Source organism: Heloderma suspectum, chromosome 4 (assembly GCF_057233095.1).
Source record: "Heloderma suspectum isolate Gila_16-S chromosome 4, 16-S_ref, whole genome shotgun sequence".
In the NCBI taxonomy this organism is placed as follows: Eukaryota; Metazoa; Chordata; class Lepidosauria; order Squamata; family Helodermatidae; genus Heloderma; species Heloderma suspectum.
The window spans coordinates 160,334,683-160,911,398 of NC_139461.1; the positions used below are offsets into that span (position 1 = coordinate 160,334,683).

The 576,716-nt window shown below is 45.3% G+C and overlaps 12 protein-coding genes and 1 pseudogene across 38 annotated transcripts in view; 6 read left to right on the plus strand and 7 right to left on the minus strand.

Moving 5' to 3' along the window:
* Positions 1-3,379, plus strand: part of PCDH1 (protocadherin 1) — a 211,991-nt gene extending 208,612 nt beyond the window's left edge. The window contains exon 8 of the mRNA XM_084851558.1: positions 1-3,379. This exon is cut by the window's left edge and continues 777 nt beyond it. The gene's annotated coding sequence lies outside the window, so the exon portion shown is untranslated.
* A 69,547-nt stretch (positions 3,380-72,926) lies between these two features.
* LOC146347603 (uncharacterized) lies at positions 72,927-76,422 on the minus strand. The gene is made up of 3 exons (XM_084851596.1): positions 76,347-76,422; positions 75,638-75,780; positions 72,927-74,045 (listed from the first exon to the last, which is right to left on the minus strand). Exons 1-3 carry the CDS (start codon positions 76,420-76,422, stop codon positions 72,927-72,929), a joined length of 1,338 nt encoding a protein of 445 aa, XP_084707722.1.
* A 31,950-nt stretch (positions 76,423-108,372) lies between these two features.
* Positions 108,373-145,084, plus strand: DELE1 (DAP3 binding cell death enhancer 1). Its single transcript, XM_084851597.1, has 12 exons — positions 108,373-108,548; positions 109,566-109,616; positions 110,687-111,010; positions 123,188-123,272; positions 123,406-123,541; positions 123,716-123,853; positions 125,123-125,184; positions 127,273-127,366; positions 138,879-139,021; positions 140,808-140,969; positions 142,986-143,145; positions 143,905-145,084. The coding sequence occupies exons 1-12, from the start codon at positions 108,373-108,375 to the stop codon at positions 144,117-144,119; spliced, it is 1,746 nt and encodes a 581-aa protein (XP_084707723.1). The 3' UTR covers positions 144,120-145,084.
* Positions 144,776-156,145, minus strand: PCDH12 (protocadherin 12). Of its 2 annotated transcripts, none has more exons than XM_084854775.1 (4): positions 152,579-156,145; positions 150,840-150,937; positions 146,248-146,357; positions 144,776-145,683 (listed from the first exon to the last, which is right to left on the minus strand). In XM_084854775.1, the coding sequence occupies exons 1-4, from the start codon at positions 155,336-155,338 to the stop codon at positions 145,289-145,291; spliced, it is 3,363 nt and encodes a 1,120-aa protein (XP_084710901.1). In that variant the 5' UTR covers positions 155,339-156,145; the 3' UTR covers positions 144,776-145,288. The 2 variants fall into 2 exon arrangements, with proteins under 2 accessions (XP_084710901.1, XP_084710902.1); XM_084854776.1 differs by having other exon boundaries at positions 144,833-145,683; positions 150,840-150,934.
* Positions 156,146-159,263: 3,118 nt separating this feature from the next.
* On the minus strand, positions 159,264-196,463 carry POLR3F (RNA polymerase III subunit F). 2 transcript variants are annotated; one of them, XM_084854791.1, is made up of 9 exons: positions 196,405-196,463; positions 191,700-191,817; positions 191,011-191,078; positions 190,596-190,663; positions 183,599-183,711; positions 176,053-176,196; positions 174,000-174,107; positions 171,611-171,802; positions 159,264-160,564 (listed from the first exon to the last, which is right to left on the minus strand). In XM_084854791.1, exons 2-9 carry the CDS (start codon positions 191,754-191,756, stop codon positions 160,487-160,489), a joined length of 828 nt encoding a protein of 275 aa, XP_084710917.1. In that variant the 5' UTR covers positions 191,757-191,817; positions 196,405-196,463; the 3' UTR covers positions 159,264-160,486. The 2 variants fall into 2 exon arrangements, with proteins under 2 accessions (XP_084710917.1, XP_084710916.1); XM_084854790.1 differs by having other exon boundaries at positions 196,401-196,463.
* A 68-nt stretch (positions 196,464-196,531) lies between these two features.
* Positions 196,532-293,405, plus strand: DZANK1 (double zinc ribbon and ankyrin repeat domains 1). Of its 12 annotated transcripts, none has more exons than XM_084854788.1 (15): positions 196,532-196,770; positions 209,229-209,343; positions 222,842-222,995; positions 227,486-227,603; positions 229,411-229,507; positions 230,652-230,764; positions 236,581-236,794; positions 253,042-253,145; positions 262,206-262,280; positions 263,359-263,455; positions 264,000-264,094; positions 274,476-274,556; positions 283,553-283,652; positions 290,401-290,475; positions 290,648-293,405. In XM_084854788.1, exons 2-14 carry the CDS (start codon positions 209,235-209,237, stop codon positions 290,472-290,474), a joined length of 1,431 nt encoding a protein of 476 aa, XP_084710914.1. In that variant the 5' UTR covers positions 196,532-196,770; positions 209,229-209,234; the 3' UTR covers position 290,475; positions 290,648-293,405. The 12 variants fall into 12 exon arrangements, with proteins under 12 accessions (XP_084710914.1, XP_084710912.1, XP_084710907.1 ...); XM_084854786.1 differs by having other exon boundaries at positions 196,532-196,623; XM_084854781.1 differs by having other exon boundaries at positions 236,578-236,794; positions 283,553-283,680; positions 290,648-292,685.
* A 10,147-nt stretch (positions 293,406-303,552) lies between these two features.
* KAT14 (lysine acetyltransferase 14) lies at positions 303,553-358,703 on the minus strand. 5 transcript variants are annotated; one of them, XM_084854795.1, is made up of 11 exons: positions 358,401-358,703; positions 355,516-355,634; positions 350,591-350,785; positions 349,404-349,525; positions 339,432-339,613; positions 338,255-338,671; positions 326,101-326,660; positions 325,691-325,824; positions 323,029-323,204; positions 315,709-315,899; positions 303,554-305,539 (listed from the first exon to the last, which is right to left on the minus strand). In XM_084854795.1, the coding sequence occupies exons 4-11, from the start codon at positions 349,517-349,519 to the stop codon at positions 305,366-305,368; spliced, it is 1,950 nt and encodes a 649-aa protein (XP_084710921.1). In that variant the 5' UTR covers positions 349,520-349,525; positions 350,591-350,785; positions 355,516-355,634; positions 358,401-358,703; the 3' UTR covers positions 303,554-305,365. The 5 variants fall into 5 exon arrangements, with proteins under 5 accessions (XP_084710918.1, XP_084710921.1, XP_084710922.1 ...); XM_084854796.1 differs by lacking the exon at positions 350,591-350,785 and adding an exon at positions 356,608-356,813 and having other exon boundaries at positions 358,401-358,491; XM_084854792.1 differs by lacking the exon at positions 350,591-350,785 and having other exon boundaries at positions 303,553-305,539.
* A 92-nt stretch (positions 358,704-358,795) lies between these two features.
* On the minus strand, positions 358,796-369,379 carry PET117 (PET117 cytochrome c oxidase chaperone). Its single transcript, XM_084854809.1, has 2 exons — positions 368,907-369,379; positions 358,796-358,942 (listed from the first exon to the last, which is right to left on the minus strand). The coding sequence occupies exons 1-2, from the start codon at positions 369,000-369,002 to the stop codon at positions 358,796-358,798; spliced, it is 243 nt and encodes an 80-aa protein (XP_084710935.1). The 5' UTR covers positions 369,003-369,379.
* A 20,589-nt stretch (positions 369,380-389,968) lies between these two features.
* On the minus strand, positions 389,969-412,465 carry LOC146347610 (uncharacterized). Of its 3 annotated transcripts, XR_014790813.1 has the most exons (6): positions 412,275-412,465; positions 407,608-407,711; positions 402,724-402,882; positions 391,782-391,858; positions 391,532-391,651; positions 390,886-391,443 (listed from the first exon to the last, which is right to left on the minus strand). XR_014790813.1 is itself a non-coding variant. In XM_084854808.1 (4 exons), exons 2-4 carry the CDS (start codon positions 391,983-391,985, stop codon positions 391,117-391,119), a joined length of 651 nt encoding a protein of 216 aa, XP_084710934.1. In that variant the 5' UTR covers positions 391,986-392,007; positions 392,870-392,936; the 3' UTR covers positions 389,969-391,116. The 3 variants fall into 3 exon arrangements, 1 of the variants encoding a protein (XP_084710934.1); XR_014790814.1 differs by lacking the exon at positions 407,608-407,711 and having other exon boundaries at positions 412,275-412,409; XM_084854808.1 differs by lacking the exons at positions 402,724-402,882; positions 407,608-407,711; positions 412,275-412,465 and adding an exon at positions 392,870-392,936 and having other exon boundaries at positions 389,969-391,443; positions 391,782-392,007.
* OVOL2 (ovo like zinc finger 2) lies at positions 411,757-467,219 on the plus strand. Its single transcript, XM_084854807.1, has 4 exons — positions 411,757-412,375; positions 445,239-445,408; positions 456,315-456,504; positions 466,295-467,219. Exons 1-4 carry the CDS (start codon positions 412,276-412,278, stop codon positions 466,600-466,602), a joined length of 768 nt encoding a protein of 255 aa, XP_084710933.1. The 5' UTR covers positions 411,757-412,275; the 3' UTR covers positions 466,603-467,219.
* Positions 467,143-492,517, minus strand: MGME1 (mitochondrial genome maintenance exonuclease 1). 2 transcript variants are annotated; one of them, XM_084854805.1, is made up of 5 exons: positions 492,137-492,517; positions 490,633-491,237; positions 483,591-483,813; positions 472,086-472,218; positions 467,143-471,414 (listed from the first exon to the last, which is right to left on the minus strand). In XM_084854805.1, the coding sequence occupies exons 2-5, from the start codon at positions 491,150-491,152 to the stop codon at positions 471,262-471,264; spliced, it is 1,029 nt and encodes a 342-aa protein (XP_084710931.1). In that variant the 5' UTR covers positions 491,153-491,237; positions 492,137-492,517; the 3' UTR covers positions 467,143-471,261. The 2 variants fall into 2 exon arrangements, with proteins under 2 accessions (XP_084710931.1, XP_084710930.1); XM_084854804.1 differs by having other exon boundaries at positions 490,633-491,241.
* Positions 481,646-481,760, plus strand: LOC146347613 (U2 spliceosomal RNA; annotated as a pseudogene).
* A 70-nt stretch (positions 492,518-492,587) lies between the features above and the next one.
* Positions 492,588-566,220, plus strand: SNX5 (sorting nexin 5). 7 transcript variants are annotated; one of them, XR_014790812.1, is made up of 13 exons: positions 492,588-492,857; positions 514,688-514,792; positions 535,576-535,686; positions 537,610-537,731; positions 538,508-538,631; positions 541,579-541,674; positions 549,375-549,480; positions 549,576-549,651; positions 556,590-556,629; positions 561,359-561,445; positions 563,155-563,314; positions 564,435-564,597; positions 565,637-566,220. XR_014790812.1 is itself a non-coding variant. In XM_084854803.1 (13 exons), exons 2-13 carry the CDS (start codon positions 501,526-501,528, stop codon positions 565,685-565,687), a joined length of 1,083 nt encoding a protein of 360 aa, XP_084710929.1. In that variant the 5' UTR covers positions 492,588-492,857; positions 501,466-501,525; the 3' UTR covers positions 565,688-566,220. The 7 variants fall into 7 exon arrangements, 6 of the variants coding, with proteins under 6 accessions (XP_084710929.1, XP_084710924.1, XP_084710927.1 ...); XM_084854803.1 differs by lacking the exon at positions 514,688-514,792 and adding an exon at positions 501,466-501,549 and having other exon boundaries at positions 564,512-564,597; XM_084854798.1 differs by having other exon boundaries at positions 564,512-564,597.
* Positions 566,221-576,716: the final 10,496 nt, after the last annotated feature.

Genomic DNA, 576,716 nt, shown 5'->3' on the forward strand with positions numbered 1-576,716 from the left:
CCTGGCACAGGTACAGGCGGGAAAGCTGCCTCTCTTATTACTGTAGACTCCTGTAAATATGAATCTTAGGAATGACATTTGCGTCCTGCCTGATCAAAAGTTTTATTGTCCTTGAAACAAAAAGACATTGAAACAAACAAACAAAAACCACAGGGAGCAATTTCCAGCTTGAATCTTTCACCACACAGAAGAGCACATGGGCACAAGCACTTCCAGCCAGCCCAGCCTTGCCCTCCACAGTGTAAATAAGGATGGGGCACTGGTTTGTGCGGGGAGAGCTTTGGCCGGTCAGCTGGACTGGGAAGAAGGGCATTACATAGCTTTTAAATCCTAATCTCTTTCCGGACTTCAGCAACTCTTCTCATCAGGTGTGGGGGAATCCTAGAGCTGGTAGCTGTGGCTTTCTGCTGGTCCTCCTTTGCCCATATCCCACGGACAGTGGAGCTGGGCCAGTAGGAAAGACGGAAGAGACTTCCGTTCTTCAGGTGGTACAACCCCCTAACTTCCCAATATCTCTTCTGCCTCACCTGAGGCAGGGAATTCTCATGGGGTCATTGGGCCCCAACGCCATGATTCTGGCCTTTGATTTGTCTGCCTGTAAGCCACCATTGCCTTTGTGAAATGGAGCGTTGACTCAGGGTCGCACTGGGTGCCATGGGGCCACTGTATGCTGGAGTCATCCCCTCTCCCTATGCCTATAGACCACAGGGCCAGCTTCAAGGGCTCCAATATTCTCTTCCAGTCCCACAGGTTTAGCCACATACTACCAAACTGTAGGAGTCCTGTTGTGGAATTGCAGTTCCAGCAGGGGCCCATGAAGAACAGTGGAACTACCCTTTGCATGAATAACCCCAACAGTAAGTGCCCTCAAAAGACCAGCCCTGCTTGGGCAAGGGAGAATGTGTCCTCCACCAGCCATGTGTGGGCTGCTTTAGTGACATGGTCCTTAAGTCACTCTTAGCTGTCCTGATGGTGTTGGGCCTGGCTCCATGTAGCCTAGTGCTCGCTCATGGCAATCCCTTCCCACCCACTTCCCTGTCTGCCAGCTGGTGTTTGTTGGACTTCCAACAACATTCCAGTGCACATGGCTGCGAGGATACAAGTTCCCTGGTACACTCTCTAGCCATGGGCCTCTCCCCGCGAGATGAGCTGACACTGTTTGGGCCCAGCTTGGTCCTCTTAGCTTCGCTCCTTTGGTGCCCATAGGCCCTGCCCCCCTTCTCATACATTGCCAGGGGTCACAGATGTGTTCTCCTTTGCTGTGTTGTAGAAGGCAGGCTGGCCATCCCCCTCCCTCGCTGTGTCTCTGTTCAGCATTCTGATTTGAACGGATCTGGCAAGGAGAGGACGGCAGAGAGGCCGCTTGTGGTATACGCAGGAATACCTCTTCTTTTCTTTTGTGGTACACTTGTGTATTTGTGTGTCAGGGCTGGCAGTGTGGAGACAAGTTGGTAGTCAAGTCAGGAAGCAAGTGGGGTGCAGTCGTCAGGTTCCTCATACCAAGGAGCCAGGCCAGACTCAGAAGCTTTATAGGACCATGTGGAACCTTACTGCCCCCTTGTGCCATCTGCTCCCTGCTGAGCACATTGTTACGATATCACCTTTTACTTATTATTTGACAGTGTGCAGTGGTGACACTGAAGAACAGCAGAGAGCAGAACAGCAATTCCCTCCTGTGGCAACCTGCCACATGCTATAGAGCACTAGGTGACTGGATTCCAGTACCAGAGTCCCCAGTTTGTGATCTATTCCCTGAGGCCCTGGGCTAATTTATCAGGAAGTCCTGAAATGCCTAGTTTTCTCCATGCCCATTCAGTTGGTAGAAGGCACTAAGACTGGTAGATACTGGCTTAAATCAGCCCTGCCCAGGGATCAAATGCACTTCAGCCACTCGGCCCAGATCATACACTGTCCTATCTAGACACTTTAAAGTGCCACCATAAGGTATGCAGGGGGGCAGGACCCTCCTCTCAGTCTCTTCTTTATTATTACGTCCTTGCTGTGGAAGGCATAGGCAGAAGCCAGGCTCACTGACAAGAGGATACCTGTGGTTCCAAGGTAAGGTTATCACCTTTTGTTTTTAATAAAATAGGCCTATCCATAAGCTGGACTTGTTCAGTCAAAAACAGAACAGGTGGCAGCCTCATTCCTAGGCAGACTAGCCCAGGTCCATTCCTTGCCAATGGGCGTTATAAGGCTGCCCTCATCCAAGAGTTGCTTCCATCCTTGGACGTACTTGTCAGAGGGCCCATTAGAGCAAAATGTGTGCTAGCCTAAGGAGGCCCGGGCTGCTTATTCCTTTGCTAGCTGGGCTAAGGCCAATGACTTCTGAGTGTTGATGACCAAGCAGGTTAATCCACAGTCGGCTGCCAGACAATATCTGACATCTTGAGAAGGGGCAACCTGCAGCCTCTTTCCCCTGGCATTATCCCTGGGGTATGGGGGGGGGGGACTGCTTCCTGTGGGAGGGAGGAAAAAAGAAAGAGGCTGTAGTACTTGGTCCACAAAAGGAAAACCACGGCAGTGCTGCCTCTTGTGTGTGGGAGAAGATATGAAGATGTTATTTGGGTTGGGAGGTGGAATCTGAAGATGGCAACAGTGTTGCCACTGAGATTGGCCACTGGTGAGGAAAATTGAAGTTGCCATGGAATGGGGAGATGCCACAGGAGTGGGCATGGTGGGGCAATCTCCAAGGGCCAAGATATCACCAAGGGAAGCTCATTTTGCACAATTCAAAGCCAGAAGGAGAGATCCTACATTGGCAGGGATAGGGTGGGGGCTTGGAAGGAAGAAGGGTGCTCCATGGGTCCTAGACAAGCACATTGAAGGGCAATGGGGGACAGTTTTGAGCACTGTACTAGGATAAACCAGGGGTAAAACCAAAGGTGGGAGGCCAGGCCCAGGCCAGCTGTGTAAGATGAAGCCAAGCAACCCCTTTGTAGCTCTTCGTGTTGGTTCTATTTATATGAGATTTCAGTTCCTTGCTTGTGATGCCTTGTTTTTTGTACAGTTTTATGTACATGCAGGTGTAGCTTTTTCTAAAAGGAGAAATCCTATGGCAGAGTAAAGAGTACCCAACTATTTTTCAGATGGTGACCTATGTTTAGGTACTGCCTCTCTCTCTCGCTAAGGTTGTATTGCTCTCAATGTGATGCATTTCCCTTGCACTGGGAAGGCTTTGGTTCTGGGGCTTAGTTCTCCCCAGGTACCATGAGCACAATTGATTCCTTTGTAATCCTTTTTGTTTGGAGCCGTAAGCATGATACCTTGTGAGCCCTTTTCTGTTCTCTTCCATTCTGTTTGTTTGCTGAGCTGTCGAATGACAAACTCCACTGTAATTAGCCCTCCCAAAGCTTTACAATAAAAGTGTGAAAACCTTCTGGTTTGACCTGTTTTATTGTCTCTGCAGATCAGTTAGCCTGAATGTTGGCTATATGCATGGTGGGCTGTGTTTCATATCATTTCTGAGGGCCAAACTATGTCACACAGGAGATCCATGATTGGGAAACTCAAATCTTTTTTATAAGTACCCATGAGGTGGGGTGGGGTAAACTGGCTTGTGACAGAGGGCTTTTCTACATGAAGCTTTTAACCCGCACCTTTACCAACGCTTCTACTTCTGGTTTCTTTGCGGGTTTAAGATCTGCTCCTTTACATTTACTGTCTGGAATTTTTCTTTCTCTGTCTTTCTATATGTTCCATTTTGGTGCTGTGGTATCGCAGAATTGCACAATTACACGAGATTTCTATGGCGTTATAGAGGCTGTGGGAGAGGCCCTGGAGGATGACAATGTCATGTAAAGGACCTGCAAACTATCATGAGTGAGCAGTTACGAGCATACAATAAAAGCCTTGTGTAGCGCTCAGAGGCGCTGGGAAAAGGAATGTGTAATATTTCCCCCAACCTCAGTTGCTCCCCTCAAGTTCCTACTTGACCTATTGTGGGGAGAGAGACAGACCAAAAACAACAGAGACTATCTATCTATCTATCTATCTATCTATCTATTTATAATACTTTGATTCCACCTTTTAGGACAAAGTCCTCACAAGGCAGTTTACAAGTAGAAATGAAAACCAATACGGTAAAAACCTTTAAAACTAACAAAGTTGTTATGGCATAAGCTAGAGTCTACAAAGTGAAGATAATGCTATTCATATGATGAACTAGACTCTAATCCATGAAAGCAAATGTCATAATAGATTTTTAGGTGCCAGAAGACTCTTCCTTGTTTCTGTATTGTGACTGTATTTTCCCCTCTATTAAAGTGGGGAGTGATTTTGATCCAGAAATGGCACAATGGAAAAGGTTTAAACATGGCCTTCGCACTGCTGCTGCCACAAGCCAGTTTCTCCCACTCCTGTGACTGCATTTAAGTGCATGGGGTCAGTAGCACACCGGGTGAGGATTAATATACTGAAACCCAATCCAGACAAGACAGGGGCTGTTGGCAGGTAGTTCATCTGACCAAGGAGGTGGAGTTTAACTTGTCCTTAAGGAGATGGTTTGCAGTTTGGTAGCACTGTTGGAACAGCCATGTGGTGTCTGTAGCTCAAACAGTTTTCACCTGCTTAGGTTAGTGCAACCACTGCAATCTCTCCTAAACAGAGCTGGTATAGCATTATCTACACCAGGAGTGGGCAACCTGTGGGCCACATGAGGGCCTTCCAACCTATTTGGCGGCCCCTGCTGTCTCCCAAAATGCTGCTGTCAAGCTGCTAAATTTCAGCAGTGTGGCAGCAGCAAAAAGCCACATTTCCCCTTTACAAGGCACATTGTGAGCATGCACCATGTTTTAATGGCATATCGTGGTCTTCCAGGAGTGTGATCTGCCTGTCAAACAAGGAGTGCACTCACTGCATGCCTTGTTTTAACGGGGAAATGGAAATTCCATGCTTCCAGAATTGTGCAGTAGTTGTGCATCAGTGATTTTGGTGGTGCAAAATCAGTGTGGCAGTGATTTTAGCAGTATGCTGGTGATTTTGATGGTAGGGTGTGTGTGTAGGGCCAATGGCAGGCTCTGGGGTGTGAAAAATGGTCCCCAGATCCTCCCAAGTTGCCCACCCCAATCTATACTCCTGTAACATCCAGATCAGACAACTGCAATATGATGTACCTAGAGCTGCCTTTGAAGATTTCCCAGAAATGTCTGCTGATTCAAAAAGCGGCAGCCAGATGTTGACCAGCATGGGTCATTCAGAACATCTCACTAGTTCTGAAACAGTTTCGCTATCTTCCCATGCAGTTCTGAGCTCAGTTGAGAGTGTTGGTGTTAGTTTCTTGTGTTCTTCTTTGAAAAGTGGCCAAGGAATAGTTTAATTAATTAAGTAATTACTATATTAGTGATTTAATTAATTAATTAATTAATTACTATATTAATAATATAATTACTATATTAGTATATTTAATTACCCTATTCAGCTTGGGAACAAGGTATCTCAAGGACCACCTGTTTTCATACAAACCTGGCCATTCTTTGAGGTCATCCAAAGAGACCCTCTTTGGGGTATCCCTTCCTACTGAGCTTAGGTGACCAAGGATCAAACCTTCTTAGTCTGTGCGCCTGGTGCCTACTCTTATGAGTTTTAGGCATCTGCTGAAAACAATTTTAATTGCCAAAGCCTTTTAATTCAGGATTGTTTTTATCTGCCTGCTGCTTTAGTGTTTCAATTTACTGCAGATTGTTCTTTCCTCATTTTAAATGTTTATTGATTAATATTGTTATTAAATGTAATGTATTATAAGTGTTTGTTTTCTAAGCCACCTTGAGTGCCATTTTTTGGTAGAAAGGCAGGATACAAATAAAATAAATACATCAATGAGCCCTCTTAAAATAATTTTTGATTAAGGCATAACAGAAATGTATTACATTAACAAATAAAATGATGGCAGGAGATTCAGTCGCAGATCTCCTGCCTTACATGTAATAGCCCTGAGGAGCAGAGCCTTTATATAGGAATAGAACAAGCACATGATAAATATTATTTTGGGATACTACAATATGGACACTGACAGAATGAATTTGGCAAATTGTAGTAGTAGTAGTAATTTTACAAAGCATTTATTCGGGATTTTTAGTATGCAAAATACTTTATGGAATCCTTACAACAAACCTTAAAATAGGTTGGTTTTAATATCAGATGCCCACAAATGTGCTCGCTGCTGCTGAGGACATTCTGTAATGTGGCAAGAGATCTCACCATTCTCTCGAAGAGGGCAGGCAACCTTTCTGCCCCTGAGGGCTGCATGTGCAAGGGGTGGTGGGTTTGGGGCCACATATACACAGCCTTCCTCCTCGCCCCCTCCCACACTCACATACTCCCCCACCCCCATCTCAGCATGCAGAGTTGCGGAGGTTTAAACCCATTCCACGTGTACTGAAATTGCTTTGAGAAGGGGGATCACATTGGTGACAGCCAGGGCTAACATAGAACAGTATCCTATAGTGCTGCTGTGCTCTTGCTGTTTCTGTCCACTAGGACAACAGGGAACAAGCGCTTACTAAAGCAGCCCTGGAAATTAGCAGAAATACTCATTTCTGGAATGGGACAGGTCAGTGGAGCTCCCTTCTGCAAACACCACTGACTTGCCCCATTCTGAAAATGAGTGTTTTGGCTCGTTTTCATTTGCTTAAGGGTTTGCTTAAGCAGTGATAGCTAGAGGTCACACTAGCATGCAGGAAGCATTGACTATAGGATTGTGCTGTAAAAATTGTTATCATTATTACCAGAGTGATAGTAATAGGAGATAGGAGGAAGTGAGCATCAGTACACTGGACATGAGGGCCAAAGGCAGATTGACATGGGGATCCAAGCAGCAGTAGCGTGCTCAGTGGGTGACGGGTTATGGACCCCGCCCAGTCAGCTAAGAAGGGTCCCTCCTGCTGTACTGGATTTAATCCCGACCAACAGGGAAGAACTGGTTGATGAAGTGAAAGTGGCAGGAACCTTGAAAGAAGTGACAAGATCGTGTTGGAATTTGTTATGCTAATGGCTGTGAACACTGAGCTTGTACCTTGGACTTTAGAAAAGCCAATTAAAAAACAAATTCAGAGATACATTGGGTAGGATTCCATGGGCATTTCTACACCAGCCTAAAATCCTGCATTTAAAATGGGGCTTTCTGCTTCTGTTTTAAATGCAGGATCACCACTGGCTCTCTTTACATGCACTTCCTCCCCCCACACCCTTCTCCCCATATCTGAGTCTTCCATTATCTTCCATTATCTTTCATTGATCTCACTCCTCTTCTTGCAGCTTTTCCTTTTTCATTGAGGGAACTCAAGCAGAACACAACGGGGTAATTTGGTAGCTCATTATCTGCGATCTATTTAAAAATGGAACAAAGGGCATGTAGTGCAGGAGATGCCTTGGATGATAACTGCGTCATGTAAAGAGCCTGCAAACTTCCATGAAGTAGCAATCTCAATCGCAGGATAAAAGCCCGGTGTGAAGGAGCCCTCAGAAGGGACATACAGAACCAGGAACATATACCCAAGGAGCCCTCAGAAGGGACATACAGAACCAGGAACATATACCCAAGGAGGAGTACAACAGAATACCTGCAACCCTTAAGGATGGTGACTGGAAGGCTAAGGCTGAGAATCGGCTGAAACTTGTGAGGGGTGCTAAAATCAACAAAAAGGGCTTCTTTGGCTATTTTAGGGCCAAGAAAAAGACCAGAGAAGGGGACTTTTCTTCGGGAAGAAGATGAATTCTTAACAGTTGATGGAGAGACGGCAGAACAACTTAAATTGTATAAGGAGGAACATGCAACCCAGAGCAGGTAATGAGTTGGTGTCACATGGGGTGCTCCTTCCATCAGGCGGGACATGTCACTTCCCCTGTTACTCGCCAGAAGGAATGACATGACAACATAAATACAACAACTCTAGACTTTATTAATCCTTGTTGTAAATCAGGATCATTCAAAATGGAAGTTGTGGAAGCAGAATCCCTTCTTAGGGTCTGAGGTAAGTAGCTGCAGAATAAGGTAGAATGCCCCTGGAGTATTACTGGTGAGTACATGCAGAACCAGGGTGAAGGCTCATGGAGCAAGATAAGTAGCTGCAGGACCAGGATGAATGCTTATGTGGGTGTGGGGGATGGCTAAGTATCTGTAGAACCAGAAGGGATGCCCACAGATGGGGCAGCTGCAGGACAGGGGGGATGCCAGTGTTGCAGCACAGGTAAGTACCGACATGATCAGAATGAATGCCTATGTGGTGGTGCAAGCTGTAGGTAAGTAGTTGTGGGGTCAGGATGATCTGGTACTGAGTTTGCTGTGGAACTGGGGAAGTCTTTTCTTGTCCTCTGGGTCTTGTAGTTTCCTGTGTGCTGCTGCCTGTTCTGGAAAGTCCCTTTTACCATTCCTAACAGCCACTACTCTGATTCAGCTCCTTGACCTTCTAAATAAGCTCACTGGTCAATTCCCTTCCTGATAACCCATTTTGTGCCATCTGGTCTTTGTTCCTTGCGTTGTGCCCTTTCTATCCACATCTCCTGGCCCTCTTTGCTCCTGCTTTATTTTTCCTCCTTTCCTGTGTTTCCAGCATTCAGGTTTTTATGCCCTGCCGCCGCTGCCTCCTCCCGCAGAGTCTTTGAGTCATTTAAAGAGCCCAAGTCCAGATTCCCTTTTCTTCTGTTTACCCAGCTCTACCTGTGTGACTGGCTACTGTTGCTGGGCCAACCTAGGAAACCTCAGGAATTATAAAGCAACCCCTAATGGCTCCTCACGGTTGGAGAACACCTAGCTCCTTTAAACAAGTTCAGATCTCCAGGACTAGATTAAGCACATCCCTGGGAAGGAGCTTGTGGATGTTGTTTCAGAGCTGCTACCTGTAATCTTTGAGAATTCCTTGAGAACAAGTGAAGTGCCAGAAGACTGGAGATGGTCAAATGTTGCCCCCATCTTCAAAATGGGGAAGAAGGTGGATCCAGAAGGTGGCAGCTTCCTATGTTCCTAAATAATACATTTAGTAGGAGCCACCATGGGTCTGTCAGGAATAAGGCAGACCAACCTTATCTCCCTTTTTGTTAGAGTTACTAGTTTGGTAGATCATGCATGGAATGTTGTGGACATAGTATATCTCGATTTCAGCAAAGCATTTGATTAGATTTCCCATAATATCTCTGTGGACAAGATGGTAAAGTGTGGGCTTGGCGATACTGTTGTTAGGTTGAGCAACCATACTCAACAAGTGCTCAGTAATGGCTCAGCATCCTCGTGGAGGAGGCCTGGGGTGCAGTGCTGCAGGGCTCTATCCTAGGGCCTATGCTGTTCAGTATTTTCATAAATGACCTTAACATGGGTGTAGAGGGGTTGCTTATCACATCCCTGGCTATCCTCAGGGAGCTAAAAACACCAGTCCTTGATATGGCACACCACATGGCTTCATTTCCAAGCATCAACACTGTCACACATAGCCAGGCCTGCTCTTTGGAGGTAGCTCCAGCCAAAGCAGTGGCTAAAAAGCCTTTCTCCAGTCATGCCTCATTGAGGACCAGCAGCTTGCATCTCTCTCTAGTTCCAGTGGCACCAATGCAGAGGTTCCAGCCCCCACTCCCACACCTATGGAATTCCTTGCTGCAAAGACCCACAAACCAGACCCAGGCAACACTGAGGATCCAGTCATTGATCCTGCATCTGTGGAGGTTCCCTGTTACAGTGGCCAAGTCAACAGAATTTCAGCATGCTCAGTTAAGTGACAACAGCCTTTACCAATCCCCCCAAAAGCCAACCAGCCTTCTAAAGACTTTCCAAAGGACTGTAAGTCTTGATTTATTTGGAAGGGGGGACTTCTCAACCAGGAATTTCTCCTCAAGAGCTATCAAGAAGGGTGGGAGACCAGGACCCAGCTGGTAGTGCACCTACCTTATAGAGAAAAGCTTTTAACATTGGCCCGTGATATTCCTTTCTCTGGGCATCAAAGAGTGGCACGTACCAAAGAAAGACTACTACATTATTAATTTTTTGGCCTAGAATAGCTGAGAATGTTAAAGACTCCTGACAGTCTTGCCCTACTTGCCAGACAGTGGGCAAGGCATATGCTCCCTTGGACCCCATGCTACCCATGAAAAAATAAATATATTTTTATTTATATTTTAAATAAAATATTTAAAATGGATTTTGCTACCAGGTACCCTGGAGTTGTGGCCCTTTCATCCACAGAGGGCTCAGCTGTAGCAAATGCACGGCCTCTCCCCCCCCACACACACACACACCATTTGGTTTTGCCCCAGAAATAGTTTCAGACCAAGCTACTAACTTTATGTCCACTCTCATGAAACAACTGTGAGGAAGGGGTGGCATGAAGTACCTAATTTCTACTGCTTACCCAGAGACTAATGGCCTGGTTGAGAGATCCAATGCCACTTCGGGACAAATGCTCAAGGTCTGTGTAGACACTCATCCCAATAACTGGGATGATTCTTTATAACACCTCCTTTTTGCTTATTGAGAGGTGCCACAGGAATCCACAGGTTTTTCTCCCTTTGAATGAGTATTTGGGAGGAAAGTGTGTGGGCCCCTGGATCTTGTAAAGGAGCACTGGGAAGGAGCCCATGCCCAAGAGTCAGAACCCAGCTCTATCCTAGACAGTGTGGACAATCTACAAAACTCTCAGCAAATAAGTCTCACCCTTGCCAAGAAACACTCGTCTAGCACTCAAGGAAAACAAAAGAAAAACAAAAGGTGCCTGAGCTCAGGAGTATAAAGAAGGCGACCAAGTCATAGTCATCAAGCCTCTCAGGATGAATATGATAGAGGCAGATTGGGAAGAACCTTTCACTTAGGGAGATAAGTTACCTCCTTGACTACTCATCTGTAGGACTGAGACCTAGCACCATGGACTTAGGACTTAACACCATGTGAACTCCCTAAAGCCATGTAGGGATTGATCCAACATGTTTTTGTCCATACAGCCCCTCAAAGGGGGTGAAAAGGATTTGCCTTGGGACCATCAAGAGGACTGTCTTCCAGGAGGAGGAATTGAGACCCTTAGCCTAGCCCTAGACTTCTCAGCTACACATGCCCAGCAACTGAAAACTTTACTTCAAAGTTCTGAAGGTTTGTTTTCCAGCCAACCTGAGAGAACTGAACTGGCTACCCATTCGATTCTCATGGGGATCACTTCCTAATCACCCCCTCTCCCTACCATGCTGTGGGGAAGCAAAGAAAGGACACACAGCAGAGGTACAGAACAAGTCTCTTGGGTTTATAACACCCTCCAATAGTGCTTGGTGTTCTCCAGCAGTGCTGGTAGCAAAGCCAGATGGTTCAGTTCATATTTGTGTTGATTACTGCTGTCTGAATACCATCACCACCCGAACTGCTTTCCAATGCCTGAAGTAGATGATCTCCTAGAGAACCTAGGAGGTGCCACCTATATTACTACCCTGGATCTCATCAAGGGATATTTGCAGATATCCAGCATATTGGATGCTGATGGCAGGATCAAATCTGTAAAGATGACGGAGAAATCCACCATGGACTCCAATGAGGCCGGATTCTTTAGAATCCAGCACCCCGGAGTCTGTGGCAGAACGGAATGCTCCCTCCCGCCACCCCGCAAACTAAAGTCGGGACAGACCCTACCTGCTGCTGGCCAGTCTGGGTCCATCTACTACCATCCGTCCACTGCCCTGGACTGCAGACACAAATGGCGTCCAGCGAAACTGATGCCATTTGTGTCCCTGCTCTTTTTGGTGATAGGCTACGTAAATATTTACATAGCCTATTACGAAAAGAGCAGGGATGCAAATGGCGTTGGCTATGCCGGACGCCATTTGCATCCGCAGCCCGGCAGCGGATGGAAATCTGGCTGCGGACAGGCCCAGCCGGCGGCTCTGCAGACTCGCTGCAGAGAGGAATCAGCCAGGGAGGATTCTGGGGGGAGGGGAGGGACGGATCACCTCCCCCCCCAGCAGACCCCGGAGCAGACTGGTAAGTGGGGTTCGTACACCCCTACAAATCAGCTTAGGCTGATATACCAACTACACCCTTATCTGGATAGAGATAGCCTAGCTATAGTTATCCATGCCCTAATTACCTGTCGTCTGGATTACTGCAATGCATTATACATGGCGCTGCCTTCGAAAATGGTCTGGAAACTTCAGCTTGTCCAAAATGGGGCAGCAAGACTGTTAATGGGACTGGCCAATGAGAGCACATTACGCCAGTACTTTTCCAGCTGCATTGGCTGCCAGTCCATGTCCAGGCCCAATCTAAGTGCTAGTATTAACATTCAAAGCCCTAAACGGCTTGGGGCCAGGTTAAATGAGGGATCACCTCCTCCCATATGTAAGATCATCTTCAGGGGTCTTTCTCTGGGAGCAGCTGCTAAAGGAAGTGAGGTGGGTGGCTACCAGGAAGAGGGCCATTTCTGCTGTGGCACCCTGGCTTTGGAATGAGCTCCCTAGAGAGGTTCGCCTGGCACCTCCATTGTACTCCTTTTGGCACCAGGTGAAGACCTTTTTATTTTCCCAGCATTTTAGCACTCTGGTCTTTTAGCTCTGCTGTTTTAAATCTGTATTTTAAATCTCTGCATTGCTGCTAGATTTTATTGTGGGTTGTACTTTTATATTGTAGTTTTAAGCTTTCATATTTTATATTGTTTTATGCTGTACTTCGTGGTTTTAATTTTTGTGAACCACGCAGAGCTTCGGCTATCAGGTGATATAGAAATAAATAAATAAATCTGCTTTTACCACTCGTCCAGGACTTTTTGTTTTCACTGTTTTGCCTTTCAGGTTTAGGAGTGCCCTAACTACCTTCCAAAGGCTGGTTAATCAACTTCTCAAGCTCCTTTGTAGGGATGGCGGAGAATTTCTCCCCGAAACTTCGGGGGGCCAAGCGCCAACGTGTTCGCTATTTGCGTTGCCCTTATTTTCACCGTAGTCTACGTAAACATTTACGTAGACTACAGCGACTAAATAAGGAACGCGAATGGCGGCTCCCTATGGGGGCCGCCATTAGCGTACGCGCTTTTTTTTTTTTTTTAAGTCACCCGTGATTGGCTACGTGACGATTGACGTAGCCTATCACGGCTGACTTTGCAGATCTAGCTGTGATAGGCTACGTGAATCGTCACGTAGCCTATCAGGGGGCGTTTGTTTTTTGTTTTTTAAACTTTCGCGTTCGCGGCCGGGCAAGGCGGGAAGCCTCCCCCCCGGCCTGAATTTTGGCCGGGGCGAGGCGGGAAGCCTCCCCCCCCGGCCTGAACTTCGCGGGGGGAGCAGCGAAGCGCCTCCCCCCCACCGCGAACGTCCTTCGACGACAGGTAAGGGACTTTCGTCCACCCCTACTCCTTTGTTGTGATTTACTTGGATGACATCGCCATCTATAGTTCTTCCTGGAAAGAACACCTTGATGATGAAAGTACTGTTTTAAAATGTCTTCACAAAGCAGGACTCATTATCAATGCCCTAAAATGTCAGTTTGGGCTGGGAGAAGTGGTTTATTTGGGTCACTGAGTTGGGAGAGGCCACATTAAATCTGATCTCCCAAAAGTAGAAGCTATTGTTCAATGGCCCACACCCACCACCAAGAAGCAGGTCCAGTCATTTTGGGGACTTGTTGGATTTTACCACTGATGTGTAGAGGGCTGATTTGTAGAGCACTGCACCCCTCACTGACTTTTGTCAAAAAAGACTTCCTGAAAAAGTATCGTAGTCTTCTGATTGTTAAAAGCCTTTGATCAACTGAAGGCCTGACTCACTTCTTAGCCCATTTTAGTTGTACTGAACTTTGACAAACACTTGACAGCTCATACCGATCCCTCTGGGAACTGTCGTCTTCCAAGCTGATGAAATGGGAGATTTCCACCCAGTTATCTACCTCACCTGCAAACTTCTTTCTCAAGAACAAAGCCTTGCCACAATTGAGAAAGAGTGCCTTTCTATCATATGAGCTCTGTCTAAGCTCCATCCGTATGTGTGGGGACAGGTGTTCATTCCCCTCTCTGTTGGCTGAACAAGAAAAAAGGGACTAACATCAAACTCTTACACTGGTGTTTGGCCTTACAAAACTATGAGTTTGAGTTCAAACATATTAACGGCAAGCACAATGTAACTGCTGATGCTTTACTATGCTGTTTCCTTTGCTATTGTACCAATTTTGCATAATGCGACTGCACTATTAAGTGTATAAGAACCTGTCCTGTCCATTTTTGTCCAGCTGTCCTGTAGAACATGCTTCACCAAAACAAGGACTTAAGGGGGAAGATATGTGATAAACCCCTACCTCTGATGTAGATCCACAGTGTCCCTTAGAGCATCTGGTCAGTTGGCACCCTGCTGAGTAACCTGAATAGTTTTATCTAGCCTTATTTCACTCTTTGTCCTCCGAAATGCAAACAAAACCTTAACCCCTTTTCTTGAAAAGGCTGACTAGTCCCAACCACTGTGGGCTTTTGAGAGATAAGTTCCAGTCCTTAAGATGGTGGGTAATTACCACTAGGTAATTTTCTGATTTGCTGGCTAGACCACTGATATCAGAAATGGAAGCTATTGTGTCATTGGACAGACCATCAGTCTCTGCAAATGGGCTGGCTTTTACTGAGCAGAGATCCCCATAAAAAGATCCCCTCAGTCCTTCTAGAACTTTCTGATATATCATCTAACTGGAAGCCAGATGCGCACTCTCTCTCTCTCTCTCTCTCTCTCTCTCTCTGAACATCTTCTCTGCAATAAACTCAGCATATGCTCTAAGATCCAAGACTGTACTCAAGTAGGTAAAGTGAGTAGATAAGTTAGACTGACTTTTTGATGTTTACTTGTATTTTTGTGATTGTTGCCTTCCCTGGTTCCCCCCCCCCCCGCATTTCTACACACACACACACACGCACACACACACACACGGCTTTTTGGCTGTGTTGTTTTAAAAGGGTTTCTCCCTGAACTCTTCCTCACATGAAAGACCACATGGTTACAAAGCTACCACCTGTATTTTAAGATTTTTAGAAGGGTGTTCGTAAGTCTCAGTTTCTGAGTTTGGGGAAGGAAAGTCCAAAGCACCTTTCTTTTTCTTCTTTCCTAGGTCTGGGCTGAAGAGAGGGGCCCTTGGCAAGAAGGCTCAGAAACTCCCCAAGCAGCTGGACAGACTAGGGTGTGTCAGGAGACGCATCCTGACTACTGGCAGCCTATCAGAGATTCTTTTCCTGAGGAACATACATAAAGAAGGGGTCCACCAGGAGGAAAAATGGTTGCCCCCTCCTGGTCTTGTAACAACTGATAATACCCAACTCAAGTTCTCTGTATCATCTGAGTCAGCAGAGATTGTGCAGGCACTGGACCAGTGTCTGGATGCAGTGGTGGGCTGTATGAGAGGCAATAAGCTGAGGCTGAATCCTAAGAAGATGGAGGTGCTGTGGACAGGTTGTTCCCTTGTCTGGGACCTAGGGCCATTGTGTGTTCTGAAAAGGGTTGCATTCCCTCTGAAGGAGCAGGCGCATAGCTCGAGGGTGTTCCTTGATGCATCACTGTCAATGGATGCATGTGGCCTCTGCAGCAATGAGTGCCTTTTTCCAGCATCAATTAGTATGACAGCTAAAACACAGTTCCTGGGCAGGGATAGCCTGGCCACAGTGATCCATGTACTGGTAATGTTAAGAATGGACAATTTCAATGGGCTTTATGTAGGTCTGCCTCTGAGCTTGGTCCAGAAGCTACAGCTAATGAAAAATGCCATGGGGACATCCTACCAGAACATATTATTCTAATTCTGAGGGAGTTGCACTGGCTGCCAATAAGCTGCTGAGCCAAGTTCAAGGTGCTTGTGCTATCTTACACAGCTTAGGACCTGGATACCTGATAGAGAGCCTTCTCCCTTATGCACTTTCCCAGATATTAAAATCTCGTGCGTATGCCCTCTTGACAGTTTTGCATTTGCCTGGAGTTCCATACATGCTGACCCAAGAGAGGGAATTCTCAATACATACACCCCATTTGTGGGACTTCCTCCCCCTCTCATATTCAGTCAGCATCAGGTCTCACAGCTTTTGGCACCAGCTCAAGACCTATTTGTTCACCCAAGCTTTTTATTGAAATTGGATTGCTGCATCTTGCGAGCTGTTTTTTATTCATATTAATGTTCTTGCCTGTTTTACTGTTTTACTATTAGTCAATGTTGTATGGTTTTGATGTGTTTTAGTGATTTTGTACACTGCTTTGGGATTATTTTACAATGAAAAGTGGTAATAAATTTTGTCAACAACAATAACTGTGTTAAGGCTTCATTATGAGAAGAACACACACAGGTGCCATAGAAAGGATGGTGAATAGACTTAATGTAGCTGCCAAAACAGCTCAGACCTAGTAGAGTGTCCTAATGTTACTAGAGCGTCATCCAAACTTGGAGGAGAGTCATTACTTCGATGCAAGAGTGTTCTAGCAGAATTTACCAAGGTCAAAATAAATGTACAGGAAAACTGTGGAAGGGTCAGTTGTTATAGCCAGCAACCCATCTATATGATTCCATAAAGTCATGGCTAGTCCAGATCTACCATTGAGTAGATAAATAATGGAGTAAATAAAATAATCTCCATACTGTACACATGGGCTTCACCCCAGGCAACCAGGCTCCTGCTGGCTAGTTACTGGCTCACATTTTTTCACAGCCTCGACATGTTTAGTCCTCCATGGCTTCCTTCCCATGTCTCACCTTCCACCACATCCAGCCTGCCTCAGCTGCAGCAGTTGAAGCACTTTGTATCATCTAATCATACTGAGATATAGGTTTGTGATTCTCCCATCTGCTTGTCCTGAAGCAGAGATTAGCAGCACTTTCACTGCAAGAGCTTAATATAAACAAATCTAATGAGATCAGTTCAAATGAGAGGCAGAGCAAATGAGAATGTGTGTGCAGGGATGGATAGACTTCTTTCTGGTTGGCTTTATTTCCATTACAAAACTGACCATCTGTTTAATTGTTCCAGCCTTGATAAGCCTGATGAAGTACCTTCTAGATTAATAATGTACTAAAGAGTAAAAATAACAAATCTGCCAAATAAAAATGCAAATGAGCAACGTGTGTGCTTTGCCCTGTAAGGGCCCATGTATATGGAAGAAATTCCCCATTAATATTTTAAGGGAGCAATTCTATGGTTTAATATATTTTAAGGGAGCATCCTAGGAACCACTGGATTACTTATTAAACTCATAGGATTGCTCATAAAACTCCTCTGAGGTCAGAGACAGTGCTCTGACTGTGGAAGGAGGGGTTGGAGATCCAACCCCAGATCCCTCCCCCTCACAGACAAGGTTGGAAAAGCGACCTCAGAGAGGGGGGGAAGGGCCAGTGGGCAGGGCAGGGATGGGACTGGAGAGGTCAGGATACAAGCTATCCTGAGGCCCCTGCAGCCTCCTTCCCTTCTCCTCTGAAGCACCATTGCTAGATGGGCAAAAAAACCCATCTAGCAAAAATGCAGGAGAGGAGGAGGAGAAAGTGACACTTTCCTCCACTGCTCCTCTCACCCTGCAACTCAGAAGCCTCTGAGTTGACTTCTGATAATCAAGGGTGCAATTGATGGGATTGTGCCCTAAAAAAAATCAACTGGTTCAGTGTAGTATAGTTCTTCACCAGAATAATAGTGACCTGGATGTGGGGAACTTTTTCTGAAAAACTTTGTCATAGTCAGAACACTTCCTGATGAGGTTTGGCTTACTGCAGAGAAGTCCCTCTGCAGGGGTTGAGGTCCTATTTAGATGGTGCATCCCCAGAGGCTGATGGTTTGGGAGAAGTGAAGCAGCTGGGATGATAGCTAGAACACAGATGAAGACAAAAATTTCTTCTAATTCATGGATAAATTTATTCTGGAAAATCTCAGAAAGAGTAATGGGCTGCCATTTTGCCACAGAACTAGCACATCTTTTCATGAATTGGTTTGAACAATCATTTATATTACATGAAAGTATTCCATATAGAGACTCCATTATCATCTATAAAAGATATGTCTGGATGATATATTTATAACTTGGAATGGTACAGAAACCATGCTTGAGGGATTTGATGAATGTATAACTTCTAAACATAACACCATTAAGTTTGACTTTATGTATGATAGAAGCAATGTGTATTTCCTGGATGTAGAAAATAGAAGCTTCAGTAGGCATCTACAAACTGACATCTACAAGAAAGAAACAGACGTCAATACAATTCTTAAATATGACAGTTCTAATCCACTACACCTTAAAAAAAAATCTCCCATATTTCCAAATGCTGAGAATATGGAGAAACTGCAGTAGTACCTCAGATTTTCTAAGACAGGCTAATATACTTATGCAACAACTACAGGATATGGGATATCCTCCTGAAGTTGTAAAACAGACACTATAAAAGGCTAAAAGTGTGGATAGAGGAGTATTGTTCAAGCCCCAAATACAAAGAAATCAGTTGGACAGGATGATAGTGCCAATTACTTTTGATGCCTACACTGGGCAAATTAGAGGCAGCTATTAACAAGTTCTGGTACCTGTTGGAGGATATTACCCAATGGCCCCCTGTTTGTCCAAAAATGCCAGCAGAACCTTAAGGACATGTTGGTACATATCAGGATGAAAGAAGAAGCACAATATCCTGCCAGAATCTTAAATGGACGTGTAAGTAAAGGTCAGTTCCCTTGTGGAAACTGCAGTGTGTGCGCCAACTGTAGCAGAACATATTCATTTATCAATTCCAATGATAAAATGGAATACTATATTAAATACTTTTTACATGCAACACAAAAGGGATTTATAGGCCCATGTCCACTGTTTTATATAGGAAGGACTGCATGTATTATCAAGACACGTATCGGTGAGCGCAGAAGTTGCAGTAGAACTGGTAAGGTTCAGGCACCCCTGGTGATACATTTTCACAAGCACAGTCATGATGAGAAAAGCTTGAGATTCTGGTGTATTGGACATATATGATCTCAGGGGAAACAACTATACAATCAGTTAAGGAAGAGGGAGATTTACTTGATTCATAAATGTAACACATTGGTGCCTAGAAGTCTCAATGATGAGATGGATTGGATGGTAGTTGAATAAAGAGTATAAGTACCTTCCTTGCCATTGCTTAGATAAATGTTTGCTTGCGAATGTCACATTTGTTAAATCCCCATATGGAAAAGGAAGTCTGTATTTTTTTTTTCTTTAAACTATGTGTATGGTATATATTATATCACTTGTCAGCTAAGTTTTAGTTGGATTAGATTGCATAATAACTACAGTGAGTTTATCTCTTTAAGATACAAAGGTTTTTAATTTAGTTGACCTTCTCCTGGAGGTGTTGTCCTAATGGCCAATACATCCCAGGTGAATTGTTTCTGGTTAATACTATATAAGCTCAAATGTCTTCAATATGGATCTAGAAAGACAGGAGAGATCATTTTCCTGCTTGTGGATGTTAACTGGAGTGGTGAGTTTCTCAGTTGGGTTATTTAAATTTTGAAAATATGATGAAAGCTCTGAAACTAGTCTGGTTTAGAGCGCAGTCCTATAGTCAGCAACCTCTGAATCTGGAGGCTGTCAAGTATCCAATGCAGAGCAGGAGGATAGGATGGGAGGAGTAACCAATGCAGGGTGATTTTGCCCATCTAGCAGCAACGTTTTGGAGAGGAGGGAAAGGGGTTGGGGCAGCCACAGGCAATGGTGTACCGCAGCTGCCCCTGATTCCTCCCCTCCCACAGGAACGCCCCCTTTTCCCTGTCTCCATGGTGTGTTTTCCAAGAGCAGAGAGATAGCTGGTGTGGTTCTCTCTGCACCAGCTGTGAGGGGGCGGGGAGGGGGTGGGTAGCATGTTTCCTGGCTCCCAGGTCAGAACCCTGGCTCTGCCCTTGTAGCCAGGAAGCTAAGCAATCCTATGCCCCCCCCTGCAGATGCTGTCTAGGGACCATACAGTTGCTGTCTTAATCTACTTTTATAAATGTCTGCTGTTCCAACTTCAAGTTTTAAAACTGTATTCAGACTAGGGATGGCAGAGAATTCCGCCATGGATCTCGGTGAGGCCGAATGCCAATGCATTCGGCCCCCCGAAATCTGTGGCAGAATGGCCTGCTGCCACCCCCCCCCCGCCCCACTGCGGATCCCCCCCAGGATGAGAGACTTACCTTATCTTTTGGGCGGTGGTGGCTCCAGCGGCAGCTCTGCCGGCTGTGGCGGCTTGTCTTCCGACCGGCTGTCGCTGCCGCCATTTCCAGTCTTGGTAAAAAATAAAAAAAAAAGACGTGATAGGCTACGTAAATCTTTACGTAGCCTATCATGGCTGGGTGGGTTTTAAAAACAAAACACCTGCATATGCAAATGGCGGCGGCTATGGCCGCTGCCATTTGCGTTCCTTCCGTCTTAGCCTACGTAAATATTTACGTAGACTATGATGGCGAAAATAAAGGGGAATGCAAATAGTGTAGCGGGCGCTACTTGCGTCCCCTTTTGATTTGCCGTTTTAGCCTACATAAAGATTTACGTAGGCTAAAACAGGGAATCATAAAGGGACGCAAATAGTGCCCGCCACGCTATTTGCGTTCCCCTTTATTTTCGCCGTCATAGTCTACGTAAATATTTACATAGATTAAGATGGCCAAAAGGAAGGAACGCAAATGGTGGCAGCCGTAGCAGCTGCCATTTGCGTACGCAGGTTGTTGTTGTTTTACCCAGAGCCCTCCGCGGCCAGAAATCCGGCTGCGGACGGCTCTGGCCTGGCCGGCTGCTCACACAGCCGGCCATTCGAGGATTCTGGGGGGGAGGAACGGAGCGCCTCCCCCCTGTCGAGGATTCCGGGGGGAGGGACGGAACGCCTCCCCCCCCATAAACATAATCGGCGAACAGGTAAGTCACTTTCGTACATCTCTAATTCAGACTATACTGGTCTGAGTAAAGAAGTATTTCTAGGAATGTTGCAAGTGCCAGACTGGGTCCAACAGACTCCCCCACACCCAGCTCCCCAGCCCCCACTTGCCAAGCTGCGGGGTGCTCGTATGCATGCTTGTAGAACACTGCACGGTCTGGGAGTGCCCCGCAACTGCCCACTCCTCGATGCGAGCTGCCATTTTTACACAAGATGGGGGCTCCATAATTTTTGTATATTTAATGCTGCACAAAATGGTGGCCATAAAGGCCTATTTCCACAACATTAGAAGCACTAAGGGGCCCTCTACACCTCTAATATTGTGGCCCTTTGCAGCTGCCATTTGGGGCAACATTAAATATATGAAAATTATAGCGCCCCAGTCCTGCATAAAAATGGTGGCTCACATTGAGGAGCAGGCAGCTGCAGGGTGCTCCTGGACGGCTCTCAGAGCCCTCCAGGAGCTTGCACAGCCCAGTGCGTGGGGGCAAGCAGCTAGCAGCAGTGTTGATTCTACCTGATGAGCATGAGCATGGGTGGGTCCATCCATCCCTAAGTGTTTCACAGCATTCACTCTAAGTATATGGTGAGCTTTATCTTCTATATATATAAAAGTCAAAAACTGTGTGTGTGTTTGTGGCTGGCTGCAGGGCCGTCTGTAACGCAGAGGAGCTGCCCTGGGTGTAATCACACTGTTGGGGCCCACTGAGCCTGCCATTTGGGCCCTACAGTTGCTGCCCCTTTTACTTCACCTTCTCACTTGCCAGAGTGTATGACAGGAGTCACTGGGTTACATTATTACTTTGTTTATACTTTCCCTTACTAACAAGTACATGCTCTCAATCATGGTGCAGGCCAGGTTTCTGATTACAGCTACCAGTCATCCTATTGGCCATCTTCTCTCTCATTCACTCTGACTTCCTTCACCTTGGATTGGCTGGCTGCCATTTGTTCCCTCCCCTTTACTCATGGTTTCTTTTCTGACTGTGCCAAGCATTTAGTTTCTCTCCCCTGTTCCTGCAATATCTAGCAAGGAAGCCTCTGCCGAACATTTTAATAGTGGTGGTATGAGATTCAGAGTGCATTATACTGTAGTAGTCCTTACAGATTCAGTCTCTTGCATTTTTAGTAGTGTTTTTTTATTCTATCTGCTCATTATAATTGTGCTTTTTTAATCAAGTCTGGTGGATTCAACTTTTCTTATGGGGCCTTTCCGAGAATCGTAAACCTACCTTAATGTGTTTCTAACAAATAGTGCCCATGACAAAATTACATCCCGGGCAACGTCGGGTATATCAGCTAGTTTGATATAAAGTCATTGGGATTTTGGTAAACAATGGGGAAAGATTAGTAAAATGTAAAACTGATATTATTTCTTTACTTTTACCCCTAAAAGTATATGTCCTGAATGACAGCATTTTTGAAATTGGAAGCTTTGGATACATGTTGAAGCAGACATCTGAAGTCTCTTTAATTCGTCACTGAAGAAGACTATCAAGTTGAAATGTATTTTCTGCTGTTAAATACCACAGATTGCACTTGTAATTTGAGACTGTAAAGTTTGTAACAGGATGTTTTGCCTGTCCTTATAACACGTACGTATGCAATTATTCAAATACTGACTTTTACCTGCACATTTTGTTGTGTAACTTCAGCTATGTTTTACAATTTCTTCCAAATGTTCTAGAGTGTTCACAGCTAGGGATGTGCCAAATGTTCTTCAACAAATATTTTTGGCATTTTCAGGGAGCCAACACCTCCCAAAGGTTGGGCAGGAAATAATAGCTAGGGAGAACATTTGGGGGTGTTCTTTAACTTACAGTTAAATAAGGTGGCCGACGATTCATTTTTTAAATGATTTTACAATGTGGCTTGGCTTCAAGCCCTCCTGGCTATGCTGCATTTTGAAAATGGTGAATATACCCCAGCCTGGGAATGACAATACATGATGACTTTACATGGTGAATATACCCCAGCCTGAGAATGATAATACATGATGACTTTACATTGTTGCAATGCACTGAATGGAAAAAAAGATGGCTGCCCCCTGTCCCCAAAGGGGTTGTCCCAAAGTTCCTCTTCGCATTTTAAAATATATATATTCTTTAAGAACAAGAGAATAATTTAAAAATAATTTAATTAACACACTCTTCTAAAGTAAATGATATTCATTCACACTCCCTTGAAGGCAGTGGCACTGTTCAGTTTAAGGGGGGCCTGGGTAAGTTGCTGCCTGCCTCCTGCTCTGAACAGCAGCCTCCCATTCTGCACCTGCTTTTAAAAAAAAAAAAAAGGAAAAAGGAAAAAGAAGGGAACTTCTTATCTGAAGCTGCTTGGTAAATGGGGTGGAAGACAAGTGCGGAGTTCCTTTTTCTGCTTTCTAAAAAGAAAAAGTTGTGCAGTGGTAGACATGCTGTCCAAGCACTGGAGCAATTTTTGCAGATGCTTGGCTAAACTCTACATCTCCCACTGTGTGGCACCTTTTTAAAAAGAAGAAAGAGGAACCCTGTTCCATTCCAGTGCTCTCTGGTAAGCTGGGGGGGCAGAGAAATTGGGTAAATGCTGTTCTACTCTAGTTACTCTGTTACCACCCTAGTTACTCTATTATTCCACCCTGGCTCATGCTTATCAGGTGGCATATGGAACAGGAAAGAGTTCTATTTTATTTCCCTTCCTGCCCTGCCTAAAACCCTAGTAGAATGGAGAAAAAAGTGCACATAAACCAGGAAACCACTAAATAATTGGTAGTTGAGGAATGGGGTAGGGCATTGTGGGAAACCCCACAGGGCTGGATTGGGACCCCAGGCAGGCAGGAAGGATTTGGCCCCCAGGCCTGAGGTTCCCCATACATGCTATGCAGTTCCTCATTCTGTCCCCTATGCTGTTCAACTTCTACATGAAACACCTGAATGGGGTCACCTAAGGATTTGGGGTACAGTGCCATCAGTATGCGGTCATGGAGACACTCAAATCTACCTCTTTTAATCAAATTCAGATGATGCTGTCAAAGGGCTGAACCAGTATCTGGGATCAGTAATGCACCAGATGGGGGTGCATTTTGGTGAAGATGAGGTGAAGTTTAATCCCAAGAAAGAAAGAAAACTATTTATTTACTTACTTACTTACTTACTTACTTATTTACTCACAACATTTGTATACTGCTCCCTATCCAAACAGATTCCAGAGCAGTGAATACAAGAAGTACAATAATAAAGATAAAAGATTAAAACACCATATTGGAATTGCGAAAAACAGAATGCCAATAAAAGCCATGGCTTGTTAATTCAAGGCATGCTTCCTGGAACTGAATTGTTTTCAAGAGATGCCAGAAACAACACAGTGTTGGTGCCTGCCTGACTTCCAGGGGCAGGGAGTTCCAAAGAAAGGGAGCCACCACACTGAAGGCTGTTCTCCTGGTGGACTCCAATTGGGCCGTAGGTCCATGTGGAACCAACAGGGGCATGCACTCTGATAATATGGCAGCTAGGTTACTAACTGGGATGAAGCATATGGAAAACATCTCACCAGTCTTGATACAGTTTCCAAGAGGGCGTAGTGAAAAGCAGATGAGAAACACTAAAAGGGGCAGACTTATCTTAGAAGTAGGGATGGCGGAAAATTCTGCCACGGAACTCAGTGAGACCGAATGCCAGTGAATTCGGCCCCGCGAAATCTGTGGCGGAACGAAGCCGCCCTGCCCCACCACCCCACGAAAGGTGCACGAAACGGAGCACCTACCTGGTGCATTGGTGCTGCTTTGCGAATGGTGGCCGCATGGGCAGCCGCCATTCACTTCAAAATTTTTCCCATGATAGGCTATGTAAATATTTACGTAGCCTATCACGGGGGAAAAAAAGGGAACGCCAATGGCGGCGGCTATGGTGGCCACCATTTGAGTCTCTGCACAGCCCAGCAGCGGCTGGATGTTGCTATGGGCGGCCCCGGCTGGCAGCTCCACGGAGTCACCACGGAGCAGAGCCGGCCGGAGAGGATTTTGGGGGGAGAGACAGAGCGCCTCCCCCCCACCGTGGATGTCACGAAATGAAACAGGTAAGTCATTTCGTACATCCCTACTTAGAAGCACTATGGGTGGAAAAAGTAATTTAGTACTAGGGAAATGTAATTGTCCTGTGCACCAGAAGGCTCGGGGTGATCTTGAGATGGGGGTGGGGGGAATCAGGGAGGCATCCACATGAGGAACTAGTGTAATAATGTGTGACTTCAATTACCCCCACAATGACTGGATAAATGCATGTTCCAGTCATGACAAAGAGGTTAAACTTCTCAATGCCATAAGTGACTATGCTCTAGAAAAGTTGGTCATGGAACCACCTTGTGCAAGGCTTCCCTCCTTCCTCCGGTCACCCCCTTCCAAGGCAGTCCCATTGCCGCTTTGGGGCTACAACAAGTGATTTTGGGGCAACAGGGTCCTTGGCAGGGAGGGTGTTGACAGGTTATGGAAAAATAATTTTGGCAGTTGACGTGGAAGGAGGGGGAGAGAATGAAGAGCTGGACTGAAAGAGTCATGGCTGACAGAAAGGGAAATCAATACATATGATGCCAGAATAAACAAGTGGCTAAATAAAATTGAATAAACAATTAAATAAATGCAGTTTCAACAAGTAGTAACACGTATACCACAGTGAGTCTGTTGAAGTTCTGTCTCTCCTTCCCCAACCTCCAGATTTATTTATTTTATTTATTCTTGTCCACCTTTCAGGGCAGAAGCCCTCCCAAGGCAGCTCACAGCAACAAAATACATAAAAACAGTTAAAATATTAAAAGTGATAAAAACATACAATAAAATAGTAAAAACAACAATAAAATCCAGCTCTCTGAGAGCAATTCCAAGCTCCCGCACTGATTCTGTAGGCTCTCTTATAATCAAAGAAAGCAGCTTGATCCCATTCTCTATATCCAGGTGGCTCAATAGAAGTTTTTAATGCTTTAACCAGTTATTTATAATCCTTTCTTAAATTTTTGCCAAGACTATAGTAAAGTCTCCTAGCCTTCCCCACTAGTAACAAATTCAGGCATTTTAACTTGATAGCTTCAGCCCCCCTATTTAACTCAGCTGCTATTTCAACCTGCTCTAACCAAACAACCTAAGTGAGCAATGCACATTGACTCCTGCTCCTGAAAGTGTTGCCCCTTCTTCATCACTCATTGTGCTTACTGTATATTACAATTAGCAACAAATATACTGCAGGGGAGATTTATCTTTCACCTTATAATGTGACCCACAATCTTGTAAACTACTTCTAATTACCCAACATTCCTCCTGGATCCCACTGTGAGTGGTCACAGTGGGATCCACACCAGCTGATAAATCCTGCTGTATCTATCTGATCATTCCAGTTCTTTCCACAGTAGGTAGGGAGACATTGTTCTTCCTCTCTGGGGCTTTCTTCACACGGGGCTTTTATCCTGTGATTGAGATTGTTCCTACATGAAAGTTTGCAGGCTCTTTACATGACACTGTGACCCTCCAAGGCATCTCCTGCACGAAGTGCCCTTTGTTCTGTTTTTAAGTAGATCACAGATAACAAGCTATCAAATTACCCCTTTGTGTTCTGCTTCAGTTTCCTCCCTGAAAAGAGTTAAAGCGGCAAGAAGAGGAATGAGATCAATGAAAGTTAATGGAAGACTCAGATGGGGGAGAAGGAGGGAGAAAGTGGGGGAGGAAGGAGGCATGTGAAAAAGGGAGTCATTGTGGTCCGGCATTTAAAATGGAAGCAGAAAGCCCTGTTTTAAATGCAGGATTTTAGACTAGTGTAGTAGTTAAGACACTGAACTGCAGACTGGAAGGTTGGCAGGACAGCAGTTTGAGACCCGAGTGCCGCGTGACGGAGTGGGCTCCCGTCTTCAGTCCCAGCTCCTGCCAACCTAGCAGTTCGAAAGCAAGAAATTGCAAGTAGATAAATAGGTACCGCCTCGGCGGGAAAGGTAGCAGTGTTCCGTGCACCTCGGTGTTCAGTCATGCCGGCCACATGACCACGGAAGCGTTTTCGGACAGCGCTGGCTCTTCGGCTTAGAAATGGAGATGAGCGCCAAAGCCTAGAGTCGGACACGACTGGTTGGGGACACCTTTACCTTTTACCTTTCTAGAGATGCCCTGGGTCTAGCCAGCCACTTTCTCTTCTCCTAGCCATCCTTGCGGGGTCATTGGGAAGCCAGACTAAGGGGGAAGAGCAACAACAGCGTGGGGGGGGGGAGCAAGCCAGGTCTAATGAAGGTGTCCCCTGTGAAGTGGTCTCCGGGAGGCGGGGGGGCTGCTAGGGATGGCTTGACTGTATACAAGTCCGTTTGTGGATTTCTTACTTCTGTAGTTGGGAACCTGGAAATTGGTATACCCGTCAAACTCAGTAGTGCAAGCAATATACTGCATTTAATTCCATCACATATATTTAGCAGAGAATGACTAGCAGCGCCAGCAACCTTGAGGTAAGCCACCAAGAAGACTCTCTCCCCCTCAGAGGAAGCAGGGATCAGCTCCCATAGTCAGCTATTCAGATCACTTCTGACTTCCCTCCTGCTGTGGAGGAGTGGAGGGATGGGTAGAGCCATCCATGTTACAGGAACGAATGATCAGGGGAGGAGCATGGCGCTAGCAGCTGTCTTCTGTCCTGATTGATCCATGCAGCTCTTCCCAGCCATGAAAAGGTACAGAGCGGAGGTATGTGCTATGAGAGATGCCTGTATACAGGGCCAGTATAAGTCCCGGAAAGGATCAGGAATCAAAAGGAACAGTTTGTAGTGGAATAAAATGCCAGGTGTGAAGAGAGCCACTGTAGTGGAAACACGGAAGACAGTTGTATATCGGGGAGCTAGCGGTGCTTCACAATTGTTCTCTTATTCATGCCACATGAGAGCCTAGCTCACGTCTAGGCTCTCCCAGGCCTAGTGGGCCTTCTGTATGATGCCTCTTCAATCCTGTGCATTCTCCCAGCTTCTAGCTTATCTTTAGTGAAGAGACCCAATGTCAGCCATAACTTGCTACTGGCATCTGGTTTGGCTGCCTGTCAATTTGTTGTTGTTGTTCAGTTGTTCAGTCGTGTCCGACTCTTCGTGACCCCATGGAACATAGCATGCCAGGCCTTCCTGTCCTGCGCTCTCTCCCGGAGCGTGCTCAAGTTCATATTCATTGCATCGCTGATGCTATCTAGCCATCTCATCCTCTGCCGTCCCCTTCTCCTTTTGCCTTCAGTCTTTCCCAGCATCAGGGTCTTTTCCAGAGAGTTTTCTCTTCGCATTAGGTGGCCAAAATATTTGAGCTTCGACTTCAGTATCTGTCCTTCCAATGAGCACTCAGGGTTGATTTCCTTTACGATTGACTGATTTGACCTCCTTGCAGTCCAGGGGACTCGTAAGAGTCTTCTCCAGCACCACAGTTAGAAAACATCAATCCTTCGGCGCTCAGCCTTCCTTATAGTCCAGCTCTCACAGCCATACATTACTACTGGGAAAACCATAGCTTTGATTAGACGGACCTTTGTCGGCAAGGTGATGTCTCTGCTTCTTACTATGCTGTCTAGGTTTGCCATAGCTTTCCTCCCAAGGAGCAAGCGTCTTTGAATTTCATGGCTACAGTCACCGTCTGCGGTGATCTTGGAGCCCAAGAAAGTAAAATCTGTCACTGCTTCCATTTCTTCCCCTTCTATATGCCAGGAAGTGATGGGGCCAGATGCCATGATCTTCGTTTTTTTAATGTTGAGTTTCAAACCAGCTTTTGCACTCTCCTCTTTCACCTTCAACAAGAGGTTCTTTAGATCCTCTTCACTTTCTGCCATTAGGGTGGTATCATCTGCATATCGGAGGTTGTTGATAACTCTCCCGGCAATCTTAATTCCGACCTGTGATTCATCCAACCTGGCATTTCTCATGATGTACTCTGCATATAAGTTAAATAAGCAGGGTGACAATATGCAGCCTTGTCATACTCCTTTCCCAATTTTGAACCAGTCGGTTGTTCCATGTCTGGTTCTTGCTGTTGCTTCTTGACCCTCGTACAGGTTTCTCAGGAGACAGGTAAGGTGGTCTGGTACTCCCATCACTTTCAGAATTTGCCACAGTTTGTTGTGATCCAAACAATCAAAGGCTTTAGCATAGTCAATGAAGCAGAAATAGACATTTTTCTGGAATTCTCTTGCTTTCTCCATGATCCAGCAAATGTTGGCGATTTGATCTCTAGTTCCTCTGCCTCTTCGAGACCCAGCTTGTACTTCCGGTAGTTCTCGGTTCGCATACTGCTGAAGCCTAGCTTGTAGGATTTTGAGCATCACCTTGCTGGCATGTGAAATGAGCGCAATTGTGCGGTAGTTTGAACACTCTTTGGCATTGCCCTTCTTTGGAATTGGAATGTAAACTGACCTTTTCCAGTCTTGCGGCCATTGTTGAGTGTTCCAAATTTGTTGGCATATTGAATGCAGCACTTTAACAGCATCATTTTTAGGATTTTAAATAGCTCAGCTGGAATGCTGTCATCTCCGCTAGCTTTGTTGTTACTAATGCTTCCTAAGGCCCACTTGACTTCACTCTCGAGGATGTCCGGCTCAAGTTCAGTGACCGCACTCTCATGGCTATCAGGGACATTCAGATCTTTCCTGTATAGTTCTTCTGTGTATTCTTTCCACCTCTTCTTAATCTCATCTGCTTCTGTTAGGTCCTTGCCTTCTTTGTCCTTTATCATGCCCGTCTTGGCACAAAACGTTCCCTTGAGATCTCCGATTTTCTTGAAGAGATCTCTACTCTTTCCCATTCTGTTGTTTTCCTCGATTTCTTTGCATTGTTCATTTAAGAAGGCCTTCTCATCTCTCCTTGCTATTCTCTGGAACTCTGCATTCAGTTGGATATATCTTCCCCTTTCTCCCTTGCTTTTCGCTTCCCTTCTTTCCTCAGCTACTTGTAATGCCTCATCAGACAGCCACTTGGCTTTCTTGCATTTCTTTTTCTTTGGGATGGATTTTGTTGCTGCCTCCTGAACAGTGTTACGGACCTCCGTCCATAGTTCCTCAGGCACTCTGTCTATCAGGTCTAATCCCTTAAATCTATTCCTCACCTCCACTGTATATTCATAAGGGATATAATTTAAGTCATACCTGAATGGTTTAGTGGTTTTCCCTACGTTCTTCAATTTAAGCCGAAATTTTGCAAGAAGCAGCTCATGATCTGAGCCACAGTCAGCTCCAGGTCTTGTTTTTACTGACTGTATAGAGCTTCTCCATCTCTGGCTGCAAAGGACATAATCAATCTGATTTCGATATTGACCATCTGGTGATGTCCATGTGTAGAGTCGTCTCTTGTGCTGTTGGAAAAGAGTGTTTGCTATGATCAGCGTGTTTTCTTGGCAAAACTCTATTAGCTTTTGTCCTGCTTCATTTTGTACACCAAGGCCATGCCTGCCTGTTATCCCAGTGATTTCTTGACTTCCTACTTTGGCATTCCAATCCCCTATGATGAAGAGGAAATCTTTTTTTGGTGTTAGTTCTAGAAGGTGTTGTAGGTCTTCATAGAACCAATCAACCTCAGCTTCTTCGGCATCAGTGGTTGGGGCATAGACTTGAATTACAGTGATGTTGAATGGTTTGCCTTGGATTCGTACTGAGATCATTCTATCATTTTTAAGATTGTATCCCAGGACTGCTTTTCCCACCCTTTTGTTGACTATGAGTGCTACTCCATTTCTTCTAAGGGATTCTTGCCCACAATAGTAGATATGATGGTCACCTGAATTAAATTCGCCCATGCCTGTCCATTTTAGTTTGCTGATTCCCAAGATGTCGATGTTCAATCTTGCCATCTCATGTTTGACCACCTCCAGCTTACCTTGATTCATTGATCTTACATTCCAGGTTCCTAAACAATATTGTTCTTTACAGCATCGGATTTTCTTTTCACCACCAGACACATCCACAGCTGAGTGTCCTTTCGGCTCTGGCCCAGCCGCTTCACTCTTTCTGGCGCTACTTGGATTGAGGCTAATTCTTTTCTACCAGAAGAAAGATGGCGGGGGGGGGGGGGCAGGAGGTATGGGAGGAGTCAAAGATCCCACTGGGTGTATAAATCTCTGAGGGAGGTTTGAGAGGCAGAATTTCACCATGGGCTGATCTGAAACGTGCTGCAGGCCAGGCTGTTATGGAGTTAGGTTTGCTGCTGATACCTTATCTTGATAAGATATCAAGGTTCCCAGGAGCTGAAAGGATATTTGCTTTATGCTTTTAACGTATTGTCTTGCTTTTTCTTGTTTTATTAGCCTATTTTATCTATATAAACTTATTTTCCTTCACCCATCAGTGTGTTCATTGCCTCTGAATATCCAAAAAGAACCATTGTTTATTGAGAAAACAATTGGCAAAACAATCACACACACACACACACAAGTACCACATTATACGCTTCAAATTTCTACTGCTTATAGAATGACACTTGTTGAGCTAATTGCTTGAAATTTGGCATCCATGAGTAGCCAATTGTGCAGAACTTCAAACTGATCTGATAAAAATTGCCACAGGTACAGCAAATTAGAAAGTGCTGATCATTGACAATTTTTACTTTTTTTCCAAGCTGCTGCTTAGGATACCATATATTTCTTTCAAATTTTGGTGGAAAGTACTGATGTACTTTATTTGGGCTTGCTGAGGATGTGTGCCCTTAACTGGTTTGGTGAAATTCTGAGGAGCTGTTCAAAAGTTACTAGGGTTTTTCTGCCCCATGAAAACCTATGACAGCACCTGCTGACAAAGTTCTGATGGGCATGCTCAGTTTCATTCTGAAGCTGGAATGCTGCCAGTACTCTACTGTTTTGAGAGGAATTCTGTTACAGAGGGTTTCTGTGCTCCATCCATATTTGCTTTAGTTATGAAATGTGACCTCACAAGGTGAGACTATACTTTACTACACAGATTAGTACCCTAGCATGTGGGGGATACGGAGACTTTAAGTGTTTGTCCCTCTGCTGTGGTTTCAATCTGCATAATCCCCACACACACCTCCAATTCACATTGCCAAAATGGCAACCAGTTGTAAGGTAAATTGCAGGCATAGGGCAAAGGGTTAAAGCCCCCTACCCACCAATATAGGGTCCTGATCCATATCCCATGTGCTTCGTTTTGAGAAAAAAAAGGAAAGAAAAAAAACTAGCTACATCCTTAATGTGACCTTTGGGAAGTAGGCTGGGGATGGGGATGGAATGGCCAGGTGGGGGGAGCGGAAGGATGCAGGGCCTCCCACCTCCTTTCTGAAAGCAGAAATGCAGCGCAATGCAACCGTAGTGTCATCTGCGTCCCTGTACCATTTGCGTCCCTGCTCTTTCCCGTGATTGGCTACGTATATATTTATATATATCACAGCTAACGCAGGGACGCCATTTGCGGCCGCAGCCTGGCAATGGACAGAAGTCCGGCTGTGGGTGGGCCCGGCCGGCGGCTCTGCAGGCTCGCCACGAAGCCAGCCAAGGAGGATTCCGGGGGGGGAGGGATGGATCGCCTCCCCCCCCCAGCAGACAGCCCCACCTGGAACGGGGTGAGTAATCCGTACACCCCTACTCTAAACTAACAACTGTGAAAAGCCAGGCAAGAGCATGCATTGGAAAAGTACAATTCAACTGGTTATTCTTTGATTTTGCTTTCTGCAAGGCCAGAGAAAGAACAAGAAGGATTTTTTGGATCAAGACCTCATAGCTATTGATAAGAAGAATGAAGAATGAAAAAGTTTCTACACATGCTCAAACACTGATCAGAAAAATATTGTGTCTAGTAGTTCATGGTTGGCATCTGATTCTGTACTAAAAAGAAAACTAATAATGCTTTGATGCCTCCTATTTTGAGAGAAGTCACAAGAATAACAGGAACAATCGTCGGGATGACTGCGAAATGATCTTGAGCTTAAAGATGAGTTACCCGTGGGAAATGTGGCAACCAAATAATGCGTAAGATACTGTAGCTACTGCATAAGATAGGATATCCAGATGAAGAAACTTCAAAGAACATGCATAGATGTTCAAATAACAAAGCAGTGGTACAACAGGGGATAGGGGGACAACTTGCCTTTGATTGGTGAATGATTGGTACTACCACCATTGCAGTCCTCACCTCCTATAGGAACAAGAATATAGAAGCCAATGCAATGAGGCTAACAGACACTTGATTTGACACTTTCTAGTCTTGCCTCATCTTTGCTTCCAGCTTTGCCTGCACTTTTTGCTCCTGCTCTTGACTGGACCAGCAGACCCAGGGCTCTGGGAACTATGGACTTTAGCACTTAGTTAGGACACACAATATTTTCTGAAGTTAGGATTTAGAATATTTTCAATAATTGCGCTGAATTTAGGGCTGAGAATATTTAAGGTTGGAAATTAGAATAATTTCCAAACATCTGTAGGACATACAACTGTTTTGCAAGAATTTAACTAATGGCATTGGCCAACAAACTAACACAATAAAACAGAGTCTCTAAAGGAGCAATTATGAAAGATTTATTCATGGAAAATAGGTTCCTTTTCATATCTTATGTTAATATAGTCCAGCAGATAGGGAAACAATTGTGCTTTTGATGATAAAAGCTTGAAATTCAGCACACTTTTAGACCATACCATATTGAATATTTTTTGCTATAGGGCCATCTCAGATTTGTCCTGCAACAAAATTGGCAGCCATTTTGAAATATGACCACCAATTGCAGTCACGATTCCTCAATTTTTGAAGAATCATGCATATTTTAGGGATTATGAGAGCTTATTTATTTGCATTGTAACTTTAGAAGTGTACCAAAAGTGAAATAGGAGTTAACAACAACAAAAATCTTAAGGTTCTGTAAAAGAATATAGATATATGTTGTTTCTTTAAAGGTAGGCATTGGAAAAAAATAACTTAAAAAAATAACAAAATGATTGCTGTTTATTTCATGTAAATGCAACATTGTCATTACCAGGACTACCACACTAAATTATTTTTTAAAGTCAAATATACTTAGGGGGTTTCTCCATGACAATGGAAGGAGACTGAAGGAGAAGCCAATTGTGGCTTACCCGAATTTTTCAAGGAGCCAACTTTGCTCCACGCAGGGCTCCACGAGTAAGTATATTGCACCAGTAAAAGTCGCTTCACAGAACATACTTCCGGACTGGGGGGGGGGGGTTGGAGTGAATGTCATCTGACAGGCAGGGGCTGCTCAACCAATAAGAGAGGCTCTCCCTCCTCCCCTTCCACCTTTGGTAAAATCCCAGGAGGTTTCCTTCTGTGTCACTACATAAATCACTGTCTTCTCTCTCTGTGTGTCTCCCCCCTGCCCCAGCATTATTTACTCCGTTAAAGAACAATAACTAAAAGAACACAGTGTACTCATTCCCTGAAACTGACAATGCTGGGAACAATCTCCTCCTCTCTTCCCCCCCCCCGCCACCCCCAGGGTTATTTACTCCCTTAAAGAACAATCACTAAAAGAACACAGTGATGATCAATTGAAGAATCAAAGCTTCGACATTAAGGCTCCTAAATGCAATATTTTGATTCATGGGGAAGTAACTCTAGTAACTCTAGGAGCGCTTTAAAATCTGTTATTTCAATTGAGGGGGTTCTCTGTAAATGCTGGTGTGTGCATTCAGGGGACAAGCCTCATTGAGCACAATGGAAGTTACTTCTGATCAGACACACACATGCTTGTACTGGGAAAGACAGAGGGGAAACGAAAGGATGGGAAAACAGCCCCCTTTCTAACCTGATGCTGTGTAGGATCTGGTAATCAAGGTAGAAGTAGTTACTTCCAAATGGCAGTAAACCAAACAACAGGGAATCACAGCTGTGGGGAAAGCATTTTACAGCCTTTAGGGAATTAGTGTTTTAAAATCTACTATTTCAATTGAGGGAGATCTCTGTAAATGTTGGTGTGTGCATTCAGGGGACAAGCCTCACTGAGCACAATGGGAGTTACTTCTGAGTAGACACTAACTGGTTTGTGCAGGGATGGGAAACACACAGGAAACACCCATTGACTGGGGTCACGGTGGAAGGCACACCCCTGGGCAGGGCTAGCATACCTGAGGTCAATGCAGGGGTTGGGACACATAGCAACCACACCGAGGAGACTTAAGGAAAATAATTGGATGTTAAGCTGTCTCCAGAAATCCATTTTTTCCCTGATAAGCTCCGGGGTGGCTGCTGGATGGCCATGATGTCATATATCCCTAACGACCTCCAAACGCAGTGAACTCGGAGTAAATCACTCATGGAGACACCCCCTGGATCCTGTTGGACCCCCACACACAGAAACACACAACTTATTAGTCAGTACAAAGTGCACCACAAAGACAAAAAGCAGTCTTGTCACACTTGCAATGTGCTCTGCAGCCTTTCTTGCAATTGTGTAAGTTCCCTACAAGCTTGTGTAGTCTCTGGAGGGTTGTCTAGCATATTTCCTATCCACCCCCATCCGTCTTCATCCACCCCCAATCACTCGGTGAGGAAAGCTGTGGTGTTGCAATCATCATTTGGGCCCAGCATTGACCAGCCTGGTAGACAGCCCTTTTGAACAGCTGCTTCCTTGTATCATTAACATGATCTTTGCTGCTGATACAGTCATATAGCAAAACTAAACATCTCTCCAGTGGCTTCAGGCATTCTTCTACTGCCTGTTGTCTTGGACTATCAGCCAAGGTACAGAATGCTGAAGTAACATCCCAATATGCGTTCCAGGTGTCCCATGCAGGCCTTTTGCCCCTGCCTCCAAACAAGGACACAGCATCACACCCAGTAATTGTGTGGTACATCGGCAAGGCGATACATCGATCAGGACCCAGAGCTCTTGCTAACTCATTAGCAGCAAGAAACCAGAAATTCTTCCCAACTCCAAAATAATGTTCAGGCACCGTGCCAATGTTATGGCCAGAACATACAACATCGGTGTCAACAGTGTGTATTAGGGCTTTTGCTGAACAGCATCACTTAAGTGGAATAGGATGCGTAATTGCCAAGAAAGAGAACAACTCAGTCTTGTTGTCATCAATGTAGAGAAACTCTTGCCAGGTTTTTGGGATTGGACTTGACAGCTCGACACATTTCTGAACACCTTTTCCCCTTTGCTACATGTGTCACTCTTCAAGCGTTCAGCCCTATACACATCCTAGATGATGTCTAATGTTGTTACATACTGAAGCTGTGATTTGATATAGGAAGGGAAAACATAATTGGCATAATCTTGGAATGTTTTTGCAAGCCCTGATCACAGCATGTTGATGATGGCAGCACCATCAAGAATGGTTACCTGCACTATAGGATTGGAGACATTTTCTTTCACAGGTATTTATTTATTTATTTATTTATTTCTGTACCGCCCAATAGCCGAAGCTCTCTGGGCGGTTCACAAAAATTAAAACCAAACAACACACAATAAAACAATTTAAAATATATAGAACATTAAAACCACAATATAACAATACAACCACAATAAAACCTAGCAGCAGTGCAAGAGTTTAAAATACAGATTTAAAACAGCAAAGATAAAAATTTAGAAAGCTACAATGCTAAAATGCGTGGGAAAATAAAAAGGTCTTCACCTGGCGCCGAAAGGAATACAATGTAGGCGCCAGGCGAACCTCACTAGGGAGCTCATTCCAGAGCCGGGATGCCACAGCAGAAAAAGCCCTCCTCCTAGTAGCCACCCGCCTCACTTCCTTTGGCAGGGGCTCACAGAGAAGGGCCGCTGATGATGATCTTAAGGTCTGGGCAGGCACATATGGGAGGAGGCGATCCTTCAGGTAACCTGGCCCCAAGCCGTTAAGGGCTTTGAATGTTAACACCAGCACTTTGAATCGGGCCCGGAAGTGTCCTGGCAGCCAGTGCAGCTGGAAAAGTACTGGTGTAATATGAGCTCGCAGGCCAGTCCCTGTTAACAATCTTGCTGCCCTATTTTGGACCAGCTGAAGTTTCCGGACCGTTTTCAAAGGCAGCCCCACGTATAACGCATTGCAGTAATCCAGATGAGAAGTTATCAGAGCATGGATAACTGTAGCTAGGCTATCTCTGTCCAGATAAGGGCGTAGTTGGTATACCAGCCTAAGCTGATAAAAAGTGCTCCATGCCACTGAGTTCACCTGTGCCTCAAGTGACAGATCTGGATCCAAGAGCACCCCCAAACTACGAACCTGATCCTTTAGGGGGAGTGCAACCCCCTCCAGAACAGGTTGAATATCACCTAGCCGGGCAGACAAACCACCCACTAACAGTACCTCCGTCTTGTCTGGATTGAGTTTCAGTTTATTAGCCCTCATCCAGTCCATTACCGTGCCCAGGCACTGATTCAGAACAGCCACTGCCTCACCTGGTTTTGATGAGAAAGAGAGGTAGAGCTGGGTGTCATCTGCATATTGATGGCACCTCAGCCCACACCTCTGGATAACCTCCCCCAGTGGTTTCATGTAGATGTTAAACAGCATGGGGGATAAAATAGAGCCCTGTGGAACCCCATGGCACAATTGCCATGGCACAGAGCAATAATCCCCCAGCACCACCTTCTGGAATCGGCCATCCAAGTAGGAGCGGAACCACTGTAGTGCAGTGCCTCCAACTCCTAACCCAGACAACCTATCCAGAAGGATACCATGGTCGATGGTATCGAAAGCCGCTGAGAGGTCCAGGAGAATCAACAGGGTCGCACTCCCCCTGTCCCTCTCCCAGCAGAGGTCATCCCACAGGGCGACCAAGGCAGTTTCCATTCCAAAACCAGGCCTGCAGCCCGACTGAAATGGATCTAGATAATCCGTTTCATTCAAGAGTGCCTGGAGCTGTCCTCAAGCACCTTGCCCAGGAAGGGGATGTTGGCCACTGGCCTATAATTGTTAATATCCTCTGGGTCCAGGTTAGGCTTTTTCAGGAGCGGTCTAATTACTGCCTCTTTTAAAGCGGCAGGCACCACTCCCTCTCTCAAGGAGGAATTTACAACCTCCTGGACCCAGCTGGACAACCCCTCCTTGTTTGATTTAATAAGCCATGAAGGGCAAGGGTCAAGCACACAAGTGGTCGATCGGACTTGGCCAAGCACCTTGTCCGCATCCTCAGGCCTCAGTAACTGAAACTCATCCAATAAAACTGGACCAGACGGTGCTCTGAACACCTCTACCCATGGAACTGCATTAATGGTGGTGTCCAATTCATGACGAATCTGAGCGACTTTATCCTCAAAGTGCCATGCAAACTTGTCACAGCGTGCTACCAAGGGTTCCACCGTCTCTCTCCCTGGCCCAGAACATAACAGGCCGCGAACCACTCGGAAAAGCTCCGCTGGACGACACTGAGAAGATGCAATGCTGGTGGAAAAGAACTGCCTCTTTGCCACCCTCACCGCCACAGAGTAGGCTCGATAGTTGGCTCTTACCTGTGTTCGGTCAGACTCAGCACGAGTTTTCCTCCACCTGCGTTCTAACCGTCTCCCCTCTTGCTTCATTGCCCTCAGCTCAGGTGTATACCAAGGAGCTGGCCGGGCTCTGCTCAGAGGGAGAGGGCGCTTGGGCGCGATCGTGTCAACCGCCTGAGTCATCTCTGCATTCCAAAGAGCAACCTGGGCTTCGACAGGAGCACTGGCCATACCAGCAGGAAAATCCCCCAGAGCCCTCTGGAATCCATCAGAATCCATTAATCTCCGGGGGCGGACCATTTTAATAGGTCCCCCACCCTTGCAGAGGGGAAAGGCCGCCAAGAGTCTAAACCTCAGCAGGAAGTGATCTGACCATGACAAAGGGACAGATGTTAATTCCTCCACTTTCAGATCACCATCCTCCTGCCCAGTCAAGAAAACCAGATCAAGCGTGTGTCCTTTTATATGCTTTGGGCCGATGACATGTTGGGACAGCCCCATGGTTGTCATGGCGGCCATGAAGTCCTGAGCTGCCCCGGATACAGCGGCCTCGGCATGGAAGTTGAGATCCCCCAGGACCATCATCCTGGGGGTCCTCAACACCAAGTCCGGGACCACCTCCGTCAGCTCAGGCAGGGAGTCTGATGGGCAGCGGGGTGGGCAGTACACCAACAGAATCCCTAATCTGTCCCAGGTACCCAACACAAGGTACAAACACTCAAGATCTGTGCTCGAATGAGCAGGAAGCCTGGAGAGGGAGATTGAATTCCTATAGACCACGGCAACCCCCCCTCCCCGACCCTCAAGTCGGTGTTGGTGCTGCACCGAGTACCCAGGAGGGCACAGCTGGGAGAGAGTGACCCCTCCCAGTTCCCCCACCCAGGTCTCAGTAATACATGCCAGGTCAGCCCCCTCATCCACAATCAAATCATGGATGAGGGAGATTTTATTTTGGGCCAACCTGGCATTCAGCAGCAGCACCACCAGACCACCGAGGGCAGACTGGTAAGGCTGCCAGGAACCATCAGGTTGGGGGAAGAACCAGAAGAGGGGACAGCTGTAAGTTGTCTAGCCCCTCTTCTCCTCAGCTGGCCTGTTAATCCCCCAACGCCATACCTCCCCCTGCCCGTGACCACAGTTATGGTGGCACCTCCCCCACCCCCTGAGTTGCCCAATAGTCCTCCCAGAAACATATTAAAATGTTAGAATATAAAATGCACAACAGTTTAAAAGAATATAAAAGATAAAAGAGATAAAAGAGAACAGCAGCTAAGAAGGAGCAGATAAAGTCCACGTTTGCCCCTTTCCCCTTGTCTTTAAGCTGCTGCCTTAAGCTGCTGCTCATAAGGTATGAGCTCATCGAAACAGTACAACAAATCAGACTTTATTCCTGTTCTCAGACTACTCATTTTTGACAGTGCTGGGGGATAGGCTTGATTCTCATGGTGAAAGAAGTTATCTAGATCACTATTGCATATCTGGGATGCAATGTAAAGTCTAGAGAAGAGCAAGCAGTCATTCTTTAGGGATATCAGTTGCAGCTATTTATGCGGCTTTTCTCTGACTGGAGGATGGCTGAAAATATGGAGGTTGTTCCATTTGATAGGATCTGTTATAGGTTTGTCTTGGTTGACAAGCCTCTCACTAACATATGTTTCATATTGGGCAACTCCAAGTTTCTCAGTCTTGAGTAGTGTGTCTGCCATTGCTGGATCTACAATGTTTCTACTGTCAAATACAATAAGATCATAGTTGTTTTCACTAAATGGGTTTCCCATATCTGCTATAGCTTGTGAGAGAGACTTAACAGGTTTTGCAAATGCCATCTGAGAGTGCTTTTTGGCGTCATGGTGATGCTCATCTGTGTCCCATCTCTTATTACTGGAATTCTCAAATTCTTCAGTTAAGCAGGCCATCTCGGGACCAGACACCATCCATCAACACAGAGCTGCTGGGTTTTCTGTTAGGCCTACAGCCCCACTGTCACCTTTTACAGATGCATTATTCTGCTCGTAGGCCTGGTCAATGGCAATAGCAGAGAAGGCATGTTTTGACTTCTTTGTGACAAACTTCACTTTCATGAATTCTTCATAGATGTTACAATGGCACCCTTTAAGTGAAACCATATCATCAAGGTTCCCCTGTTGCCTTCTGAATACTCCAATAGCCAAAATCAACACTCAGAGAAAAGGGCTGCTTTCCAAGGCTTTAATTCCATTTATCCTAATGAGGCATACAGATGCTAATTGCTTGAGACTCAGAGAAACTACAAAGGAACAGCCATCTAGGGGTTCTAAGGATTAGGATGTCAGTTGATCTCTGTTTGGAAAAACAGCGGCAATTCTCTGAACTTAAGGGGTGGGAGGGGAAGATCTCCCCCTCTCCCGTGATGCTTCTGGGCACAGCTGTTGACACTGAGCCAATCAAGCGCTGAAGCTCGGCCCCTGCAATCTCTCGCGTGTGCCTGCGTCTGCACCTCGCGTCTAAAAGTTCAGGTTGTCCCTCCCTTTCCATTCCTGGTTCGCTGTCACTTCCAGGGATGTGAGAAGGGGGGGCTCCCCCTCCAGCTGCGCCTCTGAAGTCTGAGAGTGTTCCTCCCCCACGAGTTGTCTCTCCTCCTCAGAATCAGAGCTGCTTTGGGACTCTGTGGGCTCAGATACAACCCTGACACATATCACGTAAGTGGACAGGGATCCATCTTGCATAGTGGGTATGGTCCAAAGCCAGGGAACAATCAGGGAACCAGGGAACAATCTTGGGCAGGGCCTCAGTATAGAGCTGGAAGTCTCCCTCTCGGATTGCTCTCACATAAATCATCAAAACAAGTTCCAACTGTAGAATGATGTACCAGAATCGGAACTGGGGACATACATTATTTCTTTCATTACACAAGTCTTCCAGCGACAAGAAGTAGCTTCTCAGTCTTGGCTGTCCTCATTATAAGCCTGCTGGAGAAGTACATAGAGGCTACTGGCTGTGATTTGATGAGCCCTACAGGTGCGTGTCACATGGGCATTCATATAAATGAATCTGCTTTTCCTGCTGCGGTAACACCAGCCTGAACAAGTGCTCCAGTCCACCTGCTTTCATCCAGAAGATCTCCAAGTACCTTGAGAACTGTAATCTCAATATGGAGCCCATCAAACATTACAAATTATAAACAATGATTTGTTTATGATTTATAATAACAATGATTTATAATAACATTATAAATAAGGTTAATGTTACTAATTATCTTAACTCCATTTTGCGTGTGTGCGCTCCTGTGCTTGTGTGTATGCGTGTGTATGGCAGATGTCTGCACATGTATTTAAACACCAAATTCAAGCAAAATCACATTCATTTTGACCCACAGAGCATAAAACATACAATAGGGCAGACTGAAAATGTTTCTTAGGAAGCCATTTTGAAAAACATCCACCATTGCTGTTAGGGGGAAAATCTGTGATGGCCCTATAGCCTAAAATCCTCCTGAGAATATATCCTACCTGTGCCCCAAGTCTCATGCTTTTATCATCAAAAGCACAATTTGGCCAAATATTGCACCTATCTGCTGGACTTATAATAAAACAATTGTTTTTAGACCACATCACTTCATCACTCTTCATTCTGGAGAAATATCCTGTTAGAAGTAGAACAGAATGTCACCACTCTAATTTATTTCGAACATGTCTAAGCCTTTCTAATATATTTCAATGAGCAAAAGAACAACCTGCCAATTTAGGACTACAGTTAAGGCTATCTCATGTTGGCTCAAATTCCCAAGTCAGGAAATGGGAAGCTAATGCTGATGCCATAACAGATGTACCCTGCGATTAGAGATGTGAAGGCTTGGAAGAAACCTGGAAAAATTCAGGAAAAAAGTGTGTTTTCCATTTTATTCAGAGGACTGTTTTTTTTTTTTCTGAAAAATTAGAAAAATTGAACAATGGATTATGAAATATTTTATTTTAGAATTTAAGACAAAGCATTTACATATTGTTAGCCAGCCTTTCCTTCCCACAAACTGATTTCTAAAAACTATGTAATAAGAACACTTCTATAGAAAGACTAGAGATGTAAAATGTTTGGAAATAATTAAGCCATGGGAAAAACTGGGACAGAGTGTTATTTACTGTTTAACATCATAATTCTGTAAATAATAAATATTTCTATGTTTTATAAAATCCTATGCCTACAGCTCGTGGCTACAAAAAGGGTAAAGTGATAAGAAAAAAACATAGGTCAGAATAAAAGCAATGTGTCCTCAGTTTTATAAAAGCTGAATTGGCAGAGGGAACAGAATAGGATTAGAGTCATGGAAATAAAGGAAAAGGAGAAACAGCGAGAATTCTAGGCAGAGAAATTGGGGGTGCAGTGTGAATTGCAGGCAGAAAAATTGAGACTGAAATGGAAGAAAAAGGGCTCATTTACATGAGCCATTTACTCTGGGGCTGCTCAGATTCAAGGTCCTTTGAGGACACATGATGTAGTTGCCACTTCGCGGTCATATAGTAGTTTTCATCCTGAAAATGCAGATTTCCACAGAAGCATTTTGCTCCAATTTCTTTGTTTACTGCGAGGTTCCCACAGTCGCTGAGCTGTCCGTCCCTTCCCTGAACCAACTTTGCATTTTGTGGTAGGCATGTAGTGGGCATGCTCAGTGATTACGGTGTCACTATGTGATGTCCCTCCGCTAATGTAGTCATCTCCCCCTCCTCATTCCTTTGCAGCTGTGCAGTTAAAGCAGCACGAAGAAGCGTGCTCATTTCTTCAACCACACTTTTGCAGTTTTGTATCTTCGCAATGGCTGGTCTGGAGTCAGTGGCCCCAGGGGGTTTCATGGAAACACCTCAAGATACTGGACCTACTAGATGTGGGGGGGGGGCAGAAGGTCTAGGACCACCTTCACTGCAACCACAGAAAAATCAATTCCTATGAGCTCATATCTCAGGAAATAAGGAAAAGGGGACACAACCACAGCTCTGTGGAATGTCGGACAAAAGCCTAACCCCAGAGGGATCCATTTTGGAATGATGGGTGGGCACGTACCTCTCACCTGGGCCCACCCATTTGCATGTGTGAACCATCAAGAGCGTGGGGCTGGAGGACCTCTGGTGTAATTGTGTACAAACAGTTGGCATGGTAATGAAGGAGCAACCTACCCACATTTTACCAAACAAGAAATGGACAGACACAAAAGAACCCCTAACACACAAAAGAACCACTAAAAACGGGGGCATTGCAGCTGCATCTTCACATTGCTGTGCAGCCGGGCATTTTTTTAAAAAAGTTTTAAAATATGCAGCAGTGCAACTGGAGACTGCCACAGTTTACTCCACATTTACAGCTGTGTGTTACTGCATAGTGGATTTTTCCCTTGAAGCAGTCCACAGTAAATTGCACCATGTACTGCAGCAGAAGCTAATTCACAGCTGCAGTACTGTGCAGCTACAGTGGAACGAAGGTTGAAAGTGGAGAAACAATGTAAATTAGAGAAACTGGGATCTGAGAGGGAGAAACGTAAAGCTGATGAGATGTAGAGGGAAAAGCAGGAAGAACAGGAAAAGGAAACGGAAAAGATAGAGAGCCTTAAAACTCCTAAGATTGTAAATGGAGATTTTACTGCTTATGTGGCAGCAAAAGACCCTCAAGTGTTCCTTTCAACAGACAAGAGAGGGTTCAGAGGAAGGCAACGAAGATAATCAGGGGACTGGAAACAAAGCCCTGTGAGGAGAGACTGAAAGCAGTGGGCATGTTTAGCCTGGAGAAGAGAAGACTGAGGGGAGATAGGGGAGTGCTCTTCAAGTACTTGAAAGGCTGTCACGGAGAGGAAGGCCAGGATCTCTTCTTGATCATCCCAGAGTGCAGGACACGGAATAAGGCTCAAGTGACATGAAGCCAGATTCCGGCTGAACATCCGGAAAAAAGTCCTGACTGTTAGAGCAATGCGACAATGGAACCAATTCCCGAGGCTCTCCCACGCTGGAGGCATTCAAGGTAGGCAGCTTGATCATTTCAGGACCAGGTTAGCAGTTTGCAGCTTCTTCAGGACATAGTCATCGATATTATTTAACTCTCTGAGTACTGGCTTAACATCTACAAGGTAATGTGGGATTCCCTCCAAAGTGACCGAAACTGAAGCTTTGTGAGTTTCAGCACTTTGGAGGGTGTGTTGTGAGTAACCTAGTGTGCAGAAGCACTCTGTTCTTTTATTAAACTATTAGTGTAAATCTCGTGTTGCCACAGGTGCTAGTAGTGTGAGAATAATGGGATGAAAATATGTTTGGCCGTTTCCCTTGCACCTGGAACAACTTTCCGGGGACATTTCCTTCTTTCCCTCCCTCTTCCTCTCCCAACTTTCCAGTTATGTCCCACATTGCTTCCCTTCAATGAGCACCCCAATAATACGACCTCTTCCCACTACATTAAAGTAGGGCTGCAGCAGAGCAGCTTATACAAGTATAAGCTCATTCCAATCACAGAGCCATCATGCCTGGGATATTTCCCTATCTGCATTTCAACCCTTCTCCCAGAAAATGTTCACAAAAGAAAGTGGTTTGTGCACATCCAGTTTTGCTGTGGGTCCAACAACCACAGTGCATCATCTCATGCTCCTTTTACAAAATTGGGCATGGTCTCCCTCAGTGCTAACCATCATGGGCTCAAGACATACCCTCACAAGTTGATCAGGCAGACTTTTAGAAGCTTAGATGAAGATTGCACTTTATCAGGTGCCCACGTAAAAACAGGGTGGGGTAAGCAACCTCAGGGATATTTTCTTTGGCAGACTTCTGCAGGATCTGGTTCCGTTAATCCCCGCCCCCTAAAAGGGAAATCTAGTCAATGGTCTGATGGCTTTTTCTCTTCATGACCAGACTCCACCCACATTTAGGAATCTTTTCCCCGTCTTTTAATCATTCACCCCACAGTCAGTCCTATGTTGTTGTCTGTTTCTCTGAAAGCATTACCTGGGTGTCATGTGACTCTGCTGCCACTGCTTTCCACCAGCGCTACCGGCTCGATCCCAAAAATACAACTAGGAGGGGTTTTTTTTTAATCTGCAGCAACTTTACTGTATCACAGCTGTGGGGCTGTGGCCTGTAACCAGAGCCAAGAGGTTTTTGTTAAAAGCTTCAAAGAGTATCCTCATTACAAGTACAGGGACCCTGGGGTTGTGTCCTGTATGCTCTTTTCCATTAATGATGGGCCAGAAAGCCACTGCCCTCCCCTGCTGTCCATCCCTAATATATCTGTACTTCCATTCTGCTGTCATGTCTTCTGCTGGGCTCCTTTCTTCCAAATCTCTGTCAGCATCACCTCTCCTACAGTCTCTGATGGTAGGGTGTATATGGAATCCCCCAGCATGCAAATGCTGGGTTTCTGAACCCTGGCTGTATGCCCACGGCCTCTGCAAAAGAGCTCCATCTGAAGAGGCGCAAGCAAGCAGCACCATGGAGGTTACATTACATTTGTGCCTGCCCAAGAAGAGGGTAGAGTAAGTAAAGGGTGTTTTAATCTTGCAGTAGACAGGCTCTGAACACAGACGTTTGCTCTCGTGTCTCCTCCTAGACTCCAGTAGTACTCAATTGTCCATTTTTCTCTCTAACAATGAACCTCCTCTTAGTTTATAGCCAGTGCTCTGGAGACAGTGAACTTGGCTATATAGGCTGCATTTGCATGACATGCTAGCCCCTGATGGGTGACTAGCCACACACTTGTTTGCCCTCTCATCCCCTCTCCTTCCCCCACAGTCCTCCACCCAGCATCCCTGAGGACTTGGTGACAGATCTGTCTTGTCTGCCACTATGTCCCCCTTCCCAGCTCTGATTGCAAACTTGATCGCAGTCAGAGCCCCTTTAAAAACAACAACGGGGGGGGGGCTGTTTTTTGCACAAAAACAGGGCCAGAAAAATTGTTTTTGCACTTCCCGATGCCCAGGGAATGTGTGCAAATGTCCCCCCTTTTCCCTTCAGTTTCTGCCAAGAAACAGAATGAAAATGTTTCTACATTGCATTTCCATGATCCCCTTCTCAAACATGTTTGGAATTATTCCATCCTTTTCATCACTCATCCAGAAAGAGTTTCTTAGTTCATTTATCTGCCTGCCCCTCTCTTTCTCTTTTCCTTCCTCCCTGGTGCCAGGATGGAGTAGCAAGTCTTGGTGAATGGCACCCTGGAAGGACAAGACTGCTGTCAGTCAGAGCATGTGGATTCCCCTTCTCAGCCTCCCCCAAAGAAGCAGAAACTTAGGTACACCACTATAGATGACATGTGGTGGGTCAAGAACGGGACTGCAAGATAGCTATTTCCAGTACCACCACAGTTCACTGTTATGGACAATGCTCCAGGGCAATGTTTTGTCTGCTTTGCCTATGTGCCAATTCAAAGGGTGGTTGATGTAGGTGCCCTGGAAGTTACACTTCATTGGGTTCTCAGCCATGCATAGAGTGGGTAAGCAACCCCCCCCCCTTCCCCAAGTGCTACAAGTATTAGCCTGTTCACAGTGGTAGGCTTAGCAGGTACAATTTAAAGTTGATTGGGCAGACATTTACAAACTTATATGAAGATCACAATTCAGTGGTTGCCCACCCAAGCAAAGGTGGGGTAAGTAAATCCCATCCTCCCTGAGAAAGGAAAATTTTACCCACATTCTTAAATTTGCCGTTGTGTTTACCCCATCAGTGTTCTTAATCGCATGGTGAGTCACCATGGATACAGGAGGCTCTCATCTTCAAATAGTCACCCCCCCCCCAAGTAGAAGGCACTGAATGTGACAACGGAGGGGGCAGGGCTAGTGTGCTCTCTTTCCTCACATGTTACTCATACCCATTTTATGAATGTCTGAATAGGGCTATAGGCAATAAAGTTTGGCTAAATGATGATGTCACTGAAGGCACTTGAAAGAGAGCAAGGAAAATGTAAATGAATGGATGAACATTTTCAGAGAGTTCTGAACAATTGTTGAGAATTACAGTTTTGTTGAGTGCTCTGCAAAGACATTGAGAAGAACAGTTTATTTTGTAACAGTTGGATCTTTTTCTCTGTGCTGTTTTACAAATGCTGTAGGTGTGGATCTCTGGGAGGGATCTGTCCTCATGGGCACTTGGACTTAATGAATTATCAGTATTTAATGTCTTTCCTATCCTTACTCCCAGCTATCTTCAATAGACGGCACTGGCTACCTTCTGCCCTGCCCCCAACACCCCCCCCCGGCGCGCGCACACACACACACACACACACCAGCATGTGACTATTTGATAAATTATAAACTGCATGCAAGGCTCAGCTGCACACCTGCTATTTGGTTTCTGTGGATGTCTCCAATGAAAAAACCCACATAGCAATGCCATCTACCCATTACAATTTTACTAGTGTAGGCATTCTCCTTATTATACCATTCTGGAACTAGCCCCAGGGAAGGAGCTGCAAAGAAACTCTCCTGAGACATTCAACTAAGAGAGAGGAAGAACTCTATTCTTGGAAAAGCCTTTCCTTCAGCTCTGGGCTATTGCGTTATGTCCTTCCTCTTCTCCCTTCCTCAAGCTAGGATGGCAGTTACAATAAGATGCTTATCAGACAAGGTAACTACATCCACAGCTGTTTCCTGCTTTTACAAGACCAGGCAGAAGGAGGTAAGTAAGAAGGTTCCTGCCCTGCTGAAGGAATACACATGAAATACATGGGACGACCGGGGGGGGGGGGGGGGGGGAGCAAGCAAACTTGAAATTCCAAGCTGCTTTCTGCTGTTTGTTGAAGGAGACTCTACACACCCTTGCAATACAGCTTAGCTGATGCTGTGCTTGAGTAAGACTTGCTAAACAAAATCCTGGGCAGTGTAGTTTTGAATCTTGCTTGAGCCCAAGCTCCCTGCAAGGTAGAAAGGGACAACAAATTACCTAGTAGGCTGCCACCACCCCTTATATCCACATCAGCCTGAGCAAGGGGACTCTCAGACCTTTGGGAGGTGAAAAGCTCCCACTGTTCAGTCTAATTTGGCAAGAGTTCCATTCTTGGAGATTAAAAGAAAAGAAAAAAAAAAAAGGGTGTCCTTGGGCGTCCGGGCACAGGCTCCACAGGTCCTTAAATTGCCTGCGGAGGCATGCTGGCAGCAGAGCGGGGGGCTCAGCTGCCCACCAGTGCACCAGTGCAGGCCTCCAGGGTCTTCAAAATGCCTGTGGAGGTGCGTCCGCAGCAGCACCAGCTCCCAAGTGTCCCTGGGAGCCCCAACGCAATCCCCAGCAGTCTTCAAAATCCCTGCAAACATGTGCCAGCAGCAGAGCTGGGCCCCCAAACATCTTCGGGTGCCCCAGAGCAGGCCCTAGGGGTCCACAGAATTCCTGCCGAGCTGTGCCAGCCGCAGCGTTGGGCCTCTGGGCTTCCCTGGACTCCCTGGAGCTGGTTTCACGGACCTCAAAATCCCTGCCTAGGTGCCCCGGCACCATTGTCAGGGCCCCTGCCGCCCCCCTGCAGCCTGGCACGAGCTCCAGGGGTCCTCAAAATGTCTGCTGAGGTTGCCAGCAGCAGCCCCGTGGCCCGCCCCACCCGCATGCTCCAGCAGTCCTCAGAATCACTGCCAAGGTGCACTTACAACAACACCAGGGCCCCAAGCGAATTTTGGTGCCCAGGCTCAGGCCCCAAGCATCCTCAAAATCCCTGCCAAAGTGCACCAGAAACTGAGCCAGGGCCCTGAGCATCCTTGGGCACCTCAACACCAGCCCCAGGAATACTCCAAATCCCTGCCAGGTTGTGCTGGTAGCACCACCGGGGTCCCAGCCACCCTCCAGCACCCCAGCAAGGTCCCCACAGGTCCTCTAAATGCCTGCCGAGGTGTGCCGCCAGCAGCCCAGGGCCCAGGCCACCAGCCAGGACCCCGGCGCAGGCCCTAGGGGTACTCAAAATCCCTGCTGCAGTGCCCCAGCACCAGCATCCTTGGGTGCCCCACCACAGGACCCAGGGGACCTCAAAATCCCTGCTGAGATGCGCCAGCAGCAAAGCTGGGGCCCCAACCACCCGCAGCGTCCCAGTGCAGGTCCCGGGGGTCCTCAAAATGCATGCGGAGGTCTGCTGGCAGCAGAGCTGGCCCCGAGTGTAACTGGGTGCCCCGGCACAGGCCCCAGGGGCCCTCACATTCCTACCGAGGTACGATGGCAGCAAAGACAGGGCCCCGCAGGCCCAAGGGGTCCTCAAAATTCCTGCATAGGTGCACCGGATGCAGAGCAGGGGGCCCAAGTTTACTTGAGTGCCTTGGTGGAGACTCCACGGGTCCTCAAAGTTCCTGCCAAGGTATGCCGGCAGGAGTGCTGGCGCCCCAGCAGCCCACCTGTGCCCAGGAGGAGGCCCCAGATGTCCTAAAAATGTCTGCCAAGTTGCGCTGGGAGCTGTGCCGGGATCCTGGCCTCCTGCCAGTACCCCGGTAGGTAGTAAATCCCTCCCCAGGTGCACCAGCAGCAGTGCCAAGGCCCTGGTCGCTGGCCTGTACCCTGGTGCAGGCCCTAGGGGTCCTCAAAATCCCTGCCACGGTGGGCCAGCAGCAGCTCCAGGGCCCCGAGCATCCTTGGGTGCCCAGGCACAGGGGTTCTTAAAATTTCTGCCAAGGTGCACCAGCAGAAGCACCGGGGTGGCAACTGTCCTTCAGTGCCCCGGCGCAGGCCCCACGGGTCCTGAAAATGCTGGCCAAGTGCACCAGCAGCAGCGCCAGCAGCAGCGCCAGGGCCACAAACGTCCTTGGACGCTCTGGCACAGGCCCGAGCGGTATTCAAAATCCTTGCTGAGGTGCGCTGGCAGCAGCACTGAGGCCCCAAGCATCCATAGGTACCTTGGAGCAGGCCCAAGGGTTCCTTAACATCTTTGCCGTGGTGTGCCCATAGCAGCGCCGGGGACCCGAGTATCCTTGGGCACCTGGGCACAGGACCCAGAGGTCCTCAAAATGCATGCAGGGGTGCGTCAGCTGCAATGGTGGGGCCCCGACTACCCACAGTGTCCCAGTGCAGGTCTCCGGGGTCCTCAAAATGCCTGTGGAAGCCTGCTGGCAGCCGTGCCAGGCTCCAAGTGTCTCTGGGCACCCCAGCACAGGCCCCAGGGGTCCTCGAAATTCCTGCCAAGGTGCACTGGCCTCAGCACTGGGGCCCCGAACTTCAATCCGCATCCCAGCGCAGGCCCTCGAGGTTCTAAAAATGCCTAGTGAAGTGCACTGGCAGTAATGCTGGGGCCCTGAGCATCCTCGTATGCCCCAATGCAGGCCCTGGATTTTGAGAACACTGGGGCCTGCACCAGGGCACCCACGGATGCTGATGGCCGCGGCGCTATAGCCGGTGCACCTCCAAAGGCATTTTGGGGATGCCTTGGGCCAGCTGCCTGAGACATTTGGCACCCATGCGACTGGCACAGTGCCTCTGGCTAGTCTCAGAAGGTTGTCTCAAGGCCTCGGGTGCTCAAGCCTTGGCACCCTTGCACAAGACCGATGGGGCTCAAAGTGAAGGCTGATGGGCACCCGCCCCAGGGGGCCCAGCCTTGGGGCGCCTCAAAAGGGGGCACCGACAGCCCACAGGCTCACCTATGTGAATCCCAGGTTGCTCAAAATGGCGACCAAGGGGTGCTGGTGACAGGGCCCCGGCGCTGGCCTCCCGAAGGCACCCCAGGGGGGCCACAAAATGGCTGCTGAAGGGTGCAGTGGCAGCACTGGGTCTCCGCTCCCCCACCAGCACCACACTGTGGGCACCAGGGGGCCTCAAAAACATTACTGAGAGGCACCAAAAGCTGTGTCTGGCACTGGGTGCCCACTTCCACCTTGATGAGTGTCCCAGTGGGGCCTCAAACTGGCTGCCGAGGGGTGCTGGCAACAGTACTGGGCCACCAGCCACCCGCTTGCCCCCCAGGGCAGGCCCTGGGGTGGCTAAAAAATGTGTCCGAGGGGAGTCGTGCTGCCTGCCCATCTCAGCAGGGTGTCTTGAGGCCTCAGGGTCGGAGTGGGAGCACCCCCTGGGGCAGCTGGCCCACAGACCCACCCTCAGCCCTCCTCAGCGTGCCATCTCGATGCCTCAGGGTGGGAACGGGGGCACCCTCTGGTGCAGCAAACCTGGAGCCCCACCGCCGGCCTATCTCAGTGGACCATCTTGAGGCTCCAGGATGAGGATGGGGGCTCCCGCCAGGATGGCTGACCCCATGACCTGCAGTCATCATCACTGACACAACCTCCATTGGTTTACATAGGATTTCTGTTATGTAGACACTCGCCTGAGGGTGTCTAATTTTGAAGCTGTGTGCTGGGCGTGTCCTTTGGCTGATGGATCTCTGGATAGTTCCTATTGCTGGTGATGCCCCTCCTCCCCCCCCCCCACCTCCTTTTCAGCTCCTCTGTGCTCGGAGTTTAAACACTGGTGCTGCTCCACAGCCAGAGCAGCCCTGGCAACCACATTTCATTTCCAAATAGAGATCGTCGTCTAGGGAGCCTGGTGCTCCTTCTACGAGGTCAGTGACTCATTTGCATGATATCCAATTACACGCCAGGCACCATTTCTGCCCCATAAGACTGCTCCATCCATTGCCCTGGGTTATCAAAGGTATAGAGAACTTAAAAGCCAGCAATTATGTAATGTGGAAGTTTCAGTAAAGTTACATAAAAATTGACAGCTGCTGAAGTCTGCGATGTCAACACGAAGACAAAAAAAGTTTTCATCACTACCAGGAACAATTTGAAATACATTAGACAAGGTGTATTCCAAATTTTCAGGGTATGGTTTCAATTGACTGCTCCCTGAAAAAGTTGAAAAATGTAAATCACGAAGGTGTGTTTACTCAACTACTCAAACTTAATGTACTTCAAATGTTTGCAGTGGTGATGAAAACGTTTGTTTCTCTTCTTGTTCACATCGCTGACTTCAGGAGCAGTCAGTGTTAAACTCCCATTTCCACTGACTGCTATTTGAAAAAGTTGTAAAATGAAAACATGAATAAAAAAAATTATTCTTCCTATGCTTTTTGTACCTCTTCCACACAGAGGTCAACTGAATTCAAAGTTGAGCAATGACTGCTGCTGTAGCCAAGGGATGTCAACAGGAGATAAAAAACTGGTTTCATCACTACCGGGAACTATTTGAAATAAATTACACAATGTGCATTCCAAATTTTCATGGAAGTGAGGAATATGTTCATTTTTCATCCTGTTCTCATCTCTGACTTGAGGAACTGTGAATGTTAAACTGTGGTTTGAACTGAGTGCTATATGAAGAAGTAAGAAAATGTAAACCTGAAATACAGTGTAACTGTTAATTTGGCTTTTGTCACCTTTTCCACACGGAAGTCAATTGAAACAATAGTCCAACATTGACTGCTGTTGAAGTCTGTGATGTCAACGGGAAGCCAAAAAACTTTTTTCATCACTACCAGGAAAAATTTGAAATACATTAGACAAGGTGTATTCCAGATTTTCAGGGTAGTGAGGACTATGTATGTTTGTCTTCCTGTTCTCATCGCTGACTTCAGGAACTTTCAGTGTTCAGTTGTGACACAAATTGAGTGCTATTTGAAGAACAAAGAGAACGTAAACATGAAATAAATTGTCACTACTTCTTGGGCTTTTTGCCCTTTCTCCACATAGAAGTCAATTGGAACCATAGTCCAACACTGACTGCTACTGAAGTCTGTGATGTCAACGGGAAGCCAAAAACCCGTTTCCATCACTACCGGGAACAATTTGAAATACATTAGACAAGGTGTATTCCAGATTTTCAGGGTAGTGAGGACTATGTATGTTTGTCTCCTTGCTTACATCGCTGACTTCAGGAGCCTTGGATGTTGAAGTATGGCTTCAATTGACTGCTTGTTTGAAAAAGTTGCAAAATGTCAACCATGAAGAAAGTGTGTTTACTTGACTACTCAAACTTAATGTATTTCAAATGTTCGCGGTGGTGATGAAAACGTTTGTTTGTCTTCTTGTTCACACTGCTGACTTCAGGAACTGTGAATGTTCATCTGTGGTCTGAATTGACTGCGATCGGAAGAACTGAATGTAAACATGAAATAAATTGTCACTTCTTCTTGGGCTTTTTGCCCCTTCTCCACATGGAAGTCAATTGGAACCATAGTCCAACATTGGCTGCTGCTGAAGTCTGCAGTGTCAATGGGAAGACGAAAAATCATTTCCATCACTACCAGGAACAATTTGAAATACATTAGACAAGGTGGATTCCAAATTTTCAGGGTAGCAAGGAGTACGTATGTTTGTCTCCATGCTCACATTGCTGCGCCGGGGACCCAAACATGCTTGGATGCCCTGGCACAGGTTGCAAGGGGCCTGAAAATCCTTGCTGAGGTGCACCAGTAGCAGCACCAGGGCCCCACCTGCCCGCTCCTGGTCGCATCAACCATGGATCGTCAAATCCCTGCTGACGTGTGCCTGCAGCAGGGAAAGGGCCTCCAGCTTTCCTGGGAGCCCTGCTCAGGCCCCATGGATCCCCAAAATCTGTGCCAAGTTGTTCCGGCAGCATTGCCTGGTCCCCCGCTGCACGCCCCAGCCCCCCTCGCTGGCCCCACTTGTCCTCAAAAACCTGCCAAGGTGAGCTGGCAGCAACCCTGAGGCCCCTAGCATCCACGGGTGCTCTGGCGCAGGCCCCAGGGAAACTGAAACTACCTGCCAAGGTGCACTGGCAGCAGCTCTGGGGCCCCGAGTGTCCTTGGGTGCCCTGGGACAGGCCCCAAGGGTGCTCAAAATCCCTGCCAAGGTGTGCCGGCAACAGCGCTGGGATCCTGGCCGCCCATCTGAACCTTGCTGCAAGGCCCAGGGCTCCTCCACATCCTGCTGAGGTGCGACGTCAGGAGCCCCGGGGCCCCGGCCACCCACCAGAGCCCCTCTGCAGGACCCAGGGCTCCTGAATATCCCTGCCAAGGTGTGTGGACAGCAGTGCTGGGGCCCCGAACATGCTTGGATGCCCCGGTGCAGGTTACAGGTTGCAGGGGTCCTCAAAATGCCTGCCGAGGTGTGCCGGCCTGCAGCCCTGGGGCCTTGAGTGTCCTTGGGTGCCCCAGCCTGGGCCCCAGGGGTCCTCAAAATCACTGCTGAGGTGCGCCAGCAGCAGTGCCCGGGCCATGGCCGTGTGCATGTGTCACAGCATAAGCCATAGTAGACCCCAAAATGCCTTCTGAGGGGCGCCAAGTGCAGTGCAGGGGCCCAGCCTCCTGCATGTGCCTGTTGTGGGCTGCATGGGTCCTCAAAATCCCTGCCAAGGTGCTCCTACAGCAGTGCTGGGGCCCTGACCAGCTCCCTGCATCCCAGCGCGGGCCCCAGGGGTCCACAAAATGCCCGCTGAGGTGCACCAGCAGCAGGGCCAAGGCCATGGCCACTTGCCAGGACAGCGGTGTAGGTCCACTGGTCCTCAAAATTCCTGCTCAGGTGCACTGGTTGCAGCTCCAGGGCCCCAGCAACCCACCTGCACCCCAGTACAGGACCCAGGGTTCCTGAATATCCCTGCTGAGGTGCGCGGGCAGCAGCACTGGGGCCCTGAACACAATTAGATGCCCTGACACTGGTTGCAGTGTCCTCAAAATGCCTCCTGAGGTGCGCTAGCAGCAGCGCTGGGGCCCTGGCCTCCTGCCGGCACCCTGGTGTAGGCCCCAGAAGTGCTCAAAATCTTGCTGTGGTGCACCGGTTGCAGCCCCAGGGGGGCCGGCCCCCTGCCTGTGCCCCGGCACAGGACCCAGAGGTCCTGAAAATCCCTGCTGAGGTGCTCCAGCCCAGCGCTGGGGCCTCGACCCTCCTTGGGTGCCCTGGCACAGGCCCCAGGGGTCCTCAAAATTCCCGCCAAGGTGCACCGCCACCAGGGCCCCAAGAATCCTTGTGCTTCCCAGCCCAGGCCCCAGGGGTCCCCAAAATCCCTGCCAGGATGTGCCAGCATCAGAGCCCAGGCCCTGGCTGCACGCCTTTGTCATAGTGCAGGACCGCCCGCCCACCCCCTGGTGCAGGCCCCAGGCATCCTCAGAATCCCTGCCAAGGTCTGCCACCTGCAGTGTGGGGCGCCCCAGCATAGGCCCCAGTGGTCCTGAAAAACCCTGCTGAGGTGTGCCGGAAGCAACGCTGGGACACCGAGCATCCTTGGGCACCCTGGCGTAGGCCCCAGGGATCCTCAAAATGTCTGCTGGGGTGCACCGGCAGCAGCCCTGGATCCACAACTGTCTGCTGTGCCCCGGCGCAGGTCCCAGGGGTCCTCAAAATCATTGCCGAGATACTCTGGGAGCAGCGCTGGGATGCCGAGTTTCCTTGGGCACCCCACTGCTGTCCTCAGGGGTCCTCAAGATCCCCACCCACCAGCGCCCCAGCACCAGACACAGGGTCCTCAAAGTCCCTGCTGAGGTGCGCTGGCAGCAACTCCAGGGCCCCAAGTTTCCTTGGGCGCCCCACTGCTGTCCTCAGAGGCCCTCAAGATCCCTGCCGAGGGGTGCTGGCAGCAGCACTGGGGCCACAGCCACCCACCAGGACCCTGGCACAGGCCCCAGTTTTACTCAAAATGCTTGCCAAGCTATGCCGGGAGCAGCGCAGGGTCCCGAACGACCACGCCCTGGTACAGGCCCTACTGGTCCTCAAAATCCCTGCCAAGGTGTGCCAGCAGCTGTGCTGGGGCCCCTAGTGTTCTTGGGTGCCCTGGCGCAGTCCCCATGGGTCCTCAAAATCACTGCTGAGGTGCACCAGCAGCAGCCCAAGGGCACTGAGTGTCCTTGGGTGCCCCAGCCTGGGCCCTAGGGGTCCCCAAAAATCCTGCCAAGGTGTGAAGGCAGCAGTGCCTGGGACCTTGCCGTGCACCTTTGTCATGGGACAAACCCAAGCAGTCCTCAAATGCCTGCCAAGGTACTCCAACAGCAGTGCCGGGGCCCTGCCCACCTGCCCATGCCTGGCCGTGGCAACCATGGATCCTCAAAATCCCTGCCAACGTGTGTGCTTGCAGCAGGGAAGGCACCGGCAGCAGTGCTGGGGCCCTGACCACTTGCCAGGACACCCGCACAGGTCCAGTGATCCTCAAAATGCCTGCTGAGGTGCACTGGTTGCAGCCCCGGGGCCACAGCCACCTGCCTGAGCCCTGGCGCCGGCCCTAGAGATCCTCAAATTCCTGCTGACGTGTGCTGGCAGCAGGGAACAGGCCTGAGAATCCTTGAGAGCTCTGGCGTGGGCTGCATGGGTCCTCAAGATCCCAGCTGAGGTCTGCCAGCAGCAGCGCTGGGGAACCAAGCTCTCTTGGGTGCCCCAGTACAGACCCCAGGGCTCCTCAATTACCTATCGAGGTGCGCCAGCAGTAGTGCCGGAGCTCCGAGCATCCTTGGGTGCCCTGACGCAGGCCCTGGGGTCCTCAAAATCACTGCTGAGGTGTGCTGGCAGCATTGCCAGGGCCCCGGACGTCTTTCTGTACCCCAGTAAAGGCCCCAGAAGTCCTCAAAATGCCTGCTGAGGTGAGCCAGAAGCAGCCCCGGGCCCAGTGCTGCCCCCTTCCCAGGGATGCCGGAGAATCCCTGCTGAGGTGTGCTGGCAACAGCACTCAGACTTCAGCCGGCAACCTGCGCCCCGCTGTTGGCCCCAGGGGTCCTGAAAATCCCTGCCAAGGTGTGCTGAATGCAACACCAGGGCCCCAAGCATCCTTGGGCGCCCTAGTGCAGGTCCCTGGGGGCCTCAATATCTGTGATGAGGTGTGGCAGCAGCAGTGCCAGGACCCCAGCCAACAACCTGTCTTCAAAATGCCTGCTGAAGTGCACAGGCAGCAGTGCCAGGGCCCTGGCCGCCCGGCTGTGCCCCGACCCAGGTCCTAGGGGTCCTCAAAATGCCTGCTGAGGTGCACCAGCAGCAGCCCCGGTACCCCAGCTGCCTACCTGCTCCACGGGGCAAGCCCTAGGGGTCACTAAAACCCCTGGCGCCTGCGTCAGAGCGCCCATGGATGGTCATAGAATCATAGAATAGTAGGGTTGGAAGGGGCCTACAAGGCCATCGAGTCCAACCCCCTGCTCAATGCAGGAATCCAAGTCAGAGCATCCCTGACAGATGGCTGTCCAGCCTCGTCTTGAATGCCTCCAGTGTGGGAGAGCACACCACCTCCCTAGGGAATTGGTTCCATTGTCGTAGTGCTCTAACAGTCAGGAGGTTTTTCCTGATGTTCAGTTGGAATCTGGCTTCCTGTAACTTGAGCCTATTATTCCATGTCCTGCACTCTGGGATGATCGAGAAGAGATCCTGGCCTTCCTCTCTGTGACAACCTTTCAAGTACCTGAAGAGCGCTATCCTATCTCCCCTCAGTCTTCTCTTCTCAAGCTAAACATGCCCAGTTCTTTCAGTCTCTCCTCATAGGGCTTTGTTTCCAGTCCCCTGATCATCTTTGTTGCCCTCCTCTGAACCCTCTCCAGTTTGTCGGCATCCTTCTTAAAGTGTGGTGCCCAGAACTGGACACAGTACTCCAGATGAGGCCTAATCAGTGCTGAGTAGAGGGGAACTAGCACTACCCAGGATTTGGAAGCTACGCTTCTATTAATGCAGCCCAAAAGAGCATTTCCCTTTTTTGCAGCCACATCACATTGTTGGCTCATATTCAGCTTGTGATCGACAACAATTCCAAGATCCTTCTCACTTGTAGTGTTGTTGAGCCACGTATCCCCCATCTTATAACTGTGCATTTGGTTTCTTTTTCCTAGGTGCAGAACTTGGCATTTATCCCTATTAAATGTCATAATGTTGTTTTCTGCCCAGCACTCCAGCCTATCAAGATCAGTCTGAATTTTGTTTCTGTCTTCCAAAGTATTAGCTATCCCACCCAATTTTGTGTCATCTGCAAATTTGATCAGCATTCCCTGCACCTCCTCCTCCAAGTCATTAATAAAAATGTTGAAGACCACTGGGCCCAGGACTCAGCCCTGCGGTACCCCACTCATTACCTCTCCCAGTTGAGAAGGTCCCATTGATAAGCACTCTTTGAGTCCAATTCTGTAGCCAACTGTGGATCCACGGGATCATTGTTTCATCTAGCCCACTTTGAGCTAGTTTGCTCATCAGGATATCATGGGGCACTTTGTCGAAAGCTTTGCTGAAGTCGAGGTATCTGATGTCTACAGCATTCCCATGGTCCACAAGGAAGGTGACTTGTTCAAAAAATGAGATCAGATTCATCTGGCAGGATTTGTTCTTGACCAATCTATGTTGGCTTCGAGTCATCACTGCATTGTTTTCAAGGTGCTTACAGATGGATTGCTTTATTATCTGCTCCAGAATTTTCCCAGGGATTGATGTCAGACTGACTGGTCTGTAGTTCCCAGGTTCCTCCTTTTTACCCTTTTTGAAGATAGGGACAACATTAGCCCCCCTCCAGTCATCTGGCACTTCCCCCGTCCTCCATGGTTAATCAAAGAGAATAGATAGCGGTTCTGAGAGTTCTTCTGCCAGTTCCTTTATTACTCTAGGATGCATTTCATCTGGCCCTGGAGATTTGAACAGGTGTTCTTTGACCATATCCATATGCCTATCAATCTCAAGCTGTAATCCTGCGCCTTCAGCCTGTACTTTGCCTTTGCCAGGGGGTTCATACACCCTCTTTCGGGAGAAGACTGAGCTGAGGTAGGAATTGAGCACTTCTGCCTTTTCTTTGTCATCTATTATCATTTTGCCATCCTTATTTAATAGCTGAACAACCATTTCTTTCCTCTGTCTTTTACTATGCACGTAGCCGAAGAAAGCCTTTTTGTTGTTTTTAGCATCCCTCGCTAACCTCAACTCGTTCTCAGTTTTAGCCTTCCTGACGCCATCCCTGCAATTCTGTGCTACTTGCCTGTACTCTTCCTTTGTTGCTTGGCCTTCCTTCCACTTCCTATATGTGTGCTTTTTTGTTTTCAGGTCATCTCTAAGCTTTTTGTGAAGCCACATTGGCTTCTTCTGTTGTCTTCCACCTTTTCTTCTTGTTGGAATTGTTTATAATTGTGCCTTGAGAATTTCCTTTTTTAAAAGCTCCCACCCATCTTGGACTCCTTTTCTTGTTAGAGTCGCTTTCCATGGGACCTCACTGATGGTCAGGGCCATGGCACTGCTGCCGGGGCACATCAGCAGGGATTTTGAGAACCCAGGGGCCTGCGCCATGGTGCCCAAGGACACTGCTGACGGGGTTCCTTGCCGGGGATTTGTAGGACTCCTGTGGCCTGCACTGCAGCATATGGTGGAGCTCAGCAGGGATTTTGATAATGCCAAGGGGCTGTGCCCCGACTCCCAAGCATGCTTGGGCCCGGTGCTGCTGCCGGCGCACCTCGACAACCAATTGGAGGACCTCTGGGGTTTGCACCACGGTGCAAAATGACTCGGGGGCCCAGCGCTGCTGGTGGCGCACCACAGCAGGGATTTTGAAGACCCCTAGGTCCTGCACCAGGACGCCCATGGATGCTCAGGGCCCTGGTGCTGCTGCTGGCACACTTCGGCAGTGATTTTGGGGACCCCTGGGGCCTCTGCTGGGCTCTCAAGGTCACTTGGGTACCCGGCGCTGCTACCAGCACACCTCAGCAGGGATTTTGAGGACCCCTGAAACCTGCGTCGGGGTGCACAAGGAAGCTTAGGGCCCCAGAGCTGCTGCCGGTGCACCTCAGAAGGGATTTTGAGGAGACCTGGGTTCTGCGCCAGGTCGCCTGAGGACACTTTTGCCCCAATGCTGATGCCAGTGCACCCCGAGAGGAATTTTGAGGACCTCTGGGGCCTGCGCATTCATGCCCAAGGATGCTTGGAGCCCCAGCGCTGCTACGGTGCACCTCAGCAGGTATTTTGAGGAACCATCGGGCCTGCGCCAGCACACCCAAGAATGCTTGGGGCCCTGGTTTTGCTGCTGGCGCATCTCAGCTGGCATTTTGAGGACCATGGGAGCCGGCCATGGGGTGCACAGGGACGCTTGGGGCCCCTGTGCTCCTGCCAGCACACCTCAACAGGGATTCTGAGGGCCGCTGGGTCCTGCACCGGGGAGCCCAGGGACCGACGAGGCCTTGGCACCGCTGCTGGCACACCTCGTGTGCTCCTGCACACCTCGGCAGGGATTTTTAGGACCCTCCCGGCCCCGGAGCTACTCCTGCACACTTCAGCAGGGAATTTGAGGATCCCTGGGGCCTGCACCAGACCATGTGGGTGCCTGGGGCCCTGGCACTGCTGCTAGCGCACCCCAGCAGGAATCTTGAGGACCTTTGGGGCCCGTTCCAGGGTGCGCATAGGCACTCGGGACCCCTGCGCTGCTTCCAGGGCACCTCAGCAGTTATTTTGAGGACCTCTGGGGCTGGAGCACCGAACCAAGGACACTTGGGGCCCAGGTGCTGCCACCAGTGCAGTCGGCAGGAATTTTAAGGACCCCTGGGGCCTGCACCTGGTTGCCCAAGGACACTTCGGGGCCCCAGCGCTGCTGCCAGTGCACCTTGGCAGGCATATTGAGGACCCCTGGACTGGCACCGGGATGTCCAAGGTCCTGCGGGGCACTGGCTCTGGTGCTGGCGGACTTCCGCAGTCATTTTAAGGAGCCTTGGGGCCTGCACTGGGAGGCCGGCAGACAACCTGGGCCCCAGCACGTCTGCCAACGCACCCTGGCAGGCATTCTGAAAAACCCTGGGGACTGCATTGGGGTGCCAAGGATGTTTGGGGACCCAGATCTGTTGCCAGCGTGCATTGGCATGGATTTTGAGGATCCCTGGAGTCTGCACCTAGAAGTCCAAGGACGCTTGGTGCCCTGGCGCTGCAGCCAGAGGAAGTCGGCATGGATTTTGAGGACCCCTAGGGCCTGCACTCAGATGCCCAAGGATGCTTGCAGCCTTGATGCTGCTGCCGGCACACCTTGGCAGGGATTTTAAAGACCATTCGGGCCTGCACCAGGGCATCCAAGGTCCTGCTGGGCACTGGCTCTGCTGCCAGACCACGTTGGAAAACATCTTGAGGACCCCTGGTGCCTGTGTGGGGATGCCCAAGGATGCTCGGGACCCCGGCACTGCTCCCACACACCCCTGCAGGGACCTCAGCATGGATTTTGAGGACCCCTGGTGCCTGCACTAGGGTGCCCAAGGATGCTTGGGGCTGCAGCACTGCTGCCAGCGCACCTCAGCGGGGATTTTAAAGACCATTCAGATCTTCACTGGGACACCCAAGGATGCTCAGGGCCCCAGCGCTGCTCCTGCACACCTCAGCAGGGATTTTGAGGATCCCTGGGGCATGCACCAGAGCATGTGGGCACCCGGGGCCCTGGCACTGCTGCTAGCACACCCCAGCAGGTACCTTGCGGACCCTTGGGGCCTGTTCCAGGGCACGCATAGGCACTCGGGACCCCTGCACTGCTTCCAGGGCACCTCAGCAGTTATTTTGAGGACCCCTGGGGCCAGGGTGCCGAATCAAGGATGCTTGGGGCCCTGGTGCTGCCGCCGGTGCAGTCGGCAGGAATTTTAAGGACCCCTGGGGCCTGCACCTTGTTGTCCAAGGACACTTCGGGGGCCCAGCGCTGCTGCCAGCACACCTCGGCACGCATATTGAGGAACCCTGAACCTGCATCTGGGCACCCAAGGATGCTCGGGGACCTGGCGCTACTGTCGGCGCACCTGGACAAGCTATTTGAGAACCGCTGGGGCTTACTCCGGATTTTCAGAACCCCTTGGGCCTACACCAGCGCCCAGGGCCCTGGCGCTGTTACCATCGCACCTCAGCAGGGATTTTGAGGGACTGTGGTGCCTGCACCATGGCATAGTTGGGCTGCCAGGACCAGGGACTCGGCTGAACATCAGGAAAAACTTCCTGAGTGTCAGAGCAATACGGCAATGGAACCAATTACCTGGGGAGGTGGTGGGCTCTCCCACACTGGAGGCCTTCAAGACGAGGCTGGACAGCCATTTGTCAGGGATGCTCTGACTTGGATTCCTGCATTGAGCAGGGGGTTGGACTCGATGGCCTTGTAGGCCCCTTCCAACCCTACTATTCTATGATTCTATGATTCTATGATCATCGTGTTGTGTCCAGACCAAACTCTGCTCCGCCAAAATGTAGCCACCACCACACCGCTGAGCTTCAGTTTGATCAGGTGGTAGAATGATTAGCCAGCACAATGCACTGTTACTAGGGTACGCCCAACTGGACAACAATCTTCGAGGAGGCTCCTTCCGTGTACCCCGGGACCCAGGGCTCCTGATGGCACACATTGGCAGGGATTTTCAGGACCTGTGGTGCCTGCACCAGAGCACCCAAGGACACTCTCTGCCTACATACTGCTGCCGGTGCACTGCAGCAGGGATTTTGAGGACCCCCGGGGCCTACACTGGGGCGCCTAAGGACACTCAGCCCAGGCGCTACTGCTATCCACATCAGAAGGGATTCTGAGGTTCCCTCGGGCCTGCGCCAGGCACGCAAGGATGCTCGGGGCCATGGTGCTGGTGCCAGGGCACTTTGGCAGGGATTTTAAATACCCCTGAGGCCTTCGCTGGGGTGCAGGTGTGCAGCAGGTGCCCCGGGGCTGCTTCCAGTGCACCTCAGCAGGGATTTTGAAGAATCCTGGGGCCCTGACACTGCTGCAGCTGCACCTCAATAAGGATTTATAGGACCACTGGGGCCTGCCCCAGGGCACAGGATCGCACCGTGGCAAGGATTTTCAGGACACCGAGGCCTCCACTAGAGTGCCCAGGAATGCTCATGGCTGCGGCGCTATAGCAGGCGCACCTCCACAGGCATTTTGAGGACCCCTCGGGCCTGCGTCCAGCTGACCGAGGACACCTGGGGCCCTGGCACTGCTGTAGGCACACCTCGGCAGAGAAATGAAAGCCTGGGGCCTGCACCAAGGTGCCCAGGGAAGCTGGGGGCCATAGTGCTGCTGCTGACGCACCTTGGCAGGGATTCTGAAGACCAGTCAAGCCTGCACCGGGTTGCCCAGGGACGCTGGGGGCCATAGTGCTGATGCTGGCACACCTTGGCATGGATTTTCAGGACCCCTGAGGCTGGTGCTGGGGTGCTGCCTGGCGGCCCAGACTCAGCAATGTTTCTGGCACTCCCCAGCAGGCATTTTGAGGACCCCTGGGGCCTGCACCAGGGTGACCAGGGACACACATGGGCATCGTGGTGTGGGCTCTGGGGGGCCTCAAATGGCTGCCGAGGGGCTCCACAGTAGCAAAAGGACACAAGTGGCCCAACTGGTGCCCTGGCCCATGCCAAGGTATGGCCTCAAAATGGCAGCTGATTAGTGCCGGCAGCCACACCCAGGTATCGACAGCCTCCGGGAACCCTGGCACAAGACCGGTGGGGCTCAAAGTGAAGGCTGATGGGCACCTGTGGCAGGGCCCATAAGCCAGCCTTGGGGGGCCTCAAAATGGCTGCCAAAGGGGCCCTGGCAGCTGCGCTCAGCACCGACAGCCCACAGGCCCACCAGTGTTAACCCTGGGTTGCTCAAAATGACGACTGAGCAGCGCTGATGACAGGGCCCTGGTGCTGGCCACCCAACCCCACCTTGGTGTGGGCCAAGAGGGCCCAAAAACATTGCTGAGGAGCACCAGCAGCTGCGCCCCAGCGCCGGGCACCCACTTTGCCGGAACCGGATGCAGACCCTTCTCAGCAAGCTGTCTCAAGGCCTCAGTACAGAAATGGGGGTGTCCCCCTAGGAAAGCCAATCCCACGCCCTGCCACCGGCCCTACTCAGCTTTCCTTCTCAAGGCCTCAGGGTGGGAAGAGGGGTGCCTGACACCGCACCATCTCAAGGCCTTCAGGGCAGATGACCCAGAGACCAAATGCTGCCCATCTCAGCAGCCCATTTGGAGGCTTCAGGACATAGGTGAGGCCGCCCACTGGGGCAGCCATACCAGAGCACTGCTGCCAGCCCATCTCAACATGCCATTTTGAGGCCCCAGAGTGGGGGTGGGGATGATGCCCTCAGGGTGGCCGACCCGGACACCTGCCGTTAGCTCATCTCAGCCTGCCATCTCAACGCCCCAGGGTGGCTGACTAGGAGCCCAGCAGCATGCCCATCTCAGCAGGCGGTCTCAGGGCATGAAAGCCCCCCCCCATGGTGGTCCCCCCTGCGCCCTGCTTTTGGGACATCTCAGTGGGCCATCTCAAGGCCTCAGTGCTTGAAGTAGTGTGCCCCCGCAGCAGCTAACCCCACACTCTGCTGCCGGCCTGTCTTAGCAGGCCATCTTGTGGCCTCAGGGCATGAGTGTGGGCCCCCATCCGGGGTGGTGGCCTGGCACCCTGCCTCTGGCCAGTCTCAGCAGGTTGTCTTGAGGCCTCAGGGCATGAGCGGATGCACCTCCCATGGCAGCTCACCCTGAACCCAGCCACTGGCCTGTCTCAGTGGGGCCATCTTGAGGCCTCAGGGTGTGACATGGGCCACCCCAAGGTGCAGCCAACCCTGCACCCTGCTGCTGGCCCTTTGCAGCAGAGCCGTCTCGATGCCTCTGGGAGGGAACAGGGGCCCACCCCCCCAGGGTGGCCCACCCTGAACCCTGCTGCCAGCCCTCCTTGGGCAGGCCATCTCAAGGCTTAAGGGTGGGACCATCCCCCTGAGCAGCTGACCTTGTGCTCTGCCACTTGAGCTTTCCAGCTGGGCTATCTTGAGGACTATGGGAGGAAAAGGCCCCCCGGGGCAGCCAAACACATGCCCTGCCGCTGGCCCCCCGGGGCAGGCTGTCTCTAGGCCTCATGGCAGGAATGCCCCCCCCCCACCTCCCCTTCTCAGGGGCCATCTCAAGGCCTCAAGGTGTGAACGGACAGGGCATCGGTTTCCATGCTTGCCCGCATGAGGACTATGGGAGGGAACCCCCCCCCCCCGGGCAGCCAAACACAAGCCCTGCCGCTGGGCCCCCAGGAGCAGGCTGTCTCTAGGCTTCATGGCGGGAACGGGGCCCCCCTGGGTGGCCGAACCTGAGCTCTTCCAAAGGCCTGTCTCAGCGGGGCCATCTTGCAGCCTCAGGCTGTGGATGGGGACGCCCTATGGGGCAGTTGACCCTGAGTGCTGCTGCCAGACTGTATCAATGAGACGACGCACAGCTCCAAGGAATGGACAGGGACAGCCTGAAGGAATGGATGGGGGCACCCCCTGGGGTGGCTGATCCTGAGCCCTGCTGCCACCCTGTCTCAGTGGGCCATCTCATGGCCTGAGGCCATGGACAGGGATGCCCCCTTGGGTTGCCAACCCAGTGCCCTGCCATTTCCCCCCTTCTGTCTTTGGGTGAGAATGCCCCCCCCCCCAGGGTGGCTGACCTCACAACATGCCACCACCCCTCTTCAGGAGGACCATCTTGAGGCCTCAGGGCATAAGCAGAGGCACCCCCTGGGGTGGGCATCCCAGAGCTCACCTGCCTGCCCTTCTCAGTGAGCTGTCTTGAGGCCTCAGAATGTGAGCAGGGGTATAGCACGGGGTGGCCGACATGGCACCCTGCAGCTGGCCCGTCTCAGTGGGCCCCACGGCATGCATGGGGGGTGCACCCCAGGTTGGCTGGACCAGTGCCCTGCAGCCATTCCATCTCTGCAGGCCATCTTGAAGCCCTAGGGTGTGGTGTGGTCATGAGCGCCAGCTGGGGCGGTCGACCTAGCATTCTGTCACCAGCCCATCTCAGCAATACATCTCAGCAGTACATCTTGAGCATGCATACACGCACCTTGAAGGTGGCTGACCCAGAGCCCTGCTGTGGGCCCTGCTCAGCAGGCAGTATTGAAGCCCCAGGGTGTGAGTGGGGATGTCCTCCAGGGCGGCTGAACCCACACCCTGCCGCCGGTGCTCCTCAGTGGGCTGTCTTGGGTCCTCAGGGCATGAGTGGGGGAGACCCCTGGAGTGGCTGAACCTGCACTCACCCACAATGCTGCCTGTCTGTCTCACAGGGCTGTCCTGAGGCTCAAGGGTATGAGTAAGGGCGCCCACCGGAGCAGGCGGCGCAGAGTCCCCCCCACCTCCCCTACTCAGGTGGCCATCTCGAGGCCTTAGGGTGTGAACGGAGGCACCCCCCAGGTATCCGACTCCACGCCAGCCCGCATGCCCTTCTCAGCGGGCTGCCTCAAGGCTTCAGGTCATGAAAGAGAGCACCTGCAAGTGGCCAAACCTGAGTCCCGCTGCCGGCCCTTATCTGTGGGCCATCTTGAGGCCTCAGAGCATGAAGGGGGGGCACCCACGGGCAGCTGACCCTATGCCCTGCAGCCAGCCCTTCTCAGCAGCCCATATAGAGGCCTCAGGGTGCGAGTATGGGTGCCCCCCATTGCAGTTGACCCTGCGCACTGCAGCTGGCCCTTCTTAGTGGGCTGTCTCGGGGCCTCAGGGCATGAGTGGGGGCAGCTCCCAGGGCAGCCAACCCGGCAGCGTGCCAGGTTGTGGATGGGAGCACCCCCCCAAGACAGATGGCCCGCACCCTGCAGCCTGCCCTTCTCAGTGCCCAGTCTCCAGGTCTCAGGGTGTGAGTGGGAATGAACCACGGGGCAGTCAAACCCGCACCTTGCAACCGGCCCTTCTCAGTGGGCTGTATCAACGCCTCAGGGCATGAGCAGGGATGCCACCCAGGGTAGCTGAACATACGTCTTGCTGCCAGCCGTTCTCAGCAGGCAGTCTTGAGGCCTCTAGGCGTAAGTGGGGGCGCCCACCACCCTTCTCAGCGGGCCATCTCTAGGACTCAGGGGATGAGCAGTGGTGCCCCAAGGGGCAGCTGGGCTGGAGACCTCCCACAAGCCCTTAGCAGGCCAGCTTGAGGCATCAGAACATGAGCGGGGGCAACTCTGGGGTGTCACCCCTGCGCCTGTCTGCCTGCCCTTCTCAGCATGCCATCTCAGGGCCTCAGGGCATGAGGAGGGGTGCCCCAAGGGGCAGCTGGCCCATATCCATGCTGCCGTTCCTTCACAGTGGGCCATCTCGTGTTCCCAGGGGGGAGACGGGGCACCCCCTGAGGGCAGCCAACCCCACCCCCTGCAACCTGCCAATCTCAGCAGGCCACATCACTCCCTGGGGGGTGAGCACAGGTGCCCCTCGGGGTAGATAGTCTGGTGACCTGCAGCCTGCCCTTCTTAGATCAAAGCATCAGGGAATTAGCATGGGTGCCACCTGTTGAGATTGACCTGGAACCTGCAGCTGGCCCTGCTCAGCGGTCCATCTCAAGGCCCCAGGGCATGGATGGGATCACCCCCCCTCCACTATGGCCGGCCTGGCACTCTACGTCCGGCCTGTTTCAGCGGGCCATCCCCAAGCGCTCTGGGCCTGAGCAGGGGTGCCCCCCAGGGCCTCCAACCCCGAACCCTGCAGCCAGCCCTTCTCAGGGGTGTCTCAAGGCCGGCATGAGCAGGGGCACTCCATGGGGTGGCCAACCCTGAACCCTGCTGCTGGCCCTTCTCAGTGGGCCATCTCGAGGCCTCAGGGTGTAAGCAGGGGTGCCTGTAGGAGGGGGACCCAAATCCCTTCTACCAGTCCTTCTCAATGGGCCATCTCAAGGCCCCAGGGATTGGACAGGGTAGCATCCCAGGGTGACTGACCCCACACCCTGCAGCCAGCCCTTCTCAGAGGCCCATCTTGAGGCCCACAGGAGTGGTGAAGCCCCCTGGGTCAGATGGCCTGGCACCCTGCAGCTTGCCCGTCTCTGTGAGCAATCTGAAGGCCCTAGGGTACAGAATGGGGTGCCTCCCGGGACAGCCGGTCCAGTGCGTTGCAGCCTGCCTGTCTCAGCAGGCTGTCCCAAGGCTTGAGGGCATGGACTAGGGCACCCTGCAGGCACCCGACCCAGAGCCCTTCCACCATCCCTGCTCAGCGGGCCATCTCGAGGCCTCAGAGCGTGAGCAGGGGCACCCTCCGGGGTGGCTGACCCTGGTCCTGCCTGCTGTAATTCTTAGCAGGCCATCTCAAGGCTGCAGGGCATGGATGGGGTCACCCCTTGGGGCAGTTGACCCCACACGTTGCAGCCGGCCCTTCTCAGAAGCCCATCTTGAGGCCTCAAGGCATGAGCGGGGAAGCCCCCTGGGTCAGACGGCCTGGCAACCTGCAGCTTGCCCATCTCTGTGGGCCATCTCGAGGCCTCAGGGTGTGGAATTGGGTGCCCCCAAGGGCGGGCAGCCCAGTGACCTGGAGCCTCTCCATCTCAGCAGGCCATCTTGAGGCTCGAGGGCATGAACTGGGGCAACTCAGGGGCGGCCAACCTGGACCCCTGCTGCCATCCCTGCTCAGCGGGCCATCTCAAGGCCTCATGGTGTCAGCAGAGTTGCCCCCCGGGGCAGCCAAACCCACACCCTTCTGCCTCCCCTTCTCAGGGGGCCATTTCTCAGAGGGCCCTCAGGCAGCAGGGTCGACTTCGCAGCAGTCGACCCTGCGCACTGCAGCTGACCTTTTTTAGCGTCCCATCTTGATGACTTGGGGCATGAGTGGGGTTGCGCCTCAGTGAGGCTGACCCAATGCCCTGCAGCTGGCCCTTCTCAGAGGCCCGCCTCGAGACTCCAGGGCATGGAATGGGGTGCCCCCTTGAGCCTGCCTGTCTCAGTGGGCCATCTCGAGGCCCAAGGGCATGGATGAGGGTGCCCTCCGGGGCACCTGGATCGGCAAACTGCAGCCTCTCCATCTCAGTGGGCTGTCTTGAGGCTGTAGGGCATGAACAAGGGAGCCCCCCAGGGTGGCCGGCCTGGTGCCCTGCGCACCCCCGGGCAGCTGGACCAACGCAATGCAGCCTGTCCGTCTCAGAGGGCCATCACGTGGCTTGAAGGCATGGAATGGCCATCCCGTGGGCAGCCAACCTGGAGCCCTGCCACCATGCCTGCTCATCGGGCCATCTTGAGGCCTCAGGGCGTGAGTGGGGGGTGTCCCCAGGGTGGCTGAACCCAAGCTCTTCCGCTGCCCCTTCTCAGGGGGCTGTCTTGAGGCCTCAGGGCATGAGTAGGGGTGCCCTCCGGGGCAGGTGGCAAGGAGCCCCCCCAACTCCCCTTCTCAGCGGGCTGTCTTGAGGCCTCATGGGGTGAAGCACGGTGCCCACGGGCAGCTGACCCTGAGCCCTGATGCCACCCCTTTCTGTGGGCCGTCTCAAGGCCCCTGATGGTGGACAAGAGTACCTTCCAGGATGGCCAGCCCAGTGCCCTGCCACCTACCCATTTCAGCAGGACATCTCGAGGCCTCAGGGCATGAGTGGGAATGCCCCTGGGGCAGCTGACCCAAATCCCTGCCACCATCCCTTCTGAGCGGACTGTCTCGAAACCCCTGGGCGTGAACACAGGCACCTCCCAGAATGGCTGGCCCAGTGCCCTGCCACTGGCCAGTCTCAGTGGGCCATCTTTAGGCCTCAGGGCACCCCCTGGGGCCTCCGACCCCAAGCCCTGCAGCCTGCCCTTCTCAGCAGGCTATCTCGAGTCCCCAGGGCATGGACATATAGCGGCACATAGACTTATACACAAAAAGCGCTGTGAATCTCCCGTATACTCAGATTCACAGCGCTATTTTGAGTATAAGTCTATGGGCATAGACTGCTGATCACCGTGTTTTTTAAAAACATGGCAATCGGTGCAGAGGCGGACTGGTCCGGGTAAGTTGCAGGCTGGTCGCCGAGTGCAGGAGGGTGGTTTGGGGACCGGCGAGTGGGGAGGAGAGACCAGCAGGCACATTTTGGGGGGCATAGGCACTGGCAGTCAGGCAGATTTGTGGACCAAAATGGGTGCCCACACCATCCCTACCTCAGTCCATGAGTGGGGGTGCCCCCCAGGACAGCTGACCCTGCGCCCTGTAGCTGGCCCTTCTGAGCAGCCATCTCGAGGCATCAGGGCTTGAGCAAGGGTACCCCCCGGGGCAGCCGTCCCCATGCGCTGCAGCTTGCCTGTCTCAGCATGTTGTCTCAAGACCACAGGGAGTAGACAGGGGCACACTTCAGGATGGCCGACCCCATGCTCTGCCGCCTGCCCATCACAGCAGGCCATCTTGAGGCCTCAGGGTGGGAACAGGGGCACCCCCTGAGGCAGCTGACCCCGAACCCAGCTGCCGGCCCTTCTCAATGAGTCTCCAGGGCATGGATGGGGGGATCACCCTGGGCTGGCGGACCTGGAGCCCTGCAGCCTGCCCCTCTCAGTGGGCTGTCTCGAGGCCCCAGGGCATGAAGGGGATGGCTGACCGGAGCCCTGCCGCCTGCCCATCTCAGGGCCATCTTGAGTCGCCAGGATGTGAATGGGGCACCCCTGGGGTGGCCAACACGGAGCTCTTTAAGCAGTCTCAGGAGATCTTTAAAATTAAAAGACATTGATGTGGTGATGCAAACAAACAGAGTAGAAACGGCTGCTATGAGTGAAGTGGAACAACAGGTCTATTTTGCACATATAGATATGGTGGCCAGAGAGAAGAAAGAAGAACTAATAAAATATTATACTGAGAAAGATAAACTGCTGATAGTTGTGCAACATAACCCCTCTTGCATTGATAAAATAGAAAAGCAGTTAAAATACTGCGGCTCTATGATTTAAAAGTACAGCGACTGTTTGAACAAAGCAGTGGAGGAGCTGCAGTAAAACAAATCAAGCATGTGGCTTGTGGTGAGAGGAACAAAATGAGCGAAGGGCCGCAGGCCTATCAGTGAGGAACTGCAATAAGACCTAGATCTCATATTGATCCAGATATAATTAACCCAAATAGAGACAGATCTCCCTTAAAACCTACAGACTATTCAGAACAACACAGTAGATACACTACAACAGCTGAACAATCTGGAGTGTTTGTACAGTCACCACTGCTTTTCATGTCACCTGGGGAGGCTGTAGGTACTTCTCAGAGGGGTTCCCCTGAGGAGGAAAGTGTTTTGGACAGTGAGTGGGGATTAGAAACCTGACTGAGGCAATACCCCCTATGGATCTAATAGGAGGTGAAAATCCAGCCCCTGAGGAACTAAAAGGAAACAAGGCTGAGGCAACTGAGGCTTCTTCAGTGCACTTAATGGATGCAGTCACTTCCATTGGTGCCAGAGACTGAGAGCGTCCCCTAGTCTAGCTCCGATTCTGATATGGATTTTGTTCCACCCGCCAAAAAGGGGGAAAAGAAAGACCAGCCCATGCACATGAAATAGATAGATAGGTGCCTGTTGAAGGAAGCTTTTAGTATGGATGAGATCACAGGAGACACCTGACACGTCGAGAACTTCCCTGGTCTGAATGCACTCAAAGCAATGACAAATTGCCATGGAGTGGACCGAGGCTCTGCATAAAAACCCTACAGAAGTGGCGCAGATAATAGCACCCAAAAATATGGGGGGAAATGACATGCTGAGACTGTGGGGGCAAGTGGGGGCCCACATTGCATTGCCAATGGTAAAGACTTAAAACTTTACAAAACACAGACGTGCTAAGATCTGGAATTTCTTGAACAAGACCACTGAACCTTTGACTAACATCTTGGTGGGTTTGAGGCCTGCGACTAAAACTACAGATCCAGATAGAGAAAAGGCGTTAGCAAAATCGATAGCTGTGGATACAATTTACAGACTCCCTATAGCCAGGAAACCTCTAGTAGAGTTTCCCGAGTGGCTCACAGAACACAAACACAAACCTTTCAACATATTCATAGGTGCTGGCAAACAGCTCCGAAAGATGCCCCGAGACCGGCATCGAAGCAGCTGGAAGATACGTCATCAATTATGGAAAAGGACTTTTTTATGGAATGGTTGCTTAATATTATTGCAGCTTTAAAACAAAGGTTACCGATTAAAAAGCAGCAGGATAAGACCGAGTCATTTCCAGGTGGTGCTTCTGCAAAAAGGCACAAGAGCAGAGAGACAGCAGATGTTAAAAGCATCTCCTCCCAAAGCGATCAGAGTAGAAACACTGTCTGACAGCGAGCCACAGGACGAAGGACTGGAGCGGAGGGTGTGCGGGGAATCAGGCTGTGCTGGTGAGACTGGGCCAGTAACAGGACATTTCAGGGAACCTATGGGAGAGGAAATGTGACAGATAATAAGAGTGATGATAAACATGCTCCGGACACTGTAAAAAGACGTCTCAAGGAAAAAGAACCCGGAGTCAGAGAGTCCAACTGATTTTGAGACAGAAGAAAAAGCAGCTAATGATCAGGAGCGAGGGAGAAGTGGGTAGAGGGTCCCTCTTTGATGCAGATTTCTGGAAGTGTTACAAAAATTGTGTTCTTCCCCTGGTAGACTTTCCAATTTGTTTACCAAGAATGAGAGGAGGCAGAGATCTGGTCCAACACAATTTTATTCTGCAGAATAAGGCAACCCTTGGGGCTAACACTCCAACAAAGGTCACCATCAAGTAATGTGATCCAAAAGTTTATATAGGCAAGAACTTTGGGGGCTGTCTTATGCTTGCACTGTATTAATCTCTTTGTCTAGCTGAGAAGGAAACAGAAAGCAGGCAGCGCCTTTCACTTATTTAGGCATGCGCAGAGAGGTAGTCTTGTTGTTGTTGTTGTTGTTGAGTCGTTAAGTCATGTCCGACTCTTCGTGACCCCATGGACCATAGCACGCCAGATCTTCCTGTCCTCCACTCTCTCCTGGAGTGTGCTCAAGTTCATATTCATTGCATCAGTGATGCTATCTAGCCATCTCATCTTGTACTCTAACGTAAATACGTTCTTGGCATTCCTGAGTCTCTGATAAGGCACTGTGTCTTCGTTTGGCATGACAATTTCACACAGAGGTAGAATAGACATAGCCTAGCTTATAAAATTATGGGATAACAGACATATTACAACTGAAATTTCTATAACACTCCCCCCTCAAAAGGCTTTTCTTAAATCCTATACCTCTCCTTGGTCCAGCAGTGGACTACACACTTAAAGGCGCAAACCATCATCAATAGTATCATAACAAACAGAACTGCACCAATTACAAGTTGTTTCAACTATGCAAAATCAGGGAGCCAGGAAGTCAACCATAACCAAGGATCTCTTGCTCCTGAATAATTCTGTCCAATCATATCTTGTAGTTTGGCGATTTCATCTTCTATGGTTTTGTTTAAATCATGGAACTTTACTCTATACCCTTGCTTCACTAGGGTGCAGAAGCCACCTTGGTGTGCTAAGAGATAATCTAAAACAAACCAATATTGGGCCACTAGTTGGCTGAGATCTTCAATTTCAGATTGCATGGCCCTTACCATTATGGCTGTGGCATTGATGGTCTTCTCTAAACTCCAAGTGAGGCCTAGGATGCTTTTTCTGTTTTCTTGTGCAATAATTCCTGGGGATGAACCCAGGGTAAGCAATCCTGTAACCAGCCCGCCCCCTACCCTGCTTGGTTCTGAATCTGACAATTGTTTTCCAATAATTACAGTGTCATCACAGTTCTTACCCATCTGTCCTACAAGTTGCCCCATCCCTCCATCCTCTCTCTTTCTTCTCCCAGATTGAGGTTTTACCACTTGTACTGGGATGGTGAGATACCCAACCCCTACACATTGGTAATTTCCAGGGTGGTAATTGGTAGCCCATCCATCGAAGAAAAACCACAGATTGGGATCTCTCATCTGCCAACCTGAGCATATGCTACCTATCCCAGCATAATTGAGAGAGAACATAGGGTACTCAGGGTAAAGACTGCCAAAATCAGTGTCACCAAGATTAATGGAAGAAGAATAGGAGGAATTAAAACTTCCCCAAAGCCAAAACCAATCGGTGCACTGTGAATAATTTCCCAACCCATCTAGAAGAGGTTTAGCCTTGTTATAATTAAGGGCTTTATTATTCCAGACACCAGAATGTTGACAACAAAAACACATTCCCCTGGTGTAAGTCTGGAATTTGACCTTTCGAAACTCAGTCTTGCTCAGTTCATCAGGGACTCTTGAAAAGAGAGTGCCCTCTTTCTGTAGAGCTCTAACTATTACCTGCGGTTCTCTGATCAAGGCAGGCAACAAAGTGAAGTCTCTGACAGTTGATGGGTGTTTGTTGTAAAGAATAGAATCCTCCCCATTTTGCCTAAACATATGCTCAGCATGTCTCTTAGACCAGTTTCCTTTTACCTGAGTGGGAAGTGTTAAAACAACTAGACTTAAGAAGGAAAGAATAATATGCATGTTTAAGCATCAGGAGATTGCTCTCTCCTGAACAAATACTTTAGTCCCTCTAGTGGTTTGCTACTCCAACAGTGGCCTTCAGGTGGGTTAGCTTCCGGTGTGACCCTCTCTGGTGCAGGTGATGCCTTTACGCGGGTGTGATGGATCCACTTCTTTCCTCCAGTGACCTTTACAGCCGTGTGAGTGGTGAGTAGAACCTGAAACAGACCCTTCCACTTCTCAGTAAGTGGTTCATCTTTCCAGGACTGGATTAGCACCCAATCACCAGGACTGAAATTATGCACTGGAGCATCCAAAGGCAAGGATTGGTATGGTGCTGCGAACCTGTGAAGACAAGACAAAACAGACTGCAAAGCAGTAACATATTCTTGGATCTCTAAAGCCTCTACTTTTAAGTTTACATTTAAACTCTCAGCCATACGTAATATCCGAGGTGGGCGCCCATATAACATTTTAAAGGGTGTCAATTTAATACTTCCCCTGGGGGTGCACCGTATTCGAGTTAAGGCGACTGGCAAGGCCTGTGGCCATTTCAACTTAGTCTCTGAGCAAATTTTAGTAAGCATTGACTTTAGGGTGCGATTCATCCTCTCATCTTGACCTGAAGATTGAGGCCTCCAAGGGGAGTGTAGTTTCCAGTTGATTTGTAGTGCCTGAGCCACTGCTTGTGTCACCTGTCCAACAAAATGGGGTCCCTGATCCGATTCAATCTCCTCAGGTAACAAGAACCTAGGGACTACTTCTTTTAACAGGATCTTGGCTACTATTTGTGCAGTGGCTGTGCGAGTAGGGTAAGCCTCAACCCACCCAATCAATTGGTCTATTAAAGACTAATAAATATCAATATCCATGAGTCCGAGGCAACTCTGAAAAATCAATTTGAAGTCTCTGGAAAGGATAGTAAGCCCATGGGCGACCTCCCATTTAAGCTGGGGATTTGGATGTCTTTGGGTTATTTTTGAGGCACAAAGGGCAATTAGCCACCGCTCTCTGGGTCTCAACATACAATCCTGGGCCACAATGTGTCTCACAAGCAAATCCCCCATTGCAGTTCCTCCTAAATGTGTAGCCTGGTGCAAGTCTTTCACTGTAAAGCTCAAAAGAGGCATGGGTATGAACACTTTGTACTCAAATATGGGATTAGGGCTCCTTCATAATGCACCTCCTCACCTCCCATCCATGCGGCTTCCTTTGCAGCCTTATCTGCCAAAGCATTGCCTCTTCTTTCTTCAGGATTCTTGAGGCACTCTTTCCACCTTATAAGCAATCTCCATCAACTGAGGCAGAGGCATCGCCGCTGCCCCATCAGTTTTCTGCAACTTTCTCTTAATGTCTGTTGCTGCTTGAGCAATAAATATCATGTTAACCATCATTAAATTCTCTTGAGCGTCAGGGTTAATATCACTATACTGACAGAATGCATCAAACAACCTCTGAAGGTATGCACTAGGGTCTTCAGTCAGTCCCTGCGGGACTTCATATAATTTGCTTTAATTTGTAGTCTTGGGGACTGCAGTTTGAACTCCATGTAAAATGACCCGCCTGTAGCGGATCAGCTCCTCTGACCCAGCCTGCCAACCCGGCTCCCAATCTGGCAATGCCTGGGCTGGGAGCGGTCCACCAGCTCCATTCTCAGTCTGGGCTTGCCTTAAGGCTTGTGTTTCTACCATCCACTTTTCATCTGGAGTTAAAAGTTCGTTTAACATGGTTTGCACATCTCCCCAGGTAGGATTATGACTTCGGAAAATAGATTCAAACAGCCTGTACATTTTCTGAGGATCCTCCCTTAAGGAGGGGTTCTGATTCCTCTAATTAAACAGGTCAGATGTACTGAATGGCACATAAACAAGAACCCGTCCATTAGGGCCAACTACTTCCCGCAGGGGGAGCTGTCTTCCCACTTTTGTCATTTTGCACTCATATGAGCCCTTTCTGGCTGTAGATCTCAAATGAGGGGGTGAATATGCATCCGGAACTTTTTCCACGACATCCAAAATATCCTCTCTACTTCCTGATTCTGCCACAGTCTTTAAGGCTTCAAATAAATCTCTTTTCTCAGGATTCACAACCTTTTCAGCTGTTCTTGCTTCCTCTAACAAACCCGAATATGGTGGAGGATTTTTCAGCACAGAGGGCGTGAGACGCGGAAATGTAACAGATGGGTTCTCTGGGGGGGGGGCCTCCCTCCCCCAGCAACCTCCCCTCCCAACCTAACAGGCCGAATAGGATGGGGAAAACTCAGCACACCTTGGGCAGGGCCTCCTTCCGTATGACCTGAATCGGGGACAATAGGAACCTTGGATTTCACCTTGGAGCGTACCATCATGGCTTTACAATATAGACCTTTACATTTTCTTATCCAGTCAGGATTTTTCAATATCCACATTTGCCAAGCATCAATATAAGGGAGCTGATCCTCATGGTTATCAACAATCACTTTATTATATACCTTGGACACAACATTTTTTCCCCAGCTTCCCCCAGTTGGCCAGCCAACACCAAATGTCACCTACTCCCCATTACAAAACTTTATGAGCTTTTCCTTTGTCATCTTGACACCATAATCCAACTTAACTTAAAATCCTTAAGCATGCATCCCAGTGGGTCTTGGCTATGTTCTTCTACGGAATGTTTTGATCCCATCCTGTCGGCCCTATATTTTTTTTTTCTTCTTTATCCAATTGCTGCTGCTTGAGCAAGGCCCAATTGGACAAGATTGGGAGATTTACACTCCCCAGATGGCCCAGACAGTGCGATCCGACTTACCTCGTAGCTCAGCCTCCAAACGACCCCAGAGTCAGACAGCGGTTCGTCCTGTCCTCCAAAGACCGCCACTCACCTCGTCTCTTCAGGAGTCCTTTGCTAGCCAGGTAGCCAGGCAACAGCCGCCTCAAACCTCACGGTGAACCAAACAAGGTCCAGGGCGCCCTCCGCTTGGGTTGATCCAGCATTTGCCCAGCTCCCAGGTCACACAGGGAGTCCCAGCGAAGTCGCCAGAAACTGTTACAAAAATTGTGTTCTTTCCCTGGTAGACTTTCCAATTTGTTTACCAAGAATGAGAGGAGGCAGAGATCTGGTCCAACACAATTTTATTCTGCAGAATAAGGCAACCCTTGGGGCTAACGCTCCAACAAAGGTCACAATCAAGTAATGTGATCCAAAAGTTTATGCAGGCAAGACCTTTGGGGGCTGTCTTATGCTTGCGCTGTACTAACTAATCTCTTTGTCTAGCTGAGAAGGAAACAGAAAGCAAGCAGCGCCTTTCACATATCTAGGCATGCACAGAGAGGTAGTCTTGTACTCTAACATAAATACGTTCTTGGCATTCCTGAGTCTCTGATAAGGCACTGTGTCTTTGTTTGGCATGACAATTTCACACAGAGGTAGAATAGACATAGCCTAGCTTATAAAATTATGGGATAACAGACATATTACAACTGAAATTTCTATAACAGAAGGAAGGGGAGGCTGGATGATCTGGGTGCTAGTAATGAGGGAGGTAACGGATCTGTGACGCTTCTTCCCTGAGCAGGCTGGCCAAAGGCTCTGCCTCTGAGCTTTCTGCGACACAGGGCAAGTCTGAACGACAAAAAAGTTTTTGGAGGATCTGGAAATGGGGGCTCGGCCAAAAGTACAGAGCGATGGAAGGCCCAAACCTTGGAGGGCTGGAAGAACAATGAGTATAACTGACACTGATGATTTTGGCCCAGGTAATGAGGCTGGAAGGCATAGGGGGCTGGATCAGCAGGGAAGAGTGATACTGGAAAGGGAGCCTGCGAGACAGATTGGCCAAAGCGTGAGACAAACTGAAACTTTATCATATGCAAATGCAGCAAAAGGTGAGAGGGAGTGACTCTGGGGATCCAAATCAATGGGAGGTATGATGGTCTCCCATTGGGGGGAGGAGGAGGAACAATATTTAGAGAGGTTTTATGAGGAAGCTTCTGATGATCATGACCCTAGGAAATGATTTGTGGTCAGGTTTCGGTATATCGGACAAGATCCACAAAAAGAGACCAGGGCCTACCTCACCAAAGTGTTGTTGAGGGATACCAAAGACATAAATAGGTCAGAGGTCGTGGTGGTGATCCAGCTGCCGGGATCCAGGGAAAGTGATATATGCCTTGTCTCAGAGCGGGCATATCGTAAATTTTTGGGGATGGTAAAGCAGGCCCAGAGGATGAATCCTCAGTTCTTGGATGGCTTTTAAGTGGTCCCTCTGTTCAGAGGGGACACGAAAGTCTTAACTGTCATTTTCCATATGACCACGTTCCTAGCCGAAGATGTTACACCTTGGATTTACAAGTATGCCAGAGTTTTGATCTGGCTAAATAAACGCTTTGACGAGGAGGGTTTTTGGACCAGTGAATATCACTCTATCGTTTCTTTCAAGGGTGACCAGCCAGATTACCGTCATGGCAAAATCCCAAAGTACTTCTCTCTGGGGACTGAGAGAGGCATTACCAGGTATAGTAGGCAACCACAGGCATGCTATCAATGTGGCTTTTACGACTGTTGAAGACTGCACCACACATGTATTAGATAGTAACTTGATACACCAGAAACTGTGTTTTGTAATGGCCTTTTGCACTTGGGCTTGTAAGTTTATTCATAGTATGGTTTTATCTAAATAAAAAATTTCTACCTAAAAAAAAATTCTATCTAACCCTAACCTAACCTTACCCTCCCAGAGAGAAAGCTATGCTTTCCAACAGCTCCTAGATAGCTAGTGAGAAAAAGTAGTTTTTTTTTATTTTTTCCTATAAGTTCAGAATAAAAAGTGAAAGGTTGAATAGGCTAGGGTTTCAGGCATCAGGAGAGCAAGTTCTGAGGGAAAAACATTAAAGATTTGTTGAAGAAATCACCTTGTAGATATTACAGGAAAATCAAGAGGAAAGTACCATGGCTTCCATACCAGAAAGTAGGGGTGTCAGAGAATTTCTCACCAAAACTCCGGGGGGCTGAGTGCCAACGTATTTGGCCCCCCGAAGTAGTTTCGGGGAGAAATTCTCCGCCCCCCCACCCCCCCCGGGATGGGACTTACCTTTCCCGAATGTCGCTCCCGGTGGCGGGTCGCAGCGGCGGTTCGGCAGGGCTTCGACAGGGGCGGAGGCAGCAGCCGGTCTTTCGACTGGCTGCCGCCGCCGCCATTCCAAGAAAAGTAAAAAAAAAAAAACGCCCCCGTGATAGGCTACGTGACGATTAACGTAGCTTATCACGGCTAGATTTGCAAAGTCAGCCGTGATAGGCTACGTAAATCATCACGTAGCCTATCACGGGTGACTTAAAAATAAAAAAAAGCGCTATTTGCGTTGCCCTTATTTTCGCCGTAGTCTACGTAAAGATTTACGTAGACTACAGCGACCAAATAAGGAACGCGAATGGCGGCTCCCTATGGGGGCCGCCATTTGCGTACACGCTTTTTTTTTTTTTTTAAGTCACCCGTGATAGGCTACGTGACAATTAACGTAGCCTATCACAGCTGACTTTGCAGATCTAGTCGTGATAGGCTACGTAAATCATCACGTAGCCTATCACGGGGGCGTGTTTTTTTAAAAAACTTTTTATTTCGTGGCCGGGCGAGGTGAGGCACCTCCTCCCCGGCCTGAATTTTGGCCGGGCGAGGCGGGAAGCCTCCCCACCGGCCTGAATTTCGGCCGGGCGAGGTGGGAAGCCTCCCCCCCCCAGCCTGAACTTTGGGGGTTGCAGCGAAGCGCCTCCCCCCCACTGCGAAGCAAGCTGCGAGACCAGGTAAGTGACTTTCGTACACTCCTACCAAAAAGTGGTGAATCTGCCTCTTCTTCTCCCCTCATTACCAATGGCCAAGAAGGTGAAAATCAGTCGTGCAAGGTATAATCTGATAGGCCAAATGATGCCCTTTCCAACGATACCAAGAGTGGGGTGTCTGGTGAAGATTTGGGGTGTAACATAGCCATTCCAAACTCCCCCCCCCCCGAGAGTTGGAAAGTGAAACCAACTCTCAAGCCTCTGCTTTTACAAAACAAGAGGTGACAACTTCTGTTCAATTTCCAGGGGCCCAGAAAGGTGCTGGCCAGATATGTAGGGCACCAATGGAAAGTCCAGGCTTTGCCCTTTCTCGTAATACCAGAACTGAGGATCCAGTTGAAGATTTGGGGGGTGAAACAATGTTTTCAAACTTAGTCCCCACACCCAATTGGGAAAGTGAAACTAACTCTCAAAGGTCTGGTTTATATCAATAAGAGGTGGTGGATTCCCCCATTCTTTCAGCGCGCCTAAGGGGGTCTAACAAGCCATATGGGACACCGAATGAAAGATCTGGGTCTGCCCTTTCTGGCAGTGGTAGTGTGTTAATCTCAGATAAATATTTAAAGGGAGAAAAGGAAGATTAAACACTAGTCCCCAACAATGTACAAACTGACTGGCTGGATGCTTTAGGCATTCTTCACACAGAGCTTTTATCCTGAGATTGAGATTGCTCCTTCACGGAGGTTTGAGAGCTCTTTAGATGATGCTGTGATCATCCAAGGCATCTCCTGCACTAAATGCCCTTTGTTCCATTTTTAAATAGATTGCAGATAGTGAGCTATCAAATTACCCTGTTGTGTTCTGCTTCAGTTTCCTCTGTGAAAAGAGTAAAAGTGGTAAGAAGAGGAGCGAGATCAATGAAAGATAATGGAAGACTCAGATAAGGGGAGAAGGAAGGAGAAAGAGGTGGGGGGAAAGGAATCATGTGAAAAAGGGACCCCTGGTGATCCTGCATTTAAAACAGAAGCAGAAAGCCCCGTTTTAAATTTAGGATTTTAGGCTGGTGTAGCGATGCCCTTAAAGAGGCAGTATGGGGAAAAGAACTCCATTTACCAAGGGGATCAGGGAGCCCCTGTTCCCTCCCAGGAGGAATTTGTGCAATCTCTAGCAGGTGAAGCCCAAGTGAGCCACACCCTGAGTTAAGGAAATTCTGGGGGGGAAAGGGCAACAAAGAGGCAAGATTTAGAATTTAGTTGGCTGGAAGCAGATACAAGTTCCAGAGTGAGAAACAGGTCACCTAGACAATCCGCTCAGGAATATTTTTCCACCCTGGAACTTTATGCAGAAGGGAGACATGTTTTTCATTAGAGGTCGAGCAGGCGTAAAAGGCATTACTCAGCAAATCAGGTATTAACATTGATGTGGGGAAAGGAAAGTGGAGATGTGCGACCGGAATTCCCTGAGGAGAATAAAATCCATGGGTTGAAGGGTAAGGGAGGTGATGAAACAATAGTTATTCAAGATACGGAGGATGAGGATGAGGAACAGATTATAGAGAAGGAAATGGGACTGATACTGGATGAGTATTTAGGTAGCCCCAAATCAGTGGTTTTGCCTGACTTTGAATTTTGGGGGTTGGCTGCAGAGTCCGCCTCCGAAATAGATGAGTCTGAAATGGAAACAGAGACCGTCACTCCAAATACCCTGACATTAAACCAAAGTTCTAGAGAAAATAAAATCCTGACCTCTTGGTGGGAATTTCTACAGACCCCGTTGCAAGACAGCCACCAAGGAATACAAAGACCTGCCAGAGGTCTCATGCTGAGGCTCACCGAAAGGATTTTAGTGAGACAAAAAATAAAAAATAAGACCATGCCTCTCCCTGAATGGCTGGAAGAGGCTGCTTTTATTAGGATCCTTCCAGACCTGTTGAGAGTTTGGGAGACCAACAAAGAAAGACACCAGCAACCCATATTCTTTAGACAAATCGGAAAGATGGAAGATGCCTGTATGATATATGCAGAGGCTTTTCAGGGGTGGCTCGTAGAACCGATAGCTTACCTAAAACATAGGATTCTCATGAAAAAGGAGGCTTGGTTTGTTTCCTCCCAAGGTTCCTTTTCTTCCTTGATGTCACAGAAGGGGTCGACCACTAAAAAGACAGCTGGCAGGAGAGGGTCCAGAGTGGAGAGGAGATGAAGGGAGATCCTGTCAGAAGAAATGTCAGAGGATGACGGGGATGTACACAAGGTGGTGTCCCCTAGAATAGGTGAGCCTCGCAATCTTAAGGGAGGCCATGTGGTGTTAAAAAACCCCCACAGATGATGGCTGGGGACATTTTGAAAAAGGGCTCCAGTCAAGACAATGAGAAAGAGGGAGGGGAGGGAGGAGGTGTCAAGGGGGCTGATGTGTTAGGAAAGGGATGTAAGAAAGTAGGTAAAGGGAAAGGCATAGGCAAAAGACGTTTACATCTTGTAAATCCGACCAATGAGGAGGGAAATGATGTAGGAAAAGTCTTAGTTTTGAGGAGGGCATGGATAGGGATGTGGGACTAGACTGGGAAATTCAAATGGGAGCTGGGAGATCCAGGTTCTAGTCCCCACTCAGCCATGGAAGCTCACTGGGTGACTTTGGGCCAGTCACAGACTCTCAGCCCAACCCGCCTCACAGGGTTGTTGTTGTGAGGTAAAAATGGAGATGAGGAGGATTATGTACACCGCCTTGAGTTCCTTGGAGGAAAAAAGGTAGGATATAAATGCAATAAAAATAAACAAATAAATAAATATGGAAGACAGGGATGGCGCCCTGCCTCTCATCCATTTTGTTTCATTCAGAGGGAATGAGTTCTGAGGTAGAAGGGAGAGAGTCTGAACATAGTTTATGAGGATGCTTTTGGGGACTGGGTGCAGGAACCTAGTGAAAAGAAGGATGGTGGGGGGACAGAACAAGAGATGGGGAAAGGCAAAGGGGAGGATGTTAGGGAGGATGTCCTGGTGAAATTACCCATCCCTGGCCCTGTATCTGTTTTGTCTCCCAAGCCCTGAAACAGGGAGCAGAACGAAAGGGAGGAAATCACAGCAGACTGGACCTTAAATGGGCAAAATGGAGACTTTGCAAAACTGAACTATAGTTCACAAATGGGACACCTTTACAGCACGGACTGAACTGATTTAAGAGGGAGCTGTACCAGCAGACCCTCTGGCTGAACTTCCATCGAAGGCCGCTCACTTGATGATACACTCTGCGGTCTCAACAAGCATGGAGACAGACTTACAAAGGGATCAAAATGCTTGAGGGGGAGTGACTACTGATCTGGGCCTCTTGGAACCATGGGGGGACCGAGAGGCACAGGCTCAATCGCTAGTGAGCGATCTCACACTGACGCAAAACCCCACACTGTCATAAACCCAACAGACCTTTAAAGATGTACTAGAGGCTCTGATGGACCCTGCGCTCCATCGCATTAGAAGGGAAATTAGAGAGATAGAGAGGAATCAAGCCAGGGAACTGAAGTCTCTGTCGCCAGCACAAGCAGCGGGGAGAACTTTATCTTCCGAGTTAAGTATGGGTGGGGTGTGCAGGAAGGTCCCAAGGGATCTTATATGGCTGTAACAACAGGTCAGAGAGGTGGGGACAGGGTACCTCAGGTAGGCCAGGGTAACTTCTCTCATCCGGATATGGAAATATTTAATGATGAAGAATTTTGGGATGAGTTTTACAAACAGTTCCCGGAAGAAACTGACCTACAGCAATGTTTCATGATAACATTTAGGCTAAAAGGGCAGGATGAAGTAAACATTTCAAGAGAGTATGTAGTCCAGGTGTTGCTTGTTGAACTTATGCAAGTAGATAGATCTAGCATCCTTGTGGTGATTACACCCCTGGGGATCAAAGAGGCAGATATTTGCTTGGCATCCAAAAGAGACTACCAGAGGTTTTGGAACCATGTTGAGAGTTCAGAAAAACAAATCCTTGGTTTGTTAATGGCTATGATATAATTCCATTGTTTAGAGGAGAGACTCTGTCACACAGCACCCGGGTCTTGAACTGCTGACCTGCCGACCTTCCAGTCTGCAGTTCAGTGTCTTAACCACTAAGCCACCGTGGTCCCCTTATGATATAATTCCATTGTTTAGAGGAGAGATAAAAGTGGTTACTGTGGCCTTTAGAACTACCACCATTCCTGAACAAGACCTACTGGTCTGGATGAGTAGATATTGCCACATTCTCATGGGTTTGAAAAAGCTAAAGAAAGAGCTGTTTTTGACCTGATCAAAGAAAGGATGAATGAAGACAGAATGAATGAAGAGAGGAGGGCTAGGGAAAGGCAAGAGAACAGGGCTTAAACATCCTAGTCAATGGGTCAGACTCGGGAGGGGCAGAATGGGTACAGTACTAGAAATGTTTGGAAGGGACCTCCATGGAGTCGGAAACGGTCAGGTCTGGAGGCAGGAGGGGGGGAAATAGCCAGTCGCAACAAAACGGAAGGGTCAGCCAGAACAGATTCGCACTGCTAGAAGGAATGGAGGAGATGGAGATTAATAATGAGGTACAAGAGACCAAAAGCCAGAGAGAATTGGGTTGGGTGGAAAAGGTGAGACCTTTAAATAAGCAGGCGAAAGATCAACCAATGGGGACTGAGAGATTGAGGAGAAACAAGGGTAAAGAGAAAAGTCAGGAAAAGGCCAAAAAGGACAGGAATAACTTGAAAACACCAAATGCAAATACAAATGAACAGAAGCCAAAGGAGCAAAGGGTACAATATTCCAAAAGGCTAAGGAAAGAAGACTCTCCATGCTCCAAGACTGAGGAGCTGGAGGGAAAAAACAAAAGTTGTATTTGCAATTGCAGGGTTATAGGAGACAGCTGTTAGAACTGGGGAATCACACAGATGAAACACAGCAGATCAAAGAAAAGAAATCAGCCTTGAAATAAAAGATAAAGGTTACATCTTCCTTAATGGACAGTATAGAGAGACAAATAGAGGACATACACACAAAGGAGTCTAGGGGGAACCCGATGGAGGTGGGTACGGAGACACTGTTGTCACCTGATCCCCCACCAGAGGGGATGGAGTCAGAGGAGGGGTAGCCCATCTACATGTCTTCCTCTTCTCTGACCCCAGCTCAGACACCTAGTAGGGCTACACCCCATGACAAAAGTGTGTGTGTGGGGGGGGGGTAGAATCAACAGTGACTCCAATGACTTTGAAGGAACATAAAGAAGGAGTAGAAAGTTAATGAGGAATATTCTATATATTGCTAATCCCATAAGGTCTGATAAGTGGACTACTGTATTTCTTAATCTGTTAATTTTGTAATGTCATAGTTATTATAAATTTGTGAATCTTGATTAATGATGATGTACATCGTTAAATTGGGACTAAAGCCTCATTCTGGACTTAATAATCCTAATGATAAGCTCCTTCCGGATTTTGCCATCGGGGTTCTTCTGTTGGTGGAGTTGTCACGGTTATTGTTGGAGAAGGATCAGGATGAGCCTGAAGGTCAGTATAGTACTTTCGGTAGATATCAAGGTTTTTTTGTTGAACCTCAAGGTTATATATTAAATTATTTTAGTGATTTAATCCTGGATTTTCAATTAAAAATTATGACTTGGAACGCAAAAGGTTTGAGACAATGTCCCCGGAGAGATGAGGTTTTATTACAACTTCATTCTCTCAATGAGAATATTATGTTTGTGCAGGAAATGCATCTCCTACTCAAAGGCCATAGGAGTCAGGCTCAGAAATTCTGGACCTGCATCACGTCCCTGTGGCATGAGGTAGCCCGGGGAAGGTTAGTTTTATTAGATTTTACTTTCAGTGATAAGTTGAAGGGAAAACCAGCACGTTTGGAATACTAGGCATATACGCTCCTGCTTCGGCAGCAGAGAAAAGGGGTCTGTGGACAAAGATTAAAGATTTTAGCCTGATGAATTGCCACCTCTTAGTGTTGGGAGATTTTAATAACAAAGTCTGATTGGAAGATACCTTTTCTTACAAAAGGGCCAAGGAACAATCCTTGAGCATGGAGGAGAGGTATCTTCAGGACTTGCTGGTGAGACAGCTCAGTTTGGAGGATAAGGTCTTAAAGATACCCAACAGGTTAATTTTTTCCCATTGGTTCAAAGAGGAGCTATGTAAAAAATATCAAACCATCCAAGGGGTTAGATATTACCATCCCCTCCACACCAGTAGAATTGACAGACTTTGGGCACCCAAGGACTTATTAGTCACTAAGTGTATGATACTTATGCCTTGGTCGGACCATGGCATAGTACCTTTCAGTGTGGTTTGGATAAAGTCACCCCCAAGGGAAGACCACCTTAGAGATTGAGAGTAGTCGATTTGGATAGGGGAAGTACACGAACAACTATCCTGATGGTTTTCTCCGAGATGGCGGCTTTGCTACCAGATTACTGGTATGATCTGGTGGGATGGTGGGAGAGGCAAAAGAGGCTGATTGCAAAAAGGTGTAAAGCTTTTGACCTTTATTCTAGTTAGGAAAGATATACAGGGTTACCATCAAGTCCTTTTCCAGTTTCTCAAATGTCATCAGAAGATAAATCTGGGTCAGAGATATGTTGAAAAATTAAGGATAGCCAAGGAAAAAATACTCTTCTTCTACCAAAGGTGTCCCCAACCAGTCGTGTCCGACTCTAGGGTGCGGTGCTCATCCCCGTTTCTAAGCCGAAGAGCCAGCGCTGTCCGAAGACGCTTCCGTGGTCATGTGGCCGGCATGACTGAACACGAGGTGCACGGAAAGCTGTTACCTTTCCCGCCGAAGCGGTACCTATTTATCTACTTGCAATTTCTTGCTTTCGAACTGCTAGGTTGGCAGAAGCTGGGACTGAAGACGGGAGCTCACTCCGTCACGCAGCACTCGGGTCTCAAACCGCTGACCTGCCGACCTTCCAGTCTGCAGTACAGCATCTTAACCACTAAGCCACCATGGCCCCATTCTTCTACCAAGCACAGTGCCAAAAAAGATTGGACAGTAAAAAATTTAGATCAAAGGGCCCAACCTTACAGGAGGGTGAGTGGGTGAGGAGTAGATACCACAAAACCTTCCTTCGATGCGAGGGACTTAGGGAGGAGCCGGATGGAGAGCTGCAGACCTCCCCTACACAACTGCTTCAAATCATGGGAAAGTATTACAAAGAAATATACACCAATAAGGGTATAAAGGAGGAAAGAATAGATGTTTTCCTTGACAGGCTGGAAGAAGCTGGGTATACAAAAGATGGGATGAGGCTATCACGGGAAGAGAAGGAGGCCTTGAAAACACCAATAACAGAGGAAGAAGTTAAGCGGCTATAGCAACGAGCAGGAGGAAAGCTGTATCGGGACCAGATGGGCTAAACTTTGCCTTTTATAAGCAATATGGGAAAGATTTAATAGGACCACTGTCAAGGATGTACAACCAAATGTGGGAAAGGGGCAAATGGGAGATACCTTCCATGAGGGCAATCTTCTAATTTTCCCCAAGGCAGGAGATGTCATGCTGCCCCAAAACTGGAGGCTTATCGCACTAATGAACGCTGACTACAGGTTCTTAGCAAAAATTTTGAATACCAGGCTTAAAAATGTGGCCCATAATTTGGTCGTAAAATCACAAACCAGTGTGGCGCTGAACAGGATGTTAACAGAATCCCTCCTGTTGTTTAGGGAAGTGTTACATTTGGTGATGAGACAGAGGTGGAAAAGATCTTTTCTATAGCTCAGTCAACATAAGGCTTTTGATTATTTGGACCACTCCTATCTATGGAAGGTTTTGGAGAGGAAAGATGTCCCGAAACCTCTTGTAGATTTCTTTAAAGTTTTTTTTATAAAAAAGCTACAGTAGCCCCATTGATCAATGGCTGGAAGGGCAGTCCCATAAGGCTTTTCTCAGAGGTGAGACAGGGGTGTCCCCTGAGTCCATTGCTGTATGCTCTGGCTTTGGATCCAGTCTTGGCCCTTATCAGTAGGGATGTTTCCATCCTACTGATGGACCTCCCCGACTCAGCACGAGAGATCAACAATGACCAAGCTCATGCTGATGATATCACCGTATTAACATTGAGTGCTGAGGAAATGGGAAAGTTTAGGATCTGGTTTGAGGATTTGGGAGCAGTGTCAGGGGCAAAATTAAATCCTCCCAAAAGTAGCATTGTAGAATTAGACCTGGAAACAGAAGACCTCACTAAACACCCTTTAGACAGCAATCAGGGAGGCAAAGGGGAATGTTTGGATGAAGTTAAAATCTTAGGAGTGAATTTTTCACTCAGTCCAAATGAGTGGAGGAAAGGATGGCTGGAATGGTTGAAGTTTCTAAAGGCCAAGCTGCAGCTTCGGAAAAACTGGAGGTTTTCTGTGTACCAAAAGGTGGTGTCTGTGAGAACCTACCTGTTACCTAAAGTGGCTTTTCTTTCAGCTGTTTATCCTCCCCCCAATAAAGTGTTTGAAGGAAGGAGAACACCTGATTTTCCTGTTTTTGTGGGACACCTCTAATTTTCCACTAGCACATACAATGGCATATAGACAAGTAAATGAAGAAGGGCTAGGTTTCCCTGCTTTGGGCCCATGGTTTCTAGCAAATTTTGTCTCCCAACAATTTCCAAAAGTGTCATCTGATAGAAGGAGAGGAGGGTGAAATTCCCCTGTAGACAACCGCGTTCTGGTTCACCTGAAGACATGAACTCTGGGGCAAAGCATGGTGGGAGAGAGAGGAGATCAGATATAGAATTATGGCCATGATGAAGATCAGAGTTCCTTCATACTTGGTGGATTTGTATGAACACCTCAAGACATATACTGTAAGTTCAAATCATCGCATCTATCCTTAAAGAGGTATATTTTGAACCTGTTTTATATAAAAAGAATTTAAAAACCCATTGGCCAGTATATTTAAGATGTCCCGAATACTCCATCAAGGTGTTCCAAGATAGAAGGGTGCCATTCTTCCTTTGGGATGATAGATGGCGATCTTATCACAGGATCCTTAATGTGTTTGCTAATAAACCGTGGTTACCTGAAAATTAGCAAGGTTGCCCCCGTATCAAATGTATTCATCAGGCAGTCCTAAGCCATATCCAGACAAGGGAAACCCTGGAACATTTTGTTAGGGAATGCGGTGTGGGGGGTGTGGTGTTCTTTGGTGACCAAGCTGTGATGGCCAGATCTGATGAACTCAGAGTCTGGAGATGATACTATGTGGCTGAAATCCAGAACAGATTATTAAAGGCCCAAAAAGAAACACAGGAGGAGGGAAGTGGGAGGTACCTTGGTCAACCATATTACTGTTGAATTATTTAGTTGTTTTAGATCTCTTAGTAGAATGTTCGAGGGCAAAAAAGTCAGGATGCGTACCAAGAGTCCCAGAAATTGATGAATTTATTACCGATAGGTTTAGAGGAATTTATATTTTTGAATAACACAAAGTTGTCCAGAGTATGATGGCAACGGTTATGGCCATGGAGAAATGGCAATACCCGGGGAGTTATTTAATTGGATTATGAAATCATAGCAATTAATCACCGCTTTATGGTCTGATATTATCAGTCAACTTTTCATTGTACTTCATTGGTAAACTCTTATGTAAATTTTCATGTGCAATGTTTTGTGTTTGCCTTGTATATTGAAACAAGTCATGTCTATATGCAAAATGTAATGTTTCAGTAGGAAAGGAAAGGTTCCTCCTATGCAAGCACCAGGTCATTGCTGACCCCTAGAGGGACGCCGCTTGCGCTGGCGTTTTCATGGCAGACTATAGCGGGGTGGTTTGCCAGTGCCTTCCCCAGTCATGTCTACCTTTCCCTCAGCAAGCTGGGTACTCATTTTACCAACCTCGGAAGGATGGAAGTCTGAGTCGACCTGAGCCAGCTACCTGAGACCCAGCTTCTGCTGGAATCGAACTCAGGTTGTGGGGAGAGTTTCGGTTGCAATACTGCCACCTACCACTCTGTGCCACACGAGGCTAATGTTTCAGTAGAAAGAACTAAAAAATAAAATATATATTTTCCTAAACAAAAAAAAATTCCTAATCTAATCTATTCCTAACACAACCCCTAGCCTAAGCCCTAACACTAGACCTTGCTTTAAGGGGGCAGGCTGTGTTTCACTTCAGCTGCTGAGGTGTGATGTAATAGTAGTAGTGGGAGACTCCTTGCTTCGTGGGATGGAGACCCAACTATGTCACCAAGGCCCATGGACTCGCCAGGTATGCTGTCTCCCGGGAAGACTGATTAGAGACGTGACTGAAGGGTTGCCTGCACTCATAAAGCCCACTGACAGGTATCCCTTTCTCCTCATCCACGTGGGAACAAATGATACCGCCAAGCGGAGCTACGAAGAAATCACGTCAGACTTTGAAGTGTTGGGAAGGAAACTCAAGAACTTTGGGGCCCAGATAGTTTTCTCATCCATCCGTCCAGCAGTTAGAAGAGGGATAGAAAGGGAAAGAAAAATACTCCGGGTGAATGACTGGCTATGAAGGTGGTGCTGGCATGAGAGATTTGGATTCTGGGACCACGGGCTATACTTCCTGGAAGATGGACTGTTGGCAAGGGACGGGTTGCACCTCACAAAGGAAGGGAAGAATGTGTTTGGCCACAGCATGAAGAACTTCATCAGGAGGGCTTTAAACTGATTAAACTGATTTAAACTTCTACGGGGAAGGGAGATGTGAAGTTGGGGTTAACAATGGATGAAGGCTCATGCATCGCAACGGAGAGAAGAGCTCTAATAGCATCCAATAATAGTCTTCACAAACATGTAGGAAGAAAGCCAGACCATGAACCACATGGTCTTCGATGTCTATATACTAATGCCCAGAGTATGGGAAACAAACAGAATGAACTTCAACTCTTAATACAGGAGGGAAATTATGACTTGATAGGTATAACTGAGACTTGGTGGGATGACTCTCATGACTGGAATACAAGCAATTGAAGGATATAACGTGTTCAAAAAGAACAGGAGGAACAGAAAGGGAGGTGGGGTTGCACTGTATGTGAAAAATACATATCTCTGCACAGAAATACAGGAGGAGGAGCTTGGTAGCCCCATCGACAGCATCTGGATCAAAATAAATGGAGCAAAGAATAAAAGGAACCTGGTGGTCGGAGTCTACTGCCAGCCACCCAATCAAGGAGAAGACAAGGATGAAACTTTTGAAAAGCAAACAGCCAATGTTTCAAGGAAGCATGATGTAGTAGTAATGGGGAACTTCAATTTCCCCAATATTTGTTGGGAGACAAATTCTGCAAAACATGGCCCCTCCAGGAAATTCCTGACTTGTGTGGCGGATAACTTCCTCCGACAGAAAGTAGAGGAAAGAACTAGAGGATTGGCTATCCTTGACTTGATCCTAACCAACAGGGATGACTTAGTGGATAAAGTAGCAGTTACAGGAATTCTGAAAGCGACCATGTTATACTTGAGTTCTTGGTTCCAAGGGAAGCAAAAGCCGAGTGTAGTCAAACGCGTACCCTGGATTTTAGGAAAGCTGATTTTAATAAACTCAGAACAATGATCAGTAAGGTCCCATGGCAAGCGACTCTAACGAGAAAAGGAATCCAAGATGGGTGGGAGCTTTAAAAAAGGAAATTCTCAAGGCACAATTACAAACCATTCCAACAAGATAAAAAAGCAAAAGGCAACAGAAGAAGCCAATGTGGCTTCACAACAAGCTTAGAGATGACCTGAAAACAAAAAAGGACACATATAGGAAGTGGAAAGAAGGCCAAGCAACAAAGGAAGAGTACAGGCAGGTGGCACAGAATAGCAGGGATGGCGTCAGGAAGGCTAAAGCTGAGAACGAGCTGAGGTTAGCAAGGGATGCTAAAAGCAACAGAAAGGCTTTCTTCAGCTATGTGCATGGTAAAAGACAGAGGAAAGAAATGGTGGTTCAGCTATTAAATAAGGATGGCAAAATGATAACAGATGACAAAGAAAAGGCAGAGGTGCTCAATTCCTACTTTAGCTACTTTGGGGTCTCCTCCCAAAAGAGGGTTCTATGACTCCCCTGGCAAAGGCGAAGTACAGGCCGAAGGGGCAGGATTGCAGCTTGAGATCAGTAGGCATATGGTCGACTGGAGCACTGGGCAGAAAACAACAGAATGAATTTTAATAAGGATAAATGCCAAGTTCTGCAGCTGTGAAAAAGAAACCAAATGCACAGTTACAAAATGGAGTATACATGGCTCAACAACACTACAAGTGAGAAGGATCTTGGAACTGTTGTAGATCACAAGCTGAACATGAGCCAGCAATGTGATGTGGCTGCAAAAAAGGAAAATGCTCTTTTGGGCTGCATTAATAGAAACATAGCTTCCAAATCCCGGGAAGTACTAGTTCCCCTCTACTCAGCACTGGTTAGGCCTCATCTGGAGTACTGTGTCCAGTTCTGGGCACCACACTTTAAGAAGGATGCAGACAAACTGGAGAGGGTTCAGAGGAGGACAACAAAGATGATCAGGGGACTGGAAACAAAGCCCTATGAAGACAGACTGAAAGAACTGGGCATGTTTAGCCTGGAGAAGAGAAGACTGAGGGGAGATAGGATAGCCAGCTACTTGAAAGGTTGTCACAGAGAGGAAGGCCAGCATCTCTTCTTGATCATCCCAGAGTGCCGGACACAGAATCATGGGCTCAAGTTACAGGAGGCCAGATTCCAGCTGAACATCAGGAAAAACCTCCTGACTGTTAGAGCAATACGACAATGGAATCAATTACCTAGGGAGGTGGTGGGCTCTCCCACACTGGAGGCATTCAAGACGAGGCTGGACAGCCACCTGTCAGGGATGCTCTGACTTGGATTCCTGCATTGAACAGGGGGTTGGACTCAATGGCCGTATAGGCCCCTTCCAACCCTACTATTCTATGATTCTATGGTCCTGGGTTGGCAGGGACATACAGTGGAACAGGGAGTGGGTGTGGGCCCTGTGTGTTAAGGATGAGTGGCAGGGGGAGACTGACCAATGTGCAAGAAAGTAGCCTAGAGGTGGGAGGAGCATGGGCTGATGGGTTGTTGGCCAATGTCTGAATCGGGCCGGTGCCGGCAGTGCTTGGACTTGGGGTAGGAGACTGCATAATGACACTGCCCTGGGCTTGGGGGTGGGGGATGTGGATGATAGGTTCTTGGACAAAACTGGAATGGATTCATGGGGCACCACCTCCTCAAAGAGGGGGTATTCAGGGTTGAATGGGGGCCCAAATATGGCAAGGTGGGCACCCTAGGGATGGTCAGCAAGCACAACCACCAGTGTGGCGTTGATGCCCATCCTCTGTTACAGATAATGGAGGGTTTTGGAAAGTTGGGGTTCCCTCGGACAATTGCCACCATCGACGGTTGCCATGTGCCGATCATTTCGCCAACCAGCTAGGGCGATGACTTCATGAACAGGAAGAAGTTCTACTCCATCCTCCTCCAAGGAGTGCCGGACCACACTGGACGCTTTATTGACATTGAAGTGGAGGTACCTTGGTGCAAGGCTGGTGATCGCAGAGGATAACATTACATTTGCCTTTGCTTCCTATGTGATTCTCCACAGCATTTGCAAGAGGAAGGGGCGTGCTACTCTCACATATGTTGAGGACAGAGTTGCAGTCGAGGTGGCCACCTTGGGTGCAGAGCCGCAGCGCATGGAGATGGACTGCACTGAGGTGGGGGAAGTTGTTAGAGCAGCACTCCTGTTCTTCAACATGGATTTGGGAAGAAGAATGACTTCTAAACACTGCCTGGTTAATAAAGCTAAAACTTTATTTAGTTTTAAATAAATAAATTTTATGACAGGTATCCATTTCTTCTCATCCATGTGGGAACAAATGAAACCGCCAAGCGGAGCTACAAAGAGATCACGTCAGAGTTTGAAGCTTTGGGAAGGAAACTCAAGAACTTTGGGGCCCAGATAGTTTTCTCATCCATCCTTCCAGTAGTTAGAAGAGGGATTGAAAGGGAACGAAAAATACTCCGGGTGAATGACTGGCTACGAAGGTGGTGCCGACAGATTCTAGGACCACGGGCTATACTTCCTGGAAGATGGGCTGTTGGCTAGGGATGGGTTGCACCTCACAAAGGATGGGAAGAATGTGTTTGGCCACAGCATGAAGAACTTGATCAGGAGGGCTTTAAACTGAATCCTACGGGGAAGGGAGATGTAATGTTGGGGGTAACAATGGACGTAGGTGCATGCACTGCAACGGATAGCTCTGATAGCGCCCAATAATAGTCTTCAGACACATGTAGGAAGAAAGCCAGACTATGAAGCACATGGTCTTCGATGTCTATATACTAATGCCCAGAGTATGGGAAACAAACAGAACAAACTTCAACTCTTAATACAAGAGGGAAATTATGACCTGATAGGTATAACTGAGACTTGGTGGGATGACTGTCATGACTGGAATACAGCAATTGAAGGATATAACTTGTTCAAAAAGAACAGGAGGAACAGAAAGGGAGGCGGGGTTCCACTGTATGTGAAAAATACATATCTCTGCACAGAAATACAGGAGGAGGAGCTTGGTAGCCCCATCGACAGCATCTGGATCAAAATAAATGGAGCAAAGAATAAAAGGAACCTGGTGGTCGGAGTCTACTACCAGCCACCCAACCAGGGAGAAGACGAGGATGAAACCTTTGAAAAGCAAATAGCCAACGTTTTAAGGAAGCATGATGTAGTAGTAATGGGGGACTTCAATTTCCCCGATATTTGTTGGGAGACAAATTCTGCAAAACATGGCCCCTCCAGGAAATTCCTGACTTGTGTGGCGGATAACTTCCTCCGACAGAAAGTAGAGGAAGGAACTAGAGGATCGGCTATCCTTGACTTGATCCTAACCAACAGAAATGACTTAGTGGATACAGTAGTAGTTAGAGGAGCTCTGGGGGAAAGCGACCATGTTGCACTTGAGTTCTTGGTTCTAAGGGAAGCAAAAGCTGAGTGTAGTCAAACGCGTACCCTGGATTTTAGGAAAGCTGATTTTAATAAACTCAGAACAATGATCAGTAAGGTCCCATGGCAAGCGACGCTAACGAGAAAAGGAGTCCAAGATGGGTGGGAGCTTTTAAAAATGGAAATTCTCAAGGCACAATCACAAACAATTCCAACAAGAAGAAAAGGTGGAAGACAACAGAAGAAGCCAATGTGGCTTCACAAAAAGCTTAGGGATGACCTGAAAACAAAAAAGGACACATAAAGGAAGTGGAAAGAAGGCCAAGTAACAAAGGAAGAGTACAGGCAGGTAGCACAGAATAGCAGGGATGGCGTCAGGAAGGCTAAAGCTGAGAACGAGCTGAGGTTAGCGAGGGATGCTAAAAACAACAAAAAGGCTTTCTTCAGCTACGTGCATAGTAAAAGGCAGAGGAAAGAAATGGTGGTTCAGCTATTAAACAAGGATGGCAAAACGATAACAGATGACAAAGAAAAGGCAGAGGTGCTCAATTCCTACTTTGGCTCAGTCTTCTCCCAAAAGAGGGTCTATGTCCCCCCTTGGCAAAGGCGAAGTGCAGGCTGAAGGGGCAGGATTGCAGCTTGAGATCGATAGGCACATGGTCAAGGAACACCTAATAACTTTGAATGAGTTCAAATCTCCAGGGCCAGATGAACTGCATCCTGGAGAAATAAAGGAACTGGCAGAAGAACTCTCAGAACCGCTATCTATTCTCTTTGAGAAATCATGGAGGACGGGTGAAGTGCCAGATGACTGGAGGAGGGCTAATGTTGTCCCTATCTTCAAAACGGGTAAAAAAGGAGGAACCTGGGAACTACAGACCAGTCAGTCTGACATCAATCCCTGGGAAAATTCTGGAGCAGATGATAAAGCAATCCATCTGGAAGCACCTTGAAAACAATGCCGTGATTACTCGAAGCCAACATGGATTTGTCAAAAACAAGTCCTGCCAGACAAATCTGATCTCATTTTTTGATCAAGTAACCTCCCTTGTAGACCGTGGGAATGCTGTAGACATCATATACCTCGACTTCAGCAAAGCTTTCGACAAAGTGCCCCATGATATCCTGATGAGCAAACTAGCTCAAAGTGGGCTAGATGAAACAATGATCCGGTGGATCCACAGTTGGCTACAGAATCGAACTCAAAGAGTGCTTATCAATGGGACCTTTTCAAACGGGGGAGAGGTAACAAGTGGGGTACTGCAGGGTTCAGTCCTGGGCCGAGTACTCTTCAACATTTTTATTAATGACTTGGAGGAGGAGGTGCAGGGAATGCTGATCAAATTTGCAGATGACACCAAATTGGGCGGGATAGTGAATACTTTGGAAGACAGAAACAAAATTCAAAGTGATCTGGATAGACTGGAGTGCTGGGCAGAAAACAACAGAATAACATTTAATAGGGATAAATGCCAAGTTCTGCACCTAGGAAAAAGAAACCAAATGCACAGTTACAAGATGGGGGATACGTGGCTCAACAACACTACAAGTGAGAAGGATCTTGGAATTGTTGTAGATCACAAGCTGAAAATGAGCCAACAATGTGATGTGGCTGCAAAAAAGGGAAATGCTCTTTTGGGCTGCATTAATAGAAGCATAGCTTCCAAATCCTGGGAAGTACTAGTTCCCCTCTACTCAGCACTGGTTAGGCCTCATCTGGAGTACTGTGTCCAGTTCTAGGCACCACACTTTAAGAAGGATGCAGAGAAACTGGAGAGGGTTCAGAGGAGGGCAACAAAGATGATCAGTGGACTGGAAACAAAGCCCTATGAAGAGAGACTGAAAGAACTGGGCATGTTTAGCCTGGAGAAGAGAAGACTGAGGGGAGATAGGATAGCACTCTTCAAGTGCTTGAAAGGTTGTCACAGAGAAGAAGGCCAGGATCTCTTCTCAATCATCCCAGATTGCAGGTCACAGAATAATGGGCTCAAGTTACAGGAAGCCAGATTCCGGCTGAACATCAGGAAAAACCTCCTGACTATAAGAGCAATACGACAATGGAACCAATTACCTAGGGAGGTGGTGGGCTCTCCCACACTGGAGGCGTTCAAGACGAGGCTGGACAGCCATCTGTCAGGGATGCTCTGACTTGGATTCCTGCATTGAGCAGGGGGTTGGACTCGATGGCCTTGTAGGCCCCTTCCAACCCTACTATTCTATGATTCTATGAAGAAGCTGAGGTTGATCAGTTCTATGAAGACCTACAACACCTTCTAGAACTAACACCAAAAAAAGATGTCCTCTTCATCATAGGGGATTGGAATGCTAAAGTAGGAAGTCAAGAAATCACTGGGATAACAGGTAAGCATGGCCTTGGTGTACAAAATGAAGCAGGACAAAGGCTAATAGAGTTTTGCCAAGAGAACACATTGATCATAGGAAACACGCTTTTCCAACAGCACAAGAGGCGACTCTACACATGGACATCACCAGATGGTCAATATCGAAATCAGATTGATTATGTCCTTTGCAGCCAAAGATGGAGAAGCTCTATACAGTCAGTAAAAACAAGACCTGGAGCTGACTGTGGCTCAGATCATGAGCCGCTTCTTGCAAAATTTCAGCTTAAATTGAAGAACATAGGGAAAACCACTAAACCATTCAGGTATGACCTCAATCATATCCCTTATGAATATACAGTGGAGGTGACAAATAGATTTAAGGGATTAGACCTGATAGAATACCTGAGGAACTATGGACGGAGGCCCATAACATTGTTCAGGAGGCAGCAACTTAATCCATCACAAAGAAAAAGAAATGCAAGAAAGCCAAGTGGCTGTCTGATGAGGCTTTACAAGTAGCTGAGGAAAGAAGGGAAGCGAAAAACAAGGGAGAAAGGGGAAGATATATCCAACTGAATGCAGAGTTCCAGAGAATAGCAAGGAGAGACAAGAAGGCCTTCTTAAATGAACAATGCCAAGAAATCGAGGAAAACAACAGAATGGGAAAGACTAGAGATCTCTTCAAGAAAATTGGAGATCTCAAGGGAATGTTTTGTGCAAAGACGGGCATGATAAAGGACAAAGAAGGCAGGGACCTCACAGAAGCAGATGAGATTAAGAAGAGGTGGAAAGAATACACAGAAGAACTATACAGGAAAGATCTTAATGTCCCTGATAGCCATGAGAGTGCGGTCACTGAACTTGAGCCGCACATCCTAGAGAGTGAAGTCAAGTGGGCCTTATGAACTATTACTAACAACAAAGCTAGCGGAGATGACAGTATTCCAGCTGAGCTATTTAAAATCCTAAAAGATGATGCTGTTAAAGTGCTGCACTCAATATGCTAACACATTTGGAACACTCAACAGTGGCCACAAGACTGGAAAAGGTCAGTTTACATTCCAGTTCCAAAGAAGGGCAATGCCAAAGAGTGTTCAAACTACCGTACAATTGCGCTCATTTCACATGCCAGCAAGGTGATGCTCAAAATCCTACAAGCTAGGCTTCAGCTGTATGCAAACCGAGAACTACCGGAAGTACAAGCTGGGTTTCGAAGAGGCAGAGGAACTAGAGATCAAATTGCCAACTTTCGCTGGATCATGGAGAAAGCAAGAGAATTGCAGAAAAAATGTCTATTTCTGCTTCATTGACTACGCTAAAGCCTTTGATTGTGTGGATCACAACAAACTGTGGCAAATTCTGAAAGAGATGGGGTTACCAGACCACCTTACCTGTCTCCTGAGAAACCTGTACAAGGGTCAAGAAGCAACAGTAAGAACCAGACATGGAACAACCGAGTGGTTCAAAATTGGGAAAGGAGTACGACAAGGCTGCATATTGTCGCCCTGCTTATTTAACTTATATGCAGAGTACATCATGAGAAACGCCGGGTTGGATGAATCACAGGTCAGAATTAAGATTGCCGGGAGAATTATCAACAACCTCAGATACGCAGATGATACCACCCTAATGGCAGAAAGCGAAGAGGATCTAAAGAGCCTCTTGTTGAGGGTGAAAGAGAAGAGTGCAAAAGCTGGTTTGAAACTCAACATTAAAAAAACGAAGATCATGGCATCTGGCCCCATCACTTCCTGGCATATGGAAGGGGAAGAAATGGAAGCAGTGACAGATTTTATTTTCTTGGGCTCAAGATCACCGCAGACGGTGACTACAGCCATGAAATTAAAAGACGCTTGCTCCTTGGGAGGAAAGCTATGGCAAACCTAGACAGCATAGTAAGAAGCAGAGATATCACCTTGCTGACAAAGGTCCATCTAATCAAAGCTATGGTTTTCCCAGTAGTAATGTACGGCTGTGAGAGCTGGACTATAAGGAAGGCTGAGTGCCGAAGAATCGATGCTTTCGAACTGTGGTGCTGGAGAAGACTCTTACGAGTCCCCTGGACTGCAAGGAGGTCAAATCAGTCCATCCTAAAGGAAATCAACCCTGAGTGCTCATTGGAAGGACAGATACTGAAGTTGAAGCTCAAATATTTTGGCCACCTAATGCGAAGAGAAAACTCTCTGGAAAAGACCCTGATGCTGGGAAAGACTGAAGGCAAAAGGAGAAGAGGACAGCAGAGGATGAGAAGGCTAGATAGCATCAGCGATGCAATGAATATGGACTTGAGCACGCTCCGGGAGAGAGCGGAGGACAGGAAGGCCTGGCGTGCTATGGTCCATGGGGTCACGAAGAGTCGGACACGACTGAACAAGGGATGAGGGGTTGGGAAAGGGCATTCCGGTGTGGTGCTACATCATCCGCGACATGAGTTGTGGAGCGCCATGGGGCAGTGGTGGGTGTTGCTTCCCTATTGATTAATGTGAGTGGAGGTTGTTTCTTGGGATGATTTTGGTAGAGGTGCCCTTGGGTGGTGGTCAGGGTGCAGCCAAGGCTTGCGTGTGGCACTGGGCTGGTGAGGTTTGGGGTGTGTCTTCCCAGGTGCACAGTAGTCACCTTATGGATCTCCTCAGTGACAGTGGGGAGCCTTAGAGTTGGAGAAAGGATGCTTACTGAGAGTTGCTTCCAGCTGGCTTGCAGGTGGAGGATGATGGAGTGATGTCATGGTAGTATGTGATGGGTTGTGGGTGGAGGGGCGTCTTCTGGTACAGCCTCTAATGGTCAGTCCCAGGTAGGATCCGTGTTAGGTAGAATTGGGCCAGCAACCCCCTTCCTAAGCCCCCCAACTAGTACCCCCACCAGCATCTCCAGCAGCTCCATCTGCCGGTTTATTGACACCTGCAAGCGCTTATTGGCTCCTGTTCCAATTCTCCTCGGTCATTGCTGCCCTATTGCTTTCCAACTCAAGGAAGCTGAGCATGCAGTCACTCTCTGCGGCAGACTGCTGGAGTAGTTGATCCATCTGGAGAGTGTACAAATGTGCCGGCTGCCGATTCCTGGCCACAGCTAGTCTTGTTGGCCGGGGACAGTGTGGCTCCGTGGTTAGGGATGCTTGGGTCTAGATCATGAGTAGAAACATATAGTGTCACTCCCGTCCTATCCTCCACTTCCCCTGGGGCAGGGCAGGGCAGCAGGTGGCCATCTGGGCTTGGGTGGGCTTTCCCTGGGGCAGGGCAAGGCAGCAGGTGGCCCTGTGTATGAACTTGCCTGCTTTTTGGAATGCCAATCGTGGCTCCTCATGGCAAAAATAATTGTTTCGACTGTGGCATGCACATGTGCCTACCTGGGCCTCCATGTGTTCTTGGGGTGGACTCACCATCATCATCCCAGTTAGTCTCACTGTCCGCCTCTCCTGGGTCAGCCAAGGAGGAATCAGATGCTGCTGATTCCAAGGAGGAATCAGACCTTCTTCTCCCCCCAGATGTCCAGTAGATCGAGAACCTCCTGATGCCTCCAGTGACACTTCATGACCCTTGCTCGAAGACTGTGCCATGGCTGTATAGTTGTCACAGCAATCCTGGCTGAGACAGAAGTTTCATTGGCAGAGTCAAGAACCAAGCTCAGAACTGTGGGCGTTTGGCTGCAGTGGCAAAGTACTGATTAGTGCTATGTGAAGTAGTGTACTCAAACCTTGGGCTTAAACACTCCCCTCCCCTACTTGGGTGTGCCAGAGCAGGTGTTGTGCAGCATCCACTTCCATCTTTAAAGTAACATCAGAATCGGTCTCTGTAGGTGCTAGCCCATGAAGGTGTGTTCCTTATGGCCAGCTGCCCCTCAGCACAAGTTTTCAGCACATTGTAAGATGGAAGCAACATTGCCAGAGGAGAGGGGCAGGAGCTTTTGGGGCTGCACAAAGGCATCTCCTCCGCCAGCCATGGGGTTACAGTGGGATACATTACAGATTCCCATGAACAAAAACACGCCCGCGCTAAGTCGCAGAAGCGATAACACGCAGGAACAAAGAGATGCTCCCACGCACTCTACAGTTGCCCATTTGTATCAATGTGGATGCACATTCCCAGATTTTCTACCATCTGCACTTTAAGCGTTGCAATGGCTAGCTCAAGCAATTAGATCCCTTCAGAAATTCCCTATCCATACCTTCAACCACATGCTTTCGGAAAGCATCTCCTCTCTCCTTCCTTTTTCCCCTGGTAGCCCTTCTACCTTCTCCCCTTTGCTGATTTCATTTCTCCTGCATTTTCGCTTTCAAAACCCAGGTATCGTGCTTGTCATGCTGTCGATTCACAGTTATTTCACCCATGCATCGAATTTACCCAAGGAGGAGGGCCACCTTCAATAATCCAGATGTGCAGGCTGTGCAGGGAGTACTTGCTAGCTGCAAGAGTGTGTATACCAACGATGCTTAATGGTGGAATTCAAAATGGTGGTGGAATTTCAGGAAAATGTGGAGTTGAGGGGTTGGGTCACTGAAGTCACGGGCAGGTGAGCGACACTCCCACAAGGGCTGGGCTGCACAACCCATAGGCAGGGCTAAGAGAGTAAACCCAGTGTGATTGTGGAAACAGGTTAGTAATGGAGCCGCCATAAGCTGGAAAAGTCGGGCTGTGTTTCCACAGGCGATCTACTCCAACCTGGCTATGTGGCAAAATCTCTGTGTTTCCATGACGTCGTTGCCATTCAGCCCCAGCTGAATTTTATCACTGAAAAACCGCTTCTTCTGAGACTGCTTATAGCTGAGAAAGGTCCTCATCTGTGAAATGCAGACAGATTGAGGGACTTTGAGGATGGCTTCCACCCGGGACGCAGACAGATGTCTTTGTCCCGCCGAAATGTCATGCCCCAAGTATTGCACTCGCTGCTGACAGAGTTGGAGTTTGTCTTTTGAGGCTTTATGGCCTTTCTCTGCATGTGCCTTAAGAACAGTCAGAGAATCATGTTTGCAGGCTGCAAGGTTAGGTGATGCAAGCAAGAGGTCATCCAGATACTGTATGAGGGCGGAGCCATGAGAAAAGGCTACAGAATCTAAGTCCTTTTTCAAGATGTGGGGAAAGAGGGAGGGGCTCTCCGTATAACCCATTGGTAAAGAGGTGTAGGTCATCTGACTTACTTGGTATGAAAAGCCGAAAAGGAATTGAGAGTCAGAATGTATAGGTATGGAAAAAGAGTCAGAAAAGAGGTCTACAGCCATAAAGTAAGAAGCAGAAGGTGGAATGCAAGACAGAATGGTGGCTGGGCAAATTTGGGACAACAGAAAAAGCCAGAATAACAATTGAATTGATGGACCTGAGGTCTTGCAGAAAACGCCAAAGGTGTTGTTGTTTTCCCTGGTTTTTGAATGGGCAAAATAGGGGTGTTGCATGGGCGACGGGTAGGAGAGAGGACCCCTTGTTGGAGAAGAGAAGAAATGACAGGGCGGATGCCTTCTGCTTCAGGACTGAGAGGGTACTGAGGTGTACATGGGAGAGGTTTCTCTTGGTTGATTTTTATTTTTACTGGCTCAGCTGAATGGATGCATCCCACTTCATTGGCATGAACTGACCAAAGGTGAGGAGGCACTTGATTCAGAATTCTTGTTGGGTTTGAGAAACCGAGACCGAATTCATTTCTTTGGCTTGAGGCGCTTCACTAAGAAGGGCTAAGACTTCATTTGTATTTTCAATTGGAACATCAAGGTACACTCCATCAGCTGAGCAGTAGATGGCGCAATTGAGCTTACACAAATGCTCTTTCCCTAAGAGATTAAGGGTGCAATAGATAGTAGATAGGCGGCCGCCTCCGACCTCAGAGGTGACTGCCTATCCAAAGCAAGGCAGGAGAGGCACAGGCGGATCGTTCCCTCCGCACCTCCCCTGCCTTGCTCTTTTTCACTAGACAGCCATTTTCAGCTGTCTAGTGGCGGGGGGGGGGGGGCAGGCAGGAGAGGAAGCTGCCGTAGGACACATAGGATGTATGCTCAGCTCTGCGCCCCCCGCTCTGGAACGCCCCCCACCCACCCCTTTTCAGTCGCTCTGCACTCGTCTTCGGAGTGCGGAGGACGGGGCTTCTCCGCGCTGCCTCCAAAGCAGCATAGATGAGGGGGGAGGTCGGTTCTCTGGGAACCGACCTTGGAGCGTGGGCTCCGAGGTCAGTTCCCGGAATAGACCATATCCTGCGGCCCGCTAGACAGTGTCTAGCGGCCATAGGATTGCTCTCTAACAGGCGAAGAGGGGCTTAACAAAAAGGCATGTTGGTCAGAAATAGGACCCAGAGAAACGGAAAGCTGTAGAGACACAGGGAGAGGCACAGTTTGATTAGAAATCCCTACAGCATTGATAACTTCAGTAGAAAGAGGAACAGAAGGAAACTCACAGGCACCAAGTGTAGAGCGACTCGCCCCAGTATCTACAAAGTCTGGTTTTACTATCAGTGAGGCATTTTACATGGGGACCAGACTGGTCAACAGAAACAGAAGCAGCAATTAAGTTACCTTTCCCAGGGCTGTCCTAGCCTTGACAGTTCTCAGGAGCAGAAAGGGTGGACTCTGGATGTGGGGAGGCACGGGAGGAAGGTTGTAAGAGCCGGGCAGGTAGGTGGCATCACCGACTGGCTAGGTCGGGAGGGACACTCATTTTTCCAATGACCAAGCTGGCCACAAAAATTACAGCAACCAGGCTTTGCCTGACCAGCATATCCCCCTCATCCTCCGCCTCTCCCACACCCGCCTCTGTTTCCACTCTGGCCGCAACCTCTCCCTCATCCCCACTGAGGGTTAAAATGGTGGAGCTGAAGGGCCATCAATTTAGACTTGTCTTGCTCTCTCTTTTTGACCTGGCAGGCAGCACAATGGTTAGCAACACTAAGTACGTCATTGGGACTCTTAGTTTGCAAGTCACTGCAAATTGTTTTAAGATGATCTTGTATTTTAGGTTGCAGCCCTTGAACAAAAGCAGCCACCACAGCTTCTGCGGCATTATTAAAAGCATCTTGTATTCCAGAATGTTTTTCAAAAACATCTTTCAGTCTATCTGTATAATCAGCTGGAGCTTTTCCCTTTTTTTGTTTGCAGTTATTAATCTTGCTCCAGTTTGCTCACTTAGGGCAAACCTCTTTTATGGCATCTAAAATCCTCTGGCGGGCTCCCTTGAGGTCAGGCACTTGTGGGGGTTGGGCTGGCCAATTGGCTTTTGCAAGCAGTCTAGTTCGCACCTCATTTGGCACAATTACATGGAGCAGTTGATTAATGTCGGCCCAGTTGGGGTTCTTGCAAGTTTTAACAGTCTGCAGGACTTCACGGAATTTGTCTGGTTCTTCCCTAATGCTAGGAAAGTTCTTAGCTAAATTATGGAGGTCAGTAGGAATCCAAGGGGCATGGACCTCCACAAGACCTTGAGGTCCAGGTACTTGTCTCAGAGGTGCCAGGAGATTACTAGCATTAGGAGAATTTATAGGAGACTTGGGACTTGTGCCAGACCTAATGCCTATTACGGCTGAGGTGGCTTGGGCTAAAGCCTTCATCATGGTGGTAGCCAGAAAGCGGTCATCTGGAGTAGAACCTGCAGACTGGACGGGGTAACCACGGCAAGGGCAGTCAGGGCTGAAGCATGAGCAGGAGAGGCGTGCAACCCTCTGGACATTGGGTGCTAAAGGGAATTGTTTGGACGGGTCATTCCTAGTAAAAAAAAAAATATCCCAAAACTTGCAAGTCTTGGGTCCGAAATTGTTGTACTTTTGGGGGTGGCAGAGCCTCTTTTGAAGTTCCTGACCCCATCCTCAGTTCACACAGGAAGACAATCAGGACATCTCCACAGGTTGTGAGAAATGAAAGGCACTGCCAAATTCCGAGGTACAGTCAGAGACTGACTCTCACTGAACTGGAGGAGCAAATCAATCACTCATGGTCCAAGGAGCTCATACCATGGCAAGGAGGTTGAGTCACTCACTGCAATCTCTGTTCATTCAGGAAAGGCTTATTCAGGAGGTCTGGTGCCTTGACAGCTGGCTCATGCCATGGAGGGAGGGAAGAAAACTCCCTCCCACAAGGTTCCAGCAACTATTCTTCCACCGTGCACCCTCACCCTCGATCCTCACGACACGTGGAGGCCCAGAGCAGTGGCACAGAGTTTCAGAATTTGCCCTGGTCCTTTTTCCTCAGTTCACACAAGGCAACTCGCATTCAATCCTTTTCCTCAGTTCACACAAAGCAGCTCGCATTCAATCCTTCTTTCCTCAATTCACACAAGGCAACTCTCATTCACCTGACACCATATCCCCACAGGCCTCTGTGACCAAAACAAAAACAAACCTTACCAAATGCTTAAATTACTGACCGCCTCTTAAAAGGCAGTATCCCATCAGCCAAGGCAGAATCGTCCCACGGGCAGCCCCACACTGAGTTCGATTCTTCTCAACATTTGGGATCCAAGTCACAGCACCAAATTGTTAAGGAAATATCCAAGGCAGGTTAGGTTAAACAGTCAGAAATTTATTAAAGCACCACACAGCTGTGGGAGTCAGCCAAGACCTGAGTCTGCTCAAAAAAGAAACAGGGTATCTTTATACAAGGACAGGAAGGCCTGGCGTGCTATGGTCCATGGGGTCACGAAGCGTCGGACACGACTGAACGACTGAACAACAACAACAAATCTTTATACATACTGAAACCTGGAGAAACTTGGCTGGCTTTGGAACATGGTTTCCAAAGCCATCCTCAAAGTCCCTCGACCTGTCTGCATTTCACAGATGAGGACCTTTCTCAGCATGGCTGGCTATTGCCGCCAGTGGATACTGGGCTATGCTGCAATTGTCAAGCCTCTGCAAGACCTTACTAAATTTGACATTCCAGAGCCCCTCCCCAGGAGTCCTGAAGCTGAAACTGCAGTTACCACTCTCAAGCAAGCCCTTTCCTCATCTCCCACTCTTGGTCTTCCAGACTATTCTAAAGCCTTCACTCCTTCTGCCATGAGAGAGAGGGCCTGCGCTTCGAGTTCACACTCAGATGCATGGTGACGAGCACTGCCCTCTAGCTTACTGTTCCTCCACCTTGGATGCAGTGGCATCCGCCCTTCCTCCTTGCCTTCAGGCTATAGCAGCCACTGCTCTTTTAGTTGAAGCTGCAGAAAATCTTGTTCTCAGCTCTCCACTCACTGTCTCACTACCTCATTCTGTTGCTGCTCTGCTTTTGAAATCTGAAACTCACCACCTCTCTAATGCCAGGCTCACCAAGTACGAACTTCTCCTGCTATCTGCCCTTCACATTACCCTCTCCCGATGCTCCACCCTGAACTCTGCTCCTCTTCTGCCCTCTCCCACTGATGGTGAACCTCATGACTGTTTGTTTATGACCTCAACTGTCACCAAGCCTCGCTTGGACCTTTTTGACGTGCCTTTGCAAAATCCTGATACGGTTTTGTTTGTGGATGGCTCTTGCCAATGAGACAACGTAGGCCGGCTTGTTTCTGGCTATGCTATCTGTTCCTCTCATGCAGTTTTAGAAAGGAGCCCAATTCCTAATTGTTGGTCTGCTCAGGTTGCTGAGCTTTTTGCCTTAACATGTGCCTCCATTCTTGCCACTTCTAAATCTGTTACTATCTACACTGGTATGCTTTTGGTGTTGTTCACAACTATGGCCAGCTGTGGAAATACTGTGGTTTCCTTACCTCTTCTGGCCCTTCTATCAAGAATGGCCCCCATGTTGCTGCCCTCCTCTTACCTACTTCTCTTGCTGTTGTAACATGTGCTGCACACCAGACCCCCTACCATGATGAAGTTACTCATGGAAATGCTTCCGCAGATCCTCCCTTTCTACGCCCAGGGCTACTGCTGTATTTGTGTCTCAGCCACCAGCTGAGTCCAACCCTCCCTCATCAGCTGAAGTAGCTGTTCTGCAAACTCAGGCACCTGGCGCAGAAAAAGCTACATGGACACAAGCTGGGTGCACTTTGCACCCGGACCAGACGTGGCATTCCCCAGATGGCCACTTGGTGGCGCCCCTGGTCTTGCTCCCCTACCTTGCTTGCCTGGCCCACGGTGTGGCCCATGTGAGCAAAGGGGGGATGATTGAACTCATACAAAAAGGTTGGTTTGCTCCAGTCTTCCAGCCCAACTATTGTCAAACCTGCCCAATTTGTCTGGCCCACAATGTTGGGAAGCCTGTGAAGACAAAACGAGCAGCACATCCTGCACCCTGGGGACCTTTTGTTAACATTCAAGTTGATTTTGTTCATATAAAAACGGTTTGTGGTTAGGAATATGTGCTTGCAATTGTGTGTACCTTCTCAGGATTGGTAGAAGCCTATCCGTGCGCTAAAACTGACACTGTTACAATGAGTAAAAGACTGTTAAGAGAATTTATTCCAAGATGTGGGATACCCTTGTCATTAAATTGTGACGGGGACACATTTTACTGGACAGGTTGTGAAAGAGATCTGTAAGGCCCTGCAAATCCAATCCTAAATTCACTGTCCCCACCATCCCTAGTCAGCTGGGCTGGTAGAAAGGAAAAATGGAGTCTTAAAGAACAAATTAGCCAAAATGTGTGCTGAAACTGGACTTAAATGGCCTGATGCTCTACCTTTGGCCTTGATGAGCATGCATGCCACTTCGCACCAACAGACTGGACTAAGTGCTCATGAGATTATTACAGGAAGACTCATGAGACTCCCATCTTCAGCATCTGCTAGAGAACATCTTACTAACCTGCATTTAAGTGATGAGACCGTGTTGAATTACTGCCAGGCATTAATTAAGTGTGTTAAAGCCTTTCATTCACTGGTTAAAGAAGCTTCTCCTGCCATATGGCTCTGCAGAGCACTTTGACCAGCATATATTACAATACAGTATGATATGTATCCAGCGGTGGATACTGTGGGCTGTCGTTTTTGAACGTTGGCAGCTCCTGTGGAGTTGGGAGCAGCAACAGTGGTGGAGCTTCTGCCAAGTTCTTCACTTCTGTGTGTGCTGAATAAAGAACAGTTGTGTTTGAGGACTGCTGATTCTTGCAGTCATTCCAACTACCTATATAACACGATACAAAAAATGTAGCTTCCAAAACCCCTCAGATTCGATCTTAGAGGAAAATCTGTCATAAGTTACATGTGATATCCCAGTATGAATATGATTGATCTTATAAAAAAACTCTTGTAGCTTCCCTAGGAATTCCTCCAGATCTTATGTTTCACTCCGACTCTCCCCAGAATCTTTAACACATCTCACTTTTGTACTTCTCTTATTTTAAAAAAAGAACATCATTTCTGTATTTTTGTAGGCTGATTAACATGTTGAACACAAGTGGGACTTACTTCTGAATCAAGATGCATAGGACCATGCTGCAAGGCTACAGTCCCAAGCACAGCTACTTAGACATGAGGAGGCCAAAGATGAGGCAAAGGGAAGGGATGGGCACTGCAGACTGGGGAAGGGGCACAGGTGAGGAAGGGGAAGGGGTGGTGGGCACAGGCGAGCAAAGGGAAGAGATTCATGGGTGCAGACAGGTGAAAGGGTGGGGGTACAAATGAGTAAGGAGAAGGGGTGGGGGCACAGAAGAGTAAGGGAGAGGGGTGGGGTGGGGTGCAGAGAAGTAAGGGAAAGGGGTGTGTTGGTGCAGATGAGCAAAGGAAAGGAGTGGAAGGGTACAGATGGGTGAAGAGGTGGGAGATGCAGACAAGGCAAGGCCTCCTTGCTTCCCCATCCCCCCCACCCCAGACAGTCCAATCTGGTCTGGATGACCAGGAGAGGGAGGAAGCTTTGCACAAGGCCCCTACTTTTCCCAGACACCTCGTTGTGTGGAAGCAATGGGTCTCCTTGGGAGGGGGGTGGCTGGAGGAGGGAGGGAGGCATTGCAAAAGGTGTCCCTCCTTCCCTCCACCCAGGCAGTTGGCAAAGTGTTATGGGTGATAGCGAAGGTAGAACATCTTGTGCAAGGCCTCTTCCCATCCTCATCACTGTAATCAGCGGTTCTGCGCAGCACCAGCCCTAGGATCAATTGCACCCTGGGCTAGGAGTGCCTTTGGTACCCCATAGTCAGCTTTGCAGGGCCACCCGTGAGCCACCATTTTGCCAAAAAAAAGTGGGTAAGGTTTTATGTAAGTTGCCATTTTACACAAAATGGCAGGCGTAAATAGGCCATTTACGCAAAATTGGAGGCATATGGCTGCCATCTTGTGTAAAATGGCAATTTATATAAAACATTTTTTTTTTTTTTGCAAAATGGCAGCTTGTGGGTAAGCAGGGATCCCCGTGCTTGCCCGATTTGGCGTTCACCGAGTCAGGCAAGTGCAGGGGGCTGCGGACTGACATCTGGGGTGCTGAGCAGGAGGATGTCCACTGGACTCCACTTCCTTCCCAGATTTCTGCAACATCCCTCGTCTTCTGGTTGTGGCCTACTGCTGGCTTTCTCCACTCTTGCTCAGGAAGGATTCCTCCCTTAAGGCCTGGCCTCACACCACTCCTACGCTTTTCCCTTCTTCTCAAGTGAAGTTGGCCAGCAAGGCACACTTTTGCCCCCTCCCCCCTGCAGGTTTTTTCCTATTGTCCTTGGTGCCCTCCCCGGGGTGAAGGTGCTTATGTTGTAGGAGATTCCTATCCACTCAGAGATTCTGGGGATATTTGATACCGCCTCCCAGGCATGGCTTTCCCAGTTACCTGGCTCCTTCACTCAAGAACAGAAATTCACTGGTAACTAAAGAATTCCCATTTCTCCGTGTTTCCCCTATTTATTATTTAATTTGTTTAAAAGATGTTTAAATTTTATTTTATTTATTATTTATTTTATTTAAATATTTTGGAAGTATTCTAGTCTTAAGACCTACAGAAGCCTGCCTAAATTTGCCTGACATCTTTGTCTAGCACTGGTGATCATAGAGACAGCAATTTCGAGTCAAATTATTGACTAGAGATAGACCTCCTTGGTTCCTTTTGGCATTTTTTCTCTCCCTCTCCCCAATACATCCACTTGTATAAAAGAATGGAGAAGAATGATGTTTTAGTGGAGTTCTGATTGAATAGCACTGTGTCTGTTTAGCAGCAGAAACAGGTGCCTGTGTTCTTTCCAACTCAGCTCTTATTTGGGGTGATTTTTAAAAGGGGTTTAAAACAATTAAAAATGGCTATGCCAACAGAGTTCATTATGCCCATATGATTGGTGGGGCTGCGGCTGACAGAGAGTAGCTTCTATTATCACAGCCCTGCACACTGACAGTCCACTACATTGGTAGGGCTGGTTTGCATTTCCAGCCCCACATTCCCCATACGGATTGCAGCGAAGGTTAATCTTCTTAGATTGCCCCCTCCCAGACCAAAATGCGTGCCCCATTGTATGCAAAAGCCTCATGCTCCATTGCCTTGCATGTGCCTGCATCATGTTTTTAAATTATTATTTTTCCATCCTCCACACAAAGTAAGACCTGAGCTAGCAAGAACGCCTGCGTTTACTACTTTCTCTCGGCGCCCCTCCAGGGCTCGGTAATCACGCGGTGCTTGCGCAAGAGGAACCTTCCCTTCCCTTGTCGGGGGGCGGGGCGTTACATATGCTGATCCAATCACAGCTACCCTAGAATCCTGGTTTTCTCATTTCCAGCCAGGGGAGGGGGAAAGCTTCTTATGATCCCGGAAGTCAGTGGGTTGTGTAAGTCTACGCAGCCCGAGTCTACGCAGTCGGCGGTCGCTCTGTGAGGCGGGCGCCGCCTTTGCCCGTGGTCCAGAGGCCGCCCGGCGCCGGAGGAGGCGGAGGATGCTGTGGCGCCTGCTGCGGGGCCTCGGCCGAGGCGGGCCGCTCGCTTCCGCGGAGGGCGGCGGCTTCCCGTCCCCGCCGCACCCCCTCGCTGGCCTCGGCCCGACACGCGTCTCTCCTTGCGCAGCGAGGCCGCCCGGAGGCGGCGGAGGGCCCCGGCCCGTGGCGCCGGCCCAGCCTCGTGAGCAGGAGCCCCGGCCTCTGGGCCCGGCGCCGGCGCGGGCCCGCCGCAGGTGAGGCAGGCAGCGCCCCTCTCCCGCCCGCCCGCGCGAGCGCGCGCGCGACCGTGCCGGCGGAAGCGGCGCATCGCATCGCCCGCGGGCCGCGTTTTGCGCCGCGTCCCGGCCCGCGCGGCGATGCCAGCGCAGCGCGTCTGCTTCTCGTCGCGCTCTGTCGGAGTCTCTAGGGGATCGGCTTTGAGCAGCCAGTGGAGGTAGGCAGTTTAAAAGTGCGTGCTTGGAGCAACCTGAGGTATTTCTTGCGTCAGGCCCCTTTTATTAAGAATGTGAAGCAGCCAGCTGCAGGACGCGCTTGGGCGGCAGTGGCACTTCCGCTGATGCGCCGCTTAAGAGCCACAGTTATTATACAGAAGACTGGGCGTATTTGACAACCAACTTCGTAATTTCATTGATGAAATTCATATCTTAAAAAGGCAGTATCAATGCCAGGCAATACACAGATAATGCAACAACGCTTGACAAGATGTATTGTTCATGAACAGCTTTTGGTATTCTTTTGAAATTTGGACAGAGTTCATCTGATGCATTTTGTGCTGATCTGTGATGCATTTCACCACTAAAGATGAAGGAAATAATTTTTGCAACTCTAAAAAAGAAGTGGCCGTCAATCTCCCCCCCCCCCCCCCCCGGATGGTATAAATGCCAGAACGGAACATGCCAGAATGGCCCTATATTTTTAAAAAAAACATGCCAAAATAGTGGCATGTGTTAGAGACATTTGGGAACTATATTTTAGGACTGAAAGCATTACAATAATTTATTATTATTATTATTATTATTAACCTTAAAAGGCTCAGAACAGAATGGCTTGGAACAGCCACTTCTGAATGAGCAAAATCAACCAAACTCACCAGTCATACATAAGTGTATGGCAGGGATGCAGTAAGCTACAAAATGTCCACAGAAACCATGTTCCAGTACCCATTCTGGGCAACAATCTGTATTCAAGAAAAATGACCCAGAATAGCAACTTCCAAGTGAGCCAAATCAGTCAAACTCACCAGGGTCCCACATGGATCTGTATTAGGACCAATGCTTTTCAACCTGTTCATAGACGATCTGGAAATAGGAGCGAGCAGTAAAGTGGCGAGGTTTACCAAATACCCGCTATTTAGGGTGGGTAAGCAAAAAGGGATTGTGAAGAGCTCCAAAAGGATCTCTCCAAATTGGGAGAATAGGTATCCAAATGGCAAATGCGGTTCAATGTAAGCAAGTGTAAGTCATGCACGTTGGGACAAAAAATCCCAAGATCAAGTATAAGCTGATGGGATCAGAGCTAGTGGCGACCAGCCAAGAAAGAGATCTTGGGGTTGTTGTGGACAGCTTGATGAAACTGTCAACCCAGTGTGCGGCTGCTGTAAAAAAATTAGAAAGGAATTGAGAATAAAACTGCCAATATCATACTGCCCCTATACAAATCTATGGTGCGACCACACTTGGAATACTGTCTACAGTTCTGGTCACCACACCTAAAAAAGATACTGTAGAGCTGGAAAAAGTGCAGAAAGGAGCAACTAAAATGATCATGGGGCTGGAGTATCTCCCCTGTGAGAGAAGGTTACAACGGCTGGGATTGTTTAGCTTGGAAAAAAGGGTAAGAGGAGACATGGTAGAGGTCTACAGAATTATGCATGGTGTGGAGAATGTGGATCAGGAGACATTTTTCTCCCTCTCAAAATACTAGAACCCAGGGTCATCCTATGAAGCTTATTGGTGGGAGATTCAGGACGAATAAAAGGAAGGACTTCTTCACACTGCACATAGTTAAACTATGAAATTCGCTACCACAGCATGTGGCGGCGGCCACCAATTTGGATGGCTTTAAAAGGGAGTTGGACAAATTCCTGGAGGAAAAGACTATCGGTGGCCACTAGTCTTGATGGCTATGTGCTACCTCCAGAAACAGGCAATGAGCCTATGTACACCAGTTGCTGGGGAATATGGGTGGGATGGTGCTGTTGCACTCATGTCCTGATCGTGGGTTCCTGGTCAACAGCTGGTTGGCCACTGTGTGAACAGAGTGCTGGACTAGATGAACCCTTGGTCTGATCCAGCACGGCTCACCTTTTCTTATGTCACACATTACTAGATGTGATTGATATAACAAGCTCCAAAACTTCCACAGAAACCACGTTTCAGTAGCCATTCCAGGCCGTAGTCCATATTCTGCAAGACAGGCCGGAATGGCAACTCCAAGTGAGCCAACTCAACCAAATTCACCAGGCACACATAACTAGACGGGAGGGATGCAATGAGTCACAAAAAGTCCATGGAAATCACATTTGAGTAGCCATTCCAGGCCATAGTCAATATTCCGCAAAACAGGCCAGAAGGCAACTTCCAAGTGAGCCAGCTTAACCAAACTCACCAGCCACACATTACTAGATGGGACTGATATAACAAGCTCCAAAACCTCCATGAAACACATTTCGGTATTTCCAGACCCTAGTCCATATACTACATATTCCTTCTCACATAATCCTCTGATAAGGAAACAGCCTGATTGTGCTTGTAAAAATATGTAGTTTTGCTTTACTTTTAAATCTGCTAGCACTTCCATGGTCTTTGACTTAAGATCTCCTCTTTGAAGTTCAAGTACATGTTCTGTCTTCAGACAGAACTTCATAAAATATATAATCTCATCCCTCTTTATAAAATATATAATCTCATCTAAAGGAACATAGTCTGCTGGAAACTGTATTATGTAAGTAAAGTTCCACTATTGTGTTTTCAAAACTGCATCAATAACAGTGGCCTCTGTCTCCCAGAATACCTGAGGCACTTGTGACAACCATAAGTCATATAGATGTAATGAAGATAAATAACTTTCTGGCCCGTTATATGGTCACAGCTTATTACATTGGAATACTAATGAAGGACGTAGGTATTCGGTTTAAAGTCTTTAATAGGGTGGTCTACAATTATTCTACAAATGATAGAAAATTGTCAAATGTAAATAAGGTAAGCTATAACATTCCAATTTCACAGTTAAATAGAACACACAGGGGGGAAAATCCAGTAAATCTTGGTTTGCCTGGCTTAAAAAGAAAAGAGAGGGAACACATTGCACCCACCTAGAATGACTGAGAAATACAAGGACCATCACAGAGAGAATGTGGCAGAACTATCCTATAATTCAGTTTAATAAACTAAAAAACTTTCAGTTTAACATGTTGTGTTAAGGGCTTTCCATGTTCACTCCAGCTTCAAAATGCTGGGAAATTACAGCTGATAAGGGCCACACCCATGTGTTATTTAGGCAATATGCAAATAGTGCATATCCAATCCGACGTTAATTCCAGCTTCACTGCCTTGGGGTTGGGTGGCTATCAATGGCAGAGTGGTGGACCTAAGTCCCAGATTTGTCTGTTTGCTGGAATAGACACATGGAGTCTATGTGCATCAGGGTACCAATATCACATTACAAATACCCAACTGGCAACCAATATTACTCACATGGAATGATAAGAGTTTAAAACCCTAAAATTGATTGAGGAGACTGTGATGAGAGATTAGGAAAAGAGTTTCTGAGGAAACTGAAGAAGGAAAGACAGAAACACAAGAGAAAGGTCCTGAGGAGGCTGAGTAAAGACCAGGAAAGAGAACAGCAGCAGCAGCATTCTGCCTTTTGCCCAGTTACCAAACTGCAGCAGCTCTATACCCAACGATCAATAACTGAGGCCTACAGTTACTTCTAAGTCCTGCACTGCACAGTCACAGACAGGTTTTAAGAAGTAACCTACCTTTGTGGACTGCATAATTTTTGGACTCCCCTCCATTTTATTGCTTAGAGGCTTACTTTCAATCATTTATTCATTTAGATGTTTAGCTTTGTCCCCCGCTTCCCTTCCCTGTTAAATAAATCCTAGTTCATATATAAGTTGCTCACTTGTTTTTCCACACCTGCTTTCAGGGAATGGGTCCTGGTGGGCTGTAGGCACCACATGTTCATTTGTTGTCTTTCTCCCTCATCTACTACTGTATGTATGAACCCAGGTCCCATGGTTTTTACTTTCCACTCCCACCCCCAGGGTTGCTGGTAGGGAAAGTTGGGTTACATTTAAAAGCATCACCGAGAAATTGCAGACAGAGGATTTCCAGATTGGGTCCATAACAGGGGGAATTAAAGCCCCTCTCTCACCCCACAGATCTCAATCTGGATTGGGGGGCCTGCCCCTACTCTAGAGTAAAAAATGAAAAAAGCTGTAACTGCTAGTTATGTCTTTAAAGAAACATGTATTTTGGCCCTTGCACAGGGTAAGCGGCACTTTAACATACATTTTAAAAACACACATTTATCTAATGAAGGGGAACCTTGTTTCTAAGAATGAGTCCTGCTTGATTATCCTTCTTATCAAATTGTTATGTTGTGTTAGTTTTTCAGCAAGAGCCGCCTCCCAAATTTTCAGAAACCATCCATTCACAGTGGATGGTTTTCCAACACCATCCAGTACTGTTTTAATTTTCCAGTACCATTTATTTATTTATTTATTTATTTATTACATTTATATCCCGCCTTTTTTCCTCCAAGGAACTCAAGGTGGCGTACATAATCCTCCTCCTCCTCCTCCATTTTATCCTCACAACAACAACCCTGTGAGGTAGGTTGGGCTGAGAGTATGTGACTGGCCCAAAGTCACCCAGTGAGCTTCCATGGCCGAGTGGGGACTAGACCCCGGATCTCCCGACTCCCAGTCCAGCACTCTAGCCACTACACCATGCTGGTGTAGTGGCTACCATGCTACCACCATGCTACCATGCTATAACCATTCTTGCCTCTACTAATAATACTAGAATGATGTCTTTATGTAACAGCTGCTTTTGGGTGTCATTAAAAATAGAGAGAAGGGCTAATAATGGGGTGTCATTAACTGTTTTATTATTTGAGAAATATAATTGAAAATGGCTGCCCAAAATACTTGTACATGTTCACAAGCCCATCACATATGGAATAAAGTACCTTTGACCTGATAACTTCACCAGCAATTTGGGGAAAGAGTTATGTTAATATGATTTAGGGTGCAATCCTGTGGGGATAGGCGGCTGCCTCCAAACTCGGAGGTGACTGTCTATCCAGGGTAGGGCCGGAGAAGCACAGAGGGGATTATCCCCTCCACACTTCAGCCACCCGGCATTTGCAGCCAGACAGCCGATTTTAGCTGTCTAGGCGCAGGGCGGTGGAGCGGGGGAAGCGGCTGCTGGATGACACATATGATGTGTTGTACCGGCAGTTCCGCCTTCCCTGCCCTGGAACGCACCATTTTGGCCGCTCCATGCTCCTCTTCCAAACATGGGGCCATTCCAAGCTGCCTGCAAGGCAGCGCGGGAGGGAGGGAAGGTCGGTTCTCTGCGAACTGACATATGCTTAGGGATGTACAAAAGTCACTTACCTTTTCGAAGGGTGACATTCGCGGTGGGGGGGAGGCGCTCCGTCCCTCCCCCCGAAATTCTCTCTGGCTGGCTCCGGTCCGCGGAGATTCCGCAAAGCTGCCGGCCGGGGCCACCCGCAGCCAGACATCCGGCCGCTGGGCAGCCTGCAGGGATGCAAATGGCAGCTGCCGTAGCCGCCGCCATTTGCGTCCCTGTATTTTGCTGTGATAGGCTACGTAATTATTTACATAGCCTATCACGGTAAAACAAAAAAACAGTGAACGCAAATGGCGGCGGCTATGGTGGCTGCCATTTGTGTTCCCCTTTCTTTGCCGTTTTAGCCTACGTAAATATTTACGTACATTAAAACGGCCAAAAAAAAAGAGAAGGCAAATGGCAGCCGCCGTAGCCACCGCCATTTGCGTTCCCTTAGTTTTGCCATGATAGGCTACATAAATACTTACGTAGTCTATCACGGCTTCCAAAGGGATGCAAATGGCGTCCCTGCATTAGCCGTGATCGGCTACATAAGTATTTACGTAGCCTATCACGGCTATATGGAAGAAGCAAATGGCAGCCGCAGACACGGCCACCATTCGCAAGTCAGTGCGGACGGCAGCGGTAGGTGCTCCATTCTGGGCCCATTTTGCGGGGTGGGGGGGCTTTGTTCTGCCACGGATTTGGGGGGCTGAATGCACTGGCATTCAGCCTCACTGAGATCCGTGGTGGAATTATCTGACATCCGTGCATATGCTGTAGCCGTCTAGCCACTGACTAGCGGCCATAAGATTGCTCCCTCCGTTTCACAGAGTATCGGATTCCACTTAGTATTAATTTTAAATGTGTTTCGGATTGCTGCCGAGATAGACTTAAGTGGGTTCTTTTCCCAGAATGTATTCCATTGTGTATCTGTAATCTGTTCCCCAATATCATTCTCCCAAACTATTTTTATCCTCCTGTTGTTCTGCTATGATGAATTATTAACCAGAGATAGATACAGGAGACTAAACCTTTAGACCTGCCTTGTGTACTAGCACATTCATTTTCTAAGATGGTAAGGGATTGGGTTGCCTCATTCCTTTGCATTAGTTTTGAAGCAAAACTTTGTATTTGAGTTATCTGAAACCAGCTCCTTTCTGTATCTTGTAAGTTTTCTTTCAATTTTTCTGTTCAAAAAGGGTTTCCTCCTTATATGATATTTCTAACTCTGCATTCCTTTTTCCTCCCAGATTTTGTATTGCTTGTATGTATCCAGATCATGGAACTCTGGGTGGTCCAGAAAGGGGACTGTATTTTTTCAGAAGGGATTTTTTTTATCATTTCCAATGCCTTCTTCTTTAGAGATAAAAAAAAGGAGAGATCTGTTACTATGGTTGTCGGGGGGGGGGGGAGCTCCATGGCCACCCATGGCACAGTCTAGTCTGTTTGTGTTAGTGGTATAACCTGTTTAAATTGAAAGGAATCATAATAAAGTTTTAAATTAGGAAAATCAAAGCCTCCACTTTTTGTTTGTCTATACAGTGTATTTTTTATTTATGTGTAATTTTTACCCCAGTATTAAATGTTTCCATAACTTTATCACTTTTTTATAGTTTTGGGGTGATTTGATTGGCAAACTTTGCAATAAAAGTAAGAATCCAGGGGGAGACATCAACTTGATGGCAGCCATTGTACCAAGCCAGGAAAGGTTCAACTGCTTCCATGATTTGACATCTGCCATAAGATTTTTATATAGCGGATTAAAATGTCTTTTACACAGTTCTAAATCTTTTGGAATTATTGTACCTAAATATTTAAACGTGGATGGGCACAAAGTTAGTTTTGAGATTTTTTGTAGCCCCTTCTGCTGTTCCTTTGTTGTATTCAAACATATCAACTCAGATTTTAGGTATTTCCTGGTATTTCCTCATATTCAGATAGTTTTAATTGAAGCTCTGGAATAGCATTCTTCAGATTTGAGAGCATCAGCATCTGCATGCTGGTGTCATCAGCATATAAGTTTTATGGTGAGAACGTCTATATTAATTTGGACTCCCTGAATGTTCTTATCGTTACGGATTGACTCTGCCAATGTTTCTACCACTATAGCAAATAGAAGAGGAGATAATGGACATCCTTGTTTTGTGCCTCTGAATAACTTGAAAGGTGCGGAGTCTGGCATTGGCTGTGATCACTGCTGTGGATTATGAATATAGTTGTCTAATAAGATTCATAAATTTGAGGCCAAATTCTAAGTTTTGTATTGTCTCAATTCCACTTGTTTCAGGGAATCGAGACAATACTCTAGGAAGAGCGAAACCTCCGTTGTGTAAACGGTCAACGGAACCAGCAGGCCCCACCACTTGCAGCAGATCATAAAAGAATTGGGGGGTGTAAGTGCCCCATTGGATACTGCCTTATGTGCCCTTTCTGTGTCACTCTTAGACAGATCCACATGTGGACATTTTTCTTTAATCCAGGTTCTTACATGAACAGCCATGTCTGAGCTAATACTAATGTTCAGGTGGTGGTCTCTATCCTTGACGTCTGCCATTTTAATCTGCAGCTCCCTGGTAGTTCTAGACACTTGCTCTAGTTTTCCCTTTTGTTTTAAACTAAGCTCCATTACAGCATTAGCAGTGTTTTCTACGTCTGACAGTTTCCTCTCAATTCTGAGAGCCTAGAGTTTATTGGGAATAGTGCAGTCTATAAAGCTGTTTGCCATTCTTTTGCCAATTCCACTGTCAGTTGTTTGAGTTGTGAAATCACTTATTTTTCCAAGCTAGAGGACCCTACCTTTTTGGTGCTTTGACTTGAGTTGCCACCATGTTGGCACAGTCCTTACTCTCAGCACTCTGGAGTACTCATCGAGTCCTGCTATTGAATCTAGGATTGCAAGCTTCATTCTTGGCTCACTGCTGTAGCCTGTTCCATCCTTTTTCTGGTGGCATGTTTGGTTTTTTAAATAATTTGTATTTAAGCACTAAATTCACTGTTAGTTTGCCTGCCAGATCAGATCAGTGTCACTGTGCATCCTATTCAGGCCATGCCCCTCAATGTCCAGAATTCTTAAAGAAGCTTTAACACAAGATCCCAGTACCATACATCTCGGATAGGCTTATAAACTTGTAAATTAAGTTCAGCTTATTTACTTGCATATCTTCTGGGCCAAAACGAAGAGTTCTCTTTTTGTGGGGACTTCAAATCCTTTCACAGTTTCAGTCGGAATATTAAGCTTTTCTTCCAGGTGTTTATCTGTTATTTATTTCTCAGTTCCTATCAAGAAAATGGCACTCAAGGCAGCTTACAATCATAAACAAATAAAAACTTTGTTAAGAGAGCAATCCTATAGTCCCTGTCTAGAGGGCCATAGGATTTTTCGGTTCCTAGAACCTGTGCTACCCGCACCTTCCCCCACCCCCTTGTAGCCGGCGTGGTTCTCTCCATGCCGGCTGCTTCTCTGTCCTCGCGGATGGAGCGCAGGGAGGGTGAAAAGGAGGCGGTCCCAGGAGCAGGGCGGGGAGGAGATGGCAGAAGTCTCTTTATGAGGCTTTCTATGCGCTGCGCACACGCACACACCCCACTCCAACGTCCCCAGCTAGTAACAGGAAATCGCACATGTAGCTGAAAATGCATTGCAGCCGGAGCACAGAGGTGAGAATTCCCTCCATGCTCTGGCTGCCCTGCACTGGATCAGCGTCAGCCTCTGAGTTTGCAGGCTGACGTCTTATCTCCGTAGGATTGCACCCTAAAATAATGATAAAACTGATACATTGAAACAATTAAAAAGCACAATAACAATAAAAACAACACCCACCCTAACAAATCTAAAGGCCTGCTTGAATAAAAATGTCTTTGCCTGCCAGCAGAAGGACAGCAGAGAGGGAGCCAACCTAGCTTCTCTTGGCAAGGAGTTCCACAGCCTGGGAGTATCCACCAAAAAGGCCCTTTTGTCAGTCCCCTACTTGGCTCTGAAGGTGACAAAAGAAGGATCTCTCCTGAAGATCTTAAACCGCAGACAGGCTTGTCTTTCAGGTAGCCTGGCCCTAAGCCATATAGGCTTTCTAGGTCATAACCAGCACTGAATTGTGCCCAGAAACAGACCAATAGCCAGTGAACCGGTTGTAATATGCTCCCTGTAACTGGCCCCAGTCAACAGTTTGGCCAGCAGCATTCTGGATCAGCTGAAGTTTCTGAACAGTTTTCAAAGGCATCACCACATAGAGTGTCTTACAGTAGTCCTACCGGGATGTAACTAAACCATGCGTGATCAGATCAGACATCTCCAGGTAGGGGTGCAATTGGCGCACTAGCCTCAGGTGCACAAATGCAGTCCTGGCCACCGCTGCAACGAGGAGCACACTCAAACTGCAAACCCGAGGCTTCAGGGGGAGTGTAATCCCCATCCAGCACAGGTTGAATCCCTGTTCCTTGATCTGCCTTTTGACTAACCAGGAGCATCTCTTGTCTTGTCTGGATTAAGCTTCAATTTGTTTGCCCTCATCTAGTCCATTACTGACATCAGGCACCAATCTAGAACTTGGATCAGCTTCCTTAGATCCCAGTGGGGTTGGTTATAATGGATACTTTTCCATTTGTACAGCCTGAGGATATGGGCAGGATCCTCGGAGAGGTGAGGCCTACTGCTTGTGTGCTGGACCCTTGCCCTTCCTCTCTAATTAAAATGGGGGGGGGGTGCAGTTTTCTGTTCACTTCCTTTACACACTCTCTGTTCCTTTTGCACTTAAAGACATACTTTATTTAAAATTATTAAACTCTTTTGATTAAATTGCTCTAAAACAGGGATGGGGAACCTCTAGTGCGTGGCCTCTCTGGCCCAGTGAGGCTTGGGCTCCCTGTGTGGGCTCCACCCACTTCCCAAGCCCTGTCCACTGACTTGGAGGCTATTGGGGGCTTGGGCAGGAAGTGAGGAGAGGAATCTCGTTATTATCTCTGCTCAGAGGCAATAGGGGATTCCCCTGCATGCCCCGCCCTGTCTCCCAGTGCTAAGGCAAGCAGCATGAAGGGGAATCCCCTTGTTATCTCCAATCACAGATAAGAGATAACAAGGGGATTCTGGCTGAGGGTGCTTTGCTCGTCCCTCCTGTGCCCCACATGGGGCAGGCATGGGACAAGCAAAGCTGGCAGCAGCCTCAGGCAATGCTTTCAGGCTGGCTGAATGTACTCTGCTCATCCCTTGGTCTCCTCAAACAAGGAAGGCGAAGTACAAGTGAGGCTGGTGGTGCACTTGGCCAGAGTCAGCTGAGTCCTGACCGCAGGGCCCTAGAAGCACTTGCTGAGTGCACTCCATTCGTCCCTCACTTGTCACCTCCCTGATCAGGGAAGGTGAGAGACAAGTGAGGCCTTCTCTCTTTCAGGAGCTCTGAGTGCTCCACTCATTCCTCATCCTTTCCATGTGGGGTAGGCAAGGCGAAAAGTGAAGTCAACTCCCCAGCTGAAGTGCCAGCCAGCCAGCACTTCAGCTGGAACCAGATGATGTCATGGGGCATGGCCACCCCCCCGATGTCATGGATGGGCCTCACCACCTGACATCATGGGGTGGGTCTGAGGGGGGAGGTCAGTCCAGCGCCCCATCCCTGCTCTAATATAATCTAATTTCAAATTTGCCTGTATAGATTTCATCCATGCAGTTGTGCTGGCATGTCTTGCATGGCAGTGGCATATCACACATTCCACCAGTACGGCAGGCGGGAGGCTTCTGCCATAGCCCCCCAGCCAGCAGATCTCAAGAACAGGATTACGCCATCCTTTAGAAAAGTAGATGTTTTTCCATACCAAAAATGTATGTGCTAGAGAGGCAAAACACAGGCAATGAGGGGCAGGATTAAACTGAGGTTCACAAATTGAACTATGCCCTGAACTTGAAATATCATGTTTTTTGCTGGGGCTTATGCTCTTACCTGTGTTGATGGAAATTTGTCCAGAGCTTCCAGCGCTATATTTCTAAATCTCTTCTTACCCTACAATTCATGGCTTGCAGTAGGGGTTGTGAGGTAGGTGAGACTCCACCCCTGCCACACACCAGGTTTGGATGACATGGCAACCTGCGACACAGGTAATTAGGGAAATGCTGGTCACGTGACCCTGTGTGGGGTTGGAGAAAACAATCCATCGGCTGAACATGGCCTTGGTATTTCATCTGGTGGGCAAAGAGTCAAGGCAAGACTCTTCCATGCTCTGGAGGTCCAGACCCCTGTAAGCTGCTTTGGTGAGTTACTCTTAGGATCTTGATTAGTAATTTTTGGTGAGCTAGTTTGATGTTTCATTTTGTTTTTAAAAGCAATGGACTATTTCTCAATTTCTCTCTGCTTGGTTTTTAAATAAATACATTGAATTGGAAATCAAAGTTGATTTGATTGTTTTGCCTAGCTTGCCTACCCACACGCTGGATTGCTTGACAAAAATGCTAATCAAGTTGTTAAGGAGTTTAAAGAAAGCTTTGAAAAGGGTGTCTATCCTTCTCCATATATAAAAAGCCATAACCTTGTCTTCTCCTGTGGGCAGGATATTTAAAAGGAAGGGGGGGTGGGGGGGTGCTACCTCTGAGCAATGTAGACAAAAGGGGGTCTTGCAGCCTGTTACAGGGTACAGGTGCAGACATACCAGTTTGTCACAGCAGTTCAGAAGGGAAAAGTAAAACAGGTTCTGCTTAAATGCAGTAGAAACAGATGAATATTAATGTGACAATTGAGCCTCAGGTAACACTATCCACAACAGGAGCTGGTGTCTAGGTCTAAGGAGGCATAGCAGTTTCCCAGCCAAAACTTATTTTGATATAATTTTTTGCTTGTCTTTCTGGAGTGAGCATGGCAGGAATCAGCAGCACAAAGCCTGTGGATATGAGAACCTCTCGCATTGCTGTACTCCCTTGGATGCCTTCACCTGGGTAAGCAGGCATATAACAATTGCATGGTAGAGGAGTCACTTTGGTGGCAGAAGCTCCATAATGGGTATGAAGGTGTGTAAAGGCTCCACCAAGGTTGCTGTAATAGTCTCCAATGCTTTCTCTCCTTTGTCAGAGTGCACTGGCTGTTCTTGCTCTGCAGCTAGCCAAGCAGGTCCGGTGGCTGAGTTCTGTGCAACCATGTGGCAGAGATGCTGGGATTCATCAGCTAGAAGGCCAGCTTGCTATTTTGTCCCAACATCAGCACTCAGGTAGGCTTGTTAGGGCCTGGCACAGCTGGGGCTAGAGTTTCCTGTGCTGGAAAGAACGTTGCGCGCACCCCACATACATCTTCAGCAACAAAACTGAATCAGACGAGTTTGAATCTAGACAGTGCCTTGGTGTATCTCCTGTGCACTTTTAACAGGCTTTCCCCCCACCTTCAGACCCTCCCACATCTCCTTGCTCCAATGTGGAAGAGGAGCAACACTTCTTCATGGGAGTGGACTCTGGTCATTCATTGAAGAATCCATCTTCTAGCAAAAGGTCACAGCCAAAAGAACCTCCATTCCTCTCAGAAACAGGTACAAATCTTGACTCTTGGTAAGCAAAGACTTTCAGCACAAGACACATTAGAGAAGGTGTCCTTCAGCAGACTATTCTGAGGCAGGAGCAAGGCTACCTGAGCTATCTCTGGTAAAGTTTGAATAACTGAAATTAGTTTATGGACTTCCTATCCGCTAGCTGTTTCACAAGGCCCTGACCAATTTCAGTCAGGCACCTTCTATTCCAAAAGGGCTTGATTTCATCAAATAGCTAGGGGAAATAATTGGGAAGACAAATTTTAATTAAGGTATTACCTGTATTTCATAATCTGAAAAGATATTAGTTGAAAGGGAAGAGTGAGACTGTTATGAAATGTCTGTAACAAAAGAGATTAGGAGGATGAGAGCCTTATTGCAGGAAATTGATAAGGAAATGATCAGCAAATTGTTACTAACCCAAATAGCAGCAATTTAAGCAGGAAAAAAAGTAGTTTACCCTACTTTCTGGCCAACAGCAATGGAAATAGATATTAAAAGATATTTGGAGCTCTTTAATCTTAGTAACAGGTATTTGGCCCGTTAAATCTATACAAACAGGTTGTAGGAGTAGATGTAGTTGTACAATATTTTTGTTACAAGTGTGGCACTAGTCCAGCCTATATGAACCTATAAAACTTCCTTATACTGAGTCAGACCACTTGTCCATTTTGCTCAGTACTGCCTACTCCAGCTAGCAGCAGCTCCTCAGTGTTTTTGCGGAGGTCTTTCCAAATCCTGTTGTTTGAAGTTAAACCTGAAGTTAAACTTTAGATTGAAGTTTTAACCAAGTTATTTCCCATTCCCAGAAAAGTATATGTGTGTGCTAATCTAATGCACGCTACTGATCATAAGTAACCTCCTGTGATGTGGCATAGATGTCCCTCTGATCTGACACAGCCTTCATGGAGGCAGGCAGGAGTGTAGGCTTGACTGTGCTGCAGCCAGACCCATAGGCTCTTCTGCTTCTATCCAGGTATGCCACAATATCTTGCTGCCTGTTTCATTGTTATGGTCAGTGACACCCATTCATGTTGTAAAATGAGCTGCTCTGGCCTAGTTATTTGACTAAATTATCAGTGGTGAGTCAGGTAACTGATGTTTAAAGCAAGTTGGTAAAAGAGTAAAATTGCTTCTGCAAAGAATACCAGAAAACGTTGCTGATTTAATAGGGAAGTAGGAGAAGAAGCTACAACGTGGGAAGCAGGAACCATGGCAAGGAGGCAACAGTGTTGAGGCCCAGTCCCTTACTCCCTTACTTTTTTATTGCAGGGGACTTTGTCTTCCTACCTAGCACAAGCCTTGAACCAGACTCATGCCTATCGCATTTGCAGGTACTGTCTCTTCTTTGTGGAAATTGGACTCTAACATGGATTTGCTGCAGAGTTTCTGGAGTATGTGAGAATGAGTTAGGGAGAAGACTTTTCTGTTGGAAATGTATGCACACTTCGGCAGTTATTGGTTGAGTTAATATGCTATCATGAAATGATAGCATGTTCCAGCTACTAAGGGAATAAAATGGTTAGCAACAGAATGTTCTCACTCCAACCCCTGCGAGGAAAAGAAAGGTTATTTATTTGTTACATTTATATCCCACCTTTCCTCCAAGGAGTCCAAAGCAGCATAGATGAACCTCCTCTCTATTTTATCCTCACAACAACCTGGTGAGGTAGATTAGGCTGAGAGTCAGTGATTGGCCCAAATTCTACCACTTACTTTTCAGCAAGTTGCACTCAGAGTATCATAGAAGGGGCAAAGAATAAGACGTTTCTATTGCCTGTTTTGAGTCCTTCCATCTGGGGCACTTCCACATGGAGCTGACATATTAAATAATTTGCAAAAGATGCCAAGATAGTCCCTAGTACCATTTGTCAACTCACACCCCTGAACAGCAGGGGTCACTACATTTCTAAAAGTCAGTTTTCCAAAGCCTAGTAACAACGCCACATTTCAGGAACTGACTCCATCTGCCCATACCCCTGTTGGAAGATGTGATTCTCAAGGCTGCACATATTCATCTTCTTTAACAACATTTTCAGCATATTCAGGAAGTCAGTACACCAACACTTGGTGTTCAGTACAAGTGGAGAGTGTGATACTGCTTATCTATCAAGTCACAAATTGCCCCAGAGGATTCAAAAATCATTCATAGAATCATAGAAGTGTAGGGTTGGAAGGGGCCTATAAGACCATCGAATCCAATCCCCTGCTCAGTGCAGGAACCCAGGTCAAAGCATCCCTGACAGTACATTTCTAATGTGCTCTGGGCTGATTGCAAATAATTAAAAAATTAAAATGCCATAGAACAGTTAAAATATAAAATGCAATACAAATACTTAAAACAATATAATGCAAAACAATAACCAGCACTGGAATTGATAAAAGAGCCATAAAATATAGATTATGAGCCTTTTAGGGAGAGACTACCTTTTAATTCTCTCCACAATTCCTCAGTGATCATTTAGAATTGCCACACAGTGTGAGCCATAGTTCCTTGTACTGGAAGGGTCAACCATGCAATCCTGTCTAAGGGCATTACGCTATGGGCAAGGAGCAGAAACTTTGCTGAAAGTGCAGCGTTCATTCCTTTTGGTCAACCAGGTTTGTGTGTGATGATCTCAGCCACTAGGCTGTGAAGGGAGTAGTGGTTACACTCAGTTCCATAACTTGCCCCGTATAGATTTTCAAGTACCTTAAATAAGAGGCCAGAAATGGAGAACAAGCAAATCAACTCACAAGTGTTATTTCAGCTGCCTGATGTTCTCTTACTGATTGATCTGAATGTTGTAGGGTGCAAGTCTGGCTTGGTCTTGCATGTTTTTCTTTTCATTTGGGAATATTTCTTCCCAGATAAATGGTGCTATTGATTAGCTAGAAGGAATTCTGCTACACTACACTACACATACATAGATATGCATGTATGTATGTACATACATACTAGGTGACACAATGGATCAACACCAACTGCATGGTTTCTTGTCACTACAGTTTGAGAAAAGAAGATGGGGAAAGGAAGAAGTATTGTGATTTTGTGGCAAACCACATGTTGTTGTTTATTTGGACAGTGTCTAGCCTCAAAAGCTGGCTAGTCTGTTTAGAACTAGTGTGAATTCCATAACACTCTTCAGGGCAAAGTGGATTGCCTCTTGCTTTGCTTGAGACAGAATAGCGCAGTATCTCTGTAACTGTGGGCGCTTTTGGAGATTCTAAAGATGCAATAACTGCTGAGCAAGATTTCCTGGGAGAAAGGATCAAATTCTGTGTTGGGAGATGAGACTGAAGATTCCTTAGGAAAGATTCCTTAGGAAAGATTCCTAAACTGACTTCACTGTAGTGTGAAAGCTAGTGCATAGGGAAGATTGCCTACAGATGCATGGAGTTACAGTGTATATGCAGTGTTGATTTTTGCCTCTTCTGTGCAGGGCAGCCTGGAAGACGAGGAGTCTGTTAAGGAAGCTGCTTCTCAAGTGCAACAGGTGTTTCAAGCCAGTATTTCCATGGCATCCAACATCCTCGGTAATAGCTCATCGGGCTTACCCGCTCTTCACTTCTTCTTTTTTTCACTGAAAAAAAATTAGAAATGGCATCTGTACAGAGAGCCAACAGGGACACAATTAGCTTGTTTGTGACCCTTTTGGTGCTCCATAGTAGTCTACAGATGCCTTTAAAAAAACGTTTTAACAAAATTCAGGGGATAGTAGGGGGTGGCAGGAGCTGTGTGTTCCTGCCCATGCAGCAGAGAGACCAAAGGATTAGACCACTCACTCACTGAAGTTTTTGGTACTCATAAAAATGGGCATCTTGATGCCTTGGCAAGGCAATAGCAGCTTGTTGTGACTCAGACCCAAGAAAAGGGCTTGACATGCCTCTTTAGCACACTGTTCTGCAGTTGCCTTTCCTTCAGCTTTATTCAGTTTACTTAGCCTCCTTACAAGCATGCTGGCCTCATTTCTCTATAAGCTGCCAGCATATATATCTCGTATCTTTCCATGGGAGAGCAGACCTGTCTGCCTTGAGATGCAGCATTGACTAGCTCCTTGCCCCCTTTCCCTGTGGCCACACACACTTCTCCTTAATCTCCCAGTCAAATCACCTTGGCTTGTGCCCAGTCTCTTGGATGGGTAAATCTAACTTTGCATAAGTGTGTGTATTTGGCACATCCTCTACCTCATCATCTGCTACCATGGTTATGCTTGGATATTTGAGTTTTAAGGAAACAGGAGGAGACTCACAGGATTCATCCACCAGCCTTTGCCATTCAGTGGTGATAGAAGAAAGGAATTCCTATGCTCAGCTCAACCCTATTACAACTTCTCTAGGAAGGGAGACGCCCCTGTTATTTGTTGCAGAGGTTGTAGGGCACATGCTTTGCACAAAGAAGGTCCCAGGTTCAGTCCCTACCTAGCATCTCCAGTTAAAAGGATCTGAAGTAGCAGTGATGGGAAAGATTTCTCCATAGTCCTTGGAAAGTTGCTGTCACTCAGAGTAGATGCTGAGCTAGATTGACCAATGGTGTGACTCTATATAAGGCAGCTTCATATTAGTTAGTGACTCTGTACTTGAAGTTGGATATTTCCATATGTGCCTGGGTTCTAGAGTCATTAGACATTTCCCATTCAAGTTACGAATAAGCAAACAGCGTACCAGAAACAAATACTAACCCTGTGAATAGCAGAAAAGGATGAGGAATGTGATGTATGTGAATGCCTTTTCGTAAAAGCATCCTATTTCACAATATTTGGGTCCTGCATCCTGTCATCTCCGCTAGCTTTGTTGTTAGTAATGCTTCCTAAGGCCCACTTGACTTCACTCTCGAGGATGTCCGGCTCAAGTTCAGTGACCGCACTATCATGGCTATCATTAAGATCTTTCCTGTATAGTTCTTCTGTGTATTCTTTCCACCTCTTCTTAATCTCATCTGCTTCTGTTAGGTCCCTGCCTTCTTTGTCCTTTATCATGCCCGTCTTTGCACAAAACGTTCCCTTGAGATCTCCGATTTTCTTGAAGAGATCTCTAGTCTTTCCCATTCTATTGTTTTCCTCGATTTCTTTGCATTGTTCATTTAAGAAGGCCTTCTTGTCTCTCCTTGCTGTTCTCTGGAACTCTGCATTCAGTTGGATATATCTTCCCCTTTCTCCCTTGTTTTTCGCTTCCCTTCTTTCCTCAGCTACTTGTAAAGCCTCATCAGACAGCCACTTGGCTTTCTTGCATTTCTTTTTCTTTGTGATGGATTAAGTTGCTGCCTCCTGAACAATGTTATGGGCCTCCGTCCATAGTTCCTCAGGTATTCTATCAGGTCTAATCCCTTAAATCTATTTGTCACCTCCACTGTATATTCATAAGGGATATGATTGAGGTCATACGTGAATGGTTTAGTGGTTTTCCCCACGTTCTTCAATTTAAGCCAAAATTTTGCAAGAAGCAGCTCATGATCTGAGCCACAGTCAGCTCCAGGTCTTGTTTTTACTGACTGTATAGAGCTTCTCCATCTTTGGCTGCAAAGGACATAATCAATCTGGTGATCTGGGGATGTCCATGTGTAGAGTCGTCTCTTGTGCTGTTGGAACAGAGTGTTTGCTATGATCAGCGTGATCTCTTGGCAAACTCTATTAGCCTTTGTCCTGCTTCATTTTGTACACCAAGGCCATGCTTGCCTGTTATCCCGGTGATTTCTTGACTTCCTACTTTAGCATTCCAATCCCCTATGATGAAGAGGACATCTTTTTTTGGTGTTAGTTCTAGAAGGTGTTGTAGGTCTTCATAGAACAGATCAACCTCAGCTTCTTTGGCCTCAGTGGTTGGGCATAGACTTGAATTACTGTGATGTTGAATGGTTTGTCTTGGATTCATACTGTGATCATTCTATCGTTTTTGAGATTGTACCCCAGTACTGCTTTTCCCACCCTTTTGTTGACTATGAGTGCTACTCCATTTCTTCTAAGGGATTCTTGCCCACAGTAGTAGATATAATGGTCACCTGAATTAAATTCGCCCATTCTTGTCCATTTTAGTTTGCTGATTCCCAAGATGTCGATGTTCAATCTTGCCATCTCATGTTTGACCACCTCCAGCTTACCTTGATTCATTGATCTGACATTCCAGGTTCCTAAACAATATTGTTCTTTACAGCATCGGACTTTCTTTTCACCACCAGACCCATCCACAGCTGAGTGTCCTTTCGGCTTTGGCCCAGCCGCTTCACTCTTTCTGGCGCTACTTGGAAATTCCCTCTGCTCTTCCCCAGGAGTATATTGGACACCTTCCGACCTGAGGGGCTCATCTTCCGGCGTCCCCTTCATGGATCACTGCCTTGTTGTGGCGAAGGGGCTTGCGTAACTCGGTGAAGCCATAAGCTATGCCGTGCAGGGCCACCCAAGATGGACAGGTCATGGTGGAGAGTTCTGACAAAATGTGGTCCACTGGAGAAGGAAATGGCAACCCACTCCAGTATTCTTGCCAAGAAAACCCCATGGAACAAAATAAAGGTACCATGTAGTTATAAAGTGGGTATAATTGTGATAGTACAATATAAATACAGTGTGTTTGTTATAAAACAACAATTACCAGTTTTTGCAAAGGAATGAATCCATTCTGTCCCTTATAGAAGAATGAATTTAGATCTGTTATTGTCTGAACAGGAAGCATTTTGGATCTACCAACTCTGTTCTTTGTCTCCTGTAGGACTAAATGACAGAATGGACTTAATCTATATTTCTGTGAATGATAAGCGGGCCTGGACTTAAAAGTTATCTATGGATCTCTGATACTTAATATGTTTTGCAAGTGAGAGTCCTTCTTGGAGAAAGCATTCAGCTGCCCTCCATGAGTAAGAAATGTTGGTTTAATGGAGGAATTTTTGGCTTTAAGTTGGTTTTGATGAAGTAATGAAATGGGATATAATCTGGAGATCTCGTCAACGAATAATAACAGCTGTTCCACCAACTACAATTGTAATCGGGGGGGGGGGGGTTCTTAATAATTCTTTATTAGTTTTTAGTTTCATATCACAAAAGAACAATATATCAAGAAATCAACAGTGTTCACTAGCTGTACTGATTAAACATGAATAAACGTTCTCAAATCCTGGACATTATTGCATGAATTTCTGATTCTTTTTCTTACAGTCCCTTTTCCCTCCCTCCCTCGACCCTCCAATAACATCCACCACCTGAGTGATCCCACCTCAGGACCAACTCAGGGGAAAAAAACCCCAGACAGATAATTAATATTCAAAGGAAAGCAAAAGGGGAAAATAACTTAATAAGAGTGGTTAATCAAACAGTTCCACATGTGGCTGCCAGATCAGGAGGCCTCTGTCCTCTTTCATCAGGTGTTTAAACAACAATTCATGGGAGGCCAAAGATGACGTGGCCTCACACCATGCTTCAATCCTGGGTGGGTGTTTTGCCTTCCACGCCTGGCGCACCAATCTTTTAGCCACTAGAGTCGCCCTTAACAACCAGTCCATTAGTGGTTTGCCACTCTTCCATATTGAAGGCCTGAGTCCTAACACCACTGTATGGCCTAGTATGGCAAAATCTAATCGAGGAGTGAATTTGATCCTTTCAGTCACATTCCCCCAGAACGGTTCCAGAGCATGTGCATTAGAGTCCCTTTCCCTTTTTGACATGTCCAGCAAACAGGAGAGTGACTTAAATTCTTCTGGTACAGTTATTCAAGTGTCTCGTAGGCTCTTAGAATAATATTTTGTTGGATTAATCTTAATTTCAGATCTAGGGTGCTTTTTTAATTTGTGCTCTTAGGGTTTGCCAAACTGATTCTGAAAGTTGGCACTCTTGGCCAAGTTCAGTGTTCCATGCTTCCCTAATAAGAGGAAGATTAAACTTCTGGAGTTTTTTTTTAATTGGGTGTTTTTTAATTGGGTACCACTAGTGTTTGCTAAGGGAGGGAGGACGCTGATTGGAGGACCGTCCATGGTGATGGGAATTCTGACACTGAGAAGGCAGCAGGACCAAATTTAGCTCTGAGAGCATGTTGCAATTGTAGTAGCTGCCACCTAGCTATGTGTGGGAGGGGAGCTGTCATTGATAGATATTCAAAATTTACAGAATTTTGGTGCTCCTCTATCCACTGGTTTAATGAAAAAATGCCTGCTGTAAGCCAATGTCTCCAACATATTTGTCTATGCCCTACAACTATGTTGGGATTGTTCCAAAGCGTGAGATCCACATGAGAGTGAGGGTCAAATTTCAGTGTCAGTCCCAGTTGGCACATGTTGGCAGAGTTGGTGACGACCAGGGCGCACGTAGAAGGAGCCCAATGCCTGTAATGCAGGCATGGGTTCCAAAGCTTGCCCCTCCACCACCACCCAGATAGGGGTTTCCAATCCTTTTGGTTCAGACCAGTGCAATGCCTGTGTTAAAATATGGGCAGTGTGGTAGGTGCCTGGGTCTGGCAGACCGAAGCCTCCCTCCTGCACTGAGAGTCTCATTTTTGCAATAGAGAACCTGGCTCTTTTTCCTTTCCATAAGAACATTCTAAATAATTTATCCACAAGATTAAAATAGGTTTTAGATATTTTGAAGAGGATTCTCCTTAGCATGTAAATCAGCCCGGGGAGGATATTCATTTTAATGTTATTCACTTCAGCCCACGAACTTAATCAGAGTCCCTTCCATCGTTCAATGTCCAGTTTTATTTGCTCCATTAGGGGATCTAAGTTATATGGCATTAAGTTATTTAATAGTTTAGGGATGGAGAGACCTAAATACTTGAATCTTCACTAAGTTTAAATCCCCATTCCAAATAAATTGTCTTGCTATGTGGGCTTCCTAGGGGCATAACCTCTGATTTCTCCCAGTTCATTCTGTAACCTGAGGCTTTTCTATATTGGTTTAGTGTGGAAATTAGCTTAGGGAGGGACTTTGGAGTGTTGGAAAGGGACACCAGGGCATCATCCGCATACAATAATAATTTTTGTTCATTGTCACCCAGTCTAATCCCTGTGATTTCTGGGTTCGCCCTCAGTGCACAGGCCAATGGTTCTAATGACAAAGAATGAGGGGGACAGTGGGCAGCTCTGGTGCGTCCCTGTTTCTATGGGTAAAGGTTTAGAAGTCAAGCCATTGGTTAACACTCTCGAGGTGGATGAGTGATATAGAATATTAATCCAATTTATAAACTCAGGGGGAAATTGAGAGGCTTCTAATGTTTTAATAAGGAAGTCCCAGGAGACCCAGTCAAAGGCCTTCTCGGCGTCTATGGCAATTAGGGCACTTTGTGGTGCGTCTGGTGGGGTAGAGAAAATCAGGTCTATAACTGTTCTTATATTATCTGCTCCCTGTCTGCATCGAATGAACCCTGTTTGATTAATGTGTATTAGACTTCTAATGATGCCCTGCATTCTCTCCGCCAATATGGCTGTTAGGATTTTTAGGTCTACATTAATGGGGGAAATAGTCCTATAGTTATTGACCAACATTGGGTCCCTGCCCCCCTTAGGGACAATAGAGATTGCAGCCCCATATTGAGAGTCTGATAGTCTGCCCACAACAAGGAGTTTATGTATGTGTCCAACAGCCTGGGGGGGGGGGTGTCAGTGTCTCTCCCACGCTGTATACCACTTCCCTGGAAAACCATCCAGGTGTGGTACTTTACCTGTTTGTATTGAGCCCATCGCTTGGTGAACTTCCTCTGAAGATATCGGTGCCTGCAGAAGTTCCTTTTTGGCCTGAGTCAGGGTGGGGAGGTTAAGGGAGTTCAGGAAAGGGCCTGGATCTGCTGTAGTACTTGCCCCTTCTTTCATGTATAGGTTTTGATAATACAGATGACGTCATTGATTTTTCCTGAATCCATTGTATGAGAACCATCAGGTAAACTGATACTTGGGAATGCCCTCTGTGAAGTGTTTAGTTTCAGTTTATAGGCTAGGAGCTTTCCTACTCTCCCGATTCCCAAAACTCTTGTTTAGTGCATTGCATTAAAAACCCTGCTTTTAGGGCATGGAGCTTGTTAATTTCAAATTGGGTTCTCTGCATCTTACGTAGTAAAGAGGGGGTGGGCGATGTGTTCTAAGAATCTGTTAGAGTTCCCAGCTCAGTCTCAAGCTCTTTAAGTTGCTGTTATAATTCTACCCCTAATATAGGACTTGTATGTATCCCAGAGAGTTAGTTGGGCTGAGAGTGATCCCTGATGTAACTTTAAAAATTCCTCTGTTTCCTCTTTCATCTGTTGTATAAAACTTGGGTCATGGAGTAAAAACGTATTTAGCCTCCATGACCGGTTGTGGGGAGGGGAACGTTTAAGTTGCAATGGCAATGTTACTGGTGCATGATCTGAGATAATGATACTGTCTATTTTTACCTCCCTCATTAACGGGGCCATTGTGCCAGACAACAAAAAATAATCTGGTCTAGAAAAATTATGATGTGCTCCTGACAAAAAGGTATATTCCCTGTCTGAGGGGTGGATAAGTTTCGAAGGGTTGATTAGTTAAAAATCACGTATATAATCCAGTAGAGCTGCTCTCATGCTTGTTTGTGGTTTAGTTGGCAGAGGGGTATTTCTATCTAATAAAGGGTCTAGAATTTCATTAAAATCCCCGTCTCATAGAATATTGGGGGGGGGGGGGAGACATAGCAACTATCTTATTAACACATTCTGTCAACGTCTGTACCGAATCAACTTGTGAACCATATAAATTTACCAGAATTAAGGATTGCCCCTCTATACCTGCATCTAGCAATAAATATCGGCCCATTGGGTCCCCTACAATTTGATTGATTTGTATGTTCATGTTTTTTCGGATCAGTATTGCCGCCCCTCTCTGGCTTTTTTTGAGGAGCCAGCTGCATACACTTCCCCCACCCTCATGGACCGGAGCCTATGTGCATCTGAAGGGAGCAGGTGGGTCCCTGCAGAAATGCTGTCTCTGCATGGAGCTTCCGTAGCCTTAACACCTGTTTATGTTTATGAGGGGAGCCCAGACCTCTAACGTTCCATGTTATCACTTTAAGCATTTGAGATGTGTAAGGGTATGACAATCAGACAGAATACCTTGCCCGTTGCATTGGAGCTAGGTGACAGCCAGTCCCCTGGGGGAGCAAAGTCAGAGAGGCCTTGATGCCAATGTGAATCATTTCCTACGACCAGGAAGGCGTGACTGATCCAAATATAGGATGCACATACAGGAGGCGAAACCCCAGGACAGATGTTTTATTGCTTTCATGACTGCATGTTGAGAGTGGCTTTCTGCATGTAGCTACTTGGCTCCATATGTGGAGTGGAAAGAAAATGTAAATAGGTTAACACCTACATAATGATAAAATAAATTTTTCAACAAACCCCTGCACCTTAACAAGGTATAAGACAAAATCCCCAAGTACAAATAAAGCAATGGAACAAATTCCATGCTGTACTCTCCCTGCTCCTCCTGGTAAGAACAGTAACTTCCTGGCTTTCCAGGTGCGAAAAATGAGCCAACCCCCCTTTGCCCCCCACCACACCCTATTGCAGAGTTCAAATGTCTCAGCTCTATAAACCTCCTGCTGATCATAGAAACCCCATGTTTAACAAGTTGCCTAACTCCCTCATATATAATTGAGCAGATATACCCACCCCATGGAAAGGAAAATAGGCATGGATTTTTCCATGCTTCCCTGGGTAAGTCCTCATGGTCAGGTGAAGGGAGGATAAGAGCCCCCCCCCCCCCCCCGATGTTCAATAGAATATTTGTTGTTAAGGGAAAAGGGGGGGAGTAGAAAAATTCTTTTTCAATGTAGCCTCATCTATGGGGCTGAGTATTCCTCTTAAAGTCATGCTCTGGGTGATGCCCAGAGTACTCAACAAGAGGGGCTGTGTATGTTCCCTGCCCTCAAAGTCATGAAAGATATTAAATGCATGTCTTAATAATTCCTTTTCCCATTCTTTTCCTTCTGTTCTTTTTCTTTTTTTCTCTTCTTCTTTCCTTTTTTCCTGCCTTGCCCTCCGTTCCCTTTCCCCCCCTCATCTCCTTCCTTCTCTTCCTCCCCTTCTCCTTTCCTCTTTCTGGTTGTTAGTATTGTTGTTTCTTCTCCTTCCTTGTTGTTCTTCTGGGTAGGGGCGCTGCGGGTCCAGACTTAAAATATAGTCCTCTGCTTCTGCCGAGGAACGAAATGTGCGTATCCTCTCCCCTTGCTGGATACAGAAGATTGCTGGGAATCTTGTGAAATGTTGAAGGTTGCATTCACGAGCCATTGCCCGTGCTCCCATGAAGGCTCTCTGTTGGTCTACTACCTCCTTGGCAAAGTCTGGGAAAATACTTATTCTGTGCTGGTCCACACCCCAAGTTAATGGAGCTTGCTCTTTTGCCTTCCTCAGCAAGTCATCACGTACTGGATGCTTCAGGAGCTTGGTAATAAATGGCCTGGGCTTGTTATTATCTTGGGGTGGTGGTCCTGGAGCTCTGTGTGCTTGCTCAATGTCCAGTTCATAGTTGTCTGGGAGGTGTGGGATTTCTCTAAGTAGGGCCTGTATAAAAGTGGTCAGGTTACCCATTTCCACTCCTCCTCTGACCCCCACCACTCTTTGATTATTGCATCGAGAGTGCCCTTCTATATCCACTAATTTTGCATTTGGTTTGTTCCCTCTTCATCTTATCCACCGTATTCTCTAATGCTGCTACTCTGTCCTCTGCAGAGGCTATTCATATTTCTCTTGCCTTAATCCTAGTGCCCAGAGTAGTCAAGGAGGTTTTAATATCTTCCACCTCAATTTTCAGAAGGGCAGCATATGATTTCAGACAGGATATGTCTGCTGAGATTTATCTCAACAATGTTAAGGGATTCCCCCTCTGCAGAGAGATTTGAAGTGTAAGTGGAGTCTTTTTGAGTAGAGGTGTCCAAGGGTGGTTTGAACGGAGTTTTGGCAGTAGATTTTCCCATGTTAAAGTGGGGCCAGTAATGTAAGTACAGGTCTCAATGTATTATTTATTATTGATTTTGGTGTGGTTCCAGTAAGATATCACACGCCAGGAAAGGTTGAATTGGGAGGCTGAAGCACAGAGACCAATAAGCAGATATGGCCAATCTCAGAAAGAGAAGGGAAAATATTAGGGAGGCTACCAGTCTGAATCTTATCTAGCAGACAGGAGAAAAGGACTGAGCAAAAAGAGGGGACTTTCTCTACTATTATAAAATGCTGGGCTTTCTGTTGTCCCAAAGTGTGTGTGTGTGTGTGTGTGTCGGGGAAGGTCTTTTTCAAGTATGTCCCCTTCATGTAGCGTTTTCTCTAGGGGTGGAGTAGGGTCCCCTGTCCTGTGGGTTTGTTGTTGCTCTGTGCTGCTAGGGATCCCGTTTCAGCCTAGTCGTTTCTAAGGTGGCTGCTGGGGTGCTATACTTGCTCGTTTATGCTTGATGGCCAGGGGACGTTGATTCAGGAGTGCTGTGCCTCAGATGTAGGAGGTACATCAGATGGATCCCTCTGATTTTTCCTTTGCTTCCGGGGAGCAGAGCAGGGGGCAGATATGGCGAGGCCTTTCTGCAGTGGAGGTTCATAGAATCATAGAATAGTAGGGTTGGAAGGGGCCTACAAGGCCATCGAGTCCAACCCCCTGCTGAATGCAGGAATCCAAGTTAGAGCATCCCTGACAGATGGCTGTCCAGCCTCGTCTTGAACGCCTCCAGTGTGGGAGAGCCCACCACCTCCCTAGGTAATTGGTTCCATTGTCGTATTGCTCTAACAGTCAGGAATTTTTTCCTGATGTTCAGCCGGAATCTGGCGTCCTGTAACTTGAGCCTATTATTCCGTGTCCTGCACTCTGGGATGATCAAGAAGAGATCCTGGCCTTCTTCTCTGTGACAACCTTTCAAGTACTTGAAGAGTGCTATCATATCTTCCCTCAGTCTTCTCTTCTCAAGGCTAAACATGCCCAGTTCTTTCAGTCTCTCTTCATAGGGCTTTGTTTCCAGTCCTCTGATCATCTTTGTTGCCCTCCTCTGAACCCCCTCCAGTTTGTCTGCATCCTTCTTAAAGTGTGGTGCCCAGAACTGGACACAGTACTCCAGATGAGGCCTAACCAGTGCTGAGTAGAGGGGAACTAGTACTTCCCGGGATTTGGAAGCTATGCTTCTATTAATGCAGCCCAAAACAGCATTTGCCTTTTTTGCAGCCACATCACATTGTTGGCTCATATTCAGCTTGTGATCGACAACAATTCCAAGATCTTTCTCGCTTGTAGTGTTGTTGAGCCACGTATCCCCCATCTTGCAACTGTGCATTTGGTTTCTTTTTCCTAGGTGCAGAACTTGGCATTTATCCCTATTAAATGCCATTCTGTTGCTTTCTGCCCAGGTTGTCGGGCTTAAGAGGCCTGCTGTGCTGTTTTTCCCCCTGGACTGTTCCCAGTTTCTGTGGAAGTGCTTTGAGCCAGATGAGTTTCAAACTTGTCCCCTCCCTGTGTTCAGGGGGTCTTAGGGATCATGGGTGGGGTTTTGTGGGATAGATGCAGCCCAACAGAGGCAAGATTATGCTGCATTGTCAAGCATGGGTGGGAGCAGCTGTGGTTTGCTTCTTAGCACTTCACCTTCTTCACCGGAAGTCAGCTGTAATCGTTTAATAACAATCATACAATATTTATATTGTACTATCACAGTTATACCCACTTTATAACTGTATGGTTCCTTTCTTTATCTTTTGTACTGATTGTGTTTTGGGAACCTTCTCCTTTGGGTTATTGCACTGTATAACAGCAACAGACTTCATAATGCATCCACATAGTAATCTCTTCCATGTTAATGATCTATGTTTTCTTTGTATATTTTATGTGTAAAATTGACACAGCAAGTCTTAACTTTCATATCTTCTTGTGTAATGTAGAGGGATCTTGTATGAAAATAAATTTGAAGGTACATAACAGGAGAAGCTGAAATTTTCTCATCTTCACTGCAGGATAGCCTCTAAATTAGAGGTCTGAAGCTGGATGTCCTTCTGAGGGTATTTCTCCTGTACTAACGAGAGAGGGCAGTTGCACCTTTTTTCAAAGAATGAATCTGTGCCCATGTTGCCTGAATCTTTTGTTATTTTTTCCCAGGGCTTGAGAATATGCAGGATGGGCAGCACAGAATTGCCTTTTCCTGTTTTAAGCTGGCTGCAGACCAGAACTACAGCAAATCTCAGTTCAATATGGGTCTGTGTTATGAACATGGAAGAGGCACCAAGAAGAACCTGGCCAAGGTCCTCCAATCCCTTTTATATTACTTGGCCTGTATATTTATTCTATATGCAGAATACTTGGGAAAGAGCGCATTAGTCAGCTAGGTAGTGTACAGCATGTATTGGGACACATGGATATGTTGAACAATTCCAAGACATTTGCATTATCCCCTGAGGAATACCTGCCTTCCCTGTCATGAAGGTGTGCAAAATAGGAATATAGAAGTTGCCATGTGTGTACAGCACTGCAGATTATATAAGGAGAGAGAAAGAGGGCTGTAGCTCTCAAGTGTACACCAATCTCTCTCATATATACCCACAGAGACCATTACTGTGCTAGCATGTGCTCACAAGTACATTTGTCTCGCTATTGATGAATCACAACCCAAAAAGTGACAGCGGGATACCTGCCACAACTCATTTCACACATTGGCTTTGTAACCCCAGGAATGAAAATATGGCTGTAATGCTGTTTGCAGTGCAGCAGCCTTAAGGGCCATTGGGGATTGGGACACTCCTGCCTTGCCTGGCATATCCTTGTCTTTTTGAGTAAATGCACACCTTTAACTTAGTGTATGCCGGTACCTCTATCTTCCAGGCTATCTGCCCTTTCTTCTTATGACCTTGGCTGCAAAGGACAACCCTTCACACTTTCATATGCTTAGGGCAGGGGTGGAAACCTCTGGCCCATGGAGCTGCATGCGGCCTATGGAGCTGCACCAACAGGACCCCCCCTCCTTGCCCCCTCAGCAGCATAGGCTTAAAAATTGCCGTGGGGGGGGGGGGGCTTGCAGCTTAGGAGGAAAGGGTTCAACTTCCCCTCCCCATATTGTGTGACACACACACCCTCCCCCATTGCAGTTATGCTTGGAAAAAGCTTTCCATTGGTGCCCAATGCTATTGCCACATGGGAACAATTGGGATTGTATCTGGAGAAGGAAGCCTTGACCCACTCAGTTGCACCCCCACACTGTAATTAGGCTTGGGAAAAGCCTCCCATTGGAGCCAGTAGGCTTTTCCCAAGCCTAATGGTGCTCTGTGTGTGTTAAATATATAGAAATGTAATAAATAAATGTATGTATGTGCATGTAGGGTGGCCTGACCCTCTTGTTTATGGGAGGAGATGCCCACCTGTGGCATGCAGCCCCTGGAATGGAATGCAACCCTGGGACTTGTCTGAGGGCTTATAGAAAACCACTTTCTCCCATATGAGCCTGCCTGGGTTTTATGACCTTGGGGGAACGCCCTTCTTTTTGTAATGTCACTTTCAGAGGCACATGTATTTGCTTTATCGTTTTAAACAAGTTTTTATTTTAACATTTTTCATTCCTATGATTGTTAGAAGACTTGAGTGCCATTTTCATGGTGGAAAGGGAGGGTACAGAAATATATCACCTCCAGTATCAGCCTCTCAATACCAGTGGCTGGGGAACTATTGTGCTCATGTCTTGGTTGTGGGCTTCCCATAGGCATCAGAATGCTGGACTAGATAGGTCTGATCCAGCCTGGTGGTTCTTGAGTTCTTACACTATACAAGCGGCAGAGTTTTCATTCAAGATAACTGTATTAAATAGATAGAATTCAGGGTTACGTGGGAGACTCTTTTTCCCTGTAGGCAGTTAGTTCCCAGTTCCTAGCAGTTCTCTCTTGAATGGAACTGGGGGTAACATGCCTGGCAGTTTTCTTCTGAATGGTCTTGGACTGAAGCAGGGAAGGAGGGACATCTGCTGAGGAAGTTAGTTATCCTTTGTCATACTTGTCACATGAGGCGGCACACCCCTTCTCCAATTATGCTCTTTGTTCCTAGGCAGTCCTCTACTATCAGCGGGCAGCTCACCAGGGGCACACCAGGGCCCAACACCGCTGTGCTAAGTGGCTTCTCTACCGCTATCCTGGAACAGACAAAGATGGCAATGTACAGGAAGCAGTGGGTTTGCTGGATCAGGCAGCCATTGCGGGGCTGACCCAGGTGAATATCAGCTAGCAGGGTTCTGGTATAGTGCTCAAAAGGAGAAGTGGGTCTCATTAAGGTGCTGGCAGTTATAGGTAACATAGAATGCCTTCCTTTGTTCCTAACAGTTTAGCTTTGTCTGTGGCATGATTAGATGAGGACATGCCCACCTGGTTTCTCTTAGTCAGTGCATTCTAGTGCAGGTTGGGCATCTACCTGCTACTTTTGCTTTGTGTTTGACCAGACAGCATAGTGAGATCAGTAGGGTTCTATGCTTCTATCCAGCCTTTATTCTTCCCTGGCACCCACACCTCAGTTCACTAAAGCAAATGGGCCTGTATACTGCACGATCTTGTTAAGTAAAAATGAGCACTGTTGGCTGGGCTTTTCATTTTAATTACTTAGTCAAGCATAGACTTAACCAGGTTTGCCACATCTCACCATTTTTAGTGGGCACTGCATGCCAACAGAGTATATCCCGAATCAGAACTTAGGAAGAAAGAAGGCAGTGTTGACAGCTTAAGCATTGTCTCTGACAGAGATCTGACAGTTCTCATCTCTTGGAGGCCAGCAGGCCATGTTCAGGCTGCAGCCAACTTCTGTATTAGGGGTTCTTTGTCTACATGACAGTTGCCTGCTTCTCTGAGATAGTTACTCATCATAGACACAATGTAGCTAGAGCTTAAGTGCTTTAAAAAATAATAATAAACTTCCACTGGTGCATGGAGAAATGTAAGCATGTGCTTAGCTCTTCCATTGAAATAACAGGGCTTCATGCATGTCTAAGCACTTAATGCACTTCCTAAGCACTACTTGGAGTTCTGTTCCATGGGATTTATATCAAGGCATGTGTACTTAGGATTGCAACCTAAAAGTGCTTAACTTTGGCTAGATCATGGTCCTTTTGCTCTAATAAGAGTGCCAGGGAAGGTTAGATGCCTGGTATGAAATGTTAGCGAACACTTTTCTTTGTGGCAGACACAAGCCTGTCTTGGGGTGCTCTGTCAGAAGGGTATGCATCCTGGCAAGCAGAGTGTGCAGAAGTACTTGCATATGGCAGCCAAGGGTGGGGTAAGATATTCTTTAGAATAAGCCTGCTTTCCAGTTTGGGTGGGTACATGCAACAGAAAAGCAGTCAGACCAGTGCAGAGGGTCACTAAGCAAAATGTTTGATGTTTGACTGATTCACTTATTAATCAAACACTGGGAATGATGTCATCAAGCATAGGCAGTCATCTCCAACTTTTCCAGAGTGATCCATGCCTGTGATCACACTATCAGCATATGTGTATGCATCTGTCTTGTTTCAGTATTAGTGGAGTATTAATAGAGAACACACTATTTATAAAGCATCTATGCCTAATTAACTGTCAACTAGAAAAGAATATCAGAATTCTATACTCATTATCAAATTCCAGATATTTATTTAAAGTATTTTTATCCCACTTCTCAGCCAAAAAGGCTTCCGGAGTGGCTTACATGCAGTCAGTAAAACAAGACAATCCCTGTGTGGAGGATTACAATCTAAAGACATCCAAGAAAAAAGGGATGGGAAGGGAGAAACGGGAGATGTAGTCTTTCAGTAGGGCTGGTGAAATGGCTCTGTTTCCCCTGGGCTGGGGGATGCTGGGAGTTGTAGAACTTTTTCTGTCTAAACATGCATAGAATTGCACACTAAATCATTTTGCTCATACCAAATAAACCATCACATTACCTTGGGAACATGGAAACCTAGTGGTGCAGCTCCTTTCCATGCCAAGAGAAGGCCATGTGGGAGCAGTTCATGCCGTGGCTCTTCCAAATAAAGAACCATCCCCCCCAAACTGAACTAAGCAGCAGCACTGCTGCATAACAGAGTAATGTGAATACTGGGTCTTGGTCTCCAATATGAGTGCGCACACACACCCGGGACTGCTCATGGCTACAGTTCTAGAATTTGTAATTCTAAGAATTAGATCACATATCAGGCACGTATGGTTGCGTTGATATTTCTAGTTTATACATAGGCTCTTAAACATGCGTATTTGCATGTAGGATTCCTCAAGCAGGTTTCATTTGGGTGTTGGCTATGAGAAGAGCTTTGGAGTTCCTCAGAACCTGCTGAGAGCTAGAACGCATTACCAGCAAGCAGCTGCTGCAAACTACAAGCCTTCACTGGAGAGAATAGAAGCAATGACACAGGAGGAGATAGCAGGTACTGGGCTTGGGACTCATGGCGAAGGGATGCGGAGCCATGGTGAAGGGATGCAGAGCCATGGCGAAGGGATGCGGAGCCATGGCGAAGGGGTGGGGAGAGTGTGGGATGATATTTACTGGAGAATAAGTGAGCATAGCCCAGAAGAAAGATCCTGGTGGAAGGGTAGGACTACCTTTACCCATATCAGCCTGCCCATACTTTAAGATCAGCAAGAGAGGCTCTTCTCTTTTGCCCACCTGTGAGAGCAGTTTGGTGGGTGACCACACGTGAGAGGACCTTCTCTGCAGTACAGAGAATGGCAACGTATTCCACAGCTCTGGAATAAGTTGCCATTGGGGTCCACCATGCTCTATCATCGTGGGCTTTTAAGAAGGCTTTGAAAACATACTATTTTACTCTGGCCTTTTCCTGATATGATTGCTGTTGCTGTTTATGTCACTGCTTTGATTGCTGGTTTTGTTACTGGTTTTTATTGCTGTTTTTATTGTGTTCTCGCTATTTTATTGTGTTTTGATTGCTCTTAATATTGTATTGGTTTTACGTCTTTTAGCATTGTACACTGCCTTGGGAGGGCTTCTGCCCTGGAAGCCTGCCAAGAAATAGATTAAAAAAAAATATAGGGGAAATACTCAACTTTTGGGCAAGTTGGGACAGGGCCAAAAAGGGTTATTCTATTACCATCTCCACTGTGTTTTGCCTTGAGAATGTAGGCTACTGCAGTGGTAATGATTGTGTGATATTCTCTCTCACTCTCAGCTGTGCACCGCTGGTGTCAGTTCCCACTGGCAGTGAAGACGTCCTCATCCAGCCCCTGCCTTCAGAGCCTGGATCAGCCACTGACTTCTCACATGGCTCTGGGCCTGCTCCACTCCTGGAGCACAGGAAGCCTCAGGGATGTGGCAAGTAGCTCTGTGAACTGCATGCCTGGTCCAGCTTTCCCAGGTGCCCTCTCTGGAATAGCAATTAGCTAACATGACTAATGAGGGAACTTCCTCCTCAGATCCCTGGAAGATAATGGTTCTGGTTCTGGCTAGCACTGTCATCTTTTAAGAAACAAAAAGACATGAACATCGCAGGCATATATTTCCGTCTCTTCTGTATTTGATAGTTCTCCAAATAAATTGCAGCTAGTGAGTTTTATCAATGAATCTTGCAGCCAAATAAAGCAGCTCTGATGGGGTAACCAATTTTCATCTCATTTACTTTTCTGCTCTCACATACCATTTGGTACCCTGAGGAAAGCAAATGTGTTCATCTGCTATGGGCAGGATCTCCTGCAAAGTTCAGGGTTGCTATCAAACCCTGGTCTTTACTTCCTCAGCATCATAACAGCAGTACTCTGGAGAAGATCCATCTAAGTAGCATTTGATCATGAAGGGAAACAGGTAACTGTTCAGTCCATAAAAGCAAATCCGTAATATGAATGTGTGTGGCTTACAGAACCTAATAAGCAGGATTCAGTGTCTGATACAACTTGAGTCTGTCCTAATCTTCACTCACTAGCAGGCTAGAGCTACTGAATTTGAAAAGGAGAATTTAGAAAGATGCCAGTAGTTATCCAACCCATGGGCACAAAGGACACTCAAATGGTTTCTAGTCACAGGCTTCATAAACTTAGTGTGGCATTAGAATCTTCTCCCTAATAGAAAGGGGATTTTAATGTGCTACAATAGAAACAGAGAGTGTAGGAGTAGATTTTATTCTTGAAAGAGTAAAATATTAGTTCCTGAGAGTTTCATCTTTATTATTAAAAAAGAAAGAAAGCGTGCTGGAGGCTCAGTTTGACAAAGAAGCAGTATTTCTATACCTTAGAGCACAGCTCTTTCTCTTGCTCCCAGCTGTCATCAAAACAGTTCAAAAATGAGGAGAAAAATGTCTGCTTTGAATTGGTTTTCATTGTTGCATCAACACTGGCAATAAATGAGGCCTCCATGCCAATTTCTTGCAGCAGGTTTCATGAGGAAGCTTGGTTAGCACCTCTGCGTTTCTCCTTCCGTGTCAATGAGGAGCAGGTACGTGGTAAGGCCAGAAGGACCGGTTGATGGTATATGATGAGGAAGAGGAGTGGCGTGCCTAAGACGTTCTCCCTCTTAAGGGAGTGTTCTGCTGCTGTGCATGCAGACTGCACAGAGCTGTTTCTTCACACCCCCTTGCTGCTGCAGCTGCCAGTTCTATTGCCCAAAGCACGGTCAGTTTGAGCCCCCATAACACCTCCATCCAAGTCCAGGGTCTTGCCACATGCTGAGAGTTGCTGCACCAGGGAGTCGGCATCTTGAGCCAAGATCATTCCAAACAGGGTGCTCATCTCAGAGAGGAGGGTGCTGGCTATCCGGGGCTCTGCTGTGTTCACTTTGCACGCAGCTGCTTTGCCAAAGGTCTCAAAAGTGTGACGTTCATCGCGCCCTGTGCTTTCCTGGGTCGGCGAGAACAGTTGAGCACTGTGTGAGACAACATTGTCTTTGTGAGTTGAGAGGGGAAGGGAAAGCCTGCCCATCCATGGTGGATCTGCCTCGGTCAGCTGGTCCAGGTCCAGCCCTACAGGATGGGAAAAGAAATGGGGAGGTTAATTAGGCTGCTGTGAAAGGATAAGCTCAGTACTGCATGAATTATGTAATTCCATGAAAAAAATATTGCAAAATTCAGCATGCTGATAACCTCAACCCCCATTTTTTAAAAATAAATGCAAGGTTCTACCCTTTAATAGCTCCAATGCCTGGTGAAATCTCAAAAGCTGTGGGGAGCGGGGACCCAACAGGATTTTCAATGGGCAGGAAGAGAGACTTCAGTGTCTGGCACAGCTTCTTGCCCTCCCTATTCCTAGCAGAAGCAGAGTAAGTCCCTCCCTATTCCTAGCAGAAACAGAGTGAGTTATACATTCAGGATTTTCTAGTGGTCTACCTTGACCACTACGAAGAACATTAGTGATGTGCTGCTCCCTTTCTGTACCTATCCCTAGGTAGCACATGGTTATAAGGCTGGCGAGTGTGTTCCCCCCATTCTGCCATGGGCACAGGAAGGTACTATATCAGCCACGATACAGCTTCATAGGCTCCGCACCACTGAAATGGAAAAAAAAACACATGCTCAATCATATCACACCTGATGAGTCTACTAGGTTTCCCAGTTCCTCTCCAAACAGCTCCAAGTCATGATGTTTGCTGTCCTCCTCCTCCTTGGTTCTAAGATCCTCAACATTTGGGCTGGGATTCCTGTGAAGAGAAGGAGCTCCATTCAGTGGAGTTGATTGGACCTTCACCAACCAATACAGGAGAAACTAGATCCCATATCTTGCCATGCTTAATCTACCCTGTTCTTGCACAGATCCCACGGTGACACGCCTAACAACCACTGCAGCAGCAGGATTCCCATAAAGGAGAGCAAACTTCATCTGCTGATGAACGCTCTCCGACATCTTGCGCAGCCTTCATCATAAGGGCCTTTTATTTGTGCTAAGGTGTTGTACTGCAGCTCCACCAGGATGCCAGCATGCTGCTGGGGAATTCCCTGGGATGTTTCTCTCATGCATGTGCAGCAATCACTCCATTTTTCAACACTTGATAACTCTCAAGCACATGTGTTTACCAACTTTACTGAAATGTGTTGTGTTCAGAACTGGTGTCACTGATCACCAGTAGCACAGTTAGGCACTTACTGAGGACTTTAGGCCAGCAGGAGGGACACTACTGACAGCACTAGGGGGGAAATGCCGCTGTCCACTGCTCTCTCGTTTAGTCTTCTGTACATTACAAGATATATGCATATGACTAAAGACAATAAGGAATAAAGGGGACTAGCATGGTGATGGCAGATTTTAGAGGTAACTGTCACACGCATGCCACATTCGCAACAAAAGATCACCTCCCAGCCCCAAAGTTGTTGGCAACAATGGCAGCTTCCTTCCCAGAGCAAATAGCAGCTTTGAGTGTACAGTTTTCACCAGGACCGCAACGCAAGGGGAAAGGGTTAAAAAAAATCTCCATACTGCAGTTCTGGTCCTCCCCCCATACCTGCTTACACACATGCACATGCATTATTTTAAAAGTAAAAATTAGACACGTAAAAAAATGCAAACATGCATCTAGTTTGGCTCTGCCTCCCGTATACCAAGTTACCAATTCTCTTACTGTGGCTTTTGACCTCTTTACACAGTTCTATCTATTACTCAGAATAACTGATTGTAGACAAAAAGCAAGGCAGTGGCAGGCAGCCTTCTTGGGCCTGCAGGCACAGCTGGCAATTTGAGAAGCTGTCTTGGGCACCACCACAGATGGCTGCAGAGGGAGGTGTGGTGAGTCACAAGGACAGGCAAACCTGCCGAAAAGGCTGTATGCATGGCAAGGGGCATACCACAGCTTGCCAAACGACTCCTTTGAACCCACAGTTTACAGTGCTGACAGAAATTTATTTCGCAGAAGGCAAACTCTTGTGCCCCCCTCCCCCCGCTTATGCCAGCAAGCTCATGGGAAATCTTTTCTCCCTTTTTCACTGTCTTCTCCCTCACTGTAGATCGCCACCCTCACGCTCACTCTCGCTACTAGGGCTGTGCATCACTTTGGCCTGAAGTGGGGCGCTTTGGGCTGCCTCCGAGGTGAGACCTGGAAGCCCAGCTGCACTGCTGCTGCCACCCAGCCCCCAGCTCCTTACCTGGGTCCTCTGGACACGTGCCAGCAGCCATCTTGTTCGGGGGGGGCATTTTAAGAATCCCCCCCAAACAACAAGATGGCTGCTGAAACGCATCCAGAGGGCCCAGGAGCTGGCAGCGGCTATCCTGGCGGTGGAAGCAGTGACTCCCCCAGCGGCAGCGGCAGTAATGGCAGTGGTGGCTCTCCCCCGCCCCGGAAGAAGATTGGCAGTATAAGGCTCAGGTAAGGAGCTAGGGGCTGGGCAGTGTGTGTGTGTGGGGGGGGGGGGTGAAGCAGAATTCGGATGTCTGAATCCTGCTTTGGTTCCTTAGGCCACAGCAGATCGGCAGGTGAATCGGCCCAAAGCAAATTGGGCCTACTTTGGAAGCCCCAAAGCAGCCTCCGAGGCAGATCAGGGGGTCCATGCGCAGACCTACTCACTACAGCTCACCACCCATAGAGTCTTTCTCACACACGCACCACACACTGCCAGCCAGCTTCCATTTGCACATGCACATGCACACACAAGCACCGTGTATCCATCATACAAATATGCATCAGCACATCATCAGCTCCCTCCTCCTCCTCACTGCAAACACATGAAAAACCACACTCACTCTTCTTCAGGATCCCTCCAAAATCCCCTCTTAAACCCTTTCTCCCTCTCTTTCCCACACATCTTTTCATACAAGGACACAACCCTCCCCAACCCCCCAGATGGCTCCTACCTGGCTCCCCAGTCCCCCCACCACTTCCTGCTGCTCTCCCATCCCCCTGGATTCCCTGAACCCCCCTCCCAAATCTGGCTTACTGCTGCCATTTCTCCCTCCTGCCCCGCCCCTTAGCTGACAGAAGTGGCAGGCATCCTGCTTCCTTTCCCACCCTTTTCTCTTCTTGGTGGCTGAGTGTGTTGATGAAAGTTTCAGCCTGCAGCCACCCACCATCTTCATTCTTAAGAGTGTCTCTGAGCCCCACATGTTGCCTAGAAGCATTCAGGGGAAATGAAGATGGCAGCAGTTGTAAGCCCTCACTTTGCTTTGAAGCAGTCCCAGCTGGGAGGGATAGGGCACCTTGGCATGTGCCAAGAAAGGTGTTTGGGGGCAGCATATTGCATACCCATAGACGCAGAGAAAATTTATCTATGGGACAATGTCATTATTTAATCAAAGGTTATGATGATGATGATTTAGTATTTATTTCATTCCTATACTCCCCAATAGCTGAAACTCTCTGGGAATTTCACAAACATTACAACCCACAAATACAAGAGAATATAAACATAAGATAAAAACTTTAAAATACAAAGTTTAAAAACCATTTAAACAGCTAAAACAGTTGCACTAAGATACTGGACCTGATAAAAAGAACTGACATAGATTCCCCATCAAATGCCTTGGGAGCAGAGGACAGTCTTAACATGGTGCCAAAAAGATGACAGTGTTGGTGCCAGGCAGATCATTCCGTAATTATGGGGCTACCACTGAGAAGGCCTTCTCCCTTGTTGCCACCTTCTGAGCCTCTCTCAGAGGAAGGCCTCAGATGTTGATTGTAGCACACAGGTAGGTTCATGTCAAGAGAAATGCTTCATCAGGCACTGTTGTCCCGAGCCGTATAAGGCTCTATTGGTTAAAACTAGCACCTTGAATTAGGCTTGGAAACAGACAGGCAACCAATGCAAGGAGGCCAGAATTGGTGATATATGCTCAGACCTTCTGGTCCCTGTTATTAATCTGGCTGGCACATTTTGCACAAGCTGCAGCTTCTGAACAATGTTCAAGAGCAGCCCCAAGTAGAGTGCATTGCAGTAATCTAACTTGGAGGTTTCTAGAGCATAGACAACTGAAGCCAGGTTATCCCTGTCCAGACAGGGGCATAGCTGGGCCACCAAACAAAGTTGGTAGGAGGCACTCGGTGCCACTGAGGCCACCTGAGCCTCAAGTGACAAAGATGGCTCCAGGAGAACTCCAAAGCTATGAACCTGCTCCTTCAGGGGAGTTCAACCCCATCCAGAACAGGTTGAGCACCCTCCATCCAGTCAGAAGAACCACCCACTAACAGCATCTTGGTCTTCTCTGGGTTGAGTTTCAGTTTACTAGTTCTCCCATTGTCGCAGCCAGGCTATCAAATCCACAGCCTCATCTGATGAAGATGAAAAGAAGTAGAGTTGCATGTCCGCAGCATACTGATGGCAACGCACTCCAAAACTCCAGAAGACCCGATTCAGTGGTTTCATATAGATGTTAAAGAGCAAGGGGGACAAAACCAACCCCCGAAGCACCCCATGCTGGAGAATCCATGGAGCCAAGCAATATTCACCAAGCACTGCTTAGCATTTATAAAGTAAAATGTTTTGCAGACAGTATCTCAGGTCTGTGTAAGAACCATGTAAGGTAGGTAGGGAAGGATGGATGGACTCACCTCCGTCTGTGTTCACTGGGCACTTGCTGAGCCACTGCCTGCGTGCCACATTAGCCCTTGGACAGCTTGGTGAGTGCCTGATGAGTGCCATGGGGCTGCTTGTCCATTTAGCGAGCTGCCATTTTGCATAAAAATGGCAGCTCAGGTTTCTCCGTAAAAGTAACGTTACGGAAATGGCAGCCATAAAGGGGCCATTTACATAACATTACTTTTACTGAGAAACCTGTGCTGCCATTTTTATGCAAAATGGTGGCTCCCTGAGGGGACAAATGGCTGCCAGGTGCCTGCGGACCGTGTGAGTGCCTGGAGAACGGGTCTGGTAAGTGGCGATGGCTTGGCGAACAGGGCCCAGGGAGCTAAGCGAGGGGGAATCCGCTGGAATCCACCCCCCTCTCAGATTCCCACAACATCCCTAAAGGTAAGTCAGTATTATTATTCCCAGATTGCCGGGGCTAAATTTGAGAGATGGTGGCTTATTTGTGGTTATTTAGCAAGTTAAAAAGGTGGCACCCTTACATGTGCAGAGAAAGAAAAGCAAGAGAAAGGCTGGTCAGTTCCAGTGAGGAAAAGGCTCAGATATCACAGTCAACCTTATCTATAGGAGGAAAGTTGTTTTATAAGGCTAGGACATGTGGCGTGCATGAAACTCACCTACAACAGACATGTTTAGCCATGTATTTGTTCCCTCTGTGATTGGGCTTGGGCTGCACTTGGCCCTGATGCAGAAGAGACAGCAGCTGCGAGATCTGCTGAAAGGCAGGAAAAGTGAATGACTGCAAACAATTCCTACCAAAGCTGTTTCCTAACAGGATATTCCCACCCCCCTTTTGCACCACTGGGCTATTAATAATGTCTGATGTTCTCCACTCTTTGAGATCCACCCAAAGGGGAAGATCTCAGTAGCAAGAGATCCCTCCACCTATCCACCCCAAGCCAGTTATGCCCACCGCAGCCACCTTCAACCCTACAAAGCTGCATGGACAGTTAACAAAAGACAGATTGCAACGTAAAACAGCTGAACTACAATTCATCAAGAGGGTTAACATGCTGTCCTGTGGGCTGAACAGGGACAAAGGTTTATCATCACCCTACATATGTTCACTAGCTTAGCAACACCAAGATATGGTGATGGCCAGTTAATAAGGTAATTACCCCCATCTTGACTTTCTGCATTTGATTTCACACTGACCTCACTGTTTACAATCCTACACACACACACACACACACATATATACTTGGAACTAAGGATATTTCCTGCATTTAATGGGCTGTAGTGCCCAGCAGCTTATGCCACAATAACTTTGTTAGTCTTTAAGATGCCACAACTTTGCAACGTGTTTGAATATTTTCTTCTTAGTAGTTTCAAGTGCACAAGTATGATTCTCTGGTTGTAATCCTGTGCACACTTACCCACATAGAGGGACTTACATTTGAGTAAACATACATAGAATGGTGCTGTTTGTAAATCTAGGGGCCCTGAATAGAAGTGAAAACCCTTAAGACACATCTTCCCCAACACCTACTATTGGCAGCTTGGAGATATACCTACACAGGGCCATATTACATGTTCTGATGATCCATTTCTTTGTCTCACACCTCTCTCTGACATCTGTCACTACACAAATTAAAAGAATAGTAAACAAAACAAAACAAAAATCAAAGGATAAAACAGAAACTGCCCCTGGATTAAGTCCTGTGGAAAGTGATTTGTAAAATCTAGGAAATGTATTTGAGACTAAAAACCTAAACAACCTTACTCAGCTGCATTGGACACAGTGAGAATTACTTCTAAGTAAACATTCATAGGACGGCACTGCAAGTAATCTTGTGGTAAAAAGGATAGAAATAAATACTCCTAAAATTCTAATTTCTCACTTCTCAAATTGATTGTTCCTGCAGCTTGCTCTTTAGTGAGTAATCTCAGGAACTGTGGTGCAAAAAACCTGCTGAATGATATATGTTGTCTGTGTGGTTTTGCACTTTGGATAATGTATTTTTAATGGTTTGTGAACCGCCCAGAGAGCTTCAACTATGGGGTGGTATGGAAGTATAATAAATGAGTAATGGATGAAGTATCTTATTGTGCAGTTATCAGTGGCTTGCCAGGCTTCTGTTGCTCTTCTCTAATGCTTTGCTCACCCAGTCAGCCATATTCCATAAATGGGAAAGGCCCTCAATAAGACTGTCAGCTTGCTAGCATCTGATTTTTTTTATCTACCACCTTGAAAACATAGCAAACTCCTTGAAATGGAAAATAAAACATTACATAGTTTAATTTATGTCAATAACTAAATATACTACATCACCTTTAAGCAACTCATTAGACAGCACTACCCTATTGTACCTACAATTTCCTCACAATCTACCATATCTCAGCCCATATCCCTTACCTGCACAGGGGCCAATTCCATGGTTAGTTGTCCTCCAGGGCCTTGCTCAGCAAGTGCTGCCATGGAGAGCCTCACCAGGCTTCTCACGATATGCTGGCAACTGTGAGCCTCCTCTGGGCCTGCCTTAGGGCTGTGTCTGCCCTGGTGCCGTGGTGCTATTTCTGACAATGGGTCCTTGGACCAGGACACAGAATATGACTCAGTGGGCTGCACATCCTGAGCACTGGGATTTCCGAACCTTTGAGCACAGACAGGTCTGTGTTGCACAGCAGGGAGAGCAAATACTTCGTTCCACTCAGCAAGGCTACCCTGAACGTGCTGGTTCCTGAGGGTCCTATATAGGGTAGGAGTCATATGGCATGACCTCCCCAAGGCATCAACCCAGACACTTTCTTGGGGAGTCTGTATCCCAGCCTGAAGTTGCTCAGCATCCTCTTGCCATATGACAGGTACTATACAGATGTCTGCTTTCTGGATGGGTTTGGGGGGCTTCTTCAGTTGCTGTTGGCTGTAGGCCTGCTCTGCTTCCCGACAGTTGTATGCCATGCTACCATGTTTCACCTTTTTACACAAAGACATGATCACCCCCAAACTGACCAGAAGGACGCCAAGCAGCCCCACAAGGCAGATCCCAATCACCGCAGGCCAGCTGAGGGGCTGAGACACAGGGAGAGAATCAAGCATGGGCTCAAAATGTCTGCTGAATGTGACCTTCACCAGGATTCTGGTGCAGAGTGGCTCCACCCCTTTGTCACTGACAGACAGCTCTAGGTCCCATTCATTGCCCACAAGGCTGCTAGCATTGGTGCTGTTCAGATAAAGCTGCCCAGACTGGGAGTCAAGGACACAGATTCCAGCTTCATTGCCACTCAGGATGCTGTACAGCAATGCTCCATTCAGGCCCGCATCCGCATCTGTAGCAGATATAGTGAACAGCAAGGGAGCATTAGCTGAGGGGATTAGCCTGGAGCTCCCTTTGTCCTTGTGCACCAGCACGTAACCAGTGTCAGGATCCACAAGAGCAGTGACTCTTGCCCAACCACCTTCCAGTTCTGGCTTTGTTACCACTGGGGAGTTGTCATTCACATCAAGCACAGCTACTTTCACAGAAACATTGGACGATCGCTTAGGCTGGCCCAAGTCTTCTGCTATTACAATGAAGTCAAAGCTGGCCATCTTTTCAGCATCAAATGCTGTCTGAGCCCAGATTTCCCCAGTGCTGGCATCAATAGCGAGCCACTTTGAAACGGAAGAATCTGGGATCCTGTAGACAACTTCCCCATTAAGGCCTGTGTCTGCATCGTGGGCCCTGACAGTCAGCAAAGCAGAAGGAGGTACCCTATTCTCAGCAATGGAAACATGGTAATGATTTGCCTCAAAGTAGGGCCAGTTGTCATTGACATCACTGACCTGAACAGTGACATGTCTGCTTTCAGCCAGCAAGGGGTTCCCCCGGTCCTGGACTAACAAGGTCAGGTTATGCTTTGCCCAACTCTCCCTGTCCAAGGGGGCATTTGTCAGCAACATGTAGCTGCCAGGATTGATCCTTTTCAAAGTAAAATGTTCACCGCCTTGCCTGATGTAGCAATCCACCTGCCCATTATCGCCTGAATCAGGGTCAAATGCTGTCACTAGAGCAACAAAGCTGTCCTTGGGCTGATCTTCCGACAGAACACCTGCCTGTCTTGCCCAGATAACTTGAATATTAGGCATGTTATCATTGACATCCAGAACATGTACCAAGATTTTGCAATGGGCTGGAACAGGATTAGTGCCGCGGTCTCTGGCTTGCACGTCCACCTCATAGGAAGGGTTCTTCTCATAATCCAGTGGCTGCTGCAGGAGAACACGGCCTGTCTGGCTCTCAATGGCAAATGTTCTTAGCACTTCTTCAGAAGAATGTTTGCTGAGGGAGTATTCAATCTCCCCATTGGGCCCTTGGTCAGGATCAGTGGCAGTGAGGTTTATCAAAGGAGTCCCTGGCAAAGCATCCTCCCTGATCTCCACTGTCACAGAACTCTGCGCAAACACTGGACTGTTATCATTCGAGTCCAGCACTCTCACTGTCACAAAGGCAGTTCCGGACCTAGCGGGCACTCCGTGATCAACTGCAGTCAAGATCAACTCAAAAGAAGAGGAGAGCTCTCGGTCCACTTCTTTAAGTACCACCAGCTCTGCCCACTGAGTTCCATCAGAACTAGCTGTTACCTCCAAGGTAAAGTGCTCACTAGGTGACAAGAAGTAGGAACAGAGAGCATTAGAGCCAGCATCTGGGTCCAGGGCTCGATCCAAAGGGATTCGTGTCTGTAACGATACGCTTTCTGGTATTTCCAGTTCCAGTGCCATTTGGGGAAACCGAGGCCCATTGTCATTGATATCCAAGACATGAATCTCCACATAGATCAGGGCTAAATATTTGGCAGCTAGAATACTGAACGAGATGACACAGGGGTCTCTGTGGTGGCAGAGCTGTTCCCTGTTCAGCCTCCCTGTTGTGCGTAGCAAACCATCTTGAGGGTCTATCTGTATAGGAAATGCTGCAGAAGACTGAAGCAACTGGAAGGTTCCTGTGGCCCAATTGCCCTCTGTCCAGCCAAGTTCCTCGCATAGTCTTCCCAATATAGTCCCAGGCCGCACTTCCTCCAGCACCTGATACTGTAAGGCAAATGTAGCAACTTCCTGGCAATCCACCAACAGAGAAAACGACCACCACAATACAGGAACATATAACACCGGGAGCATTCTTCTGAATGATGGCATCGTGCAGTCAAACCCCTCTGTACAGAGTTTGTCTGAAAACTGGCTATCCCGAGACAGGCTTAAAACACCACACTGACCCTGGAGCCTTCCTGTCAGGCAGGGTCTGTTCCCACCTTCCTTTTTGCAGGAAGAAGATCTCCAGATTTTGCAGGAAGAACAAAATCTCAGCTATTGTCCAAATGCTTCCCTTGCTAGTGCTGCCCAAAAAAACCCGTCCCAGGGCTTGAGGAAGAGCAGAGTGTGTGCGGTCTGGCTCTTGGAAACACATACTCCACCCAGCTTCCTGCCCAGGCCATTTCCTAGGGAAACTCCACCTACAGGAAAGGGGAGGCAGGAACCCAGCTGCACAGCGGCTGGGCCTTGATGGGCTTGTGAGGGAACTGTGGAAATGGTTTTGTGTACATCCAGAAAGCAGAGGCACCATACAGATCTCTGATACGATGACAAGACTATGTACTTGACCTGGACAGGCCAAAACAAGCTAATCAATCTGATCTGCTTTGGCGCAGACTCTAGGAATGCCCCTGCCTGAAAAACCTGTTCTTCTACCTTTATACATTGCCAAAATGAGCAGATGAAGTATTTCACAGCACAGAGCTTAGCTTTATCACCTATGGATATGATAGGAAGGGCAGCCCTATCTTCCTCCCTCCCTAAAACACACATACACTTTTTCACCTGTGACCCTGTCATGGCATCCTTTTCACTAATCTTTTTGAAGATTCCAGCTATGAGGAAGCAACAGTGTTGTGTATCCAGTATGTGTTACTTATTTATAGAGCACCAGGTATGTGCATGGCATTTTACAAAGGGAAAAAAGCAAAAGAAAGCATGTCCCAAGGAGCTGAAAATCTAAATGTGGGAGGCAAGAAAAGGAGAAGAGAGGCTAACAAGCAATTAATGTGAGCAAATATAGTTAAAGGCATTGTTTCATTTAGAGGACTTGTATGGCCTATGGCTTTGTGGAATGCTAACATTAGACAGCAACTATCATTTGGTTTGAGACAAACCCCATGGCCCAGGAGAGAGATACTTGATATAAATTCAGTTCCTTAACGATTAAGGAGATGTGAGCAAAATAGTTTCATAGGTGCATGTGGGAAATTGAAAAACACTATTCCTTTGAGTAATTTGCAAAGAACGTGCAAGCTTTCGTGATCTCCACATCTCTTCATTAGGCAAGATGATACGAAATGCAGGTATGGGGGTAGAAGAGGCTGACTAGATGTTAGCGTCAGGGGGGTTCTGAAACCATAGGGGGGTTCTGAAACCATCACATCACCTAGCAGCCCAATTTGAATGTCTGCAAACCCTCCTCCTCCGCATCATCTTAAGACATCCAGTCAGCCTTCCCCCAACCTATCTTCCCATCACCACCACCGCACCTAACATCTTGCCTGATGTTTGAAGATCTCGAAAGTTTGTACATTTTTGTGATCTTTTAGCAGGCCTAATAAAAGCATTACAGCCACATGGGTTTTGGAAATAACCTTATAATCAACACAACTGGCTTTGTTTTTTTGAAAAGCACTAGCCCCCCAGATTTGCTTCCTAATTCCATAATCCCTCCCTCCCATCTCCTAGTCTGCCTAGTTGCTGGGGATGGCATGGGGAAAAAATCTTGAGAATGAAGGGGCTCTGTGAGGGTTAGAGAGAGAGATTGAGAACCTAGATCAGCAAGTGAAGTGAAGTGGATATTGGTCAGGTTTCATGTAGGCACTCTGGTTTGTTCAAGTCCAACTCGTGCAAAATACAACCTACAACTCTAAAATAAAAACCAATCCCCAAACCCCAAAAAGAAACCAACGAAGTGTAAAACTCCTGAAACTATACTCAATATAGAGGAGTGCATATCTATACTACAGACTTAGCTACTTTCATGATCTTGTTCTTGTTTCCCAAAGAACCCTGAGAAATGTATTTGTCTGTGTGGTGGGACAAAGGATCACTAATGGAGTACTGTTAGCATCCTTACTAAACTACAAACACCAAGATTTTTGGGAAGGTATCAGCTGTTAAACTGATATAACAATGCAAGTTGGTCATGTAGATATATCAAGCCCAAGCAAGTTATGAAGCATCCTGCAAATACCGAGTCCTGAGATTTCACTCATTAGTGATTTTGCCGCAATATGTGGTCACTAGCTTAGATGGCTTTAAAAGGTTAGACAAATTCAGGAAAGATAGACCTATCAATAGCTATTAGTCATGATGGCTGTACTAAACTGACCAGTTCAGAGGCAGGCAGTAGGCCTTTCAGAACCAGGTGCTGGGAAGCAACTATAGGAGAGGGCTGTTGCCTTCATGTCCTGCTCGTAGGCTCCCTAGGACGCATCTGGTTGACCACCGTGGGAAACAGGATGCTGGATTAGATGATGCTTTGTTTAGATTAATCCAGCACATCACTTCTTACATTCTTAGACAAAATCTATTGCCAGCGTATAGAAACAGGCTATGCCGAAACAGGCAGATAATAATTCCTGCTTCCGTTACAGTTCTGTTGAGACAGATAGAATCCAGATATGTTGATACAGGGGTCTTTATCTTTTAAGTGCATTGAAAGGTTTTAGAACGAACAAAGTTTAATGGCTTGAATTGGTTTCTATTCTTAGTTTTGCATTAAGATAAAAATGGAATAAAAATGGATAAAGTGCTTAATATAACACCCTTAAAAGTGAGTATTCTTCTTCCAACATCTGTTTTGCTACAGAAGCTCAAAGGCTTCACTTACATATATCACTGCTATCCATAACTTAGAAACCTCCATGATGTATTATTGTAATAAGTATGTGGGGCTGCCCTTGAAGGCATTTGTAAGCTCTATGCAGTGCAAAATTAAGTGGCTTCACATTTGATGCAAGCTGTATCCAGAGATCGTACTAAGCCACTTGTTGTTCAATTACCAATTAGTGTTGGGTCCTTTGGAGTATAACCTTGTTTTCAAGTTTCCCCAGGTTTTTAATACTCCAGCTTAATATGGTTTAAAATGTTCTGTGCTTCTTTATGGTTAACATTAGCTTTATGGCTGGAAACAAGTTTTACACTTTAAACAATTCTGATGAAAAGAGAATAAAGATGTTCCAAAAATGAAAGACATATATAAATGAAAACATCCTATGATAAGGAAACCATAATTTTGTTTTATATAATTCAGTATCCTTTAAAATATTAGTGCTTAGAAGTGTTCGAATGATCTCTTTGGAACCATTTCTCCTACACCCTAGCACCAGCAGGGTCACTAAAATAACATGCAAAGTGTTTGGGGGTGATAAGAGAGATCAAATGCTGCAATATCCAAAAGAGAGCATGCTCACAACCATGCACACATTCATATACACTCCACAAGAAAGGGAAATAGTTACCAAGACTGTTGTTCTGGCTTTGCCATGTGCTCAGCCTGGGAACCCAGAGGAAGGAAGATACAGAGCAGGGCTGTGGTGGGCATCTCACTGCTTCTGGTTTGCAGAGATCTTCCCCCAAAGCTGCCTGAAGGCTCCAGCCTTTGCTTCTTATACTCTTTTCCCAACTATCAGAGGATCAATTGCTCAAGTCGTCCTATCCCTTCTTTCACACCTTCGGTTGTCTTGACCACAGGCACATGGTCAGAGTAATGTTAACTCTCTAATACTGGTGGTCTCTGCCAATTATGGTCTTGGGATGTTCTTCTGGAGCCTGTACCAGCTTGTGTGCTGTTATTGGTTTGGGGAAGTTCAGGCATCTTCGTCTTGGAAATGTTTAATTGTTCTTCAGCCAATTTCTTATCATACATTGTTTTCTGCTAACCTAGAAGTCTTGAACAGGCTTAGTTGTTTTGCAAGTGTTCTGTAGCAAATGTTCCTGCCTCAGATGTGCAAACTGTGTCCTGGAACAAATATTATGGCAGAGTGCCTCTTTCAAGCTATCCATTAATTGGATAATTCTTTTATAACACAATTTTATAAGTAAAAATGTATAATAATTCTACTACATAGGGGAAATTACAAGTAAATACAATAATCTGGGAACATAAAATCAGTTATAAAGAAAAGATCTACCAAAAAGAAAAGGTAAAAAGCTTAACTGGAGGCATTAAAGAAGGATGTACATAAATACATTTATTAAGGAAGAATTACAGAGTAACATTATTTAAAAGCGTAACAACACGACTCAGAACTAGTATTTGTCCTGTAAGGTGAAGCTCGAGCTGCATTTTCAAATCCACAGAATAGGAAAGCATAATGACAAAGATTTCCACAGTCATCAGACTGTGGCTTGGTAATAGTGTGCATGGGCAGGTATAGTTCGGTGGTAGAGCACATGCTTTGCACGCAGAGGAGTGGCCACAGTTCAGTGGTAGAGAACACGCTTTGCCTGCAGAAGGTCCCAGGACACAAGAGTGAGCCCTGTGCTGCTGTTCTGCTCCAGCATTCAAACTGCTATTCAGAGGCATGTCATTTCTGGCAGTACATAGCCATCCTGACTAATAGCAATCTATAGCCTTATTCTTTATGGATTTGTCTAATCGCTTTTCAAAGCCATCTGAGTTGGGGGCTACCACTACATTTTCTGACAGCAAATTCCAAAGTTTTGGTTAAATATGGATAGCATCGGGCTCTGCATCTTAAAATAAGCATGTTCAAGAGATTTTTTGGTCAGAATTAAAGGTACAGAACTTAGAGTAATCTATCTTATTAAACATGGCACTGACCCCAACTTCAGTGTTGCCCCCACCTATAGAACACACCTCCCTCTCATTAAAGGCACACTGTGGAACTCAATAGCAACAGTTTTATTTTATTTAGCACAGCAAAAATATTCTCTCAAATGGTCAAAACACAACTTTAAAAGCTACGCAGAGCCTTGTTGGATTGTCTCTGTACATGTCTAATACATTTTTATTATTAATAATAACTTCATTTCTATACTGCCCCATAGTCGAAGCTCTCTGGGCAGTTTACAACAATTCATAAAAAATATGTTTTACAACCTTAACCCTGTAGCATGCCCCCTTGGGTGCGCCTTGGAAAGAAATTCAGCATTTTTAAAAAATACCCAACTCCATGCCTTGACAATCCTCCCCAAGAAAAGAGGGTCCATAGCTAAAAAGTCAATTGGTTCATCAACTTAGGTGGCAAGAAGTTCTCACAGTTGATGCCTTTCATTTGACTGCTAAAATTCGAGCCATTCCAGCATGTAAATACAGTTTGATGGAGATATCTCGCCACCGTCATGGCAGTCGTCCAAAACCTAGGAAGAGAATCAGGTATCAGTACAATTAGGGTAGCCTATTTAACAAAATAAAAGAGAATAGAATTTCTCTCTGTATGCGTGTTAGTTTATCAAAAACAGCAACAACCATCTGCTTCGGGGTGTGTGGGGGGGGTGCTTCAGATGGCTCCTGCCCCTAGACAACTGATTGTTGGTGAAAGCACTAATTTGGTTGCTACTGTGTGCTCCTACATGGGTCCTTTCCGCAAGGGCAAACACATGCAGCAACTGTTTATACACACAATTCCTCATGCAGCTCTCTTATTCTTTGAGATACCTTTTCAGAGATCTCTGCAGGCTGTTCACTAATTTTAAGTAAGTACATGTAGACACAGTATTAGCATGTTTATGTAGTATAATATGGCATTTTTAAATGTTCGTGTATATAGATGCATATTAATTGTCCATATTTTTATCAGCCCCGAAAGAAGGTCCAGAAATATATGCCACAGGGACAAAATGCATTGGGCTACTTTGAAAAATAAAACTCTACATCCTGAGACTTGTTTTTACTTTTCCATTGGGTCCTTTTAGAGAAAGTGCCACCAGCAGCACCTCGTTGCTGCTTCCTGGGGAAAAGGGGGAAGGGAAAGAGACTGCCCTCCTTTCCTCCATGGGAAAGAAAGGGGGTTTCTTCTCTCTTCCCTTCAATTTTTACAAGAAGCAGAGGTGAGCCAGTGCAGGAGCTTTTTCCAAAAGCCCAGCTTGCAGAAGTGAAAGCACCTTTCTTTCCTCTCCAGTGAAAAGGAGATGAAAGGAGAGACTGGGTGGGTTCACATGTCACATTAACCCATGGTGGATGACTAGCCACGCAGGGTGGGCTGTTTAGCCAACAACCCACCGTGGGCAACTAGCACACCCACCACACAATCGGGCAAACAACGCACTGTGATCACCCCCTCCCTCCCCCTCAGTCCTCCAGCCGCCAAGTCCCTCTTCCCAGCTCCGATCACAATTGTAATCGGGGTCAGGTCCCTTTAAAAAAAATTTCCTGGACCCATTTTTGCGCAAAAACGGGAGCAGGAAACATTTCCTGCACTTCCTCATAACTGGGAAATGTGCACAAATGGGGGGCTCTTTTTATTTTTTTCTTGGGTTTCCTGATGCTGCACAGGTGCACAGCAGTGGAAAATTGAAGGATACCAGCTTGCCCACCCCCTTTAAACCCCTGCATGTTTCCCAAACATGCAGGGGTGCAGGCAAGGAGAGCTGGTAGCCAGCCCCTTGATCGCTGCCTCTGCTTTGCTGCTGCCAGCTGTCACTCATTTCCATGTGGGATCCCCCTTTGTGCTGGGGTGAGACAGCATCTCAGGGGGGTCCCACACTGGGGCATCCACTCCCCCACCCCTGGCAACTCCTCCTCCCTGCCAAAAAAATCATTTCCACCCAGTTCAGGGGAAAGATCCACCTTGTGATTCCAGCGCAATCCAATGGGATTTAAAGGTGCCCGCTGGATTGCATTGGAATCTAAAGGTGCCCTCTGCCAAAAACTGAGAGGGGGGGAATTCACACCCTTCTGCCGCCAAGGACTGTGTTGCCCCAACAGTCCTTGGGAGGGCTTGGATTTTGCCCCCCTCCCCTCAACGTCTGGCTTTTTGTTTGGTTTTCACAGCCCCGTCTGCAAAAGCAAAACAAAAAATGCCAAAAATTGAGGCGGGGAGAATCCACCCCCCTGCCAAGGTCTGTGTTGCCCCAACAGTCCTGGGGTGGCATGGATTTCCCCCCCTCCCCATGCCGGGCACCTCTTCAGTAGAAACGTGGCACTTTCCCACCTCCCCGTAGGGATTGCTGTCTCTGCCTTGCCTTTGACAGCTGTCACTTTTTTTTGCAGGGCCGGATACTGGCTCTCCCCACCTCCACCCCTGCATGTTTTGGCAACATGTAGGGGTGCAAACCAGTATCCTTTGGTTTCCTGCTGCTGAAAACCAAAGACAAAAAAATTCAAAAGAGCCCCATTTGTGCACATTCCCGGTTACGGGGAAGTGCAGGAAATGTTTTCCGGTCCCAGTTTTGCACAACAACAGGACCAGGAAATTTTCAAAAAGGGACTCAACTCTGATCACGATCGAAGCCGGGAAGGGGGGGATCAGCATGGCTGAAGGGATGGGTGCCAGCCCCTTCAAGATAACATTTGGGCATCATTGGAGGGGCTGTCACTGGCCAGGGGAAAGGGCTATGGGCAGCAGCTTGACTGTGATTGCAAATGGTGACCCTGGCCCAAATGGCGATCCTAGCCCCACTGGGCAAGAGCGGTAGGGGGTTTTGCTGCTCTTGCCAAGCAGCTCACTGCCCAATGCCTTTTACCAGCAACGGGCTGGCAGATGACACACCAATCCATCGTGGATAAAGTAACCCCCACTGCAGGCTGTGGCTTCTCAGGGCAGGCTGTTTGGGAAAAATAACCCACCCTGAGAAGCACGATCCAGGTTTGCATGACATGCTACTCAATGACGGTTTCTTCGGGAAAATAAACCATCATTGGTTAGCGTGTCATGTGAACTTAATCGCTGTTCATTCAAGCCGGGCTTCTGATGGAAGCAAAAGCCCAGCCAGATGGGGAAGGCGTCTCACCACTGGCAAGCAGGCAAGTGCGTTTACTGAATCCTAGCAGATTCCATAAGCCTCCAGAGATGGACATCTTGATAAGTCCCCACCCCTGGAGCCTTTTCCTCGAGGAATTTGTCTAACCCCCTTTTAAAGCCATATAAGTTGGTGGCCATCATACAACTTGTGGTAGCGAATTCCATAGTTTAACTATGTGCTGTGTGAAGAAGTACTTTTATCTGTCATGAATCTCCCACCAATCAGCTTCATGGGATGACCCCGGGTTCTAGCATGTTGAGAGAGGGAGAAAATGTCTCCCTGTCCACTTTCTTCACACCATGCATAATTTTGTACACCTCTGTCATGTCTCCCCCTACCCTCCTTTTTCCCCAAGCTAAACAATCCCAGCTGTTGTAACCTTCCCTCATAGGGGAGATGCTTCATCCCCTTGATCATTTTAGTTGCCCCTTTCTACATTTTTTCCAGCTCTACAATATCCTTTTATTGTAGATAAAACAATATCTACAACCTAGTGGTGACTAGAAGTATTCTAAGTGTGGTTGCACCATAAAGGCAATATGATATTGGCAGTTTTCTTCTCAATTCCTGTTCTAATAATGCCTAACATAGAGTTTGCCTTTTTTACAGCGACCGCACACTGGGTTGACAATTTCATCCATCTGTCCACCACAACCCCAAGATCTCTTCCTTGGATGGTCACCACTAGCTCTGATCCTATCAGCTTATACTTGATCTTTGGATTTTTTTGTCCCAAAGTGCATCACTTACACTTTCTTACATTGAACCACATTTGCCATTTGGATACTTATTCTCCCAGCTTGGAGAGATCCTTTTGGAGCTCTTCACAATCCCTTTTTGTTTACCCACCCTAAATAGTTTGGTGTCATCAGCAAACCTGGCCACTTCACTGCTCACTTCTAATTTGAGATATTTATGAACAGGTTGAAAAGCGTTGGTCCCAATACAGATCCCTGTGGGACCCCACTATTTATTTCCCTCCATTGGGAGAGTTTACCATTTATTCCTACTCTCTGCTTTCTGTTTTTTAACTAGTTACTGATCAATAAGAGGGCCTCTTATTCCATGACTGCTAAGATTGCTCAGGAGTCTTCAGTGAGGGGCTTTGTCAAAAGCCTTTTATAAGTCCAGGTAAAACATATCTATTGGATCAGCCCTGTCTACATGTCTCCTGACACTCTCAAAGAACTCTAAAAGGCAAGCAAGACTGTTTCCTGACTACTAACTGAACTGAGCAGAGCAGAGGAAGCTGCTCCAGCTGGTCTAGGGGCTATACAAGCAAGCAAGCTCCCTGAGAACAAGCGATCAGAGTGAGCAAACAGGGAGAGCAAACAGGAGTTCGGCAGGGGAGGTCAAGGGGGAGGTCCCTAACAATTTTTTAAAATTTATTTTTCTTGTAACGCACAGTTCTGTACCTGTGGGACTCTGTTGTTAACCTCCAGTAAATAGAGAACAAAGCACAGGCTATTCCAGTATCAGAAAGCTAGAAACAAAAAAGGACTAGAGACTATGGAAGGAAAAGACTTTCCAGTGGTGATGACCTGCAAGGTCTGTGCAATGTTTGTTTTCTTGCCTGATATCAATATGGCCTACACCTGCAACAAGTGCAAGTTGATTACACTGTTGGAAGAAAAAGTAAGAGGACTAGAGCAGCAAGTGTTGACCCTCAAGGAAATAAGAGAAGATGAAGAGTTCTTGGACAGTAAGGTGGAACTACAGCAGCAAAGTCAAGTACAGGAGCTAGAAGAACAACAAGCAGAGGCAGAAGAGAGAAATGCTGAAGCGAGGAAAAATGAAGTAGAGAATACTCCTTGGAAAAGGGTGACAGTTAGGAGTAGAAGAACTAGAAGCCACTATGCACCGGTGGAAGCAGTGGAGCTATGGAACCGTTTTCAGGTACTTGAAGATGAGACTGAAGGACAGCCTGCAGAGGAAGAATTATGGGGGAACCTGCATGAGAGAGAGCAAGAGGCTGAAGATCAGTCAAGCAGAGGCAATGAAACCAAGGCCTACAACAACAAGAAGAGAAGAGTGGTAGTAGTGGGAGACTCCTTGCTGCGGGGGATTGAAACCCAAGTATGTCGCGAAGACCCGTGGACTTGCCAGGTATGCTGTCTCCCAGGAGGATGGATTAGAGATGTGACTGAAGGGTTGCCTAAACTCATAAAGCCCACTGACAGGGGGCGTCAGGAAGGCTAAAGCTAAGAATGAGCTGAGGTTAGCAAGGGATGCTAAAAACAACAAAAAGGCTTTCTTCAGCTACGTGCATAGTAAAAGACAGAGGAAAGAAATGGTGGTTCAGCTATTAAATAAGGATGGCAAAACGATAACAGATGACAAAGAAAAGGCAGAGGTGCTCAATTCCTACTTTGGCTCAGTCTTCTCCCAAAAGAGGGTCTATGACCCCCCTTGGCAAAGGCGAAGTACAGGCTGAAGGGGCAGGATTGCAGCTTGAGATCAATAGGCATATGGTCAAGGAACACCTCATTACTTTGAATGAGTTCAAATCTCCAGGGCCAGATGAACTGCATCCTAGAGTCATAAAGGAACTGGCAGAAGAACTCTCAGAACCGCTGTCTATTCTCTTTGAGAAATCATGGAGGACAGGTAAAGTGCCAGATGACTGGAGGAGGGCTAACGTTGCCCCTATCTTCAAAAAGGGTAAAAAGGAGGAACCTGGGAACTACAGACCAGTCAGTCTGGCATCAATCCCTGGGAAAATTCTGGAGCAGATGATAAAGCAATCCATCTGGAAGCACCTTGACAACAATGCAGTGATTACTCAAAGCCAACATGGATTTGTCAAAAACAAGTCCTGCCAGACAAATCTGATCTCATTTTTGATCAAGTAACCTCCCTTGTAGACCGTGGGAATGCTGTAGACATCATATACCTCGACTTCAGCAAAGCTTTCAACAAAGTGCCCCATGATATCCTGATGAGCAAACTAGCTCAAAGTTGGCTAGATGAAACACCGATCCGGTGGATCCACAGTTGGCTACAGAATTGGACTCAAAGAGTGCTTATCAATGGGACCTTCTCAAACTGGGGAGAGGTAATGAGCCGGGTACCGCAGGGCTTAGTCCTGGGCCCAGTGCTCTTCAACATTTTTATCAATGACTTGGAGGAGGAGGTGCAGGGAATGCTGATCAAATTTGCAGATGACACCAAATTGGGCGGGATAGCTAATACTTTGGAAGACAGAAACAAAATTCAAAGTGATCTGGATAGACTGGAGCGCTGGGCAGAAAACAACAGAATGACATTTAATAGGGAGCAATGCCAAGTTCTGCACCTAGGAAAAAGAAACCAAATGAACAGTTACAAAATGGGGGATACGTGGCTCAACCACACTACAAGCGAGAAGGATCTTGGAATTGGTGTTGATCACAAGCTGAATATGAGCCAACAATGTGATGTGGCTGCAAAAAAGGCCAATGCTGTTTTGGGCTGCATTAATAGAAGCATAGCTTCCAAATCCCGGGAAGTACTAGTTCTCCTCTACTCAGCACTGGTTAGGCCTCATCTGGAGTACTGTGTCCAGTTCTGGGCACCACGCTTTAAGAAGGATGCAGACAAACTGGAGAGGGTTCAGAGGAGGGCAACAAAGATGATCAGGGGACTGGAAACAAAGCCCTATGAAGAGAGACTGAAAGAACTGGGCATGTTTAGCCTTGAGAAGAGAAGACTGAGGGGAGATATGATAGCACTCTTCAAGTACTTGAAAGGTTGTCACAGAGAAGAAGGCCAGGATCTCTTCTTGATCATCCCAGAGTGCAGGACACGGAATAATGGGCTCAAGTTACAGGAAGCCAGATTCCGGCTGAACATCAGGAAAAACCTCCTGACTGTAAGAGCAATACGACAATGGAACCAATTACCTAGGGAGGTGGTGGGCTCTCCCACACTGGAGGCCTTCAAGACGAAGCTCGACCGCCATTTGTCAGGGATGCTCTGACTTGAATTCCTGCAATGAGCAGGGGGTTGGACTCGATGGCCTTGTAGGCCCCTTCCAACCCTACTATTCTATGATTCTATGATAAGTAAGGTCCCATGGCAAGCAACTCTAATGAGAAAAGGAGGCCAAGATGGGTGGGAGCTCTTTAAAAAAGGGAATCCTAAAGGCACAATTGCAAACCATTCCAACAAGAAAAAAAGGCAGAAGACAACAGAAGAAGCCAATGTGGCTTCACCAAAAGCTTAGAGATGACCTGAAAACAAAAAGGACACATACAGGAAGTGGAAGGAAGGCCAAGCTATAAAGGAAGAGTACAGGCAGGTAGCACAGAATTGCAGGGATGGCGTCAGGAAGGCTAAAGCTGAGAACAAGCTGAGGTTAGCAAGGGAGGCTAAAAGCAACAAAAAGGCTTCTTCAGATACATGCATAGTAAAAGGCAGAGGAAAGAAATGGTGGTTCAGCTACTAAATAAGGATGGCAAAATGATAACAGATGACAAGAAAAAGGCAGAAGTGCTCAATTCCTACTTTGGCTCAGTCTTCTCCCAAAAGAGGGTCTATGACCCCCCTGGCAAAGGGAAAGTACAGGATGAAGGGGCAGGATTACAGTTTGAGATTGATAGGCATATGGCAGTGGTTCTCAACCTTCCTAATGCCGTGACCCTTTACTACAGTTCCTCATGTTGTGGTGACCCCCAACCGCTCTTGTAGTGGCGGGCTCCGCTCCTAACACAGGAGGTGCCCGCTCTATCTGAAGGTTATTAGCCACTGCAGCAGCAGCAGCGTCCCTCTAAAGCAGCAAACTGCTTTCCAAAAAAGTCAGGGCCAGGCACCCGCGCTCACCCAGCCCTCGCCTGCAAGAGAGGGCTAACCGCGCGCTGCAGACCTTCTACCCGGCCCCCTTCTCTTCCGCTGCTGCTCCGCCCGCCTTGGGGCTCTGGCGGGAGGGTGCTCGCGCACGCGCCGCCCCGACCCCCTCCCCTGCACGACTGGAAGTGGCGTACATGCAAAGCGGAGCCAGAGAGTGGCGGCGCAAACTCCTCCCCTTCGGCTCAGGCAACAGCCAGAGAGGAGGGAGACGAGAGAGGGTGAGATGAGCAGGGGCGGACGGTGACAGGCTTTGCCCCTCTTCGCACTCGAGCTGAAGGGGAGAAAGCCTCGGCGGCGGCAGGAGGGGGCGCTGCCGAGCCCCACGGCGGCGGCCACCTCCAGGGCCGCAGCCGCCAGCAGCATGCCTTAGGTCCTAAGGACCATTTTCCGATGGTCTTAGGCGACCCCTGTGAAAGGGTCATTCGACCCCCAAAGGGGTCGCGACCAACAGGTTGAGAACCGCTGGCATATGGTCAAGGAACACCTGTTCAAATCTCCAGGGCCAGATGAACTTCATCCTAGAGTAATAAAGGAACTGGCAGAAGAATTCTCAGAACCACTGTCTATTATCTTTGAGAAATCATGGAGGACGGGGGAAGTGCCAGAGGACTGGAAGAGGGCTAATGTTGTCCCTGTCTTCAAAAAGGACAAAAAGGAGCAGCCTGGGAACTACAGACCAGTCAGTCTGACATCAATCCCTGGGAAAATTCTGGAGCAGATGATAAACCAATCCATCTGTAAGCACCTTGAAAACAATGCAGTGATTACTTGAAGCCAACATGGATTTGTCAAGAACAAATCCTGCCAGACTAATCTGATCTCATTTTTTGATCAGGTAACCTCCCTTACGGTCTGTGGGAATGATGTGGACATAATATATCTCCACTTCAGCAAAGCTTTTCACAAAGTGCCCCATGATATCCTGATTTGCAAACTAGCTCAAAGTGGGCTAGATGAAACAACGATCTGGTGGATCCACAGTTGGCTACAGAATCGGACTCAAATGGGATCTTCTCAAACTGGAGAGAGGTAATGAGCAGGGTACTCCAGGGCTCAGTTCTGGGCCCAATGCTCTTCAACATTTTTATTAATGATTTAGAAGAGGAGGTGCAGAGAATGCTCATCAAATTTGCAGATGAACAAAATTGGGTGGGATAGCTAATACCCTAGAAGACAAAAACAAAATTCAAAGTGATCTTGATTGGCTAGAGCGCTGAGCTGAAAACAACGGGGTGGAATTTAATAGGGATAAATACCAAGTTCTGCCCCTAGGAAAAAGAAACCAAATGCAGTTACCAGGTGGGGGATACTTGGCTCAACAAGACTACAAGCGAGAAGGAACTTGGAACTGTTGTAGATCACAAGCTGAATATGAGCCAATAATGTGATGTGGCTGCAAAAAAGGCAAATGCTATTTTGGGCTGCATTACTGGAAGTATAGCTTCCAAATCACATGAAGTACTAATTCCCCTCTACTCAGCATTGGTTAGGCCTCATCTGGAGTACTGTGTCCAGTTCTGGGCACCACACTTTAAGAAGGATGCAGACAAACTGGAAAAAGTTCAGAGGAGGGCAACAAAGATGATCGGAGGCCTGGAAACAAAGCCCTATGAGGAGAGACTGAAAGACCTGGGCATGTTTAGCCTTGAGAAGAGAAGACTGAGGGGAGATAGGATAGCACTCTTCAAGTACTTGAAAGGTTGTCACAGGGAGGAAGGCCAGGATGTCTTCTCGATCACCCCAGAGTGCAGGACACGCAATAATGGGCTCAAGTTACAGGAAGCCAGATTCCAGCTGAACATCAGGAAAAACGTCCTGACTGTTACAGCAATACAACAATGGAACCAATTCCCTAGGGAGGTGGTGGGCTCTCCCATACTGAAGGCATTCAAGATGAAGCTGGACAGCCACATGTCAGGGATGCTTTAACTTGAATTCCTGCGCTGAGCAGGGGGTTGGACTCGATGGTCTTATAGGCCCGTTCCAACCCTACTATTGTATGATTCTACCTTTGAGGAAGCTGTGCTGATTCTCCTTTAACAGGGCTTGTCCTTCTATATGTTTACTAATTTTATCTTTAATAATGCTTTCAACCAATTTACCTGGAAAAGATGTTAAACTAACCGGTGTGTAATTTCCCAGATCCCTCCTGGACTCCTTTTTAAAAACTAGTGTTACATTGTCCATCTTCCAGTCCTCTGGTACAGAGCCTAATGTTAGAAACATCTTGCCTATTTAGGTTAGAAGATCAGCAATTTCATATTTGAGTAACTTTGAGATCCCCCCACCAAATTATTGCTCCAACAGCCCCAGGAAGGACAGAGAGAGAAAATGAAAAACTTTTTTTAAAGTGGGGGGGGGAATGCCAAGGGATTTTGGGAAGCTCCAGGGACACCCCCCATTATCTCTTATAAGCCTGCAGGTGTTTTTTTTAATAACATTAAAATAATTTAAAAATATCGAAGTGCTCCCAAGGTCCCACACCCACCAATTCCTACACAAGCACACACAATGCAAACTCACCGAAGAAGCACTACCATCTGACTGCTTCCCTTGAGTCCCTTGCAAAAGCCCAGCAAACAAGGGGAAAATTAAAAACAACAACCATTGAGTACACTGACATGGTTTTGGCATCCTGATGGGCTTCCATGTGCACAAACAAATACCTGGGTCCTGATTGGCTCTGGGGAAACAAATCAGGACCCCGTTGGGAAATCCGGCACAGTATCCAAAAGGACTGATCTGCCTGCCTGCAGTCTTCCTAGAGACATTCATTAGTGACCCAGAATGCCTCAGCCAGCCCCAAACGAGAGAGCTAGAAAGAGGTCAAGCGGCCGTAATGAGAAGCACGAGCCAGCCCAGCCCAGCCCAGCCCAGCCCAGCCATGGCCAGAAGCAGTCACAGAAGCTGGGAGAAGACTGCACAGTAAGTGAATGACTTGCTCTCTAGAGAAAGAACGGTGACAGGATGCTGCCCTCCCCCCTGTCTTTAAAGAGAAATCACCCTTGCACCCCCAAACTAAGATCTTTGAAGGCTCTCTTCCCCCAGCTGAAGTGAGGCAAGAAGTGACCTGAAATAGGAGTTCCCTGGCTGTGATGTTCCATTTGTGGAATCCTCTTCCCAAGGGGATTTCCCTGGCTCCCTTCCATGTCAAGTGTACACATTTTTATTTACCCAGGCTTTTAATCAGTGGTGTTTTTAATTTCTCCTGGATTGTTTTAACGTTGCCTTTAATTGCTATTTTCTGGATTATCTGTTGTTTTATTGTTATTGAATTTTTTAGATTAGATTTTTATAAACTTCCTTGAATTATTTTAAATTAAATGATGGTATAATAAATACATAAATAAAATAGAAAAGGCTCAGCATCTGCTAATATTAAGACCAAACATCAATGAAGCCAAATATCAATCTCAAGAGTAAGACCAATTCATCCCAAAGATCCCACGAGGCAGCCCTGAGCTATTCAGCCCTGGGTGAAAGATGTTCTATTCCTGATGAAACATTTTACCCGACTACAGGATTAACTTGAATGGCCAACTAAGAACTAAGAGTACAGAAGCCACATTAGCTAAAGATCCGGCCTCATCTCATTATTCCTGAGGAGTAACTTACTGGACAGATCCCACAGGGCATCCGAACTAGACCAGTAGGCTGTGTGATTGGACTGACGGCTCTGTACAGTTTCATATGCCCATCCACACTGCCAGCTGTTGCTTCTTTGGCAACAATGATTGTCATTTCCACCTTTCCATCATATATCAATGTGTTTAGAATGGTTTCAATATCCTCCATTGACAATTCCACCTAAAAGAGAATTTGTAAAAAATTATATACAAGTAGTATTTTCTAACAAAGGAAGAATGTGCATTGAAAAGCAGAACGCTTTAAAAGGAGAAAGTCATAAACACTGTACAGAATATTGCAGAATATTAGTGTAACAGCAATTAGAACGGCTGGGAATTAAATATCTAAACAGCTGATCAAGCAGGAACTTAAGGCAGCACGGAAAGTGTCATCTAGTAATTACTCAGGCGTTTTGCTATAGCAAAATCCAAAAACAGCAGTGTAAAGGTAACTGCATTCCAGTTATGGAGACAAATAAAATACAAAAGAAATGCGGTGGGGGAGAGGGAGAGAGGAGGGACTAAAATTGTCAGAGGCGGACAGAATACGAGTTTAAAAATAAAATGTACATAATCCAGGTAAAGTGAAGCACATGCTTAAAACTCTTAATAGCAAAATGGGAATGAAATGTGCTCAATTTCGGCTGGATCATGAGACCCATCCTGTTGTACCGGACCATGGGTCCATCCATGTAGTCCAGGATTCATTTTCTAACAGCAGGCAGCCAGAGGCACCCAGAACTGAACAAAAAGCACTGAACATCCTCTATGAATTTTCCACTGACTTAAAAGGAGATTAGACAATCATCCTATATTGTAGCAGTGAATTCTGTAAGTTAATTACACACTGTCTTGGTTCGGATGCAATGCTTAACCCCAGTTTAGCGTTACACGAAGAGCCTGCTAGAACCAGGCTCTGCGTTGGGGGTTGGACTCGATGGCCTTGTAGGCCCCTTCCAACCCTACTATTCTATGATACTATTCTATGAACCTCAGGTTGGGGTGTTCTCCCCTCCCCTGGCACATGCCAGAAAGAGGAGATTGAAAGCATCTGTTTCCAGGTTTAAACTACATGTGGTTTGTACATCTGATAAAGCCACATCATAGTTTCAACCAGGAGTGAGAAACACACGGCCCGCAGGCTATATGCGGTCCTGCTGCCCATCCACCCCCAAGTGCAGCCCCCCACCTGTTGTTGTTTTTTTAAGGGAGAGAAAAAGGTCACAGTTTGCACCTAAATTAAGCAGAAACTGCTAGAGCAGGGCTCCCCAAACTTTCTGGATCTATGGAACATTTGGAAATTTGAAAACCTATTGTGGGCACCACCACAAAATGGTTCCCATGGAGGATGTGGCTAGTCACATAATGGCTGCTGTGGGGACACAACTAGTGCAAAGAAGGGGTGGGGGAGAAACAGTGAGGCTAGAGGCTGGGCATGGAGAGACGGAGAGAGCAACAGGGAAAGGTCTGCGTGGGTGGAAGAAGGCTGGGTGGGGCCAGGAAAGCGCCTCCCTGAAACTGAATCCGGCCCCTGGGCTGAAAGAGGCTCCCACCTTGCCACAGGCATCTGGTTGGCCTCTGTGAGAACAGAAGGCTATACTAGACAGGCCCTTAATTGGATCATGCAGGGCTCGTATGTGTGCATGTTAAAAGAGGGACTTAAAAACATACCCCTTCACAAGTGTGCCCCACCACATGCTCTGCATGCTGCCTGTGTGTCTGGTGAGTCCAGACTCCTATTGTTTAACAACAACAGCAGCAGTTTTAAAAATGATTGCACTTTTCTTAACATAGTTCTGTGTAAACAATCCAATTATTCTAGAAATTATCTTATAGTTACAGTATTATTGTGATGAGACTGGACTTTACAGCTGGTTAGTAGAACATAATGGTTGGCTACTAACACATAACCTGGTCCCAAATCATTCAGGGCCTTAATGGTTAATCCCAGCACCTTAAATTGGCCCAGAGACAAATAGAAAGCCAATGTAACTGGCGCAGAATATGTGTATGATCCAAGTGCCTGGCTCCCAGAAGCATTCTAACTGCTTCATTCTGCACCAAGGGCAGTTTCTGAACGGTCTGTGGAGTCATCACTCTTAAAAGTTACACATGTCTAATTTGTTTAACCTCCATATCACAAAGCCTGAAGTATTTTTGTTTCAATAAACAGCTAGTCAGGAAAGGGTCCAGAAACTAGTTTCACAAAAACAGATTTTAAAAAATAGGGTGTCCAATACAGAGCTGCAATTCATCTGAAGCCAGAAAACCCAATTATCGATAGTTACAGTGTGGAACCGTAACTATTATTTTGCAAAACACACAATACTGGTCACGGAGTAGAAAATGAAAGGACAGAAGTACAACGATGGCCTCACCTTACTGATGCCTAATTCACTGATGTATTTCCACACCTCATGAGAGGATGCAAATGAGCTGTTCCTCTGTATCATGGGGTTCTGTTTGCTTTCTCGAGCTGCTTCAGCCTACAAAATAAGAGACAGAAACACGATGTGGTAGAAAGGAAGCCTACATTTGTGAAGAAAGGACAAAGTAAATGGACCCCAGTGCGATGGAGCCCTGGTGACTTCAGTGTTAGGGACAGGCGTCCCTCAGTGGTTAACTAGGTATTGTTTTATGTGCTGTGTCCCATACAACTGTGTGAGAGCCACTTGGAACCAAATAAACATGTGTGTATAGAAGTATGTGTATCTGTGCGTGTGTGTGTGTGTATCTATGTGCATGTGTATGTATATGTTTCTGTTTAAGTGTATATGTGTGTCTCTGTGTGAGTGTGTGTGTATACACTTGTCTTATGTGCGTATATGTGTGTGTGCATGTATGTTTGTATGTATATATGTGTGGTGTATATGCATACACATATGATGTGTGTGTATGCATATATTTGTGGGGGAATATATATGTGAGGGGCGTGTGCATATATATGTGTACATGGTGTATGTATGTCTATATGTGTGGGTCTATGTATGTGTGTGTATTTATGTATATTTGTGTGTGGGGTGTATATATGTGGTGTGTCTGTGTGTGTCCCTATGTCTGTCTATGTGTGTGTTTGTCTATGTTTGTGTGTTTCTATGTTTGTGATTGTATGTGGTGTGTATTTTTCTGTGTGTGCTTGTGTCTATGTGTGTCTATGTGAGTGTGCATGTGTGTATGCATAGGTTTGTATGTGTCAGGAATGAATCTGAGCATGTGGAGATAGCTAGCAGCTCAGATTCAGAATGGGAACAGCCATAACAGTGGGAGGCTCCCTCCCTAGTGAGCTCAGATATGGCAAGATCTTCTTCTCACGACCTTGGCACATAGTTGGCTTGGTCTGAAGGGACCCCCCTTTCCTCCCCCATGAGAACCCAAGTCTCAAGGGAGAATGAGAGTGAGGGGTGTGACTTGAGGGATGCTAGGGTCCGTCACAGAACAAAGCGGGAAAAGTTAGAGGTGGAGCTCAGACGTTCCTCCAGCCTGGCTATGCGTGGCAGCCTACGTAGGAGGGAGCAACTGTAAGGGAGGGGCATCCCCCCTAAGCTTAGTCTGGCCAGGAAGTTCTTGTTCAAACTGCCCGCACTTCTCTAACTTCCACTTCAGCTCCTCTATTGGTATTCATAATTGCGTGGAGTAACTGTTTCCTTTGTAGCCTGAGAGTTTCCTAGAATTTGCATTTGTAAAAAACCTGGTCATTAACTAATAAAGTAGTGAGCCTGAAACCTGGTATCTTGGGGTGTGTTGATTGTGAAGGGAGAGGGTGACAGTATGTGCATGTGTATGTATATGTGTGTGCAGTGTGTGGCTGTAAGTCTTTGTGTGGCTGTGTGTGTATAGATGTGTGTGTATGTATTTAAGTGTTTGTGTATATGTGGTGTGTACAGATGCATATAAGTATGCATATGTATGCATATGTGTGTGCATGCATTTATGTGTATATGTGCATACGCGCGTGTGTGTGTGTATGTATGTATACACACACACACACACACAGGGGTATGAGTGTGTGTCTGTGTCTGTGTCCATATGCGTATACAGAGAGTGAGAGAGTATATGTGTATAATTATATAATATAGCAGATGTAAAAGTCCTGGTATAGCCAGCTACACACCATTGCCACCCAGACATACCCAAACCATGCTCCAGTCATAATGGAACAAAGACCAGCAATGAAAACAAGAAATATACAAATATTCTGCTACTTCCAGGGCTGCCTTTTTAAGAAAAACAGATACTGGTCGTTCCTGCAGAATCTTCTCCAGAAGCTACTCCTGCCTGTTTCCCTGTTAATGCAACTTGCCAGCTAAGAAATAGTCAAAGAAAACTGGGTAAGCGCCCCTAAAGCACTCATCCCTTCTTTAAGTTCTTGATATTGCAACTTTGACATATCACAAAGAATCATGAACAAAACAACACAGTTGGTGGACTTACCTTACTCTGTAGGAACTTGAAACACTGTTGGTTTAGCACCTCTACGAATTCAGATTCAAAGTCTTGGTCACTGTACCAAGCTCCTCCGGTCACAGAGCGGTCAGGCTGGAGGTTGTACAACATATATACTTTCTTCTTGGAAGCCTATTGAATGAACGGCGCAGGTTTTGTTCTCGTTCGTTAGGAGAAAGTAGCATTGGTACTTACCATGAAGGCTTCTTCCTGCTGGTGTGCAGAAGGTGAGTGGGCTCTCTCTTCCCATCAGGCACAAGAGGCAGGGAAAACACATGCGACTTGTCGTTTTCGCTATTCTTCCTTTCCGAGAAAGCCCCTCCTACTCAGTTCCATTCTCTAGCCACGCTTATGGCTGACAATAACTAGTAACTGCCAGAACATCAGACACCGAGACACAGAGAATGTTTTTGGAAAGGTTTGTATTGTGGTCTGAAGTGAATTTATTTATGTCTATCAATGACAAAAGTTAGTATTAAGAGACAACCACTAAAATGCAAGGAAGAGCAGATCTGACACACTGCCAAGAATAAGTAATTCCTTTCTCTCTTGGTGTGGGAGAGAATTCAGAGTGGGAGACGAAAAAGCAGTGCAACAGCCTGGGTGGGATCATGGCTATTTCTCCTCATGCTGAGAGCACTTTCTGCAGCACTCTCCCGCCACAAGCAGCCTCTGCAGATGCATGGGTGCCCTGCTTGTAGTGTTCTGTGAATGTATTTGCAGAAAACCAAGCAGCAGTTCTGAGATTAGGGTGTTTCAAGATAGGGCTGCTGAGGTGGCAGCTGCCTCAGTGGAGTGTCCTGAATGTGCAAGAGGGCAGGGACATGCTATGCCTCACAAGTGCAATCAGGCATGGAACCACCGGCTCTGATGGAGGCGGATAGCGTTTTTTTCTCATGGAGGTGGGATGAAAGGAGACCAAGACATTGACTGCTTATCTAAAGGCGGGTGTGTGTTCGATGTATACCTTGAGTATTCTATGCATGTCTAAGTTGCACAAATATGCTCTGAAGAGTGACAAGGTTTGAAACTAAAGCAATGATGGACTCCTACAACCTGTGAAAAAGTGTGTTAACCTTTGGGATGAAGGACTGAGCCAGTCTGAGAGTCACTCAGTCCTTAGGAAAATGCAAAGCTGGTATTTTACCAAGCAAGCGTTATTATTCAATACTCTATATGCCTATATTATTGCAACTAAGCAAGTCAGTTTTGATTTTGAATGATAGAAGCCTTAGCAGCATCTATTTCAATGGTTCAAAAGAAGGCATCTGAAGAGCTTGCAGAGTTTTTAGCAGGAGAATCTGTGGACTGTGGGGAGGCCATGCTGAATCTGGGGTTTAGGCCAGCAGGCTTCGTTTGTTAGGAAGGAACTGCATTGAGAATAGGTGGATTATCTCTGAGAAAGTCTCCTTGGGCAGAAAGGTGCTGTAAGAAGTACTGATGCCTGCTCCTGCCTGAGCTTGTGAAGGACTCATCCCAAAGAATTATAGGAGGCCTGGTTCATGATAGTGCATCCACTCCTCCTGTTCCTTACATTAGGTATTTTCCAGTTTATTGGTGAGCTGAAGAAGTCTTTGCTTATTGGTCTGAAGTGTCTCGGAAGTGTTCTGCGCCTCCATTCCAAGAGATTGATCTCCTGGCGATGTAGCAAGTACCCTTTAGTGTTGTGTAGACCTGACATGATGAACTGCGATGGGTAGCAGGCTGGTCTCAGTCCAGTCTAGATGCAAAGTGCTGATCTTTATTTTATAACTTGGTTCTTGTTGCTGTTATTTTAAGTGGCTTATGCTGCTATTGTCGTTAATTGTATTCTACGTTTTTTTGCTATAGTTTTATCTTCTAATGACATTGAGAAGGTTTCACATTAAAAGGCAGTATAAACATATTTAAAATAATAAAACTGTGACCCAATTCCCTCTTGCATGTTAGCATGTTAGATGAAACATAGATGAAACAAGGATAGTTCGATCATGCAGAGCTCTAGCCAACTGATACTGTGTTTAGACTCTTGTGCTAGCCACAGCATCTGGATTATGAGGACCTTGGCCAGGAGAGGGGCTGGTCTCCTTTGGCAAGGTTGCTAGGGCTCTGCCACCAGCTGAAGGACTGTTTCTGAGTTCACTGGCCAGTGGTATTTTGTAATGTAGTTTCTTAAAGATGTCTTGAAAAAGAAGTAGGCACCACTAGAGACATCTGGAGTGAAGGCATGACCAGGGAACAATGTCTAAACAGGAGATCTTGAGACCCACAGTATGTGCAGAGTTCTCATGTCCACCTTCTTGGAACCAAGAACAGGCTTAAGGACCTCAGTGATTTCCTGGATTCATTCCTGTGATGGGAAAATGTAGTCTGTGTTGGTTTCTACTGTGTGGCCCCAGGTGACCTTTTTGAAGGCAATTTTTCTGACGATTGATTAAAAATCCATGAGTCTGCTGACAATGCAGAGTGTTGTGCAGGTCTAGTTGGGCTCTTTCTAAGGAGGGAGTCAAGACAAGGAGGTCTTGTCCAGGTAATGACAGATGTGTATTCTTTGCAGATAAAGAAGAAATACTAGTGAAGCCATAAGCTCTGTAAAGACACTTGGGGCCAGTAAGAGACTAAAGCAGAGAGCCCAGTATTGGAAATAGTGGTGCTGATAACAAAAATGGAGTTTAGAGGGTGAATGGGCATGTGAAGGTATGCCTCTATCAGATCTATGGTGGATCGGCAGCCGCCTAGCTGAAAGGCTTCCTTGATGGATGTTAGAATTTCCACCCAGAATATGTGGGAGATGATGAATTTGTTTAGATTTTAAAATCCAGAATAGCTCTCTAATCTTCTCCTTTTGGAGGGACAATGGCAAAAGCAGAGTAGAATCCTTTCTGTAAAAGGCACGTGCTCTATAGCTTCTGTCTAACTGATGTGATATTGCTTGACTGATAATCTGTTTTTGTGGACACCTTGATGTCAGAAATGGAAGAAACCTGTGATTTAATCTCTTCTGGAAATCTGGAGTCAGAATTCCTGGTGCCCCCCTCTCCTGGGGCCAAGTCTACCTGAGGAAGGAGCTGTGTTTCTGACATGAAATCTGGATCTGGGCCAGGAAACTTCATTTGATTTGAAATCTTTGGTGCAGAAGGATGACCTTTGGGGATAAACACAGTTGGATGAGCATCTACGAGGCATGTGTTCATCTCTTCATTTTAGACATTGCCACTGTCCTGCACTTGTCTTTAGTTTCTACTAAGATGTCTCTTTAGAGCATCTTCCTCCAAATGGCATGACCCTGTAAAGGGGACTGAGGCCAGGTTCAATCTGATTGCTGTATCACAGGGGTCCCCAACCTTTTTGGACCTGCAGGCACACTGCTGTGGGCATCACCACCAAATGTGGTGGATGAGGCTAGTCACATAATGGCTGCCACGGGGGCCTGGCTAGTCGAAAGACAAGTAATTCATTTAAGAAACCAAATACAAGCAGAGGAAGGATCTGAACTCCAAAGCCAATGCACATATTTGACCCCAAGAAGCACAACAAAATATTCATTTAAGGTTGCAATCATATGCATGCTTACATGGAGTTCAGTAGGAGTTACTTCTGAGTAGGCCTACTTTCCCCAGCCCCGAAGGCCCCCAGCCCCAAAAGAAAAAAAACGTTTTCCCTACCTCAACCCCAGGCTCAGCCACTCCATTTCCCACCTGGCACTCTCACCTCCTCCTCTGCCATCGGAGTCCCACCTGTGAAGTGCTGTGTGTGTGTGTGTGTGTGTGTGTGTGTGTGTGTGTGTGTGAAGAACGAGAGAAGGGGCTGGGAAGGGAGAGAAAAAGAGCGAGGCTGGAAGGGGGAAGACATAGTAAGAGAGAGGGGTAAGAGGGAGAGAAAGAGCAAGGCGAGGGACTGGGAAGGAGGGGCAAGTAGTGAGAGAAAGAGCAAGGACAGGGGCCAAGAGTGGGAGAAACACCAAGATAGCAGAAGACACCTTCTACCAAGGTGGTAGAAGAAACAGCAAGGGTAGAGGCTGGGGGGGAAGGAGGAATAGCAAGGCCAAGGGATATGGGGAGATATAGCGAGGCTAGAGGCTGGGAGTGGAGAGAGAGAGATCAAAGGGGAAAGATCTGCCTGGGCGGGAGAAGATTGGGTGGGGCCAGAAAGCAACTTCCTGCCTGCCAAACAGCTGATCAGAGGCAGGTTCAGGAACAGGAGGGAGAACCCGGCACCCTAATGTTTTTCAAGCTTTTTATTAAAAAATAAAATTTTGAAGGGGACAGGGAGTGAAGAGCTTCATGGGCGCTGTTGGAGGTCCCCACAGGTGTCACATTGGGAGCCCAGGCTGTAACTACATTCCAGTATTTGAGCCAATGGTGCATTGATACATCTGGCTCTGTTGCTCACTGGCTGAGAACTGAACCTAGAGTGGCATCTGTTATAAAAGCTGAGGCCTTAGAGAATTTTAAAATCGCTCTGTGGATTTTTATTGGGTTCTGTAGGAAGTCCTCCACCTAGAGAACAGATGCTCTGGCCAATTTTTATTATTATTTTTATTCAATGTGTTAGTCATCCTATAACAAGTAAAGACGACTTACATAAAAGCAGATAAAACACAAATCAACTCAAATAAAATCAGTACACAAAAGATGATGCTGAGAAAGCTCTAACTGCCAGTGCTGAGGCATTGTGGATTTTATGAAAAGTGATGTCTCTCTGTATCTCACTTGAATACCTGAGAGATTTATTTATTTGTTACATTTATATCCTACCTTTTCCTCTAAGGCACCCAAGGCAGTGTACATAATCTTCCTCTGCATTTTATCCTCACAACAACCCTGTGAGGTAGGTTAGGCTGAGATTCGGTAGCTGGCCTAAAGTCACCCAGTGAGCTTCATGGCCAAGTGGGGACTTGAACCCAGGTCTCCCAGTCCAACACTCTAACCACTACACCACACTGTATCTCCATCCATAGGAACTACTGCCCCTGAACTTAAAGCAGCCAATTGGGGTCTCTACTAGTGGTACCTTAAAGTCATCGCATGGCAGACTGGAAATAGCACGTAATATTTATGAGTAATACCATGAATTTTCGTCGACCAAGCTCTCTCGGGGTCATCTGTGTGGGGATGGCTGTGGAGAGAGATCACAGGGCTGTGCTGTTCTCTCCTTTGCTGCCCCCGCTTTCTGAGCTCCCTGAAAGACACTGAATCCCAGGCTCCCCATGTCAGATTGGGGATCAGGACCTGGCTCTTGGCACAGACTACAGCAATATGCAGTGCTCTTCACACAGCTTTTGCCACTTAGTTGGAGCCGTGACAAACCACAAGGAGAAAAGGAAGAAGCAGTTTTTTGTAGCAAAAGTTGGCCACATGTATTTCCCCCATCTCTTCAGCCTGACGGGAAGAAAAAGCCCACTCACTCTGCATACCCTCTCACACTAACAGAGAAAAAAATGGTCACAAAGCATGTTTACACTGCAAGGTGGCGTAAGCAGTTCTGTAATTCACTGGTCTTCTATTGATGGGTTGGGACCCACAAGTGGGTTGTGCTGTGACAGAAAGTGGGTCAGAGCAGTGGCATCAACACCATTTTTGTTTTGTTTTAGGGTTGAGGGGTTGTTTTAGAGAATGAAAGAGACAGATTGAGGATGACCAGCTATAAAGACAGATCGTCTGTATCTTTAACATGTAGGAGACAGAATTTTGGCAAACATTTTTCATACTCCTGAATGACAAATTGCTTCACCAGTATCTATGCTCCTTTGCAACTATTAAAATATACAGGAGCCCTGTTCTCTATTATATGTAAATATATAATCCTAAAGACAAAAGCAGAAAGGTGGTCCATGAGGAAAACAATCCAAAGTACACCGTTGGGCAATACCTTTATTAGGACCAACCAAAATGCCACAAACGATTGTGCAAATCTGAGATTTTGTTTTTCTCTTGTTTAGTAGTGCTGCTATCTTTTTTAAAAAAATCTGCCTTGGATTATTGTATTTAGCCATTCAGGGTGGAATTTAACACCAGAGGAAAGTGATTTGCATTCTGAGGGTTCCATTCCCTCCAACCACTAGGTAATACTACACAATTTGGCTTCAGCTGACTTTTTACTGGGTGCACCACCTAAAATTAGTTTCCAGCTTTGATAATATAAAGGCTATCATGTTTCTCTTTAGTTCTGCTCTCTGCATACCAGGAACCTCTGTGTTTCACCTAGAGAAAGACGCAGATTTGAGTTACAGGCAGCCACAGCTCAGTGTGACAGAGCACATGCCTCGCATGCAGAAGGTCTCAGATTTGATCCCCAGCTTCTCCAGGTAGGGCAAGGAAAGAACCCTGCCTGAAACGCTCAAGAGCCACTGCCAGTCAGCGTCAACAATACTGGGCTAGATGGACCAATGGTCAGTATAAGGCAGCTTCCTATGTTCCCAGAGACAGGAGTCAGCCATTGTTTCATTGTCCCAGAATGTTAGATGTAATCCAATACCTGCAACACCTGCCAGTGACTAATTCATTCTCTCTGCAATCTCCATTTTGAGGCTGGGTCTAAACTGCAGACCTCAGCATATGGCCTAATTTTGGACTTTTCTGTTCTTTCCTCATACCCAGCTTTTTACTGCCTAGCCTGATGAAGAGTTCTGGAGAACTCAAAACTTGCACAATCTTTTGTGCCGTTTTGGTTGATCCTAATAAAGGTATTGCCCAATTTAAACTTTAAAGTGACTACCAAATAACAGATTGTAGCTGAAGATGGGTCCTCGGTAGGAAAGGTTTGAAGACTAGTAATGTTAACATTTTTTTTCTAAAAAACAAACTGATGTTCTGAGTCCTCAGTTATTATATAATTAATGCTGTTACTAGAAGTGTTCTTTATTCTAGAAGCCTGGGACAAAGACAGACAAATCCTGCAGGTCACTCCTGAAGGAGCTTGGATTGACTGCAGCTCCCTAATAAGATTACAATCTGAGACAACTCCCAAATTTCTACCATATAATGGGCCAGTTCACACATAATGACAGCAAAGTGTGGGTCAATTAACCTACGATTTGCCATGGTGCATGCATATGCAAATCAGCCCGATCATAGGTTGCTCCATGATGTGTGAACTGTTGAGCTGTGCGCAGGTTGAACAACCAAAAGTTAACCTAACAACTAATTGTAGGTTAACTTTGGGTTGTTTAGTCCACGAACAAGCCAAAATGACTGGGTTTGCAAGTCACAGAGCAACCTACGATTGCACTAATTGGAGCTTGCATCTTCAAATCGGAAGTGGCTCATGCCCGGCACACACCACAAGAAATTGTAGGTTTATTAACCCAGGTTAACGCATGATTTGCTGCTGTTACATGTGTCTCAGGTCAATGTGTGAAACATCCCCTAGAAGAGTAATTCTCTGAGTTAGCTCACCAGCACACTCATCTGATGGTACAGTTACTTTTCAAAGACACTCAGATCCTATAATAAAAAGCCAGAGCTAATCCAATGTTTCTTTGCTCCTGCTCAACTCTCATAACAGACATTATAGATTGCATCATTCAGTTAGTTCAAAATTATGAGTTACTCACTGCTACAGACTTCACAGCTTTAATGAGTTTCTTGCTTTCCAAGTTCTTCAGGATCTTGTTGATCTCCGTTAAGGGAAGATTGCTTTTATACCTAATATCTCTGCTCCAAATACCTGTTTAAAGGTGGAAAATTTACTCAGTATGAATAAAGCATCATATAATTCTGATACAAAAGGTTTAAAGGGGTTGCTATTTTAATCCATAAGCAAGTTTCCTTTTCAGTTCAACAGGTGGTTATTGATTCTGATGGTCGGCTTTTGATTCTGGTTGTCCATATCAGCTTATTGCTATGATTAATGTGTATGAGCCTAATAATGATCCCCCAGTCATGTTTCATGAATGTTTTAGTAAATTGGTTGATATTGCATATGAGTATTTGATTGTGGGAGGGGACTTTAATGAGATTTTAGATCTACTGTTGGACAGGAGTACTCCTGCTTGCAAGATGCAAACTGTGGTGAGATCTACACTACAGGCCCACATGTCTGAATTTGATGCTTGGTGTATTTTGCATCCTGGAGAGAGATTTATTCCATCGGTTCATCATAATTGTTTTCGGCTAGATTATTTTTTGGTTCATTCATCTTTGTTACATCAAATTCATGCCTGTAAGGTTGATTTTTTGGTAGCTTTGGACCATGCCCCAACGTTGCATCTTCAGATGAGGTGTTTAAATTATACATCTCTACTGAGCTACTGGAGTACTTTGAAATCAGTGAGGGTATAGCTAGCTCTTGCACCACTGAGTGGGAAGCCTGTAAAGCTTTTATGCGGGCCCGAATAATTGCCTATGCGTCTCATAAGAAAAAAACCTAAAACAATGCAACAAACATATTTGAATAGTAACTTGAAAAGTCTAATATCCCAGTTTGCTGGTTGCCCCACCCCTTACAGAATGTTAAATAAGAGCTGAATAATAGTTTTATACTGCTTAAATTGATTTTATCTGTACACTGCCCAGAGATCTTAATGATATAGGGCAGGATACAAATGTTTTAAATAAATAAATAAAATAATATTCTATCTCAACAGGCAGTACTTGCTTTAACAGGTATGTTGGGAAAATGTCCAGGTGAGATTCTGGCGTATTGCCTCAAACAGCAAAAGCTTAGAAATTTTATTTCTGCTATAAAAGATGATAGCGATACGACACACACTTCTCCTGTGAATATAAATTTACAATTTTTAAAGTTTTATTCTGACTTGTATAATATCAGAGCGAGACGTGGGTGCTTTTTAAAAAATCTCCCAAGTTTGGATTCTTCACAACAGCAGTTTCTTTCGGCTCCCTTGCATATGGACAAAAAATATGAAAGCAATTATGAGTATGAATACTGAGAAATCACCAGGGCCAGTGACACAGTGTGATTTTATTTTTCCTATTTTTTCATGCTCTCTTCCCTATATCTCCTTACATCCACATAGATTTCCCTTAAATAGTTAAGTTTATATCTTCCCTTTAATATCTTCTCACTTTTATTAATTTCTCTCATTTCTTAAATCCACCTATACTTGATTTGTCAATAAAGATTGCTTCCTTCTATAACTTCTCTCCCTGCTCCTAGTAGATAACCTTGTAGACCTCAGACACCACAATGAACTCTTGTCCTCTTTTGAAATCTAACAAACATGGTGTGAATGAAATACAATGCAAACTCTGACCCCGAATGTAACATGAATTGTAAACATCCTGAATGCACCCTGTAACCCAAAACATTTAAGTGTCCATTGAGAACATCATGAAATGTGAAAAGGTTAACTTTTAACCATTCCATGTCATGTGCATATGAAGTATTCTAGCCCAGGTCAGGAAAGGGAGGTGTGAATGGAGAATTTATTAGCTTTATTGCAGAAAGGCCAAATGGGGTGCTCTCATATGTTTTGAAGCTTGCCAAAGTATCAGTTATGGAAGATGGAAATGGGCCAATAAAAGAGGAGGACGGCACATTATGACCACAGAAGCAACCTTGAGAAATGTTGGGGAGTCAGGAGGAGATCTCAATCTGTCTTCAACAAATGTCAATCCTGGAAATTGGGAACATGATGTATTATCAACAAAAAATATACTGAACCCCTCTTTGATCTCATGAGACCCACGAGGGAAAAGGGTATAAAACCCCTGAATCTGCCGGTGTTCAGGAGGGGCGTGGTTGCATCTGGATTGTTTGTATGTGCACATACCAACAGTACCATCGATCCACGGGACACGTATTAAGTGCTCTGGCCAAGTACTTGATAGCATGTGGTGAGTATGTGTTGGGTAGAATTCAGGGAAAGGATTTTACTGTCCAGGGCTTACATATGGTACAGTTATCTTTGTTCTGTCATACTTAACTGTTTGGGTTTTGGATATAAGACAGCAGGCTTAGGCTTGGCCTGGCTGACACTGTATCACCGTTGCCTCAGTGGGCCAGTTATGGTGTAGATCTGGAGCTGAGCAACAAACAGGGACTAACTGTATATCTAGTCATTTAATGCACCACATTTGGGTAACTAAGCTTTGACCAAGAAGGGTGCAACTTCTTGAGGATTGTTTTGTGTTAAGCTATTGCCTAAGAGGTGCGTAACCTCAGCCTCAGAGAGCCTGAAACTCTTTGAGATTTCTTTGTAATTAAGTTTGTACCTAGGAGGCGTGCAACCTCTTAAGCCTCAGAGAGCATGCAACTCCCTGGGGAGGTCCTACTTTTGCTTATTTCTTTTATTTCAATAAATCTCCTTTTCTTTCATCTACATTGATTGTGTGCATGTTCTTCTCCACCTCATAAGATCCCAAACCTCTCAGCTTGATCAACTGAGAGGGCCTGGATAAATTGAAATCCATATTTCACACCAGATGGATTTCCAACTGAACGGTATAAAACTTTTTCCAACCTGTTAATTCCAAAACTACATTGTCTCTCTAACCGTATTTTTGAATCTGGCTCTCTCCTTTCTTCATTAAATGGTGCTTGAATGTCTGTGATTTCTAAGCCTGGCAAAGATCATACTCATCGTGCTAATTTTTGACCTATTTCATTAATTAATGTAGATATTAAAATATTAACTGCTATTTTAGGTGATAAAACTTCTTGAAGTTTTTACGACATTGGTTCGAACAGATCAGGTAGGACTTATCAAACAGACAGAGGGCTGACAATTTGAGATTAGTCATAAATCTGATAGCTTTAAATAGTGACAGAAGGGACCAGGGTGCCATTGTTTCTTTGGATGCTGAAAAAGTCTTGGATCGAATTTATGGGCAATATATTTTTTCTACTCTGAGTAAATTTGGCATTCCTTAATTTTTGAAGTGGGTTAGAATATTATACTCATTTCCAACAGCTAGAGTTATTACTAACTGGGGTTTTCCAGCTTTTTTCCCACTTGGGAGAAGAACCAGGCAGGGATGTCATAAGTACATAAGAACAGCCCTGCTGGATCAGACCCAGGGTCCATCTAGTCCAGCATTCTGTTCACACAGTGGCCAAAGAGCTGTCAACTGAGAACCCACAAGCAGGACACAAGTCCACTTTCTCCTTTGATATTTGATTTATGTTTGGAACCTCTGGCTTGTGCTATTAGACAGAATAGTAGTATTCATGGATTTGTGCATGATTGTTTAGAATTTAAAATTATGATTGATGATCTTTTATTGCTTATTTCCGAACTCCAGTCATCTGTGCCAGCACTGATGCAGCTGATTAGTACATTTGGTAATTTGTCTGGTTACTCAGTTAATTGATCAAAATCCGAACGGATGCCAATTGGAGATCCTATATTTTGTAGTGCATTATCTGATTGGAAAGTTAGATGGTGCCTGGATGTTATTACTCATCTCAGAATACTTATTCCCAGAGACATATCTCAAATGATTAAGCTTAATTTGAATAAATTGATAAATTAGATTTCTCAGGATTTAGATAGATGGGTATCTTTAAGATAGAGTTTGTGGGGTAAGGTAAGTATACTTAAGATGAATGCTATACCTTAGATTGTTTATGTTATATGTGGGATTCCCTTACCTATACCTGGCAAATATTTTCAGAAAATCAATGCCGGGGGGAGGGGGTTTACTCTCCACCAAAATTATCTCTGAAAAGGATGCAACTTCCAATTAAAAGAAGGTGAATTTGGTTTTCTGGATCTTGCTTTATATCATCAGGTGCATCTGCTGACTCATACTGAATTTTGGTGTTTCCTGTCTTGGTCACTTTTGGAATCTTCGTGTCTGGTTCCACTCTAAATGGATGGCATTAGGTTCTAAACATACAAGAACGTATAGGGTTGTACACCGCCCTGACATCTTAATGATACAGGGCAGGATACAAATGTTTTAAATTAAAAAAGTAAATAAATAGAGTTCTACCTACATTTCCTACAATTAGAGCTGTATGGCGTTTAATGTCACATCAATTACATTCTAATCCATTTTCTCATGCTAAATTGATGTTATGCAGCAATCCAGATCTAAAAATTGGTAAGAAAATGTTTTTGTGGCAGACATGGACAGATAAGGTGATTTTTACTTTAGATCAACTGGTGGGTGCCGATTATGAATTTGTCATTTTCTATCCTGTGTGCCAAATATGACTTGCCAGCTATGGCTGAATGGCAATGCTTGCAATTACAGCATTTGTTAGTACCTAGGTTTGGCCCGGCCACTTTTAGAGCATCGAGTCTCCATCATTATTGGATACATTTATTGAGACTGGTGAGGTAAAGCAACCCACAATCCATGTCTATAAACACTTCCTAGTGATGAATAAATACAGGGTTTTAAGCAGGAATGGAACAGGGAATTGGATTATCCCATTCTGTCTAATTAGTGGATCATCTATACCTGTTGCATCTATGGATCTTAGGCTGCATCTTATTCAGGAAAAACTTTTGTTTTGTGCCTACTGAACACTGCAATGTCTCTTTAATAAGGGATTGTCTAATTCAGCTAATTGCTGGTGGTGCAATGCAGCTAATGCTTCTTTGAAACATGTTTTGGCAACGTCAAGTAGTTGCTTCTTTTTGGGTGGTGGTTATTATACAGATACATGCTGTACTAGATTTACATTTTGTATTATTCTCTGATGTACATGCTCTTTTAAATTATTTAGCTGCTTCATGGAATTATTTTAAATTATTTACCTGCTTCATGTCAACGCAAATGGATTCTCCATACCCTCTTGACAGCTAAATGATTGATATTACAACACTGAAAAGATAAACACTCACCTCCTATAATGCAATGTATTGAGGACCTTATAACACCTTCAACATTTGAATGGGTGGCGTAGAGATGCCACCTTCAAATGGATACTTATTTGGATATCTGGTCCACTTTTGTTGAAGCCTGTGTATAATTGCTAGTAAGTTGCATTTTCATATATGTGCATTTCATATGTATTCACTGCTATGGATATATTCAAATGTATGTATGCGTGTTAAAAAAAACACTCAAAACAAGAAATTTGACAAAAATATTTCTGTTACAATGTGGTTCCATGTGTGGAACCTCTGGATCATGATCCTTCTCCCCACCCCCAACATTTTCCCTCTTCTATTAAAAAAAAAAAGCCTACAGAAGGCCCCTGTCCAAAACCAGCTAATCCAAAGCTGCTGAAATAAGTCACACAGAGATTTGAACTTCTTACAAATACTGCTTTAAAATACCAAGATACTTGACAAAATGCTTCTGTCTTACTAACAGAGGGGTTATGAACAGATTTCCTACTCGCACTTACACCAAACAAATGGAACAGACGAGCTGTGGGGTTTAACAACATGACTAATTGAGGGGATTCACTCCTCTTTCTTAAGGACTATTGGCCAGGAACTCTTCAGTGCATGCACTGCTGCACAGCTGAACTGACTTTCAGAGCTTGTAGCAGGGTCCACTAGCTTTCCCAAGTGTTTTTGGATAGGGCTATTTATATGATTTTGCAAGATCTACATTCTGTTCTAAAATCATCAGTATTTAATATGTAAGCTACACATGATCTATAACAATGGTAGGCAACTGCTCCGCAATCTGTGCTAGATACGGAGCGGTATATAAATACTGTAAATAAACAATAAAATAAATATACTGGTGGCTATAGGCCAAACCTGATAAACCATTTCTTTCTAGAGCAGGGGCGTGAAAACTCTGACCCTCCAGATGTCATTCAACTCCCATCAGCCCAACAGCATAGGGATGATGGAAGCTCTAGTGCAACAACATCTGGAGAGCCACAGGTTCCCCACCTGTTCTAGAGGATGAGAAGAACTCTCTTAGCTCTAGGAAACACCCTCACAGTTGAGGAAAGGGACCTTGCCAAAACACATGGGTAGCACCACCTGTTGTCTATAGTCTCCCACTCTATTTCAGAAGAAGGCAAAACACTGGTCCGGAGTTTGCAGGAATTGACTTGGTTGCTCAGTTGTGTTCTGCCTTTGGTATACAGGCCGCTCTCCCAACCACTTGTCTACAAGGTCCACCACCTCTGTAAGAAATAGCGCTCTTATCCCTGACCACACCACTAAGCAAATCAAAGATGCTTGCTCCGCAAATGTGGATTGGCACCAATTCAAATACAAAATTTTAGGAGCAAGGGACCACAGGATCTCTTTTCCTCATTGCAAAGGTGGATAGAAGGACTGACACATCAGAAGGAAGGAGTCACAGGACTATGCCAGTTCAGGAAGAGTGCCATTTTCAGGAACATGACAATATGGTAATCTGTCAGCCCTGATTGGGGAAGTTATCTTAAAGAACCATGACATTTGGACAGTCTTCAAATCAAGACAAAGGGAAATGAGATCTGCATTTCATTGACAAAAAATTTGGTGCTGGATATTTTTCACATTTCATCAAACACAAAATACCTTGGGCAAGTTTTTTTTTCCAGTGTCACTTCTCCAAGTAAAATAAAACTTAAAGTACCTTTGGAACTGGCACTGTGTTCAAGAATTAAAGAGCTACAGTACAGTACTTCACAAAGGCTACAGTGAGGTAAGCTTTAGGAAAAAAATAAACACAGACTACCTTTGTTTCCTGCATCCTCGATAATCTGATATACTAGTTTCTCTTGATTGTCAGAGCCTTTCATTTTACTGCAAGAGGACAAAATAAGAGGTGAACAGCTTTTTGTGTTGGAAGCCCCAAGTAGATTTGATCAATGTGGAGTTAGATGTATTTTTATCAGAAAGGAACTAGTATTACTAGGATACTATGACACAGAGATGAGATCTTTCTACTAGCTTGATTATTTAGGAGTGTCACTTCTGAGACCTCTCAGATAATATCCCCATCTACAGTATCATGGTTATACTGCCCAAAGAGCTTCGGCTATTGGGCGGTATAGAAATGCAATAAAAAAAATATTTCGTAGAAACTGATAGATATAATTGTAGCAGAACAGAAGTAGAAAAAGTGTAGATCCTTCAACAGCAGAGCATACCCAGCGTTCTGAGATTCTTTGATTCTGTAGAGGAGGCCGGTGCTGCTCCTCAGAAGATCCAGTTGTCCCTGAAAGAACACGCATCATATTAACGTTTTGCCACATTTCTATAATAATGGTTTCACAGTAAGAAGCAGCATGAAAAGCCCTCAGCTATAAAATTAAAATTGGATTAATTTAACATCGGGTACTTCACTACAAGATTCATTTTGTTTCCTATTGAAGTCAGGAAAGAGCAACGTTTTTCCCCTTAAGATTTTACACCTTTTGTTCTTCCTCTGAATGACCCAAAATTGTAACGTGTGAATGCATTTGCAGATGGGTGTAGCAAACAGGTATGTTTGTCGAAGAGCCCAGAGCTGCAGTTCTCTCATCTAATTCAGTCGTAGACCTGGATTTGCTGTTGTGTAATATCTGAAATTGTTCCAGGGCACCAGAGCTTGCTTCAGCTGGATGCAGGGTATCAGACAGGGTAGATTTGTGGTAACACGGTAAGAACCTTGGCACTATCATGGCATGCCAATTTCAATGAGTACTCACAGGATGGCACAGCAAACTACATACCCACAGGGAATTGTTACTCTCAAAGCAGATATGATAGTTTAATTTCAGAACACTGCATCAGAACCATTCTCTTTTTTATTCAGCACCAACAGTAAGCTGTTTCATAGAAACAGGGAAGTTCTTACCATAGAGAGCAGCCTATTAATGGCCATGGCCCGTTGCTGAGCTTCCATGTGGGGCATATCACTCTGAATCACCTGGTCCGTGATGCCATGGGGAAACTGATGGCACAGCTCAAGGATCCTGGGCAAAACAGAAATGCACAGGATTCACAAAGGCACCACTGATTTGTCAATGTAAAACATCCACACACTGCCCTTCCTTAAGAAGTCCAAAGTAGCTAACAACGAGAATATAAAATACAATCAAAAACAAGAACCACCACCATGAAAACAGCACAAATAAAAGGTCAACAGATAAAAACAATTAAAAACAAACAGCTACAACGATAAAAAATATCGAGGAGAGCCATTCCAACCAACTGCCCTGTGAGCTGGAGAGGAAGAAGTGAACTGTCACCATCACAATTTCTTCAAATAGGCTTTTAAAGATATATAAATATAAATCCCCCTTCCCTCCCCCTTATTTCTTGTGTGTCATGTCTTAAATTCAGATTGAACACCTGAGGACAGGGACTGCCATACTACTTATGGGAGCCACTCTGAGAGCCCTTTTTGGCTAGAGGGCTGAGTATAAATCCTGTGAGTGAATGAATGAATGAATCAATCAATCAATAGTAATTGATTATTACTAATCAATAATCCCCATAGTAATTACCCCATAGTAAGGCTTCTCTTCTCCACAGTTTTGACCTTTAAGCTCCACTGGCAATAGTGATGAAGTTCAAAATTGAGATGTTTATATGGACAAAGTTAAGAGTGCACCACCCGCAAGCTACTTTCAGCATTCTTTGCCCAGAAAGTAGCAGAGATCTTGCAGAGATGTCTCCCCCTCAGGAGAACAGGAGGGCTCAGGAGCAACATGTCTGGGCCCCACCATGTGCCCAGTTATGTAATCAGGAATGCAATTCAACTTGAACAATGCACCTCATATTGAGGTTCAATCCAGACAAGACTGAGGCTCTGCTAGTGGGTGGTTTCTCTGTCTGGAAGGGGGAAATGCAATCGGCTCTGGATGGGTCATACTCCCCCTGAAGAAGCAGATGTGCAGCTTGGAGGTACTCCTGGATCCATCCCTGTCATTGGAGGCTCAGGTGGTCTCCATGGCATAGAGTGCCTTCTACCACATTTTGCTGGTAGCCCAGCTGCAACCCTATCTGGCATCAGCCTGGCATCAGTGGTCAGTGCTCTGGTAACCTCCAGGTTAGATTACTGCAATGCTTTGTATATTGGGCTGCCTTTGAAGACAGTTCAGAAACTGCAGCTAATGCAGAATTCGGCGGCCAGGGACTAGGAAATATGAGCATATAGGTCCAGTCCTAGTCTGCCTGCACTGATTGCCAGTTTGCTTCTGGGCCAAATCCAAAGTGCTGATTTTAACCTATAAAGCCCAACATAGCTTGGGACTCCAATACCTCAACGACCTCCTCTCCTTGTATGAACCTACTCAGTCCCTGTGGTCAGCTTCAGCACACCTTCTCTGTGTGCCTTCTGAGAGAAGCTTGGGGTGTGGCAGTTTGGGAACTGACCTTTTCTGTGGTAGCCCCGTGATTATGGTGAAGGAGGCTCACCTGAAACTGTCATATTTTCAGCACCAGGTGAAGACATACTTATTTTCCTAGGCATTGGATGTTAGTTATGACCCAATTATTGTGAGCAGCTTTTGTTGTTCTAGGCTGAGGGGCGGGGGGGGGGGGGATATTTTGCATTTTATGGATGCATACTTTTCATATTGCATTCATTTTTGCTCAGATTCGTCATGAATTGGACACTACAATTAATGAAGTTCTATTGGTAGAGGCGTCCAGAGCACTGGCTGGTCCAGTTTTATTGGATGAGTTTCAGTTATTGAGGCCTGAGGATGCGGACAAGGTGCCTGGCCAAGTCTGGTCAACCACCTGTGTGCTCGACCCTTGGCCTTCATGACTTCTTATCACGTCAAACAAGGAAGGGATATCCAGCTGAGTCCAGTAAATTCCTCCTTGAGAGAGGGAGTGGTGCTGGCCGCTTTAAAAGAGGCAGTAATTAGGCCACTCCTGAAAAAGCCTAACCTGGACCCGGAGGATGTTAACAACTATAGGCCTGTGGCTAACATCCCCTTCCTGGGCAAGGTACTTGAGCAGGTGGTTGCAGGACAACTCCAGGCACTCTTGAAGGAAATGGAAAATTTAGCTCCATTTCAATTGGGCTTTAGGCCTGGTTTGGGAACAGAAACTGACTTGGTCGCTCTGTGGGAAACCTTTGCCAAAAGAGGGACAGGGAGAGTGTGACCCTGTTGATTCTTTTGGATCTCTCAGCAGCTTTTGATACCATCGACCATGGTATCCTTCTAGATAGGCTGTCTGGGTTGGGAGTTGGAGGCACTGCAGTGGTTCCACTCCTACTTGGGTGGCTGATTCCAGAAGGTGGTGCTGGGGGATTATTGCTCTGTGCCATGGCAATTATACCATGGGGTTCCACAGGGCTCTATTTTACCCCCCATGCTATTTAAGGTGTACATGAAACTGCTAGTGGAGGTCATTCAGAGGTGTGGGCTGAGGTGTCATCAATATACAGATGACACCCAGTTCTACCTCCCTTTTTCATCAAATCCAGGTGAGGCAGTGGCTGTTCTGAATTAGTGCTGGGCACAGTAATGGACTGGATGAGGGCCAATGAACTGAAACTCAATCCAGACAAGACAGAGGTACTATTATTGGGTGATTCATCTGCCCAGCTAGGTGATGTTCAACCTGCTCTGGAGGGGGTTGTACTCTCCCTAATGGATCAGGTTTGTAGTTTGGGGGTGCTCTTAGACCCAGAACTGTCACTTGAGGCACAGGTGAACTCCATGGCACAGAGCACTTTTTATCAGCTTAGGCTGGTATACCAACTACGCCCTTATCTGGATAGACATAGCCTAGCTACAGATATCCATGCTCTGATAACCTCTCATCTGGATTGCTGCAATGCATTATATGCAGGGGCTGCCTTTGAAACAGTCTGGAAACTTCAGCTGGTCCAAAACAGGGCAGCGAGACTGTTAACTTGGATTGGTCAACAAGATCATATTATGCTAGTACTTTTCCAGCTGCACTGGCTGCCAGTCCCTTTCCAGGCCTGATTCAAAGTGCTGGTATTAACATTTAAAGCCCCCAGTGGGTTGGGGCAAAGTTATCTGAAGGATTGCTTCCTCACATATGTACCTGCCTGGACCCTAAGGTCATCTTCAGGAGTTCTTCTCCAGGAGTCCCTGCCATAAGAGATAAAGCAAGTGGCTACCAGGGAAAAGGCATTTTCTGCTATGGCACCCTGGTTGTGGAATTAACTCCCTAGAAAGGTTCACTTGGCACCTACATTGCATTCATTCCGGCACCAGGTGAAGACCTTCCCAGGCATTTTTAGCATTTCACGTTTTTTAGCTCTGCCATCTTACATCTGCTATTGTGTTTTAAATATCTGCACTGCTGCTAGGTTTTACCCTGGTTGAATTTTTATTCTGTAGTTTTACCCTATTACATTTTGTATTGTATTTTTATGGTTTTAGTTTTGTGAATCACTCAGAGAGCTTGGGCTATTGGGTGGTATACAAATGAAATAGATAAATAAATAAATTTTATATTATGTTTTTATGGTGTTTATTTTTATTTGTATTATTGTGCTGGTTAGGGAGTGGGGAGGGTTTTTTCCCCCAGCAGCAGGTGAAAATCTTTTTCTCTGCCGGACCTTTTAGTTTATTTGTTTTATGCTGAAATTTTATGGTCTATATAATCTCTGTATGTGTTTTATGCTTTTAGCATTGTAATCTTCTCTGGGAGTTTCAGCTGAACAGCAGCTATATATCTACATGTGACATCCATCTGGCTGAGTAACAGTGCTCAAGGGTGCAGTCCTATGGGTTGTGCCCTAGGTACTCATAAGCCCCCAAATTTGGAGGCTTACAAGTATCCTATGCAGAGAGGCACTTCCCGAGCTGCATTTTAACTAGATGGGTGATTTATCCTCTCTAGCAGAGCCTTCAGGGAGGAGGAGACAAGGAGGCTGGGGCTTATGCCTTTTGGATAGCAAAAGGCATAAGCCAGCCGCTCTGGGCTCTTCCCCTCCCTGCCCCCAAGAATGCCTCCTTTCCCCCATCTCTGTGCTCTGCTTACCAAGGGCGGAGAGGCAGCCAGCACTGTTGTCTCCATGCTGGCTACGAGCGGGAGGAGGGGAGGAGTGCGGTTTCCTGGGTCTAAGCTCGGAGTCCTGTCTTCAAGCACAGATCCAGGAATCCGAAAAATCCTATGTCCCCCAGAAGCCGTCTAGGGTACAAAGGACTGCTCCCTAAGAACATAAGATAACAAGAGAAGCCCTGTTGGATCAGACCAAGGGTCCATCTAGTCTGGACTGCCTCTGAACATGGAGGTTCCATTTACTTAACCATTTACAGTGGTTAATAGCCACTGACGGACCTATCTTTCAAAACGCAGCCCTACAGCCCCCAGGGGAACACATATGGCTCTGCCCCTTTTCCATAGTATATCCTACAGGGAAAGTCTACGATATCAAGGCCATTAAGGGCACAAGCCGAGGAACGGGACTGCGCCCTAAGAGTTATAACAGACATCTACGCGATGGTATAGAACCCCCCCCCCCCATGCTCGGATCCCCTCGCTCGCCACCGCCGGACATCGGCCCGCGTCCTCCAGCTCTCCTCTCCGCGCCGCTCGCCCCTTCGCGCAGCACTACCTGCCCTCGATTTCCAGAGGCTCCGGCGCTTTCGCTTCCGCCATGGCAAAACAGCTCCGCCGCAAACAGGTGGGAAGAACGCGCCGGCGTAGCGGCGCGCGGATGACGTCAACGGCAAGCGCCTGGCGGAAGAGGGGCGACGGGGGCTGCCATGGAGACGGAGGCGGTGCAGGGAGCCCGTTGCCGTAGTTTCGCCGGGCTCCTGTCTAGCGGCCGGGTCGTCGTGAGTCAAGCTAAAGAATACCTATCCTGGCCCGGTGGGAGGAGGGAAGGGAAAAGAAGGAACCCGCGGAAGGAAAGGAGGGGCAACGGCTTTGCGGGCCAATTTAGTCTTGTTTAACGTATTTCTATCCTGTTTTCCTTCCTCCAAGTAAGGGGTTAATTCCCATACTATCGTCGTAGCGGTCTTGTGAGGTAGATTAGGCCAAGGCCTTGTTCTCACAGGCGTGGTAAAGCTCTGTTAGTTGTCTAGCCATTCCTGGTAGCTAGCATAAGTAATGGTTTCATGTGGAAGTGGCCTTTGATAGTTTAACTTTGGTAGAGGAGTTGTCCTGACTGAGTGGGGCTCCTAAAAAATTCCAGTGAGGAATGGGTCTTGCAAGAAGATTGTACAGTGCCATTTTTGAAATTCCATATGTCATATAACCCCAAAGAGATAGTTTTTATGAGTTTTTTATATATAAGTGTAAGATTTAATGTAATTTACCCCTAAGAACAGCCTCTATGCCAGAGGACTGGGAAGCACCCAATGTAACACCATTGTTTTAAACTGTGGGATTTAGGATGGAGAAGTTACTGGCTTAGGATGCAATCCTATACATGTTTAGACAGAAAAAAGTCCTACAACTCCCAACATGCCCCAGCCAGCCATACTGTCCAAACATGCATAGGAGTGTGCTTTGAAATGTCTGCCCTGGGTAAATTGATGGAAAGTATTATTAAAGATAAAATAATCAAGCATATAAAATTACAAACGTGATGAAAAATCAACATGATTTCTGCAAAGGTAAGTGCTCATTCACTAACCTTTCACGGTGCGATCCTATATATGTCTATTCAGAAGTTATCCCTACTGAGCTCAATATGGCTTATTTGCATGTAAGTCTGTGTAGGATTGCAGCCTTAAGAGTTTTTTTAGGGCACAATCCTATGGGGATAGTCAGCCACCTCCAAACTCACCTATCCAATGCAGGGCAGGCAGAGCGGATCTTCTCCTTTGTGCTCTGGCTGCCCTATATTTGCGGCTAGACAGCCGATTTCGGCTGTCTAACTGGGGTGCTTTGGAGTGGGGGGGAGGCCGGGGGGAGGCTGGATGGCACATAGGAAGTGTCGTAATGGCGCTTCCATGCTCCCCGCCCCCAGGAATGCCCCCTTTTTGGCCACTCTGCCCTGCTCTTACGAACGTGGAGGCTGGGACAAACCGCGCCTCCCACGAGGTGGCAGGGGAGGGGGTGGGGAGTCAGGTTCCTGGGAACTGACCTTGGAGCACAAAGCTCAGTTCCCAGAAACCAAAAAATCCTATGGCTGTCTAGACTCTGTCTAGCAGCCATAGGATTGTGCCCTTAAAGAGTTTTCAAAAACTTAATGAGGATTGTGCCCTTAAAGAGTTTTTTTTTACAGCTCCAGGCCTGTTCCCACATGGATCCCCTCCATGCTCTACCCGACGTGCATACAGTAGTCGCCAGCCTGTGAATTTGGAGGCTGGGGACTGTCTCAATAGGATTGCGCCCTGAGATGCATTGTGACACAGCTTTTCTCATTTGCATCTTGTGTGGCATGTTTTGCACCTGCATCACCAGTTCTGGTAAAGGCACGAGGCACTTAGGTGGTTGCAAAACACCATCTACGTCCTCCCAGATGCAGCTCCGCAGATTCAGCATTGTTTACTCATGATCCAACAATAAAGCAATGATAATAGAACAGCACATAATAAAACCATGATAAAACCAGCAGCATTATGCTATATATCTTTACCAGAAGATTACTCGTCCTCCAAGGAGCTTGTCAACATCAGGCTGCACAAGCTGAAAAATATCCATAACAACAGAACCAGATGGTGAAATGGCTAAATCCCTCTTCAGTTCTGTCAAAACTGTGGCATCCAAGTCAGGGTGAATATGTACAATTTTATCTGCAAAATGTAATGCAAACTGATCACAATGGCCCTTTGATTCCAACTGCTGACCCATCGGTCCTGTACCAAACAGGCTCCTGACCACCCAAAAGAGCTCCATTGGCCAATGTTGTGCAAATGCAGTGGTGGTGGAGAAATAAGCTTTTTTGCCACCATCATAGCCACAGAGTAGGTCCTAAAATGGGCTCTAATTTGTGTTTTGTCATATTCAAATCTTCCTCCATCTGTGTTCTAGTCATTGACCTTGCCAGTTCATCACTCTCAGCTTCTCAGAATACCAAGGAGCTATGACTCTACAGTTTGACCAAGGTCATTTAGGAGCAATTGTATAGTCACCTCCTAGTCAACTCTGTCCTGATTTCAGGAGTTAACCAGGACCACTGGCCAATTCTGTGGGAAACTTCCCCAACAAAATCAGGAAACTCTCCAGATCCATAAGTTGCCGAGGGTGGACCATTAAAGTTCGCCCTCCACCCCTGCAGAGGGTAAAGGCAGCTTGCAACTCAGACCTGATCAAATAGTGATCTTTCCATAACAACACACTCATCGTAGGTGCCCTCATTCACAGATCATCTTCCCCCATTGCAGTACAGAAGACCAAATCCAATGTGTGACCTGACATGGGTGTTAAGCCAAGTATTATTTCAGGCAGGCCTGTGGTTGTCATGGTGGCCATGAAGTCCTGAGCCACTCCAAACAAGGCAGCTTCAGCATGGATGTTAAAGATTTGGGGCAGGGTGGATAAAAATCAATGATTTTTTTAAATAAAAAATTGGATTTTTAAAATTTAAATGGGTTTTAAAAACGTAAATCCAATTTTTAAAATTTAAATCAGATTTTGAAATATTCTTAAAACAATAAGCAAGAAAAGAGCCTAGATCAAAGGTATGATCATGAATACTAATTATACAATTTCTAATTATATTCTATGAGTATGTTAACACAGTTTATAGAGATGGGAGAAAACCTGATCAGTCCTATTCTGCACTGCAAGTGGTGTACAGAAGTGCATGTTCGTTCTCTCTCTCTCTCTCTCTCTCTCTCTCTCTCTCTCTCTCGGCCTTGCCTCTCTCTAAGTGATAGAAAAGGTCAGTGAATAGAGAATTTGGGGAGATGGAGTAGTTCTAAACAAGGAGGAGGAGTCTGGATATAAATGCAAAGGCTAGGGGTGGGGAATAGAAAATGAAACCGAAAGTGAACAGAACATATTCATGCAGTCCTGACTCCTGAGAAAACTTGCTGCATGTATCCTCCACTGTGTACCTACCTTCTAATGAAACCTACTTCTCTGAATATGTATTAAGGTTATTTTAAACAATGTACTTCTGCTAAAAAAATGATGATTAAATAGAATCTTCCTCACTAGTGATTTAAACTGTGATCTAAATCATTAACATTGGAAAGAATGCAACATATAGTGAGACGAAGAGATGCAAAGCCTCCTTGTAAGAATGGAAGTGTAAATAAGACTATTTGTTGTTGCCCCATGGACCATAGCACGCCAGGCCTTCCTGTCCTGCACTCTGTCCCGGAGCGTGCTCAAGTTCATATTCATTGCATCGGTGATGCTAGCTAGCCATCTCATCCTCTGCCGTCCCCTTCTCCTTTTGCCTTCAGTCTTTCCCAGCATCAGGGTCTTTTCCAGAGAGTTTTCTCTTCGCATTAGGTGGCCAAAATATTTGAGCTTCAGCTTCAGTATCTGTCCTTCCAATGAGCACTCAGGGTTGATTTCCTTTCGGATGGACTGATTTGACCTCCTTGCAGTCCAGGGGACTCGTAAGAGTCTTCTCCAGCACCACAGTTCGAAAGCATCAATTCTTCGGCGCTCAGCCTTCCATATAGTCCAGCTCTCACAGCCATACATTACTACTGGGAAAACCATAGCTTTGATTAGACGGACCTTTGTCGGCAAGGTGATGTCTCTGCTTCTTACTATGCTGTCTAGGTTGGCCATAGCTTTCCTCCCAAGGAGCAAGCGTCTTTTAATTTCATGGCTACAGTCACCGTCTGCGGTGATCTTGGAGCCCAAGAAAGTAAAATCTGTCACTGCTTCCATTTCTTCCCCTTCTATATGCCAGGAAGTGATGGGGCCAGATGCCATGATCTTCGTTTTTTTAATGTTGAGTTTCAAACCAGCTTTTGCACTCTCCTCTTTCACCCTCAGCAAGAGGCTCTTGAGATCCTCTTCGCTTTCTGCCATTAGGGTGGTATTGTCTGCATATCGGAGGTTGTTGATAATTCTCCCAGCAGTCTTAATTCTGACCTCTGATTCATCCAACCCAGCATTTCTCATGATGTACTCTGCATATAAGTTAAATAAGCAGGGTGACAATACGCAGCCTTCTCGTACTCCTTTCCCAATTTTGAACCACTCGGTTGTTCCATGTCTGGTTCTTACTGTTGCTTCTTGACCCTCATACAGGTTTCTCAGGAGACAGGTAAGGTGGTCTGGTACTCCCAGCACTTTAAGAATTTGCCACATTTTGTTGTGTTCCAACAGCACAAGAGACGACTCTACACATGGACATCACCAGATGGTCAATATCGAAATCAGATTGGTTATGTCCTTTGCAGCCAAAGATGGAGAAGCTCTATACAGTCAGTCAAAACAAGACCTGGAGCTGACTGTGGCTCAGATCATGAGCTGCTTCTTGCAAAATTTCGGCTTAAATTGAAGAACGTAGGGAAAACCACTAAACCATTCAGATATGACCTAAATCATATCCCTGATGAATATACAGTGGAGGTGAGGAATAGATTTCAGGGATTGGACCTGATAGACAGAGTGCCTGAGGAACTATGGACGGAGGTCTGTAACACTGTTCAGGAGGCAGCAACTCAATCCATCCCAAAGAAAAAGAAATGCAAGAAAGCCAAGTGGCTGTCTGATGAGGCTTTACAAGTAGCTGACGAAAGAAGGGAAGCGAGAAGCAAGGGAGAAAGGGGAAGATATATCCAACTGAATGCAGAGTTCCAGAGAATAGCAAGGAGAGACAAGAAGGCCTTCTTAAATGAACAATGCAAAGAAATCGAGGAAAACAACAGAATGGGAAAGACTAGAGATCTCTTCAAGAAAATTGGAGATCTCAAGGGAACGTTTTGTGCAAAGACGGGCATGATAAAGGACAAAGAAGGCAGGGACCTAACAGATGCAGATGAGATTAAGAAGAGGTGGAAAGAATACACAGAAGAACTATACAGGAAAGATCTGAATGTCCCTGATAGCCATGATAGTGCGGTCACTGAACTTGAGCCGGACATCCTCGAGAGTGAAGTCAAGTGGGCCTTAGGAAGCATTACTAACAACAAAGCTAGTGGAGATTACAGTATTCCAGCTGAGCTATTTAAAATCCTAAAAGATGATGCTGTTGAAGTGCTGCATTCAATATGCCAACAAATTTGGAACACTCAACAGTGGCCGCAAGACTGGAAAAGGTCAGTTTACATTCCAATTCCAAAGAAGGGCAACGCCAAAGAGTGTTCAAACTACCGCACAATTGCGCTTATTTCACATGCCAGCAAGGTGATGCTCAAATAAGACTATTTAGTTGTAAAGAAACATGGCTTAGTAGTCAGATTTGCACCATTGTTCAGGAAATATATGAAAAAGTTTCAATGAGAAACGAGTTACATTGATCTTTATTTTCTTGCTGATTTAAAAATTTGATTTGAATTGCTTGTGAACCTCAGCAACCCACCTCCTGCCCCTAAAGCCTTGATTTGTGCTGTATCCCATACCCTGGAGGACACATTTGGGAGAGGTTTACTGCTCCCCTTTTGTCCAGCGTGGTCTGTGTTAAGCATATAAGGTTAGCTTTGTCTTCCTGGACTACATCACAGATGGTCACCCCCTTCCCTCTGACCTGGCATTTATCACCAGTACTAAGATTGAGAGGGGTGCAGAAAGACCACCACTGTTATCCAAGCTGGGGAATAGGCCATAAGGTGAAATAGCACATTGCCTTCCTGACACCTGATGTACCCATCCTCCACTGCCATAGCACTCGGTGCCCATTACAGCTTCAATGGTGGCCCTTCACTTCCCACAGACACATGCTGGAATCCAAGACACCAAAGTTAAATACCCAGTCTATTCCTGCTCAGTGTTCTGCCTGCTGTATCCTACTTTTTTGGCTCTGTAGAAGCCACTTGCAATAAGGCTTCCAGGTAGTGGGGAGCAGGTGGAAAAGCTCAGTCCTCAGTGGTGATCACACTCCCTTCCCTGGAGCAACTGTCACCTAGGAAACCGCTTCTGATAAGGCTTCTAGGCAGGGAAGTGGGAGGAACAAGTAGAAAAGCTCAGTCCTCAGTGGTGGTCATGCTCCTCTCCCTGCAGCAACGGTCTTCCAGGAAGCTGCTTCTGACAAGGCTTCCGGGCAGGGAGGTAGACAGTTCTCACAATGGAGGGATGTAAAAAGTGAGATGTGACCACACTTGGAATACTGTACAGCTCTGGTTGGTGCATCTCTAAAAGGATATTGTAGAGCTGGAAAAGGATGCAGAAAAGGACAGCTACAATGGTCAGGGGGCTGGAGAAACTCGTTTATGAGGAAAGGTTATAACGTTTGAGGCTTTTTAGCTTAAAAAAAAACAAGGGGGGACATGATAGAGGTTTATAGAATTATGCATGATGTTGAGAAAGTAGATAGAGAGATTTCCCCCCCCCCCTTGTAATACTAGGATTCAGAGTCATCCAGTGAAGCTGAATGGTGGGAGATTCAGGATAGACAAAAAGTACTTCTTTACACAGGGCTAGTTACACTGTGAGATTTGGTACCACAAAGATGTGGTAATGGCCACTAACTTAGATTATGCTAAGAGAGGATCAGACAGATTCATAAAGGAAAGGCGATCAAAGGTTAATAGTCATGATGGCACTATGTTATGTCTAAGGAAAAGAGGCAGCATGCTTCTGAATACCAGTTGCTGGGGAACAAGAGCAGGAGCAGGCTGCCTGTGGACTTCCCAGAGGCATCTGGTTAGACTCTGTGGGAAACAGGATACTAGACTACATAGGCAGGGTATATGCAACCTGGTGCCCTCCAGATGCCTTGGACTACAACTCCCATCAGCAGGACTGTTTTTATGTTCTTAATACGGTGTTCAATCCCCTTTTTTAGGTCAGAGAAACCAATTGACATGTTATCATGACTGTCAGATTGCAATTAATTAATTAATGTCAGTTAACCATTTATTGGCAATTATTTCCACTTTTCATACATGCCGAAAAAGCAGATCTATTTGGACCAATATGGTGACCCCAAAGCAGCTCATAACATAAACCATACTGATAAAATCAGTTTAAAAACAAGCAGCTAAGGGTGTGATCCAGTGTATGTTTAGACAGAAAAAGTCCTACAGCCCCCAGCATGCCCCAGCCAACTGGGGAATGCTGGAAGTTGTAGAACTTTTTTTTGTCTAAACATGCATAGGATTGAATCCTAAGTATATGAAAGCATCATAAACAAAACTCTGAGAATCAGATAACATAAAAGCACATCTCAAACTTTGAGAAGGAAGAGGCTAAATGAGCCTCCCTGAGGGAGGGAGATCCAGAGCCTAGATGCTACCTCTGAGAAGTCCCCATTTCATGTATTCACCAAGGATACCTCACACAGTAGCAGGACACAGAGCAGAGCCTCCCTGAAATATCTTCACAGGTGGGCAGCGTAATGCAGGAGCAGACGGTACTTTATCCCGAGAGAGAAAGGTTGCCACAATCATACAATGTAGTGCTACTGTAGTGCCTTGTAGTGCTGCTTATTCACATGAGGGTGGTGTGCTGAGTCTGAGAGACAGTCGTTTATGACAGTCCTGAGATGACAATCCTTAGTGTTGTTATCCAGGGTTGTGTACTTAGGAATATGCTGTAGCCACCCTCCTATACCGCAATCAGGTTGTTAACTAATGTTTTAAACTGCTGCAGTGGAAGTTGTATCCCCACCCCATAGAAACTGTTCACTTTCTGTTGGTGGCTGTTTTAGATTTCCAGCAAGAAATACCCTATACAAACCTAAGCAACCCTATACAGCAAGTTGCAACAAAAGTAATTATGGGGACCACTGTTAAGGGTGAGTTGGCTGTATTGCATTCCGTCATTGTAACCAGAAATCACACAACTTCTTTTGGAAAACAGTTTGTCATCTTAGGTAAGAGTGAAGGTATAGTATGTGCTTTGCTCTAGAAGAAGTATGAAGTCTTAGTAGTTTTTTAAAGAAGTGTGATTTTTCACTCTGTTTTAGCCTGTGAGAGTCATAAGCTCATATTCACAGGATGGGAGGCAGAATTGAATGGGGTATGAGCACCAGGGAGACTGGAATAGTTCATTTGATCTGAGCGTGCCCTCTTCATTTGGCTTCATTCTTACTTCAAAACTACTAGGCCTCAGTACTGTTGTTTGATCTGAGAGTGGCCTCTTCCATCATTTGGCTTCAGTTTTACCTCAAAATTGTTAGGCCTCAGTGCTACTGTTTGGCTTTTACGCACTATCCATTACACCACAGATTTGGGGAGATGGAAATTACTCAGGTGGCAGACGCTTGCTTCTAAGAACCTTCTCCTGCCTGTTAGAGCTTGGTCAGTTCTCTGTGGAGCTGAGGGCAATGAAACATCAGGGACAACAGCAGCAGAGGAAGAGTCATGGCAAATCCAACCGAATTCAGGTTAGAGCTGTGTGGCTGTGATGGCAGCAAAAAATCTTACTTCCCTTCCAACACTGTGTTTGTTTGGTGTTAGCTAGTGAAACCATTCTGAGCAGTCTTCTACGTTCTGGCCACAGCAAGTGGAGAATCCTTCCTTGAGTTACATCATGGAAGAAAGACAAGATATGGAGTTGGAAGGCACCTAGTCCAACCCGTTGCTCAATGCAGGCTCTGCACTGCAGAGTATAGTTACAGCATCCCTTACAGATGGCCATCTGATATAAATGTAAATAAATAACCCCCAGTAGCCCACTGTGACCAGTTTGCAAAACACTTTGCAGATAAAGTAACCCATACTTAGATGCCATAATAATTGTGGAATCATTGTAGGCTTCTGCTTATTTTGTTACAATGGATTCTTTTCAGCTTGTGTAGCCTAATGATGTCTTCCAGATACTTGGCGGTGTGAGGCTGACCACCTGCTCAGTCAAACCTTGCCATTGTGATTGAATAACGGTGCAGTCCCATGGCTTGCACCTTTGCTGCTCAGAAGCCCCCAAACATGGAGGCTTCTGAGAGTCTTATACTCCGCCAGGCTGAAGCCAGCAGGGTAGGGGGAGCAGTGGAGGCGATCTTTGCCTCCCTGTCCTCTGATCTTTGATTTTTTGCTAGACATGCTTTTCAGCCCATCTAGGGAGGGCGCTTTGGAGAGGGAGGGAAGGATGTTGGAGGAGGCTGAGGATAAATCATAACCTTGGCCTCTCCTCCCCTCCCCACCCACCAGAACACCCCTTTTCCCCTCTCTGAGGTCAATTTTCCTACCTTGGAGAGGCAGCTGGCACGGTTCTCTCTGCGCCAGCTACAAGGGGGCAGAGGCTCTGGTCAGATCTCCGACTTGCCCTTCCAAGGTCAGAACACTGTCTCCGACCTAGGAGGATGGAATCTGAGCCATCCTGTGGTCCCTGGGATGCTCGTCCAGGGACCATAGGGTTACTCTCTAAGGCAGCTATAAGTGAAATGGGCTGCATAGATCAGATAGAAAATGTATCTGAGAGAAAGCTGTGGTGAGCCCATGGTTAAAACCTTTCTTGGATAATATCAGCTGGGTTCCAAATTACTATTTGGGACAATGGGCTCAAGTATATGGTGGTGGCACAACTCCAGATATCCCTGGATTATATGTATTTAGATAATGCATATAATCCAGAAATAGATCCCTTTCAATCCAGCTTCCAGTTTGGGTTTTGGAATTTAGGCTAATTTGGTCACCCTGGTGGTGAGTTCTTGTTAGTTCTGCTGGACCTCTCATCAGGTTTTGATACCATCAACCCTTATATCCTCCTGGGCCATCTTCCAGGGTTAGGGGGCACTGTTTTGCAATGGTTCTCGTCCTTCCTGCAGAGTACATTCTAAGGTGATACTCCCACAGAGTTCCTTTTTGTTCCTTATCTTACTTAGTATTTATATGTAATAGCTGGTAAATGTTGTCTGCAGATTTGGGTATGGGTCCCATCAATATGTTAATGAGCCATGATGGGTAAGCGGCCTGAGCTGCCCGTGATGGGCTAGCGTGTCATGTGGGGGGGGGGCATTTTCCCCAACATGATGGGTTAATTCCCCCAATTAAGCCACCCTCAGGACCCATGCTCTGCAGTAAGGGTTACTTTACCTAGGGTGGGTTAGTGTGTTGTCTGTTGTGCCAGCGTGGATTACAGAGATCGCCTATAGAGCTGCTCTCCAAGAGCCGCCGTTCTGCTCCTCTCAAGTGATCTCTATTCCTGCCACAAAGGAAGCTGGTGACCTGCCCATCTGGGCGGTAGGACTACAGGAGGAGGAGAGGAGAGTGGGGATGAAAAAGCTACTCTATGTAGCTAGTTTGCCTGATTGTCTGAAGGGAGCACAGTAGGTTGTTTGCATAGCCACCTACCCAGTGTAGCTTGACACCCACCATGGGTTAGCGTGATGTGTGAACAGCCCCTATATCTCCTTTTTATCACAGTTCAGGGAGATAGTGGAAGTTCTTAAGCGTTTCTTAGGAGCAGTGAAGGACTGGATGTGGGTAACAATCTGAGATTAAATTTAGGTGAGCTGACTCATGCGTGGGGGCAGGGAGCACACAGCCTGTATTGGTCAGGGTTGTACTCTTCATGGAGAATCAGGTCGACAGTCTGGGTGTCTTGCTTGACCCAGCTTTGCTTCCGAATGACTGAGTAGCAGCCATAGTCAGGAATGCTTTTGTTCAGATTAGGCTGGTGTGCCAACCACACCTGCTCCTGAAGAAAGTTAATCTGGCCACTGTCATCCATACTTAGATCTGGGGTGAGCAACTTTTTGTCTGTCCAGGGCTGTATTTCCTTATGGGTAATAGGTCAGAGGCTGCATGTCAGTGGTGGATGTGGCCAACACCAATGGAGAGCAGGACCGGAGTCAAAAGTAGGTGGGTTGCCCCTGTTCTCTTTCTGCCACCCCCTTTTCTCTCTCTCCCTCTTCCTTATTGCCCAGTAGGGTACTCTTAGCAGAGATCTGGACTGACTGCATGCAGATAGGTTTTGAAATTAGGCTGAGGACTGCATGAAATTAAGCTGTGGGCCTCACTTTGCCCACCCCTGATTAAACTGTGTCACATATGAATTAGACTAGAATCCTAAACACTCGCTATGGAGTAAGCCTCAGTGAACACAGTAGGACTTACTTCCAAGTCAACATGTATAGGATTGCACTTTTAGTTATATCCAGGTTGGATTACTGCATTCTGCTCTACATAGGAGTGCCTTGAAGGGTGATTGGAAATTTCAGATGGTGCAGACTCAGCAGTGAGAGAATGGGGCAGCTATGCAAGACAATACAACTTTGCTATTACACCAACTGCATTGCCTTCTGGCTTATTCCTGAGTCCAAATCAAGGTGCTGATTGTTACCTTTAAATCTCTAAATATTCTGGCTGCTTTCTCCCATACAATTCTGCCCAACTGCAGGCCCGGCTTTGTGTAAGTTGGTATAGGAGTGCAGCCTAAAGTATGTCTCCCATTTAAAGCCAATTTTATTTTAATATTGGCTGGATTGTACCCATGCATATCTTTTTGGTTTCTGTTTCTGCACTCTGCTAATAATTTCAGACTTTCTTCTCTGTCCAGAAAATTATTCTGTGATGACATTATGATTTTTTAAATTGCTTGTATTAAATGAAAATAGCACATTGGTAAAGATACAAGTATTAGCATTATGGCATGAGGTTTGGGGTGATTTGGCAGTAGCCCAGCGGTAGAGCAGATGTTTTGCACACAGGTTCAATTTCTGCCATCTCCAGGTGGAAAAAATCCTGCCTGAATACCTGGAGAGCTTGTTCATCTAGTCCAGTATTGGTCTGACTTGGTATAAGGCAGCTTCCTATGTTGTATTGGCCCAAGTAAGTGAAGCTTAATGCAGCCAGAACAATTTTCAGTGAAATGACATGATTTTTATTTTTACTGAGCATTAATATATGCACAATGGAATCCTACACATTTCTATTCAAAAATAAGTCCAATTGACCCGGTTCACATATCACACTGCAGTTCCTAGATTATTTAACTCAGGAATTGCTGGGGACAGTGAGTTGCTGTTTCTGCCTTCAATTAACAACCCAGGGTTGTTTTGTAATGCCTGAGCTCCGAAACTCTGGGTTGTTTATGGGTTAAACAACCCAGAGTTAACCCAACAACAAACCATGGGCAATTGGGCAGCCATGTTGGCTTAACTCTGGGTTGTTTAACTCATTAACCCCATTAACGGGGTTTTCATGTCACAAAACAAGCCAGGAACAACAAGTGCAGAGAAGGCAGCAAACTTGTTGCTTCGCTTGTCCTCAGTAATTCCTGGGTTAAAGAACCCAGGAATTGCAGAATGAATTGTGAACTGGCCCATTAACTTCAGTGGACCCATTCCAAGGTAAGTGAATACAGAACTGCAGCCTCATCTCTTTCTTTGAGTAAATTTACATATATATTTCTTACTGCACCCCTATGTTTAAAATAATAATGTGTTTTTTTGCCTTTTAAAAAACTAAATCTATAGGAAAAAATGACTGCTGGCTCCATCTTAGTACCTCAAGTTATACCACTTCGAATCACAGTACCAGGCAAAGCTAAGCACGAAATAGATACAAATACACTGGTTGCAATCAAATCAGGTATATGTAACAACTTAGAATGCATGTATGAATTGTTTCTCTTTCTTGTATACAAGTCTTTTAATGCACTGTTGATCTTTCCATTTCCCTGTCTGTTTTGATACACAATTCCATCCTGCAAATCTATTTCACTCTATGAGGGAAATGCTTTGAAACAACGAGAACTGCAGTAATAGGAAATATTTGCTTGGATGCATTTACACATCTCAAACTTGGTGGAAAAAGCTCTCTAAGCTTTTCTACATTAATCTTCAAGGGTTCATCTCTTTTCCTGTTGTCTATACATATCTATAATAGACTGTGATTAGGTATTTCTCTCTGTATCTAGTCATATCTCGTTTGTTTCTGTTGGGATATACATACGTGTGTATTAAGACTCAGCTTTTGTTGCAGGTGTAAATATATATGTATGTGTATATGTGGATTTCTTCTTAACTTATCTAAACTTTCTTTTTTGTAGTCTCTGAGCATCACACATATGAGCCTTGATTCAGGAAGCTTCTATAGCCGAGGACTTTTGGCGGGAACCCTTCCCCTCCCGTCCCAGTGCACATGTCCCTAGCAGGTTCCTGTTTCTTCCCTCAGTTCTCTTTCGACTGCTATAGCCTTGTCTGGGAACTTCTCTTGCGTTCATTCAATCTGAAAGCTTTTTTCATAACCCTGGATTAGTCTTTGACATTCTCACTGGCTAAGAGGCTAACCAGAAAGGCTAAAGCTTCAAAACAGGCTAGTCTGTCTTCTTCAAAACAGAAGAAGAAGAAGAAGGCTTCTAAAAAGTCAGATGACTTTAATTGGGATTGAGCGCTCCCTCCAGGCTCCCCTGCTCTCCCTGAATCTGCACAAACACCTTGGGATCAACAGCAACCTCTACATTCAGTTAGAATGTAGCACTATTTTTCATTCCCAGCTTGGAATGAAACACGTCCCTCGACTCTGACTTCTCCATCCAATTGTATTCTGGCATTTCAGGATCAACAGTGACCCTCAGAACCAGCCGCATCTCCTGCTGCTCCACCAGTGCCTCAAGGTTGAACACGGTCTTCTGTACCGTCAGCCGTACCCGCTGCTTCACCAATGTTGTTTTCACCAATTTATATGGTGAATCCGATCCAGGCAACAGAGCCTATTTTGGTTATGTCATGAGATCCAGGATCCATCCCCAGCGAACCCACCCATTCTGCTACCTCATCTTTGCCGACTGGAAGGCTATGGCACAGGTCATGATCGGCGCTCACAATCTCCAGATTCAGTTTATTTGGTTGCCTGTTCTAACAGAGGTCATGCCCCTAGTTTTTACGAATAGATCAGTTATAGGGACAGGTCTCGATCACCATTCTACGAGTGGGATAGACATTCAACCTAGGACTTGTGGTACAGTAGACCCCAGAATTGGGTTGAAGACTGTAATGATCCCTATGGTCCATATAACCCTGCATGCCATCCTGATCCTCCTTATTGGGGAGAAAGTCAGTACCGATGACAGCCATCGGCTACAGGGTCGAGACCTCTGGAGCGAGAAGACACTCTTTGCGCCCCAGCTCTGGTCATGCCGTCTGTTCAACTGCAGGTACAGACCACACAGTTGCAAACTGTCCAGCCTGCTCCGCTGCAGCAACAAGTGGCACAGTTGCAGACTACCCTGCCCATTGCCCAGCCACCAGCGATGCTACAGTTGCTTGTGCAAACTAATACTGGTGCTATCTTGTCAGTCTCACACAAGGAGGGAGACAAGCAGGCTCCATCTCAGGTTCTGCCAGAGAAATCTCCTCTTTCTGGTATTGAGGGCTTTCAATCAGATACCATATCTCTGTCTTCCTAACCTCTCTCCATCTCATCGCCTGATGCTGTTATTGGATCAAAGGAAACCATCTCTCCATCAGAGAACGGGGCCAATTTTCTAGTCTGTGAATGGCACAGGCCTTGGGTCTACAGACCCTGCAAGTAGCCTCCACAGTGCAGGATCCAGTTTTCAATGTGGTGGATGCAGAATCTTTCAGACCTGTGGCCATTCCTCTCCTCCCTGCACAAGAAGAGACCATTAAATAATTGTGGAAAGCCTCCTCCACTGTGCCACCAACGTCAAAGTGCCTGGAGGGGATGTATCGTTTACAGGAGGCTAATGCCAACTACTTATTCAAGCACCCAGCCCCAAACTCGATGGTTGTTGAACAAAGAAGGCAGATGCCTTGATTTCCTTGGGAGGAGATTATGTCTGACTATCTCAAATTATCAGGCAGCAATATCTGGGTACCAGCTATTTCTATCAGATAAAGTTGGTTGTCTCCTTCACTGTATTCCAGATGACAAGAAGGACTTGGGTCCCCTCTTATCTGAGGCTATGAAGCTGTCGAGACAGCAAATAAATACATCACGTCATCAAGTTGACTGCGACTCAAAAGTACTGGTTTGTTCCATCTCCTGCATCACTATGCCTGGTTGAGGTTAGCTGGCCTCCCACAAGAGACTAGAGCCCGCATTGAAGACCTGCCCTTCGATGGTCAAGGGTTGTTTAATGCGAAAACTGATGACGCATTAGATTCAGTCCAGAAGGTCCATACCACAGCATGTTATATGGGCTTTATGCCCAAGCAGCCATCCATACAGAGGTATTGGTTCCAAAGTTCAATAGATATCAACCAGATATCAACCCCAACAATCAGGGCCATTGCAACAGAACCATTCTCAGCCTGTGGCATCAGGAAAGGTTTTCCAGACATTGAAGCTGTGCAGCTATCACCGTAAATCTGGCAATAGAAATAGACGGCCCATTTGACCTAGACCTCCTTCCTTTTCACTTCCTGTCCTGTCCTGCTATTTTCTGAGATCTTCTGTCCACCTTGTCAAGGGCTCCTTGGAGGGCTCTCTCAGTCTAATCCAGTAGCCAAGTCCAGATGCAGACAAAGGGATTCTTTTCAAAGCTTTATTCTTCTTTTACAACTTAACAACTCTACAGGTAGCAACTAGATCTGAGCAGCAGCATCCCTATGCCCTAAGTTGGAACAGTTGGTCCCCGTTTGAAAGGCAATTACTGGCAGACCCCTGAATATAAGGACTAGGGAGAATCCCTCCCCTTTTCCCTTGGATCCTCTGGGCGCAACCGTTCTTTGAGCGCCAACCGGGCGCTACGCCTCCTTTCCGCGCTCTCCATTTGGTGCCGCTCTCTGCGTCTCCGCCGCACATCCAGCCAGTCTGCTATCGGTGCTGGGTCACTCCCTGGACTGCTTTCTAATCTAGGAATGTTGGTGGGAGGAATCTCTGTCAGCTGCGGGCCCTGGGAAAAAGAGGCGCGCTCCTCTCCCAGGAGCGACTGCTCTTCCTCCGAATCAGAACTACTCTGGGATTCTATGGGCTCAGTGTCCACCCTGACACACCTATCATCGGACCTGCCATTCCATCACATCAGACTCCTGGATGCTTTGAATTGTTTGGAGGGCTACAGGATCGAGTTTGATGCCCTCCCTCCATTTGGTACCATGAAAGTCGCAGCTCCATCACCTGTTCTCCACCAGGAAGTCAACACACTCCTTGGTAAAGGAGCCATCGTACCAGTTCCATGATTACATCTCCGTGTACTCATAGTACTTGATGGTACTGAAGAAGGATGGAGAGCTCCAGCCAATCCTGAACCTCCAAGAACTAAACATATACATTTCACCCAGGAAGTTCCTCATAGTTTCTCTAGCATCCATCTTCTCTCAAGGTTCACCACTATCGACCTCAAGGACGTATATTTTCATATCACCATAGTGGAGTCACACCAATGCTATCTCTGATTCGTCATCGGTTCTCATGCCTACCAGTTCCACATACTGCCTTTTGGCCTAGACACCACTCTGAGAGTATTCACCAAATGTATGGAGGTGATCTGTTCTCCCCACATGCAAGGTGTTGGCACCACCAGCGGCCAATCATCAAAGTATGGGTGTACATCAACAATTGGCTGTTGGTGGCATCGACACAGAACCACCTTCTTTGGTTGATAGAGCTGACCTGCAATCTCCTTCGGAGTTTGGGACTCAAAAAAATTGCATCTACTTCTACCCAGACTCTGCAGTTTATTGGGGCACTGCTGGACATCTGCATGGGCAGAGCATTCCTCTGTCATGATCAAGCAGAGGCATTGATCTTGTTGGCAGTGGAGCTAAATCTTTGCATGGACACCTCGGTGCTCAAGATCCAATGTTTGCTAGTCCTTATGGCTGCTGCTACGCTCAATTGAATATGAGACCACTCCAGAATTGGCTCATACTTAATTTTGATACCAAACGGGACGCCTGTCAGACCAAGCTGCGACTTCCACAGGACATCAAGGACTCCCTAAGATGGTGGATGGTGCCAGCAAACCTGTCAGAGGGCATGCCCTTCCTTCAACCCTCTCCATCCCAGGTAGTAACTATGGATGTGTTGCTCTCAGGATGGGGAGCTCATTGCTCGGGCCCTACAGCCCATGTATAATGGTCAGCCATGGAAGCAGCGCATCAACTTCCTGGAGCTCAGGGCAGTGAATGAAAGCCTTTTGAGTGTTTGAGCTAGATCTGATGAGCAGACTGGTCCAGGTCACCTTGGATGATATCACGGTCATTGCGTACTGGAACAAGGAAGGGGTACAAGATCACTCCCACTCCTTGCTTTAATGTTGAAAATTTTTTGCTGGTGCCTGCCCTGTTGGATTGGACTGGTCGCAACTCACTTTGCCAGAGTAGACAATGCCCTGGTGGACCAGCTCAGCCAGACCATACTTACCTCCCACAAGTGGAAGTTGGAGAGATTGGTCCTGAGGACCCTGTTTCAGAGTTAGGGCACGCCTTTTGTGGATCTTTTTGCCACTCAGGACAATACCATGTGCTAGAATCTCTGCAGCCAAGTGGGCTGTGGCACAGGTTTGTGGGGAGTCACTTTCATTCTGAAGTGGATGGGAGCATTGTTCTGCCTTTTCCCCTCATTTTCACAAATCACCCAGGTTCTAGCAAAAATTGGGACAGACCATACCAAATGCATCCTCATAACTTCCTGGTGGCCCTGCCAGCCATGGTTTGCCCCACTGCTCTGGATGGAGCAGGGTCAGTACTGTCAACGTCCATCCCATCCATCCCTCCTCACCAGGGAGAACGGCCAGATCCAACACCAGGACCTGACAACCCTCCGCCTAATGGCATGGAAGATCACGTGACAGAGGTTGGATCAGCCCTGGCATTGATACAAAACATTGCTGGTGCTGCTCGTAAGCTCTCTACATAGCATTTGTATGCAAGTAAATGGACTGCTTTTTCCACCTTTGCTCGCGCTCTGGGCTTCCATCCACTTTGGTGCTCACCGCACCAGATAATTCAGTTCCTCCTCTCTTTTCTCGAAAGGACTCAAACTGTCTCTCATAGTTTATCTGCTGTCCCTGCTTTTCACCCTCCTGTTGAGGGATTTGCAGTTTTTTTGCATCCAACAGTGAAAAGATTACTGAAGGGGATCAGGAATCTGGTACCACCAGTCCACTCCATTATACTGAGGTGGAGCCTCTCTGTGGTGCTCGAAGCACTTTCATTCAAGCCCTTTGCGCCACTGGCAACTACGGACCCATGCCTTCCGTCTTGGAATGTGGCATTTTGATGGTTGTTACATCCGCGCATGGAGCCAGTGAATTCTGTGCGCTCAGAGTATGCCTGCCTTACCTCACCTTTCACCAGTCTGGTCCTCAGACCTGACCTCACCTTCTTGCCAAAAGTCGTGTCGGACTTTCATTTAAACCAGGACATTATTCTTCCTGTGTTCTTTGCTTCCCTGGCTACACCTCTGGAGTTGACCTTGTACACACTCAATGTGCGCTGCCCTTTGGCCTTTTACAATTTGAGGACTACCTATTCAAACTTTCACCTCACCTTGTTATCTGCTACGGTGGCAAGCACAAAGGCCAGCCTCTCTTGACTCAGCGCTTCGCGTCCTAGGTCGTAAAGACTATTGAACTGGCTGGGCATGAACTCTCTGCTCCGGTCCGAGCTCACTCTACTTGTGTGGTGGCAATGTTGATTGCGTTTGATGGGTGTTGCCATCCCTGTACTGTGCCGCACTGCAACCTGATCAACACCGTCTACTTTTGTTAGACACTACAGACTGGATGTTCGAGTTACAGCTGACTGTACTTTTGGTCATGCCCTCTTTTTGTCTGTGTTGTAATACCGACCCCACCACCTTGTTAGCTTGCTAGTTGCTCAGTGTGTGATGTACAGAGACCACGAAGAAGAAAGGCAGGTTGCTACCTGTACCTGTAGTTCTTTGAGTGGTCGGTCATCTGTGCATTCGTGGAACCCACCTGTTGTCCCCTCTTCAGTGTCATACTCAAGTTTGATGTTGGGTACCAAAGGTATTCTCTGTTCCGAGGCTAGAACTGAGGGAATAAGTGGGAACCCACCAAGGATGTGCCCACTGAGACAGTGGGGGAAGGGTTCCCACCAAAACTCCTCAGCTATAGAAGTTTCCCAAATTGAGGCTCCGTGCAGGCACAGAGCCCATATGTGTGATGCATAGATGATGACTTGAAGAACTATAGTTACAGGTAGCAACCTGTCTTTTTCCTTTTTCCTTCCTTTTCCTGAATCATTTATCTTCCTTCTCACATTTATCCCCCAAAAGAAAAAAGAGTGCTTTTAGTTCTGTTTTCTTCTCCTCCTGTCCTTGGTAATGGCCCCAATGACAAACAAAGTTCCCAGGGCACTGAAGAAAAAGGACAAATGCCCTCTAATCTACAGCTAGAAGTGCTTCACAGCCAGTTCAAACCTCCCCTGAAACAGCGGGAGCATTACTGGAAGCATAGGAGGCTTCTGTTTTGCTCCCCTTCTATTCCAGAGAGGTCAGTATGGCTCGGCATAGTCACCATCAGCATTTTCCTGCCAATGACCCGACCCGAACTGTGAGCTAAGGATGGCTATCCACGCTTTGAAGCAATGCTCCAGAACCTTCCCAAGAGTGATGGAAGCATTGCATCAGTAGGGCCAGAGCTGGAGGAAGCTATCCCCAACCAGGAGCATCTATTCACCACTTATCATGGATCACATAGATTTACCGGGGGGTCGGGGGGAGCTGTGTCCTTTCAACCAAGTGTGTGTTTTCAAGAACTTTGTGTTTCCAGGTTCCCACCGAAATTATCTTCACATTATAATCATTATTATTGCACCACATCCCACTGCAAAAAGCAGTCTCTAAGTGACTTATACACACAGTACAGAAATCTATTATTAATATACCAGAGGTTGGGGGTGGAAACCAAAATCAATATAACGTACCATCATCACAATAATACAAATAAAAATAAATACCATAAAACATCTAAGTACGATACAGTATGAAAAGTGTTCCCCAACAATACACAAAATCTCCCCCCACCCCTCACAGCCTAGACTGAACACCACAACTATTGAACCACCTTTGGCCGGACAGTACTAACATCTTTACTGGCTTGATCACTTGTAACACCTCCTTTGGTAAGTAAGCTGGTTGATTACCCATATATGTGATGCATATTTTTTTTTTATTTATTTATTATTAAATTTTAAAAGGGGCCACAGTGGCTTAGTGGTTAAGATGCTGAACTGCAGACTGGAAGGTCGGCAGGTCAGCAGTTCGAGACCCGAGTGCTGCGTGACGGAGTGAGCTCCCGTCTTCAGTCCCAGCTTCTGCCAACCTAGCAGTTCGAAAGCAAGAAATTGCAAGTAGATAAATAGGTACCGCCTCGGCGGGAAAGATAACAGCGTTCCGTGCACCTCGGTGTTCAGTCATGCCAGCCACATGACCACGGAAGTGTCTTTGGACAGCGCTGGCTCTTCGGCTTAGAAACGGGGATGAGCACCGCACCCTAGAGTCGGATACGACTGGTTGGGGACACCTTTACCTTTTACCTTTATTATTAAATTTATTAATCGCCCATCTGGCTGGTCACCCAGCCACTCTGGGCGATGTACAACATACAATAAAACAGTTTAAAACAATAAAATTCTACAATAAAAACATTTCCTAAAATACCCTAACCCACCCCAAATGCCTGCCTGAACAACCACGTTTTTAATGCACGACGGAAGCTCATGAAAGAGGGGGCATGACGGAGTTCCCTAGGGAGGGAGTTCCACAGAGTGGGGGCCACCACAGAAAAGGCCCTCTCCCTCATCCCCACCAGTCTAGCTGTCCTGGCTGATGGGACAGACAGAAGGCCATCCGAGGCTGATCTTGCATAGAGTTCACAAAGGAGGAGAGGTTGCTGAACTGTAACTGTAGTTCTTCAAATGGGCATCTGTGCATTCCAACAACCCACCCTCCTACACTTCTATAGGTTTTTTCACCATCCCTCTTATTTTGAGGGCACCTCTTGTTTTGAAGGCTGCTCAGAAACTGAGGGGAAAAGTGGGAGTGCTGCCCTTGGGGCATGGACAGGAGGGGGCTTGGGTGGGCTTCTCACATAAACTTAGCTCTAGAGAAGTCCATTGAAGGCTCTGCACAGGTGCAGATTCATGTGTGTGAATGCACAGATAACCACTTGGAAAACTACACTTACAGGTAAGCAACCTGTGCTGCTTTGTTATTCGGGAGGAAGTGGAGTGCCTTTCTAGGCCTTAAGTATGTCAACAAGTTTGTGGCATACCACAAGTTTCCAGTGGAAGCCATCCAGACCATAAAAGAGGCTTTTTACCAAGGCAAATTCCTGGTGTCACTAGATCTGAGAGAGGCATATCTACATGTCCCTATTGCAGCAACACATTGAAAAGACCTTGAATTTGCATACAAGGAATAGCACTTCCAATACAGGGCCATGACCTTTGACCTCATGTTGGCCCCAAGGGTATTTTAAAAGCTGATACTGACAGTAGTAGCACGTCTCAGGCTTAAAGCCATACATGCCTATCCACAGATATACTCCTCAGATCGCCATCCCACCACAAAGCTCAAACAGTCCTCCAGACCACCCTAGGGGAGACCATGGCTTCCTGGGAGCTGCACCATATTCTAACTGGGCCCACCCTTGTAGCCGGTCATGCACTAGACCTTGTGTTTGTTTCTGGAGAAGCGGGGAGTGATCTGGAAGTCGGGGGTATATCCACCACCACCCCTTGTCATGGTCAGATCACTATCTGGTGACGTTGGACTTCTCGGTTCCACAACCCCTCCGCCGGGGTGGAGGACCCATTAAAATGGTCCGCCCCAGGCGTCTTATGGATCCAAATGGATTCCTGAATGCGCTTGGGGATTCTCGGGCACGCCAACGGCCACTCGGTCAAGACCCTAGTGGGTGGCTGGAATGCCGCAATCACTGGGGCATTAGATCAGGCGGCTCTGAAACGCCCTCTCCCCCTGAACAGGGCTTGGACTGCACCATGTTCAATCCACTGTTACGAGCTCTGAAACAGGAGGTGAGATGGCTAGAGCGCCGGTGGCAGAAGTCTCGCTCCAAAAACAATCAGACACGGGCTAGAGCTGTATCTTCAGCCTATCACGTGGTGGTGAAGGCAGCAAAAAAGGAATATGATGCTGCCTCTATCGCGTCTGCAGAGTGCTGTCCCAGGAGGCTGTTCCAAGTGGTCCGGAGCCTGGTCGGTCCTGTGGCTCCTGAACCACTGGAGCATTCTAAGGCCTCCTGTGAGGCCTTGGCCAGGCACTTTGCAGATAAAATTGATCAGATTTGGTGTGTTACTCTGCTGGATACAGTTAGTGAGCGAGATGCGGCCTGTGGCAAACCGGTTTTGTGGGATCGGTTCCAGCTTCTTCCTCCTGATGAAGTGGACAAGTTGCTTTCATCTGTAAGGCCGACCACCTCCTTACTTGATCCTTGCCCATCTTGGCTCATTATGGGCTGCAGAGAGAGACTGGGTGAGGGGATCAGGGCGGTGGTGAACGCCTCCCTTGAGGAGGGAGTGATGCCATCAGCCCTCAAGGAGGCAGTGATAAGACCGCTCTTAAAGAAGCCCTCCTTGGATCCTCAAGTTCTGAACAACTTTCGCCCAGTCTCAAATCTGCCATTTGGGGGCAAGGTGATTGAGCGGGTGGCGGCGATACAGTTGAAGGCACACTTGGAAGAAACTGATTATCTAGACCCATTTCAGTCGGGCTTCAGGCTTGGGCATGGGACAGAAACAGCCTTGGTCGCCTTGGTAGATGATATGAGGAGGGCTCTGGATAGGGGTGAATGCTCCTTCCTTGTTCTCCTTGACCTCTCAGCGGCTTTTGATACCGTTGACCACGGTATCCTCCTGGATCGCCTGGAGGGGTTGGGCATTGGAGACACCGTATTACGGTGGTTCCGGTCCTTCCTCTCTGGCAGGTACCAGAGGGTAGCACTGGGAGAGGAGGTTTCGGACCCATGGCCACTCACTTGTGGGGTGCCACGGGGTTCCATCCTCTCCCCGATGCTATTTAACATCTATGAGAAGCCACTGGGGGCTATCATCAGGAGGTTTGGGGTGTGGTGTCATCAATATACGGATGACATGCAGCTCTACCTCTCGTTCAAGTCTTCACCAAGGTTGGCCGTAGAATCCCTGTTCAAATGTCTGGAGACGGTGAGTGGCTGGATGGGGAGGAATAAGTTGAACCCTGATAAGACCGAGGTACTTTTGGTGGGAGACAAGAGGAGGCTGGGGGATATTGACCTGGTGTTGAATGGGGTACGGCTACCCTTGAAAGACCAGGTCCGCAGCCTGGGGGTCATTTTGGACTCCCAGCTGTCCATGAAGGCTCAGGTGTCAGCTGTGAGCCGGACAGTGCTGTATCAACTCCATTTGATACGGTGGCTACGCCCCTTTCTTCCCGACCATCTGCTCCCATCAGTAGTACATGTCCTGGTCTCCTCTCGTTTAGACTACTGTAATTCGCTCTACGTGGGGTTACCCTTGAAGACAGTTCAGAAGCTGCAGCTAGTACAGAACGCGGCGGCTCGCCTGATTAAAGGCAGCCGCCGGCAAGATCACATCACTCCAGTGCTGAAGGAGTTGCACTGGTTACCAGTTGTTTTCCGGGCCAAATTCAAGGTGTTGGTTTTTACCTTTAAAACTCTATATGGTTCCGGCCCAGCCTATCTTAAGGAGCGCCTCCAGCAACACCAGACAGGCCGCTTAACAAGATCAGCCTCGAATGGCCTTCTCTCTGTCCCATCAGCCAGGACAGCTAGACTGGTGGGGATGAGGGAGAGGGTGTTTTCTGTGGTGGCCCCCACTCTGTGGAACTCCCTCCCTAGGGAACTCCACCATGCCCCCTCTTTCATGAGCTTCCGCCGTGCATTAAAAATGTTCAGGCAGGCATTTGGGTTGGGTTAGGGTATTTTAGAAAACATTTTTATTGTAGAATTTTATTGTTTTAAACTGTTTTATTATACGCTGTACATCTCCCAGAGTGGCTGGGTGACCAGCCAGATGGGCGATTAATAAATTTAATAATAAATAAATAAAAATAAAATAAATAGAGCACCTCCAAAATCACGGTTTTCTGATAGGTGTTAGGAAAATCCACTAATAACCACCTCAGAGGTTATTGTGCCCTGTGCTCACTTCCACTCAAGGCCCTTCTAATGGCTATTACTCTTTCTTTCATGGCGACAGGATAGCAAGGAACTCTCACATTCAGGCAACTCTGCCTTGCAAGGTCCACATATCCCTGTTGTGCTGGACGATATCTTGGATCCTTCTTCGAGGCACCCCACTGCAAGATCTTCCACATGCTCTCATGTCTACTGAAATCAGCCTAGAGGGCTGGGGAACGCATTGCTAGGGGCATCCAGTCCAGGGAACCTGGTTCTCTCTACACAAAAGACACAGCCTAAGCAGGATAGAACTACAGGTTGTATGTTCGGCGCTCATACAGTCAGACCAAACAATGTGACGGAAAAATCCTAGTTTGGCTAGGGTGGAACTAGAAGGAGCTAGTCACAGTAAGACCAAGGGAAAGATCTTGGTCACATGATCCCTGCCTTCCTGGGGGGACATAAAATGGCCTAATGCCTTCTGCACACTAGTGCAGAATGGAACGTCATGGTAAGTCTCCAACTTTACAGTTTCAAACAAACCATAGTTAAGATTAACCACAGTTTGTTGACTTTGGATGACACGACAAGCTAACGTTAATAAAAAATGGAAGTGAAAGTTTCCAGTCTCCTCGCAGTTCTGCCAGCCCAAGGCACGCTGACTTATTCCCATCACAATAAACCATGGTTTAATGTTAGGTCTGAACTGGCCCTTTGAGTACAGTAATTGCAGAAAAGGGGTGTATGACAAATGACTTGAGTTTGACTTGACTGTTTGGTATATTACACATTTGGGGGGATCTCTTTTGTCCTTTCCATATTCATTGTTTCACGCAACTGCTACCCCTCTTCTACTCATTTATGAATCTGAAATCAAAGATAATACATTAAAATGTGACTTACAGGTATGAAATCCCATTCCTCATGCTGCATTAAATATCCAACATGTCATGTATAGGTTAATAGATTTAATTTGGTTCTAAACCAGATACACAATTATCTGAAAATATAGGTGTTTATTGTACCAGAAATTTATGTATTCTGGTATATAACCAGAATATATAATATATAACCAGAAAAATGACATGAGACACTGATATCATTATCTGCATAAATGGCTATCTTAATGGCTAACCTACTAACTTCCTCTTAAAGACCCTACAAATATTTTCCTCTGAACATAGAATGCACACAGGATATTCCTCCTTATGACTTAAATGTGTGTTTGTGTGGTTTTTTAATTTGGAAGCTTTTTGGAAGGAAATTCATGGTGTCTTTTGCGGAAGGAAGAGGGTAACTTCCTTATTATTTCAAAATGCATATTAATGTAATACTTTTATTAGGCCAGCTGAAAGATCACAAAAATGTGCAAGCTTTCAAGATCTGCAGATCTCTCCATCAGGAAGATGTTACAAAAAGGGGGCGGGGGATAGGGACGACAAAAAAATGACTTGGTGGTGAAGTCACAGTGTTCACAGTCCCAAGCATCTAACATTATCTCCAGCTTTGTTAATATAAAGATTGCCTAGTTTCTCTCTGTGGTCCACTGATAAAAAGACCCTGTGTGCTTTGCCCCGGGATGGAAACACTTCTAAGTAACAGCTGGACTTCATATTTTAAAAAATGGGAGTGTCCAACATTTCTCCCTTTCTTGCTCCCAGCAATCCATGGAGCAGCTCCAGGTCCAACCTGTAACCATCACATGACTTGCTAGAGCCTAATTTGAACCTCTGCAGACCCCTCCTCCCCCACCTCATCTTGGGATGCTGAATATGCCAACACTGTGACTTCACCATCAAGTCAGGTTTTTTCCTCCCCTATCCACCCACCTCCCCACGTGCTTTTTGTAACATCTTGCCTGATGAAGAGATGTGGAGATCTTGAAAGTGTGCACGTTTTAGTGACCTTCTGGTTGTCTAAAGGTATTACACTAATAAGGATTTTGGAATGTTGCTGATGGCCAACAGGTCTACCTTTGCTTTTTGTGTTCCTAATTATTGTGTCTTTCAGATACCCCTGATGTCACTATATATTACACTATTGATGGAAGTAAGCCACAACTCTTTAGGAAACTTGGTTACAGGGACTGTAATACTTTTAAGTATAAGGGACCAATTACATTACCAGATGGGAAAATAATAGTCAAAGCACTGGCAGTCACAAAGTAAGTACCATCACCATCTAATTCATCTTTGAAATAGGGGCAGAAATTGAGTCAAGTACAAAACTTTGCGTTAGCTTGCCACGAAAGTGATCTTTTGGTGAACATAGCCCTGCCTATTTTCTCTTTTTAGTGAGGAGGAATCAACATAGGCAGTTAACTTTTATTGGTATCCCCTTTGATATGTTCCATATTCATCTGTTGCAGCAAAAACAGATGCCACAAGAGTTGTGGCACCTAAAAGGCTAGCAGATAACAGTTGTCACAATAAATATGTTTGTCTTCAAGGTTCCACAAGGGTCTTGATTCCTGTTTTGCAAACTGTGCAAGTCTGTTGGAGTTAACTGTAGAACTAGAACAAGAACAGAAGATCCTAGGCCTATGACTACTTCACCAGGCTTCCCAAATATTAGGTGAACTTGGTAGCCAATCATTATTTCTAGGTGGTTTTACTCCTAGAGTATTACTCCTCCTCCCATGTAAATTTATGGGAGTTTACATTTCACCAGTGTTAGCAGGAGGGAACATGGATGGGAGGGTGCTTTTGCACGCATATCCCGCTTGTGGGTTTTCCATGAGCAGCTGGTTGGCCACTGTGTGAACGAATGCTGGACTAGATGGACCTTGGCCTGATACAGCACAGCTCTTCTTATGACAATATCAATTAGTTATTTGATAGTAGAACTTCTTTGACTACTAGCTTTTTCCAGGGTTTCTGGTTCCCAGCTCCTGGCTCACCTCAGACTGCTGGAGATATGATAGCACTCTTCAAGTACTTGAAAGGTTGTCACAGAGAGGAAGGCCAGGATCTCTTCTCGATCATCCCAGAGTGCAGGACACGGAATAATGGGCTCAAGTTATAGGAAGCCAGATTCCGGCTGAACATCAGGAAAAACCTCCTGACTGTAAGAGCAATACGACAATGGAAAATGACAATGGAATTATATGACAATGGAACCAATTCCCTAGGGAAGTGGTGGGCTCTCCCACACTGGAGGCATTCAAGATGAAGCTGGACAGCCATCCGTCAGGGATGCTGTGACTTGGATTCCTGCACTGAGTGGGGGGTTGGACTCAATGGTCTTATAGGCCCCTTCCAACCCTACTATTCTATGATTCTATGTTCTTAAATATAGAGTGCCTCTGAGCATATGCAGAATGCTTTTCTTTCACCACTGAGCACTTACATTCTTGCCCTACCAATTCCATTCCCCTTCATACAACAATCCTTCCTCATTCTACCATCCTTCAGCAACTCTTCAGATGTCTTCATAAAAATAGATGTTTCCTCTACCTCCTCCTTGTTATGCACAAGCTCTCATTATATCTTTCTCCCCACAACTTCATTTGTGTCAAGGCTTCACCAGGATTCAAGGAGTCTGTTTTCAAAACTACGGCTAAGTTATGGAGAAACTCTGAGCATGTACTAAGTGCCTTTCCCTCACCACTGAAGCTAGAGTTCATGCAAAATGAAAAAATACAAATGACAAAGTATGCATAGCACTGAGTTCAAAGGGTAGTCAATTCATTAGAATGGAATTGGGTGTGCAGTGTATTAAGCCTGCAGTACCATACTCACAACTCAGGACTTTTCTGAGTAAACATATTGAAGATCAGGTTGTAACCCTTGCACAAGTAACTTGTGCTGGAATCCTATGCGTACTTTCCTGGAGGTAAGCCTCATTAAACATAATGGGGCTTACTTCTAAGTAGGCTTACATACTTACATATTGTATGAGTGAGCAGTATTTATCTCCCCTCCACTTCCAACCCCCACTCCTTTTTTTATTAAAATTTTCTGTTCATAGGAACATAGGAAGCTGCCTTATACTGAGTCAGAATATTGGTCCATCTAGCCCAGTATTATCAACACTGACTGACAGCATCTCTCCAGGGCTTCAGGCAGGATTCTTTTCTAGCCTTACCTGGAGATAACGGGGATTGAACCTGGGACCTTCTGTATGCCAAGCTATGCTCTCCCACTGAGCTACAGCCCTTCCTATTGCTGCTTAATGACAACTGACAAACAAAAGAACCCCAGATTCTTTCCTCTGTAACTATGTGAACCCACTTTTCTTGAAAATTTGGAGGAGGAGGAGGAGGAGGAGGAGGAGAAAAACCAACCCTCTTGTCTGTTTGTATAAAGTCAAATACAGTTCAGAAGTTCTCTTGCCTACCAAAGAGAATTATCTTTGAGAATTTCCCAAGGTATGCTCTGAGTGAAATAAAGAAGAAATAGACCAGGATAGGGAGGAGGAGGAGATGAAGAAAAGAATGGTGATTGGAATGGGGGGGGGGATTACCCAAGCCAAGTGTCTCTTTTCAGAGAGGTAGCACTTTGGGGGAATTTAGGACACTGTGGATGGTTTGTAAGAATTGCACAAATTAACTATATGAGGCAAGGTGGCTGAGGGCTTTTACTTGCTTTTTAAAAGTGTAAAACCTGTTTAAAAGCCCCAGCACTTCCTTAATCATGATGCCACTTAGTCCTAACCCTACTTTTGGAATAGTCTTGAGGCCTGCAGCTATTTAGAAGAACTTAAAGTGAAGGGGGAGAAAGCCATTTGTGGAAGCTGATTAAATCTTTTGCTGTGCTGAAGCTACTAAATTTCTGCAGAAGCCAAAAGGTTCCAGTTTAGGGCAGTAAACTCAGATGCTGTGTGAAATACCAGTATTTCACATGGAGCTCTTCCTGCCAATCCCTCTTCAAAAAGTCATTGCAAACAAGCTCCCAGCAGTGGGCATGTAAGAGCAGAAAAGTAGAGGAAGAGAGAAAAAACAATGAGTGGAAGGAAAGGTGGCAGTCTCCCCTCTAGTTTAAAAGGATGGTGCATTCAGACTAGACTCTCACTCTCTATTGGTCTTTTAAGGGAGCAAGTCCTAAGGCCTCCTTAGTAACTGCAAGGCTACTGAGCTCAGAGGGAAGAAGCAGACATGTAGTAAGGCAGATGATGACAATTGGAGTGGCTCAGAAGATCCAGGGCCCATGCCCAGCTGGGCTTTTCTTTAACAGTGCCCGTGCCTGGTGCACATATTTGTCAACCCCTGCAATTCTGAATTTTCAATGAAAGTTGTGACTTTCTAGATTCTGTGCTAGGATAATAACTTTTATGTGAAAATTCATAAATAGAGCCACAGGACATGAATCCATCTGTATATGCCCTTTTAAAGGTATGCTTTCTTGGTTCTGTTGTTCATCTTTGTTGTGTTTTCCCACACATTTCCAGTCTTTATGATGATACTCCCTCTTTTTCTGCCTTCTTTTTGGGTTAGTAGTGTCAAAAAAAGTATATAAAATGCTACTCACTGTTGTAGTTCAGGGTCAAACTAGACACGGCTATTAACTGCATAAATACAATTAAAATGTACTTTTTTGTTATGTAAGCAGCAACCAAAGGGAAGCCTTAGCAACCTGGGGGTGGGGAGAAGTTTAACTCTTTTCTCCCTGCTGTGGTCCTCACAAAAATCCCCTCTCTGAAGTTGCTATTTGAATTTCAAGGGAAGCCTCCATTGGTGTCAATGGGAACACCCCTTGAAATGCAAATAGCAGCTTCAGAGGAGATTTTTGTCAGTACCATGGCAGGTGGAGAAAGAGTTAAACCTCCCCTCTCCCCACACAGTCTCAAGGCTGCTCAGGCTTCCCTTTAGTTAATATTTACATAACAAAAAATGTGCACATTAATTGCAATTAACATCATATCTGGTTTAGCCTTTAGCCATTGACTTGTATTATTATGTTTTAGCATCTGGTTATAACCATTTTATTTCACCATGCTTAAGGGATTGCATGACACTCCCCCTATGCTAATTTTTGCTTCTGTTTCTGGCCTTTATTTGTTTGATGTTATGGTGTATTGTTTTGCTTGTTTTATTGATTGGTTTTGGTTTGTTTTAACTTTGAATCTTGCTAGCTCCATTGAGGAACCTTTTTTGTGAATGAAAGGCAGGATATAACTATTTTAATAAATAAAATAAATACATTGAAATAGATTTGATCTCTATTGACCTATTATATTTCTACTGTCATTGTACACTTGTGATCCACCAAGCAAATCCAACCAATATATTGTGGCCTGTAAGAAGTCCCAGAAAAGCAGCAAAAAATAAGAGACTGGTTGAGTGGGCTGTTGTATGTGGCTGGTGTGCTGTATTTGCCTTTGTGGGTGTGGTGGTAAGGGGGGTGGCATGTATAGGTATCAGTATATCCCCCGCTACCACCAAAATATATCAGGAAACTGGGAATAACATTGCTACGATGGCTTAAGAATAAACCATGGGTTAAAACTCTGGGTTGTTTCTCCCTCAACATCTTTACTCAACAGAGAGTAAAAGATGTACATTTTTCATTTTACCATTGACCCCTCACAGTTCAGTCCTTCTTTCAAAACAATACATACAAACATCTTAAACTTTTACTTCACAATTCAATTTCTTCACAATGGGCCACAACTTGCACAAGTCTGGTCTAGAATTTCTTGATTCTTAAATTACAGAGACTGCAGAGAGAGTGCCATTGTAACAAAAGTATTTGTAGTAGGACGTGTATCTCCAAACACACATGTACCTCATGAAGATAATGATGAGAATTTCCTGAAAGGTCTCTCCAGACAGGCAAGTCATAAAAACTGTAAAGTCTACTGCAAAGTGTTATAATTGTTGCTGCTGTTATTGTTTTTATTAAATATGAAGGTCTTACAAAAGCAGATTTTTAAAACTTCATTTGTTGCTACTGTGGAGACCCGCTAAGTTTGTTTCAGAAAAACATTGGGGCTCTCTGAACAGAGTCACTAGATTAATACTGGTAATCCATCTGTTCAAATAGGTCATAAGAACTCTCATGGAGGAAGTTTAGGGTTAAATCAGACTTCTTACATTCCTGCTGCCAACTTATATACAACTTATGGACCAGCAGCCCTCCAGGGGCTTAATAATGCATGTGTGTGTTTTTCCTGCCTGCCTGGGACTACACAGAAGAGGAAGGGGATGTTGTGCACCTGCACAAATTATGACTCCTCCCCCACCCCAAATGCATGACTGGGGTCTCCATTTACACTGGAGAAGTCACAGGTTGTGCATGTCTGCTATAAAGTATGTGTAGCTGCTGGGCCTGTGTACAGCCCCCTTGAAAGATAAACCATTGAACTGCAGGCAGCAGCTTTTCAGTGAAGGTGGGGGCAAAAGATAGAACAAAGCTCCAAATATACTTGTGGGGAGAAGGGGACCTGGAGATTCCTAGGGGAAAGTAATTTAATGAATTCTGGAGTGCTAGGGCAATTATTGTCTTGTGTGGAGGGGAGCTTTATTTACAATAGGAGGGTTTTGAGTGGCGATTTCTAGGTAAATGCAGAAGAAACAATTGCTTAAGACAAAGAAGTACTGAGACATACAATGTAATGTTAAGTACTACTGGGAGGAGCTTCCCCTGAAATCTCAGGTTTCTGGCCAGTTCATGGGTGATGTCCATTAAGTTAAACTGTTGGGCATTTAATGATATTCTGAGGTCCCACGCTAACTGAGTAGCTGGTCAGGCATCTTCCTTGTCCATGACTAGAGGAGTTTAGGTGGGGAAATTGCAGCCATTTGCCCTATGCAGGTGGATTTTTCTTGGCTATATTCAGACAGAATGGAACCTTTTTAAAGTCAAGGCATTAATGAGGGGACACATAAAATGGTGGTTGGGTTTTTGCATTCCAGCAGTATTATCCTGAGCTAGAGATGCAGGAAGCCAGAAAGACTTCTGTCTGAGTAAAATGCTGGCTTAACAGAATGTTTAAGTGAAAACAGTGCTAAGAACCCACCTTCCTCTCCTTCTACCATTTTAAAATGAAAAATGCCCACTTTCTGCAAGGCACCTGTGCCCAATAATATTGGCACATGCTGCTGCCAATCTCTGCTGCTGCTTGCAGGAGGAGAGGAGAGAAGAGGCAGGGCCAAACAGAACAATCAATGAGGTTGAACTGAAGTGGCCATGCAATCAACTAGTTGACCCCTGCTATATCAGAAAAGAATACATTTTTTCTGGGCTCAGGTGGACCCATATCCCTAATCAAATTATGTCTCCGAAATCAAAATGGATGAAACCCTGATTGTACCTTGATCATAAAACATTAAGTGGAATGCTTTACCACATGCACATGTCAAACATTGTAGCAATCTGTCCCAAAAGATGCAGGGACTGTTTTCTTTCCAGAAAGAAGCATAACCTAATAGTGGACAAATAGAACATGCATATCTATATACCTGTCTCATAACTTACTGTCCTCATCCCATTACTAATGCTCCCTTTTGTTCTACCAACAAAGTATTTTAAAAGCATGCTTATAAGGGTACTTCTCATGGTGGCTAGAGCAAGTGCAAGAGACTTGAATCAATATTCAGGAAAAAATGTGATTATAAGTCAGAGTCTTTTTGTCCTTAGGGGATGGAAAATGGATTGTCTGACATAAGACTAAGAAAGAAAGAAGTGAATGTGGAAAGCAATTTCAATTGGAATGGTGTAACATGGGAATTTCAAGGTACTACATGTTAAAACCAGGGTTTGAGAGAGCTCTAAAAATGTCGCTTGTTAAAAAGATTTTGACTGGCAGTGAGGTACTATCGAAATCTCAAGTGAACAGTTGTTTACTGTGGTTTCTTCACTGTAGTTAAATTTCAAATGTTATACCTTCTGAGCTTTCTGATAACTCCCTGAATACTTTCTGTGCTTATACTATATTAGTCGATTCACCATGCCCCTGGAATGGGGGAGCAGGGGCACCTGACATAGGCATCATGCTCTGGGCTAGTCTCCTTTCAAGTGTAGGCATCCTGTTTCCTAGTCATTTTGTGCCCACTTAAACCTATGTTAAACTACTCTTTTTGGCATTTTAGATGATGTTAAAAATTCAAAAAATATTGCAGGTTTGGTGAAGATCGGTTGTGTGTTCCTGAAGTTATGAAGTTTAAAAATTTCCATTTTAATTAGACATTTAATTAAGGGGCCATGTTCATTGCCCAACTGATGCTCCTTAGATAGAGTCTGTTCTGCAAAAGGGTAATAGCTGTCATCAAAGTGAGCAGGCTGCAGCTGTGGAAGATGGTGGAAGAAGGGGAGCTGCTCTATCCATGGGTGTTAGTGACATGTTGCTGTGTATGCTTCCATGTGATGTTCTGCTGCATGTTGCAGTGTGTATGTGTGACAGAAAGAGAAAGGAACTGCTATGGTTTAACTTGATTAGTAGTCTCTTGGCTCATTTCGTCTTTCTTAAGATCTGTTCTGCTTCTTTTTTGAGATCTTTGCCATATTCACTTGATTTGTAGTCTGTGGTAACAATGAACCACGTTGTAGGGTTGCTGACAACCCTGCTGAGCTTTAGAACCCCTCCCTAATATGGGGATATGGGGCAATATGGGGATAACAGTGGACTGCACTGTGTGCCTTCTTGAACCATTTAATAAACTATGAAGATGATAATACAAATGGGGAGTAATAATCGAAATGGACATTTCCATGGATTTGGGTATACATACACTTGTCAGTGATACAATTCCTCTCGTAGGCCTTTCAAAAATCCTCAAATAGACTTTAGAAAGATAACATATTTTACACAGTGTTAGTTGAAGTTCACATTTTTAAGTATGTTACAGAAAAGTAATAGGATGAAACGTGTGTAATTTTAGGTTTGTCAAAAGAAAAAAGCTCTGTGCCCTCACATCTCAGTGGACCACATTTCTTGAACACCTCAAGTGATAGAGAAGAGTCTAACTCTGCTACTTTGATGCCTCAGTCACAGGTAACCAAAGCGATATGTTGCTTCAAATGCTGGAGGAACTGAGGTTGAGCATTTACACTATCCTGCATAAAGACATAGTGCTAGACAGGAATTGCAGATTTAGCCTTTTTCTTAGTGTCACACTCAAATTTGCCCCAACCAGGGCTCCACAATTCACCAGGTATTAACATTAATGTATATGTATGATTCTGTGCTCAGTGTGCCTGTCTGAAAGCCCTTTCCCAGTATTTTATAAATAAGCGTACAGGAGTAGTAAGGTCTCAGTGGAGCTGCAGCAGGGAGATTTGCATGGCAAGTTAGTCATTGCTTAATGGCTTAACTGAAGTTCGCCTGATAAGTAGAGTGAGATGTTTTCAATGAGGGCCAAAACAGACAATACATTAACAGTGTAATTCTGTAGATGTCTACCCAGAAGTAAATCCCATTGAGTTCAATGGAACTCAATCCCAGATAAGTGTGTATAGGATTGCTGCTTAAATGTACATTTGCATTTAACTTGTTGTTTTTCTGTTAATGATAGTAGCCGCTGTGGCTGGTGGGGTAGCGGGTGGGCCACTGACAGAGGCGGAGCCAAGGGGTCACCATGGGACTGGAAAAACTTGTTCTCCTTGCTCTTGCTTTAGAAGCTGAGCTTTTCATTCATTCATTCATTCATTTATTCATTCATTTATTATATTTCTATTCCACCCCATAGCCAAAGTTCTCAGGGCGGTTCACAACATTGTGAATCCTAAGGGGTTCACAAACTTTTTTCCGCCACTGAAAACTATGGAATTCACAACCACAAGATGTGATGGCCATCAGCTTCGATGGCTTTAAAGGGGAATTAGACAAATTCATGGAGGATAAAGCTATCAAAGGCTACTACTAATCATGATGGCTATATATTACCTCCAGTATCAGGGGCAGAATGCCTATGCATACCAGTTGCTGGGGAACATGAGCAGGAGGGTGCTAACGCACTCATATCTTACTTGTGGGCTTCCCACAGGCAGCTGGTTGTCCACTTGTGAACAGAATGCTAGACCAGATAGGCCTTCAAAGCATGGGTCCTACATTCCTAGCTTTTACAGAGACAGTCCATGTTTCAGCTGCTTTTGTGGACAGGAAGTGCAACAGAAAATGGATCTGTATCCGTGGAGATGACTACAACTTGTCCATAACCTCTTTCAACCACTTCGCAAGAATGAAGGATCAGTCATGTGTCAGCCTCCTCCATGTTTTTGCTGAGGATTGGTGCAGTCTCACCTAGCTGATCATCCTTTGTTGGGTTTGATAATGCCACTAGTGGTTGCCAGTGCATATTGCTGTTGTAATATGTCTTGAGGACATGGGAGAAAACGGGGGCTACATCAGCTTTGATTTCATCCATGAGACTTCACACCTGTGGTAGCTGCACATCAGGTCAATCAATAAGCTTTCATCTTGGCCTCTTCAGAGCCATTCACCTGAATTATGTAGACTAGACCCCAGTGTAACTATCAAAACTACATCTACTTTGGTTGCATTGGTTCCAAAGTATTGTATCACAGAGGAGAAGAATATGTTGGCATCTACAGGTGAGGCAGTTAATTTCTGAACTGGTGCTTGGACAAGGTAATAGACCAGATAAGGACCAACAAACTGAGACACAGTTCAGACAAGATATGGATATTGTTTATGGGTGGTTCGTCTGTCCAGATGAGTGGTGCTTACCTTGTTCTGGAAGGGGTTGCACTCTCCCTTAAGTACATAGTTTGTGGGTACTTTTGGATACATGATTGTCACTAGAAGCACGGGTGGCCTCATTGACTCAGTGTGCCTGCCAACTATTCCTCTACCTGGACAGAAATACCTTGCAACAGTTATTCATGCTCTGCTAACATCCTGTTTGGATTATTTCAATGTGTTATATGTGGATCTGGCTTTGAAAACCTCAGTTAGTCGAAACAGGCTGTCTAGATTGTTAGTAAGGATTGCTGATCTGATCGCATTATACTAGTACTTTGCCATCTGCATTGGCTGCTAGTTCATTTCTGGGTTCAGTTCAAAGTGCTGGTTTTAAGCATTAAAGCCTTGAACAGCTTGGGGACAAGTTACCTGAAGGTGTGCCTCTTCCCATATTTACTTAGCTCCTTCTCCAGTGCCAAATGAAGTGAAGCAGGTAGCTCAAGAGAAGAGGGCCTTTTCCATGGTGGTGCGCTCTCTCTCTCTCTCTGGAATGCCTTCCCCCCACACACACCCAAGAAGGCCACCTGGTGTTACTATTTTGATGTTTTTGGCAACAGGTGAGGACGTTTTTATTTTCCCAGGCATTTTAGAAACTTTTTCAGATCTTTGCACTGTATTACGCCAACTTCTGGTTTTACTTTTTTAATTTAAAAGGTTTATAAGCTTCCTTTTAGGTAAATCCAGGCATGGCTGGTCTTTTGGGGCAGGGGAAGAACACTGAACACCCAACACCCATGTCCCCGCATTGATCCTTTCTCCGCAGCAACCCTCGCCTCTCACCTTCTGTCTGACCTGTCCTACTCTTCACTGAGGCTCTCTTGTTGCAAGTGCAGCACTTGCCTCTGCTCCACTTTCTGTTCTCAGTACCCTGGAAGCTCCATGGCTTCCTAGGGTCATATTGAGCATGCTCACCAGGCATGAATGCTCGGTACTGTTCATTGTGCTGCTCTGACCCTGGAAGCTCTGTGGCTTCTTGGGCTCAATCTTGAGCATGCACATCTGGCTGGGTGCTCAGGAGCACTTGTGTCCTGCCTGTGGGTTCTGGGTCAATGGGGTTGGCCATTGTGTGAACAGAATGCTGGACTAGATGGACCCTTAGTCTGATCCAGCATAGCTCTTCTTATGTTCTTATGTTGTACAAGGGGGTTGCTTTAATTCAATTTAGTGGCAATAATGTTTCCCTCTGTACTACGAAAGTCAACATCTTGGGGATATAATGAGCCTTGAAACAAAAACAGAATTAAAACTGCAGTCTGTGGCCTTCTCCACACAGGCTTTTTATCCCGCAATTTTACCGGGGTTCTGCTTCTGGATTCTTTGCAGGATTAAGATCAGTCCTTTACATGCGCTTCCCTTCCCCCCTTTTTCCCTTTATCTACAAGTTGTATTTGTCTCATTATACAGCTGCTAGATGACGCTGTTGTTATAGCACCACTTCCTCTTTACACAGAAAATTCAAACTGATTCAAACAGCTTTTTATTAGCTCATTATTTCCATTTCAAATTAAGCCATGGAAATAGTTGGAAACCACAGGAGAGACACTGGAGGTTGACAACATAAAGTAAAGGACCCACTTCCTAAAAACTTCCATGAGTAACCAATATCAATCGCAAGATAAAAGCCCCATGTGGAGAAGGCCTGTGTTAATTTGGTCCTCTTTAACTTCAGAACCTATACCAATTGGGTTCTAGACAACCTGACGGGTAACCAAGCTAAGTCCAAACAGGCAAACCACAGACTAAAAAGTAAATTGAAATCCATTAGATGCTTTATTTAAGAAAATTACAAAATTAAAAAAGTGCCTTGGTGTTTATATGAGCATAATTTAGAAACTTTTCTGTGATTACATTATTGTCCATGAAAGAGAATGTAACATAAATATAAGATTAAGTAAAAGAATGGTAGTTGACAAAGCTGGCACTACAAACGTAGCGAGCAAAATAACAAATTGGGCTTCCAACATTATTGTTTACATTGTTGTTTTCATAACATGACTTCTCAGCACCCTCCTACATTCTACTTGTGTTTTAAAGCTAAACTAAACCATGCTAACATAGCTAACTCTTCCTTCTACTTCCTCCTGCCCATTATTTTAATGTAAAAAGCTATGCTAAAGCATTACCAAGTCCCTCTAGGCATGTGAAGAATTAACTTAGTTATGTGTAGAAGCTAGAGTGAAAAAACCCTAAAGTCTAAAAATGAAAATTAATGGCACTAAAGGGGTTAACCAAATTTGAGATTAAAAGAGTTAACCAAGTTTGATTCTAAGATAGCTTCAAACTTGGAATTATTTCTAAGTTCCATCTTCAGAAATAAGATAAAATCCCAAGCTCAGAAAATATTCTAAGACTTAATTTCAGAAAGAAAAGGGTTAAAATTATTTGCAAACGTCTAAAAGAATCCATATTTACCAAAATCCTTGGGCCTAGTAATCTAGTAAATATCAAAGGTGAAGCAGCTATAGAGCAAGGCAAAGAAAAAGAAAACATGGGGCTCATGCCACCTGTGCTTTTATACACTTGTTCTGGCTAGAAGTGGGGCCCCAATGAGTGATGAAACAACCATCTTTGAATAAAAAATGTGGTGCATCTGTGATTAAACCACCCATTCACCAATCAGAAGTGTGATGTCTGTCTACCTCGTCCAATAATCTTATGTTTTATGCTCACATGGTTTGGGAACATTTCAGGCACTTTCTTTAAAGGTTTAATCTCAGACTTCCTTAAACATCTACCATCTGGGCACGTTATCTTGATTGACATGTTTTCCTCTTAGTTGGTGTCTGAGCATGCATCAGTTCTTCTGTTCTTCCACTTCGTATCAGCATCTCTGCCAGCCCAATTTGCCATAACCTTGCTATTGCTTTGCAGAAGCCTTTTGCAATAGAATCTCAATTTCAGAGTCTTCTTGCTCACGAGTTAGGGATCTGGAATATAGGTATGGTGTCTTCTTAAATGACCTGTTTTAATGACTCATCTACAGGCCATGCTTTGTGACCATATAACTGAGAGATAGAGCACATGTTTTGCATGCAGAAAGACCCAGGTTCAATCCCTGGTTTCTCCAGTTAAAAGAATTTTAGGTTGCCGGTTTGGGAAAGGGAAGACCTCTGCCTGAGACCTTAGAGAGCTGCTACCGATTAGATAATACTAGGCTAGACTGGCCTCTGAAGATAAGGTACCTTTTAGTACTGGTGATGGCTCTGTGTTTTCTGAGGTAAATTTTCACAAACAAATGGCAGTCACATTTGGGGACACTTGCCCATGACTTCAGTTGATATAAACAGATGTGTCAGCTTGCAATTATGCTGCAAATAGCAAGATTTTACTTTCTACTGCTAAATCTGGTGGCTTCTGATATTTCAAGTTTCCATTATTACTTTTAAGCACATTACTAGTCCTTGTGGGTGTAGGGGAAACATTGAAAAATACATGGGCCATTTTTGCTAATGGTTCAGAAACCAAAGGATCCAGGTAGCATTGTCACTAATAAAGAGGAGAGAACTCTTCACTCCTCTCAGCTGGCTGTTCCATCCAAGTTCCTGGTCCTTGGTCTATTTGCTGCTCCTTCATACCCTCCAACATCACATGCCTTCAGTCTCCCCTTTTCTTCTATCTCTAACAAAAATGTGAATACTGAAAACGCCTCTCCTGCCATGACTCTATATTTTTGAGCTAGAATAAGCAAGGCACATTCTGGTTATAAACACTGGCTTGTTTTCTGCGGTGTGATCTAGTGGCTAAGAGTGTGAGTCAGAGGCCCTCATTCAAATTTCACCTCAGTCATGAACTTACTATGCTGGTTTAGGCAAGCCACTATTTCAGCCCATCATCTGCAAATACCAGGTTAATAGTATGATCAGATTAATAATACTGATCTATTTTACAGTGCTGTTGTAAAGATTACTGAGATATTTTACATAATGCACTATGAACTCTGAAAAGGCTGTGTATAAATGCTTGATTGGCCTGTTAGATATCAGAGAACCCCTGAGTTCCCTCAGAAGAAATGTTAACTTTATTTTGGAAACATATTGATGGGATTTTTGTGTATTTCTCATAATCTATATCAGCATCTTTATCTATAGTTTGAACTGTTTTAGCAGAATAACAACTTGCAGACCTGGCAGCAAGCAATTGTTTCATTGCCACCATCAACACGGAATTTACTACGGAAAAAAGAACAAGGAACTCAAACCACTGGTTTGTTCTACCCATCTAGCAAACTTCTGGAGAAGAAAGAATGTCAGCTGGTTTCTCAAAAGAAGCAGCAGAATAAGATCAGTGATCACAAACTCACAGCCATCAGTCCTGGAAAAGGTAAAAATAAATACTGGGGTTTTTTTTGTTTCAAAATAAGTCCTCCATAAAATAACCCTTGGATTTTCTCCTTATTTATTATACTCCTGTCCCTGTAATGCAGTCCTGTACAATTTCTGGTCTGATTTGTGTAGCCAACAAAATCACCTAGTATATGCACCTATTTTGGCTCCTAGGACACTTACAGACGGCATTCTGGTGTCAGAGGGAGCAATCTTGTGGCTGCTAGTCAGCAGCTAGATGGCCATAGGATAGGTCCGTTCCCTGAGAACTGACCTCTACCCCCTCCTGTGCTGCCTCATAGGCAGCACGGAATGGCCCTGCGTTCCGCACTTGGAAGAGGAGTGGAGAGCAGCAAAAACGGGACATTCCTGGGGGTGTGTCGGGGTGGGGAAGTTGGAAATGCCGGGATGATACATCTTACATGTCATCTGGCTGCTGCTTCCCACGCTCCGAGGTCCCACAGCTAAGCAACCAAAATCGGCTATCTAGCCGTAAATGCAGGGTGGCTGAAGTTAACTCTCCTGCCCTGCACTGGATAGGCGGTCACCTCCGAGTTTGGAAGCAGCCGCCTATCCCGATAGGATTGCACCCTCAATATATTTTTTGGGGGTCAAGGAATTCAGTTAGAAGGTTCTTACACTCATATGGACGTTAGATTTTATGGTAATTAGGTTTCATGTTATTTATTAAATAAAAATTGTTGTAAATATTGAACATAATTTTGCATAAGATTTATTATTACAACGAAATAGTAAAGTACACAACATGAAAAATTTTGCTAGTATTATTCAAACAAAAGCATACATTTAGTATATGTGAACACGCATCATGACTTTTTTACAGTCTTTTACATTGTTCTCCACGTTTACAATACTCTGTGCAAGCCACAAACTTTAAATAATATTGGCATCTACTAGTAACGCAAATTGTGCATGTGCACTGTACAAGTACTTGGGAAGGCATCATGTTAACACAGAGGTCAGGCTTTAGAATACCACTTGATGGTTTGTACCATCCAAAGTCTGTTGGCTGTAGAGCTTCATAAATAAAGTATCCACTGGAAAGAGTTAAGTATGCCTGAAGAATAAAAAAGCATCTTCTCAAATGTCCATTTCTAACTGAGAAAGATGAAGGCAGAAGTTCTGATATGTGTTGGTGTGTCCACAGTGAATATCAAGGTCATCAAATGTCTTACTCTTCATTGATGGATATAAAACCTTAACAAGATATTCTTCTGCTTTGTAACATGTTTCCTGAGACAGAATATTTTGTTCTGTAAAACCAAGTAGAAACTTTTCTGGTACTGCTTTCAAGACTGATGGCTTTGTTCATACCTTACTTGTGACATAACAGCCTGTAATGATATGTGGCTTCATTCAAATACTGTACAGTGTAGCTCCTAGATGCATGGTAAGTTTGTGAAGAGATACGTAGCACAATTTGTCTATCACTCCTACTTTTATACACACTTCTTCCGAACCATTTGTGAATAGTTCAAATATATATTGAAGGGGGAATACATTTGATAATACTATGAGGTATTTCATTCCTGACTGAATGGTGTGGAACAGATGGATTATCATTCTAGCATCTGTTTCTTTAACAGAAATCTGAAGCTCAGAGCAGGTTTCAACTTCCTGCTTTCTAACTATAAGTGCTCTCTATTATCATTGTCTCCTGTCATGGTTCCACTTAATACTGTAATTATGGTTGTCACTTTTGCATTGTTGATGAAACAATTACTGGAGCCAGTGGAGCATCTCTTTGTTTTTGTTGGAAGACCAGAATATGTCCATCTGAATGGGAACAGAACTATCACATTCTATCTTCATCAGTTCGATTGGATCAGCAGTCTTTCGTCATTTTCTTTCTCCCTCTTTAAGGGACTGCTCAGTGTAACTATCAAACACAAAGTCTACTCTGTCTACTCTTTGATACTGTGTTGCATTTGCCCAAAGTTTGTTAAAAGCATTTTTTAAAACGTTCATATCTTCTGTTCTCAGTTGGTGAACTTGTGACGTAAAATCTACAATAACAGCAGTTTCCATGACGTCACGTTGTTGAAAGCAGTAATCTAATGGCTCCAGTTGCTTCTCAAGCTCAGCCAGCAGAAGACACTTTACTGTTAGTGGGAAAGCCATTGTCATCAAACAGCATATTTGATGGCAATAGATCATTCTTTAAAATATCCTTCATACTTTCTCCCCTTTCTTTAGCTATATGTACACTTCTTTCAGCAGCAGCGGTATCTTTTTTTTGGTAACCTAGTGTAGACTTTGATTTTGGAATAGGCACTATTCTTTCCCTCTCCATTGTTGGTAGTTTCATCTTTGTAATGGCATCCAAAAGTTTTTTAGTTTTCTTCACAAACCATTCGTTTCTAAATGTTAAGTAACCTTCTTCACCATGTTCCTTTACTTTCATTAGATGGAGAGCGATCTCTCTAAGTACTCACTGTTGGGTGATGAAATTATGTAGTTGCATCTGCCTGGACATTTCATATGGATTGCCTCTGCTAATCATTAATTCACAGAGCACCGTAACAGACAGTAGCACATTGGAAGATAAATTCCCAGACAGTTCATAATGAACAGTTGCCTCCTTGTAGCCAGTACTGTTAGCACCAATTATTTCTCTGAAAGAATAGCTTATTGCTAGCACCTCAGGATACACCCATTCAGTGATGTGCATTTGTTGCTTGCCTATCCAATTATTCCTTTTGAGCTATTTTGAGATCTCTGTATAGTTTGTTCAAATTTCATGTCAGGTGACACAGCACTGAATGACCGGTTGCTTTCTCAAACTACAAAATGGCCAGTAGTAAACTTCTGGTACAGGTCGGGATGATCTGTTGGTAAAAATCTCATTTTTTCCTTATACTATGATGCATACTGTAAGTAGTTAATACTGTCAAATTCATAGAATACTTTGAATAGCTTGAAGGTGGCTGCCCCATCACTATCTCTGTTGGCTGCTATTAGAAATCTCAGTAGGTCAAGGAAAGTATCCCAGTTTCTACACATCTCAGATTTCCTGGCATAATCACTAGAGAATTGGTTGAAGTCATCATACAACTGACATCCCAGATAAAAGTTCGTTAAACTCTGCTGGGCATGTTGTTACATTCTTTGTTGAAACATGCAATTCAATTTTCTCTGCTTGCTTGGTAGACACAGTGTATTTTTCTTTGGTCCTACATAGAATAGAATCATAGAACAGTAGGGTTGGAAGGGGCCTACAAGGCCATTGAGTCCAACCCCCTGCTCAATGCAGGAATCCAAGTCAGAGCATCCCTGACAGATGGCTGTCCAGCCTCGTCTTGATTCTTGAAGGCCTCCAGTGTGGGAGAGCCCACTACCTTCCTGGGGAATTGGTTCCATTGTCGTATTGCTCTAACAGTCAGGACGTTTTTCCTGATGTTCAGCCAGAATCTGGCTTCCTGTAACTTGAGCCCATTATTCCGTGTCCTGCACTCTGGGATGATCGAGAAGAGATCCTGGCCTTCCTCTCTGTGACAACCTTTCAAGTACTTGAAGAGCATTATCATATCTCCCCTTAGTCTTCTCTTCTCAAGGCTAAACATGCCCAGTTCTTTCAGTCTCTCTTCATAGGGCTTTGTTTCCAGTCCCCTGATCATTTTTGTTGCCCTCCTCTAAACCCTCTCCAGTTGGTCTGCATCCTGCTTAAAGTGTGGTGCCCAGAACTGGACACAGTACTCCAGATGAGGCCTAACCAGTGCTGAGTAGAGGGGAACTAGTACTTCCCAGGATTTGGAAGCTATGCTTCTATTAATGCAGCCCAAAACAGCATTTGCCTTTTTTGCAGCCACATCACATTGTTGGCTCATATTCAGCTTGTGATCGACAACAATTCCAAGACCCTTCTCGCTTGTAGTGTTGTTGAGCCACATATCCCCCATCTTGTACCTGTGCATTTGGTTTCTTTTTCCTAGGTGCAGAACTTGGCATTTATCTAGGGGTGTACGAAACCCCACTTACCTGGCTCCGCCAGGTTCCGCTGGGGGGAAGGCACTCCGTCCCTCCCCCCGGAATCCTTGCAGGGGGGAGGCGCTCTGCGCCTCCCCCCAGAATCCTGGCTGGCCGGCTCCGCTCTGCGGGGATTCCATGGAGCCGCCGGCTGGCTCTGCCAGCAGCCAGACATCCGGCTGCTGGCTAGCAGGGACACAAACGGCGGCGGCCATAGCTGCCGCCGTTTGTGTCCCTGAATTCAGCCGTGATAGGCTACGTAAAGACTTAAGTAGCCTATCATGTCTGGGTAAACAAACAAACAAACACGCAAATGGCGGCGGCTACGGCCACCGCCATTTGCGTTCCTTATTTTTGGCCATCTTAGTCTATGTAAATATTTACGTAGGCTAAAACAGCAAAAAATAGGGAACACAAATGGCGGCGGCTATAGCCACTGCCATTTGCATACGCTGGTGTTTTTTTGCTTGCCGTGATAGGCTATGTAAATACTTAGCCTATCATGGCAAACAGCAGATGCAAATGGTGGCCGCGGCAGCCAGTCGGAAGACCAGCCGCTGCCGGAGCTGCCGCCGCCGGAACATCCGCCCCAGGTAAGCTTCGTCCCGGGGGGGAATCCGCGGGGGGCCGGGGGGTGGGAGGCCGTTCCGCCACGGATTTCGGGGGGCCGAATGCCAGTGCATTCGGCCTCACTGAAATCCGTGGCGGAATTCTCCGCCATCCCTACTCTGTATCAAAATGGCTTGGCAATGGTGTATTTCCATCTCCACTTCCTTGTATAGCATATGCTGCTAATGGCTGTCTTTTCCGCAATACTTCATTGTAGCTCACTAACACTACTGCTTTGTTCATGCATGTTAATTAAGTCTCCACTTTTGCACTTGTCATATATTGCATGACCTACCATAACGTGAAGGGATGTCTGTTTCTTTCTGTGACGAAGACAATAGTATAGTATTTGGTAGATAACCTTTGCAGAAACCGCCATTTTTCTTTCAATGAAGGTAGGAGCAACCTGTTCCTCATTGCATTCATCATCATCACTGCCCATTTCTGATGGATCTTGCTATGAGTCCTCTTCATCTTCAGGAGAAATACAATTTGACATCAGTAGTCCCTTTTTAACATTAAAAAACGCTGATAAAAACATTATAATTTCATCTGGCATCTCAGCAGCCATCCAAGATGTCTTCAGTTCTTCAGAATCACAGAACCTATCTGCAAGTCCAAAATTAACTTCCTTTAAAGCCTCTCTGATGTTCTTTGCAGCTGATTTGATGTTATCTACTTTTCGTATGCATCAGACTATTTCATCAATCTCTAGATTGCTGAAAACACCATCAAGGGCTTGTTTTTATTGTCAGATGAACTGAAGCATATGTCTTCTCCATAATGTTTTTGTGGTCTAAGCTTTACTTCATTGTTTCTAAATAGATCTTCTCCAGCCAATTTATTTATGAGATGACGGATTTCCGACAGTGTGAATCCGTATCCTTTAAGCTTAGGGCCAATAATTTAATTATCTCTTTCAAAGGCAACATCTTTTGCTGAAATTGTTTTTTGGTCTTTAGGATTTTGCATACCATATTTATACAACTTTAAATATCCTTCTAAACATGTTTTGTGGTACAGTATCTCTGCACCAAATACCTGAGTATCTGATTCCAGATCTGCCACATGAGTGTAAACATCCTCTTGAAAATAAATAGCTGTGGCCAAACAATTATTTGCTCTTTCTAATTCACTTATTAAAAACTTCTGCTTCACACCATTATGATGTTGTCCACAGACTATATATCTTACATGTGTTGATGGCATAACTAAAGAGGGAGGCACTCATGGTGGACCCGTTGACATTGTTTTAGATGACGTTCCAGCAGTGGCAGTTTTGCTGCTGACCAAATCTTCATGCTTGCTTACTTCTTTATCTCGTTGAAATATTTTATCAAGAGATTTTTTCAAAGAGTATACTTTGTCACATTGGTTAGTCGTATGATGCACAAACTCATCCTCATCTGCCACATAATTAAGTCTTGTCGCAACCACATCATCTCTAATGTCAGCTGCCTTCTGTATTTGTTTTCTACCATTTATACTTGTGGTAACTGTTGTCTTCGTATCTGCAGTTTGACAAATAATGCACTTTTTCAGATCAAATAAAGCTTCCCGATGAACAGAAGCAAGTTCAGTTCCGAGTCCTCGTTCACCATCCATTTTTCTTCAGTGGTCCTCTACCTGAAACAGAGAAATTTATCTAATAATGTACATTTAATGTCTGGTAATCAAAGCTATGGTTTTCCCAGTATTAATATATGGCTGTGACTGCTGGACTATAAGGAAGGCTGAGCGCCGAAGAATTGATGCCTCGAACTGTGGTGCTGGAGAAGACTCTTATGAGTCCCCTGGACTGCAAGGTCAAATCAGTCCAAAGGAGAAGGGGACAGCAGAGGATGAGATGGCTAGATAGCATCACCGATGCAATGAATATGAACTTGAGCACACTCCGGGAGAGAGCAGAGGACAGGAAGGCCTGGCGTGCTATGGTCCATGGGGTCACGAAGAGTCGGACACGACTGAAAGACTGAACAACAACAATCAGAATTTCATATATGTTACTGTTCATGGCAATTTTTATTTAATAAATAACATGAAACCTATTTATCATGAAATCTAAGGTCCATATTAATTTAAGAACCTTAAAACTGAATTCCTTGACTGCAAAAACATTTATTTAGACACCAGAATGACGTCTGTAAGTGTTCTAGGAGCCGAAAGAGGTGCAGTTAGAATTCCTCTCTGTCCTCATTTCCTCTCTTTCAAATTTATTTATTTATTTATTACATTTATATCCCACCTTTTTTCCTCCTTAAGGAACCCAAGACAGCGTACATAATCTTCCTCGTCCTCCATTTTATCCTCACAACAACAACCCTGTGAGGTAGGTTGGGCTGAGAGTCTGTGACTGGCCCAAAGTCACCCAGTGAGCTTCCATGGCTGAGTACAAATTCCTAATACTGAGGCACCAGTTCTATATGTGCATGTCTTCGTGGATTTACCTCAGCCTCTCCAGCACCTCTGCCTCTGAGGTGATCTGTTAACATCATTTTTAACTCATCTACTGATTTTCCCTCATATGAGAGATTCAGACTCTGACATCTCTCTAAGAGTCCTTCCTTCTTCATGCTTAAAAACTCAATTTCTCCCCAAAATCTTTCCACCCATACGATGTTGCTACTTGGGTTTTCTTGAGATAGGTTTAGGATTGCTATTTTGTAACAGTGATGTACTTGCCTGTTACTTCCTGACTACAGAAATCTCTGTCCCTGTTTTATTCTGAAATAAAGAAATTTTTATTTATTAAGAAATAAAGCCTCTTTATTTCAGATCCCTTTACTTTGGATCTTCCCACTCTGCTGCTACTTGAGGCAAAATAAAACACATTTTTTCCATATCCTGACGCTGCCATCACTTCTGACCCTCCCTCAGGTCTGTCTGCCTCCGCTTTGAGATAGCCGTCCTCACTGTCCCACAAGTTTCAGCCCCTAAAATCACCAGGCAAAAGAGACACCCAATATACCTAATTGGTTCCCTTCCTAGGAGACATACCCAGGAAATAGGAACACTATTGGTAGCGCAGAAAGTTGACCAATATGTGGGATTTTATAATTTAAAAACAAGCTAATTAAAATATATTTAATACAAGAGATGTTATATCTTATAATTCTTATAAGATATCTTATGTCTTATAATTAATCACTCAGTTCTTGGTCTACCTGCCTACTCTACCCTTTCTAACTGCTATTCTCACAACCCCACTATCTAGAAGTAGCTTCATCAAACCCCACGACCCTCTCTCCAAACCTTGTCTCTACCCCTAATTAATGGTCTGCACCTGCCTTTTATTCATGGATCACTGCCTTATTGTGGTGAAGGGGCTTGCGTAACTCAGTGAAGCCATAAGCTATGCCGTGCAGGGCCACCCAAGACAGACAGGTCATGGTGGAGAGTTCTGACAAAATGTGGTCCACTGGAGAAGGAAATGGCAACCCACTGCAGTATTCTTGCCAAGAAAACCCCATGGAACGTATCACAAGGCTAAAAGAGATGACGCCAGAAGATGAGCCCCTCAGGTCGGAAGGTGTCCAATATACTACTGGGGAAGAGCAGAGGGAATTTCCAAGTAGCACCAGAAAGAGTGAAGCGGCTGGGCCAAAGCCGAAAGTACACTCAGCTGTGGATGTGTCTCGTGGTGAAAAGAAAGTCCGATGCTGTAAAGAACAATATTGTTTAGGAACCTGGAATGTAAGGTCAATGAATCAAGGTAAGCTGGAGGTGGTCAAACATGAGATGGCAAGACTGAACATCGACATCTTGGGAATCAGCGAACTAAAATGGACAAGCATGGGCGAATTTAATTCAGGTGACCCTCATATCTACTACTGTGGGCAAGAATCCCTTAGAAGAAATGGAGTAGCACTCATAGTCAACAAAAGGGTGGGAAAAGCAGTATTGGGGTACAATCTCAAAAACAGCAGAATGATCTCAGTACAAATCCAAGGCAAACCATTCAGCATCACAGTAATTCAAGTCTATGCCCCAACCACTGAGGCCGAAGAAGCTGAGGTTGATCGGTTCTATGAAGACGTACAACACCTTCTAGAACTAACACCAAAAAAAGATGTCCTCTTCATCATAGGGGATTGGAATGCTAAAGTAGGAAGTCAAGAAATCACTGGGATAACTGTCAAGGGCTCCTTGGAGGCCTCTCTCAGTCTAATCCAGTAGCCAAGTCCAGACACAGACAAATGGATTCTCTTCAAAGCTTTATTCCTCTTTTACAACTTAACAACTCTACTGTTAGCAACTAGATATGAGCAGCAGAGTACCTATGCCCTACGTTGGAACAGTTGGTCCCCATTTGAAAGGGAATTACTGGCAGACCCCTGAACTTAAGGACTAGGGAGAGTCCCTCCCCTTTTCCCTTGGATCCTCTGGGCGCAGCTGTTGTTTGCGCGCCAACTGGGCACTACGCCTCCTTTCTGCGCCCTCCATTTGGCGCCGCTCTCTGCGTCGGCGTCGTGCGTCCATCAAGTCTGCTTCCCACGCTCTGTCACTCCCAGGACGGCTATCTAAGCTAGGAATGCTGGTGGGAGCAATCTCCGTCAGCTGTTGGCCCTGGGAAAGAGGAGCATGCTCCTTTCCCAGGAGCGACTCCTCTTCCTCAGGATCAGAACTACTCTGGGATTCTATGGGCTCAGTGTCCACCCTGACAATAACAGGCAAGCATGGCCTTGATGTACAAAATGAAGCAGGACAAAGGCTAATAGTTTTGCCAAGAGAACACGCTGATCATAGCAAACACGCTTTTCCAACAGCACAAGAGGCGACTCTACACATGGACATCACAAGATAAACAATATCGAAATCAGATTGATTATGTCCTTTGCAGCCAAAGATGGAGAAGCTCCATACAGTCAGTAAAAACAAGACCTGGAGCTGACTGTGGCTCAGATCATGAGCTGCTTCTTGCAAAATTTCGGCTTAAATTGAAGAACGTAGGGAAAACCACTGAACCATTTAAGTATGACCTCAATCATATCCCTTATGAATATACAGTGGAGGTGACAAATAGATTTAAGGGATTAGACCTGATAGACAGAGTGCCTGAGGAACTATGGACGGAGGTCCATAACATTGTTCAGGAGGCAGCAACTAAATCCATCCCAATGTCAGGGTGGAGACTGAGCTGATAAAACCCCAGAGCAGTTCTGATTCTGAAGAGGATCAATAATCCATGGGAGAGAAGCCAGCTCATCCCTCGCAGGCACAGCAGCTGGCAGAGATTCCTCCTGCCAGCATTCCTGAGATAGATAGTGATCCTAGCAGTGAGAAAGTGCGGGAGGGGGGCTTGCTAGATGCTTGATGCAGACACAGGGAGCGACGAGCGATGGAGGACGCGGAAAGGAGGCGTATCGCCTGTTTGGCGCGCAAGCAACGGCCGCCTCCTGTGGACCCAAGGGAAAGAGGGAGGATCTCTCCCTAGCCCATAAGTTCAGGGTCTTCAAGTGATTCTCCTTCAAACGGGGATCAACTGCCTACTCAGAGCATAGGCTACTCTGCTGTTCATTGCTTAGTCGCTGGTGATTAGCATCTGAAAGAGTCATTAAGTTGTAATAGGATTAAAGCCTTGAAAAGAATCCTTTCATCTATGTCTTGAGTTGGCTATTGAAGTGTACTGAAAGAGGCTGCTAGGGCGCTCCTGACACCCAAAGAAAAAGAAATGCAAGAAAGCAAAGTGGCTGCCTGATGAAGCTTTACAAGTAGCTGAGGAAAGAAGGGAAGCGAAAAGCAAGGGAGAAAGGGGAAGATATATCCAACTGAATGCAGAGTTCCAGAGAATAGCAAGGAGAGACAAGAAGGCCTTCTTAAATGAACAATGCAAAGAAATCGAAGAAAACAACAGAATGGGAAACACTAGAGATCTCTTCAAGAAAATCGGAGATCTCAAGGGAATGTTTTATGCAAAGACGGGCATGATAAAGGACAAAGAAGGCAGGGACCAAACAGAAGCAGATGAGATTAAGAAGAGGTGGAAAGAATACACAGGAGAACTATACAGGAAAGATCTGAATGTCCCTGATAGCCATGATAGTGTGGTCACTGAACTTGAGCTGGACATCTTAGAGAGTGAAGTCAAGTGGGCCTTAGGAAGCATTACTAACAACAAAGCTAGCGGAGATGACAGTATTCCAGCTGAGCTATTTAAAATCCTAAAATATGATGCTGTTAAAGTGCTGCACTCAATATGCCAACACATTTGGAACACTCAACAATGGCCACAAGACTGGAAAAGGTCAGTTTACATTCCAATTCCAAAGAAGGGCAATGCCAAAGAGTGCTCAAACTACCGTACAATTGCGCTCATTTCACATACCAGCAAGGTTATGCTCAAAATCCTACAAGCTAGGCTTCAGCAGTATGTAAACCGAGAACTACCAGAAGTACATGCTGGGTTTCGAAGAGGCAGAGGAACTAGAGATCAAATTGCCCGCATTCTCTGGATCATGGAGAAAGCAAGAGAATTGCAGAAAAAATGTCTATTTCTGCTTCATTGACTACCCTAAAGCCTTTGATTGTGTGGCTCTCAACAAACTGTGGCAAATTCTGAAAGAGATGGGAGTACCAGACCACCTTACCTGTCTCCTGAGAAACCTGTATGAGGGTCAAGAAGCAATAGTAAGAACCGGACATGGAACAACCGATTGGTTCAAAATTGGGAAAGGAGTATGGCAAGGCTGTATATTGTTGCCCTGCTTATTTAATTTATATGCAGAGTACATCATGAGAAACGCCGGGTTGGATGAATCACAGGTCAGAATTAAGATTGCCGGGAGAATTATCAACAACCTCAGATACGCAGACGATACCACCCTAATGGCAGAAAGCGAAGAAGATCGAAAGAGCCTCTTGTTGAGGGTGAAAGAGGAGAGTGCAAAAACTGGTGTGAAACTCAACATTAAAAAAACTAAGATCATGGCATCTGGCCCCATCACTTCCTGGCATAGAGAAGGGGAAGAAATAGAAGCAGTGACAGATTTTATTTTCTTGGGCTTCAAGATCACCGCAGATGGTGACTGTAGCCATGAAATTAAAAGACGCTTGCTCCTGGGAGGAAAGCTATGGCAAACCTAGACAGCATAGTAAGAAGCAGAGACATCACCTTGCTGACAAAGGTCCGTCTAATCAAAGCAATGGGTTTCCCAGTAGCAACCTATGGCTGTGAGAGCTGGACTATAAGGAAGGCTGAGCGCCGAAGAATTGATGCCTTCGAACTGTGGTGCTGGAGAAGACTCTTACGAGTCCCCTGGACTGCAAGGAGGTCAAATCAGTCCATCCGAAAGGAAATCAACCCTGAGTGCTCATTGGAAGGACAGATACTGAAGCTGAAGCTCAAATATTTTGGCCACCTAATGCGAAGAGAAAACTCACTGGAAAAGACCCTGATGCTGGGAAAGATTGAAGGCAAAAGGAGAAGGGGACGGCAGAGGATGAGATGGCTATATAGCATCACCGATGCAATGAATATGAACTTGAGCACGCTCCGGGAGAGAGCAGAGGATACAAAGGCCTGGCATGCTATGGTCCATGGGGTCACGAAGAGTCGGACATGACTTAACGACTGAACAGCAACAACCTGCCTTTTATAAACTCAGTCTCCACACACACACACACACACACACACACAAGCCCCTCCCACCTCTCCCTCACTCGCTACCAAACAGTTAACCCTAATTTACCTGAGTTCTATTTAACACAGCAAACACATATATACATTAATATAGACGCCACATGGCAAGCATTGTGATTTTGTCGCAGGTACTCTTGCACATCGTCACCTCATGCTAGTCTCCTTTTATGTCGCAAACCAGGTGAAATTTTGCTTTGTGGTGGACATGCTTCAGGCCTTGGCATGTTTTAAACAGGAAATGTAGTGCTGGGTGGAGAAATGGCGTCCCTAATCACATCTTAGATAGAAACACTAGTGCGCCCCAACCATTTAAAGCACTTGCTTCCCTGAAAAACCTCCTTGATAAGCATGGCTTAGCTGATTAATGGAGAATGTTACATGGGAATGAGCGTGATTACACTTAGTACTCCCCAGGGCATGGGATGTACTCATGAACAGATCTCTTAGTATCAGCCACTCTCTTGCCAGCTGTAACTGAGGCCAGCATTGGCCTGATTAATCTCTCTGATCATGTTCCCATGTCAGTGATTTTAAGCACAGATTTCACCCGTAGCAAAACATTTATGTGGAGACCGAATCTGACCTTGTTGAGGGCATAGCAAGTTTTTATGCAGTCGACCTGCCACAGACTTTACCAGTCTTCTGTGGGATACATTGAAGGCTGTCCTACAGGGGCTGTTCATTCAAGAAAGGCCCCTCTCTTAAAAAAACCAAAAAAAACAATAAAAGCAAAATGAAGAACTAACAAAAGAAGTGGAGGCCCTCTTTGATGGACACTAATGAAGAGGAAGAAAAAAACATGCTAAACTAGTGCTAAATGGGCAGAGTTCCTGTAGCAAAGTGCAATCCTCCCTAATCTACCTACAATGCAACTATTATGAATTTGGAAACAAGGGAACAAAGCTACTGTCTAGGAACATCAAGCAAAGGAGCACTAGAGTGACAGTCCTGGCTACTCTAACAAAAAAGGGGCCTAGCCATTGTCTGAGGGGCCATTGGATACTGGGGATTCCCTTTGACTTGGGCAGGAGAGTCGGCGATCCAACCCACCCCCTTTCCCCCTCGTAGCTTTTGCAGAACGAATTGCGCCAGCTGCTCTCTGAGGCTGGAAAAGTGACCTTGAAGAGGGGAGAAAGGGGGTGGTTCAGTGGGCAGGGAGGGGAGGAGACCAGAGAGGCCAAGATACAAGCTCTCTTGAGGGCCTCTCCAGCCTCCCCCTCTGAAGCGCCATCGCTAGGTGGGCCAAAAAAGCCCAGCTAGTGGAAAATGCAGAGCGGGAGGACAAGGAGGCGAAGACTGCCTCTGTCACTCCTCCTGCCCTGCATTGGATGATCGGAAGTCTCCAAGTTCAGGGGCTTCCAATAATCGAGGGCTCAGTTGATAGGATTGTGTCCCAAGCTTATTAACAAAGCCTTTCAGGAGTTCTGTGTTACTACTTGTATATCCTTAGATATAAACAAAATTCAAAGGGATCTTGAGAAGCTGAAACGCTGTGCTGAAAACAACAGAATAAAGTTGAATAGGGATAAATGCCAAGTTCTGCACCTAGGAAAAAGAAACCAAATGCAGTTACAAGATGGGCGATACTTCGCTCAACAATACAAGCAAAAAGGATCTTGGAATTGTTGTCGATCACAAGCTGAATATGAGCCAACAATGTGATGTGGCTGCAAAAAAGGGAAATGCTATTTTGGGCTGCATTAATATATAGCTTCCAATTCCTGTGAGGTACTAGTTCCCCTCTACTCAGCACTGGTTAGGCCTCATCTGGAGTACTGTGTCAAGTTCTGGGCACCACACTTTAAGAAGGATGCAGACCAACTGGAGAGGGTTCAGAAGATGGCAACAAAGATGATCAGGGGCCTGGAAACAAAGTACTATGAGAGAAAGAACTGAAAGAACTGGGCATGTTTAGCCTTGAGAAGAGAAGACTGAGGGGAGATATGATAGCACTCTTCAAGTACTTGAAAGGTTGTCACAGAGAGGAAGGCCAGGATCTCTTCTCGATCATCCCAGAATGCAGGACACGGAATCATGGGCTCAAGTGACAGGAAGCCAGATTCCGACTGAACATCAGGAAAGACTTCCTGACTGTTAGAACTGTACAACAATGGAACCAATTACCTGGGGAGGTAGTGGTCTTTCCCACACTGGCGGCATTCAAGATGAAGCTGGACAGCCATCTGTCAGGGATGCTCTGACTTGGATTCCTGCATTGAGCAGGGGGTTGGACTCGATGGTCTTATAGGCCCCTTCCAACCCTACTATTCTGTGATGTGTGTACGATATAACAGAGCAAAAGGTCACAAACTCTGTTAAACACCTGAAACTGGGCAAATCTGCCAGCATTGATTTATCAACATTAATATTACAGGGGAGTGTTATAAAACTTTGGCCATGTCAATCTCACAACATTGCACCACACTCTTTAATTAAATCCTAGGGGGATCCAGGATTCCAAAGTCTTGGAAAAGGCTGGTAAAAGCACATTTGGCAACCCTTGCTCCTCCACCTGCACAGTTCAAATTCTGGAGTGATGCATTGGAACGCTGCTAGCTGCATTATCTGTACCTCTTTTTTTGTGTGTTCTCTTAAAATGCAATTTTAAAAACATTGAAAAAGAAAACAAAACTACTTATCCAAGCTTGCCATATATTGAAAATCTGGCATGCTAAAGAAATTTGATGCCCACTTCTACATGAGTGAAAGCTTTTGAATTCTGAAATAGCTGACAAAACTGCTTAGCATGGTAGATCTGACAAAAAACCCACCTTCCCATTTTTAAATGGAGTTTGCAAATATTTCTGTTTGAGAAGGCTCTATGATACATTTATAATAGTTTAATGCTGGATTTTTATTGGCTGATATGTTTTACTGTGTTTGGCATGTGATTTATTTGAAATACTGCTTTATTCTGCCTTTTCTTGATTTGTTAGCCACTTCATGAAAAATATTTTAAAATATAATAATAAATTATTAAAATAAATGGTTAAAATAAACAATAAATAGATAAGGTTTTTCAGTTCTGCCGCTTAGAGAAAGAGGGGGGGGATAGCTTTCCAGTCAGCTCCTAGAAGGGGAAGATAGGTTGCCATATAGTGATCCAATGGAAAATGATTTTCCCATGGTCAAGTGGAACTGAGGGTCTGCTTCTAGCATTGTCTTTATGATAATGGAGCAAGCAAGCAAGGTGTTGGGTGCATGTTGCTGACACCTTACATTTTTACCAGTGTTGGACAAGAAGGTGGAGATCTTCTCCATCGCTGGGAGGAAATTTTTGCTGGCTCCCCACAGAAGAAGAGTTGAGTCTGTGGCAAATTGATTGTATGCATAAAAATTTGCTATGCTCTCAACAATTTTCTCTTTGAAGGGCCGTCTTGCAAGCAAGCTCAGATTCAGTCTCTACATAAATACTTTGCTAGGGTGATATACATGATTAAGATCAATGACATGGAAGCATGATCAGAGATATTAAAAAGGCCATCAGTTACAGCTGGCAAGAGAGCAGCTGATACTAAGATACCTATTCATGAGTATGCTTTGGGAAGTACTAAGTGTACTCATGCTCATTCCCATGTAACATTTTCCATGAGTCAGCTAAGCCATCTTTATTAAGGTTTTTCAGGGCGGCAAATGCCTTAAGTGGTTGGGGCACACCAGTGCTTCTATGCTGCAATTAAGGGTGACATTATGTGAGAGGATACCAGTTTTTTCTGGTGGCAGAAAGGCAACTTGATCTTAAGACCACTAAGGAGCCAACACTGGATTATTAAAGAAGAAATTGTTATATCTTCAAAAACAACTTTTCTTCATACCTCCATATTGCTAATGGTTAGCTAAGACTATACAATAGTGGTTTGCTTAAGGCCTCCCAGTGAGCATCCATGGCAAAGATGAGTTGAATCAAGGTATTTCCTGGTTCATAACAGGTTTTCTTAGCTGCTCTATTACACTAGCTCTCTGGTGACCTTGCTGTGATCTTTCCCTTCACCTTGACTTCCTCTTTTCAGGTTACTGGAGGAGGCAACTAGATCATATTTGTGCACACCTCAGAAGCTATACACAGAATAACCTGGAGTTCAGGACTTTGGTTGGAGAGCCTCAAATGGGGAAGGTAAGAGGGGGCCTTTCTTGGTGCAGGGACTTTTAGAGATCTAACCTTCCTTCCTTCTATGATAATGATGCATAAACACAAAGGCTGAGATTTAATGTGAAAGGTGACGTGACTCTTGACTTTTTAAGTATAGGCTTGCTGAGAATAGGGCGAATAGTTGGATTTCTGCTATATCACCTCTTCAGTGAGAGGGAGGAGGTTGGTGTAGGAATAGTTGTCCTCTCTCCGAGGGTGAGAAACCCCAGTGGTGAAGTGTCTCAGCCCCAGGGACAAAGCATCAGCAAACAAGTGAGTTAAGCAACTGTGTGAGTTTAGCAACAGGGCGAGGAAGCCAGGGTGGTGAACTCTTCCCTCCCTACTCATAGTAAGTAACTGTAAATAAATAACTGTAAATAATTTCCCCACCCTCTTGAAGTAAGCAACTAAGGGCGCAATCCTATCCACATAGGCGGCTGCCTCCAAACCCGTAAGCGACCGCCTATCCAAAGCAGGGCAGGCGAAACATGGAGGGGATAGTTTCCTCCGCACTTCTCCTGCCCTGTATTTTTGGCTAGGCAGCCGATTGCGGCTGTGTAGACGCGGGAGGATGGAGCGGGGAAGGAGGTTGCTGTACGACACATTGGAAGTGTCGTAGAGGCATTTCTGCCCTCCCCACCCCGGAATGCCCCCAGCCATGCTCCTTTTCAGCTGCTCCACGCTCCTCTTGTGAGCGCGGAGGATGGGGCTGTTCTGCACTGCCTCTGAGGCAGCACAGAAGTGGGAGGAGGTCATTTCTCTGGGAACCAACCTTGGCGCACGGGCTCCAAGGTTGGCTCCCAGATAACACGCTATCCTATGGCTGTCTAGCGGCCATAGGATTGCTCCCTAAGTTTTCCAGTGAAAACACACCCCAATAAAAAACCAATTATGAAAGCAGAGGGGTGGGGGCTATCCAGTGTATTGCACTGCCACATGTACAACTATCTGCCTGCTGGACAGAAGTCGTGGGTGTGTGCTTGGTGTAATGAGCAAGCTAATTCCCTTGAGGCCAAGGTTGCTGACCTGGACAAGCTAAAAGAGGGAGAGAGGTTGGTGGATGGAGACCTTCAGGGACCTATTAGCTGTGTCCCACTCCCAGGGTGACAGCTCCTCTGCTGTCATGAAGAATGCAGGTCTCAGGGAAGGACAGCATCATTCCAAGGAAGAGGGAAATGATCCCTTATAAAGGATGCATTCCTTGGAAGATGAGCAAATATCCTCTCACACTGAGGATGTGCCTCCAGGGGGAGGGGGGCTTGTGGTAGTGGGAGTTTCGATCATTAGACACATAGACAGCTGGGTTTGTGATGTATTCATTCATGGTGAATTGCCTGCCTGGTGCGAAGGTTGTGGATATCACACTCCATCTAGATAGCCTAGTAGATAGTGCTGGGGTGGAGTCAGTGGTCGTGGTCCATGTTGCTGCCAATGATGTGGGAAAACGCAGTCATGAGCTTCTGGAAGCCAAATTTAGGTTGTTAGGTAGGAGGTTGAAATCCAGGACCACCAAGATGGCTTTCTCTGAAACGCTACCTGTTCCACGCACAGGAACAGCTAGACAGGCAAAGCTGAGGAGGCTCAATGCATGGATGAGACTGTGGTGCAGGGAGGAGGGGTTCAGATTTGTTAGGCCCTATGGAACATTTTGGGACAAGCCGGGCCTGTACAAGAGGGATGGGCTCCACTTCAGCCAAAATGGAACCAGACTGCTGGTGCTAAACATAAAAAGGGTGGCAGAGCAGTTTTTACACTAAACCCTGGGGGAAATCCGAAAGGAGCTGGGAAGCATCTGGTTCGGGTTCAGTCATCCCAAGGAGATGAAGATGGAAATATTTCTGATTACCCAGATGTAAAAGGGAGGAAATAGGCCAGGGGTACATGGTAGAACATCACAGTCAGTCAAAGAGGCCAAAGTCCCATAGCAAAAGATGCACACGCCACAACAAATATGTGCCTGCCCGGACCTTAAGATCTTCCTCAGCAGCCCTTCTCCGTGAGCCCCTGCCAAAGGAAGTGACATGGGTGGCTACTAGGAGGAGGGCCTTTTCTGCTGTGGCACCCCAGCTCTGGAATGAGCTCCCTGGTGAGGTTCGCCTGGCACCTACTTTGTATTCCTTTCGGTACCAGGTGAAGACCTTTTTATTTTCCCAGGCAATTTAGCATTTTAGCTTTCTAGACTTTTAGCTTGCGATTTTAAATCTGTATTTTAAATTCCTGCACTGCTGCTAGGTTTTATTGTGGTTGTATTGTTATATTGTGGTTTTAATGTTCTATATATTTTAAATTGTTTTATTGTGTGCCATTTGGTTTTAATTTTTGTGAACCGCCCAGAGAGCTTCGGCTATTGGGTGGTATAGAAATGAAATGAAATAAATAAATAAAATAAGCATCTGGGGAGGGTATTTTATTTTAATTTTAAGTATTTTATTACTTAAAATAAGCATCTTCCTTCAGAAAATGGAAGTCTTGCCCAAGTGAGGAAAGCAAAAGGGAGCACAAGCTTGCACAAAGGCGATGCAAGCAGACAATACGAGATGCAAAATGAAGCGGTTTTTTTGCCCTTGTACAAATCTATGGTGCGACCACACTTGGAATATTGTGTATAGTTCTGGTCACCACACCTAAAAAAAGATATTGTAGCACTGGAAAAAGTGCAGAAAAGGGCAACTAAAATGATCAAGGGGCTGGAGCATCTTCCTTATGAGGGAAGGCTACAACAGCTGGGATTGTTTAGCTTGGGGAAAAGGCAGGTAAGGGGAGACATGGTAGAGGTCTACAAAATTATGCATGGTGTGGAGAATGTGGCTAGGGAGACATTTTTCTCAAAATACTAGAACCCAGTGGGGTCATCCCATGAAGCTGATAGGTGGGCGATTCAGGACAGATAAAAGGAAGGACTTCTTCACTCAGTGCATAATTAAACTATGGAATTTGCTACCACAGGCTGTAGTGATGGCCACCAATTTGAATGGCTTTAAAAGGGGGTTAGACAAATTTCTAGAGGAAAAGGCTATCAATGGCTACTAGTCTTGATGGCTATGTGCTACCTCCAGAACCAGAGGCAGTGAGCCTATATACACCAGTTGCTAGGGAACATGGGTGGGAGGGTGCTGTTGTGCTCATAACCTGCTTGTGGGTTCCCGATCGACAGCTGGTTGGCCATTGTGTGAACAGAATGCTGGACTAGATGGACCCTTGGTCTGGTCCCGCATGGCTCTTCTTATGTTCTCATGATGAGATAGTGCCTCTTGTAATCTTTTTTATTGCTTTTTGTAGATGTATAGATTCTGTGTGTCTTGTAAATGTATAAAATAGCTGGTCAGTTTATGCCTCTCTCCTAAAAAAATAAATAAATATATTACTGTGTTCTGTATGCTTCGCCAGAGTGCAGGGAGGGAGAAACAGAGAGGGCTCGAGGCTACAGTTGGTTATGTTGGGCCTTAAATAAACCAGGTAAGGGGAAGAAGACTTAGACCAGGGGTGGGGAACCTTTTTTCTGTAGAGGGCCACATTCCCTCTGGGATGATCTGTTAAGGCCCACATGGCAGTGGTGGATGGAGCCCAAAATGGGAAGGAACTTACTTCCTGCCACCTTCTTTTCTCTCTCTCTTTCTCTATGCCATGGCAGCTAAATGGTGCCTCCATATTCCAAGGCAGTATACTTCTAAAGGCCTGGATGCTTGTCTGCAGGACAGGCAGAAGAGCCCTTCCCAGCCCCATATAGCGAGCATCCCCTTCATCACTGTAGGGGCAAGTGGGGAATGGAAAGGGGGTGACTGTATCAGGGAAAAGAGGCACCCTCCTTTCCTTAAGTTGGAAAGATTCCCTCCTTGCTCAGCCTTCCTGCTCAGCTAACAGACACACATTATTTTCAACCTGTCCAGTGAGCTCTACAGTTTCCAGGGAGGAATTTTATAATGATGTGTGCGAGAGTGAAGTTACCCCTCACCTCTGCAAGAGAGAGAATGAGTTTTGTGCATGGCTCATGCAGGCCAACTGCTTTTGTAGGTTAGAAGGAGTCACTGTAGAAAACACCTGCCTGTTGCTAGAGGTTTGGGACCTCCAAGTCAAGGCTGATTCCCTTCCTTCCATCCATCCTTCCCTTGCAGATGCTGCTGCACTCTCTCACTGCATCTACCGAAACACCAATTCCTGCAACATGGGGAGGTGCAGACTCATGGGAATTACTAAAAAGGAGGCCACCAAATGGCCATTGAAATGCATTGTTTCATTCCAAGAGGCCATAGGAAATAATTGGAAGATTTTAGGGATCATCGTCAAATCAAATACCTAAAGGGGATAAACATTTATTTTTCATAGAAAACAACTCAGAATCAAAATATTTACTAACATAGTGGTTTTAAGGAACAATGCCTGTGACCCCCCAACACAGCAGTTTCTGGAGATCATCTCCAAATACAAAAAGAAATTGAATGCATAAGCAGAAGAGGACTGCAGTCTTACATAATGATCTATAAGCCCCAGTTTCAAATGGCCTAAACATGTTGGCAGAGAGGGGGTTCCAAAAACTGCTAAAGATTATTCCATGCTTACATATCTCCCTGCCTCCTCCTCTTACAACAGGCCTGTGTTTCCGAATGGCCATTAGAACGATACCACAAGCCTCTCAGGAAACAGAGGGAGCCCCCTAACTGCTCACAGATAACAGAGGTACTACCCCCAAACATCCTAATAGGCCTGATGTGATGCATGCTCCATAGGAATGGCTGTTCCTTCGACATGGCCATAATATGCAGGTGCCATTCTGAATGGTCATAGGAATGCATTGGACTGAGACAAACAGCCCCACAGGAGGGAGCAAGAACCTCCAAACCGCTCAGGGGTGATAGAGTTAGCATCCCCAAACATCCTAAGCGTCTCTGCTTGATGAATGCTCCATAGGAATGGCCTCTACTTCTGCATGGGAATAATAATCTGGTGTCCTTCAGAATGGCCATAGAAATGCATTGGACTGAGATGAGCAGACCTACAGAAAAGAGCAGGAACCCCAAATGACTCACAGGCAATAGAGTTAGTACCTGAGCAACTGAGAGTCTCTGTTTGATGCATGCTCCATAGGAATGACTCCCTCCTTGCACATAGCCATAATAGGCAGGTGTCCTTCGGGATGGCCATAGGAATGCATTGGGCTGAAACATGCCCTACAGAAAGGAGCAGAAGACCCCAAACTGCTCATGGATGAGCAGTGCCCCCAGCATCCCAGGATCTCCAGTGCAATGCATGCTCCATAGGAATTGCTGTTCCTTCCTCATAGCCATAATATTAGGTGTCCTTTGGAGTGGCCATAGGAATGCATTGGACTGAGACAATCAGCCCCACATGGCACATGTGAAATTCAAACTGGGAGCTTGTTACAGCACAATCCAATCCATATCTACTCAGAAGTAAGCCCCACTGAGGTTACTTCCAGGTAAGTGTGTACATAGGACTGCAGGCTTCACCACATTGCTGCCTAGCTTTACAGCACAATCCTAGGAATACTTAATCAAAAGTAAATCCCATTACACTCAGTGAGGCATGCTTCCAGGTGCATTTGATTGTTAAATTCTGAACATGTAATGGAACAGCCTGGTTTTGAATGGGTCCTTTAAAAATATTTTTTATTATTCCTCCTCTCTGCAATGTGTGTGTATATGGATGGGCTTAGAAAATATGGTTGTTGTGCACAACAAAGGCTGTGATCCTCTGCACATGTACATTCAGGCAGTTCCCACTGAACTTTGAGGGCGACATTACCATCCAAAGAGCTCCCCCACACACACTAGGTCCAGGGTCTAAAATTACCTAGCTGCCCCTCTGCTTGTGGTGGGCTTTAACCAGGACAAATTATTGTTTTTAAATTCATTTATGTATGAATGGTAAAAAAAAATCATTTCTTCATGACACATTTTAAAAAGGCTTGCTTTCTAAGTCTGCTTGTTTGCTTGGGCCAAATGCCACACTTCCCCACTGTCATTGATGATGTAGGTTGAAAACATGTTGTTGAACAACAAAGAGTCCTGCATCGCCTTAAAGTCATAAAGATTTGTTAGGCCATACACTTTCACAGGCTCCAGCTCACTTCAGTAAATTAAGAGAACTGCAGCACACAAAACCACCACCACTACTTACTCCTTCTCCACCCATTATTCATCTGATGAAGTTAGCTGTGTACAAGATTCTTTGCTTTTGTTGTTGCTGTGGCTTCTGTGATAAAAATTAATGAAAAATTCTGAGTGCATGATATGGCATACTTCTGATACTGCTCCACAAAGAATCCTGTGTGACTGGGAAGTTTGCACTTTTCTCTTTGTTTGAATCTGCAGAAATTGCCCTCAGAGGATGTGAAATTACTGTCCTTATATTTGCCTAACTTGAACCAGAAAGTAATGGAGCAAGGGGGAAACTTTAGGAGCATGTTGAAACATCACTGTCCCCCTACTCATGCCTTGCAGCATTTTTCCATTGCCTCAGCTGAATCATACCCCTCCAATCATTTTCTTCAGTTGCAGGAGTGCGTCTCTTTTTATGGATGCAGACATAACCATGAAAAAAAATATCAACACACCAAAATGAAACAATGGGGGGGATACCCTAATAGAGACAGCAGCTCCTTGTCAGCTCAGTTTTCCAAAATTGTCTCCTTCGTTAATAAATTCATTAAAAAGTGCAATTCTATGCAAGGCTACTCAAAAGTAACCCTCACAGAGTTCAATGCAACTTACTCCCAGGTGTGTATAGGATTGCAGCCATAGCACCTAGTGCTCTGCCGCCAACAGTACCCAATTCCAAAATTGCAGCTGCTAAATTCCTGCTCAAATCCCAGTTTGGGAGAACAAAGTGCCACTGCTCTCTCCCTCACTCTTCTTGCCCCTCAGGAAATGTGAACAATGATATTATCGCTGTTTTTGCTCTTAACCCTTATTCTGGCTTCCCAACGACCCTGCAAGTTGGGCTAGGAGAAGAGATAGTGGCTGGCTAGTTGGGAGGGAGTACTGTAGAAAACCACCTCGACATTACTGCCTTATTTCAGCAAAGTGCCCCATGATATCCTGATTCGCAAACTAGCTCAAAGTGGGCTAGGTGAAACAACGATCAGGAGGATCCACAGCTGGCTACAGAATCGGACTCAAGGAGTACTTATCAATGGGATCTTCTCAAACTGGGGAGAGGTAATGAGCGGGGTATCGCAGGGCTCAGTCCTGGGCCCAGTGCTCTTCAACATTTTTATTAATGCCTTGGAGGAGGAGGTGCAGGGATTGCTGATCAGATTTGCAGATGACACAAAACTGGGCAGGATAGCTCATACCTTGGAACACAGAAACCAAAATTCAAAGTGATCTTGATAGACTGGAGTGCTGGGCAGAAAACAAGAGAATGACATTTAATAGGGATAAATGCCAAGTTCTGCACCTAGGAAAAAGAAACCAAATGCATAGTTACAAGATGGGGAATATATGGCTCAACAATACTACAAGCGAGAAGGATCTTGAATTGTTGTAGACCACAAGCTGAATATCAGCCAACAATGTGATGTGGCTGCAAAAAGGGCAAATGCTATTTTGGGCTGCATTAATAGAAGTATAGCCTCCAAATCCTGGGAAGTTCCCCTCTACTCAGCACTGGTTAGGAGTAACCAGCATCTGGAGTACTGTGTCCAGTTCTGAACACCACACTTTAAGAAGGATGCAGACAAACTGGAAAAGGTTCAGAGGAGGGCAATGAAGATGATCAGGGGACTGGAAACAAAGCCCTATGAGGAGAGCCTGAAAGGAGAGACATGAGAAGAGATGACTGAGGGAAGATAGGATAGTGCTGTTCAAGTACTTGAAAGGTTGTCACAGAGAGGAAGGCCAGGATCTCTTCTCAATCATCCCAGAGTGCAGGACACGGAATAATCGGCTCAAGTTACAGGTAGCCAGATTCCGGCTGAACATCAGGAAAAACTAACTGTTAGCACAATATGACAATGGAACCAATTACCTAGGGAGGTTGTGGGCTCTCCCACACTGGAGGCATTCAAGATGAAGCTGGACAGCCATCTGTCAGGGATGCTGTGACTTGGGTTCCTGCACTGAGCAGGGGGTTGGACTCGATGGTCTTGTAGGCCCCTTCCAACCCTACTATTCTTTGGTTCTATTAGTCTTCCATGAAGCCCCACCCCCTGACATAATTGGAATCCCTTTCTTTGTGCACAGAGAAAGGGAATGCCTTTCCCTTTCCTAGAGAAAAGGCTGCCTTTCTTTAGTGCAGAAAAGGGAAACCCTGCTCTTAGCTCTAAAGAAAGTGCTGACCTTTGGGTGAGATTGGGGAAAGAAGCTGGTGGGCTTGATGGGGAACCCCAGTGGGCTAGTGGTTCCCATCCCTGATCCAGAGAGTGTGACGAGCTCCAGCCTTCTTCCCATTGGCGCTGGTGGGAGGGTATTGTCCCAGCAATTGCATGGCAGTCCCTGCTCTCTCTGCTGCTCCGAGGTTGGGAAGAAAGCTGGGAATTATTTGGCTTGCAGAGGGCTTCCCTGACTATTGCTTGGCTGCACTGCTCTGACTTCATGGTGCTGCTTTTGACCTTTCAAACCCTAAATGGCCAGGGTCCTGATTATTTCAGGCAACTTCCCTCTAGTCCCAATCATTTGAACCTCCATGAAATAAAGATCGTCAAGTGAGGTTCTGCTTCCGATTCCATTTTGCATGGAAGCTAGGCTGGCTTCTTTAGGAAGCAGGGACTCTTCCTTTGCAGTTCTGACATGGTGGAAGAAGATGTGCTTTCTCCCTCCTTGCTGTATTTTTGCTTTTTGACTTTTTGAATCGTTTCAAAGGGGTTTTTTTTACATTTGTTTCTCCTACTATTATTCCGTTTATTTTAATTCGGATTTTAACTATTTTTAAACATTTTCATTTAGCTATGTTGAACACCACTTTGAAAACTTTCTTTAAGGTATGTGTGTCTTGTCTGTCAGTCTGTTTAAATAAGTAAAATAATTGACCATTGCCAATTTTCCTTTTTATAGGAAGAATAGCTAACCACTGCTTTTTCTTCTATAGCTTATTTCTGCTACAGTCCACAAGGATGGTTATCAAGTCAGTCTCCAGTTAAATTATGCTCTTGCTGTAAATAAGGTCAGTATGGAAATCTAGGCTGCTAAAGACAGGAAGGTTGTAGTACTTTGAAGTGTTAGTTAACTGCAGCCAGGCTAATCCAGCCTCATTTGAGGCTAAATAAATATTTTAATTATTTCAAATCACTAATTTTCAAAAAAATTAACTTCAGGGAACTCTTTCCACAAAGTTGAAGAACGTTTGCACATCTGTCACAGAACCCCAGAGCATTTTAGTCAATGTGGGGGTATATTCTGTGGCACGTGCTCACTTCGAGGAATGCTCTAGCCATGCCTGTCTGGTCTCATTGCTGCCCTGTTTGAACTAAGATTATGCTCAACAGAGGTGCATATTCCAAGGCAGGGGTGGGCACCCTTGTTGCTCCCAAGAGCTGCATGCAACAGTGGATGGTTGGCTTGGGGCCTGCATCATCATCATCATCATCATCATCATCATCATCATTGCCATTTATATACTGCTGGATATAATAAAATCAGCCAGCAGAGAGTGAGGCTGGACCCTGTGGTGGGGTCCCCTCCCCATTTCTGTCTCAGAATATACAAGCAAACACACACGAACACACACATCCCCCACATGGAGATGGGGAGGTTTAACCCTACCCCGCCTGTATAATAAAATCAGCCAGCAGAGAGTGAGGCTGGACCCTGTGGTGGGGTCCCCTCCCCATTTCTGTCTCAGAATATACAAGCAAACACACACGAACACACACATCCCCCACATGGAGATGGGGAGGTTTAACCCTACCCCGCCTGGCACATTAAGATCCCATTGGGTGCTCCCCCGCCCCCAGTTGATTAGTGCTGGGAACAACTGAGGACAGCATCAATTAAAATGCCCCTCAACTGCCCCTCAATTGTTCTCATTGTTTATCAGCTGTGCAGTCAGGCGGGAATAATCTGCGAGCAACATAAGCTGACTGTGGGCCATGGCTTTCCCATATGTGTTAATAGGGGCATCTTGTCTGCCCTTATGGATCATCCCATTAAAGAGTTCCTGATAAGCCCTAGGGCTCCCTTGAGCAATAGCTTATGCTGATACAGCAAAGGCTATCTATAATTAAGTATCTATTGTTCTCCAGGATATTTTGACCAGTAAACCAGTGACGTTTGGCTATCATGTTCTGAGCCCCAGTGAAGCAGGTAGAGCTGGACTGTATGACAGTCAAGCCACTTTGGGTAAGTGCTCTTGTGTTATGGTGATTTGGTGCAAGGAAATTCAGCTCCTGTAACTTATAAGTTATATATTCAAACAGTAAAGTCCACCCTGAAGAGTTGCTTATCCAAGCATGTACCATTTGAAATATTTGAAAATTAAACCTAAAGTAGATCCCAAATGGGATATAATTAGTCTCAAGGACTCTTGACTGCATTTCACTGATCACAGCTGGCCTGAAATAGGGTGCAAACTTGGCAAGACAAAAGAGGAAGATAATATCTGCTTATGGAAAGATTGTTTCAAAATTTTCATGTTCAAAATCTATTTTTAAAATAAGAAAATAAAATAACTTGATCAATTAAGTCAGAAAATGTAAGGATTCAGAAAGCAGGGGGAGCTGTAGGTTTGTTATGAATGTGGACAAGCCCATGAAACTACAGCTGAAATTGTAAATGTAAATAAACTTTTGTTAATCAGGGGCAACAATATGTCACATGTGATTCCCAGTGTTGTCCTGCTATATCATGGATATAACTTGAATTTCAATATAGTGTTCTGTTTTAGCAAGTAAAGAGATTCGGAGAATTTCAAGCCTCGATGAGAAAGTCAAACAAATCATGAAAACAAGAAAGTGTCTAGAAAGAGAAGACAAGCTTACGGTATGTATGTGCTTTTAACTTGAAGGTTACAGCTGCGTAAGTACAGTGGTGAGGAAAAATTTGTGAACCCTAATGATAATTATGGAAATTCCATAGTTGTACCATGACAGCCTTCATGAATCAAAACCAGTCCTTTTCTAAATAAACAGTAGGGTTTATATTAACCACTTCCATGTCTTGTGAAATAAACCATGTGTAAATTAGGCAGACAGAGTACTTAAGGGCACAATCCTATGGCTGCTAGACAGCCATAGGATTTTTCAGTTTTCGGGAACTGACCTTGGAGCCAGCTCTCCGAGGTCATTTACCAGAGAACCGCCTCCCTGCCCCCTCCCCTGGTGCAGTTTGGCCCAGGCTCTGGGCAGCAGGGGAAAGGGGAGGCTTTCCTGAGGGCAGGGAGGGGAAGGGACAACGGAAGCACTAGTACGATACTTCCTATGCACCGTCCAGCATCCTCCCTGCCCACTGCTCCAAGTGGCTAGACAGCTGAAATCGGCCATCTAGCCACAAATGCAGGGTGACTGGAGTGCACTCCACCCACCCTGCATTGGATAGTTGGGCTCCTCTGAGTTCAGAGGCAACCAACTATCCCCAAAGGATTGCGCCCTAAGAGTCAGGGTATGTGCAAGAGTAAGTGAACCCCTGGTTGCATCACCTCAATTAAAGGGAATAATTAGAATTAGGTGTTTTAAGTCATTAGGTAGACCTTCAGGGGTCAGTTTGGGAGGCCCCACCCTATAAAACGATCAGAAACTTTGTGAGTTTGACCTTCACCATACGTTTGTGTGGAAAGACGTCATGCCACAATCAAAAGACATCTCTGAGGACCCCAGAAACCCGTTCTTGCTGCTATTCAGTGTAGAAAGGGTTACAAAAACATTTCTAAGGATTTGGGACTCCACAAATCTACTGTTAGACACATCGCCTACAAATGGAGAAGGTTCAAGACTACAGTCACTCTACCAAAATCTCTCCAAGAACAAACCAGCACATCATCCAGGAAGTAAAAAAGAACCCCAGAGTAACAACCAAAGATCCACAGGCGACTCTCACCTTGGCTAATGTGAGTGTTCATGACTCAACAATCAGAAAAAGACTGAACAAGAATGGTGTTCATGAGAGGATAGCCAGGAGGAAACCACTGCTCTCTAAAAAGAACATTGCTGCCCATCTGCAGTTTGCTAAAGATCACATAGATGATCCCCAAGACTTCTGGAACAATGTTCTCTGGACAGACGAGTCAAAGATAGAACTTTTTGGCCTCAGTGGGAACCGTTATGTTTGGTGAAAAACCATCACAGAGTTCGAACCGAAGAACCTCTTCCCAACCATTAAGCGTGGTGGTGGGAATGTGATGGTTTGGGCCTGCTTTGCTGCCTCAGGACCTGGATGGCTTGCCATGATTTGACACAACCATGAATTCGGCAGTGTATCAGAAGATTCTAGTGGAGAATGTCAGGCTATCCGTCCATGAGCTGAAGCTGAACTGAAAGTGGGTCATGCAACAGGACAATGATCCTAAACAGACAAACAGATCCACAAAAGAATGGCTGCGGAAGAAGAAATTCCATGTTTTAGAATGGCCTAATCAAAATCTGGACCCGAACCCCATCGAAATGTTGTGGCAGGACCTGAAGCGAGCTGTTCGTGCAAGGAAGCCCTCAAACGTCACTGAGCTGAAGCAGTTCTGTAAGGAGGTTGTTGTTGTTCAGTCGTTCAGTCATGTCCGACTCTTCGTGACCCCATGGACCATAGCACGCCAGGCCTTCCTGTCCTGCGCTCTCTCCCGGAGCGTGCTCAAGTCCATATTCATTGCATCGGTGATGCTAGCTAGCCATCTCATCCTCTGCCGTCCCCTTCTCCTTTTGCCTTCAGTCTTTCCCAGCATCAGGGTCTTTTCCAGAGAGTTTTCTCTTCGCATTAGGTGGCCAAAATATTTGAGCTTCAGCTTCAGTATCTGTCCTTCCAATGAGCACTCAGGGTTGATTTCCTTTCGGATGGACTGATTTGACCTCCTTGCAGTCCAGGGGACTCGTAAGAGTCTTCTCCAGCACCACAGTTCGAAAGCATCAATTCTTCGGCGCTCAGCCTTCCTTATAGTCCAGCTCTCACAGCCATACGTTACTACTGGGAAAACCATTGCTTTGATTAGACGGACCTTTGTCGGCAAGGTGATGTCTCTGCTTCTTACTATGCTGTCTATGTTTGCCATAGCTTTCCTCCCAAGGAGCAAGTGTCTTTTAATTTCATGGCTACAGTCACCGTCTGCGGTAATCTTGGAGAACAAGAAAATAAAATCTGTCACTGCTTCTATTTCTTCCCCTTCCATATGCCAAGAAGTGATGGGGCCAGATGCCATGATCTTAGTTTTTTTTATGTTGAGTTTTAAACCAGCTTTTGCACTCTTCTCTTTCACCCTCAACAAGAGGCTCTTTAGATCCTCTTTGCTTTCTGCCATTAGGGTTGTATCATCTGCATATCTGAGGTCATTGATAATTCTCCCGCAAATCTTAATTCCGACCTGTGATTCATCCAACCCGGCGTTTCTCATGATGTACTCTGCATACAAGTTAAATAAGCAGGGCGACAATATACAGCCTTGTTGTACTCCTTTCCCAATTTTGAACCACTCGGTTGTTCCATGTCTGGTTCTTACTGTTGCTTCTTGACCCTTCTACAGGTTTCTCAGGAGACAGGTAAGGTGGTCTGGTACCCCCATCTCTTTCAGAATTTGCCAGATTTGTTATGATCCACACAATCAAAGGCTTTAGCGTAGTCAATGAAGCAGAAATAGACATTTTTTCTGCAATTCTCTTGCTTTCTCCATGATCCAGCGAATGTTGGCGATTTGATCTCTAGTTCCTCTGCCTCTTCGAAACCCAGCTTATACTTCCGGCAGTTCTCGGTTCGCATACTGCTGAAGCCTAGCTTGTAGGATCTGTAAGGAGGAATGGGCCAAAATTCCTCAAAACCAATGTGAGAGACTGACCAACAGTTACAGGAAATGCTTACTTGAAGTCATTGCTGCTCACGCAACACACGCACACCAGGGACTGAATCTGAAGGTTCACATACTTTTTCACACATGGAAATTGAATGCTGAATCAGTTGTGGATGCATAAAGGTTCAAAAAGCATCATGTTTGTGTATAATTTGTTTACTCAGGTTATCTGTTGTTCTTTATCTAGGATTATGAGGTTAGATTAAGATCTAATAACATTTTCGGTTGGAATTATGTGACAATCCTAAGGGGTTCACAAACTTTCTTGCCACTGTATGCTGCAGTGTAAGCAGTTGGTTTAAAAATGGGTCTCTTCTGGAAAGTACTATTTGGGAGGGGGAAAACATAGAAATTGTATTGCTTCTATTTTTTCGACTTCTGCTCTAGAATCATAGAATAGTGGAGTTGGAAGGGGCCTACAAGGCCATCCAGTCCAACCCCCTGCTCAATGCAGGAATCCAAGTCAGGGCATCCCTGACAGATGGCTGTCCAGCCTCGTCTTGAATGCCTCCAGTGTGGGAGAGCCCACTACCTCCCTTGGTCATTGGTTCCATTGTCATATTGCTCTAACAGTCAGGAAGGTTTTCCTGATATTCAGTCAGAATCTGGCTTCCTGTAACTGGAGCCCATTATTCCGTGTCCTGCACTCTGGGATGATCGAGAAGACATCCTGGCCTTCCTCTCTGTGACAACCTTTCAAGTACTTGAAGAGCACTAATCATATCTCCCCTCAGTTTTCTCTTCTCAAGGCCAAACATGCCAAGTTCTTTCAGTCTCTCTTCATAGGGCTTTGTTTCCAGTCCCCTGATCATTTTTGTTGCCCTCCTCTGAACCCTCTCCAGTTTGTCTGCATCCTTCTTAAAATGTGGTGCCCAGAACTGGACACAGTACTCCAGATGAGGCCTAACCTCTCTGTGCTGAGTAGAGGGGAACTAGTACTTCCCGGGATTTGGAAGCTATGATTCTATTAATGCAGCCCAAAATAGCATTTGCCTCTTTTGTAGCCACATCACATTGTTGGCTCATATTCAGCTTGTCACCTACAACGTATGTTTGTTGTACAGTAAAATATTGTACAATATTGTAAAATATGCTTTACATATTTTTCATTTTGGTTCCCTTCTATTTTGAAATCACACACACACACACACACACACACCCTAAAACAACCCTCTTTTAAGGCCTTTTGTCCTTTTGCCCCCTTTTTCATTTTGTTGATATCAATTATCATTTGTATGCTGATGATCTACAAGTTTATTTTCCCATTCTTAACTCGTACTATCTCTGCTTCTTTTTTTTTAACTGTCTCTTTATGAATGTGTCATGTTTTTTGAAACTGAATTTATCTAAAATGGATTTTTTAAAAATGTCCTCTTGTTTCTGTCCTTCATCTATTTTTATTTCTGTATCTACAAATCAAGGGCTTCAAGGAATTTTGTGTGTGTGGAGAAGGGAAAAAAATTGGGAACACCTCCCCAGCTGTGTCAAAGCACTGCTGTTGATTTCCAGTGCTAGATGAGTAGCTAGGTAAATGCATAGCTAATCCTAACTTTTTTTGCTTTAGTGGACATGGGCCCCCTGATCTAGATTGGTACCACCACGCATGGGTAGGGATGTCAAACCTTCCTACCTAAATGCTTCCATCCCCCTGTCCCATCATGCAGGGACTAAAGAAAGAAAAAACCTCCATTGGTGCTTACATGGAAGTAAAACAATAAATTAGGATCAACTGCATGCTGTGCATTTAATGTAGCAAGTAGTTAAACATCCAGCATAGTAGTGCTGATTGTTAAGGTTTAGGGCTAGGTGAATACAGGACAGAGAGGGGGGATTTTTACCTACCCTCCAGCTGCATGGAAGATTTTGTATGGAAAAGATTGGAGTTGAAGGATGCATACTTCCAGGCACACACCCTCTGAATATTCTCAGTACCCATTACAGGATACTGTAAGTTGTTTGGGGTTCTGCCTCCTGCACAGCTAAAAGACAATTTTGATTCAGAACTCCAACTAGCCTGGAACAGGAACCTTGTTGAACCTTGTTCAGGACACACAGAAGAGGGGAAAGGTTATAGGGAAGAGGAAAGGAAAAATGGTGGGGGGTTTCTTTCCCAGCCTCCTGAAACCTTCTCTTGCTTTGCTAGCATTAGGGGCTAGCTGCCAGCCCTGAACATGGATGCTTTATTGCTATATAGCAGTGGGAAGGGGGTTATGGGGCCTGAATAATGTGATGGGTAATGTGATGTTAGGGGCATTGCTGCTGCCCCCTACAAGGACCCATGCATTGTGGGCTCTGGTGAGCAAAGTGGCAGGGCTGAGGTAGAAGTCAACAGTGTGCAGAGGAACTGAGCCAGGGTCCCCCTTGTTTTGTAGAGACCTGGGGCAATTTGCCCCAGGTGCCCCCCTACCAGGCAGTCCTGAAGAGGAGTGGTGGGAGTGGGAAAGGAAATTCTTTCCTCCATCCTGCAATCTCCCTGTATAGCCTCTGCTTAAACACCTTCAGCAAGAGAGAGCCCAAGACCTCCCAAGGCAATCTGTTCTATTGTTGAACAGCTTGTACTGTTAGGAAGTTTCTCCTAATGCTTAGCTGAAATCTCCTTCCCTGCATTTTTCACCCACTGCTTAGTCCTGGCTCTAGTTCTCTAGTAACAGAGAACAAGTGTGACAGCCCTTCAGATATTTGCAGACCACAATCATGCCTCCCTTCTGCAGGCTAAACATACTCAGCTATTTCAATTGTTCTTCATAAGCTTTGGTTTTCATTCTGGTCACCCTCTCCTGGACATGCTCCAGTTTGTCAATATCCTTCTCTTGGCAGATCCATTGGAAGAGGCAGATCAAATCCCCCTTGTTCCATTGCTTCCATAGATCATGTGGAATCTGTGTTGCTTAAACTTAAATTTATTACTCAAAAGGTGTTGAGTTACATCACTGACAGCCCACACAAAACAACATATAAACTCCCAAGTGAGGGAACAGCTACAGTGAAGTTCCTCCCAGCCAAGTCTCACTAAAGTTGTGTGTTTTGGCTTGTAGGCAGATAAGCTCCACTGTTCTCACTGTCTTCCAAGGCTGCTGGGGAAATTAGCTCTGAAGACAGGAGTTCTTTTGTCTTGCCCTCCCCCTGGGGCTGCTCCTCAAGACAGGATTTTCTAAATACACTCTCACACCTCCACTGAGGCCCCAGATAAGCAGTTTCCACGAGATAAGGGCTGGGAATTCCTATGCCTTCCACCCCAAAGTTTACCCCAGCTGGAGCGGAGCCGGCTCTTCTGTTCAGTCTCCCATCACCTGCAGCCTTGGGCTCTGTTTCTTCCTGCCAGGTCAGTGCATGGTTCATCCACCCCTTTTCCTTCTCCACCTTTACAGCCCCTGCTGGCTCTTACCCCTCTTCCCACCATCCTATCAGCTGCAGATTTAGGCTAGGGGTTGAAACACCTCCTTCATCTGGTCTTTGTCCCCTCCCTCGGCTTCCCTGCAGTCTTTGTCTTCCACATTGTTTTGCTTTCTCTTCCTCCTCCAAATCCTCAGCATTTTGTTGACCTTCAGTTAGTGTTTGTCTCTGACTTCCTTCCTCTGTCTTATCTCTGTCCTCCCCCTCTTGCCTAAACACTGGCTCATTAAATATGCTATCCCCGTGCAGCCCCACCTCCCAGGACTCTGGCCAGCTGAGCAGCGTCTCCTTGCTACTTCCAGGACGCGCTGCGTAGTAGCAGCAACTGCTTGCCTGGCCTCCCCCACTTGCTGCTACTCCCAAACAGCCTGTTGACTGTTCCTCTCGCTGCTTTGGCTGAGAGGTGAGTGGTCTTGGGAGTGAAACAGCTGCAGTGGGGTCTCCTAGGGCAGGCATGCCTCGGCGATCCCCGGTAAGTCATCATACCTTCTTAAAATGTGATGCCACGGCTAAGACAGACAAGAAAGAGCCCCTCCCCCCTGCCTCTCAGTCACTTAGACTGACCGTAATAACAATTTGCAACCTCAAGGGGCAAACGCCTCAGTCTCAGATGTTCTATCTCACCTCCCCAATTTCTCTGCCAAGGTGGATGCTATGTCCTTTGCCTGCAAGAGGGAGAGGTGACAATCTCTTTCCAGTGCAGAGGAGGGATCAGGTTGGGATCAGGAAAGGAGGAGGGAGAATTTTTGGAAGGTGATACATCCACCATAACTCCCACACACCATAGGCTTTTTAGCCTGTTTTCCCCCAATCATCCCATCTAAGGCAAACATGACCTTGGAATTAGAGATCCTTGGAGCACAGGCAGCTCCACCTGCTGAGGCCAAGGATAAGTTGGAGGGAAGTCTAAGGAATACCCTAGGGATGAGCTTTCAGCTCTCACTGTGCGCTTTCCACAGTCTTTCTCCAGTGACCTGCAAAGTGAACTGAAAGATCCTGGCAAATACAATGCCGCCCATAATTTTCATAAGAAGCTGTATAACTTGCCTCCTCAGATCATGGAGTCTTTGAAGATCCCATCAGTGGACTTGACCTCTAAATCTGTGGTGCCCCAAGAAAGGGGTGAATCTCTTTTTGATCTGAGGTCATGTGGCTCTCCGTTGCCTCCTTGAGGCCTCTGCTGTAGCCACTAGGGCCACTGGCACCAATTATATTGTTGCATGAGCATAATTGTTGGTGCTTGCAGAGTTTCTGGCAGGGGCCAAACACTTTTGAGAAGGGCTTAACAAGCTTGCCCGAGAGGTTGAGTTGGGGCTCCTCCTTAGAGGAATACTGCCTGCAATATTCCACCAGAGTGATGGCTTCTGGAATAGTGGCACATCGTAATTTAGGGCTTCGACAATGGGAGGCTAATCTTTAGTCAAAGGTTAATCTGTCTGTCATGCCCTTCCGAGGGGGTAAATTTTTTGGAGAATCCCTGGATCCAATATTGAGACAAAGGAAAACAAGGCACTCCCATCTGCACCAAAAAAGGAACATAGGAAGCAGGAACATAGGAAGCTGCCATACACAGGGCTGGCCCTACCATTATGCAGGTTGATGCACCCGCATCAGGTGGTGGAGTGGGAAGAGCAGCAAATTGTGCCACTCCCCCCCCCAAGATGGCCTGCTGCTGCCTCCCCGCCCCCTCCAGGAGGTGCTCTGAAGAGCCCTGCCAGCTGTTCCCCTGCTGTGGCATTTGCCGCTGCAAGAGAGCAACTGGCAGGGCTCTCTAGAGCAACCTGCTGGGTGTGCTGCTAGCAGCTGCTTCTTCTAACCATGAGCATCTGCTCCTGCTATGTTCCCCAGCTGCAGGGCTCCCATGAGAGGTTAGCCAAACTTCACGGGAGCTGCACAGCTGGTGCACAAGGTGGGAGTAGCCAGGTGGACAGGAGAGAGCGGCCAGCTGGCTGAGTGGACCAAGCTGGTGGCAGCAGCACTGCCGTATTGCTTAAAGTGGAAAGATACATTGGGCCAAGCCTGGCCTTATACCAAGTCAGTCCATTGGTCCATCTAGTCCAGCATTGCCAACACCGACTGGTAGCAGCTCTTTAGGGTTTCAGGCAGAAATTTTTCCAACCCTACCTTAGATGCCTGGGATTTCTGCATACAAAGCATGTGCTCTTCCACTGAGCTATGGTCCTTTCCTGATGAAGAAGGCATCACAGTCCTTTCCTTCCAGATGTTTCTCAGCTCCATATCAAGCCAGTAAGGCAGTTCAGGGTTTCCTGATCAGCACACCAGACCCCCAAATCTGGGTTTCACAAGTCCACCTATTGAGAGAAGCAGCAGGGGAAGTCTTTCTCTGCCTGACACTAGTGGACTTCAGTCACATGTGGGAGCAACCCATCACAGATGAATGGATCTTGAAGACAGTCCACCACAGTTATTCCCTCAAAAATTCCAAAATACCATTTTCTTCTCTCACAACCCAGGAAAAACGTCAGAAGCTTTTGGCTGTTATCCAGCACCTAGTGGATTTTGGTACCATAGAACCAGTTCCTCTCACCAAAAGGCACTCCATGTTCTTCTTAGTATGATAAGCTTGACAGAAGGTTTTCATACTAGGCACGAGTGCCATATTCCTTTGCCTAGATACTGTATCAACAACATGTCTTTATAGGATCAGACAATCTCTCTTTCTCTGTCACACACGCGCGCGCGCGCACACACACACACACTGCATCCTTCTTGGGGAGGCAACCCTCATTTTCTCCTGGGCAGAAGAGAATCTGGCTTCAATCTTGGGAGAATACATTTGGGGGGACTTGAATACCCAGGCAAATTGGCTGGAGACTGTAGTGGGCTCTGAACTCAGACATATTCCGAAGAACAGCAGAGTTTTGGGGAAGTCCCATAGACTTCATATTCATGGCAAGGTGCAGTGGTTCTTTAATGTATCAGGATTCAATGGCAGAAGCTGTTGATGCTCTGATAACTGTGTGGCCATAGGGACTTCTTTATGTGTTTCCTCCACTTCTTCTCATTGCATGTTCTGAAGATTCAAGGAAAGGTCTGGCTGTCTAGTCATCTATGGGTCAAGCAGGGTGGATTGATTTGAAACAAGGAGATTTAAATCCTTGGCATATACTACTGAGTTCTGCCCCTCCTTCTGACATCACAGCTCACTCAGTATGGAGTACAGCTACATTGGCAGCCTTACGTACTAATGCACCCTTGGAGAACATTTGTAGAGCAGCCACTTGGATGACTCCTTCAGCTCTCATATGTCATTAGAAGATTGATAAGTTTGCATCAGCAGAGGCTTCCTTCAGGAGAAAGGGAGTCATTTGGGCTACCCATATGGGGATTTTGGACATCCCTTTTCTGCCTGCTCCACTCTCTCACTGACCGAGAACAGGAAGTTGGACTTGCTCAAACTGTTAACAGATGAGATTTCTGTTTGACAAGAAGTAAAGTACAAAAAGGAATTATAAAAACAATAAAAATAAGGAGGATAAGGATTAAGGATAAGTTGGACTTACTGTGAAGTGTTCTTCTGGCCAGCAAAGAGAAGGTCAGGCAGCATCACCCATGATTTTCAGGGTGGGCAGGTTGTTTCTGGACTGTACTGGGAAGGTTCAATGGCAAATGACGTCTGCAGAGTAATGAACGTATGTTTTAGAATGTTCTGCAAAAACTAAGTTACTTAAGCTTGATGGATTATTGATCTGATCCAGCTTGGCAATTGTATTTGGCTCTTTATCAGTTGCCTAGAAACTGCAGTTTTAACAGAAATGTACCTGTGTATCAGATCCCATGTTTGCGTGTATATATTTAAAGATTTATTTATTTATTTATGTTTAAAGATTTATTTATTTATTTATTTATTTATTTCTATACCGCCCAATAGCCGAAGCTCTCTAGGCGGTTCACAGAGATGCAATTGGACCTGTTGTATGTATTGACAGATAATATATTGGCTATTTGTCTTCTGCATTTTTCTAGCCTGAGTCAAGGTTGCTACTAAATGAAGTGGGGCCAAAAGGACAAGGGCAGCCTTTTCTGGTAGAACAACTAATTGATGAGGTAAATTTTCAGTACCATTCCAATAGTGTGTGTTACCGTTATGAATAAAAGACTCTTTCCATTAATATATTTACCAAAGGAAAATCAAACTATCCAATACCCAGTTCTTGTCACTAGGCCACAGAAAAGTTTGGATTTCAGCATATGCGGGGGGCTTCCCAGGCATGCAGAAAAAATAGCTTGCAAATTAAAACAACAACCCCACACCGAACAATAGCCCAAAGAAGACTAAATATATTCATTACCCTCCAAGAATCATGGAAGATTGAAATCAGTTGAGCTTCAGCCTTTAAAAAAAAGAAGAAAAAAAGAAGGGGGAGATGGAAATTGGCATCTCAAACACCTAAAATCTTAAACTATCCTTTAATATCCTCGAATCAGGGTGAGTTTATAATTGAGGGGCACACTCAAACACTTCTGCCAATTCTCGCATGTAGCCTAGGAAAGGGGAGGTAAAAACACTCCCTGCCACCCACCCACAGTACTTAGATTTGGGGACCTCTTCTCTTGAAGTGCAGATTCTGAAGACTGTGTTCCTAGTAGCAGCATTTAGGTAAGGGGTTGTAACTCAGTGGTAGATCACATGCTTTGCATGCAAAAGGCCCTCGGTTCACTCCTTCGCATCTCCAGCTACAGCTGGGAAGACTCCTGTCTGAAACTGGAGAGACACTCCCCCATCAATGTATATATTGTTCTGATTCCGCATAAGGCAGCAGCATAAGGCATTCTTATAATCTTATGAGCCTGACTCCTCCCTCCCTCCCTCTCTCCATGGAAAGGAAATAGGTATTTTCCATCAGGACAAAGTTGTCCACTAGGACATACTTCATCCCCCAAATCAGTTCTTTTTTCCACGAGGCACATAAATATCCCTTTGCCCTTGTCTGGCCTCACCATGGGAAGGGCAATGGTATACACTGGATGTCTACTGGGTATTCAGGTGCTATGTAGCTGTGAAGCCTAGCTGCACTGCCACCACCCAGCCTCCAGCTCCTTACCTGGTCCTTGGGATGCGTGCCGGCAGCTGTCTTCCTGTTCCAGGGCGTCGCCATTTTTAAAATGATTTGGTCTGTTCTGATTATTTTTGTTCAGAATGGAGAGGTTGGGGCTCTGTGTAGCAACCTCGGCATAGATCATATTCCCCCTATTCTGATTGGGGTCAGTGATCACCCTCATGCTGGGATCCACCTTTGTGAAGATATTTCCAAGATACCCCCCCCCCCCGAGCTACAGTGCAGAGACCTATAGAGATGCCTACCAATCATAAAACCATTATCTGACTGATTGTTCACCAGATAGGTACTAACAGGCTCTGTTGGCTGTGCTATCAAGTCCACCGCTGGGCCTGATGACATTTGAGTCTCCTTATACTGTTGCGCTGCAGTACAGTCTGGACTTTTAGCCCCATTGATACTGATGTAATCTGCTGCCATGATACCACCAATGACTTTACTGATGACTTTGATACTCATGTCTGCCCCTACAATACCACCAACAGAAGTGTCCATCCTCACGATATCCACGTTACCAAGGATAATGCTTCCTTCATCAGATCACGCCTCCGCTCAACCCACCTCATCACGTCTAATGTTGATGACTCCTGGGCATCCTGGGGCACAAAGTGTTTCTCAGGCCCCTCAACAACTGCTAGAGATCTCCCAGTCATTGGCTCAGGAAGATTACCAGTCACACTTGATATCCTTTTCTTCCATGACACTGTCCATTTTGTCCCCAGATGGGGCTACAGGGCCCCAAGACCTTCCTTCTCCATCAGAAGACACAAAACCATTCTCTGTACAAGTACTCCATATCTGTCAAGGGCTCCTTGGAGGCCTCTCTCAGTCTAATCCAGTAGCCAAGTCCAGACACAGACAAAGGGATTTTTTTCAAAGCTTTATTCCTCTTTTACAACTTAACAACTCTACTGTTAGCAACTAGATATGAGCAGCAGAGTACCTATGCCCTAAGTTACAACAGTTGGTCCCCGTTTGAAAGGGAATCACTGGCAGACCCCTGAACTTAAGGGCTAGGGAGAATCCCTCCCCTTTTCCCTTGGATCCTCTGGGTGCAACCATTGTTTGTGCGCCAACCGAGCACTACGCCTCCTTTCCACACCCTTCATTTGGCGCCGCTCTCTGCATTGGCGTCGCGCGTCCATCAAGTCTGCTCCTCGCGCTCTGTCACTCCCTGGACTGCTATCTAAGCTAGGAATGCTGGTGGGAGGAATCTCCGTCAGCTGTTGGCCCTGGGAAAGAGGAGCGCGCTCCCCTCCCAGGAGCGACTCCTCTTCCTCAGAATCAGAACTACTCTGGGATTCTATGGGCTCAGTGTCCACCCTGACAATATGGCTCATTCCCTGGGGCTAGAAACCCATCAAGGATTCAGTATTTGACGCCATTGCAATCGGAGGCTTCTTCAGAGTAGCAGTACCAGTGCTCCCTACTTTACTGCAAGCTATCCAGAAGTCATGGAAAGCTCTGTCTTTGGTAAATGTCTTGAGCAGATGTATTAAGTGCTAGAAACTGGTGCTGGTTTTTTATTCCACCATGAGAGACCAAATTCTATTATGTTCCAGGTGTCATAAGGGAAATCACAAAAGGTCAATTCCTCCTCAGTGGATAAAGAGGGTAGAAGATTAGACATGATTTATTTGTCAGCAGTGCTTGGCCTATGTGGGGCCAACTACCAGGTCACCATGGCCAAACATAAACTTTTCTTTCGGAGAAAGTTGGAACTGTCTTTGAACACCTCAAGTTTTTCAAGGTGAGACGACATGTCTCTCTCACCAACAGATAAATACTACCCACCACATGGTGAATTGTGACTCAAAGGTGATGGTCAGTTCCATCACATTGCGGAGTCATGTGTGGCTCAGATTGGCTGGACTGTCTCAGTCCCACTTCTGAATGAAGGATCTTCCATTTGATGGGGTGGGCCTCTTCAACATCAAACAGACAAGGCACTGGGTAATGTGCAGAACGCAAAGAACACCGTGAGGCATATGGGTTTTGGCCAGGAACCATCCTCTTATCAACCTCATTAGTAGTATAAGCAGTCCCCCTATAAGCAAGCCCGCTCCCTGGCTAGGCAATCATTTCATCAGTCTCCAGCTCCAAAATGCCACTTCCAGTCTTCCAGATTCAGAAATACTTGATAGAAACGGGATGATAAACTGACTCTTCCAGTTTTCTGCTTTGTCCCTCTGCCTGTCACCCTATCTTCAGCTCTCGGCTTTCCCACTGTCTCCAGGCATGGAGAAAGATAACATCAGATACATGAGTCCTTTCCATTACTCAAAGAGGGTACATGATGGAGTTTGATGATCTCCTCCCGATGGGCACTGTCAAGGCTATGGCTCCCTCAACTGTGCTGCTTGCCAGAGTGAACATCCTTCTGTCGAAAGGCGAGATAGAAGCTGTTTTAGACGAGGTTTTACTCCCCTTATTAATAGGTTTTATTCCCCTTATATCACCATCCCAAAATGGGATGGAGGACTTTGCCCAATCCTGGACCTCAGGGAAGTAAACCTATTTATAACTCCCAAGTGCTTTTCAATGGTGACACTCACCTCTGTCCTTCCCCTTCTTTAGGAGGGAGATTGGTTTGCATCTCTGGGTATGAAAGACACCTTTCGTATAGCCATTGACACTGCCTAGCAACATTTCCTCTTCTTTCCCATAGGCACAGAAGCATATCAGTTTGGGGTGTTGCCCTTTGGACTGGTGACAGCACCAAGGCTGTTCACCAGTGCATGGTTGTCATTGCAGCCCACCTTTGCCCAAAGGGAGTATCCATCTACTCCATGTAGGCCCTTGGTAGCAGCGATGCAGGCAGGTGTGGTGTGCACCCTCTCTACCACTTGCTGCCCTCTTCAGAGATTCAACCTCTGCATCAATGCAGAGAAGTCCAACATGATCCCAACCCAGCGCATGCGATGAATCAGCACAGTAATGGACTCTGTTACTGCTTGGGTGTTTCTCTCCAATGATTGTGCACTAACGCTCGCAAGTCTTGCAAGGGAGATTTTTCTACACAGGGATCCTACCTCTACATGGGTGCAGAGACTCCTAGGTGTTATGATGGCCACCACATCTATGGATGGGCTGGCGCATCTTCAGATACAAAGCCTCCAGAACTGGTTCATTTGCACATTCAACCCAACCTAAGACGCCCAGAGATAGACCTGTTTGGCTGCATGTTCCAAGCTTCATGGCCTCCTCCCTGACTTGGTGGACAGACACTTCCAATCATCAGGAGGGAATGCCTTTCTCCCTGCAACCCTGTCCAGAGTAGGAGCTACAAATTAGGGCTGTGCAGGGACCCCGATCTGCTTTGGAGGCTGCATTGGGTCTTCCGAGGCGGGTCCAATCCACTCCGGGCCAATTTGGGTCCCACTGACCCGCTTCAGCCTCTGGAGCCGAAGCAGGATTTGGATGTTCAAATCCTGCTTTGTCCCCCCCTGGGGGCTGCCGACCCTGTCATGTTGCACGAGCCCGCAACTCTACCTGGGACCTCAGGACGTGTGCTGGCAGCTGTCTTCTTCCATGGAGTTGCTGCCGCCACCGCTAGCTCCTTACCTGGGCTCTTGGGATGCATGCCGCCAGTCATATTCTTGTTCCAGGGAATTGCCATTTTTAAAATGGCGACTCCCTGTATTTCCGGAAATAGATCCTGCACAAATGGTGGCTGTCAAGCACACAACATTAATGTAGTATACTTGACAGCTTGATGGCTGCCATTTGCATAGGATCCATTTCTGGAAATACAGGGAGTCACCATTACTCCACAGAACAAGAAGACAGCTGCTGGCGCATGTCCCAAGGGCCCAGGTACAGAGCTGGGGGCTGGGCAGTTGCAGCGTGGCTGGGCTTCCAGATCTCTCCAAAGCATACCGAAGCACTTCAGAGCCACCCAACGTGCTTTGTGCTGCTTTGTCCTCCTTCCACCTTGCCTCCGAAGCAGCCTGAAGCACCCTATTTCAGCTCAGAGTTTGGGCTTTGGGCCAAAGCGGTGCACGACTCTAACACAAATGCTTCCATGTTGGGCTGGCTCGCACAGTGTGGACTCTATGGGTGACCAGGAAATGGTGCAAGGAAGAGTCCTGGCTTCATTTCAACCTGCTGGACCTCCTGGCTGTTATGAAGGCCTTAAAGGCCTTTGTTACTGTGCTGCGCAGTCATTTGGTTCAGGTATTATCTGATAACATCACTATCATTTATTATCTAAACAAGCAAGGAGGAATGAGATCCCTATCCCTTTTCGACCTTACATTCTGGATGTGCCAGTGGTGCATTCCTTGTTGTATCAGATCAATAGCGGGGGTAGACCATCACCTTGTGGATGACCTCTATCAGAAATTCTCATCATCCTGTCAGTGGACACTTGACATCCTTGGTCATGGACATTCTCTGCCACAGATAGACTTATTCACCAAAGTGGAAAACAGCAAGTGCCACTTTTTCTGCAGCAGGACAGGCGTGAACTTGGGATCACTGGAGGACGCATACGTTTATCATTGGATGGGACCATTCTGATACGCTTTTCCACCTTTCCCCCACTTACCAAAGTCATGGCAAAGATCAGAACAGACGAGGCAAATTGTCTGCCTCTCAACCCCTGGTTTGCACTACTTCTCCATCTATCCTTTGGGGAGTACATTGCCTCCCATTGATCCTAAACCTACAGACTCTCAAGGAAGGCAGGATCCACCATCCAGATCTAGAGATGCTCCATATAATAGCATGGAGGATTCAGTGAGTGCTCCACCTATTTGTATCTCAAATAGATCCTTGATGCAGCATGCAAGCTGTCTACACGGAAGTATTATCTTCACAAGTGTACTTTTTTCTGTAGGTTTGCCTACCTTCACGTGTTCAATCCAGTTTGGTGCCCATTGCACCAAGCTCTAAAGTTCATTCTCTTCCTTCATGAGAAGGATTTATATGTTTCCTCATTGAGGGTTGATCTGGTGATAGTCTGTGCCTTTCATCTGCCTGTGGATGGGATACCAGTGTTCTCAAACCCTTTAGTCAAGCACTTCCTCTGGGGTATTCGGAACCTTTCTCTGATTCAGAGACTGGCTCAGGCACAAAGCCTATCTGTTGTTCTGCAGGACTTGACTGCCAAGCCATCTGAACTGCTACCTGCTATTAACTTTCATTTACTATCCTGGAAGACAGCTTTAATTGGCATAGTGACTTCTGTGTGTAAGTCTAGTCAACTTTGCAGATGGCTTTTCATCACGACAATGTGGTGCTCTGACCTGACCTGGCCATCTTTTTTCTCAGGTTGTCTCTGATTTCCACTTAAATTATTATGCCAGCTTTCTGCCAGCTTTCTTCTCTTCACCTTCGTCAGTTGAATCTGTTCTTCATTGCTTGGACATCTGTCATGCATTGGTGTTTTACAAGTCTCGGATGGAACAGATTCACCAGTCACCTCACCTATTGCTGTGTTACGAAGATCCACACAAGGGCTTGCCAGTGTCGTCCCAAGGATTCTCCTCCTGGGTCGTGCACACCATTGAATGGGCCTATGAGTTAGCTCCAGCTCTCAGATCCATTCCTAGCTCATTCCACTTGCGCAGTGGCAGGGATGCTAAAGGCATCCCTCTTCTGGAGCTGTATTGTGCAGCTGTCTGGTCAACTTTCATAAGTTGCTGCAGGCTGGACATCAAGGCTAGATCTGACTGCTCCTTTGGATGTGCTGTCCTTCTGGCTGTTCTGCAGTAGAACACCGGACCCACCTCTTGCAAGTGCCCATATGTGTTAGGCACAGAGACCATGAAGAAGACTTGTAGTTGTAGTTCTTTGAGTGATCATCTGTGCATTCACATCATCCACCCACCATCCCCGCTTCGATGTCTAATGCATGGTTCTAAGGTTTCCTTTGGTTCCAAGGCTGCATTCAGCAGTCTCAAGGAACTGAGAGAATAGGTGGGAACCCACTTGGGACATGTGTACTGGGACGGTGAGGGCAAATTCCTGCCAAAAATGATCAGCTACAGAAGGTTCCCGAATGCACAGGCACAGAGCCCATAAGTGTGAACACACAGATGACCATGCAAAGAACTACAGTTACAGGGGAAAAACCTGTCGTCCTTCGGTACATTCCTTTGCCACATATAACAATAGTTTCCTTCATTTTCTCAGTGGTAGCCTCCAAAGGTTCCTGCACAGTGGTAGTTCTCTAAAGATTCCTGCACTTGTAGGGAGAGACTGCATCTGGAGGCTGTTGATCTGGGATGTACTGTACTTAAACAGCCCGTAGTATCTGTACTCTTCCCTTGAAAGGGGAAAATGGAAATTCTGGACTTACCTGAAATTTCTGTTGTTCCCAGAGGAAGGAGGGCAGCTGGGCCTGCCCTAGTCATGCACTCTTTTCCCCCAGTGACTACTTATTAGGCGGGGGCCAAGGATGACACTGAACTCCAAGCAGTTTCCTCCGTGTCTCTCCCTCTTGCTTCATGTCTTACCCTGATATGGTGGGGTTTTTTTCTTTCCCTCCAGTTTTTCTAGGTGAAACTGTTATCTGCTGAGTTTTCTAACAAATTTTATTCAGAATTGATCTAACTTGCAAGAGTTTGCCTACTTCTGTCCCAGAGTATCTGGGGATTAAGGGAAGAGACCCACATCCTCTGGATACAGAGATTGGGGACTTGAATCCCAGGCTGAGAGGAAGGGCCAAAGGGCTTCCTTAAGCAACTTTTCAGGGTTGGGGTTTGCACTGACACCTGCAGATCTCTTTGGGGGCTGTATGGGGGGGCTGTTAGTGATTGGAGCAGCCATGGGTCAGGACACACATGCACACACATACTTATTCTCTCTCTCTCTCTCTCTCTCTCTCTCTCTCACACACACACACACACTTCCCCCCAGTAAGATCAGGATCATGGCCGGGGTGGGGTGTAAGATTCATGCCTCTTTCCCGCTGCCCACACCAATCCTGCTCATTGTTTCCCTATTGCAATGGGGAAATTTATCTTGATCAGAATTGCTGCAGGGGAGGCTTTGGCCTGCCCTACCCCCCAGCAATCCTGACAGAGATCACTGCTGATACAGCAGAGAAACAGCTGGGTCTTGAGGGAAAGTGGGCAGGGCACCCAGGGAGTCCGCAGGCCAAGGAGAGTGGCCAAGGGCCACATGTGGCCCACCCATATGAGCCCTAAAGCTAGAAGGGCAGAAATTCACAGTTAAGCCCAGACTTTGTTTTCTCAGTACACAAAGGGGACAATGGAGTGCACTAATTTAAACTCCAAGCATCCTAGAGACATGTGGAGTGGAAGCAAACCCCTTTCATCCACCATCACTCTGGGCAGCTCTCCTTTGAGTGCATAGCATTATCTCGGCTAAGGCTGTGTCTTTCTTTACCCGCCACCTCCATTGTCAAAGCAGAAGGCCAGTAGAGTTATACACGGGAAGGATATGTGCTGAAGGATATAGCTTTTAGATGGTTATACAATAAAGTAGTTGACATGCAGTGAAGTTAATTACTGCATGGTATCCAAAATTGGGATAATTCCTGTGGGTCAGTAATATGTACATTTTCTGCATAATTAGCAAATTAAACAGGCAGTTTTGTCAGTATCAAAATGCAAATGGAGACATTAGGTAACCTCACCTGCAAACTAGTCTTATGGAGTGGGAGAATTGTTGGCAAGTCCTGTTTCCGCAGCTACCTCTCCCTTTCCCCTCTAGGTTGCGCTCTCGCTCTCGCTCTCTCTCTCTCTCTCTCTCTCTCTCTGTGTATGTGTATATTATGTTGGGAGGAGGTATTATTTAATCAATAAATTCTTAGGAAGCCAGGTTTGGCTCTGGGTCCTCCAGTTGCTGATCGCTAATGTACATGTTACTTGGCAAACATCTAAAAGTTATAATTCTTCCTGATGTTAACTAGGGCCTCTTATAATTCACATACCACTTGAATAATATGTACAATGCATTAAAAGTGGGAAGGAAGAAGGAATGCTTGATTGTTTTTTCTCCCATACACTCCAGGGAGCTGACCCCAACTGCACCAACAATGCTGACCAACCTGTTTTAACATTGGCTGTCCTGAACAAGCATCATCAGGTTATTCCTGTTCTCGTGCAAAAAGGTGCAGACATTGATCATCAGTCAGGATTGTACGTCAGCCATCTTCAGTTGTTTCATTCTGATCAGATCTGATCTTGTATATTTATTTGGAATGGAGAGTTATAAATACAGCGGTGGAGAGGGGGAGACATGTTCACAAGGGTTGCACCATGTTTGCGTATTAAACCAACTGATGGTTTTAATGTGACCCTATGCCCGCTGTGCAGCCCAGCCCACTCATACACTTACCTTATGGCACATATTTTCCTCCCCCCCCTTTCCAAACCCTCTCTTCAGTTGGAAAATAGACTTATTTGGTAAGCAATCACCTTGTGTGCAGGCAGAATGGACAAAGACTGAGGGTGGGTGACAAGGCACAAGAGCACAATCACAGACCAGATCTGCACCACACTGAAGCTAGAAAGAGCGAGGCTACAGATAGCTAGGTTTTGCATATCCATATATTTGAATGTCTTGTTGCCTCTCTTCAAGTTTGAACTGTACAAACACAACTTCTAGTGACATGCATTTATTCCTGATACTTTCAGTAGAGATGCACATCAAACTAACTTCAGATCAGCACTGAGATACAGCACTCTCTGTGTCAAATTTTCAAACCTAGCTAGTTCATGTGCATTGGAATATTTTGCAGCTGCAAATGTAAAATTCTATTCCCAAACACAGAATTTTCATTCTGTTAACTTTGGGTTAATGATTCTTTTGAGCTTCTGAAACTTCCTGCAGCTTTAGTGTTCATCTCTTCCTCTTTTGAGAACATCCATTATTTCCTCCCTTCATTAGTGGCAACTCCCATGATCCAAAAAAAAGGAAAACAGCAGCTCACAGAAAAATACACTTAAGCAGCACTTTAAATACAGTTATGCTTGACCTTTTCTAGTCCTCTGTCATTTTAAATTATGTTATTCAACTAGTGTGTTGCACCCTACCCTCAGATAAATGACACCACATTTTTCCTGAGTCACACGGAGGGCATTCTCCACCTTGGGAAGGTGCCTCCTCCTGGAGCTTGTAGGCAGGGTCCACATCTAAACTTTATCCCTCTAGGGGAAGGAGCTGTCCTATCTCCCAGACTGGCCCTGCCTAGGGAGCAGAGCGGTTGGGTCCTGCTGGAACTCTACAGCGCTTCAGCCCATATTGTAGTTTCACATTTGTTTCCTACATAGGAAAATTCCTTTCTCTCCCTCTTCTCTGTTCTAATTTCTCTCTCCCCGCCCCCTTTCCTTTCCCCCTTCCTACCCCTTCTCCCATCTAGCAGCAGCTAGAGCTGGGGGAAATAAGTTAGCAGCGGGGGAAGGGTCTTCCTCAGCCTTTCTGCTGAAGCCTAGAGACAGCCTGCAACAGACGCTCCACTAAGGCGTGGGCACTTTGTCGGTATGGAAAAAGAGCAAGCAGCAGCAACATTTGCAAGGCTCCAGGACTGGGCACAGCCTGCGTTCAGCTTTAGATGTGGCTCAGCTGGAAGACTCTGAAGACACAAGGGTGTTTCTTCCTGCTTTGCAGGTCCACAGAAGGCCCAGGCCGCCACTGCCACCACTGTCGCACCCAGTTCCAACTCCCTTCGCTTACAGATAGGGTTGAGGGGGGGGGACAAAAGAGGAAGAAACTGCAGTCCTGGCCTGACCCCTTCAAAAGAACATTGAGAGGGCCGGGCTCCAGCTACAAAAGGGGACAGCTTCTCAGCGCCAAGCAATATGGAGCACCAGAGTGAGATGGGGGTGAATATTCCAACATTGCAAGCCCCCACCATGGAGTTACCCCAGGAGGAGGTGGAATGTTGCCAGTGGATGAGACATATCCCAAGAATTACTGGGTCAAGGAAAGTGGCCCATCAGGAATAAAAGCCCCTCTCCCCTGTAAGAAGCACAAAGGGAAAAGAAAGAGGAGCAGACATGAATATAGACGCTCCACTAAACACAAGGATGAAAGGGGAAGGAAGAGGGTTAGGGAGTCTTTCTCAGATTCCAGATCTTCCAGCCCATCTTTGTCACTCTCCATCTCCTCCCCGCCTTCTTCCCCCAGATGCCATAAGGGTAGCTCCCCCCTCCCCAGCCCTTAAGGCCTTAAATGGGGTAAAAGGATGGGGCAAAAGGTTCCAAGGCATGTAAACCATCCAAACAGGACTCTGGTTCAAATAATGAGGAGGAAGGAGAATTGTCAGAGGAAGAACTGGATTCCCCTGCTGCTCAGAGACACTTGTTTTCAGAATAATTTTTCCAGCCCTGTTAGCTAAAGCAAGTAGAATTCTTTAAACTGAGGAGGATATGCCTAAGCCAGAGGATTCTACATCCCCGTCTACCTTTGCAGGGGCTAAGCTCGCCTTTCCATCTGGACCACCTTGACAGTCCCCTTCCCTGATGCCTTCTCAGAAGTCTGGAAGGCAGAATGGACCTCACCGGGGAAAATCAAGCAACCACGCAAATTGACTGATAAACCTTACTCTCTGCCAGCTAAGATTATGGATCAGCTGAAAGTCCCAGTGACCTATTGTTGCACTGACCTCAGTAACCCTGCCTGCTGATGGGGAAAGTGGGTCTAAAGATCCTTGTGATAAGTGAGTAGAAGCAGCTCTGTGCAGAGGATTTGAGGCAACTGCTGCTGCTTTCAGGGCATCATCAACTAATTCCTTATTTGCTAGGGCAACTTACTTGTGGGGAGAGGAATTGGCAGGCTCAGATTTGATTCCCAAACCAATTAAGGATGGGTTGAAGAAATTCTCTCATTCAGCAGCCCTGCTTGCTGACTCTTCCTTGGATGTGATCCAGTGTGGAGCCAAAGCCATGGCAGCTAACCCAGTCATGAGATGTAACATATGGCTTAGGAACTGGGATGTGGACCCAGGCTCCCAGATTAAGCTGGCCACTTCACCCTTCATAGGTGCCCAACTTTGTGGGGAACCTCTCAACAACGTTTTGGTCGAAAATAAGGGGAAAATATGTGCTTCCTTCAAAGAAAGAAGAATGGGAACCCAAACCACAGTAGTCCTTTCATCCTCACAGACAAATGCACAGAAGAAACCAACAGGATAGTTATAAGCAAAGAATCCACAGATCTTCTGACAAGCCTAAGATGCAGTCAGCATCCTCAGACTATGCCTCAAAGTACAGCAAAGGGCAAAAGAAGACCTCATCCATCTGATGCCAGCCCAGCTGTGGGTGCCTTGGGTGGGTGGCTGCTAAACTTTGCCCCCATGTGGCTCCACACTACTTCAGACAAGTGGTCAGAGACAATAACCAAGGGTTACACCCTGGAATTTGCTCATCTTCCCAGAAAGAAGTTTATAGCTTCCCCACATTCACACAAACATTCCAAGCATCAGAGCTTTCGAAAGTCTATCCATCACCTATTGGAGATAAAAGTTATAGAACCAGTCCTAGCCAGAAAGATCAAAACTGGTATTTACTCCATCAGAGCCATTTTGGACCTCAAATGGTTAAACACATCATCAAAAGACATTTCAAAATGGAGACTCTGAAACTCATTGCAGCAACTCTGAACAAGCAGGATTTCCTAGCATCCATAGACTTGTCCAACGCATACCTGCATTTTCAGATCAAAAGAAAACACCTGAAGTGTCTGTAGTTTTGCTACAACAACCAACATTTTCAATACAGAGCTCTGCCATTTGGACTCGCCTCAGCCTTTCGATTTTTTTACCAAGCTCCTAGAAGCACATCTGAGGATGAGGAAGGTATACCTCTACTCTAGATGACATTTTAATCAGAGGGTGGGGCAGCAATGTACAGACAATACCCAGCTCACACTGAAATGCCTCAAGGACTACAGATTTCTGGTAAATATGAAGAAGAGTGTCTTATGTCCCACCCAGCAGTTAGAACACCTGGGGGTGATACTGGACACCACTCATTTCAAGATGTTTCTCACACAAGAACAGGTTTGGGAACTATCTCAACTGGCAGTGTCCATTTGCTCTCAGAAAACAGCAGACCTGATGGCCCTGGCTCAACTACTGGGGATGATGGTGTCATGTCAGGGCTTGAGGCAATGGTCAAGATTTCACTCACGCCAACTTCAGAGCTTGCTGCTTCTGCTCCAGAATGATATTGCCTCCCGCACGCACAGACAAATGGACGTTCGGAAGTGACTACTTCAGGAACTGGAATGGTGGCTGGACCAGATGAGGTTCCAAGATAGAATGAGCCTAGAAGACCCAGAGAGAGTCACCATAACAACGGATGCCAGCCTCCTGGGTTGGGGTGGGGCATCTGGAACACAGAATGGCTCAGGGGGTCTGGAGCCAAAAGGAACAACAGTGCAGCATCAACTGGCTTGAACTAAGAGCCATCTGGCTAGCCCTAAAGAACTTCAGTCAGGAGTGAAGCACATGTCCTAATCAGAACAGACAATATGTCAGCCAAAGCCTATGTGAACAAGCAAGGAAGAACTCGTTCAAAATTTCTCATCAAGGAGGCCCACAAGCTACTGATGTGAGCAGAGAAACATCTTCAATCTATTAAAGCAGAGCACTTAGCAGGGAGTTCCAACATTGTGGAAGATTAGCTCAGCAGGACATCAGGAAATCAGAATGGACACTCAATCCACATATTTTCAGGTCAATCACATTCCGGTTCGGGGTTCCAATCATGGATCAGTTTGCTATCAGACAGAATGCCCAAGTATCCAAGTACATGACAAGGTTTCCTGAACCTGGTGCCAAGGGGCTGGTTGCCCTCACATCTCAGTGGCTGGAGGGTCTAACTCTACGCCATCCCCCATTCAGCTGATCCTTTTGCAAGTGCTCAAGAAGATCAAATGCACAAGAATTAGTCATTCTAATTGCCCTTCACTGGCCTTGCTGTCCGTGGTTCTCAGACCTCCTAGAATTGGCGGGGACAAATTATCGGAGACTTCCCGTCAGGAAGACTTGTTGACTCAGGGACCAATATGTCATCCATAGCTGGGACTCTTCTGTCTTGACAGCCTGGAAGTTGAACACTTGTGGCTGAGGCAGGTGGGATATACGAATGACGTACTGAAGACTGTGCTGTCATTGCGAAAATCTTCTACCAATAAGGTTCACAGCATAGGCTGGAAGACTTTCTTAGCATGGTGCACAAAGATGGGGAAGACCCGTCACCTGGAAAGATGTGATCTTGGAATTTCTCCAAGAAGGATAAAACAAGGGTCTGAGCACTAACACCATCAGGAGGCAGGAGGTACCCCTCAACAGCATCCTGGGTTGCAGGGGAAAGATGTTACTATCTTCTCACCCTCACTATAAGTGCTTCCTAAGTTGAGTGGTGTTGTTAAATCCACCTACAGTACACAGATTCCCCACTTGGAATTTGGACTGGGTATTAACGGTATCGACAGGGGCTCTATTTGAGTCAATGACAACGTGTTCCTTGAAACATCTGACACTAAAAGTGATTTTTTGGGTGGCTGTTACCTCCGCCAGGCGAGTTGGGGGCTCTTTTATCAGAACCACAACTGTGTGTCTTTCATTTAGATAAGTTGGTTCTTCGGCCAGACCCTTATTCCTAAAGTCAATTTCCCTGTTCCATAGAGCCCAACAGGTTTCTTTACCTTCCTTCTGTCCAAATCCTGTTCATTCTCAGAAGAAAAGTTGGCACAGGTTAGATGTGTACCAGGCGCTTCGATTTTACTTGGACAGGACTTCAGATTTTTAAAAAAATCAGAAGCCCTATTCATGTCTTTTCAGGGAAACTCCATGGGGAATAAGGCCTCTGAGTCCACCATTTCCCGATGATTGAGGGATTGTATCATGGAGGCATATAAGGCTTTGGGGAAACCACCTCCAGGGGGAAATCATGGCCCATTCTCTTAGGGGAATGGCTACCTCAGCAGCCCTTGGGGTTCTGTACATACCTTTGCAAAACATTACAAAGTTGATAGGTATGCTTTTGCATCAGTAGCTTTTGGGAGGCGTGTGCTCCAGAAGGTGATGGTACAATAGCATGCCATTCTTGGAAGCTCACCCGTAGTTTACACAGCTCTGAAATATCCTGAGGTGGAGAATGCCCTCTGTGTGACTCAGGAAAAAGAGGAAATTCTTACGGTGAATTTCAGTTTTCTGAGTCCCATGGTGGGCATTCGGCCCGCCTCTACTTCCTGTCAGGCATGCAAAGAACAGAATGTGGATAATTAAATGTACATTATTTAAATTATTGATAGTTTAAAGGCTTCTGCCATTGCCGTAGATATTGGGTGGTAGGCAGCTTCTAGGAGTTCTGCTGAACCTCTATTTCTTTTGACTACCTTGAGTATCTGTTTGTAGTCTGACATGCACCATTGGTGTAGTTTGTCATTTTTCTACTAGGTTAGGGGTGAGGAGTGTTTGCTTTTTCCAGTCTGGTTTGGGAGATGGGATGGCTCCTCCCCCTGGAGAGATAAAGTTTGGATGTGGACCCTGCCTACAGGCTCCAGGAGCAGGTGCCTTCCTGAGGAGGAGAATGCCCTCCGTGGGACTCAGAAAACTGAAATTCATGGTAGGAATGTCCTCTTTTTATTGTTGCTTAAATTTCAAGAGTGAGAAAAAAAAACCAAGAAGGCGAAAAACAGACATATGATAAAACCAAAAGTGGATCCCATTTTATATGTTGCTAGGTGGGTCTCAGAAAGGTTGATATCTGCTGCTTTATTAAAATTATTTGTATAGTAAAATACTTTGTATGTTAAACGTAGGAAGGATGCCTCTTTATTCTGTCCTTACTTCTGACAACCTATGTTTATTACACCTTGTTACCTTCCCCTCCGCCCCCTTCACACAGACTTAACAACACAGCTCTTCATGAAGCACTTTCCCTCGGACTGGAAGGGTGGGGATGCATTGAAGCGCTGCTAGGGTAAGTTGGGCAGCCTCATGGAAAGGCCTTGATTTGGAGGGGGCACTGTGTCTTCACAGGGTCAGTTCTCACGTTCAACACTGTATTGTTAGAATAAAGGATTGTGACGCTAGATTTCCCTTTAGCTCTAGTAACTAGACCCTTTTCTACAGCAGATGGTCTCTCTTCACAGATGTAATGCAGACATCCAAAAGAAGAATGCCGGAGGGTTGTCAGTCTGCGACTTGGCACTAAAGAGTGGCAATGACAAAATAGTTTCCTTGTTTGCTGGTGAGCTGGGATGTTGGACAAACTTACCCCACCAAAGCTGAGTTCCACTGACTACTGATGGAGAGATTGTCCCAGAAGCCATTTTGTTTGGAAGAAATATTTGTAAAATTGTGTAACTTTTCTTTTTGATTTAAATGGATTGTAAAATTAGTTATATTGTAAAGCCTGTACCTGACTTAAGAGGCAGTGTTGTCTAGTGACAAGTGGTGCCTGTGGCAGAAAATTCAAATAGCACATGCCAAAAATATGATAATAATGAACCAGTAGCCACCCTAATGTTGCCTGGAATCTGTTGCCAAAGCAGTTACCTCAGTTGAATTAATGGCAAGGACATCTGAGCCCACTGAACTTAATGGGTGAATTTATTGGCATAGATGGAGTTTTAAACAACATTAGAACATGCATCCCTCTATGGTGCTACTCATCAGCAGAAGCAGAACATGAGACTCATGAGCAGGCTCTGCTGATCAGAGTGCTTATTTATTTAGAAGATCTATACTCTTTTGATCAAATGATCCCGAGGGCTGCTTACAACACATAACAACACAAAAAACTCACTAGCCCTTGCTCTTCTGGCTAGTAGCAGAGGCCAGTGTGCCCTATCCCTCACTTCAGTAGCTCCAGGGTGACTGGCAGGTGAGAAATGTTTTCCTAGTCGGGAAGAGGGAAGCAAGTTCCCTGCAACTGCTCCTTCTCTGGCTGATGGCTGAGGCCAGGTATTGTTCAGACTCAACAGCTGTTCTTTTCTGCCTAAGTTGGCAGAAAAGATTCACCGCTGTCCCACATTCAAGATGCTGCTGTAGTATCTTACCGATACAGAGTACTTAATCATATCCACTTATTTACAGCTTTATACACTCACTCAAGCATAGGTACTGATTAGACACAAGCTCCTACTTTGGTTCAGTTTGTCATTATATAGCACCACGTAGGATCTTTTGCCTCCTGTGTCTCAGAGGAGGATATTTTCTGTTGGGCTGTACTAGCCAATGTAAAATTGAAAATGTCCCCACCCCAAAGAGAGTTCCAATTGCTTCTTTAAGCAAGAGCAGCTCATTCAGCAAGACTTCTTGCATTGATCTGAGGTTCTGATTCTGTCAGATCCCAGTCATCAATCAGGGTTTTTTGGTTACCAAGATGAAACAAGCCACTTGTGCAAAAGATGACAGTTTATTGATAGAAAATGGATGCAGAATATATACATGCAAAGAAAGTTCACACCTCCCTTCAGGTGACAAAGCAGTTGCCATACCCTGAATGTCTATCTGGGTCCCCAAGATAGACAAAGGCTATTCCTCAGTACCTAAAGTTTTTCTAGGCCAGTAGCATGCATATTTTTCCTTAGAGCGAGACCAAAGGGTGGCCCAGCAAGCTGGATCATATAAGCTTCTCTGTTAGATGCCTCCTTCTAGCCCTTGAGCAACACTTGCCCCCCTCCCCTCAAACCAACACGCATTTAGGAGAAGGGGGGCCTCCCCTGCTTGAAGTATCCAGCTTGGGAAACTAATTGCAAAGAGGCCCCAACATCCCAGCTCCTGGAAGGGAGTTCCCAGCTCCTCTGTGAGACTCAGAGCAGCACACCCCTATCTCTTTAATTGGGCAAAGGCCTAGCAGTGTCCAAATGCTGACATATGGAACTGTACTTGCTGGGAACCAAATAAAGCCTGGTGCAAAAGGCCTTCTTATACAACCATAAAATTGCTGGCTAAGCTAAATTACATAGGTCTACTACCAGCATCTAAGAACTCTGTCTTTTTTCATTAACCAACTCACTACACTTCTCCATGAACAGAAAACTGTAAAACTGTCTAGGAAAAAGAGCTTTCCCTGACCTGGTGCCCTCCAGAGCTGTTGGACTACTACTTCCATCATCCTCAGCCAGCATTGCCAATAATGATCAGAATAAATTGTACAAACTAAAGAAATGTGCAGTTGCTGTGATGACAAAGTTTGGTATCTTTTGGGCTTGGGAGAGAGCTGTCGTCGGAGGGAGAGGCAGAACGCAGAGTGAGAGAAGACCCATAGGGAGAGTGTGACAGACACTACCAGGGCCACCCCTTCCCTGTGTGTTCCCGGTTTCCAAGGCCGGCATATTTCCAATCCTTTCTGCAGACTCGAGTTGAAGATTAAAGATGGATAATCCAAACTACATTGGTAGCCACTAATGGGGGGGGGGGCTTCATTGGGATCCTATGCACTGAACTGCAAAGTATACAGCAAAACAGAGAGGACTTTAAGCAAAACAGAATAGAGCAACTCTGACAGCCACTCCCCCAGCATTCATGGCCACACTACTGATTCCCATCAATCACAGAGCAGCATCTTGATTGTCAGCTGTTTTAGCCATGCACAGAATGAGACAATTCACAGAAGGTGGGGGAATAGTTGCCTCATGGGTACATGAAACCTCACACACAGCGCAAACCCAACAGAATCCTCCACTGCATAAGCCACTGTGGTGCAAGCAGCAGAGGATCAACAGCTGAAATGTTCCAGGGATTTGAATCCTCTTAAGGAATATGCAGCTTAATGTCAGTTTAGGAATATATGGTCATTAGGTTTTGACATCTTGAATACGGATATTCAGGATCCTTTTTATCAAAATGATGATAAGTTGGTATATTCCACCAGTAAAGATTAATAAACCACGTTTATAAACCAGTGTTGATGGGAAAAAAATCTTAATGTTTAGGAATGTTAGGATTTAGGAATCTTGGGATCTTCGATCAGATTAAATCTCTTTCTTTTATCATGTAATCATGACATGCTCTAGGAATGTCTGTCATGGGAAATCCAGCCCTCTTGGGCTCGACTGATTTCTCCAGAGCCATGAGCTCAGCTTGCATTCTCCAGCAAGCTTTTCCCCAGAACTCACAGAATTTTGCTTTATTATTTTTCCTCTAAAAAATCAAAAACATCCGGCAATTTGTGGAAATTATGGCTGCAGTTTGCGCATAATTAAGCACTTTATGGCTGAAATTTGCACAAATTATTACGGCTGTAATTTGTCCAAGTTACGCAAATTGTGGCCGCAATTTGCTTCACTTGCCATTTTTAGAGAGAGAGAAATAAAGCAGAAATTCACAAGCTGGCGCAACTTACGCAGATTGAGTTGGGCCAGTTCACGCACTGTCAAGTTGGAGTTCGGGGGCCCGAGCTGTGGAATGCTCGCCGGACTTCACCCCCCAGATGGAATCCCCTGACATCCCTACATGCTTCCAGATGGAGGACTCATAGTGCTCCAAATCAAAAAGCATTGTGGACCTACTCTGTCCTTTCCTAGGGATGGCGGAGAATTTCTCCCCGAAACTTCGGGGGGGCCGAGCGCCAACGTGTTCGGCCCCCCGAAGAAGTTTTGGGGAGAAATTCTCTGCCCCCCCCCCGCAGCCCCCCGCACCCCCCCCGGGACGGGACTTACCTTTCCCGAATGTCCCTCCCGGCGGCGGGTCCCGGCGGCGGTTCGTCGGGTCTTCGTCAGGGGCGGCAGCCGCCATTCCAATAAAAGTAAAAAAAACCCCACAAAACACCCCCGTGATAGGCTACGTGACGATTAACGTAGCCTATCACGGCTAGATTTGCAAAGTCAGCCGTGATAGGCTACATAAATCGTCACGTAGCCTATCACGGGTGACTTTAAAAAAAAAAAAAGCGCGTACGGCTAATGGCGGCCCCCATAGGGAGCCGCCATTCACGTTCCTTATTTGGTCGCTGTAGTCTATGTAAAGATTACGTAGACTACGGCGAAAATAAGGGCAACGCTATTTGAAATGACATACACTTAGGTGTGGCATAGTGAAGTATAAAAAAAATCCACATTGACATATCTCCTCTGAACTTCTGCCAAGGTTTTGTGCTAGTACCAAATCCCGAGCTTTGTGCCAGTACCAAAAATGTAACACTGACATCTTGTCATGGGCAAATTCTATAGTTTTATTATGTGTGGTGTGAAGAAATACTTCATTTTCATAGAATCATAGAATAGTAGGGTTGGAAGGGGCCTATAAGACCATTGAGTCCAACCCACTGCTCAATGCAGGAATCTAAGTCAAAAATCCCTAAGCCATGGTTAAGTCGCTAAGCCATGGGACTGTCCCAACATGTCTTCGGCCTGATGCATGTAACGGGGCATACTCTAGACTTGGTTTTCTCAACTGGACATGGAGATGGTGGTCTGAAGGTTTGTGATGACTTGTGATGGTCAGATCGTTACTTGCTGAGGTTTAGACTTACAGCAGCTTTTCCCCTCTGCAAGGATGGGGGAACTGTTAAGATGGTCCGCCCCCAGAGGCTAATGGATCCAGATGCTTTCCAGAGGACTCTGGGGAGGTTCCCGGCGGATATGGCAGGCTCTCCTGTCAAAACCATGGTTGATCTATGGAATGCAGAAATGACCTGGGGGGGTTGACATGATTGCTCCTGAGTGCCCTCTCCTGAGTAGAGCTTGAACTGCTTCATGGTATACCCCAGAGCTGAGAGCGATAAAACAAAATAGGAGATGGCTTGAGTACAGATGGAGAAGAATGCCTAGCGGATGCAATCGAATGCTGGTATGTACCTATGGTAAAGTACATTAAAGTACAGTAAAGTACAGTAAAGTACATAAAGTATGGTAAAGTACATTAAAGTACAGTAAAGTAAAGGGCAGTGAGGGCGGCAAAAATACACCTTGCTGCCTCTATGGAATCTTCTATCTGCTGCCCAGCAGAACATTTCAGAGTCAACCAGGGGCTATTACACGCTGGCCCTAAGAACACTGTAGATCCCTCTGAGGCTTGCTGTAATGCATTTGCTAGGCACTTCCAGGATAAGATCTCTTGCATCCACTGGGACTTAGACTCTAGTGTTATAGCAGGTAAATCTGGTGAGGTATCCAGAGCACAGCCTTGTCCTGTTCTCCTGGATGAGTTTCAGTTGGTTCAGCTTGAGGATGTTGACAAGGTGCTCGGACAGGTTTGTGCAACCACTTCCGTACTGGATCCTTGCCCCTCTTGGCTGATAAAAACTAGCAGGGAAGAAACAGCTGGCTGGGCCAGAGAGGTGATTAATGCAGCCTTGTGAGAGGGAGTGGATCCAGGCCACCTCAAAGAGGCAGTACTGAGACCACTCCAAAAGAAACCCTCTCTGGACCTGGAAAATCTTAGTAATTTTAGGCCAGTGGCAAATGTTCCTTTCCCGTGCAAGGTTCTTGAGTGGGTGGTTGCCACCCAGCTCCAGACACTCTTGGATGAGACTGATTATTTAGATCCATTTCAGTCAGGGTTCAGGCCAGGTTTTGGCACAGAAACAGCCTTGGTCGCCCTGTGCGATGACCTATGTCAGGAGAGAGATAGGGGGAGTGTGACCTTGTTGATTCTCCTTGATCTCTCGGCGGCTTTCATGGTATCCTGGGTCAATTGTCTGAGCCAGGAGTGGGAGGCACTGCATTGCAGTGGTTTCGATCCTACTTGAATGGTTGGCTCCAGAAGGTAGTGCTTGGGAAATATTGCTCGGCCCCGTGGATTCTCCCGTGCAGGGTTCCACAGGGGTCAGTTCTGTCCCCCATGCTATTACATGAAATGGTTGAGTGCGGTCATCTGGAGTTTTAGGGTGCATTGTCATCAGTATGCTGATGACACACAGCTCTATTTCTCCTTTTCATCTTCTTCAGGTGAGGCTGTGGATGTGCTAAATCGGTGCCTGGCTGCAACAATGGACTGGATGAGGGCTAATAAACTGAAACTCAATCCAGGCAAGACTGAGATGCTGTTGGTGGGTGGTTCTTCTGACCAGATGGAGGGTGCTCAACCTGTTCTGGATGGGGCTGCACTCCCCTTGAAGGAGCAGGTTTGTAGCTTGAGATTCTCCTTGAGCCATCTTTGTTACTTGAGGCTCAGGTGGCCTCAGTGGCACGGGGTGCCTTTTACCAACTTTGGTTGGTAGCCCAGCTATGCCCCTATCTGGACAGGGACAACCTGGCTTCCATTGTCTATGCTCTGGTAATCTCCAAGTTAGATTACTGCAATGCAGTCTATGTGGGGTTGCCTTTGAAGATCGTTCAGAAGCTGAAGCTCATGCAAAATGTGGCGGCCAGATTGATAACGGGGACCAGAAGGTCTGAACATATAAGACCTACTCTGTCCTGCTTGCACTGGCTGCCTGTATGTTTCTGAGCCCAATTCAAGGTGCTGGTTTTAACCTATAAAGCCTTACATGGCCTGGGACCACAATACCTGATGGAGTGCCTCTCCCAACACAAACCTACCCATATACTATGCTAAGCATCTAAGGTCCTCCTCTGGCTGCTTACTCCGAGGGAAGCTCGGAAGACAGTGACAAGGGAGAGGGCCTTCTAAGTGGTGGCCTCCAAACTGTGGAATGATCTCTGCGATGAGGCTTGCTTGGCACTAACATTATCTTTTCGGCGCCACGTTAAGACCTTTCTCGTCTCCCAGTCATTTGGCAGCATAAGTTTTAATCGATCCTGGTCTTATGGTCATTTGCTTTTGAGATTGTTTGAAGTTGTTTTAGATATATGTTTCTTTTGTGTATATTGGCTCTCCATGTGTTTTTATGTAAATAGTTTTTAATCTCAGTATATTGTATTTTTAATGTTTTTAATCTTTGTAAACCGCTCAGAGAGCTTTGGCTATTGGGTGGTGTAGGAATGTAAATAATAATAATAATAATAGACCTGAACACAGGTACAGATATTCACACATAACATTGACAATTGTACAGCCAATGTGCCATATACACTAGTTGCTGATCTCCAGACAGGAACAGTTACTTACATATAAGAAAGCATATATGCATGAATATGCAAAGAATTGGGCAATAAACAGGATTGGGAAATATATCAAATACGTGAGGTTGACTTGTGGATCCCAAGAGCATCTCAGCAGTACTTATCAGTGCTGTTATCAGTGTCATTAAAATACTATTTTATACTGAATGGGAAGGTGGAGAATTTGATATGGACATAGCAGGGTTACCAGCTTTTCCTGGCTCGGTCCTTGTGCCTTTAACAGCTTGCTGGGAGACAAATATTTTAAAAGGGGAACCTCTCCCCTTATTCACAAGAAAGAAACTGCCATTAAACTCAGCAAGGCTTCATTAGATAGTGGTAGTTTAAAACTTGGGGAAGGGAGAAACCGCCATTAAACTCAGCAAGGCTTCATTAGATAGTGGCAGTTTAAAACTTGGGATTTGTGGCACAAAAGAGCATGAAGTAGCACAAAACTCTGGACAGGTTTGAAGGTGAGAGGAGACTGTGGAAATTTCAGCCTTCTCCAGGCTACACCTAAGGGTATGTCGTTTTCATACTTTGGGTGGCAGCACAAAACTCGGGATTTGTGGCACAACGTAGCACAAAACTTTGGCACAGGTTCTGAGGTGATAAGACAATGTTGTGATTTTTTGTGTTTGGAGGAGATATGAGCTGGGGTGGGGTGGTTTGTGGTTCATAGTTAACAGAGCTTGTTGGAGCAAAATACAAGCTGAGCTTGTCCGGCTTCCAGCCCAACCCCATTTGGAGTTCTTTATGGTGCTATCCATTCCTTGCTTGCATTAACTGGGATCTGACTTTGGCTGACCTTGTTGACCTTTGTGGAACTATGCCTGACCTTTTCTTTGGATTTGAACCCTTGGTTGTTTATTGTCTCCGTGGGAATAGCAATGCTCTTAAGTAGGCTAACTGCCATACTCTGCCGTACCTGTGAAAAAGTACAGTTCCCTCCACCATTACTGTTTCACCATGTTAAGGAGTATGCGTTAATTTACATGGATGTGCCTATTACATACATGTAAATGAAACACATACATGGGGGATCTTTTGGTGGTGAACTCTGGACGCTTAGGAAAACCTGATACCCCCAAACCCGAGAGTGTCAGAGACTACAACAAGGTCCTTGAAAGCAATTATTTGTTTTAATAAAGAATAGTTTAGAATGAGGTAAAATCACACATCCAGGGAATTAGAATCATACATTAACACTGAGAAGGCTAAAGATAGCAAGCATTTAAAGTTGGTAGTGAAGTCGGTAGTACACTGGGATGCATAGAAAATTGGTGTATGTGTGTGTTCAAAAAAAGAGTGATGGAAGTGGGGCACCTCAATGAGCAGTTTTAACTCCTAGCAAGGGGTGTGTGTGTGTGTGTGTGTAGTTGATCATGGAGAAGGGGGAAGAGAAAGAAGTTTCAGCCTGGGGTAATTTGAAGGGGGGGGAGAAACAGACCGAGGGGATTATGAGAGAGTTTTGGAGGAGGGGGTTAGATAAATACATGGGGTTTGGAAGAAAGTGGATAGAGAGGCATAAACAGCAAAAGATTTTGGAGTTTGGAATGGGATGGAATATTAGGAAAAAGGGAGGAAGAGAGAGTTAATTGGAGTATGGAGTATCGACAAAATGCCCCATGATATCCTGATGAGCAAACAAGCCCAAAGTGGGCTAGATGAAACAACAATTCGGTGGATCCACAGTTGGCTACAGAATCGGACTCAAAGGGTGCTTCTCAATGGGATCTTCTCAAACTGGGGAGAGGTAACGAGTGGGGTACCGCAGGGCTCAGTCCTGGGCCCAGTGCTCTTCAACATTTGTATTAATGACTTGGAGGAGGAGGTGCGGGGAATGCTGATCAAATTTGCAGATGACACGAAACTGGGTGGGATAGCTAAGACTTTGGAAGACAGAAACAGAATTCAAAGTGATCTTAATAGACTGGAGCGCTGGGCAGAAAACAACAGAATGACATTTAATAGGGATAAATGCCAAGTTCTGCACCGAGGAAAAAGAAACCAAATGCACAGTTACCAGATGGGCGACACTTGCCTCAACAATACAAATGAGAAGGATCTTATTTTACTTATTTAAACAGATACACAGACAAGACACACATACCTTAAAAAAAAGTTTTTCAAAGTGGTGTTCAACATAGCTAAATGAAAATGTTTAAAAATAGTTAAAATCTGAATTAAAAAAAAAACAGAATAGTAGAAGAAACAAAAAATGTAAAAAAAAACCACCTTTGAAACGATCCAAAAAGACAAAAAGCAAAAAACAGCAAGGAGGGAGAAAGCACATCTTCTTCCACCATGTCAGAACTGCAAAGGAAGAGTCCCTGCTTCCTAAAGAAGCCAGCCTAGCTTCCATGCAAAATGGAATCGGAGGCAGAACCTCACTTGAAGATCTTTATTTTCATGGAGGTTCAAATGGCTGGGGCTAGAGGGAAGTTCCTTGAATTAATCAGGACCCTGGCCATTTAGGGTTTGAAAGGTCAAAAGCAGCACCATGAAGTCAGAGCAGTGCAGCCAAGCAATAGTCAGGGAAGCCCTCTGCAAGCCAAATAATTCCCAACTTTCTTCCCAACCTCGGAGCTGCAGAGAGAGCAGGAACTGCCATGCAATTGCTGGGACAATACCCTCCCACCAGCTCCAAGGCTGGGAAGAAGACTGGAGCTCGTCACACTCTCTGGATCAGGGATGGGGAACCACTAGCCCACTGGGGTTCCTCATCAAGCCCACCAGCTTCTTTCCCCAATCTCACCCAAAGGTCAGCACTTTCTTTAGAGCTAAGAGCAGGGTTTCCCTTTTCTGCACTAAAGAAAGGCAGCCTTTCTCTAGGAAAGGGAAAGGCATTCCCTTTCTCTGTGCACAAAGAAAGGGATTCCAATTATGTCAGGGGGTGGGGCTTCATGGAAGACTAATAGAACCATAGAATAGTAGGGTTGGAAGGGGCCTACAAGACCATCGAGTCCAACCCCCTGCTCAGTGCAGGAATCCAAGTCACAGCATCCCTGACAGATGGCTGTCCAGCTTCATCTTGAATGCCTCCAGTGTGGGAGAGCCCACCTCCCTAATCTATTGTCATATTGCTCTAACAGTCAGGAAGTTTTTCCTGATGTTCAGCTTCCTGTAACTTGAGCCCATTATTCCATGTTCTGCACTCTGGGATGATTGAGAAGAGATCTGGGCCTTCCTCTCTGTGACGGCCTTTCAAGTACTTGAAGAGCACTATCATATCTCCGCTCAGTCTTCTCTTCTCAAGGCTAAACATGCCCAGTTCTTTCACATCTCTCCTCATAGGGCTTTGTTTCCAGGCCTCTGATCATCTTCGTTGCCCTTCTCTGAACCTGCTCGTTACCTCTCCCCAGTTTGAGAAGATCCCATGGATAAGCACTCTTTGAGTCCGATTCTGTAGTAAACTGTGGATCCACCTGAGAGTTGTTTCATCTAGCCCACTTTGAGCTAGTTTGCTCATCAGGATATCATGGGGCACTTTGTTGAAAGCTTTGCTAAAGTTGAGGTATATTATGTCCACAACATTCCCACAGTCCACAAGGGAGGTTACCTGATCAAAAAATGAGATCAGATTAGTCTGGACGGATTTGTTCTTGACAAATCCATGTTGGCTTCAAGGATAAAATGGAGAGGAGGAGGATAATGTAAGCCGCCTTGGGTTCTTTTGCAAGAGGAAAAAAGGCGGGATATAAATGCAATAAAATAAAAATAAATAAATAAAATAAATTCAAGGAATCACTGCATTGTTGTCAAGGTGCTTACAGACTGAGTGCTTTATCATCTACTCCAGAATTTTCCCAGGGATTGATGTCAGACTGACTGGTATGTGGTTCCCAGGCTCCTCCTTTTTGTCCTTTTTGAAGATAGGGACAACATTAGCCCTCCTCCAATCATCTGGCACTTCCTTCCTCCATGATTTCTCAAAGATAATAGACAGTGGTTCTGAGAGCTCTTCTGCCAGTTCCTTTATTATTCTAGGGTGCAGTTCATCTGGCCCTGGAGATTTGAACTCATTCAAAATGTTTCTTGACCATATGCCTATCGATCTCAAGCTGCAATCCTGCCACTTCAGCTTGTACTTCGCCTTTGCCAGGGGGGTCATAGACCCTCTTTTGGGAGGAGACTGAGCCAAAGTAGGAATTGAGCACTTCTGCCTTTTTCTTGTCATCTGTTATCATTTTGCCATCCTTATTTAATAGCTGAACCACCGTTTCTTTCCTCTGTCTTTTACTATGCATGTATCTGAAGAAGGCTTTTTGTTGCTTTTAGCCTCCCTCGCTAACCTCAGCTCGTTCTCAGCTTTAGCCTTCCTGACACCACCCTGAAATTCTGTGCTACCTGCCTGTACTCTTCCTTCGTAGCTTGGCCTTCCTTCCACTTCCTGCATGTGTCCTTTTTTGTTTTCAGGTCATCTCTAAGCTTTTGGTTGAAGCCACATTGGCTTCTTCTGTTGTCTTCCGTTTTTTCTTGTTGGAATGGTTTGCAATTGTGCCTTTAGAATTTCCTTTTTTAAAGAGCTCCCGCCCATCTTGGACTCCTTTTCTCATTAAAGATGCTTGCCATGGAACCTTACTTATCATTGTTCTGAGTTGATTAAAATTGGCTTTCCTAAAATCCAGGGTAGGCATTTGGCTACACTCAGCTTTTCTTCCATTAGAACCAAGAACTCAAGTACAACATGGTCACTTTCCCCCAGAGTTCCTATAACTGCTACTTTATCCACTAAGTCATCTCTGTTGTTTAGAATCAAGTCAAGGATAGCTGATCCTGTAGTTCCTTCCTCCACTTTCTGTAGGAGGAAGTTATCAGCAACACAAGTCAGGAATTTCTTGGAGGAGCCATGTTTTGCAGAATTTGTCTCCCAACAGGTATCGGGGAAATTGAAGTCCCCCATCATGCTTCCTTGAAACGTTGTCAATATGCTTTTCCGAAGTTTCATCCGTGTCCTCTCCTTGACTGGGTGGCCGGTAGTGGACTCCAACCACCATGTTCCTTTTATTCTTTGCTCCATTTATTTTAAGGGATTTAATTTATCCTAAGGGAGGGGCATCACTGCGAAGCTAGACTGGCTGAGAAGTTCTTGCCTAGACTGCTGGCAAGTTCTCTAACTTCCACTTCTGGTCCTCTATTGACATTTGTAGATGTGTGGATTAGCTGTTTCATTGCAGTCTGAGAGTTTCCTAGAAACTGCATTTGTAAATAAGCTAGTCATTAACTAATAAAGTAGTGTAGCCAGAAGACTTGCTTCCTGGTGTTGACTGCGAAGGGGGAGGACGAAGGAACATGACAGCAAGTCTTGGCTCAGAGGGCTCCTCCCGATTCCTCAGATCGCCAAAGTCATCCAGAAAATCAAGGACAAATGAGCAGGGGTGGTCCTCATAGCTCCAAGGTGGCCAAAACACCTTTGGTACACCTCACGATAAAGCAATTGCTTCCACATCTGTTCCAGAGTGACCTTCTGCACCAGTGTCTCATTTTATATCAAAACACTAAAGCTAACCACCTGGAGGTTGAGCAGATCCTGCTAACATGCTGAGACTACTCATCCCATGCATCAAGAAGTTCTTAGGCAGCCTCTCTAGCTAGTCCCCTTGTGGCTCATGGATTCCACACCTGGAGCTTCAACATGGTGCTGAGGCCCAGACTAAGGCAGCCTTTGAATCACTGGGGGCCGTGTCCTTTAAGCCTCCGACATGGAAGGCCATATTCCTAGTAATGATCATGCCCACTAGAGGAGTGTATAGGGCCGTATCAAAAAAAGGAGCTATGCATTTTTGTCCTTCGACCAGATGTAACCTTTATATGAGTTTTCTACAGAGCTCAAGAATTTATTCTGCCATATCCCTCCTCTCCCCTAGAAAGGGAGTGGCACACCTTGGACACACACAGGGCTGTGAAATTCTGCTCAGACAGAACCAGGACACGAATTCTACCCAGACAGGCCCTTTACACCCTCCATTCTGAGGCCAACTGGCAAGATGGAGACAACAGAATCCTTACCTGCTAGTCCCTATTAACATAGATACAACAGTGGCAACAAAAGTGAAAGCTTTTATTGAACAGCATCACCAGTGGAGTGGGGTTCTGAAAGCAAGACGCATGAGTGGGGTTGCTACTCAGGCTACTCATCCCACCAGGGCACCTGTGCCTTTAGAAGCCTTGTGATTCTCCTCAGGACTCCCACCCCATGGTGAGTATTATTTGACAAACTGTTTGCCAAGCAGCTTACAAAGGCACAGGAACCCACTGAAACAAGATGGCCGGCAACTCCCCAAAGCAACTGGAAACACCGTGGTTCCTCCAGCTAGTCATGGTGGTTCCTCCAGCTGGCCTTACTTGTGGTCTGTGTTGCCATGGGTACTGGCAACACATCGTTTGTGCCTACTGGAGGCCAACTATGGAGAGCCATTACTATGGGGATAGTAATGATAGTCAGCAATAGATATTCTGGGGAACTAGAACCTCAGCAGGTGTTCTATGGAGTGCTAACACCCAGGTTGCTCCTTCACTGCCCTCACATCATCTTCCCCCTCCCATTGGGGATAGAGTGTAATCAGCAAGATATTTACTTCCCCCCTGTAAAAAGTTGAGCGAAACTCTGTGTGCGGTGATTGTTCTGCTCCATGTGTTATGGTCCTGCAAGGCAAATGAGATTGTAATGTTTGGCCAGTAAGTAGCATTGATTGCAGTGTCTGGCATTCACCATTACCTATATGGCCACATGCTCCCCAATCCCCCCACCCCCTTCTCCATATTCTGTGTCCCATGTGGGAGAAATTGCCACTGGCTGTTGGAAGGAAGAAGGATGGATTAACTAATATTTTTTTTCCATGTATTGCAGGGGAAACTGTACTTCAAAGTGCAGTATTTGTACTTCAAAGCATGGATTCTCCCTTCCTATGTGGAGTGCTTTGAAGGCTCTTTGAGGTTAGGTTCTTTGTGTACAGTTTCTTTCACCATGGTTCCCATCTCTAAAATGCACACCATAAGGTCAGAGAGTTATTCGCTGCAGGATATGTCTCGATCCTATGCACAGTGTGGATGGAGCTAAAGGAGACAGAGAGGCAGCGTATTTTGACTCTCCAGTGAGATAAATGGGAAAACTTCAACTTATATTATCTCTTTAATCAATGTCATATTGTGCTGGCATAAGGTCTGGAGTAGTTTTTGACAGAGTTTAGTATTTAGACTAAGCCCATTCGTTACTCAACATGCCTCTGATACCAACCATTTTTGGCCCCTCTGCTGGCTGCGCTGTGTTGGCAGTGGGGATATGCCAGCATAAAATCGCATCAGCATTAGAGAACCAGCACAGGAGACATGCATCAAATGGAAATGCAACCTAGGATTACAGCCTACATCTCCTATTCTAAATCCTATCCTAACAACATGACAAACGTTATTAGTATTGAATTATTGCACTAGGAATCCTATAGACTTCAGTTCCTAGGAATTTGTACATTGTCTTCAAAAAGCCTTTCAAATACGCTCAGGTCCCAAAATAAAGCCTTTTTGATGAATATACCCTTCTGAAACTTGACAGATGAGAAGGGAAATATGTTTCTGTCTAATAAATGCTACAATGCCTGGAGGGACTGATTCAAGCATTTTAGAATTTTCCATAAACAAAGTGAATGCTACTACTGTGTTATCATTTGGTATTTTATATTTTGGAGTACCAGCAACCAGGTTGTCAAAAGGGTTCTTCACAAAGAACAGGGAACCAATTCCATCTGTACAGTAAAATGAATTTTGGTATTTCTGTCTTGGAGCTCTGTCTTGGCAGGTTTGCTGCAAATTTACTTCCAGGGACTGGTTTTATGAAACTCCCGGCAAACCTATATATCATCGTCGCAACCTCAGAAAGAATGCATGCTTGCACTCCTTACTGTCCAAAGGGTAGTATTTGTCATAGAAATCTAAAATGTACTCTTCAGTTTTAAATCCAAACTTTTGGTACAGCAGCATTGCAGAATTACTTGCAGAGACGTGAAGGGTTGCATCTTTTCCCATGCAAGTCTGTCAAAAGGAAATAAGAGTTGTGTCACAGTTGAGGAGTGGAATTATGGAAGGGCCAGCTCTGTCATTACGGAGACAGGGTAAGAAGCAGAGCTGTCTCCTCTGCTCCTAAGGGAGCAGGTCTCATAGATCTTACACATGGTGAGAGGCTCAGGTCCCAAATAACCACATTGCAAGAGAAAGAAAGAAGGAACTGCAAGTCACTCATGCAGCTTCCTTCTGTAAAGCGGCTCCGAGGAAGTAATTGGTTTTGAAACTGAACAATTACAACATGCATCAATAAAAACAGGAAAAAGAATGGCAGTTATTCAGCTACTGTTTCTTATTAAATCACTATGCAATATAGTGACTATCAGATAGATAGACATCATTGCTTGCACCCAGATGAAGCTGCCTTATACGAAATCAGACCAACACTGTCTACACTTATTGGAAACAGGTCTCAAGCAGACTCTCTTCCCATCTATGCTGACCCGCAATCTTTCTAAAGGAAGACGACAGGGATTTAACTTGAGACCTTCTGCCTGCAAAGCATGTGCTCCACCACTGAGATATAGCCACTCCTAACACAATGAGTTCGACGTACGAGGGCAATAATCTGACACCAGTCCTCAGGTCCACTGCACCTGTGCCTAGAGCAAAGCTAGCCTCAGGTCCCTATGCCTGTCTCACCAGATGTAAATCACTATTGTGTAGTTACAGTATGACTAAAACATGTACACCTTTATGCAGGTGTAGAAACTTTTAAGATTAACGTTAATGATGGGGACCATGACAACAATGTCTGGCACTTGCCAGACAATGAGTGAACAGTGCAACTGTGTACTAAGCACTTGTTTCTTTTTAAAAATACCTTAAAAGCAGGGAATTTGCAGGAACCTGGGAATTCGTGAATACCCAACTGATTTATTATCATCCATTTTGTATGCAACATGTTTATGTATATATTATTTTATAGTATGTATATATTGCTTAATATAATAACATCTCTAGACAGTTCTCCTGTATACTATTACATATATTAATCATATACTATTAAAGTCATCATAACCGAACACCATCAGAAGAAAACACAGGAACATCAAATTCAAATCACAAAATATAGAAGTTCCCAATGCCTGAAACATGTCAAAAGTGAAAGCGGTGACTATTTTGAGTTAAATATGGCAGCTGTACACCATTCTTGTATTCTTAGGCATGAAAAGTATTATTCTGGGATGCTACATGTGTTCTTTCATTTTGTGTTCTTCCATTCATTTCCTGTATCATATTCCTTAAAGCCTGTTTTGATCTTTCATTCTCTGTGAAAGCAGGCTGCCATTTTGGTTTGGTGAGGGTTTTTTTTTTAGGGTTTTTGGGTGAAGGGGTGAAAATAAGAGATTTGGATCCAGCTCACAACACAACATACATCTGCCCACTTCTACTCAAAAATGCTTCGAGAAATTTAAGCACAAGTCTCGAATTTCTGAAGTGAACTAATTTCTGAAGTGAGCCAACTTCTGAAGCAAGCTTCCTAAGAAGAACAGGTGCCTCCATAATATCTTAACAGAAGATGCTTCTGAAATGGCCATTTATTTTTATAATTGAAATTGACCTCCAGTGAATTTCACTGAAATATAAGGCATTCTCTTGGCTTTATACCAGCATGGCTCAGATTAAAATAATTTTATTTGTAAACAATTAATATTTCGAAAATGCTAAAAAAAGAGTTGTCACTTTCAGTGATGAAACACTGCTATAATTCAGCTTTGCCTTTGGGTGAAAGGCCTCTATGTGGTTTAAGATTAAGATCTTATTAAGATTTAATAAGAGTGGCTGGGTGACCAGCCAGATGGGCGATTAATACATTTAATAAATTTAATAAATAATGTCTCTTGGTTAGATATTTATAAGGGTGCAGGTTTTGAGAGCCCCAAAAGAAAAGAGGCCACTAGTGTGACCCCTAAACTGTACTGGACTTGAATTAACCATCTAGCATTGCTGGGTTGAATCGGCTGTACTGGACTTAGGAATCAGGTGCTTGGGCCACCTCTGTATCTTTGCACGTTCAGGTTTCTCATTTGCCTCTCCCTGTAGCTGCATGTGCAGCTTTATTTGGATTGTCCTTGGTTGCACCTGCTTACCCATCTAGATGAACTTTTTGGTTTTTATTTATAATAGTTGCATTCATTATTTATAATAAATGTGTTAATCTGGCACTGAAAGGGTTAAATAATGCTGCTAACAAAAGACTGAAGAGGCTGCTTCAAACTGAAGGTGGCTAATTTGATCTGGAATGGTAGAATGGTCTGAATGAGGGTTTGAGGAAGACCCAAAAGAAGACCCCCTAAAAGACCCAAGACTCATATTTAAGAAGACTCCATACTTATATTCTAGACTCATGACCTATGGGCAAGAAGACCCTGATTCTATGCTAATTAACATTATGGCATTATAATACCTCTAAGACTTTACAGGACTGGCTTTGAAAGAAAAAAAAGGCAGCTGCCTTTTGCAAATGGTTTGTTTTGCAGACCAAGGTCACAGCGAACTGTGTCGGCAGAGATGCTGATAAGAGCGAAAGGACAGAAGAACTGACCATGCTCAGATGCCAACTAGGAGGAAAAAAATTGCTGTTAGACACCTCGTGTTTTGCACCTACAGATAATGTCCTTACTCGCCATAACAGCAAGGATTATTGAGGGCTGTGTGCTACCTCCAGTATCAGGGGCAGTATGCCTATGTACACCAGCCGCTGGGGAACATGGGCGGGAGGGTGCTGTTGCACTTGTGTCCTGCTTGTGGGTTTCCTGTTGTGAGCGGGTTGGCCACTGTGTGAACAGAATGCTGGACTAGATGGACCCTGGGTCTGATCCAGCAGGGCTCCTCTTATGTTCTTATGACTTGCTATGGGGAAGCCATAACATTAAGGACAAGCAATGATTGGGAAGAGGTGTTGAGGCCGATGTGGCCAAAGATGACTGTGAATTCAAGGAAGCTGTCTTGAGGAAGATGTACTGGGGATGTTATCTATCTGCTTATTTAGCATGCCCAGATGGTAGATATTTTAGGAAGTCTTTAATGATAGTGCCTGGAATGTTCCCAAACCACATGGGCATAGAACATCATATTATTGGAGGGGGTGGATTCTGACTGATGAGTGGGTGGTTTAATCACAGGTAGGAAGAGCTTTGCGCATCTTCACTCTCTAGCTGCTTTGGCTGCTTTTTACTGGATGTTTACAAGGATTTGGGTAAGTGTAGACCCTTTTAGAGTCTTAGACCTTAGCATTAACAAATAATTTTAACACTTTTTTTTCTGAAGTTAGGTCTTAGATTATTTTTTATGGAGATTGGAATTATTTGGCTTTTTACTTTCACTTTAGCTTCTACATTTAACTAAGTTTAATTCTTCACATGCCTTGGTAATGCTTAGCTTTTTTATACAAGTAATGTGCAGAAGGAAGTAAAAAGGAGAGTTAGCGATTTTAGCATGTTTTAGTTTCTACTTTCTACTTCTACTTTAAACCACAAGTGGAATGCAGGGGGTGTTGAAGAGGAGTCATATTATTTGAATAACAATGTTAGAAGCTCAATTTGTTATCTAGCTCTCTATATTTGCTGTGCCAACTTTGTCACTTGCAATTCTTTTAGCTAATCTTATGTTACATTCTTTTCACTGCCAATAATGTAATCACAGAAAATGCTCATAGAATGACCATCTTTTCTTAATTGTTGTAATTGTCTTAAATAAAGCATTTAAATCAATTTCAGTTTACATTTTAGTCTGTGGTGATGTTTGCCTGTTTGAACCTAGCTTGGTTACCCACTGGGGTGTCTAGAAACCAATTGGTGTAAGTTCTGAAGTTAAACAGGACCAAATTAACAGTATGTAGGTGATTTCACTCCAATCCACAATAAATGACCTGCAATTGCACATCCAGTTTATAAATTTTAAATATCTATATATTTATAAACAGCTTTTAAAAAGTGAAGCATTTCAACATTAAATGCCAGTTTCAGTCACAGATTGACAGTATGCCACAATGCCACCGAGCCAAAACTAGAGCCAAAACTAAGCAGGAACAGACCAAACCCAAGCGTCGTCAAAGCCTCGTTATACTTATATCATAAGTATAACATGTTCAGTGACAGAAGTGAATCAAGTTTGATACAATATAAAGTTAACACAGAAGCAGCCAATTTCCAGATCCAAAAATCCCCTTTTTGGATGCGGAATTAAGGATCTATGAAGACCTACAACACGTTCTAGAACTAACAGCAAAAAAAGATGTCCTTTTCATCATAGGGGAATGGAATGCTAAAGTAGGAAGTCAAGAAATCACCGGGATAACAGGCAAGCATGGCCTTGGTGTACAAAATGAAGCAGGACAAAGGCTAATAGAGTTTTGCCAAGAGAACACGCTGATCATAGCAAACACTCTTTTCCAACAGCACAAGAGGCGATTCTACACATGGACATCACCAGATGGTCAATATCAAAATCAGATTGATTATGTACTTTGCAGCCAAAGATGGCGAAGCTCTATACAGTCAGTAAAAACAAGACCTGGAGCTGACTGTGGCTCAGATCATGAGCTTCTTGTTGCAAAATTTCGGCTTAAATTGAAGAACGTAGGGAAAACCACTAAACCGTTCAGGTATGACCTAAATCATATCCCTGATGAATATACAGTGGAGGTGACAAATAGATTTAAGGGATTAGACCTGATAGACAGAGTGCCTGAGGAACTATGGACGGAGGTCCATAACACTGTTCAGGAGGCAGCAACGAAATCCATCCCAAAGAAAAAGAAATGCAAGAAAGCAAAGTGGCTGTCTGATGATGCTTTACAAGTAGCTGACGAAAGAAGGGAAGCGAAAAGCAAGGGAGAAAGGGGAAGATATATCCAACTGAATGCAGAGTTCCAGAGAATAGCAAGGAGAGACAAGAAGGCCTTCTTAAATGAACAATGTAAAGAAATCGAGGAAAACAACAGAATGGGAAAGACTAGAGATCTCTTCAAGAAAATCGGAGATCTCAAGGGAACGTTTTGTGCAAAGACGGGCATGATAAAGGACAAAGAAGGCAGGGACCTAACAGAAGCAGATGAGATTAAGAAGAGGTGGAAAGAATACACAGAAGAACTATACAGGAAAGATCTGAATGTCCCTGATAGCCATGATAGTGCGGTCACTGAACTTGAGCCGGACATCCTAGAAAGTGAAGTCAAGTGGGCCTTAGGAAGCATTACTAACAACAAAGCTAGTGGAGATGACAGTATTCCAGCTGAGCTATTTAAAATCCTAAAAGATGATGCTGTTAAAGTGCTGCATTCAATATGCCAACAAATTTGGCACACTCAACAATGGCCGCAAGACTGGAAAAGGTCAGTTTACATTCCAATTCCAAAGAAGGGCAACGCCAAAGAATGTTCAAACTACCGCACAATTGCGCTCATTTCACATGCCAGCAAGGTGATGCTCAAAATCCTACAAGCTAGCAGTATGTGAACCGAGAACTACCGGAAGTACAAGCTGGGTTTCGAAGAGGCAGAGGAACTAGAGATCAAATCGCCAACATTCGCTGCATCATGGAGAAAGCAAGAGAATTCCAGAAAAACATCTATTTCTGCTTCATTGACTACGCTAAAGCCTTTGATTGTGTGGATCACAACAAACTGTGGCAAATTCTGAAAGTGATGGGAGTACCAGACCACCTTACCTGTCTCCTGAGAAACCTGTACGAGGGTCAAGAAGCAACAGTAAGAACCAGACATGGAACAACCGAGTGGTTCAAAATTGGGAAAGGAGTACGACAAGGCTGCATATTGTCGCCCTGCTTATTTAACTTATATGCAGAGTACATCATGAGAAATGCCGGGTTGGATGAATCAGAGGTCAGAATTAAGACTGCTGGGAGAATTATCAACAACCTCCGATATGCAGACAATACCACCCTAATGGCAGAAAGCGAAGAGGATCTAAAGAGCCTCTTGCTGAGGGTGAAAAAGGAGAGTGCAAAAGCTGGTTTGAAACTCAACATTAAAAAAACTAAGATCATGGCATCTGGCCCTATCACTTCCTGGCATATAGAAGGGGAAGAAATGGAAGCAGTGACAGATTTTACTTTCTTGGGCTCCAAGATCACCGCAGACGGTGACTGTAGCCATGAAATTAAAAGACGCTTGCTCCTTGGGAGGAAAGCTATGGCCAACCTAGACAGCATAGTAAGAAGCAGAGACATCACCTTGCCGACAAAGGTCCGTCTAATCAAAGCTATGGTTTTCCCAGTAGTAATGTATGGCTGTGAGAGCTGGACTATGAGGAAGGGTGAGCACCGAAAAATTGATGCTTTCGAACTGTGGTGCTGGAGAAGACTATTACAAGTCCCCTGGACTGCAAGGAGGTCAAATCAGTCCATACTAAAGGAAATCAACCCTGAGTGCTCACTGGAAGGACAGATACTGAAGCTGAAGCTCAAATATTTTGGCCACCTAATGCGAAGAGAAAACTCTCTGGAAAAGACCCTGATGCTGGGAAAGACTGAAGGCAAAAGGAGAAGGGGACGGCAGAGGATGAGATGGCTAGCTAGCATCACCGATGCAATGAATATGAACTTGAGCACACTCCGGGAGAGAGTGCAGGACAGGAAGGCCTGGCGTGCTATGGTCCATGGGGTCACGAAGAGTCGGACACGACTAAACAACTGAACAACAAATTTAAGATAAGGCCATTGAACATAATCAAAAGCTTTTTCTGCATCAAGGGACAAAATTGCCATGGGAATTTTGTCCATCTTCACTTTATGTATAAGATCTATGGTTCATTGCACATTATCTGCCAAATGCTTGTGTGGAATGTCTGGATGAATATATTGAGTAATTAATGCATTCAGCCTTTGAGCGAGAACTGCAGTAAAAATCTTTGAATCCTGATTAAAGATATAGGTCTGTAAGATGTTAGAGCATCTAGATCCTTCTCTGACTTTAGTATCACTATGGTCTTTGCATCATACAATGTACTTGGAGTTATGCCTCCTATCGTAACATGATTGAACAGATCTCTAAGAGGTGTAAGCAATTAATCTTTGAAAGATTTACAAAACTCTGCTGGAAACTGATCAAGACCAGGAGATTTGCATGTTTTAAGGTTTTTAATAACTTGGTCTATTTCTTCTGAAATTAACCTTTCCAAAGCCCTATGGTCTGATGTAATCTTTGGAATAGCCAAGAATCCAGGAAGTCCTTTGTTTGGTTGAGATGTAGCTGTTGTGATGTGTGTAAGTCCTGACAATATTTTGAGAATGCAGAACAAATCTCATCTTTCCTAGTAGTCAGGGTGTTCAATGGGGTCCAGATGGCCAGCACTTGTCTTTTAGTTTGAGCACCTCTCAGTTTCCATGCCTGAAGTCTGCCGTGCTAGTTACCCCTCTTAAAATATGCCTGTTTGGTATCCAGAAGTGCTTTTTGGATGCTATTATAATCACAAAGTGCTTTTTGGGTGCTATTATAACCAGAAATTAGGTGGGCAGTAAGTTCTACAGCTTATACTCAGAAAAAGGCTCAGATGAGTGATCAGAAACTTGGCAATATAGGGGAGGTTGGTTTGAGGATAGTTCTGTGCCAGCTTTGAGGTATAAAGGGTAAGAACTGGCTGATTTACAGGAGTTTAAATTTGACAAGTGACCTCAAGCAGTTCGACAGGTATTACTAGTTTCCTCCTCATAGACTTTGCTGGGGTAAAACTTTATGGCTGATTTCTCCATTTGTACAGACTCTTTTGGGAAATCATTTGATGTGTCAGGTCAAGCAGAATGTGTTGTGCCCTAGTAGTCACCTAACATGTTTCTAGTTATTTTTTTAAATTAAAAATGAATCTTAGGGCCACGTTATCATATGGGACTTCATAAGGTCTATCCCTCGGCATGCTCCGAACCATCCTGCGGGTGGGAGAGGGTACAGAATGCCCTTAAGATATATGTTATTTGGGCAATAGAGATATGGTATGGTATTCTATGCTGTGGCTAGTTCCAGCTTCACCACTACCTTGGAGATGGATGGCTGTCAGGGGTGGACCTAAATCCCACATTTGTCTATTCAGTGGAATAAACATGTGGACTCTGTGCAACTGAAGCCATCATGCAACTGAAGCTACCATTCTGCATTACAAGCACCCAATTGGCAACCATCCATATAGGATGGTAAGAGGGAACACGTCCCTGCTGCCCAGCAGGACAATACTCCCTGTCTTGCTGTACTTTGCTCTCAGTTTATTGCCCAACAGTGCTGCGTGGCAATGAACTTCATCCCATTCCAGCTGTTATGATTCATTGGGGCAAAATGTGAATAGAAATGCTTGTTTGGATGTGAACGTGAAAGTAACCCATTATGGATGAATGACACCTGCATTCTGATACACCACAGTCTGCACTTCCAATAGGATGTATATTCGAATGCACATCCAAACAAGCATCCCCGCCCACATTCTGTCCCAGCTAGTTGCCTTGGCACTGCTAACACATTCCCTCTTCCTCTCAACATCCACTCCTTGAAATGTTTTGTACCCTTGCACAGTGGGCTATGATAAATTAAATATAGTGATGCATTTTATGTGGCAAAATCCAAATGTTGGGTGATGGGGCTATTGTGGCTATCTTAAGCCATTTTCAAATATAGAGCATTAAGAAGCTTGTTTGAACCTCTCTTGCATTTTTGGTGTCATGTGTGAACACTCTTAATACAGAGGTAATTCAGAAGAAAAACTGAATATACTTCCCAGCCAGTTGAAATGTTGCATTCCCAATAGCTGATCTATTTTACCAATGAGCAGTAGTGACTGCAGCATGTGCAAATAGGGTGTGGTAAAGCAGCGCAAAGGCAGCATAATATTCACACTCACAGCAGTTGTGTCCTCCAGCATCGATCAGAACCCAGCTTCTGACAATAGGGGTAAGTGTTGCCCCGGTAGCATTGAAGCAACATTCTGTGCTGGAACGCAGTCCCTTTGTAGGAGGGAGAAACATGCTGGCTGGGCACCTTCAGTTACTGGCCAATGAATGGAGCCTCCACAAGGAAAAGATTAAGAAGGCAATGTTTATTGATCAGTTGAAATCTGATATTATTGTGAAGGATGAGATGAAACAAGCGATAATCTTCATTAATGTGGCTTGATTGGTTGCCTAAGACAGGTGCTGACTGTTAACCTTTGTTCCACCTGCAGCTTGTTTCTGGTATGTTCCGGATTGGTTCTGGTTCAGTTTATAAGGTGCATTGTAGAATAAACTTATTTGTGACTGAAGCTGGCATTTTATGCTGAAACGTTTCACACTTTAAAATCTGTTTATTAAAAATCATGTAAAATGTATAAACTGGATGTGCAATTGCTAGTCATTTATTGTGATATTATTATTATTAAATAGATGTATATACAGCTGGACATATTTAAAAAATATATCTAACTATAGGGATAGCAAAACTGCATATAAATTAGCAGGAGCAAAATGAACAGAAACCACGTACCCACAGAAAATACTAGGAAGGGCCAGTGCGTGAACCAGCTACAAACATTTTTATTGCACTGTAAGGTAAAGAGGGACGTCTGCCCCTCTAAATTGGTGCAATATTTACAGAGCAATCCTATGTACATTTACTTCCACTGTGTTCTATGGGGCTTAACCCCTAGTAAGTGTGCGTAGGACTGTGCTATGCTAATTAGCATGTAGTAATATGTCTATATTGATTTCCTTATGTTATTGCAGAAATCAGCAGTAAGCACTTGCAGCCTAGGGCCTTGTCTGTACAACAAGACTTTGGCTTTATTCTTGCTTGGGACTTGGCCGTAAGTCACACTCGCTGCCCAGACAGGCAAATGTAAGACAGGTAAATAATGTTTCATCAATTTACTTAGTACAGCAAGCTGTATGGAGTATAAGTGCCCTTCAGGATTTAAGATTGTGCTGCTACTGTGGGGACTAGGCAGCTGTAGCTTAATCACAATCACAACCAATGTTTTTGTATTTTGCAAGGGATGTTTCTCCCCTCTCAATGAATCTACAAAGCATTATAGAGAAAAACCAACTGAACAAAGTTGTATACAAATTCACTTGAGTAAATCTGCCCTATTTGCATTTGTACTTAAAGTAAAGGCACCGGACGTGCTTATCAAGAGAATGGATCACTTTCAAAGTACCTGAATAAGATGATAAATCATGAAGGTTGCAATCCCTGATCGTCTCCACTCAGGGTGAACAAACAGAAAAGAGATATATGCTTCATTGTATTTAACATCTGGCACCATAAAACCAAAAGCAACTATGACTTTTTTGTAAAGGGCAACAACACTGAAGTCTGGATACTGCAGGCATTCTGACAGGTCAATCCCTGTGGGATGAGAAAAGCAGACCCATGAACAATGCTGTATACAAGTGATATAAATGACACAAGTGATATAAATTCACCAAGACTGGCCATATAGAGCTCTCTCATTATTGCAATTTAACTTTACTATGAAGAGCAGTTTGCAATATCAAAAGGACTCAAAATGTAACTACAGGATTGAGGGTAATCCTGTAAGAAGTACACAGAGACTTTAAGGAGATTTTCACATCAAGGGAGGAGCATATTATTAGACATTAAATTTAAGTAATTAAGGGCATAATCCTACACATGTTTAGACAGAAATAATCCTACAACTCCCAGCATGGCTGGCTGGAGGATGCTGGGAGTTGTAGGACTTATTTCTGCCTAAACATGAGTAGGATTGGCCTTAAAAGCCCAATCCAATGCATGTTTATTCCCAAGTCCCACCAAGTTCAGCAGGTCTTACTTCAAAACCAAGTGCAGGCCTAATCCCAAAGAAAATTAGAATCCCATAGAAAAAAGCCCAAATCCCATAGAAAAAAATAGATTATTTAACTTTTCAACCTATGCTTTAAAACGTTAAAATTACTCAAAGTCATGACAGAGAATTAAAACCAGCTTTATTAGGTTACAGGATTTCATGCAAGCCAGTGCTGTGACATTGTTCTAATGGAAACAGGCCATTTTAGCCTAATATAAACTACTACTGAAATTTGTGGTGCAAATCTAGTTTTATCCTCTTTCTTTTTTTTTTTTTTAAATGCCTTTACATCCAGCTGGACAAGGCTGGATGAAATTCTCCCCTGAAAGCTACTGTGCAATTTTCTTATTTCATGTACTATTTTAATTTCAGCATAAAAAGCCAAATCCAACCAATTTAGTCATAACTAACTCCTACTGAAATCATTGAAACTTCAGTTAGCCATGATTAAGTTTCATGCCACTCCTTTCAACCTTTTGCCAGACACTACCCAAAGTTAACAAAGGTTAACAGTTACGTTTCATCACTGAACTGGAAGAAAATCGTAATTAATTTGTAAATTCAAATATTCAGCAGGAAAAACGGAGCATCCAAACAAGATGCATCCCTGGCAGATGGCTGTCCAGCCTCATCTTGAATGCCTCCAGTGTGAGAGAGCCCACCATCTCCCTAGGTAATTGGCTCCGTTGTAGTATTGCTCTAACAGTCAGGACGTTTTTCCTGATGTTCAGCCAGAATCTGGCTTCCTGTAACTTGAGCCCATTATTCCGTGTCCTGCACTCTGGGATGATCAACAAGAGATCCTGGCCTTCCTCTCTGTGACAACCTTTCAAGTACTTGAAGAGCGCTATCATATCTCCCCGCAGTCTTCTCTTCTCAAGGCTAAACATGCCCAGTTCTTTCAGTCTCTCTTCATAGGGCTTTGTTTCCAGTCCCTTGATCATCTTTGTTGCCCTCCTCTGAACCCTCGCCAGTTGGTCTGCATCCTTCTTAAAGTGCGGTACCCAGAACTGGACACAATACTCTAGATGAGGCCTAACCAGTGCTGAGTAGAGGGGAACTAATACTTCCCGGGAATTGGAAGCTATGCTTCCAATGCAGCCCAAAAGAGCATTGGCCTTTTTTGCAGCCACATCACATTGTTGGCTCATATTCAGCTTGTGATGGACAACAATTCCAAGATCCTTCTTGCTTGTAGTGTTGTTGAGCCACATATCCCCCATCTTGTAACTGTGCATTTGGTTTCTTTTTCCTAGGTGCAGAACTGGGCGTTTATCCCTATTAAATGACATTCTCTTGTTTTCTGCCCAGCACTCCAGTCTATCCAGATCACTTTGAATTCTGTTTCTGTCTTCCAGGATATTAGCTATCCCGCCCAATTTTGTGTCATCTGCAAATCTGATCAGCATTCCCTGCACCTCCTCCTCCAGGTCATTAATAAAAATGTTGAAGAGCACTGGGCCCAGGACTGAGCCCTGCGGTACCCCACCTGTTACCTCTCCCCAGTTTGAGAAAGTCCCATTGATAAGCACTCTTTGAGTCCGATTCTATAGCCAACTGTGGATCCACCGGATTGTTGTTTCATCTAGCCCACTTTGGGCTTGTTTGCTCATCAGGATATCATGGGGCACTTTGTTGAAAACTTTGCTGAAGTCAAGGTATATTATGTCCACAGCATTCACCTTTGATCAAGGTGACTTGATCAAAAAATGAGATCAGATTCGTCTGGCAGGACTTGTTCTTGACAAATCCATGTTGGCTTCACGTAATCACTGCATTGTTTTCCAGGTGCTTCCAGATGGATTGCTTTATCATCTGCTCCAGAATTTTCCCAAGGATTGATGTCAGACTGACTGGTCTGTAGATTCCAGGTTCCCCCTTTTTACCCTTTTTGAAGATAGGTACAAGAAGTTTGACTACCTAGACACCTTACAAAAGTCTTACATCTCTAAAACTGCCAATCTTATGAGGAACTACTGAGGTGTTTAGCCCCCCCCCCCTGCCCCTCCAAATCCCTTTCTGTGGCCAATAATTATGCCATACAATACATAAATGAAACAAGTATTATCTGTTGGGGAGTCATTTTCATAAATCCAGACTGTCCAATCTGATCGACTTTGCTGAGGCTTATCCCCTTTCTAACACCTCTGAATAAGGTAATGGGGATCATTCATTACATTTCAAAGTACATGGGCTGAAACTGATACCACTACCTAGAGATCACTTTCCTGCATCTTAAAATATCCAGTCTGACTGCTTTACGTGGGGCTAGTCCCAAATCAGACCATAACAATTTCGAAGGTACTTAATTGGAACAGTGAACATCAATTCTAAAATTATGAACCATCTTATAAATAAAGACCAAGTAAAAGGACTTGTATTTATTTATTTGGCTACAGGAATAAATACTGCATTTTTTATCAGTTATGAAAACGTTGAAAACAATGGACGTACAACCCCCAGAGAACCCAACACCTTATTTCCTCTCATACTTCAGCCCGAAGCCCCTAAGGAAGAGAGTGTGACTGTTTCATTCTCATCTCTTCCCAGAATCTTGGAAGTCTTAATCTTCTCCTTTCTTGAAAAGGCTGCTGTGCAGTGAAGCAATGAAATCCACATAGGGATTTGCACACTGATGATCCAAAAGCATCTGCTAGCTCTCACACATCTATGTATTTCAAATGGTTTTGTGACTACAAGCCTACTTTCATCCAAACAATTACCTCATCTCTTAAGTGTGAAATGACCATCTGTGCTATGGATGTGTATGGCAATGTTACTTGGTGAGGTACAAGATGTTGCAAGGTTTGGAATCTGTCTCTTTATGGGTGAATTCTAAGGAGCTCTCTTCATGTTACTGCATGTTACCATCCACCGTATGGGAAATGTAACACTTTTTTTTTAGGGTTGCATGCAATATTTTGGGACCAAGAATGGTGTAAACATCAGGCATCCACACTTTCACTAGAAACTATTATGAAGTGATCATTCCTTAGCACTCCAATGAAACTGGAAGGTCATCACATTTCTACTCCAGAAATTGCATACTGCTGGTCACGATAGCTAATGTTCACTCCTGTCTCATTTAGGGTCTTCAGGTTAGTCATTTAGGTAACTTCAGATTAACCATCCTGTGGGAAACAATGTGTTCATCATTGCTGCTCATGTTGCACAGTTTTACAAGAATATCTTGCGATGCCTCCAAATGCTGGAGGAAGCTCAACCTAGGATACGAAGAAGAAACACCGCATCAACCAATGTGCAGTCTATCATTGGTTCCTGACTGTCAATTTTGCTTTCAAATGTTCTTATGAGAATGAATTTATCAGCTGAAAGCATGGTCTTTACTGTTCAATTTACTGTTCAATTGTTTCTCATGCTGGCAGGTCACAGTTCAGAAGTAATGTCTTCTTTTCGAGGAGCCCAAGTTGTTGGAGGCATATCGCAAGATATTCTTATAAAACATTTCTCAAAATGCTTGTTCTCATGAAATATTGTGCCCATATTTGTCTGGCAGATATTGAATTGGTAGGTGAAAAAATTCCTGTTAGGTGACTTAAAGCATTTAAGGGATACTAAAGGAGAATAAGGAGAGTACAGAAAAGCGGAATTTTTTTCATCTGTTGTCACTGCAGAAGATGTAGGGTAGCTACCTTTGCCTAAATTGATGTTTTCAGGAAGACAGAACTGAGGCAAAACAGCGATGACAACAGATGAAGTTCTAGACCTTACTGACAAATTAAAAACTAACAAATCTTTGGGCCTAGATGATATCCATCCTAGAGTTCTTAAAGAACTCAAATGTGAAATTGCTGATCTTTTATCAAAAATATGTACATGTCCCTAAGATCAGCCTCTGTACCAGAGTACTAGAGAATAACCAGCAGACTTTTCAAGAAAGTTTTAGCGATGCTACAACTTTTGTAAGGTGTCTAGATAACCAGACCTTTTGTACCTCATGACATATAAACAGAAAGTGACTTTTGAAAGGTCACATAGAACATAGCAGAGCCAAAGGCAGCACAGTCATTTTATTTGTAAGCCACTCTCCTCTATACATCACACTCAAAGTGGTTCATATCTATGACAAAACAAAAATATAAATACAACTGACCAGTGGCAGTGCTAGTAGGGGCGCAAACTGTTAGTGGACATCGCTGAGGAGTGGAATCCTACTCCCATATACATTGCTGCCATCACTGCAGCAGATGAAAAGGAACTGGGAGGAAGCGGGAGCCGTGCCCAGAGTGCGCCAGAGAAAGTGGACGGGGCTCCAGCCTACAGCTCTGTTTAGCTCTAGAATGTTCCAAATGGCTGTTCTGCACAGGTGCATAACCCATATGTGTGAGCTACAGAGACCACCAGGAAGAAGAGCCATCTTTTTTGGAAACTGTCTTCCATGAGGCCTAGTGAAGACAATGTTAGACAAGTCAACAGAAAACCAGAGAGAGATGGTGCCACAGAGAGAGATGGTGCCTACCATGTTTGGGGGCAACAAAGATGCCAGTGAGACAGCCTGAGAACACCTGTGGGCAAAACAAGTGCCCCACCAAAAGGTAGAAAGTGCTATTCTTTTAAGTCTACCATAGGGAGCACTGCAACCACAAGTAGGGTTAGCAAGGCAGAGCCCAAAAACATAGAAGAACTAAATACCTGGAGCACTGGACATCGAATCAGCGAAACGGGGTGCCCCTTTCCCCTAATCAGAGGAACTCGCTCCTCAACAGAGCTGAGAACAGCAGTGGAGAGCGGAAAGCAAAAACTGCTGAATAACAGAAGAAAATGCTTGCTCCTCCAAAAAGCAGAAGCAAAAGCAGTATTCACACCAACCCCTAAAGGCAGTCAAGTAGAGAAACGGCTTGAATTACTCCTTAAGGCTCCCCAACAGCCTGAGTACATTACCAACTCCAGGCAGAAGGGGGGGGGGGTGCTCCAGAGAATGATCTGTCCCATGTCTGGGGGCAAGGCAGGAAGGGAAGGGAAGGACCCCTTCAATGGCCTGCAAAAGCCACAGAGTGCTGAAAGGGGACGGTGAGGCCGGCTGTGAGGAGGCTAGTGATCCCCAGGAGATAAGCACCTCCTTTGTGGCACTGGCAGTTTCTTTTTTTCCCTGAAGTCTGTTCTTCAACACAGCACATATTCTGCAAATAGCCTCTTTCTAAACTATGTGGAGGCAGGATAAGATTTGCCTTAGGAAGGTGGAGATGCCTCCTAGCTAGTGATGGGCAAATCTGTCAATCTGTCTTGTTTTTCACCTCCAAGCTTGCTGCATCCCAGTTCAATACAAGCTCCCCCGCCCAAAAAAATTGTATGCAATTATGTGCACATTTTTCAAATATACACATTTTTGTATGCATGCATATCTGTATGCATTTTAGAAACAGACACTGTTTACTTTGCATATTGTTCAAATATGTACATGCTGTTGAACACATTTTTGTTTTATTTTGCAGAACACTTTGCAAGCTTGGAAATTTATGGATTTTTGACTGCAAATTGTGTTTGGATCAGTGTTCAGTTCTGGGAGGTATAAATCAGATAAATCTATTAAAAAATATCGATGAAGCATATTTCTCATCCATCCCTACTCCTTAGTCTTTTTTCCTTTATTTAAAATACCCTGCCTCCTGCTGGGCAGAGCAGAGAGCATACAGTGTCTGGACCACTCGATGGTGCTAAGTAGAGAACAAGAGGATATATTTTGCTGAATAATATACATAATGCCAAATTGCCCAGTCTGACTGCCCATGTCTGGCCTTGACCCCTGACCCCGTGGAACAGGGGCAATGGGGCCCAATAATGACACCCTAAGGAACAAAGCTACAAATGGGTGCTGCTCCTGGTCCAATGCACCAGTTTCAGCCATGTTCCTTATGATATTTAATTAACCAAATTTGTTATTCCTCCTGAAGTAAATACCTTGGCATGGGCTCTTGGGGTATAAAATGAAAGACACCAAATAGGATTCATATTAAAACAAACTATAGGTTTATCTAAAATATACGAACTAGGAGAATATTAATTTAAGATAAAATCCTTATATGTATGTATATTTTTATTTTACACACAGAGAAGCTAAGTATACATTATGCACAAATGCATAAATTAGGGTCCCAACACCTTTTCTTTTGCTTTTGTATTTTAAAAAGCATCTTCATGATGCTGAACCTTTTTCCTGCCCATAAGCTATTATTTTCCTATTTCCCTCACCCATCCACTTTCCCCCTTCAAAAAGCATGTATACCCTCAGTTTGAACCCCACAGGGCAAAGCAGCTGGGGAGCAATTTGGAGTGGAGAAGCTGTGGGCTTAAGCACACGCGCACGCACACACTCCCACTGTTTCCCCCCTTCAAAAGCTGCTTTTAGTAAATAAAGAAATCAAGAACAAGGAAGTGGCTTCAACGTTCAGTACATCTACTGACATGTCACGTGTACATTCATCCCATTATTTCCTTTGTCCATCTAGAGTAGAGGTGGGCGACCTGTGGCCCTCCAGATGTTTTGGCTTATAACTCCCATCATCCCTAGCCAGCATAGCCGATGGTGAGGGATTATGGGAGTTATAGGCCAAAACAATTGGAGGGCCACAAGTTGCCCACCCTTGATCTAGAGTCTAAACGTAGACTCCCTGAAGTTGTCCACCAGCTAGACCATCTGATAAATCCTACCTGGCCAGAAGAACTCATGGCACATGGAGTTAATAGTGGGAATGTGATTAGGGCGCACATAACAATAATCAAGGGGTGCCTCTGGCTCAGCAGTCCAGCTGGGATTATTCTTGTGTGAATGGGCTCGAATCTCAGTCAGCAGCCGAAGTTTTGGGGGCTTAGTCTCATAATCACGCCTGCAGAAACACAAACAATATTGTCATTTCTACAGCATAGCAGCAATCAGACTGGGTCAAGCATGTAACGAAGACATGAATGCAGTGCATGTAAGACCAGCAGTGGGCAGATTTTTTTTGTTGCCAGTCATACAATGGCAGCTTCAAGGACAGAGCAGTTATAATTACCTGATGCACCCATGAGTCATACATTGGAATATCTGCCAGTACAAGAAAAAATTCAAATACAGATACTCTGGAGCAAGAACTCTAACAAATGTTTAAAAAATGCTACACAAAATTACACATCTAAGGGGAGAACAACGGGATGCAACAGTGCTCCTTGCTGAAAAAAGACAGACAACTCACATCCTTTCTTGCCCTTAAAAACAAGACAAATAAACAAGGGCTAAAAGAGGAGGAAAGTGACAGTCTGACTATGGGGAAAAATGTGTCAAAAACACCAAAAGCTACAATGGACCCAATGGCAGACACAGCCAGTCAAATCAAACAACTTCACCAAGACATCAAACCACTGAAAAGATCAAGTGGCAGATACTGGAAAGACTGACAGAAGTCTCAAATGCAGCTAATGAAGCTTTGAATCTCAGGCTAATCTCACCATACTGGAAGCAGCTAGACTGAAAGGAAAAACAGAATATGAAGATGCAGATATTCCAAGATCTATGCCCAGAGACCTTGCAGAAAAGAAGGGCTCTTCGCTTTTTCACTGATTTTCGAAGGCTGACAGGTATAACTGGGGACACCCAGTGACAATAACGGTACTGAAGGCAGGAAAATTTTTCTCAGCATCGACTAGGAAGGAAGCAGATTGCATTGTGCATATTTTTCATTTGGAGCCAGAGGTTCAACAACATCCAAGGGATCAGCCGGTTAGAGAGGAAATGGCATTAAAACCTGAAATCAACTAAAAAACAACAATCAACACAGGACTTTGGAAACAATCCGGAAGAGGTCTGAGGCAGTACGTTGGGAGTGATTGATACTGAATAATAATTGATACTGACTTCCTTATTTTAGCATTAGTAATAATTTGATATGTTTTTTGAACTACATAGAACATTAAGTCACAATGATGAGTGGGGTGAAAGCGCTCTGGAAATCATCCTCCCTCTCTCCCTGCACCCCCATGCTCATTTTCCCTTTGGCCGTTCAGGAAGCCTCCAAATGGGGCTCTTGGGCAGTGAGAAAGGGGATAATGAGTTGTGTTGTTGTTGTTATTAATCATTTGGTTTTTATTAATGTTATTATGGGATATACACTAAAGGTTAATTTAGTTGTTATGGTTGTTATGATCTGTTCAATGACCATCAGACACACAAAAACCATTAACTCTGACAAGGGAAATATAACAATTTCAGATCATGCCCCTATCTCAGCAATAATCAGAACAGGCCAACCTCAGTCCAAATCATACACACAAAAATTAAATCCAATTTTATTGCTATGAAAGGACTCAAGAGATAAAATAGCCTCAGAATTAAAAAAGCTACTGGGATGCCATGAAAACTGTGATTAGAGAGCATTAATGTTCCCTCTAATTCACTGCATTAATGAATTGAGCCAATTAAAAGTGGGAATAAAAGAAATCAATTTTTGCAGGCTTCGGTCAGTTCTTAATATTTGATAATGATAATAGAAAACTGCAAAGCAAGGAGTTATTCACATTTCTTTAGGTGGCAGCTAGGCTACCTATAGAGGAAGGCAAGGAAAGCTGAGACGCTATTTCCAAATCATAACCACCAACAAAGGGGCACAACTGGCCAGAGGCAGCCCTTCCACAATGGCAAAAAATAATATATGATCAAGGACCTGGAAGCTTATACATTCTTTCCATGGAGTCATTTTCCCTTTCAAAATATCTGGGATTGCTTATTACCTGTATTTTGTGTACCAAGGTGAGAATCACCACTGTCAAGGGATACAGGAGAGGAGGGAATGCGTTCTATAGATGTACAACTTGTCATTGTCACATTATAATCTGATGCTTGCTCTGGGTAGAGCCCACTTGGTTTGTACAAGTCACCTTCAGAAGGACTCTTGGGCCCAGTTCAGACATAATGATCTCAGTCTAATAAACCATTAAGTAGCAGTATGGAAAGAGGAAACGCAAGCAAGTCATACGTCCTCTTTTCGTGTGTTTGGTCTAACACATAAAGGGGCAAGTTGCACATCAGCCCTGCAGGGGGCACTCCACACCGGGTGCCCATATGTCTCTCCATGGCTATGGATCCCCTTGGCAGTCGAATCATCTCTGCCATCTTCAGTTCTCCATTTGTAGAATGTGGATTACAGTGATCATAAGGTAATTTTTATCCTACCTTTCAGACTCAAGTCAGGTCCTCAAAGCTGTTTGCTCAATGAAAGTAATCTACAGTTAGCAATGATGATTATTGTACTTATCCACCAAGTCAAATAACAAATCTGAAGGGAAAAAAGGAGAAAAGCAGCATGCTCCCAAATGAAAACAGCTTGGTGGTCTGTACCTGATGTAAGGTTTCAAGACACGAGATGTATAGGGACTGATGATGCTATGGTCAGTCAACTCATCTTCTGAGCCTAGTCGGCACAGAAATTTTGTTGCCATTTGTCGAAACCCCTTCACAGCAGACAGCTTAGTCTGTAAAACAAGATAAGACAAAACAAAAAGGCAAACTAGGGAAGAAGCCAATGACTAACAGCAATGTTGTGACAACACACTGTAACAAGATACTGTGGATGCAGATGACATCTGCACCTGAGGTGTGGTAAAATTCTATGGACAATGATTTGTAGAGATTTATCAAAAAAATAGAACATAAAAGGCCCCTGCCCTCTTTGCAGAAAGGCCCCTGCCCCTATCCCTATCCTGACCATGGGAACTACTGAAAGAATAGTCGTATTTGGAAATATTAACCTGGTATCGATCCAAGATTCGTAGGTCCTGACTAGTAGTTCTGTACACTGCATAACCTGCTGGCAGAGAGGCAACACTTCCTTCCTTGGCTCCATAAATCCTATCAACCAGGAGAAGAGCAGCATTCACAATATTGTCCAAATCTAAGAGGGGAAGACCTTTTTCTCGCTTGGCCTGTCGGACTATCAGCTTGCGCCTCAGTCTACAAGCTTCAGGGGTCATGGCCACAGCGTTCGGGGAGGCCTCCAAGCTCCTCAACAGAAGCTTTTCTTCATAGATACTAACAGGCATGAACTTGGCCATATGGGGCTTCACATCTTTATGGATCAGCCGTGTCTTCCGTTTGTCTCGACCCTGGTCCTGAAAGGCTGCATGTGTATTATCAGGGTTTTCAGCATAACCTTCCAGCCTTCCTATTTTTTCTTCCTCACTCTCCAGCTCTTGCTTAATCTGCTCAGGTGTCTTCACCTTCTTTCGGATCATTCCCACTGGCACACTGGGTGGCGGGATATACTCTATTCCTGGGTCTATGACACCATCACCTTCCATCTCTTCGTCATCTATAAACAGAACAAAATACTTCACAAATAGTGACAGTATAAACAATACAACGGGGTGCTCTTCTTAGGAGACTGTGGCGTTAATGTGAAAAGATACACAGCAATTTCCTTAGTTTCCCTAAGTAAGATTCAGTTTGGCACTGCCCTTTCCAGACTAAACTGTTAACAGTCAATTCCTCTATTTGTTATTTTAAAGAGAATTTGATTTACAAAAAGGCACTTATGAAAATCACACAGTTTAAGAAAAGTAGATCCAAACTTGCTCTGAACAAAGTAGCTGAAAGAGGGAGGAAGGTGGGCCACAAAAGCCTGACGGTGGAAAAGCTGGTTAGGCCCTGCTCTGTTACATGAGTATGAGCAGGATGGGCAATGACAATAAGCCAATAGATGTACATTAGGATTGTGGTCAGTAGGATAGTATGCAAAGATGGGATTCCTGTGGGGGGGGGGGGGTCCCATTTATGTCAGCAAGCACCAGAGCAAGCAATGAAAGATTAACCCCTCTTCTGGCAGAAGGAAGGGCCAGCAAACCTGATGCCCCTTCCTGAAAGGGTGACCCTCCCACTTTCAGAGCATAGTTAAATGCTCTCAGGGAACCCTGGGCCAATCATACTCCGTCAGTCTAAGCTACCTCACCACAGAGCTGCTGTGAGGATAAAAGGACCATAAACTTTAAAGGAAAAGCAGAACAAAAATGTAATAAATAAGAAAGCAGAAGGTTCAAAAGTAATTGTAGTGGAAACAGTATCCAGAACTAGCACCCTTAACAGGGCAACCAAAATTAAAACAGCAGCAGAGAAACAGAAAAAGGCAAAAGAAAAAAGGGGGAGGGAAGGGGGAAGATGGTACCAACTGGAATCTTAAGGAGTCCTTAACTGGCACTAATTCAGTATGCAGCCTTCCTCCTGAGCCTCCATCCTGGATGTCCTGTCTTTCCTCCAGTCAGAGAAGGAAATGCTCTATTCAGAGCAACACTGGTCCACCCTCCTTAAACCATCCAATTCATAGGTTCAAGAATGGATCCTCACGGCGAGTCCAACTTCCCATTGCAGTCAGATAGCAGGAGAGCAAACATGTCCAACAGAATTTCCTACATACCAGGGCAGGATAAAGAACACCAGACAGAGGACTGCTGGAGCACCCTCCTGTCAAAGGATGTATCTACCAAGGAATAGGTATCAATTCTAAAATGTCTCACAATTGTTGAAGGGGTGGCTGAAAGTACCCACTCTACAAATTTCTTTCAATTGGGCACTGGTACTAAGGTCTATAGAGATGATCTTTACTGTGGCTGTGAACCCCATACAGCAGGAGGGATGCTTGAGAATGTATACAATGCTGATGGACTTCTTCACCCATAGACCTATAGTTGATCAAGATACGAAAAGACTATCTGAACACCTGGATTTTCAAGATCTGTGAAAGCATATCCTAATACTACATACACCTTGTGCCACAGTTGCTCCCAGCCAAGAGAAGGGTTCATAGTGAAGTCAGGAAATGCCAGCTCCTGGCTATAATGGAATACAGAATTTACCTTTATCAAAAACAATCAAAGGATCTTTAACTTTTTTGGGCTAGGGGGCATATTTGGAATTCTGAGAAAGTGTTATGAGTGCTGCCACAAAGTGACTGCTCATTCACAAAATAGATGCCATGGTGGGCACGGAACAATCACAAAACACCCAGAAAGGCAAACTGGTGATGCTCAAAGACAAGTAACTTGCTTAAGAATCTGAATACAAGACAAATATGGGGTCTAAGCCCTAAACATAAAGCCACTCCTTTGAATCCACAGTTTTCTGCTTCAACAGAAGCCCATTTGACAGAAAGGTAAATTGGTCACACTCAAAGACAAGTAACTTGCTCAAGAACCTGAATACATAGCAGAGGTGTGGTCTGAGCCCTAAAACACAAACCCGCTCCTTTGAACAGACTGTTCTCTCTCGTGCTCAGGATCACACACCACAACTCTTTTCCTTCTTTCCGTCTTACCCCACAAGATCCACTCACCCCAGTCACGCATTTCTCTCAGGATCACACCTGCCCCAAACTCTCTCATCTCCCCCACAACAAATACCTCATACCCAAGACACACACAAACCCCTTTCCCACTTTCTCTCCCTGCTGCCTGCAATTGGGCTGACCCTCAAGCCACCCAAACTCCTCCTGTTGCTCTCTGCAGCTACCCCATCCCTGGTCTCATCCTTCGCCATGTCAGGTCACCCTACAGCCTCCCCACCCCAGCCTCACCGCTTTCTCCTTCCACTCTACAGTGTCACCCCCATGTCTCCCCTGGCTTCACTGCTGCCATCCTGTAGTCTTCCCCCTTACCTAGCACTGCCAACTGAGTCCATCTCTTCCTTCCTTTTTTTTTCAGGTGGCCTGGAGTGCTTCAAAGCAAAGTGGTAGCCTCCAGCTGCGACCCATCTTTACTTCCTAAGAATGTGTCTGGATTCATTTACAGCCCAGAAGCATTCAGGGGAATAAAGATAGCAGGCAGCTGGAGGCCAGCAATTCACTTTGAAGCATTTCTGGTCACCCACAATCGTTTGAAAAATTAAATAAAAATAACAATTAACAGGTTTCAGTAGAGCACTTTGTGGGTGCAGGGGGAGGTGTCTGTGGGTACCATGTTGCCTATCCCTAATGCATACAGTGGCGAAAAAAGTTTGTGAACCCTAACACCAATTATGGAAATTCCATAGTTGTACCATGATAGCTTTTGTGAATCAAAACCATTCCTTTTCTAAATATCCAATAGGGTTAATATTAACCAATTCCATGTCTTGTGAAATAAAGCCATGCATAAATAAGGCAAACAATGAGTACTTGCGAGTCAGGGTATGTGCAAAAGTAAGTGAACCCCTGGTTGCATCACCTCAATTAAAGGGAATAATTAGAATTAGGTGTTTTAAGTCATTAGGTAGATCTTCGGGGTCAGTTTGGGAGGCCCCACCCTATAAAAGGATCAGAAACTTTGTAAGTTTGGCCTTCACCATACGTTTGTGTGGAAAGACGTCATGCCACAATCAAAAGACATCTCTGAGGACCCCTGAAAAAACATTCTTGCTGCTCATCAGTGTAGAAAGGGTTACAAAACCGTTTCTAAGGATTTGGGACTCCACCAATAGACAGATCGCCTACAAATGGAGAAGGTTCAAGACTACAGTCACTCTACCAAAATCTCTCCAAGAACAAACCAGCACATCATCCAGGAAGTAAAAAAGAACCCCAGAGTAACAACCAAAGATCCACAGGCGACTCTCACCTTGGCTAATGTGAGTGTTCATGACTCAACAATCAGAAAAAGATTGAACAAGAATGGTGTTCATGAGAGGATAGCCAGGAGGAAACCACTGCTCTCTAAAAAGAACATTGCTGCGCATCTGCAGTTTGCTAAAGATCACATAGATGATCCCCGAGACTTCTGGAACAATGTTCTCTGGACAGATGAGTCAAAGATAGAACTTTTTGGCCTCAGTGGGAACCGTTATGTTTGGTGAAAAACCATCACGGAGTTCGAACCGAAGAACCTCATCCCAACCATTAAGCGTGGTGGTGGGAATGTGATGGTTTGGGCCTGCTTTGCTGCCTCAGGACCTGGATGGCTTGCCATGATTTGACACAACCATGAATTCGGCAGTGTATCAGAAGATTCTAGTGGAGAATGTCAGGCTATCCGTCCGTGAGCTGAAGCTGAACTGAAAGTGGGTCATGCAACAGGACAATGATCCTAAACAGACAAGCAGATCTACAGAAGAATGGCTGCAGAAGAAATTCCATGTTTCAGAATGGCCTAGTCGAAGTCTGGACCTAAACCCCATTGAAATGTTGTGGCAGGACCTGAAGCAAGCTGTTCATGCAAGGAAGCCCTCAAACATCACTTAAGTAAAGCAGTTCTGTAAGAAGGAATGGGCCAAAATTCCTCAAAACTGATGTGAGAGACTGACCAACAGTTACAGGAAATGCTTACTTGACGTCATTGCTGCTCACGCAACACACGCACACCAGGGACTGAATCTGAAGGTTCACATACTTTTTCACACATGGATATTGAATGCTGAATCAGTTGTGGATGCATAGCTGTTGAAAAGCATCATGTTTGTGAGTCATTTGTTCACTCAGGTTATCTGTTGTTCTTTATCTAGGATTATGGGGTTAGAATAAGATCTAATAACATTTTCGGTTGGAAATACGTGACAATCCTAAGGGATTCACAACCTTTTTCTTGCCACTGTAGCTCTTTTCTAACTGACAATGCCCCTATCTCTTGGTGGTGGTAAAGGTTACGAGAAAACCACCTTCCAGGTAAACTCCCAAAGCAGATGGATCTGGAAGGGTGCAAAGGGAGGTCCTGTAAGCTATCTCAGAACCTGAAATCCCATTTAGGAAATTTGTGGATGGTCAGAGAATTGACAAGAGAAGCTTCTTCTCAGAAAGCGTTCCCTTGCATGATAGCATGACAGGGAGGACCAGCCCATCATACATAGATATTGCCTTCAGAGTATGACCCTGTCCAGTTCTGACTGGAGGAAAGACTGGAGATCCAGTATGGAGACTGAGGTGGAAGAGACACCCATATATTTCCCTTTTCCTTACACTTGCACCACCTCTGGAAACCCTCCACATCATATTGTATATCTTGGCAGTGGGAGGCCAGTCCTTATTTGCTGTTGGGGCTACTCAATCTCTAGGTCTGCAGCTGTAGCCAGGCTGGATCCAGATGAAGTATTGGCCCCTGGAGCAACAGTGCACCTGACTGGGTATGGCCATGGCTCCACTGTGTTTAAGCTTATCAAGTTTAAGCCAGACAGTGTCCATGGCCAGAAAGGAGCATTGACTTTAACCTCTTCCCATAGGAATCTTACCTTGCGCAGTGTCCTCATTAGGAGGAGACACAGAAGCAAGTGTAGAGCAACCTTTTACAGCCACATCACCGACAAGAGTGCCTATCGCCTCTGCTTCCTTCTCCCGGAAGAAGAAATGAGCTGTCTTGATGCTGTTGCTAAGTGCAAATAGTTCAATCACCAGCATATATTACATGTGAGTGAGCCTCTGAAAAATATTCCTGGTGAAAAGCCCACTACCCTTGTTGAGGGTCTGTTAGTTCTGGGTGCCCATATGCTCCTGAAAGGAAGAGATGGTTTTCCACTGCCTGGATAAGATGAAATGAACTTCTTCCTGCAGGGTACCTGAATAGGTTCTGCTCTGACAATTGATGTGAGCCTTGAAAGTAACACTGTCCATATGGATCAGGGCATGCTCATGGAACAGCTTGCCCAAGAATGTCTGAAGGACAAAACTGGCAGCTGTCAGCCCCAACCAACCAACTGGATGCAAAGATTCTGCAACTAGCCACTGGATTGCTTCACACTCCCTTTGCAGTGGATCCCCACACTGAGAGGCTCACTTTCATAGTGACATATATGTGAAGTGGTTCCCTCAGGAGCATCCCTATAGCTAGATTGTGGGGTTGATCCACCAATGGGGAGAAGTTCTGAACTTAGGGAATCCTGATCTAAATCAACTGCTTGAGAGAAATCTGTTGTTGCCAAGGCAGCAAGAGCCACTGAATGGAAGCTTATCCAGGAGACCATCATCACTTCCTGCAGGTAAGCTAGACATATACGCCTGACTTGTGAGGATCTTACAAGTCATTGATCAGATCTTGTCTCTCCTATCCAGGAATAGGAAGATTATCTTTAGATCTATGACCAAAAAAACACCAAGGCATACATGTCTGTGTTTTGGATGAAGAGCACTCTTTGTCAGATATGCCATGATCACAGAATCATAGAATAGTAGGGCCTATAAGACCATCGAGTCCAACCCCCTGCTCAGTGCAGGACTCCAAGTCACAGCATCCCTGACAGATGGCTGTCCAGCTTCATCTTGAATGCCCCCAATGTGGAAGAGCCCACTACCTCCCTAGGGAATTGGTTTCACTGTTGTACTGCTCTAACAGTCAGGAAGCTTTTCCTGATATTCAGCCGGAATCTGGCTTTCTGTAACTTGAGCCCATTATTGTGCGTCCTGCACTCTGGGATGATCGAGAAGAGATCCTGGCCTTCCTCTCTGTGACAACCTTTCAAGGACTTGAAGAGCACTATCATATCTCCCCTCAGTCTTCTCTTCTCAAGGCCAAACATGCCCTGTTCATTCAGTCTCTCTTCATAGGGCTTTGTTTCCAGTCCCCTGATCTTCACTGCCCTCCTCTGAACCCTCTCCAGTTTGTCTGCATCCTTCTTAAAGTGTGGTGCCCAGAACTGGACACAGAACTCCAGATGAGGCCTAACCAGTGCTGAGTAGAGGGGAACTAGTACTGATGTTCCAATAGGGAGGTTATTTCTACTATATCCTTTTTGTCCCATTTGCTGACAGAGACCCAATCAGAAAGCATCAAGATAGGACACCCCTTGGCCTAATATGTGCTACCAAGGCCATCATAATCTTCAGAAATACACAGATGAGTGCTCAAACAGTAGTACTGCGTGCTAGTACATTGATACAGGTAAACCTTAAGAAGCAAGACGAGCCAGGAATATCAGGATGTAAAGAGGTGCTTTACAACAGATGCCATTAAATTAGCTGGTATTATCTTCAGTGTTTCCATCCAGAATTTTCAACTCTTTATGAACTGTTGTTACTTTTATAAAAGTGATAGGCATTTGCATTGATAATGCATGCACACAGACTCTGCATGCACATCAGTCTGTGTAAGCTTACCACCAAATACATTTTAGTACACGTAAGCATGACTTGAGATCTGCATGTCAGTTGGTATGCATCCAAGGTCTTGGTCAATACTTGTAATTTCCCATTCATCTCACATGCTGTTTTCAGCAACTGTAGGTTGTCAAGGGTCCTCTTGATACAATCTCTATTAATATATTTCTCTTCCGTCTGACCAGGTCTGAGCATAGATGTCTTTCATCAGACAGTAGGCCTCCTTTTTCAGAATTTTGGAGGCGTGGTTGGCGAGTAGCCTTTGTGCTCGCAGTTTTCCAGACTGGGTTGTCTGCTGGGCAGCTCTTTTCTTCATTGTCATCCAGGATGTCCTCATCTGGTGGCCCAACCGTAGCATGAAAACAGGCTTTTGCCTTATGAATGGTATTGGCTGAGTATGTGGTGTCCTCTCAGCAGACCAGTAGTGAAAACCTAAGCCCCAGTGATATCTAAGTTTAGCATTCCTGAGTTTAGCTGTGATGTATCAGAATAATCACTTCTTTAGAAGAGTCTCCGCACTCAGGTCTTGAAAAATCGTAACACATCTGCCTTTAAATGTGAAAGGCCCAGAGTTATGGAGTGCCTGTATCAGCACCTCTTGGACTATGAAGTTTGCAAAGCAAACTACACTGTCTCTAGGCCTCTTGCATGATGGGCCCTTTCTATCCCTGCTGCTGAAAGCTGCAGGTTTGGGGTGATGTCAGACAGCCAGTGCACCACAAATTCTGCCATATTATTCCCCTCCCCCAACTCTAGAATGCCACAAAATACCAATATTCCGGCATCTGCTTCTGTTTTCCAAATCCTCAAGCTTCTGACACCTGTCTTGGGAGGCCTGCATAAGTCTCTGTACTTTGCTCTCATACAGTATCCCCACCTGGCGTGCTTCATCCTCTGTTGCAGCAATATTGGGGACCTGAGCAATAAAGTTATCCATTTCCTCCTCAAGTGGCTTAAGGGTGGATTGCCCACTCCTGTGCATGTCTTCCCTGTGTTTCTGAAGGGTTGCTGCAATCTCCATTACTACATCTGCTGCCACCATATTCCCTCTGTGTTCCTTATCAGAGCCAGAGGCCATTTTGTCTCCTTCTTCCATGTTCAAGGCCTCTAATGGAGTCATAGAATCATAGAATAGCAGGGTTGGAAGGGGCCTATAAGACCATCGAATCCAGCCCCCTGCTCAGTGCAGGAGGTTGACTTTGCTAAGTAAAAGCATCCGTGACAGATGGCTGTCCAGCTTCATCTTGAATGCCCCCAATGTGGAAGAGCCCACTACCTCCCTAGGGAATTGGTTTCACTGTTGTACTGCTCTAACAGTCAGGAAGCTTTTCCTGATATTCAGCCGGAATCTGGCTTTCTGTAACTTGAGCACATTATTGTGTGTCCTGCACTCTGGGATGATCGAGAAGAGATCCTGGCCTTCCTCTCTGTGACAACCTTTCAAGGACTTGAAGAGCACTATCATATCTCCCCGCAGTCTTCTCTTCTCAAGGCTAAACATGCCCAGTTCTTTCAGTCTCTCTTCATAGGGCTTTGTTTCCAGGCCCCTGATCATCTTCGTTGCCCTCTCTGAACCCTCTTCAGTTTGCGTCCTCCTTAAAGTGTGGTGCCCAGAACTGGACACAGTACTCCAGATGAGGCCTAACCAGTGCTGAGTAGGGGGGAACTAGTACTTCACAGGATTTGAAGCTATACTTCTATTAACGCGGCCCAAAAGAGCATTTGCCTTTTTTGCAGCCACATTGCATTGTTGGCTCATATTCAGCTTGTGATCTACAGCAATTCCAAGATCCTTCTCGCTTGTAGTATTGTTGAGCCAAGTATCCCCCACCTGGTAACTATGGTTTCTTCTTCCTAGGTGCAGAAATTGGCATTGATCCCTATTACATGTCATTCCCTTGTTTTCTGCCCAGCACTCCAGCCTATCAAGATCACTTTGAATTTTGTTTCTGTCTTCCAAGGTATGAGCTATCCTGCCCAATTTTGTGTCATCTGCAAAACTGATAAGCATTCCCTGCACCTCCTCATCCAAGTCATTAATAAAAATGGTGAAGAGCACTAGGCCCAGGACTGAGCGCTGCGGTATCCCAGTCATTATCTCCCCCCAATTTGAGAAGATCCGACTGATAATCACTCTGAGTCTGAGTCTGTAGCCAACCGTGGATCCACCTGAGAGTTGTTTCATCTAGCCCACTTTGAGCTAATTTGCTCATCAGGATATCATGGGGCACTTTGTTGAAAGCTTTGCTGAAGTCGAAGTATATTATGTCTACAGTATTCTCATAATCCACAAGGGAGGTTACCTGATCAAAAAATGAGATCAGATCAGTCGGGCAGGATTTGTTCTTGACAAATCCATGTTGGCTTCGAGTAATGATTGCATTGTTTTCAAGGTGCTTACAGAGTGATTGTCCTGCTGACTAAAAGGCAAAATAGGTTTTAAGGTCACACTCTTTAGTTAGGTGGGTGTCTTGAGACATTCCCAGTCCCCCACTGGGGTTTAGCGCTTATGTGGATTGGATATTGCTGCTTTGTTTTAGCACAGCACAGCTAGGAGCAAACAGGCTAGGCAGCTGTTATCTTGCGGACCCCCTCAGGCTATGGCGGGGCCGGATTGAAAACTAGAGGCAATCCATGGAGGAATCCACTATGAACTAGGTTGTTGTTGGTTGGTTCAGCCCCACCTGTGGATGTTTTGCCCCTGGGAAGTGGGGAGACTTCAGTAAGAGGGCTTAGGCCCAGAGCACAGATCCTCTTGCCAATATTAAATAGGCAGACTACTTTGATGGATAGAGAAGATGCACAGGGCAGAGTCACTATTTTTATCCTGTTGGTTACCCAGAGAATCCCTGAGAATTTGTTCTTCAGAATGTCATAACCTGGGGAAAGTACAGTGGTAGCCCAGGGAGGAGGCTTTGAAATTTGGCCCTAAAAGGTTATTCCGTGCATTAGGGGTGGGGAGGGGAGAGGAAGGTTCTCCAAGCTGTAACATCCCTAAGTGCCTCGGCCAGTATGACTGGGAAGGTTTAAAAAGCTTGAGCTGTGGGGTACACGACATCCCCAGACAGCTCCCCTCCCTCCCTCTCAGATTCCATGTGGGACTCACATAAGTCCCCAACCTCCTCCTCCTCCTCATTCTGACCAGATCACCCTCGGAGTGAACAAGTGCCCGCTGGCTTGGTGGAGGATGCTGGCAAGGCTGCTGAGGGCTAAGGCCCTCAGTGGAAATTCAACTATGACCAGGGGCGGGGAAGCACTTGGAGACTGACCCCTCAGTCCTTGAAGGACAGAGCCAGAGCTTATGAGTGCATTTGGGACTATTTCTCTTGTGTTGAAGAAAGGGCTAGAGTCTAAGGCATCGCTATCCTTCCTCTACTTGCATGCCTTGCTTCACTATTCCCTGGCTAGCCTTGCAGAGACATCCTAGACCATTCTTTTATTAATCTACCCATCAATAACTTGGGAGGGAGAAAAAAGAGGCAGGAAAGGAAGGTTTGGGGTCCCCACTCATCACCTCCTTCAGGTGTGGCCTCAACACTGGAAGCGGGACAATCCAATGTTTAAGACATCTTCCATACATGACCTGTCCTCCCCACTCAAAAGTCCTTTATACGATGACATCTGGTTGCACAGCCACCCCTTTCCCAGACCAAGGTTCAAACGGGGGCAGAGCACATGGGCTGTGTTCTCCTTCTCCAGAGGGAGGAGCCAATAGAAAGCATAGCAGTGACACTAGTGCTGGTTTGGGAGCATTGCTAACCCCAATATTCCCCTTCCAAACTGCTTAGAAGCATTAGGGAAGGAAGAGAAAAAGGAAGCAAAGTAAAAGGTGGCTTTGCTCCTATGCCTGAAGCTCAGAAGCAGCAAAAACATGCTGCTGTCTGTACTAAGGCAGAGCCCGAACATGGGAGGGTTATCCTTGCCAAAGGAATGGTTAATGCTTTTCCACCTGCTCTCCTGCTAGCTGAGAACACAACGCAAGCTGAAATGGTGGGCACAAAGGAGAAGTTGCAACAATAAAACACAGAACCCTCTTCCCAAGCAAGCCTGTCAACATCAACCGCTCAGGCTACAGCATATGCAGAAATGGAGCAATGTTTCAAGTCACCCACCTTTTCCCCATTTTCTTTTTTTGCATGTCTATAATGTTTCACATATTAGTAGAGACCCTAGACTGCCCAGCCTAATCCACCAAATAATGAACATGGCTGTCTACACAACACCACTGTTTATTTCCTATTAGCATATGCATTCAGACAACTTTTCTGGGAACAATTCTTCATCAATGAAAAATAGCTCTAACTTCGCCCTGACTAAATGCAATCTACACCTGCCAAACTGGACACACTGTTGTTGTTTTTTGTGTAGTTAAGAAGAGAAATTACCACTGTCAAGCATTTTTAGTGCATGAAGGAATACTATAATAATGCCCTCTGTAAAAGACCAAACACACACTTTAATAAGGAAACAGCACTTGTAGTATTTTTTCTTCTTCTTTGGCCACATATGTGTTTCCAGAGGAGTAAATTAATAGCATTAACCAGCCATCCAATAGTAAGATATACCACAGATGGTATACCACATGTGAAAGTCAGAAGCACTGATTGGGTACATACTACCTTAGTTAAATTAATACCAGCGATGGTATAATACCACCAAGAAGTGCTTGTATATACACGATTAATCACATTTTCCAGGTACTGCAGTCATTAAAATTATGGAGAATAAGTATCGCAGTGTTTGGTCATGTACACATTCCTGATAGATGTTAAACATTACCAGAAATATAACATGGTCAAGATATAATTGTGTAAATGAGATCTAACAGAAATTAACAGACAAGGAAACATTAAGGTAGCTTTTACCATGAAACAGGGCCTGGGGTGGCATTATATCTGGAACAAGGTCGGCTTCTGAGAGCAGGCTAGGTGTAGCTGAGTGTGAAGCTGGTGTTCCAGGAGCAGAGAAATCCGGAGAAGGAGATGGAGATGGGCTTGTTAAAGGTGTTCGATCAGAGGAGCTCATGGAAGAAAAGTCAACCACCTCCCCTTTCTCAAGTATAATGTCAGGGCGGCGACTTCGACTGATGAATTTCACTGGTGTGGAGGACGTACTTCTGTCCAGGAAGCCAGCTGCCTCCTTCTGTGCTCTCCTGATGTCCTTGGCTTCCTGAGTGCAAGACCTTTTTTCTTTCAGCTCCATGGCAGATTCTACTGGATTGCGGCTCACTCGCTTTCTAAGTCCCTCCACTGTAATGATCGGATCTAAAGATGGTTTTGAACCTGTTAGAGAACAAGCAGTGTGTTTGTTCGAAAAAGCAAAGAGCATATCGGTTTTAGAACTTGACTCCAATGCAAGGGCAACATCTACTTCTGTGTAAAGAGTCCAGCATAAAGTCAAGATTTTTTTTAAGGAAAAGACAAGTAAAAGGCACCTTTCAGATATGGGAAAACAGTAATACAAGTCCATATAAAAAGGTGCTTGCATATTTTAAACCCACACATTACATATAGCAGAATATGGGAATGAGCTATCTCTGTCACGTACACTGAACTTTTTACATCCATATATCTGAAAGAGAGAAGACAGGCAAAGAAGCAGTGAGAAGAAGAATTGTGAGAGAGGTGGGGGGAGAAAGTGAAGAGAAAGGGTGCTAAATGGGTGACAAGAAGAGTTTGACAGGGGGCAAGAATGAAAGCAAGGGAGATAAGGAGGGGAGAGCAGGCAAGAGAGTAATAATGGGACGTGCAAGGAGCTAGAATCCTCTCTCCCCACCCAACACCCTCCCATCTCATGCAGAAATGCCATGAGATATTTATAGATATTAAACATGAAGGATGCCTACATTATGGCTCATTCCTCGCACATTTCTATATTTGAAGTAAATCATTTTATATTGGTTAGAATGCACAGAGTGTCAATAGTACAGAAGGGCAACCCTCTGGCTTGCTCTCCGCTGAAACACACCCTCCCCTCCCCTCCCCTGCCCCCAAACTCATATTTTTAAATGTGCAAACCTATGCGCAGTTTAGAAAGCATTACCTTTTGCTTTTAGGGAAGATGAAGAAAGCTTCTCTCCTTCAGGCTTCATTGTAGGGGGCCTATTGTGAACAAGTTTCCACCATCCAGGTTCTCCAAATTCCTGAGCCCCTGAGCGAAAATACAGAGGGCTTCCTACAGAAAGACAACCAGCAACAGTGCTCCACCAAGTAGAAGTCTTCTTTCTAAATCAAGAGAAAGACAAACAACCTCAGAAAAGAGATTTATGGTCAGGAGAGCTAGACACTACAGTCAGGGCTTGCCCAATGCATGCCTATGGAAGAAAATCCAAATAGCAACTCGCCCCCCACGCCAACACACACAAATAATATACCATAGTAAGGGGAAATTCCCCTTCAGAAGCTTCAACAAAATTAATGGGATCTGCACACGGTAGTAAGAACTTGTAGTAAGCACCAATTCCTACTATCAGCCAGAAATGATATGTATTTCAAATTTTATCTTGGTCTCTCAAAATCTTAGGACAGATCACAACTGGTCTGGGGACAAACAGGAGCTAACAGAAATTAAAGAGACACTCTAGACCAGTTGTAATCTGTCCTAAGATTCTGAGAAACTGGATAACATTTGAAATAAATACCCCGACATTATGGTCCTTGCTGATTGCAGAAACTGATAGCTTTCCAGCATTCTGTACACAGAGGAAGACAAGCAAGGGAAAGTAATTTTCTCTTATACGCCTCCAAAACTCAATTCCTGGAAGGACGGACTCCAAAGGTGGTGCTGAGGGACTTTTGTTCTACCCCATGGCCATTGATATTTGGGATGCCTCAGGGTTCAGTCTTGTCCCCCATGCTTTTCAACTTCTACATGACAACACTGGAGAAGTCATCTGGAGGTTTAGGTTGCAATGTCATCAGTATGTGGATGACATGCAGGCCTACCTCTCTTTTTCGTCATCTAAACCCACACTCGACAGGTGTCTGAGGACAGCAAGATGAAATTTAATGTGGATAAGACACAGGTACTGCAGGTTGAAATCTGCTAATCTGGATGGAGGTTTAAGTCTGACTGTGGATGTGGTCACAGTTCCCCTGAAGGGACAGGTACACAGTCTGGGAGTGCTCCTAGACTCAGCGATTTTTACGGTGCTGCAGGTGGCGCCAGCTGCAGCCTTCTCTAGAGAAAGCTAACCAAGCCACAGTGTGACACATGCTTTGGCTACATCCAGATTAGATTACTGCAATGCACTCTACGTGGGGCAGCTCTTGAAGAAAATTTGGAAAGTGCAACTGCTACAGAATGCAGCAGCTAGAATGCTTGTGGGAACTAGAATCATAGAATAGTAGGGTTGGAGGGGGCCTACAAGGCCACTGAGTCCAACTCCCTGCTCAGTGCAGGAATCCAAGTCAGAGCATCCCTGACAGATGGCTGTCCAGCCTCGTCTTGAATGCCTCCAGTCTGGGAGAGCCCACCACCTCCCTAGGGAATTGACTCCAATGTCAAATTGCTCTAATACTCAGGAAGTTTTTCCTGATGTTCAGCTGGAATCTGGCTTCCTGTAACTTGAGCCCATTATTCCGTGTCCTGCACTCTGGGATGATCAAGAAGAGATCCTGGCCTTCTTCTCTGTGACAACTTACCAGGTACTTCAAGAGCACTATCATATCTCCCCTCAGTCTTCTCTTCTCAAGGCTAAACAAGCCCAGTTCTTTCGTCTCTCTTCATAGGGCTTTGTTTCCAGTCCCCTGATCATCTTTGTTGCCCTCCTCTGAACCCTCTCCAGTTAGTCTGCATCCTTCTTAAAGTGTGGTGCCCAGAACTGGACACAGTACTCCAGATGAGGCCTAACCAGTGCTGAGTAGAGGGGAACGAGTACTTCCCAGGATTTGGAAGCTATGCTTCTGTGAATGCAGCCCAAAAGAGCATTGGCCTTTTTTGCAGCCACATCACATTGTTGGCTCATAATCAGCTTGTGATTGACAACAATTCCAAGATCCTTCTTGCTTGTAGTGTTGTTGAGCCACGTATCTCCCATCTTGTAACTGTGCATTTGGTTTCTTTTTCCTAGGTGCAGAACGTGGCATTGATCCCTGTTAAATGTCATTCTCTTGTTTTCTGCCCAGCGCTCCAGTCTATCCAGATCACTTTGAATTTTGTTTCTGTCTTCCAGGGTATTAGCTATCTCGCCCCATTTTGTGTCATCTGCAAATTAGATGAGCATTCCCTGCACCTCCTCCTCCAAGTCATTAATAAAAATGTCGAAGAGCACTGGGCCCAAGACTGAGCCCTGCAGTACCCCACTCGTTACCTCTCCCCAGTTTGAGAAGGTCCCATCGATAAGCACTCTTTGAGTCCAATTCTGTAGCCAACTGTGGATCCACTGGATCGTTGTTTCATCTAGCACACTTTGAGCTAGTTTGCTCATCAGGATATCACGGGGCACTTTGTCGAAAGCTTTGCTGAAGTCGAGGTATATGATGTCTACAGCATTCCCACGGTCCACAAGGGAGGTTACTTGATCAAAAAATGAGATCAGCTTTGTCTGGCAGGACTTGTTCTTGACAAATCCATGTTGGCTTCGAGTCATCACAGCACTGTTTTCAAGGTGCTTCCAGATGGATTGCTTTATCATCTGTTCCAGAATTTTCCCAGGGATTGATGTCAGACTGACTGGTCTGCAGTTCCCAGGTTCCTCCTTTTTACCCTTTTTGAAGATAGAGGCAACATTAGCCCTCCTCCAGTCATCTGGCACTTCCCCCGTCCTCCAGGATTTCTCAAAGAGAATAGACAGCGGTTCTGAGAGTTCTCCTGCCAGTTCCTTTATTACTCTAGGATGCAGTTCATCTGGCCCTGGAGATTTGAACTCATTCAAAGTAATTAGGTGTTCCTTGACCATATGCCTATTGATCTCAAGCCGCAATCCTGCCCCTTCAGCCTGTACTTCGCCTTTGCCAGGGGGGGGGTCACAGACCCTCTTTTGGGAGAAGTCTGAGCCAAAGTAGGAATTGAGCACCTCTGCCTTTTCTTTGTCATCTGTTATCATTTTGCAATCCTTATTTAATAGGTGAACAACCATTTCTTTCCTCTGCCTTTTACTAAGCACGTAACTGAAGAAAGCCTTTTTGTTGTTTTTAGCCTCGCTCGCTAACCTCAGCTCGTTCTCAGCTTTAGCCTTCCTGACGCCATCCCTGCAATTCTGTGCTACCTGCCTGTACTCTTCCTTTGTTACTTGGCCTTCTTTCCACTTCCTATTTGTGTCCTTTTTTGTTTTCAGGTCATCCCTAAGCTTTTTGTGAAGCCACATTGGCTTCTTCTGTTGTCTTCCACCTTTTCTTCTTGTTGGAATGGTTTGTAATTGTGCCTTGAGAATTTCCTTTTTAAAAGCTCCCGCCCATCTTGGACTCCTTTTCTCGTTAGCGTCGCTTGCCATGGGACCTTACTGATCATTGTTCTGAGTTTATTAAAATCAGCTCTCCTAAAATCCAGGGTACACGTTTGGCTACACTCGGCTTTTGCTTCCCTTAGAACCAAGAACTCAAGTGCAACATGGTCACTTTCCCCCAGAGTTCCTGTAACTGCTACTTTATCCACTAAGTCATCTCTGTTGGTTAGGATCAAGTCAAGGATAGCCGATCCTCTAGTTCCTTCCTCCACTTTCTGTCGGAGGAAGTTATCTGCCACACAAGTCAGGAATTTCCTGGAGGGGCCATGTTTTGCAGAATTTGTCTCCCAACAAATATCGGGGAAATTGAAGTCCCCCATTACTACTACATCATGCTTCCTTAAAACACTGGCTATTTGCCTTTCAAAAGTTTCATCCTCGTTTTCTCCTTTGTTAGGTGGCCGGTAGTAGACTCCGACCACCAGGTTCCTTTTATTCTTTGCTCTCTTTATTTTGATCCAGATGCTCTCAATGGGGCTACCAAGCTCATCCTCCTGTTTTTCTGTGCAGAGATATGTATTTTTCACATACAGTGGAACCCCACCTCCCTTTCTGTTCCTCCTGTTCTTTTTGAACAAGTTATATCTTTCAATTGCTGTATTCCAGTCATGAGAGTCATCCCACCAAGTCTCAGTTATACCTATCAAGTCATAATTTGCCTCCTGTATTAAGAGTTCAAGTTCGTTCTGTTTGTTTCCCATACTCTGGGCATTAGTATACAGACATCGAAGACCATGTGCTTCATAGTCTGGCTTTCTTCCTACATGTGTTTGAAGACTGTTATTGGGCACTATCAGAGCTGTTGTCTCCATTGCAGTGCATGCGCCTACGTCCATTGTTACCCCCAACATTACATCTCCCTTCCCCGTAGGATTCAGTTTAAAGCCCTCCTGATGAAGTTCTTCATGCTGTGACCAAACACATTCTTCCCATCCTTTGTGAGGTGCAACCCATCCCTTGCCAACATCCCATCTTCCAGGAAGTGTAGCCCGTGGTCCCAGTCTCATCCACAAGTACCTGGAATCGGTTCCACAGCTCCACTGCTTCCACTGGTGCAGAGTGGCGTCGAGTTCTTCTTCTCCTAACTGTCACCTTTTTCCAAGGAGTATCCTCTACTCCATTTTTCTTCACCTCAGCATTTCCCACTGCCTCATCTTGCTGTTGCTCTTCAAGCTTCTGGTCTTCCCTTTGCTGCTGTAGTTCCCCCATTCTGTCCAAGAACTCTTCGTGTTCTCTTATTCCCCAGAGGGTCGACAGTTGCCACTCCAGTCCACTTACTTTTTCTTCCAGCAGCGTGATCAACTTGCATTTGTTGCAGGTGTAGGTCATGTTGTTCTCAGGCAACAAAACAAACATTGCACACACCTTGCAGGTCACCACCACTGGAGAGTCCTGTCCTTCCACTGCCTCTTTTCCCTTTTCGTGTCTAGCTTTGTGATTGTTCTAGACTAGCCTGTGCCTGCTCCTCTACTCAGTAGAGGTTAAAAGCAGAGTCCCACTGGTGTGGAAGTGTGTGTTACAAGACAAATAAATGAAAAAAAGTTAGTTAAAAAAAATAAACAAATATTTAAAAAAAATTAAAAAATATTAGGGGCCTCCCCCTTGACCTCCCCTGCTGAACTCTCCTGGCCAACTCCTGTTTGCTCCCCCTGTTCGCTCGCTCTGGTCGCTCGCTCTTTGGGAGCTTGCTTGCTTCTGTAGTCCTTGGACCAGCTGGAGCAGCTTGCTCTGCTCTGCTCAGCTGGGAGGCGGGAAACAGACTGATCTGAGTGTTCAGATCATATTACTTCTATTCTGTATCATTTACACTGGCTGCCTGCTAATTTCCAGGCCTAATTCAAGGTGCTGGTTTTGGCTTTTAAAGCCCTAAATGGTTTGGGACATTACCTGAAGGATCACCTACACTTGTATGAGCCTGCCCAAACATTAAGATCAGTGTTGGGAGGCTCAACTCTCTCGCCCACCAGCAAGAGCCATTAGGCTGGTAGCTAGTTGGGACAGGGCTTTGTCAGTGGTGGCCCCACACCTCTGGGACTCCCTTCCCAGTGAAATACATACAGCTTCAGCACTGAAGACTCATTTGTTCCAGTTTGCATTTGTTGCTTAAACTTCATTAGCTGCTACTACTGGTCTGGGTGTATATGTCTGCATTTAACTGTAATTATATGTTCCTGCTTTTGAAGTGTTGTAAGAGCAATACGCTCTTACAAGGGTTAAAGGTGAGTTAAAAATCTCTAACAACAACAACTCTGATTCTGCCATTTTGTATACAATCACAAATGTATGGTGTTTTGATAATCTCATGGTAGCGGAGGTCTACAGAGGGGAACTTTGTATAGAAAAAATGTAACTATTAATAAATTCAAGGGATTAGCAGATTTTATTAATGATGATTTTCTGATGGCTTTTGATGTGAAATTTCTTTACATCAACATGCAACAGGAAGAATTACAGGTTATAAAACAGTGTTTCATAGAAAGGAGGATCTTTGTAACTGCACCATGCAAAAAATATTTCTCATTCAATGATAGATTTTACTGGCAAGTGAAATACATTCAAGACTCCTTGAGATTACAAATCTATATATGAGTCACTTTGAATAACTATTTATTTATGGTATGGCCAATCTCTATGAATCATCCATGAAGTGATGACTTGATGACATATTAATGCTGAGGGAAGAGGGTATAAAATGTTTTGTTATGGTTGGTTGGTATATCCTAAGACATCAATTTTGATATGAGATATAGCAAGACAGAAATGTTATTTATGGTGCAATCATAGCCAGATTAACTACAGGGCTAAGGGGGCCCCCATCTCAAGGAGGGGGCCCCCATCTCAAGGAGGGGGCCCCCATCTCAAGGAGGGGGCCCCCATCTCAAGGAGGGGGCCCTAGCTAGCCCAGATTCCCAGCTTTCAAATGAAGAAGAGCAAGTCTCTAGTCCTTGTAGAACCCGAGATATGAGCAAAATGTTCAGGTACATTCCAATTTTTTTTGAGAAATGGACAACTGTTTTGTGAGAAAAGAGCCTACTACCAACTTTCAATGACTGGGTTTGCACGCCAGGCTAACTCATCATGGGTGATTGCCCACAATGGGTTAGCGTGTCGTGTGAACCCAGACCATTCTTATCACAGTGGGTTGTTTTTCCCAAACAACCCACCCTGGTAGCCAACTATCTGCAGTAGGGGTTGCTTTACCCGCAATGGGTTGATGTGTCGTGCGAACCCAGGCATGACAACTGGGTAAAGGGCATCGGGCAGTGAGCTGCTTGGCAAGAGGATCAGAAACCCCTGTTGCCCATGCCCCTTTCCCCTTGCCAGTGACAGCCCCTCAAATGGTGCCCAAATGGCACCTTGGAGAGACTGTCCTTTTGCCCCTGCCGATCCCCCCTTCCTAGCTCCCATTATGATCTTGATTCCAGTCGGGGCCCTTGAAAAAAAATTCCTGTCCCCACTTTTGCACAAAAACAGGGCTGGGGGAAAAAAAATTGCACTTCCCTGTGCCCATTTTTGCACAGGTTTGTATATAGACCTGAACATTCCCACAATACTCCATGCATCTAATGAAGTGAGCTACAGTCCACAAAAGTTTATTCCAGAATAAATGTGTTGGTCTTGAAGGTGCCACAAGACTGTTTTTGCTGCTAATAAAGTTTATTTGAGTTTATGGTCATCGTGAAGAGGGAGGCCCATGGGTGGGGCATATGAGAAGAAAAAGGAAGTTCTCCCATTTTTTTAAATGTATCACATGAGTTATAAGAGTTGTCAGTCTTCAGGTTTCCTCCCCATGGTCTCTAGAAGATAAATTTCCAAGTGGGGTACTTGATGCATCTTGTTTCCCATGTGCATGCATGTAAATAAGTGCACATAGTAATAATGCAATGCGCAGGTGGCCATTTTACACATTAGGGAGGCTTATTATGAATATAGGGTAAGACAATTATGTTTCCTAGTGCAGAATAATTTATTTTATTATATTTATGTTTTGCATTCCCTCCAGGAATTAAAGATCTCTCCATTTTTATCTTCCCAATAATCCTGTGAGGCAGGTTAGGCTGTGAGGTGGTGACTGGGCTAGATCATCCAGTGAGAAATGGGAGGCATTTGCTGGTCCTCCTCGGACAGCAAAATGTCCTGGGCCAGCCCTAGCTGTGTATGTGTATGTCCTGTTTGGCTGTTGTGTCTGAACGAGGCAGTGAGTCCGTCTATGTTTCTTTCATGAGTGTGCGTGAGACAGAGAGAGAGAGAGAGAGAGAGAGAGAGAGAGAGACTGGCTTTGGATGTCGCAATAACCCATGACAGCTTAAGCAAGCCACAATGGCTTAATTAACCCATTGTGGGTTATTGTGGTGTCTGGCAGGAGTTTTTGTAACCTGTGATGGCTTATTTGGCCAAAATAACCCACTCTGGTAACACATGGTCTGCAGAGTGGGTTATTTAACCCACTGTGGGTTATCATGTCTTCTGACGGCAACTGTGGATTATTTTGGCCGGCTACAGAGCTGTGCGAGATGAGCAGTCAAAGCCACTGCCGCTCTGCTATTTGCTAGCTTAGCACTTAGGAACACATTAAAGCAACCAAGTCAGCAGTGTAAATGGGGGCGGGGTGGGTAAATGAGCAGGAACAGGACCAAACCTCATAGCCAACCTCCCCTACTCAGGAGGCACCCGATGCATCATCAAAATCCAGTGCCATGACAGCAGCAAAAATCCCAGGTGCACCAAAAAGGGGGAGATGTCTGTAATGCTTTGGGGGTTTGCAGGATCAGGACCAAACCTCATAGCCAGCCTCCCTTACTCAGGAGGCACCCAATGCATCATCAAAACCCAGCACGCTGACAGCAGTGAAAATCCAAGATGGCTAGAAAACCTTGAGGGTTTGTTATTTCTGTGCCTCAGAGGAGCGAAAAGCCCAAGTCAGTGAATTCGCAATTTCAGTATTGGGAAGCTGTTAAAGCCTCTTTGCCAGCAATGGCTACAGGGAGAATCGCCCTTTAGTGAATGAGCGTTTCATCTCTATGAAGCTTGGCCTGATCCTGCAAACCTCCAAGGTTTTATAGCCACCTTGGAATTTTGCTGCTATCAGTGTCAAGGCACTGGGTTTTGAGGGTGCATCAGGTGCCTCCTGAGTAGGGAAGCCTGGCTATTAGGTTTGGCCCCAATCCTGCAAATGCCCAAGGTTTTCTAGTCACCACCCCCTTTTTGCTGCTCCATTTGAGGGCGGATCGGTGCCTCCCGACTAGGAGAGGCTGTGTGTGAAAAAGGGCTCATCTGCTCAACCCTCTCCTCTTCTCCTTCCTGCAGGTGTGCTGGAGGTTTTGCTTCTGATTTCAATGAACTGTGGTTTCTCATTATGTCCAAACCTAGACAAACTGTTGTTAGTTTGAACTATGGTTTAGTGAAACAAGTCATCTTCAAACTGCAGATAATGATCCTGGCTTGTTTCTATAATGCAGTTAGCAGAAACCCATAGGAAATTAAAGAGCTGAATCTTACTTCTCCTAAGCCTTTCCATAATCTAATCCACAAAATAGCATTATTTTACTTCACTGCGATAATCTAATTATTTTTTTAAATAACATCTATATCCAAACTTTCCTCCAAGTAGCTCAGGGAAGCCTACATGGAGATTATTCAGCTTTATTCTTCCAACAGCTTGTAGGAATGTAGGTTAGGCACAGTGTGACTGCTCTCAAACCATCCAATGAGCTGTATGATCAAAGCAAGAATCTGAAGCCAGATTCCTTGATTCAAGTCCATCCCTTTATCCACTAGACCAGGGGTAGGCAACCAAGTGCTATCCAGAAGTTTTAGACAAGAAAAGAGTTGTTGTTGATGATGATGATGATAATAAACTAGCAAACAGAGAAGAAGGAAATGAGATTTTCCCCTTAGAAACTGGAAATAGAGAAGAAGAGGATATGACAGAGGATTTGCTATAGGAGGAAGTGAACGTAAAAGCAGCAGGAGAGAGGTATGAAAGGAACTGGCAGTTGCAGGGGTGGGGTAGGGTACAAGTTAAATGTGAAAGGAGAAGGGGAACAGAAATAACAGGAGATGAATAAAAATACTTTGAGAGGCATGTGGTGGGAGGAGAGGAAAAATATAAAGGGAGGCTGAGATATGGTACCTCCACAGCCTACTTAATATGAGAAAAGTTGAACTATGGAACGCCCTGCCACAAGTAAATCAGTGTGGCAAAGAATTTAGATATTTTCAACGACATATTAAAGATCAATAAAAAATGCTACCAGCAATTACCAACAGATTATGCCAAACTTCACCGCAAACTGGCCCCATTTTTGTGACAGGCTCTGCCCCTGCACCGTTTTATGCCTGATGGACTCTGTAATTTTCAGTTTCAAGTAGGCCCTATGGGTAGAAAGTTTGAGAATCCCAGATCTGGAGTTTTGGAGGGCACCAGGTTGTCTACTCCTGCACTACACACACAAGTTCTCTTTTCCTCTCAACTATGAAAAACTTGATTTATTACATTCTACTTATATTTGAACTTTTGTTCAGTTTTGTTCTTTCTCTTCAGTTTTAAGACAACATAATGGCATTACCTGTTTCCTAGTAGAAAACTCCAATGCTTTTCAATGAAAGCACAAATATCTTCCTTCCATCTAAAGTAACCTTGACGGCCAGTTCCTTCCAGGGATAGATTGTACATTGCCAGCATGACAACCTGGAATACAAACAGGAATGTTTCATTTACAAGTAACACCTAAAAGGGTCTTTTTTTCTGGTAGAAGACAATTCTCTTCCCCTCCTAACAGGTTTTATTTATAGAAAATGTCTTTGCTTTTTGTATGATAAAGCTTTCAAATTTAACCAAAACAAATCAATATTTGTGGCTAGAATTTCTAACATGGGTTCTACTCCAGTTCTATAGTTCAGTTATATCACCTGGGAAAGCCTCAAGACACCAAATCCCCTACACCAGTGATATCACACCAGCATCCAGGTGAGGCTGGCATAACGATGATGCCAGTGTGATAGGGCCGGCACTAGGGGCATTGGGAAAAACAGAAAGGTGAATTTACTCTGAAATGCTCTTTTTGTCCACAAAGAGTGGAGCCAACAGGAAAGGATTAACTCCTCCAGCTCAGGAAGGCAGTTAAGCAGAGCCAACAAAAGTCTGACCTCTGCCCTAAGAGGAGGAAACCCGCCTCAGTCAAAGAACTTGCAGTAGAATCAACTGAAACTACAAACAAACTGAAGAAAAATAATTTCCACCAACTGTGGGGGGCAGAGGGATGAATGTCAGCACCACGTGACCACAAATACTAAGAACCACCCCCCCTTCCCTCACACAACAGAAGTCACTGGAGAGACCTCAGAGTGGGACTGCTGATCAGAAGGACACTCCACGGCAAGCCCAGCTGCCCATTCTCAGTTCGCAGAGGAGCAGATCCAACAGGAAAGGGATGTCGAACAGCAATATCCCCTCTAGGCTGGCACACTGACTCACAGAACTCACACAGAACCTGGTGACCCAAGGATGCCTCAACAGAAACATATTTGTTGATTTATAATGGCGGATAAAAAGGTTGCATTTGTCTGAAGTAAATTTCTGAACTCTCTGCACATATAATTTATGCCACAACTTCTCTTTCTTGAGCAGAACATACTTGGGCAAAAATTAGGACAGCACAATGATAGATTTGTTAGTGGAGGCCCTCCCGGAGGCTAAGATGGTATTAACTGCACTTTCAGAGAGTCAGTTGTCAAGGAGCTGTCATTGTTCAACCTAAAGGTGCAGAGGTGGAGCCACTCCAGATCCAGATGGAACAGGGGATCGTGAGACAGGAAGCTGGGATGTGTCAGGAACTTCCAGGGAGGATTGATGCGGAGTTCTTTGCAATCCAAAAACCATGGCCAGCACAGCCAGTGAGGAGCCACCAGAATTGCCTGGGCCTTCAAAGCTCTCACCTTCCTCAGGACCCTGGTGAGAAGAGGAAACAGGGGTAGGGCATACAATAGTCCTCAAGGCTCAGTGGGAAAACAGCGCATCAGTGCTCTGAGATCCTCAAACTCTGACATGAGCTGAGGCTCCTTCCTGTTGGACATGTTGCCAAAGAGGATGATGACGGTCATCCCCGACATCCATGTAATTTCCAGGTAGACCTGAGGATGAAACACCTAATCTCCCTGCTGTAGTGTGGTTCGGCTCAACCAGTCTGCCTGGATGTGCAGGTCTCCTTTTACATATTCAGCATTGATGATTCTGAACTAAACATCCACCCAGGTCAGAAAATGGAAAGCTTGCTTCTGGAGGTCCCTGGAGCAGGAGCTTCCTGTTAATTGATAGGGGCCTTTGTGGTTACACTGTCCATCCTGACTTGGACATCCTTGCCCCCAGTATTTGCTGAAAACACCAGCAGGGCCAGGCAGGCTGCTCTCAGTTCAAGCCAGTTAATCAAGCAAGATCAACTTTCCACAAGTGAGGGGAAAAAAAGGGAGCACAAGATTGCACAAAGGCAATGCAAGCAGACAATAAGAGATGCATAAAAGCATTTCAAAGAGCATATCACTGACAATATCAAGGCCAACAATAAAGAATTCTTTAAATATATATAAAGCAGAAAACCAGCTAGGGAGGCAGTTGGATGAAAATATAGTTACAGGAGTACTGAAGGAGGACAAGGAGACTGCAGAGAAGCTGAATGAATTCTTTTCATCGGTTTTCACTGAAGATATAGGACAAATACCTGTGCCTGAACTAATGTTTTCAGGAAGAGTGTGAGGAACTGAGGAAAATAGTAGTAACAGAAGATGAAGTTCTCAGTCTTATTTATAAATGGAAAGTTAATACATCACTGGGCCCAGATGATATCTATCCTAGAGTTCTCAAAGAATTCAAATATGAAATTGCTAATCTTTTAACCAAAATATGCAACATGTCCCTAAGATCAGCCTCTGTCCCAGAGGACTGGAAGATCACCAATGTAACACCAATTTTTAAAAAGGGATCCAGGGGACCTCTGGGAAATTACAGGCCACTTAGCTTAACATCTGTTTCGGGTAAGTTGGTTGAAAGCATTATTAAAGATAAAATTAGTAACAAGGACAAGCCCTGCTGAAAAAGAATCAACACGGCAACTGCAAAGCTAAGTCCTGTCTCACTAACCTTTTAGAGTTCTCTGAGAGTGTCAATAAACATGTAGACAGGGGCAATCCAGTAGATACCGTTTACCTGAACTTCCAAAAGGCTTTTGACAAAGTCCCTCACCAAAGACTCCTAAGCAAACTTAGCAGTCATGGTATAAGAGGAGAGGTCCTCTTATGGATCAGTAACTGGTTAAAGGGCAGAAGGCAGAAGGGGGAAGTAAATACTGGGGTCCCACAAGGACCAATCCTTTTCAACTTGTTCATAAATGATCTGGAATTAGGAGTGAGCAGTGAAGTGGTCAAGTTTGCCAATGACACCAAATTATTTAGGGTAGTGAAAACAAAAAGGAGTTCCAAAAGGATCTCTCCAAACTGGGAGAATGGGCATCCAAATGGCAAATGCGGTTCAACATAAGCAAGTGTAAAATGATGCATACTGGGGGGGGGACCCCCAACTTCAATATAACCCAATGGAATCTGAGGTAGCAGTGACTAACCAAGAAAGAGTTCTCGGGGTTGTGATGGACAACTTGATGAAAATGTCAACCCAGTGTGCAGCCACTGTAAAAAAGGCTAATTCCATGTTAGGCATAATTAGAAGAGGAATTGAGAATAAAACTGCCAATATCATACTGCCCTTATACAAATCTATGGTGCGACCACACTTGGAACACTGTGTACAGTTCTGGTCACCACACCTAAAAAAAAGATACTATAGAGCTGGAAAAAGTGTAGAAAAGAGCAACTAAAATGATCAAGGGGCTGGAGCATCTCCCCTATGAGAGGAGGTTTAAAACAGCTGGGATTGTTTAGCTTGGAAAAAGGAGGGTAAGGGGAGACATGATAGAGGTGTACAAAATTATGCATGGTGTGGAGAATGTGAATATAGAGACATTTTTCTCCCTCTCTCATAATACTAGAACCCAGGGTCATCCCACGAAGCTGATTGGTGTGAGATTCAGGACAGGTAAAAGGAAGTACTTCTTCACACAGCACACAGTTAAAATATGGAATTCGCTAACACAAGACATAGTGATAGCCATCAATTTCAAAGGCTTTAAAAGGGGGTTAGACAAATTCCTGGAGGAAAAGGCTATCAATGGCTACTAGTCCTGATGGCTATGTGCTACCTAAAGTACCAGAGTGAGTATGCCTATGTACACCAGTTGCTGGGGAACATGGGCGGGAAGGTGCTCTTACACTGATGTCCAGCTTGCGGGTTCCTGGTCAACAGCTGCTTTGCCACTGTGTGAATGGAGTGCTGGACTAGATGGGCCCTTGTTCTGATCCAGCATGGCTCTTATGTTCTTAAGATTGTTCCTGTTTGATCAAAGCCCTGGAGCAACAGCCTCCTAGCACTGGGCTCCCCATCCTGACAGGCTGGCATCTCTGGTGATATGAATACAGATAGGTTCCCTTGGGGGAAGCCCCCTGGCCAGGTGCACTGGAACAATCCGTCACCAGAGGGAAGAGGCAATACAATCCAGGAGACTCAGCTTCAATTGCACCTTGCAAGAGATGCGCGCTTGATGAGGGAGAAGCCGCCACTGGAGTGGGCGAGAGTGGAAGTGTGTCAAAGGCACAGAGTCAATCACCGCAATCACAGCTCCCTGCAGTGGGGCCAGAGACTTGAATGAGGACTCTCTGGGACAAAACCTGATGAGCACTGCTCAGCAGCCTTTCCATCTGCTCTGGAGGCAAGAAGAGTTTCTTGCTGGCCGTGCTGTTCATGGCTTCCAGGTGTTGAACCCTCCACACAGAGAGCTGTTTCTCTTACTGATGAAGATGTCATGGACAGTCAATCGATGATGACAGACATGTGTTCTAGTGTCTTCCCTTTTGATGAAGCACTGATCAAAAGTTTGTCTAGGTAGGGATAGATGTGCACCTCCTCATCAACAGATGACCCACCAGAACTGCCAGGATCTTGCGGAAGACCCTGGAAGCTGAGGAGGGGCCAAAAGGTTGTGCTACATACTAGGACCCCCACAATTCACTGAGGACACGCTATCTTTTCCCAGACCAAAACACTCAGCATGATCTTGATATAATGAAATCAGGGAGGCATCCAACCAAAGAAGTGTTGTAGACTTTGGTGTCTTCAGTCACTCTCATATTGACTGGATAATGCATGTCCTAGTCACATGACAGAAGTTAAGTCTCTCAGTACTCTAAACAACTGTACCCTGGAGCAGCTGGTCTTGGAAACAACATCTCAGTATCCTAAACAACTTATAACAGTTGGTCATGGAACCAACCAGAGGGGAAGCAACCTCTGACTTAATCCTTAATCTCACCCAGGCTGAAACAGTGATCACAGCGTTATCATATTTAATGTATACGGAATAGAGAAAATGCAAGGCAAGCCAAACATATCACATATGATTTCAAAAGAAGATATTTCTCTAAAATGGGGGGACTGGTAAAAAGGAAGTTGAAAGGGAGATTCAAGAGAGTTAAAATCCCTCCAAAATGCTTGGAGATTACTCAAAACCACAGTGAGGAGATTGCAGAGAAGCTGAACGATTTCCCCCCCTCTGTCTTCCTCTGTCTGCGTTGATGAGGAAACCATGCTGAGTGAGACGGGTCTCCATCCTGGCCCACCTTTTCCCTGGTCGGAGATCGAAGGATAAAGTTGGAGATGAATGCCTTTTTGTTGGAAGTGTGCAACTAGGACAGGGATGGGCAAATTTGAGAGGTCTGGAAGCCAATTTCGCCCCTGGGACCTCCCCCCAGGCTGTAATCTGTTCACCTCCTCAAAAAAAGAGAGTAATGTCTGGTTTGAATTTGAAATTCGGTGGCTAACTGCTCCGCAGTGCTACTAAGGTTAAATTCAGCTTGTTTACAAATTTGTTTACAAGCTAAATTTAAGAATATAAGAACATAAAGACATAAGAAGAGCAGTGATGGATCAGACCAAGGGTATTGCTATGAACAAGCTGAATTTCATGTTGGGCATGATTAGAAAAAGAACAGAAAATAAAACTGCCAATATCATACTGCATTTGTACAAATCTGTGGTACAACCACACATGGAAAGCTCATGTTCCAGGAAAGGTAGAGAGGAAAAATCCTTATTTTCACATTTACAAGCTCTCTAAGGGCGCTATCCTATAGTCGCTGAACAGTATCTAGATGGCCATAGGATTTTTTGGTTCCCAGAACCCAACTCCCTGCCCCCTCCCCCACTGCCTCAACGGTGGCACGGTTCATCCCTGGCTCTGTGCTTGTAAGAGCAGCATGGAGTGGCTGAAAAGGGGGCATTCTGGGGGCAGGGAGGGGAGGAGAATGCGGAAGCACCATTATGACACTTCCTATGCACCCTCCGGCCTCTCCCCTGCCCTGATAAACCCTGGCTAGACAGCTGAAATCGGCCAAGTAGCTGCAAATGCAAGGCGGCCGGAATGCTCTGCCCGCCCTGCATTGGATAGATGAGTTTGGAGGAATCCAACTATCCTCATAGGACTATGCCCTAAATGAACAAAAACTCCACGAAGAATTGTAATACCCAGAAATCTGAAATCCAGTTACTGTGTGACTACTAAGGCTACGATGGCTACTTACTTGCTGCCATGTTAGCCTCAGCCGTTCAAATTGCTCCTTCCCATCTTCCGAACAATCACAGCAAGTAAACCTGAAGAAGTTATCACCCTTGAGATAGGTGATCTGTTCTCTCACCTGACCTGTAAAGCAAGTAAGCAAAAGGCAGAGCCTCAATTCTTTTACAAAAACAAATATTGCAAGTCATACAATTACATAAGTACATTTCATGCTCTTGAGATTAAGGCTGCAATCCCACAAACATTAATCTGACAGTAAGCTCCAATGAACTCAATGGGACTGTTCTCAGCAGACATGTATGCAACATGCACAGGAAACTGTTTTACCACAAGTTGATGGATTCCTTTCCAAATAGCTGCTACTCATCAGAAGTGATCCCTTATCTTTGAATAATACACAAAAAGTTGGTGTTAAACTTTTTGGGACTCACAATTCTAATTCATTTTCATATTAAGACTGCAAATATAGAAATCAAGAGATCAGCAGAAAAATGGACTTCATACACCCTAACTAGAATCATAGAATAGTAGGGTTGGAAAGGGCCTATAAAACCTTCAAGTCCAACCCCCTGTTCAATACATACGCATGTTGAAACACATTCATTTTTCTTACCACACAATAAATATTGATTGGAATACTTTCAAACAGCCATTGGACCATGCAAGGGTTTTTCATAGTTCCAGATCATGTCCTATGAACTTAGAGGCTTCACGGTTTCTTCAGTTATGCCACCATAGGGCAGGGCTGGGGAACACATGGCCCTCCAGATGTTGTTGGACTACAAATCCCATCCCTGACAGGTTGGAGCTGATAGGAGCTGGTGTCCAATAACATCTGGAGGGCCACAGAACCCCCAGCTTAACCAGAAGCTCCTAATCCAAACCTCACAGGAGTACATCTCACTGACTTCTGAATAGGCAGGCTTACGTGGTGTTGTTTTTGCACTTTATACAATAAGTGATCACCTCCTAGGAACAGCAGCTATTTGAAAAGGAATCCCTCAACTTATGCTGAGACAAAGTTTCCTGTGCACATATGCACACACATGATGGGAAGGAGAAGGATAATTGGATAATCACTACTCAGATTTCTTGCCTGGCACTGAAATGAGTTCTGTCCCTACTCATACAGCAGCAGATATGAAGGATAGTGAGACAGCAGCCAAGATCCAAAGAACAGTGAGGTCGCTTCTGCTGGAAAGTTTCAAGGCTCCCCTCTCCAAAGCAAATCCCAACACTTCCTGAAAAGCCACTCATGGGGGTCAGAGGAACGTCTAGTGCAGATCCAACAAAGTACAAGTGCTGCAACGGAAAGCAAAAACTAGCAAGTCTCCACATACAGACAGAAGCATTTTATGTGTGAATGTGGGGCTCTTTGGAACTTAGGCAGGTACTTCCGTCTTAAAAGACAGATTACATCAAGATAGAAGTAATGCAATACGATTCAAAAACAAAAACAACCCCAAACAGCACAGGAAAAACAATTATCAGATTAATAAAAAGTAAAAACTAACATCCAAAAATGTAAAATCTAAATAACATTCCCAGTTGTTTAGCAACTATGCTGGGGGAAAACAGGAAATGCATACATTAATTGTAATCAATTTTTTGCTTTTCTTTCTGCCTAGATGGCCTCAGTTCATGGATGTTGCTTTTACTATAGCATTTATCTTTTAAAAGTAACAAAAGGGCTGGCACACACCTGCATATTCATCACTCAATGACTGTAACATCAGACAGTGACATGCATGTATGAATATGGTATCACATTTATGACTTTCCTATCATATCATACAATGCTTTGGAAGTAAGTTCAGATGTATGGAGCAATACAGCAATGAGAAATCAAGTGATTTACTGGTTTGTGTGAACTGGCTCTAAAATTAGGCTATTAGAAAGGTGCCTGTATGTAAATATACATACATATGTATGTAAATATACATTTATGTAAATGTATGTAAATACACACACATACATATGTATGTAAATATACATCCATATGTAAATATACATATAAATATAATGTAGTGCCGGAGAAGACTCTGGACTTCCCCTGGACTGCAAGGAGGTCAAATCCGTCCATTCTAAAGGAAATCAACCCTGACTGCTCATTGGAAGGACAGATACTGAAGCTGAAGCTCAAATATTTTGGCCACCTAATGCGAAGAGAAAACTCTCTGGGAAAGACCCTGATGCTGGGAAAGACTGAAGGCAAAAGGAGAAGGGGACGGCAGAGGATGAGATGGCTAGATAGCATCACCGATGCAATGAATATGGATTTAAGCACGCTCCGGGAGAGAGCACAGGACAGGAAGGCCTGGCGTGCTATGGTCCATGGGGTCACGAAGAGTCGGACACGACTGAACAACAACAACAACAACGTAAATATACACAAACACTTCTCTAACAGCATAATTATAGAGCCAGTTCACACAAGCAAGTTTATCACTTGATTCCTCATCACTGGGTAATACATATAGATCAGGGGCGGGCCACATGGGGTCCCCATTGCCCCCCCAATTGAGGTTTACATTTTTTTTAAAGATATCTTTAGTGGCTAAGGAGTGCCAAAAGGGTAAAAATTAGCTTGCTTGCAAGCTAACCTGGATCCTTTTAACACTCTGCAGCTGCTAGTGAGTACCAAAAGGGTCAAAACCTGCTTGCAAACAAGCTAATTTTGACCCTTTAGGCACCATAGCCACTACCAACACCATTTTTAGTATCTGTATTTTATTTTTATTTGGGCGGGCACCTACATGGGGCTTTTCTGGGGGGCAAAAATGGCCCCCGGACCACCCAGTTACCCACCCGATATAGATACATACACAAGCACACAGCTAAAGTACACAAAGGGCAAAAGTTAAGATACTAAAAATTAGGGAGTCTTACTTGCTGGTATCCATTTCTGGCATCTTTCACAGTAATAAGACATCTCCTCCGTCCACAATGTATCTCCTTCATCGCTATTCATGGAGTCCCCACTTTGATCATGACTCAAATCCACTGATGCCTGATCTTCAGATTCTACTATGAGAAGTGTCTCTCCTTCTACTTCCCCCTCTTCCAGCCCTTCCGAAGGCGACGTCCTTGTAGCTTCATCATCATGACAGCTCATCATCTCACTCATGTACACATTATCCATTGTGCTTTGAACAGAGTTACTTTTACTATGTAAGAAGCCCTCTCTTCCAACACTCAAAACACCAGCAATATAAAGATTGTCTCAATAAATATGAATCCAATCAAATTATTGAAGTGAAAAGGAAGATGCCAACTCTTCTCCCTCACTGTTGGGATTCTCTTGCCATTAGCATTTTGCTTCTTTCCATTTCAGATTGTTTAGTCAAAGCAGTCTGGTCCTCCAAAAGACGAAGATTTTCTTGTTTACAATTCTGTCTCTCTAAATCTCTGACCACTCCTTCACGTAGCCTCTGAAAAAAACATGAATTTTTATGTTATCTGTCTCTAATATTATCTTGTTGAAAGACCAGAGGTGTCATGCAGGCTTCCCTAACCTGGTAGCCTCCAGATATGTTGGACTACAGCTCCTTGGCTGAGTCCCTATGTGTGTGCCCAGGAAGGAGCCACCAGCATCGGTAAGGCCAAGCTGAGCCCCTTTCTCTATGGAGGGCGCCAGGGAGGAAAAACATGTGTTTTAAGTGGGTGGGGTGGGACGGATGGTGTCACGGGCTTGGTCCAATGGGGTAATCTGGCCCCTGGACCAAAACTTGTTGCTCTCCCCTGGGGAAAAGGTACCGCTGCAAGAAAGAAAGGCTAACACTGAAACATAACATGCAATCATGAAGTGCAAAAATTACTTCCAAATATAGGTTTTTACACTCTGTTAACTGCAAGAAGTTAAAAACCCTCAAACAGTAATAATTTATTCCACACCAACAAGAATAAATAAGCCACTTGCAAATTACACAGGAAAAAATCATAGCTATCCAAGGATCAATGTCTTGTAACCACAGCCTCAATAATCAATCACCAAAAGCATTCAAATCATGGAAACAACTGACTTCATGAAACACTGGAGCATAAAACAATGGGGATGATTTAAGTTACAAAATGAAGCAGGAACAGAGAAGGAACAGATGCAATAGGGGAGGTAGGGACAATGTGAGCCTTGGCAAGTCTCTGAGGAAGAGAAGAAGTGAGGATAAAGTGACAGACGCAAGCTCTCCTCCTTTGAAATGTATTACATATCACTATTCATTTTTGTTCCTTTTCCTCTCTCTCCCTTCCAGCTCCTATATGAATTTTTTGAGACAAAGATATAAAGCTTTGATACTGCGTAAGACCAGTGGTCCATCTAGCTAGACAATAGTATATTGTCTATATACTAATGCCCAGAGTATGGGAAACAAAGAGAATGAACTTGAACTCTTAATACAGGAGGGAAATTATGACTTGATAGGTATAACTGAGACTTGGTGGGATGACTCTCATGAGTGGAATACAGCGATTGAAGGATATAACTTGTTCAAAAAGAAAAGGAGGAACAGAAAGGGAGGTGGGGTTGCACTGTATGTGAAAAATACATATCTCTGCACAGAAATACAGGAGGATGAGCTCGGTAGCCCCATTGACAGCATCTGGATCAAAATAAAGAGAGCAAAGAATAAAAGGAACCTGGTGGTCAGAGTCTACTACCAGCCACCCAACCAAGGAGAAGACGAGGTGAAACTTTTGAAAAGCAAATAGCCAATGTTTTAAGGAAGCATCATGTAGTAGTAATGGGGGACTTCAATTTCCCCAATATTTGTTGGGAGACAAATTCTGCAAAACATGGCCCCTCCAGGAAATTCCTGACTTGTGTGGCAGATAACTTCCTCCTACAGAAAGTAGAGGAAGGAACTAGAGGATCGGCTATCCTTGACTTGATCCTAACCAACTGAGATGACTTAGTGGATAGCAGTTACAGGAACTGAGCAGTTACAGGAACACTGGGGGAAAGTGACCATGTTGCACTTGAGTTCTTGGTTCTAAGGGAAGCAAAAGCCGAGTGCAGTCAAACGTGTACCCTGGATTTTAGGAAAGCTGATTCTAATAAACTCAGAACAACGATCAGTAAGGTCCCATGGCAAGCGACGCTAACGAGAAAAGGAGTCCAAGATGGGCGGGAGCTTTTAAAAAAGGAAATTCTCAAGGCACAATCACAAAACAATTCCAACAAGAAGAAAAGGTGGAAGACAACAGAAGAAGCCAATGTGGCTTCACAAAAAGCTTAGGGATGACCTGAAAACAAAAAAGGACACAAATAGGAAGTGGAAAGAAGGCCAAGTAACAAAGGAAGAGTACGGGCAGGTAGCACAGAATTGCAGGGATGGCGTCAGGAAGGCTAAAGCTGAGAACGAGCTGAGGTTAGCGAGCGAGGCTAAAAACAACAAAAAGGCTTTCTTCAGCTACATGCATAGTAAAAGGCAGAGGAAAGAAATGGTGGTTCAGCTATTAAATAAGGCTGGCAAAACAATAACAGAGGACAAAGACAAGGCAGTGGTGCTCAATTCCTACTTTGGCTCAGTCTTCTCCCAAAAGAGGGTCTATGACCCCCCCCCCCCCGGCAAAGGTGAAGTGCAGGCTGAAGGGGCAGGATTGCGGCTTGAGATCGATAGGCATATGGTCAAGGAACACTGAATTACTTTGAATGAGTTCAAATCTCCAGGGCCAGATGAACTGCATCCTAGAGTAATAAAGGAACTGGCAGAAGAACTCTCAGAACCGCTGTCTATTCTCTTTGAGAAATCCTGGAGGACGGGGGAAGTGCCAGATGACTGGAGGAGGGCTAATGTTGTCCCTATCTTCAAAAAGGGTAAAAAGGAGGAACCTGGGAACTACAGACCAGTCAGTCTGACATCAATCCCTGGGAAAATTCTGGAGCAGATGATAAAGCAATCCATCTGGAAGCACCTGGAAAACAATGCCGTAATTACTCGAAGCCAACATGGATTTGTCAAGAACAAGTCCTGCCAGACAAAGCTGATCTCATTTTTGATCACGTAACCTCCCTTGTAGACCGTGGGAATGCTGTAGACATCATATACCTCGACTTCAGCAAAGCTTTCGACAAAGTGCCCCATGATATCCTGATGAGCAAACTAGCTCAAAGTGGGCTAGATGAAACAACGATCCGGTGGATCCACAGTTGGCTACAGGATCGGACTCAAAGAGTGCTTATCAATGGGACCTTCTCAAGCTGGGGAGAGGTAACGAGTGGGGTACCGCAGGGCTCAGTCCTGGGCCCAGTGCTCTTCAACATTTGTATTAATGACTTGGAGGAGGAGGTGCAGGGAATGCTGATCAAATTTGCAGATGACACAAAATGGGGCGGGATAGCTAATACTTTGGAAGACAGAAACAAAATTCAAAGTGATCTGGATAGATTGGAGCGCTGGGCAGAAAACAAAAGAATGACATTTAATAGGGATAAATGCCAAGTTCTGCACCTAGGAAAAAGAAACCAAATGCACAGGTACAAGATGGGGGATACGTGGCTCAACAACACTACAAGCAAGAAGGATCTTGGAATTGTTGTCGATCACAAGCTGAATATGAGCCAACAATGTGATGTGGCTGCAAAAAAGGCCAATGATCTTTTGGGCTGCATTCATAGAAGCATAGCTTCCAAATTCCGGGAAGTACTAGTTCCTCTCTACTCAGCACTGGTTAGGCCTCATCTGGGGTACTATGTCCAGTTCTGGGCACCACACTTTAAGAAGGATGCAGACCAACTGGAGAGGGTTCAGAGGAGGGCAACAAAGATGATCAGGGGACTGGAAACAAAACCCTGAGAGGAGAGACTGAAAGAACTGGGCATGTTTAGCCTTGAGAAGAGAAGACTGAGGGGAGATATGATAGTACTCTTCAAGTACTTGAAAGGTTGTCACAGAGAAGAAGGCCAGGATCTCTTCTTGATCATCCCAGAGTGCAGGACACGGAATAATGGGCTCAAGTTCCAGGAAGCCAGATTCCGGCTGAACATCAGGAAAAAATTCCTGACTGTTCGAGCAATACGACAATGGAACCAATTCCCTAGGGAGGTGGTGGGCTCTCCCAGACTGGAGGCATTCAAGACGAGGCTGGACAGCCATCTGTCAGGGATGCTCTGACTTGGATTCCTGCACTGAGCAGGGGGTTGGACTCGATGGCCTTGTAGGCCCCTTCCAACCCTACTATTCTCTGATTCTCTGATTCTAGCTCTGTAGTCTACTCTGACAGCAGCTCTCCAAGGTCTTTCTCAGCTGTGCTACCTGAGATCCTCTTAACTGGAAATGCTAGGGATTGAACCCAGAACCATGTGCACAAGAAATACGTGCTCTACTACTGAGCTATGATCCCTCAGTTGGAGGTGACCAAAACTGAAAACATCACTCAAAGACATGACTGATTTAGTGCCATTATATTTTCTTTACTAATGTAACGATTTTGAATAAATTGTGATTGAATCTTGAGTAATAGCTTCCTATCGTCTTAGCATTATTTGTTGACTTTTCTTTCTGTTAGCAACTCAAAATTTCAGGACTAAGGAGAGCAGCAATTTAAGTAAATAAAATATGTACTGTTCTGACATACATTAACTTTTCTAATTCTTTTGGGAAGCCATGATGAAGGCAGTACATTCCTTAAAGGGGGGGGGGGAGAATGTAAAAAAGTGATCCCTTCTTTCATTGTTCCTGTATCTACTTACCGACTATTACCATCCATGTAATAATAGTCCTAGATCTGCCAAAGACCCCGTAAAAAAAAAAGAGAGAGAGAGATGTGCAGGAAATCTTGGTTCAGACCCCTGTGTGAGTTTAGCAACAGGGCGAGGAAGCCAGGGCAGTCGACTCTTCCCTCCCTACACATAGTAACTGTACAGAAATAATTATAAATAAATTCCCCACCTTCTAATAACAACTTAGTTTTCCAGGTAAACAAACCTAATAATAGGAATAATTTAAAAAGTTATGAAGGTAGAAAGCCAGCAGGAGGCCAGGGGCTATCCAGTGTATTGCACTTAGTGCCACATGTACAACTATTTGCCTGCTGGACAGAAGTCTTGGGTGTGTGCTCGGGGTAATGAGCTCCTGGCTCTCAGGGAACAAGTTCGTTGCTGACCTGAAGAAGCTGAGAGAAGCAGAGAAGTTGGTGGATCTTATTAGCAATGTCCCACTCCCAGGGTAACGGCTCCTTTACAGTCACGAAGAATCGGGATTCAGGGAAGGAGGGCGTCATTCTGAGGAAATGATCCCTTCGAAGGGACCCATTCTTTGGAAGATGAGCAAATATCCTCTTGCACAGAGGATATGCCTCCAGGGGGAGGGGGGCTTGCAGTACTGGGAGATTCGATCTTTAGATACATAGACAGCTGGGTTCATGATGGGAATGAAGACCGCATGGTGAATTGCCTGCCTCGTATGAAGGCAGTGGAAATCACCTGCCATTTAGATAGCCTAGTAGATACTGCCAAGGTGGAGACGGTGGTTGTGGTCCATGTTGGTACCAATGATGTGAGGAAGTGTAGTCAGGAGGTCCTGGAAGCCAAATTCAAGTTGCTAGGTAGGAAGTTGAAATCCAGGACCACCAAGGTGGCTTTCTCTGAATTCCTACCTATTCCATACATAGCACCAGCTAGACTGGCTGAAAGAATGGTTTACATCTTAGCAGTGTTGTCTGGTGATATTATGCTCCTGCTGCAAATGGGGGGCGGGGGGGGGGAGAAAGGACTGTGCTAAGAGACAGTAACTTACAGCAACCTTGCAGTTTAGGCCACTGTTCACACACTGAAGTTCAAAGTTGGGGCTGAGATTGGTTTCGGTTCCCAGCAAAAAATCCCCCATATAAAACAGCCATCAGGTTGCAGCAAAGGTCAGTTTACTTAAATTGCTTCCTCAGTGACCTCTCAGGCTAAATCCAGGACACAGTTGCATGCAAAAAGCCTCATGCTCCAATAATTTGCATGCAGACAGGTTGTGCTTTGAAATGCTCAATACTCCAGTTAAATTTTGTACACCAAGAAAAGACCAGAGTTAGAAAGAGCAGGGAAGCCTGCTTTTGCTGCTATCTTTTGTTTCCTGAGTGGACATCTGCTTTCCAGTCACACATACAGTAAGGGCGCAATCCTATGGCCGCTAGTCAGTGGCTAGACGGCCATAGGATTGGTCGGTTCCTGGAGAACCACTCTCCACTCCCTCCTGTGCTGCCTTGTAGGCAGCATGAATTCCCCCCCCCATGCTTTGCGCTTGGAAGAGCAGCATGGAACGGGGAAAATGGGGCATTCCTGGGGGCAGGGAGGTTGGAAGTGCCAGTACAACACTTCCTATGTGTCGTCCACCCTCCCCACAGCATGCTCCAAGGTCCCACAGCTACACAGCCGCAATCAGCTGTCTAGCCGCCACAGCAGGACAGCTGGAGCATGGAAGAGATGCACTTCTCTCCGCTCCTCCCACCCTGCAGTGGATGGGTAATTGCCTCTGAGTTTGGAGGCGGCCGCCGCCGCCGTCGTCCCCGCCCCCCCCCCCCCCGGATTGCTCTCTAAAATATTGGTTTTCTCCACTGATTTCTAAGGGAAGCTCTCACTTTCAGCTGGGGGGAGAAAAAGTAAAGACGTGTATGGAAATCAGAAAATCAAGTATGTGTTGTTTCTTTGCTCCTATATTTCTGAGGAAAGAGAGGGGGTGACAGGAAAGAGAGAACATGGAAAGGGAAATGAGAAGACATGTAAGATTGTTACAGAGAAGAAAAGGAGATCTCCGGGTGGGGAAGGAGGGCAGGGAGGAGAAGTACATTTGCACAAAAATAATTGTGGTGCTTTATAGCCATTGTTGTTGTTCAGTCGTTCAGTCATGTCCGACTCTTCGTGACCCCATGGACCAAAGCACGCCAGGCCTTCCTGTCCTGCGCTCTCTTCCGGAGTGTGCTCAAGTTCATATTAATTGCATCGGTGATGCTATCTAGCCACCTCATCCTCTGTCGTCCCCTTCTCCTTTTGCCTTCAGTCTTTCCCAGCATCAGGGTCTTTTCCAGAGAGTTTTCTCTTCGTATTAGGTGGCCAAAATATTGGAGCTTCAGCTTCAGTATCTGTCCTTCCAATGAGGGTTTATTTCCTCTAGGACTGACTGATTTGACCACCTTGCAGTCCAGGGGACGCGTAAGAGTCTTCTCCAGCACCACAGTTCGAAAGCATCAATTCTCCGGCGCTCAGCCTTCCTTATAGTCCAGCTCTCACAGCCATACATTACTACTGGGAAAACCATAGCTTTGATTAGACGCACCTTTGTTGCTTCTGACTATGCTGTCTAGGTGTCCCATAGCTTTCCTCCCAAGGAGCAAGCGTCTTTTAATTTCATGGCTACAGTCACCATCTGCGGTGATCTTGGAGCCCAAGAAAGTAAAATCTGTCACTGCTTCCATTTCTTCCCCTTCTATATGCCAGGAAGTGAAGGGGCCAGATGCCATGATCTTCGTTTTTTTAATGTTGAGTTTCAAACCAGCTTTTGCACTCTCCTCTTTCACCCTCAACAAGAGGCTCTTGAGATCCTCTTCGCTTTCTGCCATTAGGGTGGTATCGTCTGCGTATCGGAGGTTGTTGATAATTCTCCCAGCAATCTTAATTCCGACCTCTGATTCATCCAACCCGGCATTTCTCATGATGTACTCTGCATATAAGTTAAATAAGCAGGGTGACAATATGCAGCCTTGTCGTACTCCTTTCCCAATTTTGAACCACTCGGTTGTTCCACGTCTGGTTCTTACTCTTGCTTCTTGACCCTTGTACAGGTTTCTCAGGAGACAGGTAAGGTGGTCTGGTACTCCCATCACTTTAAGAATTTGCCACATTTTGTTGTGATCCACACAATCAAAGGCTTTAGCGTAGTCAAAGAAGCAGAAATAGATGATTTTCTGGAATTCTCTTGCTTTCTCCATGATCCAGCGAATGTTGGCGATTTGATCTCTAGTTCCTCTGCCTCTTCGAAACCCAGCTTGTACTTCCGGTAGTTCTCGGTTCGCATACTGCTGAAGCCTAGCTTGTAGGATTTTGAGCATCACCTTGCTGGCATGTGAAATGAGCGCAATTGTGCGGTAGTTTGAACACTCTTTGGCGTTGCCCTTCTTTGGAATTGGAATGTAAACTGACCTTTTCCAGTCTTGCGGCCATTGTTGAGTGTTCCAGATTTGTTGGCATATTGAATGCAGCACTTTAACAGCATCATCTTTTAGGATTTTAAATAGCTCAGCTGGAATACTGTCATCTCCGCTAGCTTTGTTGTTACTAATGCTTCCTAAGGCCCACTTGACTTCACTCTCGAGGATGTCCGGCTCAAGTTCAGTGACCGCACTATCATGGCTATCAGGGACATTCAGATCTTTCCTGTATAGTTCTTCTGTGTATTCTTGCCACCTCTTCTTAATCTCATCTGCTTCTGTTAGGTCCCTGCCTTCTTTGTCCTTTATCATGCCCGTCTTTGCACAAAACGTTCCCTTGAGATCTCCGATTTTCTTGAAGAGATCTCTAGTCTTTCCCATTCTGTTATTTTCCTCGATTTCTTTGCATTGTTCATTTAAGAAGGCCTTCTTGTCTCTCCTTGCTATTCTCTGGAACTCTGCATTCAGTTGGATATATCTTCCCCTTTCTCCCTTGCTTTTCACTTCCCTTCTTTCGTGAGCTACTTGTAAAGCCTCATCAGACAGCCACTTGGCTTTCTTGCATTTCTTTTTCTTTGGGATGGATTGAGTTGCTGCCTCCTGAACAATGTTACGGACCTCCGTCCATAGTTCCTCAGGCACTCTGTCTATCAGGTCTAACCCCTGAAATCTATTCCTCACCTCCACTGTGTATTCATAAGGGATATGATTTAGGTCATACTGAATGATTTAGTGGTTTTCCCTACGTTCATCAATTTAAGCCGAAATTTTGCAACAAGAAGCTCATGTTCTGAGCCACAGTCAGCTCCAGGTCTTGTTTTGACTGACTGTATAGAGCTTCTCCATCTTTGGCTGCAAAGGACATAATCAATCTGATTTTGATATTGACCATCTGGTGATGTCCATGTGTAGAGTCGCCTCTTAGCAAAGCTTTTCAGTTAGTTATGAAACCTGACGAGTACCATGCAAACACTTGCACAAATCAATGCTTGGAAAAATGCCTAAAATAAATAATGCACAATGGACAACTTTACCTGTGAAATTGTCACTTACTGCATCTGTTTTGCTTTGATCTGTGCAATGCAATCTTATGCATGTTTACTCAGAAGCAAGTCTCACTGTGTTCAATGTGGAGTCTATTCCCTAGTACATTTGTCCAGAACTGGGGCATCAGTGATAGAGGATGCATCCTATACTCATTTACCTGCAAGCCCCATTAAAACTCAGTGGGCTTACTTTTGAGTAAACATGTTAAGATATCACGGTAAATCTGAGACAGCTTGTACAAATATAGCCAATGCAGCAATACAAATTTACACTTTGGTCTAGGAGCTGGGCCTGCAAGTCTTTAATCAAATGCTTTTGTAGTAATGTGCCTGCCAATACATATTGTATATTGCTTACATGTCCCATTTTATATTTATAAGATGAGGAAAGGACAGTGGCAAAAGGAGCCCGGAAGTCCTTGCAACCACCTTAGTTATTTCCTGGGTAGCAGTCAGAGACAGAAAAAAGCTATTCAGTCATTTGGAGACAACTTTCTGGTTCCCTTTGATACTACTTTCCACACAAACACACACACACACACACACCACTCCTCCCCAGGGGAGAGCAACCCATAAAAAACAGGTCTTCCCAGAAACAAAAGATGGCCAAAAAAGGAGTTCTTGCACTATATCACGCCTTACTCCATGTGAAAAAGATGATTGTTCTGAGTACATTAACCTTTTCACCACGCCAATACAGCACATGATCCCAACATTGCAGGCTGTGACTAAGCGAGTAGCCATGTAGTCCGCTGTTAATATTTCAGAGTAGGGGTCTGAGCGGAGTTCGACTTCCAGCCAAAGAGCCCCAAACCCCGATGCAACACGCCCCTTAGTTAGCAGCAAAAGTAAATCTACTTAGGGCGCTATGTTTAGACAGTGAAAAGGCCTACAACTCCCAGCATTCCCCAGCCAGCAAGGGTTTCTCTGTCTAAACATGCACAGGATTGCGCCCTTAGATTGTCTTTCAAGAGACCTTCCAATCCTCATCCGGCTCAAGCTCCGCGGCCCGTTGATTTACAGGCAGGCCCATCCCGCCGCTGCGTTTAAAAACTGAGGGAGAAGCCCTCTCCCCACAGGGCAATACAGGGGCGCGGAGGGACCGAGGGGGGAGGGGAGCCTGGCAGCGGGCGCGCCACGCCTTCTCCGCGAGCAGCCGCGACTCGAGCCCGGAGGAGGGAAATGGCGCCCGCCCGCCGAAGCCCTGGGTCGCAGTCACCTCTCTCAGATGTCTCTGCTGGGCGTGGACGCCCGCGACGACTCCGCCCGAGAGCAGGACGGAGGCACCCAGGACCACCCGCGAAGCCGTCGACATGGCCCGGCTCGCCCGGGGAGGCGGAGGGCGCCGCGCGGCAGCGCCGGGGAGGCGAGCGGCGCGCTGCGGGGCTCCGGAGCAGGGGCTGGCCAAGTGCCCGCTCACGCCGGCTCCCGGGTTGGCGGCCGCCCGCTCTCAGCGCCGCCGCCCCCGCGATGTTGCGGGGCGCGGCGGGGGACTCGCCTCCTGCTGACGTCGGCGGGACGTTTTTCGCGGCTTGAAACGGAGCGCCGAAAGGGCGTCACGCCGAATAAGGAAGGCGCGCGCGCGAAAGAGCCGCTGCGGGAAACTCGCCCGCCAGCCCGATTCGCGCCGCTGCCGGTCGCAACCAGCCAGGGGCTGTCCGCGCCGCCAGACGGCCGCTCTTCCTCTTCCCTAGCACGCCACCGCGTCGGAAGCAGCCGGAAGTTCTGTCCCCGGCCAATGAAAGCATTCGCCCACCTTTTCTCATTAGACCCGGAAAGCCGACGAGCGAGCGCCGCCTGCCTTCCGTGTTCACTGGCCATTTCTGGCGTCGCTAGTAGCGAAAACACACGTGTTTGTATGTCAGCAGAAGCCTTTTGTCTGCAATTGAGTGCTGAGGTTTAAGCATGGAAGAACCTAATAGGACACCTGAACTGGACTGACCCTTGCTCTGCAATTTGGGGTGTGTTTTCTGATGGGAGACGTTTCCGCCTAGAAATCCAACCTGGCCATCAGGAGATTTTTTCTGGAAGAAGGTAAAATGAGGATCCCGGAAATAAAAAATGGATCCTCATGTTTTCATATGATTTTTAAAGGGGAGAACCCCCAAACCACCATCCAATTACAGAGCACATCTGCCTCCACAGACTGAAACAGAAAAATCACGGATCCTACGCTTCTGGGTGCAGCCACGGCTCAGAAACAGATTTGAGGCTGGGATCCTCTTGATTTCGTATGATTTTTACAGAGCAAATCCCCCAAATTGCAATCAAATCACAGAGCACATTTGCCTCCACGGACTGAACCAGAAAAATCACGGAACTGCCACTCGTTGGCACAGCTATGGTGCAAAAACTTGATCCAAGGCAGGGATCCTTGTGATTTTTGCAAGAAAGATATCCCAAAACACCATCATATCACAGAGCACATTTGCCTCCACAGACTGAACCAGAAAAATTGAAGATCTGCCACTCATGGGCGCAGGCATGGCACAAAAACATAGATAGGAATTTTATATGGGGATCCACATGAAACCATGGCCAAATCATATGTCCCATGTACTAAACCCATTTACTGATCCTGTACTTGACTGTTCCACTACAGTACAAAAGCACTGATTTAAAGCACGTATCCTCAGAACTGACCCTTAAAAATCATAGATCCTGTGATCACTTTTTAAAAACCATGGGTTTTTAGGAATGAGTGCTAGTGCACGCTGCCTGATCACTTGCTGTGAGCGAGAGGAGCTAATTAATCCAGGAATGTTTTGTCCTTTGTCATGATGCACAGACAAGGAAGTCTGGCTTGTCTCTTCCAGAACAAGCCTGAGAACCCCAAACCAATCCGTGGCTTATTTCTCCAGGTTGGTGAACAAACCAGAGTTCTTGGTTTCATGTCACAACAAACTAGCAAGGGGCCAGAACATCCCCGGGGTGTTTCGGTGCTTACACAGCAGAGGTGATCAGGCAGTGTTAATCAGCACACTGCCACGCTTGCAGCCCAGGATTGTTGTAATATATTTACCAGGCCTCTTTCTCCAAATCCATAATCAAATCAGCTCTCATCCTTCTATACTCACTGGCCTCTAAAAAGCATGTGTCCACTGGAGCAAGGTGTTCCCATGGACCACCATCAACAGGTATATGAGGAATGGATCCTCATGAATCATCTGAATAGTTTCTGCATGGAACACCTAAAATCAAATGTTAAGTCACACTTTACACCCTTGTCTATGGAGTACATCATAAAAATCAGCATGGATCCAGCATGCTGTGCTACACCATGCAGCATAAGCTTGGATCAGAAGCACGGTCCTCATGATTCTTGCACACAAACCCCACCATGTAATCGTAATGATACAAAAACCGGTCTCTTGAGGCACAAGATCTAATGGGTCTTCATGGTTTTTGGAGGCATGCCCATCAGTAGTAAAGGAGGGGGGTTCGCATCAAACTCTAAACCATGCCCTGTTTGCGATGGTGACAGTTGTGCCACCCCCTGTTGAGACGGGAAGTCCTGCCCTAGCCGGAAGCCCCACATATGCGATCAGCTGACCCGGTCATATGACCTTCAGGGTCACCTGATGTGACCCCTCTATGAACCCGCCATGCCACCGTGGACACATTGGAATTGGTTTTAGAGCCCTAGCAGGTACAGGCGCAGAAATGGCCCGTGGTGCCATTTCCAAGCCGCACCCCGGATTGGCCTGGCGGGGTCATGTGACCCCTCTACAAACTTGTCACGCCACCGTGGACCAATAGGAATTGGTTTTAGAGCCCTAGCAGGTATGGGCGCGGAGATGGCCCACTGGGCCTTTTCGAAGCCGCGCCAGGATTGGTCCTGCGGGGTCATGTGACCCCTCTATGAATTTGCCAAGCCACCATGACCCAATAGGAAGAGGTCTTAGAGCCTAGCCCTGTAAGGTCATGCCCTGCAATCCCATTGACCAATAGGGACAGCCTTGCCCCCAGAAAAACACCCTTTTATCATGGCCAGACACGTTTTCTGCACAGAGAATGTGGCGCAGCCAAGAGTGATGGAGGGACCTTCGAATTTTACTCATCTCCCAGTACCCTTGTGCATTGAGCCCAGAAAGATGGAAACTGCACCTATGAAACCTGGAGTCATAAACAGTAAACCAGGGAAGGGAGCTGTTGTCAGAGTGACTATAACAGAGAGCTTACCTTTAGCTGTATTTCCCATGGGGCAAAGAACTTTTCCTGAAACTGAGTTACATGCCGCTTGGAGTATGGATAGCACTGAGGTGAAGCCTGTTGAAGACATGGATGGCGGGGTGCTTATGAAAATAGCCACCTCGCCTTTAGAGAAAATGGAGCTGGGGGATCCTGACACAACCTGGTCTACCTTCCACACATCCCTTGAGGACCTGGAAGAGGAGATAGAAGTTGTGGTAGAGAAAGGAGGCACACCAGTAAGTGTTTATTTTTGAGATTTGTTCTTAATAGTATTTAGAGAGCAATTCCGGGGTGGAGGTACATGCTGCTGACTCTAAGCTTTTCATTGTTTTACACAGGAACATGGAATGTGCGGTGATATCGAGATCCTGAACATCGAGAGTTCACCGACAGTCAACATTTCCTGCCTGTCATGTATTTCCCCAGACACAGTCATAGAAAGATAATGTTTTCTGTGGTGGTTGTTTCTTTTGCACCAATAAAAATGCGTTGTAGTAACTAGGGATGGGGGAGAATTTCTCCCCGAAACAGAATTTCACCGCAGAGTTATTTATAGTGGATCAAGTCATCCAAAGAGCAAAGAGACCTGTCTATCAGTTAAAAGATTATGAAGGAGACACAGTAGTGGGGACCTTCTATCCTGAAGAATTACAGAAGGTTAATGCCACAGAGGATAGGGTGTACAGGATCGAAGAAGTCCTGGCTACAAAAGGTAGGGGTAGGAGAAAGTATCACCTATTGAAATGGTTAGGCTGGCCTAGCAAGTTCAACAGTTGGGTGCTCGCTTCTGATCTTTGTGAACCTGTATAGAAGGGCAGAACAGGATGGGTGACAGTGGGTTTTACATTACCCTGCCTAGTAACGCCTGTGCAGAGGTTTTCCCACAGAACACCATCTCTGCATTTACTATACGCCTAGCAAGATCTCTGGACCTTCCAGGGTCATGGGAAGTGGGTCTGGTTGAGATACAATACCTGCACAGCTGGTACACTCTAAGTAGTGATGCACACATTGAAATTCATCAAGGGAAAAGCAAGTGGACCTTTTTTCTGTGCAGTAGCTATTATGCGAGCATTCCTGATCTGGTCGAAAACATAAACAAGCTTATACTAGATAAACCAGGTGGCCCGGAAGCAATTATGCACTACGATGTGGTGTCTGGAAAAGCTGTTGTTAAAGCCACAACACCGTATAGCATAGAAGCCAGTACAGAGCTGATCCGCATATTGGGGCCATTGACTAGAAATTCTGACGTTACTGGTGGCTTTAACACCTTATATATCTACACGCACATTGTAGAACATCAGATTGTTAGGGACTTTTATGTACCTTTACTGCGCTGTGTGCCGGTGTGTGGACAGAACAACGAATGTGTCAATATTGGGTATGACAAGCCTCACTACATACCTGTGAGTAAGCATCACATCGACACCATCACTGTTGAAATAAAGATGGATCAGAACAAAAGTGTACCATTTCGTTTTGGTAAGGTGGTTGTGAAGCTGCACTTTCGCCCTCAGAGATCCCAGGTATTTTAAAGTTAAAATGGTCATCCTAAAAACATATGGGGAACCTACCCTATATAGGGGATAGTACAGGACCCAGGCCGGAAATGCGTTGCCAGGATTCCATGGTGCCCGTTATGTACGGGGTGGGGATTGGTGGGATTTTCAGGAGCCTTTTCTGAAAAGCAGTTCCCCTTTTGAGAAGAGGCTTGGACATCATCAAACCCCACGCGAAGACTGCTGCACGTAATATTGCTAAAGATGTGGCTGCTCACGTTACTCAAGCAGTTCTGAATAGAGTGAACAATCCACTTTCTCAAGAGGGGTCAGGCCTAATGTATATTAAAAGGAAAAGTAGCCAAAAAAGAAAAGCATCACGGGTGAGATTGATTGGACCACCCCACCCCCTTAAAAGAAAAGTTGTGAGAGGAAAGAAATGTCAGAAGCGACGTGTTGTAAGAAAGAAGAGACTGCAATCAAAAAGAGATATATTTTAGACTCAATCATGGCTTTTATCCACTGTGGCTCTGAAGAATGCACTAAATTTGAATTGGATCTATTCAGCACTGGTCCTATGCAGACCAGTATGGAGAGAAGTTTGTTTATCGAAGTACCCCCCTTGTCAGCCCTGACAGAATCTGCACCCCTAGACTTCTTCATCACAGGAAATTGTGAAGATTATATGGATCTAAATAACACCTTGCTCTGTGTGTGCTGCAAAATTGTCAACGAAGATGGAAGCAACGTTGCTGCAGATGCGGCAGTAGGCCTGGTGAATTACCCCATAGCATCCATCTTTAGTCAACTGGATGTAACGGTGGGGGATCGACTTATAAGTCAGAGTAATAATTCTTACCCTTATCGTGCTTTCATTGAATCTGTGCTGAACTATAGTGAGGATACTCTAGCAACACAATTCTCAGCAGGTCTGTTTTACAAAGATACAGCCGGGGAACACGAGTCTGCGGGTCTGGACGGAAACAATCAAGGCTTCATTAAAAGAGCGAACCTAACAGCTCAAAGCCGAAAAATAGAGCTATTGGGACATCTTCACACTGATCTGTTTTTACAGGAAAAACTGTTGTTTAATGGAGTTGATGTGAAAATTAAACTTACACGCAGCAAAGATGCTTTCTGCTTAACGACAGAAAACGCAGCAAGACGTTACAGACTGCAAATTTTGTCAGCCTCCCTTTTTGTGAAAAAAGTGAGGGTGGCCCTAGGCGTTCGCTTAGGCCATGCAGAGGTTCTGTTGACAGCCAACGCCAAATACCCTGTGGATCGTGTGTGTATGAAAGTGTTTAGCATTCCAAGAGGAAGCCATGTTGCCAATCAGGAAAACCTGTTTTTGGGGCAACTGCCTAAACAGGTCGTTATAGGCCTAGTGGATTCCTTCAGCGGAGGTTTCAATAAAAATCCATTTAATTTTCAGCATTATGATATTAATTTCGCAGCTCTTTACCTGGATGGAGAGCAAATCCCCACGAAGCCACTCCAACCCAATTTTGAAGATGGAAACTGTGTAAGAGAATACATGAGTCTGGTACAAACAGCTGGCAAACATATGAAAGATAGGGCCCTTTTAATTAACCGTGAGGAGTATGCGAACGGTTACACACTTTTTGCATTCGACCTGACGCCAGACCAAGAATGCGGAGATCACTAGTCTTTGATTAAAACTGGGAACCTGAGAGCAGAATTCCGTTTTGCTAAAGCCCTGGCCGCCACGGTCAACATGATTGTTTATGGTGTTTTTGACAATGTGATAGAAATAAATCACAGGAGAAATGTCCTGTTTGACTATATGTAACATGGACAGCGTGCAGCTAACTCGTGTGCTATCTTCAAGCTCCTACACCAGAAAGATTTTCTACGGCATGTTCCCTTGTGACATGCTTCCCAGTGGGAGGGTACACCAAAGGCCTGTGGGGTTAGTAGTCAATACCCACCCCCACAACCTACCTGGAGAGCGCTGGCTGGCCATCTACTTGACAGAGGATAAAAGTGGAGAGTTTTTTGATCCCTATGGGCACCCGCCCAACCACCGCCTCTTCCCTAAAACCATCATGAATTTTTAAAGAAAAAATGCCAGGAAGACTGTGTTTCAACCCAGGCAACTCCAAGCCGATGAGTCTGTGGTTTTTGGCTACCACTGTGTATTTTTCCTGCAGCAGCGTTGTAAAGGCCTAACATTTAAACAGATTCAAGAACTGTATTCTCACAATTTAGAAAGAAATGATCAAATGGTGGAACATTTTGTGAAAAACAAGAAGAATATGTCCAGGCACACCTTAGACATGTTCCAACCTGCCCAACGCTGTAGATCATGCCGTGATTTTCATAGCCGTATTTCCCAAAAAAGTACCCTCTATTGGGTTTTTTTAAAACAAAGAATGTCTTGTCTGTATGTTTTCTAACTATTTACCCTATTCTCACAATTTAGAAAGAAATGATCAAATGGTGGATCATTTTGTAAAAAACAAGAAGAACATGCCCAGGCATGCCTTAGACAAGTTCCAACTTGCCCAGGCATGCCTTAGACAAGTTCCAACTTGCCCAGGCATGCCTTAGACATGCTCCAACCTGCCCAGGCATGCGTCAGACATGCTCCAACCTGCCCACCGCTGTAGATCATACTGTGATTTTCATAGCCGCATTTCCCAATAAAGCATATTGGGTTTTTTTAAAACAAATAATTTCTTGTCTGTATGTTTTCTAACTATTTACCCTTAAAGTAGACAGGCACAGCGCAGATTACTTTAAGTAAGCTTTTTTTATATAAATACTAATTTATTTTTAGTCCTGATAAAAAAAACCCACAAAAGGTTACTTCATAAGCTGAACCAGGTAGGAGCATCAGAACGCTTTTGTTTTTTAGCACTCGTAGAGGTGTGCAACAACATTGGCGTCATGCCTTTGGGGTTCTTTAGGTAGTCCAAGGTTTCTCTATGGGTAGGATTACCCACTACAGATGCTGGGACATTTAGTTCAGCCAGAGCACTCATAAAAACATCCCATCCTTTTGGGGCACGCTTGGTTTTCAGGGTCTGTGTGACCCCCTTCACCAAATCCAGAATATTGGAACCAGGTACAGCCACCCCCTTGTACACAAAGGCTCCTTTCTCATCCCACAAAGAAACATCTCTGTTTGGCTGCATTTTGATCAATAGGAGCCTTGCATTGTTCTTATATCTAGCAGGAAGACTGTCAAGTACTTCTTGGAAGACATTGTCAGAGATTACTGACACTTCCACAGAGGCTTGTTGTGGCTGAGGTAGAAACAGGTTTAGGTTTTCTTTCTCCGCCTCCCTCTGTCTTACATGGGTCAGATATTTTTGAAGCAAAGAAGCATAACGTTTAACTTTTTCATGTTCTGTTAAGTCGCTCCTGTGGAGAATTCCCTGCATCTCAGTATCTAGTGAGCTGATTGCTGCAGTTCTGATGTTTTCCTCCTTAGGAGGTGGCCCCTTTAATTTTTCCAGCTGGTGGCTAGGGACCAAATACATCTTTTCAGCATACTCCATCACTGATTGCCTAAAAACCCGGTAAGCAGGGGGACTGCAAAACTTAGTAACGGTCCAAGAAACCCACCAGATTGTCTCACCAGATGCTTCTTTCTTCTCAGAGAGACTTTCTTGTTACTCAGGCTTTTAATAAGGTTACGTTTCTTTCTTAATGTATGTACCTGTTGGGGAGATAGAGGAATGTTGCCTTTTAAAGTATTGAGTGCTATTTCTGAGATGGCCGCAATAAGATCATCAGATGCTGCACATAAAATGGCTTTCCTCTGGCATGGCGGTACCTTAATAAGAATTTTTAAGAGTGCCAAATTTCTCTTTACACAGTTAGACATGTTGTCTTGCAGAGGAGCTGGGCATCAATAGATGGGCTAGCACTAAAGGTGAAGCCTTTTGTAACCAGCTGGAGCTTTTTTCATGATGTACACTACAGGCCAGTCTGGTGGAAAAAGACCTGTTCTTAACCTGTAAGTTTCTGGGGTAGATGCATTTAAATCTACCACCAGATAACCATAAGGTTTGCTTGTAGAATCTGCAAATGCCTCCATGAAGAATTGACTGTTTTGTGGGTACATTTGATGAGCTAAAATTGCAATTTGAAATTTATCCCTGGGGGTTTTGAACATCACCATATATTTTGCATTTAGGCTGATGGTGCGGTTGCTTTTTTCCTTGCAGAAAATATTCTGCGTGATGAAAAAAATACTCAAGTTCCTGTGGTGTACATACTGAGTAAAGGCCTTTTCAACTTCACAGCTCTCAGACGCCGACAACATCAGATCGTCTTATCATCAAAAAATTTACTTTATTGAGGGGTAACAAATCATTATCATCAAATTTTGCAGGCAAACCCTCCACAAACTGAATAAATGGGTATTTACATAGCAGATCTTTGTACAGAGGCTGCCAACAACACCACACGATATTTTCAGGTACAACCGAGAACACACTGTGAGCATTGTCCAGCATATTTTTTGATGAAAAAGCTTTTCCCACAGTTGCTAGGCCCCGCTAGAATGGCTGAAAAGGGGTGTTGCCAGTGTGTATTCATAGTCAAAATCTGTAAGGCCATGTGTTAAACCCTTCAGTAATAACTCTTTTATCATATACCACCTTTTGAGTTTTCCTGAGAGTCTTAGTTTCCAGAGTCCAATGGCTTTTGTTCCTTACAATACCTGGCTGCTGTACGACAATCTCACAAGGCGGTCTGCGCTCCCTGTCTGAGACATAGGCAAAAACTAAGTCTTTGAGACTGTTGAAATTAATTTTTTCACAGTTAGTGGTGTTCAATGTAATGCCTTTGACCTTCAAAAAAACTTTCCCTTCTCCTGAAAGTTTAAAACCATAGGACTTAGGACCGGCTGACACAAACTCTGTGATAAATTCATCTGCAGGGATTTCGCTTGTGAGGTCTCCTAAGTAATCACCGAGAGAGGGTATCCACTGCCCCTCCCTACTCACAAATATCACAGAATCTGTATTGTGTTATAAACAGCGATCTTGAAGGCCATCTAGCAAAGTGTAGAGATTCAGCCGAGCATATGCTGTTGTAAAGGCAGCTATGAACACATTCTTCCTACCTAGAGTTATCATGCCGTCTTCAGAATGTTTCCAGGACACGCATGTGGCATTAGTATCGATAAATTCACACACTGAAACGTCATAAGCATCAGAAAACAGAATCTGAAATAACTCATCAGGGTCTCTCACCACTTGTGTGTTAGGCAGGTTTGTCCACTGGCCAAATTTCCCCCACAGAGAATTTAAGAATAATTTTGCAATTTGCCGTTTTGTGCGGTTCATGGCAATCTCATCGGGGCGCAATGCCACCCCTTCATTTTGGAGATAATCAGCGATATATTGCTGTTTATCTTCTGTGCTGACACACCAGTGTGGGTACCCTGAAGCCTCCTGTTTTTGGCGAAGGTGCATGTCAATGTAATCTGAAAATAAATGGGTGGTCCGCTTTTCAAAATTTATTTATTTTATTTATTTATTTCCTTTCTTTCCTTTCTATACCGCCCAATAGCCGAAGCTCTCTGGGCGGTTCACAAAAACTAAAACCAAACAACACACAATAAAACAATTTAAAATATATAGAACATTAAAACCACAATATAACAATACAACCACAATAAAACCTAGCAGCAGTACAGGAGTTTAAAATACAGATTTAAAACAGCAAAGATAAAAATTTAGAAAGCTCAAATGCCTGGGAAAATAAAAAGGTCTTCACCTGGCGCCAAAAGGAGTACAATGTAGGCGCCAGGCGAACCTCACTAGGGAGCTCATTCCAGAGCCGGGTGCCACAGCAGAAAAAGCCCTCCTCCTAGTAGCCACCCGCCTCACTTCCTTTGGCAGGGGCTCATGGAGAAGGGCTGCTGCTGATGATCTTAAGGTCCGGGCAGGCACATATGGGAGGAGGCGATCCTTCAGGTAACCTGGCCCCAAGCCGTTAAGGGCTTTGAATGTTAACACCAGCACTTTGAATCGGGCCCGGAAATGGACTGGCAGCCAGTGCAGCTGGAAAAGTACTGGCGTAATATGAGCTCGCAGGCCAGTCCCTGTTAACAATCTTGCTGCCCTATTTTGGACCAGCTGAAGTTTCCGGACCGTTTTCAAAGGCAGCCCCACGTATAACGCATTGCAGTAATCCAGACGAGAAGTTATCAGAGCATGGATAACTGTCGGTAGGCTATCTCTGTCCAGATAAGGGCGTAGTTGGTATACCAGCCTAAGCTGATAAAAAGTGCTCCGTGCCACTGAGTTCACCTGTGCCTCAAGTGACAGTTCTGGATCCAAGAGCACCCCCAAACTACGAACCTGATCCTTTAGGGGGAGTGCAACCCCCTCCAGAACAGGTTGAATATCACCTAGCCGGGCAGACGAACCACCCACTAACAGTACCTCCGTCTTGTCTGGATTGAGTTTCAGTTTATTAGCCCTCATCCAGTCCATTACCGTGCCCAGGCACTGGTTCAGAACAGCCACTGCCTCACCTGGTTTTGATGAGAAAGAGAGGTAGAGCTGGGTGTCATCCGCATATTGATGGCACCTCAGCCCACACCTCCGGATAACCTCCCCCAGCGGTTTCATGTAGATGTTAAACAGCATGGGGGATAAAATAGAGCCCTGTGGAACCCCATGGCACAATTGCCATGGCACAGAGCAATAATCCCCCAGCACCACCTTCTGGAATCGGCCATCCAAGTAGGAGCGGAACCACTGTAGTGCAGTGCCTCCAACTCCCAACCCAGACAACCTATCCAGAAGGATACCATGGTCGATGGTATCGAAAGCCGCTGAGAGGTCCAGGAGAATCAACAGGGTCGCACTCCCCCTGTCCCTCTCCCGGCAGAGGTCATCCCACAGGGCGACCAAGGCAGTTTCCGTTCCAAAACCAGGCCTGAAGCCCGATTGAAATGGATCTAGATAATCCGTTTCATTCAAGAGTGCCTGGAGCTGTCCTACAACCACCCGCTCAAGCACCTTGCCCAGGAAGGGGATGTTGGCCACTGGCCTATAATTGTTAACATCCTCTGGGTCCAGGTTAGGCTTTTTCAGGAGTGGTCTAATTACTGCCTCTTTTAAAGCAGCAGGCACCACTCCCTCTCTCAAGGAGGAATTTACAACCTCCTGGACCCAGCCGGACAACCCCTCCTTGTTTGATTTAATAAGCCATGAAGGGCAAGGGTCAAGCACACAAGTGGTCGATTGGACTTGGCCAAGCACCTTGTCCGCATCCTCAGGCCTCAGTAACTGAAACTCATCCAATAAAACTGGACCAGACGGTGCTCTGAACGCCTCTACCAATGGAACTGCATTAATGGTGGTGTCCAATTCATGACGAATCTGAGTGACTTTATCCTCAAAGTGCCGCGCAAACTCGTCACAGCGTGCTACCGAGGGTTCCACCGTCTCTCTCCCTGGCCCAGAATGTAACAGGCCGTGAACCACTCGGAAAAGCTCCGCCAGACTTCATAAATTTTCACAACCTTGTAGCCCTTTTCTACAGCTGCATTCAGCTCAACAGTGCACCATGTTCCTAGCAGAGCCCGTTCCTCATCAGAATGTTTACATGTTTCCTGCTGATGCACTGCTGCACAAGCTGCACACAGCCAAACATGAGCTTACCGCCCACCTTGGTAGGGAGGACCAGGAAGAAAAGACCTCGGGGTGGGTAAACTTTAACCTTTGCAATCCCGAAGTAATCTGTTGTTATTGTTCAGTCGTTCAGTCATGTCCGACTCTTTGTGACCCCATGGACCATAGCACGCCAGGCCTTCCTGTCCTGCGCTCTCTCCCGGAGTGTGCTCAAGTTCATATTCATTGCATCGGTGATGCTATCTAGCCATCTCATCCTCTGTCGTCCCCTTCTCCTTTTGCCTTCAGTCTTTCCCAGCATCAGGGTCTTTTCCAGAGAGTTTTCTCTTCGCATTAGGTGGCCAAAATATTTGAACTTCAGCTTCAGTATCTGTCCTTCCAATGAGCACTCAGGGTTGATTTCCTTTAGGATGGACTGATTGGACCTCCTTGCAGTCCAGGGGACGCGTAAGAGTCTTCTCCAGCACCACAGTTCGAAAGCATCAATTCTTCGGCGCTCAGCCTTCCTTATAGTCCAGCTCTCACAGCCATACATTACTACTGGGAAAACCATAGCTTTGATTAGATGGACCTTTGTCGGCAAGGTGATGTCTCTGCTTCTTACTATGCTGTCTAGGTTTGCCATAGCTTTCCTCCCAAGGAGCAAGCGTCTTTTAATTTCATGGCTACGCTCACCATCTGCGGTGATCTTAGAGCCCAAGAAAGTAAAATCTGTCACTGCTTCCATTTCTTCCCCTTCTCTATGCCAGGAAGTGATGGGGCCAGATGCCATGATCTTCATTTTTTTAATGTTGAGTTTCAAACCAGCTTTTGCACTCTCCTCTTTCACCCTCAACAAGAGGCTCTTGAGATCCTCTTCGCTTTCTGCCATTAGGGTGGTATCGTCTGCATATCGGAGGTTGTTGATAATTCTCCCGGCAATCTTAATTCCGACCTGTGATTCATCCAACCCAGCGTTTCTCATGATGTACTCTGCATATAAGTTAAATAAGCAGGGTGACAATATGCAGCCTTGTCGTACTCCTTTCCCAATTTTGAACCACTCGGTTGTTCCATGTCTGGTTCTTACTCTTGCTTCTTGACCCTCGTACAGGTTTCTCAGGAGACAGGTAAGGTGGTCTGGTACTGCCATCACTTTAAGAATTTGCCACAGTTCGTTGTGATCCACACACTCAAAGGCTTTAGCGTCGTCAATGAAGCAGAAATAGATGTTTTTCTGGAATTCTCTTGCTTTCTCCATGATCCAGCGAACGTTGGCGATTTGATCTCTAGTTCCTCTGCCTCTTCGAAACCCAGCTTGTACTTCCGGTAGTTCTCGGTTCACATACTGCTGAAGCCTAGCTTGTAGGATTTTGAGCATCACCTTGCTGGCATGTGAAATGAGCGCAATTGTGCGGTAGTTTGAACACTTTTTGGCGTTGCCCTTCTTTGGAATTGGAATGTAAACTGACCTTTTCCAGTCTTGTGGCCACTGTTGAGTGTTCCAGATTTGTTGGCATATTGAATGCAGCACTTTAACAGCATCATCTTTTAGGATTTTAAATAGCTCAGCTGGAAGAAGTAATCTGAGAGCGGTTTAAAGTTCTCATAAATTATTTTGGGATGACCACAAGGGTATGCTTTATTCTTGTTCACATAGGGATACAGGCTTGTAAAATCATAGTAATGAATCCGTTCCCCATCTTCAGGTTTATAATGCAGACAGACCGCATTAGTACGCCCCCCAAAGAGAGCGTCTCTAGGTTCTAGAGGGTCTGGAAAATGAGCACCAGCAAGAAAACTCTTGAGGTCCTCATCTGTTTTTAACATATGCCTCCACTCGTGTTCCCATATAGTCCTGACTTCAAACCCCATCAGTTTCAGTTCAGTAGCTGTTTTTTGTGTGGAGTTGTAGAGGAATTCATATGTTTTACCCTGCAGGGGGTTCTTATCCTCCGGAGAATAACACACTAAACACCCATGCCAAAAGCAACCGTGAAATTCAAAGGCTGTCTTCTTATTATTTATGACTGCATAGCCATCTAGAAAATAAGGGCCAGCTTTGAATTCCCCACCCTTTAAGGTGTGCTGAATCTGAATGTTTTCTTTATGCTCTATGTAGCTCAACCACTGATCTCCAGGGGTAGAAAACTGTTTACACTGCCTGTGATAATTATCTGGTGGGGGTATGGCAATGGTGTACTCTGTCAGAAACTTAAACCTATACATTGCAAAAGATGTACTAGCCAGAGTGGGGTATTGGAATGGATCTGTTGCTAACCTTTTCTTCACATACTTCTTACCATTCCAAAACACTCTCACTGTCTGTGTCAGTTCCATGATTTCATGTTGGTACTTGGTGCATGCCTGCTCCAAAATACTAACATCTTGCCTGCAGTAAAACATCAACTCCTTCTGCATTTCAAACGTTTTTGACTTGTTCTCATCATACCATGCTAAAAAAGCCTCTCTCTTTCTAGGCATCATGTATTGGGCACCACAGTCCTCTGCTTTAGGCAGCAGGCCCACATAGTCCCAGTTCTCAGGTTTGTTAAACTAATGTGGGAAGTAGCCCTTGGTGCCAGTAAAACCCAAGGCTTTTGGTAGCTTTGAGAGGGCCATGGGTAGATGACAGAGTGAATCGATAAATTTTCTATCTAGCCCCTTCACGGTGATACACAGCAATTTTCTCCCTTGAGATCTACAGTAAGTTTCTCTTTTATCAGCTGGCTGAGAATAAAGTAACCATCATACCCCTTCGAGTTATGGGCTATAAAAGTGCACCCTTTGAACTGCGCACTGTCTGTGAAGGTCTTGATAAATTCAGAGAAACAGGAATCACCTTTAAACTCCCACATTTTGCCAGCCGTGGCCCACGGGCTTACATCTCCATGTGCTTTCACACGCCGCTTTCTATTCTTCTTACCCTTACCTGGTTTATCCTTAAAGCGTTCTACAGTTTCACCCGCAAACGCTTTTGCAAAACAGAAATTAGGAACATGAAATCCTGAAGACTGGTGCGCTTCAAAGTCATAAAACATATTTCACAGACACTTTAGGCTTCTTAAGACGCCCCATATAGCACTCATGCTTATCACCATATATGATAAACCCCCAACAGACAGTGCACCGCCTTCCTGGACAACACTCAAAGTCATGATCACCTTTCTGGAAAGTCTCACAATACTCTCTAAAGACACATTTTACTTTACCCTCTAAGGCCAATTCTCTATGTCTATTTAAGCAGGTACTGGATCTGCAGTTCATCTGACAATGTCTGCACCTCTTCATTTTACTGACATTTACAGCACAATCTGCACTCAAGCAGAGCCTGCACATATATAGACAACTGTGACTGTGGGTAACGATTGTACTGCATATTTCACAATAGTTTTGAGCTCCAAAAACCGCCTTTACACTACGCACACCATAATAATGATCGTCATGCAGCATCATAGTATAGGTTTTGGGGTACCTAGGTCCTGGTACTTTAAATAGCCCCCAACTTTTTTTGCGAAACGTATGACCTGAATGTTGACCCTTAAATGGTTTTCAATCAATGAAATGTCACTGAGGGCTACTTTTTTTTGTTCAGATCAACCAAGTTCTGTATGTAACTGTCTGGCGGCGGTCAACAATTCTGCATCTGTGGGTGTCCTCTCAGCCATTACTGCTAAAAGACCCCCAGCAAAGCAGAGATTGGTGCCTGTGTAATTTAGATCTACCAAATGTTGTCGTTTTCCAAGGATGATTTGACTGTTCGGGAGTGAACCTATTTTCCTACTTGGATTCCCACCGCCCCGTGGAGCCCTCACAATTGTAACTATCAACCGCAGCGTAACATCCCCACATATTTCAGCACAGCTTTGCAGGAGATTACTGATATGGGATAGAAAATCTTCTACATGTAAAACATCCCTATGTCTTTTAACTGAAAAAAGAGGATAAGCTAATCCTCTGCAGTCCAACCGTAGTTGGACAAAATCTTGAGGAGAGATTCTCCTATTAACATCATCCAGGATTTGCTGGATCGTTGTGTATAATGCAGTCACAGCCTGTGAGAATGATGTTACATGTTCTAAATTAACAAATCTAAATTCTTCACCTATGTGCATTGACCTGTAGCGCTTATGTTCCCACTCCCACCTACGCACAAGCTCTGCATATACTTGTGGGGGTTGGTCCGCATTTGTGTTATTTGTGGGTGGGGTTTGGTCCAACCCTGAAGCATCCCTGGAAGCTTCAGAAGACTGTGAGGTATCTTGAGACGCCACCTCTGGAGGGTCACCCACTATGCATGCTTCAGAAAATTGTGAGGCATCCTGAGAATCTGCCATTGGAGAGCAGCTTTTCTTAGGAGGCCTTTGATTTTTACAGGCAGAGAGGGTTTTTTTAGCCCTGTTTAATATTTTACTAACCCTCCTCTGCCAGTAAAATCATGCTTTGTTGAATCTGTTCTTCCTATGCCGTCTTTTCCAACACCTCCAGCATGGTTTACCACCCCCAACTTGTACGTGTCTAAAGAATGTGTTGCCATGTGCAGGGTACTTTGTATGCATTTTAATATTCTGAAAAGAGCTTACTTCAGATGCCCCATCATTATCAGCACTTAAAAACTTGCGTATGGCTGCTTCAATCTCTGTATGGCGCTTCATGAGCTCATAGCCTTCTTTCAGTCTTTTAGAAGTATGTTCAAGCCAATTAGCAAGCCCCCTCCCTGGTTTAGAGATTGCAGACTCTGGGTGCCCTTCATATCTTGATCACTTTGCCTTTGGTCCTGTAGCTTCTTGTGGTTCTACAGAGGCACTTTTCACAGTTGCAGGTTTCTGGTCTAAAACCAAAAAAAAAAAAGAGAAAAAACTGGTAGGGCACATCCTTATTAATTAGGTACAAAAAAAAAACCTGGTAGGGCACATCCTTATTAATTAGGTACAACCCTCTCCCTCTCTCACTCACACGCACAGTCAATGCCTTACCCTTGCCTGCTGGCGGTCTGGTAGCCTTCGGTTTTTTAAAAGGAGCTCTAACAGGTGTCATGTTCATTGTCTTGGCCTTTGGACCTGTGGCTTCTTGTAGTTCTACAGAGGAACATTTCACAGTTGCAGGTTTCTGGTCTAAAACCAAAAAATGCGAAGGGGCAGGGCACATCCTTATTAGTTAGGTACAACCCTCTCCCTCTCTCACTCACACGCACAGTCAATGCCTTACCCTTGCTGCTGACAGGCCAGTAGCCTTCGGTTTTTTAAAAGGAGCTCTAACAGGCATCATGTTCACTGCAAAAAGCAATAACCACTTCAGTAGATTCCTACTTTCGATATGACGCCTCCCCCAATCCCTTGCCAACATTAACTTTTTACCTATTTTATCATCAGAACTTGGTGAGTCTATATGCTTGGTTTTTCTTGTGGCCTTCTTTGGGGGGTTAATCACAGCAGCCTCCTGAACATTGGTTGTGGTTTCTAAAAAAGAACACACACACACACACACACACACACATACACTGCTTTCAGCTTTACAGGAAATCTTAAAAACCACATAATTATTAGAACAATTCTGTTTTATCTGTGCTACCAGATGCCGATGTGAGTGCTGTCCTGGGCCTTTTCTTGCTAAAAGGATGACTGGCCATAAAGTCTTCTGTAAAAAAAAATATATAAAAATAAAACATTATACATAAAGCCAGTACTTTCAGAAACAACATGTTGTTGTTTTTACATTAAAAATACCCCCACCCCCAAAGCCTTACCCAGTTCTTTATCATTTGACTTAATTTTGGTGCATCTCTGTCAGGTGTGTGATTTCATGAGATAGTAAATAAGGAGAAGGAGCTAGTTTGATCACTCAAAGGCATGTAGAGTCTTGCCTCAAGCTTTTGCTCTCCCCCCCACTACGTATGATGTGAGAGCCTTTTGACCATTTCTAGCAGACCCCTTGAGAAGAATGGAGGGGGAAATGGCTATGCTAGTTCATGCTTATTTAAGCACAGCTTGTGGACAAATACCCCATAAAATAGCAAAATGCAAAACGTTCTTAATTTTGCAAAAAACACTTTCTACAATTCAATACGATATTGAACAGCAGTTAAACCCCCTCATCCTTGATCTCCAAATTCATAGTCTGGCTGATGCGTTCAACACTTTTACTGTGGTGATGCAGTCTGAGTTTGCTGATGGAAAAATCAACTGGGGGCAGATTTTAACCATTTTTCTGTTTGGAGGTATAATTGTACAAAAGCTACAGACACACGATGGGGCTCTAACAAGACAGAATATAGAAGAACTTGCTAATTTTATCACTGCCTATATCATAAACACCAAAGCAAATTGGATCATGGATCATGATGGATGGGTAAGTTTGAAACACCCCACCACACTAAGATCCATATCCCTTGCTACAGATGTGTGTTTTTTTAATATTTATTGGGGGGGGGGGATATCACGGTTGGGTGTGGGTTCTAAGATGATAAAGAAGCTATACTGCTCTTGTATTAAAAACAAGACCCCCCCATAATGCTTTACCTTCCATAAAAAATAGGGCATGATAAAGGTACTATTTTCTATTTATTGCAGGAAAAAGGATTTGTAAGGACGTTTGAAGATAGAAGCGCTTGGATTCCTACACATTCCTACAACGTGAAGACAAAAATCAAAGCTGCTTGCATGCACTATTTTCCCCTAAAATGGCTGTTGTTCTATGCATAGAGACTGCAGCAACAGCTCTGAATGAAAATATAAATGTTGAAAGTACAAAAAATGATTAAAAATTAAAAAATGGTAGGGATGGGGGAGAATTTCTCCCCGAAACTTCGGGGGGCCGAGTGCCAACGTATTCGGCCCCCCGAAGTAGTTTCGGGGAGAAATTCTCCACCCCCCCGCCCCCCGCCCCCCCGGGATGGGACTTACCTTTCCCGAATGTCGCTCCTGGTGGTGGGTCGCAGCAGCGGTTCGGCAGGGCTTCAACAGGGGCAGGGGCGGCAGCCGATCTTTCGCCACCGCCGCCATTCCAAGAAAAGTAAAAAAAAAACAAAACGCCCCCGTGATAGGCTACATGACGATTAACGTAGCCTATCATGGCTAGATTTGCAAAGTCAGCCGTGATAGGCTACGTAAATCGTCACGTAGCCTATCACGGGTGACTTTAAAAAAAAAACACGCGTACAGCTAATGGCGGCCCCCATAGGGAGCCGCCATTTGCGTTCCTTATTTGGTCACTGTAGTCTACGTAAAGATTACGTAGACTACGGCGAAAATAAGGGCAACGCTATTTGCGTTGCCCTTATTTTCGCAGTAGTCTACGTAAAGATTTACGTAGACTACAGCGACCAAATAAGGAACGCGAATGGCGGCTCCCTATGGGGGCCGCCATTTGCGTACGCGCTTTTTTTTTTTAAAGTCACCCGTGATAGGCTACGTGATGATTAACGTAGCCTATCACGGCTGACTTAGCAGATCTAGCCGTGATCGGCTACGTAAATCGTCATGTAGCCCATCACAGGGGCGTTTTTTTTTTAACTTCTTATTTTGCGGCCGGGCGAGGCGAGGCGCCTCCTCCCCGGCCTGAATTTCGGCTGGGCGAGGCGGGAAGCCTCCCCCCCGGCCTGAATTTTGGCCGGGCGAGGAGGGAAGCCTCCCCCCCCGGCCTGAACTTCGGGGGGAGCAGCGAAGCGCCTCCCCCCCACCGCGAAGCAAGCTGCGAGACCAGGTAAGTCACTTTCGTGCACCCCTAAAAAATGGTTAACCTATTTGTGATCCTGCATCGCCACCTACTGGCGCCCCCTGGTCATGCAGATTCATTTTTACCAAGAGCAGCAGGTAGATAGCACCAGGTGGTTCCCCCCTACCCCCACCCCCACAAAACCCCTTAAAACATACAAATTAACTAGAAAATACATGCCTTCTTGATAGACCTGTGACATCAAGACTGCTTTTGGGGATTGTTCTATGGATAATAAGAAAAAAAAAGATAGACCAGTTTTAGAGAGTCTTTTTTTTTTTTTACAATATAACAACCCCAGAAAGGGAAATATAAATATAAATATAAATATAAATAAATATGTGTGTGTATATATATATATATATATATATATGAGAAATGAACTTGCCTGCAGGCATACTGCACCTCTTAGAATACTGAAGGGTGTTTTAGTTTTTCTGCGGGGGTAAATTGGGAAAAGAAGCATAAACTGTATTGCATTTTATTTTAGTTTATCTGCAACCATCTACATTAGTTGGCAGAAGGAAAAAGAGTTAAGGTATACTCACATGTAAGGTAGGCTTCCAGGTCCTTCCCTTCAGGTTTGGGGGGTGTAAAGACACAGAGAAGTGCGGGCTCTTTTTATCAGCGCTAGTCCCATTGTGTGAATTCTGGTACTGTAATTGGATAAAGTTAAGGATCCCTCCACCCCTAAGGTTGGCCTTCAACCTATCACTAAAAGTACCATCTTACTCAAAAACACGTAATGGGGTTTCAGGTCCCCTGTAATCTACCCCCCCCCCATCTGGAGACATGCAGCATGAGACATTTCGGGGCCCACCCCCTCTACCCTGTAATGGAAACTAGTGATAGAAGTTGATTCTTTCAAAAACGATTCTGACAAAAATAAAATAATAATAATAATAATTAAAAAAGGGAATAGTTTTCCCTATATATAAATGCACAAAGTCGGGGGTGTTCCCTACCACCCCATCATGTTTATTTTTAAAAAATGGATACCTATGTATCCATCATTTAAAGACAGTTATTGAGATTTTTTTTCCTCTCCAATATCAGATGTTTACATTAATGCTTTTTTACCAAGCTGCTAACAGCAAATATGAGAGGACTAGACCATTATCCCCCCCCCCTTCTAAAGGGCAGGCCATGTAGGATTTTTACAAAGTCTAAGTGGCACTTAAGGAATGTTTTACTTTTTTTTTTTAAAGACTCTTGAAGGTTTTACTTGCAGCCCTTATGTTCTCTATGTTTAATGATTCTTTCAAAAACGATTCTGACAAAAATAAAATAATAATAATAATTTAAAAAGAAAAGAAAAGGAGGGAATAGTTTCCCCCTACATATAAATGTGTAAAGATTAGATTTAGAACACTGGTTGTTTTCCCAACACTGAAATTTAGAAACGCCCTACTCAAAAAACACATAATGCGGTTTCAGGACCCATGTAATCTACCTCCCATCTGGAGACATGCGGCATGAGCCTTTCGGAACCAGCCCTCTGCCCTGTATTGGAAGCTAGTGATAAAAAGCTGATTCCTAAAATTTAGTTTAGCAACACCTTGCGCAAAGCACGTAATGCGGTTTCAGGGCCCATGTAATCTACCCCCATCTGGAGACATGCGGCATGAGCCTTTTCGGGACCAGCCCTCTGACCTATAATGGAAGCTAGTGATAAAAAGCGGATTCCAAAAATTTAGCAACACCCTACCCAAAACACGTAATGGGGTTTCAGGACCCATCTCAAAAATGGAAATTAATGTTACAACGTCATTTACAGGGGTGAGCATAGTTTTTGGGAAACCTAGCAGCATTTTTAAATGTGTCTAGGGTGATGGGTCAATTGCAGGTAGGCTTATAGTAGGTTTTAAACATAAGACACAAGTGCTCTGCAGAAAGAACATAAAACTTTCTAACAACAGAGGGGAATGTTGTGGTTGGATCCTGATATTCTGTGGACTCCTTTGCTTGATCTGTGTCTTCTTCATCTCAAAAGTCACTTTACAGGGGTGATCATAGTTTTTTTTGCAGGGGCTAGCTAGGGTATTTTTTAGAAAATCTAAGTGGTGCTTAAGGAGTGTTTTACTTTTTAAAGACTCTTGAAGGTTTTCCTTGCAGCCCTTGTGATTTCTATGTTTAATGATTCTTTCAAAAATGATTCTGACAAAACAAAACCAAAAAAAATGCAGCAGTTTTCAAATGAGCCATTTTATTCAGAGTTTTGCTTTACAGATGTAAGAAAATATTTATAGGACCTGTTTCTAATCACTTTCATTACATGATTTAAAAATACATGATAGGTATTTTTCAGGGTTTCATCCGGTAGTTTAAGGGCCTTGTGTGAACGCCCAATTTTACTCACCAAAATTAAAACTTTATCGACACAATCTTGTGTTAGCATGAGGCAATTTAAACTATATCAGATTAGAGTAATAATATACAGTATACTTTTAAAACATATTTTCCCACATACAATTCTCAGCTTTCTAGAGATGACCCTCTTTGGCCAAGATAAGCATTCATGTGAGGATTGTCCTGGTGCTTGGATTATACAACCAATACATGTATCATGTAGATATTCAATTAAGCAGTGCTTCAGAATTCCAAAAACAGTGGTTCTGACAATACATTGCATTGCTCTGCGGCACTTTCTGGGTGAGCTGTAGCTTGTTTCATCCGCTTCCAGGCCTAGAATACTTTTCAGGATGACATGGCCTGGCTGCTCCATTGACAGATCAGCACAACCCTAAAAAGAAATTAAGAAAATACTTTTGGTGTCTCCTAAGCACATACAGCATGTCTTTAATAGCGATGCTACAAATAATCACACGTACCTGTATTTGAAAGTTTCCTATTGAGGCCATCTTCCATAATGCCATCGGTGATGGCCCCTCTACTTTAATTTCAACAGTTTTTCCAAGGCCTTCTGCACCAACATTATTCACACAGGGGTCCTGGAAAATGGAACAATCTATTATGAAGCTGTATCCTGTCTGTAACCCTTTTGCAAACTTCGGAAACCACCACAAAATACCCCCTCCAACCATCCATCCATGCACATAGATAGAAACATTGAAATCTTACCTGTGCTACAAGGTTCTCTAGTGAAATGGCCTCCAACATGTTCTGCCACATTTGGGAAACCTTGGCCTCCTCCTCGCCTAGACGTTTAGGTGGTGGAAAAGCAGAGTCATCAAAACTGGTACTAATATACCGTTTCCGGGGGTCATGTTCTGCAGCCAGTGGAGGATCAGCAGATGGCCCCGGAGGGGTGTTTGGCCGCGCCATGTTCTCTGTGCAGAAAACGTGTCTGGGCATGATAAAAGGCTGTTTTCCTGGGGGCAAGGCTGTCCCTATTGGTCAATGGGGTTGCGGGGCGTGACCTTACAGGGCTAGGCTCTAAGACCTCTTCCTATTGGGTTGCGGTGGCTTGGCGAGTTCGTAGAGGGGTCACATGACCCCGCAGGACTAATCCGGGCGCAGCTTGGAAAAGGCCCTGCGGGCCATCTCCGTGCCTGTACCCGCTAGGGCTCTAAAACCAATTCCAATGGGTCCACGATGGCATGGCGAGTTTGTAGAGGGGTCACATGACCCCTGTAAGGTGACCCTGAAGGTCATATGGCCGGGTCAGCTGATCGCATACGTGGGGCTTCCAGCTAGGGCAGGACTTCCCGTCTCAATGGGGGGGCGGCGCAACTGTCACCTTCGCAAACGGGGCGTGGTTTAGAATTTGATGCGAACCCCCCTCCTTTACTACTCCCATCTAATTACAGTCGCATCCACCTGCAGGTAATCCAGTACAAGTAGGGATGTACAGACTTTGTTAGGTCCTTTCCATCTGTGTTTGTCAGGTACCTTTAATTCCATTGGCCACTCACTGATGGAATTGGATTACTGTCTATGAGAATTATCTTCCACTTCTGCAAATGCACATTCTCACTAATGCTCATGAGTGCTAATGTGCATTAAAACATAATTGCAAGTACGCATTAGCGCTAATGAGCAGAGATGCAAATCTCTCCCAAAAGTAAAAGAATGGTCTGGAATAGGGATGTCAGAGAATTCCGCCACCGATCTCAGTGAGGCCGAATGCCAGTGCATTTGCCCCCCCCGAACTCCGTGGCGGAACGGCCTGCCGCCCCCCCGCGGATCCCCCCCAGGATGAGACTGACCTGGGGCAGATCTTCCAGACAACGCGGCTCCGGTGGCTGGTCTTCCGACCGGCTGCCGCCACCGCCATTTCCAGTCTTGTTAAAAAAAAAAAAAAAAAAGACGTGATAGTCTATGTTAAAATTTACGTAGCCTATCATGGCTGGGTTAAAAAAAAAAACAACACACGACGTGAGAGGCTACGTAAACCTTTATGTAGCCTATCATGGCTGGGTGGGTTTAAAAAAACAAAACAAAACTGCATACGCAACTGGCGGTGGCTACGGCCGCCGCCATTTGCATTCCTTATTTTTCGCCGTCTTAGTCTACGTAAATATTTACGTAGACTATGACAGCGAAAATAAAGGGGAACGCAAATAGCGTAGCGGGCGCTATTTGCTTCCCTTTTTGATTCGTCGTTTTAGCCTACGTAAAGATTTACGTAGGCTAAAACGATGAATCAAAAAGGGACGCAAATAGTGCCCGCTATGCTATTTGCATTCCCCTTTATTTTCACCGTCATAGTCTATGTAAATATTTACGTAGATTCAGACGGCCTAAAATAAGGAATGCAAATGGCGGCGGCCATAGCTGCCGTCATTTGCATACGCGGGTTGTTGTTGTTTTTTCCCCAGAGCCCTCCACGGCCAGAAATCTGGCTGCAGATGGCTCTGGGCTGGGCTGGGCCTGGCCGGCTGCTCCGCGGAGCTGCCGCGGAGCACAGCAGGCCATCGAGGATTCCGGGGGGGAGGAACGGATCGCCTCCCCCCCATCCAGGATTCCGGGGGGAGGGATGGAACGCCTCCCCCCCCACCATCAACGTAATCCGCTTAAGGTAAGTCACTTTCGTACATCCCTAGTCTGGAAGTCCACAGAATCCACACAGTAGAAGCCGGTTTGGAGCAGAATCCGCAGGTCACAGAAATAGAAATCTGAACTCATTTGAATCCGTTGCAGATTTTGCCAACATCCCTAACCAAAAGTATGTTGTTTTATTTCTCTGCTTTTTTCTTGCTAAGAAGTGGCAAGTCAGTTAGCAATGCAACATAAATTAGCAATACAACATCAACAATTACAAAATAAATAATATACAAAACAGCACCAATATATTATTGTATAATAATATACAGAACAGCACCAATGTCTGTAAAGACAGCAAATATACAGATTCAGGGGGATAAAACCGCAGTTTCAATTATCATTAAAAGCCTAGTGAAGAAAGTTGCTTTTCACCATTTCTCAGAAGGGGGAATGAGAGAAGACCAGGCACATTTCCCATGGGGGACTGTTTCAAAGCTTTGTTGCCAACACTGAGAAGGTCCTGTCCGTTGTACCAATGAAACTAACCTCAGGCAGTGGCAGAAGGTGAAGTAGAACCCTCCCTCCAGATTTTAAACAGGTGGGCTTGATCACATGGAGATACAGGGTCCGTCACATAATATTGGTTGAGGCTGGTAATGCTTCAAAGATCAAGACCAGTATTTTGAATTTGTCATGAAAACATACCAGGAGCCAATATAACTTAAAAAATTATAGGAGCAATTTGCTCCAGAAATTGACTCCTGATGGTAGCCTGGGAGCTGTCCACCAATATAACTGGATAGCTACTAGTTCAACCATAATATGAGAGGAAGAAGAAAAAAATCAATTGACTGTTGGTATGCTGCATTTTCTAATTTTGACATGAGGCAGAATCCAATGCAGCCCTTGTGTGTATGGCCAGCCCTGCCAATTTTGTTCCACAAGTGGCCACTACCTATGATTTAGCGCTTCTGGGGTCAAGCCAAACTGAGCAGTAATGCTCATTTCTGGAAGGAGGCAGATCAGCAGATCAGACCCAGTGACCTGCCCCCTTCTAGAAATGAGCATTTCCACTTGCTTTGGGACTTTCCCCTGGACGCGCTAAATTGCTAGTCCACAAGTGGTAGGGGTCACTTGTGCAACGGAATTGGCGGGACTGGCTGTGTGCGAACCAGAATCAGTAGCCAGCTCCACTAACAGATGGGCAGCACTGGATCCTGCCCTTAGACACCACAGTTTAGGAGGTTCAATCCTTGAAGGTATCCAGGGCACCATCTAATGTCAGAGGACTTTCAGTTTTTATGACCCAAGGATGTGGACAAGGTGCTTGTTTAAATTAGCACAAGCACCCCTGCCCTTCGTGGCTTATGACATCCAGAAGGGAGGGGATGACTGGCTCGTTTCAAAAGGTTATCAGTTCTTCCCTACTGGTCAGAGTGCTGAGACCACTTCTGAAATAAACATCCTTGGATCCAGCAGATCTGAATAATTATAGGCCACTAGCTAACATCCCTTTCCTGGGCAAGGTGCTTGAGAGGGTGGCAGCAGTTCAAATACCATCACTTGGATGAAATTGATTTTCTAGATCAATCAGGATTTCGGCCTAGTTTCAGCATAGAAGATGCAGTGGTCACCCTGTGGGATGAGCTTTGCTGGGAGAGAGAAAATGGGGGATGCAACCCAGTTGATTCTCATGGACCTCACAGTGGCTTGCAAAACCATCAACCATGGCACCTTTCAGGATAGGCAGTCTGAGTTGCGTACAGCTTTGCAGTAGTTCATACTTGAATGGCCATTTACAGAAGGTGGTGCTGGGGAGTGTCTGTTAAACTCCTTAGCATGCTTTGGGGCCCAACAAGGTTCCATCTTGTCCCAAATGCTACTTAACATCTACATTGAAACTGCTGAGTGAGATCATTAGGAGATTTAGAGTGCAGTGTCATCAGTATGCAGATGACACATAGCTCTATCTCCCTTTCTCATCTGATCCAGGTGGGGAAGTAGATGTGCTTAATTAGTGCCTGGCCATGATAATGGATATGATAAGGACAAATAAACTGAAGGTCAATCCAACTTTATGTTGCTTTTGATGCAATAGACCAATACAGTGATCCCTCCGGGTTGGATTCTGACTTGGGGTGCTTCCAGATGGAGGGCTCCTAGCACTACCAAAACATTGTGCATCTATTACATCTTTTCCTCCCTCTCTGATTATTATTCTGGTAAGAAAAAAGACAGAAGAAATGGCGGGATAACATGGGAGGGTTATAAAGGAAGATGTTGCCATCTGGCTGCCCCTCTTAAATTATGCATTTGAGGCAGGGAGATTGCACAATAAAAGCATAATGTGGAAGCACCTTTAGTAATACATAAAGTAGACCCACGGATATTAATGGGACGTAAGTTAGTCACTACTAACTTAATTCGCATTGATGAGTATCCAATGGTAGTCTTAGGTAAAAAAAAAAAAAAAAGGTAAAGGTGTCCCCAACCAGTCGTATCCGACTCTAGGAGGTGGTGCTCATCTCCATTTCTAAGCCGAAGAGCCAGCGCTGTCCGAAGACGCTTCCGTGGTCATGTGGCCGGCATGACTGAACACCGAGGTGCACAGAACGCTGTTACCTTTCCCGCCGAAGTGGTACCTATTTATCTACTTGCAATTTCTTGCTTTCGAACTGCTAGGTTGACAGGAGCTGAGACTGAAGACGGGAGCTCACTCCGTCACGCGGCACTCGGGTCTCGAACTGCTGTCCTGCCGACCTTCCGGTCTGCAGTTCAGCATCTTAACCACTAAGCCACCGCGGCCCCCTAAGCCACCGTGGCCCCCCGACCCATTGAAATGAATGGGACTTAAGTCTCCTGCATTTCAATGGATCTAGTCTAGGTAGGATCTACTCTACATAGGACTAACACTGGATACTACCCACTGACTTCAGTAGACCTACTTTAAATATGACTAGGTCTGTATCAAAACCAAAGTATTGTGGCAACTTAATAACACTGGGTACCTCCTCATGAGGCTTTTATTGTGCAATAAACAAGCCTTATTAACAGAACTGTACAGAGGATCCGTATTCATGCACAAATGGTTAAAATCAAAATTTTTGATAAGTTACTATTCAGTGGTTTCCTGCTGGTCTGTTTGAAGGTGGCTTTCCAGGTGGTTGCACCTGGGCCTCATTGTGCTGCCCGCCTGCTGACCACCAGGCTCCTGTGTTTACATTTGCCATGGCAGTCAGTTTCCACCTGCTGCCCACTCAACATGCACACACAATTGTCACGTAGGAGACACAGGGGATATTATTAGCTCAGGTTATTGTTTTCATTGATATTTATTGTTTTATTGCTGTATTGTTTCTTTAATTATGTATGCTGCCTTGAGAAGTTTCTACCCATCAAGGTGGCTTAAAATAAAGGGGATCCCAGCCAAAGTTGACCCCTGAGGAGAAGGACCGGCAGAGACAAGGGGGTCTCTGTACTGTGGGACTACTGGCCATTTTGCAATCATGTGCCCTGCCAAATGGTCCCAACCAGCAAACCTGACAGACATAGCAGTAGCCCAATGGCTGGATGTTACAACTGCAGTCCCCCACCCTGGGTGGTCATTGCAAGAACAACTACTCCTCCCAGTGATTCTTCAGGGGCCGGGACTGGCCAGTATTCATAGTTCTGCCATGGTGGACTCAGGAGCCTCTAGCAACTTCATGGACTTTTCATTTGCTATTGTGCAGCAGATCCCAACCCAGCCCATAGACCACCCAGTGGTGGTAGGGACGATTGATGGTGGGCCCTTGATATCAGGATCCTTAACCCATGAGACAGTGCCCCTGACTCTGGAGATCTAGGGACATAAGGAAGAACTCCAGTTCTATCTGGCAAATATGCCCCATTTCCCTCTGGTACTAGGAATGAGCTGGTTATCCCGACATGACCCACAAATTTCCTGGGCCCAGGGTAACCTGAACTTTTCCTCACCATATTTTCAGGAACATTGTCTATGTGAGAGGGTGAGATCCATTACCAAAGAGGTGCTACTGACTTACCTCAAGGGTCTCCTAGTCAAGTACCAGGAATACAGCGATGGTTTTGGGAAGAAGGAAGCAGATCAGCTTCCCCCACACTGGCCCTATGATTGTTCTATCGACCTCAAGCCTGGAGCTCAGATTCCTGTTGGGCGGATTTATTTCCTGTCAGAACCAGAGCTTGCTGCTCTGCAGAAGTTCCTTGACAAACATTTACACAAAGGGCTGGATGTGCCTGATCTCATCTGATCTCAGAAGCTAAGCAGGGTTAGCCCTGGTTAGTACTTGGATGGGAGACTGCTTGGGAATCAGGCCTCCTGCACTGAGCAGGGGGTTGGACTCGATGGTCTTCTCGGCCCCTTCCAACCCTATGATTCTATGACCCTCCACTTCTCCTGTAACGGCCCCTGTTCTTTTAATGAAAAAGAAGTGTGGAGAACTCAGACTCTGCAATGATTACTGAGCACTGAATAAGATTAAAGTCCACAAACGGTACCCTCTTCTGTTAATTCCAGAACTTTTGGAACATCTCCGATGAGCTAGTCTACACCAAACTAGATCTATGTGAGGCCTATAACCTGGTCCGAATCCAGGCTGGGGATGAATGGAAAACTGCATTTCACACCCGGTATGGCCACTATGAATGAATATACCGTAATGCCGTTCGGTTTGTGCAACGCTCCAGCCGTCTTCCAACATTTCATGAATGACATTTTTCGTGATATTTTGGACTGCTTTGTAATAATTTATTTAGATGATATTCTGATATTCTCCAAACATCCACAGGACCATGTTCATCATATCCAGGCTGTGTTACAGCGACTCACGGAACATAATTTGTACGCCAAACTGGAAAAGTGTGCTTTTGATCTTTCCTCAGTGGACTTTTTGGGACATCGGCATATCCCCAGCTAGGATTTAGATGGATTCATCCAAGGTGGAAACAATTTCATCTTGGCAGGCCCCTCAGTGAGTTAAAGATGTCCAGCACCTCCTGGGTTTTGCTAACTATTACCACTGGTTTATAAACCAACTTTGCAAAGATCACAGCACCCCTCTCGAACCTGGTTCAGTCACAGGTGCCATTTCAGTGGGATACAGACTCACAGCAGTCATTCCAGCAACTGAAGGAGGCCTTTATTTCTGAAATGATCCTGCAGCATCCAGATCCTCAGACCCCTTTTGTGGTGGAGACTGATGCCTCCGGTATAGCTCTGGGGGCCGTGCTACTTCAACCTTCCAAACAGGACCAAATACTGCTCCTGTGTGCTTATTATTGTTGTAAGCTCACTCCTGCTGAACAGAATTATACCATCTGGGACAAGGAGTTACTGGCTATGTAAGTTGCATTTGAAACCTGGAGACATCTCTTGGAAGGTGCAGCACAACCAGTTCAGGTGAGCACAGCCCACTGGAATCTTGAATACCTACAAACAGCTTGCAAATTAAACCAACATCAAATTTGGTGGTCCCTTTTCTTTTCTTGCTTTAATTTCACTGTGACTTACATTCCCAGGACTCAAAACTGGCAAGCAAATGCTCTGTCCCAGAAGCCTGAATACTGCCTGGTTCAGGCTGAAAACCCAGTATCTACTGTTTTACGCCCTCAAAACTTCTTGGCTACCCAGATCCCACTATCCATGGCTGACCAGATCCATGACCAACAGCAGCAGGATCCTTATGCTCAGGCCCGCCTCCTTGACTGTCGAAATACCAAAGCTTCAGGGAATTTCTCCTTCTCAGTCCCAAATGGAATGTTATACGATGGGGGATGTCTTTATGTTTCACCTGGGTCCCTCCATGCAGAAGCACTTCGGCTCTGCCAGGACAGATGGCTGGCAGAACATTTTGGCCTATACAAAACACTGCACTTAGTTACGAGGGAATTTTGGTGGCCAAAAGTACATGCGGATACAGTACACTATGTTGCAGCAGCATGTGACATCTGCCGCTGAGCCAACAATCAACCTGGAAAGCCTGCAGGTCTTTTGCTCCCACTTCAAACCCCTTCTGGCCCATGGCAAACAATATCTATGGACTTTATTATAGAATCGCCTATTTTAGGAAGCTACAACACCATCCCGGTGGTAGTAGACCTGTTTTCTAAAATGTCCACTTCATTGCCTGCTCTGGGATCACCTCAGCTAAAGAGACAGCTCAGTTGTTCATCAAAATATCTTCCAGCTACACAGTCTCCCTTAACACATGGTCTCAGACTGGGACACCCAGTTCACAGCTCATTTCTGGCAGTCCTTGTTCAAGTCCTTGGAAATTCAGCTCCACCTCTCTTTGGCCCATCATCCCCAGTCAGATGGGCAAACTGAGCGTGCTGGAGCAATACCTTTGTTGCTTTGTGAACTTCCAGCAGGACAATTGGGCAGAGCTCTTACCTTTAGCAGAATTTGTATATAATAACTCCTTACACTCTTCTACGTGCCAGACCCCTTCTTTGCATATTATGGCTACCACACCCAGTTCTTCCCTTCAGTCTCTCCACCTTCTTCTGTTCTGGCAGCAGACCAAATGCTCCAGGAACTCCAAGCCTTGCATCAAGTCTTACGGGAGCAACTGGATGAGGCCAAAGATACATACAAATATTTTGCAGACTGATGGCGCTGACCTGGCCCAGTCTTAGCAGTTGGAGACCGGGTATGGCTGTCAACCCGATACCTCTCCACCCGCTGGCCCATCCGCAAGCTGGACGCCTGTTACATTGGACCCTTTCCTATTGTCGCTCAAATCAATCCCCTAGCCTTTTGCCTACAGTTGCCCTCATCCCTAAATATTCACCCAGTTTTCCACCGCTCACTTCTGGTCCCTGACTTACCAACCCTTCCTTTCCAGAACCACTCATCACCACCACCTCCCATTACAGTGGACAGGGAGGAGGAATATGAAGTGGATAGCATTCTGGATTCCTGGCTATACCGAGGCTGCCTCCAATATTTCATGGAGTGGAAAGGTTATGGGCCAGAAGATCGCTCCTGGGAGGATGCTATAAATGTCCATGCTCTTGACCTGGTCCAGAAATTCCACTGACAATATCCAGGAAAACCTGACCCCTCAAATTGGTCTGGGGGGAATTATGGGGAGGGGAGTGATGTTATGCCCCAACAGGAGTCCTCCTCCTCAGAGGAGGAGCTACAGGCCCCAGAAGCCCAGGATACCCCAGACCAGGGACTGCCACCACACCCACAGGAGCCTGAACCCTTGGGGGAAGTGGCTGCCAGGCCATCCTTGTCAGGACAGAGGGACTCTGCCTCTGAGCCAGAGGCTGAGCCACCCCCTGATCCCCTGGAGCGTCGTCACCTCAAGCAACAGACTAGCAGGGCTCCTGTGCGAAGGAGTTCTCACCTGCAAAAGAGGTCTCCTCAAGAGAAAGGGATTCCTGGGGTAGGCTCTGGGAAGGGAGCTCTGATTGCTACAGCTGAGCTCTGGGTGGGGTCTGGCTGGCTTGGAAAGCCTTCACTGGAAACCCAGCCAGCATTGGAACAACATGGCCTTTCCAGCCTCTGCCATGTGCCTTGCCTCCTGAATCCTGCCCTGTGTCTAATGCTTTGTTTCCTGACCATTGGGACTGCTGAACAACCCTGCTTCTGGACTACATAACATTCCTGGCTGATTTACTGTGTTTGACCTCTTGCTTGTTATCTTGACTACTCCTGCTGCTGCCTGATCCTTGTTGCCTGACTGCTGTGTTCTGACCTCTGCCTGGATTTTGACCACTCCCGCCTTAACTTAAAACTCCTTGGACTGAAACCTGTGTGCCTGACCAGTTGTTTGCCAGCTTCACTACTCTATTGCCTTGCTCCCTGTACAGGCTTGCAAACAGCCAAGGCTTGCTCTAGAGCAGGATACCATGTTACCTCAGTCAAAACCTCTCTGGGGGTTTCCCCACCACACTCCAGTAGTGGGCGGGGACAGAGCCAAAATGGATGCGCCAACACAAAAATGGATGGAGCTACAGAAGTTACTCTTAATTTTGTCCAGCATGCAATGGGGGAAAAGACATTTGCATCCAGGCGTTCTCCTTCCCCAACATGCGTGAGCCCTCCTTTGTAGTTGGAGGGAATCAATAATTGTAGTTGGAATAAATACTATTGGTAACCTGCAGTGGGGCCAATGAAGGGGCGTGGCCTCGGAAGAGCCTGGAGGTCTGGACTGGGTGGTCTGGAGGTCTGCCTTTGGCCCATGGATGAGAGGCTCCGCATCCCGAACTCTACTGCAGGCTATAGGATGTATGCCAGGGGTGTTGAACTTCTTTCAGCCCAAAGGCCGAATTCCACTTCAGAGAAGCTCGTGGGGGCTGCATTCCAGCAGTGGGTAGAGCCAAAGGCAAAGGAGAGGGATGAAAGGACCCCAAATACCAGCCTATTGTACCTTAAAGCTCTGAACTGCCAGACACTAAGCCTTAGGAGAGGCATTTAGACCTTTTAGAATAGGGAGAAAATTGCAGAAAAGTTGGGAAACCACCAAACAATAGGTGGTTGGGGGAAAGTGGGTATGGCTATCTGCAGAACCCTAAAGGGCTGGATTGGGACCCCAGGTCTGAGATTCTGCATCCCTGATGTATGCAGTCCCAATGCCTTGGGTGGTCCCTGTCTAGGGAGAATGTATGGTGGATCACTTTCAGATGCAGAAAGATGCTTTCTTAGAGTACTATTACTACTCATTGTTGCTGTGCCCAGTTACGGAGATATCTGAACACGTAATGGGGTAGCATATGATACTTTCAAAGAAATAGCTCAAGCATGCAATTTACTAATTGAAGATGTAGAATGGCAAAGATGTCTAGAAATAAAAAATAGTGGTAAAATCGACATTTAGTACTTGAATTAGCATAGAATCATAGAATAGTAGGATTGGAAGGGGCCTACAAGGCCATGGAGTCCAACCCCCTGCTCAGTGCAGGAATCCAAGTCAGAACATCCCTGACAGATGGCTGTCCAGCCTCGTCTTGAAGGCCTCCAGTGTGGGAGAGCCCACTACCTGCCTGGGTAATTGGTTCCAATGTCGTACTGCTGTAACAGTAGGGATGTACGAAAGTGACTTACCTTTCACGGATTATGTTGATGGTGGGGGGGGAGGCGTTCCGTCCCTCCACCTGGAATCCTGGCTGGGGGGGGAGGCGCTCCGTTCCTCCCTCCGGAATCCTCGAACGGCCGGCTGTGCTCCACGGATTTCCGGCCGCGGATTTCTGGCCGCGGAGGGCTCTGGGTAAAACAAAACAAAACAAAAACTGTGTACGCAAATGGTGGCGGCTATGGCTATACGTAAATCTTTACGTAGGCTAAAACAGTGAATCAAAAGGGGACGCAAATAGCGCCCGCTATGCTATTTGCGTTCCCCTTTATTTTCGCCGTCATAGTCTACGTAAATATTTACGTAGATTAAGACGGCCAAAAGAAGGAATGCAAATGGTGGCGGCCGTAGCCACCGCCATTTGCGTACGCGGTTTTGTTTTTTTTTTACCCACCCAGCCGTGATAGGCTATGTAAAGATTTACATAGACTATCACGTCTTTTTCTTTTTAAACCTAGCCATGATCGGCTACGTAAATCTTTATGTAGCCTATCACGTCTTCTTCTTTTTTTTTTTTTACACAAGGCAAGCCTGGAAATGGCGGCGGTGGCAGCCAGTCGGAAGACCAGCTGCCGCCGCTGCCGCTGGAGCCGCCGCCACCCAGAAGATCCGCCCCAGGTGAGTCTCGTCCCGGGGGGGGATCCGCGGGGTGGCAGGGGGGTGGCAGGCCATTCCGCCACGGAGTTCGGGGGGCCAAATGCACTGGCATTCGGCCTCACCGAGATCTGTGGCAGAATTCTCTGACATCCCTATGTAACAGTCAGGAAGTGTTTCCTGATGTGCAGCCGGAATCTGGCTTCCTGTAACTTGAGCCCGTGATTCTGTGTCCTGCACTCTGGGATGATCGAGAAGAGATGCTGGCCTTCCCCTCTGTGACAATCTTTAAAGTACGTGAAGAGCGCTGTCCTATCTCCCCTCAGTCTTCTCAAGGCTAAACATGCCCAGTTCTTTCAGTCTCTCTTCATTGGGCTTTGTTTCCAGTCCCCTGATCATCTTTGTTGCCCTTCTCTGAACTAACTCCAGTTTCTCTGCATCCTTCTTAAAATGTGGTGCCCAGAACTGGACGCAGTAGTCCAGATGAGGCCTAACCAGTGCTGAGTAGAGGGGAACTAGTACTTCCCGGGATTTGGAAGCTATGCTTCTATTAATGCAGCCCAAAAGAGCATTGGCCTTTTTTGCAGCCACATCACATTGTTGGCTCATATTCAGCTTGTGATCGACAACAATTCCAAGATCCTTCTCGCTTGTAGTGTTGTTGAGCCATGTATCCCCCATCTTGTAACTGTGCATTTGGTTTCTTTTTCCTAGGTGCAGAACTTGGCATTTATCCCTATTAAATGTCATTCTCTTGTTTTCTGCCCAGCGCTCCAGTCTATCAAGATCACTTTGAATTCTGTTTCTGTCTTCCAGGATATTAGCTATCCCGCCCAATTTGTGTCATCTGCAAATTTGATCAGCATTCCCTGCACCTCCTCCTCCAGGTCATTAATACAAATGTTGAAGAGCACTGGGCCCAGGACTGAGCCCTGCGGTACCCTGCTCGTTACCTCTCCTCAGTTTGAGAAGATCCCATTGATAAGCACCCTTTGAGTCTGATTGTGTAGCCAACTGTGGATCCACCGGATCGTTGTTTCATCTAGCCCACTTTGAGCTAGTTTGCTCATCAGGAGATCATGGCGCACTTTGTTGAAAGCTTTGCTGAAGTCGAGGTATATGATGTCCATGGCATTCCCAGAGTCCACAAGGGAGGTTACTTGATCAAAAAATGCGATCAGATTCATCTGGAAGGATTTGTTCTTGACAAATCCATGTTGGCTTCGAGTAATCATTGCATTGTTTTCAAGGTGCTTACAGATGGATTGCTTTATAATCTGCTTCAGAATTTTCCCAGGGATTTCCCCAGCACTTTGAATTCTTTACATGCACTTCCATCATAAAATCTTTCACCATGTGATATATATTAAAACATGAAGCAATTTCTTTAGCAATCAATATCTGGAGTTCCACTCGGCTGATTTTCTTTCTTTGTTTATTTAAAGCATTTGCCACACATATTTGGTGAAAAATACTGAAATCCATTTTGGGGCTAATTTCATCAAAATAATTGGAAAAATACGTATTTTCTATTATGTATAACTCCAAAACGGTGGGTCAGAGCAATTTCAGGCAGAGGGGGTGGGGTGAAAAAGCTTTCAAAACTGTACAACGTCTTCACTTACTCTACCAGTCTATCTCTAACAGTTTTAATACAAATTTAATACGAAGTTTTGAAATCTCAAGATCAGGTAAAACAGCTGATTAATGAAGTTACTAAATCATAAGTTACACACACACGGTTGCAAAAAATTTTGCAGCTGGTATAGCTAGTTGGTATAAACACCAATGTAAACACAGTGTACCAACAATATAAAACAGTAAGAGAACAGTCCTATGGCTGCTAGATGGCCGTAGGATTTTTCAGTTTCTGGGAGCCGAGCTCCCCACCCGCTCCCCTGCTGCCTCATAGGCGGTGTGGTTCTTCCTCGTTTCTGTGCTCATAAACACAGCATGGAGCGGATGAAAAGGGAGTGTTCCCAGGGACAGGGAAGAGACCTTGGAAGCGTTGTTACAATGTTTCCTATGTGCTGTGTGGCCTCCACCCCCCCCCACTCCAACGTCCCCAGCTAGACAGCTAAAATCAGCTGTCTAGCCACAAATGCAGGGTGGCTGTGCAGAAGAGAGGATCCCCTCCATGGTCAACCCACCCTGCTTTGGATAGTTGGCTACCTCCGAGTCTGGAGGTGGCCAGCTATCCCGATAGGATTGCATCCTAAATAATAAAAAATATTACAATGAAGAATGTCCCTCACTCAAAGCACTGTGATTGGAGGGCCCTAGTAAAACAATTCCCTGTGAATAGAAGCTAGAGTTATCCATGACAAGACTACATTCCTCTCCCTCCCTTGCATTTACTTTATACAGAGAGCTTGGGGGAAAATGTATCCTTTTTCACAGACACCTGGTCTGTGTCTCCACATTCCTCTGAACTGCTCATGAGGCTTCAGGAGGGGCCAGATTCGATTAGCGCGATTTCAGAGGCCACCTGCTTTACTTCAGACCAATTCCGTTTCTCTCAGCAGTACCCCACTTCAATTCAAGATTTGTCTAAAGTCATACCTCCATTCCGGGATGCCAAAATGGGAAAGGCCTTGTCTCTGTAGCCAGCAAGCTCTAACGGTCAGGGCCCTTAGAGCAAGCCCTCAACAAAAGATCTTAACATTAAAGGCACACAGGAGTGCACGTTTAGTTAAGGTGAGTAAATTAAAAAAAAAATTCAGTATAAGCCCCCAAATTCTATTGCTTATAAAAAGGACACATCTTGAGCAAATAAATTGAAACGTGGCATCCCTAATCTATTTGATGATGTGCAAAATTTCAAGCCGCTCTGATCCAAATTGCCACAGATACAGCAAGTTTAAAAGTGCTGAAAATTGACACTTTTTTACTTTTTTACTCCAAGCTCAGTATATCATATATTTCTTTCAAATTCTGGTGAAACCTGCTGATGTACTTTATTCAGACCTGTCAAGGATATGTGCCTTTTATTGGTTTGGTGAAGTTCTGTTCAGCAGTTCAAAAGTTATTAAGTTTTCTCTGCCCTATGAAAACCTATGGCAGCAACTGCTGGCAAAGTTATGTTGGGCATGCTCAATTTCACCATGAAGCAAGAATGTGCCTGTATGCCAGTGTTTTTAGAGGAATTCCAGGGCTTTCATTGAGACTCTATGTGGCAGAGGGAGTTCTATTCATTTGTGACCACACAAACTCTGACTGCATATTACTACACTGATGGGGACCCTGATATGGGGTAGGTGAGTGGGTGGGGAGACTTTGCCCCCCTGCTGTGGTCCCAATCTGGATCAGAATGCCTCTTATTTACATTGGCAAAAAGGCAGCCATTTGTAGTATCTGTGGAATAGGGTTTTGGTTCAGAGAATATACCTTTCTTCCAAAGTTCTGAGCTTTTTTCTTGTTGTTGTTGAATGTGTTCCTCTCCAGGCTCTATAGCCCCTTCACCCTTTTTTCTTCCCCCACTGAGGGTGATTTTATGATAGAGATGAGGTTTACAATAAGAGTTTAGGAATAGGAATATTAACTACTAATATAAAGTAAGTGCCATTGTTCAGAGTCCTTTATATACATTGCCCAAGCCAGCCTCTCCAAACCTGGTACCCTCCAGATGTTTTGGATTACAACTTCCAGCATTCCTGATAATTGGTGATGCTGGGTGGGGCTGATGGGAAATGAAGTCCAAAAAGGTGGCCAATGACATGAAGTAACACTGCAAAATTATGGAGGGCTACTCTGCCTTAATTCCAGTCCTTACTTATATAAGCTTATATTTGACTATGTTAAAACTAAGACGAGCCTTGTGTGGCGCACAGTGGTAGGCGGCAGTATTGCAACCGAAACTCTCCCCACGACCTGAGTTCGATCCCAGCGGAAGCTGAGTCTCAGGTAGCTGGCTCAGGTCGACTCAGCCTTCCATCCTTCCGAGGTTGGTAAAATTAGTACCCAGCTTGCTGGGGGAAAGGTAGTCACGACTGGGGAAGGCAATGGCAAATCACCCCACTATTGTCTGCCATGAAAACGCCAGTGTAAGTGGTGTCCCTCTAGGGGTCAGTAATGACTCGGTGCTTGCACAGGAGGAACCTTTCCTTTCCCTAAAAGTAAGACACCCTTTCTTTCTCAACTCTTTTGCTGATTCTGCACTAATGGGAAATAGCCAACTATTCAGGATTTTTGTTTCAGGATTACAAAAGTAACCAAAACCATGTATGGGAAATGTACAAGAGGGGTAAGGAGGGATGGTTTACCTCTGGCTATCCTGCACTAAGCAGGTGGCTGGACTAACTGATCTTCAAGGTCCCTTCCAACTCTTAGCATCTTGTGTCAATGGTATTGGTTGCTAGTTGGATATCTGTAATGTAGATTAGTAGCATCAGTTGAATGATGATGTCAGTAGCACAGCCTCTGTGTGTCTATTCCACTGAACAGGATATCATACCATATGCATATTGCCTAAAAACACAGTTTCTCAGCATTTTGGAGCCTGATTGAACACGGAAAGCACTTAACACAACATGTTAAACCTAAAGTTTTTTGTTAATGAAATCACACATTACTGTAATCTTTCCAGGATTTGCGAAAGCATGAATAACTGAGGCAAAAGCCTATTTGTACAAACTGAGCAAGGGAGTAGGGAGAGGGCTGGTTTTAAAACAGGGCTGGTGAAGCACTTTGGGGTGGAGGACCAGATGCCCCTGCCTGCCCTTCATGGGCCAGATGATGCCAGAGGTGTGGGACCATGCACCCAGACCTCATCTGGTCCTTGGCTGAGGCAGCTGATTGACCCAGCATTTTGGCAGCAGACCTGGCTTCACTGTGAGCGGGCTTCGTTACTGGGGCTTTGCCATGCCACACCTTCTCCCACTGGAGAAGATGTGGGGCAGGCAAAGCTGAGCAGCCAGGGAAAGTTTAGGGGTGGGTGAACTCTCCCACACCGGGCTCTCCCACACTGGAGGCGTTCAAGACGAGGCTGGACAGCCATCTGTCAGAGATGCTCTGACTTGGATTCCTGCATTGAGCAGGGGCTTGGACTCGATGGCCTTGTAGGCCCCCTCCAACACTGCTATTCTATGATTCTATGAACTTGCCGTTGCTCATTCCTGTGTGCTACTCACCAGACCCCTGCCAGCCACCCAACCCTGTTCGCAGCAAGCCATCAGACGGTCTGCGGGCAAGCGGCGCAAGGCATCCTTCTGCTCTGCTGACTGCCATTTTGCACAAAATGGCAGCTAGGCTTTTCCTGCAACCCTCCCCCCTTTTGTGCAAATGGTGACTATAAGTAGGGCCATTTATGCAAATGTATGTGCATAAATGGTCTAACTGGATCCCTAGGAAAGCCCAGGTGGAGTGAAATAGTTGACTTTGGTCCAGCTTTGGTACTCATATGCTTTCTCCAGCCGAGGAAAGCACATGTGCACCGATGCCTCTCTGGACAAGGTGCTGGGTGAAGGACTGCCTCCTCCATTCAGTGCCTTCAGCCAGGGAGGCACTGAGCATGGTGCTCATCCTCCCAGTGGGGTGGGTGAACATGTGCTAAGGAGGGAATCCCCACTGTTGTCTCATCCTGTGACTGAAGATAAAGTGTGGCTTCCTCTCCACTGCTCATTCTACCAATTGAGAGGGGGAGCAGTATGCAGGGAAATCCACCCTTTATTTCTTATCAGAGAATGGAGATAACAATATAAATTCCTCTCCCTTCCTCCTTCCCAAGCCCCTGGAAGCATCCAGGAGGTGGGGCTTGGAGACTGGAGGGGCAAGGCCCAGGGCGGGGGGAGCCCATGCCTTTGCAGTGTGAAGGTTCCCCTTCTCTGCTTCAAAATAAGTGAAATAAAGATGAAGTTAATATCTGCAGTGTATATAAATTGCTAGCTACACAATAGAATCCCCTAAGAATCTCTTTGGTTTGGAACTGAAAGAAGCTTTAGTTGCCCTGATGGATGACCTGCTCCTCTTGGATCTCTCAGTGGCTTTTTATTCCATCAACCAATGGTATCTTCCTGGACCGACTCCATGAGTTGGTACTTGGAGGCACTGTTATGGTGGTTCCATTCCCACCTGCAGAGTCAGCTCTAGAAGGTGGCATTGTGGGATTTCTGTTCAGCCCCATGGCTATTAAGCTGTAGGATGCTGCAGGTTCCATTCAGTCCCCCATGTTGTTTAATATTTATATGAAGCCACTGGGAGAAGTCAACAGAGGTTTGGAGTTGGGTGCCAGCTCGGCTGTGCAGGTGCTAGGATGTTAGATGCTGTAGTGGGCTGGATGAGGGTTAGTAAACTGAAGCAGAATCCCAACAAGATGGAGGCTATGTGGATTGGTGGTTCCCAGGTTCGGGAATTGCATAAGCAACCTGCCCTGGATGGAACTGCACTCCTCCTGAAGGAGAAGTACATAGCTGGAAGTACTCCCAGATTCACTTTTGTCACTGGGAATTCCGGTAACCTTGCTGGCTCAGAGTGTTTTTGACCAGATTCGGTTGGCCTGCTAGCTTTGACCATTCTTGAACAGGGATAACCTGGTCATAGCAGTTCATGCACTAGTAACTTCCCATTTCAACTGCTCCAGTGCCCTCTATGTGGGGCTGCCCTTGAGGATGACACAGAAGCTGCAGCTCCACTACTGAATGCAGCAGCTAGATTGCTGTCAGGAACAGCTCAAAGGCATCATATAACGCCAGGTGTGGAGGAACTGCACTGACTGTCAATAGGCTTCAAGGTAGCAGTGTTACAGCTTAAAGCCATGATCTGCTTGGGGCCTCAACATTTGAGTTAGTGCCACTCCTTGTATACATCAGCCTGAGCACCAAGATCTGCCAAATTGGCTCTCTTCTGTGCCCCACCATTCACCATTATGTGAAGAAAAGGCCTTCTTGGCTGTAGCACCCCAGTTACGGCATGCTCTTCCCTCGAAAGCCTGGCTGGTACTGAAGCTGGCTTCATTTTGGCATCAGGTTAAGACCTGGCTATTTCCCCAGCCATTTGGGTCTTATTGACTGTAGCTTGATTTTGATTTGGTTGCTTGGGTTATTAATGCTGCTTTTATACTACTGTGGTTTTATGTTGAATTATTATTTTTTTATTGTACCCCACCCTGAGATCTATTGATGTAGGGCAGGTTAGAACTATTTTATTAAAAAAAATAAGACCACCAAAAAGGATCTGAACATAGAGAGAGTCTTACTGGATCAGACCAAAAGGCTGTTGAGTCCACTGTCCTGTTTCAGCACTAGCCAGCTAGATACTTCCAGGAAGCTCACACTACAGCCTTCCCCTGTTAGTCCCCAGCAATACGTATTCGGGGATACATTGCCTTTGAATATGGAAGATGTTTCCAGGCTGGGTGAAATAGCAACAAAATTGCACACAATATTCAATAAAATAATGGCATATAACATAATATTCAATTCAATAACGGCATATACTATTCCTTGTAAATCCATAGCGAGGAGTCCATATTTGAACAACAAATAATCCCAATTTCACATTTTAAAAGTGTATTTATACTTCACCTTTCTTCCAAAGAACTCAAGACAGAGTTCTGAAGAAAGGAAGGGGTCTAAAATAGCTGCGATTGGCCAGGAAAGAATTATTGAAAACTCACTGAAAATATAATTGTAACATGTAAACTGGAAGCTGGTTTACTTATTAACTGAGCAGTTGACTAAATGACAGCCCATACATTTTTCTTTATATCTTCATAAGTAAAATGGATAGCTTACTTTTTCTTTTAATGAGAACTAAATATTCAGGGGAAGGGCTGTCTCCTCACCCTGCTCCACCACTAATGTGAAGTAGTCCTTATTCTACTATCACTTGTTTTGAAGCCATCTGGTTAATTCTTTTAAAAATGTTTTTTCCTCCTTTGAAGCTACATCAAACACAGTTCAGAGGCCTTGCTGAAAATGTGCCACCTTGACATACATAGCAGGCAGCTCTACTCAGGGTACAAACAAACATTACATTGGGGGTTGGACTTGATGGTCTTATAGGGCCCTTCCAACCTTACTATTCTATGATTCTATGATCCCCGCCCCAATGAAAATACAGAGAGAATAAAACCGGAGACTTTCAAGCTTCATGCAGACATCTAGTGAAGTATCTTTGTCCCACCCATCCAGTGCTTGAAGGCATCTCCATCACCACGCTCAACAAGAGAGGCAGACGCATCTGAAGATCGCTGCATGTATAGAGCAAAAAAAGCCTGGAGCCGTTTGGCTTCAAATGTCAGCCTGTAGTTACATCCCGTGAGGAGATGGAATGCTCTGTGTGTCCACACACAAAAACCAGCTACAGAGGGAAGTGCGTGCATAACCAAAAGGGGAGTTCATTATATTAAGATGGCATTGTGGCATTGGTTTAGTTATTTATTACTCACAAGCGCTACAAAGAGAAAGCAGGCCAGTGCACAAAACAGCGCCCAGAACCACGGACGCACACACACAGCCCAAGGTGTATCCAGGTCTCTGCAGAATCTTTGTTGCACGAGGGGACGGGCGGGGAGCTTGTTCTTTCTGGTTGCACAGGTGATTTGGGAATCCTGGGCATCCCCCCCCCCCCGTTTTCAGACGTTACATTCTTTGCAAACATTCATGCCTAAGGAAGGGTTGGAACAAAGCAGAGCTGCTCCAACCGGTCAGACAGGTAGAGAGGCTTGTTGACACCGTTATGTTTGCAGCACGCATGCTCCTTTCCAGGTTTCCTGGTGGTGCTTTTGCTCATACACCTTATGAAACTTGGGGGGGGGGTGGAGGGGGGCACCTCCTGCTGCTGCGTGTGGTGTCTTGCTCTTATTGTGGGGGGGGGATAGCAGCAGCGGGGTGGGGAGGCGACCCGAAGCGCGGGCTGCTGAAGACTGCCCTAGGAGGCGGGTGGAGCTCCCAAAGAGCAGAGCCGTAAGAAGTAAAGGGAAAGTGCTCACCATGCCCCGAGTCTTCCTCGTGAAGAGAAGGAACCCGCTGCCTACGATCCGCAGCTGGGACGAGCTGCCTGATGAAGAGAGAGCAGACACCTACGTCCCAGGTAAGACGGAGAGAACTGCACATTCGACCCCCCCCCCCGCGTCGTTACTGTACTGAACAGGAACACGCCTTGAGCGGATCTCCCCCCCCCCCGTTCAAAGTCCCAAAGCGCCTAACTCGGGCTAGCCCCAGACCGTTAAGGTTCTCCCAGAGGAGATGGCAAACCAGTGGTTGAGTTACCTCGATCCCCCCCCGCCCCCCTGCGACAGCATTTAGCCTGACTGGACGCCCCACTCTAAATCTTGGGCGCATGAGACCCGATTGACTTCACTAGGCGTTGGGGAGAAGGGGGCACTTTCCATGTGCGCAGAGATCATTTTTGTAATGCTTCACAGACTTTAGACTTGTGTCTGGCATTTAAAACGTTATCTAGCTGAAACAGGAATATAATGCTGTAGTGACAAGATATGAAAACGCTGTGCAGCTCGGCTCTATGGATGTTTTCCCAGGAGTATGTCCCATTGATGCCAGTAGGATTTCCCTTTGAGTAAACATGGTTAGGATCCAGATTTAGACGGATTGCGATCTTAGGAGGTCCGTTTTATCACAGTAGCCTAAAACATTCACGTGCCCACAATTTCCCATGATCAGAGACCAATTGGGCCCTTTTCCTTTCCCACCCTCCCGCTTCTCCAAAAGTTGACGAAGTTTGGGCAAGAATTGCAGAAACGTTAATCGTCGTGTGCATGATGCCTTGCGTGCCCATCCGCCTGGAGATTGTGCGCACGCGACTCAAGTGTCGTCCCGCTCTTCCTGAAAGGGCAGCCAGACAAAACACGTGTAAGAGCAGGGCACGTCTTGCGTTGCGTTGCGCGGCGCAAGCGCTCTGCCGGCAAATCTGGAACGTTCCGCCTTTCCAGGGACTTCGTATGCCTCGCAGCCCAGCAGGAGCGGCGCCCCTTTTCCAAAGTGTAGCGGGTAGGAGGGTTGGGGCTGGTGTGGCCGAAGCGATGTGAACTTTGGCCTCCTCCGGTTGTTTCATTTTCCTTGCTGCTGTTAGTTGACTGAGGCGCCTCCTCCTTCTGTGGCCAGCAGACCCACCCTGAGATTAAACAGAGCTCTTGTAGAGCCTTTGCTCTGAGGAGTTCCAAAGACAGATCCCACCCATATTTTGTTTTATTTCTTGCTGCTTGGGTGAAATAAATGATGCTTCCAGTCAGTGGGCTCCTAGCGCTAACAGTAAAAAGGCACTGTGCAGCTATTCCATCTTTTCTTCCATAACAGATTTTTTTCTGTTAAGAAAAAAGGACGCAAGAAGCACAGGGAAACACAGGATAGCTACAAATTGAAGATGACATCATCTGGACCCTTAATATTCTCTGAATAAGGCAGTGTGATTGCACAATAAAAGAAGCACCCTATGAATGTAAATCCTTGGGGGAAAAAATACTGAGCCAGTTGGCTAGGGGCTCCTACTAGGTGCACATATCTTGAGAGTAAAAATCCAGGTGCTGCAAGTGCAGTATCAAGACCATGGTATTCTTCACACGGAGCTTTTATCCTGCTATTGAGATTGGTTACTCACGGAAGTTTGTGGGCACTTTAGAGGACATCATCAACCTCCGGGGCAGCTCCCACACTAAGGGCACAATCCTATCTAGATAGGTGGCTGTCTCTGAACTCAGATGACCACCTATCCAAAGCAGGGCAGGAGAAGCACGGAGGGGATCGTTTCCTCCGCGCTTCTTCTGCCCTGCTTTTTCTGCTAGACAGCCGATTGCAGCTGTCTATCCTCAGAAGCAGAGAAGGAGGCTGCTGTATGACACACTGGATGTGTCATACAGGCAGCCACAATCTCCCCGCCCCAGAACGCCCCCAGCCACGCCCCTTTCTGGCCCCTCCACGCTCCTCTTCCGAGGGCGGAGGACAGGGCTCTTCCAAGTGAGGGGAGGTCAGTTTTCCAGGAACTGATCTCAGAACGTGGGCTTTGAGGTCGGTCCCCGGAAAACAGCATATCCTATGGCCATCTAACCGCTGTCTAGTGGCCATAGGATTGCTCCCTAAATGACCTTTATTCCATTTTTTAGGTACAGTGTAAATCCAGAACAGAACGGGCCTTTTATATTAAAAAAGCATACCAAAATAGCGACATGTGTTACAAACACTTGAGAACAATATTTTAGGACTAAAACCCTTGCAATGCTGAATTATAATTAGCCCCATAATGCCTAGAACACATCCAGAACGGAATGGCCTGGAATGGACACTTACGAATGAGCGAAATCAACCAAACTCACCACTCAGACATTACTAGATGGGACAGATTAATTGAGCTCCAAAACCTCAACAGAAATCACATTTCAATAGCCATTCCGGGCCATAGTCTGTATTGCGCAAAACAGGCCAGAATGGCATTTTCCGAGTGAGCCAAATCAACCAAACTCACCAGTCACACAGATGGGACTGATGTCATAAGCTCCAAAACGTCCATAGAAACCACATTTCGATAGCCATTCCAGGCCATAGTCCACGTTCCCAAACAACTAACTTTCCACTATTCAACTTACACACACAGGGAAAGATTAAGGCGACATGCTGCAATTGTTTCAGTGGTAAATTAGACAAATATAACATTGGTTGGTTTAATAGTAGACAAATTTAATTTGATTATGACTGCATAATTTTGGACTAGGCTAGGTTGCTTTATTCCCTGTAGGATTATAATATTATGTGTCTTGTTCATTTGCTTGTAAGAGATACCCCAGAAACCCAATACCCAGTCATTACATCACAGCAGGGGCTATAAGGAGCGAAATCCTGATGTGCACCAAAAAGTGGGTGGCACAAATAAACCCTTGGAAGTTTGCAGGATTGGGACCAAACTTCACACACAGCCTCTCCCAGTTGGGAGGCACCTGATGCACTATCAAAACCCTGTGCAATTATCCCAGAGGAGGGAAAATCCAGGTGCAACAAATAGAAGACACCTGCTAGGAGCAGAGTGTCAGCTATCTCAAATGCTCTTGCCCCACAACTCTGTAGGTGACCAAAATAATCCACAGTGACCACCAGACAACACGATAACCCACAATGGGTTAAATAACCCCTAACGCGGACTGTAGGTTAGCAGAGTGAGTTCTTCTGGCCAAATAAGCCATCGTGGGTTAAAAAAATTCCTGACAGATGATACGATAACCCACAATGGGTTAAGTAAGCCATCGTGGCTTCTTTAACCTATCGTGGGTTATCGTGATGTCTGAACCCAGTCTTTACCTCATGCCTCTGGCAACATAATATTTAACTGCTACATTTATATGCCACCTACCTTCAAGAAGCTCATGGTGAAATATAATGGCCTCCCCCAGTTTTGTCCTTGCAACAGCCCTGTGCAGGTTAGGCTGAAATATATGAATGGCCAAAGGTCATTGTAAGCTTCAGGAGCGAGTGCGACTCCCCCAACCTAGGCCCCATCTACACAGGACTTTTGCTCCAGTTCTACTCCACCCCCAAATCGATAGTGTCAGATGACGCATGCTGCTCTCCAGAGCTAGCCCGGCATTCCTTGCCCTACATCCAGACTTTTTTCAAGCTCATTTTGTGTCGGATTTTCCTGTCACATCAACTTCAGTGCTGTTTGGGAGTCCATGTGACCTCAGCTGGCTTCGGTGTGGAGTGGTGGAAGAGGCGCTGATTGGTGGAAGGAAAAGTAGCGTGGGGAGAGCAGAGGGGTAAACATGTCTACCCGGAAGTAACTCATTGCCTTCAGTTCCACTTTGCCAGCCCTGCTGTTTTAAAACTGTGCAGCTACAAAGGAACACAGCTGAGAAAGGCTGGCTCAGTCACTGCCTCTGACTTTAAATTGGGCTTGGGGGCGGGGGATGGAAGCCAGCCCTGCTCTTTTTAAGCTGTGCAGCTATGAAGGAGCACAGCTAAGAAATGGTGGATACCTGTGCTGCACAGCTAAGAAATCGTGATTGCCAGGATGGATTATTTTCATGAACATGTACTCAGAAGCATTTCACTGAACCTGTGTTTGTTTGGGGGGTGGGTGGGGAGTCTGTTGATTGGGCAGTTAATCTACCTCAAAGACAACGTGCTGGTCACTCTCCCTCCTTGCTGGCTCCGCGCTCTCAGCACCTCTTGTACTCCTGCTCATTCTGCTCAGTCTCCAGGCAGCGGCTGTTGCTTGCTTGCCTCATAAATGTGTGCGGGTATGTGGGGTTTGTCATGAATGCCTACTTGTAAGCAAGTCCTCCATTGTACTTGGTTGATCATGCGAGGGAGGGGGAGCAAGCCTCCACTCTATGGCTGTCCCGCACCTACGCAATTGCTGAGATTCATTTCTTCTTGTGGCGGGACTTGCCTACCCCACCCCAACTAATGTGGCTTCAGTTCCCATATACATTGCAAAAGTGGAGAAATACAGCACTGCGTGTACCGTGGAAAGAGATAATTTGATTCTGTGAAAGTGAGGATTTTGCCCAAATTGCTTCACAAAGCATTTCCATTTGGATTGGCCCCTAGTCTGATATTTAAGCACTAAACCACATCACACCTATGGGCTTCTATTGGATATGGTCTTTGCAAATCTTCCTTCTGGATTCTGTAGACATTTCGTGATTAACTGCATCAGTTCCATCTAGTGAAATGACAGTGGTGTATTTGGTTAATTTCACTCACTCAGAAGTTGCCATTCTGGGCTATTTCCCAGCAACAGTTTGTGGCTCATTTTGCTCACTTGGAAGTTGCTGTTCCGGCCTATTTTGCGCAATACGGACTATGGCACAGAACGACTGCTGACACGTGGTTTCCGTGGAGGTTTTGGAGCTTATTATATCTGTCCCACTTAGTAGTGTGTGACTGGTGAGTTTGGTTGACTTGGCTTACTCGGAGGTTCCTATTCCAAGCCACTTTTCTTCAATACAGACTATTGCCCGGAACAGGTATTGGAACATGGTTTCTGTTGCTGTTTTGTGGCTTCCTGCATCCTTGCCAAGGAGTTATGTGTGACTGGTGAGTTTGGTTGATTTCGCTCATTTGGAAGTGTCTGTTCTGGGCCATTCCATTCTGTTCCAGATGTGTTCTGGGGTTAATAATATAAAGGTTTTAGTCCTAAAATATTGTTCTCAGGTGTTTCTAACACATGCCACTATTTTGGGCATGCTTTTTTTAATATAAAGGGGCTGTTCCAGCCAGTTCCGTTCCGGCCTTTACACCGTCCCCATTTAAAAAAATATTTGAGATAATGAGCTATCAAATTACCTTGCTTGAGTTCCTTCCATTCCCTTGTGAAAAAAGGAAAAGCTGCAATAAGAGGTGCTAGACCACAGTGCCATCTAGTGGCTGTATAATGAAACATATGGAAGACTTAGATAAGGGGAGAAAAGAGTGGGGAAAGAAGCACATGTAAAGGAAATCTGTTGTGATCCTGCATTTAAAATGGAAGCAGAAATCCCCGTTTAAATGCTGGATTTTAGGCTGGTGTAGAGATGCTCCATGTTTGGCAGTGAGGCAGAGAGTTCCTCCCAGATACCCTGTCTTACTGTCTGTCCCTAAGATAACAAGTTTATAGGGAACTGTATATTAGCTCCAGAAGCCAATGAGCTTCCAGGATAGGGATGAGGATGCAACAAAGAAGCGGACCAAGAAATTATTGTAAACGTGTGCTATTGCCAAAACGTCATGATACCCTAGTTCCCACATAGTTTTGTGTTGGCCGGTCTGAACAATGACTCCTTTACCTGGACTCTTCTGCAATCTCTGAGTAGTCTGCTCTAGCTTCTTGTTTGGAGAATGCACATTTTTTTCAAGGTGTCAGGATGGATAGTTAATGCTGTTGCATAATTAATGCTGTTGAACTCTCCAAGCACAGAGAGGAAATTCTGCGCTGCCTGAAAAGAATAACATGGTTCACACATAATGGCTTACAATGGGTTATGTGTGAACCAGGTCATTATTTAAACAACCCATAGTTAGCCATGACCTATGGTTTGTTGTTGGCCTAAAACTTTGAGTTGTTTAACTCAGCTTTGAATCCCTATTGCTTTGAATACAGGCAAAAGCTCAGCAGGCAGAGTTCCCTCCCTCCTAACCCTTCCCTGAGAAGCACAGATAAGGTGGAGTAGGACCCAGGGTAAAAAAAAAAAATAGAGATGCTCCCTCTGTGTTTACACAGCTATCACTATTGGTGCCCAGGACCCTGCTGAAATAGAGATTCAGAAGTATTATCTGGCTTCCAAGCAGAATAGACAGTGTCAAAGGAATTAACTTAAACCATTTATTTGAATATAAAACAGTAGAGGCCTAGAGCCTCTTGACTACAATCAGCCAATAGTGACATGGTTGATTGGCTAACAGTAATAGTCAACAATAACAAGGCATTCTTGTTCTTACATTGCCTTGCAGATAGCCCCTCCTATGAATGTTAAGGCCTCATTCACTCAAGTCTGTTTCATGCATTTTACCACAGATCCTTACAAGTACTGGCACTGGCACAGTACTGATACAATAGCCCTACAGTATTTCCAACTGATGGAATTATTCTGAAACACACACATATTATTAGTTGGGTACATGTGTGTAAATGAATAAATATGTCCTATGTTCAGAAAGGCTTACTTATGAGTAAGCCTGCACAGAATTCCAGCATACCCTTTTCCTTTCCCTCCCTGTCCCCTCTTCATCAGTGATCTGTCAATCACAGACAGTGATTCCCTCAGCCTTTAAAGTTACCCCTCCCTTATTTCAGTTGACAGATTCCTGCTACCCCTCCCCCATTGTCAGAATGCTGACAGGAACACTGGAATTCCTCTCAAAACACTGGAGTACTGGCAGCATTCTAGCTTCAGAGTGAAACTGAACATGCCTGGCATAACTTTGCCCATAGTTGCTGCCATAGGCTTTCATGGGACAGAAAAACCTTAATAAGTTTTGAACCGTTGCTCAGAACTTCACCAAACCAATGGAAAGCAAACTTTCTCCTCAACAAACATGAATAAAGTATATAAGTGGTTTTCATCAAAATTCGGGGGGGAAATGCCAAGCGGAGGCTGCTTGGGAGCAAAAAGTACAAATGTGTCAATCTTCAGCACTTTTAAACTTGCTGTACGTTTGGCAATTTGCATCAGATTGCTTTGATTTTGCACATTGACCTTATCGGGTAAATCATGGCAGCCAAGTCCCACCTTAACTAACGGGGCACTCCTGTGCCCCTTTCATGAGCAGCTATCTCTGCCCCTTACTTGCCTTCTCTCTTGGGGCATTGCAGCATAGGAAGTGGGCATGGAAGGAGCAGCAGATTCATCCTGTCACTCACACGTGTTCTCCGTCTGGGTGGGAGGTGGTGGGATTGGGCCAAAAAAGCCTGACCCTCCCCACAGTAGCAGCCTTTGGGAGAGGGCGAGTGAGCAGGTAGAGATGGTGGCTCCTCTTCCGGGGCAGCCATGGCCTCCTCCTCTTTTCTCACTCCCTCTGGATGGCCCTGCTAGGCTCACACTGCTGCTCCAAGAAGCACCATGGCCCCCTCTTGGTCTGTCACCCTCCCTCCCCCTCTCTCTCTGGCTAGCATGGCAGAGAGGATTTGGCTTGCTGGGCTGGATCCCTATTGCTGCACCACTCATAGAGAGAACTCAGGTGATTAACTCTCTAGACTCTACCACCCACAGGGGGGAGGGCAAGCAAACAGGCAGAAGCAGCTGCTTCCACCTTCTCTGCAGGCAGCACCACAGCCCCAATTCATCCGCCCTCAGCAGCCAGAGACTAGGGTGGTCTGGCACAAAATGGAGCAGGCCTCCTGCTGACATTTCCTCATATACATGGCTGTTCCCATTTCTACACAACTGCTGAAGATGCAAGAGCCCCTCCCCTTTGGCATCTGGCCACTCTTCCAGAAGGGTGAGCAAGAGAAAGGAGACAGGAGGCACAGCGCTGCCTTCTTTTGCTTGCACATTTTCCCATGCCCCCAAAGCAGCAGAGCTCAGAGGAGGTTCTTGGAGAAGCTCCCTCGAGTCCCATCAAGAATGGGAGCTCCAGGGAGCTTTGTGGTTGCAGTGGCTGGGGTGTCCCTTCCCTTCCTAGCTGGGGTGTGTGTGTCTCTCCCTCTGTCTCTTTTAAAGCCTTTGGTGTAGACTCAGGGTGAGTTACCAGGCAGATGTGCTGGTGGAGCAGTGAGCAACTGAATGGGCAAGAGGCAGCTGACCACCTGGCAGCCAAACACTGCACAGCTGGCACCTGGTTTCCCCCTGCTGTGAGGGGAGGGAGGAAGCTGCCAGTCCGGGTGCCCAAGCTCCCACAACTTTTCAAGGCAGGGGATCTTTCTGCTTACTGGTGCTTTGCAAGGTGCTCAGACCCTGGGTGCCAGTTAGGAAGCTTTCTCTGCCTCCCCTCTACTGTGAGGGGAGGGTTATCTCATTATCTCATGCTGCCTTTTTGATGGAGTAGGGAGAGGGAGAAAGAAATGGATCTGTTGGGCAGCCGCTGAAGCTTAGCTAAGCCATGAGGAGGAGGACCACCTCAGGTGCAGCTAAATCCTCTCCCGGTAGTATATGTTACTGTTGCTTTAAGATCAACTCCCAGGGGACCTCTAGCAAAAAGCAGCTAGTCACATGGCTAGGAGCTGGGGGGAGCTCAGTGCAGCCTAGGCCTGGCGGAGGTCTCAATCCCAGGTTATGATGGCTCAGGGAAGTCACCAGGTTTTGCTGCCTGTGGTGAAGAACAAGATGGAGCCCGTTTACAAATCACCCTGAAACCCTGGTTCAGGGTGGTTTGTAAACCACCCCAGCCACCCACTCTTGCTGAGTTAGGACATTGCAGCAGCCTGCGCCCGGCAAGGGTAATTATGGCAATTATGGCTTACAACCTGCATGTGTGGGGAGGGAAAATGAGCCACCTCCCATTTTCTAGCCAGAGGGAGAGAGGGAGGGGGTGAACAAGAGGAGACAGTGGCTGCGCCTTGCAGCATCAGCGATCATGTGAACCCGGTCACAGTGGCTGGGTTCCTATGATCACAGGGGGAGAAGAAGCCACCTAGCGTGGTTTTCCTGCCCCGTGCATTCTGCTTGAGCGATTGTCGTTGCCCTATTACACATGGCACGGCGCAGGCTGATGTGTCGTCTGAACCCAGTGAGGTGCGCAGTGGGTGTGGCTTCTAAGACAGCCCACAACCCTTCTTACCATTGGTCTGTTTCACAGACAGGGTGTGGAAGACTCCCCTGCTTTTCTCCTCACTGCTGATAACTTTGTTAAGCTTAAGTCAGACTTCCTTCCCTCTTCCCTAGTCAAAATGCTAGAATCCTTGCTTTTGGAGAACTTTAACCCTTTCTCACCCCACTGGAACAAAGAAAAAAGTTCTTTTGATTGTGTTGCACAGTGTAGTCACTTTCCCACAGTGTGGGAAAAAAGTATTGCAAAATACTTTTCAAAAAGTATTTGGAATCTGGCATTTTCATGTGAAAGACAAATACACTTCTCTCTCCCCAGCACTTCCATGGGAAAGTACTTTCATTGCTGTAACAGCAGTGAAAGAGCTATCTGTATCAGGATTGCTGGGATGTGTGTGTGCATGTATGTGCGTATATGCATATATGTGCACGTGCATGTTATATATGTGTAGCCCCCAGTGCACATGCAGCCATCTGGACTGAAAAGGTGTACATCCCTGCTCTAAACTGTGCATCAGTCCACCTCTGGCACGGAGAGCCACACAGCACTGCAACGAAGTGGATCATTCCATGTTCAACCGCTCCCCCATTAGGGTGGTGGCTCCAGTTGCCTGCATGCTTTCCAGAGCTGCTGCTCTGCCTCTCTTGGCATTCCCTGCACAAGGAGTAGGCAGAAGCTGTGGAGACAGCACTGCTGCACTGCTCCAGGGATTCAAGCACTGCTGTCCTGGAGTGCATCCGCTATTCTTCCTCTGCAAAGTCCCTATTCTCCAATATGCACTAAAGAGTTGCATACAGGGCAGCTGCTCTTTTGCTGTGCACCACCATCTTTCCTTTCCTCTGTTCACCTATAGAGCAGTGACATTAGACACTTGGATGGGGGCGGGGGAGGCAGGACACGGTGGGATGGATTGGAAGGAGATGAGTGCGGGAGTGTGGAGAAGGGTTCTGCACTATGTTGGTGGGTGGACATTGCTATCGTGCTTTCCCTTGATGTTGGCTGTGCCAAAGGCCGGAGCCAGAGATATGCTCCCTGCATTTTTGTGTGAGTGGACCCACCCCCAGCATGCCTGGATGTGCTTAGGCAGGGCTTTGCTGATGGTGTAACTGACAGCCCTGCTATGCAGTGCTGTTCCATGGACTGCCAGATGCCTTGGGGATGGCCCATGGCTGCTTCCCAATCCCTTAACACTGACATGGATAGCAATTACAAAGCATAGAGTGCAAGTCCGGTGGCCTAACTATGGTGGCTAGGCATTCTGAGGTGGGTTGAGGGACAATGGATGTAAAACACTTTAGAAATAACAGTACCCACAAAGCAGCAGTTGTAGAGGATAGCAGGATCATACTTAAATTTCCCTTCTGTGATTCATTTATTTTATTTTATGTATTTATTATGTTATATCCTACCTTTTCCTCCAAGGAGCCCAATGCAGCATATATGATCCTCTTCCTCCTCTCCATTTTATCCTCACAGCAACCCTGTGAGGTAGGTTAGGCTGACTGTCAGTGACTGGCCCAAAGTCACCCCGTCAGCGTCATAGCCAAGTGGGGTCTCTCGAGTAATCTAACTATTACACCACGCTTGCTCTCAGTGTGCTTACATTTCTGTAAACTTTTGAAAGTGGGGAGGAAATGTTCTGCTGGGTCTCAGCGACTGCAGTGGCCTCTCCTTCCCTGTCCAACTGGAAATGATGCTTCCCTCTGCAGTTTCTCCCTCTCTTTCCACATGGCTCTCCAAATGGAGCAGTTCCTAACAAGCCCCAGGGGCTGTCCACCATCCATTCCCTCAGTTCTCCAAGCAACCATGAGAATTGCTCTCTGGAGAATGTGCCAGCACCCTTTAAACACCCATATTGCTTTGCGCAGTATGTTTGTGTTCTGCAGAAAGGAATATAGAAATAAAGAGGTGGTGAAGATGGGGAAAAAGGAACATAGGAGAACTTATTCTTGGAGTTGTTATGCTGACCCTCAGGTTGTGCTGTCTGTTACGGTTGATGTTATTTGGCGCAAGTACGTTTTTCTGTTAAGAGAAACGTAAGCAACATCCTAGATTCCAAATGTAGGATTAACGTCAATGGCAGCACCCATTAGGCAGCAACCTCTTAAACTGAGCCCCTCCCCCCATAACTTAGAGCATGAACAGATGGATGTCAAAGGTGATGTCAAAATAGAATTCCTCCCCCTCCCCCACAAACCCCTTTCCCATATAAAACACACCTTTGTGTTTCAGCCTCAGCATTCTTCTTCGGATTCTAACCCCATGCTTCATTGGGTTGTGCTGATTATCCACAGCTTGCAGAACGCAGGGCATAACTCCTGGGCCAGGAGTACTGTGCTGAATCCAGTAATTGTTTCAAGTGCTCTACAGAACACTTAGGGCAGAGAATTCCACATCAATGCCAGTTCTTCCCCCATCCAGTATCATTGCTGGACTGGGTTGTTCTCTTTAGATGGCTGTTCCCATCATGTTATTTTTCTTTTCTTTCCTTCTCACAGGGTGGTGATGCTGCTCAGAGGCGTTAGAAACTTTCTCTACAATTACAGGGAAAGAGAATGCAACAAAAATAGAAGAGTAATCAAAAGAATTGCAATTGCCAAAGCTGGTGTTATGAACTTGGCCAATAAGATAATGGCTTGAGCTTCTAACACTGTTATGACTCCTCTTTCCAACTTACTTCTGTTTACTACTTGTGGTTCAAAACTAAACTAAAACAACCCAAACTAAATGTTAACCCTCCTGCTTCCTCCTCCTGCTTCTTACTTAAATACAAAAGCTATGCTAAAGCACTACTAAGTTCCTCTAGGCATATGAAGAATAGAGGTAGGAGTTAGAGTGAAAGGAAAACCCAAGACTTGGAAATAATTCCATTTGCCACTTCTGAAGATGGGATTCCAAATCCCCTCCTCAGAAATAACCTCCAAGTCTCAAGCTTAGAAAGCACTCCAAGTCCTAAACTCAGAAATAATTCTAAGTTCTACTTTCAGAAGATATCTTAAGTTCCAAAGTCTAAGAGTCTAAAGAGATCCATAGCTACTCAAATCCTTGGGTCTGGTGGCATGGCAGAAAGAGTGAGGTGGAGTAGCAGAAGGAACCAGAGCAACAGGAACAAAAGCACCCCTCCCCTCCGCTCTCATTCCTTGTGCTTTTACAGCCCTGCTCTGGTTAAAGGTGGGGCCCAAGGAACAATGAGACGATCAGGCTCCAATCAAAATGGGGTGCACGTGGTTAGAGCATTTGCTCGCCAATCAGAAACAAGGTGTCTCATCTATCGCCCACAATTTCATGTGTCTGGGGAATGTGTGGCACCATTACAAACGGGTTACTTTGAAATGTCCGAAAATATGACCCAAAGTCTGCCATCTGGGCATGTCATCTTGATTGACGCATTTCTCTTTGGTTTATCTTCTTTGAACTCCTGGCATCTTTGGCCATTTTTGGTCATATCCGCCCAAACACCTCCTCCCAGTTGTCGCTCGTGTTCAGGGCTACACTTCCCCGCCCAACTAGCATCGAGTAAAGACATTCTGTTATCAGCAGGTGTATACCATGAGATGTCAAAACAGCACTTTTCATCCTCTCAGTAGGCATCTGAGCATGCTCAGTTCTGCTCTTCATCTCACTTAGACACTCTGGCAGCATGTCATGGCCTTGAGCAAGCTCTGTGAAGCCGCTTGTAGAGAGAGCTGCATTTTTTTTCACTTTCTGCAAAGACAGTCCTGCGAAATCTCAGTGAGAGTCTCAGTTAGTGAAATAATATCATTTAGCATAGAATCAGACTTCAAGGTCTTCTCGCCCAGGGGTCAAGAGTCTGGAATATAAAGCTGGTTATGAGTCTGGGGTCTTCTAGGGGCTGTTCTTGTAGGCCTCCCACAGATCAAATCAGCCATCTTTACTCTCTGTTAACCCTTTTAGTACCAGATTAACAGCCACGACATTGAGAAGTCTACACACAGTGGCAGAAAATCCTGGGAATTTGACAGCACTAATGCAGAAGAGTATTCTAGTTAAGCTTCACACAAGGGTAAACATGAGAGTCATACATCAACATGAGACTTGCAGTGCTTCATTTTAAAGGAGAACCTAGATATAGTGGCCGTAAAGGAAACCAGATGGAATGGAGAGAACCACTGGGATACAGCCCTTTCTGGATATTAACTCTATAGGAAGGACAGGGAAAGGTGTACTGGAGGTGCTGCTGCTCTGTATGTTAAAGAAGGCATAGAGTCAAGCAGACTAGAAACCCTAAATGGTGCAGACTCATACTCAGATGCGCTGTGGGTGACAATACCAGGTTGCAAAAGTAATTTAGTCCTGGGGAATACTATTGTCCCCTGGACCAGAACATTCAGGGTGATCTTGAGATGGAAAATGAAATCAGGGAGGAATCAAAATGAGGAAGTGTAATATTTACCCCCATATTGACTGGATAAATGCATGTTCCAGTCATTACAAAGGGGTTAAATTTCTGGATGCCCTAAACGACTGTGCCCAAGAACAGTTGGTTATGGAACTAACCAGAGGGGAGGAGACCCTGGATTTAATCCTAAGTGATGCCACACAGGACCTTGTGCTAGATGTGTGTGTGGTCAAACCAGTTGACTATGACTATAGGGCTATCAAAATTGCCAAGAAAGCCCAATACAGTCACATTTCACTTCAAAAGAGAAAATTGAGGGGACTGGTAAAATGGAAGTTGAAAGGGGGAGTCAAGATAATTAAATCTCTCCAAAATTCTTGGAGATTACTCAAAACTCAGCTAGAATGTATACCACAGGTCAGGAAAGGTAGCACCAATTCCAAGAGGTCACCAGCATGGTTAATGAGCTGGAAGCTACCAGAGAGAGAAAAAGGCTTCCTTCAAAAAATGAAAGTCTTGCCCAAATGAGGAGAACAAAAAGGAACACAAGCTAGCACAAGGAAAGCTGACAATAAGAGATGCAAAAAAACATTCTGAGGAGCATATCACTAACAACATCAAGGCCAACAATAACCAATTCTTTAAATATATCAGAAGCGGGCAACCAGCTAGGGAGGCAGTTGGACTGTTGCATGACAATGGAGTTAAATGAGTACTAAAGGAGGATAAGGAGATTGCAGAGACTTGAATGAATTCTTTTCATCTGTTTTCACTGCAGAAGACATAGGTCAGATACCTGTGCCTGAACTGATGTTTTCAGGAACTTGGGAGCTGTGGCTCATTGGTAGAGCACATGCTTTGCATGCAGAAGTTTTGATCCATGACATCTCCTGGTAGGGCAGAGAAAACTGCTGCTATTCAGTGTTGACAATACTGTATGGACCAGTATTGGTCCATACAGTACAGGAAGCTGTCATCATGAGACAGCTTCCTATGTTCCAGGAAGGGACTGAGGCAAATAGTGGTGACAAGAGATGAAGTTCTTGACCTTATTGACAAATTGAAAGCTAACTAATCAGTGGGCCCAGATGGTATCCATCCTAAAATTCTTAAAGAACTCAAATGGGAAATGGTTGATTTTCTAACAAAAATATGAAACATGTCCCTAACATCAGCCTTTGTATCAGAGGACTGAAGAATGGCCAATGTAGCACCAACTTTTAAAAATGGAATCCAGGGAAGATCTGGGAAATTACAGGCCAGTTAGGTTAACATCTGCTCCAGCTAAATTGGTGGAAAGCATTATTAAAGATAAAATTAGTAAGCATATAGAAGGACAAGTCCTGCTGAAAAAGAATCAACATGGCCTCCAATCAGGCACTGCTAATATCATATTGCCCTTATACAAATCTGTTGTTCAACCACACTTGGAATACTGTGTACAGCTCTGGTTGGCATACCTAAAAAGGAATATTGCAGAGTTGAGAAAAGTGCAGAAAAGGGGCAATTAAAATTATCAGGGGGGGGGTGGCAATTCCCTTATGATGAAAGGTTACTACAACATCTGGGACTGTTGATCTTTGAAAAAAGACGAGTAAGAGGAGACATGATTGAGGTGTACAAAACTATGCATGGTGCGGAGAAAGTGGACAGGGAGAAATTTTTTTCCTTGTCTCATAAGAATAGAATGTGGGATCATCCTGTGAAGCTGATCGGTGGGAGATGCTAGACAGATAAAAGCAAGTATTTCCTCACACAGCGCATAATTAAACTATGGAATTCGCTACCACAAGATGTAGTAATGGCCACCAATAGCTGATGGCCTTCCTGGAACCCATCATCATTCATACAATACAGAAAGCAGTAATATGAGATGCTATGAAAGCAGTGATTCGAGGCATATGTATACGTGAGGCAAGTAAAGTAAAGAAACAGGCAGCCAAAGCTTCTGCCACTTTATTAGATGATATAGCAAAACTAGAGAGCAAACATAAACAAACAGGAAGCATAAAGGTATATAGATTATTAACCAATAGAAGAGCAGAGTTGCAAGCAGCCCAAGTAGGAAAAAAAATCAGCTAGCTATGACATGCACAAACAGAATTATGAATCTGGAAACAAACACTCAGAATCATTGGCAAGAGCCCTACAAAACAAATTGAAAATTAACGGGAAAGCAATACACAATCCAAAGGAAATAAATGAGATTTTCTCAAAATGTTATGAAAACCTATCTTCTAAAAGTAATCCTGATTCTAAACAAATTGATAAATGTTTAGATAAATTAAGCATGAAGCCAATTTCTGAGAATCACAGTAATTTTTTAAACCAACCCATTTCAATTAAAGAGATGCAGACAGCGATAAGAAATCTGAAAACTGGGAAAGCCCCAGGGTTGGATGGATTTACAAATTAGTTTGACAAGAAATTTGAATAAATATTGACACCCCAGTTGCAACACCTGTTTAATGCTATTCTGGAGGGAGAATCTGTACCTGATTCATAGTTCCAGTCCAGACTGGTAGGTATCCCTAAATGGGGGAAGGATTGTAGCTCTGTAAACTCATATCATCCCATTGCCCTTCTTAATCAAGGCGCCAAGATATTGTCAGCAATTATGTCCAAAGGATTAAATAACTTCATAACAACTTATGTCAAAACAGACCAAACTGGATTTGTGCTTGGAAAGTATTTAGCTGATTTATTTATTTATTAGATTTATTAGCTGCCCATCTGGCCAACTACCTGGCCACTCTAGCAGAGCACTAAAGGTAGTACACCATAATGTTACTAAGTGGATTCATTAGTTGCCTTTCTTTAGTTGCCTGTAAGGCTTTTGATAGATTTGAATGGGCTTTTTTAATCAAGATACTACAAAAACTAGAACTTTCCCCCAAACTTATTAATCTTGTTAGGCAACTCTATTCACAATCCATAGCAGTGGTCAGAGCAAATGCCACAGATTCCATTTCTTTCAAATTATGCAGAGGCACTAAACAAGGATGCCCATTATCTCCTCTTCTATTTGCTATAGTGGTAGAAGCACTGGCAGAATCAATCCATAACAATAAGAACATTCAGGGAGTCCAAAGTAATACAGATGTTCACACCATAAACTTATGTGCAGATGACATAGTGCTGATGCTCTCAAATCCAAAGAACACTATTCCAGAGTTTAAATTAAAACTTCCTGAATATGAGGAAATAGCAGGATTAGAAATAAATTGCCTAAAATCTGAGTTGATACGTTTGAATATGAAAGAGGAGGAGCAGAAGGGGCTACAAAAAAAATCTCAAAATTGACCTTGCACCAATCCAGCTTTAAATATTTAGGTATAAAAATTCCAAAAGATTTAAAACAGCTGTGTAAAAGAAACTTTGATCCAGGGATTAGACCTGATAGACAGAGTGCCTGAGGAACTATGGACAGAGGTCCGTAACATTGTTCAGGAGGCAGCAACTCAATCCATCCCAAAGAAAAAGAAGTGCAAGAAAGCCAAGTGGCTGTCTGATGGGGCTTTACAAGTAGCTGAGGAAAGAAGGGAAGTGAAAAGCAAGGGAGAAAGGGGAAGATATATCCAACTGAATGCAGAGTTCCAGAGAATAGCAAGGAGAGACAAGAAGGCCTTCTTAAATGAACAATGCAAAGAAATTGAGGAAAACAACAGAATGGGAAAGACTAGAGATCTCTCCAAGAAAATTGGAGATCTCAAGGGAACGTTTTGTGCCAAGACGGGCATGATAAAGGACAAAGAAGACAGGGACTTAACAGAAGCAGATGAGATTAAGAAGAGGTGGAAAGAATACACAGAAGAACTATACAGGAAAGATCTGAATGTCCCTGATAGCCATGAGACTGCGGTCACTGAACTTGAGCCAGACATCCTAGAGAGTGAAGTCAAGTGGGCCTTAGGAAGCATTAGTAACAACAAAGCTAGCGGAGATGACAGTATTCCAGCTGAGCTATTTAAAATCCTAAAATATGATGCTGTTAAAGTGCTGCATTCAATATGCCAACAAATTTGGCACACTCAACAATGGCCGCAAGACTGGAAAAGGTCAGTTTACATTCCATTTCCAAAGAAGGGCAACGCCAAAGAGTGTTCAAACTACCGCACAATTGCGCTCATTTCACATGCCAGCAAGGTGATGCTCAAAATCCTACAAGCTAGGCTTCAGCAGTATGTGAACCGAGAACTACCGGAAGTACAGGCTGGGTTTCAAAGAGGCAGAGGAACTAGAGATCAAATCGCCAACGTTCGCTGGATCATGGAGAAAGCAAGAGAATTCCAGAAAAACGTCTATTTCTGCTTCATTGACTACGCTAAAGCCTTTGATTGTGTGGATCACAACAAACTGTGGCAAATTCTTAAAGTGATGGGAATACCAGACCACCTTACCTGTCTCCTGAGAAACCTGTACGAGGGTCAAGAAGCAACAGTAAGAACCAGACATGGAACAACCGAGTGGTTCAAAATTGGGAAAGGAGTACGACAAGGCTGTATATTGTCGCCCTGCTTATTTAACATATATGCAGAGTACATCATGAGAAATGCCGGGTTGGATGAATCACAGGTCGGAATTGTGGCCATTGTTGAGTGTTCCAAATTTGGATCGTTCAGTTGGGTATATCTTCCCCTTTCTCCCTTGCTTTTCGCTTCCCTTCTTTCCTCAGCTACTTGTAAAGCCTCATCAGACAGCCACTTTGCTTTCTTGCATTTCTTTTTCTTTGGGATGGATTGAGTTGCTGCCTCCTGAACAACGTTACGGACCTCCGTCCATAGTTCTTCAGGCACTCTGTCTATCAGATCTGATCCCTTAAATCTATTTGTCATCTCCACTGTATATTCATAAGGGATATGATTGAGGTCATACCTGAATGGTTTAGTGGTTTTCCCTACGTTCTTCAATTTAAGCCGAAATTTTGCAAGAAGCAACTCATGATCTGAGCCACAGTCAGCTCCAGGTCTTGTTTTTACTGACTGGATAGAGCTTCTCCAACTTTGGCTGCAAAGGACATAATCAATCTGATTTCGATATTGACCATCTGGTGATGTCCATGTGTAGAGTCGCCTCTTGTGCTGTTGGAAAAGCGTGTTTGCTATGATCAGCGTGTTCTCTTGGCAAAACTCTATTAGCCTTTGTCCTGCTTCATTTTGTACACCAAGGCCATGCTTGCCTGTTATCCCGGTGATTTCTTGACTTCCTACTTTAGCATTCCAATCCCCTATGATGGAGAGGACATCTTTTTTTGGTGTTAGTTCTAGAAGGTGTTGTACGTCTTCATAGAACCGATCAACCTCAGCTTCTTCAGCCTCAGTGGGTGGGGCATAGACTTGAATTACTGTGATGTTGAATGGTTTGCCTTGGATTCGTACTGAGATCTTTCTGTCGTTTTCGAGATTGTACCCCAGTACTGCTTTTCCCACCCTTTTGTTGACTATGAGTGCTACTCCATTTCTTCTAAGGGATTCTTGCCCACAGTAGTAGATATAATGGTCACCTGAATTAAATTCGCCCATGCTTGTCCATTTTAGTTCGCTGATTCCCAAGATGTCGATGTTCAATCTTGCCATCAGCTTACCTTGATTCATTGATCTTCCATTTCAGGTTCCTAAACAATATTGTTCTTTACAGCATCGGACTTTCTTTTCACCACCAGACACATCCACAGCTGAGTGTCCTTTCAGCTTTGGCCCAGCCACTTCACTCTTTCTGGCGCCACTTGGAACTTGGAAATTCTCTCTGCTCTTCCCCAGTAGTATATTGGACTCCTTCCGACCTGAGGGGCTCATCTTCCGGCGTCATATCTTTTAGCCTTGTGATACGTTCCATGGGGTTTTCTTGGCAAGAATGCTGGAGTGGGTTGCCATTTCCTTCTCCAGTGGACCACATTTTGTCAGAACTCTCCACCATGACCTGTCCGTCTTGGGTGGCTCTGCACGGCATAGCTTATGGCTTCAATGAGTTACGCAAGCCTCTTCGCCACAACAAGGCAGTGATTCATGAAGGGGGGATAAAACATTACAGATAAGTAAAAATAAACTGTACAGATAAACAAAAAGTGGAGGCTTTGGTTTTCCTAATTTTAAACTTTATTATCATTCCTTTCAACTTAAACAGATTATACAGCTAATACAAACAAGACTATATGGTGGCCACAGAGCTCCCCCCAGACAAGTGTAATACCAGATCTCTCCTTCTTTCATCTCTAAAGAAGAAGGCATTGGAAATGATTAAAAAAATCCCTTCTTTAAAAAAAAAAACTAGTGAGAGTGTGGGCCTCCTGGAACAAAATTCTTGTTCCTCCTGTATCCTCACTTATCCCCTTTCTGGACCATCCAGAGTTCAGTGATTTGGATAAATATAAGCTATACAAAAACTGGGAGAGGAAAAAGGAATGCACAGACTTCGCAATATCATAAAGGGAGGGAACCCTTTTTGAACAGAAAAATTGGAAGAGAAATTACAAGATCCAGAAAGGAACTGGTGTCAAATCACTCAATACAAAGCTTTGTTTCAAAACTAATATGAAGGAATGAGGCAACCCAATCCCTCACCATCATCGAAAATGAATGTGCTGCTATACAAGGCAGGTCTAAAGGTTTAGTTTCTTGTTTCTTGTACGCATAGCGGAACAACAGGAGGATAAAAATAGTTTGGGAGAATGATATTGGGGAAGAGATTACAGATACACAATGGAATACAATCTGGGGAAAGAACCCACTTAAGGGTGCAACCCTATTGAGATAGTTGGCAGTCTCCGAAGTTGGAGGCTGCCGAGTATCCAATGCAGGGTGGCCGTGGCACAGAGGCGATCCTCACCTCCATGCTCCAGCCACCCTGCATTTCTGGCTAGACAGCCAATTTTGGCTGTCTAGCCGCTGTTTTGGGGAAGGGGAGGAAAGGAGGCCTCACGGTGCATAGGAAGCTGCATAATGCAGCTTTTGCGGTCTCCTCTTCTCCCCACCCCTGGGACCACACCCTTTTCGGTGTCTCCACGCTCCAGTTCTGAGTGTGGAGACATAGCCAGCATGGAGAGAATGCATCAGCTATGAGGGGGCGGGGAGCGCAGTTTCTGGGAAGAGCATTCAGTGCCCTGGGTCCGACCTCTGTTCCCAGAAACCAATGTCTAGTGGCCATAGGATTGCTCCTTAAGGCTATTTCAGCAGCAGTTAGAGAAACACATTTAAAATTAATACATAAGTGGCATCTGACGCCTGTGAAACTAAATCATACTAACGCAAATCTTTCCCCAAATTTCTGGAGAGGTTGTCAGGTCAAAGGTACTTTATTCCATATGTGGTGGTCTTGTGAACACATGCAAGTATTTTGAGCAGCCATTTTCAATTATATTTCTCAAATAACAAAAAAAAAAAACAGTTCATGGGACCCCATTATTAGCTCTTCTCTCTATTTTTAGTAACATCCAAAAGCAGCTGTTACATAAAGATCTAATTTTACTATTTCTAGCAGCAGGAAGAATGGTTATAGCACAATACTGGAAAACGAACATAGGACACACTGTGAATGGATAGTTTCTGAAATTTGTGAGGTGGCTCTTGCTGAAAGACTAAAACAACATAAGCGATTGATCAGAGGGATTATCAAACAGAACCCATTCTTTGAAATGTGGTTCCCCTTTATTACATACGTTAATGCAAGGTCTGCAGACCAGCATCCATGTAGTGCACAGTCCTATTTTTGGAAGGATGAATAACCAGCAAGGCTAATAATTGAGGAATGAATATTTTGTGGCTGCGTTGAAGCTTAACATGTATACAACAAGGTATGTTCAGGGACAATGATTCTAAAATATGTATAGAAACTGTGATAAATAATGTAAAACAGCCTGCGTGTGTTGATGTTTTAGTTGTTATATAATTGTTACCTTGTATTTCTTAAATAAAATGCTTTATTAAAAAAAAGTCTGTTTGATCCTGCAGGGTTATGTTATGGCCCACGTATTCTGGCCTCTTAGAAGTAAAGTTAGTATGCCTGAGGTACAACTTTACTTCTAAAATGCATATGGTTTTTGAGTTAAGGTAGGACGCCAGGAATCTTTACACTTGCTCTTAGCACACACTCATGCTCACACACCCACACTCTGTAAAATCAAGTTCCTTTTAGTAACTTCACTTTAACTGCCTGTTGACATGTGACTGACCAGAACTCACTGACCACACAAAATTATCCTTCATGTATTTGGACCATTAACTAAGCAACTTTATGTACACTAAAGCTTTGGTGTTATATTGGCTTTAACCAGTATGATTAATTAGTTCCATAGAGGAGATGTTTTTCTTCTGTGGGAAATAAAAAAGTTAAGTTCAAAACAAAATTACTTTTAGAAAGAAAGGAAGAAAGAAAGAGGAAGAAGGAAAAAAGGTACTTCCTTTACTGCAGTAAAATCTAAAAGTAAACAGTTGTTTGTATGGCCATTTTTACTATACTCATATTAAACGCACAACATAAATCACATATTAAGACACTCACGTAAACATAAACAGGGGACATGTATATATCTTTATATGTTCTTAGAGTTCTATAACTGTATCAGATCAACACCTTCATCTCCTTTCATCATAGGTATTGCTGTAGGGGAAAAAAAGAAAGGGGGAAGGAAATCAAAACAACACAATGCACCGTCTCTTGCAGACATCTATGCAGGCATCAATATTAAACAAATACAGGATGCAATTTTAAGTTTTTCTTGTTTTTGTCACCCAGTGTTGATCTAAGGTTTTCTCTTTCTCTTTTGGTCTCTTGTCTCTTAGGGGCCAAGTGTCCCCTCTTGGTAAAAGGTAAAGGTGTCCCCAACCAGTCGTGTCCAACTCTAGGGTGCGGTGCTCATCCCCGTTTCTAAGCCGAAGAGCCAGCGCTGTCCGAAGACACTTCCGTGGTCATGTGGCCGGCATGACTAAACACCGAGGTGCACAGAATGCTGTTACCTTTCCCGCCGAGGCGGTACCTATTTATCTACTTGCAATTTCTTGCTTTCGAACTGCTAGGTTGGCAGGAGCTAGGACTGAAGACGGGAGCTCACTCTAATTTTTAGATTTTTTTTTTAGAATAGCCAACAAAAACTTCTTAACGTCTAAATGAGTTAAAAGCTTCGCTATTCTCTTTTACTTCTTTCATTATCCTTTCAAGCTGAAAACAGACTAAACAACTGCCATTCATAATGCTAGTATTTTAGCTTCCTCATTCTATTTATTGCCACATACTGACTAATTCTACCCCACTCGTACAATTCATAAACATATGCTTGGCCTTCTATTTCTTCTCTTTTTGTATCTTTTAGGATTTAGTCATATTGTTTGGCCATATTGTCCTCAAAGTCTTTCACACTTTTCAATCTTTTACTTTTTTCCCTCGACGCTTCTATATTCTAATCTTTTCTTTAATTGCACACGCAAGGCTAGTCTTCCATCAGATGATCTCTAGGTCCTGATGGAAGCCTTAGCGTTAGGATTTTCACAAGGGCTTGAAGCCCTGGTATCTGTTTAACTAGTCCTTCTTTATGTTCACATTGTTCCTGCCACGTTTCTGCCTCTCTTCCATATTCTTTCACTCTCTCTTTTAGTCCCTGCCCTATTTCTCCTGATAGGCACAACTGAGTTCTTAACTCAGCAGCCTCATCCATTTTCTTTTCAAGTTCCTTTTCAGCTTACTGCCTTCTCTGCTTTTTGCGGGACCATCAATCCATCTTTCTTTAGCAATGACATATGCTAGTCCTACTGCTGCTGAAGGTGTTCTCTTATCTCTGGGCTTATGTTTCTGGCGCTACTGTTGGAAAACGTTCTCTACCTCTTCCCTCAAGACCTTGTCTTCTGAGACCCTTCTATCACATGGAGATGGCCCCAGGTCTGCCAACACCTGTTGCCATTCAGGTAAAGGTGATTCCAGTCTCTTTAACAGGATTATTCTCAGTCCCAGCCAGGCCCTGTGATCCTGACTTTGGGGAGATTGGGTTCCTTTTTGCCTAAGAACTGTTCACTTAGTGTCAGCTGGGCTCTTGCCTTGCTTTCGAACTGCTTTCTTGCTTTCGAACTGCTAGGTTGGCAGAAGCTGGGACTGAAGATGGGAGCTCACTCCGTCACACAGCACTCAGGTCTTGAACTGCTGTCCTGCTGACCTTCCGGTCTGCAATTCAGCGTCTTAACCACATACATGATAACACATACAACCAAATGTAACACACAAAATGCAATGCCTAGTTGCCAGTGGTGGGTAGGTGTCTCACAACAAGACTGATGACAGCACAGTTCATCCAAAAGTACAATCAGAACATGCCTCGACATCCAGTTTGTAATGCTTTACAAACATTGAGGGTTTCAACCACATCGCCATTTTACATAATGGCACACCTTTGCTGAAGGCTGTAGATGTGGCAACTCCTCGTGTGGAATGCGCCTGAGCATGAGATGGCACTCCAAGCCTGATACATCATAGGCCAGACCAATAGTCTGTACAAGCCATGAGGAGAGCCTTTGAGAAACAGGGAGACCCTTCCTGGGACCACCGTAACATACGAAAAGTCTCTGCATCTTACATAAAGATGCTGTCCTTGACTTATACAAGGCCAATGCCCTCTTTACATCTAGAGCATGCAACTTCCGTTCTAGGTCAAAAGAAGGATCTGGGAAAGAAGTCGGAAATGAGATGGATTGGCTGACGTGGAAGTCAGAGACCACCTTTGGTAAAAAGTCAATGTCCAGCCTCATGTCAACCTTGTCCTTATGAAAGATCAGGTAGGGGTGATCAGTTCATAAGGCACAAATCTCACTAACATGTCTGGAGGACGTGACGGCAACCAGAAAGGCCACTTTCCACAATAGCAGCTGAAGATCCGTCATGGCCATAGGTTCAGAGGGCTTTGAGAGAAGGGTGTGCAAAACAACAGAAAGACTCCACTGAGGTATTATAGTTCTAACTGGGGGAGCCAAATTCTTTAAGCCCCGCAGAAACTGGCGAGTAGTAGGGTGAGTGAACAGTGAAAAACCTTGAACTTGCCCTCTGTATAAAAAAAAGAGCTGCCAAGTAGACAGTTATGGATGAAAACTGTAAACCTTTCTGAAACAAATGATGCAAAACGAACATTTTCAATCAACCCTTAAGTGGATCGAAACCATGTAGACCAACAGACTTTGAAAATGATGACCACTTAGCCGCATAGGATCAACGTGTTGCTGGCTTCCTAGCCGCATCCGAAACCACCTGAATGTCCAACAGGAGTTGAACATCAGTATTCACTGCCAAATCCTCCAGGCCATGAGTTTCAGGGTGTCGAAATGTGGATGTCAGATCCTTTCTCGATCCCAAGAGATCAGATCTGAGGATTGTGGAAGACATAAGAACTGTCTTTTGGACAGATGCAGCAGGGCTGCAAACCACGACTACCTTGGCCACCAAGGAGCGATCAAAATACAGTCTGTCCCATCATGTGCTAGTTTTTGGAGCACCCTCAAGAGAACGGTAAAAGGAGGGAATAGGTAAAACAGCTCCCCATGCCATCGAAGTTGAAAGGCATTGCCTAACAATGATCAGCCAATCCCCGCTCTCATGCAAAATCCCTTGCAGATCACATTTGAGGGGGGAGGTGAACAAGTCCATCGTGGGCCAACCCTATTTCATGAAGAGATGATGTAGGATGGAGGTGGACATCTGCCATTTGTGGGACAATTTGTATGACTGGCTCAGATTGTTCGCTCAAACATTGTCTTCTCTGGCAATATGTAGAGTACTCAAAAGAATGTCCTGATGGTTTGCCCACTGGAATACATCCATCGTGAGATTCACAAGCTTGGACGAACGCGTGCTCCCTTGCTTCTGATGTGCCACAACACTGCCATATTGTCTGTCAGGATTTGTACATGCCTTCCCCAAAAGTAAGTCTCAAATACACGCACCACCTTCCAAATGGCAAGAAATTCCAGATAGTTTATGTGATGTGTCTTTTCCACTGCAGACTGTCTTTTCCTGAATCTGAAGTGGATCGCAGTGAGCGCCTCATCCCCAAAGGGAAGCATCTGTTGTCAATACCTGCATAGGAGAGGCTTGAACAAAAGGTATGCCCTGAGAGAGATTGCGTGGTTGCATCCACCACAGGAAGGAATCCGCTATGGTGGCTGGGATCCTTAGGTGACAACACTGAGCGCTGGTGGCGGTGTCAAAGTTTTGGAGAAGCCAGTTCTGTAGCGGGTCGCATCTGAAGCTTTGTCCAGTAAACAACCGTGACCGTTGCTGCCATATGTCCTAGGAGTGTTTGCACAGTGTGAGCGGTGACTAACTGCTGAAAATAGTCTCCACAAGGGTAATCAACTGCTCTTGCTGCTTTGTGGAAGCTAAGCACGTGCAACTGTCTAATCGAGCAATGCCCTTATAAACTGGAGCTGTTGTGTTGGCTTCAAAGTTGACTTTTCCCTGTTGACATACAAGCCCAATGCTCCCAGAAGGTTCAGAACAATCTCGATGGCATGAAAAAGGGAATCTTTGGAGTCCAATATGAGGAGCCTATCATCCAGGTAAGGGTAGACTTCAATGTCTTGAAGTCGAAGGTACGCACACAACCGCCATGCACTTTGTAAAGACTTTTGGGGCGATTACCAGACCGAAGGGCAGGACTTGAAATTGGAACATGTCAGTATGGACAATGAAATGCAAGTACTTCTGGTGAGCTTCTGTGATCGCTACGTGGAAATATGCATCCTTCAAGTCTATGGCCGCAAACCAAACACCCTTCCAAAGAAGAGGAAGGATTAAAGCCATAGTGATAATTCTTAATTTTCTGGGAGTAATAAACTTGTTCAAGTTCCTCAAGTCTATAATAGGGTGGAGGCCTCTGTCCTGCTTCAGTATGGTAAAATACTGGGAGAAGAATCCGTCCCCCATCTGGTATGGAAGAACTCTTTGAATTGCTCCTTTCTGGAGCAGGGTGGTTGTTTCCAAGAGGAGGGCCAGCGATGGAGGGGTGACACAAACAGCACCCAACTGGGGAAAGGTATGAAACTCTATCAAGTAACCCCAGCAGGTTAGGTTTAACACCCAGCTCTCATTGTTACAATTCTCCAGGTTGGCAGGAACTGAGCCAGAACAGACCCAAAGAACGGTTGACTGGGGATACTGGAAACAGCCAACATCAGGAAGTCAAAGCTGCTGCTTAGAAGAGTCACTCCTTCCACGACCCTGGTGATACTTGGAAGAAGGAGCGGTCTGCTTCTGCTGCTGCTGAGGAAGTTGGTAACTAGGGTAACAATCAAACCGCTACTTGGTCGAATGCGGTTGATGGCGGAACCACCTGTGCGACTTGTACTGGTGCTGCAGCAGTTGAGGACCCAAACCCATCTTTTGGGTGGTTGTCTTTGCCTTTTGAACAGAGTCCATTTGTTCATCAGTCTTGGCATTAAAGAGGCCTTCACCATCAAAGGGCAAATCCTCAATTTGTGATCAGGCCTCCAGGATTAAGCCTACAGACTGCAACCAATTATTTCTCCGGAGCATGATGGCACCCACCATTGACTTGGCGCTAAAGTCAGCTTCATGATGGGAACATTTAATCTGCTGCCTGGGCAACTTGACAGCTTCCATGTAAAAAAACCCTGGTGAGATCCCTTTGGTACTCTGGGAGATAAGTGCAAAGAGAGTCCATTTTCTCCCATAGGAACAGTTGGTATCTGGCCATCGTGGCCTGACAGTTCGCCACATGGAGACCAAGAGCAGCGGAAGAGTACAACCATCTCCCTAACAGATCCAGTCTTCTATGTTCCTTGTCGACAGGTGACACATGAACCTTCTGTGCACACCCTTGTGTGGATTGCACAATAATAGAATTTGGTCGTGGGTGTGAATATAAAAATGCTGTGTCTTGTACATGGCATAGGCTTCGAGTCGCTTAGACATCAGTGCCATGGAAGAGGGGGCCTTCCATGATTGCTGAGCTGTTTGAAGGAGGGTTGGGAGGAAAGGGACTGCTCCTGGTTTTGGTGATTCAGTATGGACTGCGTCAAGAACTGGGTCCTGGACATGCTGCTCCAGTTGCTGCACATCAGTACCCAGTGAATGGGCCATTCTGCTAACCTGTTCAGCAAAATTAAACATGCCCTCCGAAGGAGAAGCTCCCTCCTGCATCCCCGCGACACCATCTGGAGAAGGAACCGAAGGTGGGACGGAGGAATACGAAAAGGGATCAGACTGGTAATCTGCAGAATTACGAGGTGGAGGCGGTCAAGAAACCGGGACAGGTGGAGGGTTAGTTTGCAGCAAAGGTGAAGGTGGCAGCTGGATAGGCTTGACCAACATGCCTGGCTGTGTAGTAAGGATGATGAGTGGGGTGGCACAGGTGGAGCTGGAACAAGGTTGTCTCCTGCAGGGGGACGAGACTGAGTCGCCGAAGGCTGAGGACGGTACCGAGGCAAAGTTGCCCCAAGATACCTTGCTTGATCATAGTAATTTTCATGATCCCTAGAATAATGCCAGTCCGCAAACACGTAGTGCCACAGCAGTGGGTGAGACTACTTGCAGCTCCTATCCCAATCTCCATGAGGAGACCTGGACCTTTCCCTATACTGACAAGGGATAATCATGATGCAGGCAAATTATCTGCACCTGGGTGGGTGAATAGGGACTTTGATTTCAGGAACAGATAGTTGAAGCTCCACTTGATTTGGCACTGGGGCTCCCTGCTCAGAAACTAGTCCTTAAAAATTCCCACAGCTCTGTCAGTAATAGCTCTGAGATTCAGATGTCTGCCTAGAGGGTGGGGGGAGCAGACGAGACTGATGGATGTTGCCAGGTAGACTTTGGCAGCAGGACTAGTTCAGGAAAAGGGCAAATGAGAGCAAAGAAGGGGGAAAGGTGGCTTGGTTTTGAGATGGATGTTGATGCAGCCTCAGTTCCGTGGGGGGTGAACTGGAGAGACAAACCAGAAACAACCCATTCTGGGTTCTGGGTTTGGTCATAACAACAATCCATGATTTAAAGAGCCCAGAGTTGATAATCTAAGAACAAACTATGGTTTCTCTTTCCGGTTTGTGGCTGGTTAAGTAATCACAGTTTATTAACAAGGGCAGTTCAGAAGCAATGACAATCCAGATTTCAACAACCCACACCATGGGTTGTCATTACATGCAAATCAGACCATTGAATTAGGCTACAATAATTGCTTTAGGTAGGGATGCACTTAATGAGAGCTCAGAAGTTTCAACTGGTGCAAAATGCTGCAACTTTTTGTTGCAATTTTGAGTCATCAGGAGAACATTACACTAGTGTGTCCTGCGTATATACTGGCTTCCTGTTACCTTCAGCCCTGTTCAAAAAAATGATAATCTATAAAGTCCTAAATGGTCTGGGCCCACCATACCTTCTCCACTCCTATGTTCTTTATGACTACCTCCACCCCTATGTTCCACCATGAACTTTAAGATCAGTGGGAAAGTCAGTACCAAAAGGCTGTGCTGAAAGGTAAAGTGGCTACTCCTCAGCTTTGGTTGTTTTGTTTTTTCTTCCCCTGGAAATTTGCTTAAGTTGGAGCTTCTACATTTTCTGAAAACAGCATAACTATTTTTTTTAATTCAAACTAGTTTTTGATGGAGTAAAATAACTGGCATATTGTTACCCATCCCAAATATTTGGAATAAGGCAGGTTAGAGATACTGTCAAAGCCCTGGCTGATCTGTGGAATATAGAAACAGCCAGGGTGATTGACACTATTGTTCCTAAATGCCTTCTCCCCCTTCGTAGAGCCAGGTTGGCTCTGGTTCCGCAGGGAGCTAAGGGCAACGAAACAGGAGGGATGAAGGCTAGAGTGTTGTTGGATGAAAACTTGGATGAATATGATTGAACATAGACTAGGATCCAGTTGGAGACCTACTCTGTGGTGGTGAAGGCATCTAAGAAAACCTATATCTTTGCCTCCATTGCATCCATACAGAATAGACTGGCGATGCTTTTCCACACTGTGCAATACCTTTTTCTTCAGTATGCTAGAGAAGGAGAGCCAGAACACTTGGATGCTTGCTGTGAGCAATTTGCTTCATTCTCCATGGATAAAGTCACTCAGATTCAATGTTGGAGCAGGTCGAGTGGATGTAACCTTGACAATGGCCTGTCCAGTTGGTCTGGATTCTTTCCAGCTTGTGGATCTCAAGGACGTGGACAAGGTGCCTGGAGAGATGAGGGATACCGTTTGTTCAGCCCTTGCCCATCCTGGTGATTAAATCAGCCAGGATGGGCCTGGCCTCATGGCTAAAGGAAGTGATTAATGCCTCCATGCAGGAGGGGCATCTTCCCTCTTGCTTGAAGGAGGCAGCAATAAGAACTTTATTAATGACACTTCCCTTTGACCCAAAAGATCGTGGAAGTTATAGGCCAGTCTCAGATATTCCATTCTTGGCCAACTGATCAAGAAGCTGGTGGCCATGCGACTCCAAATACATTTGGAGGATGCTGATTATCTGGACTGATTTCAATTGGGCTTTCAGCTGGGATATGGGACTGAGACTGCTTTGGTCACCTTGGTGGATGACCTATGCTGGGAACTGGATGGGGGGAGTTCTTCCACTTCTTCTGGATCTCTTGACAGCCTTCAGTACCATCAACCATGGTATCCTTCTGGATAAGTTGGCAGGGCTGGGCCTTAAGGGCACCATAATGCAGTGGTTCCAGTCTCCTGTCAGATCATTCCCAGAAGATGATGTTGGGGGGGGAACTGTTTGGCACTGCGGCATTTGGTCTACGGTGTCCCATAGGGTGCTGTTCTGTCCCCTGTGTTATTTAACATCATATAACCCCTGGGAAAGGTCACCCAGAGCCATTGATGAGATGCCATTGATATACTGATGACACTCAGCTATATTGCCTTTTGTCACCCAACTCCAAGGAGTTGGCACCCTTGAATGTTTCCCAAGTTCACAAATGTGTTGGATGAGAGTAAACAATATGAGATTAAATCCAGAAAATACAGAGATGCTGTTGTTCAGTAGGAAGCCTTAAGTGGGGATTAGGATTCCACCTGTTCTTGGTGGGGTTGAGCTCCCCATGAAAGATCAGGTTTCATACCCTGCGAATACTCCTGGATCCTATGCTGTCTTGCATCTTCAGGTGTTAGCAGTAGTGAGGAGCACCTTTGCACACCTACATCTAGTGTGGTAGCTGCAACTATTCCTGAATTAGTCCGATCCAGCAATAGCTATCCATGCCTTGATTACATCACAGTTAGACTATTGTTAGATGGTGCCCAGAAGCTTCAGTTGGTGCAAAATGGGGCAGCTAGGCTGCTAGCTGGTCCATAGTATCATGATCATATCACCCTAATACTGAAAGATATACACTGGTTGCAAATTGTTTTCCAGGCTCGATTCAAGGTGTTGTTTTTAATATTCAAAGCTCTAAGAGAGCAATCCTATGTCCTTCAGACACTGTCGCCTTGTAGCCGGCATGGAGAGAACCGTACCAGCTGCCTTTCTGTGCTCGGAAAATGGAGTGTGGAGATGAGGAAAAGGGGGCATTCCTTGGGGGAGAGAAGGGAGGAGACAGGGGTGGCTGTGATACTACATATCCTATGGCTGCCCCAGCTTCCTTCCCTCCCACTCTGAGGCAACGCCACTAGATGGGCAAAATTGCCCATCTAGCAGAAATGCAGGGTGGCTGGAGTGTGGAGACGAAGATCGCCTCTGCTGTCCTCCTGCCCTGCACTGGATAGTCAGCAGCCACATAGGATTGCGCCCTAAATAAATAAATGAGAATCACAGAAACATAGAAACATAGAATAGTAGGATTGGAAGGGGCCTACAAGACCATTGAGTCCAGCTCCCTGCTCAATGCAGGAATCCAAGTCACAGCATCCCCGACAGATGGCTGTCCAGTCTCATCTTGAATGTCTCCAGTGTGGGAGAGCCCACTACCTCCCTAGGTAATTGGTTCCATAGTCGTATTGCTCTAACGGTCAGGAAGTTTTTCCTGATGTTCAGCCGGAATCTGGCTTCCTGTAACTTGAGCCCACTATTCTGTGTCCTGCATTCTGAGATGATCGAGAAGAGATCCTGGCCTTCCTCTCTGTGACAACCTTTCAAGTACTTGAAGAGCACTATCATCTCTCCCCTCAGTCTTCTCTTCTCAAGGCTAAACATGCCCAGTTCTTTCAGTCTCTCCTCATAGGGCTTTGTTTCCAGTCCCCTGATCATCTTTGTTGCCCTCCTCTGAACCCTCTCCAGCTTGTCTGCATCTTTCTTAAAGTGTGGTGCCCAGAACTGGACACAGTACTCCAGATGAGGCCTAACAAGTGCTGAGTAGAGGGGAACTAGTACTTCCCGGGATTTGGAAGCTATGCTTCTATTAATGCTGCCCAAATTAGCATTTCCCTTTTTTGCAGCCACATCACATTGTTGGCTCATATTCAGCTTGTGATCTACAACAATTCCAAGATCCTTCTTGCTTGTAGTGTTGTTGAGCCGAGTATCCCCCATCTTGTACCTGTGCATTTGGTTTCTTTTTCCTAGGTGCAGAACTTGGCATTTATCCCTATTAAATATCATTCTGTTATTTTCTGCCCAGCGCTCCAGTCTATCAAGATCAGTTTGAATTTTGTTTCTATCTTCCAGGATATTAGCTATCCCGCCCAATTTTGTGTCATCTGCAAATCTGATCAGCATTCCCTGCACCTCCTCCTCCAAGTCATTAATAAAAATGTTGAAGAGCACTGGGCCCAGGACTGAGCCCTGGGGTACCCCGCTCATTACCTCTCCTCAGTTTGAGAAGATCCCATTGATAAACACCCTTTGAGTCTGATTCTACAGCCAACTGTGGATCCACCGGATCGTTGTTTCATCTAGCCCACTTTGAGCTAGTTTGCTCATCAGGATATCATGGGGCACTTTGTCGAAAGCTTTGCTGAAGTCAAGGTATATGATGTCTACAGCATTCCCACAGCCCACAAGGGAGGTTACTTGATCAAAAAATGAGATCAGATTCGTCTGGCAGGAACGAATGAATAATAAATGGCTTAAGGCCTGGCTATCTGAGGGACTACCTATTTCACGGTATGAACCTGCTTGGTTATTAAGATCAGTAGGAGAGGCCCTTTTGAAGACACCCTTGCTTGAAGAGGCCCCTTCGTCAGCCATGTGGGAAAGGTCTTTCTTCTGTGTTGCTCCATATCTCAGGAACACACCCCTTAGGGGTCCTGATTGGTGCCTGCTCTCTTTGCATTCAGGAAGGGGGTCAGGGCATACCTTTTAACATGGCTTTTAAAATTACTGTTATGGTTTTTAGCATTGTTTTTAATGTTTTACTGCTTTGATTTGTCTATGGTTTTTATGTTCTGAACTTTTTGTAAACTGCATTTGTTGGTCTCAGAAAGGTGGTATAGAAATAAAGAAATATTAAAAACAATGTCTTCTGTTTCCAGGAGATATAAGGTGTGTGCTCCTGAACTATCGTAGTGAAGACAGCTGCAGCTTGGAGAGCAGTAGCAGCAGGGACACAGAGACTACCAATACCTCAGCCCCTGAATCCACAGTAGCAGAGACACTTCTGGACTTGGGTGTGAACCACCCCACAGTCAGATCCAAAATCAAGGTACAGACTGTTATTGGTCCCTCATTGGGAATGAAGACCTCAGGTGCTTAGGGAATGTTCCTTCCTTACAACTAGAGGCCGATTTGTATAGCTTTTTTGACTTGGTGAAGTTGCCACATGGATTTCCCTACATTTTTGGTTTCCAGTATACAATGATTTATGATATTACCATGCTTAAAGTGGTGATCTTGGATGGCTTTGTGTAGTGAGCACTATATTGTAGTTGAGAGTTGTTGAGAACAATTCTTGACAATTGTTTTGGGTCCTATGTATTTCAAGGGAAGATAAATATGTGTGCTTAACTCTCCCACTGAAATCACTTGTGCAGAAAGAGTGCTCAACCTTAGCAGGATCATGTCTTGAAAGCTTATCGCAGCATGAGCTTTTATAGGCTAGAGCTGACTTAATCAGAAGCATTTAAACTAGTCAGTTGAAGATCATCCATTTCATGCATCTGATGAAGTCTGAAAACTCATGTCCACAGGAGCCGTTCTTGGTTTTGGTGCAGTGGACGAAGGTTACAAATCAACAAAGGCTTCATGTGATTAAGCCCATTGACCCCACTTGGTTTCTGTTCTTAACTCTGTGCTGGATTGTGGTCTAACACAGCTGCTCTTCAAGATTTTCAGACATGTGCATTAAAAAGTATTGCCAGTTGTTCCATTTGTTATTGTCCATATACCAATTGAAACTGAAGAATAGTTACAATAGGCTGCCCAGCACAAAGAAAACTATATGGAATTAAAGATTTTGAATTATCAGACATTTGGATCAGGGGTGCAGAACCTCAGGCACAGGGGCCAAATCCAGTCCACTTAGGGCCCCAGCCCTGCCCTGTAGAGTTCCCCAGTTGGCCATGCTCCCTTCCTCTGATCCCACACCTTCTTCCCCAACCATCGATTGTTTGGTGGTTTCCCGGTTTTTGTGCAGTTTTCCCCCCATTCTAAAAGGCTGAAATGCCCCTCCAAAGGCTGAGCTGCTGGCAGGAAGAGCTTGGCCCTGCCCCTTTTGTCTTCCCTCCACCCACCCTTGGAATGCAACCCCAAAGGGCTTCTCCGAAAGGGAATTCGGCCTTTGGGCTGAAAGAAGTTCTGCACCACGGATATAGATTGTCCCCTTAGCATTAAGCAAAATTTCCTGCAGAAGGTTTTAGCTGCATGAGAACAGCAAAGCCAACTGTCCATGTAATATCAGAATCACTCAAAATTGCAGATTTCAATTTTTCTACCTTCAGGGAGCTCTTCCTATATTTATTTACTTGCCGAGGAACCCCTCCACATCTGCCATGGAACCATGGTGCATTGCGGGGGATGCTGGCATGTGATCTGTCCTAAAACATACCCAGCACTCAGATAGAGCTTCAGTATTGGTGGGAGAATTCTTCACAGCTCAATTTGAAATCAGTTCAGTATTTATGAGCTCTTTTAGCAAACATTTGGAGAAAACCTTGCCCAATTCAGAAAATCCTTTCCCAGCTCATAATGTTGGTGCATGTACCCTGATGGTACTGCACACATGTGCCTTATTGTATTTCTCCCTGGGAACTGTAGTTCCAAGCACCAGCCTGGGCTAAGAGCTCTTTGGAAATATTTGCTATAGTTGCAAGATTCCTGCACTGAGGACGGGGCTGCACTAGATGACCTCCAAAGTTGCTCTCAACTCTAAAATTCTATGTTTCTGTGATTCAACACACAAACCTCACAGCCAACACAAACACACTTAGAAAAAAGAGAATTTAGGATCTGAATGGGAGATAGCAACCATGTAGAATGTTCGCACAAAGGAAACTGACTCAAATAGAGAGAAGATATTTGCCAAACAAAAGACTGCTTGGTTGAGCAGTGTCTGCAATTAACTATGTGACCAATCAACAACAGTTTAATTGAGAGAAAGAGATTAATGCCAAATAGCTTTTGCACATGCAGCCTTGTCAGCCGAAATGCTGGTGGTGGATGTGCAGAATTTCATTTTATGGTGTGAGCCAGAGAAGAACTTTGGGGGAAAATAACATTTGATTCATAATACATCTGAGCATTACAAACCAGGCAAATGTGTATTCTGAACCAGATAAATACAGAATCAGGCAGCATACACTGCAGAAGAAAGTTAGCAGAATTGGCTGAATAAAGCAGACTGAATTCAGAAAGTACTGAGTCAAGAACAGACAGTCCCCTGGCTAAGCAGCCAGAGGTATAAATCAGCAGAGCAAATCAGGCCAGGCTTCTATCAGAATAAAACTACTACTAAGAACGTAAGAAGAGCCATACTGGATTAGGCCGAAGGTCCCAGCAGAGGGATGAGATCAGTGGGTGTGGCCACATCCACTGACATCATCCGGCCCACAGAATTGCCCATCATCTGGGCAACTTGGCCCCCACCCAAAAGTGGTTTTGCACCCCTGCTATTATTATTTATTGTTATTATTTATTGCCTTTCTATACCGCCCCATATCTCAAGCTGTCTGGGTGATTTACAAAAGTTAAAACATTAAATACAAAAAAAAAAGTTTAAAAGCCATCTACAAAAAAGCACATAAAAGCACACAAACAATATACACCAGCAACATATAACTAAAAATAACATTGAACTATCAGACATAACTAAAGACACATCCAGGACCCATTAAAGTCATCATGTGCTGCCAAATGCCTGGGAAAAGAGAGAGGTCTTAACCTGGTGCTGAAAAGATAATAATGTTGATGCCAGGTGGATCTCATCAGGGAGCTTCTTCCACAGATGGGGGGCCACCACTGAGAAGGCCTTCTCCCTCGTTATTGCCTTCCGAGTTTTCCTTGGAGGAGGCACTCGGAGGAGGACCTTAGATGCTGAACGTAGTGTATGGGTAGGTTCGTTTCGGGAGAGGCGTGCCGTCAGGGTGCTATGAATCGTATTTCCCAGCAAAGTATTTTAATTAACTGAAATATTGATTGTGACATATCTTTACTGATTTAGATACCACACATAAATCCTGTAAGCAATGAAATAATGACAATGAGCTGAGTTTTTATATTTTTTCTTTATTTAATTTAATAAACGAGTTATGTATATGCTTTCATTTGTGAAACAAACAAAAAAAGTTTTTAAAGTGGTCCGCTGAGACCCCCAAGCAATTTTGAAGTGGTCCATACACAAAAGGTTTGAGAACCATCAAAACCATCAAAAGAAGAAAACTGAGGTATATGGGGGGTGGGGGGAGCCAGTCACAATCAGGAAGGCCTCATACCTCACTACAATAATTTAAAATGCTGTAAATCAACTGCATCAGTTTTTCTCCCTGAAATTTGTCCAGATTATGCTCCTCACCAAGTAGATATTCTCCATACCTAATTTCATACTGCTGGGACAAATTATCTTATTTTTATTATGAAATACAATAATACAGAATAGAATGGAACTTTCAGGTTTCATAATGATAGAATGCTAAAAAAAACAAAAAACAAAAACCAAACCAAACAAGATGTCTAAAATTATTGAACCTCTGCAGTTCAGTGTCTGTCCAGTGAGGACAATGCTTCATGAATGTGTTGAAATGAGCTCTAGTTCACCAAAGCATGGCAATAAGGCTGCAGTCCTACACCCAGTATAGGTTCCTGTACCTGAGAGTAAGCCCCATTAAACTTACTGCTGAGTAGACATGTATAGGCTTGTGCCGTGAATCTATAAGTTCTTTCAGGAACCACAAGAATTTAGGTCATTCAGAATCCCTCAGCTTGTTTTTCTGACTGTTTTCAGGAAAGCTAAAGCTCAGCATGAGTTGAGGGTGGCAAAGGGATATTAAGAGCAACAAAATGGGCTTTGTTAGGCGAGAGGAAGGAAGTGGTAGGCCAGCTGCTCAGTGAGGAAGGTGAAATGATAGCAGGTGACAAACAGAAGGCAGAACTTTTCAACTACTTTGCCTTTGTCTTCTGCCAAAAGTAAATTGTATGCAGCCTCACATAAATAGTATAACTGGTGTGGGCTCAAGATTTCAGTTCAAAATTGATAAGATGTTGGTCAGGAAATACCTAGCTACCTTAAACAAGTTCAAGCCTTCAGGGACAGATTAATTGCATGCTAGAGTACTAAAGGAACTTGTTGATCTAGTCTTCAAACCTCTGTCTACTGTCTTTGAGAAATCCTGTGAGGTGGCACAGGACTAGAGACAGGGAAATGTCTCAGTCTTCAATAATGGAAAAAAAAGGAAGATCTAGAAAACTGCAGGCTGGTCATTTTGTTTTCAATACTAGGGAAGATACTGGTACAGATTATGAAGGAGTCAGTTTGTAAGCATCTTAATAGCAGTGCTGTGATTAGTAGGAGCCAGTATGGATTTGCCAAGAATAAATCCTGCCAGACTAATCTTACAACTTTTTGGTCAGGTTTCTGGTTTAGTGGATTGTGGGAATGCGTGGACATTTTTTTTTTATTTCAGTGTAGCATTTGACAAAGTCCCACATGATATTTTGGTGAACAAACTGGCTCAATGTGGACTAGACTATAATATCATCAGGTGGATTCACAGCTGGTTGGAAACACTTACTGAAAGAATGCTCATCAGTGCTTCTTTGTCAAACTGGAGGGAGCATTTGAGCGAGGCACCTGCAGGGCTCCTTCCTGGTACTTCTCAACATTTTTATCAATGGCTTAGGTGAAGGGGTGGAGGGAATCCTTATCAAATTTGTGGATGTCACAGAACTGGGAATGATAGCTAACACCAGTGCCAATGCCATGGCCCCAAATCACTTCCCAAGATATCCAGCCCATGCGCTACACCAGTATCCATGAGACCATGTTCTGAACTGCAATGTCATCTGGAATCAGGTTCAGACAATGTGTCTCTGTGAAGTCCAGACCCTGAGCAAGAATGTCCCTGAGTTGGCTCTATAGGGCCCCAAGGTGTCACCCCACCTCTTCTGGGCTGCCTAGACAGCATGCTGATTGTGACTCAGGGCAAACGCCTGTCATCCACAGAGGTGAACTACACCATTATCCAGGTTAGCCGTTCAGGGTTTCTACAGCTGTCTCGTGGTTGGCAGCAACCAGTTGGTATAGGAGGTAGTAGTGCTTCCCCTCCAGCTCCCAGCTTGGCCTATGATGACCCCCAGCACCCTTTCCCCACCCACTGTCTGGTGGTAATTCCTACTGCTGAGGCTCCATGTTAGTCTGTGCATGTGTCTGTTGCCATTGAAAGTGGCACAGGAGCCACCCCAGATGGCAAAGCCACAGTGTTGCCTTGGTCAAAGTTTCACAGTTATCCAGCGCCATGCACGAGCCATTGCCAACAGCTCACAGCAGCCATGGGGTCTGGCCACAATCATGCCCACTGAGAGGGAGCTAATGCATTAGTCCATTGATGATGTCACCATAACTGCACCGTTCCAAATTGGTCACCGGAACATCCCCAAGTTGGCTATCTGCTGAGTCCTCTGGGGAGCTCCTGCAAATTGGAGGCACAGCCATCAACTCCCAACCTTCATGGGGAGTTCCGCAGCCCTTAGCATGTAGACCTGGGCGGGGTGAGGGGGATCATGGCCTGCAGAAGCCTTGCCGGAACTGTGGCCAAGCTAAGTAGCCAGTCAAACACCCAAATACCAACCTTTTGACTGATTGCCCTTGAGCGATCTGGCAGATTTTAAAATGGTTCATTATTTTTAAAAGAAGTACACAAACTCCAGGCAACAGGCACATCATAAAAGAGGTAATTCCTCCCTCACAGGAGGGACTGTTTCTTCTAAGCTTGGTGCCGGCTGCTACATATGCATGCATAATCTAAAAACTAAGGAAGAATGTCTTTTTCATTAGAACTATTGTTTAGATATTATGCAAATGTATGCAGAGTTTTATTATCTATTAAAACGCATGTAATGAATTTACCCCCTTCATGAATCACTGCGTTGTTGTGGCGAAGGGGCTTGGGTAACTCAGTGAAGCCATAAACTATGCTGTGCAGAGCCACCCAAGACGGACAGGTCATGGCGGAGAGTTCTGACAAAATGTGGTCCACTGGAGAAGGAAATGGCAACCCGCTCCAGTATTCGTGCCAAGAAAGCCCCATGGAACGTATCACAAGGCTAAAGGATATGACGCTGGAAGATGAGCCCCTCAGGTCGGAAGGTGTCCAATATACTACTGGCGAAGAGCAGAGGGAATTTCCAAGTGGCACCAGAAAGAGTGAAGCGGCTGGGCCAAAGCTGAAAGGACACTCAGCTGTGGATGTGTCTGGTGGTGAAAAGAAAATCCGATTGTTTAGGAACCTGGAATATAAGATCAATGAATCAAGGTAAGCTGGAGGTGGTCAAACATGAGATAGCAAGATTGAACATCGACATCTTGGGAATCGGCGAACTAAAATGGACAGACATGGGCGAATTTAATTCAGGTGACCATTATATCTACTACTGTGGGCAAGAATCCCTTAGAAGAAATGGAGTAGCACTCATAGTCAACAAAAGGGTAGGAAAAGCAGTACCGGGGTACAATCTCAAAACGATAGAACGATCTCAGTACGAATCCAAGGCAAACCATTCAACATCACAGTAATTCAAGTCTATTCCCCAACCACGGAGGCCGAAGAAGCTGAGGTTGATCGGTTCTATGAAGACGTACAACACCTTCTAGAACTAACACCAAAAAAAGATGTCCTCTCCATCATAGGGGATTGGAATGCTAAAGTAGGAAGTCAAGAAATCACCAGGGTAACAGGCAAGCATGGCCTTGGTGTACAAAATGAAGCAGGACAAAGGCTAATAGAATTGTGCCAAGAGAACACGCTGATCATAGTAAACATGCTTTTCCAACAGCACAAGAGGCGACTCTACACATGGACATCACCAGATGGTCAATATCGAAATCAGATTGATTATGTCCTTTGCAGCCAAAGATGGAGAAGCTCTATACAGTCAGTCAAAACAAGACCTGGAGCTGAGTGTGGCTCAGATCATGAGCTTCTTGTTGCAAAATTTCGGCTTAAATTGAAGAATGTGGGGAAACCACTAAACCATTCAGGTATGACCTCAATCATATCCCTTATGAATATACAGTGGAGGTGAGGAATAGATTTCAGGGATTAGACCTGATAGACAGAGTGCCTGAGGAACTGTCTACAGCATTCCCAAAGTACACAAGGGAGGTTACTTGATCAAAAAATGAGATCAGATTCATCTGGCAGGATTTGTTATTGACAAACCCATGTTGGCTTCGAGTAATCACTGCGTTGTTTTCAAGGTGCTTACAGAAGTTAAATCTGTGTGTCCATGGTGTGGAGGAATGTGAAGGAAGGGAGGATATGATCACACTTCTTGTGGCCTGGTTTGCTGAGATCTGTCCAGACTTGCATTTAACAGATCTGGATACTGAACGAGCCCATTGGGCCCTGGGGCCTTGCCCCAACTCCCCAGGCCAATCAAGAGACATTATAGTCTGCTTTGCAGGATGTCGCCTGGAAACGTCAAGCTGGGCCTGAACAAATTGTGATCACTGGAACATAGAGGCATCAAAGTGCAAATATTTCAGGACCTTCCTCCTGAAGCACTTTGCAAGTGGAAAGTGCTGTACCCTGTGCAGATTCCCTGACAGAAGCTGGGGTGTGCTACAAGTAGGGATGGGTGGATTCCCTACCTGCTGGTCCGGGTGGGAATCCGCCCACGGGGGGAGGCGTTCCATCCCTCCCCCTGGAATCTGTCTGAGCCAGCTGTGCTCCGCAGCAATCCTGTGGAGCTGGTGGCCAGCTCTGCAGGATCGCCGCACGGAGGAGCTGGCCACACACGGATAACTTAGAAATCACATCTTTGAATATGAATGGGCTCGGCTCTCTCATTAAACAATGCAGAGTAAGAAATGCTCTTATGAAATGGATGCCCAATATTATAATGCTCCAAGAGATTCATTGCCGTCCCAGAGTTCAAAAAAATTCTGTCCCACCCAACTCTAGGGGATCAGTTTTGTGCTGGGGGATCATCTAAGGCATGGGGGGTTGCCGTAATTCTCACCAAGATCCACCCATTGAAAGTGCTGCTTCCGTGACCCTCAAGGACGCTTCATTTTTTTAAAGGTACCCTTGCAGATCGCTACCTCACGCTAGTCTCCTTTCATGCCCCAAACTAGGCGCAAATTTATTTTTATGACGGATGTGCTTCAGGCCTTGGCATATTTCAAAACTGGAGATGTATTGCTGGGTGGAGACATGAATGTCATCCTTAATCGGAATTTGGATAGAAGTACTAGTGCGCCCCAATGACTTAAGACACATGCTGCTTTAAAGAACCTCTGTGATAAACACGGCTTAGCTGACTCATGGAGAATGTTACATGGGAATGAGCGTGACTGCACTTAGCACTCCCCAAGGCATGGGACGTACTCATGAACAGATCTCTTAGTATCAGCTGCTGTCTTGCCAGCTGTAACTGCGGCCAGCACAGGCCTGATTGGTATCTCTGATCATGCTCCCATGTCATTGATCTTAAGCACAGATTTCACCCGTAGCAAAACATTTATGCGGAGAGTGAATCCAAACTTGCTCACAAGACAGCCCTTTAAAGAGAAAATTGTTGAAAATTGCATAGCAATTTTTCATGCAGACAATCGACCTGTCACAGACTCCACAAATCTTCCGCAGGACACATGAATGGGGCACTATGGGGACTGTTCATTCAGGAGGGCTCCCCTCTAGGAACAAAACAAGAAAAGCAAAATTATAAACCGACCAAAAAAGTGGGCACCCTCTTTGAGGAACAGGAAGCAAAAACCAAAAAAACATGTGCTGAACTAGTGGCTACATGGGCAGAATGTAACGCTCTTGCAGTTGGCAGGATACAATCCTCCCTCATCTATGTACAATACAAGACTAGATGGACTCTTGGTCTGATTCAGCATTGCTCTTATGTTCTTATTGTACAGAAAACAATATGTCTGCCCCATTGAATGCTTTCCAGAAAGAATTATATCATTTTGGTCTGATATATTTACTGTATAATTCTTTTCAGACAACTAAGGCTGCAATTCTGTATAGGTGTACCTGGGAGTAAACCCTGCTGAACTCAGTGGCGCTTACTTCTGAGCAGACAGGTATAGGATTGTTAAGGCTTAATTTCTATGTTGCTCTAGTTCAGAGCTTTCCAAACTGTGTGCCGCGACACATTAGTGTGTCGGCGGCAGTGTGTAGGTATGTCGTGCGAAATGCAGAAAATTGTGCGGAAGGGCACCGCAGAGCTCCCTTACTTTGCTTCCCTTGGCCCCTCCCCCGGAACTTCTTAAAGCAGCTAATGTTAAAGCAGCTAAAGCTTAGCTGCTTTAACATTAGCTGCTTTGGGATCCTGTGGCGTCTTGGCACACATGATTGGCGGTGTTGGAGCAGTACGGCGAGGTAGAGGCGTGGGGTGAAGAGAGGGGAGGGGAGGCACTGCCCTGGGAGCAGAGCTTGGCCGACGCCGGCACGGAGAAGTGGCAGCGGCACCAGAGATTTCGAGCGCGCCCTTCATGGACTTCTGCACCGTGCTCCTGCGCAGCCAGGCCAGAGTAGCACGTGGGTGGAAACACCACCTGAGACTGGGACTGCACCAAGCGGGCCGTCTGTCCTCTTGGCCAGTCGGAATGGAGCTCAGTGGAGAATCAGTGTGCTCCCAATCACCTGGGCGAGCGCAGCTGCAGGCAACCCACCTGCTGCTGGCTGAAGGGAGGCTACCCTCCCAAACCCAATGTGGCAAACAGCAAGCCACCCACCACATGGCACTTATAATTTGATTTCTGCCATTTATTTTTATTTTTACTCTGCTGTAATCGTGGATTGACCACCCACTGGCAGTGTACCACCGGAGAGTGCTGGAACTGGACTCTGGACATAGGCATTGCAAATATTTACAGCAATATAGCCTTGTAGTGAGACATATATATTTACACCATTTTTGTTGGACTTTTGCTTCTCTACTTCATGTGTTTTTGCAGCTGAGCTCCTACCTGGGCCTATGTGTCCTAATATGTATTGTAAATACTTTAGTTAATTTTGTTTATTTTTCAAATTTTCTTGCACATATTTACATACTGTTACTTATAAATGACAACAATGTATGTTATTATCTTACAAATCATATATTTTAAAAAATATAAATGAAAGGTTTTCATGAGATATGTTCTATCCCCATACATTTTTTTATTACAATTTATGTATGTGTCCGTATCTCTTATAACGGGTTAGTTTAACCTCTGGTTTGCTAGTAAAACTGAATTAACGTGTCACGAAATGATGCATGTCTAAAAAGTGTGTCACCAACCTGAAAAGTTTGGAAAGCTCTGCTCTAGTTTGTAGCTTTCCTATTATGCTGTGGGTTTTAAATTATTGTTTTATTTATTTTTATAATATTTATGAAAAACTTCAATATAGTTTAAAAATTATGAGAGCTGAATATAAATGTGCTGGAGAAATTATCTATCTGTCTATCTATCCATGGGTGAGGAACAGTCTTTACATATAACTCCTAATCAGTTAGAGATCTTGTCATAGACAAGATTCCTGTAAATTTCCTGCAGCTGCAAAAAGTAGAAAGGGTCTGTGTTTTCATAGTTTTCACATCTATTACTACAATGTTTATTCCATAATAAACCCTTTTATCATTAATATTATTTTTCTACACCAGGCTTGTACAACTTGTGAACCACCAAGTAAAATGCAGCGCATCAATCATGGATGGGGACTTTCCAGGGGCTCAGTAAAACTCCTATTTTTGCTAGCTGCAAAATAAGGGAATTGTCAAGCTCCACAAGGTACATGGTTGGTAGGCTGCATTCAGTTTGGTTGGTCAAAAGTTGCGCAGGCCAGCCCTAGAAAACGTCAGATGTACTTTAGGGCAAGGTGGAGTTGGATATAATATCTGAGGGACCCACCGGTGCCTCAGTTCTTGTGATTCTAACTTTCTGTTTTATTTCCTTCTTTTAGTTCACCACTGGCACCTGTGGTGATGCCTTGATGCATAATTGTGAGTTATGTGGCAAAGGATTTCGCTTGCAGCGCATGCTCAATCGCCACATAAAATGTCACAGCCAAGTAAAAAGACACCTGTGCACCTTCTGTGGGAAAGGATTCAATGATACCTTTGATCTGAAAAGACATGTAAGGACTCATACAGGTAAGAGCAAATCTTAATGAGAGAGGTTATTTGCCAAGAAATGTGATGGGCTTTCCATCCTTTGCACATATCCATGGCATTAATAGGAGAGGATGGTCCATTTGCTTTCCTTACTGTTCAGTGAGTTTTAGTGGGGAATAATAAGCAGGATTGTGTTCCATGCTAAAAAATATTTAAATTCTGCATCAAGACAAGCTGAATGCTGTGAATTTAGGTCTAAATTATGCAAATTGTCCACATTTTACTTATTTACATCTGCGATTCTTACCACTTTTCATGATCTTATTTTGATAGTCAGGGGGAGCAGCTATGCAGTGGACTGAAGCCACACAACCCTGAATAATGGAAATCTTAATTCAGTTGCCCTTCTGGTTCCTGAGATCTAAGCAGGCATTTTCCACACACTTCCAAGCAATGGAAACTTCTTTTTTAAACTCAAAGTGGCTGGGTGACCAGCCAGATGGGCGATTAATAAATTTAATAATAAATAAATAAATAAAAGCCAAGATTCCCAGGGAGCTGAATTCTGCACACAATACCACATTCTTTTTTTCCCTATGCTCCTACTGAATCATAGCATACATACAGTTCTAATAATTAGTTGCTAAGAGAAATTTAGCCCATTTCCTTCTCCACACATTAAGAGAGCCCTGGCTTTGAAGGCAGCTCATAAGCACATTTATTTCTCTGAAAAGAAGCAGCAAGATACTAATAGTGAAACATCTTGAAAATGCAAATTCTGCATCAAGAAAAGCTAAGATCTGCAATCTGCCTCAATTTTTTCCAAATGTTCATATTTTCTTTAATTTTGCATAATTAATTCTGCAGTTTTTACTACTTTATATCCACCCTACCCCACCTCGTTGTGTTAGTTTTTGGGAGGGGAAAGTTATGCAAGACACTGAAGCCTGGACCAAGTACTACAAATCATAGAATCAGAGTTGGAAGGGGCCCTCTGGGCCATCGAGCCCAATTCCCTGCTCAGTGCAGGAGTTGAGTTTAAAGTATCCCTGACAGATGGCTGTCCAGGCCTCTGGTACTTCACCTGTTCTCCAGGACTTCTTAAAAGTAATAGACAGAGGTTCCGAGAGTCCATCTGCTGGCTCCTTCAGCACCCTAAGATGCTTAAATATTCCAGCGACCCACCACCTCTTTGTGCAGTTGGTTCCATTGTCCTTGACCATTAGGAAGTTTTCCCTGAACTGAAATCAGCTTTCCTGTAACTTGAGCCCATTGTGTTGTGTCCTGTAGTCTTGGATGATAGTGAACAGGTTGCAGCCCTCTTCTGTGTGACAACCCTATAGGGACTTGAAAAAATGCTATCATATGCCCTGTCAGGTTTCTCAAAGCAGACCCAGTTTCTTCAATCTTTCCTCATAGGACTTCGTTTCTAGTCGCCTGATCATCGTTGTTCCTTCTTGAAGCATGGTGTTCAGAACTGAACACAGTATTTGAGGTGACATCTGACCAGCACAGACTAGAGTAGAACTATCACTTCCAGCTATTTTGAAACTATACTTCTGTTGATGCAACCTAAAATTGCATTTACCTTTTTTGCAGCCACATCACACTGCTGACTCACATTCAGCTTGTGACCAACGCCAACACCAACATCCTTTTCACAAGTTCTATTGCCAAGCAAGGTATCCCCCATCTCTAATTGTGCATTTGATTTCTTTGTCCTAAATGAAGAACTTTGCCCTTGTCTTTGGTGAATGTCATTCTGTTATTTACTGCCCAGTTTTCTAAGCTATCAAGATAATTTTGAATGTTGTTTCTGTCTTCTAAGGTAATCGCTATCCCACCAAATTTTGTGTCATCTGCAAATGTGATAGGCAAATTTGTACCCCACCTCTTCCTCCAAGTCATTAACAAAAATGTTGAACAATACGGGGCCCAGGACCAAGCCCTGTGGCACCCCACTCAATTCCTCTCTCCAGTTTGATGAGGAACTTTTGGAGTACAGTTATCCAGCCAGCTGTGGATCCACCTAGTAGTAGTGCCATCCAGCCTACATTTAACTAGCTTGCTAATCAGGATATCATGGGGCATTTTATCAGTTGACTTGCTGAAGTCATGATATAGTACCAGCACCCCCTGCTGAAAGAGGACGAAGAACAAACACCTGGCCAGGTACACTGTAAGTGTGCTTTACCATTGTGCTGCCTTGTGGCTGCTCCAGAGAGACTTCTGGGGCCAGAAACTGCTGTCTCCTTGCAGGATCAGACTCCTGTACGGATTCCCCACCATCCGTTCCAGTGGGGAATCTGCCTGGGGGGGAAGGCAATCCGTTCCTCCCCCCCAGAATCCTCCAGAGTGGCTCTGCTCCGTGAGGATTCAGTGAGCCGCTGGCTTGAGGGCCGCTTACCTGGAGCCGTTCTCCTCCATGCCGATCGCTTTTTTTTTTTTTAATGGCGATTGGCAGGATGTGCCCATAGACTTATACGCAAAATAGAGCCGTGAATCTTGCGTATAAGTCTAATATGCAAGATTCACAGCTCTATTTTGTGTATAAGTCTATGGGCACATCCTGCCGATCGCCTTTTAAAAAAAAAAAAGGCGATTGGCGCGGAGGAGAATGGCTCCGGTTAAGGAAGCAGCCGAGTGCCGTTCTGCAGACAATTCTCCAGACGCGGAAGTAAGTGCAGCTGGTCTGCTGCAGATTCCGGAGCTGAATCCACTCATTTGAATCCGCTGTGGATTTCTCTAACATCACTAATTGCTTATACTCGCTGTTAGGAAAGTAATTAGCAGAGAAAAACAAAAAGGCAAAACAGAATGAGCATTTACCAGTTCCATATGCACACAAGGCTATTTCAGAATAAAAGGAGACCACACTCTTCTTTAGTGAAGGAAAGAAAAAAGCATTACTCACAAATATTCCTGGATATAGATGCAGGCACAGCATAGGTTTTCGAATGTTTGTTCAGTCCATTTTGTGCTCTGTAACACTGGCAGGAGCAAGAGAGCACACCATGTGCTTCCAGCAATGGAGAAGGTTGCAGGGGGGGAGGAGCAGGAAACCATGCTGTAGGGTATAGAGATCCTAAGGTTAGCTATGCTCAAAATTTTCATGCATTAACTAGCTAACTGCAACACTGCCCCCTTCCTGTAACTTGCAGACTGTCATGGCCCAGCTTCAGCACTGCAGTTGGCCTTGTAGGCTATAGCCAGGATTTGATTAGAAGTAGCCTGGGAGGGCCTGGGCCTATTCAACCACTGGAATGTCAGCATCTGTGTGAGCTTCTCTCTATCAGTCTTCCCAGAGCAGAGTCAGGGGGAGTCACCCAACTCCCTGTCCACCTGCTGGTCTGGCCTTGGCAGGCAGGGAGGCTGGAAGCTGTCCGTGAGAGCCTGACAGAGGTGGGGTGTGGTTTGCAGAAGGGTCACCCAGATTGAAGCATCAACGCTAGAGTGCCAAACAGAGACGCCCTGTTTAGACAGGAGCCTTGCTGAAAGGCCAAAAGTCCTTGTCTGTCAAGGGATCCGGAGGGGGTGTTTTACAGTCACACCTTCCCCTTTTAGGCTGATGCAAAGACAAAGAGCCTTTGCTAGGAACATCTCATCTCATTGCCCAAAGCCTTCTCTGTTTGGTTCCATCACTGTCTGGGCTTCTGGAGGCACTCCGCACATGGACTCTCCTTCTAATTGAAACTCTGGATCGCTAAGGACTTGCCACAAGGAGTACTGTAAATGATGCTTTTCATAGACTTTGAACTTTCATTTTGCTGTGGATTGTGTGTCTTCCTTGTTGCCAGCCCAGAGTGCTGTCAGGCTGGGTTTGATCCTGACTGTTGGACTTTTCTCTGTCTGGACTCATGCAGTGTGGAGTTACCATGGCAAAAGCTGCGGTGTGGAACTCTCTGTTTGTGTGGACTTACTCTTGGTCTTAATAGGCCTCACCCATGCAGCACAGAGATCCCAATGAAGGTTCAAGGATGGATGAAGTCTCTTGTGTGGATTTGTTCGGGCCTCTTCTCGAACTCTTGCCTTTGATTGCCTGAGAACGATGAACCCAGGAATCATCCCAGTTCCTTCTAACGTTGGCGGAGATTTGTGTCTTTGCCTGGAAAGGTTGACTTCAGGAATCATTCAGGTTACTGACTCTTGTCCTTGATTGCCTGGAAATGGTGACCCCAGGAATCCTGAGTCCCTTCCCCTGTGTTTTGAGCCTCAGAGATTTCAATGGGGAAACCTGTTGTGTGGATCTCTGTCATGGCTGTAGTTTTTAGCTTTGGATTGTTCTGGAATTACATAGAGCCTATAGCTACTGACCATCAGCTATATGATTTCTGAAGAGTGTAACCATTAAGCTTTTGCTGGGATTTCTGCAATAAAGAAGGCTCACTGATTTGGATGTCCAGTGTCAGTTTGCCAATGTGTGTGCGCTTGAAAGCCTGGGAAACCTGATACAGACGAGGTTGCAATATTCCCCACACCCCTTCTCAACGTCGAATGCAAGAGTCCTGAAGCTTCATTTTGAGCCACAGACTCTCGAAGCACTCTCTTGGTAATGGCGTGGTTAAGATGCCTGCTGTCATCTCTGCAGTTGGACAGTAGCTCATCTCAATAATCCCTTGTTCTGCTAAGTCACACACTAAGTGGTAGTTTACTTCAATATGCCTGGTGCAGTTTGAGAAAGTCTGATGCAGCTCTGGTTGTCTTCCATAATCTGAATCAGTTCCAAGATCCATCAGCAGCTGTTTCAACTACATTAATTCTCTGCATGCTTCTGCTGCTGCTATGTACTCAGATTCTGTGGATGATAGGGCTACGGCTGTTTGTTTTTGGCTGGCCCAGGAGACCAGCTCATTGCCATCCATGAACAAGTATTCCCTGTTGGATTTGTGGTTTGGAGTTGTTCCCGGCCCAGCCTCCATCAGTGTAGCCTACCAGTGTAGTTCTGGACTGCTACTGGCTGGCAATCTTAGTTTAAAGGCCATAGTCCCTTCCAAATATCTAGCTACTCTTTTCACAGTGACCTGGTGTCTTTCAGTGGGTGAGCTGGTTTTTCTGCTTAGGATTTTTCCACCACTTGCTATGTCTGGTCTGGTAGTACTGGTTAAGTATTGGAGTTTACCTATTGCTGTTCTGTACTAGCTGCTGTTTGGCAAAAGTTTGTGTTAGCATCTTTGAATCCTAATTCCTCCAAAAGTTCAATAATCTTCTGCAATTGACATAGAAGATAGGAATCGTCCTCTTTGCTTTCAATCCGAATGCCTAAATAGTAAGTTGCATTTCCTAATTCTTTTATTTCCACTTCCTTGTTTAGGTGATGCACAATTCCTGCATAATCCTCATCTCTTTGTCTCGTAATCTACATATGCAAGAATCAAGCTCAAATGACCATTTCTGTTTCTGATATACAGACATGGATCTGCCTTACCCCTTTGAAGCCTTGCTCTGTGAGCATTTCATTCCAGTCTCTTGCTGCCTGTTTAAGTCCACCAAGTCCTTTCTTGAGTTTGCACACAAGATTTTCTTGCCTGAGGTTTGCGAAACCTAGGGTTGTTCCATATACAACTCCTCTGTTATCTCTCCATGTAGAAAAGCAGTCTTTATGTCTAGGTGCCTTACTTTCATCTTTCTGGATGTTGCTAGACTCAGGAGTATTCTGATGGTGCTGTCATTCACAAGAGGGCCCAAGGTTTCATCGAAATCTTCTCTATACTTCTGTAGAAAACCTTCAGCCACCAGTCTTGCCTCATAGTATTCTACTTTGCTTTCTGCACCTTGCTTTATCTTGAACACCCATTTGTATCCTATGGCTTTCTTGCTTGGTTGTGGGTTTGTTAGGTTCCACACTTGTTCTTGTGCAGGGGTTGTATTTCTTCTGGGGCCGCTTCCCTCCATCAGCTGGCCTCAGCCTTCAGCATTGGTTCAATTTCTTGCCAAGTTGATGGTTCATTGTGAGGTAGGACAGGTGTCAAACTGGTATGCCTTTGCTGGGTCTTGATGAGCATCTGAGAGCTGATTCTGGAATCTGATCTGTTGTTGCAGTATCTTCCACCACATCTGTCTCAATATCTCCATCTACATCCCCTTCTTTAGCTGTACTGCCCTTGGCCTCTGGTTTGCCTCTTGCATCATCTACTTTGTCTTCCTGCTCCATATGTGATTCAGGATGTGTTTCTGGTAGTGAGGGCTCTATGATCACATTTCTGTACTCCAGTGCGCTAGTAAGGGATTTGTTTATTTTAACAGGCTTCTCTGAGCTGGCTCATACAGTTCTTTTCTTGTCAGCTCTATTTTGTTCATCAAAGTAGACCACGTTCCTTGTGCTGACGTCACCTGTTTTAAAATTCATCATTATACCCTTTGGTTCCTGGAGCAGAGCCAATTAACACAATCTTTCCTGTTTTGGCATCTAACCACTGCCTCTTTTGCTCTGGTATATAAGCATAGGCTTTGCTGCCAAATACTCTAACGTGTTCCACGTTTGGGGCTCTATTGTCCCATATCTGGAATGGTGTCTGTGTGGTGCCCCTGGCTGGCAATCACTTCTGGAGATAGGTTGCTGTCATGTTGGCATCTCCCCACAGTCAGTCCGGTAGGTCTGTATCTGTCAGCATTCCCCTTGACATCTCCAGGAGAGATCTCAGCTTCCTTTTGGCAGTGCCATTTTGCTCAGGAGTGTACGTCACACTCCTAATTTGCAGTATGCCCTGTTCATCCAGGAATGCATGGGTGTGGTGCAAAATGTACTCACCACCATTGTCTGATTGCAGTGCCTAAGATCATTTGCCAAACTTGTTGCTGACCATGGTGACGTATTTCTTTAGCATGTTGTGGATTTCACTCTTTTCCTTCAGTAGATAAGTTATGCAGTATCTTGAAAAATCATCCACAAATTTTAAAACTTATCCATTATTTCCTAATGAAGCCACATTGATGGGGCCACAGAGATCACTGTGCACAAAATCTAACACTTTGGTGCTTCTCCTTTCAGTTCAAGTTGAAAAGGAGGGCCTGGTCCCCTTTACCTTTACACAGTACATGCACTTAGATGTAGTATCACTATCACTTTGTTTTACCATGATACCTGTAGCAAGGTTTCTGTTCTGCAGCTCCAAGATCGCCTTTGTACCGTGGTGGCTAAGTCTTCTGTGCTAGAGGTGCAGGCTGCTTTCATCTCCATGCACTTGGGCCATGTTTGCTTGCTGACTGAAATACTTAACTAATAGACACCTCCATTTTCAAATGCTTGTGCATAAAAAACAACAACATTGTTTTTGGTTACTGTGCATTTTTGTCTTCAAAGTGTATTGCAAAACCTCTTTTGTCTAATGCAGACACACTTACCATGTTGCAGTTCAACTCAGGAATGAGCAATACATCATTTGCTATATTTGCAACATTTTTATCAGGCAACTGGCATTGTAATACGCCCTATGCCTTGAATCTCCATAGTTTGCCTATTTGCTGTTTGGACTTTTTCATAATCGCTTTTCCTAAGTTTATCAAAAAATTCACTGGAAAATGTACTGTGGCTAGAGCATCCACCATCTTTAAATCCAGTTCTTTGTTTTTGGCTCATTGCTATTAGCCATGAGGCTTCTGTGATCCAGAAATAAATTACTCCCTCTAGTCCCAGCATTTTAAAAAACTTGCCTCTCCCGCTTCTTCTGTCTCTTTAAAATTTTAGGAGCTACTATTGGTTGAGGGGTGGGAGTTCATGTTGCTAGGTGACGGACAGTCCTTTGCCAAAGTCCTTTGCCATTACAGTTAAAATAATGGTGACTGGTTCTTGAATCTTTCCCTGGGTTGGGCTTTTCCCCTCTTCCCACTCACTAGGTAATTTGATCCAGATGCCTGGGGATTAACGTGGAGATTCTGTTCCATGCATCCCTCTCTCAAGAAGGAGATGGCATATTTAAAAGTTAGCCCAGCTCTCCCATCCAGGACAGAGATAAAATTTCCAAAACTCTCTCCTATAGATTTAATAAAAAATTCCAGTTTTTGATAATCAGTAAATGCGAATCCAGTTAGTTTTAATTAATCAAAAATTGTGTTCAAATCTGTTATATGTCTCTCACAATTTCTTCTGGATTCAAGCCTCGTTTTCACATTTCTCTGATCCAGATGGACTGACTCTTGGAACTTGTAACAAATGTAGCTTGGAGGAAGTCTAACATCTCTTTGCATGTTTTAGACTCCTCTACATGCATTAACTGATCATCATCTAATGCATCATAAATAAAAGCTTTCCCTACTGCATCTTTCTCCAGCCATTTCTGTGCTTCTCCTGCATCTTCTGGCCTATCATTTGCAATGGTCTCTGAGTCCTTATTTGCTTCTAAAGCAACAATTAACCTCATTCTCCATTGCTCAAAGTTGTGGCTATTCAGTTTTAGTAATCTTCCGAAGAAATTTCTATTAGTGTTTGAGGACATTCTTTTAAATGTTTAGCAGCAACAACAACAAAAGCAAAAAGCAAAAAGCTAGCCTTCGCTATGTGTGTGAAGGTGAGAGAAAAAAAAAAATCACAAAACAGTCTGGAAAAACCTGCGCAGTGGAAGCGTGTTGGGCCCATAACCGGATGTGAATTATTTAGTAATGATGTCTCCTGTTAGGAAGGCAGTTAGCAGAGAAAAACCAAAAGGCAATATAGAATGAGCGTTTACCAGACCCACATGTACACAAAGCTATCTTAGAACAAAAGGAGACCATACTCTTCTTTAATAAGCTTCTTTAGTAAGAAGCTTTAGTAAAAAAAAAAAAAAAGGCTTTATTCAAAAGTATTCTTGCATATAAATGCAAGTCCAGCGTAGGGTTTAAATCAACGTTTGTTCAGTCCATTTTGTGTTCTGTAAAACCGACAGGAGCAAGAGAGCACACAATGTGCTCTCAGGAATGGGGGCGGTTGGATGAGGGGGGGAGGAAGGGGAGGACAAGGAAACCACACTGTAGGTTATAGAGATCCTAAGCTAGCTATGCCCCAAATTTCCATGCATTAACTAGCTAACTGCAACACTGCCCCCTTCTTGTAACTTGCAGATGAGGTTGCAGTATGCCCAGCACATCTGTGCAGCTGAGGTTAGTGCAGCGACTGCGCCTGTTCCTAGAGATGTCTGAACTGACCATGGTCAAGCATGCCTTATTTGCTGTTTAGACTACTGTTACATGCTCTACATGGGGCTGCCTTTGAAAAGTGTTCAGAGACTTCATCTGGTCCAGAAAGCTGCCGGCCAAACTGTTGACCTGGGTGACTTAACAGGGAGCATGTTACAATAGCTTCACTGGCTTCGGGTCTGTGTCCGGTCACAATTCAAAGTGCTGGAAGCTGAGATCTCCAAGTGAAACGTTGTGCCCAGTACATTTTGCAGTATTCCTCTGCTGCCGCAGAACTGCAGCATACACACAGCCCTGAAAATGACCATCAACTACAGTTCATAATGACATAAAGCAGGGGAGGGAACCTTTTTTCTTCCAAGGGCTGCATTCCTTCCAGTGATCTGTTAGGAGCCTCAGGCTGCTGGTGGGGCTGGAGTCAATAGGGCAGGGCTACCCCCTTTTGTGTCTCTGTCATCCCCTCCTCTTCCCCCTCCCTTACCTGTCCAGCAGACTGCCAGGAGAGGAGAGATCACTCTTGCTGGAGGTCTGACCTGATTGCTTGCAGGGGGCTTTCAAAATTAGGCAGAGAGCCAAAGCAGTCCCACCCTGATATGAAGTTTGTAAACATACATACATACATACATACATACATATATATATATATATATATGTGGGTTTAAATGCTGGGTGTTCCGCTTAAAATGTGTTTCCTAAAACACACAATGTTGCATTTTAGGAATTCGGCCATACAAATGCGAGATCTGCAACAAGGCCTTCACCCAGCGTTGTTCCCTGGAGTCCCATCTTAGAAAGATCCATGGGGTGCAGCAGCAGTATGCTTACAAGCAACGGAGAGATAAGCTTTATGTTTGTGAAGATTGTGGTTATACAGGCCCAACCCAAGAGGACTTGTATGTGCACATCAGCAATATTCACCCTGGAAGTTCTTTTCTGAAGAAAACGTCAAAAAAACTTGCAGCAGTTTTGAAAAACAAACTGACTTCTTCAAGGGAGGTGGCCTCAATCACAAATGAGAAGCAGTAACGGTGACTGGATTATGGTGGCAAAATGCATTGGGGTTTACATGCATCAGAGTTTGACCTGTTTTCTTAGGGTGTCCAGGGTAGGGGAAAGAGTAAAACAGGACAAAGAGGGCAGATCACTTTCTGCTTGGCTTGAGATATTTTGCTATCCTGTCCTGCCAGTCCACTAGGCCAGAGCCAGTCCTTGATCAGCCAGGCACTGTCCTCTGCTCGCAGCAGGTGACACTGGACTGTGCTGACACTCCACCAGGATCTACCTGCTGATAAACCAAGCAACACCCGTTCGCTCCTAAGACTCTGAACCTCAGGAGATCTGGCAACCCTAACCAGAATTACCTTCAAAAGGATGTTAGTGCTTAAACCAGGTACCTGGACTGATTTGACTGTATTGAATTTCTGAACATGAATAAACTGTCCCCAACATGGAATGAGTGGTACACACTACAGAACACACCATAATCTGAATTTTGTTTGATTCCCTCAGTCTTTGTATAGACATCTTACAAGTGTCTTCGATAAATAAAAACGTAAAATGTTTTTTAAATAATTTTATTCAAAATAATTTTATTCAACTTGGATACAGGTAATGGGCCATGAATTAAAATGAAATATCTTTATAAAGAACATAATAGCTGTCTTTTGTAACAACATCATCATTAATATGTTTATTAATAAGTTGGCAAAAAATGTGTAGTGGCCAAAGCATTGATTAACATAATTATCAACATATTAAGTAGAGCTTTCTACACAGACTTTAAATCAGAACCATGTCTGGTGAAAAGGTATTCAGTCTTGACAATGTAATTATGTGTACTTAAAAAAAAAATCAGCTAACTTATCTACCATGTAGTTTGAGGTCAAGGGTCCTCAAAATAGTTAGTTGCAAGTGGTGGTGCCTGGTGCCCATTGTGGCTGGTGGGGCGGAGGGCAGCTAACAATAAGTGGAGCCAGTGGGTAGAAATAACACGTAATAGAAACCTATTTTGGAGAACAACAAATTGAGGTGGCATTCTTGAGAGAATATACTGCAGCCAATGGACAAAGTATCATATAGCTTTGCCATAACACTCTTGTCAGATTAGTTTACAATTCCCCATTTTTCAAACGAGTTATGTAAGGCTCTAGGAAAATATTAAACACATGCAGTACTTTGGCACCCTAATGAAAAAGGAATTTGCCACAAAACCAGATCTTAGAACTTGTGAAGGCTTCTTCATAGGGTGACAACATGCAAAAGAGCCCCCCCCCCCTTTACACCCCGTTTCCTGTCTTCAATTGGCCTCTCTTCTTAAGGCTTCAATCCTACCCATACTTAAATGGGAATAAGCCCCAGTGAAATTCAGTGGGACGTACTTATGAGTAGATCTACATAGGATTGCTTTGCATAGCCCATCCACATCTCTTTTACATGCAATACCCTTAACCTTGCTATATTTGCCGGGGGGGAGGGGAACCCATAGGACTGTGAAGAAAAAAGGAATGAAGGGGAGGAGAAAGACCAGACAAAAAAAGAATGAAAAGGTTGGGAGGGAAAAAAGGGGGAGGGAGCAAAGCAGAATGAAAAAGAGGGCCAAGTATATGAAGGAGAAAACAAGGGGGGGGGGAGAGAAACAAAGAGGAAAATGGCCACAGTCTGCTTGCTAGTCACCTCCCCAGCGCACACTCAATCACATTGTGTTCCCTCTGGCATTTCAGACCGGATGACAGAGAGCAGCAGCAAGCACTGTAGCCTGCCCCACTAGGAGAGCTGTCTCCTGATTGGCTGAGGGACATGATTTGTGGCCAATCTCAGCAATACTGGGGAAATCTGGTGAAGTTCCTCCTTGATGCCTTGCATGAGGAAATAATACATTGAAGACCAGTGTTTCCCTCACCCCTTGGAGGTGATGTGTGGGCACAGGGGACAAGGCAAGCCACAGGTCAAGAAGCTGAACGAACAAAGATGTGGACTGTGTGAGCAGAAGCTTGAATAGACTTTTGACGCTGCCAGGGTGAAATGCAAGTGTCTTCTACAGGTGAGAGTCAGGAGAAAAGTGTGGGCTCTGGCAGGTTGGTGTTCCCCCCAGTCCCCTTACAGACCAGCCTCCACTGGTGGTAAGTCTGTCAGTGCCTGTGCAGCCTTTAGTTACTGCCTGTCCCAATATAGGAACATAATTCACATCGTAAGCTTTGTAACATACATAAATTAAAATTACAACAGAATCCCTTTATAGCTACTGGAGTATTTATGGTAGACCTGGGTTTGGGCTGTACTACTTCAAACTGAAAGTGGAGCTCACTTGACTGAATGCTCCTCCACACAAAACAATTCCTTGCACGCAGAAAATAAGCTTGTTAGGGAGAAGGCTTCTAGACTACCCTTCTGCCTTCTCCCTATCATAGTAGTTGTCTGTGTGCAACAGTTTACTTTGTATGGAGCATTTAGTCATATGAGCTCTACAAGTGGTAGCCCAGACACAGGTGTGCCACCAGTGAGAATGTGGCTTCTGTCTGCATTAGGGGTGGCAAATAATAACTACCTCCAGTATTGTAGCTCTAAAATGAGTAAAACAGAAGTCTCAATTCAGCCATGGCACTGCAATATATTTTGCAGCTTTTCCCTTCCAACCCAACCCCAGAAAATGGGGTTGATCTAGTGGTTAAACTTCATGAATGTACATACGAAGTCTCATTGTGATATTTAAACAGATATGGCATCACAGTGTTTTACATATTTTTGGATTCTGGTGAAAGTGAATGTGGGGATCAAGCCCACATTTCACCATGAAATGTAAAGTTGTGTTCTGAATGTGTACACACAGAAACTTTCATTTCAATATTTCAGTCTTCAAGACACGTATTACAACACACAAATCCCTCTGAAAACGCATGCAGCTGGTCTAAAAACTTGAAATGTAGATTTATGTCCTAATCGTGCATACCATATCTCATTCCGATATCTCAATGTTCAACAGAGATATCACATTACAAACAAGCAGAATGCCAAACATTAAACCAAAGGCCTCACTTTGCTTGGCCGGTACGGTATAGAAAAATTAATATGTATTTTCTTATTTTTATTTATTGCCAGTTCCAGAACTGCCAACAAAAGTTAACAGTTTATTGTGCTTCATGAAGCCATGCACTGTTGCGTTTTTGTGATCAACCAACCCTGGTGTGAAAAAAGAGGTTGAAAGAAATGATTTGAAATGAATATTTGTGACATTAACGTATCATATAAGCTGGCCTAGTCCAAGCGAATGCTAGTAAAGTACAGTGCTAAAGAGGTCTTGTTTCATATATCTATTTTGCATCTTTCCTTTTCCCATCTTGAAAACAGGTACAGGGGTCAAGCAGATGTTAAAACTGCAATGGTGTATGAAATATACATACCAAATTTCATTTTGTTATTTTACCGGCCCCTTTGAAAACAAGTGCAGAGGTCAGGCTGTGGTTCAGATGTGAAATGTAGAATAGAGTCCTGAACATGCACATCAGCTTTTGTTCAATTTTCAAGGAATTCATTTTTTAATCTCACATTACAGTATACTTCGTATTTTCCTTCCCTCTTTGAAAATATATGTGGGGATTGAGTTGGTATTTGACCTTGAAATGTGGGCTTGTGTCATGAATATGTGTATCAAATTTCATTCAAATATCTCAGCATTCAAGGGAGTTATGTTTAAAAACAAACAGAATGGGCTAATTAAACTCAAGGTCTCATGTCACTTGGCCAATTATGGACTGTCTATTAGGCACAAGACACATTCACATGATACTGTGATTTGTGGAGCCTATTGGATCAATCCCATGCTCCAACTACTAATCCAAAAGACACCTTGCACTCGCATATCCCAAATATAGAATCTATCTTTCACTTTCCTCACTCATTCAAAGATCCCACCTCTCCACCTCTCTTTTTCACATAGATACTTTATCCTCAGTTCCCCTTTCTTACCTCCTCCCCTATCTCAGTCACTAAATCCAAACGAAATTCCTGGTGCAGACAGATCTGGAAATTCAATGGAAAGGCGTGTGTGTGTGTGTGTTTTTTTAGAATGAAGGACACAAGTGAAAACCAGCTCACAGGCAGCTGGATGTATCAGACTGGCAAAGTATGTCTGGTATTAGTAGCTGTGCACAATTCAAACTGGCAGCCTTTCCTCATTTGCAACTAGGGTTGGCAAGGACTCAACAGCTAAGAAAAAACCCAGAACAAAATTCATTTCTAAGGGTGGAACTACATATCATCTTGCCAAATGTGCTTGCCAAGAAAGTGAGAATACACTGACCCAAACCATGTTTGCCAAGATAGTGAGAATTCAGGGCTGCAGGAAGCATTTTTAGGGGAATATCAGTAGCAAGGGAAGGAATGCTAAAGTGCCACTCACATCTGCTGCCTCTCTTGCAAGCTCTGATCCCCCAAGACCATTTCCCTACCAGCTGGGCTTCTGAGTTCAGCCTAGCTAAAATCCACCCAAGTGGTATGGGGAGAATTGGCAGATTGGAGGGAGGGGGTGCTTAATATTTCCTTATGTGTTAATTCTCTCTCTGCAAATGCCCCTCGTAAACTTTATGAGGGAAATATGGGACTGAGAACCACAATGATGGAACTAAATAACTTCAAAGCCAAAGAAGCAGCCAGCTTTTAAGTCAGGGATCTTAATTTCAAAGAACGGCTTTACACCGTTCGACTGTCCTTCCCTTTCTCTTTATATTCTTCTAAACGAAGCAGCCACTTGTTCCAATACTGAGAGCATTGCTCCGAGTCCATGTAATGTGAATGTGCAGGAGAACCATCTTTGTAGGCAACCACAAGGAGTCCACAATTAACCTGAGAAACAAAACAAGCAAATTATTGAGTAGATAAGCAATGTCAGTTTACTGTTCTTTATGGCTATACAAGTGAAATGCTCACCAAGTGGTGAATATGTAGGGAAATGCTGTGCTCATCTCTACACCTTCACAAATCCTCTTGCCCATTTTTGTTCTAGACTTTTTGTTTGCCCCGTTCCATACCATGAGCTGATTGCTAGACATGCAAATAGATCTGAGATAACAGTGTGGGTTGGTGTAATGTCTGCTGTCATCACCAGTACAAGGATGATTCCCATAGGCAGGACATTTTGCAGGGGGGGGGGGTGAGGCCTTTCTAACAGTCCTCAGGATTCTGTGCAAGATACCATTGTCTCCAACACTCCCTCCCACATACACAAGCCCTGTGGGCTGACTGCTTCCCTATCAACACTCATCACTTTAAGAGCTAAAGACTAAATTCAGACAATCATCCAAACCATGATCACAAGCTACTTTTTTTTTTTAAGAGTTTTTTGACTGATACCATGGCGAAAGGTTGTCATAGTGGGACTATTGGATCAGATTTATTTGGAATACAACAGAAGAAAATAGATTCTGCTTCAGCTGAATGGGTGGGATTGAGAGGAAGGAAGCACAAAAACTGTATTTGCACCGAGATGCATCTCAACACCTATTAGTCTTACTGACCTGGAAGCTATAATTCCTGTCATGATTAATGGCTCCTATGTATGCTGCAATCTGTAGTGGATTGTCGAACGTATTCTGGAGAAATGGCTTTGATTTCCCTGAGGTCTTCCAGTCAATTAAGCACAATGTTCCTCTGTGTGGCCAAGAATAAAAAGGAGATTCAGTTATGTATAGCCAGCAAACATCTGGGCTCACTGCTGACCTCCTCGCTGAGAGGGTGAAGACTGGACTCACTGAGCAATAAGCCCAGTGTAGCTGTGGGACAAGTCCACATTTTCTCCTCTACCTGCTGGCAAGATGGGTGGCAGCAGCTTCTCACTCTTGGGCCGCATCTTGGGGATGCATGGAAAGCAGCCACCCCAATCAGCGCAGGGTCAGAAAGAGCCCATCCCAGGCCCAGGAGAAGGGTAGAGACCCGACTTAGTGCCGTGTTGACATCTGATCAAATCAAAAGATGCATTTGCCACTGGCAAGCATATCTGTGAACACTTGTTTAGTAATAAATATATGAACCATTTGCCTCCTCACAGTTGTCTAACATAAGGCCACCACCTTCTACTTCTGTACAAGAGCAGCAGAGACCACAGAAGTGAACTGTGGCCATATAATACAGTGTTCTATTCTCTACACAGTGACCTGATTTGCATGATTACTGAGGGTTAAAAAAGCCCCCGTGGCTTGTTTAATCCTCGGCACTTGTAGGGTGGGTAATTAGGCATACTAGCTATTTGAGGGCTGTTTCCCCCTCCAACAAGCCATGCTGTCCAGGTTCAGTGACATGCCCAGGAGGGTAATTAGGCGCATTGTGCCCTGTACACGCTGAGGATTAAACAAGCCATGATGGCTCGTTTAACCATTGGAGATGGTGCAAACCAGCCCTTTATCACTTCAAAACCATGAACCAAACCCTGCAAGCTATGAGCCTGCAGGGCAGACTATGAGCCTGGTTAGTGGACCAGCCCTCTTAGCGCAGGAGTTCAGTGCCAGGTAGCTACCAATATATTGGTGGTGGAGGTTGCATGCTGTTACCGCACGTTCTCACTCATGTATGTACACATGTCATGATGAACACGGAAACAAAGGGATCTTTCCCAAAGATGTGGCATGCAAACAGCAGATAATGCACTGTACTTCAGCAAAAAGGAAAAATTAGTTACTTCAAAATGGGAAATAGTCTAGGAACAACTATTAAGTGTAAATGATACAAGCTTTATTTTACTAAGATCCTAAAAAGAGCCGTGCTGGATCACACCAAGGGTCCATCTAGTCCAGCATTCCATTCCCACAGTAGCCAACCAGTGGCCAACAAGTACAGGAGAATGCTTAGTTAGCATACCAACCCACTAGGACATGCACTAGCACACTATTCCTAATGACAATAACAGAGGCAGACAAAGGAGGAGGCAGGGAATTAGTATCTGCCAATGAGTAGTGGGAAGGATGCTGTGGAAACTGCAAAGTGAGGCTTGGGAAGCTGCCTGCGAAGCAAAGCCATTATTGGGAACCATACAGCCAAAACAATTTGGCCACAAAAATAGAATTTAGAGTGGAAAGTCTAAAACTGAGATTTCTGTTTAGGCCAGGAATGGAGAACCTGATAAAGTCTACAGGAGTTCTGCCTTGGGGCAATGCTGCTGAGTGATTCAGTCCTGCTCCCTTCCGAGCCTTATACCGTAGAGCAGGGGTGGACAACTTGTGGTCTTCCAGATGTTTTGGCCTACAACTCTCATTAGCCCTAGCTAGCACAGCCTATGATGAGGGATGATGGGAATTGTAGGCCAAAACATCTGGAGGGCCACAAGTTGCTCACCCTTGCTGTAGAGGTTTGTCTTGCTTACTTCTGAGCAGACTTGCTGCTCATGCCTACTTGTGAGGAGACATGCTTTCTACTATAAATAAGTAACAATGGAAAGGGGGTGGTGGATTTTTTCAGCCCTGCCCACTTTGGCCTGTGGTCCCACTCACCACTGGAATGTGGTCTGGGAGAGCTTCAGCCGTTGGGCTGAAAAAGATTGCCCACCCCTGCTTTAGACCATGAGTACTCTGAGGAAAATAAGAAACATGGAGAGAGACAAGGGAATTAGGGAAAGAGGCAAGGGAGAGAAACTAGCTAACAGCATGGGTATGGACGTGGTTGCACTTGACTTGAGATCCTTAAGAACCTCAGCGAAATGTCCAAGTCTTCCTGCGTGCCCACTGTTGGTCTCTGACTCCACAACTCATTTTCAGAGTTGTCCAGGGCTATTACATGCCAGCCCCAGGTACACTGTCAATCTGTCTGAGGCCCACTGTAAAACATTAGCTAAGCACTTCCAGAATGAAATCTCTTGCATCTGCTGGGACTTATACTCCAGTATTACAGCAGGTGAATCAGATGAGGTATCCAGAGTACAGCCTTGTCCAGTTTTCTTGGATGAGTTTCAGTACAGCTCGAGGACGTGGACAAGATGCTTGGACAGGTGTGTGAAACCACTTCCATATTAGATCCTTACCCCTCTTGGCTAATAAAAACTAGTAGGGAGGGAACAGCCGGCTGGGTCAGGGAAGTGATTAATGCCTCTCTGCAAGAGGGAGTGGTCCTTGGCCACTCTTGAAGAAATGTCACCAAGAGTGAGTCCACTCTTGAAGAAATCCTCCCTGGACCTGGAAAATCTTATCAATTACAGGCCAGTGGCAAATGTTCCTTTCCTGGGCAAGGTCCTTGAGCGGGTGGTTGTGAGCCAGCTCCAGACACTCTTGGATGACACCAATTATTTGGATCCATTTCAGTCAGGGTTCAGGCCTGGTTTTGGCACAAAAACAGCCTTGGTCGCTCTGTATCATTACCTATGTCTGGAGAAAGACAAGGGGAGTGTGACCTTGTTGATTTGCTAAGCACTTCCAGAATAAAATCTCTTGCATCTGCTGGGACTTATACTCCAGTATTACAGCAGGTGAATCAGGTGAGGTATCCAGAGTACAGCCTTGTCCAGTTTTCTTGGATGACTTTCAGTTGGTACAGCTTGAGGACGTGGACAAGATGCTTGGACAGGTGGGGCTAGCCTGCCTAGGACAGGCTAGGGCTAATGAGAGTTGTAGGCCAAAATATCTGGAAGACCACAAGTTGTCCACCTCTGCTCTAATGTATAAGGCTCGGAAGGGAGCAGAACTGAATCACTCAGCAGCATTGCCCCAAGGCAGAACTCCTGTAGACTTTATCAGGTTCTCCATTCCTGGCCTAAACAGAAATCTCAGTTTTAGACTTTCCACTCTAAATTCTATTTTTGCAGCCAAATTGTTTTGGCTGTATGGTTCCCAATAATGGCTTTGCCTCGCAGGCAGCTTCCCAAGCCTCACTTTGCAGTTTCCACAGCATCCTTCCCACTACACATTTGGCAGATACTAATTCCCTGCCACCTTTGTCTGCCTCTGTTATTGTCATTAGGAATAGTGTGCTAGTGCATGTGCTAGTGGGTTGGTATGCTAGCTAAGCATTCTTCTCTTCTCTACTTGTTGGCCACTGGTTGGCTACTGTGGGAATGGAATGCTGGACTAGATGGACCCTTGGAAAGCGGCCATGTTGTACTTGAGTTCTTGGTTCTAAGGGAAGCAAAAGCCGAGGGTTGTCAAACGCATACCCTGGATTTTAGGAAAGTCGATTTTAATAAACTCAGAACGATGATCAGTAAGGTCCCATGGCAAGCGACCCTAACGAGAAAAGGAATCCAAGATGGGTGGGAGCTTTTAAAAAAGGAAATTCTCAAGGCACAATTACAAACCATTCCAACAAGAAGAAAAGGTGGAAGACAACAGAAGAAGCCAATGTGGCTTCACAAAAAGCTTAGGGATGACCTGAAAACAAAAAAGGACACATATAGGAAGTGGAAAGAAGGCCAAGTAACAAAGGAAGAGTACAGGCAGGTAGCACAGAATTGCAGGGATGGTGTCAGGAAGGCTAAAGCTGAGAACGACCTGAGGTTAGTGAGGGAGGCTAAAAGCAACAAAAAGGCTTTCTTCAGCTACGTGCATAGTAAAAGGCAGAGGAAAGAAATGGTGGTTCAGCTATTAAATAAGGATGTCAAAAAGATAACAGATGACAAAGAAAAGGCAGAGGTGCTCAATTCCTACTTTGGCTCAGTCTTCCCCCAAAAGAGGGTCTATGACCCCCCTGGCAAAGGCGAAATACAGGCTGAAGGGGCAGGATTGCAGCTTGAGATTGACAGGCATATGGTCAAAGAACACCTAATTACTTTGAATGAGTTCACATCTCCAGGGCCAGATGAACTGCATCCTAGAGTAATAAAGGAACTGGCAGAAGAACTCTCAGAACCGCTGTCTATTCTCTTTGAGAAATCATGGAGGACGGGGGAAGTGCCAGATGACTGGAGGAGGGCTAATGTTGTCCCTATCTTCAAAAAGGGCAGAAAGGAGGAGCCTGGAAACTACAGACCAGTCAGTCTGACATCAATCCCTGGGAAAATTCTGGAGCAGATGATAAACCAATCCATCTGTAAGCACCTGGAAAACAATGCACTGATTACTCGAAGCCAACATGGATTTGTCAAGAACAAGTCCTGCCAGATGAATCTGATTTCATTTTTTGATCAAGTCACCTCCCTTGTGGACTCTGGGAATGCTGTGGACATAATACATCTTGACTTCAGCAAAGCTTTCCACGAAGTGCCCCATGATATCCTGATGAGCAAACTAGCTCAAAGTGGGCTAGATGAAACAACGATCCAGTGGATCCACACTTGGCTACAGAATCGGACTCAAAGAGTGCTTATCAATGGGACCTTCTCAAACTGGGGAGAGGTAACAGGTGGGGTACCGCAGGGCTCAGTCCTGGGCCCAGTGCTCTTCAACATTTGTATTAATGACTTGGAGGAGGTGCAGGGAATGCTGATCAAATTTGCAGATGACACAAAATTGGGTGGGATAGCTAATATTTTGGAAGACAGAAATAAAATTCAAAGTGATCTGGATAGACTGGAGTGCTGGGCAGAAAACAACACAATGACATTTAATAGGGATCAATGCCAAGTTCTGCACCTAGGAAAAAGAAACCAAATGCACAGTTACAAGATGAAAGATACGTGGCTCAATAACACTACAAGCGAGAAGGATCTTGGAATTGTTGTCCATCACAAGCTGAATATGAGCCAACAACGTGATGTGGCTGCAAAAAAGGCAAATGCTCTTTGAGGCTGCATTAATAGAAGCATAGCTTCCAAATCCCGGGAAGTACTAGTTCCCCTCTACTCAGCACTGGTTAGGCCTCATCTGGACTACTGCGTCCAGTTCTGGGCACCACACTTTAAGAAGGATGCAGACAAAGTGGAGAGGGTTCAGAGAAGGGCAACAAAGATGATCAGGGGAAACAAAGCCCTATGAAGAGAGACTGAAAGAACTGGGCATGTTTAACCTTGAGATGACTGAGGGGAGATTAGGGGTGTACGAAACCTCGCTTACCTGGCTCCGCAAGTGGGGGGAGGCGCGCCGTCCCTCCCCCCGGAATCCTTGCCGGGGGGGAGGTGCTCTGTGCCTCCCCCTGGAATCCTGGCCAGCTGGCTCCGCTCCGCTGTCAAGCTGCGGAGCTGCCGGCCGGCTCCGGCCACCCGCAGCCGGACATCCGGCCGCTGGGCAGCCCTGCAGGGACGCAAATGGCAGCTGTTTTAGGCGCCGTCATTTGTGTCCCTGCAGGGAGCCATGACAGGCTACGTAAATATTTACGTAGCCTATCACGGCAGGGGGAAAAAAAACCCAGCATATGCAAATGGCGGTAGCTGCCGCCATTTGCGTACGCTGGGGTTCCCCCCCCCGCCGCCATGATAGGCTACGTAAATACTTAGGTAGCCTATCCCGGCCTCCGCAGGGACGCAAATGGCGTCCCTGCATTAGCCGTGATAAGCTACGTTAAGTATTTACGTAGCCTATTATGGTTGAAGGAGGAAGCGAATGGCGGCACTTCGTCCCGCGCCCCTTTCATGGGTTGGGGGGGTGGGGGCTTTGTTCCGTGATGGTTTTCGGGGGGCCAAATGCACTGGCATTTGGCCTCACCGAGATCCGTCGCAGAATTCTCTGACATCCCTAGGGGAGATATGATAGCGCTCTTCAAGTACTTGAAAGGTTGTCACAGAGAGGAAGGCCAGTTTCTCTTCTCGATCATCCCAGAGTGCAGGACTTGGAATCATGGGCTCAAGTTACAGGAAGCCAGATTCCGGCTGAACATCTAGAAGAACTTCCTGACTGTTAGAGCAATACGACTATGGAACCAATTACCTGCGGAGGTAGTGGGCTCTCCTACACTGGAGGCGTTCAAGATGAGGCTGGGCAGCCATCTGTCCTGCTCTGATTCCTGCATTGAGCAGGGGGTTGGACTCAATGGCCTTGTAGGCCCCTTCCAACCCTAGTATTCTACGATCTATGATTCTACTTGATCTCTCAGCGGCTTTCAGTATCATCGACCATGGTATCCTTCTGAGATGACTGTCTGAGCTGGGAGTGGGAGGCACTGCATTGCAGTGGTTTTGCTCCTACTTGGATGGTCGGTTCCAGAAGGTGGTGCTTGGGGAACACTGCTTGGCCCCATGGATTCTCCAGTATGGGGCTCCACAGGGGTCCACTGTGTCCCCTAAGCTGTTCAACATTTACACGAAACCATTGAATGCAGTCATCTGGAGATCTGGAGTGCGTTGTCATCCGTATGCTGATGACATGCAGCTCTACTTCTCCTTTTCATCTTCATCAGATGTGCTAAATTGGTGCCTGGCTGTGACAATGGACTGGATGAGAGCTAATAAACTGAAACTCAATCCAGACAAGACTGAGATGCTGTTACTAGGTGGTTCTTCTGACTGGATGGAGGGTGTTCAGCCTGTTCTGAATGGGGTTGCATTCCCCCTGAAGGAGCAGGTTCGTAGCTTGGGGGTTCTCCTAGAACCATCCTTGTCACTTGAGGCTCAGGTGGTCTCAGTGGCATGGAGTATCTTCTACCAACTTCAGTTAGTGGTCCAGCTATGCCCCTACCTGGACAGGGATAACCTGGTTTCAGTTGTCTATGCTCTGGTAACCTCCAAGTTAGATTACTGCAACGTCCTCTATGTGGGGCTGCCTTTGAAGATGGTTCAGAAGCTGCAGCTCTTGCAAAATGTGGCAGCCAGATTGATAATGGGGACCAGAAGGTTTGCACACATAAGACCTACTCTGGCCCACGTGCATTGGCTACCTATATATGTTTCCGAGCCCAATTCAAGGTTTAACCTATAAAGCCTTACATGGCTCGGGACCGCAATACCAGGAAAGAGCGCCTCTCCCAGCTCAGACATACCCGTACACTACACTCAACATTTAAGGTCCTCCTCCAGGTCCCTACTCCAAGGGAGGCTTGGAAGACAGCAATGAGAGGGCCTTCTCAGTGGTGGCCCCCAAATTGTGGGAATGATCTCCTTGATTAGGCCCACCTGGCACCAACATCATTATCTTTTTGGTGCCAGGTCAAGATTTTTCTCTTTCCCCAGGCATTTGGCAGCACGTGATGAGTTTTAATTGATCCTGGATTTGTTTTATGGTTTGACTAAAACATTTGAGTGTAGTTTTTAACAGGGTTGGGGCAATTATACAGGAAGTTGGAAGCATTAATTCGCACACCTGTACTGCTGGCAATCTTCTGGGACACCCCTTCCACAATGGCTCCATCTAAGGAAGGTTCTCTGAAGAGCTGTGCCCGTCACTTTCTCTGGCCAGCGCTGCTCTACAGAGGGCAGGCAGAGGCAACAGACTGGATGGTGGCCAATGCGATGGCAAGGAGGGTATGCAGTGCATGGGCATGTGTGCTCTCCCATCTCAGGTGGTAACATAGCTTGTACCAGTGCTGGTAATATCTCTATGGGTCTTAAGATCCAACAAGAAATCAATCTTGAAGGGCGGATCTTGGAATCCCAATAGAACGAAGTGTAGACACTCAGAGCGTGCTACATTTCTGCACGAATTAAGGAAGCATCTCTAAAAAGAGTGCATTGCTGGCACCTTTCCCTCGGTATGTTTTCTAGAATGGTCCCAAGGCCCTCCCCACTATGCTGGCAGGGGTGTAGGTCGAAGGCACACTGATCCACTTGTGGCTCAGCTGCCCAGTGGTCACAGAATATTGGTGAAATGTACTCCAGGTTCTTACTGAAATAAATCAAACTATCAACTTTTGTGGAGCTCTGTTTTTATTGTGAATTTTTACTGCTGAGAACCAATATTTGTCACACAAGGACTTGACATGGCTCGTACTAGCGGCTGTACAACTGGAAGTGGCAGCCCACTGGAAAAGCGGGGATGGACTGTTGGAAAGAAGGTGGATGGATAGAATATGCTCTATGGCACTCTCAGAGAAACTGATGCGTAAACTGAGCATTCAAAGGAACTGAATCTCAGGACATATTTATCACTGTGTGGTTCCCATTAATAACTTACATCAATGAGAATTCAGGGGTACCTGGTATACCTGTGATGCACCCTAAGTTCTGGAGAGACATTATATAAGCCAGTTCTAGCAGCGCAATCTTGAAAATGACATATTGTAAATTAAGCTGTAACTTTTGTTTTTGTTTTAAAAAAAATAAAAGCACAGAAACAGCCTCAAAACCACTACACTCCCGCAGAAAGGAAAAAGGAAAGGTTCCTCCTGTGCAAGCACCAGGTCATTACTGACCCCTAGAGGGACGCCGCTTGCGCTGGCGTTTTCATGGCAGACTGTAGCGGGGTGGTTTGCCATTGCCTTCCCCAGTCGTGACTACCTTTCCCCCAGCAAGCTGGGTACTCATTTTACCGACCTCGGAAGGATGGAAGGCTGAGTCAACCTGAGCCGGCTACCTGACCATAAAACTAAAAACAGTTGAGCATGCCATCTACAGGGCACAAACAAAAAACCCTCTCTCCAGTCACTACCTGCCTATGGTAGGAACTCTGGAGGGAGCCTCCAACAAAACGTGGAGGATGTGGGCAAGCTCATGTGGAGAAGTTGCTCCTTCAGGTAGTCAGGTCCCAAACAGTTTAGGGATTAGGGATTAATTATCAGGATTCTGTGCCCAGAAACAGCCAATGTAGCTGTTTAGGTATTGACAAGCTGTGTTGGTTGTAGCCAGTTCCAGTTAGAAATGGAGCAACTACGTTTTGTACTAACTGATGTTTCTAGGTAGTATTTACAGGCAGTGCTACACAATAAAGTAGTCCAGGCAAGAGGTTATCAGAGCATAGGTTACTGTGGCTAGGGTCTCTCCGTTTAGAAAAGTTCATAGTAGGTATACCAGCCATAGCTGGTAAAAGGTACTATATGTGTGTTTAAAAAAATCTATTTAATATATAGTCCTTAGAGGAGGTATCAGATACTGGAATTCTGTTTATAATAATAATTTTTTTACATGGAGTTTTATTCTTTTCTCTTATATTTGCATCTTTTATTGTTCACTGCTCTGGAATCTGTCTAGATGTGGGACAGTATATAAAAGTTGTAAATAAAAATAAAATAAATACTAAACTGATAAGAACAGATACTACACTTGATCTTGAACTTCTTGGCTTTCTACACTTGATCTTGAACTTCTTGTCCTTTTGGCTAAGATCAAATATAGTATCTCTTATCAGTTTAATATCTGTTATCTCCTCTAAGGACTATATATTGAAAGCTACTGTGTGCCAGGAACACTCCTTGGGCATCCAGTGGCAGTACTGGATCTATCAATAAACCTGATCCTTTAAGGGGAGTGTAACCTCATTCAGAACAGCATAACACCACCCCTCTGGTCACACGAACCAACTGTTCACAGAACCTCCATCTTCTTTGGTTTAAGCTTGTTTACGGGCCCTCATCTTAGACACAGATTCAGCATTTCCACTGCCTCACTGGACTCTGGTAAAAAGAAATAAAACTGGATGTCATCTATACATTAATGGCACCTGACCCCCAATCTCAGGATGATCTTACTCAGATGTTAAAAAGTGAAGGAAACGAGATGGAATGCTGTGGAACACCACTGCATAACCATGGAGCTCAGCAGCAGTCTCCCAGTGCTACCTTTTAGAATTGGCCATCCACTGAAACTCTGTGTCCCCAAACCCTAAACAAGACAGCCTGTCCAGAAGGATACCATGCTTGATGGTTTTAAAAATGGCAGAGAGGTCCAGGAGAATGCAGAAGGTCACACCCCACTTGTCCTTCTCCTGGAATAGATATTATGGTGCCTAAGGCAGTTTCTGTTGTAAAATCAGACTCAAGCACTTTGGCCAAGTAGAAGCATAGAATAGTAGGGGTGGAAGGGGCCTATAAGACCATCGAGTCCAACCCCCTACTCAGTGCAGGAATCCAAGTCACAGCATTCCTGACAGGTGGCTGTCCAGCCTCATCTTGAATGCCTCCAGTGTGGGAGAGCCCAACACCTCCCTAGGTAATTGGTTCCATTGTTGTATTGCGTAAGTAGGGGATATGCGATTGGCCATAGCTGTTATAGTTGTTTCCAGAAATTCTGAAGGCATGGAAAAAAACTGGATGTTTTTTCCGGGGAAAAAAAATGGCTTTGGGGGACGAAAAGTGAAATATATGCAATACTTACTTATCAAACCTAATTGAACCACTTTAGCAACATAAAATGCATTATTTAAAACTTCGCATATAAAGTTTTACTATTTGGCATATTTATGAAATTTACAGAACAATCCTATGCATATTTACTCAGAACTTCCAGCTAGATAAGTCCATTTCCTTCTGTGGGTCTTGGCAAGAGCTCGGTTCTCACACAAACCTTCAGATTTTTCCTTTGAGGCTTTGGGATCCAGCACAAGTCTTTTGAAGTAAGTCCCACTGAGTTCAATGGGGATTACTCCCAGGTAAGTGGGTATAGGATTGCAGCCCTAAACTGTGAAGGAGACACATACGCCCTCATGCTGTGAGGGTTTCATGGCAGTGTGTGAGCAGCGAAGACATGCCACCCCACCCCAGCTCTTTCCCACATATTTCCCCTAGTAGTGTTGTGATACATTATTCTGCACATATTTGTTTTATTTATGCTGCTTTGCCATTTCCAATGCATAAAAGATATAAGGAAAGGCAGCATATAAATAATGTGACAATGGCAATATGGAATCCCCCCTCTCCTTTACTCTGGGTGCCCTGTTTTGCAGGCTTAGTCAGCATGAGGCCACCCACTTAATATTAGAGGGAATTATGAACTGATTAAGTGACCTTGGGCAAGCGACTCTCTTTTGGCTTCAATTTCTCATCAGTAAATGGAAACAATGGTGATCCAACAGCCGGAGTGTGGGGGAGGATTTCCATGTCTGCCCTGCCTTAGTTCTGAGTATTGATCCACACAATTTTATAAATGTAGGGCATGAGGCAGCTGAAGTTAAGCATTTTTAAGTCCCATTGGTTTCAATGGGAAACTTAAGCATATGCCTAACTCCCAATTAATTCTATGTGACTTTAAAAGGCTTTCCACTGGTTGGAACGTGCATATACAGTGTTACCTAAAGTTAGCCTCTCACCGATATTCTGCCACACAGTCCACTAGGCCTTGATAATGAAGGGTCTCATGCTGTACCGCACTTTCAAGGGCTCTCACACAACTGACATCTTTTAACACATGCTTTATGCTTGTTACATAGCTGGAGACACTGGTGTCCTCTTCCTGTTCCTTCACAGGTATTTCTTTAGCTAACAATAAGGCTTCCACAGCTGCATGGAAGAGCTTACCTTGTTGAAAGGTATCTGCAAAATAAGAAAAATTGCATAAAGTGGTTACTCAAACTCAGGTGTTTCAATGTACAGCCAAGGCCCTGCTTCACACTAGCACGAACATTACTTAGGTCTAAATAACCAGATTATTCAGTACCTGAAGACTCACAAATCAATGTGTGAGCTGCCTCTATTGAAAAGTATGATGTTTGTGGTATTCAGTCTTATCACTTAATGACGGTCCCTTGAGTCATGAACATGATACATTTGGGAATTTGAGAGAGATAGAATTTCTACAGACTAGAGCAACTCCCCTTCCTAGACCCTCTATTCTGGTGCTGAACTGAGTATCCAGGAGGGCATATCTTAGAGAAACTAACTCCCTCCATCTCCTCAACCCAGGTCTCAGTTATACACACCAGATTGCTGCCACATCCACAATCAAGTCATGCATGAGGGAGTTCTTGTTGTTAACCAACCAGGCATTTAATAACAGCACCACCAGACCAGAGCGCAGGCTAGAAGACCACCACAGGTCTTCTAAGTGAGGGAGAGACCAAAAGAGGGAATAGGCACAAATTGCATAATAGCTCTTCTTGTCACCTGGCAAGTCAATCCCCAAACGCCATACTTTCCTCTACTCGGAACTAAGCTGATAGAGACCCCCCTCATCCCTCCCTAGCTGATCAACTGAAAAATCTTCCAGGCACATGGTCTTACACAGGGCAAAACAAAGTGAAAGGCCGCAATAGCTAGCCCTCTTTATGGCAGTAGTAAAAAAGCACCAGCTTTGGTCTGCTGCTGCTCTGAAGCCTGCATCAAACTTGGGGGGAAATCGCTCAGCCACCTCTTAAGGTGCCTCTAGGGCTAAGATGGTAGAAATGTCACAGGGGGGCAGACTATCCTTACCCAGACCTAGATGTTAAAGTGCAGGCTGCTCCCTCTTCCATCTCTTGCTTGGCTGTGGCAATTTTTAGGTAATGTCAGGTTTTCCACCACCGGGAAGTCCTATTATCTTGAGATCAGGCTCCATCTTGGAACCCCTTGCCAAACATTTTGATTATTTTCTAGTCTTATGTTTCTACTCATTTTACTTTAAAGATACTTTCTTTATTCATCAAATTGGGGGAGCACAGGTTAATTCAGAAATGATTCTCCTTACTTTAAATCAAGGGGAGGCAGCTTTGGGGCTCCAGGAGCCAATTTCAATCCCCCAGAACCCCCTGGGGGCTGCACCCCCACCACAGTAGCAGCAAAACTGTACTTTTTAGCAGCTTTAAAGCTAAATGTTAACTACATTTAGGGTCTGCATTCGCTGCCAAACCACTGATAGTTTTGCTGCTGCTGCCAGAGCAGCAAATTCGGTGGTGGCAGAGGCAGGATGTAAGGCTGTGAAGGGCTGCCCACCTCCGGATGGTCAAGCAAAACAGGTGGTTCAGGATCCTGTGGATTTAAGTTCCTCCCTCCCATTTGCACCTTGAACTTTTGGATGTTTTGCAAGACAAGGGCATACCATTGGGTAGCATCCAACTTAGTCCTATTTAGAGTAGACTCACTGAAATGAATAGGATTTTTGTTATAGAACAAAAAATAGGGCCACTGTTATAGAGAACCAAATATGAAACTGCAATTAGTGCACAACTGAAAACTGGTCTATTAATCTAATAATGTAACAATATTGAAACACACTTACAATCATTTATAATTTTTGCTGATTTATCTTTTAGTGAAAATGAATAGTGCTTAAACAGAAATATAAATATGAAAAGCAATGTAGACGTGTTATACATGTAATAGTAGAAAATTTAAACAAGAAGTATATTCAAGAAGTCTTTGTGAAATTCTTTTTCCAAGAGTCTTTTCTGTAAGTTACATTGCTGGAACTTTATCTCTAGGGCAATTTATAAGATCATGTAGAAACTGCCACACTACACAAAACGCCTGCCCTCACTAAAAAGTGGCGGCGGCAGCGGCGGCAGCAGCAGCAGCCAAAAATGAAAGGCCCGGGACAAGGCTTGAGAGTTACTGGGCAGGAAAAAAAATCCAATTAATTTTTTAAAAAACCTGTCTTTTTAAATTCTTTAAGCATATATTTGTATTCATTCTGCTATAATTGTCTTTCTGTCTTAACTAACTCCTCTGCCTTTGCTTGGCCCAATTCCACCACCACATAAGCACAGAACATGTCTACTCAACAGTTAAGTCCCACTGCATTCAATAGGTCTTACTTCCAAGTAACTAGGAATAGGATTGTAGTGTTAATTAATGTTTGACCTGTAGGACCATGTCTAAGAATATGTATCCACTTTTTGAAGAGATGAAAAGTAAAAGTAGTAGGATTACAGGACATTCTTATATAGTTCTTATTTACAGAAAAGATTAACTGTGCCTTTCAACTTACTAAGAGTGTACTGCAGGCCACTGGCTTACTTTTTGACAAAAAAAATTACTTCCAACGTTCTGTAGAATATTAATAAGCATTTCACACACAGAAGTCCTGATAAAGATTAAAATTGTTAAAATCTGGTTAAAACTGTGATTACACACATGATTACTGCAATTTACCACCTGTTTTCCAGCTCTAGAGGAATAGACCATTCCAGAAATCATGTTCTGCATTAAGAAAGTATGGTAAGAATTCATTCTTTTTGGTGGCTGAAGCCTGACCTTGCAGTAGCCAGCACTGCTGTTTCCATGCCGCTAATGGTAGCACGAAAGTAGTAATTTCTTTATTTCTTAATTATTTACAGTATTTGTATACCACTCCACATCCAAAGACCTCGAAGAGGTGAACAACAAACAGGATAAAGAGTAAAAACACCATGTTAAAATAATTTAATTTTTTTTAAAAAAGAAATGTTCTGATAAAACCAAGTTTGATAAACTGTGGCCAGTTGTTCGAGGAAGGCTTCCTGAAATATCAATGTTTTCAGGAGGCGCTGAAAGCAACACGACGTTGGGGCCTGCTTGACCTCCATAGGCAGGGAATTCCAGAGGAAGGGGGCCACCACACTGAAGGCTCTTTTCCTGGTGGACTCCAATTGGGCCATGGGACCACCAGGAGCATGCCCTCTGATGACCTCAGTGATCGGGCAGGTTGGTAAGGGAGAAGGCACTCTTTCAGGTATTCTGGTCCCAAGTTGTTTAGGTTTTCATACAATAGTACCAAAATCATAAACCTGGCCCAGTAGCAAATAGGCAGCCAGTGCAGGTCCCTCAGCAAAGGAGTTGCATGCTGAAAGGGGGCAGCTTCTGACAAGAGCCAAGCTGCTGCGTTCTGCGCTAACACCAACTTCTGGAGCTGCCTTAAAGGTAGCCCCACATAGAGCACGTTGCAGTAATCCAGTCTTGAGGTTCCTAGTGCCTGGACCACTGTGGTCCAGCTATCCCTGTCCAGGAGAGGCCACAGCTGGCGAACCAGCTGAAGCTGGTAAAAGGCACTCCGAGCCATCGTGGCCAATTGTGCCTCCAGTGACAATGATGGATCTAGGAGTTCCCCCAGACTACGAACCTGTAGTCTGGGGAGGGCAACCCGATCCAGAACAAGCAATGAGCCTATCTCCCAGACTTTGGAACCACTCACCCACAGGGCTTCCGTCTTGGCAGGAATCCGCTTTGGTTTAGTGGCCCTCATCCAGCCCATTATTGAGTTCAGGCACCGATCCTGGACTTGCACAGCCTCTCCTGATTCAGATGTCACAGTGAGATAGAGCTGTGTGTCATCACCATACTGATGGCATTTGGCTCCAAATCCTGCTTCCAGCAGCTTCATACAGATGTTAAGTAACAATTGGGGACAAGATGGTACCCTGTGGAACCCCATAGCTCAATTGCCAAGGGATCAACATTACTCTCTGAAATTGGCCCCATAGGTAGGACCGGAACCACTGTAACACAGTGCCTCTGATACCCATGCCACAGAGTTGAACCAGGAGGATACCAGGGTCAGTAGTATCAAAACCTGATGAGAGGTCAAGCAGAATTAACAGGGTTGCACTCCCCCATCCCTCTCTCAATACAGATCATCCATCAGGGCAGCCAAGGCTGATTCAGTCCCGTAACCAGAATGAAGCCCAGACTGGAGTGGGTCTAGATAATCAGTATCCTCCAAGAGCGCCTGCAGTTGCTCCGCCACAACCATCTCAAGTACCTTCTCTAAGAAAGGGGTATTTGTGTCTAGGCCATAATCGTCCAATAGCATTGGGTCCAGAGTGGGCTTTTTCAGTAGTGGTCGCACTACTGCCTCCTTAAGGACAGTAGGGACCACCCGTTCTCGATGGGAAGCATTTCTCACTCCCTAAACCCACCCAACCATACCCCCTCAGCTACCTTCTATTAGCACCGAGAGGGGCAGGGATCAAGAGGTCACATGGTTGGGCACACTGCCCAACCACATCACATCCACATCATCAGGGTGCAGCAACTGGAATTGATCCTGCAAAATCGGGCAGATGGTGGCATCAGACACTTTGACTGGAACTGCGCTAACAACAGCATCAAGGTCACTGCAGTGACAAGCAATTTTGTCCTCAAAGTCCAATGCAAAGAAATCACAGTGGGTCCTTGATGGGGGCCAGGGCCCCATTTGCTGGAGAGGGTATTAACAGCCCCCAGACCACCCAGAAGAGCTCCACTGGATGGCTACTCGAGGCACCAAAATGGAGGCAGCAAAATAAGCCTTCTTTCATGAATGACTGTGTTCTTAGTGTGGACCGCCCTGGTGTTAAATAGCAGCACCGCAAGACAGGAAGACTCAGTGGATGAACTAGCAGGCACATGAGAGCTAGAGAAGGGGGGTAGAAGGGGAACAGTGTACAAACATTTGTATTAATGGCTTGGAGAAGGAGGTGCAGGGAATGCTGATTAAATTTGCAGATGACACAAATTGGGTGGGATAGCTAATACCCTGGAAGACAGAAACAGAATTCAAAGTGATCTTGATAGACTGGAGCGCTGGGCAGAAAACAACAGAATGACATTTAATAGGGATCAATGCCAAGTTCTGCACCTAGGAAAAAGAAACCAAATGCACAGTTACAAGATGCGGGATACGTGGCTCAACGACACTACAAGCGAGAAGGATCTTGGAATTGTTGTCGATCACAAGCTGAATATGAGCCAACAATGTGATGTGGCTGCAAAAAAGGCCAATGCTCTTTTGGGCTGCATTCATAGAAGCATAGCTTCCAAATCCCGGGAAGTACTAGTTCCCCTCTACTCAGCACTGGTCAGGCCTCATCTGGAGTACTGTGTCCAGTTCTGGGCACCACACTTTAAGAAGGATGCAGACAAACTGGAGAGGGTTCAGAGGAGGGCAACAAAGATGGAAACAAAGCCCTATGAAGAGAGACTGAAAGAACTGGGCATGTTTAGCCTTGAGAAGAGAAGACTGAGGGGAGATAGGATAGCGCTCTTCACGTACTTGAAAGGTTGTGACAGAGAGGAAGGCCAGTTTCTCTTCTCGATCATCCCAGAGTGCAGGACTTGGAATCATGGGCTCAAGTTACAGGAAGCCAGATTCCGGCTGAACATCTAGAAAAACTTCCTGACTGTTAGAGCAATATGACAATGGAACCACTTACCTAGGGAGGTAGTGGGCCCTCCCACACTGGAGGCATTCAAGACGAGGCTGGACAGCCATCTGTCAGGGATGCTCTGACTTGGATTCCTGCATTGAGCAGGGGGTTGGACTTGATGGCCTTGTAGGCCCCTTCCAACCCTACTATTCTGTGATTCTATGAAACAACTGGAAATCAGCGGAGCTCACATAATGGAGCTCTACTGACCAGCTCTATTCTGTGCTTATTTCAGGAACCACTAATTCCTGTTGTCCCAGCGGTCCTTTCTGCTGATGCAAAAGAACTAGCAGAGGAGCAGCAGAAGTATAGGATACCACCCATGTAATTTCTTTACACTGAACTTATGACCCTGTTATCAAAGGCTGCTTTTCTTTCTAAAGAAGAAACTGTGGGGAAAACAACTGTGTCAGTCATTATACAGCACAGTAGTTAACGTGCTTACATGATGTCTTGATATTGGGGGACATGGACTCTATAGCTTCGTAGGCACTAGGCGATGCTATCCTGTATCAATCCACTGAACCCATATGAATAAACTTGCACTCCTCTTTTATTATTATTTATCACCTTGAGTGCCATTTTCTTGGTGGAAAGGTAGGGTAAAAAGCAAATAAATATATAACAAATAAATATTTTACGCCCAGCTACGTGAGATCTGCAATGTGTTCTGTTCTGAAATTATTAATATTTACGACTATCAACCAAACAGTACAAACAGCACAGGCATTCATTTTCCATCTCACTACTTTGCCCAGTTTACTACCACTGCTTGCTTCTCAAAAATTCTGGATGCTTCTTACAGCCCAATGTTATGCCTGTTTTCTCTAAGTTCCACTTTGTTCAGTGGGACCTGTTGCCAAGTAAGAGTGCACAGGATTGAAGCCTTAGGCCTTCAAGAAAGTAATCTTGCTTAGTATATATGTATGCTTGTAGTTGGGAACCTCTGCCTCAAGATCTCTCAAGACCACTGCTCAATTTTATCTGGTCCATGCCTGCTAAAAGCAGGAATAATTAAAAAATCACGTGTGTTGCATGGCCAATATTTTTCAATGATGTATTTTAGCTTACATAAAGGCTCCCTTTAGTTGCAAACGAATGTGTCCTAATTAGTAACCAGCTAGAATGCATAGTTGCTCACGAAAAATATGCATTTCAGAATGAGAAACTTCATACAGATTACTGGTTTAAACTGGTCTTTTTTCTTGGTGATTTAAATCAATCCACCCTAGGATGTGCTTGTTATTATGAACAACCAATGCATTTGACTGCTTACGTTTAGTGTATTCTGCAAAGCCCTCTTTCCCAAGTTCCAGAACCATTCGCTGTTTCCAGCTCTCCAGATGAAAGGCCTGCTCCAGAGGTATGGTCTGCTGTAGAACAGTTGTCACACTGGCCAAACTGTTCTTCGGCGAAGTGATTTGCAAGGGCAATCCTGGGGCAGTTTTCTGAGGCAATGAGCTCTTACTGGGATTCATTAGAGGAATCCAGTTACCATTCAGTTTTGGTTCAACCTCCTGAGCTGGAGGCTTATATTTACACCCTAGTCCATATATCATACTATCTTCTTTCAATATTGATTCAGGTCTTCGAGAACTGGTTTTGCAGGATGTGAGGCAGTGGATCAACTCTCCATATTTTTCTTGGTCAATGGTTTCGTATTTACTTGTTTTCTTTTTCCCATCAAGAGAAGAAGTAGCAAAGGATCTACACAGAAGTTGTTCCTCGTTCAACAATCCTGTCAATAAGTTTGGTAATCTCGTACATTTTCTGGTTAACAGGTGGAATGGCCTCATACTGCAAGACAGTACTTTACAGATGGTTGAATCCAGGAGGTTCTTTTTTTTTTTTGAAGAAACACTTCCACCTTTGCACTTTTACCTTCCTTAGTGTAAAAAAATAACATGCTTTGGTTATTTACTGTGTGTTATCAACGCGTCTGCCACTACCATTAGGCAGGGTGATGCATTACTACCAGGTTGGCTTCAGACGGCAGGTTCTGAGGTACCACTAAACGGTAGCAAAGTATCAAATATCTGGGGTATAATTATATTTTACTACAATGAGGGCCACCATTTGGCACCAAAATGTCTTGTCCTAGCTCCAATTGTCATCATGTCTTCTTAGACTGTACAAAGCAAATATATATTTTCCTTATTTATAGCTATATCTAAAGAACAATTCCTCAGATGCCAGGTGCCATTAATACTAGTGAAACCTATTTCTTAGTACATGGGTTTCAAATAGCAACTTGGGGTTTTCAATGCAGACTGTCAAGTCACTAACCATTAAAATGCTAGCAGCCGAATGAAGCTACAACAAGGAGAAACAAGTCAAAATGGGAAGCTCGGAGAAAGGAAGGAAGGGCTTCTAAGTCAGCCTTCCCCAAACTGGTGCCCTCCAGATATTGTGCACTATAACTCCCAGAATTGCTGGAGGTCCGGGGCATTGAAGTCCAAGACATCTGGAGGGCACCAGATTGGAGAAGGCTGTTTTAAGGGATAGGAGCAATGAAAGAAAACTCCTATACCAAAAGGAGAGGGAGAATCCCTCCCCCCTTCCTCCGGATTCTCCCTTTTCTTGGCTCCCCCCACCCAACTGTTTTTGGGCAGAACAGCCTTTTCCCCACCTGTATCAAAACCAAAGGAGTGACATTACACAGCAAGCTGCTTCTGTTCAAAAACACACACCGCTCACAGCTGCTGAGGATTCCCCGGCCCTTGTACCAGACCGATGTCCCTCAACCGGGCCTGGCCCTTCCGGCAACGCCGCAGGCTTACCTGGCGCAGGTCCAGCCTGTGATCGCTTCCACTCATTTCACCGGACGGGCATCACGTACAGAAACATGGAATCTTTTAAAAAAGGGTTAAAAACACGCGCGCACCCGCAGAACCACTGGCGTGGGCCTTGGCACGGACCCCAGGCCAAGAGGCGCCTTCGCCTCCCGGCGGCGACTGCCCGCGCGCTCTCGAACGCGCCCGCAGATCGCCCGCGCCGACGGCTACTACGGGAGCGTCTCGCACCAGCCAAGACGAGGGGCCGGAGTCGCTACCGCAGTGCGGCACGCGGCGCCGCCTCCCCGCCTCCGGCGCAGCCGCCCCTCGAGGTCTTCGGAGAGGCGCGCGTCCTTTTAGCCGCCGGGGAGCATCGCTTCCGTGTCCGGCTCTCGATCGGCCTCCCGGAAGTGCCCCGCGAAGTCGGGCGTCTCCTCCTCCGCCGCGCGGACGCTCCGCTGAGGAGGCTGTCCCGGAGCCAGGCGGACTCCCGAAGGGCAGCTCCGGCGGATCCCTCGCCGCTGAAGCCCTGGCCCCGCGCTACCGCCGGTCCCCTCCACACTCTCCACGGCCTTCTTAGCTCTGTCGTGCCGGGCGGCGCGTCCGTCGCCGTAGAGGCGGCGCTGCGCTGACAGAGGGAGGCGCGGCGGCGGCTGAGGCGAGGAGAGCCGCCATCTTCGCGATGTCGGCGGCCGCACAGCAGCAGGAGGCGACGAGCTGCAGCAAGGTGAGCAGGAGGCGTCTCGGAGCCGAGCCCGGTCCCCGCCCTCGCTGTGGCAGGCGGGCCGCGCCGCAGGGGCAGCGGCGGTGGGGCAGGCCCGGCGCCTCCGCCGCGCGCTGCCTCCGTGGACGGAAGGGGAGCTCCGGTCCTCTCTGGAAAGTGTCGCGCCTCCCCGAGAGAGGACGCCCTGACAGTGGCGGCGGCGGCGCATCCTGGATGGCTTGATATGGTTAAACGAGGATAAGTTAGTGAGCGGATTATAAAGCGATATAATTTGTCACTGTTAACGGTAATGGGAAAACGTCTATAAACGGTCCAGATAGCCTTGCTGGTCCATGAGAAAAATATCCAAAATCTATCGTTTGGTAGTAGCTGTATTAGGACCAATAAAAATGCCGCAACGAAGGCATTGCCCTACTGTGGATTTTGGATTCGATAAACTACTGATAAAAAGAAAAGCCTGGCGGAAAAAGCCCATCCTGGTTCCATGAGATGCCTGGGAAGCTGCCCCAGCTACGGCTTTGTAAGCATTACCGCTGGTACTAAAAGCCCGTGAGTGCTATAGAACAGGTGCCCTGCAGTGTTATATTTGTCAGGTAACTGAAATTGGCTGTGGGTGGCTCCCTGTCAAGTGCATATGTACTTGCAGTTTCATCCTGCCCTTCTTGTTCCTTGGTTTCCTCCCACAGATAAAAGCCCATCAGTGTCTATATCCTAAATCATTATCAACATATGTAGTGCTTTCTCCTTACAATGAGAGAATCAGTGTTATTTAAATTTTACAAAGCTATGTGTACGTTATGGGCATGAATTGCTCCAAGCTAAGCACTTTGAGCCCTGGTGATGATAATAGGAGAGACCTGTGGCCAAATTAGATGTGTAACTATAGTATTCTGTGTATTAAACGTGAATGTGCTCCAGTCATGTAGACCTAGTTCAGATGTAACAGTAGAGAATTCTGCCTTCTTGGGAAGAAACAAGGGAACAGAAGGAACAGAAAGGGAGGTGGAGTTGCACTATATGTGAAAAATACATATCTCTGTACAGAAATATAGGAGGATGAGCTTGGTAGTCCCATCGAGAGTACATGGGTTAAAATAAATGGAGCAAAGAATAAAAGGAACCTGGTGGTCAGAGTCTAGTACTGGACACTCAATCAAGGAGAAGACGAGAATGAAACTTTTGAAAAAAAAATAGCCAATGTTCAAGGAAGCATGATGTAGTAGTAATGGGGGACTTCAATATCTGTTGGGAGACAAATTCTGCAAAATATGGCCCCTCCAAGAAATTCCTGACTTTTGTTGCAGATAACTTCCTCCTACAGAAAGTGGAGGAAGGAACTAGAGGATTGGCTATCCTTGACTTGATCCTAACGAACAGAGATGACTTAGTGGATAAAGTAGCAGTTACAGGAACTCTGGGGGAAAGTGACCATGTCACTGGAGTTCTTGGTTCTAAGGGAAGCAAAAGCTGAGTGTGACCAAACGCGTACCCTGGATTATAGGAAAGACAATTTTAATAAACTCAGAACAATGATAAGTAAAGTCCCATAGCAAGTGACTCTAATGAGAAAAGGAGTCCAAGATGGGTTTTTAAAAAGGAAATTCTCAAGGCACAATTACAAACAATTCCAACAAGAAAAAAAGGCAGAAGACAACAGACACAGCCAATGTGGCTTCATCAAAAGCTTAGAGATGACCTGAAAACAAACTAGGACACATATAGGAAGTGGAAGGAAGGCCAAGCGGCAAACGAAGAGTAGAGCCGGGTAGCACAGAATTGCAGGGATGGCGTCAGGAAGGCTAAAGCTGAGAACGAGCTGAGGTTAGCAAGGGAGGCTAAAAGCAACAAAAAGGCTTTCTTCAGATATGGGCATAGTAAGAGGCAGAGGAAAGAAATGGTTGTTCAGCTATTAAATAAGGATGGCAAAAAGATAACAGATGACAAAGAAAAGGCAGAGGTACTCAATTCCTACTTTGGCTCAGTCTCCTCCCAAAAGAGGGTCTATCATCCCCCTTGCAAAGGCGAAGTACAGGCTGAAGGGGCAGGATTGCAGCATGAGATCAATAGGCCATGATTCCTTGAGATCAAAGAACACCTAATTACTTTGAATGAGTTCAAATCTCCAGGGCCAGATGAACTGCATCCTAGAGTAATAAAGGAACTGGCAGAAGAACTCTCAGAACCACTGTCTATTATCTTTGAGAAATCCTGGAGGATGGGGGAAGTGCCAGATGACTGGAGGAGGGCTAATGTTGTCCCAATCTTCAAAAAGGATAAAAAGGAGGAACTTGGGAACTACAGACCAGTCAGTCTGACATCAATCCCTGGGAAAATTCTGGAGCAGATGATAAAGCAATCCATCTGAAAGCACCTTGACCACAATGCAGTGATTACTCGAAGCCAACATGGATTTGTCAAGAACAAATCCTGCCGGACTAATCTGATCTCATTTTTTGATCAGGTAACCTCCCTTGTGGACTCTGGGAATGCTGTGGACAGAATACATCTTGACTTCAGCAAAGCTTTCGACGAAGTGCCCCATAATATCCTGATGAGCAAACTAGCTCAAAGTGGGCTAGATGAAGCAACGATCCAGTGGATCCACACTTGGCTACAGAATCGGACTCAAAGAGTGCTGATCAATGGGATCTTCTCAAACTGGGGATAGGTAACAAGTGGGGTACTGCAGGGCTCAGTCCTGGGCCCAGTGCTCTTCAACATTTGTATTAATGACTTGGAGGAGGAGGTACAGGGAATGCTGATCCAATTTGCAGATGACACAAATTGGGTGGGATAGCTAATACCCTGGAAGACAGAAACAGAATTCAAAGTGATCTTAATAGACTGGAGTGCTGGGGAGAAAACAACAGAATGACATTTATTAGGGTTAAATGCCAAGTTCTGCACCTAGGAAAAGAAACCAAATGCACAGTTACAAGATGGAGGATGCTTGGCTCAACAAGACTACAAGCAAGAAGGATCTTGGAATTGTTGTCGATCGCAAGCTGAATATGAGCCAACAATGTGATGTGGCAGCAAAAAAGGCAAATGCTCTTTTGGGCTGCATTAATAGAAGCATAACTTCCAAATCCAGGAAGTACTAGTTCCCCTCTACTCAGCCCTGGTTAGGCCTCATCTGGCGTACTGTGTCCAGTTCTGGGCGACACACTTTAAGAACGATTCAGACAAAGTGGAGAGGGTTCAGAGGAGGGCAACAAAGATGATCAGGAGCCTGGAAACAAGGCCCTATGAGGAGAGACTGAAAGAACTGGGCATGTTTAGCCTTGAGAAGAGAAGACTGAAGGGAGATAGGATAGCGCTCTTCACGTACTTGAAAGGTTGTCACAGAGAGGAAGGCCAGGATGTCTTCTCGATGATCCCAGAATGCAGGACATGGAATCATGGGCTCAAGTGACAGGAAGCCAGATTCCGGCTGAACATCTAGAAAAACTTCCTGACTGTTAGAGCAATACGATAATGGAACCAATTACCTGGGGAGGTAGTGGGCTCTCCCACACTGGAGGCATTGAAGATGAAGCTGGACAGCCATCTGTCAGGGATGCTTTGACTTGGATTCCTGCATTGAGCAGGGGGTTGGACTCCATGGCCTTATAGGTCCCTTCCAGCCCTACTATTCTGTGATTCTATGAATCTTTTGGTATGTATGAGAAGCGCAACAGGGAGTATTTGGTCACCTTCTAAGATGACGTTTCTCATTACTATGGGAGATAAATAGAAATCTCCTAATTTGAACGTGGTGTCATAGGACACAAGTTGTGGCAAGGATGCATCTTTCCTTGAGAGAGAGTAGAGCATGTCCCTCAGCAATGATATTGGGATGTGCAAATGAAACAATGAGATCGGGCAGAAGGGTAAACTTTGTTATAAAATTTTCAAGATGGTGTGAGAGTTCCACCAAGTTGAATATTTCATCATTGCCAATTCTACTTTTTTTGTTCTGTTTATATGATACATTTTGTACCTGTTTGATATTCCGTGGACGATGAACGGCCTTTATGAGAAGTGTCCATTGATGCAATTGTTTGTAAATGTTTATAGGTCTTCAATGTTTTTTTGTGGGACTCCAATGCAATTTCCATTTTTCCAAAAACCTGCATCATAGTGCCAGCAAAAGCCTTCTTAGAATCCTTCCCGTTGCCATGACTGGAAGCTTGGTGCAATGTTTCATCACTGAAATAGTAGATGATGTATAACTTTCTAGGATCTGTGCACTCCCTGAGGCAGAATTCATATTTCTTGAAACCATGCAGCGAATCTTTCCAGGACCCATTGGGGTCCTTTTGATAGTAGTGTCTGTTCAGTACAGCTGGGGGGTGCAAATGTTTTCGATGGAAATTTGATCCCTTTGATATCCATCTGTACTTGTCAAAAGGATAATTATGTTCCTGCTCAGGAACAGGGGAGGAATAAGAGTACACAAACACAAACACCCAGCACAGGTGGTAATGAAACAATTTTACTTTTATCTAAGTTTTCTCTCTTGAGAATTGTGAGTACTTCTTCCATTGGAAGATCACTTCTTCGACCAGTCAAATATGGGTTGTTGGATGAATCCATACCTGTATCATGACAGTCTCTCATCTCTAATGTGGTTGGCCTGATCTCCCACAGGGGAAGCACCAGGAAGAAAAATCGGGGTGGTAACGGAAGGGGCAAAGTATATTTCTATGTGGGTGAGCTGTGTCCCATATGTGAAGATCTCTGAAAGAAGAATAACAGTACATTTCACACTAAAACTTTCCTCGTAAAAGTTTTTTTCTGAAATAAATTGGAAAAAGTTACTATGGGCCTACCACCTAGAGGGGAAAATTAATTTTAATTTTGAAAAATATTACTTTGTGGGCAGATTTTTTTTTTTTACTCTGGGTCATCCCATGCATAAATTAAAAAGCAAGTTTAGAAAGGCTGGCAATAAGCAACATTAGCAAGAAGCAACTCGATTACTTTTTAGTGAAAGTTTCCTTAAACTTGTCCAGGTTGCATACCTTATTCAGGTTGCTGCTCTTTAGTTATTCTCACAATCTTTTCAGTGAAAAATACTGTTGCCAAGGGAAAAGACACAGACAGCCCAGAGGTCAGCAGAGTTGGATCTAGGAGCATGTAATATGTGTGAAGTTTTCAGAAATAGAAGCAAGCACGTTTGATCACAGTTGGGGAGTTCTTACTTGGAAATGCACTGTCTAGTCCATAAAGTAGTAGGGAAAAAGATTTCCCCTGAAACTTATAAACCAGATATGGCCGGGGTGTGTACTCCAGTGAGACACTAAAAGCAGGTTTCTGTGAAAGCACATTGACCCCTACCTCTTCTGTTAGAGGCCTAATTATCCAGTTTCAAAGAAGTGGCATCCCCGTGTCATTCTGAAGACACACATCTCTATAACCCTGTGTATACCCCGGCGATGGGCTGCTAAGGGTTTGCTTTAAGGGAACCTTTATTGAGTACTTACAGCACGCAGGCGTACCCAATGGTTGGATCAGACAGCTTCTCTGAACCCAGAGCCATGGGCTAAAATGGGTTTTCTACCATACATGTCAGCAGTGAGGCAGCATGACAGAAGCACATGTTAATTAGTGTTCATTTGCAACTTTCCCAACAAAGGCTAACAGTACTTGTGCAGAGGGAAAACAATCAGAACTTTCCCAGCACAGCCACTTGTAACTCCGCATAAAAATAGCCTCACTTCTCAGGCATATCCTAGGCCCTGATGAGATACTAGCCTTCATTAGCATGGAATGTGCTGAGGCTGCACTATCGACCCTAGACTCATCTCACAATCTCAGAGGCCCACTAGCAAGAAAATTGCACTTATAATGAACCTAAGCCAAGCACTATGGATCTCTAGGCCCTTCTAAAACTACAGGTGACTTGGTTACACTCCTGGGGCCATTACATTCCACCCCCAGATGATCAAAGGACGATACTGGTCTACACGTCACAATCTGTTCTTACACAGAGGGCTGGATCTTCTTTGCCCTGCCGTTTGATCACCAGGGGATTTTACTATATATTTTAAGATATGACAGCCATATGAGCAAGCACACAGAGTTATAAAACTACTTATGATAGTCACAGTTACTGTAACCACTTGCTTCCAGTGCTCCCCGATTCTTTGAAACTCGTCCGAAATTGGTCTGGAGAGGGATGTATCTAGGTCCGTGATGGCGAACCTATGACACGCGTGTCAGCACTGACACGCGTAGCCATTTTTGATGACACGCGGCCACATGCGGTCGCATACAGAGAAGTATGGGGCCGCATGCCAAGAAGTATGGGGCCGCATGCAGAGAAGTATGGGGCCGCATGCCGAGAAGGACGTTTCATCCTTGGCTACTGCACGACCAGGTGCAGTAGCCGAGGATGAAACATTTGCTGTAGTGTAGTGTAGACACTCTGTGCTGGAGGTCTGTAGGCCAAAACAACAGAACTCTGGCACAGAGCGTCTAGTTCTGGGACTTCCGGTTAGGCCGTTAGGGGATCTTTGACCTCACTTCCGGCCGGCAGAGCAGGGAGCAGCGGAATGCCGCGGGGGACGCATCTCTGGGGGCCCTGTGATCGCCATTACCAGCAACCACATAACCACAGCAACCATCATCCAATCTACTGTTCTGGGGTGTCATGGATTTCTAATTGACCATCATTACTGAGATAAGTGAGGGGGAGGCTGGGAGAGTCGAGGGCCTGTGCTATGGGTGCCGTTTCCCGCCATTAGTAATAGCGGCAGCCATCTTAATTTATATAAGGAACGCCATTTTGCAGCATAGTGCAGACTCCATTTCACCACTATTACTGTTGTGCATCCTTATTAACCCCTATTTCTGCTTATTAACCCTGCCCTTTCCTAAAAGACAGTTACATGTGCCATCTTGTGGTCAGTTAGACTAGTTAACCCCTAATTGCCTGCAGGGCTAACAGGCTGTCTATAATTCTATCTTCTGTCACTGCCCCCCTGATGGAGAACCCAAAAAATAAAAAACCAAGGTTAAGTAAAGGAAGTGGTAGTAGCAGTAGCCGACCCTTTCAAGAGACATGGACCGAGATGTATGGCATTATAGAAAAAAATGGCAGATCATTTTGCGTTCTGTGTACTGAAACGGTAGTAAGCAGAACGTGGAATATAAATAGACATTTTGAAACTAATCATTCCCAGCTCTTGAAAAAAAGTGAGGATGAAAGGAAGGAATACATTTCCAGGCAGCTACACCTTTATAAGAGCCAATGTAATTCCATCCTTAAATTTATAAACGGCTCTACAAATTTAACATCTGCAAGTTTGAGCATTGCTCACTCCATAGCTCAGCATGGAAAAGCACTCAGTGAGGGAGAATTTATTAAAGAAACTCTCCTAAGATGTGCACCAGTTCTATTTCATGATATGCAGAATAAAGATGCAATTATTAAGAGAAGATCTGAGTTACCACTCAGTAGAAATATCATAAAAGACCGAATAATGAGACTGAACACAAACGTACAACATCAGTTAAAGAGAGACATAAGTAATTGTAAATATTTTTCGATCTCTCTTGATGAAACTACTGATGTCACATCACATGCTCAGTTGGCCATTATTGGTCGATATTCTGATGGTCTCACAATGAGAGAAGAGTTGATAAAGTTAGTATCAGTGCCAACAAGTACATCAGGAAGCGAAATATGTAAGGTTGTTATACAAACATTCCGTGACCTAAACATTGATATCTCTAAAGTTGTGTCAGTGATGACAGATGCGGCACCAAACATGGTGGGGAAAAAAGTCGGATTTGTCAAATTGTTTACGGAAGCTATTGGACATCCGATTGTGCCTTTTCATTGTATTATCCATCAGGAGGTTTTATGTGCCAAGGCAGGATTCACCGACTTAAACGACTTAATGTCAGTTGTTACAAAAATAGTTAATTTAATAGCTGCTCGCCCCCTTCACAAGCGATAATTTTCTGCACTTTTACTGGAGGTTGATTCCACCTACAGTGGACTGCTGATGTACAATAATGTAAGATGGCTGAGCCGAGGCAAAGTTCTTGAGCGCTTTGTGGAGTGCTTTGAAGAAATTAAGGTATTTCTTGAGGATAAGGATCTGGGAAACTTTTCTCAGCTCGATGATGATAAGTGGGTCATATTTCTTTTTGATAATTTTTTGAACCCTGATATTTTTTACAGATCTCTCTGTTCATATTAATGGACTGAACTTAAAGTTACAAGGTTTTGGCAAAAGTATTGACGTTATGTTTGGATACATAAAAGCTTTTGAAAGTAAACTTAAAATTTTCAAGCGAGATGTAGAAACTAAAACTTATAAGTATTTTTCTCGAGTAACAAAGTATTTTGAGAAGGCCAGTGCAACTGTACAAAATGAAATGAAACTCACAATTTTTCCCTCTACGTACTTTTGTGAGACCTTATTCTCAGTGTTAAATAATATCAAAACCAACAAAAGAAACAGATTGACAGATGAAGTTAGTAGCGCTTGCTTGGGCTTGAAGTGTACAAAATACCAACCTTCAATTGAAGGTTTAGCCAATGAAATTCAGCAACAAAAAAGTCACTAATAGGCAGGTTACTTAAAGAATTCTCCCTCCCCCTCACTTATCTTAGTTCACGGCACCCCACACAAGTTAAATAATATCAAGACCAACAAAAGAAACCGACTGACAGATGAACAAAGAAGTCACTAAGCAGGTAAGTTAAATAATTAGTTTTGGTTTATTAAATACAGTTATATATTACAATTATACATTTTTGTTATTTAAACTATAAATATCGTGAAATTATGGTTTTTTTCGCAAAGTGACACCCCACCCGAGTTATGCTCGGTTTTTTGGCGAATTTTGACACACCAAGCTCAAAAGGTTGCCCATCACTGATCTAGGTGATGTATCTTCTCACTTTGCGCATGCAGAGCCCTGACTCTGTGATTTATCACACTTTGCTTGTCAGGAATACACAGGCAGCATTCCTGCTGCAGCATGGCACAAACACTGCCCTGGGCTGCTATAATCATGTCTAAGGCCAGGTGGTTCTGCAAAACAGCAGTTCTCATGCTTGTCATCTCTATCCCAATGGCTTGTAGTGCCTCAGCCGTGTTGTTCTATACCTTTTCCATTGCCCTTCCAAAAATGTTCTCTTTGTACATTATTGTGGCTACTCCACCCTCAGGAAATAAGCTCCAGGCATAATCAGCTGAACTGAAGATGTCTCCTTGCCATCTCACCTTCCAAGCCCTGTAATTACCTACCGCAGGGCTCTTCAAAACCAATAGGGACCCACAGTAGTCCCAGGGAGCACTTTCTAATTTACCCTGGGGGCAACCAATGCCAGCTTTTTCTCTACAGCTTTAATAACTACCCTTAGGGGCAGCCTAGTTAATGCCAGGACACTCTTTCTAATTTGTGATTACCCATCTCACTAATGGCTTAATTGCATACACTCTTAATGGGGTAAGCTATCTTATCCCATCATGTAATTGCTCAAATCTCTTTTTGATTGATATGGATTTGTTTTCCTTCTGTGTGTTAACTTTGAAGGCTCTGTCCCGGGTGCCATGGACATCAAACTATTGGGCATCACACTCGGTATCATTTGGAGTTGTATCTAACATTAAAGACGTTTGCAGGTATCGCATAGTATTTAAGAAATCATAAAATGCACACAACAAACTTTCATTGAAATCTAACACCATGAGCGGAAAACCTTCTGTGTGGTGAAGCATGATGGAGCAGATCTAGCAATCATACTGCTCTTCCAGGCTACATGGTCAGGGCCCATCAAGATCAAGGGAAGGGCATACTCACACATGCAAAGAGCTCTAGGCCACTGCTTTCGCATTGGCAATTCCACACTGCATGAGTTCTGGCAGAGGGAAGTCCAAAAGTCATAGATCAAACTCAGCCGCCATACACTGAGCTGACTACAAACACAGACACACAATCTACAGCAATGAGAGTTCAAGTCTATGAAAAGCCTTACAGTACTTTCCATGGCAAGTCCTTTAACAATCCAAAGTTCTAGATCATGTGCAGAGGGCCTCTAAGAAGCCTAGATGATGATAGATCCAAACAGAGAAGGCTTTGGGCAATGAAGATGAGATGTTTCCAGCAAAGGCTCCCTGCCGCTGCATCAGCTTAAGGGGGAAGGTGTGACCGTACACTCCTTCCAGATCCCCTTGACAGACAAGGGCCTTTAGCCTTTTAGCAAGGCTTCTGTCTAAACAGAGCAGCACTGCTCAGTTCTCTAGCAGTGATGCTTCAACCTGGGCAACCTTTTTGCAAATCTCACTCCACTTCTGTCAGGTTCTCACAAACATCTTCCAGCCTCCCTGCCTGCCAAGGCTAGACCAGTGGTGGACAGGGAGTTGGATGACTCCCCCTGGCTCTGCTCTGAGCACGCTGATAGAGATATGCTCACACAGACTCTGACATTCTAAAAACCAAATAGGCCTAAACTCTTCCAGGCTACATCTAATCAAATCCTGGCTATAATTTACAAGGCTTCACTGCATTACTGAAGCTGGGCCTTGACATTATTTTTGCTCCCATAACACCTCTTTTACTCTTTGGTTGCTCGGAGATTGCTGAGAGGAAGCGACTGTCTAAACTAGGGAGCTTGTAAAAACGTTGCCAGTGCTTCTGAGCTTTCAATGAGACTACTTGGGAATCTAAATCCAAGTTGTTTCAAACACGTTAAAAACAACAAAACCTTCTCTTTTGCAAGGAGAAAAGGAGAGATCTGCATTGGCTGTCGTTCTTAAAGCTGTTCATGTGGCTTTACACACTATAATTGGCTATGATCCCCTCCCCTTTTCAAAAGTAAACTTACAGGGCAGTTTTGAACTGCCAGGCTCTTAACAACAAAGGAACAACAATGGAACTTTTCAACGCTTCTTAAACGAGGACTAAGAAAAACTGAGGCTTGAGTGAAGGGAAAAACTCTCTTGGAGCTATCAGTCACTAGATAGGCTAGCCAGGGATTCACAACATGACCACGCACACCCGTCTTCTCTCTCACTTGGCACACAGACTTAAGCAGAGTGCTGAAACTCAGGACGCCACAGGTTGATGGGGGTCACTTTATACTTGCATTCTTTATGCAGCCATCAATTTTCTTTGGGAGGCGGGTGGGGTGATTTGCAGGGCTTGAAAGTAAAGCTTCACAGTTTGTTTGTATTCATAAATCCCGGGTTCGAAACAACAACCGAATCTTTGCTTTGTCAGGGGCGACAAATGACTCAGGTCAGTTTTTTTCTGTTGGGGTCTCAAAAAGGAAAACAATCTTTGGTTTGCAGTTGTAACATAATTTACAGCATCAGCTAGCCAGCTACGCAGATCTCAGTGTTTCTGAAGACAGCTACTACGATACCTTCTTTTTCTAAATCAGGTTGAGTCTCCCAGCTTACCAGGTTTGTTGCAGCTTTTAGGAGCATGGTAGTAGTGTTTTTGGCTTAGCCAGGAACATGCTGTCCAGTTTTTTCGATCCCTTCAGTGCACACGCTCAGGCAGTCTGACACTGGACACTCAAATCAGTGAGATTTCTTTATTGCAGGGAATCCCAAGGCAAAAGCTTAATGGTGACACTCTTCAGAAATCATATAGCTAATTGTCAGTAGCTATATGCTCAATGAAATTCTAGAACAGTTCAAAGTTAAACATTATTACTGTGACTGAGATCTTCAATGTGGCTGCTCTGCTTTATTTTGCCTTGGGACTGTCCATCTGGTGCCCTTTCCGCTCTAAGAGGGGTCTAGCCTGTGCTTTGGGTGCTGATTTTTCACCTTTACTCCGTTCCTCATCTTCATCTTCTGGTTCTTCATCCTCAGTTTCCACTTCCTAGGGATTGCATCCCAATCAGGTGAGGTGATGTTTCACACCTCGGAATGCTGTGGGCACTTCTTCCGAGCTCGGCATATCAGCCTAACAGCTAAGTCTTCAGCCTCACGTTCCCACAGCTCGTTGGAGGCCAGGCTGTCTTACAATGTTTCTCTAATTAACATCCTCAGCTCTTGTTCTTTTCTCAGCTCGTCCTTGAGCTTTTCAGCTTTCTCTCTCTATTCTGACTCCTTCTGCCTGACAGTTTTCAATGCTGTCAGCACAAGCCACACCAGAGTTCTTGCACCCTGCGCCTCCTTAGCTGACCACTTTTCCAGCTGCAGAGATTCCAGTGCAGTTTCCAGAGCTACTGGTGTGCAGTCCTTCTCCACCTCTGGCCATGCTCCTGGCCCGCTCAGGACCCCTGATTGCTTTGCGACCAGACCCCACAGCTCCAACTGCGGACAGCCCGGGAGTCGGTTTTGCACGCCAACAACTGCATCCTCCTTCCCTTTGAATCTGAACATATCAGTTTTCTTGGCACCCTGCTCGATGTGCCAGTTGTATGCCCCAGCCATGGGCTGCTAAGGTTTAGAGGTGCTGAGATAATGATAAGCCAGATCCAGGTTTGCTTAGAAGGAGCCTTTATTGAGTACTTACAGTGCACAGGTGTTCCCAATGGTTGGATCAGACAGCTTCTCTGAACCCAGAGCCAAGGGGTAAAATGGGTTTTATACCATACATGGTAGCAGTGAGGCAACATGACAGAAGCATGCGTTAATTAGCATTCATTTGCAACTTTCCCAGCATAGGCTAACAGTACTTGTGCAGAAGGAAAACAATCAGAACTTTCCCAGCACAGCCACCTGTAACTCGGCATAAACATAGCCTCACTTCTCAGGCACATCCTAGGCCGTGATAAGATACTAGCCTTCATTAGCATGGAATGTGCTGAGGCCGTGCTGTCGACCTTTGACTCATCTCACATGCTCAGAGGCCCACTAGCAAGGAAATTACACTTATAATGAACCTAAGCCAAGCATTATGGATCTCTAGGCCCCTCTAAAACTGCAGGTGACTTGGTTATACTCCTAGGGCCATTACACCCTGTTGAGCCCTCCCACCAAGAGAGGGCCATGAGCCCCTTTCCCATACAACCACCTCCAACTTCTCAATAAATCCCCACAGAAGAAAGCAGAGAAATTCCTTTTGTGATGCTTACTGTGACTCAGTGATGAGGTAGAAACACTTTGCACATTCTCAGAGACTCTTCTACATTCCACCTCAGAGACCCAAGTTCCAAACTGCAGCTAATATTGAGCCTTCCACAAGTGGAATCCCAACACCCAGCTATACCCAACACACATTACAACCTACCTCAAAACACAATGTCAACAAGAGAAATTAAAAATTAGGTACTCCTTTGAGAATGTGGTTATTCAGTGTCATAAGTATGCTTTAATTTAAATGAATGTAACCATGAGGGATCTTTGGGCATTGAACTCTGGACAATAATGAGAACCTGATACCCACAAAATCGGAAAGCGTCAGAGACCACAAGAAGGTCTTTGATAGCAAGTCTTTGTTTTATTACTTAAGAATTTGAATTGAATTAAAATCACTCATCAGGAGAATTAGAATCATACATTAACACCAAGAAGGTTAAAGATAATAATGCACTTAAAGTAAATAGTGATGTTGGTTACACTGGGATTTGTAGAAAAGAGTGTGGGTGTGTCTGTGTGTGTGTTTACAAGAAAGTTTGATGAAAGTGCAGCACCTCGAAGAGAATTTTTAACTTCAGTCAAGGGGTGTGTGTGTGTGTGTGTGTGTGTGTGGCTGATCATGAAGTAAGGGGGAGAAAGTGGTGGGTGGTGGGAGAGAAGTTTCAACTGGGGATAAGTTGAATGGGGGGAGAAACAGACTGGGGGAACTGTGAGTCTTTGGAGAAAGAGGCTAGAACAAATGCAGAGGGTTTTGAAGAAAGTGGATGGAGGGGTGTAAAAAAACCCACTGAGAGCTCCAAAGGAAAGGGGTTTATAAATTTGGAATGGGATGGAATATTAAGAGGCAGGGAGAAATCCAGAATAATTTGCTCATAGAACACTTAGAAGGAAAACCAAAGATAATTCAAAGCTTTATCTACCTATATCTGCTGAATTTGGAAGTGAGAGGAAACTATGTTGAGCTTCTTCCATGGAAAAGAAGGGGAGACTGGAGAAAAGGTGGGGTGCTCTTCCAAGCAGAAAGGACAGAAGGAGTCCTCTTACCATCTCGCCCTTGCAGTGTTTGATTTTGGTGTTTTCTGTTTTTCTCGCTGTTCTATCAGGATTTAGTAATCAAAATAAAACCAAAAAGTCTTTCTTCTAATATGGCTAATGGATGTGTGGAAATGGATTTTTAGGTGTCAGACATTAAAGGAAGAAAGAAGACAGTGGGCTCCTCTTTCTTTCCTGATGTAATGAAAGCATGGGAGTTGATAAGTGCTTTGGCTATCATAGGTCCAGGTAAGCAAGATAGCCGGGGCTGGGTGGGTGGGGTGGGTTTGGTGATTGTTGTAAATTTGGTGACAAAAGAGTAATGTAGAGTCATGCCTGACTATGCTGTAATGGGTTTTCATGGTCTCACAGCTTAAGAAGACATTGAATTCATTATTTTTCCTTCTATTTAAACAAGGTTTGAAATCAGTGTAAAATATGTCATGGGCTTTTGTGGTTGTTGTCCTTGGGCAAGATCTGAAATTTGCAAGTATTAACACCAACGAATTAAGGCAATCAGAGCACAGTGGCTGGTCAGAAACTGGCATGCAAGCAATCTGTAGTTCCACTCAGGATGTGCAAGGCCTCAATATGCAATTCATCCTGCTTTTATGCTCTTTTCCTATCCAAACCAGCAGGTGCTTCTTAACTTCTAGACTTTGTGTATGCTCAGAGGCCCAATGGGTTTTATGAATACAATGCTGGCTCCAGAGAATATAGGCTCTGGGGCTCACATTGTTGTTCAGAGTAACTTCTGGGTGGGGGTGGGGGTGGGGGTGGGGGGAGTATTCCCAAGGAGACCAGTTCATGACTTCCAAAGAACAATCCAGTCTTTCGTTCAGCAGTAAATTCCATTCTAGTTTCAATGTAGCAAGGACAGGTAAAATAAAGGCACTCTGTACTTGATCAGAGGCATATTATGCTTCTAAGCAAGTTCCAGGGATCAAGTTCAAAAGGGTAAAAGTTCTAATAGACCTACCTCCAGATGAAGAGAAATCAGATAATACCCTCCCTGCTGCAAATATATCCCCCTCCCCTAAGGAGTGACAGGTCATAAGAATGTAGCAACATACTGTTTGCAAGCAAGAAGCATCAAGTCAGTAAATACGTTCAACACAGTAGGGCATCGCTGCTGAGTTGCAAGCACCCCACCCCTCTTCTTCTGAAACCGAAAACAGGATCATTGGAGCGTCATTCACAGTCTCTACGGTGGGGATGATACAGCTCATGCTACTAAGAATGTCATGTTTCCATATGGGAGGTATTGTTTCCCTATGGGTAAGTACTGTCCCACATTTCCCCATGGTCATATATGGTTTCCCTATGGGCGTTCAGGATCCTCCTGTGGTCAGTTAGAATCCTGTGTCTCCCTATGGGCATTCAGGATCCTCCTGTGGTCAGTTAGAATCCTGTGTCTCCCTATGGGCATTCAGGATCCTCCTATGGGCAGATAGAAGCCTATGTTCCCCTATGGGAAAGTAGAAGCCTGTGTTTCCCTATGGGCATTCAGAATCTTCCTATGGGCAGGTAGAATCCTATGTTTCCGTATGGGCATTCATACTTTCCCTATGGCCATTCATGGTTTCCCTATGGGCAAGTACTGTCATTTGTTTTAGTATGTCCTGAAACAAGCACCCTGGTTTGCATTGCTTGATTGCTCTCACTTGGCTCTTCCTGCTAGAGAGAGTGACTAAACAAATAAGGACGCCTCCATCTGTGGTTGGTTTAGTGTTGAGTCCAAACCAGGATCCCTGGCTTGTTGGTATCACAACAAACCATCATTGTTAGGAGAGGAACAAGCCAGACATCCTGGTTTGGATGTAACACTAAATTCACAGACACAGGCTTCTTGAATTGTTTAGCTGCTTCTGCAGGCAGGAAGAGCCACATGGGGTGATCAAGGAGCGTGCACTACTATGCTTGCTCATTCCAAATACGTTACCATTACATTCGAACCACCCCATAGAGGGGGTGGTGTCTGGTTTTAAAAGCAAAAGGCGCATGTCACAATCCTTTCTTGGATTGGAGCAAAAAACAAGGTACCTGAAGAGTGGGGCTATTGGGAGTTAAGCTCTAGGCAGTGATTGGGTTTTCTGCTCCTCACCCACGTACCCTGTTTGCTTTTAAAATCTGCCTGCTCTCCCTTCAGTTTATGTGATAGAGCAGGTCTGTGTTTAAACACACAGAGTGCTTAGTTTGGCTCTAAGTCTCACTCATTAATATTGATGGGACTTGAAGCTCAATCCTCTGCATGTTTACTTTGAAGTAAGTCCCACTGTATTTAATTATTTTATTCATTTTTATTTATTTATGACATTTCTATACTGCCCATTAGCTGAAGCTCTTTGGGCTTATTCCCAGGCAAGTATGCATAGGATTGCATCCTGAAAGGCATAAATGGGACTGCATCATGTCCTCATTTTTAGGATGTCCTCAGTTTATCAACATCTGGTCTCCCTGGATTGATACCTCTATTCTTTTTCTTAAGTAAAATATTGTATTGCTGTAATAAATCCCTACAATCTCTAAAGTGTAAATCTGTAGGCAAGGCCTGTGTTGTATTTGGTTTTTGAACAGTGCCTAGCAATTTTGATACTTCTGATATTAAAATAAGTATTGATGACCTGTGGCCTTGTTCAAGAAGATATTACTGGAAGCAGCCACCTCAGTGAGGTGGTGGATTTTGGGTACTGTTGAGGGCTGCAGAGTGGAAAGCAGACTGAACCGATTTGCACAGCACAGTTCACTAGCAAGTTATTCCATGAAAGCTTAATTGAAATGGATGAGAGCTGTTTAAGAACACTATGGGCATCTCTACACCTGCAATTTATCACACGTTTATGATTACCCACTCACAGACGTTTGCAGGACCATGACACAATGTTGTAAACTTCCAGAGATTTTCCTGCCATTTCCCACTGCCTATCCTGTGTTATCCCCAAACAGAACAAATGCAGTATTTTTTCAGCATGCAAAAGCTGGGTTGCAGTTAAACCTCAAAAAACCCAAGAATATGGCAACCAGCTTGATTGATAACTGGCAAATAGAGGGAGAAAATGTGGAGGCAGTGACAGACTTTGTATTTCTAGGCACAGAGATTACTGCAGACGCTGACTGCAACCGGGAAATCAGAAGATTTTTATTTCTTGGGAGGACAGCAATGACAAATCCTGATAAAATAGTTAAGAGCAGAGACATCACACTGACAACAAAGGTCCGCATAGTTAAAGCAATGTTATTCCCCATAGTAACCTATGGCTGCGAGAGCTGGACCATAAGGAAGGCTGAGCGAAGGAAGATAGATGCTTTTGAACTGTGGTGTTGGAGGAAAATCTGAGAGTGCCTTGGATTGGAAGAAGATCAAACCAGTCCATATTTCAGGAAATAAAGCCAGACTGCTCACTTGAGGGAATGATATTAAAGGCAAAACTGAAGTACTTTGGCCACATAATGAGAAGACAGGATACCCCGGAGAAGATGCTGATGCTAGGGAAAGTGGAAGGCAAAAGGAAGAGGAGCCGACCAAGAGCAAGATGGATGGATGATATTCTGGAGGTGATGGACTCGACCGTGGGGGAGCTAGGGGTGGCGACAGCCAACAGGAAGCTCTGGCGTGGGCTGGTCCATGAAGTCACGAAGAGACGGAAGCGACTGAATGAATAAACAACAAAAGAGGAGTGCCATGACCTCCCTGTGTATTTCTCTCACAGTGCGAAGAAATTGTTCTGTGCGCGCAGCTGTGGGCGTTCATTTTGGTTTGTTGGGGATGTGGTCATGATGATGATGGCAGTGCTGTCTCGGGGTAGTGAGCGTGTCGGTATAGTGACCTGCTGGCTTGCTGCCAAGCTGTCTTGCCGCCATGCTATGACTAAATGCAATGCACTGACTTTTGCTCCCGACTTTGGCTGCTTACTCCACAACACAGCATGGCCAGCGTTCCAGCGGTTCGCCAGGAAGCTGGTGCCTGTGGGGGCAGGGTTGGGACAATTCAGTGGAGATTGCTGTGCACGTGCATTGTGTCAAACCACCAGTAATCTCTGAGGGGAGGGAAAGGGGCAGAAACCCGGGAGAACATTTCATGATGCCCCCAGTGTGTATAATGGCTTTTCATGGAAAAGTAGCCACCCCATGAACCTTTTACATGTAAAGGTAAGGAATAGAATACAACAAGATAGAAACAACTGTGTAAAGGAGCCCGATCTAATCCTGTGATGAAACCGGATGGAGAAAGCCCTGGTATTGATGTGGATTTCTGCCCCCGTGTGATGAACCCCTAAGTGGTAGCCTAGTCCTTTCTCTTCTTCTCCAATAGACTTTGATTTTCTGTACAAAGGGGATCTCTCTCTCTCCCCCTCTAAACACACGCACATACAAATACAGACACACACACACACACACACACACACACACACACAGGTAGCTAATGTAGATGTATGCAAGGTAAGCTCAACTTTGGCTTTGTTTGTTTTTACATACACTTTGCTCATCTAGTAACAACCTGGCCCCGTGTACTTCTGTCTTTTAAGTTGGCTCAAATAACAAGTTAGTAAATAGTTACTGTAGACGAGCATTTCTGAAATCACTGTTTCTCCAAGATAAATAAATGACTTGCCAAGACACACATCTCAAATTCAGCACCAACCAGGTGACACAGTGGAGCTCCTCACGTGCAGTGTTATTGACACTGTTAACCTGGACTAAGTGTGCAGGTTCTGGTCAGTGGGGGAGTGAAGGAGCTCCCTTGATTGGGTTCCTTTTGTCTGTTCTAGCCACTGACAGAGGAAAAGAGAAGCTCTTTCTTTAAAAAAAAAAAACTGGTTGCAAGTGTTCATAGAATCATAGAATAGTAGGGTTGGAATAGTACGGGCCTAGAAGACCATCGAGTCCAACCCCCTGCTCAATGCAGGAATCCAAGTCAGAGCATCCCTGACAAATGGCTGTCCAGCCTCATCTTGAATGCCTCCAGTGTGGGAGAGCCCACTACCTCCCTAGGGAATTGGTTCCATTGTCGTATTGAGTAATCACTGGCACCTCCAATGGCACCCACACAGCTCTTCCTGCCCCTTCCAAAAAAATTTTTAATAAAAAATTGAAAATCATTAGGGTGCATTCTTCTTCCTGTTCCTGTATCTGCTGCTGATCAGCTGTTAGGAAGGGAAAGCAAGGCAAAAGGGTAGAGGGGAGAGAGAGAGCATGGGTTAGATGCTAGGAGCAGGGAGAAACAGCAAGGTACAGAGGTGTGTTGGGGGAAATAGTGAGGCTAGAGGCTGGGAGTGGAGAGAAACGACAAGCTAAAGGGGTGAGTAGGAGAGAAAGAGCAAGGCTAGGGGCTAGGAAAGTAGAGAAGGAAGAAGGCTCGGGATGGGCAAGGGAGAAATAGCGAGGCTGGAGGCTTGGAGAAGAGAGAGAGCGCAAAAGGGAAAGGTCTGTGTGGACAGAAGACGATCGGGCGGGCCAGGAAACCACTGCTCCCCCCAGCTTCTAGCCTTGCTATTTCTCCCCCCCCCCCAAGCTGGTCTGTTCAGAGAGGGAGGAGGGACATCACTGAAGTGATGAATTGCCATAAATAATGAGACAGGCCACATTGGGCATAAAAATGTCCATAAATTAAAAGTTCGTTAGCACTATAGCAGTGCCTCTTTTTCTTCAATATGTTCAGCATACTTAGTTTGAAGTCTCTGTTTCCAAAATAGCATGGTTTTGTTTTTGTTCAATTAATTAATTAAAAACATTTCCATGGCAGCTTACAGGCTAAAAACGCTGATCTGATAAATATTTTATTTAAAACTAAATGTATTAGTTAAAACAGTTCAACCACAAATTAAAAATTAAGAATTAAAAGCCTAGGAAAATAAAAAGGTGACTCTGCTTGGTACCAAAAGGACACTGCAGGTGGCATCAATGAGCCTACTTGTGGAGGTCTTGTTTTTTCTCTTGATGAAATTCTGCCACTGACAATTCTCCTTACCTGCTCACCAAACAGTGTCTCTTGCCTCATGGTGGAAAATTGATAATCCAAATATCCAATTAAAAAAACACAATTAAATTGATTGTTTTCTGCCCAGTAATGATCAAACTTTGCTTTGACCTATCAGTTATAGGCATTTTGTTTTTGTTTACTACTATGTTTTTTTGTGAGAGCAAGGCTGGGCCAAGATGGAGGACCAGTTCGCAAGATCAGAATAAGCCACAGTGGTTTATTTAAATCATGGCATGTGTGGGGCACAATTTCCATAATCAACAGCCTATGGGTTATTGGAGGGTTGTTTCCCCCTCCAATAAGCCATGCCATCCAGGTTCTGATGACACAACAAGCCTTGCCTGGGTGGTGATTATGGAAATCACACCCTACATATGCTCAGCACATGCTGCAATTTAAATAAGCCACCATAGCTTATTTTGATTGTGTGAACGAAATCAGAGAGAAACAGTAAGGAGTGATACTGGAAAGTAAAAGAGAAGACAAAAGTGTCCAGCACGAATCTTCCTGTATCCTCATACTAAGGCTGCAATCCTGTATCCACTTACCTGGGAGTAAACCCCATTAAACTCAATGGAACCTATTTCTGAGTAGGTGTCTTGCTGTTTTATTGAACCCTTATTCTAAAGTAGTAACTTGATTTTCTTTTCTTTCCAGTTCAACAGAGACTTTCAGTTAATGGTTCAAGTTCTGGTTTAGGAAAATAATAAGTTTTGTTCCGTTTTTGGTTCAGATGCACACTCCCTGATAGCTCCTGCTGCAAAGCAGGAGCAGCTAAACAAACCACAGACCATGGTCTTTTCATTGTAACATGTGAACTGGGAGGAGCCAAGGGATCATCGTAACATGTGCTTGCAGGAGGAGCCAAGGGAGCAACTGAGTGAGTAGCATGCATGGGCATGCTAGCTCATTCACAATAAGCCAGAATTTTAAGGAATTTTGTCTTATTGTGATGTGTGAACATGGCCAATATCTGTGTTGATAAATGCATATGATATTGTTGCCCTATCATGGTGGGAGTAGACTTCACAGCTGTCTAGTAGAAACTAAGGCTTGGCTACCAAGTCCAGCCATAATTCGTAGATCCCTGCAGTAAACTCTGTCAAGAAGTAAGGCAACAACTAGTCCTATTCAAATCAGTTGATCTACTTAATTCAATAGTTAGACTACTCAATTCACTTAGTTCTTTCAACTCATTACATCCTATCCAAGTATTCGGTTCATTACCAAGAGAAGGGGGAGGTCATCAGCTCAGCAGAGTTGGGGTCAGAAACAAAAATATAAGCATTAGTAAGTCCATCATCTAATTCCATTAGTAAGGTAAAGTTGTCAGTTAAATCAGCGTCATACCACAAATATAGAAGGGGGGGATATCCTAGAGGAAATCTTGGACCCAGAAGAAGACAGTCAAGGACAGTTACAGAAGGAAAGGTGGGCAAGTCTCTCTAATGCACTCTTCCTATAGTCTTCCCCCACTTGCTCTTATGTTGGTAATAGGCTTCTCCGTGAGTGATCAAGCCCAGCATCCAGTGCCTATTTAAGTACCTGCTTAGCAACACCCTTTTCATGTTGCTTCTAGACATGCCAAAGCACTGTGTCAGCAGCGGTGTGGTAGAATAAGGAGATGACCCAGAAATGAATTCCACAGAGCTGCTGTTTTGTCCCAATCTCCCAGTTCACCACTTCCAGTGGGTGGCTTGCCAGGGGCTGGAGGCTGCTAAAGCAAGCTCTCACTGCAATGCCTCTAGCTCTCTAAATCTCTTCTACTTACATTTCAGATGAGGGCTGTGTCTGTGGATCTAAATGTTGACCCATCATTGCAAATTGATATCCCTGATGCCCTCAGTGAAAAAGACAGAGTGAAGTTCACAGTCCATACTAAGGTAAGATGACGAGGAAGGAGGATTAGAATTGGAAGAAAGCCATAGCTTTGTCATATTTAACAACCTAGATACTTGTCTTGTAAGAAGCTATAGATTAGTCAGTTGCAGGTTGTGACTTCTAGGGCATGGAGGGCAGAGGGCAGGTAACTTGGTGAAGGCAGAGCCAAGGCATCACCATGGGCGGGGCCAACTACACCTAGTTTGCTATACAGCCTCCTTGCAAGTTGGCAAGATGGTGCAGCATAGCGGTTTTCAAAACATTACATGGTGACCCTTCCGGTGGGGACCAATATCGCTCTGGTAGCTTCCCACGGGGTTCCGTGGGAGCTGTCTCAAACAGCTTTTTAAAAGGTTGAAAAACCTTTTCATCTCCCCCCTGGAATGGAAGGGGGGGGGGCAAGGCAACCTTTGGACAACATCTTGGAGAAAGGTAGCTCCCACGAGATAGTTGGGGGGCCTGGATGCCGGGATTATCTCCCCAGAGCTTTACCAATGCAAAAAGCTGTAATTAGACTCCTGTTTTATAGGAGAAAACAGGGCCATATAATATATGTGTCCCATATAATATATGCTTTAAGAAATATCAACAACCTTTGAGGGATGATTTTAACAATATTTGAGAACATCTGAGGACCTGTAAGATCTGCTTGAGAGAAACATGTCTGTGCCGAGGAGAAGAAAGGAGCTTGCATCTACTCCCCCTGAACCTTCTGTGTCAAAAGTGTCAAGAAGAGAAGATATAGGTGAATTATTTACGCTGATAAAGACCTTATCTTCGCAATTTACGGAGCAAGTCAAGAGGTTGGATTTAATCAAAATTCCATCACCGCCCTGCAAGGAGCTGTAGATTTGATTAATGCGTCATGGCAAAAAACGGAGTCGAAAATTAATGAGCTTGAAGACCGTGTGGCTGGAAACGAAACCACGACACAAATTTATTTTAAAAACACCTCTGATAAAATTTCTCAACTGGAGGCCTTCACGAAGAGATCCAATGTACGTATTTTGGGGATTAAAAATTTGCCTAATGATGTAAAATTGCTTGTTTTTGTGGATAAACTTTTGCATGAAATATTCCCATCTGATTATTTACTTGATACTGAGCAGGCATTTCGTGTGCCAAATGCTAAAGGGACTTTACACCATCATAGCTCAATTTGCAAAAGTGTCCACAAATAATTTTATCCTGCGTTTGGCTAGGGAGGCTCGAAGACTTTCCTGGAAACAAGATAAAGTTATGTTATTTCCAGACTACATTAAAGAGGTGGTGAATAAAAGAAGGCAATTTATCAAAGCAAAGAACTTGGCAAAACAAATGAATTTACAATACTACTTAAAATATCCTGCTACTCTTTGTATTGTGTCTGAAGGTCAGATGAAGACGTTTCAAAATCATGAAATGGCGGAGGCTTGACTGAACGTAAAAAAGCTTGAGAACTTTGTTACAACCCCATGAATTGGAATCTTTAAACAAGCTTTATTAATTGTTTCTTTTTAGCCTATTTGATCCAGGCTAACTCAGAAGAGAAATGATTTATATATATATATATATATATATATATATATATATATATTTGCTTACTTTCTTTCATTTCTTACTTTTTCTTGTTTTTTCTTCCTTTTATCTTAAAATAGATAATATATCTAGTATAAAGTATTACTGAATGTTGAAGGTTTATATTAAGTTTTATTGTTATATAATATTTTTATCTATCTATCTATCTATCTATCTATCTATCTATCTAATAATACTAGGCTTTTGGGAATTAACTCTAGACCAATTTTTTTGATATAAGATTGATCATAGAATCATAGAATAGTAGGGTTGGAAGGGGCCTACAAGGCCATCCAGTCCAACCCCCTGCTCAATGCAGGAATCCAAGTCAGAGCATCCCTGACAGATGGCTGTCCAGCCTCATCTTGAATACCTCCAGTGTGGGAGAGCCCACCACCTCCCTAGGTAATTGGTTCCATTGTCGTATTGCTCTTACAGTCAGGAAGTTTTTCCTGATGTTCAGCTGGAATCCGGCTTCCTTTAACTTGAGCCCGTTATTCCGTGTCCTGCACTCTGGGATGATCGAGAAGAGATAATAGAATCATAGAATAGTAGGGTTGGAAGGGGCCTACAAGGCCATCGAGTCCAACCCCCTGCTCAGTGCAGGAATCCAAGTCAGAGCATCCGTATCAGATGGCTGTCCAGCCTCATCTTGAATGCCTCCAGTGTGGGAGAGCCCACCACCTCCCTAGGTAATTGGTTCCATTGTCGTATTGCTCTAACAGTCAGGAGGTTTTTCCTGATGTTCAGCTGGAATCTGGCTTCCTGTAACTCGAGCCCATTATTCCGTGTCCTGCACTCTGGGATGATCAACAAGAGATCCTGGCCTTCTTCTCTGTGACAACCCTTCAAGTACTTGAAGAGTGCTATCATATCTCCCCTCAGTCTTCTCTTCTCAAGGCTAAACGTGCCCAGTTCTTTCAGTTTCTCTTCATAGGGCTGTGTTTCCAGTCCTCTGATCATCTTTGTTGCCCTCCTCTGAACCCTCTCCAGTTGGTCTGCATCCTTCTTAAAGCATAGTGCCCAGAACTGGACACAGTACTCCAGATGAGGCCTAACCAGTGCTGAGTAGAGGGGAACTAGTACTTCCCGGGATTTGGAAGTTATGCTTCTATTAATGCAGCCCAAAAGAGCATTTGCCTTTTTTGCTGCCACATCACATTGTTGGCTCATATTCAGCTTGTGATCAACAACAATTCCAGGATCTTTCTTGCTTGTAGTGTTGTTGAGCCACGTATCCCCCATCTAGTAACTCTGCATTTGGTTTCTTTTTCCTAGGTGCAGAACTTGACATTTATCCCTATTAAATGTCATTCTGTTGTTTTCTGCCCAGCACTCCAGTCTATCCAGATCACTTTGAATTTTGTTTCTGTCTTCCAAAGTATTAGCTATCCTGCCCAATTTTGTGTCATCTGCAAATTGGATCAGCATTCCCTGCACCTCCTCCTCCAAGTCATTAATACAAATGTTGAAGAGCACTGGGCCCAGGACTGAGCCCTGCGGTACCCCACTCGTCGTTACCTCTCCCCAGTTTGAGAAGATCCCATTGATAAGCACTCTTTGAGTCCGATTCTGTAGCCAACTGTGGATCCACTGGATCGTTGTTTCATCTAGCCCACTTTGAGCTAGTTTGCTCATCAGGATATCATGGGGCACTTTGTCGAAAGCTTTGCTGAAGTCGAGGTATATGATGTCTACAGCATTCCCAGAGTCCACAAGGGAGGTGACTTGATCAAAAAATGAGATCAGATTTGTCTGGCAGGACTTGTTTTTGACAAATCCATGTTGGCTTCGAGTAATCAGTGCATTGTTTTCCAGGTGCTTCCAGATGGATTGCTTTATCATCTCTTCCAGAATTTTCCCTGGGATTGATGTCAGACTGACTGGTCTGCAGTTCCCAGGTTCCTCCTTTTTACCCTTTTTGAAGATAGGGACAACATTAGCCCTCCTCCAGTCATCTGGTACTTCCCCCGTCCTCCAGGATTTCTCAAAGAGAATAGACAGCGGTTCTGAGAGTTCTTCTACCAGTTCCTTTATTGCTCTAGGATGCAGTTCATCTGGCCCTGGAGATGTGAACTCATTCAAAGTAATTAGGTGTTCCTTGACCATATGCCTGTCAATCTCAAGCTGCAATCCTGCCCCTTCAGCCTGTATTTCGCCTTTGCCAGGGGGATCATCGACCCTCTTTTGGGGGAAGACTGAGCCAAAGTAGGAATTGAGCACCTCTGCCTTTGCTTTGTCATTTGTTATCTTTTTGCCATCCTTATTTAATAGCTGAACCACCATTTCTTTCCTCTGCCTTTTACTATGCACGTAGCTGAAGAAAGCCTTTTTGTTGCTTTTAGCCTCCCTCACTAACCTCAGCTCGTTCTCAGCTTTAGCCTTCCTGACGCCATCCCTGCAATTCTGTGCTACCTGCCTGTACTCTTCCTTTGTTAAGCTTTTTGTGAAGTCTCATTGGCTTCTTCTGTTGTCTTCCACCTTTTCTTCTTGTTGGAATGGTTTGTGATTGTGCCTTGAGAATTTCCTTTTTTAAAAGCTCCCACCCATCTTGGACTCCTTTTCTCGTTAGCATCGCTTGCCATGGGACCTTACTGATCATTGTTCTGAGTTGATTAAAAGCAGCTTTCCTAAAATCCAGGGTATGCGTTTGACTACACTCGGCTTTTGCTTCCCTTAGAACCAAGAACTCAAGTGCAACATGGTCCCTTTCCCGCAGAGTTCCTGTAACTGCTATTTTATCCACTAAGTCATCTCTGTTGGTTAGGATGAAGTGAAGGATAGCCGATCCTCTAGTTCCTTCCTCCACTTTCTGTAGGAGGAAGTTATCCGCCATACATGTCAGGAATTTCCTGGAGGGGCCATGTTTTGCAGAATTTGTCTCCCAACAAATATCGGGGAAATTGAAGTCCCCCATTACTACTACATCATGCTTCCTTGAAACATTGGCTATTTGCTTTTCAAAAGTTTCATCCTCGTCTTCTCCTTGGTTGGGTGGCCAGTAGTAGAGTCCGACCACCAGGTTCCTTTTATTCTTTGCTCCATTTATTTTGATTCAGATGCGCTCGATGGGGCTACCAAGCTCATCCTCCTGTATTTCTGTGCAGAGATATGTATTTTTCACATACAGTGCAACCCCACCTCCCTTTCTGTTCCTCCTGTTCTTTTTGAACAAGTTATATCCTTCAATTGCTGTATTCCAGTCATGAGAGTCATCCCACCAAGTCTCAGTTATACCTATCAAGTCATAATTTCCCTCCTGTATTAAGAGTTCCAGTTCATTTTGTTTGTTTTCCATACTCTGGGCATTAGTATATAGACATCGAAGACCATGTGCTTCATAGTCTGGCTTTCTTCCTACATGTGTCTGAAGACTATTATTGGGCGCTATCAGAGCTGTTTTCCCCGTTGCAGTGCATGTGCCTACGTCCATTGTTACCCCCAACATTACATCTCCCTTCCCCGTAGGATTCAGTTTAAAGCCCTCGTGATGAAGTTCTTCATGCTGTGGCCAAACACATTCTTCCAATCCTTTGTGAGGTGCAACCCGTCCCTTGCCAACAGCCCATCTTCCAGGAAGTATAGCCCGTGGTCCCAGAATCCAAATCTCTCTTGTCGGCACCACCTTTGTAGCCAGTCGGCACTACCTTCGTAGATCCTGGCCTTCCTGTCTGTGACAACCTTTCAAGTACTTGAAGAGCGCTATCATATCTCCCCTCAGTCTTCTCTTCTCAAGGCTAAACATGCCCAGTTCTTTCAGTCTCTCTTCATAGGGCTTTGTTTCCAGTCCCCTGATCATCTTTGTTGCCCTCCTCTGAGCCCCCTCCAGTTTGTCTGCATCCTTCTAAAAATGCGGTGCCCAGAACTGGATGATATGATGTAGAAATGTAAGGTTGTATACTAAATTGTAAGATTGTTAAGGTTATAGATATAGTCTTTAAAACAGAACGACATTGGGGACCGGGGGTGTTGGAACTTAAATTCAATTCGTTGAGGGGGAGGGAGAGGGAGGGGGGAACGAGGGGGAAGGAATTTTCTTCTTTTTTCCTCACTTCCTTTCCTCCACCCTTTTCCCTTTATCTTTTTCTCTTTCTTTTTTCTTGTCTTTTTGTTACTGTGGTGTCCTCATCAGAATATTGTACTGCGGGGAAATTGAGGTATTGATGAGGTTGTTGATAATTTTGGTACTGTTCATTCATATTCATTCATATAAAATAAAAATATATTAAAAAACAAAACAAAACATTACATGGTAAAACACAGCATAAGGTTAGACGAGCCTTGGAGGGCAAACCACACAGGAGAGAGAGAGAGAGAACCTGGCCATGAAGACAGTTTTAGAGCCACAGTGGCATACTTTGGTAAAGCAAACCCTACAAAGTCCTTCTTTAAACCACACAGACCACAAGCATCGTTGAGCAAAGCAGGCCAGGAATCCTTTGTGTGATCTTTTCAGAGCCACACTGGCACAATTTGGGTAAACAGGCTAGGCAAATCCTTATTTAAGCATTTTTGATCAAAGCGAGCCAGAAATCCTTTGTTTTATTCATTTATTTATGTGATTTGTACTCCACCTTTCCATCAAAATGGCACTCAAGTTGGCTTTGTTTTAGAGAAGCAAACAGGCCAGAAAGGCTTCTTATGCTGCAATCCTATACCCACTAGCTAGGAGCAAGTCCCATTGAACTCAGTGTTGAGTAGTTACATAGGATTGCACTGTTAAAACACACACACAATAGGATTACTCATGCAGGCCAGAAGCCTTTCTTTAAAGAAGTAGAATTCATGATGAATGAAGATTTCCTGCTCCACAAACCAGCTGCAGGAATAAGTTACTTTCTGTCTATCTAGTTATCCTGGAAGGCAAGATGAAATATTCATTTTTCTCTCCAATTAACCAAGCCAATTTAATTAGTCACACCACATGCATTTTCATCAAGCTGATTAACCACCATAGCCATTATCTAGGTACAGATCCCTGCACCCAACACATACACACATGCACACACAAACACACAGAGCCACAGATGGAATTCTTTAAAAAAAAAATACAGAACAACCTCAACATAGTATATCATAGCAAAGCAACCCCATCCTTTCCCCTTCTTCCCCCGCAATGAAAAAATCTATGAAACGTTTACTGGAGTGTTGTGCCTGGCTGTCTCCTGAGTCATCCTTGTGGTTGGGTTTTCACAAAGAGATCACACATGCTGGTCTCTCTCTCTTGCTCTCCCCCCTTCAAATAGTAAAATAAAATCACCTGCTAAAACTAAAAAAAAAAAAACTCAGCTCAACTCAGCAGTTGCTGCTAAGATAAAAATAAAAGACAGCAGGGACACACACAGTGCACCTCTCTCTCTCTTCCCCCCTTCTCCTCTTCAAAAAACAAAGTAAATCTCAGCTGCTGCTTTTGAGGTTGGTTGCTTGGCTTGCTCCTTTCTCAGTCGCCTCTCCGAGCTCAGAAGGCAAGTGATCATGATGTGCTGCTAGCTGTTCAGATCTTGGCTGGCTCCCTCATGTTTTTTTTTTCCATTTCCTCCTGAAACTCTCATTGGCCAGATTTAGTCACATAGATTTAGTCATCGCCAGCAATGTCCATTACGAAGCACTGGAAACAGGACCCTCCTCGAAGTTCCACAGTGCACTGCTGATGCCTTTGATCCTGTTGGAGATCATTTCCCCAGAGCACCCTCTGGGAAACCTGCCATCTTGGTCTGCCCTGATTTGCATACGTGTGATTTGAAAAACGAACTACTGCCTGGCCTGTGCCAGAGATCACAGCCGATTGACACTCACAGAGTGCATAGCAGCAGTCAGCACAATCACACGGTGCTATTGCAGAGCAGGTTCATTTCACAGTAATGGGGGAGCTGTGGGGATTTGCCCTGGTGGAGGGAGTTGTGGGGCACCTCCCAGAACAAACTTTGACTAATCTCAGTGGCAGTGCTAGTAAATCTAGCTAACAGCAAACAAATTGTAATTAAAGCATTTCTTACAACAAAATGTTCGAGAAGATGTGCTCTATCAGACATACAGAAAAGTATCCCAAAACTCCAATACCAGGGGTAGGCAGCTTTTGTGGGTTCATGGACACATTTGAAATTTTGAGGAAGTATTGTGGGCATCACCACAAAATTGGCTGCTATAGGGGTGCTCTGCAATGTGGCGCAGAAAAAAATACAGGACACCCGAGTGGTTAAAGTGGAAGAATTTATTCAAAAACTTTTTTTAAGAATATGAAGGGGTATCACAATTAACTCAGGTAAAAAATAACATGTAAAATATATAAAAGTGCAAATCTCCAGGCTAGTGCAATATTTGAAACTATATCCCATCAGAGAATTTCTCATAATCAGGAATGTATGAAGAGCTTGGCTTGCAAACAGTCATTCAAGTGATCATTAGTCATCCGTGTTCTGTACTTTGATTTGATGAATTTCATTAGTGAGAAGGGTGATTCACATAGATGCGCTGATCCAAAAAAGAAGATAGATTTGCTGCAGTCTTTCTCAGAAAAAGAAATTTGTAAATCAACCAGATTTTAAAAATTGTCATGCCCAGCATTTTCTTGTAAAACAAAGTCATTCTGAAAATTAACTATCTACAGCTGTATTTGGTCTACTCCAACCTGACATTGTTTCCCAATGAATGCTGCAGTTTCTGTGACGTCAGCTGGGCTGAATGACAGCAAATTACATCACTGTTTCATTGTCAGTGAACTATTGAAATCTGGCATGGAATTGGTCCTCAAGTGTTTCAAGGTGGTCCACAAATGGTATGTTGTTGAGTTGACTCTCACCAAGAACTTGCTTCATTGCAGGGAAGTATAGAAATTTTTTTCTTTGGAAGTGTGACTTCCACAAACTCAGTCTACCTTTGAATGTCTTGACTGAAGTGATCATTCCAGAAATATGTTTACCTTTTCCCTGAAGCTCAATGTTCAAACTGTTCAGTTTTTCCAACAACTCAGGAAGGAAAACTAGGACCAGCACCCAGAGCCTGTTTTCCAATTGTTCTACCTGCTGCTTTTTTGACTGAATGCTGATTGAAGAAATCAAGGAGTTCTTCATTTCCTCGGTCACATTCAAGAATCCGGCAAGAACCTTTCCTTTACTCAGCCACCTAACCTCTGAGTCAGGGTGGATAAAAATGAATGATTTCTTTAAAATGGATTTTTAAAATCCTAAATCTTAAGTAGCTATCAAAATACTAACATCTCATTAAAAAAACAAAACAGTTATAATTACATCTCATCATGAACATGCTAAACCAGCACTTACAGCCTCATAAAAATGAACCAGTGGCTCCGGGGAGATATGATAGTACTCTTCAAGTACTTGAAAGGGTGTCACAGCGAGGAAGGCCAGGATCTCTTCTCGATATCCCAGAATGCAGGACACAGAATAATGGGCTCAAGTTACAGGAAGCCAGATTCCGGCTGAACATCAGGAAAAACTTCCTTGCTGTTAGAGCAATATGGCAATGGAACCAATTACCAGGGAGGTAGTGGGCTCTCTCCCACACTGGAGGCGTTCAAGACGAGGCTGGACAGCCATCTGTCGGGGATGCTCTGACTTGGATTCCTACATTGAGCAGGGGGTTGGACTCGATGGTCTTGTAGGCCCCTTCCAACCCTAGTATTCTATGATTCTATACCTACCAATCAGACATGAGCATTCATTTCAGTTTTACATGCATCTCAGGGAAATGTCTCTGTACAACCTAACTACCAGCTCTTGCTTCTTGAAAGTTCTGAGCTTTCAATGTCTGTTTCTCTGACCAAAGGTCATATGTCCAAAGACGCAGGCTAGGATTGTTGTTCTTTGCTTATAGAGCAGGGCTATGCCCATGGAAGACAGAGAGACAGTATAGGAAAGGAAATGATGGCTGGAGCTGTGGAGAGTTCATATCATGTTGGTATGCATAAGTTTAAGTTTGTTGATTGAAGGGTTTTGTTTATTGTTGAGTCTGCGTAACCTGGTACATTGTTGGGGAAGCTGTCAAATCATCTGAGGATGATGAGTCCTCTTGCGAAGGTGCCTGAGGTAATTTGCCCACATTTTAAAATGCACATTTTAGGCAGCCAATGATGATGGGCTTTAAAGTGGTCCCTGCGTAAAAAGTGGATAGTCCTGGATCAATGGGAAGCTTGCAACTAATCAATACAAATATGTTCTTTTGGAATGAAAATGTATTTTCCTTTGGAAGTGTAAAAGACAGCTGAAGGAAATGATGCGAGAAAGGAGGCGGTGTTCGCTTCTAGACGTAGGACTAAAAGGGTGTCTGCCTGGCCACCAGGATCGGTTCACAAAGGCAGAGGGGACCGTAAAGACTCACAACTTCAGATTCCTATGTTCCCCTACACATTTGCAACACAAGAACTGTCATGGCTTCTGAATGTAAGAGAGACCCTATCTGGGAATATTTTGAAGAAATTCCTTCTCTGGGTAGAAAGGGAAAATGTGCCAAGTGTAAGCTGTGCCAGAAGGAGATGGAAGGCCTAGTTGCAAGAATGAAACATAACAAAAACTGCTTATTGGGAGAAAACTATGTGAATGAAGATGTGGACATGCCTGAAGAACAATCTGGATCAGTTGGTTAGTAAATTAAATAATTTAGTTTGCAATGTGTTCCTTCCCAAGACTCTGTATACCTTTTAGTATTAGTGTGATTTAACAAGTAAATTTTGAAGCTGTTTGTTATGTGGGATGTTACTAGAAAAAAAGTTTAACTTAGCTAAGCTAATCCTTATGCCTCATTTAGTTAGATACCTAAGTTTAGAATCTATCGCCCAAGTACAGAAAGATGCCGTAAGAGAAATCTAGAGTTGCCAGTTGCCACTGGGTATTATTTTCCTATTTAATGTAACACGGTACATAGCCCTTATTTTGGAATGTTGTGGCAGACCATAATGGTTATGCCATAAATCTGTTCCCTATTTTATTTCAGCATAACTCAGCTTCCCTAGGCAACCCCATTCTACACTCAGTGTTAGTCACAACTAAGCCCATTGATTTCAGTGGGCTTAGTCATGACTAACATTGAGTTCCATGGTCCTGAGTGAGTTCAATGGGTCTTGCTGCAAAAGTCATCTTAGCATTTTGGTAATTTGGAATCAGATCTACTGCATCCGTGTTAAATGTAAATGATTAACATAATAGAGTAAGAAGGACTGAGAAGAATGAGTCTGACTACTAGTTGTTGTTGTTCAGTCGTTCAGTCGTGTCTGACTCTTGGTGACCCCATGGACCATAGCATGCCACGCCTTCCTGTCCTGTGCTCTCTCCCGGATCGTGCTCAAGTCCATATTCATTGCATCAGTGATGCTATCTAGCCATCTCATCCTCTGCCGTCCCCTTCTCCTTTTGCCTTCAGTCTTTCCCAGCATCAGGGTCTTTTCCAGAGAGTTTTCTCTTTGCATTAAGTGGCCCAAATATTTGAGCTTCAGCTTCATTATCTGTCCTTCCAATGAGCACTCAGGGTTGATTTCCTTTCGGATGGACTGATTTGACCTCCTTGCAGTCCAGGGCACTCGTAAGAGTCTTCTCCAGCACCACAGTTCGAAAGCATCAATTCTTCGGCGCTCAGCCTTCCTTATAGTCCAGCTCTCACAGCCATACGTTACTACTGGGAAAACCATAGCTTTGATTAGACGGACCTTTGTCGGCAAGGTGATGTCTCTGCTTCTTCCTATGCTGTCTAGGTTTGCCATAGCTTTCCTCCCAAGGAGCAAGAGTCTTTTAATTTCATGGCTACAGTCACCGTCTGCGGTGATCTTGGAGCCCAAGAAAATAAAATCTGTCACTGCTTCCATTTCGTCCCCTTCCATATTCCAGGAAGTGGTGGGGCCAGATGCCGTGATCTTCGTTTTTTTAATGTTGAGTTTCAGACCAGCTTTTGCACTCTCCTCTTTCACCCTCAACAAGAGGCTCTTTAGAACCTCTTTGCTTTCTGCCATTAGGGTGGTATCATCTGCGTATCTGAGGTTGTTGATAATTCTCCCGGCAATCTTAATTCCGACCTGTGATTCATCCAACCCGGCGTTTCTCATGATGTACTCTGCATATAAGTTAAATAAGCAGGGCGACAATGTGCAGCCTTGTCGTACTCCTTTCCCAATTTTGAACCAATCGGTTGTTCCATGTCCAGTTCTTACTGTTGCTTCTTGACCCTCGTACAAGTTTCTCAGGAGACAGGTAAGGTGGTCTGGTACTCCCATCTCTTTCAGAATTTGCCACAGTTTGTTGTGATCCACACAATCAAAGGCTTTAGCGTAGTCCATGAAGCAGAAATAGACATTTTTCTGGAATTCTCTTGCTTTCTCCATGATCCAGCGAAAGTTGGCGATTTGATCTTTAGTTCCTCTGCCTCTTCTAAACCCAGCTTGTACTTCCGGTAGTTCTCAGTTCACATACAGCTGAAGCCTAGCTTGTAGGATTTTGAGCATAACCTTGCTGGCATGTGAAATGAGCGCAATTGTGCGGTAGTTTGAACACTCTTTGGCGTTGCCCTTCTTTGGAACTGGAATGTAAACTGACCTTTTCCAGTCTTGTGGCCATTGTTGAGTGTTCCAAATTTGTTTGCATATTGAGTGCAGCACTTTAACAGCATCATCTTTTAGGATTTTAAATAGGAATACTGTCATCTCCACTAGCTTTGTTGTTAGTAATGCTTCCTAAGACCCACTTGACTTCACTCTCGAGGATGTGCGGCTCAAGTTCAGTGACCGCACTATCATGGCTATCAGGGACATTCAGATCTTTCCTGTATAGTTCTTCTGTCTATTCTTTCCACCTCTTCTTAATCTCATCTGCTTCTGTTAGGTCCCTGCCTTCTTTGTCCTTTATCATGCCTGTCTTTGCACAGAACGTTCCCTTGATATCTCCGATTTTCTTGAAGAGATCTCTAGTGTTTCCCATTCTATTATTTTCCTCGATTTCTTTGCATTGTTCATTTAAGAAGGCCTTCTTGTCTCTCCTTGCTATTCTCTGGAACTCTGCATTCAGTTGGATATATCTTCCCCTTTCTCCCTTGCTTTTTGCTTCCCTTCTTTCATCAGCTACTTGTAAAGCCTCATCAGACAGCCACTTGGCTTTCTTGCATTTCTTTTTCTTTGGGATGGATTTAGTTGCTGCCTCCTGAACAATGTTATGGACCTCCGTCCATAGTTCCTCAGGCACTCTGTCTATCAGGTCTAATCCCTTAAATCTATTCCTCACCTCCACTGTATATTCATAAGGGATATGATTTAGGTCATACCTGAATGGTACTTACTACTTATAATCATTTGTGTTTCAGGATCCTGCGTAAGCACTAGAAACTTTGACTGTCCATCTGCAGCAATGTCAGAGTCATTATCATCTGTTGGTACTTTTAGCAACAGTGCTGTAACTGAAGTATCAGTAGCAAGCAAAAAATTGCAGTCACCCAGTAAAGCCACCACCATGGACTGGTTTATAGTGGGGACCAGCAAATACCAGGAAGATACCATAGGTGAAAAGATTTCTTGGTTCATTTATACTACATTTTTTTGCATTGTTAACAATAAATACTTCACTGATCTGGTTGCGTCCTTGTGACTGGGTTACACTCCACCACATAGAGCAGAAGTTGGTGGAAGGTTGCTAGATACAGTGTATAAGAAGGAACTTGAACAGTGTGCAAGAAATACTGAAGGGAAATTTGCCAGTTTAAGCCTTGATGGGTGGAGCAATGTACACAATGTTCCAGTAATATGGGCTTTGTGACAATAGAAGATGGGGTTGGATATCTTTCAGAATCAATAGATACAACACGAAATGCCTACACAGCAGAATACTTAAAAGAAGTGGCAGTAAAAGCTGTAATAAACTGAGAACAAAAATTCAAGTGACATGTGTGCAGTTTTGCTACAGACAATGCCACAAACATAGTGAAGTTGAGAAGATACTTAGAAGAAAGAATGGAAGGAGCCTCCTTAATAACATATGGCTGCAGTGCTCATTTAATGCATCTTTTAGCCAAAGACTTAAGTTCTCCAGGAATAAAAGACAGTGTTGTTGAAGTCCCAAAATACTTCTGCAACTATCATTTTACTTCAGCTTCACTGAAGAAAGCCGGAGGAACCAAACTAATTCTCCTTCAAGATGTTCAGTGGAATTTTGTAGTTGATTTGAATAATTTATTCTCTTAAAAATTTGTGATGAAAACCATGATAAAATAGATGGAAGCATCTCATCCAAAATATCTAACATTGGATTAAAGAGGAACATAGAAGATATGCTCAGTATATTGATGCCTATATCCATAGCCTTAGACAAACTTCAAAGAGAGTGTTGCTGCATTCCTAATGCTGTTGAAATTTGGAAGGAATTTCAAGAAACATTGAACTTTCAAGAAACATTGAAAAAAGACATACCCAACCAGAAAGTTGAACTGCAGGCAACAAAGAAGCGGGTGGATCAAGCACTAACTCCACCTCATTTTCTTGCAAGCATTCTCAAACCCAGATATAAAGGTAGATGCCTATCGTCTAAAGAAGATGATGTTGCCATGGCATGGGCATCTCAAAACCATTCCTCTGATATGCCATTCATAATAAATTTCAGGGGTGGAGGGGAACAATGTAAGCATTACATGTTTACTGGTAATGTCAAAGTCACTCCTTTGAATTGGTGGAAATCATCAGCCAGACACCTTGAACCAGAGTTCCTTCAGTTTCTAAGCCAACTTTCCACAACAGTAGTTCCCTCTGCAGGCACAGAGAGAATATTTTCATCATTTGGCATTGTTTACTCAAAGCCAAGAAATCGACCGGGAGTTAAACAAGCAGGAAAACTCATATTTCTCTTTCAGTCCAAGAGTAAAAATGACAGTGTGATTGGGGAAGATGATATCTCATTTAAAGGACAGTGCTGTACATTTAGTGTGATGACTTGTCTGTTGGAGTTAATAGAATTTGAAAAATAAAAAAAGTTTAAGGCAGTCATCTGGCAATTCAGGAGATGGGTACAATTGCAATGTGAAGCCTTTATGTAATTTTTAAGAATATTTAATAAGTACTATTGTGATTGTGTATGTGATTTAATTGTTACCATTCTTAATGTACATCTACTGCGCCTGCAGCTTGACACAGCACAAAGTACATCCTCCTTGCAAAATGCTGTATTGAGTTGTAAATTAACATTTTAGTAATCAGATTTGCACCATTGTTTAAGAAATACGTGAAGAACAATAAGTGGCAAACTTAATTTAAATAGGGTTTTCTCTAGGTGATCTCAATTATGATTTAAAATAAGTGATTTAAATCATCTTGATTTAGATCAGTCCACCCTGCTCTGAGTACAGAATAAGATCATCATACTCTGCCTCTACTTTCTCCAAAAGTGCCTTAAACAGCCTGTGTTGCAACGAGGCAGCCTGGATTGAGTTCATGATTTTTGTTACAACTTCCATGGCGTGTTTAAGCCAGAGCACTCTGGCACGCGATGCTTCCTGGTCATTCAGTAAACTTTGGGAAAGTGGTATCTTTCCTGCAGTGTGCAATTAATCTATTCTGGATGCCAGTCATATCAGGAGCACCATCCAATGTCATGGATGATTGTTTGTGAATAGGCAAAGTATTTCTACTGCATAATTTTTGAAAGTGAAAGATAATCTCACCTCTCGTTCTTCCTTTCAGAGGTAGCACATTCACTCACTCTACTTTCACAGAGAAGTCATTGAACACCATGTGTACAGTAACTGCAAGCTGTGAAGTGTCCTTAATGTTTGTTGTCATTTTTAAGTTGATTTTTTAAGTCAGTTGATACGGTCTCAACTGTTCTGGTCACTGTCCTGGCAGACAGCTGCATCTTTTGAAAAGTTCCAATCATTTCCTTTTTATAGGAGCAACCTTCAAAATGTCTCTAACAGTCAGAAATGCCTCTTTCAGCAGTTCCCCATCTTCAGAAGGCTTCTTTCTCTTGACAAGTAAATGACTATTTCCAAAGAGACAATTGCTGCAATCTTGGATTGAAACACATGTTTGGTGAACAGTGATTGTTGATTCACCAGTGTGGCTTTGAGTTCATTGACCTCCTTTTTCTGAAGCTGAGAATGAAGTGGACAGTTCATGACACAAGTGCTGTGGTTTGTCTGGAAATCTCGTTGTTATGCTTCCTAGGAATTGCAACTGTTTCAGACCACAATAGGCACATGCATTTCTCTTTCAGATCCATAAACATATACTTCTACTTCCAGTCTTTGTTGAAAACATACGTTCTCACTCTTCTGGAGGATGGCCCACTCATGGGGATCACCAAATGCTGCACATACAATACTGGCAAAGAAGGAGCAATTGTTTGTGTTGTGTGTGTGGAATATACAATCTCTTTGTCTCTCACACACACGCATGCGCGTGCTGGATCAGAGAAACACAATAGCTCAATCAGTCATGTCAAAGAAGGAGCACTGATTTTTTTTCTGGGGGTGAGGGAGCTCCAGTCATCCCCTACTTTCATTCACATAGACAGAGGGACAGGCACACAAAGAGAGGACCAGTAATAAAATACCTGAAGTAATAAAATGTCTCTCACACTACTCACTCCCACCATGCTCACCCAGGAATACCCCAAACACTGCTCATACCACTTACCCCTGCCGTACTAACCCAGACGCTGCTCACCCCTGCCACGCTCACCCAGGAGATGCTGCTGCCAAACACAAAGCACAGCTTGAGGGCAAAAACGTACCCCACATACAGTCACTCTCCAGACACCCTGCAGTGGTCTCCAGCACAGCACAGCTGCTTTTGAGCCATCTGAGACTACATGCTATGCTTGCGCAGCTTCGTCTTTACTTTGTTTTCTTCCCCAGTTTCCCCTTCAGAGCAGGCTTTCCTGCTTCTTCTGCCTGCAGGCCCCATGAGCCTGTACCATGGCCAGACACAGCTGCAGCAGCCATTTGGCTTTGTAGCCAGCGAAGCGGGGGAAGGAGGCGGCAATGGGAAGATTTGGAATTGTTGTGCAGCACAGTGGGAACTGCAGCAAGTAGTGGTGGTGGCAGGAGGAGGAGAATCTGGAGCGGTCTGAAGTGAGTGGAGGGAGTTGCAAGGGGTCTGGTGGGCACATTGGGGGATCTTGGCGGGCACAAGTGCATAGGCACTGTGTTGCCAACCCTTGTCCTTGGGTTGGCAACACAGCGCCCATGACACTTTCTCAAAATGCCAAATGTGCTCACCAACCCCAAAAGGTTAGGGAGCCTTGCTCTAAGTAGAGAAAATGTGTATTTTATATTCTTTTTCTCTCCCCCTCTTCCCATGCCTGTCAGTTGTCTTACCCATCTCTTGTCATTTCTTCTCCCCTTCTTCACACTTAACTTGTACCCTATCCCCAGCTGCCAGTCTCTTTCATCCATCCCTCCTATGGCTTTTACCTTCACTTCCTCCAATACAGCTTCCCTTTCTTATCCCATTCCTCTTTATTCCTAGTTTTTTTAAAATTATAATTCAAAATTATTTCTCTGCTTTCTTTGCTGTGGCACCCCGGCTGTGGAATGAGCTCCCTAGTGAGGTTCGCCTGGTACCTACACTGTATTCTTTCCGGCGCCAGTGAAGACCTTTTTATTTTCCCAGGCGTTTTAGCATTTTAACTTTCTAGACGTTTAGCTTTGCTGTTTTAAATCTATAAATCCCTGCATTGCTGCTAGGTTTTATTCTGATTGCATTGTTATACTGTGGTTTTAATGTTTTATATATTTTATATTGTGTGCTCTTTGGTTTTAATTTTTGTGAACCGCCCAGAGAGCTTCGGCTATTGGGCGGTATAGAAAATAACCAACTAACTAACTAACCTTACTCTCTAACCAACTTACAGGAAACTCAGTAACTGCTGACTCCGACCTTGGATCCAGGTATCCGAACTATCCTGTGTTCCCCCAGATGCTGTCCGGAGGCCACAGGATTGCTCTCCCTGTTAAGAATAGTTTTAAAGGGAATTTTCTAAAATGCCTGTACATGATTAATTAGGGGAAGTAGTAGGACATTTTTACTGATATTTAGGGATATGTCAGAGGGAAAATTACACTCAGCTATCTACAGGCCTGGCGGGAAGGCGTTTTCTTAGACCCTTGAGAGAACACCACAGCAAAGCATTTGCAGTTCCTTAGTCTAGCTCTCCAGGAAGCTACATGAAATGATGCAGCAGGCCTATAATAAGTTCTCTTTGCTATCAGTATCCCAGCTATGACCCTATCTGAAGGTGGACAGTCTAGCTGCAGTGATCCATGCCCTGGTAGCTTTCCATTTAGATTACTGTAATGCATTGTACACGGGGCTGCCTTTGAAGACTACCTGGAAACTTCAGCTAGTGCAAAATGTGTCTGTGAGAGTTCTAACTGGGAACAGGCATTACAATCATATTACGGAAGTCTCTTGCCTGTATCAGCTTCCAATAAATGTCCAGGTCCAATTCAAAGTGATGGTTTTGAGTTATAAAGCTCTTAGCAGCTTGGATCTTGGTACCTGACAAAACACCTCCTGTGTCTTAAGGTAATCCACAGAAGCCCTGCTTCAAGTGCCCCCTCATTCAGAGGTTTGGGGGTAGTGATAAGAGGGCTTTTGTGGTACCCCTCCCCCCACCCAAGCTCTGGAATACTCTCCTGATGGAAGCTCACCAGGCACCCATCCTGCTATCTTTTTGGTACTAGGCTAAGTGTTCTCTGAAATATTTCTGTATTCTGTTTAAAAAAATCCCTACTATTTTAGTTCCTCTGGTGTGGTCTTAAAGCATGTACTTTAGGGTGGTTTTAGTTTTTTGCATTTATATTCTGTTCTATGCTGTGTCATATGCCTGTGTTGTGTTATATTATGATTTTATTGTATTTTATTATGTTACTATTATGTTTAAAATATATTGTATAACATCTAGAACAATCTACTTCAAAAAGTGTTTAATTAATTAAATAAAAAAAATAAAAACAACAGCCCATATTCAGATACAGGAAGGCAACACAACTACCATCAGGAACATTCAGAAGATAAGTGTTTTTTTAAGAGACTGAACTGATTTTAAAATTGACAGATTAAGCACCAGCCTCTCCCCATACTTACTAACAACAAATCTAAAAAACCCCTACATGTCCATAAAAGCACTATCAGGCAGTATTCCCAACATATGGTTCAAGGTTTAACAAATAGCAATAAAAGAACTTCTTAAATTAAAACTAGTATCAGTGCTTAAGTTTGACTACTGTCACTTTGAATTTTAGGTAAATTCAAAGTATATTTTGATTTGGGGCTTGAGATGTGGCCTTTCAGACAGAAGAATGTATACAAACAATCTTGATTATTTCAAGCCAGATTCCGGCTGAATATCAGGAAAAACGTCCTGACTGTTAGAGCAATACAACAGTGGAACCAATTACCTAGGGAGGTAGCGGGCTCTCCCACACTGGAGGCATTCAAGACGAGGCTGGACAGCCATCTGTCAGGGATGGTCTGACTTGGATTCCTGCATTGAACAGGGGTTGGACTCGATGACCTTATAGGCCCCTTCCAACCCTACTGTTCTATGATTCTATGAACTTCCACTGCCATACGGGCCTTTGCAGTGTGTCCGGTGTGTCCGTGGCACAGGGCAGTCTACAGCACTGAGACCCACCTGAAGGCTGGCTGAGACCCCCTTCAGTGATGGCCCTGCCACCTTTTTATGCTCCAGCTGCAAGAAGCTGATACAAGCTGTTGCAAAGTGGCAAAAAGTCCCTGGGAGAAAGTCTACTCAAGAGCCTGATCCTGCAAGGAGTCTCACTGGAGCAGTCACAGGTAGCAGGCAAGTCACGGGTAGCAGTGCACTCACAATCTATTTGGGCAGGTGGTCTCTTCCTTACTGTGTCTTAGCAAGGGGTGGTGTTGATAAATACATACATAAACTGCATTGCTCGCCTTGGGAATGACTTATGCTCGGGAATGGATGGGGGAAATGTGACCATATTGGTTCTCCTGGACCTCTCAGTGGCTTTCAGTAGCACTGACCATGGTATCCTTCTGGACCATCTCTCTAGGGTAGGACTTGGGGCCACAGTGTTGCAGTGGCTTAGGTTGTTCCCAGGAGGACAGACCCAGAAGTTGGTGCCGGGAGAATTTTATTGCACCCCTTGCCCATTGACATTTGGGGTGCCTCAGAGTTTTGTTTTGCCCCCCCATGCTTTTCAACATCTACATGAAACCACTGGTAGAAGTCATCTGGAGGTCTGGTTTGCGGTGTCATCAATATGTGGATGATATGGAGTTCTACCTCTTTGCCATGTAATCTCACGGAGGCAGTTGGGTGTCTGGGGGCAGTATTGGAATGGATGAGGGCTATCAGGTTGAAACTTAATCTGGATAAGATGGAAATTGGGAAATCTGCTAATCTGGATGGAGGTTTAGATCTGACTATGGATGGGGTTGCACTCCCCTTAAAGGACCTCGCACACAGTCTGGGAGTGCTCCTGGACTCTGTGCTTTCCACGGAGGCTCAGGTGGCATCAATTGCCTTGGAATGCTTTTTACCAGTTTAGGGCACAGCTGCTGAACCAGCCTATCTGCAGAAAGCTGATCTAGATGCAGTGACACATGTAGTAATCTAACCTGGACGTAACCAAGGCAACACGCTCTCAGTGGGGCTGCCCTTGAAGACTGTTTTGAAACTGCAGCCATACAGAATGCAGCAGCTAGAATGCTTGTTGGGAACCAGGCACTCGGATCATATTACTCATATTCTGTATCATTTACATTGGCTGCCTGTTTCCATGCCTAGATCAAGGTGCTGGTTTTGGGCTTTAAAACCCTCAGTGATTTGGGACTGTGTTATCTGCCTGTGAAGCATTAAGATCAGTGTCAGGGGCCTTCTCTCTGGCCCAGCAGCAAGAGCCATTAGGCTAGCAGGCACTGGGGAGAGGGCTTCTTCAGTGGTGGGCCCGTGCCTTTGGAATGCCCTCCCTAGAGAGATATGTATGGCTTCATCACACCTGGCTTCAAAAAAACCAAACAAATCCTGAAGATTCATTTGTTCCAGTCCACATTTTGTGCTTTAAAATCATTAGCTGCTGCTGTTAATAGTATGTTTGTCTGTGACTATGTTTAATTGTAATTGTTCATGTTTTTTGTAGTATTGAGAGCTGCCTTGTGAGGGCAGTACACCCTGAAAGGCGGCCTAAAAATCTCTTAAGTGAATAATAAGGCTGGGATATTTAAGTAAATAACAAGAAGGAGTCTGATCTTTGCTTCCAGACTACACTGCCAGCTTTTCAGGGCACAGAATTCTCGGTTACAAGGCAGCATGAAGATTTTGAGTGGCTGCATGATACATTTATTGAGACAGAAGTGTATGCAGGATTAATCGTAAGTATTTGCAAAATCTCATTAAGATGGTGGCATCTCAGGTGAATAAAGAAATTGTAATCAAGCCATTGCTTGCTTTCTGCATCTTAATTTTTAGACTTTTGTAGTACTGCTTCTCATTCCCAGAATATGTCCGGTGTAATTTCAGCAAGGGCTTAGTCCTGGGACCTAGTTTCAATGTATGTGAAGAAGTTTATGGAACTCCCAGGTATTTTGTGTTAGTCACTCTGTGTTGCAGAATTAGAGGAAGGGTGGGATACACAAATATGAAATGAATAAATCTATAATATTAAAGGAGGATGCATGTCTATTTGTCAGTGCCATAGCACTAAGACTATGGAACTTAGACACTTGAAACTTAGTATGCATGCTGAGGAGATTCTAAGGGTGTGCACTTCAGTCACTAGGTAGCAGACTTTCCCAACCAGCACATAGTTTTGCAGAGTTTGAAGCCAGCAGGGAGAAGTCCAAGGGACAAAATTATACAGCTGTTATACAGAATTGAGTGTACAGAATCCTCTCTCGGGGCAGAGGGGTACACCACAGCAGGGGCCTTGGCTAGGGGTTCCAGTAGGTGTGGCTTCACTCAGGTGAGCCAGGCACAATGTGTCCGAGTCTGACAGCTATGTAACATTACTTGAAGACTTCACTGTATCAAACCAAGGGTCTATTCCGACCTGTGCAAAGCAGGTTCCATTCGCAAGTAAATAAATCATAAATCTTAAGATGTCCCTGGATATTCGAGACAGGCTGCAATCCTGTACCAACATAACTTGAAGTAAGCCTTACTGAGTTCAATGGGACGTACTTGGAGTAGGGACATATAGGATTGCAGTGTTACTCAACTATTGAGTAACCACACTTTGGGCACATTCCAATGATTTTCGCCCTCAATGCTCGTAAGCCTCCAAATTTGTTGCCTCCGCCACTCCTGCTCTGCATTTTCACTAGAGGGGCATTTTTGTCCATATAGCTAGGGCATTCTGGAGGGGAGGGAAGGAGGCTGGAGAGGCTTTGGGATAGCTCCCCTTCCTCCGGAATGCACCCTTTACCCCCTGTCCGAGGTAGAGCTCCCAACCTTGGAGAGGGAGCTGGCATGTTTCTTTCCATGCCGGCTGTGAAGGGAATGGAGTGCAGATTCCCAGATCTGAGGTTGGAGCACTGTTTCTGACCTCAGATCCAGGAATCTGAAGTACCCTATGGTCCCCAGTTGCTGCCTGGGGCCATAGAGAGGATTGCTCTCTTCAGCGCTTATTTGAGTTGAATTAATCCTCACCGAGAGCAGTAAGACTGTCATGTACAAAAGTCATGCTGCCTTGCCACTGACTATTTGAGAAATGGCATATAGATTTGGAAACAAGTGTATGTGTACTTGTATATCTGGGACTGGGAAGCTAGACTTCCTAGCAAGAGAGTGCTATTTCCAGAACGGCTTGACCTTGTACTTCTTAAATATTCAGCCCCAAGTAATACAGACCAGCAACTTTTGCTAATCCATAGTTCTCGGGGCTCTGGCCAATGAGTGCAAAAGCAATGGGTGATTGTCAAGCACTTGGCACACTTTTTTAATTTTATCATTTCATTGTTAATAGTACATTTAAATGTAAACATACTACACTATTTTTATTTAGATTGCCGCTGTTATGCATTAACGTACAATGTGCTGCCCACCCACTCCTGTGTATCCTTAAACTCCAGTCCCTCCAGGTCTGGTTATAGACCTGTCTTTATATAGTGATTATTGGAGGAGATGCTGAATAAATGTCTTTAGTTCATAACATAGCTGTTCAGAGTGCCAAGGACCCTGCTGTTCCATAGAGGAATAATTATTGAGCCAAATTCTCGCAATGTTCTTGTAGAAACATCTACAACAGTTCTTTGCTTGCATAACATCGTTGCTAGCAACAGATCTTTTTGTCTAAGATTCCTCCAGCACCTGCAAAGCCTGACTTTGATGGTCCAAGAGAGAAGATGCATAAACTTGGGGAAGGAGAAATGTCTATGACAAAAGAGGAATTCGCCAAAATGAAGCAAGAGCTGGAAGCGTGAGTGTGATTTGCTGATGAATCTGTGCAAGCTTAAGGGAAACTTCTGAAGTGCCAAGGCTGAACTTACTGAACAGCCTAGCAAGCTTTCTGAATTTACATTGGTCTTTCCCCCTTATTTTGAGAAATGTAGGTCAGGAGCAGGGTTTCCAACTGCTCTGTGTGATTTGTTTGTTCATTACCTTCACACCTTGCCATTCTTCCAAGGAGGTCAAGGAAGTATATATGATTCCACCCCTATTTCATCCTCACAACAACCCATTGTGGTATGTTCGATTTAAAGATAGTGACTGGCCTAAGATCACTTGGGCTTCATGTCTGAGTGGGGATTTGAAGCTGGTTTTCCCAGTCCTAGTTAGACACCCATTTTATTTAAAACTATTATTTTTTACTGTGCAGTTGCCTGTCAGGTACAACAAAAATAAATAAATAATAGAAGCAATGAAAACAAGCAATAGAAAACAATCAAATAGAGTAGCATCATGAGATCAATTTCAAGCAAGGAAAAGCTTGTGTAACAACAGAGCCTTATATGGCTCGGTAGCTAATACGTGAACAGGTGATGGGAACCATCAGTGATGACAACAACTAAATGGGAAGTAGAGCCTGGAAATGTGGTCACGCACAGCCTGCTGCTGTACAAACATCTCTCTGGATTGTGGTCCACTTCATTGCTAGCTTGTGGAGACAACTTACTCCTCTTCTGAATCTGAGGCTGAAGTGTGCACAATGAAGTGTATGCTTGCCTCCATTCAAATGATATTTTTTTCTTCCAGGGAATACCTTGCTGTCTTCAAGAAGACTGTATCATCACATGAAGTCTTCCTTCAACGAATTTCTGCTCACCCTGTTCTCAGCCAAGATCGCAACTTCCATGTCTTCCTTGAGTATGATCAGGATGTAAGGCATCTCATTTTCTAGACAGTCAGGGCAAATAAGATGTCATAAGCCAAGCTTGAGCTGCTAGTTGCTCATACAACTGAACACATGCACACCCTCCACTCAATTGTGGTAGCCCACCCAAAGCATGTTAAGCCTCCTATATTTGTTTCCTGTCTTGTACTGCAAACCCTGAGGAAGTTTGCTGTGCATGGCTGGGCTTCATTTGGCTTGGTACAGGTCTGCAAGCTGTACAGGTCTGCAAGGTAAGCTGTCAGAAACTTCAATCTTGGCCATAACCAGGTGGGTCTGGAATTCTGTGCTACAAATCTAAGTTCTTTGATGAAACTCAAATGTTGTGAATTAGCGAACCAGCCAAATATGCATTGCTTGTACAGTTACAACAGTTTATTTGAGAGTATCTTATTTTTTTACCAACATTTTTATGGAATGAGAGCCTGGATGCAGAACTGGGAAGCAAGTGGACAGATGACAGTTTGGGCCTTTGTTTCCTGCAGACCTGCAATACTCTACTTGTCAACTATTAGAAGCTCTCCCCCACCTGCAGTGCAGCTCCTTCAGTTTTTATGCAGTTGGCAGAAAATTGCTCATATATTTTCTTCTCCTGCTATCATGAGGATTAAACACTTGCTCCTTTCTGTGAAAGCTCCAGGATCCCATATCAGCTGTCAGATTTACTATTGAAACCTGTGTTCATATTCTACAAACCCACTGGTGCCATGTAGATCCTATGGATAACAGTCTAGAACAGCCTTCCCCAGCCTGGTGCTCTCTAGATGTGTTGGACTTACAACTCCCATCATCGCTAGCTGGCCTGGAATATATGCCAATACGTACATAAATGACGTATTTAATGTCTGGTACAAACTGCTTGCTGTCTCTAATGCAAAAAAATCACTGTGCATATTCTGTCTCTAAACTGAACTCAGAACAATATATTACAAATATATGCTGTGATCCCTCATTAAAAATTGCAGATAATGTCTAGCAGTAGAGAGACTTTACGTTATGGCTACGGCCTCTAAGACTTGTGGAACTGACTGCCAAAAAGAGTCCCACCAATGTAAAATGCAAAGTACACATTTCTGAAAGTAGATTTACTACTGACTGTGCAACCCTCCATTTATACAATGAAAATACTCATAGTAATATAGTTTTATCAATTTAATACACCAAATACAAATAAAAATAAATTTACAAGAAAATACAGTTCATCTCTACAATTTATTTTTGATGTATACTCAGAGGTAAGCCCAATTGTGCTCAGTAGGTCTTACTGCCATCTAAATGTGCATAGGATTGTAGCCTAAATGTGCCAGTTGGCGAGTTCTTGTTATCCTAGCTTAATTTTTGCTCTTTAAAATGTGGAATTATCAGGTGTCTTAAATTTTGTTTAAGATAACCTTGTGAATTAATAACCATGTATTTGAAACTATACCATATGTGGTAATCCTAAGAGCCGCTAACACCTGTGTAACATTTCTGAAATCCTGTGCCGATAGTCTTAATTATTCACTTAATGGTGCAGCAGTTCTTGCCAACTATCTCATCTCAGTGTCATAACCTGGCAGGTTTGCGTAGGTGCTCCTCTGACAGCTTATGCATAACTGAGGAGCATGTAGGGTACAGAGGGGAGATATTGAAGGATGCCTGTTGTCTGAAAAGAGAAATGTAGTGTGAGTGGTTTCTGTGAAAAGAGAAGGGAGATGCTACACAACTTCCACCTGTGCTCATTATAGCCTTGTCCCGGCTTTGTCATACTCCAGTTATGTGAAATTTCTGTTCAATAACCATTCTGTCCAGGATGGATACAAATTGATTTTTTAAAATGTGATTTTAAAAAATAAGTCGTAATCCCTGTAAAAATAACTGAGTTTAAAAAGTATTCTGATTTTATTACATGTTAAAATCTATGAGTTGGATCCAGACTGAAGCATACTTAGAGTAGACCCATTGAAGTAGATTGGACTTTAGTTGGTAATTACTAACTTGCGTCCTATTGACTTCAGTGTGTCTAGTCTAAGTATGCCTAAGTCTGGCTCCATACTTATGTTTTAAAAGTTTCATGACTTACCAATCCAACTCTGAGTTTAAGGGAGCAATCCTATGCGGAGAGATGTCCGCCTCCAAACTCGGAGGGAGGAGTGTGGAGGCCATCATCTCCTCTGTGCTCCAGCTGCCCTGCATTCGCGGCTAGATGGCTGATTTTGGGGTGGCAAGGCCAGATGACATCAAAGTGTGGGGTGGCGAGGCCAGATGACACAGGTGGCGAGGAAGTGTCATACCAGCACTTACGAATGCCTCGCCCCGCCCCCGGGAATGCCCCCTTTCCACCGTTCCACACTCCTTTTCCGAGCGTGGGGACAATACGTACCGCCTACGAGATGGTGGGGGAGCCGATTCTCTAGCTGTCTAGCAGCTGTAGGAATGCGCCCTAAAGCTACTTTTCTATGTGAGAGAAAATCATGAGGAAAACTGTCTAATTTGAGAGGTAAAGTGCTATAAATGACACCATACATGACTTATTATTGTGGGCTTTCTATTAGAGCCAAGCACTAGCATGTAACATTGCAGGCACTAGCATCCCAGAGATGCCGTCCTGTAACTTATCAGGCTTATCGCTGCAGCTCTGTTTTATGATCTACAATTATCTGAGTTTTGCAGTGTTTTCTCAAGTTATGAATACTTAGCAGCCAAACAGCGGTTAATCCCTTTCCCTCTTACAGAGAAACACTGTTTCCCCAGCAATCATCACTTCTTTTCAGATTTCCTGCAGACTTTTATTTAAGCAGACTTATATCCCATCCTTCTATTGTAGTTTCTGTACTCAATACTGTGAGGTCTTCAGTACAAATATTATTCTCCAATTAGTTTACATTCCAGCATAATAATGATACTGGAGAGATCATTACTTCCTACTTCATCTGTTTTGTCATATTTCTCTTAGCTAAGTGTTCGGAGGAAGAATACAAAAGAAATGTTTGGTGGCTTCTTCAAAATTGTGGCAAAGAGCGCTGATGAAGTTCTATTCTCTGGGGTTAAGGTAAGATCTCTTTGAAAGTTAGTTTTTGTCCTCTTCTGTAAATCTGCAGGCCTGCCCGCACTGCTAGACATTCAGCTGTCTGCCTTACTTCTCTATATCCCTAGATCAGCCTTCCCCAACCTGGTGGCCTCCACATGTTTGGGGCTTCAACTTCAGCCCTAGCCAGCTTGACAAATGTTTGGGAATGCTGGGAGTTGCAGTTAGAGACATAAGGAGGCACCAGGCTGGGGATGGCTGCCCTAGATACTGAATTGCAGACAATATTACAGGCAGAGTGGCTTGTGAATCATTTGTAAATTACATGAACATCGGTTCTCAGTAACTGTGACTTGTGAAAAGTCAGCAATTGGGATTGGGGGTGTGGTGAAGAAGAGATAAGTATATCAAAGTGCCTCTTTTGGTAAAAGGTTATCAAAATATCCTTGAAGCTTGACTGAAGTAGATAAAGTAGTATATTACCCTTTTAAGAATGACTGGTGGTAGTACAAATTTGGTGGTACAAATATGATTTGGTGGTACAAATATGCTTTGTACGCAGAAATTCCCAGGTTCAGTCCCTAGCATCTCCCAGATAGGGCTGAGAGGGATCTCTCTCTGAAACCCTGGAGAGCCATTGCCAGTCAGCGTGTACCAGTGTTTCTCCAACTGGGTCAGGACCCACCAATCGGTCTCGGCCAACTTGAGGTGGGTCTCAGTGTTGTGGACTGTGCAGTGCCTCTTAGTATGACTGCCCTGTGCCATGGGCACTGGGCACGCTTCATAGGCACGTGTGGCAGTAGGAGCTGGTGTGCAAGTAGGGTTTTTATTTTTAATACTAATTTTTTAAAAACTAGGAATAAAGAGGAACGGGATAAGAGAGGCTGTATTGGAGGAAGTGAAGGTAAAAGCCACAGGAGGGAGGGATGAAAGAGACTGGCATCTGGGGATAGGGTACAAATTCGGGCCAAGGAATAGTCACCCAATGTTACTTTCTGAAATCATCCCTGTAATTAAGACCAGAACCAAGGTAACACACTGCCTCCAATACCCATCCTGTGGAGTCGATCCAGGAGGATACCATGGTCAGTGGTATCAAAAGCCAGTGTGAGATTGAGCAGAATTAACAGGGTTGTGCTCCCCCTGTCCCTCTTTAAAGGTCATCCATCAGGGCGACCAAGGCAGATTCAGTCCCATAACCAGGTCAAACCCCAGTCTGGAATGGGTCTAGATAATCAGATATAAAATAATGTTGCCAGCAATTGCCGGCTGAATGTGCTGAATTCTGCCTCCATCTGTCTCCATTTTATGACAGTCATTTTCAAATCTCTGAGGTGGGCCCTCAGGGTAGAAAGTTTGAGAACCCCTGGTGTAGATAATACTGAACTAGATGAGCCAAATGTCTGACTTAGTATAAGTCTGCTTCCTGTGTTTTATAAGAGAAAAACTAAAAATGTATGGTCATTTGAAACTGGTTAGAATTTGAGACAAGTATAAAAAAGATACGGCATCCTGATACTTGTCTTTTGCTTCTCCTTTATATTAAGATTTTTCTGTTTGCTAGTAGGCTCTATGATTTGGAAAGAAACCAATTTGTGATTCATATTATTAGAATACAGTGAGAGAAAGAAGCAGATCACCATGCATTTTCTTAACAGATTCTTGTATTTACAGATAAAGGACTTGGTAAAAATACACGGAGCTCACTTGATAATAAGAACGCTAATTGATTTTGAGCAAATGTTGCTACAGTCAACAGTAGCTGTGCATGTTCTATGAAAAAGATTTACAGTATTCTCATGGTGTACAAGCAGATGGTGGTAAATCTCCAGGAGATTGTGGGAGAGTGTTTTGTAGACTAGTATGCACACATGTGCACCCCCCCCAATCCCTGTACAAATTATATCTGAAAAACAGGTCTAGGAATTCCAAACAATATTGCAATTAAAGAATGGTTTAAATAAAAACATATTGTAATCATACTAATTATGGTAAGTACTGGAGATGTCTGGCTAGTAATGTGCATTTTTGCACATCTGGTAGCAATGTAATACTAGAAAGTTGGAAATACATTTTAGGAGTTCCAACTTTTCAGTATTACACTGCTACCAGATGTGCAAAAAAAAAGTTCCCTGGGACTGCAGACTCTGGCCTCATCCATCGGCTGGCGAACTGAAGGCCACTGGGGGGCTTCACCTCCTGCCTCCCAGGAAGAACATCATTACAAGGGGGAGACCAACCTGGTCCTATACATCAGCCAGAGAGGGAGGAGCTGCAGGGAGCTCGATCCACCCCTCCCTGCTAGAAAGATCACACAGCTTTCGGTCGACCCCAAAAGGCTTATAACTTGGGTGAACCACTCAGGGGAGCCATTAGGGAGCAGAGGGCCTGGGTTGCAGTTTTGAAAAATTGTTGGTGGGTGGTGGACTTTGGGGCTGTGTTTGTGATTTTAGGGGTGGGGTGCCCACCTGATAGGTGGAAGTGAAGGAGGCACGTGTCCAACTGGCAGAGGTAGTGCGGGGAGTTCTGGGGGCTAGAACATACTGAGGCTGGGTGACAGATGCTGGCAAGTGCTAGGGGCAGGCCATGCCAGGTAAAGGGAACAGGGGAGAGATGCGTAATATCTGTCCCCTGTTCCGGGCCTGTCCAGAGCTGAAGGATGGCTGGGGAATGTGTGATTCCATCCTCTGGCCTTCGTCTGCTGCTGTGAAATGCCAGGTCCATTGCCCATAAAACATCTCTCATCCTGGATGAGGGTGTGGACCTAGCATGTATTACAGAGACCTGGCTAGATGAGGCCACTGCTCCCACTCTTGGGGCCATTTGTCCAGCTGGATTTTCATATATGCAGCAGCCGAGAGCTGGGGGTCAGGGAGGGGGAGTGGCTATTATCTACCATGAGTCCTTGGTCCTCACCAGACTCCCTTTCCAGGAGACCAGGGTTGCTGATTGTATGTACTGGAGGTCAGATCACTACCTGGTGGGGTTGGACTTCTTGGTTCCACAACCACTCCGCAGGTGTGGAGGACCCATTAAGATGGTCCACCCCAGGCATCTTAGGGATCGAAATGGATTCCTGACTGCACATTGGGATTCTTTGGAGCATGCAAATGGCCGCTTGGTTGAGACCCTGGTGGATGGCTGGAATGCTGCAATCATCAGGGCATTAGATGGGTGTGAACGTACTGGAAGAAGCAAAGACCACCAGCGGTGAAACAATGATTCTCCAACATCAACTTCGCTGGATCGGCCATGTTGTTCGAATGCCTGATTATCGTCTTCCAAAGCAGTTACTCTATTCCCAACTTATGAATGGAAAACGGAATATTGGTGGACAGCAAAAGAGATTTAAAGATGTTCTTAAAGCTAATCTAAAAAAATGTAACATAAGCATTGAGAACTGGGAAGCTCTAACTCATGAGTGTTCCAACTGGAGGTCAGCCTATATTAAAGGCACTATGGACTTTGAAGAAGCACGAGTACAGAGAGAAAGGGAGAAACGAGCTCAGCAGAAGGCACGTCAAGCAAACCCTCACCATGACTGCCTTCCACCTGGAAACCTATGTTCTCACTGTGGGAGGCTGTGTAGATCCAGAATCGGCCTTTACAGCCACCTGCAGACCCACTGCTAGAGATTAATGTGTTGATTGACCTATCTTCTATGAATCTGTCTAATCCTTTTAAAGAGTTATCTATATAGACTCTGTCTTTGGAAGAAAATCTTACTCGGTCACGAGTGATCACCATGACGATGATGAGACGGGGTGGCTCCGAAACACCCTCTCCCCCTGAACAGAGCTCATACTGCACCATAGTTCACCCCACGGTTGTGAGCTGTGAAGCAGGAGGTGAGATGGCTAGAGTGCCGGTGGTGGAAATCTTGCTCCGAAGACGATCAGACATGGGTTGGAGCTGTAGATTCAGCGTACCACGTGGCAATAAGAACAGCAAAAAAGAATTTTTATGCTGCCTTTATTGCGTCTGCAGAGCGCTGTCCCAAGAGGCTGTTCCAAGTGGTCCAGAACCTGTTGTCCAGTTGTTCCGGAACCAGTGGAGCATTCTAAGGCCTTCTGTGATGAGTTTGCAAAGCACTTTGCAGATAAAATCATCTGGAACAGGAGTGCTATTCCGAGTGCTGTGGATACAGTTAGTGAACAAGGGGCGGCCAGTGGCAGTCTGGTTGTGTGAGATCGGTTCCAGCTTCTTCCTTCTGAGGAAGTGGACAAAGTGCTTTCATCTTTAAGGTTGACCACCTGCTTACTTGATCCTTGCCCATCTTGGCTCATTATGAGCTGCAGGGAGAGACTTGGGGAGGGGATCAAGGCAGTGGTGAATCACTCCTTCAGGAGGGAGTGATGCCATCAGTCCTCAAGAAGTCGGTGAGAAGACCACTGTTACAGAAGCCCTCCTTGGATCCCCAAAACTTGAACAACTTTCACCCAGTCTCGAATTTGCCATTTGGGGGCAAGGTGATGGCAGGTGGTGGCGTTGCCATTGAAGGCACGTATGGAAGAAGCCGATTATCTGGATCCATTTCACTCAGGCTTCAGGCCTGGGCATGGGACAGAAACAGCCTTGGTTGCCTTGGTGGATGATATGGAGAGGGCTCTGGATAGGGTGAATGCTCCTTCCTTGTTCTCCTTGATCTCTCAGCAGCTTTTGGTACTGTCGACCATGGTACCCTTCTGGACTGCCTGGAAGGGTTGGGCATAGGGGACACCATATTACAGTGGTTCTGTTCCTTCCTCTCTGGCAGGTACCAGGGGGTAGCTTTCGGGGAGGAGACTTCAGACCCTTGGCTGCTCACTTGCAGGGTGCCACAGGGTTGTATCCTCTCCCCAATGTTATTTAACATCTATGTGAAGCCATTGGGGGCTATCATCAGGAGGTTTGGGGTGCAGTGTCACCAATATGCAGATGACACACAACGTACCTTTCATTTAAATCCTCACCAAGGTTGGCTGTAGAAACCCTGTCCAAGTGTCTGGAGTCGGTGAGTGGCTGGATGGAAAGGACTAAGCTGAAACTGAACCCTGACAAAACTGAAGTACTTTTTGTGGGAAATAAGGGGAGGTTGGGGGATGTTGACCTGGTGTTTAGTGGGGTGCAGCTGCCCTTGAAGGACCAGGTCCACAGCCTGGGGTCATTTTAGACTCCCAGCTGTCCATGGAGGCTCAGGTGTTGGCCGTGAGCTGGGCGGTGCTGTACCAACACCATCTGATGTGGTGGTTGCACCTCTACCTCCCTAACCATCTGCTCCCATCAGTAGTTCATGCCCTGGTCTCCTCTTGCCTAGACTACTGCAATACGCTCTATGTGGGGTTGCCCTTGAAGACCGGAAGTCGCAGCTTCCGAATTAAAGCTTCCGAATTAAAGCTTCCGAATTAAAGGCGGCCATTGGCTAAGACCACATCACTCCAGTGCTGAAGGAGTTGCACTGGTTACCAGTTCTTTTCCGGGCCCAATCCAAGGGGTTGGCATTGACCTTTAAAACCCTATATGGTTCCGGCCCAGGCTGTCTTAAGGAATGCCTCCAACAACACCAGGGACGCCACTCAACGAGATTGGCCTCGTTAGGCCTTCTGGCTGTCCCATTAGCCAGGACAGCTAGGCTAGTGAGGACTAGGGAGAGAGCGTTTTCTGTGGTGGGCCCCACACTGTGGAATTCCCGTCCTAGTGACCTCCACCATGCCCCCTCTTTGATGAGCTTCCACCGGGCTTTAAAAACCTGGCTGTTCAGGTGGGCATTTGGGGTGGGTTAGGGTTTTTTAGAGCAGTGTTGTTTTGTTATGCTGTTTTGTTCAGTTGATTATGTAAATTCGTTGTATTACGTGTTGTTATTAGTATTGTACGCTGCCCAGAGTGGCCAGGTAGCCAGCCAACTGGGTGGCTAATAAATCTAATCAATAAATAAAGGAAATTACAAGAGATGTGGTAAATGTGCGATGGGTTGTTCTTCTGAATGATTTAAGGAACTGAAGAAACAGCATAAAGTTCTGGGAGTGAAATCCAATGGTTTTCCACTGGAACAGACACTACTTACAAAAGATGTGTCAGGGTTGGATCGGAGCCCAGAGAGCCCCAGAGCAGTTCTGATTCTGAGGAAGAGATAGAAACCATGGGAGAGGAACCCGCGCACTGTTCAGAGGTTCAGCCAGGGGGAGAGCCCCTCCCGGTACACATTCCTGAGAGTGATAGTGACCCTGGCAGGGAGAAGGAGGTGTAACAGCAGTTTCTGGATGCTAGGCGCTGGCGCAGTGTCAAACAGGAGATGGTGGGCGCTGAGAGGAGGTGCTTAGCCCGCTTGGCGTGGCAGCAACAGCAGCGCCCCGATGCCCCACGGGAAAAGGGTGGACTCTCTCCTCCTAGCCCATAAGTTCAGAGGTTTCCCACTTTCCCCTCCAAATGGAGATCAACTGATTCCTAAGGTTAGAACCCCCGAGTAGGCAGCTTTCTTAAGTCTCACTTGTGGGATCAAGCAGTTAGCATCTGTAAGCGTCATTAGGCTGAATGGAAATAAAGCCTTGGAAAAGAGCCCGATTGTCTGCGTGTTGATACTGGCTACCTGAGGGTTTCAGAAGGCAGCAGGGGCAACCTCCCGACAAGATGCCCCCTCCCCCTAGAGCGCCCCCCCCGTGCTTCTCAACCAGATTTATTCCAGAGAGTTGGGAGGCTCTACACAGCAGACTTGAGAGGACGGGAGGAGAAGGGAAAGTCCCGTTGCATGAGCCAATGTCCACTTGTGCAATGTTGGATTTTGCCCTTGGTGAGTTTACTAGCTGGACAGTGAATGCTCTTCGCAAAACATCTTTTAAAAATGGCAAGAAACCAGCAGAAGAAAAATGTTGCAGAAAAAAATGGAATGGTTTAATTTTATTAACATATTCATAACCCACTTCCTGCTGAATGATCTTGAGGTGACTTACAATTTTAAACATTCAGAATACAATCAAATGCAATGAAAACCACAAAAGAATGAATATATTGTGGAAATTGGCTGCCATTATCAAACTAGACATGGTAAAAACAAAGCCAAGCATTTTTGGAAGTGTGGAGAAGAGTTGTGTTGGAATAAGCTTTATAAAAATCTAAACCTGTATGCATGTTTAAGCAGAAAAAAGTCCTACAATTCCCAGCATGCCCCAAACATGTGTAGGATTTCACCTTTATTGTTGTATTTGGATTTGATTACAATTTAGGCAATGGGCCCTGATTTGTTACGTTCTTTTTAATGTATGGGTCTGCATATGTAACTGTCTTGTTTTGTTTTTTCCTTTGTGTAATTTTTCTCAATTTTTGTTAATGAATTTTTTTAAGGAAGTTGTAGAAAAACTTTTAAGTCCAGACAAATATGGAGAACAAATGTATAAAAACTGGCTGGATAGAACTGACTTTTAACAATTTTGGAGTTGGTATATTTCTGCAACCTTACTGGCTCATGGTGGAGGGTGATGAATCAAATTAGCGTGAATAATTTTAAATAATGATGCATCCTAAATTGTTTTGTGAAAGGAAAAGGGTTGGGGTACAATCCTTCGGAGCGTCCTCCTACACTAGCCCCTCTGGAAGTGAGCGGTGGCTGCTGCAGTCTCCCCAGCCTGAGTCCTCACATCATCATCAGTGTTTTATGTATTGTACAAATCATATATCTTGCCGAATACTGTCTTTGCCTGGCCAAAATTCTACCTGGGGTGCTGTAATCACCCTAAAATCTCTCTTTCCAGGAGGTAGATGATTTCTTTGAACAAGAGAAGACATTTCTTGTAAACTACTACAACAGAATCAAGGAAGCCTGTGCAAAGGCAGATAAGATGACAAGATCTCATAAAAGTAACTTTTTTCACCTGTTGAGTCACTTTATTAGGATATTTCTAAACAGTTCAGAGGCAAGACTGAAAGCTTTTTTCCCCGTTCTGCCTCAACAGATGTTGCAGATGACTATATTCATACTTCAGCTTCCTTAAATAGCCTGGCTCTGGAAGAGCCAACTGTCATTAAAAAGTAAGTTCATGCCATTTCTCTTCAAAAATGACCCTAATAAGGATTCTCAAAATTTGTCACAGTGAATGAGTCAGCGAAGGTCCAAGCTAGATGTGATGTGCGAGATCCATGACTGGCTCTCCTGGTGTCTTTTTCTGTAGTTAAAAACTGCTGGGGGGATACGGATTTGTTACTGCTAATAGAGTTGATACTTTCGATATAATTAAGCCAAATCAAAGACTTGAAAGCAGTATTAAAAATTAAGGGATAGTTAAATTTAAGAATTGGCAATTTATATTTTTGTACCTTTTGTAACTTGGATTGGTTGTCATATTATTTCCAGTTATTTTCCTGTCTTTGCATTTCTCTTTTTTCTGTTTCTATCCTATTGGTTGTTGATAGAGTTTCTAATTGCCCTTTTCTCTAATTTGTTTTTTTTTCTGGCTTTATCATAATAGGTTTGATTCCCCAACTACCACTTGCCTCTACCCCCTGCCCATTCCTTGGCTGCATTCACACTTACCCTCTCATATAGCAATAGTTTACTCTAGTAAAGTCCTTATTTTATGTTGTCTACACTGATACACAGTGAGGAATAAACTATTCCTGTTCACTTCAGTGTTTCCACAGCTATCAATACAAAATACTCTAGTCCAGCACTAACTTCAGAAGTAGACCATTGTGTAAGAGGATAGGTACAAATGTTCCATATGTTATCTAACCGCTGGTCCCTCCAGCCCATATGCTAATATATCTCCAGTTCTTTACCTCAGTTGCTCTCTAACTGCTAGAGCAGCAGTTAGAGAGCATCCGAGTCTTCTTCTTCCAGTGCAATAATCTGTGTTCCTTAAACATTCCCCATTGCTCCCAATTTATTTGCTGTGGTGATGTCCATGGAGTCCCTGAGGAAGGCTCCATTAAAATGTCATTATTGTGTGGCAGCATAGCTTTCTACATAAGCATGGATGCATTCCCCAGATATTCCAGTTAAAGAGTTGGAGGATGGATGGCAGCTTCCATCCATTCCATGGGATCATAGAATAGTAGCATTGGAAGGGGCCTACAAGGCCATCGAGTCCAACCCCCTGCTCAGTGCAGGAATCTAAGTCAGAGCATCCCTGGCAGATGGCTGTCCAGCCTCGTCTTGAACTCCTCCAGTGTGGGAGAGCCCACTGTCTCCCTAGGTAATTGGTTCCATTGTCGTATTGCTCTAACAGTCAGGATGTTTTTCCGGATGTTCAGCCAGAATCGGGCTCCAGTAACTTGAGCCCATTATTCCATGTCCTGCACTCTGGGATGATCGAGAAGACATCCTGGCCTTCCTCTCGGTGACAAACTTTCAGATACTTGAAGAGCGCTATCCTATCTCCTCTCAATCTTCTCCTCTCAAGGCTAAGCATGCCCAGTTCTTTCAGTCTCTCTTCATAGGGCTTTGTTTCCAGTCCCCTGATCATCTTTGTTGCCCTCCTCCGAACCCTCTCCAGCTTGTCTGCATCCTTCTTAAAATGTGGTGCCCAGAACTGGACACAGTACTCCAGATGAGATCACAACAATTGCAAGATCCTTCTCGCTTGTAGCGTTGTTGAGCCACGTATCCCCCATCTTGTAACTGTGCATTTGGTTTCTTTTTCCTAGGTGCAGAACTTGGCATTGATCCCAGTTAAATGTCATTCTGTTGTTTTCTGCCCAGCGCTCCAGTCTATCCAGATCACTTTGAATTTTGTTTCTGTCTTCCAAGGTGATAGCTATCCCGCCCAATTTTGTGTCATCTGCAGATTTGATCAGCATTCCCTGCAAGTCCTCATCCAAGTCATTAATAAAAAAGTTGAAGAGCACTGGGCCCAGGACTGAGCCCTGCGATACCCCGCTCATTACCTCTCCCCAGTTTGAGAAGGTACCATTGATAAGCACTCTTTGAGGCCAATTCTGTAGCCAATTGTGGATCCACCTGATAGTTCTTTCATCATTTGATCTTTCATCATCATAGTTCTTTCATTTGAGCTAGTTTGCTCATCAGGATATCATGGGCACTTTGTTGAAAGCTTTGCTGAAGTCAAGGTATATTATGTCTACAGCATTCCCACAGTCCACAAGGAAGGTTACTTGATCAAAAAATGAGATCAGTTTCGTCTGGCAGGATTTGTTCTTGACAAATCCATGTTGGCTTCAAGTAATCACTGCATTGTTTTCCAGGTGCTTACAGATGGATTCCTTTATCATCTGCTCCAGAATTTTCCCAGGGATTGATGTCAGACCGACTGGTCTGTAGTTCCCAGGTTCCTCCTTTTTACCCTTTTTGAAGATAGGGACAACATTAGCCTTCCTCCAGTAATCTGGCACTTCACCCATCCTCCATGATTTCTCAAAGAGAATAGACTGAGAGTTCTTCTCCCAGTTCCTATATTACTCTAGGGTGCAGTTCATCTGGCCCTGGAGATTTGAACTCATTCAAAGTAATTAGGTGTTCCTTGACCATATCCCTATTGATCTCAAGCTGCAGTCCTGCCCCTTCAGCCTGTACTTTGCCGTTGCCAGGGTGCTCATAGACCCTCTTTTGGGAGAAGACTGAGCCAGAGTAGGAATTGAGCACCTCTGCCTTTTCTTTGTCATCTGTTATCATTTTGCCATTCTTATTGAATAGCTGAACCACCATTTCTTTCCTCTGTCTTTTACTGGGCATGTAGCTGAAGAAAGCCTTTTTGTTGCTTTTAGCATCCCTCGCTAACCTCAGCTCGTTCTCAGCTTCTAGCATTCCTGACACCATCCCTGCAATTCTGTGCTAACTGCGTGTACTCTTCCTTTGTTGCTTGGCCTTCTTTCCACTTCCTATATGTGTCCTTTTTTGTTTTCAGGTCATCTCTAAGCTTTTTGTGAAGCCACATTGGCGTCTTCTGTTGTCTTCCACCTTTTCTTCTTGTTGGAATGGTTTGTAATTGTGCCTTGAGAATTTCCTTTTTTAAAAACTCCCACCCATCTTGGACTCCTTTTCTCGTTAGCGTCGCTTGCCATGGGACCTTACTGATCATTGTTCTGAGTTGATTAAAAGCAGCTTCCCTAAAATCCAGGGTACATGTTTGACTACACTTGGCTTCCCTTAGAACCAAGAACTCAAGTGCAACATGGTCGCTTTCCCCAGAGTTCCTGTAACTGCTATTTTATCCACTAAGTCATCTCTGTTGGTTAGGATCAAGTCAAGGATAGCCAATCCTCTAGTTCCTTCCCCTGCTTTCTGTAGGAGAAAGTTATCCGCCACACAAGTCAGGAATTTTCTGGAGGGGCCATGTTTTGCAGAATTTGTCTCCCAACAAATATCGGGGAAATTGAAGTCCCCAATTCAATTTGATCTACAAATCACAATTTGTGATTACATCTCAAATCACTACATCACAATTCCTTGAAACATTGGCTATTTGCTTTTCAAAAGTTTCGTCCTTGTCTTCTCCTTGATTGGGTGGCCGGTAGTAGACTCGTACCACCAGGTTCCTTTTATTCTTTGCTCCATTTATGTTGATCCAGATGCTTTCGATGGGGCTACCAAGCTCATCCTCCTGTATTTCTGTGCAGAGATACTGTATGTATTATTCACATATAGTGCAACCCCTCCTCCCTTTCTGTTCCTCCTGTTCTTTTTGAACAAGTTACATCCTTCAATTGCTGTATTCCAGTCATGAGAGTCATCCCACCAAGTCTCAGTTACACCTATCAAGTCATAATTTCCCTCCTGTATTAAGAGTTCAAGTTCGTTCTGTTTGTTTCCCATATTCTGGGCATTACTATATAGACATCGAAGACCATGTACTTCATAGTGTGGCTTTCTTCCTACATGTTTGTGAAGACTACTACTGGGCGCTATTACGGCTGTTCTCTCCATTGCAGTATATGAGCCTTCATCCGTTGTTACCCCCAACTTTACGTCTCCCTTCCCCGTAGGATTGAGTTTAAAGCCCTCCTGATGACGTTCTTCATGCTGTGGCCAAACACATTCTTCCCATCCTTTGTGAGGTGCAACCCGTCCCTTGCCAACAGTCCATTTTTCAGGAAGTATAGCCCGTGTTCCCAGAATCCAAATCTCTCAAGCTGGCACCACCTTCGTAGCCAGTCATTCACCTGGAGTATTTTTCTTTCCCTTTCTATCCCTCTTCTAACTACTGGAAGGATGGATGAGAAAACTATCTGGGCCCCAAAGTTCTTGAATTTCCTTCCCAACGCTTCAAAGTCTGACATGATTTCTTCGTAGCTCCACTTGGCGGTATCATTTGTTCCCACATGGATGAGAAGAAAGGGATACCTGCCAGTGGGCTTTATGAGTGCAGGCAACCTTTCAGTCACATCTCCAATCCATCCTCCCAGGAGACAACATTCCTGGCGAGTCCACAGGTCTCCGCGACATACTTGGGTTTCTATCCTGCGTAGCAAGGAGTCTCCCACTACTGCTACTCTTCTTGTTGTTGTAGGCCTGGGTTTCATCACCTCCGCTTGACTGACCTTCTGGCTCTTGCTCACTCTCATGCAGGTTCCCCTGTAATTCTTCCTCTGCAGGCTGTCCTCCAGTCTCATCCCCAAGTACCTGGAATCAGCTCCATATCTCCACTGCTTCCACTGGTGCAGAGTGGCTTCTAGTTCTTCTTCTCCTAACTGTCACCCTTTTCCAAGGAGTATCCTCCACTGCATTTTTCCTAACCTCAGCATTTCCCACTTCTGTCTCAGCAAACATTGCACAGACCTTGCAGGTCACCACCACTGGAGAGTCTTGTCCTTCCATAGCCTCTTTTCCCTTTTTGTGTCTAGCTTTCTGATTGTTCTAGACTAGCCTGTGCCTGGTCCTCTACTCACTGGACGTTAAAAACAGAGTCCCACTGGTATGGAAGTGTGTGTTACAAGAAAATAATGTTAAAAAATTAAATTAAAAAAAATTAAATTAAAAAAAATGTCAGGGGCCTCCCCCTTGACCTCCCCTGGCCAACTCTGTTTACTCCCCCTGGTTGCTTGCTCTGGTCGCTCACTCTATGGGAGCTTGCTTGCTTCTGTAGTCCGTAGATCAGCTGAAGCAGCTTCCTCTGCTCTGCTCTGCTCTGCTCTGCTCAGCTGGGAGGCGGGAAACAGACTGTTCTGTTCATAGTCTGCATATATTCTTGTCCTTTCCTATGGCTCCTATTCCCTGTCTTCGTACCTGTTATTAATGGCACATTTCTTGCCCTGTGTCATAGAATCATAGAATAGTAGGGTTGGAAGGGGCCCACAAGGCCATCGAGTCCAACCCCTTGCTCAGTGCAGGAATCCAGGTCAGAGCATCCCTGACAGATGGCTGTCCAGCCTCATCTTGAATGCCTCCAGTGTGGGAGAGCCCACTACCTCCCTAGGTAATTGGTTCCATTGTCGTATTGCTCTAACAGGAAGTTTTTCCTGATGTTCAGCCGGAATCTGGCTTCCTGTAACTTGAGCCCATTATTCCGTGTCCTGCACTCTGGGATGATCGAGAATACATCCTGGCCTTCCTCTCTGTGACAACCTTTCAAGGACTTGAAGAGCACTATCATATCTCCCCTCAGTCTTCTCTTCTCAAGGCTAAATATGCCCAGTTCTTTCAGTCTCTCTTCATAGGGCTGTTTCCAGTCCCCTGATCATCTTTGTTGCCCTCCTCTGAACTAACTCCAGTTTGTCTGCATCCTTCTTAAAATGTGGTGCCCAGAACTGGACACAGTACTCCAGATGAGGCCTAACCAGTGCTGAGTAGAGGGGAACTAGTACTTCCCGGGATTTGGAAGCTATGCTTCTATTAATGCAGTCCAAAACAGCATTTGCCTTTTTTGCAGCCACATCACATTGTTGGCTCATTTTCAGCTTGTGATTGACAACAATTCCAAGATCCTTCTCGCTTGTAGTGTTGTTGAGCCACGTATCCCCCATCTTGTAACTGTGCATTTGGTTTCTTTTTCCTAGGTGCAGATCTTGGCATTGATCCCTATTAAATGTCATTCTGTTGTTTTCTGCCCAGCACTCCAGTCTATCCAGATCACTTTGAATTTTGTTTCTGTCTTCCAGAGTATTATCTATCCCACCCTATTTTGTGTCATCTGCAAATTTGATCAGCATTCCCTGCACCTCTTCCTCCAAGTCATTAATAAAAACGTTGAAGAGCACTGTGTCAAGGGCTCCTTGGAGGTCTCTCTCAGTCTAAACCAGTAGCCAAGTCCAGACACAGACAAAGGAATTCCTTTCAAAGCTTTATTCTTCTTTTACAACTTAACAACTATACCGATTTCAACTAGATCTGAGCAGCACAGTACCTATGCCCTAAGTTGGAACAGTTGGTCCCCGTTTGAAAGGGAATTACTGGCAGACCCCTGAACTTAAGGACTTGGGAGAGTCCCTCCCCTTTACCCTTGGAGCCTCTGGGCGCAGCCGTTGTTTGCGCGCCAACCTGGCACTTCGCCTCCTTTCCGCGCCCTCCATCTGGCGCAGCTCTCTGCGTCTGCATCGCGCATCCACCAAGTCTGCTATCTGTGCTTGGTCACTCCCTGGACTGCTTTCTAAGCTAGGAATGCTGGTGGGAGGAATCTCCGTCAGCTGTGGGCCCTGGGAAAGAGGAGCGCGCTCCTCTCCCAGGAGCGACTGCTCTTCCTCAGAATCAGAACTACTCTGGGATTCTATGGGCTCAGTGTCCACCCTGACACACTGGGTCCAGGACTGAGCCCTGTGGTACCCCACTTGTTACCTCTCCCCAGTTTGAGAAGATCTCCTCAAGTCTTTGACGTAATAACTCTGAAGTCTTCTAGAATATGGAAATCTGAACAGATGTATTTGAACACATAGAATCATAAAATTGGGAGGGACCTCAAAGTCTAGTCCAGCCCCCTGCTGATGCAGGAAATCAGCTGTTAATGTAGAGCTGTTATTCTGAGTGCAGCAGGATTTGGGAGATACAGTTAACATTCTCTTCTCACTGTCTTCTTCCCCAGGTACTTGCTGAAAATTTCGGAGCTCTTTGAGAAACTCAGGGTAACTTAATTTTATTTTTTAAAAGATTTATACTCTGCCTTTTCCAAAAAATAGTCCATGGTGGCTAACATAACTATTACAAACATTGAAAATTAAATTGCAAAACCTAAATAGCATCATGCAGCAATATCAAAACATAATCTATAAAAGCAGAAGAATACAAAACAATGGCTAAATTGGCACCTCATGTCAGCCATATAAAAGTGTATCAGATGTTTTTCTACAAAGAACCTTCTTTGCCATTCGCCAAAATATCATAAGGAAGTAAGGCTACCCTCAGGAGGGAGTTCTGGAGCCTTGACCTCACAGTAGATCTGGGAAGGCCTGGGGAAAACCCAGGAAAACTTTTTTTCTGGGGATTGTTTTTTTTAATCCTCCCTATAAAATTCCCAGCATAGTTTTTTTCTTTCATTCCTTATTAAAATTACTGATCTAAAGTATATTTTACTGATAGACATTTATGTTCAGTTTCCCAACATGTGAGTAGAATCACCATTGTGCATTTTTGACAGCAAACGTGCATTCTTGACAGTTTGGATTTTGTTCTATAGAGTCCTGTGTTTGGAGGCTTGTTCAGGTTAGATGCTGTTGCAGTCAATTAATATAGTCCTAATCTAAAAACCCACATGTGAAAAAAACCACTATCCAGCTACTGTCACCAGATGTGCCTGAACAGCATGGGGGTTATGTTTCCTTTTTTGGAATTAACTTTGAGGCTTGGATCTATAGAAGTCACTGCCACAATTTTTAATAAAGTTGTCTATTAGACCTCACCACTAGGGAATGCAGCCTCAGCTATTAAACTTCTTAACTGCTGCCACTAGAATAAACCATTTCTACATAAAAGAAATTCAGTAGCCTGGTTCCTATGGGATTGACACTACCACTAAAGAGAACTTTTCAGAATGAACAAAAGATCAGATGTTCATTAATGGACATTATTTACAGAAGTGAATAAAATGTCACTCTTCAAATAATACTTTGAGATTGCTCAAAGGTTCTTAAATATGATTCCTTACCATTCCTAAACCGAGTATTTCTTGGCTAAATAAAATCTCAATAGCTTTTCCTTCAGATCAGATTTCCCTAAGCTCCATCCCACAAACAGGAACAGGTTTAGGAGTTTCCTAAACTTCCTTACAAACAGGAGCAGGCGCTGTACACCAGTTTTCCTCTGCCTCCAGGTCTTCCTGCTACTTCTGGCTTCTAGGATGAGATGTTTCAGATAGATACTACTTGCTGATGTTCCCTCAGGTCAGACATTAAATAGGAACCTAAATATGTTACGTATGTCTTGGTTTGCTCGTAAAATTATCATGTTTGGTACATTAAATTTTAAAGTATAGTATATTCAGACAGTAATTACAAATTTACTAACCGAGTTTACTTTTAAAAGTTTTAAATATAAAGATAATTTTATGAGCAAGCCAAGTTATATATAAAATAACTTTAAGGACAGAAAGGCTGTTTTATGTTCCCAAAGCAGCCTTCCCAACCTGGTGCCCCCCAGATGTTTTGGACTATAGTGCCCAGCATTCCTGACCATGGAATGGTCATGCTGCCTGAGGCTGATAGGAGCTGAAGTCTAAAATATCTGGAGGGCATGAGGTCAGAGAAGGCTGTCTTAAAGCAACAAAGTGACTTCAGATCTGTAAAGAGCGCTAAAAAAATAAGTATTGCTTATTTGTTTATTTTCCCCAAAATTTCTGTTTTTTCCAGAAAAAACTGGAAAAAAAACAGTTTTTTTCCATGACCTCAAAATTTCTGGAAATTTTACATCTCTACTTCAGAGAGTGCCTTCTCCTTAGTTACAGCCCAGATGGACTTCAGGGATGGTTGGAACACCCAGGAGGGCTTCGATCTTTAATCAGCAGGCAGGTTCATATGGTAGAAGGTGTTCTTTCAGGTGTTTGCACTAAACAGTCATAAGCTTTAAAGGTCATTGCCAGCACTTTGAATTGGGCCTGGAAACAAATTGGAAACCAGTGTAGCTCTTTCAACAAGGGAGTTTCATGCTTCTGATAAGCAGTCTCAGTTTTTTTAAATATAATTTTTATTGTATTATACAAAATCCAAAACTATATAACAATTCCTTCTCTCCCCTCCCACCCCTAGATCAAGTTACAGAATACAAAGTCCCTCAGGATGCATATTTAACTTTAAAAATGAAATAATATATAATATCCAAGCCTGGAAAATAGGGTCATTTACAATAACCATAATGATTTATACCTTGCTGGTACCATCTGGCCATATTCCAATACATTAGTGTATTCAATAAATGGTAACCGAATAGCGCAGAAGAATCATATTTTCATTGGCCTCTCATGACCTGTAATTTATATGACATTTTTCCTCCATTATTGCTGTCTTCCACACCACTGCATTCCAGTCATTCAAATCTGTAAATTTAAAGTCCTTCCAATGTGATGCTATTACTTTTCTGGCAGCAAATAAAAGATGAGAAATTAGGTCCTTCTGCTTCAAATTCACTTCCAACAAATATATTCAGTAGAGCCAATTCCAAGTCCATATCATAGAATCATAGGGTTGGAAGGGGCCTACAAGACCATCAAGTCCAGCCCCCTGCAGGAAGCCTGATTCCCAGGCGGTCTCCCATCCAAGTACTAAACAGGGCTGACCCTGCTTAGCTTCCGAGATCAGACAGGATCAGTATGTACTTCTACTTTTACAGTCTGGGTGATCTCATTAAGAACTGCAGTCCAAACTTTTTGAGTCTCAGCACTTTCCCACCACATGTGCTGGTAGGTGCCAAACACTTGGCATTCCTTCCAGCACATGGGGGAGGAACCAGACTTAATGTATGCCAATTTTCTAGGAGTCAAATACCAGCCATGCAATAACTTCAACAATGTTTCCCTAGTGTTGGCTGATGTAGATTTATATGGTGGTCTCACCCATGTGTTGACCCAAACAGCGTCATCAATCGAGATGTCTAGATTCTACTCCCACCAGCTCTTAAGACCATTACTCTTGCTCTCATCAGAGAACAAAAGTATCTTAAATATGGTGGACACCATTCCCCCTAACACTACCCTTATAATTATCCATTAATTTCTCAAAATTAGTTAGGTGTTGAACAGCCTGGTCCTTTACATCCTTGTTGGATAGGAAAGGATGCAGTCATTGCCCCAGGAGCCATGTAACTTCAGGGTTAGCTACTTGCTGCTTAATTTCTGTAATCGAAAGAGGGATTTTACTTTGATTAAAGTCTTCCAACTTATACAACCCCCTATCCTGCCATTCTTTAAAACCACATGTGTCTGCCACTTTCAAAAGACCCTGGATGGAACCGAAGGGGCAACAAAAGTGAAACCCCTGGGGCCAAATCAAGCAGTCCCAATTAACAATATTTCTACTGCATTTTGGACCAGTTGAGGTTTTTGGACACATTTCAAAGGCAATCACATATCAAGTGAACTATAGTGGTCCAGATGCAGCGTAACTAAGGCATATGTGTCTGTAGCTGGCATACCAGCCTAAGCTGGGCGAAGGCACACTTGGAAACAGCTGTCACCTAAGCATCTACTGTCAGAGCTGGGTCTAAGAATGCCCCCCAAATATGAGCCTTTGTGCTTAAGGTGAGTGCAACCCACTCCAACACTTGTGGAATCTTTATTCCTAGATTAGCAACCCTACTGAACAGGACCCCACCAATGTGCATGCCTTCTAGTGTTCCCCTCACTATGAAATACATCTTGCTATGATTCTCAAGTGCACAGTAAGCATTTCTGCATATCCAGTTCCCCACTCCAAACTTACCCTCAATTCTAGGTGATGTTGCTAATGTACAAACTTTATTTGAATTCCTGACCTCTATTGGATGGCTATCCTTTTTTTTAAAGACTTTTTGGATTATTGGGGACAAGTTGCTGATGAAAACACTCCTGCATTTGCAAAAACGCTAGTGTGAGGTGCAATGTGGCCTTGCTGCTGCTGTGCCATAAACTTCAGTCTACCTGAGCACTTCTGTTTTTTGTCTGGATTAAGAGTCAGTTTGTTAGCCTATATCCATTCCATAATGGCTCCTGGGCACTGGTTCAGAACCTCAACAGCTCCCCTGGATTGAGATGTAAAGGAGAGAGATGATATGTCATCCACATATAGTGCCAGTGTGGTGTAGTGGCTAGAGTGTTGGGCTGGGAGACGGGGGATTTGGGTTCTAGTTCCCCCTTGGCCATGGAAGCTCACTGGGTGACTTTGGGCCAGTCACAGACTCAGCCCAACCTACCTCACAGGGTGGTTGTGAGAATAAAATGGAGAGGAGGAGAATTATGTACACTGCCTTGGGTTCCTTAAGGAGGAAAAAAGGTAGAACATAAATGTAATAATTAATTAATTAATTAATTAATTAGGGATACTACACTCCAAATCCCTGGATGGCCTCTCCCAGTGGTTTCATGTAGATGTTAAACAATATGGGGGACAAGATGGATCCTGAGGGGCTCTACAGGCCAACCAAGGTTTCAAACAGAAGTCCACCAGCACCACCTTCTAGAATCAATCCTTCAGGAAGGACCAGAACCACTGAAACGCCATGCCTTTAAGTCTCTTTCTGGCCGGGTGAACCAGAAGGATACTTATCTTACCTTTGTTGAGTCCAAGGCAGGTAATCCTTTTTCTTTTTGAAGATGCTACAGTCAGCATATGCTAAATTTTAAAATAATGTAGGTCCTTATAATGAGTAATTCTGTCATCTTCTCCATAGAAAGTAGAGAATCGTGTTTCTTCTGATGAAGATTTGAAACTATCAGAGTTACTAAGATACTATATGCTCAATATAGAAGCCGCAAAGGTGAGTCCTCTCTGAACGTTTTCTTTGATACTTGCCTTATCAGAACAGTCTGTCTGAACTGTGGCTTCAGTAAAGAATACGTAGCAGTGTATTAATACGTAATCTTGTATCTGAAGGTCAAAAAGGTATCAAGATGACGGGAGACATTTCTCATTGCCGATGGGATTCATCTTTGGTCACTGAGGCTCAGAACTGACTGTTCCTATACCCATTGCCATGCCTGGAATTAAGATATGGAGTGACCTTAAGCACTCTTACCCATCTCCCTCTGGTGAAAAGCCTGCAAACAGTCTTCAGACATAACAGTTATTATGTAAAAATTGGCATGGTGTAGTATCTAAACTAGCAGACTTGGGCTGGACTTCAAATCCACAGTCAGCTATGAAGCTCACAAAGGTCTGCCATTATCTCTCAGCCTAACCTACCTCATAGGGAACTTGTGAGGATAATCATCTTAGAACTGTGTTGTTTGTTGATGCCTGGACACTATCTAACTGTGAGTCCTGCCCAGACCTGGGTACCTGTTTTTTCTCCCACCCAGCAAGGCCCTGACTGACTCCACCTACAAAGACAACTGCTGCTGCTGAAGGTGCTTAGAGATAATCTGGCTTAGAATAGTGAGAGCAGCGGCCAGTACATCCAGGAGCAGGGGGAGACTTTGCTTGCTACATCTAGCACCTGCTCCTGATACCACCTGATGAGAGACAAACTGGGAGGAACAGTTTCCTCCCAAACTGGGAGGAACAGCAGATAAAGCCCTGCTTTATCTGCTGGCTGTGATGAAGCAGTGAGGTGGTGAACAGTGAAATGGAATATGGTCTTTAGACTGCACTCCAGTCATGGTCACCCCTGAGGAAGTGCAGGCAGGGAAGTGACTTGGTTTGAAGTCCATATCACCAGTACCTGCAGAAGAGGGAAGTCCTGCATGCGTTGCATTGTTTACCTCACTTTTAAATCATGTATTGTTTTAAGTACCCTAGTTCTTCCATAAAATCTCTACCTTCCTACCCAAGATTGTTTCTGTAGTGGGAACTTCTGGTGATACTGATTTTAATGTCTTGTCCGTTACATTTATATCCTGCCTTTCTTCCATCATGGAACTCAGGTGGTATACATGCGGTTCCCAAGCTGTCCCATCCCCCATCCAGACTCAACAGACCGAGACCTGCTTAGCTTCAGCAAAATGGCTGCATCGTGTGTCTTCAGAGCATGCCTTTGGCAATTCACCTCTTATTAGTACTTGGTGCCTAGTAATGGCACAGGGGGTGGGGGCTTTGTCAAGAGGTTAACAAAGAATAGGAATGGTGAAATGCTAACACACAAAGCTTATAGTGAGTGATGATAGTAGACTGGCAGTTTCTGGCACTCCCCTAATATTATACCAGTGCTATAAACTAATTGATGGATGAGGGTAAAATATCTTTTCCAATACACAATGTTCTTGTATATTCATACCTATCTGTACACTGCCACTTCCATCACTGATGGTGCTCCCTCTCTAATCATGGCAGTGCAGTGTTGTGCATTCTATCCCCCACCCTCCCCTGCATCCATGCTGGAGGGGCCCCTTCCTTGCTTATAATATGGAATCTTAACCTTCCCAGAGCTTTAGGTCAGTCTATATATATAAGATGGGGTATGGTTTCTGGATTACATCATTCTCTATCCCTGAGATCAGTAACTTTTCTTCTGTAACTTAATCCGTTCAGGATCTCTTGTACAGACGTACGCGGGCCCTTGTGGACTATGAAAATTCAAATAAAGCTCTGGATAAAGCTAGGTTGAAAAGCAAAGATGTCAAATTGGCGGAAGCACATCAGCAAGAATGTTGTCGACGATTTGAAAAACTTTCTGAATCTGCAAAGCAAGGTAAAGGTATACTGTGAGTTCTTTGTGGGTAATGCTGTGTGGTGTAATTACATACCTGAAGTGAGTTTGTCAGTCTACAGTTTAGATTTGTTGCCTAGTACAAAGATTTATCTCTGGCTAGTGATATGCAGTCTAGCAGAGGCACCAGGGGTGGGGTGGGGTGTGGGTGGGCATTGCTGTTACATTGTAGCTGCATTCCCTAGTCATGGTAGGAATAGATTAAATTGGTCCTAGCAGTATCTGTTTTCTGCTTCAACTTCTAGGAACAATGTCCAAATTACAGGAGTGGCAAAAGGCATCTGGCTCTTTTAGTTACTATTTGTTAGGAGGCTACAGGGGCATAACTTGACTAAAACTGGGAGGGGGGAATCATGGGGTAGGCCTTGTAAATTTCATTATGGCCTCTCTGCATCCTCCCCTGCTTTCTGGACACTGAGAAGGAGTTAAAAATAAAACCCAACCATCCTGTATTGCTACCTTGCCCAGTATGTTCCACATGTACATGCCCTGCCAGCATTTGAAGAATTAATTCAAGAAATTAAATTGGATTGTCTGTTGGAGCAAATGGAGCATCTGATTCCCCTGCCTGCCCCCCCAGGATATATTTACCATTTGTATGCGTCTTTATTCAGTAGTGTTGCTTGCTCCCCACTTCCCTGAATGGTGTAAAGTTTCAGGGCAGCACTTCCCTATGTTTGGTTTCCTTTGGAGGAAGAGATTACTGGAGGCTTACAGCTTTTTCCCAATATTTGGGTTATTATAAAAATACAGACAGAGCACAGATTATGCTTCTACAAGCAGCAGGTCTCCAAGGGGGCACCCCAAAATGTTTTTCATACTTTTTTGATACACGAACACATACACACACGCGCACACACACACGCACACAGAGGGAGAGGTGTGCATATAGAGGGAGGAGGCACACGTGGACATGGAGAGAGAGAGAGAGAGAGAGAGAGGTGCGGGCAACTCAAAGAGGTGGGGATAAAGACACACACGTGCGGGGAGAGTGAGAAAGAGACACACACGCACAGACACACACAGGCTTGTGCTCAATTTTTTGCATTTGGGATTCAAAACTAATCATCCTCTAAATGTTATCCTCTTAAAATAATTTTAGTTTATACAAAACCAAGTGGAATGAGGGACCCCTCAAGATTACATGTCCAGATCATTTCTGTCTTCTCTCAATGGCAGAACTGAACAACTTCAAACAGAAGCGAATAGCAGCATTTCGTAAAAATCTAATTGAAATGACTGAACTCGAGATCAAGCATGCAAAGGTATTGGTTCTAATGGGAGACTTACAGTTGGAGCTTACCCAAATCATAAAAACTTTTCGAAACCGCATCAGCCTTCACCATCCTGGTGTCTTCCAGATGTTTTGGACTACAACTCCAGAATTGCTGTTGGGAGCTGAAGTCAGAAACGTCAGGAGGCATCAGGTTGGGGACAACTGATCTACAGGCACATAGTTCAGATGCTTGTTCTTTTCGGTTAGCAAATGAGATGTTTGCAGAATAAATTTCATCCAAGTGGAAACTGGATAAACTTTACAGAAATTGCTAATAACAAAATAGATTGATCTAAACCCCAGCAAAGACATGATCATTTTATGGTGTCAAGTAAAACTTTCACATTTTCCTAAATAAGCCCTTAAATCTGCTGCTTTTTTGACATGGTAGAAATCTTCAAACAAAGATAAAGAAAACTGTTTGTAATGAAATCCCACATAAATCAGTGCTATTTAAATTATGAATAAGTCCTGTTCCATTGTTTTCCTCTGGATTGAGTTGTTCATGTCTGACTTGGCCCTGGCCTTTTAAGGAAATTCTGATTGAGACTTCAGTATGACTAAGAAAGGTCAGCTATGAAATGACATGGTGCTTTGTTTAGTAGAAAAATACCAGCTCCAATAATTAAGCTTGAAAGATAAGGTACAACATACACACACACCTGAGAGCTCCCCTTGTCTAGTCATGTCCATTGTTGTTTTATGTGGGAGGATCTACTTGTAGATCAGAGGCAAGCAACTTGTGACCCTCCAGATGGCCTACAACTCTCCTGACCTCTCATAATTGGCTATGATGGCTAGAGCTGGTGAGCTTTGTAGGCCAAAACCTCTGGAGAGCCACAAATTGCCCACCTGTATTGTAGATAGTGTGTAGGGTTTATGTATGTAGCTATCAAACTGACTTCAGAATCTCCTGTAACAGATAAATGCATTGAATAGGAACGTTTGAAACCCCATTACTGTTCTCCAGTTAGGTTTGGTGGCTGGCTGTCTCTCCTGCAAAACTGACTACCTCCTTTACCTTCCAGAATAATGTTTCTCTTGTGCGAAGCTGCATTGACTTGTTAAAGAACAACTGAAGGCGACTTAATCTGATTGAGGGGGTGGGGGGAAAGGCACTCGACAGTTGCACTGGACAGCCATGTAAGTGTTCATTTCTAGCTTGGTTTCCTTAAATTACCTTGTTTGGCTGAAAACTAAAATCAGGCTGACACTAATGATACAAAATATCAAATATAAATATTGTACTACATATAGATTTGCTTGAATTGTGATTAATATTGTATGAATTCCTCCAGATGAGCAAACAATATATGTATTGATAACTGGTAAATTGCTGTTGTAGCAGAAACTGGCTTCTGAGAAAATTGCTTAGCGTTGAAAAGGAGCGTGTGTAGTGGAAAAATTGAAAATTACAGTCGGTCATGGTGTCTGTTGTAGATATACCATAACACAGACATTTCAGCCTATTTTGCAAATGACTACAGCAAATGTTCTTGCACTTTTATAAGGAAATACATTCCATTTCATAGACTTATATTGCATTATATTTTGGATTCTATATCTGCATGCTGTTGGACAATACAGAATAAAAGATGTCTAACCACTAGAATGTTTTTGATATAGTTGTTTTATATAGTATTGAATTAGAGTCCTTCTCATCCTTCCCTACAAGTGTCATGGAAGATAGATGGCTATTACCACCTTACATATGGAAACAAACAGTATTAACTAGACAACTTGGTGCTCTCCAGTTGTGTTGAACTATGACTTCCAGAAGGCCCAGCCAGCATGGCCTTATGAGAGTTATAGTCGAAAACATTTGGGGGCACCAGATTGCTCATCCCTGGGAACAGTATGCTCTATATACACTAGCTGGGAACTATAGGGTCACAACTAAGATAGATTTGGGTTGGAGACACTGCATTGGCATATTGCCAGGAATATGTTGGTGAAACCCAGAGATGGAGTGGGCGCTCAATTCAGTCCGGGAATGTAGCAGAACCTTGCCTGCCTGCACCCCAAGCCCTGCTCACCAAGCCTCCGCCTGCCCCCTGCTTGCGCTCAGCAAATAGCCTGCACTCATCCCGGCAGCCTCGTCCAGCTTTGTGGTTGCAATTTTTTGAGAAATCAAATGGCGGTCGCAAAAATGCACACATTTCTGCATGTGCAAAAATGCACATTTTGCAAATGTGCATATTCACCTATGCAAAAATACACATTTTTGTGAAGCCACATATTTACATAGGCCCAAAAATGTGTGTTTTTTGCAAAAACACACATTTCACATGCAAATATGCACATTTGCAAAAGGCACATTTACGCACATACGAAAATATCTAATTTTTGTGATCACCGTTTTATTTCTCAAAAAAAGGGTGACTACAGAGCTCGGCAAGGCTACTGGGGTGAGCGTGGGCTGCTTGGCAAGTGTGGGAGAGGCTCGAAGGCGGTCCAGGGACTGTCAAGCGGGGACAGTGGCTCAGCGGGCTTCTGGTGAACCCAGACAGGGGTGGGTTCACACATCCCTAGACTGACACCCCCTTGTTGGCAGGCTGCCCAAGAGACACTTCATCCCAATATTTCGAGATATGTATGGTCATTTTAAGAAGTTACCTACTCGGGTCGAAAATCAGCAATATGGTTTAATCAACCACACTAACATTGAGTACCTTACGATTAGAATAAGACACAGTAATCAGAGTGTAGCCATGAATACACCCCAGGCAAAGAGTCACATATCACCTCAGTATTGCATAGTTAGTGATAAGAATGGTGGTCGGGTGGAGGTCTTCAGGCTAAGTACAGCAGACCTGAGGATGTCCTGGCCTGATTAGATTTGGATAAAAGGTCTCCAATATGTCAAAAGATGTATTCTTCAGTAGTCATTTAATCCTGGGGCATGGGTCCTTTTGTCCAAATACTATAAAACCCAGGGCTCAAATGCCTGTTGTTCCTGGCAGGGTCTGGGCACCACACCTGGCCTCCCCGTGTCCCCATACATTTCTGGTGCATGGCAAGGTCAGTGTTCCTGGCTCTCGCTCCCTTGACTGAAGTCACTCTCAGGCCACAGAACCTAGGGCCAGAGAGTCTCATCAGTTCTTTCCCCCAGAACACCTGCTTCAGGGCCCTGTTTTTGCTGAAGGAGCAACCCAGCAGCCTTTTTCATAGCAACTGCAGGAGTTTCCCTGCTCCCCAGCTCTATCTTAAGAATGATCCAATGAGATTCCTGGATAGGTATCTGTCAGTTCTTCTTTGTGGTCTCTGTGCATCACACATATGGGCTCTGCATCAGTGCGGAGCCTCGATTCAGGAAAGTTCTATAGCTGAGGAGTTTTGGCGGGAACCCTTCCCCCGCTGTTTCAGTGCACATGAACCTAGCAGGTTCCTGCTTATTCCCTCAGGTCTCTTTCAACTGCTGTTGTGGTAGCCTCATGAGGGAACTTCAGCTGCGTTCAGTTCATTCTCAAAGTACTTCAGAAGCTGAGGTTTTATTCTCTCTTCTTTCTATCAGCGTTTTCTATCTTTACACTTCTGTGCTTTTATTTATATTTGTTTTTTGCGATATTGCAATCACCCTCATCAGTGGATGGTCCTTAGGGCGCCATTTAGAAAGTGTGTCCGTTGTGGGGGAAGTTACCGCCAACCTGCAGGTGTTCCCTTTGCCTCTTTCGCCTCAGAGAAGGGCAAATTGTGGAGGCTTATCCACATTGCCCAGCTTTTCCCAAGCAGGTGAGGTGGTATTGCTCTGACTGGCTGAAAGCCACTCTTTGGAAATGAGCGTTGGAAGCAGTGGAGGAGCCAAAGGGTATGGTGGAGAAGCCAACCTCCTCGCCAAGGGATTTACCTGCTGTGCAGGAACCTGATCCAGTATTGGGGACGTCTTCCAGAACCTAAAAAGAAGAAAAAGACTTCTTAGAAGTCAGATGACTTTACTTGGGATCAAATGCGTCCTTTGGGTTTCACCACTCTCCCCAATCCTACTTCGATATCTTGGGATCGACAGCAACCTCCAGTACCGGTCACATCTCCCATTGCTCCACTAATGCCTCAGGATCGAATGCTGTCACCTGTACCAATGACCGTACCTCCCGTTCTATCAATGTTATTCTCGCCAATTCATTCAGTGACTCCAGCTCCTGTAGCAGATCCCATTCTGATCACATTGACATTGGAGGGTGAGATCCGGGATCCATCCCTATTAATCCACACGCTCTGCCACCTTGTCCTTACCGCCCACAAGGGTACAAAACATTCCAAGATCAATGTCCAGGGTCTTCAGATTCACTCTGCTCGGTTGCATCCTTCAACAGAGGTCATCCTCCTAGTTTTTACAAGCAAAGCCGTGATCAAGATTGGTCCAGATCACCATTCTCTGAGTGGAACAAGCGCTCGGCTTTGGATTCCCGATATAGAAGACCCCATGATTGGGTTGAAGACCATGATGCTCCTTATGATGCCTACTACTATCCCCGCCATCATGACCCTCCCTACTGGGAAGCAAGTTGATACAGTCGGCACCCATCGGTTACAGTATCAAGACTACTGGATTGCTAAGGTGTTTTTCATGCACCCTCTCCAATTGCAACTCCTGTTTTGCAGCAGCAACAAACAACTCAGTTGCAGGCTGTTTTGTCTTATTGAACAACTGCCAGCCATGCTACAGCCCCCGCCACAAATTAACATTGGTGATGTCTCATCGCTCCACCACAAGGAAGGTGATAAACAAGCTCTACCACAGGCTCCACCGGGGGAGTCCCCACTTTCTGGTATAAGAGGCTATCAATCTGACATCACATCTTCCTGCCTTTTGTCAATTTTTTCACCTGATGCCATTAACAGGTTGAATGATGCTATCTCGCCATCAGAGGACCCTGGACAATTTTCTAATCAGGTTCTGAGAATGGCACAATCCCTGGGCTTGGAAACCCAGCAAGTGACCCCCACAGTGCAGCATCCATTTTTCAACCTGGTGAATGCAGAGCTATCCTGGCCTGTGGCCATACCTCTTCTTCCTGTGTTGGAAGAGAATATTAAACAGTCCTGGAAGGCCCCCTCCACTATGCCTTCAATGTCTAAGTGTTTAGAGAGAATGTATCGCTTGCAGGAAGCTAATGCTGAATACCTGTGTAAACACCCTGCCCTGAACTCAGTGGTTGTTGAGGCCGCTCAGGGGAAGTCTTGGAAGGCACATTCTTCTCCAACTGATAAAGAAACCTTGACCTACTTGGGAGGAGATTATATTATTTGGTAGTAATGGACCTAAAACTCTAATTATCGGGCAGCTATGTCTGGGTAACAGCCACTTCTTTGGGACAAAGCTAGCTGCCTTTTTGAACATCTTCTGGATGACAAGAAGGAACTGGCCTGCCTCTTCCAATCTGAGGCAATGAAGTTGTCAAGACAGCAAATAAATATATCTCACCATCAAGTCGACCGTGACTCAGAAGTACTCCTTGGTTCCATTGCCCTGCGTCACCATGCCTGGTTGAGGTTGGCTGGCCTCCCCCAGGAAACTAGAGCCCGCATCGAGGATCTACCCTTTGATGGCCATGGCCTGTTTAATACAAAATCTGACAACACATTAGACTCAGTGCAGAAGACCTAGTCATGGCACTGTGGATGGGATTCCTGTCTCAGCAGCAGCCAAGGCAACAGCGCTGGTTCAAAATAACTACCGCCAGGTAGCAACCCCAACAGCCAAGGTCTTTGAACTCACCCAGTGACACCAGCAAAGTCTTTCTTGACTTTGAAGTTTTGCAACTATCACCACAAAGGTGCCGCAGAAATAAATGGCACCTTTGACAACCCCCATTGTTGGTGGGTCCATTGGAAGAGGAACATCAAATCCCCCTAGTTTCATTGCTTCTATAGATCACATGACCATAAACTCTGGCTGAAACTTACATTTATTATTTATTTTCTTATTATTCAAAAGGTGTCGAGTTACATCACTGACAGCCCACACAAAACAACATATAAACTCCCAAGCCAGGGAATCGCTACAGCGAAGTTCCTCCCAGCCAAGTCTCTCTAAAGTTGTGTGTTTTGGCTTGTAGGCAGATAAGCTCCTCTGTTCTTGTTTTCTTCTCAGGCTGCTGGGGAAATTAGTTCTGAAGACAGGTGTTCTTTTACTTTGCCCTCCCCCTGGAGCTGTTCCTCAAGACAGGATTTTCTAAATACACTCTCACACCTCTACTGAGGCCCTAGATAAGCAGTTCCCACAGGATAAAGGCTGGGAATGCCTATGCCTTCCACCCCATGGTTTACCCAATCTGGAGCTGAGCTAGCTCTTCTGTTAAGTCTCCCATCACTTGCAGCTTTGGGCTCTGTTTCTTCCTGTCAGGTCAGTGCACCGTTCTCCACTCCTTTCCCTTCTCTGTCTTTACAGCCCCTGCTGGCTCTTATTCCTCTTCTCACTGCACTAACAGCTGCAGGATTTAGGCTAGGGGTTGAAACACCTCTTTCATCTAGTCTTTGTCCCCGCCTCAGCTTGCCTGCAGTCTCAGCATTTTGTCAGCCTTCAGTTAGTGTTTGTCTTTGACTTGCTTCCTCTGTCTTATCTCTGTCCTCCCGCTCTTGCCTAAATGCTGCCTCATTGAGTATGCTCTCCCGGTGCAGCCCCACGCCCCCATGACTCTGGCCAGCTGAGCAGCATCTCTCTGCTACTTCCAGGATGCGCTGCATAGTAGCAGCAACAGCTTGCCTGGCCTCCCCCACTTACTACTCCCAAACAGCCTGTTGACTATTCCTCTCGCTGCTTTGGCTGAGAGGTGAGTGGCCTTGGGAGTGAAACAGCTGCAGTGGGGTCTCCTAGGGCAGGGCATGCCTTGGCGTTTCCCGGTAAGTCATTACACCCCTTCTTCGTTGCTCTGTTTATCACTGTATAAAATCTGGAAGACCGGATCTCTGGGCTCAATCAGCCCCCCTTGATCCACAGCCCTCCTGTCTCTCAAAGCCAGCCAGGTGGCCTGTGAGCACCCCCCACCCCCTTCCCTTCCCAGAGGAGGAGACAGTAGCCACTGAATTTAGCACTGACCCAGAAAAGAAATAGCAGCAATGATTTTGAGGTAGATGTTTATTTGCTAATAAGGGGTAAGGGAATGACAAGAGAGAGAAGACAAAGTACAATGTAGAATTTCCCCAAATATCAACTCCCCGTTTGGAAACCCAACACAGACTAAAACAATAAAAGACTACATAACCCTAGTCTACTCACACCTCGGAGTAGGATCCTTAGTTAATGTCAGCACTCCAACACGTTCCACCTGGACCAGATGGAAACCAAAGCACCAAGAAGAATGGCTGCAGGTCTCTTTTTATCCCATTCCAAACCCAGTCCCTCACTCTTTCATCCCCCCTCCCTTCCCTCAGGGAGGATGAGCTGGGCTTTTTCACACCTCCTCAGCTGTGCTGGCCTTTTGGCAGGCAAAGTTGTTTTACCACCTTGGGCCCCTGATGAGGCCTCCATCCTGGGGCCTTCAATCATGGTATACCCACATCTCTTCCTCCTTCCAGGTGGCCTGGCTTGTTGATCTTCTTGCAGGATCCCACTCTCTCTCCTACCCTAAAACACCAACTAAAACTATGCAAGGTAAAATTAACTCTTTCTCACCACAGCTTTGGCCCTGTAAGACCTTCTCCTTGACACCTCCCCACATAAGATGAAGTTTACAGGGTTTACCTCTAAATTTAGACTAGGCAACAGTCTCTCTCTTTTTATTTTAGCTCAATCACTGTGGTAGACTCTAGACAGCCCATCGGCCACTACATTCTCCCGCCCGGGAACGTGGGTCACCGAAAAATCATAATCTTGCAGGCTCCAGTGCAACAATTTTTGATTTGTATTCTTTACCTTAGTCAACCAACACAGGGGGGACTGGTCTGTTTGGAGCCGAAAAGGCCTCCGCCATAAGTAAGGTCGCAATTTTCCTAAAGCTCACACAATAGCCAAGCACTCTTTCTCAACTGTGGGTAAGTTCTTCTCCCTGGGCAATAACTTTTTGCTAATGTAAGCCGCAGGATGGAGAGTTCCCCCCTCCTTGGTCTGTAGCAAGACAGCCCCCGACCCAGTCTCAGAAGCATCAGTCTGTAGTGTAAAAGGCTGTTAAAAGTCGGGGGTCTTCAAAACAGGAAAATGTTTCAACCAATGTTTCAGTTCATCAAAGGCTCTCTGGCATTATTCTGTCCAATGTACCTTTACAGGTTGCCATTTTTTACATAAATCAGTCAGAGGGGTTACCACAGCACTAAAGTTGGGAACAAAATGTCAATAGTATCCTGCCAATCCCAAGAAGGATTGCACTTCTTTTTGGTGGTAGGTATGGGCCATTGTTGTACTGCCTCTAATTTAGCTTCCAGGATTTTAGGCTTCTGCTGCCAACCCTGTGGCCTAGGTTACTTCTCCCCTCCCAGATTGGCACTTGGTAGCCTTAATAGTCAAACCAATTCCATTCAGGCATTGCAGCACCTGACAAACATGGGCCAAATGCTCTTCCCAAGTCGAACTAAAAATTGCAATATTGTCCAAATACGCACAAGCAACCTCACCCCCAGCCCATTCAACAGTCCATTAATTATGGACTCCAGGGGAGTTCGGCAGGGGAGGACAAGGCCCCTAACATTTTTTTCTTCTTTAACTTTTTTTTTTCATTTATTTGTCTTGTAACACACACTTCCACACCAGTGGGACTCTGCTTTTAACCCCTACTGAGTAGAGGAGCAGGCACAGGCTAGTGTAGAACAAGCAGAAAGCTAGACACAAAAAGGGAATAGAGGCTATGGAAGGACAAGACTCTTCAGTGGTGGTGACCTGCAAGGTGTGTGCAGTGTTTGTTTTCTTGCCTGAGATCAACATGGCCTACACCTGCAACAAGTGCAAGTTGATCACACTGCTGGAAGAAAAAGTAAGTGGACTGGAGCGGCGACTGTCAACCCTCCGGGGAATAAGAGAACACGAAGAGTTCTTGGACAGAATGGTGGAACTACAGCAGCAAAGGGAAGACCAGAAGCTTGAAGAGCAACAGCAAGCTGAGGCAGAAGTGGGAAATGCTGAGGTGAAGAAAAATGGAGTAGAGGATACTCCTTGAAAAAGGGTGACAATTAGGAGAAGAAGAACTAGACGCCACTCTGCACCAGTGGAAGCAGTGGAGCTGTGGAACCGATTTCAAGTACTTGCGGATGAGACTGGAGGACAGCCTGCAGAGGAAGAATCACAGGGGAACCTACATGAGAGTGAGCAAGAGGCTGAAGGTCAGTCAAGCAGAGGCAATGAAACCCAGGTTTACAACAAGAAGAGAAAGGAGTAGTAGTGGGAGACTCCTTGCTGCGTGGGATCAAAACCCAAGTATGTCGCGAAGACCCGTGGACCGGCCAGGTATGTTGTCTCCCGGGAGGACGGATTAGAGACGTGACTGAAAGGTTGCCTGCACTCATAAAGCCCACTGACAGGTATCCCTTTCTTTTCATCCATGTGGGAACAAATGATATTGCCAAGCGGAGCTATGAAGAAATCCCGACAGACTTTGAAGCTTTGGGAAGGAAACTCAAGAACTTGGGGGTCCAGATAGTTTTCTCATCCATCCTTCCAGTAGTTAGAAGAGGGATAGAAAGGGAAAGACAAATACTCCAGGTGAATGACTGGCTATGAAGGTGGTGCCGGCATGAGAGATTTGGATTCTGGAACCACGGGCTATACTTCCTGGAAGATGGACTGTTGGCAAGGGATAGGTTGCACCTCACAAAGGCTGGGAAGAATGTGTTTGGCCACAACTTGAAGAACTTCATCAGGAGGGGTTTAAACTCAATCCTACAGGGGAGGGAGACATAAAGTTGGGGGTAACGATGGATGAAGGCTCATGCACCACTACGGAGAGAACAGCTCTAATAGCACCCAATAATAGTCTTCAGACACATTTAGGAAAAAAGCCACACTATGAAGCACATGGTCTTTGATGTCTATATACTAATGCCCAGAGTATGGGAAACAAACAGAACAAACTTGAACTCTTAATACAAGTGGGACATTATGACTTGATAGGTATAACTGAGATTTGGTGGGTTGACTGTCATGACTGGAATACAGCAATTGAAGGATGTAACTTGTTCAAAAAGAACAGGAGGAACAGAAAGGGAGGTGGGGTTGCACTGTATGTGAAAAATACATATCTCTGCACAGAAATAGAGGAGGATGAGCTTGGTAGCCCCATCGAGAGCATCTGGATCAAAATAAATGGAGCAAAGAATAAAAGGAACCTGTTGGTTGGAGTCTATTACCAGCCACCCAATCAAGGAGAAGACGAGGATGAAACTTTTGAAAAGCAAATAGCCAGTGTTTTAAGGAAGCATGGTGTAGTAGTAATGGGGGACTTCAATTTCCCCGATATTTGTTGGGAGATAAATTCTGCAAAACATGACCCTCCAGGAAATTCCTGACTTGTGTGGCGGATAACTTCCTCCTACAGAAAGTAGAGGAAGGAACTAGAGGATCGGCTATCCTTGACTTGATCCTAACCAACAGAGATGACTTAGTGGCTAAAGTAGCAGTTACAGGAACTCTGGGGGAAAGCGACCATGTTGTACTTGAGTTTTTGCTTCTAAGGGAAGCAAAAGCAGAGTGTAGTCAAACGCATACCCTGGATTTTAGGAAAGCTGATTTTAATAAACTCAGAACAATGATCAGTGCGGTCCCATGGCAAGCAACTCTGACAAGAAAAGGAGTCCAAGATGGGTGGGAGCTTTTAAAAAAGGAAATTCTCAAGGCACAGTTACAAACAATTCCAACAAGAAGAAAAGGTGGAAGACAACAGAAGACGCCAATGTGGCTTCACAAAAGCTTAGAGATGACCTGAAAACAAAAAAGCACACATATAGGAAGTGGGAAGAAGGCCAAGCAACAAAGGAAGAGTACAGGCAGGTAGCACAGAATTGCAGGGATGGCGTCAGGAAGGCTAAAGCTGAGAACGAGCTGAAGTTAGCGAGGGATGCTAAAAGCAACAAAAAGGCTTTCTTCAGCTACGTGCACAGTAAAAGACAGGAAAGAAATGGTAGTTCACCTATTAAATAAGGATGGCAAAATGATAACAGATGACAAAGAAAAGGCAGAGGTGCTCAATTCCTACTTTGGCTCAGTCTTCTCCCAAAAGAGGGTCTATGACCCCCCTGGCAAAGGTGAAGTACAGGCTGAAGGGACAGGATTGCAGCTTGAGATTGATAGGCATATGGTCAAGGAACACCGAATTACTTTGAATGAGTTCAAATCTCCAGGGCCAGATGAACTGCATCCTAGAGTAATAAAGGAACTGGCAGAAGAATTCTCAGTCTATTCTCTTTGAGAAATCATGGAGGACAGGTGAAGTGCCAGATGACTGGAGAAGGGCTAATGTTGTTCCTATCTTCAAAAAGGGCAAAAAGGAGGAACCTGGGAACTACAGACCAGTCAGTCTGACATCAGTCCCTGGGAAAATTCTGGAGCAGATGATAAAGGAATCCATCTGGAAGCACCTTGAAAACAGTGCCGTGATGACTCGAAGCCAACATGGATTTGTCAAGAACAAATCCTGCCAGACTAATCTGATCTCATTTTTTGATCAAGTCACCTCCCTTGTGGACTGTGGGAATGCTGTAGACATAATATACCTTGACTTCAGCAAAGCTTTCGACAAAGTGCCCCATGATATCTTGATGAGCAAACTAGCTCAAAGTGGGCTAGATGAAACAACTCTCAGGTCGATCCACAGTTGACTACAGAATCGGACTCAAAGAGTGCTTATCAGTGGGACCTTCTCAAACTGGGGAGAGGTAATGAGCGGGGTACCGCAGGGCTCAGTCCTGGGCCCAGTGCTCTTCAACATTTTTATTAATGACTTGGAGGAGGAGGTGCAGGGAATGCTGATCAAATTTGCAGATGACACAAAATTGGGCAGGATATCTAATACTTTGGAAGACAGAAACAAAATTCAAAGTGATCTTGATAGACTGGAGTGCTGGGCAGAAAACAACAGAATGACATTTAATAGGCATAAATGCTTGTAGGCCCCTTCCAGTCCTACTATTCTATGATTGTATGATGCTAATGAGCTTCTGGAATGTCATTGGTGCCCCCTTGAG

What these genes read in the sequence shown, in the direction of transcription:
- LOC146347603 (XM_084851596.1), bottom strand. Translation starts at nt 76,422, where the DNA reads ATGGTACGCTCCAAGGTGAAATCCAAGGTTCCTATTGTCCCCGATTCA. An exon ending in GGAAGGAGGCCCTGCCCAAG is followed by an intron (nt 75,781 to 76,346) that starts GTGTGCTGAGTT and finishes TTTTAACTCCAG; the next exon opens with ATGAAAAGTGGATGGTAGAA. An exon ending in AGCTGATCCGCTACAGGCGG is followed by an intron (nt 74,046 to 75,637) that starts GTCATTTTACAT and finishes CTTCCCACTCAG; the next exon opens with GTAAAAGGAAACTGGTCTAA.
- DELE1 (XM_084851597.1), top strand. Translation starts at nt 108,373, where the DNA reads ATGCTGCAAGGCTACAGTCCCAAGCACAGCTACTTAGACATGAGGAGG. An exon ending in CCAAGAAGAACCTGGCCAAG is followed by an intron (nt 139,022 to 140,807) that starts GTCCTCCAATCC and finishes CTTTGTTCCTAG; the next exon opens with GCAGTCCTCTACTATCAGCG. An exon ending in CCATTGCGGGGCTGACCCAG is followed by an intron (nt 140,970 to 142,985) that starts GTGAATATCAGC and finishes ATTTGCATGTAG; the next exon opens with GATTCCTCAAGCAGGTTTCA.
- PCDH12 (XM_084854775.1), bottom strand. Translation starts at nt 155,338, where the DNA reads ATGCCATCATTCAGAAGAATGCTCCCGGTGTTATATGTTCCTGTATTG. An exon ending in TGGAATTGGCCCCTGTGCAG is followed by an intron (nt 150,938 to 152,578) that starts GTAAGGGATATG and finishes CCTGCCTTTCAG; the next exon opens with CAGATCTCGCAGCTGCTGTC. An exon ending in AAACCTAGTAGACTCATCAG is followed by an intron (nt 145,684 to 146,247) that starts GTGTGATATGAT and finishes CCCATCCTGTAG; the next exon opens with GGCTGGACCTGGACCAGCTG.
- POLR3F (XM_084854790.1), bottom strand. Translation starts at nt 196,444, where the DNA reads ATGGCGGAAGCGAAAGCGCCGGAGCCTCTGGAAATCGAGGGCAG. An exon ending in TTAATAGGCTGCTCTCTATG is followed by an intron (nt 191,079 to 191,699) that starts GTAAGAACTTCC and finishes GTGTTCTTTCAG; the next exon opens with GGACAACTGGATCTTCTGAG. An exon ending in TGCCCTGTGGGATCTGTCCA is followed by an intron (nt 160,565 to 171,610) that starts GTAAGTTACTCC and finishes TTCTCTTCCTAG; the next exon opens with GTTTTGGACGACTGCCATGA.
- DZANK1 (XM_084854777.1), top strand. Translation starts at nt 196,552, where the DNA reads ATGGAGACGGAGGCGGTGCAGGGAGCCCGTTGCCGTAGTTTCGCCGGG. An exon ending in ATGCTCTTGCTGTAAATAAG is followed by an intron (nt 262,281 to 263,358) that starts GTCAGTATGGAA and finishes ATTGTTCTCCAG; the next exon opens with GATATTTTGACCAGTAAACC. An exon ending in ATTGATCATCAGTCAGGATT is followed by an intron (nt 283,681 to 290,400) that starts GTACGTCAGCCA and finishes CCCTTCACACAG; the next exon opens with ACTTAACAACACAGCTCTTC.
- KAT14 (XM_084854792.1), bottom strand. Translation starts at nt 358,653, where the DNA reads ATGGATAATGTGTACATGAGTGAGATGATGAGCTGTCATGATGATGAA. An exon ending in AGTTTTCTACTAGGAAACAG is followed by an intron (nt 339,614 to 349,403) that starts GTAATGCCATTA and finishes CTCTTGATTTAG; the next exon opens with AAAGAAGACTTCTACTTGGT. An exon ending in ACCCCAGGCCCTGTTTCATG is followed by an intron (nt 326,661 to 338,254) that starts GTAAAAGCTACC and finishes TTCTGTTTATAG; the next exon opens with ATGACGAAGAGATGGAAGGT.
- PET117 (XM_084854809.1), bottom strand. Translation starts at nt 369,002, where the DNA reads ATGTCGACGGCTTCGCGGGTGGTCCTGGGTGCCTCCGTCCTGCTCTCG. An exon ending in AGCAGAGACATCTGAGAGAG is followed by an intron (nt 358,943 to 368,906) that starts GTGACTGCGACC and finishes TGTTTTTTTCAG; the next exon opens with AGGCTACGTGAAGGAGTGGT.
- LOC146347610 (XM_084854808.1), bottom strand. Translation starts at nt 391,985, where the DNA reads ATGGCGCGGCCAAACACCCCTCCGGGGCCATCTGCTGATCCTCCACTG. An exon ending in TAGAGAACCTTGTAGCACAG is followed by an intron (nt 391,652 to 391,781) that starts GTAAGATTTCAA and finishes TCCATTTTCCAG; the next exon opens with GACCCCTGTGTGAATAATGT. An exon ending in TAGGAAACTTTCAAATACAG is followed by an intron (nt 391,444 to 391,531) that starts GTACGTGTGATT and finishes ATTTCTTTTTAG; the next exon opens with GGTTGTGCTGATCTGTCAAT.
- OVOL2 (XM_084854807.1), top strand. Translation starts at nt 412,276, where the DNA reads ATGCCCCGAGTCTTCCTCGTGAAGAGAAGGAACCCGCTGCCTACGATC. An exon ending in AGCAGACACCTACGTCCCAG is followed by an intron (nt 412,376 to 445,238) that starts GTAAGACGGAGA and finishes TTCTGTTTCCAG; the next exon opens with GAGATATAAGGTGTGTGCTC. An exon ending in ACATGTAAGGACTCATACAG is followed by an intron (nt 456,505 to 466,294) that starts GTAAGAGCAAAT and finishes GTTGCATTTTAG; the next exon opens with GAATTCGGCCATACAAATGC.
- MGME1 (XM_084854805.1), bottom strand. Translation starts at nt 491,152, where the DNA reads ATGAGGCCATTCCACCTGTTAACCAGAAAATGTACGAGATTACCAAAC. An exon ending in CTTTGCAGAATACACTAAAC is followed by an intron (nt 483,814 to 490,632) that starts GTAAGCAGTCAA and finishes CTTATTTTGCAG; the next exon opens with ATACCTTTCAACAAGGTAAG. An exon ending in GACTGTGTGGCAGAATATCG is followed by an intron (nt 472,219 to 483,590) that starts GTGAGAGGCTAA and finishes TTGGCCACACAG; the next exon opens with AGGAACATTGTGCTTAATTG.
- SNX5 (XM_084854798.1), top strand. Translation starts at nt 492,813, where the DNA reads ATGTCGGCGGCCGCACAGCAGCAGGAGGCGACGAGCTGCAGCAAG. An exon ending in GATGACAAGATCTCATAAAA is followed by an intron (nt 549,481 to 549,575) that starts GTAACTTTTTTC and finishes CTGCCTCAACAG; the next exon opens with ATGTTGCAGATGACTATATT. An exon ending in AGCTCTTTGAGAAACTCAGG is followed by an intron (nt 556,630 to 561,358) that starts GTAACTTAATTT and finishes TCTTCTCCATAG; the next exon opens with AAAGTAGAGAATCGTGTTTC.